Source organism: Pleurodeles waltl, chromosome 12, assembly GCF_031143425.1.
Source record: "Pleurodeles waltl isolate 20211129_DDA chromosome 12, aPleWal1.hap1.20221129, whole genome shotgun sequence".
NCBI classification, from domain to species: domain Eukaryota; kingdom Metazoa; phylum Chordata; class Amphibia; order Caudata; family Salamandridae; genus Pleurodeles; species Pleurodeles waltl.
In genome coordinates this window covers 695,895,856-696,472,571 of record NC_090451.1, presented here as the reverse complement: position 1 = coordinate 696,472,571, position 576,716 = coordinate 695,895,856, and the positions used below count along the sequence as shown (strand labels likewise).

At 46.3% G+C, this 576,716-nt stretch overlaps 1 protein-coding gene across 2 annotated transcripts; it reads left to right on the top strand.

Moving 5' to 3' along the window:
* The first annotated feature begins 96,040 nt into the window (after nucleotides 1–96,040).
* NLGN2 (neuroligin 2) lies at nucleotides 96,041–371,213 on the top strand. 2 transcript variants are annotated; one of them, XM_069215582.1, is made up of 7 exons: nucleotides 96,041–96,832; nucleotides 210,750–211,602; nucleotides 317,740–317,796; nucleotides 337,380–337,529; nucleotides 361,747–361,932; nucleotides 363,195–363,984; nucleotides 368,909–371,213. In XM_069215582.1, exons 2-7 carry the CDS (start codon nucleotides 211,125–211,127, stop codon nucleotides 369,723–369,725), a joined length of 2,478 nt encoding a protein of 825 aa, XP_069071683.1. In that variant the 5' UTR covers nucleotides 96,041–96,832; nucleotides 210,750–211,124; the 3' UTR covers nucleotides 369,726–371,213. The 2 variants fall into 2 exon arrangements, with proteins under 2 accessions (XP_069071683.1, XP_069071684.1); XM_069215583.1 differs by lacking the exon at nucleotides 317,740–317,796 and having other exon boundaries at nucleotides 96,054–96,832.
* The last annotated feature ends 205,503 nt before the right edge of the window (nucleotides 371,214–576,716 follow it).

Here is a 576,716-nt window from a genome sequence, read left to right as displayed (position 1 = left end):
AGCCATCTTGGGCCTCTTCAATCCATTTACAGCCTCTCCCTGCCCCTTCAGCTCACTCTTGCAGCTTTCTGATTTCTCCCTTTGTGACTTTCAAATGCTTGAGGAAGAAGAATAAGCCCCGGCCCTCAAAAATAAGTGCCGGTGCTCAGCACCGGAAACAACAAACACAAATTAAGCACTGCCTAAAAGCCCTAGGTCTATCAAAGGAAGTAGAGATAGCAGAATATACATAAGAGGCCCATGGACAGCAAGGACAACAGTGGACTTAGAAGTCTGGGGTTTGCGCAAAACCCCATAAAAACATGCGCCAGCAAAGTGTACACTCACAATGCCAATCGGTACAATGAGTCGGAGTCCATTCTGCAGTCGTATCTCTGCCAAAAATCAAAGAGCCTCTCTGAGTTCCACAGGAATCATGGGGAGAAACCTTCACATGCTGCCTCCACTTCAAAGGGGGATCAGAGGAAGGAAGCAGGGGATGGATACACCAACCACAGGAAAAAGGAAGTACGGCGTGATAATCAATGTCAAACAAAAGATGCTCAATGTTGTGAGGAAAAAACATTGCTGCTGGCTCAAATGGCAAAATTGCTGCCAAATAAAGACTTTAGCGATATTTTAAAATTATGTAGCGTACCCTGTAAGACAGTATAATAAAGTCCCAGTGCTTAGACACCCATATACCTAGAGCTTCCCAGCAACACCGGTGCCAAAGAAGGAATTCCATAAGGAATATTAAGAACCTTTGTAAGAAGAGAGCTCACTTAGGAAGGCAGGCCTATGTCAGCAGGTGGAGGAAGACTCACTGGAGGAGGAAATGCACTCCTATCCCTGAAGATGCTCACCTCCAGATGACCTCTCATCACTTAATGGTGTAGTACGGGGTTCTGCAAAGTCGGTCCAGGAGAGCTGGGTCCATGCCAGATTTTTAGCATACCCACATTTAGAAAAATGTAGATTTCTGAAACATATTTTTTCTAAATGTTGATAATGTAAACATCTGGCATGGACCCGGCTCTCCAGGACCGACTTTTCAGAACCCTGGTGTAGTCTAATGAGAAGCGGACTCCTACAGGGCGGGGATGGGAGAAGATCAAACATCGGCTTGCTTCATATTAGAAACACTTCTCCAGGCACAGAAGAATAAACTGTCCCTACCCATGTTTCATGGTATTATTGATCAGGGCACAGAAGCCTTTAGAGAACCTGTTTCTTTGAAGGCAAGCACTCAAAGAGTGTAGAAAAATAGGTACCATCAACACAAGACAAGACACTATATACATAAAAAATAACGCACTAGCAGAGTTGTTTATAGTCTCACAGGTAGAAAGAGGTCTAATGCCCCTATGAACATGAGACCTCCACCAGAATGAGAGAGCAAACGATTGGAAAGAGCAGCAGCCGTCCAATGGCTACTGCCAAGTCACCCTTCTCAGCAGGTATGGTCAGATGCAGGGGGGTGAGATTGAGGCTCTCATAGATCATCTTCTGGAGCACTTTAAAAAGAATGTGAAGGCTGTGATTCAACAGAGAGGAAAAAGAGCACAAACATAGGCCTGAAACCCTCTCTAGATGCTGCAGGCAAGTCTAGCAAGCAGCTATGCGCGGTCACCCCAAAAAATGTGCATGTTCGTCTCAAGATCTCAGGCTTCATGCCCAAGCAACATTCCCCCAAAACATGGTGGTTGTCTATAAACATAAAAAAACACTGGAGCCCGACTCTGCCGTGTACTTTAAACCTCCTACAGGGAGAAAAAGCGGCAGGCTTTTTTTTAAACCCCTCACCCACCGGGGTTACCCCTTGGTGGCATGCTTCATCATAGGTTTCTTTCCTTTCTACTGCGGAGAGGATCATGCTGCTACCTGTGTGATACAGGGGAACACTGAATGGTATACACCAAACAAAGGTCCATAGGAGTTGGAGGTGTTTTATTGTGAATTAGAACATTAGAATGTTTGGATCTCCATTGCAGACCATGGAGTGCTCCGGGTAAAAAACCGGAGCCAACATTCTAATGTTCTCTTTGTTCACAGCATCTGCTGTCAACAAAGCCTCACGGAGCCCGAGGGGATTTTAATCCCCTGAGGCTTCGTGAGGAATTTGATTTATTTAATAGAACATTCTGCCCCGAGTGGCAGAATGTTCTAATAGCATTAGAACCCATCGTAGCAGGCTCTACCGGCCATTAAAGGCCCTCTCCCTTGTTAAAGGCCCTCGCCGCGAGCCTTTAATGGCCGGTAGAGCACGCTACGGCGGGTTCTAAGGTTATATTAAAAGCACCTCCTGGGTAGGAAAGCTATGTTCGATTCCGTCCTCCAGATGGTAAGATTAAAAAGGGAAGAAATGTAGAAAGTATGTGTGGTTTTAATGACCCTTCTTTCCACATCATCAATGTCTATATACATCATCGATGAATGCGTGAATAAAGTCTCATGTCCGCAAATGAACTCAAGTGCATGAATGCTTACTGTGCCCAGTGCTGCTCACACAGACACACACGGTATGCCCTCAAGCTGATTCAAACTATTCCCCTAAAGCCATGGCTCCTGGCCCACCTGTGAAAACCAGTGACTGCAGGAACAAGCATGCAGCAGGGCACGCAGCAGGGCACACGTGAAGACACAAGGACAGCTGGGCATGTGTGTGGAGAGTGGAAGGGGAGTTTCTCATGTCTGCACCGCACTGGTGAAGCCTTGTCACACAACCAGAAAAGTTGTGCCGCGTTGTACTCATGTGTTGTCTGCTGCACATAGTTGCGGTTAGGCGACATGCCCATGCCTGAACTGGACGACGAGGTGAAAAGGCGAGTGACGAAGAAGATGCGGCAGCAGTGGACATGTCAGACATGTCAGACATTGACAGGATGTTGATGCCACCGGCAGGAGGAACATCACTATAAATTACTTTTGATTGGACACACGAAAATGTCACACCTCAGTGCAAGATAAAACATTGCATAAAAACATTCATTGTGATATATTTGTTGTCACAACTGTACCCCAGCACCAGTGTCCTGTGAAATACATGTAAATGCAAGAGGAAAGAGTCAATTAGAAGATCCAACTAAGAGTTTTTTAACTGCAGACATATGCTTAATCCCATGTTTTGGTAATACATTCGTGGACCGGCCAAGACAGCCACTGTGCATGGGCAGATCTTGTCTTTTTGGGCAGATGTGTGTGAACTGTGAGGAGGGGACTTGGGTGGTGTGTTGGGGTGAGTGGTGTCAGCCACTGCTGCATAGTGCGTCAGGTGATGCAATTCCACTTGTCACTCAAGGAGCTTTACCAGTCTGTCCTTTCCACGGGCAATGGATGCACGACTGTAAAACACCTGGTGGCTCAGGGTGAAATATGGAAGATGCCAGGGAATTCAGATGACCTGAAGCCTCTGTTCCACCTTGTAACACTGTGCCATCTGGGCATCCTGCTTTATCTGCACCACCTTCTCCTTCATGGCATCCCTGATCTGACAGAGGGCAGACAGGCACGGTGGTGACCGGCCATATATATCCGGGGAGAAGTCTGCCCAGCCCTCATGCTGTGCATTCCCTGGCTCAGCACCTGCATGGGTGATGGTTGTGCATCAGCAGCCTATGGGCCGGCTACAGCCTCCTGGGGCACTGGATGGGCGAGCCCTATCATCAAGGTGTGCTGCCGACTCCAGGGGGGCTCCAGTGTCTAGTCGCCCACAGTTTTATGGCAGCAGGTACGATGTCCTCTGTCACTGACCTTCATCGGCACTAGAAGAGTAGGCACAGGGGGGCATGTACCTCGAGCTACACTGTGAGTAGTAGCAGCTGTGGTATGTGCGTACGTGGCGGCTGGTGCTAAAGTGACGGCTGGAGGGGCCTCCGACCTCACAGCTGTTGTGGGGGATGAAGGTGTAATTGCTTCGGCGGATGAGTTTGCAGCAGTTGTAGCTGCTGACTTGGTGGCGGTGGTAGCTGCTGACTTGGCAGCAGTGGTGGCTGCAGAGGCGGTAGTAGTGGTGGCTGCAGAAGCGGTAGTAGTGGTGGCTGCAGAGGTGGTGTTAGTGGTGGCTGCAGAGGTGATGTTAGTGGTGGCTGCAGAGGCTGTGGCGGCTGCTGGCTTGGAGGCAATGGTGTCTGCAGTGGTGGGTGAGGAGGGCTGCAGAGGTGATAGTGGTGGCTTCAGAGGTGGTGGCAGTCGTGTCTTTAGAGGTGGCAGTGGGGCTGCAAAGGTGATAGCAGTGGCGGTAGCACAGGCAGTGACAGTGGTGGCTGCAGAGGTGGAGGTGGCTACAGATGTGCTGGCAGTGGTGGCTGCAGAGGTGATAGCAGTGGTGGCTGCAGAGGTGATAGCAGTGGTGGCTGCAGAGGTGATAGCAGTGGTGGCTGCAGAGGTGGTGGCGGTGGTGGTAGTGGGGGCAGCAGAGGTGGTGCAGTGGTGGCTGCAGAGGTGGTGGTGGCTACAGATGTGCTGGCAGTGGTGGTGCAGAGGTGATAGCAGTGGTGGCTGCAGAGGTGATAGCAGTGGTGGCTGCAGAGGTGATAGCAGTGGTGGCTGCAGAGGTGGTGGCGGTGGTGGTAGTGGGGGCAGCAGAGGTGGTGCAGTGGTGGCTGCAGAGGTGGTGGTGGCTACAGATGTGCTGGCAGTGGTGGCTGCAGAGGTGATAGCAGTGGTGGCTGCAGAGGTGATAGCAGTGGTGGCTGCAGAGGTGGTGGCGGTGGTGGTAGTGGGGGCAGCAGAGGTGGTGCAGTGGTGGCTGCAGAGGTAGTGGCAGTGGTGGCTGCAGAGGTGATGGCAGAGAGTGGCTTCAGAGGTGGTGGTGCAGAGATGGTGGCAGTGGTGGCAGCAGAGGAGGTGGCAGTGGTGGCTGCAGTGGTGGTGGTGGCTACAGATGTTCTGGCAGTAGTGGCTGCAGAGGTGGTGCAGTGGTGGCTACAGAGGTAGAGGCAGTAGTGGCGGCAGAGGTGGTGGCAGGGAGTGGCTTCAAAGGTGGTAGTAGTGGTGCACAGGTGGTGGCAGTGGCGGTTGCAGAAGTGGTGGTAGTGGTGGCTGCAGTGGTGGTGGTGGCTACAGATGTGCTGGCAGTAGTGGCTGCAGAGGAGGTGACAGTAGCAGAGGTGGTGCAGTGGAGGCTGCAGAGGTAGTGGCAGTGATGGCTGCAGAGGTGGTGGTAGAGAGTGGCTTCAGAGGTGGTGGCAGTGGTGGCCGTTGACTTTGTATCAGTCCTTGGGCACACTTGGCAGTGAGGTTCAGTGATACAGTAGCCTCTGTGGTGGATGTGGAGGTGGCAGCTGTGCTGGACCTCCCAGTAGTTCTTGTGGCAGAAACAGACGTGGTTCAGGTGAGGGGGATCAGCAGTAACAGAGAGATTGAAGGTGAATAAACTGCAAGTGGAAATGTGCATAAGTGTGTGGCACATGTATGCACATTTCCACCACACAATCAGATAACACACCCTGCACTCACCACAAGGGACCGTGGCCCTTTAGGCACAAGGACATTCTATCCCAGTAAACTAGCCATGTGATCCTGGCTTGAAACTCATAAATTTGATGGGCATGTTTTCCAAACTATTTTGACATCTGTAATAGCCCCTCAGACCAACGTCAACCAGTTCATCACCTCACAAGGAAGTCTGTATTTGTACCACTAGACAACATGTATGATTGACCCTGACTGCCTTACAGTCAGAGGAATGACAGTCCCCTGTCCCAACACTGCAAACCTTGGCAAATTCTTGCCAATGCCTACTCATTTTCCATGCGCACTCTCTTGGGTCTCACACTTTACCCCATGCCACACTGTCCTTCCCCTAGAAATATGTCTCCATGTGTCTTAACCTACTTAGCTTCATAGGAGCTCCGTCTGCTGTGCAGTTCTGCCTCCTTCACTACCCTAGCAATGCTTACTGTAGGACTTTTTGTTGTATGTAGATGCATGGCAAAAAGTGGCCTGAAAAATATTTCTAAAGGCCACATAGTCAGGCCACCCACATGCACACACCCTCTCTGCGGCAGAACACACTATAGCCCCCTCCCCCCTTCTGTTCAAGGACACAGCTGCAAACAGTCTCACAAATAGACAGCATGTCACCATTGTAAAGTCCTCCCCAGTCTGGGTAGTTGTAAATGACTACGCCACACACACAGCTTGCCCTTGCACGTCTTCATTGCTCTGTGTGTACCTGCAAACTAAACATTCTAAACATGAAACCTATTCACCACACCCGAACACTTACGTCACAGTTCTACGGAGTCCATCAGGAACCAAATCCAGTCATCGCTAGCTCACAAGACACTACAGCCATTAGATAGAGCACAGATACAACTTACAAATGTACACACCCCTGAATATGTTCATGATACATCCATGCACACTAGCCAGTGCAGTGCGCCCCACAATGTGGGCTCTATGCTGGTGCATTAACATTCTAGAGATGTTTGTAGCACCTGCCCTCAGATGCCCTCAGTCCCAGAGAGGTCAAGGACTCCCAGCACCATCTCCTGATACAGGATGAAGGTGGTGGGGTTATGGTGGTCTGAATGTCACTGCTGAACTGCAGCACCTGTCCAATGAGGCTTAGGGTGTCACATATGGTGTCCATGTCCTGCGATGGTTATCAGGACTTGGAATTCTGACATGTTTAGTGGGGCTCGTTCTGGTCCTGGTGGCCCTGGCCCTTCTCCTCCGGGTCAGAGGCATTCAGCTTTGGCACTGGCCAGCCTGGTCCTCTAGCTCAATCGAACATGGAGCGGCCACATATTAAAATCTCTATCTCATACATGTATTGTATGTAGAAAGCAGTCTTTTTTTCGTTTTTATGTCAAAGTAGCAGGACTTTAAAAAAAATTGAGGAATGAACATGCAAGCCAGACCTATTGTCTTTGCCAGTGCTTGCTTCTTGTTTTATGTGGAACGTCGCCTTGTTATTAAGGGTTTTGTGTTTCCCCGGAGGCAGCCGGCGTTGTGAGCTGCGCGTGTCTGTGAAGCTTGCCATCAGTGCCCGCGGAGGATGAAGCAGGATGGTGCGGCGCAGCCTTTGAAGGGGTGAAGGCTGAGCTGCTGACACCGGAGGGCATTGCCTCCTCCGCCCTGCTCGCTGCTGGCTTGTTAATTCACATTCTCACAAGATGCTGAAGCTGTCTGTGCCTCTGGGGACAGCTGAAAACAACAAGCCTCCAAAACAGACCCACGTAGAGACAAGGCCCTGTAGCCAAAGTGCAGGCACTTTCAGAACTGGGTTAGTTCCAGCAGCAGAGCGAGGACTCTGCCACAAGGGGGCAGTGTGGCGCCACCATTGCTCTTAGACAACTCGTCCCAGACTCTCAGGACTGGGCTCCTTGGTCCCCATCGTCTCTGGTGGTCACCTTGCTGAGTGCCCCACACAGAGAGATGATTTATTCTGTTTATTTATTCAGTTCGGAGTTATGCTAGTTTATTTGAGATAGACTAAAGTAACAGGAGTCAGGTGTGATGATTAGTGGGGCCGGGGGGTGGTATGCGAGTTCATGTAGATATCTGGTAGGGTTCATAGGTGAGGTATAGCAGATTAAGTCATGTTAGCAGGGCTTAGTTTGAACCGGTGGGGGGCACTTGCACTCTTTATTGTTCCTCATTAAACATTGATCAAAAGCATGCGAGGAAAAAACACACAAATGGGATAGGAGGAGGAAAGAGGAAAGCAGAATGCTGCCACAAAGGGAGAAAGCGGGGACCTGGAAGAGTGAGGTAAAGGGGAAAGAGTGCCTGGTAATGGATTAAAGAGACATGAGATGGTATCTAGACCACACAGCTTTGGTTTTCAACTAACAATAACATTTAATCACGCCAGCCACAGGATTTTGAGCAGAGCCATGGGCCCGGCACTTTTTTTTTTTAACTAATTAAGCGCAGCATGTTAGGCCGAGGTGTATCACTTTCCTAAAAAAGAGGGCTTGTGATCTTTGAAACAAGTAGTGGTCAATTTTCAGAAATACATTAATAGAGATGAAGGCAAACCTCCATGTGACTTGGAGAGAGTTGTGCTCAAAAATAAGAGGCAGGCAGAGGGTGGAAATGAAGTACACACCTATTTGAAAGGAAAAAGGAGAGATGAACATCGGAAGTTGTAAGTGAAGATTAGTTTTCATGTCAGATTTTAGTAAAATAGAGTTTTTTTTTCCAGATAATCTGCTATTTGAGAGACTGTGGAAACATTATTGCATGTGAAGACAAGGCTAAATTAGGTACTTCGAAAGGAGCCACAGTAAAACCACCAGTCTGTTCCCTGCAAGGTGACCACTTCACTAGACTGTGTTTCTTCAGCTGGAACAGCTGATCATCTCAGGAGTTGGAAGCATAAATTACTGGGTGAATGTAAACATTGAAAGGAGATTCTGCAAATTCTGGAGCCCCTAAAGTTGCCTCACAGCATTAATTATAAAGCACAGAGGGATCCATTTAGGATGCCCACGACTTGATGCAGCCGGGGCGGGGGGGAGCGAAGACAGCCCCACACCCAGCCAATGGAAGTACTCTGCCTGCAGCCCCTTGAGTGGCAATCCAGACATCCAGACGCAGACCTGAGGGGACTCTCTTTAAAGATTAAATGTAAACCTTGTATGCAACAGGCTGCTGGTCAGACATCCCAAAGCACTGCCCTTTGTTAGATGGTAAGGGATAGGGGTGTATCTCAGACTTTGCTGTGCAAGGTGAAGGGGACCCCTTATGTGAGGCTGAGCCTTTTGTCCTCCTTGAGCACACCTCCTGATGCCCTGATGACAAGCCAGTGCCGAAAACCCCACATCTCTCCATGCCTCTGGTGGGTGTGATCCAGGCTGCAGGCTACCCTGCTGTTCGGGGCATCATTGGGAAAGAAGAAAAATAAATGGTAATATTTCAGTCTGCGAAAGGCCATTCATGTGAGGTTTATATTTTGAGCAGATCCAAAGAGGTAACTGGTATAGGATACCACCCAAACATGGTAGAGATTTTGAGGTACACAGCACCTCACCTACGGATGCTTTCACATGTACTCATATTTCTCTATACTAATCGACCACTAATTCCTCTTGGGTTCCAGAGTAGGGTGCTACTTGCCGAAAAGCGCTTCGACGCCTCATCAGGGGTAGTAAGCGCTATATAAATACAATCACAATTACAATTACATAGGGACAATTAACAACCCAAAGCATACAACTCATCAGCAGTCGTGGAGGACACAGCGAGTTCACAGGGCAGGTTGCCCACCCTGAGGCCTGCGTAGACACCACACTGGACCCAGAGCTGCCCTCATGAGAGCAGGTTATGACGCAAAAAAATACACAACTCACCCAGCACTCTACCTGCACCTCACCCACAGTGGCCTCCTCACCCACAGCAAGTTACAACCTACAAGATTCAACATACTTAATTTCTTGGCAGGTGGGACACATCCCCTTACCCCGAAGGACAAGGCTATGGGTGATGCTACTTGGGCCCAGCTGCCGCTCTTTACCCCAAGCGTAAGCAAGACATCCCCTGGTGCCAGAGGGTGCCCTGCACTGGAACTGATTTTGGTACCATTTGCTCATTAGAAGGTGCTGGTACCCAAGTTCAGTGGCTTAACACGCCTTCCTCTGAGGACTCTGCACAACCTGCTGGTCAAGGTTCAAATCAGTCAACGAGGACACAATCAGCCTTCCAGTGCCGATCAGCTATCAAAATTAAGCAGCAGAGAAATTTTGGGGGACTTTGTTGATTTTGGGAGGTGTGTTTTTTCTGTGGTGTATGAAACAACTGTTGTTCTCGTGTACACAGTGGTGGCTGGTGACATTTAATAGTGGTGGGCCTCCAATGCGTTACACCCTGGGTAAGTTGTGTTACATCACATCTTTTATTTTTATAACGTGCACGTGACAATAAGGACTTCAGATGAGCACAAGCTACACATTACAAACAAAGTTGCATTCATTCTGGTTTATATTCGCAATGTTATTTGCCACAGGGAGTCCACTGCACTGCCCATTCACAAGGCATGGGCAGTGCAGGGGTCCACATGCCCAGAACCCTCGCAATGCTCACTGTCTGGTGGTTTCCGCCTGTCAGCGGAGGGAAAGTCGTAATGGGCCCGCAGGGAAGTAGTCAGTAAGGCGGCAACCTCCCCGTCGGAAGTTTGGCAGACAGGTCATCCCTTCCGCTGAACTCGTGATCAGGCCCATAGTTTCCAAGGTCAAGTTTGCTCAAATTAAAAACCAGCACTCTCAAAGAATTCCTCTTAATTATCACTAAGTGCTTAATTTGAGCCCTTGGTTGCCAGTGGGGGCCATAGGCACTTATTTTTGAGGACCGGCACCTATTAATCTGCATTAGATGTTTACCCAGAGCAAGAGATAGAAGAAGTTAAAAAAGTGGAAAGACGGAGAAAGAGAAAAACACATAAAAACAGCCACAAAGGAAATTCAGAACTTATAGAAGTGAGATAAAGGCAAATGAGGTGCCTGTTAGTGAATTAAAGATGAATGAGGTTGCTTTTGGAATGCACAGCCTTGGAATTCCGTGCAAGCACATTTAATCGCACAAGCCACGTGGCTCCGAGCAGGCCTTTGAGCACTGGCACTATTTCATTTACAAATTAAGCACTGCTCTGACTGTACTGCGCTCATACAGTATCCTCACTCTGTTTCTCATAGACACCATTATCGAACGGTTCTAAGCAGTCAGTTCTCCCACACTCTTGCGTCATTCCTCACAAACCATACATTAAGGGATATGGGCCTTGCATATAAGGGAAAGCTGTACCAGTCCTCCAGTCTTCAACCTTTTCTGGACAGCTCTGTTTTACCACCAGTGGACTCAACCCTGTCTTTAAGTGTTCTAATGGTGTTCCTTTATTTAAAAATGGGACTGCTGTCCCAATCTATGAGATACTGAGAGAAAGGATGAGGAAACTGCCAATCAGGCACAGGGGGCTTTCCATTTTTCTGAGTGCTGCCTGCACCTTCTCTCCTCCCTTGCAGGAGCCATGAATGGTAGCCCTCTGCCTGGCACTCACAGGGCATGGAAGTCACAGCTGGTAGTGGAGATAGTCTGGGGCATCTGGACCTTTCCTTTCAGAATAACATTGCCCAAAGTGTCTCGTGTTCCTTGAATTATAGCACTTTACGCCCCAGGTGGCGTTGATAGGTCCTAGCTTTCTGTGTGTATACTTGTTGTGGGTTATTTTATGGTAAGTAGAAAAACTCTCGCAGGCAATGGGGATGGGTATGAGAACTTTTATTAAATTTGTTTTGTTTCTTTGGGAAGTGTTTGTATAACTGTCTATTTTTCCTTTTCCCGTTCTTTTTTTACTCTTCTTATTTCTCTCCTTAGTTTCTTTCTTTGGTTTTCAGGTGTCATCCCGATTTGAGGGGAATGGCCTTGGAGGTGTTTCGCCCGACGAAGGAGGAAAGGAGAAAGAGAGAAATAAAATAAATAGGTGGGAAAAAAACAGGTAAGGGCCTCATCTTCTGACCTTTTATATTTGGGGCGGGCGTGGGGGACGATCACTATAGAAGAAATATAAGAGACAACCCGGGAAAACAAAGAAACAAAGTCCCAGTGATGGTTCCTTCATGCAAAAAAAAAGAAATTGTTATATATCTACTCTTTACATCTCGAGTATGTATGGTCAGGAGTGTCTTTTATGACTCTCTCCTGCTCTGACTAAAACAGAAATGAGAAATAGGAGAGGGACAGAGAAGAAAGGGAAAAAAAGAGAAAAGGGAGAGAGAGGGAGAGAAAGAGAAAAAAAAACTAGATCGATGGAAAAGGGACTAAAAGAGCCCTTTCTTCCAATAACACTTTGTGGGGCATAGAATGCAGGAACGTACATGCAAGAGCCACATCCCTCCAGGGACATGGCGGGCACTGTCATAGGGAGATACAGCCTCTGGCGGCTCTCCTTCCCGGCGCCGTCACATCTCCGATTCCTGGTTCGGCGTTGAGCTCCTCGTCTGGTGTCTATGTATGGGTATTTTCTCCTCCGTGGGTACGCGTCGGCTCCTCTGCTTCCGCTGCTCTTCACGCCGATCCCTTTTCTTCCGGTGTTTTCATGTCAACACCTGGATCCACGTCAGAAGATGGGACTTCCGGGTGTAGGAAGGCGCCCCCGGGGGACTGTTTTGCCAGTCCCGGGAAAGCATCTTGAAGCGGAGTCGTAGCGACTCTGCTACACATCCCCTCCCTAAGAAAAGGCAACAAGACTTTGCCCTATGGGATGCCTGGAGGAAAAGTCTGCAGTAACCAGACGATGACCGTGATATGTTGAACCTGGAAAATAAAGGGTTGTAACTCCATAAACCACCTTAGGATCCTTGGATTAGTATCTTTGTGTCTGGAGAGTCAAGTAAGGGATGGGTGATCAGTCTGCAATATGAAAGGATGGCCCAAAAGATAATATTGAAGAGTCTATATAGCCACCTTAATGGCCAGACATTCCCTTTCAATAATGGGATACCACTGTTCCCGGGGAAGTAGTTTCCAACTGACAAAGACAATAGGGTGGTCCCTGTCAAGATTATCTTTCTGATATAAGACAGCTCCCAATCCAATGTCAGATGCATCTGTCTGTAACAGGACTTGTTTAGTAAAGTCAGGACAGTGTAAGACAGATTCTGTGGTTAAGCACCTTTTGAGAAGTTCATAGCTCTGGAGTTGCATGGGAGTCAGTACTAACATTTTAGAGGGCTTTTAATTTTTTAGGAGATCAGTTAACGGGGCGGCCAACGTTGAATAGTGTGGGATAAAACATCTGTAGTATCCTACAAGTCTCAAAAAGGATCGAATTTCCATTTTTTGAACTTGGGACAGGAATCTTGAGGATGGCCTCCACTTTATTCATTTGTGGTTTATTTAGGCCGTTCCCTATATAATACCCGAGATATGCAATATTATCAGTAGCCATGGTACTATTTTCCGGGTTTACTGTGAGCCCTGCTTCTTTTAGCGTATGGAACACCTCGCCTAGGTGATGGAGGTGGTCCTCCCATGTTTTGCTAAAGATCACAATGTCATCAAGGTAGGCTGCTGCATATGGAGTATGCTTTGGTAACAGCCTATCCATTAGCCTTTGGAATGTTGCGGGGGCCCCATGTAATCCAAATGGGAGGACGGTAAAATGATATAGCCCCGAAGGTGTGGAGAATGCTGTTTTCTTTCTTATCTGGGGGAAGAAGAGGAATCTGCCAGTACCCCTTGGTGAGATCTATTGTGGTCATGTATTTTGCCTTACCTAACCGTTCTAATAGTTCGACTCTAGGGATGGGGTATGTGTCAAAGTGGGAGATTTTGTTAATCTGTCGAAAGTCTATGCAAAAGCGAATCGACCCATTGGGTTTAGGGACTAGGACGACTGGGGAACACCAGGGGCTGGAGGAGGGTTCTATGCCTCCCATTTGCAACATGTTCTGGATCTCCTGTTCTACTAACGCTCTTCGAGCTTCTGGGATCCGGTACGGACGAAGGCGGATGATTTTATTATCTGGGGTCCTAATATGATGTTGGATCAATGATGTTTTTACGGGGTTGGTTGAAAAAAGATTCTGGTATTTCTTCAACACTTGCGTTAGTTGTTCCTGTTGTGTAGAGTGTAGTTTGGGGTTTAGGGCGGGAGGCTATTGTCGAATCTATGGGTTGTGGACATAAGTCAATCTCTAGTTTCTTGTTATTTTTGATAAGGGACCCAAACTAGGGGGGCTCAGGAGGTTATTCACTTTCTTCCCACCTTTTAAAAAGGTTGATATGATATATTTGGGTCCTTTTTGGAGTTTCAGATAACAATAGCTCATACATAACTGGTGTTATTGCTTTAAGCACTTTGAACGGTCCTTGCCATTTGGCTAATAATTTGTTTTCTGAACTTTGTAGCAAAATAAGGACTTTCTCACCTGCGTTTAAGTGTCTCAGGGCAGTATTCTTATCATAATACTGTTTTTATTTATCCTGTGCTTTTCTAGGTGAATTCTTACATCCTCCCATACTCTGTGTAATTGATCTTTAAGTTGTTGGCTATATTCTAACAGATCTTTGTTATCATCTTCCTCCTCTTCTCATTTTTCTGTGGCCATGTCTAGTAGGGATCTTGGTTGGCGTCTGAACACCAGCTCAAAGGGACTATGGCCGGTAGAGGATTGTTAGTGGGTTCGTATTGCATAAAGAACCAGAGGTAGCTTTTTATCCCAATCTTTCCCTGACTCACTCATGATCTTGTTTAAGAGGGTTTTTAGTGTACGATTGTATCTTTCTACCAGGCCATCCGTTTGTGGATGATACCCTCGAGAGGGGTATTGCCTCCGGATATCGGGTTGTGTAGTCTACCAAGATGAGGACATACCTGTAACCCCTGGAGGAAGGGATAAGGGGTCCTACAAGATCTATCCCAACCCTAGAAAAGGGGATATCAATAATAGGTAATGGGAAAAGGGGGGCCTTCTTGGGTGGTCCCGGATTTACAAGTTGGCAATGGGGACACTGTTGGGAAAAGCGACGTATCTCTGAAAAGACCCCAGGCCAATAAAATCGACGCAAAAGATGCTCTTCCATTTTTTCCCTCCCAAAATGACCTCCCCTCATCAGACTATGGGCCATGTGTAAGACTTGTGTTCTGAAAGGTTGGGGTACCACTAATTGTATTTGTTCCTGCATGCCATGTCTAGTTACTCGGTACAATAAGCCTTTCTGTATTAAAATGTAAGGGCCCACCTGTCCTGTTTTCTCTGGTACGGCTGTCTCCCAGGCATGCACTAGAGTTGGGTCCTCTCGTTGGCTTAGTCTAAAAGAGGGAGTGGTAGCTAGCACCGACTTTTCTCCCACACTTGTCAAAAAGGGGTTTTTCTGGGTTATAGTAGTCTCTCCGTTCCTGTCTTTTCTCGTTTCTACTTTTTCTTGGTTTAAGTCTTCCCGGGGATATAGCTGCATGTGAAAAAGGGGCCTCCTAACACCATGATTTCACCCTTTATTGTTCTCGTACTTCGTTTAACAGTTGGGGGAAATGGTCGAAGTCTGTCTCAATAATGACCTCTTCAACTAGATGGGGAATGACTCCCATCAGTATAATTTCTTTTCGTCCATTCTAGTCAATTGATGTATGGACCAGGGGATATGATTTCCGGTCACCGTGAACACAACAAATGGATACATATTCCTTTAGCGGTACTGAAGTATGGTCTATGAGGTTGGCCCTGATGACTGATTGTCTACAACCTGAGTCGACTAAGGCCCAGGTGACCCTGCCACTGACATTCATATCCACAGTATACTGGGATACTTCTTTTCCAGTATAGAACACTCTACCTCTTGTAGCTCCTATCTCCATGGGTTCAGAGCCATCAGACTTATGGGGGCAGTTTCTCGCAATATGACCCCGCTTTGTGCAGTTGAAGCATTGGGGTACTTGGTTGGGGCTTTTCTCTGTACTTTTAGGAAATGAGAGGTCTTCAGGGGGCTTAAGGGGTTTTGGGTGATAAGTCGGGACAATGGTACGAGGTGGTGCTGTTTTTGTCCTTTGGAGGTTCCTGCCCTACATTCAGGCGCTCAGTGGTAAGCACATGCAAGATCTATCACTGTGATAGTGTCGACCTTGGGATTCTGTTTAATCCAATTGCGCGTAGATGGTGGTAGGGCTTCCAGGAACTGTTCCAATAAGATATTTTTAATTAATTTTTCCCTGTCTGGGCTATTGGGAGTTAGACACTTAAGGCCTAAGTCTTGGATCCTAAAATAGAGGGCCCAGGGACTCTCCATAGGGGTCCACTTAGTCTTGCAAAACCTTATCCGGTAGTATTCGGTATCATGTCCAAGTCTCTCTAATATCCCTTTTTTTATGTCGGGATATGGGTTGTGCCGCCAGGATTTATCGCCTGGTAAGCGGCTTGCAAAGTTCCGGTTAGAAGGGGAGCTACGTACTGTCCCCGCCTTTCTTTCGGCCAGATGGCAGAGGTGGATACACGTTCAAAGTTGGTGAAGAACGCTTCAGGGTCTTCACCTTCTTGGAACTTCTGGAGAACTGAACTGGGCACATTGGGATGTACCCAGTTTGCAGCAATCGTGTCCGTTAATTTTTTTAGTGCTGTCTCATGAACTAGTTGATTGTTGGCCATTATTGTGGCCTGGCTCTTGAGGGCATTCTGAAGTGTCTCCCTGTCAGTCTTTGCTTCTCTTTGTTGTTCCTCCCATACCAACTGGAGGTGGCGCTGTCCCTCAGCCAATCTCTGGATCATATCTTCCAATGTGGGTCTTGTTTCCATCTTGATGTCCCTGTATTTTATTTCAGTAATCCCACTTCTGACACCATTGTTGTAGGTTCTTTTATGGTAAGTAGAAAAACTCTCTCAGGCAACGGGGATGAGAATGAGAACTTTTATTAAATGTGTTTTGTTTCTTTGGGAAGTCTTTGTATAATTGTCTATTTTTCCCGTTCTTCTTTTAGTCTTCTTATTTCTCTGCTTTCTTTCTTTCTTTGGTTTTCAGGTGTCGTATGGATTTGAGAGGAATGGTCTTGGAGGCGTTTTGCCCGACGAAGGAAGAAAGGAGAAAGAGAGAAAGAAAAGAAAATAAGAGGAAAAAAAAAACAGGTAAAGGCCTCGTCTTCGGACCTTTTATATTTGGGGTGGGAGTGTGGGACGATCACAATAGAAGAAATATAAGAGACAACCTGGGAAAACAAAGAAACAAAGTCCCAGTGATGGTTCCTTCATGCAAAAAAAAAAATAAATGTATATATCTACTCTTTACATCTCAAGTACTTATGCTCAGGGTTGTCTTTTACGGCTCTCTCCCTCTCTGACTAAAACAGAAATGAGAAATACAAGAGGGAGAGAGAAGAAAGGGAAACAAAAAGAGAAAAGGGAGAGAGAGGGAGAGAAAGAGAAAAAAAAATAGATCAATGGGAAAGGGACTAAAAGAGCCCTTTCTTCCAATAATACTTTGTGGGGCGTAGAATGCAGGAACGTACCTGCGAGAGCCACGTCCCTCCAGGGACGTGGCGGGCACTGTTGCAGGGAGATACAGCCTCTGGCGGCTCTTTCCTTCCCGGCCCTGTCGCGCCTCTGATTCCTGGTTCGGCGTTGCGCTCTTCGTCTGGTGTCTCCGTTTGGGTATTTTCTCCTCCGTGGGTGCGCGTCGGCTCCTCTGCTTCCGCTGCTCTTCGCGCTGGTCCCTCTTCTTCTGGCGTTTTTATGTCAACACCCGGATCCACGTCAGAAGACGGGACTTCTGGGTGAAGGAAGGCACCCCCGGGGGACTGTTTAGCCAGTCCCGTGGGATCATCTTGAAGCAGAGTCGTAGCGACTCTGCTACAATCCTACTTTCAAGTTCATTACTTCTACATGTAAATGGTCTTTATGAAAGATGTAGCTTTTACTTTACATTGAGGTTTATTGAGTGTAATTACTGGTGTGAAACAGTTTCCAAGTTACCTCTTGTAATAAGAAGTGAGTTAATGTGCAATGTAATAAGCAGTGACCACTCACCCTCATTGTCCTTGCAGAGCGAAGTCTCGAGTAGGAGTAACCTGGTTATTGAACTTTAGTGCAATTGTCCCCAAGTCCCTGGAGTATTGGCTTTACACTTCCCTCTGCCTCTACCCTGCTCTTTTAGTTAGGAGGGTTGCCACTGTCATGTTGCCAAGCAACCTTATTCACACCCGGTGGGTTTCTCTTGGCACCTGGCAATGCAGGTATAGCAGCTGACAGTCTATAGTGGAGAAAATAAACAGGCGTGCTGTGACTCACTCTCTCTCCCATAGCTTTCCTGGATAGGATCCAGGTAAGAAAGACATACTGGTTAGAGCTTCTGAGCTCATCTGATTTCCTTCCGTGCATCAACACACACACGATACATGTGGACAAAGGCATTCAAGACTCTACACAACCAAGGACCCGCCTACATCAACCACTTCCTGAACTTCCACCAACCGTTGAGAAGTTTACACTCCGTCTCCTTGTCACTCGCCCACACTCCCTGCATCTAGCGAAGCAGACGCGGAGGACGCTCCTTCACTGCAGCAAAGACTTGGAACAGCCTCCCCTCGCAGCTCCAGACCATCACCTCACTTCCAGAATTCCAATGGGCCCTCAAGACTTGGCTGTTCGAATGAGCCTCCGAGACCTGCAAGCACCTCGAGACCCTAGAGGATGATTATCTGCGCTATACAAATCTTAATTGATTGACTAGTACTAAACAGAATATATGCACCATAATAGAAACAAAGAGCACACACATTTTGGTGACAGGGAAAACAAAGAAATTAAATGTTATGAAAACAGCTAATATGATATTATTTTAACTTCTGTTTACGAAAGGCATCTGCTATTGGCCAACACCATCTACCAGGAGATGTGGAATCATAACACATTAATAATTTCCTTAATGCCACGAGCGAGATGCCCTCAGCTAGGCTTTTTAGAGTGATGTCATTGGAGCCATCTTCCTTCCTGGCAGGAATGAATGCCCCCTCAGCTGGAGACGGAACACAGCAACCTGTTACTATTCTTGCACCTCAGGACCGTGAGAAGGTGTCCTCGTGACACTGATGTAGTGACAGAAGGATAGCATGGGCATTCCTGCATCCTTCTCCTCCTGTACCTCAACCAGGGCCTCTGGATTTATGTGGCAGGAGGGGGTCAAATTATGAGGAAGGGATGAGTAAATTATGCAACAAGAAAAGGCAAATTATGCAGCATAATGCAGCATATTTTGTAATAGTGTTACTTCATTTTTCGTCATTTTTAAACTTGGTAACGCCATCTGGGAATTGATTGCACTTCATTAGTACCATTTTAACACCCAAATGTAGCAATAAGCAACAAAAAGGTGACCAGTCCAGCTTTGCAAAGGGCCTTTCACTGTGCAGCGACACATGTCACTGCACTTTTAGTAACTTTTGAACCATTAGCGCTAGAAGCAATTATTTTGATAAAATCTACACATTATATCGCAGATGATGGATTATGTGGCAAATGCTGCAAATGAATAAGTCAATTTGTATAGCGCAGCTAATCACCTGAGAGGGTATCCAGGTGCTTCTTTACCTATGTAACGCAAGACTAAATAATGCCCTCTACCACATTAGTAGTGTTCCATGACTGAAAGAACAGATTCATTAGGTAGGTGTATCTATGCGCAATGTTAGCAGTCGCGACCCAAATGCCACGAGGAGCGCAATACCTAATATTTGTGAATGCACAGGACACCACTGGCTCAACCCTACTTATGTGGCTCGATGTGTTACCTCTGTTGCACCCCATTCCTGTGGCTAGAAGTATTTCATCTGTTGCACCCCTTCCCTCTGGATAGGTCGGCTGCCCCTCTGCTGTCCTGTCTAGACGGCCTGCCCAGCCCTATTTTCCTGGACAGAGGCGCTGATACTGCCCAACCCTGTTCTCCTAGACAGGTGTCCACACCCCTAATCTCCACCCTAGGGTTCAAGCCCCTGCCACACCCTAATTCTGATGTCCAGGCGAGATGCACCTCTTCTCTCTTGACTAGGGTCCCCGCCCCTGCCCACCCCTGCTCCCTTGGTCAGGGAGGCTGCCCTGCCCACACGTGCTCCCTTAGGGCCACCTCTGCACGCTTGGCCACCCCTGCTCCCCTTGCCACAAACACTGTGCCTGCCCCACACATGCTCTCTTTGTTGCACCTTTATTTCCCTGGCCAGGAACCAGAGAAGATTTAAGGCACGAGCAAAATGGGTAGTTGCCCAGGGCACCTGCCTTCCTCAGGAAAAGTGAACTTCCTCTCTACCTCACATCTCTTTCTCCTTCTCAACCTTTAATGTATTATTCCATATTGTTTGAAATGACAGGTCTTGAATTAGCCCGAAATGAGGAGTAAAATCCAAAACTTGTGCAGGGGCCCTAGTCATTAAGATAACACTGGCAGGAACGCTGACCTGGCACCCACCACACCCTTGGTCCTCCCCACCTAACAACCCAGGCCAAGGACGCTGCCAGCCCTCACCTTTAGGCCACAGACCACTGCCCCTGTCCCACCCAGGGCAAGGCTAGCCCACAGGGCAATGAGGCAGGCGCCCCAGGGACTGGCCAGTGTGCGGGCTGTTCTCTTTTTGGGCTGTTTGTGGGCGTGTTTTATGGCCTGCTGGGCCGCGCTTTACTGTTAGTATCCCTGAAATTAAAACAAACACTGCCTATAAAAAGCGCAAATCCACGCATTTCCATAACCTCTAAAAAAACACGTACACAGACTGGCTTTACAAGGCCAGAACTGGGCCAGTTTGCAAAAGACATTATTTTTAGTTTCTACTTCATTAAGGGGGCCACTTTCGTTTTAGTGCCCGGGCCTATTTGCTATGGCAGCGGACCCTGGTCCTACCAGGGAGCGCTGGTGCACACGTGCAGCGCGGGCACAGCTCCAGGGGGCCCCCTCCCGCACTGTGCACGTGCAGCGGGCCCCTGGCCTAAGAGCTCCTGGCTGGGTCGGACGGTGGGGGTCCCCCATGTACTTTGCAGAGGGGCCGCTCAAGTTACTGTTCTAATTCACTAATGGGGGGCACTTTTATTTTAATGCCCGGGCCTACTTCCTACCCCAGTGCGACTCTGCCCTCCACCCCTGCTGCTCCCCTGGCCAGGAACATCGCTCTACCCCCCACCTCCCCTTGGCTAGGAGCGCCGCTGCGCCCGGTGCTCACACGTACAGCGCACGTACAGCGCGCGCACAGCGCCGAGGGTGGCACAAGGTGCGACTCGGCGCTGCTTCCTGCCTAATCAGAGCAGCGCCCTCCGCCCTCGCCCCCCGTGTAATCAGCCGCTGCTCGCGCTCCAGGACCCTCCAGCTGGAGAGCTGGCGTTTCCAGACTCCACTTTTGGGGAGCTGTGAAAGAATTACGTCTCTGTTGCTAGGATATTTCCATCCTGACCTAGAAAGAGGACGATTTGCGAAGATTTTAGGGGGCGAGGGGGGCGGAGGGCGGGCTGTCTGTCATTAACTCTTCTGCACTCACTGTCAGATCAACAACCACGGGGGGGGGGGGGGGTCCTGAAAAGATGATTTTTCTGGTTGAGGTAGCGCTGGAGAGGCCTATAGCAGTAGGCGGTGTGAGGGACGCAGGATGTCAGAGACATCTTGAGGGTTTGGGGGGGCCTGGGGCCAAATGTCTCGTGGGGACCCCTGTTGAGAACAGTTTTGAATTGATGATTAAATGTCAACTCTTTCATGCCCTTTCTCAACAGGTGTCTGACAGTGCACACAACACTGGTCCAAATTCTAAAATTGAAGCGTGTTTACATCTAGTATTCAGGGACAGTGACGTGTGTTTTCAATTTTGCACCACAGAACCAGCTCACTAATATTACTGCGAATAATCTCTGTGACACTCTCCCATTTCTCACATCTGAGGTCCTGATCTGAACTAAAAGCAACTTTTTTATGACTGTTGCATGAAACCAACACAACACTTCTCTCTAAAATGTCTGTAATAACCTCTCACAAATCACCTACATAAAAAAAAAATTGAATTGAAGAAAAAACGTATTTAAAACAATCTTTTTAAAAAATAATAGAGGTCATTAGGACAAGTCTTTCTACAAAACAGAGGTGGCTCTATCAGGCCCCTGAAAGGCTAGGGCCAGGAGCCAGAACTCACTTTGCCCAGGCCTTAAAACCTCTTGGCAGGATTTTGGAGATAAGGCCTGCACCTGGAGTCTGGGACTTATTTAGATTTTCGGCATTCCGCAAAGATGGCCTGGAAATTCACCATGTCTAGAGGTCTTTGACTTTGTGGCAGTGGTTCATCTGCTGTGGGAGGGGTCACTTATGGTGGCGGGGAGGTCTATGCAGGAGGATAATCTACTCTTTGTTGTGTTGGGTGCTTTAATATCTACAACAAAATGTGGCCACTGGAAATGTGGGGGGTTTGCCATAATGTTGGAGGCACTATACTTGCCTGGTAGCGCCTCACTGTATGTGTGGTGGACTCTCCCTGAGGCAACTCTACCAGTCGGGGTGAGATGGGCTGATGTGCTGTCATCTTCAGAAAAGTGATTTCTGCATTGGAGACGGTTCTGACAAGCACCAGATCTGCCAGATATTGGGCTGTGAGGCTCCAAGTGCCCCCCCTGAAATCTTGGTGGGCTTTAGCAGAGCACTCTTGTGGTGGATTGAGACTCAAAGGCCTAAACTTAGAAGATAAAATCTTTCACCAAGAAAACCTGTTCGTGTGTCTGACCCACGCTCCGTTGCAGTCAGCATCAAATTGTACCTAGGTCTCGAACTACCTTGACCACTGACTATCTTTGGCACTTGTGCTTCTTGGCGCTATTGCTACTTAAAAGTTAAAATTCATATTGCAAATTACCCTTATTGAAAGATAAATTTACATATAATGAATCTAAATTGACCCATTTAGTTTCAGTGGTTATCTTGAAGGTTACGATTAGTCCCAGTTCCTTGGAACTACAATGGACACCCTTGCCTTAGAAAGACAACTCAAAGGTAAGCGCTCAGTTGGTTTGCAGAGCTGCACAGTAGCTGATGTGGAAAATGCTAAGCTACCCTGGAAAATAGCTATGTACTGATCGTGCCAAGCCAGCTCATAAAGTCATCAGTGGCTTGCATAGTAAAATGAGCCGTGTAAAGAGCATGGGTGTAATTCCGATGTGTTAACCTCGGCTCACACTGTTATACATCAGGAGATGAATAGATATCTCTAAAAATCTAACATATAAACAGCAGAGCACAATTCACAGGCCACAGCTTAGAAGGGTACGTCAGCGTGCAAAAGTACACCACCACACTTCACTTTTTCAGAATATGTTGGTGCTGAATGAAGAAGGGTAGGTAAACAGATTACTTGTAGTGTGCAAACTGGCTCTTTAGAACAGACAGCTTGACATAAGCCTCAGCTACATTCTATTAATATTTAGGTCTGGATTGATACCAATTCTTTAACATAGGCAAAGGGTGGGTTTTGGCTCCGCCCAGAAGAGTATTACTCTCTCATGCCATTCTATTGGCTTTTTGGTGCATATTTGCACCTCTCATGGAGTACTTCCATAACATTGCATGGTGGGATATTTACACCTAAAAGTATACTGAATCCTAACACACTACACTCTTTATACCATAGATGATTTCTACCAAGAAAGCAATGGTTTTGTTTTCACAGCTGCAGGCATTTCTTTCAAGTTTTAGTGAGGACAGAAAGTGAAAGCCAGACCTATTGGCTTTACAATTGCATGTTGTTTTCCTGCATTCCAGTTTCAATTCTTTTTTTACAAAGGTTTGAAGGAACTGTAGCTCTGCCAGGGCCCTGCGAGAGAAGTTTCTGGCTGTCAATCATGAGCATGTGATTGACATTTCACAAAAAAATCCTTAATGATGTAAAGAAGAAAGACAAGGTCAAGGTTAAACAAGGCCTTCAAGAAGGGCAAACTCTGATATACGGCAGATGGCACATATGTGAAGAACATAACTGTGATACACTGGAATTAGGGAAGGGCACTTCTTGGTGACACTGTGGGAGGTCTATCAATCAAGGTATAATGATCCAGTGTTGAAGAAATGCCACCAACATACCTGGAATAACTAGGAGGACATCACATCAATTTTAAGATTGCGCCCCAGAAATACAGAAAAGCAGTTTTTATCCTGTGTCTGGGTCAAAATCCAGACCGTAAGAAAAGAGTAATTTGTCTTAGATATCAATAAATTAGAGGACGAAATGAAATAAGCGTGTCCTCAGCCATACGTGCTATATGCTCTCCACATGCATCCGGTGCACGCTCAAGTAGTGCATACTCACACAACATCCATGTGCCACGAGGTTGGGTGACTGACCCAGTTGCAGTGTACTGGCAGAACAATTTAATAAATAGGAGAGGCTGGTAAGCTCCTCTCCCAGGCAGGAAAGAGATAACAAAAGCCCACCTACCTTCTATAATCATTTTGCTGTCACCGCTGTCCATTCCCATAGCTTGGCGAGGTGACTGCAGTCACTCCCTTAAAAAAGAAGGTGCACATGGTGTGTCCTTCCAACCAGAGATACAAAGAACAGGGTGATGGATGGAATAGGTGAATTAGTCTCAGCCACTGGTGAGCTCTCAGATGGCATCCCAGTGTATCACTTTTCACCAAGCCAGCGCCTTTAGACAGAGGCCCAGCTTACGAAATCAGTGCAGACTATGCTCCTCATGGGAACAGTCCATCTAGGTATGCCAGGTGTGGCCCCCTCCAGAAGGGAACACAAGCAATCTTATAGTGATTTCAGCCCATTTGAGCCCCATCATTACTGTGCACACACACCCCGGGTCTCAATTCATCACAGAATGGCCTCAGTGCACATGCATGGTTGTCATATGTGTTGCGTTGGGGGTCAAAAACACAGCAGACTGCTATGGTGGACTCGGGGAGGGAGGCACACTCTCCAGAGTCATGCAGGTGACCTAAGTCTGTTCCAACACCAACTTTTCCACTGACAACTTTTAATGAAAAACAAACCTCAGAGTTTGTGTTTTTTTGACCCCAGATACTGTTTCCCTACTCCTGTCCTGGTACATTTCACTGGATTTTCCTTGAGAAGTACAAGATCTAGAGCACAACTGTTTCCGAAGATTCAGGGCAAGCCAGTTTGAAAGCATCTATTTCTGAAAGCTTCAATTTGGTTGTCTGGTCCCTGGGTTTCGTAGGCTGAGTTGAAAGAACAGCTGGGTACCATCCGCATACACGCGAAAACTGCGCTCGCTCAGCAGGTCATGCAGCGGCTTCATGTAGATGGAAAACAGTACCGGCGATAATGAAGAGCCCTGCGGTGCTCGCACACTGCTTCCGATGCAGGCGCCAGGAAGTCTTCGTGCTGAGCCCAAGTAGCCAAACATAAAAACATTTTTTAGAAGCAGCCAATCGGCTTATGTTACACTCCTGCCACCTCCTTCAATCAGTGCGGTCTCATAATTGGTTGTATCGAAGACGGCAGAGAGGTCAAGTATCACTAACAGTGAGGCTCAGCCTTGGCCAGCTGCTCAAACTAAGCATGTCAAGAAGGGCTGTCTCTGTGCTGTGTCTGGGTCTAAATCCTGGCTGTCTCTTGCCTGAAGAGTCATGTAACTTTAAGTGCTGGCTTGATTGGCCGGTGACTTCTTCCACACCAGCAAATGAGACCCTGCCAAGCAGGGTAGGGCTGTGGCATCCCAGAAATGGTTAAAGTAGGTGGGGGGACGAGCCCTGAATGCACAAAACCCTACTGCCGTGAACTACAAGCCTCTAGATCTCAGATCAAAGGAAATTGTTTGGGCATGATTGTTTGATGTTTGGGCCCTTCAAAGAACGTACAAGTGACTTCCTCTCTCCATTTTTCTGGAGTTTTTCAAGTTTATTTAAAACCAGGTCACTGCAAAATTTAACAGCTCACAACTTTGCACATTTTTGCCAAAAAAGGTCACTACCTTCATTTCACTGTGTAGATGATGAACCTTTTTTTCTAGGGCTTTAAGTTGGATGATAAATTTGTGACTTAAGCTCTAAAGAGGTCATGGCATATGTTGATAACGACGTGGCTCTAACACGTAAACTAAACTTCTGTAATTTCCATAGTGTGCCACATGACCAGTATTTTGGTCCCTCTCTGAGCTTTCTATAGTTTCATTCAGATATATAACATAACTGACATTCACCTCAAACCAGCACGGACTATTGGCTTTGTCAATGGTTGTTAGCTGTTTAAGATAAATTAGTAACAACAATGACTTTGCTGTAAATAATACTGAAAGTGTTTATCCTCTGAAACTGAGACTGTAAATTAAAAATTACTGATCCCTGTGGCAGGGGTAGTAGTCTTAAGAGTGTCTCAGTCACTCCCCTTATTTTCACTCTATGTTACACAAATGTGCCCTTTTTCTCTCCTCATCTCGTACATCTGAATATGCTATACCTCATCTCTTTCCTCTTTAGCACCCTTTTAATTCTCTCCTTAATGCGCTTCCTCACATCGCCTTCCCTTCACTACCCTCTAAAAACACCGATTCACCAGTAAGCAATGTGTTCTCTTTTACTTTAGTCTTGTCAATTTTTTGACAGCTGTGTTCCTCTTTCACACACATTTGCAGAGAAACACAATTGCCACTGCACTAGGTGACCATTGCTCTGTGCGCCCTGCAGAGAGGCCAAGGATTTGGTGACCACGCATTTTGAACACTTTTTTGAAAGTGGCGTAGCTGAGCCCTAGTGCAAGAAAAGTAACTGGGACCCCTCGCAACGGTGATATCTCAGACTGTCGCCGTCACTACTCAATTGCTTAGTGGTGTTAAGCAAAATTATGGGGCCCCCCTGAGCATGTGCTGGGAGGCCCCGAGTCTCTCGTATACGACAAATATTCATTGGCCTTGGTCTGAATGGGGCCCCGTTATGGCTGGGGTCCCCCTGGAGGGCCGGGGGTCCCCCTTGCACAGCGGGGGCTGCAGGAGCCTGCGTTATATCCCTGTGACCCCCTTCAATGTGGTTTGCATCTGCCATTTTAAAACTCACTACCATTCTCACACACTAGTGCATTTCCACTCTCTGATCATCAAAGTCATAACCCTTAAAAAACATTACCAGAGCCAATTGGCTTGGTCATATGTGCATTCACACAAAGACATAGCATGCAGGGACCCCACACTCACACTGTTGCCCTCATACAGGCACGGCCTTCGTAATTCACTCGCACAAGCATTTGCTTCACTCTTCGCTCACACAGGCACAGCTTTCAGCCTGTAGACCACTTACCCTGCACTCACAAAATACAACGTGAATCCTGCAGTCCCACAGGTACACCACTCACAATGCACTTACATGGTAGCTAAGCTGTACTCGCACAAGCACACTGCTCACACACAGGTACCCTACTCACGTGGAAGGAGCAGAGCTGGCTTAGTTGGTAGCAGAGGAGGCACAGGTTGACAACAACTGTGGTGCTGCAGGGCCACTAACTTCCTTCAAAGACATGGAATACGCAGAATTTCAGATTTGGTTCAAAAGAAGAGCGATTGAGTGCAAACATGGCCCACACGCATAGCAAGATTTCCACACGCAAAGCAGATACAGCACTAGGCAGGAGTAGAAGATTCCCTCACACCCACAGAACACATATTGATTTGGCCAGAAACAATGCAAGCTTCCCTTGTGTGCACAGAACATGGACAACATCTACACCAGCAGTCTAAGCCTGTGTGCACAATGTGCAGCATTTAGCAGCAGTGTGCGTTCCACTCACGCACAGCACAAGCACAAGATGGTCAACAGCACTGCATGCTGGGATATCCTCACTTACAAAACAGGTATCACACTGGTAGCAGCATCTAAGCTTATTTCAGGCACAGAATACTCAGATTAAACTATAGAGGTGGGTGAGCCACTGAAGGCTCAAGCTACACGCCAGGCTCTGGTTAATCTCTTGACCCTTTAGCCCAAAATAAGCTGAGCTTTTATGTGGCTTCTGCCAGCTACCCACACTCTAGCCTCATGAATGGCAGACAAAGCATTAAACTTTGGTGCTAAATAGGTGTGAGGAAATGAATGCCAATCTAGTGGCTGAATCACGCAATGAGAAACCAGAAATCCCGGCTTGACCTCATAACTAAACTGTGTGATCCTAGGCAATTATTTCATTTTATAGTGCCTTCTATTTTTTTCATTATAACATGTGAGAAAAGTTGCAATATGCGAGGATATGTGCTGTACACAAATCTCTCTTGTGTTTGACTTACTTGGCTATAACGTTGTTCTGTGTAAAATAGGAACACAGCTCACATATAGGGTGCACATGACAACTAACTTGCCTCTTAGTTCACTAATGTTTTTGTCATGGGGTGGGGGCATAAATGTTTCTAGCTTTATGACTTAAAAACATCACATTTAATAAATTCCTCTCAATGCAATGATATAACTAGATGTATTAAGATGAAATGCTTTTTTAAAACTTTGAACAGACTTGATAACATTTTGACATCATATTCGTTGTATGATTTCCAAGCCAAATGCTCTCGTAGCTCAGCTCGTGCCTGGGCTCTTACAGCCAAGCCAGGCCTGTGCCTCGACTTAATTTGTGGGCTCATTCACCTCTACTACAGTACTCTGCATAACAGTTACTCAAGTTCCACCTCTCTCAGTATCAGACTCTGGAGGGTAACATCTTGTTTTCTGAAATTCTGGTCAGTTTCCACAGATCTCAGAAGGGTCTCCTACTTGTGGATTTAATAAAGAAAACTTGTACATTAGGAACCCAAAGAAGTTGTTTTAAAGTTACCTACGCATTTTTATTAGCATATAATTAAACAAATAATGCTCAAATAAATCATTTTTCCAGTTTTAGCACTCTGACCTAAGGAAGTCTTTGTTCCTTTACTAACCACTATTGTCTACCATCCACCCACCAGGCCAGAAACAGTGATTACTGTGCTTGTCTTGTCTTCATAAACCGGCCATTGTGCACACATGCAATGAGGCCTTCGAAGTGCCCCCTCAGATAGTTCTGTGTATTTTGCTGCTCAGGGACTATCGCCTACAATTGAGCAAATCAGACAGGCTAACAGCAAGCTCCCAGTCCTGTAACAGCTCCTGAGGCCCTAGTAGGCAGTGGTGCTGGAACAATTTCCAGAGGGGGGGTGGGGGTGCTGCCATCAATGTTACACCACTGAAACCCAGGGAGATTCTGAAAAATCCAAGCATCACACAAAGAACAAGTGTTGCAAATAAGCCATTCCAATTCAGCAGGAGCATGGTAATTGTGTAGACTGTAGAGACAGGTGCAATTTGGAGCACGCAGTCACAAATATATCACCAAAGCACTGGTGTGGTAGTGCACAATCATTTGAAGACAGCACATTTTCCATTGAAATGACCACTACATTTTGCACAGACCTCTAGTTTCACTGACAAAACTATTTAGTGCACAAAAGATAATGTGTGGAAATTGTGTTTCAGAAAATATTTGTTGTTTGCGCATCACCAAAGTAAAGAGTCTTGATGTGTTTTGATCCTCCTAAGATCTTTGTTTCCATCACACTTCAGAATTAGAAAAAAGCACTTCATGTTTTCTTTCCTATTTATTTTGAAATATTTGTACAGTTCATTTATAGTTATTTACATTCTGTTGTGTGTTAGAAGGAAGCAACATCCTACAGCCTTTCCTTTCACACCAGCAAGTTTGTAATATGTCACTTTTCAAAATCCTCACACTTTGTAATAAGTGAAAGATAAGAAAACATGAGCTCTTTGTGTCAAAAGAAAATTCAGCAATTTGTCAGAAGAGTAGCTTGACATTGGGACTATGTCTTTGACAACACAGCAAATGTAACAAGGTAAAAACAAAAAATGAAGTCATCTTTAATGCTCATGCATGTTTGGAACACCAGTGTTGTTAATTTAAGAGTGCTGCAACACTCCCCGTATCTCAGTATTCCAGCACCCATGCTAGTGTAGTCAAGCCCCCTTTCCCTACGGGGTCCCGGTGCATTGCACCGGCTGCACCACAGGTCTCTCCGCCCTTGCTTTTTGACCCACAGACAAGCGTGGGAGAAACTCACATTGCCTTCAGCCCCAACTCCAGCTCTCAATCGAGGTCAGTTACAAACAGCTCAAAGTATGCACTGTAGAAGAGTAATATGCTAGAAGAAAAAAATACAAAAACTCAACATCCTGGAAATAGGTTACTTATTCTTTCATTCCCTAAAAATCTGAAATATAATCTGGAACTAAACCACTGACATAGATTACCTTAATGGTTTTTTTTCACATTCATTGTTCACATATTGATGAGTGTTTCTGCCTGTGTAGTTAAGGACATGAATATAGAGCCTAATAAGGACCCATTTCAATGTCCGTTTTAATTACTACTGGGTTTGAGACCCACAGGAACCCGACCTACTTAAAGCTTTGCCTTGTATACAAAAAGATGCAGGGAAGAAGAACCTTTTGCTGGAGAGCCGGTTGTTTACCCTTAAAAATGGCAGCACTGAACTGCTTCTCCTTTACCTGCTGCTGGAAGTCCTTGGGAGGGACTTCTGGCAGTGGAGAAAGGTGAAGACGCGACCAAGAGGTGGCTCTAATGTTTACGCAGTAATAATCACACTATAACAGGCATTGGCAAAGCCAACAGGCCTCCCCTGAAACGTTCATATGTTTATTTCAAGTTTAACCTATTACTGTGTTTAAATGAGAGAGTGACTATTGATGTATTGTAGCTATTGTAATGATATTTTGCATGAATGGGTGAGTGAATCGTTGGTGCAGAAAGTGTAGTTGCACCGGTCTCCACTGCCTTGACAGGCCACTGAACCCCGGTTATTGGTGTATTTTGCAATTAAAACAGAAGGCATGGGATCAATTTTCTTCATTGTAGTTGCCATGAAATTTGGCCACACGGCTGTGTGATCATACAGAGGTGCATGTATTGTAGTACCAAATTGCAAGAATGCATATTTAAGACAACATATTTTTTAAGGAATATGATAAAACATATGGGATACAAAGAGGGTTGGTTACAGGTGAGAAAAAGCAACAGATGGGTGGCTGGAGAGGAAGACTGAGAAAGACAAGAAATCGGAAAGTGCCGTGTGGCTTTTTGTAAGCCCATAAATTAGGGCTATATTGTATGTCACACAGAAGCTTTGACTTTGAATATAATAGTATATTTTGTATTTTAAAAAAAGTCACGTGTAAGACTGTTGGTAGATTTTTTTGGGCAGCATGAGAGTGCTTGATTGTGAGGACTCCCAGCCTGATTTAGAGTTTGGAAGATGGACCGTCACAAATGTGACAAATATCCCGTCCACCATATTACAAGTTCCATCGGCTATAATGTAATTCCAATATCCGTCACATTTGTTTTTGTGAAAGTTTGTTAATATGGATTGGAAGAATCAACCATTTTCACTGAAGACCTTGTGGCTCCAACATCAATTGTAAGTAGGGTTTAAAGGAGTGGAAGTTGCCATCTTAGTTCAAGCCTTATGTGAAAGGAACATTTCAAAGGAAGAGTCCATATGAGTGGAGAGGTGAGAGTGTGTTTGTAGACATGGGTGTAAAATTCAGATGTGAAGTAGTTGACGCCAAAATGTTTGTCTGAAAATTGGCAAGACAAACGTCCCTGCAAAGGATGTGGAATGTGAGAGCAGCATCTGGAGGTGCACAAGTGTTATGTGTAAATATGCAGGATTTGAAGTAAGAGTGTGACAAGAATATTGTTTTTTGATTGTTCTTAGAATGTATAAAAGAAATGGTGAAATGACAATATAAAAGTGAAACTGAATGTTTTTACAGAATGAATATAAAATTGATTATGGACAAGAGAAAGCAACAGATGGGCGGCTGGAGAAAAAGACTGGAAGGGATGAGAAATGGAAAGATGGAGAGCAACAGAAGGGACTGTAAAACACACTAGTGAGAAAGTTGGAAAACACATGCACTGTCACAGACTGCTGTTTGAAAAGGAAAGTAGCCGTGATTCAAAGTTTAATGCCTGGAAAGATGAAAGTAGTGATCACATGAAAGTAGAAATCTTTACTAGAAAATGTGAAATTAAGTTTATTAAGAATCGGGTACTTAATATTGAAAATGTATGTGACAGAGTATTGCAGTGGTGTAAGAATGGAGATAGAAAAAGGAAGATATTTAGAACGTATTTTAATGCGCATTGGATGAAAATAAAATTTCAGACGGCTAGATAAAGAAAACGGCAGTTACTTACAAATTAATTTAAAAAGTACATGTTAGAAATGGGGTCTCTAGTTGGCAGTCGGTTTGCACCATGTCCAAGTAGGGACTCACACTCTATTCAGGATAATGGAGATACCCTCTCAGATCAAACCAGCTCACCCCCTTGGTAGCTTGGCACAAGCAGTCAGGCTTATCTCAGAAGCAATGTGTAAAGCATTTGCACATAACACACAGTAATACAGTGAAAACACTACAAAAGGACACCACACCAGCTTTAGAAGAATAGCCAATATTTATCTGTGTAAAACAAGACCAAAACGAGTAAAATCCAACATACAATGCTAAAGATATGATTTTTTAAAAGATTTATCTTATAAATAGAGTTCCTTGAAGTCTATAGCCCCAGGTGGAGCTATCACGGCATCGTGGTCAACAAAACCAACAGTTCAGGCCGGCCGCGGTGTCGCCGGCCAGCTATGGTGTCGGGAAGACCCGCAAACAGTACCTTGGATTTGTAGGGTGTCATGATCCTCGAGGTGAGCTCCAGAGAGAGGCGTTGCTGATGTCGCAGTGTCGGTTCCAGAGTCGGTGCAGGAGACGTCGGCCCTTGAAGTTGTATGCGTTGCAGATCGAACTCCGGGCTGATAAAGTCCGGAGCGCTGGCATGGATGGGGTCGGGGCTGCGGTGCGAAGTGGGACGGTGTGACATGCGGTGCCCACAGGTCACGGTGCAGGCAGCGGCTCGGTGACGGCATCCAGCGGTGTCGGTGAGACCAGGGCTGCAGTGTGAAGGGGTGCGGTGCAACGTACAGTGTCCACAGGCCACGGTGCAGGCAGCGTCGTTGCGGGAGCACTGTCATCGATAGGCCCAAGCCAGCGGTGTGGGACAGGACGGTGCTTCGTGACCCTCACGAGCGGTGTTCACAGGCCACGGTGGAGGCAGGGATGTCTGGTGACAACACTGGAGTCGATGGTGCTGGCGTCGGTAGAACGGGGCTGCAGTGAAGGACGGGACGGTGCTTTGTGCTACTCACGAGCGGTGTCCACAGGTCACGGTGCAGACAGCAGCACCGGTGTCAGCAGTAGCGTCGTCGGGGAGGCCCAGGGTGCGATGTGAGCAGGCGATGCCGGAGTGCGGGGTCCACAGGTCGTGGTGTGAGCAGCGGCTCGGTGAAGTTGTCTGATGACGGCGTCAGTGAGACCAGGGTCGCGGTGCGAAGCGGGGCAATGCGACTCCGTGCGGCGTCGGCAGGTCGCGGTGCAGGCCAGCGGCATCGTTGGTGGCTCTACGGTGGTTTATCCTCTTGAACAGCACAAAACACACAGTTCCCAGTGCTGCAGGTCGAGGAAACTGAAGTCTTTGGTGTCCCTGAGACTTCCAACAGGAGGCAAGCTCTACTCCAAGCCCTTGGAGAACTCCCTCAAGCAGGACACACAGCAAAGTTCACCCTTTGCATTCTCTTCAGGCAGAAGCAGCAACTGCAGGCCAGTCCAGCAAAGCAACACAGCAAAGGGACAGTACTCCTCCTTCAGCTCTTCTCCTGGGCAGAGGTTCCTCTTAATTCCAGAAAGATTCTAAAAGTCTGGTGTTTTGGGTCTTCTTCTTATACCCTGGTTTGCCTTTGAAGTTGGCAAACTTCAAAGCCAAGTCTCAAGTGTTTGCAAGAGCCTTCCTTGTCCAGGCCAGGCCCCAGACACATGCCAGGGGGGTTGGAGGCTGCATTGTGTGAGGGCAGGCACAGTCGTTTCAGGTGTGATTGACCACTCCTCCCTCCCACCTAGCTCAGATGCCTCTTCAGGATATGCAGGCTACACCCCCACCTCCTTTTGTGTCACTGTCTAGAGGAGAGGTGCAAAACAGCCCAACTGTCAAAATGACCCAGACAGACAATTTACAAACAGGCAGATTCACAGAATGGTTTAAGCAAGAAAATGCTTACTTTCTAAAAGTGGTATTTTCAAACAGACAATTTAAAAACCAACTTCACTAAAAGATGTATTTTTAAATTGTGAGTTCAGAGACCCTAAACTCCACATTTTTATTTGCTCTCAAAGGGTATCTGCGCTTTAAGGATATTTAAAGGCAGCCCCCATGTTAACCTATGAGAGAGATAAGCCTTGCACAGTGAAAACCGAATTTGGCAGTATTTTGCTGTTAGGACAAATAAAACAAACCAGTATATATCCTACCTTAAACATACACTGCACCCTGCCCCTGGTGCTACCTAGGGCCTACCTTAGAGGTGCCTGACATGTAGTAAAAGGGAAGGTTTAGGCCTGGCAAGTGGGTACACTTGCCAAGTCGAATTGCCAGTTTAAAACTGCACACACGGACACTGCAGTGGCAGATCTGAGCCATGTTTACAGGGCTACTAATGTGGGTGGAACAGCCAGTGTTGCAGGCCCACTAGTAGAATTTAATTTACAGGCCCTGGGCACCTCTAGTGCACTCTACTAGGAACTTACCAGTAAATCAAATATGCCAATCATGGATAAACCAATCAACAGTACAATTTACACAGAGAGCATATGCACTTTAGCACTGTTTTAGCAGTGGTAAAGTGCCCAGAGTCCTAAAGCCAACAAAAACTTGTCCGAAAAATTAGGAGGAAGGAGGCAAAAGTACTGGGGATGACCCTGCACAAACGGGCAGGTGCAACAGTACAGGTTGTAAATAATATTGCAGACTGGCAAGGAAAAGCAGCAGATGAGTGGCTTTAGAAAAAGATGAAAATGCCTGAGAAATGAAAATGACAGGAGGGAGCTGAAAATGCACATACGGGAGACAGTGCAAAAACACATGCACTCTTATGGAGGGCGTTACGAAAAAGAAAAAAAAAAGTTCCCAAGAAGCGCACACTGGTAGAGGCTTAGAAGCGGCCAGTCAGAGAGACTGTGAACAGGTTGTGCTTCACTGGATGGACAAAAACAATATGGACAGACTAAAACAAATAGAGCCTCGAATCAAAAGCAAGCAAGTTTGAGTGACAAACATGTAGCCATTGGTAAGCAATGGGCGGAGTTGATTTATAGGTCAGCTCCTGAGATGTCCCCAGTAAGTCTGTTACAACCAGCTGTCTGGTAGGCTTCGATCTAAAAACAGACTGTTTGCCGGAGTGGTAGCTGTTTACTTTATAACATGGTGACACTAAACTGCTTCTCATTTACCATTGGTCGAAGTCCCTGGGTGGGACTTCTGCAGTTCGCATGGAGATGACGTGGCCCAGCTGCAGCCCTAATAATTCCCCAGGAATTATCGCAATATAAACATGGGGCAGGAAATCACAACCCCCCCCCCCCCACCACTTTACAGTACAACTTGCACAATACAGTGCTATTTTAATGCACATATTCATCTTTTTGTTTTTTTTATATTTGAAGTCACAATTTTAATGAGTATTAGGGAAGATTAGTGACAACTTGTGCATTTTAAAGAGCAGTAGACCAGGAGGGTAATTGATCAAAACTGCATTAAATCTTAAAAAGGAGCTCTTACTGGATTTTCAGGGAACTTTGTTACATAACATACATTTTAAAGTATAAGCAACTATTAGCTTTTGGCCAAAAGAAATCTGATTTAAATTCAACTTTTACTGGGTGTTACTGAGATCTTGAAAAGATAATTTTGGGGAACATTTGTTTGAAGCACACTAGGTCAGCAGTTCTGATGAGAAATTAATAGAATTCGAATACAGTTTTAAAGATAAGTTTGGTGGGTTTTTCTGAGAATATGTTTGCAAAAAAGAGTCCAGTGGACTTGTCTTAAACTAAATGTTGCCAAACATTAAGGAAAATGGTAGATATTAAAGTCAATTTTGCCTAAAGCATGAGTGAAAACCAAAAGTGCTTTAAAGGCAGTTTTCAGGTCTACGTCTACCAGACAGCTGTTGTCTGTTTTGATCAAAAAAAATTGGGGACATTTGAAAAGGTTCCCTCGGTATGCATTCTGCCCATTGCTTACCAGTGGCTTTGTGATTCGTAACTCACATTTCCTTGCCTTTTATTTGCTGCCTTTGTTTTAGGCTGTCAAGCTTGAGTTCATCCCTTCTGTGGAGCATTAACTGTTTACAAGGACCACTTGCAGTCGTCCACAGTGCTCCTTTCGATAAACATGCCTTTAAATCTTGTTCTTATTTTGTTAAATTTCCTTTGCATTCAAAGACAGAATTCAAATGTCAGGCTCTGCCTTCTGAGGGAGGGTGGTGTTCACGTTTCCTTATCTAACTTCAAAGTGAGAGTATGTATGTGCCTCCCTATCATATGTACTGGGGTGTGCTCGAGAAAGGCTTTTTTTGGCACACAACAAAATTTAAATGTCTGTAAATGAACTGTGCATATATTTCAGAATATAACAGATTTAGGAAAGCACAAATGAATTACATTTTGGAAATTCTGAAGTGCAGTAAAAACAAATATTTTAATTCAATCAAAACAAATCAATACACTAGGTGATTACATTTCCACACATTATGATTTGTGGGCTGTATAGTTTTAGCAGTAAAACTGCATGTCTCTGCAAATGTAATGGTCATTTCAATTGAAAATGTGTTGTCTGTAAAGGCAGTGTGCTACCACACCATGCATACTCCACTTTACACCACTCCACTCTACTCTGCACACTCCGTCCCACTGCACTCCACTCTGCGCCACTCCACTGCACTCTAAGCCCCTCTACTTCACTCTAGTCGATGCAAATGAAGTCTATGCCACTCTAGTCTACACCGCACCACTGCACTCTATACGACTCCAGTCCAGACCTCTCCCCTCTGCATCATTCCACCCTAAACCACTCTACTCTTAAACACTGCACTTTATGCCACTGCACTCTATGTCAATCCACTCTGTTCCTCCCTAATTTATTCTGCACCACTGCACGCTAAACTACTGAACTTTACACTACTGCACTCTATGCCACTCTAGGCCGCTGCACTCTAGCCTACACCATTCCACTCTACCCTGCACCACTCCACACTATGCCACTTCACTTTACTCTGAAACAATCTACTCAATGCCACTGGTCTCTGTCTCACTCTACTCCACTCTGTGCAACTCGACTCTATGCCACTCTACTCTTCACCATTGCACTCTACACCACTACAATCAACTGTGCACCACTCCACTCTAAGCCACTCTACACTGTGCCACTCTACACCACTGCACTTTTACTCCTATCTGTTCCCTATGCTCGACGCCACTGCACCCAATGCCAAAGCACTCTACACCACTTTGCTCAAAATCAATGCACTCTATGCCACTGCACACTACGCCAACCTACTCTGCACCTCTGCACTCTACTACACTAAACTCTACACTGCAACATTGTACTCTATGCTACTGCACTCTATGCCTCCCTATTCTACAGCATGCCCTATAGGTCACTGCACTCTATGACACCATTCTCTACAACAATCTACTCTACGCCACTGGATTCTCTGCTACTGCACTCAATGCTAATGTGCCTGCCCCACTATACACCAAGGCACTCGATGACATTCTACTCTGCAATATTTCGCTCTCAGCCACTGAACTCTACACCACTGCACCCTTTGCCACTGCCTTCTATGACACTGTACTTCAAACCACTGCACTCAAAACCAGTGCACTTTATGCCACTGCCCCTACACCAATCTACTCCGCACCACTGCACTCTACACCTCTACACTCCACTGAGCAACACTCTACTCTATGCTAGTGCACTCTGTCTCGCAGTACTGTACACCACTCTACTACACACTATTGCATTCTGTCACTGCACTCTACGCCACCGTATTCTACTCTGCACCACTGCTATTGCTCTCTATGCCATTTCACTCTATGCTAATACACTCCATGCCACTCTATTCTACACCACAGCACTCAATACTCTACAACACTGCACTTTATGCCACTCTACCCTGCTCTACTGCCCTGTGTGCCACTGCACTCCACTTTGCACCACTCTGCTCTACGCCACTGTACTTCACTCTACACCAATGCATTATTTGCCACTACCCTAACCACAGGGAGCTCTATAGCAAGGTGGAGATCTCCCTATGGTAAAGTAAATGGAAACCTGTAATTGGAAAACATTAAATTTGTAACAAATTAGCACACATGTTTTTGTATGTTAAATAATAATGTAATAATGTTTTATTTCAAATGTAGAACAAAAAATGCTACAGAAATATTTATTTAATTTTGAATTAAATATTTAATTAATGTAAATATATTCAATTAAACTAACACTATTTTTTAAAGATTTATTTTAAAATAAATACCACCTGATGTAAAATGTTTAGATTTCTTTATTACGTAATAAAAATGACAAAGTTATGTATAGACTTAATCCAAAATAATGTATTTGTTCTTTTTAAAAATCAAGTTAAATTCGTTTTTAAATTATGTTGTAAAATATTTTATAAACGAATATTTATGTTTTGATTATGCTTGCGTTTAACATTTATATATATATTCATTTTGAAAGAAATTCATTTAGTTTGGCATTATTTCCTACTGGAATCTATTTTCAATCCCTGCCTCTAACATCTTTTATGAGCGAGTGTAGCAATAGCAGTAATTGGGCCACCTGTTCCTTCGTGGCAGTAATATCTTATACTCTTACTTTTGGCATGACCCCCTGTTTTAGCGATAGAGACATATAGTTGTACACTTTTGTGTTACCTCACAGTCATAAATGGTGAATAAGCGAAAGTAGTAAAGTTACTCAAAACTGTAGGAGTAGAATTACATGTGCAACTTACAAGTGAAAGTTACCTTTGTGAATAGCTCTGAACATTTTTAGGCAGTCCCATGTCCATTAAAGAGAGGTATTTCTTTTTTTTTTTTTAAAGTGTTTCACATTTGGGAAAGCACCAAGGAGAGCAGTCAATAGACATTTGGGCTACCACCTGCTCCCTCGAAGCCTCGGATGTGATATTCAAGGTGATGCTATTACTGTGAATCAAATAATCCCTGCAAATGCTGTCAGAAACCATTGATGTATCCCATTCTAAATTGCAAATAAAAGTGTGGCATTTCTTTCACACCCCTTCCTATCTGCAATTCAGAAAGGGTAGAAAATGCATTTTATCATATAGAAAGATTTTTCTGACACATAAAAGGGCTTTTGTAAACAGTAGCATATTTTGCAGTTGCAAACCCTGTGATTTTGTGAACCACAGACTTTGTGACCACAAGATACCTTTGTACACCAGGCCCCAAGTAACAAACTGAAAATCAATCTGGGTCAGTTACTTATCCTAGTGGGAGCACTACGTACTTTTGCTTCTTCGGAGTGCACCCACGTGTCCCCTGAAAAGGTTGGTAGTTGGGTCAAATATAAATACTTATTTTTTGCAAAAATATTCCAGAACCCATTTAATTTAACTCAGACTAAATAAATGCGTCAAAACATGCAGAGATTCTCTCTCCTGTAACACCTTATAATATGGAAAAACATAACCATGGTCCATAAAATTTTCAGCATCTGTGACCAGCCTTTTACCCTTGCTTCTGGCTCTGGCGGCAGGCAGAGTGATGTCAGAACTCAACTGTAATAAGTTATTACAGTTGAGCAGCTACCTTGTTTCTTTATTACAAGCAACTATAGAAGTCGAAAGCTGCATGTGATAAGGACGTTATACACCTGCTTTTATACAGGGATTCCAGTCTTTCATGAAGTATACCGTTTGATTAATAGGATGACATTTCTGCTGAGAAAAGCTAGTAAATTCTGATTAAAAGTAAGACTGTCTTGCTTGGACTTGTCCCTTTAAATGCACTGCACATGTTTTGAGAGGCCCCTGATCTCTTCCAATTACAGGTTAGCAGCTCTGCTGAGAAGTGTGGGTTCTGTCCCATTAACAATGTAGGAACAGTGCTGAGAGGTGCCCATGGTTCTCACAGACAAGCACAGCAGCCCTGTGGGTAGAGGAAGGTTATGTCAAGTGAGCTGGGTTTTGAGTTTTTGATGTGTAGGTTATACGCAGATCTCCACAGCAGGGGTGTTAATTGGAACTGGGACGGTGCTGGTGAAACTAAGATCTCTGCAGAAGGTGCATCAAGTCACAAAGATATTTTGTCCAGCAGATCTGTGGCTCTAGAAAGGCCCAAGAGCTGGAGCAGTTTCACTCAAATAGAATTGTTATTGTAATTGTATTTATATAGCGCTTACCACCGCTGACGAGGGATTAAAGTGCTTTCCGCGAGTAGCACGCTACTCTGGAACCCAAAGGATTAGTGGTGAATTAGTACAGGAAAATATAAGTTGTCAATCGGAACGATGGACATGTGAGGGTTAGTTTGATTGAAAAGGATAAAGTAAGGATGGAGGAGAGAAGAGTCTTCAAAGTGTTATTTTGGAGATCACAGTGTTAGAATGAGGTTTTTGATGAGTCAGAGAGAGAAGGCAGTGGAAATATATTAAGAGGTGCATAGGGTGAGACAGAGTACTGCATTGTAAGGAGTAAAGTAATAAATATATAGATACATAAATACATAAAGTATACATTTATAAGGAAACTAATAAAGAGATATAAAATTGTACTGATTAAAATTCCGTACGTGCAAGTGTGGACAGTTAGAAATGCAGGCATTCACATGTTGCTATACATAATAGCTAATTTATTTGTGTATTTTTATATTTTTTGTTTTTTTATATATTTATTTTATTTTTATGTTTTCCTCAATATTTCAGTAATGAAGCACTTATAGATATTATTGTTATGCTCATACTGTAATATATAAATGAACAGGGACCCACAAGCATCTAATCGAATAACTTATATGAAAACTATGCAGTGACCTATATACATGTTAAGCATAAAATAATCTATCTATATATACACACCATAAGAGATATATAGATTTATAGGTTTGTTAAGCAGACCTAAAGAATATCTATATATTTCTAAACCATAAGTAGTATGTGTATTTGTACAAAGAAATGTGAATATCTAAATACATACATATAATCGAATTTCACCAAGTCGATGAAAGTCCTCCCATCGTAAGCAGCTGCACCAAAGCATAAGCTCAAAGCATTACAGCACCGTAAGTAGGCAACTGGATGATACAAGAATAATTCATCCATTTATTTTTTCAAGAGTGCTTCACCCATAACAGGATGCCAACGCATTTCCGCTGGACACCTTCCACTGGTCTGAATCAAGTAATACATGTTTACATACACATAGGCTGTATATTTGTGTTTTGAGTATGGTGGTCATGTAGGAAAGAGACAACTCTTGAGTAGTCTTCTGAAGATAATATCATTTTCTGTGGTTCTTATGTTTGGGGATAATGAATTCCATAGTTTGGCGGCTTGAACAGAGAAAGATGTACCACCTATGTTTTTTTTTCTTGTATGGTAGGGTTTTGAGGGGAGGTGCCAATCCTAATGGTGGTTCCTTTATTGTACATGTTTGGTGATTGTATTCCTGATGAAAAGTGGTCCTGTTCAATGTAGTGCATTGTGGGTGATACAAAGCAGCTTGAAGGTGAATCTTCTGGAAACCAATAACCAATGCGCAGCACTCTTGTGAACGACTCTGGTCCAGCCCTGCCAGAAACTGGATAGTTATCCTATATCAAAGACTGGACATTTTATGGATATTCGGCCCATCTTTGGTGGAAAAGGTATACTGACTGCCCTCAAAAGGGTCTCAGACAGCCATTCTTAACCTTTTGACTTCTGTAGACTCTGACTTATTACTGGAACTGGGGGACCCCCACAGAGTCATCACTGGAAGCCGGGGATCCTGGCCTAAGCAATGTCCATGAATTGAATCGCAAAACAATACCCAAAAATACAGAAACATGTATATATCAAATAAATACACTAACTATGATTTTTTAAATTTAATTTACATGCAAAATGTTATTTACACTCTATAATTCAGCTATTATTTTTCAATACTATAAACAGCAGTGAACCCAGTTGGTAGAGCTCATGAACCCCCGGGGTCCACAGACAACATGTTAAGAACTGCTGGTTTAAGACATCAGGCTCCCCCTCCAGTGGCACAATGATATTGATGTTGTCTGGCCTGGAATTCTGAGTCTCTCTCTTGAGGAAACCAGCGCTCTGAAGCGCGCCTCCAAGCACCACAACCATGGAATCCTCTTGTTCCTGTGAGTCAGCACAGTGACATAAGAGAAGAGATGGGGTGGGGTTCTCCTGATGGAGGCACTAAGACTATGGATGGGAATCCCGGCTGTGTTGTAGATTCCCGCAGCAGTTTTTTTTATATATAAAGAGGTAGATGAACACCAGTTACATGAGACTGTTTTTTAAGGCACAGGAAGATTAAGTGGTTTACCCTCAGTCACAGGATGTTGAGCACAGTGGAGTAACAAAACTTGAGGGGCCACCCTGCAAAATACATGGAGGGCCCCCCTCTGGACTTACTCAGAAGCTCTCAGTTCCAAGTTCTGTGCAGAGTGTACCCCCTGGAGCTCGGGGGCTACCCACACTGCAGGGGCTTTGGGGGTCTTTGTTATGCCACTGGTTGAGCTGACGCCGGGACTAGAACCTGGTTCCCCAGTTCCAAAGTCTAGCTCTGGCTTTATCCCACATGCTCTCCACTGAGAGGTCCTGGGAGGACAAGCCATCCTTCCCCCCCGATGCTGTTCTCTCCTGTCTTGATGAGCTAAAATCTGACACACACGAGGAACCTGAGATAACACATGGAGTGTGAAGAGTTGCCTGACGCTCCTTTGATTTTTAGAAGAACAGGGGCGGGGAACCTATTTAACTTAATTTTTTAAAACTTTATTTGCTCATGTAGTAATGCCGGCTCCTCTCAGGGGTGTAGCTATCAATAGTGCAATAGGTAAAGTGGCATCGGGACCTGGGGTGGGTGGGGGTCCAAGGACCCACTGCACCCCAATTAGAGCATTATATTACTACCGAACTGGGGTAAGCCTTACCCATTTCCGTTGCTTGCACTGGGGTCTTTGGTAACCCCTGCTACTCCTCTGGCTTCCCACTTTGTCTTTCCAGCCTCCTTCCCGTTTCTTTCCCAGGGGCCAAAAAGTTTGGTCTTTGTTATGGCCGAGGGCCATATTGATGCCAGCGGAATGGTGAGCGGGCGAGGAGGTTGGGAGGATAGGAGGTTAGGTATGGGTAAGCGAAGTGAAGGATATACATCTAGTGGCTAAATTGAGCAATATGAAACCAGAAAACCTGGGATTAATCTCAGCAGTCCCACTTTTCCAAATTGTGTGATCCTAGGCAATTGCTTAATTTAACCCCCCCCCCCCTTTTTCTTTATTATCACATATGAGGAAAGCAAAATTTCAGGGTCTGCGCTGTACAAATCTGCTCCTGTGCTTGATTTAATAAAGTATAATGTTGGTCATGTAGAAGAGGAACCTCTGCCACCCAAAAAGTGCACATAACAACGGACTCTTTAATTCATTTTTTGGAATATTTGTAAGGATAGGGCTAAGATTTAATGTTTCCAAATTTATGTTTGAAAACTATTACTTTTAAATTAATACTTCTCAATGCACGGATATAGTAAATTATACTTATGTGAAAATGTTCTGTATATTAACTAAATACACTTTTAGAATTTTTAAGCGATTGTTATATTTTTACACTTTTTCTGCAAGATGTCTCACAAAATGAAGTTCTGAAGTGAAGCACAGGACTCCCTAGTCACTTTCTTTCCTTAACACCAGTTGACCTTGAAATAAAGGGTAGCCTCTCTATTCAAGGTCTTTTTATTGTTAGAGCTGAATCAGTGACCAGCTGCTCTGTACTTCTGTTGCCTAGGGGGCCCCATGTAAAGGGCAGAGGGGCCACATGTGGCCCCCGGGCAGTACTCTGAGTATCACTGCTCCTCAACATGTACTCTTTACATTGGAGAAGTTAGCTCCATCTTTCTGTTCACTGACTTAATTGAAACCATTTGGCATCGAAATTAGAAAAATAACAATTTATCCCTTTAAAGTAAAAAAATATCCATTAATCTTCGAAGTAAATCCATTCAGTTCATAATAAATAGTTCACCGGTAAATCCCAATAATAAATGAAAAGAATAAAAATATTCAATGTAATAATGAAAATTGCTACAGAAAAATGAGTGCGCTTTTAAACTTCCTTATAGAGCTACTGCACAGAAAAAACACAAAACATAAAGGAGGCTCTCTTTGTGGACAGATGTTATGGATATGTTTATTTTATGGCAATTTGAAACTTTGTGCTGACCTTTTTTTTACGTGCCCTGTTTGATTGACACAACAAAGAATATTGAAACATAAAAGGCCTGGTGGGACATATCAGCCTTTGCCCTGTAGGGTAAGAGAAAGATAATGAATAGAGCCACATGAGAGGAGTACACTACGGTGCCCACACACCATTTCAAGTATCTTACACTGCCATGATGCAGAGAAGAACAGGAGAGCTGAGACTAAGCCCATGCACTTCTGGGGCTCTCAAATGCAACCCTCACCCAGTGCTGGTACTGTGTCATTCAAAGTACAGCAGCAGAGCTGCAATGGTGGCATATTTTTTTGATTGTTTACTTGAAACATATGTAAGAAAAACATAGATTGAGAAAAAAACAGAAAGAGTTTAAATAAATAATATATACACACACACACACACACACACATATATATATATTTATGTATAATTAAATTTGCCATACACTTAACTTTAACAGAGTAGTATTGGTGCTCTCTTGCAGTCAGGTGTATCTAGTACACACCTTATTTTCATTGCACATCATGATAAAGAGATTCTTATGTGCAGAAAGATAATATACAGTTGGATTTGAATTATTGTAACATGAAATTGTAAACACACAAACGTAATTAAAAGTTAAAAAAATAAAAATAGAAAGAAAGCAAGAGAACTTTGAAGAAGCAAAGTATCGGGCAATAAGCCCCATCACGGAAGTGCATTCTTCATCCCTTGCTTGTTTGCATCCATATAAGTCCTAAGTGCAACCACTGTGCCCAGACTTGGGTGTCGTGTTCACTGTGCCACAGGACTCAAGCTGTACCTCCGCGATGGCGCCTACGCAGGATAAAAGCCTGAACCCAACGTGGTGTCGCTTTAGTTCTAGTCTGGACTTTTCCTGCTGAAGCAGCACCAAGGCTGCTCTGCATATGGGTGGTCTCTGTCCGGAGTGGCACAGTGGGAGAATAAATGATGCACTGGAATGCAGCACTAAACGATTGCTGGCGGTTTAGATGACTTGAAACATTCCTTCCATCAGTTTGTTGTTTGGTGAACTTCTTTTCGTGTGGATGTGCATAATTGAGCATGAAAAGTGCCATTGCTCACTCCATAGGAGAGAGGCAGTGTCTGAAATGGGCAGACCCATTTCCACACATTCTATTTTGTGGCAGATGTTAAATGTAAATGACAGCTTTCCAGGCCAGGAGATGAAGAGGACTGATGCCAGAGGCTTTTAGGTATGTATGTACTTGTGGATTTGTATTTGTCCCTCGCCCAGACTGTCTCAGAAGCACGGAAACACATCATTCAGTGTGTTTCTAAAAGTTCACATCATAAAGTTGTATAAATACTTTAACTATTCCTGAATAATGCAAGGAGATCGGGCTTTTGATGACTGTTCAGAATTAGTTAAGGGTTTTGGCTGAGGCCCTTGTCACAAGCTGGCCGGGAGCACAGTTTGTTCCTGATCACTGTATTCCAAATGTTGCAATAACATGGTACTCCAGAGAAATGTTGTCATGCACATGCTCTGCTGTATTAAGTATGGAAAGACTCATACTGCAGATCTGCCTCTGAAACTTGAGCCCAGATTTACAAACCTATCACACAATGGGGCAGCACCCAAAGTTGCTGAGTTGTGTGATGGAGAGAGAAGGAAAGTGTCACATTTACTAAGATATGGCACTATGTTGCTCTCTCCCTAGCGCCTGTGCACAATCAGGCTGCTGGGCGCTACACACACACCATTGCACCATAGTGCAGAAGTGTCTGCATGAGCTGGGGAGCTGTGAAACCCCCGTGCTTTAGCATCTAAAGCGGGGGTAGGGCTCTGATGGGCCTCTTCTGTCTGCAGCTGGCCAGACAAAGGCTCATAATTAACATGAAAGGGTCGAAAAGTGCTTGAGTGAAAGGATGGAATGATAGGTGCTTGGGTGAATGAGTGAAAGGTTGTATGTAAGGATAGATGAATGAAAGGATGGATGGATGGTTGAGTGAAAGGTTGAGTCAGTGGATCAATGAGTGAAACGGAGTATGGATGTATGACTGAAAGGATGAATGGATGGAAGAACGGGAATGGATAAGTGAAAGAGGGTGACTGAGCAGATGAATAGATGAATGAATGGACGGATGATTGACAGGTAAGTTTGAAGATGAACGGATATATTTTGATATGAATGGGCAGGTGGATGGACGGAGAAACGGAATTTGGACAGACTGAATAATGGATGAAATATTGTATGAATGACAGAATGTAAAGGTAAGAATAGCATAGGTTACATAATACTATGCTAACGCTAACTTTAAAACGTTTTCCATTTGGAGTGCCAGACACATGCAGAGTGGGAAACGTTAGAAAAAAATAAAGGCATTCTCCCTTTAAATGCCTGTTTTCAAGTGGAGTTAATTTTTAGTACAAACCCTGCTGCCATTATAAGTAGATAGGGTTTTTAGTCGAAAGCCATGGGTGGTTACATGGGAACCATCATCCATCACCCATGGAACACCCCCCTCATTGCATAGTAACACAAAGTTGTGTCTCATGCTGGTTTCCATGACTTTTTCTTAGAAACCAACACAAATAAATGTGTAGATTTGTAAATCCTGAAAATGATTTCGGCCCTCATTATAACGATCTTTTACAAAGACCGCCAAAGCCACGGGCGCCAGAAGGCCGCCAGTGCCGGCGGTCTTCCGCTCACCATATTACGGGTACTGCTGGATTACCGCCACATTCTGGGTGTAAATCCATCAGTAGTCATGCTGGCGGGCAGAGGCGCTGGGGCAGTTCCACCACTGCCCCGCCCCACCAGAAGGACTCCACCAGCCGTATTATGTGCAATAATACGGTCCGGTGGTGTGCTGCTGGTGAGGCACTGCCGGAGGTGGTGAATGCGAGTATGAATGTTGTGGTGAATGCGAGTATGTGTGTTGTGGTGAATGCATGTATGGATGCATGTGTGCAAATTTATGTATGTCAGTGATGGTGAATGAGTGTATGCGTGGTGCGTGTGGGTGTCTGTGTGCATGTATGCGGGGAGGGCAGGTGCTGTACTTGGTGGAAGGGTGGGAGGATTGAGCTTGCTGGGGGGGTGTGGGGGAGTCGTCTACCGGTGACAGGGAAGGAATGCCCTGTCACCGGCAGTATTTCCGACAGAGTTTTTGTGGCGGTGCTACTGCCGCGGAAACCCTGGTGGAAAAGCAGATCGTTACACCACCAGCAGTCTTCTGTGTACCCTGGTATAAAAGTGGCTCATTATACCGCCGCCGATCATCTGTGGACCACCGGGTCGGAGATGCTCACCTCCGGCCCAGCGGGTCTGACCGACCCAATGGTACAATAGTGGGGGGGGGGAAGAGGCCAACCCCTCACAATGATAATGTGGCAGTCTTCACCGCCACCTTTGCCCTGGTGGTCATAATGACCACTGTTGTGTCTGGTCTGTCTGATTAAAGTAACAAACGCAAACCCGACGCAAAACCTTCATCAATCTGGCCCTTATAATAGGGCAGTAATTTCACCCAAACTAATACTGAAAGGTAAAATACTGGATTAAGTTTGGGTCAACATTTGTGGGCAGTAAATCCAGTCAGCTGAAAATAAGAGCCTAAATGGAGGTGTGTAGCTCACACCGTGCAGCTGTCCAGTTTGGACAAATATTCTTTCATTGAGTGTTTAGTAGGGGGCACAAACATTCAACATTGTCTCACTAATAAATAAGGCCTATTTTATGGTCTGGTCACTTGGCAGAAGTTAGGATAAATCCCGTAAATTCATTGTGCCAAGAGTGTACAGATGTACACCTGTTTTTGTGAATGTACATTCATTGATCTAAATGTATAGTCTTTGACCTGGTTGCATTCTAGTTGCTTCGAATGTACTTTTGTTAAAATGAAATGACACTAGTTTTCTGCGGATTTATGTATTACAATCACTGTACATCTGACTGGGCTCAGCTACATGTGGTCCAGATAGTTAATAAAGTGAACTTTGCATTGGCCTCATTGTGGAGGGCCCCATTTTATTTAGACTGGATAGAAAATCTCCAAACTTGAAGAAATTGTGTTTGTAATGAATGGGGTGGCCTGGGCGTCAGATTTCCCAACAATCACAATGTTGGCATACAATGTTGTAATACATTATACTACAAACATTGTGCACAAGAGGAGGGCTATAGAGGTACTGAAAAGAGAGGAGAATGTGAATGGGAGGGTACTCGGGAGAGAAAAGTATTTTGTGAAATAACCAACAATTTTCTAGTCTTTCCAAATAGCAGGAGAGAGTGTGTGTAGATTTTTGTCTGTGTGTTTGTGTGCAAAAAACAAGTGGTGAAATCCGACTGATACCTCGCCATACCCGACTGAAAGCTCTTGTACCCAACTATGTATCACCAAATGCATTTATTAGGGGGAGTGTAACAGCCCAAACACCCCCTAAAGCTACGCTCTTTGTTATATGTTGTATCTTAGTTAAGTAACTTGTTGTTTTGAAGCAGGGAAATAATCCTGCACGACCCCTCTGTATGCTGCAATACACTAAACTCCTTTTTTAGCATTACGTTTGGTTGAAATCAATAATTCATCTGTAAATGATGAAAAATAACGTGCAAGCAGGATATTATTTCTCTGGACTATGGGTTAAAAACTACAGCTGAAAGGACATTACAAGTATGATAGAGTATGTAAACGAAACTAATATTAATAATTTATGGTTAGTTACAATAACACAGCATCCCTGAATTCACAGTTCACATGCTTCATACATGCTCTGTAACGCAAAGACCCCTGTCCCTGGAAAACGCTAGGCATGGCTGTGCGACACTGTGCATGGCCTGCTGATTATAGGGCATGCCTGTGCCCATGCCCTGACCCAGCACTCTGTTACCAGTGCCATTGGGGTACCACCTACAGCTATTCCCCATAGGCACTGAGCATGGCTTGCAGGTAACAGGACATGTAAAGCCCATGTCTCCTTTCTAATACCTTGGTACCAGTACCCCTTAAGTACAGTCTATAATTGTTTCACATGGGCCCCGAGCACAGGGCGTGGCCTGCAGGTTACAGGACATGCCCAGGCCTGCGTCCCCTGTCTGGTACTGCCGTACCCCAGTGCCCCTTAGTTACAGCCTACAATTGTTCTACATGGGCACTGAGCACCCTGTGCTCAGTCCCCCTGCTCACAGTAGACAGTGTGCCCTGGAGAGAGGGAATGGGCCTGCCTATAAACCAATATTATAAAAAATATGTATCACTCTTTTTTTAGGGTCGAGCCTGCGAGTGCATGTCCTTTTGCATGCGTCACGTATGCGAGACGCTGTTGTGTTCAGTAAAAGGCTTGGAGCCCGCCTGTCGCTCACCACTTGTTGGATTGCGTGGAACTCTTCTTTACAGCCTTGTAATTCGTCAAGGCACGTCTGGCATCATTTCCGTTCCTCTGTGTGGAGCAGGGATCAAGCACTCATTGATTTCAACTTAATTAGTGCCCGTCCGCTGCGCCAGATGTGATTAAGGTACTATTTTGTTCTAACTTCCAGTGCCCCCAAACAGAAGGCTTGTGACTGGCAAAAAATTGGAAAGCTTTATTTTTAAAGCTAACTTTATTTTATTTTGTTAAGTCGTCTTTTCTCAGTTTCCACTCATGTTTTTTTGTTTTTGCTGGTGGGCGCTGTAGTCAAAGATGACATTTAACTTGTTCGAAATGTGCGGGAACCATTGCATTGCAAATGCTTGTTGAGGTGCGTCAATACTGGACAGATATTGTGAGTGTGAAAAACAGAAGGTCTTTCAAAACCCAAGATCCAGCATCCATCCCTGCTTCTTCATGGCCCGCAGAGGTCCAGAGCTGGGCATGCGTCTCTGTCTCTCTCACTCTCTGTCTCTCTCTCTGTCTCCCTCACCGTCTCTGGCTCTTTCTATCTATTTCTCTAACTCTACTCTCTCTATCCCTCTCTCTCTCCTAGCTCTTTCCCTTCCCCACTCTCTTTCTGTGTGTGCCTCACTCCTCTCTCGCTCTTTTTATCTTCCTCACTCTCCTCTCTCTATCTTTCTCCCCCCTCTTATTTGGTGCTCTCTTGAGCTTCCTCTCTCTCTGCCTATCAGTCTGTGGATCTCTCTCTTACCCTCTCCTTTTGCACAGCTCTCTTCTTTTTTCCTATTTCTCTACCTCTAGGTGCTATCTCTCTTCGTTTTTCTGCCTCTTTCTCTCTCTACCCTCCTTTCCTCTCTTTGTATGCATCCCTTTCCCTCCCTCTTAGCTCCCTCCCCCCTCTTTTTTTTCTACATTCCTTCCTTCTTGGTCCTCCTCCCCTGCCTCCCTTTGCTCACCTCTCTCTTTTTGCCCCCTCCTTTTCCACATCTCTCTTTTTCTCTCCATCTCTATTGGCCCATCTCTTTCCCTCGTCGTCTTTTCTCGCTCTCTGTTTTTCCCTCTTTTCCTCTACCTTTTCTCCCAGTATATCTATCCCTCTCCCCCCCTCTCTCGGTGTTATCTCTCGCTCTCTATCCACCGCCCCCCCGTCGGTTTTCCTTCTTCTCTCCTGCCCCCCCAATCCTTTCTGTTGTCTGTCTCCCCGTGTATGTCTCTCTCCCTCCATTCCCCTCAACCCTCCAGTTCTTTGATTCCCTCTCAGCCCTCTCTGCACCCCTTGATTGCCCCCACCCCTTCCCCCGGTCCCTGCAGGACGCTGTGCACATCACACACACACCCCTAGGGGACCACAGACATCTGCTCCCCGATTCCAGGCTCATCCTCGCCCCTCTCCCCGGAGGGAGGGACGCCGGGACGCCACCCAACCCTCTGATCCTCTGCACATCCACTCCAGGCGCTGTCAGAGTCCATCTAAAAGGCGGAAGGACCCGGGGATGCAAGGAGTGCTCTGCTTGGCTGCTAGTGTGGCCATGTGTGAGTAATAGCCACTCACACCCACTGGGGGGCAGCAGAGGCACCAATTAGCGGGCACATTAGATGCTGCTTGGCAGCCGAACACCCAGAGAGACTCTCCTCATTAACATACGGGGACTTTAAAACGCTTGTGAGGGGAATCAACAGATGTCCTGGGAAGACAACAGGCGCCGAGCTCTGTCAGTGCAGCTCGCCCCCCCCCCCATGGAATATCGGACACACTACCCTGGGACTCGAACTAAGCTCTATCAATGCACCTCAGCCATGCCCTGCAGACCCTCATATAATGCCAGTGCACTGCCAGTGCCAATCTACCACTGAGACCCACACACAGCTCTGCCAAGGGAAGTCAGCCCTGCTCTGAGGCACTGAGCTGTTAAACACACACACAGCTCGGTCGATGCACCTCAGCCCTGAATTATCTTGTCCTGCTCTAGTGTAGGGGCCTCTGTCCCACTGCCTGCCTCTTCCCATCAGAAGCATCTCCTAGTAAGGGACTGAGTTTCAGATCTCTTAACAGCCAGGGTGTCCTGCCCACCCAATCCATCTCCCTCTCTTGAGCCCTCTAGCACTCTCAAAAACTGAAGAGCTGGACAGAGGACCGCTGGTATTCCCCTTCCCTCCCCCCCCATCATAGCAAAGATATTCTGAGCTTGGCTTTCTGGAGTCTCCAAACAAATCGGTAATTCCAGAATGTGGGATTGCCGCAGCATTAAATAATAACCCCTTGAGGGACGGTCTCCAGATGCTGACTCACATGACTGATGTATCCAGGTGCTGCCTCATCTGACTGACGTCTCCAGACCCTAACTCACGTGAGATCTCCAGATGCTAACTCACCTCACTGATGTCTCCAGACGCTGAGACCTCCAGATTCTGACTGAGGTCTAAACACCCTTGCTTACCTGACTAAAGTATCCAGGTGCTGCCTCATGTGACTGAGGCCTCCAGACCTTAACTCACCTGACTGAGATCTCCAGATGCTAACTCACCTGAGGGAGGTCTCTAGATGCTGACTCACCTGACTGAGATCTCCAGCTGCTGACTCACCTGACTAAGGTCTCCAGATGCTGACTCACCTGACCAAGGTCTCCAGAACCTGACTCACCTGACTGATGTCTACAGACCCTACCTCACCTGACTGGAGTATCCAGGTGCTGCCTCACCCAACTGAGGTCTACAGCACCTGACTGAGCTCTCCAGATGCTGTCACCTGACTGAGGTCTCCAGGCGCTGGCTCACCTGACTGAGGTCTCCAGACCTTGACTCACCTGACTGAGGTATCGAGGTTTTGACTCACCTGACTGAGGTCTTCCGGTCCTGACTCACCTGACTGGGGTCTTCAGGCCCTGACTCACCTTACTGAGGTCTCCAGACCTTGACTCACCTGACCGAAGTCTCTAGATGGCGACTCACGTGACTGAGGTTATTGATAAAGCATAAATGGAGCCCAAAGGGCAGTGGAGGGTTGTACCCATCAACAGAACACGTAACCAGCCGGTGAGGGTACAGAGACAGGTACATGTACAGAAGGAGCAGAGGACAACAAGTGCATTCACAGAAGAGGTTAGGAGCATCAGGGTGAGGTGAAGAGGAGAGGGAAGGAAGAAGAAGTCCAGGATGGTTGAATAATTGAGGAGAGGTGGGATTTGAGACTTTCCTGAATTGCAACAGTACAAGAGTGAGTACCAAGTGCCAGGGGAGACTGTGCCCGACTCTTGGTCCAAAAGCGGAGTAGCCTTGTTGGTGCACGCGCTCTTTGTAAGTCTTTTAGAGGTCCGGCCTGGCAGGACTCTTAGTAATGAGAGGTGCCACCGGACACATTCAGGTCCTGACTCACAAAGAGTCCTCACACTCTTCTGTAGAGCATGCATTCGTGACTCTACAGCAGTGCACTCAGATGATCTCCAGCCAGTGGCCTCATCCAAAGAAGAGCATCCCAGACTCTGGCCATCTCTAGCCATCTCCAACGAAGAGTCTCAGAAGGGATTCCAGGCTCTGGCCACTTGGAGCAGTGCTGTTTGGGATCTTGGGGCCATTTTTACGAATCTGAAAAACCCCACTGGAAAAAACACTGACAAAGGTAGATGTGGGCACTTTCTCTACTGATCTAGACAAATGTAGGATCCAAATGGTATAGAAAGTACACAATACGAATGCCATGTTTAAACTCCATCCTTACTCGAGTGCCAACGCGCATATCTGTGTTTTGTGTTCACTGTCTACTCCTGTCTTAATCAATCAATCAATCAGTAGATCCGTAGAGCACTTCCTGTCACTTGTGAGGGTATCCAAGCGCTAGCAGGGTCCAGTTAATTAGCCAAATAGACCTACAATTTGTAGGGGCTTGGAATGGCACCGTAACTCAGCACAGTCGGAGGCACCTATGTCAGTGTTGTTTGGAGACAGTCAAACGTGCACTGTGCTCAAACCTATTAGAAGGGACTAGGGCCATATGTACGAACACATTTTCCCATTGACACAGAATGGGAAAAACCCTTTGCTACATCTGACCCTAAATTCCACTAACCCCTCTGGAGAAGACCATCAGAGTGTGAGCCAGTGGGTATTGGAACAGAAGAGCATCTAAAGTGCTTTCCACCAGTGCAACCTCTAATGTAGAGCAAATGAGGAGATGCAGCCATCAATTCCACGTGGATACCCTCATGCCAGACACTGACCACTTGTATAGCACCTCCACTGTGGCCTCGCCACAGGCCACTTAAACCCCTCACAGGTGCTTGATACAATGACGTAAAATTTAAGTGGCCTGGAAAAGGGCAGATGTGGAAAAGCATTGCAGCAGTAGGACAAATGTTATCCATCCCACTGCAATGAATTTGCAAAAATGAAAAATAAATATTGACTACCTATGGATTGTTAGTCAACATACTTAGGTCTAATATTTCTGACTTCTTTGTGGCTGAAGTGCTGAATGGAACAACACACTAACGTGTACAACAGGCAGGGATGTGTACTGCTTGCAGCCTCCTACTGTAACACACCCAGACTGAAGGGAGCTTATTCTGCCTGCGCGCTGGCTTTGTGCAGAGGAAAGTGAACCATCATCTACCAGGAGAGTGCAGTCAAGTGCTCCTTCTTGCCCTCTGAATCACCTCTAGAAAGGCGCATAACAAAGACCATTGCCCATCTCCAAAGAACCCCATTAGAATAGATTATTTCCGCTGGCCACCCCTAGAAAAGTGTATAACAGGAGGTCTATGACTATTGCACCCTCTGGAGAATGGCATTAGAAGGACTTGCAGCCATTGAACATTCAAACCGAGAAAATACATTAGATCTCAGCCATTGGCAACCACCAGAAAAGACCATTAGAAGTCCTCCAGCTGTTTACATCCTCTAGAAAACAGTACCAGAAGGTCCTCCAGCCATTTCAGTCTCTAGAAAAGAGCTTTAGAAGGGCCCCCAACCATTGCACCCTCTAGAAACGAGCATTACAAGCGTCTCCAGCCATTGCATTCTCTAGAATCAAGCATTAGGCTTGACATTGATGTCCATCACACTGCTAAACTTTATCTGGACAGTACTTGAGATCTCAGATCTTTTAATCAAGTCTTTGTCATTTCTGGGGTTTTACATGCAGGAATGTCTGCCTGTGAGGTGGTCAGTATAAGATGGATGACATCTTTTGTCCAACATTGTTATATTTTGCCTGAGATGAAACTCCTTGCAAGGCCTTGCTGAGGCATTGCCTGAGAGAGTCTGCTGTCAGTGAGAAGCTAACCCATATATCTTGACTAGTTGTTCCTGGTCTCTTTGCTCTTCCAGAAAGCCAAGGAAGCTGTGTCATGCCACCACTGGCTTTTTGCTAATGTCCAAAAAGCAGAACACACACTGGTTCCATCCAGTCAATGGCTGTTCTTGTCCTAAGCCTCAGAAGGAGGCTGCGGGCATAGGCCAGAGAGACTTTTGCTAGAAACAGGACTCTTTTGCTGTTTCTTTCTCAAAGTCAGGGACCGACTTGGACTCTGGAGGAGGCCTACTACTGCAACCCGCTCTTGAAGATGAGGAAACTGCAGTAATGACAATGGAGCGAGACACTCTAGAGACATGTGGACCGTGCAGCCATCTAGCTAGCAAGAGTTGAGCCAAGAGCATCTCCATGACTTGACGAGAGGCAGTATAGGTCTGCGAGTGAGGAGAGCTTGCATGACCACAACACACCTGTACCACCCCAAATCCTATTCCCCAGTTTAACCGGCAAGGTGTGCTTGACATCTCGTAAATGCCCCCGCTAACTGAAAAACGTGACTACGATGGCCACTTTTGAGTTGCGGCCCTTTGGGATGAACTTCGACTGTGACACTGATTTGGACCTCTCCTGGTCTGTCTTTGAACTGTGCATCATTGTGGATCCTGATTCCTACCCTGGTACTTGAACAACAGGACCTTATGATATGGGCCATCGGCACCCAAAGGCATCCCCAACGGCTTGGGTGAGACCCTGGCAAATTTTTTGTCTGTGAGAGGTGTTTTGACCACATGGGTTTTCGACTCATACTGGATTCTCAACCACCTGGGTTCAAGTGTATGAGTATGTATGTATGTATGTTGTATGCATGTGGTATGCACGTGGTAGTTCTATAACGCACACTTACCCAGAGGCAGCGGAGAGCTGTCACGCCCACTAACTTGTTAGCCTCGCAACTGAGGACTGCCCTGAAACCAGCGCTGAGAGCAGATCTGCTACACCCGGCTTGACGCCCTGCTGCATCTCGCTTGGCACCTCTGCCTCACTGAGTAGTTGTAGTAAACAGAGCCCATAGTACACCAAAGATCTCATGACGATACGTAAACCGCTTCCGACAGGATGACAATGACCATGGGTTCCAGCAGCAGCCCATCATGTACGTTCTGAATCTACGTTTGTGTTTCATTGTGGCCAAACCTTATACATTTTTGGGTTGTTCCTCATTTTCACAGCCCCCACACAAGTTAAAGATCTACTCTTTTGGAAAGAAATAGCTCCGACTAGATGCTTGTGTCATACATTTTCCAGGTTCCTCCTTGACTGCTCATCCTTGCTACCATTGAAAGCCAAATGGACATACAGAGGAACTTGTGTACCTAACATTAGTGCAATATGCCTGCGTCCCCGAGACACCAGAGGTAAATAACTGTGCCCACCCACGGTGTGCACTGTCCAGTGCCCATTGGCTGCTGAAGGGCACAGAGAAAGGGTCTCACGCTGTTCCTTGTGTGCATTCTTCACTGCAGGTCCACGTGAGTCCTCCCAGCATGTGCGGCCTTCTGCCTCAGTTCAATGGCTGCTTCAGGTACCCTCCTCCCTGTGCTTTTAAAGTTTCTGTAAGGTTTCTGTAAGGTTTCCACCCTTTGGCACTTGTAATAGGGCAGATGGGATATCCATCATGTTTGTGCCAGAGTAACTCCTCCGACAAACTCTGTCATGCTCTCAGATTGCTTTTTTCTCAATTTATTTATGAACCTGCAGACCACCCCCTCTCTGCTTAAAGACTGCAAGTGTGTAATAAATTGTGTTATGCACAGTGTGTGAGTGGACAGGTGTCCTGTGACACTCCCACTGCACCTAAAGATAGAGAAGGCATGGCCCCCACCATGGAGTAATTGAGAGTCAAAGACAGTGGAATGAAAGAGACAATCTGAAAAGGATGTTTTACGTTTACCCAAAACAATAAGTACGTTTATTTTGTTTTATTCCTGCGGTGCAACATCCCTAAATTGTGAAGCTATGGGAAAATGCTAATTAAAGGAAAAGTGAAGAAAAGAAAGTTGTATCCTGGCATTTGTTTGAGCAAACAGCATTCTATGGATTGAGATACGTGATTCACATGACATGCTTGTGTGAGTAGATAAGTGGCAGGATAGCGCCCCCGGCAGGTACCAGTGTGAAACGGCAGGACACAGCCTTGAATTCCAGTGGGGAACATATCTTTGTTTCTTGTTTCTGAGGTTGATACAATGAGTATCATTCGGATAATAAAAATAGTTTTTATATACAGTGCCGCATTGCCTGATACTCGGAGCACGACTTCGAGTCGTGGTCGCGCTCGAGGCACCACAGGCAAACACAATGAGGATCCGTCACCGACATCATCCGATGGCAGTCCTCACACGGCTTGAACCCGGTCTTCGGGGACATCCTCGACGCACCAAGATGCGCACCAAAAAAGTTTGACAAAATGGTTGAATTCGGCCAAAAAAAAGCCTTTGGTAGCTCTCTCCAGATCAGCACGTGGCGCGGAAAGAAAAGAACTACTGTCACTGCTCGAGGGCGGCATCAATGTACTACTCCCGACGTCATCACGGTGACCACGACGCCTATGGAGTCGACCAACGCCACCTACCGACGCGCAAGGGTATTGCTCGAAGAAAAATCTCCGGATACAGTCTGACGCCTGGGGGAAATTCTAAGGTAAGGAATCTGCAACTAGAATATGTCTCTATCAGATATTTTGTTACGGAAGGTAAGTAACTTGTACTTTATATACAGTGCTGCAAAACAAAATATTCTGCAGCAAGCGCTGCGTAAAAACAAGTTATATATTTGTTTAATGAAAAAACAAATATATAACTTTGTGAAAAAACAGGTTTAAATGGGAGCTAAGCGTGAAAAAACAAGTTAAATTTGTGCCAAACTTACGGCTAAAGTTTATCAAAAACTTCATAGTGCAGCAAAACGAATCATCCTTTAAAGTATGAAATTCTTGCCGGGTGTTAACCAAACTTCTCACATGAGGCCACATATGCACCCCAGGAGACTGGTGAAAAGTTGGTAAACTTTACTCAAGATTTCAGTAGCCAATAACGTATTTTGATTCCCTCTGGGGAGTGTAACATAATCCGCTGTAGCGCTGCCATTGCACTGTTGCAACGCTATATTATCAATATGTGCACGTTTGCTCATGGAGAATAAACAACAGGCATCTAGGTTTTATGACTCCATACGCAGTACCCAAAGACTTGGCATTTTGCAAGTTTTTTTTACATTTTTACAGCTTCACAAAGTACTAAGATAGCCGGGAGCCCTGTGGTGCACCAGGTAAATTTCTGTCACTGCATTGGCCAACAAGCACGTGGCATCAGACCGGTTCTCACGAGCCACCTACACAGTCACGACTCTCTGCACTCTAAAGAGGCGGGGCGGGTGCGGCATGAGGGGGAGATTTAATTAAAAAAAATATTTAAAAAAATAAAATCTTACCTGCGCCGTTCCTCTTTCCCTCGTCACTGCAGGCACAGGCTCCCAGCCTGCCCTCCGGCCACAAACACAGTGCCGGGCAGGAGACAGCACAGAGAGAGCACAGACGTGCAGCCAAACATACATGCGCACTGAGGGGAGTGCACAGTGCCCTCTCCTCATTCCCGTCATCCCCATTGGCCCGCCCCTTTCACAACAAAAGATTAATAAATATAGTTTATTATTCTTTCCTTGTGAAATGTTTGCAGCTTCTGCTGTTGGCGGGGGGGAAGAGTCCTCTGCCATAGCGGAGGAGCCTCCACACCACCTACATTCCTCCTTCCCCTGAAACCGAAGTCCCATTGCAGGTCTTTAACCCACAGGCAGGATATGAAAGAAGCTTGCCATCGGTTCCCTGCTTTTACTCAGGGCTGACAGTCATGTGTGGCAGCGAAAAAACCACACAAATAATTCACTGCAAACGGAAGCCCAGCTGTACTTCTAACTTCAGGGAATAGTATGGGATCATGCAAAACCCTTACGGAAAACTTTATAAAGCTCAAGGCCCTTGTACTTTAATGTCAATGCAGATTTCTCAGGACATGATATAAACCTCGAGGCAGAGGGCTTTGTAAATGTTGTAAGCACTCTACATGTGATCCATGGTGTGTTTGTTTATATATGACATGTACTTTATAAAAGGAAAATATGTATTGAAAATAGTTATAAATAATACTACTGTTTGTGGCAGCTTCTTTCTGGCCTTCACAGAGCTTGTAATATGTCATTCACAGGGTTAATACAGTATATGTGAATTTTGTAAAATAAATAATACATAATTATGATGTCTTTGTTATGAAATGTGGGTGTTGAAGCTCCTGTATAGAGCACCCTACACCAGCGACACCCTGACTCTGCTCTCCTCAAATGTCTGTTTATCTAGCAAAGTTTTTAAGCACAGGATTAGTGTAGTGCCATCCACATTGAAATGGGAAGGGACAAAAGACCTCATTTGGATTTTGGCAGACAGCTTATTCCGCCACAACGGTGACAGATAGCTCATCCGCCGAATTATAAATCCAATTATGTCCTATGGGATTTATATTTCGGATGACGGCTATCCATCACAGTTCAGATGGAGTAAACCGTCGGCCCAAATCTAAACCAGGCCCAAAGTTTTTTTGCCACTTTTACAGCAAAAACTTTAAGCATAAGATGAGCAATGTGCCATCCTCGCCGAGCTGAAAAATGACAAAAGCCTTTCACCAGACCAGGCACATGATTACAGTTTTGGATTATTAAACTACCATCTAAGTCAACTTGGAATAAGTAAAAACAACCCCTGACATGTCTTTGACTATCAGTATAGCTCTTCAGAGAGTTTAGGCTTTGTCCAGACACAAGGGAGCACCCAGTATAAATCAAAACAGCACCCATTCAGGCTTAAATACATCCATCATTTAATGTGATAGTGGTATTGTAGCTCCCCTAAATGCACAGCTCTTGCACATCAGGCATACCATGCAGGAAAAATGTCTGTGCAAGCTGTAATGTCCACCCATGGATATGCCTTGCAGGCCCTGGACAAAGGTAATGGCCGTCCCCCATGACCTGTGCCTGTACCCTCCTCCCAGTGCCCCCTTAGTACAGCCTGCTGCTCCGTCCAATGAGCACCAGACATAGGACATTGCTCACCCTCCAGAATCCAATCACAGCCACCACCAAGAGTGGCCAGTTCCAACAGAAGCTTCTTTGGGGGGGTCAGGTGGCTCATTCTGGAACAGGACATAAAATCATTTGTTCAGGCATTGGTACGCTCCAGACCACCCACAGGAATTCACTCCTCTCAGGTACTCCCAAAGCACATTTGGCTCCATTGTTACTGGACACAAAAAGTTCACCACATCACGACGGTCTAGCTATGGCTACCATGGTTTCCTGCACCACACACAAGGCCTGGCATTCCTCTCTGCCCGTCTAACTACAAATTGGCACAAAATAGGTTTTAACAAAATGGTCAAGCTGTAGAAATCACAAAAATAAATGAAATATTCTCTACATCTTTATCTCCTTCTTTAACACCAACCCCTCTGCTTTTCTGTTAACCTCTTTCCTTTTTCTCTCTTTCTTTTTCATTCTTCCTCTCTTCATCTCCTTCTCTAACACCCCTTCACACTGCTTTCATATCATCCACTCATTCCTTCCTTTCTTTCCTCATCTGCTTCTTTAACATCCCTCCATTCTGCTTTTCTATTAATTTTTTCTTTCTTTCATTCCCTCTTTTTCTTTCTTTCTTCCATTCCCTCTTCGTCTCCTTCTTTAAGGCCACCACATTCTGCTTTTCTATTAACCTCTTTCCTTCCCTCTTTGTCTATTTCTTCAACACCCCTCCACTCTGCTTCTCCATCTTCCATTTCCTTCCTTCCTTCCTTTATTTTCTTTCTTTTTTCCCAATTTTTCTCCTTCTTTAACACTCCTCCACTCTGTTTTTCTATTAACCACTGTCTTTCTTTCCCTCTTCGTCTCCTTCTTTACCACCACCCCACTCTGCTTTTCTATGAACCTTTCTTTCTTTTTTCTTCCTTTCTTTCTCTTTTTTCTTTCTAGTTGTTTCTTTCTTTTTCTTTTCTTCCTTTCTTCCTTTTTTAACACCTAGCCGCTCTGCTTTCCTGTCATCCACTGCTTATTTTCTTTCTTTTTTTCTTCTCTTCTTTCTCTTTTTTCTTTCTTGTTTCTTTCTTTTTCTTGTTTTCTTTCTTTCTTACTTTTTTAACAGCTCTTCTCTCTGCTTTCCTATCATCCACTCCTTTTCTCTTTTTTCCTTTCTTTCTCTTATCTCTTTCTTTTTGTTTCTTTCTTTTTCTTTTCTTTCTTCCTTTTTTAACACCTCTCTGCTCTGCTTTCCTATCATCCACTCCTTTTTTCTTTCTCTTATTTCTTCCTTGTTGTTTGTTTCTTTTTCTTTTCTTTCTTTCTTCCTTTTTTAACACCTCCCCGCTCTGCTTTCCTATCATCCACTCCTTTTTTCTTTCTTTCCTTTCCTTCATTTCTTTCTCTTTTTTCTTTCTTGTTCTTTCTCTCTTTTTCTTTCTTCCTTTGTTAACACCTCTCCGCTCTGCTTTCCTATCATCCACTCCTTTTTTCTTTCTTTCTTTTTCTTCCTTTCTTTCTCTTATCTCTTTCTTTTTCTTTTCTTTCTTTCTACCTTTTTTAACACCTACCCGCTCTGCTTTCCTACCATCCACTCCTTTTTTTCTTTCTTTCTTTTTCTTCCTTTCTCTCTTTTCTTTCTTGTTTCTCTTTTTCTTTTCTTTCTTCCTTTTTTTAACACCTCTCCGCTCCCCTATCATCCGCTCCTTATTTTCTTTCTTTGTCTTTTTTCTTTCTTGTTTCTTTCTTTTTCTTCTTGTTTCTTTCTTCCATTTTTAACACCTCTCTACTCTGCTTTCCTATCATCCACTCCTTATTTTCTTTCTTTCTTTTCCTTCCTTTCTTTATTTTTTCGTTCTTGTTGTTTCTTTGTTTTTCTTCTTTTCTTTCTTCCTTTTTTTTAACACCTCTCCGCTCTGCTTTCCTATCATCCACTCCTTATTTTCTTTTTTCTTTTTCTTCATTTCTTTCTCTTTTTCCTTTCTTGTTGTTTCTCTTTTTCTTCCTTTCTTTCTTTTTTTAACACCTCTCCGCTTTCCTATCATCCACTCCTTATTTTCTTTCTTTCTTTTTCTTCATTTCTTTCTTGTTGTTTCTTTCCTTTTCTTCTTTTCTTTCTTCCTTTTTTTAACACCTTTCTGCTCTGCTTTCCTATCATCCACTCCTTATTTTCTTTCTTTCTTTTTCTTCATTTCTTTCTTTTTTCTTTTTTGTTGCTTCTTTCTTTTTGTTTTCTTTCTTTAACACCTCTCCGCTCTGCTTTCCTATCATCCACTCCTTATTTTCTCTTTCTTTTTCTTCAATTCTTTCTCTTTTTTCTTTCTTGTTGTTTCTTTCTTTTTCTTCTTTTCTTTCTTTCTTTAACACCTACCTCTCCACTCTGCTTTCCTATCATCCACTCCTTATTTTCTTTCTTTCTTTTTCTTCATTTCTTTCTCTTTTTTCTTTCTTGTTGTTTCTTCCTTTTTTTATTTCTTCCTTTTTTAACACCTCTCTGCTATGCTTTCCTATCATCCACTCCTTTTTTCTTCCTTTCTTTCACTTATCTCTTTCTTTTTCTTCTTTCTTCCTTTTTTAACACCTCTCCGCTCTGCTTTTCTATCATCCACTCCTTTTTTTCTTTCTTTCTTTTTCTTTCTTTCTTTCTCTTATTTCTTTCTTTCTTTTTCTTTTCTTTCTTTCTTCCTTTTTTAACACCTACCCGCTCTGCTTTCCTACCATCCACTCCTTTTTTCTTTCTGGCTTTTTCTTCCTTTCTCTCTTTTCTTTCTTCTTGTTTCTCTCTTTTTCTTTTCTTTCTTCCTTTTTTTAACACCTCTCCGCTTTCCTATCATCTGCTCCTTATTTTCTTTCTTTGTCTTTTTTCTTTCTTGTTGTTTCTTTCTTTTTCTTCTTGTTTCTTTCTTCCTTTATTAACACCTGTCCACTCTGCTTTCCTATCATCCACTCCTTATTTTCTTTCTCACTTTCTTTTCCTTTCTTTCTTTTTTCGTTCTTCTTGTTTCTTTCTTTTTCTTCTTTTCTTTCTTCCTTTTTTTTAACACCTTTCCGCTCTGCTTTCCTATCATCCACTCTTTATTTTCTTTCTTTCTTTTTCTTCATTTCTTTCTCTTTTTTCTTCTTTTCTTTCTTTTTTAACACCTCTCCGCTCTGCTTTCCTATCATCCACTCCTAATTTTCTTTCTTTATTTTTCTTTCTGTGACCCGCTGTGCCCCCTGCCTCTCACCCTTTCACCTCCCTCCACTCCTCCTCCATCCTTGCAAACACACTCTCCCTTCTTGCCAGTTTCCCCCCGCCCCCTCCTCCGCAGCTCTTCCGGCTTTGAATGGCTCCCGCGCCCTCTCGCCCCCACCCCTCCATGAATGAGGGGCCCGGGGAGGGACGGAGTACCCCGGCTGCCCGAGCAGTGGAGGGGGTGGAAGGCCCGTCGGAGTGAATGAGAGCCATGAATGCAGGCGGAGGGGAGCCGGCGAGTGGCATCTCTGCCCCCGCAGTGCCAGGGCCGGGGGCGTTCCTGGAGGCTGGTGACTGCAGAGGGCCCATTCACGAGCCTGGAGCTGCTGGGTGGGTGCCCGGGGGGAGCAGGGCGCGAGGCGTGCCAGGAATGAAGGGCTTCACTGTTCCGCAGCCTCTTCCCACTGAGCTGAAAACCCGGGGAGAGGCTGGGAAAGGCCTCGGTGGCAGACCTGCCCTCTGGGGCCAGCGGGCAGTGCCCAGCGGCGTAACCAAACTGGAGACCTCCCCTGCAAATAAACACGGAGGAGGGGGGCCTTCCAGATTCACTCAGGCCAGGTTCTGTGCTGAGGACCCCGTGGAACTCTATGGACCCCTCGCTGCGGGGTCCTTTGTTACTCCACTGACAGTGCCCGTGCCATGGTGCCTGTAAGACTTAGGTGAAAGCCCCCACACCCCCTAGTACGCACTGGACACACACACATGTTGTACACATAGACACATTACTCGAAGATGTGCTACAATCTAGTGCGCATAGAAGAAGAAAGACACAGAGGCACATTTAATGGCCACACAACTCACAACCATAAGTGCCCACGCGCGTGTATACATTTGTATATGAGAATATATATCGTGCCAACACCTCATTTCATCGACTGTAGACATATCAGGGCCGTTGATCGGTGACTTGGCTGAAAACCGCCAAAAATAAGTATACCTGCAGTCCTACAGGACAGCCTTAGAGTGTGTGCTCCCTGGACAAACATACCCAAGATCGCCCTCTGGCATCTTAACTTATCTATCTATCCATTCATCCATCCACCTACCCACCCACCGTCCATCCGTCTGTCTGTCAGTCTTTCTATCCAGTGCTGTAAGTGGGATGGAAAAGGTGGGGTCTCGAAAGGGGCAGGGCCATGAAACACCCAGGAGTCCTGTAAAGGGGCGTAGCAAGGACGTGACCTAATAGAGGAGATTAGAATCCTGTGTGGCACAAATTCATAAACGGATCTTTCTTTAACAAAATAATAAGCAACCATATATTTAAATTTATGCGGAACCACTTTCTGTGCCATTCTTATCAGTAAGGATGATTTTTTTTTTTTTTAGGGAGAACTGGCATTTTTAAACAACTGACACATTTTGTGAGCTAGTTAGGCGTAGTACTGAATGAAGGGCTAAAATCACTCCACAAGGGACAAGTAAAAATGACAGTGAGCCCCCAGGCTACAAAGCAGCCAGAGAGACCAGGGCGGCTTCCGGAGGCAGTGCGAGAGGGTGGGAATGTTTGTGCATTTTTAATAAGTCCAATTGCTCTGTGTTTCAGTAAACCAGAAATCTAGAGCCAGGAGTTTATCGGAGTGACAGAGTGCAATGAACTAGAAATAAAAACAAGCATTTGCAATGCAATAGGCCTCCGTTTGCTCGAGTTAAAGCTACTAGCATTGCAAACTCCTAACCGGACTTTTCTTGCCAACTAAACTGAAAATGAAAAGTAAAATAGTTTCACATAAGCGATCCGACGGCCGCCATGAGTGCAAAGCAGACACACAAAAGTAAACAGAAGTTTGCTCGCAGTGAAACGTACCAGTAATTATCCATGGAACTTGAAAAAGTGCAATTATCCATGTAACTGGCAAAAGTGCAAATATCCATGTATGGAAGTCGATGTCATGCAAAGCACTCGACTACTGCCCAGAGAGATTGCGCTGCCTCCCAAATAAAGAGAAAAAGTTGTCCAGAAACCATACCGAAAACATGAAGCCTTCTATGTTTTCAGTAGTTGTCCGGTACGCTCGAGGCGGGCTAAACACCGGAAAAGGCATGACGTGTGCATGCCTTTCACTAATCAAATCAAGCGAATTTTAAAAGGCAAGTCCGCGAACCAACCAAAGTGATGGGCGTGACATGGGCGTGGTTAAAAGCCCACAAAGAGATTACACCAGGGACACAGCGCTTTGCGCTCAACCCCAAAAAAACACTCATAAGAACTTCCCATCAGTGTTAGTGACCTTCCTATCATAGTAACTGCGGCGAAAGAAGGGTTTTTACATCACTCCTTTAGTCTGATCAACTGAAACTGTACCTGCAGCATTCAGCAGCTAATCGCTGCCTCAGTGTTACATTTAGAGCCTGCCCTCTGCAACCACGCCTCTTGCCCCCGCAGATTCCTTTGTGTGCACTTGCAGATCACTTTCAGGTGAGCACAACTCCTGATCATGGCTGCAGAGTTAAAGCAGCCTTGATGAAATTCCATCAAAGCAGAAGGGTGCTAACTCACCACGGTCATATGTGGGTCATGCTGAAGGCAGAGCAAACATGGAGAGCTCGATAGGCAGTGGCGGCCGCACTGCCCTCTGAAAGGGCGGGGCAGGTGCAGTGCACGAGCTGGGGGGACATTTCATAAAAAAATAAATTAATAAAAAAAACTTACCAGCTTCGCCGCTGCGCCGCTCCTCTTTCCCTTGTCGCAGCAGTCACAGGCTACCAGCTTGCCCTGCGGCCAATCCTGATGCTGCTCAGAGCAGCGTTAGGATTGTCTGGGAGCGCCCAGCCGGGGCCCTCCCAAGCAGACTGGGAGCCTTTGCCTGATCTCTCCAGCCCGGCAACACAGTGCTGGGCTGGAGAGAGCACACTGCGCATGTGTGTTTGACCCGTTCAAGACAGCCGCCAAACATGCATGCGCACTGAGGGGAGTGCACAGTGCCCTCCCCTCATGCCCGCCATCCCCAATGGCCCCGCCCCTTTCATATAGTTTCATAGTTTATTATCCTTTCGTGCTGACAGATTGGCAGCTTCTGCTGCTGGCGGAGGTGGGGGCGACGCTCCTCCGCCAAAGCGGAGGTGGGGGCGACGCTCCTCCGACAAAGCGGAGGAGCCGCCGCTGTCGATAGGGACAGTCTCAGCACCTGTTTTTTAAGAACTGTGCTGGTGCTTGAGAGCGGCATAGATTTTAGACTCACAAAACCCTCTAGCAGGCACAGTCTCAATCCAATTTACCAACTTGAGCTAGGGAATGAGACAGACTAGAAACCACATACCTCCTACAAAGTATTTAAGGATGGGGAGTCTAGGGTACCAATCAATCCTGTGAGACTACAGTATAATATAGCATTAGTGAGTTCTGGAGCCCCTGTAAAAAAAAAAAATATTCATTTGGGTGGGGTTGGCCACCCACCTCATTTAATAATCACAGCCTTTTTCAGAGTGCACCCTTAAAGTCACTAAATTAACCTGAGCTCAACCCCCTGGTAGCTATGGCTCTGAGCAAACAGCCTTAACTTAGGTCAATGCGTAAAAAAAATGTATGTAGTACTAAACCGGTAATAAAATTGAAATGCAAAACAATAAAAATATCAAACTAGATTACAAAAATAGTAAAATGTAATAAATATAACGGCACCAAAGTGACAAAAATCCAATAAGAGGAACTGCAGACATGAATTTAAAGTTTTAAATAGTAATAGTGCCAAGAAGCATAAAATCAAAATGGTAGTCAATGGTTATGGTAGAACGGGGCTTAGGCACAACTCGAGGCTGGCTGCGATGGAGCATGCGTCAGGTACAATCCGGCATAAGGCCTGATTTAAAGTTTGGTGGAGAGGGTACTCCTTTGCAATGGTGACGGAATACCCTCTCTGCCAAACTGAAGGTTCGCCCTCCTCATTTAGAGTCGGACGGAACTTCAGTATGTCGTTGGCGTAGACTACTCTATCTCACGGCCCGAAAGAGTAATGGTCGTCTGAGGTTTTGCCATTTGTCCAGTCACCATATTTAAGGAGGCACATGGCAGGTCTCACGGTCCGTCACCACCAGGTAACATCTGGTGGTGAGGGGCAGTCTATAAATTTGGCAGACAGAGGACACTCACCATGGCGCAAGGTAAGTACTCCGCCATGGTGGTAGTACATACACCTTCTGCCAAACTCTAAATTAGGTTCTTGGTCCTTTAAGGCCCAGCCCACTACAGGAAACACTCTAAGCCCCCGGATCTTAGGTGAGGCACTCACAGGGTGCCAGGCAGAGGCCAACAGCATGGTCCGGTGCAAGTCTATATGCCACTGGTCAGATGGGCAGTTGTAGGAAAGGCGTCTTGTAGCTTGTTTTATCCCTGTAGCTTGAACATAATGTCAGCCTTATGACCCTTGGAGTACACTTGTTCGTCTTTGGTACAAGAGGGAGCAGGGACAGTATTTCAGAGCTCCACCAGGGAACCGACAGCAAGTCCAATACTCTTTTATTCTTCCTCGGGTCCAGGAGTGTTTTGAAGTGGGTGCCTGGAGGTGCCACATTTATGCCTGGCATGTTGTGGTGGGTGGAAATGACACATAGGCATATCCTAACGTATGGAGTAAAAGATCCTGGGCCAACCCTGTCCACTTTGGCCATTTTCAAGATGGAAAAAGCCTTTGGTCACACTAAACTTGGACTGTAATGGCTGGGGGCTTAGTGGGGAGCGTACTATGATAATCCTAGTGTCCTCTCACATCTAACACTAAAATCCAGTTCGGATCAGCCACTGTACCCTCAATAAACACAGAGACATATGTCTGCCACAAAACAGGATTCATCAGCAGCTTGACAGTAGATAAACCAGAATTGTCTTGCTTCCCGTTCTCTGCCTTTCAAGTGCATCACAAAGTGTTATATGTAAACCCAGAAGACCTAAATAATACAAGATCTGACACTGAAGCAGGATTTGACGCTGTCATTTCCACAAGGATGCTGACAGCCCACCCAACATATTCTGTGAGGTTCAGAGGAGCCAACTCTGCCCATCCAGGCAGCCTATTGTTTGCTCCTAGGAGGCATCTCACATCTTTTGCACTTTCTCAAATACTTGTCCCTAGTTTGAGAAGTTTGAGAGCTAATGCAAATATGTCTCCAGGAATTTAAAGGGGGGAGGGGAAAGTTAACTTTCTAAAAGTTAAAAATGTACTTTTCGTAATATTTATTAAAAATCTGTTGTCACCATAGAATTGGATATTTAATAACTAATAAATGTGCTCTTTAATTATCTTCTAGATAGTCCCATTCCTGAGATACAGTATGACAAGTTTAATCTGTACTTTGGTTTTCTGCATTGGACAGCTGGGCCTGCCACACTGAAAAAGCGCCTTTGGCATCTTATCACTATAAGAACCAGTTAATATTACATTTGTAAATGTCCTACTTTTAAATACCATGTACCATGCCTTGTCGGCTATATAACCAACATAGGGGTGACATTAATATTTAAAAAAGAGGTTTAGACCTGTCAAAAGGGGTTATTTTGACATGTTGAACTGCAGTTTTTACATTGCTGCAGTCAGGCTATGTGCGCCTTGTAGGCCTGCAGTCATGTTTACACTAACACTGCGGTGGATGGCACAATATGTGCTGCAGCCCACAAGTGGCATTTAGCTTCCGCTGACCACTCAGAAAAGGTGTATTTCCTACAGTCCCCTTTCCCCCATGTGTGAACACAATCCAGAAATCCACCCAGTCTCATGACCACCAAACTCGCGGTGGCGGTCCCAGTCTCACCGCCAACAGGCTGGCGGTGGAACTGCCACATTATGACCGTGGCGTAGCCGCCACAGTCGGACCACGGACACCACGTGGTTTCACATCCTCGAGGGCAGCACTGCTTGCAGAGCCGCCCTGGGGATTAGGAGTCCCCACCCGCCAGCCTTTGCATGGCGGTTCACACCGCCATGGAAAGGCTGGCAGAATGGGGGATTCGGAGGGCCCCTACACTGCCCATGCACTTGGCATGGGCAGTGCAGGTTCCCCCATGCACAGCCCCATTGTGCATTCCACTACCCGAATTACGGGCAGTGGAATGCCCGAAGGGTGCTGCTGCACTGTCACATTGGCGCCGGCTCCATTAGGAATCAGCGTCAATGTTAAGTCCCTGTTCACCACTGGGTCAGTGGGCGAAAACACTGTTTCCACCCGCCAGCCCGGCAGTGAAGTCCTATTAGGGCTCAAGCTGCACAGGTGGTCTGAGGCAGTTGGAGGGTTCAGGCCACACAGGCGCCCTCTGCCGTCCGCCAAACTCTTAATGAGGGTCAATATATTTAAACAGCTTTATTAATAGTTAATGCTCTAATCTAGTGCAGATTATATCAAAAGATGCTATTACAAAAATAAACATCATGTTTAGAAAAGTAAAACAAACTCCACAACTATAGATTTAAAAGAATGGCAACATATGAGATGGTGTTCGTTAATCAGAGCAGTGAGTGATGGAAACAGCATCTTCTAGCGTCTAGCTAAATCTTTCTTCGCACTAATACGCCCACATCAGTTTCCCATCTGGGCTCCGACACACATACTTTTGGTGCATAATAAAGTTGTTTGCAGTCTGCCACAGAGCTTTGAGAAGGTTGTAGATTGGCTGTGTCATGGTGTTCCAAGATGGGAAAGCACACATAAGGCCAGCTGCACCAGCGTGTTGTCTGCAGTTAGGATGTTTGTGGCTTGCAGCTTGCTCAAAGCTCCCAGGAAACTATGAATGTGTCTCTTTAATAAGATGACTTTGGCTGACTTAAATAATCTTTTCTAATTGTTCTAAAATGATCAGACCTCATCATTAGTGATATAAAGTGCAAGTATTAGCACGCACATTCTTTTACACATTCACTGAAATCTGCCACGTGTTGATTCACCCATTGACCGTACTATATGAGCTGTTGGTGCACTATGATGCTATAATAAAGCAAATATAACATGGTTAATATGTGCAGTCAATGCTAAATGCAACATCTATTTATAAATGTGAAATATGCACATGAATACATGAATAAATGAATAAATGAAATGCAATGAGATGCACATAGGCAGGAAAACACAAAGCCCCTCTTCACGAGTTTGGCGGTCCCACAAACTCACGGGGAGGAAACCACCACTATGGCGGTGGCGTACCCTCCGAGCATAATACAATGTTCCAGCCAGGCTGACCGGCAGGAACATTGAAATACGCGTTCCTGCCGGTCAGTCCGCCGGGAACGTGCTACGAAATAGCACTCCGTTCCCTTAAGGGAGCCGAGTGCTATATCGTAGCGTAGATGGAGCCGTCCAGTATCCTCAGAATGTGCACTGTCTGATGGTGCCGGGCAGGTGGGCCCCCTGCACTTGTTCTCAGCCAGCCTTTTCAAGGTGGGAAACCGCCATGAAAAGGCTGATGGAGAATAAGGTTGTAATCAGCCAGGTGGCCCTTAGTTCAGCGCCGCCCTGGCTGACTACAACTAAGACCGCTGTCAGCCCATCGGGAACAACGGTGGTCCACTGGCGGGTCCGTCCACCAGGGTCGTAATTGGGCAGTCAGACCAACAGGAGTGCGGCGTCCGACCGTCAATGTGAGTGTGGCGGTCCTTGGACCACCACACTCGTAATGAGGCCCAAAGTGTGTGACCCCAATTCCTATAATGTATTACAAGAGAGAGAGATGGAACTAACCCTGCTATGTATTACAAAAAAGAAGGGACCACTACTCCTACTAATTAGCACAAGAGATGGAGACCCCACGACTATTTTTTGTTTTATATAGTTCTGTATATGTGTATAACCGCAATGTAAGATGTGGCTGTCAGGAAGCATGCTTTAGTAGGCACCATGCTTTAATTGTTATGTTCCAGGTCACTAAAAGGTGAGGACTGTGTTTCTAACCAGGGCAAAATATGTGGTATAATGCCTCATACTGGACCTAAATAAAAGGCACATGATGCATTTAGCAGAAAACAAAACAGATCTGTTTTCAAGGATGTAAATCAGTGCATCAAATAGCTCTAGTCCATCAGCCGTCCTCATTCAACCCACAAATCTACAGCTATCCATTTCTACATAATCAACAAAATCCATACCTATAGCCACAGCATTGCCCTAACATACAACCCAAGTTACAATCTCAAGGCTTTCTAGCAGGACAACCACAGAGGGCACCCCTTCATCCTACACGCTTTACGCAATCGATGTGACATTCTCTGCATCCTCGAGGCTACCCCCTGTTGCAATGACGTTCCACCATCTTCCATCAAAGCCTCACACACTAGGGAGCCACCCAGTGCATTAAATGAAATATAGAAGTGCAGGTTCTCTCTATTTAGAGTACCTGATTGCACCGGAGAACTGCCAGTACTCATCCATTGTAATGTATTGCAACAGTGCTGAGAAGTGCAGGTTCTCTCTATTTAGAGTACCCGATTGCACCGGAGAAGTGCCGGTACTCATCCATTGTAATGTATTGCAACAGTGCTGAGAAGTGCAGGTTCTCTCTATTTAGAGTACCCGATTGCACCGGAGAAGTGCCGGTACTCATCCATTGTAATGTATTGCAACAGTGCTGAGAAGTGCAGGTTCTCTCTATTTAGAGTACCCGATTGCACCGGAGAAGTGCCGGTACTCATCCATTGTAATGTATTGCAACAGTGCTGAGAAGTGCAGGTTCTCTCTATTTAGAGTACCCGATTGCACGTGAGAATTGCCAATACTCATCCATTGTAATGTATTGCAACAGTGCTGAGAAGTGCAGGTTCTCTCTATTTAGAGTACCCGATTGCACGTGAGAAGTGCCGGTACTCATCCATTGTAATGTATTGCAACAGTGCTGAGAAGTGCAGGCACTCCCCCTTTGAATTAAAGAAGTGCAGATACTCAGTACCAGACAGTACCTGCCCATTTAAAGCACTGGAGCCCCCCTCTTATAATAATATTATATATTGCAAGGTCTTCCTTTCCTCTTGCAGAATTTCCATCACTCTCAATGCTGATCACACTGATACCCTTTAAAACAACCTCACATAGGGCTTCATTTAGGGCTGCTTAAATGGGTGATGAAATGGCGCTTAGTCAATTTGCAAAGATGAAAGAGCCTGTGTTACCACTGAGTGGTCATAAAAAAGCTTTGATCTTCTGGATGGACTTCTAAATCTGACAGAGAATCTACTAGAGGGATTCACATAACCACATACTATCCCTATGTTGAAGGGATTGCCACCGGTACGGTCTTCTCTTCATATGTAATATTTAGCACAAACCAACTTTAAGAAAAGTTTTAAGCCCAGATGAGCTGTACAATTTTCTCCATATTGCAAATGTATCTTTCCGCTCCAAAATCTTGAAGAAAAAGTTGTGATTTCAATAGCAACTCTACAGTATCTCCAGAGATTATGACTCTTGACCCAATCCAGTGGCTTCCTCTGAAACAGAACATAAACAGCCTCTATGTAGGTGGTCAAGGAATCTGTCCATGACATTGGATTCTGTTGGCCATCAAATCTTTCTTTCTGCGTCTCTCGCAGGGGTATCACTCACACCAACCTTACAATGGGTCTCTTCTAACTCTCTGGTTAGCAGGAACTTATTAGGGCCAAGACATCCAGATCCACATTCACTGTCAGTCACATGGCTCTTCCTGGCTTCATCCTAACACTCTTCCTGTGCAATGCATAAATGGAACTTTTAGGTGCGTTGATGACTACCTCCGACATCACACTCTCAAAACACTGATGACTTTTAGTGTCACCTGCATCCAAACCTCATCACTGCAAACTCTCTCATTACCTCATCAATTCTTGGATGTCAGACGCGTACATTAAGAGAAACCTCGCCATAGATGTCATTACCACCAGTGCGGAATACGGCGAGTTATAGATGCCACATTTACTAAATACTATCACCACAGCAGGAAATATTTAATGGGTGTTATAAATACCTCTTTTTCTGAGTTTTCAACCTCCAATTGAAACATAACATCCAGAATTGGTATTTACCACGCATATTTTTGCATCTTTTTCAAGTTCGGCCCTTTTCCCCTGACAAATTTCGCCAAGTTTGACCCACTGAAATCTGTTAGGGGAAAACTTATAATTCTGATTTTATTGCAAACTTCTATTTGAACAGGGATTAGAACAGAACCTTGGCTTATAATCAGGGCCAAAACCAATATGTGGTCCCCATTCGGTGAAATTTAGCAAAGTCAAATCAATCCCCGCTTCCAGAGATGCTATAGTCAATAGTCAGTATTTGTATAAAGCCTTCTCCCATTAGTGTGGCAGCACAGCATTGTTAATCTGGGCACCTGTTTCTTTCAGTCTGGGGTTTCCATCACTCACCTGCTTGGTTGTGCATTGATGCTAGAAGGTTTTTAAGTGCCTCGTTTAGCAATGGTTTATATGCTGGTTCATGTGAAAGTAAAATGAGTTCCACCCTGCTAAGATTTTTAAAGTGCAGTATGTGTATCTTACCTGTGCTGACAACTTTGCACACTTTAGCTCAGATGAGTGCTGGTTGCACATTGCCAGCCTGTGCAGCTTGTTTTCTGGGCAGCATCGGTGGCCAGGTGAATAGCTTTGAGGTGAGGTTGTGCCTGTGCAGGCAGGGTATCTTTGGGCTAAATCTCGCTGAGTGATTCCAAGATGTATATACTTTGTACTTAATGAAGAAATATGAAGTCCCATTTCCTCGAGGCTGAAGGAGTTAAAATCACTGTGGGTGGGAAGGAAGCTGAGCAAGCAAATAAATTCGAGCCTCAGTGAATATCACAAGCTATGGGTGTGCGAAATGGTGTAACTTTTTCTCGCACAATTTCACAAAATCCGTGAACATTCAGAAAAATTAAGCTCTTCTAGCGTAATTTGGTTTGCCTGTATCTCATGTGACTTTTTAGGGCCGAGCGCAAAGCGCTCTGTCCCTGGTGTAATCTCTCTATGGGCTTTTAACCACACCCATCAGTTTGGTTGGTTCGTGGGCTTGCCTTTTAAAATTCGCTTGATTTCATTAGTGAAAGGCATGCATACGTCATGCCTTTTCAGGTGTTTAGCCCTCCTCATGCGTGCCGGCCAACTACTGAAAACATACTAGTCTCCAGGTTTTCCATATGGTTTCTGGACTACTTTTTCTCTTTATTTCGCAGGCAGCGTGATCTCACTGGGCAGTAGTCGAGAGCTTTGCATGACATCGACCTTGTTAGATGGCTAATTGCACTTCTGCCAGTTACCAGGCTAATTGCACTTTTACTGATACGCTTCACTGCAAGGGAACTTCTGTTTCCTTTTGTGTGTCTCCGTCACACTTCATGGTGGACTTATGTGAAACTGTTTTGCTTTTCAGTTTATGAGGCAAGAAAAGTCCTGTTAGGAGTTTAAAAAGAGAAAAGCTTTAACTCGAGCAAACACAAGACCTGTTGCATTGCAAATGCTTGGTTTAAGTTAGCAAGCATCTCTCATAAAAACAAGTCTTACAAGATATGGGCATGAGACTAGTTCAAGCCCAAAAAAGACATATCTCTCAGTAACACATTTTCTGTGCAAACCTCTCATCCTAACAGATTTTTATATGAGGTGTGAGTTCCCTTAAAAAATGTTACGCAAAATCCAGTAATGTTTCATTTTTAGAATTTTGGTGAATTTTGCTTAACACAAAATTCAGTAATGCCATGAATTTTATAGCATAATTAAAATTCTGGCCCTGCATGCTTTTTCAGCGCACTCTCCCCTCCCAGGTACTAGCCGAGAAGTGTTGACCATAAGAGTGATTCCAACTATCCACACGGCCTGTACCGACTTTCCAAGCAACCCATGGAGAAAGCCAGGTTTGCCCCCACTGGGGGTAAATCAGTGGTCAAAGTGGGCAGGATCTGGGGGGCACAACGTCCCATACTTTTTTAATTTAAAAAAAGCAATTCCTCTGCTTGTTGTGAAGAGATAATGGTCCCAGGACATTTTTTTCCAGAGCTGAAATGCTTCAGATGAAATGTAAGGCAGGGAGTCTCCTGGGCTGTGAAACCAAGGAAGGGTCAGACAGCTAAACAAGCCTTCCTGCAGGGGGCTGCTGCCTGAAAGAAATGTAAATATGTCCAACTGGTTAATCTGCAAATGGAAAGGCTATATTGGCTTTAACCGATGGAGTCAATTGAAGCTTCCTGGTGACAGATTTATTGTTTTTGAGTGGCATTGCCAGGAAGTTACCAGCTGAGCTGTGAAGTGTTCACTTTCAAAGGACAGTTATTAAAAAAAAATTGCAATACTGTGCAGTCTGGGAATTACTAACTCTACATTTTGGAAGCACTTTTTTTTATCTTAAACCTTTTTGCGCATTTTTAAGCAGTCTGACTTATAGTGTGTGTAATGCAAGTTTAAAATTATGAAATACATGCGCAAAGTGCTTTCTGTCTCAGTCTAGGACCCTGTGGCACTAAACGTACACAAGTCACTATTCTCCACTGCACCAACCAGGGTTAAATTCTGTGACTTTCTGCTTGCACACAGACCCCTGCACCACATTAACTAACAGAGGATTCATAATGTACATAGTACTGTTCCCGCCAAATAACTTAACTTGCATTTAATTTAATTCAAGCTGTGCTTTATATTATACGTAGTTACCTGAACGTGAAAAAGCCTAAAAAGTTCCAAAATATTTTGGTTTTTTTTGGCCACGTCTTCGACCACGCCCCAAAGGTCACTCTCCCGCCCCTACTGCACGCATCACCATTCCCATACTTTTTTAAAATGCACCCTGGGGTGACTCCAGTATTCCAGTGATACCACGATAAATGAAGCTTCAGTCTCTCATTCACATCTCGTCTCACAGACAACAATACTCAACAAGCATTTGCAATGCAATAGGGTCTCGCATTTTTCCGAGTTGGAGCTATTAGCAGTTGTAAACTCCCAACCGGATTTTTCTTGCCACATAAAATGGAAAAAAACAGCGCACTCGCGCTGGTACAGTTCACTCGTAATGAAACCTATCGGCAAAAGTGCAATTATCTACGTAACAGGCAAAAGTGCAATTAACTATGTAACAGGGTCGATGTTATGCAAAGCGCTCAACTTCTGCCAAGCAAGACCGCGCAGCGAAAAAAGATAAAAAGTAGTCCACAAACCTGACGGGAAACAGTGAGCCTCGCATGTTTTCAGTACTTGGTCGCTGCGCTTGAGGAGGGCTAACCACCAGAAAAGGCATGGCGTATGCGTGCCTTCCACTAATGAAAGCAAACAGATTTTAACAGGCAAGCCCACGAGCCAATGAAAGACACTGACGTGACATGAACGGGGCTCCAAGCCCTTTTCTAACTCCTATAGCATCTCGCAAGCGAAACGCATGCACGAACGCATGCGACGCAGGCTCGACCCTAATAAAACACTGTGGTTACTTAAATAAGCCTTTGCAAATGTTTCGGCCCGTCACTTATTGGACAAAGGACCAGGTGGCTGAGCCAAGGGGACTCGGACATCCCAATGGCCTCCCCTTCCCTGATCCCACTCCGGTGAGTGCGCTGCCTGCTACCCACATAACTGTGTCATGGGTGCAGGATGCTTTCCGCACAATGTCCCGGCAGACTGCATCAAAGGCCTAAACTCGCTAGAGCACTGCCTTGCTCGGAGAGTAAACACGTGTGCGCTGCTTTCTTTACAAAGGGTCGTGTATCAACGACGCGGTGCTGCTCGCGCAACAACGACGTTTTTTCACCATGCCATGCATTGTGCCACGGTGCAAAGGCGAGCAAAGCACTGATGTGTGCTCGAGGTAGGCCCTTCAGTACAAATGTGAACGTGCAGGCAAAGGCCTATGGGTAAATTCCAAAATGTGTGTGATTTCACAGAAATTCCACCTGCCACGCAGCTTTCCCGTTGCCAGGGGTCTCTGCCACCTTTCCTGTGGTGCTAGAGGTCATGCAAGATCAGATGGCACTAGTTTGTTGATCTGATTTCCTGGAATGCTAGAGATGTTTGTGCTCCCCTACCCAGTTATAAGCAGGGCCACTGGAGTTATGTGGCAGGAGAAGGCCAAATTATGTGCACGTTGGAGTAAATTGTGCGGCAAGGAAAGGCAAATCATACGGCATAATGAAGCACATTTTTAATGGTATTACTTCATTATTTAGTCTTTTTTTTTTTACTTGGTAACACTGTCTGAATTGCTTGCACCTTATTAATACCCATTTAATGCCCAAATATAGCAACAAGAAAAGTGAGCAATCCAGCTTTGCAAAGGGCCTTCAACTGCGCGGCAGCACATGTTGCTGCATGTTTAGAAACTTGTGAACCATGGGAACTACAAACAATTGTATTTGTTAAGGTCTGCTGACTATGCGGCAGATGTTGGATTATGTGGGAAATGCGGCAAATATCTAATTGTGCGAAAATGGCCAAGGCCACACAATCGCATAATTCCGGAGGCCCTGGTTATAAGCCGTTTGCATACGTTACAAGGGTTTAAGGTTCCTGGATGCAAAGGCGCTATTTGTAACACTTGTGACAACGTTTTAGCACAAAAATTTGTGCAGGAAAGTTGATCTCCACGGTGTTTGCTTCACTGCTTCGTGCAAGAGCTGGGGGAAGAAGATACATGACCTGGGCCCCTGTGGCACTGAAGGTGCATTGCTTGGGGGCCCTAGGCACTACTGAAAATAAAGCGAGGAGAAGGCAGGCTGGTGAACTCTTGACGCACTAGGTTGGTTCACCAACTAAGGACAGGCCAGATACACGTTACACTGCAGTGACTGCCAGGTCTTTGAGCTGTTCCTGCTGCCCCCAGAGATAGACAGGGATAAATGACTTTAAAACTCACTACATTCTTGTAGGAAACTGGCTCTGGGGGTCACTCAGAGGCGGCAGACAAGCTCCAGGGGGGTGTCTATGGCACACCACTGGTCGGATAGGGAGGACGGGCACCTGCTGAACATTGTGGCACCGGGGGTCGGTTTCTCCAAGGCCTGGGGGCTGCTTCGCAGTTAGGGAGGTCTTTGGGATTCCCTCTGCAGGCGTCCTTGTGAAGGGGTGGAGAGGTCAACCCAGGGTGGGCACTTGCTTCCCGAGAACCTGCACTAGTTGTAGTACCCTGGGGCACTGTAACCCGAGCCTTTGAGGCTCACCGCCAGGTGTTACAGTTCCTGCAGGGGGAGGTGTGAAGCACCTCCACCCAGTGCAGGCTTTGTTTCTGACCACAGAATGCACACAGGCACTCATCCCTTGTGGTCAGAAACTTATCTGAAAGTGGCAGGCTGGCACAGACTGGTCAGTCCAACACTAGAAGTTGGACTAACACACAGGGGGCATTTCTAAGATGCCCTCTGTGTGCATTTGTCAATAAATCCCACCCTGGCATCAGTGTGGGTTTATTGTGCTGAGATGTTTGATACCAAACTTCCCAGTATTCAGTTAAGTCATTGTGGTGCTGTGGGGTTCGCAATGACAAACTCCGAGACCATATACTCAATATGGCTACACTGCACTTACAGGGTCTAAGAATGGATTTATACACTGTAGGGGACATATTGCTCATGCACCCTGCCTTAGGGCTGTAAGGCCTGCTAGAAGGATGACTTACCCATGCCACAGGCAGTGGTTTGTGGGCTTGGCACCCTGAGAGGGCAGTGTGCATGTGCTGAGTGAGGGGTCCCCTAGGTTGGCATAATACTTGCTGGAGCCCTTAGACACATTCACTGGCTAGAGGGCACTTGGTACCAAGGGTACCTTTTACAAGGGACTTAACTGTGTGCCAGGGCTGTGCCAATTGTGGAAGCATAGGTACAGTTTCAGGGAAAGAACACTGGTGCTGGGGCCTGGTTAGCAGCGTCCCAGAACGCTTTCAATCAAAGTTGGCATCAACACTAGGCAAAAAGTGGGGGGTAACCATGCCAACAGTGGCACTTTCCTACAATTCTTCAAAAGGGGGTCATTGGGTCAGAGTAGCCTTCTCTGTGGGAGGGGACAGCCACGTTCGCCAGGACAAGGCCTGTCCTGCCCCCGGTTCACATGCACAGGAGCGCAGCAGAACGCTCCCCGGCCCGTGCCACAGGAGGGCCTTTTGAAAACATGTTAATCTGTCTTTAATGACACGCTTTGGCCCCCACGCGGCGAGTTAGTTCTTTGCACTAGAGTGAGCAGTGAGTGGAGGAGCCGCGGAAGAGCCGCAGGAGCACCTGCGGGTTTGTGAGAAAAGAGCCAGGGGGGGGAAGCGCCTAATGAAGCAAGCCTCTGACGAGAAATAAAAGGGGTGTGCCCAGGGGCGTAGCTCAGTCAGAAAGACCCAGGGGGTGTGAGCTTCAAATTTTCTAACAATCACACTGGCAGACCAAGCTAATCATTATTTAAGAAGCAGTACATTGGGGGCGGGGCTTATGGGTCATTGGAAAGGGAAGAGTGCGGATTGTGAAGGGGACGTAAAACACAGTGATTTGTTAAATAACCATGTTTTATGACCTTCAAAACAAAGATGAGAGTGTATGTTTTTTCTGAGGGAGCGCTTAAAAATCCCAGACCAATTCCAACAGACACCTTATCATACCCAAGTGAAAGCTCCTGTACCCAACTATTTATTAAAAAAGACATGAATTACGGGAGGTGTAACACCCACACACCCCTCCTGGAGCTACGCACCTGGGTGTACTTAAGTTAAAGTGCAGGCTCTGACAGAATTTCGTGGATCTTCATTCTGCATGTGACCCCTCTAACCCTTCACCACACACATGCAGACCCATGCACACACTATACAAACACACACCAGCATTCAAAGTGCAATAAAGAAAAGTATGGGAACTGTGATCCTGCATACAGTGGGAACGGGTCAGTGAGCATGGGGAGAGGTCAAAGGTGAGGCTAAAAAATTACAATATTAAAATATTCTGTAAGGTTTTTTTGGTCTTTCACTGTCAGGTAGCTATATATAAAATAACATGCAGCTTAAATGAAAAATATATTTAAAAAGTTATTATTCAGTGGGAAATGCAATATGGTACATCATGAAAGTTGTTTTAGTTAATGCACTGCAGAGGTCTGGGTGTAACCAGGGAGAGACATAATTCAATCTTGGTTGATGCAGTGGAGAATAGTGACTTGTGTATTGTTTGTGCTACGAGGTCACATCCTGTGACAGAAAGCACTGTGAGTATGTAATTTATTATTTTAAGCTTGCATTACATTTTAAACTTGCATTACATTGCATTGTGCATATTTTGTAGCTGTTCATCTTTTACTGTATAAAACGGACTGCTACAAAGTGTGCAAAATGTTTAAGATAAAATGGTGCTTCCAAAATATAAATTTCAGTAATACCCAGAGTGTATGTACTGAAATTGTTTTACATTCCTGTCCCTTCAACACATCCAGGGGTAGTAAGCAATATAATACAAGTACAATTGAAATCACCCACTTCACAGCCCAGTTGCTAACTCTTTGTGCTACCACTCAAAAAGAATAAATCTTTGTCATCACAAAGCTTCGAGTGATTAGGTCAGTTGAAGCCAGTGCAGGCCCCATAGCATCCTTTACATCTGCAGAATAACTGGTACTGCACATTTGCTTTTCTTTGAGGCGCACAGGCACCCTGCAGGAAGGCTTGTTTAGCTGTCTGCCCTGCTTCGGTTTCACCACAGCAGACTCACCCAATGACTCTTCAGCTGAGGCATTTGTCCTGGGACAGTCTTTTTACAAAAAGTAGGACAAAGGTGTTTCATAAATCATAAAAGTATGGGCAAATCGTGCCCCTCCGAACCCACCCACTTCAACCACTGACACACACACACTCAGACATATGCAGACAAACGCGCACATACATACCAGACATGCCAGACAAACGCATATCCACACACATTCACATGCTGACACACGCAGACACATATACACATGCAGACACACACAGGCAGACACACTGACGCGCAAACACATGCACAAAACCAGACATGCAAACCCAGACTCAAACGCAGACAAGGACACATACACATACAGACATACACAAAGACGCACTCACATGGAGACACACACATACAGCACAAACAGACGCAAACAGACCCACACAGGCAGACCACCTAACACACATACACCAGACACACACACACATGCAGACACACTCATGCACACATGCCAACAAACACAGACGCAAACAGACACACACAGGCAGACAAACTGACATGCGAAAAGACATGCACACAAACAAACATGCAAAGATACACACACACAGGCACACACCAAGACACACACAGACACAAACACAAAGACACACAGATACATGCATATACACACACAGATGCAACACACACACTGAGTTTAGGCACATAATCACATACAAATACATATTCTCACACAGTCATGGACATTGTTTGGAGGTAGCTAGGTGTGGCCTCTGCCACCCTGGCTTTCCCTTTGGTACCCCTGGCACTGCCCTTGCTATCTCTGGCCCCAGGGATCCTCAAGGCAGTGGTAGGAGGTGGCACCAAAATGGATCCAAAAGCCATCTTTGGTGGTATTCATTTTCCAATGCTTGTCTTTCCCATAACCCCTTAGAAGCAAATTACAGGCTTAAGACTATGATGCTAATAGGGCCAAACGATGCACATCGTCACTTCTGCTGCACCTGGCATTTTGGTGAATTGATATCCATGGACACAGGCAGAATTAAGTGCTTGCACAACTGTAAGCACAGATTGAGAGAGGGGCAAATGTGAAATCTCACTTTGGGAGGGACAGGACTTGTGTGCATCCTCTCACTTTTTCAGATTTAATGGAGAAGAGAAGAAGAAAAGAGGAATCACAGAGCAGAACTAAGCCACATACCTTTCAACCTCTGCATGACAACTCTTTTGCAGTATATCCGTCTCTCCGTCGTGTACCTGTTATGGTAGGTTAGGTTATGCTGATCTGTAGACCACACTACTCACCTGTGAGGATATCCAGGTGTTTTGACTGGTGTGTAAGTGTGTGGGCCCTTTGGGTTTGTCGAAGAGCCAGTCTTCAGCTTCTTGAAGAAGTGAGGAGGAAGCAGTGATGTTCTGACGGAGGATGTTCCATATTTTGGGTGCAAAATTGGATAAAGGGAGCCCTCCTGCTCTGCTTACATGGATGGAGGGGTTGATTGTGAGTTCGAGGAAGGCAGAGCACAGGTTTCTGTTGGGTTGGTGGGACTGTATGAAGCTGTTGAAGTAGCCTGGTCCTGTGCTGTGCAGGGCTTTGCACGTGTGTGTAAGGAGCTTGAATTGGCTGCACTTGTGAATAGGGAGCCAGTGAAGCTTCCTGATGTGCGGTGTAATGTTGGTGTAGCACGGAAAGTTGAGTATGAGTCTTGCTGCTGTGTTCTGGATGGTCTGTAGGCCATCCAGAACAATGCAGCAATTACTGTAGGAGTCGTCTGGAGATTCTGGCATAGAGAGTGCTGCTGTAGTCTAGCCTGTTGGTGATGAGTGCTTGTGTGACAGCCTGTCTGGTGCTCAGTGACTGTCATTTGAAGGTCTTTTGCAGCATGCATAGGATGTGAAAGTAGGAGATGATCACTGTGTGCTGTCATGTTGAGCTTGTCATCTAGAGTGATTCCTAGCGGTGCACGAATGTTCCGTTCTCCCTGCGAAAATTGGAGGAATTGTTTACTCTTTAATGCGGTGTTCTAGCCAAATTCCGCCAATCGTCTTTCAGCAGAATTTTCTTCCGCAAGGCTCCAGAATATGTGAGCTGGCAAGAACGAGTGCGATTTGGCATCCTATAGCATGATTTTCTAACGCAGGTGCTCACCGGTGTTCATGAGCTGTCACAATCAGAGGGCTGTCGTTTGAGTAGATTTGCTTCCGCTCAAGTAGATTTTCCACTCAAGTGGCAACAAAATGAACTAAAATTTCCTCACACTCTTGCGCAACGCATGCTGCCGTTCGCACTGATTGTTAATGCTGCTTCCATTACCAGAGCAAAGTCGCAGCAAGAGCTACACTTTTTACACCTATTGGCAGAGTTCTGTGACATCTCGCAGAGTTTTTCTGTAACTGTGTGGAATTCTGCAGAGTTAAGCTCTGAGAGTTCCTTCCACCCCTAATGATTCCTAAGTGTCTGCGTGGTCTGTGGGTGTGAAAGTGATCTTAGTTCCGTTGACCACCGGGTAGAGTCATATGTGAAGGTCCTGTTGCTGAGGACCAGGACTTCCATCTTGTTGGAGCTGAGCTGTCGGAGCTAAGCTTTAAACACTGGTCCTCATCCACTCTGCTACCATGGTCATGCATTTGTTGAAGTTGGGTCCGGTGTTGGTTGTCTTGTCATCAAGGTGAGGCTGAGTTGGGTGTCATCAGCGTAGGACATGACATAGATGTCCTGTGATCAGATGATGTTGGTTAGCGGTGTCATGTACATGTTGAACAGGGTGGGGCTGAGAGAGGAGCCTGGTGGAACTCCATTTGTCAGGTTCTGGGTCTCTGAGGTCTAAAGGTGGCAGCCTGACCCTTTGGGTTCTTCCTCTGTGGATGGAGCAGACCCATTTGAGACCCTGCTGTCTTAATCTCTTTAATTGTATTTCTGTGGCTGGAACCTCATTTCATAGGCCACAACCTCTCCTTCTTTAAAACCCTATGCCTGCAAGCTAACATTACCTAATCTCCTGCAATCTGTCTATTCCTTTTACCAACCCTGTTCCTGAACCTACGTAGCCCATACTATTGATCACACCTAATGCCTATTAGTCAGGGCTACTGGAATTATGCAATTGTATGGCAGTTTTCAGATAATTATAGACTTGATGCATTTGCCACATAATCAATCACCACCTGCCACATAATCTGCTAATTTTAACAAAAAGAAATAGTTCCTAGCTCAAAAGTTTCAAAAGTTACTGAAAACGCAGCAACATGTCTTGCTGTGCCGAGGAAGGTTCTTGACAAAGGTCGACTGGTCACCTTTCTGCTGCTTATATTTGGGTGTTAAACTGGTACTTATGAGGTGCAACCAATGCCCAGACAGTGGTAACCAGTTTAAAAGTGCCAAAAAATGAAGTAATACTATCTCAAAGTGTGCTGCGTTATGCCACATAATTTGCCTTTCCTTGCCGCAATAATTACTGAACCCTACTGCAGAAATTGGCCCTCCCCGCCACATAATTCCAGTAGCTCTGCTGTTAATGTAATCTATCACAAATAAATGGTGTTATAGATGCATGAATGCTTTTCTGAGAGCAAATAACTGATCCAATTAACCAACAATAGCCAATAATCACTGGATTGATGTCAGTCTGCCTTGTATCTCGGCCACAAAAGGTGCTAAAACCTCTGGTTTGTTTGCTATTCAAAACCAGAACTCTGCTACATGTCCCAACATGTAAATAAAGACCTATTCTATTTCCCAAAGATCTATCTATGACTAAACACAAGTTTATTAGGAGTGATCAGTGTGTCAACATCAGGGAGCGAGTCCCAACTGTTCGACTTAGGAGTTCATGGAGATTTAGATGATGACAGTTTGGTTACTCACTAGGAAATTGGTGCCTGTGGTACCCTTGGTCCTCAGTGTCAAACAGTAGCAGCAAGGACACTTCCCAGTGACTACTGACTGACCCAGACTTTCATCCTGTGGACATGGGGGAGCTAGCTAAACTGGGAATTTTGGAGCTACAAAGCATCTTTGGTCTATTACCGGGGGAGGGTGTGGGCTTGGCTCCAAGATGACACCACTGGAAGAGGCACAAGCGTAGACTTTGTATCAACTTTTCTGACTAGTGTGGATTTTCAACTGGTTAAGTGACCAATGCTAGTAGCATTACTGTCTGGGGAGACTTATTCACAGACAAGATACTCGTCACGTTTGACAGTCTTGTGGACGACTGCAGGATTCCTCAGGGCTCTTTCCTATTACATGCCACTATCAGGAGACATCAATATAAGACTTGACACAAAACGTACAAGGACCCAGAGACCTCTCTGCTCTTCCAGACATTGCTGACACATGGAGAAGGGTGCAAAGCAGTCAAGCACCTCTATGGCTCCATACGCTCTGATAAGGAAGCTTCCCCCCATCAATTACGCACCTATTGGGAAGCCACCTTGACACCACACTAACAGACAAGCAGTGGTCACAATGTGTAGAAGCACCAAAACTAATATCCATGAACGCTAGGTTGAAATACACGCAGTACCACACATACCTCACCCCCGAACACCTGGCACAAATGTATCCAGGGACTGCCGACAACTGCTCCCGCTGGTGTCGACTCGCACACACAGATTTCACACACATGGGGCCTGATTACAACTTTGGAGGAGGTGTTAATCCGTCCCAAATGTGACGGATATACCACCAGCCGTATTACGAGTTCCATAGGATATAATGGACTCGTAATACGGCTGGTGGTATATCCGTCACTTTACCGTCACTTTTGGGACGGATTGACACCTCCTCCAAAGTTGTAATCAGGCCCATGGTGTGGAACTGCTGTCAATTAACTCCCTTTTGGGACGAGGTTATGGAGTTCCTCACAGAGGCAGTGGACACCCTCTTCCAGAGAGAGGGCACACACTGCCTACTGGACTCACCTCCCACTCGGCTACTCGTAAGCCGAGAATCAAATTCACAGATCTTGCTTTGTTGTCCGCAAAGCAGTGGATAGCCATGTGCTGGAAGACAGCCTCCAATGTCCCATCAATGGATCTAAGATCCGGCATCCTGGTGGAACAACATGCATTGACAACAGGGAGACCAGGACGTTCGCTGCCAATGACACCCCCAGACTGGCAGAAATACCTGGAGAAAGTTGACGCTACAACAACCACCGTAAGCGTCGGAAGGATTTCACCAACTTGCTGGGACTGCTAGCAAAGGCCTGGCAATCACCACCTTTCTAGATATCAGCCTCACACCCTCAAACATAACACCCAACAGTATCAACTATCTCACTAGTTCATTCACAACACACATCGAGAATACACAGACAACAATGGACTACTCCCACTTGGTTATCTACGTTTTCCATCCACACTTCCCCCACCACATAGAAACTCCATATTTAGTCCCCTCATATCATTAAATACACACTCCCTTACGGACACCAGATATCACATTATTTCGAAAACAATATTTACTACAGACTGTTGATGCTATGAAGTGAATGACACAGGGGCACTGAGCTGTAGACACCATCATGTTTTTTCGATGGCCACTTGTGATTTACTTAAGGAGATTGGGAATATCCTCAGAGGTTGTGTCATCATAAAACACCTTCACATCCCATTCTCTTAAGTATGAATAGAAGGCATTCAAATGTTTGTAACTTGTTAATAATAAAACCTATACAGAGATTTTTTTTTTAAGTGACCAATGCTAGTGGGTCTTTCCTTACACTTTTTCTTTAGTCAACCAAAACTCGTCAGACTAGTGTGATGGAGCTTAACATCTCACTAGCTATTTCCGGCCCAATCAAAATCACTTCTTTGATACTGTTTGAGAAAGAGCCTTTGATGAATGGTGGTTGTCTGTGGTTTATGAGTTTTCATAGAAAAGTGATTTCATGGCATACCGTTACTGAGAAACCATTTCACCTAAACTGTTTAATGAAAATTTGCAGGATGAATTGGCACTTACCATTTCACAGAAACTAATTCATATAATGTCTTTTTCCTTGAAACTGGATTTTCAATGCATATTTTTAGGTGTAAATAGAGTGGTTTCAGAAACATTTGTGTCTGAGATACTTTTTCAATGTTTTACTTCAGGTGATGCTGTTTCAGATTTTTGTATATTTTACATTGTCAAGCAACTAATTTGGGTGATTTTTATTCGCTGACCCCTCACCACTCCTAAACACCATCCATCCCTGCCTTCTAAAAAACCCTCACCACACCTAAACTCCACCCATCCTGGACCACCAACACTCCATCCTTCCTGATCCATAAAAGCCCTTTATCCCGTAAACTCCACCCATCTCTAAACCCTAAAAAACTCTCACTACTCCTAAACTCCACTCATTCTTGAACCCTAAAACCTTTTTTTATGTCAAAACCCACCCATCTCTGAACCCTTAATCACCTAACCAACCTAAAACGTCCCAATGCCTGAACCCTAAAAAAACTCTCACCACCCCTAAACATAATCCATTACGGACCCCTAAAAAACACACACACACTCGTCACCAACACTCATCCCGTATCCCTAAAATCTCCTCACCACTCCTAAACAACATATCCATCTCAGATCCCTTAAAATCACCACCGTAAACTTCAACCATTCCTGAACCCTAAAACTCTTTCACACCTTAAAGCCCACCCATCCCTGACTCCTTAAACCCCACACCACCCAAAAACTCCATCCATTCCTGAACTCCTATCCATCACTGAACCTTTTGTAAATCCTTCACAGCCCTAAACGGTGCCCATCTGTGAAACCTTTCAACACCCATACATACCACCCATTCTTGATCCCTAAAAACCCTCTTCACCTCTAAATTCCACCCAACCCAGAACTTTAAACCCCTTTTCTACACCAGACTTTGCCTATTCTTGACCCCTAATGCCTCTCCACACCCCTAAACATCACTCTATCTGGAACCCAAAATTATTCACTATCCCTAAACTTCACCTAATGTTAATGTAATTTTGGGTTTATCCTTTTAATTATCTTTCCTTTAAAATGTTGACTTTATTTTTTATTGTTTGCATTTCCTTAAGATTCTCTTTCCTTAAAATTGTTTTTCTATGATTTGGTGTCATTCAATGTAGATTTTCAGTTCTGTTTTTTTTTTTTATTAATTCACATACATAAATGATGCACGTAAATCGATCAAAGGGGTCTTGTCAGGGAAATGCAAAAATCATGACGTCATCTTGTTTTTTCTACATAATCGCAAGAAAAGCCGGCCACCTCTGGCTTCTCCCGCAGCTGAAGATTCTTTTCTGGCTGGCTCTTAAAAAGTGCAGACTAAAATGTACTTTTGAGTGCAGCGGTGTTAACCCACAGTTGACATTGGCACCATTCCCTTTCTAGAATAAGGATAACAGAGCGGGATAGTATTACACTTACAATTAACATTAGGACAGAGCTGAAAAAAATAATTAAAGAGCAGAGCTTCTCTGACCTTCGAACGTTCATCTCTGAGTCTTGTTCAAGACACAAACAGGCCTCACATCACCTTTGGTTAGACCGACTACATTGTTTTATGCTGCCATATTATGTGCTACGGTAACACTATTTTAATGCCCAAAGTGATGAATTGATGAGATGCTGCCAGGGCTGGTTTCCCTTTCAACATGATGTGAACCAGTCCTTTAGTGGGGGTCTCCAAAGGTGGCATGACCCTTTATATGCGGTGAGACCTGGATAACGAACGAAGTGTCCTAATACATGTGGCCCAGAATCCTTTTCGGTTCCTCTTAGCCCTAGGCACCATTGCCCTAGTCCTCACCCTCCTGGCATTGGTCCACCTGGGGTTCCTGGATCTCTTAGGGACTCTCCAATTCTTCCGTCTAGTTGTGCTCATCCTCCTTTTTGTCCTCCTCAGCTTCTTGGTTGTCCTGGTCTTGATCCTCCTGGATCTTCCTGTTCACTACAGTTATGTGCCTCCTGCACTTGGTACTGTTGGATCTGATTCTCACTTTCTTAGTGGCTCTGGTGGTCTTGGTCCTCCTGGTGGTCCTGGTCCTTTTCCGCTTGGTGGTCCTGGGCCTCCTGTTCTTGGTCCTGCTTGACCTGATCCTTGTCTTCCTGGTGGACTTGGTCGCAGGGGTCCTATCCTCCTAGTTGGCTTGACATTCTTTCTGATTGACCACCTCCACTTCCTGGTCTTTCTGTTCTACTTTCTTCTCCTACTTATTCTGAACCTGCTGGTCCTACTGACCCTAGTCTAGTCTTGCCCTTGTTATCATTGTCCTTCTTGTGGTGTTGGTTTTATTTTGTTGTTCTGGTTCTGCTTTCTCTAGTCCTTTTTGGGATTCTTCGCCTCTTACTTCTCCAGACCACTGCTCCTCTGGTCACACAATTCCTAGTCCTGGTTCTTCTCCTCCTGGTTTGCCTCCTCATTGTTCTGGCCCGCTACCTGTTCTTCCTCTTCTTACCAGTCCTCCAGGTCTTGCTCCCCTGGCCCTGTCAGTAGACTTCTTCTTCCCACCTTCCATGGGGCACTTCCTTTTCCTCCTCTTCCTGTTCTAATTGTCTTGGCCATCTTGGTCCTCCTGGTGGTCCTGGTCCTCCTGTTGGTACCAGTCAAATTGTTTCTCCAGGCCCTCCTCGTTCAGGTCTTCCTGACCCTCCTGGCCTTGGTTCTTCTGATCCTGGACCACCTTGTTCCTCACAGTATTTCTAGTATTTTTGGTTACCATGGTCCTCATACTCTTCATTGTACTCCTCTGGAGCCTCATCCTCCTGGCCGTCCTCGTCACACTCCTGGTCCTTCAACTCTTCCTATACATTGTCCTCCTGGTCATGGCACATCTGGTCTTGGTCCTGCTGGTCCTGATTCTACTGGTGATGCTGGTCTCATTATTCCTAGTACTCTTAGATGGTCAAGACCCCTTCCTCCTGATCCCACTGGTCTTCTTCACCCTTCTGGTCCAGCTTCTGATCCACCTGATCTCCCCTGTCTCCTCTTCGTCTTTCTGGCCTCTTTCTTCTTCTCCTCCTGAGCCTCTATGTGGTTTTAGGCCTCCTACATGACCTGTTCACCCTTTTACTGGCCATCCTCTTCTTCCTCCTGGACTGCCTATTTCTGGTATTTATGGCATCTTGTCCTACTGGCCCTGGCCCTCCTGGTCCTAGTTCTCTGCTCCCCCCCTCCATCTGGCCTGCCTCTTGGTCCTCCTCCTTCTCGATGGGGTATGATCCTTGCCCCCCACATCACTCACCCCGCAGCCAAATGAAGAGAAACAGGTGTGACCTCTAAGAAGAGGCATACTGGGAAACCATGATATTCTGCACATTTGCATCTGAGCTTTGCAGCAGGACCTGAGAGACCAATGCTTGTTTACGAGCAGATTAGGAGGCAGGCACTGCATCACAGAATGTGCGGATAAACCCAGCTATGGAAACACATATGCATCTTTAGGATGCTAATAAGGAAGAATGGGAGCATCTGCAGCGAAGTAGCCCAGAACCATCAGGGATGACTGTACTACTGAATATCAACACCAATGATAATGTGAAATACTGATACCCAGGGCCACTGGTATTATGCGGCAGGAGAGGGTCAAATTATGCGGCTACAAGGCTTGCACAAAGATGACTTATTAATTACTTAATAGGGAGGTTTTGACCTATAAAAAGGGTTTATTTTGACTGGTCAAATTGCATCCTTTACACTGCTAAAGTCAGGCTACTCTGGTAGGCCTCTAACCATGTTTTACACTGTCATTGTAGTAGATTGCACAATAGGTGCTGCAGTCTGCTAGTGACATTAGCTTACAGACAATAGGTAGATTTTCTACCATATACTCTGTGGGTACGTGAAGCATGCCAATTAGGAGTGAACCAATTTCATCATGTTGAAAGAAGGAGCACAGGCACTTTACCACTGATTAGCAGGAGTAAGATGTGCAGAATTCTAAAGTCAGCAAAAATATAGGGTACAACAGAAGGTGAAAAATCTAGGGGGGGCGAGAAGAAAAGGCATATTTCCTACTACTGGTAACTGTGGTTTTCACAGGGCTTCTAGCAACACAAGGTTTAAGAACATGGTAAGAAAAATAACACACAGGTGAGTTTGTTTAGTTTTTTTTTTTATAGAGTGCAGCGTACACCCTATAGTACTTTGACGCTATGAAAAACAAATCTCACTCACTGTCACTATTTGGAAAGGCTTTAAAAAGCCACTGCAAAGCCCATGTCATTGAGGGCCCAGAAACAGCCGTGACTTCAGTGCGCTCCTGCATTTTAACAGTTCAGATTCTTGGTGGAGGTGCAGGGGCACGAACCCCATTTCGCTGCAGCTACAATACAATGGGTTATTGGATGAAATTTGTATTCATTGCATGACGTAGCACAACATGCTATTGCATAATACAGCGTGACTTGATATTCCCAACTCCCGTAATGTTACGCAGCAGAGGGAAATTAACTTAGCATGGCATTTCATAGTGTAAAACAGTGAAACATATCATTACACAGCATAAAAACTATAATGACACTTTCTATTATAACCTGAGCCACTGGAATTAGGAGATTTTGCAGGGGCTGTGTTTTCCACATAATTATGGATTTGCAACATTTATTGCATAACCTATCCTCTGCTGCACAATCTGCACATTAGAATGTTTAGCCCCAACAGGTGGAAAGTTACGGAAAATGTGGTACACGAGTGGCTGCGAGTGGAAGGCCCTTCGCAAATGTTGACTGATCAACTTTTTGTTGCCTATTCTGTATTTTGGTGCAAAATCGGTACTAATGGGGTGAAACCTTTGTCCAGATAGTGTTAATGTTGGGATGGAAAAGTCCCCTGCATGGTGACGGATGTGTACCCTGCCCTGAGACCCCAGCTGGATGGATATCTGGACACCTGTCAACCATTTTTGGTCATGGGTGAACACGGATCATGTCTGTGCGCCATGTCCTAGGCCTGTCTCACTGTGATGGGGTCTTGTTGGACCGGAATGGCTCACCCACCGCTTCTCTCATTTTGGTAAAGTTCTACTGACCTTAACACAAGATAAGTGACACGTGCACAGTGGCGGCAGCAAACCTGTTTTGTGTTCAGTAGAAATCAGTAGTGTGAACAGGCCTTTATACCGGTATCACTGGAGTGGTGCCTACTGGCCCAATCATGTAAAGTTCAGTGGCTGTGTACTCAATTCACCCTTGGCCTGTATGGATTGTGTGTAGTGCCAGGCAGCAGGTGATTCTTGCATGTGTGTTCTATAATGCATGTGTAACCCCTGTATGGCACATGAAATGAAGGTCATTTTGGAACACAGGGCCTGGAAAGACTAGTGGTGGGGAGAGCTGCAGCCCTTAGACAAGAGATAAGGATTGCTGATATTCCTGAGGGATGGGTGGGAACAGGCGCTGAAGGAAGGGGAGTAGGGCATCTTCTAAACACATCAAATATATTTTTGATGCCAGCAAAAGGTACTGGATAGTGGAGCTTGCACTCATAATCAGGGAGATAGACAGATTGATAATTCCGATAATTTGGTTTCACATAATTGCACAAAATTATTTAAAATTACATAAATTGAAATCCACCATTTTGCACTATATTTTCTATATATTTTAGAACAGAATGCATTCTCATGTCAATTTTAGTGCAAGTATGCATTTAAACAAGAGCACTGAGAAAAACAGCCACAGGTGTTCTGTTGTTCATGTGGGTTTGTGGTATATTATTAAAGTGAATTACAGCAGATTGTGCCATTTGTTGTAAATTTGTACCGTGAACAGGGCATAAATATGCAAAGTGGCGTAATGGTTCCATTTTGTGAATTTTGTATAACAAGCGTAATGTGAAATGCCGAAATTGTTGAATTACGACAGCGTAATTTAAACTTCACCCAAGCCTAGTTTCCACTGTGGACCAGGGAAGATTGATAGGAAGGAAGTCTCAGGCCTTTGAACCTTCATGAGGCAGATTTCAGTGGTGGCTGACATCCAGGTATGATCCCCGGTGCTCCCTTGGCCTGTGTTTTGGCTCTGTAATAACGGGAGCCACTCCTGCTAAGGCAGACTTCCTTGGATAAAGGGCAGTGCAAAGGGAAGGGAAGTGCAGAGAAGAGAGCACTTCTAAGGAGCCGGCACTCATAAATCGAAATTCAAAGGATCAGACACTAAATAACATTTGCGTCTGGATCTGGGCCATAAAGGTGGAAGCAGGAGGCCCACACTTGGTTCAACAGCACTGTTAATTCAGAAGATCACCCAGATTCCTAGCTCCTGGAACCAAGAGCAAGGGCTGCTAGTCTCCCTGCTGGGTGAGGGGCCATCACCCAGGAGTCAAGACCACGTGCCTTGGGCCTGGAGCTCCAGCCTTCTGCCTGCCTGCCAAGACTCGTGGACCCTGTGAAGAGGAGAGCACCAGTGGGAGCATGGCCCTGCTTGGATCAAGTCGAGTGGATCCTGGTGAGCAAAATGTGAGATCGCCAGTCTGGTCGGTACTGTTGCTGCAGTGCCAGCTGGCCACCATGATGTAAGTTAGGGACTACCGTGATGGAATGGCCATTGCCCGTGTGCAGAGCCAGCCAGAAGCTTCCGTATGCCAGGAAGTGGCCGATGTGGAAGCAGGGCCATTGCCCAGTCCCGCCATGGCCAGGCAGCTGCTGAGGAACACCTACTGATGATCACCAGGAGCTGCGAAGGAGGACATTCAATACTGACGCGGGCCGTCCGGAGACAGAAGGAGGCCCAATGAGTCATCAGGAAATGACCGCAAGAGGCCGCGGACCCCCAGCAGCAGAGACTGGAGCCTGCTGAGGCAAGCTGCCGTCCTCCTGCATTGGCCAGCTGCCATTGGTCAGGTAAGACTCCTTGAGGCAAGCATGCCTGATGGGCACTTGCATGAATTTAGTACATAGCGCTCTTTAAAGTGGCTCTTAAGGCCAAGCTTAGGTTTTGTCACACGAAGAGTAGCGTAGGCCTCACCTGAGAATCTCTAGTATCGATTGGGGACTAAATCAATCTCACTAGACAAGGGCCCAGAGATAACACCCGAGGTTTCGATAGTGACGACTTTCAGAGACAGTGGATATTTTTTAGTGTGTTACCTCTATTCTTTGTGTGCTCACATTACAATACTCCTTTTTCATAAAACAAGTATCTGGTGGGACAGTCAGCTTATTGCTGTTACTGGTTGTACATTAAGGCTCTCATTCTGACCCTGGCGGTTTGCAACCGCCAGGGCAGAGGGCCGCGGAAGCACCGCCAACAGGCTGGCGGTGCTTCATGGGCCATTCTGACCGCGGCGGTAAAGCCGCGGTCAGAAAAGGGCAACCGGCGGTTTCCCGCCGGTTTACCCCTGGCCCAGGGAATCCTCCATGGCGGCGCTGCTTGCAGCGCCGCCATGGGGATTCCAAACCCCTTCCCGCCAGCCTGTTTCTGGCGGTTTTCACCGCCAGAACCAGGCTGGCGGGAACGGGTGTCGTGGGGCCCCTGGGGGCCCCTGCACTGCCCATGCCACTGGCATGGGCAGTGCAGGGGCCCCCTATCAGGGCCCCACGAAGATTTTCAGTGTCTGCTGTGCAGACACTGAAAATCGCGACGGGTGCCACTGCACCCGTCGCACACCTGCGAATCCGCCGGCTCCATTCGGAGTCGGCTTCCTCTTTGCAGGGGCTTTCCCGCTGGGCCAGCGGGCGATCTTTTGGAGATCGCCCGCCGGCCCAGCGGGAAAGTCGGAATGACCCTTGCGGTCTTTTGACCGCGGAGCGGTCTTCCGACGGGGGTACTTTGGCGGGCGGCCTCCGACGCCCGTCAAAGTCGGAATGACCCCCTAAGTCTTGTGTCTGTGTAAGCCTCACACCGACCTCCCCTTCGAAGATCCTTGGACTGCTCCTACAGCGTCACCACTGAGAATCAAGTGCTGAAGGGGTACCTGGCCCAGTTGCTCTGGTTCCATAGTAGATCAGCCCCTGGGACAAGAGAAGTGTAAGATTTTAGCTCCTGCTTGCCCTGTGACGCTCTGAAAGGAGGTTTTCACAGTCAGCGTGTAAAAATGAAAAAATAATGAGCTAAAACTAATAGAAAATGTGCCACATTAGGCCGTATGATTTGTCTTTTTGCGGCATAATTTACTCAACCCTGTTGCATAGTTTGGTCTTCCTTTGCCGCATAATTCCAGTGGCCTTGAGTATATATCACTCCATACCATAACACAGCATATCATGCCATGCTAGGTCACAGTAGAGTGTATGTCAATGTGACATTCCATAGTACATAACATCAAACATGAATGCTAAAGGCAGAGGGCAGCTTGGCGTTTGGCTGCTTCTCTGAGCAACAACTGGCCAAGCGGCAGCCCTATAAAAATATAAGCACTTCTGAATTATTCATCCGTATTTTTGCTCATGCATCATTGAAAGCCTTTGGCGAAAAAGGACCAGAGGAGGGGCTGCCAAAGGGACGGAGCCATCTTGGAGGTCTCCCAGGACCCCTCTGCAGCAGGACTGCAACCCAAAAGCAGAAATTCCCTCAGGGCCAAATAGTCAGGGCCACTGGAATTATGCGATGGTGCGGACACTGCTTTTTTTGTATAATTATCAATTTGGCCCAGTTGCCACATAATCAATCATCTGCTGCACAATTTGCAAATCTGAACAAAAACAATGTTCTAGCTCAAATGGTTCAAACGTTACTAAAAGTGCAGGACACATGTTGCTGCACATTTGAAGGCGCTTTGAAAAGCTTGACTGGTCACCTTTCTGTTTCTTGTTGCTACATTTGGGTGCTAAACTGGTACTAATGAGGTGCAACTAATGCCTAGGCACGGGTAATTGTAAAAAATTGCATTATAATGAAGTATTATAATCATAAAATGTGCTGTATTACGCTGCATACTGTGCATTTTCTTGCTGCATAATTTACTCAACTCCACCGCATAATTTGGCCCGTTCTGCTGCATAATTTGAGTGGCCCTGCGAATAATGGAATGTGCATGGTGTGTTGCAATTATGTGGCGCAGCCAGTGTGCAGGGCCATGTCCTCACCACACTCAGTGTTTCTTGCCACAGCACCCCTCTTCCCCCCCCCCCCCCCCCCCCCCCCCACCGACACCCCACAGCCCAACCACAGGCATGGGGGAGACGGCAGGTAGGGGCTAGGAGTGCGAGGTGGGCTGGTAAAGGGTAGTAAGTGACAGGCTGAGAAGGGAACAGTGGTAAGTAGGGGACAGTGCACTGTTACCAGTCAATTCTTGAGACGTGCACCCCAACACACACACCCGAGACACTACAGAAAATATCCATTCTGAGCAATGCGAGAGATGATAAGGTAACTCGCTGGGTTAATGCGCCTGCTGCAACTATCTCCGGCAGCCTGCTGCCTCCACCTTCACAAACCAGCATGGGAGACTCCGCCTTTCACCTTTCCAAAGTTGATAAAATGAGAACTGTGTAACAGTCATGATTGTTATATGAAATGTTACGAAACCACAGCGCCGTGGTATTAAGCGCTGTATGCAAAACGTCTTATTGACATTCCGTAGGTTGTAGGAGCTGAATTAAGGATGCACACGTTTTGTTTTTTTAATTCCCCGGTGGGAAGGGCATATCCAAGAACACGATTTAGCGAGGGCCCGGGAGGACAGGGGGGCGGTGTAAAACGTGAATTGGGAATAATTGCGAATTGGAGCGGTTTTCTGGGGCGCTGGCGCTTTAAAGGGCCGCTGCTGCATGTCGTCACCGAGTGATGCGGGGTCTGCGGGTGGGAGGGCAGTGGGAGTGAGTGAGTAAGGTGGTTGGGGGGGGCGCCGACGCGAAACCGACTCGATTCCTGTCGGTTCCGCGGGAGAAAAAAAAAATTTGGGGGGCACGGCGCGCGCATCTCTCTCGCGGGGGCCTGCAGAGATGGACCGGTGATGGAGGGGTGCAGAAGCCTGCAGTGGCCCCCCTCTCGCCGATAGCAGCCCCCCATACCCCTTCAGATGACGGCTCAGCCTCGCCTCCTCCGTCGCCCCCTTTCCCACATTCCCAAGTCGCTCCCGCAAGAGCCCTGATTTTTTTCCCCATCTTTTTTTTTTTTTTCCACCTGTTTGAAAGGATCGTTGCTTCTGGTTTTTCGTCGTCTCATTGGTTAAGGAGGACGATATATGCACATATTTTATTTTTCATTTTGCAGCAGCGACTCTGTAGTTATGGTCACGCTGAAGAATATACATTTATAATTTCCCGGAGAGGTGGAGGAGCGGATTTGTCGTGATTGTTTCCCCCGTGTCGCGGCGGTGTCGGCGACAGGGATGAGGGGCTGGGGGGGAGCCGGTCCCCGGTGAAGGTTGGCGATGCCGGATTCGGACCCGGGTTCCGCGGCTCTAGCCTGACGACGAGGCCCCCCATCATCTGCCGACCCCGGCCGGGCGGGTGGATGTCGGCTGCTCCTGTCGCCGGGGCGCCCCCCTCGGGTCCAGCGGCCTGAGATGTCGCCGTGAGAGAGGAGCATCTTCCGGACTCTGCCTTTCTTTTCGGTTTTGGTTTCAATCTTCGCCCGAGTCTCCCGGCCGTCGACGGATGCTGGAGAGGTAAGGGTCGGGGGCTGGGAGGGATGCAGGGATGGAGGGATGCAGGGAGGCGGCGCGCGCCGTTGCTGGGTACCAGGCTGGGAGCGAATCTCGCCTCGGAGGGATGTGCTGCCGCCCTGTGCGGATCTCATTCCTTGGATGTGCCATGAGCAGCCCTCATCAGTTCCCCCCTCCACCTCTCATGCATCTTTTATGTTTTGGGGTACCCCTCAATGTGCACTTAGTGCCCCACGATGCCCCCTCCCCCAATCTTATGTATCATTCCTTTCCTTGGTTGGGGGGTCGCCTGTCGTCTCTGTTATTTTTTCCCATTAATTTATCTTGATTATTTTGTATAGCGCTGAGTGTTACCTCTCGGTTACTTCGGAGCGCTGAGATGACTGAAGTGTGGTGTTTTTACTTCCTTTCAAGGAACATATTTGGTGCAGACATTCAGGAATGGTCGTGAGCTTTACACACATCTAGGTCTCTGCATACCAATCACCGGTGCAGCGCTCCCCCACATCACTCACATAGACACACCCACACCACTAGCTAACACAAGACACATACTTACTTACAAACACTGCTCACAAGCACATATGTATCTGATGCACCCAACATCCATAAGCAAATACTACTTCACACAACCCACAAACACATGCAGCCACACGCAGCGCTCACAGGCACACACAGCTGCATCTGACAAGCAAACATCACCCCCATGTACATGCAAGCACACACCTCACACATACATGATACATCTATCATTCACACACATCTCTCGCGCGCACACAGTCACCAGGCACAAACACACAGACTCTCAATATTCCCATGCATATGTAGTCATTAAAGATACCACAGAAACACAATATCAGAATTATGTACAGATATAAAATTACTTACATGCAAACACCACTAATAAGAGCACAAAAACACACAGACATCATTCATAGGCACACACCAACCACAATGCCATTTCACAATCCACTCTCACGCACAGATTGTGCAGGTACACACACCATTTATACACACATGTAGAAACCCACCCTACACCTGCACATTGACACCACCTACTCACAAACCTCTCACGAGAATCTTCCCACATGAACAACTCACAAACACATGCAAATAAACACATGCACACACCACTCCCTAAAATCTACACACTTATCACACGGGCACCCATCTAATGCCAACGTGTATGTAGGAGCACAAACCCACTTCAACTCAAACACATACATGAAACTCACACCACTCACTAATACAAATAGACTCATACAACATTCACAAAAACGCACACAATTCACAAGCACACACAGCTATACATTTATTTCACACACCTATAAAACAATAACCCAGTTGCATACACACAAGCAGGTACAATCACATACACAACGTCTAAGCTCATTCAGATACACAATCCACTTACAACAAGAGGGTAGCCAGGACATTAAAGTACCCCCCACTTTGAACCAAAGCTCTGATGGACCATGCAAGAGAAGCAAGTGACTCTCCCTAGAAGAGCCCCCTTGACTCTGCAATCTATCCATTCATCCTTTCACTTTACTGCTGATAGCCACCATTTCACATTTTTATGCGGTCACCCATTCATTCTTTCAACCATCATTCAATTGTTCACAATTTCATCAATCTTTGGGCCATCCCATCAAGCCACCAGTTCACACACCCATCATCCATCAAACCATCCCTCCATCAATACATCCAACCATCACTGATCCGTTTGCCATCCATCTTTTCACACTCATCTTTCCATTCACTCTGCCATCTACAAATTTTTTCAACCACCCATCCATCCTTCATCCACTGATCCTTGTCTCTTATTACCACTCCACCCTCTCTTTCACCCTTGATCCCAGCCTTCCTCCCTTCACTTCTCTGCCTAACTACCCTTTCTCCATCGCTTCCACTTGCCTCCCTATTTCATCACCTCTGTTCTTTTCCCCCATTTTTAAAAATGTATCTCTCTCTTTCTCGTTCTCTTTCCTGAGGCTGCTGCTTCAGAGAGAGCATGATGGGTTTTTGTCTGTAGGCTGCAGACCGAAGAGGCCCATAAACAACCCCACTCCCCTGTGGCTGCTAATGCAGGGGGTTCAAGACACCCCTGAGTCCCAATCACACACACACACATATTCAAACACACATCACACTCCACATCCAGGCACATATGAAGACACCAGCCACAAACAGATTCAGACACACACTTCACTCACACCTACATACGAGGACATGCAGCACACACTGTCCCCTGGCAGCCACATGCAGCATCACTGCCCACTTCTTTACAGAAACTGCACACAATCCTTGTATACAGATACACAAATATACATCTTCTTTGGTAGCACAGGTCTCTCTCATGCAAAGTGCTGCCCTCACAGCTGCAAGGAGGCAAGAAGCCTGTTTTCTATCACTCTCATACAGGCAGGAAGGCAGGCAAAATCTTGGATTTACGTGCACGCGCACATAAGTACACATACATGCATGCATGTGTAAACAACATGTACACACACAAGAGGCACACACACGTACACTATGCAGAAAAATAATACACACACATACATACACATGCACACATTCTCCTTCTCTCACAGTAGCCGACTACTCACTAACAGTTCACTCCATTTACATAGACAAAACATTTACCACTAACACACACACATGTTTTAGTCACACATGCTGCTGAGTACACCAGGAGACATGTCACTGGCTTACAGCCACAAGCTACTACCAGTTAGTTGTGCAGGTGCCGCTCACTTGCACACAAGCACCACCCACTTAAACACACGCGTGGAAGTGTTTCTTCTATGCACACACGTGGTCACTCAGGTGTCACTCACCTGCACTCACACATGAACTCCACACGCTTTCACGCACACACAAACATATGTGCCCCTCACGTGTCAACAAGTGATACTCACATACACAAAGACACAAGTGTAACTTGTAGACACAGGTAGACATGTAAATAGTTTATACATAGACACAGTTGTCACTGATATGATCACAGGCATAAATTACCCATTTATTAATATGTTGTAGACACAGTTGCCCCTCATTTATATTCAGACCCAAGTGCTGCTCTCATGCTAGGAGAGAAGTGTCACTAATTTATATAACACGGACACAAGTGCCACTCACTTATACACATGGATGTGAGTGCCCCTCGCTTACACACATGCTCAACTGCCAATCAATTATAAACAGACAAAATAATACTCATGTATGCACCTGTGTAATATAAAAATATGCATATAAGTGTCACTTACTGATACAGAACTGATCCTAATTCACACATACACAAGTGTCACACACATGTACGCATACATGTGTGGGGCAAACATCCACGCACATGCCATCTACAAACACACTGAGAGAAATGTGCCGCAGACACAAATGCCATTGTCTATACGGGCAGATATAACCACTGTTCACTAAGGCACAGGCACGATTGTCACTGACTTACACAGACACAAGTAGTGCTCACTTTTACACACACAGCCATTGACCAATAAATATGCACCAGATACAACTGTGATTTATGGCTCACTTGTACACAAATGCTTGTAATTGCTTACAGAAAAACATGTTCCTCTCTTAGACACATACCCCTACACACTGACACAAAAGTCACTCAATTTGTACAGTACCTCTCACATATAGGCACATGTCACTCACTTACACACACACACACACACATATATAAGTGTAAAATATGTTTCCTTAGGTGTAGGTGTCAGTCAAACACACATGCGCGCGCACATACACTCAATCGTGCTGCTTGACAAATCTTCACAAAACTTTCCAAAAAAAAGTTCATCTGTCTCACCTCCTGCATGGAAAGTTTTGGGGTGATTCGTCAAGTGGGGGCCAAGACGAAGGGGGGTGTCCCATAATGCAATTTTCCCATATAATTTCCATAGGGATTTTTAAACAGTGCTACAGCCAAAACAATTTAACAGAATTACACAGAATTTGGCAGAAAGCTTGATCTTTACCAAGAAAAATACATTTTTGTGATTTGGTGTAAATCCATTCAGTAGCTTTTCAGAAATTAAAATGTATATATGTATATATGGAGACCTATGGATGTCCCATTGGTATGCAAATTCAAATAATAGAGTTATCTGATTGGCCAAAGGGGCTTTGGTACTGCGGAGCGAGGCGCTCCTGTGAGGCCTAGGGGAGCTCGTTGTGATTGGATGGCCACTACAGGACCCAGGGACTAAGGCAGAGTGTCTTGAAAATTAAAAATATATATATAAGGGGCATGGTATGGGTAAGCTGTACTCCTTGCCTAAATTTAATGAAAGATTTTGTGGGAATGCTGCAATCCAATGGGGCGCTCATGGGAGCCAACATGACTCCCTTAGTACTGCAAGAACCAGTGGCGTAATGAAACCTGAAGGGCCCCCCTGCAAATTACATTGAGGGTCCCCTCTGGACTCAGTCATGTGCTTGCTGCCCTTGCAGCGTACTGTGCTGACAGGGCCCCATGGAGCTCAGGGGCTCCCGCACCATGTGGGCCTTTGTTACACCACTGGCCAAACCCCTACATGATTATAAAACAAGTTAAAAAACACAAGTAGAGTGGGAGACCCTTGGGGCAGGCCAGGCCTTGTGGTCAACCCCAACCTATGCTTGTTAGAGGGTTGGGTGCTCTTAGGGGTTGGATAGGAGGCCTGTAAAAGGCAGGCCCTGCAGCCAACCGCATGCTGCACAAGGGCAAAGGACTGCAGAACAGAGGTTCAGCCACATGCGGGGGTCAGTCGCCATGTGGGCGTGGGGATGGTAATAACATTTTACTTTGCTTTCAAAAACAATACAAATCCACTAAAAACCAAGGTTGAAGTTACATTATAGTTAGGTATGGTAAAAATGCTTATTCACAAAGAAAAGTGTCATTACTGTATAGAAATGTCACTCACATATAAACAAGGAGCAGTCACTGTTACACAGCCACGGTTACTACACGTGTATACACAGATAACTGTGTGACTGTCATGTACACAGCCACATGTGTGACTGTCATCTACACAGACACACAAGTCCAAATGCCAACTAAGCATACGCACAGATTCAAGAACTGCTCACGTGCATGAACAAACCCAAGTGTCACTAACGGATACTTTTAAATACAAGAGCTACGCGCCAAAACAAGCCAACATAAGTGCCAATCACCTATGAAGACACAAGTGCCCCTTACACATACACAAATGAAAATTGCTTATACACACTAAGCCTGGGCAGGAGTCGCGGAGTTTCGTTCTCTGGAATTTCGCGGGGTTACAGAAATGCATAGCGAGATTCCACAGTGTTCCGCGAGTGGGCGGAATTGGGCACGTCGAGGTGCTCGCACGGATTTTTTGCCACCAGAAGCTTCTTCCACGCTGTAAAATCAGCACTAACTGCACCACGCAGCGCACCACAGGGCGCTGCTTCTTTCTGCCGCTCGAGTACATTTTCTACTCGAGCTGCAGCTTTCTCAGTGCGAACAGTCATGACCTGCCACGACAGCCCGCATTGAGAAATCTCACCAGAAGGTGTGCTAGTGCCTGAAAAACTCTCTAAGGGACACAAGTTTTCATTCACGCTCACCCGCTTATTGTTGGCAAGCCGCGTGTAAGAAAAAGCTCCTCCACGAGGTGGTTGGTAGAGTTTTGACAGAACTCTGCGGAGTGGGAAAAACTCAGCGAACTCCCCTGAGGACCGGAATTTTTCACCCACCCCTAACACCACACACGCGCAATTGCCAGAAGGGACACTCAGTGAATACATAGACACAAGTGATCCTCGTTTATACACACACTCAAATACACTATATATATATATATATATATATATATATATATACACACACACACATATATATATGACATACAGACGCAAGTGTTCTTTATTTATACACACCTGCAAGTGACGCTCGCTTATACACACACTCAAATACCATATATATATATATATATATATATATATATATATATATATATATATATATACACACACACACACATATGACATACAGACGCAAGTGTTATTTATTTATACACACCTGCAAGTGACGCTTGCGTGCGCAAGAAACACTTGCTAATGCACATATTCACAAGTGTTATCTGCATATATGCACAAACACGTGTCACTTATACACAGATGGAAGTGCTGCTTATGTGTAGAGACACAAACCTGACAGTCGCTTCTACACAGGCGCATATTCACAAGTGAAAGTCGCCCACGCACAAGCGCACAAGCACTGCACACACAAACGAAACGTGCTTATGCGCTGCATTGGAATCTCGGATTCAGGTTGACTGGCAGTGCTGGGGGGCGGGGGGAGTAGAATGAGGGGGGGGGAGCAGAGCTGCAGAAATGTTCACTCGCTGCACCCGGCACCGAGCTGATCCCTAGAATAAATTTACACCTGCAGGCAAAAATAGCCTCTTATTCGCTTAAAATCCCAGGAGTGAGCAGCGCAGGAGCAGTGACAGCTGGGCCCAGGGGGCTGGGGGTATCCTGCAGGCGGGGGGTGGATCTAGGAGAACCCCCCGTCCCAAGGCAGAGTCATGGGCCTGGGGGTGACTGCAGAGGGGGAGGGGTCAGAGGGGGTGGCCCTATGAGAGGCCGAGAGTGTCCCCATCCCAGGTGGTCATGGGTGAGGGGTGTGCAGGGGTGACTGCAGACAGAGGGGGAGGGGTCAGAGGGGGTGGCCCATTGAGAGGGCGGGAGTGCCCCCTTCTCTGGTGGAGACGTGGGTGGGGATGTGTGCTTTGGGGGGAGGGGGAGTGACTGGGGGGAGAGGCCCTGTGAGATCCAGGAGTGCCCCCCCCCCAGGTGAAGTCATGGGTGGGAAGTTGCAGGGGGGCGACTGCAGACGAAAGATGCACTTCCCTGTCCTAACCACCCACGTCTGTAGGGGGTCTCCCTCGCTTAGCACTGTCCAGGTGAGGGGGTGCCCCCCATCCAGAGTCATAGGGGTCTGTAGGGGTTCTCCCGGTTTAACAAAAGTGGCGGAGGATGGGGGTGGGGGGCGGAAAGGGGGGGTCGTGTTTTCCAGGGATGTTTCCATGTGTCCAGAGTTCTGGGGGTGCAGTATATTGTCGAGAGCTCTCGGGGTTCCCTCCGGCCTCTTCTCCTGATGGAAGCCAGTCCTGCTCGCCTCTTCCTCGTCTTCTCCTACTCCGGTTCCTGGTCGTCTTCCTCTTCCTCAGCCCCCTTTCTACGCATCCTCCTCGCCCCCTCACCTTCGTGCCCCCCTCAGGGTTTGTTTCATCCTCTACCTCATCCCATCTCTTCCCGTCTTCTCCTCCCTCCCCTGCCATCTTCCTCCTCCTCTGCCATCTTCATCACCCTCCTCCTCTTCCATCTGCCTCCTCCACGCCAATCTTCTTCCTCCTGTTCCATTTTCCTCCTCCTCCTCTACCGTCTTCTTCCTCTGCCATCTTCCTCCTCCTTCCATCTTATTCCTCCTATTCCATCTTTTTTCTTCTCCTCTATTTTTCTCCATCTCTGCCATCTTCCTCCTTCTCTTTCATCTTCCGCCTCCTCGGCCGCCTTCCTCCTCCTCTACCATCTCTGCCATACTCTTCCTCCTCTACCGTCTTCTGCCGTCTTCTTCCTCCGCTGCCATCTTCCTCCTCCTCTGCTATCTTCTTCCTCCTCCTCTGCTATCTCCCTTCTCCTCTGCCCACCTCTTCTTCCTCCTCCTCTGCTATCTTCTTCCTCCTCTGCCATCCTCTTCCTCCTCTGTCATGTTCCTTCTCCTCTGCCATCCTCTTCCTCCTCCTCCGCCACCTTCCTCCTCCTCTGCCATCCTCTTCCTCCTCCTCTGCCATCTTCCTCCACCCTTGCCATCCCCCTGTTCCATTTTCCTCCTCCTCTGCCACCACCCTCCAGTTCGGTCCTCCCAGAGGGTAGTAAATGGTTCCCTGTCATGAGGGTCACCATGTTTCAGCCCTGAGCTTTCACTTGACGGGGTAGAGAGACAAGCAGAGCTTGAGATCTGTATGCCTGGTTGATCTCAATTGAACAGTTGGACTGAACCGCTAGATGACAGTTGCTGCAGAAGAAAATAGTACGATAAAATAGTGGAATGGAAGGCAGTGCCTCTAAGAAGCATCCCACTAGTTCCTGGTGGACACTGTTATAATCACGGGGAGAGGGGATCCATGCATGGTGTGCTGCTCCAGTCCATGTTTTTTCTTTGAATTCTGGGACTTGTAGTCTTGTTCATTCCATTATAAAACAGGACCACAAGTCCCAGATTTTAAAGGAAAAAAACTGAACTGGAGCAGCACATCACGCATGAACCTGGGAAACATGGCAGCTATGCATACATGTTTTCAAAACAAGCGCTTACTATTTAAAATAGTTTTAAATTATGGTAATTATATGCAAATATTTCTTATGGGGATAAGCTGGAATTGTGGCTTGGATCAATCCCTTGTGCATCTCTGCTGGACTGGCTTGAACTGGCTTTCAGATTCAGAAGAATATTCTGAAAGGATTCTGCGTCCCGGATCACAAGGTGTTATTTTTAGCCAGAAATGGGCAGGTATGGTATGTTTTCCACCCATTCAGAGCAGGTAGAAGACAGAGTACAACTCACGAAAGTGCCACATGACCCTATCTCACGAGGGACACATTTAACCAGCTAACAGCAGACTGCATTCTGGGACCTGTAGTTTCACACTTAACTTTGTTGGAATGAGCGATAGATAGATAGATAGATAGATAGATAGATAGATAGATAGATAGATAGATAGATAGATAGATAGATAGATAGATAGATTTTCCATTTTCAAGTTTTTCTTAGGGAGATAGGTGGTGTGTTAGTTTGTCGGATTGCCCTCCAAGGCTCATTTGATTTTTCTGATTTTATATGTTAAATTTTTTTTGATAATAGTTGGTTGTTCAATGAGGTGTGGGATTGATATATTTCCTGACCACTTAATTGTGATCTTCAGCATTTTTGTTCTGTTGATAGGTGTCCTTGGCACCGTAGATCAGCTTTCTGCAGGTTTTCTGGAAAACTTAAAGGTGAAGAGGTCAGAACTGAGATATTACATCCCAGGTTTCCTTGACAGATGCTTATTTTGGTTTCATTCAGATCTTCATGCACCTGAGTGCTCATGTCTTGTCTTATGGTTCTCAGGTTTTCTGGCTCATGGTTGCTTATGGTCGGAGTCCAGTAGGGGGTTACAATACTTCTCGTGGGAATCTGAGAGAGGGGGCTGGTGAGGGCTTCAGCGAGAGGACCCACAAGGAAGTTCTTGAAGGAAGCTGAGGTTTGGTACATTTAGGTTGCTTGTGGAGTGGCTAGTAGTGAATGATAGTATGGCGTGCTTCGATCACTCATGTCGTAGTGTTGTGCTGGGCTTATTAACAGAGCAGGCGCCACAATCTGAGGCCTGGAAGAAGGATATGGACTTGTGTATGTTGGCTGAGAGGGTGATATATGAGACCAGCGGTTGCTCCAAAATGTGGATGAAAATTTAGGGTAAGTGGAATGAGTTCAGGAGTGTTATTTCTGATTGGAATGTCCACACCACGCCTAATGAGTAGACTCCTCACTATTCAGTATCGCCTTAAAGTCAGAGGGTACTGGTGGCCCCAACAGGTCAGCATGGGACGACTCCTGGTGGCCGGCCACCCTGGGGTCGCCCACCACCCACGCACGCAACCTCAGCTTCATACTAGACTCTTCACTCTCCATGACCCAGCAAGTCAACGCCATCTCGTCCTCATGCTTCAACACCCTTCGAATGCTCCGCAAGACCTTCAGGTGGATTCCAGTGGAAACCAGAAGAACGGTCACCCACGCCCTCGTTAGCAGCAGACTGGACTACGGCAATGACCTCTACGCAGGAACAACGGCTAAGCTCCAGAAACGCCAGCGCATCCAGAACGCCTCAGCACGTCTCATCCTCAACCTCCCTGGCCACGAACACATCTCAGCCTACCTCAGGGACCTCCACTGGCTACCTGTCAACAAAAGGCTTGTCTTCAAAAACCTAATCCACGCTCACAAAGCTCTCCACGACATCGGTCCGGCCTACCTCAATGATCGACTCAACTTCCACAACCCGATACGCCAGATCCGCTCCGCCAACCTGGCCCTCGCAACAGTCCCCCACACTCACCGTACCACAACCAGCGGCAGATCCTTCTCCCACCTCGCCGCCAAAACCTGAAACTCCCTCCCCGCCAACCTACGTATGACCCATGACCTCCTGACCTTCAGGAAGCGCCTCAAGACCTGGCTCTTCGAGCAGTAGCACCTCCTCTAGCGCCTTGAGACACTTCCGGGTGAGTAGAGCGCTCAACAAATTTACTGATTGATTGAAATTTACTGATTGATTGGGGTAGGAAAAAGGAGAAGTGGACGTTGTTGCACAAAGTGAAGAGATTGTACCTTCTGGGATTGTCAGTGCACAAAATGGTAATGATGATGGTCATTATACCTGAACTAATAATACAAATATTTATATAAAAAAAAATCTAAATAACTGACCAGTATAAATGGTAAAGCCTGCAATGTTGTTCTTGCTGCGAGTTGGTTGTGTAGCTAGTAAACAAAGTAGAAATTCAGCAGAAGAATGAGGATCAAAGATGTTCAGGTCTCTGAGAAAGATGTGGTGCATATAGGTGAACAACAAGTTCAAATCGTGGTAGGAGAGAAAACGTATCAGCTTTTTGGGAATGTGGAAGTGGAACCTCAACCACTTAGCCAGCTATTGGATGTGGCTTTTGAGGTCATGATTTGAGTGAATCAGTAAGCATAAGAGTTTGGCCAATGATGAGGTGATATCTGCGGATTTTAGCGATTCATGCTAGAGGAGATGGATGAATGGGTCAGGGTTGAGTTGAGGAGAAGAAACCCAATCTTCAACACATCATATTTGGGGTGTTTTTGCTCCATTCATTCTTGAATGCTCTGAAGTGAAGTTTTTTTATTTTCGTGATCGACTGAGAAGAGTCCAGTTTTGGAAAGACCTGGATGTCATCTAGTCATTGGTGAAACAAGACACCAAGACCTTTTAGGAGTTCCCCCGGGGATTCCACATAGATACTGACGAGGATGGGTGCTGTGATGGGGTCCTGAGGGACACAGTATGAGAAAGTGGGTGTGTTCTCAATTATGACCATTAGAGGTTTCTCTGAGATAAGAGTGGCTCCACTCTAGGACAATTACTTTCAGGTGCAACCTATTTTCTAGAGTTTAAGGGAGAATTTGATGGTTGAGTAGCAGTTGTGTTGGTGATATCTGCTATGTGCGGTACTGCTAGAGGTGTTACTGCACAGGAAGTGATGCTTTGAACGGTGAGACCCTGGTTTGCTGTGGCATGTGGATAGCTATGACATTTGTGTGGTGTGTATGTGTGCATGAGTTCTATGTGTTTGGGTGCATACTATTGGTGGGTACCTGTTAGAGCAGGAAGTGTGTGTGTGTTTAGTTAGGATGTGAAATGCAGTGGTTCTCTCCATGAACGTCAATTCACCAAAAGGCTAGGGGTAGAGGAAGTGACATCACACGCCCTTTGACCTTTACATTCGCTCACCCGCACATGCTTACACTATACACAATCACACATGCACGCACTCTCTCATAGAAACACACTCCCATCTGCACGCATTCACACAACATACATTTAAAAACATTTTTTACTTACCTCAACAGCTAGGGAGCGTTAGATCCCCTAGCAAATTGCACTCCATTTGTATTATACTAATAGTAAATAAAATGTTTTAATGCACTATTAGTCTATTAAAAATTAAGAAAGAAAAGGAGATTGCAGCCCCAATCCATGTCTATTAGCAGCCGCTGTATTCCAGGCACTGATTTTGTCACCTCCGAGGCCAGGGGTCGCAAAGGCAGTGCAGGGGTCGCAGCTGCGAGCCCTGGCGAACCCTAAATGACGTCCATGGTTCTCTCACCGCGGGTCATTTCCAAGCCGTATGAGGACAAAACCGACATCACCAGATAAGTCAACCTTGTCGTTTTTACATCCTACGTGTCACTCGCTCGTTTCACGACGCCCTGATTGGTCCAGGGGTGAGAGGACATAGAAGGGGATTGTAATCTCTTTAACTAATCAACTGAGAACAGACAAGGGGAACGATGGCTGCTGGATTTTGTGGTCCAAGCAAACCAAGGCGTGATCCACTTCTAAGCACCAGTGGCAACTGCAGTTTCTGGAGCACAGGCCTCTTCTCGCGCCCACCTGGCCTCTGCGATCAGTGGACCGCAGGCAGGCTGGGAGCGGAGACACCCACCAGCGTTGCTAGGATACCGTGATGCTGCAAGGGGCGGGTCTGGTTCCTAGGAGACCATTGGTTTCGTATTTGGTGGGATGCTCTTATAAGGACGAACGAGGCATTTCTGAGTACCGACTGTACATGTGGGAATGTACGAGTTAAGTTTCACCTACTGTCACGTGACCTGTCTGCTCCAGACGGGGAGTAAAGCTTTCCTACAACTTCATCAGTTTCAGGCGGTCCCACGACACTTGGGCACCTCAGAAGAATACATATAAGAAAGGGGACAGGAGACATGATGGAGTCATTGAAATACCCCGGAGCAATAAACAGAGCAGATGCTAAGAGTAGAGATGTAAGGGAGGGTGACATGAGAGGGACATTTAAATATGTCTGGTTTGGACCCAGAGCGGAGGAGTCAGAGGGGAATGTGAGAGATGTTTAAATACCCCAGGGGTTGTCAACAAAGCAGAAGAGGGCAAAGTTTACCTATCTTAGGAATTGTACACACAGCAGAGGGCGCGATCTGAGGGTGCCATTAAATTAGCTTAGGGCTGTAATACACCGGAGAAGGTGAGGACACTCCACAAAGGTCTAACAAAGAGTCCTGAGATAAGGCAGGGAGCCTCCGCATTAGCATAAGGTGTTATTTACCGAACGGGTGATAAATGCATGGACTTGACTTCTAGCAGTGAGCTGAGAGACACATCTGTGACAGACCTCAGGAAGGCGCGAGACAGCCACAGGTCTGTACAAGATGTCTCTTCACCCCAAGGAGATTCTATGTCACCAGGAGGACTGTCCTGTTATGAGCTCTTCCGTGTGGTGCAAAACATGTTCATGTGTACATCCCTTCACAGCAGGGTCCCTGGTATTATGGGCCAGGAGAAGGCCAAATTATGCGGCAGGCTTGAGTAAATTATGCGGCAAGAAAAGGCAAACTATGAGGCATAATACAGCACGTTTTTTGTAATAGTATCACTTCAATATTTTGGTAGCAGTGTCTGGGTATTAGTTGCACCTTATCAGTACCAATTTAAGACTCAAATAAAGCAACAGAAAGGTGACCAGTCCAGCTTCGCAAAGGGCCTTCCACTGCGAGACAACAGGTGCCAATGCATTTTCAGCAACCTTTGAACCATTGAAGCTAGAAACAAAACTTTTTGTTGTTGTTAAAATATGCAGATTATGCAGCAGATGATCGATTATGTGGCAAATGAAGAAAAACTCTAATTAGGTGAAAATTGCCTCGGATGCACAACCGCATAATTCCAGTGGCCATGCTTCACAGTCATGGGAGATGCTGAGGCCTCCATGGGCCCCTTGCATAGAAGGTCGCTGGATTCAGATTTTCGGTCCAGCAAACTATTCTCTCTGAGTCCAGGGACCTCCTTGTTCCTTCAAGGGAAGGACCAGCCAGTGGCCATGCGTTCCCTGCGACACTGAGTCGCCTCCTCTGGCTGGTTAGCATGCATGGGTGGGTTCTGCAAGGGGTGACTGAATTCATATGCTTTGACCCTCTAGCAGACTTTCAAACGTATTGCTACCTTCGATACTGTGCTCATGAGTCCCCGGCTACAAGCACTGGCTATACTGGAATCACACCCTCCACACGGGAACATATCAGAGCTTCCTGAAGTGACCGTCTGTGTCAATAGAGCCGAACCCTCTGATCCAAACCCCTCACCTGCAGTGCTTCCCAAGAGCTCTGTTTCAGACGTCTCAAGTTTTGAAGAATCCTGGAGTGGGAACTAGTTAGCATTTTTGATGACATCACAGAAGTTGTGTCACACAACCATCGAAATCTTTGACAACACTGAAAGGGATATCATTAGAAGGATAAAAACTCTAAATAAATAGAATAAAACTAACAGCCTGATTTAGATATTGGTGGACAGGTTACTCCGCCATGATGGTGGTGGATATCCCATCCGCCGAAAGTTAAATCCCAGTATGCTCTATTGGATTTCCATGACCGTTGTGACAGAGTAACCCATCTGCCAATATCTAAATCAGGTCCAAAGACCTCGCTAAAGAACATGTAACAGTTACATAAAGTAGTGAAGCAGGACTCTGATGTTTCCAAATCAGCTACTCCCTTTAGATGAAAGCATCATTCCATCAGAGAACTCACTTCCTGAGGCCTCTACAGCTAACAGGAGACACCATACACACCCTCAGTAGAGTTCTAAAAAGAGACACCCTTGGAGTCCAACTCCCATGAGGATTGACATTTAGTCTACATTAAGTAAGACCTCAACCTGATCACCAAATGTGTGATCCTCGCTCTCACTGAGTGATACGCAGCTCCCCTGCTTTCAGTGTTAGGATAATCCTGAAGATCATGTGTGTTCATACCCATAGGTGATATCCTTCCACGCAAAAGCCTCAGATCGGTTCAACTAGTGGGATGAGCCCAACTTCCTCCTGAAAGACAGGTGGCAGTGGACAAGCGCCGGTCCATGAGGAGGTGTTTGACATCTAATTAGACCACATCTGTCATTTGTACCCTTAATTTGAGGCCACTTCTGTCTGTTCCCCCATGGTCTTAACTTCCTTGGATACATGGAACCTACTGAAAGATTTTTTCCATACACATGGCCCTCCTATTGGGAACTACTTCCTGTTAGGAACTACTTCCTGTTGGGAACTACTTCCTGTTTTACAGAGCTGCTGCTTCTCTCCTAGCTCTTCACAATTTACTCAAAGGCAATAAACACTCACCCAGGGGAAGGCAATCCTGAATACTGTCAATTCACCAAATTGTCAGTGGTAGGAAAGGCAGTGTTAGCCATGCTCAGATGCCTGCTGGCGTCACAGGGCTGAACCACTGGCACACTGTTAGTCCAGTTTAAACCTTTGTTATTCTACTGATGTGCTAGGGGGGCAAGAAGAGTGAGGTCTACAGGCAGCCAAAAACATGTCCTGCCTCCCACGACATATAAGATTTCCCTGTCCTCCCTCATTCCACACAAACAGCACAAAGGGTAGATTATGACAAAATCCAGACACATTCTTTGTGTGAAGAAACACTGTCATAATCTACCAAACTGAAGCAAAACCGTGCATCCCAGGAGAGGGGTGAATTCTAGGCACATCGCCCACCAGCTGCTGCATAAGGTGCAGATTGGATTAAAAAAAGCAAATTATGCTTCAAATGGTGGCAAGCGAGGTACTTCCATAATATTGCGTGAAAGCCACAGAACCAGATAATTCTGCAAAAGTCATCTCAAACATTTGAAAGGTCTGGGCCTGAAGCACTGACAACTATTTTCTAATTTCTTTGACATTAGGTGTACCTGTAACCAAGCATGGACATAACTAATTAACCGGTCAGAATCCAAGAGGGAGGAGATGTGGTCTATTGTAATGTGACCAGAATCTGAAAACCAAAAACCAGGACATTCTGTAACATAAAAGTAGGACTAAAGGTTTGCATCCAAGATGGAGCATAAAATTACTTAAGAGACAGTCCTCATCAAAATGGGAAAGGCAGACAATTAGGCTCCGGAGCAAATTCAATATAACCTTTACACACAGAGGGGGTCATTCTGACCCTGGCGGCCGGTGTCCGCCAGGGCCACCGACCACGGGAGCACCGCCAACAGCCTGGCGGTGCCCCTTAGGGCATTCTGACCGCGGCGCTTTGGCCGCGGTCAGTGCAGGAAAACCGGCGGTCTCCCGCCGGTTTTCCGCTGCCCGTCAGAATCCTCCAAGGTGGCGCAGCATGCTGCGCCGCCTTGGGGATTCTGACACCCCCTACCGCCATCCTGTTCCTGGCGGTTCGCCCGCCAGGAACAGGATGGCGGTAGGGGGTGTCGCGGGGCCCCTGGGGGCCCCTGCAGTGCCCATGCCGATGGCATGGGCACTGCAGGGGCCCCCGTAAGAGGGCCCGCTTGTATTTCACTGTCTGCATAGCAGACAGTGAAATACGCGACGGGTGCAGTAGCACCCGTCGCACCTTCCCACTCCGCCGGCTCGATTACGAGCCGGCTTCATGGTGGGAAGGTCGTTTTCCCCTGGGCTGGCGGGCGGCCTTTTGAAGGCCGCCCGCCAGCCCAGGGGAAAACTCAAGACCGCGCCCGGCGGGAGTCAGAATGACCCCCAGAATCATTTCTGTCAACTAAATTATTTTATAAAACACATGAAAACCTGTGTCCCTTTGCGATCAGTCAACCTACTCTGGAAACAGGGACTTGAGCTATATTTAGTAAACTTTGCTAGGATATAAAATGGAAAAAACAGGACTGTTTTTGAAAATCCCAGATGCCTGGTGTCCCTAGTACTAATGGCTTGAACTTCCAATTTTGGTAGAGGTGAACCAGGTTTGAATCTCAGCATCAGCTCATTATCTTGTCATTTTGGGAAAACCATTAAAATCACCAATAGTTTAAAAAAAAGTGTAATGCAATCTGGTACTCTTGTAATGTGCTGTTACGCCCTCCGGCCAAGATGGTGCTGTATAAAACTGCAAGAATACTTTCTTTATTTGTGAAAGCATGTGAAGTTCTGTGTCTGGGACCCTGAGATATATCAGTTCTCAGAAAGGCAAGACCCATCTATATCGAGGATAATAAATTGTTTTTTGACCTCAGAGGCTATCAATATCAGTAACCGGCTGCAATTTTAGATATTAGGACATTGTCTACATTGGACACTGCGTTGAATTCTAGACCCTTGATGTTAGGATTGTGCGTGTGTGTGTGTCAGTGTGTGTATCAGAGGAAGGTCTATGTCTGAATTTACTGACCCGGGAGGTTCTTCTGTGCCTAACCTCTGTTGCATATTGGTTCAAGCCATGTGAAGAATTGTTTAACATTGTAAATCACTAGAAATATTAGAAAGTTAAAACCTAGAGCATCATTTAGAGATTGGTGGGCCTTGTTTTGTTAAAAGTACTTCCATTGATAAAGCTGAAGCATTTTTGTTGAAACGGTGATGCCGGCCAGCCGCTTTGTCATAGGAGCTGGTCATAATTTTTTGTGTTTCAGGAAGAAACCTCCAAGGTAGATGTTTTCTTTCTGCAGTACAGAAAAAACAATTACCTCATGCACAGGACCTGATGGAGCTTTCTCCCTGGGTCATTTGGTGTTTTCCTGCTCAGGGCACCATGTGTTGCAAAGTGGTCCTGGGCAGAAAAAATATTTGTTGGAAAGTTGGACATTCTGAAGAATTTAACCAGTGATGGAGTGGCTCGTAGTTTTCTGAAAGTTAAGCTAGTTGAGGCTTTGCATCAGAAAAATGGCTGTTCCTCCACCTCTCAACGAGCTGGGGGGGACGGTAAGCTAGGTGTAACAGCACAGCTATCAACTTAGGATGGTTTTCTCATTCCTTTCCAGCAAACTCTAAATTACCACGAAGTCAAAGCTCCAATTTATGTGACCCAGGATCTTCTGTCCTCTCCTCTGTGAAAGACTAATCGATGTGAAAATTTACAACTCTATATCTTGTGATCATGACGAGATGATTAGACTTCTAGCCTCTGCTAACTACATTGTTTATCCAGCCCCTTACTCATCGACCACTGGATCATAAATTCTCCTCTTCTCCTCTTCATACTTCAAAGATTGATCAGATGTTGTGCTGTGAGAAGCCCCAGAGTCTTTGATCGGAGTCACAAGCAGCGCTGCTAAGCTGAAAAGGATGCAAAGTTTTGCCCTGTCGGGGACCAAAGCTGTTTGCATCTTGATGAAGTGAGGCTGGACAGCAATGATGTCAAGTAAATGTTGAATGCACCACCTTTGAAGGAACCAAACCTGGGCATTCTACATACATCCAACACTCTTCAAGTCGTCTTCCCGAAGCAGCCGGAAGACTAGAGTCAAAACATCTCCAGATCTTTGCAAAGGGAGATGCTTGACTCTATTCTCTTCGAAGAGGGGGAACCACCATGACTGGATTTGTGCTGGGTGACTTACCTGTCATCAACCATGACAGGCTTGCTGTCGCTGTCCGGCTGGGTCTCTTGACCTGCGAAGTCCTGATCTCACCTTGCATAAGTGTTAGCAGTCGGCTGCAACAATGCTTTAAAAGTATTCAGAGCCCTCTTTGTGGCTCCAAACATAATTATTTCTTAGGAAATGACAGAACTTCTAGTTCAATAAACATTTTAATCTTTCCAAATTTGTTCGCATATGTAATCGCTCCTAATTTGGATGCGACTCGCAGTTTCCACCTATGTCACAGCCTTTGTTGCACAACACTCTTGTAAATGTCTCAGCATCTCTAGGCACACTTTTTGCCCTTTTCATTAATTTGCACTCCTTTATTTCTTTGACTGACTCCTCGTGTCCTTTGTGTAGGACACAGGCTCACTTGCCCTCTTCCTTACTTCTATTTCAGAGATGCGCCTCGTGGCCCCTCTCGCTGGATTTCTTGGGTGGCAGCTTCCTTGCGCTGCTGTGTGGATAAGGCTCCCGGCTTACCTTGAAGCCGCTCCCATGATCTTCTTGGAGTAGGGGCTTCCCTCAGATAGGAGTGTACTGATGTTGTCTCTTCATGCTCACTCTTTCCAGCTCAGATCACATTCCACTTCCGTTATCTTGATTCTTTCCTCGACGTTTCCCTGCACCCTACCAACTTGCCTGTTGTAATCCTCCATTGCAGATAGAACTTGTACTGAATTCAATTTCTTTTGGGGCTGCACCTTGTAGTTCTTAGTTGGTCCAGTGCATGAGTACCTTCCCTAGCGGATTGGTTTATCTCTCCTATATTGGAGGGCGCTTCACCTTTCATGCCATTATACGACTACACTGAATGCCTCTAGTCTCCCAAACAGGTCATCGCAGCTATGTAAAGCTCCTGATGCAGGGCTGATGTCGTAACACCTTGACCAACTAAATACTGGAACGAATTTGGAAAGATTACAACGTTCATTGAAGTAATAGTTACAAAGTGAATTTAGAACTCTTATTTCTCAATTATTTTCACATCCATGACAAGAACAAGAGAGATTTTTCATCGTTAGTGTAGCTGGCTGCTAATACATGTACAAGGTAGACTCTGGACAAACACCTAGGTCATGAGTGGCTTTGTTGCTTATGTGTATACTGCCAACATACTACTCTGGGCCCGAGGATCTCACTGTGGGATATGAGGATGAATCATGGCTGTTAAGAAGTCCAGCAAAACACGCCGACCAAATCATGAGCAATGATACGGCCTGGCGGTGTTTTGCTGGTGGACGCTGCTGCTGACAGCAGCGCCGTGGACCGTCTCCAGCCGAATGACCCCCTGCAAGTCGGTTTCTCCGCCAGGAGAGGGAGGTGGGGGGTGGTGTGTGTATGTTTTGGAATAAGCGCATGCGTGAGTGTGTGTTGTGAATGCATGTGTGCGACAAGGTATATTGGTGTGTGGGTATGTCTGTGTGTGTGTATGCTTGGGTGGTGGCGGCTATGCATGTGTGCATGTGTGTATATGGGTGCGCGTGTGGGTGTGTATATGTGCAGGGGGACAGGAGAGGGAGGGTGGCGGAAGACTCTGGTGGGGAGACCCATATCAGTGCCAGGGAAGGGATTCCCTGGCACTGATAGTGCCCACTGCCATGGTTTTCGTGGCGGTAAGTTTGGCATGCAATCCATGGCGGTAGGCAGGGTTGTAATCCCGAGGGTGGGATGGTGACGGCCGCCGGGCTGAAGACCAAAGTCTCCAGCCCAGCAGCCGTTACCATCCTGGCGGTCGGTGTGCTAAAGTGCCGGTGTTTGATGGCGGTTACCGCCAGGGTCAAAATACCCTTTTTTTCACAGCCGGCCTGTTGGCGGTATTAACACCGCTTTAACACCAACCGCCAGGGTCGTAATGAGGGCCTATGTGTCAGTATTACCTCCTTATTTTGTCATTTCTTACACTGGTTAACCACTCTGTTGGCAAATGATCCCGTCTTTAGTACCAGTTTAACACTCACATACAGCAATAAGCAACAGAAGAACGATCAGTCAACCTTTGGAAAAGGCCTTCCCCTGCATCAACATTTGGTGCCATCTTTTTAGTAACTTTTGATCCTTTTGAGCTAGAAACACTTTTTTTGCTAAGATCTGCAGATCATACAGCAGATGATTAAGTGCCATATCTGTCAAATCCACAACTATGTGAAATTTGCTGCAGCTGCAAAATCTCATTATTTCAGTGGCCCTGATTATAAATAGGGTTGTTTGACTACATCTTCCAACAACTGGATGCAGAGCTCTTTGGCACTTGACCTGTTGGTAGATAAGATATGGAAGGCAAAGTTGCCTTGCTGATCCTTACTTTTTCACAAAAGCCTATTAGGAAGGATTAAACCTACTCTCTGGCTCAAGTTGTCACCCTGCCCTACTGTTCAAGTATCATGTCGTCCACAGTGCCGCAAGTGGCTGACAAATGAATTTGCAAGATTTAAAACCTTTCCAAAACTTCAAATGTAAGTCTGATTTTCAGCTAAACACATTTTCCTCACAATTATCACTCCAAAAAAATAGGTTTTAGTAGTTTTTGTCCTGCCAATTGTTTTACCTCTGTAATTTTTCAAGCTTCCGGAAATATACAAAGTTGGTAATTTTGAAAATCAAAAGTTTGAGCTTGTCAAAAGTCACATTCTTAATTCCCTACCACTATTTCCTTACCCTGCACTGGCCCCACTCAGTCCTAACAAATGCCCTAAGATCCTTTGGCCACTCTGTGTTGCAGAAGCCTTGCTGAACTGGGAGGACAGACATCAGACAGGTAAGTTGCAGTTGAAAATACTCTGGACAATGACAAAAGATGGTTTGCAATAAAGTAGTTTGCGGACAATGCTGTAAGTTATTCTTGTGTTTCCATGGGTGGGTGCTGTACCATGCTGGTGCAGAGTTTACTCCAAGGAAAGGGAGATAGTAGTAGTCATGTAGTACAGATAGAGGATAGTTGTTCATCTGGGGCATGGAATGGACATAGTGGACGGGTCGAAGGAGGTACTGTTGAACATATGTAACGTTGGCCTTTACACTCATGAAACACACAAAGGTTGAGTTAATCCATTTAGATCCACAGAACTGAAGGGTAGGAACTATTGAAGTTCTGTGTTTTCCTGCACTCACTGCTCAATCCATGTGCATACTCACACCCAGGTAGGTGGGTCTTGAACCACTGAGTAGAAGAAGGTCCTTGGAACATGTGCTGCAAATATAGGATGCAGTTTCAAATCTGACCACTTTAATAAAAATCACCTTATGAGGAGGACTCTGACCTCAGAGAGAGTGGAGCCTCAGAGGGGCAGGCCTTCATACTGAGAATTGTTTGAATGGCACTTCGGCTCTGCACCCCAAATGAAAAAGTCTGCTAAGACTGCTGCCATGGCCTGGAGTGTTTTCACACCCTTTAATGGACATAGCCTGCTCAATACCTCTAAATGGTGGCTGGAAACCCTCTTAGTGCTGGTGTTTCCAGCTCTAAGAAGGTTGCCACCATATGATATTGACTTCTTCCTGGGTGACTGTGTGAAGGGAGCCTATATCTTGTAACACGCAGTGGCAACAGGTGAGTCGGCCGGCCCATAATGCTCTTCCTCTTTCTCACTGTGTTTATACTGAGGTCTCCATCATCCATTTGAGCCTTCCTCGAGCATACAGTGCTTTCAAGGCCCCTGGTGTCTACATGTCACTGACAGAGGAGATCCAGAGTGTGTGTTGGGCAATAAAGCACACCTTGCCTTGCCCCTTGCTTACCTGCACTCTACTATGCTAGGTGACCTTGTTGCGTGGGCTCTCATTATTCTAAATGAGACTACTGGATTTCTAGGCAGCAGGATCTATAACGGTGTGGGGGACTGAGTCTGACCCACGTGTAAAGAACTTTGTCACCCTAAATCCGGTTTTTGCTCCGGCTAACTAGCAGTGCCTCATTTCTCCCATGTGGAAGGAATGATTTGGCAGCCGAGCGCATGACATCTCTGGAACTTCTCAGGGAAGTCGTGGTTACTCAGATCCAAACCAACTCTCTTATTTCCAATATGATCTCATATACAAATGACAAAGACAGTATAAGTTTTATATAATGTTTTAATAAAACGACTGTATTTTAGATATTAAGGCGTGAGCCGCAATAACCAGAACCATACAACACAGTAGGATTGAAATAGTCACCAGGAGAGTAAAACATAAGAACAAAGCTATCATATTGTCTAACAGTTTCTACTCTCCCTCTGCTTGTTCTATTTCGAGCACAGCATGTTAAGCGTCTAGCTTGCCTATTAGAATCACTGTGGAGACATCAGGCCTCATACCTGAGCAAAGGCCTGTGATCTTGGTTCAGCATCTGCAACGAGGCAGTCAGCGTCTAGTTGTGGTTCTCTGGTCGGAATCTCCCTCTTGCGTGTATTGGGACAAGGAAGTGATTTTATAACTAACATGTCATCGTGATCACAAAATGTCCCTACGCAGGAATGCCAAGTCTAAACTCCTACCACGTCTATCGGCAATGTACCAGACTGTATCCTTGACAGAAGCACAGAGTAAATACGTTATGGAGAACTCCAGTGCTGAAGGAGGCAAAACAGTGTGATATGAATAAAAAACAACACCGTAGAACTGGCTATTTGAAAAATAACAGTACGAAGCCTAATAAAAAGCATGTAGAGCAAAGTGCACAGAGGCTCTAAGCTGTCAGCAAATGAATAAAATATATTCAGGGCAAAGTGCACAAAGACCTAAAGCCTGAAGCTAAAGCGCAATGAATACGTAAAACTAACCACACTACAACCTAACATCGATTGCTCAAGGTCAATGATGATCCTTGAAGGGGCCTTTCTTCAGATACTAATGTCTGCCCCTAATATCTCTGCACCTGTGGCAAATTACAGTACATTGGTGGCGAGGAAAGCCTCTGGTTCCCCTTCTGAGAAAGGTAATCAAATATTTTCTTAATGAGAAAAAATTTCAAAGCATTTGTGGTTCTTCTAATCAATAATTATTGTTGACCTGTGGATGGTAATGCATAGTAGTCACAAGAGATTTTAGTCTTTATACGGTCGATGGTGCGGATGAACACTTTGTTCTGTAGCGCATTCATTTATCTTAAGGTTCCATTTCAAGTTCCGCAGCTTCTCTGTGTAATAGGTCTCAAGAGACAGCGCACTTATTGCGACACGTACTTGGCGACACATACAAATAACAACAAGTTTATAGTACACTCTACTTGTTTGAGTATGCATGAATTTATTTGTGTTTATTTAATATTGCTTAGTACTGGGGTGGGCAGAACTCATTGAGTTTCACTTTGTGGAGTTTCGCCGAGTTACATAAAAACTAAGTAGAATCTTTAATCGAGCGGCAGCTCTCTCACCATGACCGCCCGCAACCGCCTGTTGAGAAAATCTCACTGGATGCTCTTTTAAATTCTCAAAATCAAACTAGGGGACGCTAATTCTTGCTCACCAACTTATATGCAGCGGTTGGTGGAGTTTTCTCAGAACTCCACGTTAGACGCGTAGCGTGGAGTGAGCAAATGTCCACGAACTCCATCGGCAGAGCAGAATTTATCACCCACCCCTATTTGATACTTGTTTTTCAATCTAAATTTTCTATGTAAAACACATTCTCAAAAATCGTTCATGCAAATTGTCTTTTTTTAGTCACCCATGTATTCCTGCACCCAAGATATCCAGGTTTGTCTTCTTCATACACAATAACCCTTCTCACTGTCCCTCTTAAGCAAGACAGGCCCACTTCTGTTGGCCAGGCCTGTCCACTCTACTGGGCATTCCTTTGACTTAAAAGGGATTCTTTGGTGTCAAGAAGACGGATGTATCGGTCTGCCTTTCTCTCTGTCTACCTGCCTGTCTGTCTGCCTGTATGGGTCCCATCATACTCTGACGGCTACAAGATGTCTAAACCCTCTACAATGAAACAGAGTGACTGGTGTTTGTGGCCCAAATCCGATAACACCACTTTGCTTCAAACCAGTGTGCAGTGCCCAGTCCTCGAGCCCTAGTTGTGTTGTGTTTTATGTCACACATCCTTAAGCACTCTCCAGTGTGGTCAGTCCAAGCCACATCAACACATATTGTCTTGACAGAGTCACTCTGTTTTTGGTCAAATTCGTTTCTGTGTACGCGCACCTATTTCTCGCTTTGTCGTAAATTGTGCTGATTAATGTACAGTGGCGTGCCAGCACAATATATCTGCAACATTTTGGTTTACCTGTAGTCGACCTGATTGCCGAGTGCATACATTCCAATAAATTTCTACAAACGTTATTATGGATAATTCGTCCCCTCGCAACATTCCATTCAGCCACAATTAATAATTTTATTCCCTTGCTTTCCAATATTAAGACTTTGGAGACAATCCTGGCGTGTAGAGCTTTGTTACTTGCTGTATTGTTGGGTAGAACAATACGCCTCTAATGAAAAAGTGGAAACCGTGAACACACCTGTCAAGAAGCCTTGCATTTCATTTTGAGTTGTGCCTGGATCTCCCCTAGTGCTGTAAATTAATTGCACTTGTTGAAGAGTTGGCTGATATGTTACACATGAGGGTTGGACAAATATTGCTTCACATTTTTATCAATTTGTGACAGGTTCTGGCTACCCAGTATGAGCCGTGTCTCATATAGAAACGACGGGCCTGATCTAGATATTGTCAGACGAGTTAGGATATAATGGGATTTGGATTTCAGCAGCCAGGATGTCCGTCACCGTTGTAACTGAGTAAATTGTCCACCAATATCTAAATCTGGCCATATATCTCAAGATTTTTAGACTAACGATTTATAGATATCTTGATTTAGAAAATGTAGTACATCATATATCTTTAAGGAATTCCAAAAGATTAATACATATACGAATTAAACTGCATCGTAGAAAACTTTCTCTCGAGTGATGATGACACACTCCATCCCCGAGGTCCATAACGCATCCTACAGCTAGGGCAAGGACTTCCTTTGCACTACTGAAATAGTAGTTGGCAGCCATGTCATTTTGATACGTCAAATGGCCCTAAATGTAATTCTTTTTAATGTATTTTAAAAATTCTGGGACATTCTGAACGATTCGAGGGATTGAAGTCAAAATAGGAATTTCAATTAAAGATATGTCTGGGATTAGGGATGTATCAGCACAGAGCCATGGCCGGGACTTCTTTTCTCTTTAGATGTATTTAAATAGTTTGCTTTCAAGATATTGCATATCTCCTTCGGAAGTACACATTTTACACACACAGTAAGTCTGCTGCAGAATAGGTGCTGTTTTTCCTCAGTGAATCATCCATGTCCAAGTTTTAGGTCTGTGTTTGCAGTGGTCACTTTGTAGACAGATTATTTCCTAAATGGATTTTGTATCCATTCTCACTGTTACATATTATTCTGGAATGCATGAATATACATCTATTTTCTGAGCAACAACAACACAGTCTGTTATTTTTTATACTAAGAAGGTATAATAGATTGCAGTAAAATTGGCCACTTAGACCTGATTGCTGACTTAGGTCGGTGTAATTCCTGCACAAACTAGGCTTGCACCAGGTCCTTCTGGTGTTTTTGCATCTTACTCTCAGTTAGCACTAACACTGGTGATAACACGCGCCATTGTTTTGTACCAGTTCTGCATGTATTATTAATATTACACATTCAGTGACAAATGGGTGGTAACAGCAAGTACAACACACGAGTGAGAGCAATTTATGCTCAGGTAAAAATCTGCCCTTCAAAAGTGCATACAAACTCCCTCTGTGCCCTTTTGCACACTGCCAAGCAGAAGTAAAGGGGTCAGCTGTTGTTTTTTAATTCCAGCGAATTCATGGGATAGGGGGGGCATGAGTGGAGTTACTCAGATAGAACCCAGAATTAATGACTGCCTCATTACTTATTGTAAAAGGTACAGCTAGGCATAGCTTGTCTCTGCCCTTCATAGAGGGAGGGTCAACCAGAGAACCCCTTCTAGTGCACAGTGCTCCACCAAGGTCTCACAGAGTGAGTGACCTTCCGGATTCTGGAGGAAGTGAGGCGCGGAAGTAGTACTCGGGTCACGTGACGAGCGCTGGAGTCATCGGATCCACCCAGTAATATGGGCATGGCACAGCCGTGCAGTGGCTGTGATGCACAGAGGCAGCCATCTTTGATGCAGCCATCTTTCCTTTGGTGACATGATGGTAACATGTCTTCCATCGGTGCTCAATCTATATACAATACTTTTTGCCGTGTTTGGTAGTGACGCAGCCCTGCCCACTTTCCCATCGTCAATGCGTGATGTGGTGCTACAGTTATTCCCTATAAAACAGGACTACAGATTCCAGAATTCAAAGAAAAAACCCGGAATGGAGCGGCACATCACGGATGGAACTCAAAGGCCAAGAGAGTTACGCACAATGGAAGACAATTCTAATGAGGGTTCATTGACAGAAGCCTTTAAACTACAGAACCTTCATCAGAGGTCCCTCTATGACCAGGCGAGAGTTAGGGTGAAGCAAGTTGGGGTGGGGATTATTTGATAACCCATCTAAACTAGCCCTTAACAGCTTAATCTGTTCAATTATCAATCCTTCGATGGACATTTTTTTCACCTAGCATAGCTGTCTATTTCCAACCTTAAAACTGAGCTCCAGTTTTCAGACAAGACGATGGGTGAACCACGCAGGTTCGACCAACCTTGTGAGGGAGTAAACTACACTTACACTGGGAGAATTTAGCATGTGGATGGTCTCCCCTTGCACCCTGTAATTTCAAACAGCGTAGGGAGTCACTGTATCGCAGGCAAAATATAGCATGTCAATAATATTGCATCCACTATATCGACCAACCACTACATTGTAAGGTAAGTAAATATTTATTATGTTTAATTCAACAAATACTTAATTACCAAGATAAATAATGGTGGAGTTAAGATTAGTACATATATAGACACTCACCATGCAATATGGTGTTAGGTTAATGTATTGAAGACAAGATTGTTGCAGGTCGAAATTAAGAATCGTGATGGTAGTGTGCAACCACCACCATCGGGCATTCTACGACCAGCCTCTTTAAGCTGTTAGCCCAAGACTTGGTCAACAACCTTTGACTCAGTCCTGTGGATTATACTTGTCTCACGTAATGCTATTGGCTGTATCCTTTCACCTCCTACTGCCTGAGGGAGTACTCGTTTACTATTGCCCTCCCTGCCCCTGATTTACTAACGCTTTGTTCTGGTGCAAAGCAACGGAAATTGATACAATGGGCCTGAGTTAGATTTCGGCAGACAGGTTACTTTGTCACAACGGTGACCGATATCCCACCTGCCAAAATATAAATCCCAATATTTCCTAAGGGATTTAAATTTCAGCAGACGGATATCTGCGGAAATCGAAATCAGGCCCAAAGTCTTGCAAGAGTACTTGCTATCCTCCTCAAACTGTGTTTTGATCTGAGGAGGTGCCTTTTTCACAGAGCTAAAACACCTTTGTGATGCTTTGTGTTGCTTTGGACAAAAGGCTGTCACTGGGGTATCCCTGGGGTGGATCAGCAAAGATGACCATACCTTTCGATGCAAAGCCGGCTCTACTAAACTAGCAAGGCAAGGTTTTGTGTCAAAAACAACACTGCCTTGAAGCAGAAGTTCACAGGGGGAGATGTGTTTATTTCCCAAAAAACAAAGATGATATGTTTTCTGCAGTGTGCAGCACACTTCTGCAGTGCACTGCACTGTGCTGGAATCTTCAGACTTTGTCTAGGCATAGGAAGTTGTACCGGAAGTATAAATTGTAAGCTAGACAGCACACACTCACCGCTGCACCTTTACCACAGTGCAAGGCACTGTGCTGTGCAAGGCAGCCTGCGTGGTCCAACACAGGGGATGTGACTCTGCGCTGTGTTTCCCCCCAGCACAAGGAAGTGCAACAGATTAGGCTGCTGTGCTGTGTCTTGTTGAAACAAACAGTAAATCTGATCCTCTGTCATCTGAAGCTGGCTCCCTCCTATGTGTCTATTCTAATGTCCTAATGCTACACGTTTTAGTACATTAAACCCAGACCGATTGGCTTTGCCAGTGCTTGTTGTCTTTCTGTTTGTCAGAGACAAAGAGAAAGACTTCGATGCTACGGCCGGAATGCGCTCTATAAATGATTTACAATACAATACATTCAAACACAGGATATATTCACCCAGCAGGCACTGTGGTCTGCCCACTTGAACTCCTGGCAACCCTCCTGCAATATCAACCAGAAAGAACAAGTTGTTAGTTTTTATATGCTTGACACTGAGAAATCAATGCTTGCTGGAGGCCACCCCCAAGTGTACTTTGCCTCTCAAAAAATAAGCTGACACTATTCGATTTGCAATAAATTGCTGCTGTGACTTTGCCGAGGGTCCCATCACATTATGCCTCTTGGTGCATGCAAGATTTAGAAACCATGACCTCCAAAGCAAGGCAGCAAGAATTACACGGAGGAGAAACAGGAAGAAAAGTGAAAATAAACTCACAAGGAAGTATTAGGTCATAGCTGATTGTCACCCTACACATCGCTTACAGAGCTTCGTGGTGCTCCATCGCTGATACCTGTGAAGTTTATTTATCCACAGTGAGATCCATGTTCACGCTAGTCATAGTGAGATCATGTTCACGCTAGCCATAGTGAGATCATTTTCTCTCTAGCCACAGTGATATCATGTTTACACTAGCCATATTGAGATAATTTTCATACTAGCTAGTAAGGTAATTTTCACTCTAGCCATAGTGAGATTATTTTCACGCTAGCCACAGTGAGATGATTTTCACGCTAGCCACAGTGAAATCATTTCACGCTAGCCACAGTGAGATGATTTTCACACTAGCCATGGTAAAACCAATTTCATGCTAGCCACAGTGACATCATTGTCACTCTAGCAAGATTATTTTCACGCTAGCCACAGTGAGATCATTTTCACGCTAGCCACAGTTAGGTCATTATCACGCTAGCCACAGTGAGATCATTTTCACTCTTGCCACAAGCAGATTACTTTTACACTAGCCATAGTAAAATCATTTTCACGCTAGCCACAGTGAGATCATTTTCACTGTAGTCACAGTGAGATTATTTTCACTGTAGTCACAGTGAGATTATTTTCACTGTAGTCACAGTGAGATTATTTTCATGCTAGCTAGCTACAGTGAGGTCATTTTCACTCTAGCCACAGTGAGATTATTGTCACGCTAGAACTCTGCCAAGCTAAACTCGACCCCTAGGCGTAAATCTCTCTGCTCGCATGGATGTCTGTGCCTCGTTCCTTTATCGAAAGTGTACGCAGAATACGTCTCTGCCAGTGGATATTTCGTGGAGCTTTTTTCTGTGCGACGTCATTGAGGAGAAGAGAATTTAACATTTTCTGCAAAGAATATCTTCCACGGGGCCTTCCTTAGTTGTGCGCAATAATGTGTGCAAAGCAAATTGCCCCGAAAGCCAGGATTTGCACAGTGAGACCCAAGGGGGCATTAAGCAGAAAACTGCAAACTGCAAAGATGTCCACAGAGCTTTTAAAGGCTGCAGAAGAATCCTTACAAGGTCTCACGCGGATGGTCATTTGATAAAGCCCTATTTAAGTGAAAGCGTCTTGGGTGGGCTTGAAAAATACATCCTTGCCTAATGATAAATCAAAGGTACTCTTTATTTTATTAGTGATGAGTAAAATATTCTATCGACCATATTTAGAGCAAAAGTCCTTTTCGGCATGTTCAGAGAGCCGAGATGTTCACCTGATACCTTCCTCCTCTGTGATCATCTCAAGACCTTTGTGACTCTAGCCCATCCAAGAAAGAGCCACAGTTGTGAGAGGGAGTATTCTGCCAACCCTCTTCATATCTCCCCCCTTTGGTCTGTTTGCTATTCAAGTCATCATGCGCAGATAGAAACCCGCCTTGTCGTCCACTGAGCCTCAAGGTGCACATAACCTGAGATATTTACACCAGTGTTCACTTCTACCAGGAAGCTGTTCACTTTTGGAAGGACCCCAGCCAGCACCAATAAGGCACCCAAAGTTTGCCCACAAACATCTCTGGACCACACTCTGGACACGAATAGTCCAGCATCGTTGGTCTCTGACTGTGGTACGCCTCTCTCTATGGTCCACAGGTTGAGATGTGTGGCCCTCCAGGTTTTTCCTCTTTGGCTGGACTGGGGGCAGCCACACGGTAGGGAGGGAATGCAAGGACCAGGTTGGACACACAGCTTGATGTGGTTGCACAGTAGCGGAGACCTTACTAAGCAAACTCTTTTCCAATGGTTGCAAAAAAGAATGACCTGATGCAACTCCTCTGGATCCAACATGGTGGACGCAGTGTGACGCTGGAGTCCACATCTGCATGCCAGCTAGCCCTAGAGGGCAATAGTCTGGATAGAGACATGCTATATGTGGGGGGGCTACTCTGCACACCTCCGGGCTGAGTGTGTCATTTACAGCTCTCTTCGGGTCATTTCCAGAAAACTACCGTAAAGAGAAGAAGAATCAGACGGTCCTGTAAGTTTACGGCCAATGTTCTTCATCTAACCCACCTCTTTAATCCTCTGCGTCCAGGTTGTTCTTGTGTTGTCTTCTCTCTAACAACCTTTGTTGGAGAACTCTTGGTTACCTCCCGAGCTGCTCTAAAGGCTGCAGTCTTTCTGTCTCTGGCTGCAGCCTTCATCCAAGGCTAACAAGTGCCTTGAGTCCAGCCTGCGCCACCGCCCCTCACCAGTCTGCACATTACCAGTAACAGATCAGTTACAAGAGTGATGGGAAATCTGTGATGAGGCTAGTTTAGAACCAACTGGGCGATGTACACTTTGTTACACACTGCCCATTTGCGGTTTGTGTCCGTTCCAAAGGATGGCAACCACACTAGTTGTAGCGACAGCCACGTAAAGGTGGCTGATTGTTGAAAATGCCCCAAACGTCGTGAGAACTTACAACTGCCTCTGAAACTTGGACCATAAAGTTCTATTTCCACCTGTAAGTGTTGGCTTAGTAGAGCAGAAGGTACAAAGAGGTATCTTCATCTGATTTAAAAAGACCAGGCGTATTTATTAAGTAGATTTCTTTCCTTATGTTGTAATGCTCCATGATCACCTTCCGTAACTTGCAGGATCTCCCACATCCCTGAGAATTTCCACCTTCTACACTGGCTTATTCACAAACATGAGTGATATTCCTCATATGCTGATATGGCCAAGTTTTCCGTGGTCCACCCTAACTAATGTACTGACGCCAATCTCCTGACTGGATCTATGCCCAGCTAACTTGGATCGTGAAGTTGTGGCCCCTCTGATTTATCCAGCATTTTCCAGGTGACAGGAGAATTGCATTTGGTTCATGTGGATTCTTTAGAAAGGGGCAAATAGTGACATTTTCAAGGCTTCAGTTACTGCTACTTCAGTCAAAAAGTTGTCACTTAGGGAACACAAAACACAGTCAAAGGAAATTACTTCAGTCCTCGTAAACCAACCTGGATGGAGTCTGTAGGGTCATTAGCAGGTCTAGGTACCAAGGTTTAGCTGCGGTGTCGCCTGTCTCACAACAAGCATGTAAGCATTAGCTGTGCCTTGCACTGCTCGTTTTTCAGGCGCTACTTTTTCTTTTGGTTTAAGCACTCTAAGAGAATGAGTGAGTGCGTTTTCCAGCTTTCTTGGGTGGTGTGGATTAGAGACCTGAATTGGGAGGTTTGTAAAAAAAATAACAGAATGCGAGAGACCACTCAACTTGTCAAGCACCACAAGTCTCCTTACCTAGATTATTTACCCTTGGACTGCAGTTTATCTGCTTTGTAAAAGTCTTGTTGAAGTATAGCCCCTCTATCTTTTGTTGAAATTTAATGTCTGCAGTGGCACGTCAACAGCCAACACCTTTAACCTGCTGTCTACATACCTATTTGGTTCCTGTCCTACCATTTTTTGGGTCTCGCCTAAGACAGCACATGTGCTGTCTGCTGAGAGACATAGTTACCCTACAGAGGGCTTAAAACCCGCCCATTGCTTACCATTGGTTGATTTCATTGTCACACTAATTTACTTCCTCCACATTAGTCAGCTTTATAATGTTTCCTTCCCCTTCTTGTGTTTGTCCCTCCCCTGGAGCATGGATATATAAGTTGTGTCCTTTCACTGCTTATTTTTCAGGCACTACTTTTTTCTGTTGCTTAAGCACTCTAAGGGAGTGAGTGTGTTTTCCAGCTGTCTTCCTCATGTACATCTCCTCCCTCCATGTTCTGCTCCCTTGCTCTCCCTCAGTTGCTGTTCCTGCTTCCTCCCCACCCACCTTCCCTTGCCTTCTTGCTGCCCCATCCGCTACCACCCACTCTTTGTTGTCAGCTTACTTCCCCAACCCCCTTGCCCATCTTCTGTTGTCACCTTGCTTCCACTCCCTCTACCGCTCACCCTCTGTTGTCAGTTTTCTTCCCTATCCCCTTCTGTGTACCCTCCATTGTCCATGTGCCCCTCCATCCGCTCCTGCCCACCCTTCTGTTGTTAGATCTCTGGCCCATCAACTCCTGCCCTCATACTGCTCTAGTCCATCCTGCCCACCCTCCATTGTCCACTGCCCCCAAACTATTCCCGCCCACTCTACATTGGCCACTGTCCCCCCCATTCCCAACCAGCCTCCATTGTCCACTGCTCCCCAACCTTTACCAGCCAACCTCCATTGTCCACTGCCCCCCAGCCATTCCCGCCCACCCGTCTTTGTCTACTGCTCCCCAGCCATTCCCGCCCACCCTCCATTGTCTACTGCCCCCAGCCATTCCCGCCCACCCTCCATTGTCTACTGCCCCCAGCCATTCCTGCCCACAATCCATTGTCTACTGCCCCCAGCCATTCCCGCCCACCTTCCATTGTCTACTGCCTCCCAATCCATTCCCGCCCACCCTCCAATGTCCACTGCCACAGCCATTACCGCCCACCCTCCATTGTCCACTGCCCCCAGCCATTCCAGCCCACCCTCCATTGTTTACTGCCTCCCCAGCCATTCCTGCCCGCCCTCCATTGTTCACTGTCCCAGCCATTCCCGCCCACCCTCCATTGTCCACAGCCATTCCCGCCCATCCTCCACTGTCCACTGCCCCCAACCATTCCAGTCCGCCCCCCATTGTTCACTGCCCCCAGCCATTCCCACTCACCCTCCATTGTCCACTGCTCCCAGCCATTCCCGCCCACCTTCCATTGTCTACTGCCACAGCCATTACCGCCCACCCTGCCATTACCGCCCACCCTCCATTGTCCACTGCCCCCAGCCATTCCAGACCACCCTCCATTGTCTACTGCTTCCCCAGCCATTCCTGCCCACCCTCCATTGTTCACTGTCCCAGCCATTCTTGCCCACCCTCCATTGTGCACATCCATTCCCGCCCAACCTCCACTGTCCACTGCCCCCACCCATTCCCGCCCGCCCTCCATTGTCTGCGTGCTTCTCCTTTGGTTCTTGCATCTTTTCCCCACACCCACCTTCAACCTTCCAACCCACCCAACCTCTGTCTTGCCTCCTTCTCCAACCCACTGCCCTGTTTGTTTTTTAAATAATTTTTTAAAATAGCATATTAGTGCTATTCAGGTGAAGGCATTTGTTTTTATTATTATTGAATTTTATTGTTTTTAGCCATACAGCATACGAGTTTTACGCCTGTCCTCCCATCCTAACATATAGCATTCTCTACCCCCCCTTTACTTTGAACGTTAAATTTATTTTACACCGTTGTTTCGTTTCACAGCGCACTCATGACACCGCCCAGTGTCTGAAACTGTTAAACAGATAACACTAAACTAGTCTGGAGGGGGACGCGTCCCCTGCTTGCCTGCACGCACGCTCAGTGATTGCACGGCCTTTACCTTGATTTTTAAGGATGTGCAATGAGGATAATTACTCGCTTCAGAGTCCCTAAAAGAGTGATTAGCTCAGATTGCATTTAATAACCGCCTCTTGCTGTTCTTTTTCGAGGCCTTGTGTTTTATCATTTCATCTTGCAAAGGTATTCTGAAATTACTCCCCAGGCGTGTTGCACTTAAGTGCATCCCAAAAGGCTGGTATGCTCTCAATATTATCGGTATATGATGAATTAGCAGAAAAGATGGGCCTGTTGTGTACCTTCCAACCACATCCACACCGGTGTCCGCCTCCTTACGCCACACCTATCGAGGAACCGACATGGCGGGGATGCGGGGAGGCCAGCCTCACCTGAGCCCACGTTAGTGCATCTTCTCACCTACATCTCAGGAAGGATGGGTCCACTCGAAGTTGTCATAATGGACCACGCCTCCCACTCCAGAATATAAACTTGTCACTCTCCACGTCTGTGACAAAGAATATTGCGTATCCTAAGAACCTGTGATCCTCAGTCATTCCCGGGTTTGGGGTCACACTGCCTTCCGGTTGAGTTTATATCTTCGTGCCATGGTGTCACAGCAATGATCAGACATGTTCCTTGACTTAGTGCCTGAATTAGATTTCGGCAGACCATTTACTCCTTCGAAAGATGAATGATACCCCATCCCCATAGGAAATAATGGGATTTAGATCTCAGTGGACGGGATAAACGTCACTGTTGTGATAGAGTAACCTCTCCGCCAAAATTTAAATCAGACCTTCAGAAACGACCAAGGTCCAGACCAAAACCCTCGGAATTCTTTTCAAGGTTACGCCAAAGACTGAGAAAGGCTTGTTGACATCAGGCGTGAGCAGCGTAGGTCTGGAACGGCTGGATCTGTATCAGATAGTCAGGTTAGCTGCGTACAACATTCATTCATAGTCAGTGGTAATTCTACGTGTTTGTTAGGTCTTCCTTTGCTTCATCCTGTGTTTGAAGTATTAAACAATTTTCTTATTTATTGACAGTTATCTTCTTTTTCCTAAACTTTTTGTTTCGGTTTGGCCTTGTAATACAATACATTATCCAGCATTCCAGATACAAAATCAATGCAACAGCAAACAAATGCAAATTATTGGCAATTAGTCTTGAGGGCCGAACTAAGGGTCGAAGAGCGACAGGTAGCATATTCGACATTTGGGGTACAAGATTCACCTATAGCGAGGAACCATGGTACAAAATATAGGACAGAGAACTCAAAGAATGGGATGGAACGTTACAACAGAGCCGATAAAACAAGCCCATACCGTGATGGCAAGGAAACACCGACAATGCGCATCTTCTTTCTCTTACCCAGGACTAATTTTCTGGATCCCTCATTCTTTGTTTTACCTGTAGATCGGTAGCTACAGTTACACCCATCCTCAAGGTGTCTCTAGTGCATATCTTTGAGAGCTTAGGGCTTGAGTTAGAACTCAGCAGATGGGTTACTCCACGGTTCCGCAAAGTCGGTCCTGGAGAGCTGAATCCATGCCAGATTTTTAGCATATCCACATTTAGAAAAAAGATGTTATAGAAATCTACTTATTTCTAAATGTGGATATGCTAAAAATCTGGCATGGACCCAGCCCTCCAGGACTGACTTTGCAGAACCCCGGGTTTCTCCATCACGCCACTGACGGATATGCCGTCTGTCGAAATCTAAATCCCATATGATAAAATTTGATTTAGCTTTCGGCGGACGGGCTATCCGTCACCATTGTGACAGAGTGACTTGTCCACCGAGTTCTAAATCAGGCCCTTGGCTGCTCCACTTACATTTTTTCATACTTCGTATTCTTATGCTCAGTTGTCCGATCCGATCTCTCGTCTGTGTCCATGTCCGTGTAATCCGCCTTTGATTTATCCAACATTGCTTCTATTTTAGCAGAAGTACTTCATCATTCTTTTTTGTGCATACATTTTAAATTTTTGTCTCAATGTATTTTTAGCTTGCTGTGTTTTTAAAGCAGGAAGCTTTAGCTACAGAGTTGATTTCAGATCTCATGCCGCTAATAACTCTGCCTCTATTGAGAGATATCCTACCATACATTTAAAATGTGGTCATTCTCGGGATAACATGAGACATTAATTCTCCTTGTTTCATCTAATCAATTGGTATTCAGCACACTCTGCTTGTGTACTCTTTTGACATTGAATGCTCGTTTTCCAGACAATGTTAAGTATTCACGTGCGACTGGATGAATAATACTCAGGAATTTGCAGGATATATTCCCTGGATTCCAGGTAATTCCAAAAAGAGTACATGCACGTAGGCAATGTGCAATTTTCTCTGTTTGCCACTAATATCACTCTGATCTTTATTGCAACTTCTCCAGCATTCCAAGCCACAGTGCGCAAGTGCTATCGCAAAACCAGTCTGTGCGATTCTATATGGAGAAATATTTTTACAAAACACAAACGCACTGTCGCTAGTAACTATAAATTTCCATTTTGATGTGTACAACATACACTCCAGGACTTCTTCTAAAAACGAACACCTGAAGCTAAGAGTCAATGTCGAACCTGAGAGTTTTGGGTTTTGCAAACTTTGTTCACTAATGGGATATAAGCCTTCAGTCCTAAAAACAAAGGTTATATGGACGGTATAGTTTGGTTCTAAATTTACTCGTGCAAAACAATAGAAATTCAGCAGTTATAGTTGGAGTTCTTTCAAGTAACTAAAACCCATGCCCTAAGATAACTATACCTATTTCTTGTGGGCCCCTTAAAACGCAGAGGTGGCTCTTTCTTGTCCAGTTGTAGTTTTGCCAATGGTCAAGAACCTTCAAAAATAGGTAGCAGACCACCTGCAATGGAGGGTGTGGGAGTTCTCCATCATTTTGTTAGGCACCCACCAACAAGCACCCTCAGTCTCACCCGCGGTTAGAGATTCATTCCAACGCGCACTCCACAAAACTAGTGTGTTGTCTGCAGGAGTAAGACCTATGTGCAGGTCAAATCTCCACTGACAATGATCACATGAACCACAAATTGAATTATTCTCTTAGAAAAGCCTCATTATGATGGAGTGACATGAGGCTTAGACTGGAACTAGCAAAACAAAGGGCCCTCTGAGATCACAGTGAAAAACAAGCCGACAACAACAGTGGAAACCCCACAAGCTTTCCTTCCATCAAGTGGGTTATTGAAGCCAGAAAAGACCTCTTTATAAAGTCTTTCAGAGCCTTATCAGAGTGCTTCAGCTGGAATTTTTCATCCCACGACTCTGTAAATTGCTGGGAAATTATCGTTTTAAGTTAAACATCTGTAAAACACAGGGTCACGAAATGTACTCCCCTTGGCAATGGAGAAGTCACCTTGACAATTCAGCAGGTGGATTATAAAAACCCTTTTTTTGATTTCTCTCGCATAAAGGTTTTTTTGCAGGAAAAGCCTCCTGCTAAGACTTTTTTTTAAACAGGAACTTTACCCAGGTGAAGTTTTGCCAAGATGACAAACTTTGCAACTCTGTAAAGTGGAATGTTTGTCACTATCACAAAGTTATCCTGCTACATTTATAATTTTGTACATCTAGGGTTATTGACGTGTTCAAGGCCTGTTTATAACCGGCTGGCCAAGGGTTTGAAATCAAGGTGGTAGACACAATTGCTGGCTGAGACTACCTCGTTGAGCCACAGCTTATTATATAATTATTAAATAAATACGAATTAGGGTGATGGCCCACCTCTGAGTAGTGGATGCTGAATTACTTCAAATTATCATTTCAAGCCTTGGCTCCACGATGTATTGCTAAAGTAATGTACCTCAAAATTGAAGGGCCTGATTACGACCTTGGCGGATGGCATAATCCGTCACAAACGCGACAGATATCCCACCCGCCGTTTTACAAGTTCCATAGAATATAATAGAACTTGTAATACAGCGGTCGGGATATCTGTCACAGCTGTGACAGATTATCCCATCCGCCAAGGTCGTAATCAGGCCTTAACTGTCTGCTTAGTGCTTAATTTGTTAAAAAATAAGTGACCGTCCCCAATTTTTTTTTCATGAGGTTGAAGGAGGAGGGGTGTTGGATGTAGAGCCGGGCATTACTTTCTAAACATTTGAATTCTGCCATGTTCTGGCAATAAGTGCAGCACCACTGGGCACTTGGAGCCCCTGAGCGTCTCTGGCAGCTGGACAGCAGCCTGGCTCGAGAGCAGTATGCCCACTGACGAAGAGGGACATCAACAAGACGTCTTTTATTTCTATTGTTTGTGGAAATAGAAGAAGGGCTGCTAATGCACTGAATGGTAAAGCATTACTCTATTGGTCGTTTATAGTTTACCTCCATCAACCTTCATGGAAACAAAAGAAGGACAGATCTGCCAAACAAATCAAGTCTGCTGTAGACCAGGTCTGGGACAGTGTGGGACTTAACAAAGAGTCACAATCACCTGGAATAAGTGCCGGCATATTTAAGTACTATGTTTACTGTGACCTCTAGAAAATTCATCTGTGGGACCAGTTCCTGCAGAGAGACAGATAATCTTTGGGAAGTGGTATTTCTAATAAACAATTGTCAAACTTCTGTCGTTCGCACAACAGAGTGCTGCACGAAAAATTGCAGAACGACATAGCACAGGGCAGAAAATAGTGCGACACCAGTCGCCCGCCGATGACATCATCATCGGTGTTAGTGCTCAATTTGGCTCTCCTGCCTGGCACTCAGTCTTGTGGTGATGTGCAAATGCGAGCCAGCAGTACTCACGGGAGGACTGGGAGAGAACCTTCACAAGGGTGCCTTGACCACAACTTACCTTGCAACGACTCCTTTGCAATGAATGAGTTCTTATCACGAATGTCTTAAGAGCTAATTTTTTTAACAGACAAATGCCTGTAAGTAAGTATTTTGCACGTAAGCATAATAATATATGTCTACATATATACATATTACCTACTGGTGGTTGCCAGTAGGTAGTTACACTTAGGACCATGTTTCCGTAGAAAAAGCATTTTTCGACATGCCTATATTTTTGGCACTGTTTGGCGAATCTTCACGAAAAATTCCAAAAAAAGTGTGCGTGTGATTCTTGTTGCACACAGAAACTTTTGGGGTGCTCTGTCAAGCGGGGACTGAGAGAAAAGGGTGGGGGTGAAAAAACATGCTTTTCTCATGTTAATTCCCTTAGGAGTTTTGAATACAACTACAGCCCGACACACTGGGCGGAATTACACCAAATTTGGCAGCAAGGTAGCTTTCAGTACACAGATTGTGCCTTTGTTATTTGGTGTAAGTTTTTTCAGTAGTTGTTGAGAAATTAAAGTAAATCCAAATTTGTATATCTGTGCCAACGATGACTTTGTGAATAATAAGCTTGTGCAGAGATCTGTTGAGCTCTGATCGGCTCCCAACATTTCAACCAGGAAGAGTTGGAAGCCATCTTGGGACTCGACTGTAGCCGAGTCCCACAAAAAAGTTACAAAATAAGACAAGGGGCAAAGTTAGAGTCACCCTGACCCCTTAGCTATAGTGCTGGGGTCCCAGAGGGACACTGCCAGGGCTAAAAAAAAAAAAACACTTTTAAAAAAAATGTTTGGCGCAAATTCACTGTGGTGTCGTGAATTTGCAGGATTTTTTTTTTTAAACAAGCGTGGGCTCCCACACTTGTTTTTAAGGAACCCCTGGGTGGTCAGGATATATATATATATATATATATATATATATATATATATATATTTATATAAAGTTTATACTTACCTGTAAAATACTTACATTTTCGTGGTAAGGGCATACGTGTGTTAAAATATTTGTTGCAAACACATTCATGGTAAAGACACTTTCATTGTACAGGAGTCGTCGTAAAGGCATGCATGGTTAAGGCAGTCGTGGTTCCGTCATACATCTGGAGGATTTGTCCACGAGGTACACCCTGCAGTATAAATTTCTACATCTCGACAGCAGCACAGGAGTCATACAAGTTAGATGTGCGCTTTTACATGGAGGTAGGATTTGGAGCAAAGGCAGATCGCTTTACTTCAGGATTTGCACCAAAAGCCATTGTTTTTTGGGCTGACTCGTCCCCGACACGCCCTCTTGCATAAATTATAAGAGGGATGGCATAAAGAGGGTTGAGTCCAGTGTTGGGTGGGGTCCAACGTTTGGTGCAATATGGCTTTGACCCCTGAATGTTGACCAGTCCCTGCTGTTTATGATGTGATGTGCTGTTGCTTTACAATACAAGTAAATGTGGTTCTGCATCTAGAATTTATGACAACAAAATGGAGGTCCTAGTTATGTGGGATTTAAGGAGAAATTATCCTTTGTTTCAATACCACAACTGAATACAAATCGACTGGCTTAAGAGCCTACATGACGTATAAGAATTCAAGACTAGGTACAGACCAGGTACAAGGAGCCGGAAGTACAAAGATATCTCCAATGCTTCACAGGCTTGAAAAAAGCTCTAAACACACAATATATGGAAGGCTTCACCTACTTCTACCCTTGTCTTTGTTAAGTGTTTTTTTCCATGGGCCTACATATATCCAACAAGCGTTTGCAATGCAATGGGTCTCACGTTTGCTCGAGTTAGATCTGTTAAGGTTGTCAATTCAATTCCTAACTGGACTTTTCTTGCCACTTAAATTGAATGTGAAAAGTAAAACAGTTGACATAAGCGAGCTGATTCAAAGCGCCACGGCCGCCATGAGCGCGAAGGAGAGACATAAAAAGAAATAGAAGTTTGTGCGCAGTCAAACGTATCGGCAAACATGCAATAATCCATGCAACAGGGTCTTAGGCCAAGGCGGTAACAAAACTGTCCGAAGGCGGGACAAACGTAAAGCATTTACCAAGGATAACAAAGGATTTTTGAAAGGCAAACCCATGAACGAGTGATAGTTATGGTCGTGCGGTGGGCGTGGTTAAAAGCCCACAGATAGATTACAACACGTCAGAGCGCTTGTGCGCTCGACCTAGAAAGGGCCTACCTGAAACACTGATGCATGGGGATGAGCTGTAATATTTAAGCAGGAGGCAGTCGCTGTAGCTTTAAGCGAGAGGCCATGATGGAAGAGGCCATTTTGTGTGAAGATTACCCATCCTCCATATTCCTTTCTCGATTTGACTTGAATGTTTACGCAATATGCAGCTCATATTCCATGTTCCCTACATTCCTCCTATGTCCCTGACCACGAGTACTTAAAGTAGGTTGGAAGATGTATCTTTTAGGTGGGGGAGACCTTGTGCCTGTGGCTTGTGTGTTCCAGAGTGGGGGGCCTGCAACGAAGACTCCACTACCTCTCCAGTACCGCCATTCTCTGCATCACTGCTGAGCCCTGGGCTGCTAGGGCTGCTAGAGGGTAGACTATGAACTGTGGTGCCTGACCTGAGAGAGATTTGTAATGCTGACACATATGACTCAAAGTCATGGGTGCATAGCTTGCTTAAAGATCTCAGGCACTTTATCTCGTCTCAAGGGGTTAATTTTCCAGAGACTTGGGCGCTAGGTTGGGTCCTCCCTGGAACAGGAGGATGCTTTGTAAGGGAAGACAGTGCATACGGTTGTTGTTCCGAACACCATCTGCCAGCTTCTCTTCTTCATCGAGCAGGAACAGGATGTTTTTCTCAGAGTTCTCGTCTGAGTACTTGGAGATTCAACGACCTCGGTCATCTGTTTGTCGAAAGAAATGTCTTTCTCACCTATATTTCTGGGATACTTACTTTTGGAAATATGATCTTCTAGTGAAGCTGTCGACTGTGAGTACCAGAGGACCTGGGTTATAATCCTGGCTTCCTTACTGTGACTGAACCGTATGATTTTTGCCAAAACATTAATCTCTGTGCATCGTCCTTCCGGCGCTTGCTTTCACCGGAAGCCTTTGACACAGCCGGATATTTTCATTCACAACCCCTGAGGATGAGTGATGAAGATGGCTCTCCACTCGGTAGAGGTGGCTGGTCTTTAAGTGATTACCATTGGCAATAAACCTGTTTCGCTTTAGGCAGGGCCACTTAAATTATGCGGCAGAGGAGGGTCAAATTATGTGGTAAGGGTAAGTAAATTAAGCTGCAAGAAAAGACAAATTATGCGGCACTACACAACACATTTTGTGATAGTATTACCTCACTATTTTGACATTTCTAAACTTGTTAACACTGCCTTAGTGTTAGTTGCACCACATTAGTACCAGTTTCACACCCAAAATAGAGAAATAAGCTACAGAAAGGTGACAAGACAACCTTTTCAAAGGGACTTCAGTGCGCGGCAACTCGCGTCGCAGCACTTTTAGTAACTTTTGAACTATTTGAGCTAGAAACACATTTTTTCTGTTAAAATCTGCAGATTATGCATCAGATAATGGATTATGTGGCAAAAGGCGGCAAATGTATAACTATGCGAAAATCGCCACACAATCACATAATTCCAGCGGGTTTGGCTTTAGGCCACTCTTAACTGTCCATTCTTGGGTGGTAATTATCCAGTCTCCGAGAATCTTGAAATCATTCACCTTAGATAACGTGAATTAAAGTTTGGTGTCTCTTGTGTTAATATGCAGAGGAAGCTTGTCGCCATACAACATATTCCAAAGCTCCCTACTTCATTGAGCAGCATCAAAATCTGGGGATGCCGCTCATTGCTCCTTAGGAGTGTGATGTGACTAGTACTGGTTCTGTAGCATTATATTTCAGAGCCATTGTTATCCCTTGCCTGGTGTTATCAGGACCTTCCTGAGTTTTATCGTGAAGGTTCCATCCAGTTCTACTTTTCACCTCCATGTTACTCCAATCATTTGTAAAATATTGGAGGGTCCCCAGTTATGCATGTTTTCAAGTTTTATATTAGGAGTGGGCCATAAATTCCGTTCTGCAGGCGGAGTTGGCGGAATTTTGGCCACTAATGAGTTCCATCCAAAATCCGCCAATAGCCACATGGTGAGCGAGAACCGGCTTTCCTAGCGCAATTTTCAGCACTAGGAGAGCATCTGGTGAGATTTTCCCCAACTCAGGTGGTCGCAAATGTTCCGGGTAATTTGCGCTGATTTTTCAGTGCAGAACGAGCTCCTGGCACTAAAAATCAGTGTAACATGCCGATTTCCATCCATTCACAGAATCTCGCTGAATTTTCATGCAACTCCGCAGAATTCCACAGAGTGAAACTCTGCAATTTCCACTCACCCATATATTAGATATTCTCTATACTGATGTAAGTACCCCTAGATGAGATTGAACACTACAAAATGAGGCCTCACGGCCATGTGCATACCCCACCGACTCTCTGGAACCTTTTAATGAGAGACCCCATCCCAGAATCAAGCACATGCTAAGGAGTGGGTGAGACAGGTTAGTTCATGGTGAGAGCACTGCATCAGGTCTGTTTCTGATAAGCTGTGGCTCTTCTAGGTTGAAGGAGATCACTCCAGTCTCACTCAATGAGTGATCTCCAGACCCAGCATGGTACTGTGTGACATGATGGTAACCTTAGACACCTGTCACTGCTCCAATCTCTTGAGTCTGAGTTGATGGCCGGCATGTTAGAGGGATGGCCCACTGGCATAGTACATGTCTGAACTTTCACCACCCTAGGTGACCCTAGAGTGGTGTATGATGACTTTCCTGCCCCCTTAGGCCAGAGTCACGTGAGGTATCTTGCATCCATGTTCCCTGAAACACTTTAATTTCTACATGCATCTCAAAATAACTAAGTGAATTAGTAGACGGTTTCATATATTTTCTCAGCACCTCCCAGGGCTCTTGGTGAACCAACTGGGATGACCTGGCTGTACTCCTGGTGATACATGGACAGACTGACAGGCGACCTGGATGAGAGAACTTTTTTTCTGTCCTGGGATTTCCCCCATTTCATTTCAGGCCATTCAGTTTCACATCAACCTCGCCTCTGTATACGCAAGAAAACTGATGCACAGGGGCCCGTGAAGCCTGAACTTCAGCCTCGTCGCCATCATTACTGCAGGGTCAGTGGTCTCAGGGTTTGCGGGACTCACTGCACCTCAATTATGTCTGTCTTTTACTACCTACCTGGGTGCACAAGACCCATTTCCTTGCTTGCATTTGTGCCCTTGCACCCTTGATGGGCTGGGAGGCCTGTTTGGGTAGCCGTGCGCTATACAAAAACACTGGAATAGAATGATGTGGCGCTTTTGATATTGAATGTTGATCTCTCAGCTCTCCGATTGGGCATAAAACTCCTGCCACTGGCAACAAGACTGCTTCAGTTACCACATTCAGTGCATATGACACCTGGCCACGGAAGGCTCATGGCCCGGTACGAAGGGGGCAGCAATCAATCCTCATCTCTCACGGGAGCTCCAGTTTAAATCTGTAGTCTCCTCTGGTTTCCCAGTACCAACACTCTATTGATCCGACCTCTGTGGTCCAGAGATCCAATTCATCGAAAGTTGATGTCTGTGACACATTGTAAGAGAGATCTCCTGTGAGACCTCAATTAAGGCAGCCAGCTCCTGAAAATGCAGAGCCTGGCTGGTCGCTTGCATCAGAAGCAGGCAACAAGTCTCCCTTGGGTCCCTGGAGGAAGCCAACAGGCTTTGGTGGCAGGCCCTAGTTTAGATATGTTTCACTCTCCACCATGGGTGATGTTCAAGAGAGACCTTTGTGACAAAGTTCTGCAAGGTGTGGCGTAACGTCCGGAGTTGCCGAATTTGGAGCTGGGGAACCAGGTTCGAGTCTCCTCTCGGCTCAACATCCTGTGATTCTGGGCAAATCACTGAGCCCCTCATTACAAGGCTGGCAGTCTTCAGACCTCCACATAAAGACCCTGGTGGTCAGACCACCATGGCTCCACCAGCACCGCCAGGATCCATGATCCAGATGCCCTGGCGGTAGCGGAGATCGTAATCCGCCTAGGCAGCACTGCATGCACCACTCCCCTGTGGATTACGAACTCGTTCTCCACCAGCCTTTTCATGGCAGTTACACCACCATGAAAAGGCTGGAGGAGAACTTCGTATGGGCAGTGCAGGGGTCTCCGTGCCCAGCACCGTTGCAGTGTTCACTGTCTGCCTTACAGACACTGAACATTGCAAGGGTGCTGGTGCACCCTGCGGGCTACAGCATTTCTGCCGGCACGATTACGAGCCGGAGACAATGCTGTATCCTGTTTTCCGCTAGGTGAGCGGGCGAAAACTGAGGTTTCCGCCAGTGACCTAGAGGGAAACTCCTAATAGGTCTGATGGGGTGGTCGCCACGAAGGTTGCAGCCACCCTTCCGTTAGTTTGGCGGACCGGCTTTCCCATCTGCCAAATGGGCCCTTAATCTCCCTGCGCATGCCAAAAATAAATGTGTTCTTGTGCGCTGTAACTGGTGCTCATGTAAAGTGCTCCAATAACCGCGGGTCGAGTTCGCTCTATATATAACTGCAATACAAAAATCTAGAGAAGCTATAAAGCTACATCCAAACAATATGGGAGCCTTCTGAACCGAATGTAGCAACCACAACACCACCAAAGACTTTCCAAGTTGAAGAATGAGCCGTCACTACAAGGCAGGCATGCGGCTGTGTCGCAGGAGAGCAGTCATGGCAAAAAGGTTGATGCCAGCCTCCTACCTTCCCAACCCTCTCTCTAGCGTTCTCTATCAATCCATTCATTCTCTCACATCTCTCTTTTCCTCCTCCCTGCCTCAGGCCACTACTGTAGTTAACCTTGGAGGTCAGGAAAAACGATCACAGGTACAGGCAGTGGTCCCAGGCCTCCAGTGGCTACAGCCTTCCCTTCCCTGCTGACACCTCCTGGTAATGGAGTCCTGGCACTCTGACTGCCAGGAATATGACTTGGACATAAAATAGGCCCGGGCATCAAAATAAAAGTGGCCTCCATTAGTGAGCTAAAAAAGTGGCCCATGTTTGCAGATTACAGTAGTTCTGAATTTGTAAAGACACACCGTATAGGTGTTTTTCATGGTGTGAGAGGGTGCATGGAATGAAGCTTGCTGCAAGAAAATTTTAGTTTTAGTATCAGGGAAATCAAGAGTAAAAACCAGTCCAGAAGACCATAAAATGCATCTACAAACAGTGAAGAAAGTGGCCCACACCCTGACCTGTCAGTCTAGCTTGTCGAGCACTACCCTTTAGGCCAGCCTAACCTTAGCCATGGGAAGCAAATTTTTACTAAGGAGCTGCACCTAGAGGACTAGCAGGGCCTTCGGGTGAAGGGTGTGGATACTCGTATCGGGTTTAAGGCAAGTACAACTTAACACACCACTTACAAACTTATGTGGGTCCACCTACAGCCTTTACCTGTCAGAATTTACACTGTCCTTTTACTTCGTAAATCTATAAATTATTACTACATACTGTTCATGTGTTGCAGCACTGCTATGTAACCATTACATTATCAAAGCCTTTTTGTAACCAGAACCTCTAGGCCTCACTCTATTGCTAACCCTAGCAAGTCTGGTAACTTAACCATATCCCCTACCCTAACCCCATATCGTACCCGAGCCTTATCTTTTATTAAACTACATCTCTTCAGTTAGGAGATGCGGTCAGCATAAAAGATAAGGCTTGGGTAAGTCTTAACCTAATGCTTTCTCCTACCCTGTCCCCATCCATTGCACAAGACTTATCTCTTACTCTAACTACATCTCTCACCTACACCTTACCTCTTAACCTAACCCTATTCTGTATCCTAACCCCAACTATTACACAAGCCTTATCCCTTATCATGTCTCTTAGCTTAACTCCATCATTTGCCCTCGACTACAACCTTTATCCTGACCTAGGCTCCCACCCTGACGAGAAGCTTCGCCTGTCTCTAGCTGCAAGCCTTACCGACATCCCGTCCATGCCCCATACCTTTACCCTTACCATCACCCTCCCCGGGATCTTAGCCTTACCCTCACACTGACCCTTTCCTTTACCCTTAGTCTTACTATCACTCTGGCCTGGTCAATATTCCCAGGCTTATGTCACCCTGGCAGTTACTCTTACCTTACTTCGACCTGATCCTGACGGCCTTGCTGTCGCCCTGACCCTTTCCCTTGGTATTAAACATAGCATCGCTCTGCCACTGCCCCTTAATCCAAGGATTACTCGACACACACATCGGTCTTTAACAAAACAAAAGTGAGAGGGAAAGAGGCTCTCTGACAGACTATTTAACCTCAAACAAGGTATAGCGCCTCTCCCTCGGCACTATCTATGTAAACTATGAGAGGAAAAGGTTTGGAATTAGTGGTTGTATGATGAAATGTATAGGAATCAAATCAGGATTTGCAAAATATTGCCATTGGGATCATAGACCATTTTAGGATTAATTACACTTCTTATGTTCGAAAGAAATCAGCCAACATGTTTTATAGCTTTACAGTATCTGTAATGGCTTCACCAGGGCCTAACTTTATGCATTTAATTATTTTTTATGAGCTAGGTTGTTGAAAAATGAATACAATTAGGACCCACAGGCCATGTCTCACATAATACCAATCAACTATGAAAGTATGAAAAGATTAGACAAGGAATAATAGGACTTAGAACAATAAAAAAGGGAAAATACACATCCTCAGTCATCTAAATACAAATAACATTGGCCAACGATTTAAGAATTCTTGACACTCACCGTACAATTGTTTGAGGCTAGATAAAGAATGAAAGTAGTGAAAATGAGGTTTTTGGTGTGACCCAAAAAAATTTACAAAGTAGAAAACCTATGATCAGAAAGGAAATATTTAAAAATACTTGATCTCATGTTTCAAAAGTAAGTAAAACATAGGCCCTCATTCTGATTCTGGCGGGCGGCGGAGGCCGCCCGCCAGAATTCAGCCCTCCATAATACCGCTCCGCGGTCAAAAGACCGCGGAGGGTATTATGAGTTTTTCCCTGGGCTGGCGGGCGGTCTCCAAAAGACCGCCCGCCAGCCCAGGGAAAAACCCCCTTCCCACGAGGATGCCGGCTCGTAATCGAGCCGGCGAAGTGGGAAGGTGCGACGGGTGCTACTGCACCCGTCGCGTATTTCACTGTCTGCTACGCAGACAGTGAAATACTAGCGGGGCCCTCTTACGGGGGCCCCTGCAGTGCCCATGCCATTGGCATGGGCACTGCAGGGGCCCCCAGGGGCCCCACGACAATCCTTACCGCCATCCTGTTCCTGGCGGGCGAGCCGCCAGGAACAGGATGGCGGTAAGGATTGTCAGAATCCCCTCGGCGGCGCAGCGAGCTGCGCCGCCTTGGAGGATTCTTAGGGGCAGTGGAAAACCGGCGGGAGACCGCCGGTTTTCCCTTTCTGACCGCGGCCAAAGCGCCGCGGTCAGAATGCCCAAGGGAGCACCGCCGGCCTGTCGGCGGTGCTCCCGCCCCCGTTGGCCCTGGCGGTTCTCTACCGCCAGGGTCATAATGAGGCCCATAATTTTGAAAAAGTGATCATGGAAGCATCACATGCCCTGTGACAAGGTCAAAGAGAGGGCAAAGGTTAACATGTCAAACAAAAAGAGGAATCCCTTAAGATGCAACCTAACACCGCATAGTCATCATGTATTACACAAGAGCTTGTAAGATATTATATCAGCCTGCATATCTCAAGACATTAATTTATCTGATATTAATCCAACTCAAAAATGTGTTTGATCTTGTGAAATTGTTTTTATTGCATTTCCTACAAGGTAAGAGATTACATATTGAATTAAAACATTATTCATGACCAATAAAGTGAGAAGAGATCTTCTAAAGATTTGAATTCTTGTACCTGTTACCAATAACTTATGAGTATACAACTGGGGACCGGAGACCCAGTGCATCCGGTGAATGTCTAATCATTGATTCATCTGAAACTAAAAGGGGAAGGATGTAAATAACACAACTCCCTTTTGGAGGATATTTTTTCTTCCAAATTGATTTGAAATAGTTAGTGTGGAAGTAGAAATAGTCAGCTTTTTAAAGGGGGAATCTAAAATCTAATCCGAGGCTTAGCATGTTACATTGTAATGACTAATGGTACCGATGTTAATAGGAAAAGAGTACATGTTAAATGTTTATCAATTGATGTAATGCAACAAAAAGAGAATTAAAAGTTGTCAATATTAGTCTGTTAAAAAAACCCTGTCAGGGAGACTTAGGGCCATATGTACAAAAGTATTTCCCCTAGACACAGAATGGGTAAAACACTTTGATACATCTGGCCCTAAATAACTATCATTAAAGTGAGACAATAGTTTCGGAAAAACAGATACCTCTAGGATCTAGAGATTTTGGGTTGCACCTTAGTACGTTCAGTCAATTTGTACGAATAAATAAATTGCAACTCAAAGTCCATAGTTATCAAAGCAGTAAGATACTATCAACCCCTATTTATTATTAGAACAAGAAAACATATATGGCAGTTTAGCTCTTATGTCAGAAATTGTATTCAGCTAATCATTACATACAACAGCCATATATATTGAACGCTGAGTTGTATAATAGTTGTCCTAAAAAATAAAAATAAAGTATTTATGCACTATAATTCCAGATGCTCATCCTTGTAACTACCATATAATTAAAATCTAATGAACACTGTGCAGGTAGGGTTTTTTTTTGTATGAGTCCAATCAAGGTGCATCAATTGCCACAGGTATAGGCATAAACATTAATGCAAATACCTCAATTATGAGGTTATATAAAGTTAAGTTATACAAGTAATGTTAGGAGACACCATTTAAAATTACCAATCTGCTTCAGTGCCTAAGAGTTAAACGTTAAGAATAAAGATCTTAGTGGCATGATAACCGCCTGCATGCATCAAAACCTTCCACGTCAAAACTATCCTCACCACCATAATTTGCGTTTATATAACGTCAATTGAATGGGAGTTTGCTTTACTCTCAGGGAAGCCCGACCCTTGTCTCTACGGTCTAATAATGCTAGAACATTAACTGAAAATTCAGGTTGAAAACGCTTGTGAATGTCATATTGCGCTTCACAGCATCATTTGAACGTCAGTGAGCTTTCCTCTCAGGGGAGGCGGGCTCTCTTCCTTATGGTCTAATAATGGTAGAACGCTACTCCTGCGTGTATTCCGTCAATTGATAAATTAATCGATGAAGTCTTCATTATTAACAGTGAAACTGATTTGAGTGGTGTCTTTGTAGTATTCGAAATTCATATTTCAATAGAAGACTCATCCCCACAAGTACACTTCAGCTAAATTACAAATATACTGCTTATGGTAGAGGCCATAGGTTGTTAGAAATTGTCCGCTGGTAGCAGACTCATATCAGGAACCCAATTCTCAAGGGCATAAAACCTATAAACAGCACCACTAGTTATTAGTTGTTCTTGGTCCAGTCAGGGAAATAATTAAATTTGCCTGACCAGGCATCTACAGACTAATAATTCATAGTTATTACACAAGTGTATACCAAAATACAGTGAAAGAAAGTAACTCAAAAACAATGTTAAAGATTTAAATAATTTTTTCTATGTTTGAACATTTCTCTTGTTACGATTTTAATAAGCGGAGTAGTTCTTCATCTCCATTAAACCATATTAAAAGGAGCCTAATACGAATATCCACAAGCACTGTCTCTCTCCATCTCCCTTAACTTTTTTTCACAACTTCCACCTCTTCTGTATTTCATGATGCTTTCAATTGCAACAAATGTTATCTTAATTTTTATTCACATTCTGAATCCCTGAAATGCAAGGAAATTGAATAATTTCCTCTAATGTGCTCCTTTCATCGTTCCTTTGCTGGTTGGATGGTAGATCCAACATATGTTTTTTGAGTAACCACGTGTGATTACATATTTGCAGAATTTACCTTTGCAGTTCAAGAACAATTTAATGGGATAACTCGTCTCTTTTTCCACAGTTCCAGAAAGTGGTTTATTTGTAATATCTATACTTACAACATATGTAGTTCCCACATTTAAAAAAGCCTCGTAAATCAATTATTATCCCATCCGTCTGTGTGTTTTGTAAATATCTGAGTGTGTCACAAGGATGGAGAATATTATTTTGTTTGGCTTGAAAGTTACATCAGGTCTTATCTTATTGTATATAGCCAGAGCTTTGTCAAGACACAAAAGCTACTAATGCATCCTGAAAATTTGGTAAATGTTAGTGCTTTTTTATTGTAATGTATGACAAGCCTTGATGCAGCTTTGTATAGTAGGTCCTCTGTAGTAATCAGATTGGCACCGTTAATCACTTTATTTATGCAATTCATGGTACAACCTTGCACTAGAAATCCTTTTTTTATTCTCTACTTCATATTCAATCTCAAAACTAGAAATCCTATAAGCTCTTAGCATTTCTCCATAAGACATAAAAGAGTTTAGATCTAGTTAATGAGTCGAACTGTAATGCAAAGTGCTGTTTACTGATGTAAATTCCACTAATGATCTCACTCCCACTTTCATAAATTTAACACTCTAAGAAGATATTTTTCTCTTTTTTCCACTTTTAGATCAGTTCTGTGTTCTAGCAATTGTTATTAAAACACAGATGATATTTAATTAATTCTGTCTCACTGCCTTTCCATGTGATAACAATCTGATGAATAAACCTTAACCAAAGAAGAATTTGGTTTTCAGCCCCCCTGAATATCTGCACAAGATAAGAGCTCTCTTTCAAACCAACTGTGAATAATGAAGCTTACAAGAATGCAAAACGACAACCTATTGCAGTCATACGTATTTGATGGAACATGCCTTTACTATACTGGATGAAGTAACTATTCAATGTGAAATCAGCTAATTCCAGTAGCTTGTTGCTGTGAGACAATAGGCTGGCTGGCCTTCTATTCAAAAAGTGCTTCACGTTAAAGAGATCATCATCATGCCCGATACAAGCATATAAATACTCAACATGCATTGTAAATAATAACAAATAATCTTGTCAAGGAAGGTTATCAACTGCTTTCAGAAAATCAGTGGGATCCTTATATGTAAGAAGGTAAATCTTTGACTCATAGGACTACGAAGATACGTATAAATTCTGATAAATCTTTTAGCTAAAGATCCATTGCTGGAGGCTACTGGTCTCCTCTGTGGATTCTCCAAAGTCTTATGAACGCTGGGCCAAATAAGCTACTAGTAGTTTGCGAAAAGGAATATTCAAGTATTTGTATTCTTCATCCAAACGGAATCCTAGTGACTTCCACTAGTTAGATTTTTTTTCTAAATCCTTTTCTCCTCTTTATACCTTCATTAAAATTGAAACTTCTTAACAGGACACATCTGATAAGTTTCTCCTTGTTTCATAATTATAATCCATTGCAACTACTGCACCTCCTTTGTCAGTTTTCTTCATTGCCATATTTGAATTATTTTCAATAGATTTTACAGATAGTTTTTTTTCCTGTCCAGGTTCAATGCTGTATTACTACATTTTATACAATCTATATCCCGTAAAAAAATGTTTAGCAAAAGTATCAATGTTGTCTTCATTAGATAGCTTAGGAAAAAATTAGACTTTGATTTTAAGCCTCAATCTAATGGTTGAAAAAAGTAAATGTACAATTCTTGAGCAAAAACCTCTAGTACTATAGGGGTTGATTCAGTTAGAGATATCACTATTTGTGTTCCTCTTTAAATCTTGCAAAGAATGTGACGAGGATGTACTTAGAGATTGGTGGTTTTGTAGGAGGGGTTATTTAAAAAAAAATCTTGAGTTTCATTAGTCAAATAAATCTTTAAAAACCTACATGGAATTGAAAGAAGACTACATGTTGAGAGGGCATAAAAGTTACACCCTTATTGAGTATCCCTTATTGCTCTTCTGACAAATTCATTTTGGACAAATTATATACGATGTTCAGGTCTTGTTTAGTTCCTGTTTCGATTGTAGTCCTGTCTGCATTCCTTTTACATTTCTCTCTTCTTCAATGGCTGTTTTCTTCTTCCCCTTGGAGTTTTTTGTTGCAATATTCCCTTATGAGTTGTTGTAGTGTCCTTTATGCTTTTCTGATGCTCTGGATTTTCTCTAAAAAAACATCTTAGTAACAGAAAGAAAGAGTCTGGTTGAGGGTTCACTATCTGTGCTGGTCAGGGAAGTTTTGGATACACTTTTTGTTTCGGGTTTCTCACAATGGTCTGTTTAATATGGGATTATATCTCTTGGCATAAGAGTACGCTTGACTGGCATTGTAATCCTGTGTATCTCGTTCTAATTTTGCATGTTTCTTATTTCTCATTTCATACTGGTATTGATCCAGGATGTTTTCAAAGATTTTTTTAATTATTTTCTGTCAAATCTTCACATTTTGAATCTTCATTTTTTTTTTTTTATTCTGGAATCTAATGTGTAATTTGAATACAAGTGGTTCAGCTTGGTCAATTAACATTCTTATTAGGCCACATGAGGTTTCTTGTAATGTAGAGTGCCACCAGTCACTCATTTCTTCCATAGCACCTTCTGCAGGCGAGGAAAGATTGATATGCATTTCTCTAGGAATCATTTTTCTTTCAAGGTATTGTTTCAATTTTTGGAACTCCCCGAAATTAGAAATGTCCTTAATCATAATCCTTTCAAGTTTCAAAAATAGTTATATCAGGCTTTTATGGGACATGTATCCACATCAACTTTAATGCTATTCGCCTTCTTGAACAGGGAATCTGCTAGCATTTCCCTCTTGTGATGTGTTTACATATGTTTAGACATTGTTGTCTGAATTATGCCTATGGTCCGTGCTATATGTAGGATCCTAGCCCTGACTCTTAGCCTTTCCTTGAAATTTACTGTGACCTGGAGCCTTCCTGTTTACATGACCTTGATACCCACCCTTATTCTTGACACCATCCTCACACTAATGTTTACTTACAGCCTTACCAGCTCCCTGACACGGAGTCTTAGCCTTATTGGCACTCTGACCATGAGCCTTACTCTTAAACTTATCGTCACAGTGACCTTGACTCTGAACCTTACCGTCACTCGGAGCCTGTCCCTTTCTCCTAGCCTTACTGTGATCCTCACCCTTACTCCTAGCTTTACTGTCACCTTGACCCTTATCTTGATCTTAGTGTGGCCTTGATGCTGCCCCTTACTCTTAGCCTTACAGGCACCCTGACCATGACAGACGTACCTTCACACTGACCTTGTACCTTACTCTTAGCCTTACAGGCACCCTGACCTTGACAGACTTACCTTCACACTGACCTTGCCCCTTACTCTTAGCTTTACTGTCACCCTAAACTTGACAGACTTGCCATCACCCTTACCTTGTCCGTTACTCTTACCCTTACTGGCACCCTGACTCTTAGCAGCCTTACCATTACCTGCCCATCTCCCTTACTGTAAAATTACCCCACACTAACTTTTATCTTTACAGTAACTCGAACCCCTACCCTTACTCTCAGCCTTTCTTTTAACTTTATTGTGAATGTAAGCATTACTCTTCACTTGACTTGATCCCAACCCTCATTTGTAACCTACCGTGAGTCGATCCCTTACTCATAACCATTTCGTCACCCTGGTTCTGACTCTTGGCCTTACCGTCACCATGACAGTCTTGCCCTGACTTTCACTCTGATCTTGAAGCTTGAACTTTAACCTTGACTACAGCCATACCTCTAGACCACAATCTAAGTACAATTACAATGAAAAAATAAACAAGCATTTGCAATGCAATGAGTCTCGCATTTGCTTGAGTTAGACCTATTGGTGTTGTAAACTCCTACCTGGACTTTTCTTGCCACATAAATTGAAAATGAAAAGTAAAACAGTTGACATAAGCGAGCCAATTCAAAGTGCCACGGCCGCCATGAGCGCAAAGCAGAGATACAAAAGGAAAAAGAAGTTTGCTCGCAGTCAAACATATCAGCAATCGTGCAATTATCCATGTAACAGGGACAGTCTTGCAAGGCGGTAACAAAACTGCCCCAAGGAGGGACAAACGTAAAGCATTTACCAATGGTAACAATGGATTTTTGAAAGGCATGCCCACAAACGAATGAAAGTGATGGGTGTATGGTGGGCGTGGTTAAAAGCCCACAATACTTACAACAGGTCAGAGCACTTGCACGCTCGACCTAAAAAGGGATGTAGAAGACACGGGGCAGAGCTGGTGGTCACCTCCTTCAATGTGTACCAGGAAGGAATGCTTGTAAATACAGAACGAACATTACGTAGAGGGTCACTTAATACCGGTAGAGCCGGAGTATGCGCGCCCTAAGGGCAAATGTCCGGAAATACCTCAAAGCTTCAACAATGCAACCTACTCTACTGAGGAGCTGTTTATGTATATATTAAACATATTTTGTGCACTGCCGTGGGACTGGATGTCCTGGCATTCTGAACTAGAGCAAAGGAAGAAGGAGAATGACTCAGAACAGAGCTGCAGAAGAGAACAGGAATATTGTCAGCTTTTTCATAAGCTCAAATTAGCATCAGGACTTTGAGACAGAGGAGAAGGTGAAATGACAAAACATTGTCTATCCTGGAACCTGCCCAAAAAGAAAAGGAAGGGAAATGTCTGGGCTTTCACGATTGTGGTGAACAGTCCACAGACAGGAGAGCCGGACAAGGATCTGAGCTGTCACGACAAACCTGAGGGACCCCAGACGGCCTTTCCCTCTCAGCAGCCCCACATCTGACGAGGCGATGAAATGATCTCTCAGGGGTGTATGAAACACTCATTACTGCTCTGCAGACGGGCACGGAGAAGTGTTTGTCAGCTCTGCGAGTCTCTGCACCCTGCTTTCTGAAGAACCAGACAGACCCAATTCTCACCAAGCTACACTCAGTACGAAGCTGGACCTCTGCAAGAAGTAGTGGTTCTCCGGCAATTTCAATGATGGAGATTGGTATTTAATTATTTAATGATATCTCCAATCTCAGCGACCTTCTGAAATCAAATTGACACATCTCACCAAGATCTATTCAGTGGACGATGAGATATCTCAGGAGGCCCTCATACAGTGCAACCTGCTCAGAAAAGAGCAGCTTATGATTGTGTGAACAAGACTGCCTCCTCCGTAAAGGGCGCATGCGAACATGTCTACCTCGGCAGTCCCATCGCAAACGGACAGCACCTCAAGCCCTTCTGAACCACTGCAACCTGCTATATGGAGCACCATACAGCGACCGTGTAAACAACATCAGACTTGGCTAGACACGGCAATTTAAGATCTTCCAAAGCGCTGCAACTTTCTGTAAGGGGTGGGATCTCATGATCTTGTTAACCAGTGCAACCTGTTCCCTGGAAGTCAATATTTTCCTACCTTGTTTTCTACTCTAATGTATTTTAATCTGTTCTGAGGAGGCAATCTCATGATTGTGTGATCCACTCCAACCTTTTCTGAAGAAGACAATGTTCCTTGACCTTGTCAGCCACCATAACCTTCTCTAAATAGGGCATTGCATGGTCTTGTGACCACTACAGCCATTTCTGACAAAAGCAACATCTCATGGACTTGTCAGCCAACACAACTTACTATGAGAAGGGCAGCATCTCATGGCCCTTTTAGTCCCAACTACCTACAGTGCGAATGGCAGCATGTCATGGCTGGATGACCCGTTGAAACCCTTTCCGTTGAGACCCACTGAATCACTGTGCTGCAAAGGAACAATATATTGTGACGTTTCAGACTACTACAAACTGAGCTAAGCATAACATCTCTTGACCTACTGAATCACAGCAACGTGCTTAAAAGGACCAAAATATGGTGACCTAGCAAACCATTGCAAACTAGGGTGTGGACAAATTGGCATTACCTTCTCTACCACAGAAAACTGTTCTGAGGGCAACATCTCATGACATACTGAACTAATACAAAGTATTCTGAAGACAGATAACATCTCATGATCTTCTGAAGGACTGGAAGCTGCTCTTAGGAGGGTCAGACAACATCTCAGACCTTCTGAACCACTGCACACTAGGCTGAGGGCAGCCTCTCATGACCTCACAGTAGGCTGAGGACTTTGTCTCATGACTGCGTACAAGGCTGAGGATAGCATCTCATTGTATTCTGGAACAGTGCAACCTTTTCTGAAGAGGGCACCTCTCAAGGCCTTCAGAATCTGTAAAACCCATTTGCAGAATGAGATGGTCTGCACTCAGGATGCAGAGAATGGGACCATCTGAGCTCTGAAGGTGCATATAATGAGACTGAGCTCTTAGGGTGCAGAGAATGTGACGGTCTAAACTTTGAGGGTGCATATAATGAGACTGTCTGAGCAATGAGAGTTCAGAAAATGAGCTTTGAGGGTGAAGAGAATGGGACCGCCTGAGCTTTGAGGGTGCAGAGAATGCACGGAACGGGACCGTCCCGTCTCAGGGACGCCGGCGGTGGCACTATCATAGCTCCCAGAAGCCCGGGCGGCAGAAGAGAGCGCTGCTCAGATGCCCGGGAGAGAGCAGGGGTGAGAGGCGCCTCCCCCTCTGCAGGAGCCCTTCTCCCAGGAGCACCACTATAACTGTCTGCGCGGGATCCTGCCTCTCTAATTGCAGCCCTGGTCTTTTAATTGTGGGATTCGAGAGTATAAACAAAAAACTACACTTTTAATTAATTAAGACATTCTCTGCTTTTGTGAATCTCTGCTCTTCTGTGAGGACAAAACATTTTACTTCTGACAGCGACAGGGCCTGGGAAGCAGTCAGGGGAGCATCTGTGGCTGTGGTCTCGTGCAGTGGGGATGGCTGCCTGCCTTGTAATAACGCTGAGCTGCTGTGCTGTGGCGTGGCAGGGCGCCGGCGCTGTAATGCTGTAATAGAGTGAGGATGGCTGCCTGCCTTGTAATAACGCTGAGCTGCTGTGCTGTGGTGTGGCAGGGCGCCGGCGCTGTAATGCTGTAATACACTGAGGATGGCTGCCTGCCTTGTAATAACGCCGAGCTGCTGTGCTGTGGCAGGGCGCCGGTGCTGTAATGCTGTAAAACAGTGAGGATGGCTGCCTGCCTTGTAATAACGCTGAGCTGCTGTGCTGTGGCAGGGCGCCGGCGCTGTAATACTGTAATAGAGTGAGGATGGCTGCCTGCCTTGTAATATCGATGAGCTGCTGTGCTGTGGCGTAGCAGGGCGCTGGTGCTGTAATACTGTAATACAGTGAGGATGGCTACCTGCCTTGTAACAACACCGAGCTTCTGTGCTGTGGAATAGCAGGGCGTCGGTGCTGTAATACTGCGAGCGAATCTGTGCTGTAATAACTGGGGGGCTGCTGTAATGCAGCCGGGTGTCTTTGCTGTAACATAGCAGGCGGTGCTGTGCTGTAATATAACTGGGGATCCTCTGCTGTAATACAGGCGACTGCCTTTGCTGTACAACTGCAAACGTTCCTGTGATGTAATATAGCCTGGGGTCCTCTGCTGTAATACGATCGGGTGTCTTTGCTGTAATATAGCAGGCGGTGCTGTGCTGTAATATAACCTGGGGTCCTCTGCTGTAATACAGCCGGGTGCCTTAGCTCAACAGTAGCAGGGGTTTCCGTGTGTAATATAACTGGGGTGGGGGAGGGGCTTTTGCATAACATAGCAGATATTTCTGTGCTGTACTAGCGAGGAAGGGGCTGTGCTGTAACATATCTGGTGCCTGTGCTGGAAACAGCTGGGGTCTCAGAAGTCAATAATCTATAGTACGTCCTCTGTGCTATGTGGCACGGGAACCTATACTCTACTGCCAGCAGTAATAACAATGTCTGTACATGCACCCAGACACGTCTGAGCTGCTGTAGGAGATGTTACCATGCTATAATAGGCATAGATACATGGACTGTAGCATAGCAGGGTGCTCTGTGCTGTATACACACAGAGATGTCTCAGCTGCGGCAGAGGAGGAGTGGCCATGCTATAATAAGCATAGATACCTGGACTGTAGCACAGCAGGGTACTCTGTTCTGTATACACCCAGAGATGTCTGAGCTGAAGATTAGGTGTGGCCATGCTATAATAGGCATAGATACCTGGACTGTAGCACAGCAGGGTGCTCTGTTCTGTATACACCCAGAGATGTCTCAGCTGAGGATTAGGTGTGGCCATGCTATAATAGGCATAGATACCTGGACTGTAGCACAGCAGGGTGCTCTGTGCTGTATACACCCAGAGATGTCTCAGCTGAGGATTAGGTGTGGCCATGCTATAATAGGCATAGATACCTGGACTGTAGCACAGCACGGTGCTCTGTGCTGTATAAACCCAGAGATATCTGTGCTGCGGCAAAGGAGGTGTGGCCATGCTATAATTAGCGTAGACGCCTGGATATAGCACAGGGGTGCTCTGTGCTTTATACATACAGAGATGTCTGAGCTGAGGCAGAGGAGGTGTGGCCATGTCGTAACAAGCATAGACACCTGGAGTGTAGCACAGCAGGGTGCTCTGTGCTGTATAGACTCAGAGATGTCTGAGCTGTTGTAGAGGAGGTGTGACCATGCTATAACAAGCATAGATACCTGGACTGTAGCACAGGGGGTGATCTGTGCTGTATACACCAAGAGATGTCTGAGCTGTGGCCGAGGAGGAGTGGGCATGCTATAACAAGCATAGATACCTGGACTGTAGCACAGGGGGTGCTCTGTGATTTCATACTCTTGGTGCTCAGACACTCGAACAACGGGAGAACTTATTGTAGGAGGCTGGCCTGGCTTGTAGTGGGTACCAGAGGTACTTACACCTTGTGCCAGGTCCAGTTATCCCTTATTAGTGTAGAAGAGGTGTTTCTAGCAGCTAAGGCTGATAGAAGGTAGCTATGGCAAAGCAGCTTAGGCTGAACTAGGAGACATGTAAAGCTTCTACTATACCACTGGTGTCATATGCACAATATCATAAGAAAACACAATACACAGAGTTAGTAAAAATAAAGGTACTCTATTTTTATGACAATATGCCAAAAGTATCTCAGTGAGTACCCTCAGTAAGAAGGCAATATATATACACAAGTTATATGTACACAAACCAAGTTTAGGTAAGTAATAGCAAGAAAAGTAATGCAAACAGTTTAGAATCACAATAGGTTGCAATAGGAGCACATAGGTATAGGGGCAACACAAACCATATACTCCAAAAGTGGAATGCGAACCACGAATGGACCCCAGACCTATGTGAGCTTGTAGAGGGTCGCTGGGACTGTAAGAAAACAGTGAGGGTTAGAAAAATACCCCACCCCAAGACCCTGAAAAGTAGGAGTAAAGTGCACCTACTACCCCCAGAGAGCACAGAAGTCGTGATAGGGGGATTCTGCAGGAAGAATAAACACCAGCAATGCAACAACAGTGGACTTCCGGACCTGAGTACCTGTAACACAAGGGGACCAAGTCCAATAGTCGCGACAGTGTGGAGAGTGGGTAGGAGCCCAGGGAATGCCAGCTGAAGATGCTAGGAAGCTGCCACCGGATGGAAGAAGCTTGGAGTTCTGCAGGAAAGAAGAGGACTAGGAACTTCTCCTTTGGAAGACGGATGTCCCACGTCGCGATGAAGCTTGCAGAGGTGTTCCCACGCAGAAAGACCGCAAACAAGCCTTGCTAGCTGCAAGGGTCGCGGTAGAGGTTTTTGGGTGCTGCTGAGGACCAGGATGTCACCTTTTGGAGGAGGAGACTGAGGGGGCGCTCAGCAACTCAGAGAGCCCTCACAGAAGCAGGCAGCACCCGCAGAAGTACCCGAACAGGCACTTAGAACAAAAGTGAACTGGAGTCCATGCGAAGTCACAAAAGGGAGTCCCACGACGCCGGAGGACAACTCAGAAGGTTGAGCACTGCAGGACGGAGTGCTGGGGACCCAGGCTTGGCTGTGCACAAAGGAAATCCTGGAAGAGTGCACAGGAGCCGGAGCAGCTGCAAATCACGCGGTACACAGCTTTGCAATCTAGCATGGGGAGGCAAGGACTTACCTCCACCAAACTTGGCCTGAAGAGTCACTGGACTGTGGGAGTCACTTGGACAGAGTTTCTGTGTTCCAGGGACCACGCTCGTCAGGATGAGAGGGGACCCAGAGGACCAGTGTTGCAGTCTATTGGTGCCTGCGTTAGCAGGCGGAAGATTCTGTCGACCCACGGAAGATTTCTTCGGAGCTTCTGGTGCAGGATGAAGGCAGGCTACCCCCAGAGCATGCACCACCAGGAAACAGTCGAGAAAGCCGGCAGGATTAGGCGCTACAACGTTGCTGGTAGTCGTCTTGCTACTTTGTTGCGGTTTTGCAGGCGTCCTGGAGCAGTCAGCGGTCGATCCTTGGTAGAAGGTGAAGAGGGCGATGCAGAGGAACTCTGGTGAGCTCTTGCATTCGTTATCTAAACAATTCCCCAAAGCAGAGACCCTAAATAGCCAGAAAAGGAGGTTTGGCTACCAAGGAAGGAGGACTGGCTACCAAGAGAGGTAAGAGCCTATCAAAAGGAGCCTTTGACGTCACCTGCTGGCACTGGCCACTCAGAGCAATCCAGTGTGCCCCCAACACCTCTGTTTCCAAGATGGCAGAGGTCTGGGACACACTGGAGGAGCTCTGGGCACCTCCCCTGGGGGGTACTGGTCAGGGGAGTGGTCACTCCCCTTTCCTTTGTTCAGTTTTGCGCCAGAGCAGGGCTGGGGGATCCCTGAACCGGTGTAGACTGGCTTATGCAGAGATGGGCACATCTGTGCCCATCAAAGCATTTCCAGAGGCTGGGGGTGGCTACTCCTCCCCAGCCCTTCACACCTATTTCCAAAGGGAGAGGGTGTAACACCCTCTCTCAGAGGAAATCCTTTGTTCTGTCTTCCTGGGTCAGGGCTGCCTGGACCCCAGGAGGGCAGAAACCTGTCTGAGGGGTTGGCAGCAGCAGCAGCTGCAGTGGAGACCCCGGAAAGGACAGTTTGGCAGTACCCGGGTTCTGTGCTAGAGACCCGGGGGATCATGGAATTGTCCCCCCAATACCCGAATGGTTTTGGGGGGACAATTCCATGATCTTAGACATGTTACATGGCCATGTTCGGAGTTACCATTGTGATGCTATACATAGGTAGTGACCTATGTATAGTGCACGCGTGTAATGGTATCCCCGCAATCACAAAGTCCGGGGAATTTGCCCTGAACGATGTGGGGGCACCTTGGCTAGTGGACGTTATTTCACGCAGGCTGCAGTGGCAGGCCTGTGTAAGAATTGTCAGAGCTCCCTATGGGTGGCAAAAGAAATGCTGCAGCCCATAGGGATCTCCTGGGACCCCAATACCCTGGGTACCTCAGTACCATATACAAGGGAATTATATGGGTGTACCAGTATGCCAATGTGAGTTGGTAAATTTAGTCACTAGCCTGTTAGTGACAAATTTGGAAAGCAGAGAGAGCATAACCACTGAGGTTCTGGTTAACAGAGCCTCAGTGAGACAGTTAGGCACCACACAGGGAACACATATAGGGGGTCATTCCGACCCCGGCGGTCCTTGACCACCGGGGCCGGGGTCGACGGGAGCACCGCCAACAGGCTGGCGGTGCTCCTGAGGGCATTCTGACCGCGGCGGTATGGCCGCGGTCAGAACCGGAAAACCGGCGGTGTCCCGCCGGTTTTCCGCTGCCCTGAGGAATCCCCCATGGCGGCGCAGCTTGCTGCGCCGCCATGGGGGATTCCGACCCCCTCACCGCCATCCTGTTCCTGGCGGTTTCGACCACCAGGAACAGGATGGCGGTGAGGGGTGTCGTGGGGGCCCTGGGGGCCCCTGCAGTGCCCATGCCAATGGCATGGGCACTGCAGGGGCCCCCGTAAGAGGGCCCCACTTTGAATTTCAGTGTCTGCTTAGCAGACACTGAAATTCGCGACGGGTGCTACTGCACCCGTCGCACACCTTCCACTCCGCCGGCTCCATTCGGAGCCGGCTTCCTCGTAGAAGGGTGTTTCCCACTGGGCTGGCGGGCGGCCTTTTGGCGGTCGCCCACCAGCCCAGTGGGAAACCCAGAATGACCGCCGCGGTCTTTTGACCGCGGGACGGTCTTCTGGCGGTTCGAGCCGCCCGCCAAGCTCGGAATGACCCCCATAGTCCACAAACTTATGAGCACTGGGGTCCTGGCTAGCAGGATCCCAGTGACACATAACAAACATACTTACAAGATAGGGTTTTCACTATGAGCACTGGGCCCTGGCTAGCAGGATCCCAGTGAGACAGTAAAAACACCCTGACATATACTCACAAACAGGCCAAAAGTGGGGGTAACAAGGCTAGAAAGAGGCTACTTTCCTACACTTATCATGGTTTCTCTGGGACGAGAAGTAACTTCTAGTACTGCCTTCCTGGTTTACTTACTTATTCATCAGGTTTGACAGATTTACTATGCAGTACCGGACGCGTTTACAGGACTTTCTGTTTTTGGACGATTTTGTGACCCACGTGGTACTTCCTCAGCTTGTCGGTTACTATAAACTGATTGCATCTACAGTACCATTGCCTTGAAAAAGTCGTCATTGACGAAACACGTGTCGGCTGCTTGCTCATCGTGGATTAAAGGGCACTTTCACCTACTGAGCTCCAAGTGTGGACCATGCATTATTGACGTTACTTGCTTGATTTTATGAACTACAGAACTGCGCTCTGGGTGGTGACTCGTTGGTTCCTATACGAGAGCTCTCTGCCAATATTGCAGCACGCTGTCGGTAGCAGGGTGATGTCACCCTTGGAGCCTTTATTCAATTTGTTCTGCTACTACATATCACAATTTGAGGGGCGGAGCGATCTTTGTCTAACCACGGCTACCCCTTTGATTTTATGATCATTTAGATGGTGCACGTGTCCATTGATTGCCTTTGTCACCAGTGAGGTGTCTGTGCCCACTGCCTGCCTGTGTCATCAGTGACATTTTCCCTAGCACATGTTTTGATTAGTGATGCAGGTTTGCATACGCTGATGTTATTACCAGCCTACTATTTTTAACATTTAATTTCTTCGTGACTTTTTGAGCCAATTTTAGTTCAGTGTTTGCAATATCTTTTTTTGACACAGCAAGGCGATTTTTTTGGTTCACTCGGTTTCCCTTTCTTCCCCAAAACCTTAATACCTTGGCACAGGTTAAATAGTTCCGAGATGTCAAGGCAGCTTCGACTCTCATAGCCTGGATCATTCCTGATTTTGCGGGGGCCACCAAATTCTTTAGACATTTGCCTTCTACATAATCTCAATAGTATTTACTGCTTCAGCATATTAGTTCTGCACCATCCTGGCACAGTGCTGGATTACCAAATAGGAAAAGAAGGCACCGGCCTATGGGCCCCACCCCTTTTAAGGGTTCCATGACAACGGATCAAAAAAAATATTGATTTGATCTTGAAAAAATATTACAATCAAGCTTTCTTAAATTGTTTCCAAAAGAGAGAAAAAAATTAATCATCTCAAAGAAACGAAAACTTTACATTAAAGACTCTACAGAGAAAATACTGTATAAAAGTAAAGTACCCATTAACGACTTAAAGTCCATAAACCATAGACATCAGATTTGCTTAAAAGTTTGTCTCTTAAAAGATCATCTTCTGTCCGCTGTCTGTTTGTAAAAATAATTTGGTGCAAACTACATATGTGTAATGTTTAGTTTTGTGTAGTAAAATTGGTTTATTAAAATTGTTGGTTGGTAAAATTAAAAACGTATTAGGAGATAATTTGCAAGGGGGGCCCTAAATTTCAACTGCTTAGGCGCCTCCACAGTATTTAATCCGGCACGGGGGCGTACTACAACTAAGTAAAACCGGCCTTAGTAATGGGGGCGCCATATCCTCCTGTAAATCATGTGCTGTAGGGAGCGCTCTTGCTTTTAAAACCTGGGTGTGGTCATGCCACTGCAATTTCTTCTCCAACCACATCCCTAGGCATTTGTGTTTCTTTACTACTTAACTTTTTGTTCTCCCTAAGAGGCAAGTGTAATTCAAATTCAAATTCCCCTCTCCAAAGCCATGACTTTAGTATTTATCCATATTTTTCAGTTTTTTTCTTAGTACAGTACTTGTCAAACTCTACTAATTTCCTCTGAATACCTACTCCCATCTTGTTCATAACAATAATGCTGGGCTCATACAAAAGGCATAGGAGTGTGCACCACTCTTTTTGGGTCTAAAACTCTTTGTTGCTGTTAATACGGAAGGCAAGCCCAAGAAAAATGGAAAATAAAAGTGGGGTCAACACACATCCCTGTCTCAGACCATTCTTGACTGGTATTTTATGAGACAAGCACCTGGATACCCTCACAGGTGACAAAAAACACTTCTCTTTGTGTAATTCTTGGAGGATTACCAGCAGGCCGTGAGGGATTCCAAGTTTTACTAGCATTTTCCAGAATAATTCCTGGTCCACCAAGTCAAATGCAATGCAGAAGTCCACGAAACAACAGCAAAAGTTGCCTGTTTGTTCAAGACTTTCGCTCTAACGACCACAAACTAAAGCAAAGACCCAGGGTGGAATGCCCCTCTTTAAAGCTCTTCCTTCTAGTGGGATTATGTCCTCTGAGTTGGTCCATTCTTTGAGAGGCCCAAAAATATTTTTGAGAATAATTTTCCTCCTAATATATAAAAGGTTTATCAATCTATAGGTATGTGTCCAGGGGTCAAATCATCGTTTATAAATATGAACGTGAGGTTGCTTGGAAAATCCCTGTTTTTAGTATTCTTTGAAACACTAAAAAAAAAGACTTGGCCCTCCAATGTTCTTTTTAATTATGATAACCATTAATTTGTCAGGACCGGCTGCTCTTGTGTGTTTTAATGTCAGGTTTGTTTCTTTTATGGTATAAGTCAGTAGTTCCCAACCTTTCAACGTCTGTGGATCCCCACTTTATCATTACTGGAACCCAGGGACCCCCACTGAATCATTATTGGAATCCAGGGACCCCTTTCTAAGTCATTACTGAAAGCTGGGGACCTAATCTGTTAATATTATTACATTTTCTAAGCAGTCGCGGACCTCTTGAGGAGGCTTTGCGGACCCCCAGGTGTCCCCGGACCACAGGTTGGGAACCACTGGTCTAAGTTGTAAACTGGGCTTCTATCTCACTGTTTGTTACGTTTTTTTTCATTAGTATATGTATTTGAGTATATCTCCCAAGATAAGTTAACCTAGTTGCTTCTTCAAGGAAGCACCACATCTTACCTAAGTCCTTTCCTACTCCATGTTGGACCAGCTGGCAACATTTTCTTTTGCATTTTTTGTTGGTATCACATCTATCATAGTTTGACAGTTTTTCTCGGAGTGTGTTAATTTCTTTTTTATTTAACATCAGTTTATTCTTTCTTGCTGAGGAACTAAATGGAGCTTCTGGGTCACAATCATGCTTAATCTTCACACTTCTTTTTAATTTCCTCATCTGTCTTTTTAAGCTTCTACATTCTCCATAAAACCAAGATGGATTGTCCCTGCTTTCAGCATTCTTCTTTTTTTATTGCTTAGTACTATTTAACTTAACTTCTTGGCCCAGGACTACCCAACTAATTGGATCATCCTGCCAGTTTGCAAAGTTAGTTGGGCTTCATCTTCTTGACCTAAATTTTCTTTCAGCTGGAAGTTGCCAATGGAAATAAATGCTTTTCTGTGGCCTGGGTGGTTGAGCGTTTTGTCACATTTGTCTGGAGACTGCCTTGACTGTCAGTGAGAAGATGTGTGGTTGTGTCTATACTTCTTTTGTCATCTGTGAGATGGTGTCTGTGTCCAGCGATTGCCTTTAAAGTCAGTGAAATGGTGTCCGTGTCTGGTGACCACCTTTGCTATCAGTGAGGGGAGGGGGTCTGCGGCCTTGGATGGATGGAAGCTGCCTTTGGGGTCACCCACTGGCCTCAAGTTATTATTTGTTGGACAATGCAGTATGGGGGTGGTACTGGTGGGATGTGTGTGGTGGGAGAACAGTCCACATGGCCTCAGGGTCAGCAATGGTGAGACTCACACCAGCTCCAAAAGGGCAGTGTGTCGGCGAGTTGCCCACGCACTACTATTCGTGATCAGACGGTGCCTGGAAAGAGTGGGCGTGGCACACTGAGTGTAATTGTGAATGGTACACCTCGGTGTGGTCCCATGTAGGTGCATGTACACGTGTAGGCTCGTATGTATAGTGTGCACATAGTTGGTGAGCAGTGGAGAGCTGATGAGCGGGCTCTGGGATTCAAGTGGTGGACATTGAAAAAAGATAGGTCATACATTCCTATTGTGCGGGGTGGCAGCTCGTTTGCAGCCACTTATGGGGACTTTTTTACACATGCTGGGTATCTGGCTGTAGAAAGTTTGCCTTCTGGCCTGTTCCTCTTGCATTTCATTGTTTCCGGTCTGGTTATGTCCTGGCTCCTGGTACTCGCTGACCATCTCAGGGAGATTCTTCTTGACCAGCCATGCCTTACGATGAGGTGGTTGTGCAGAGGTTGTTAAAGGACCCATAGGGCTTGAGCCGGGGATATTGTCTGCATGGATGGGTGTAGAAGGCATCACTGGGGCATACTCTTAGGGCGGGACATCAGTAGGCCCTGGTGTGTGAGGTGCTCGTGTGGACCTATTTGTGACCACGACTGGGCAGGGGTCTAGAAAGTTTGAACAGGTTTGATGAACGCGATCTTTGACAGATTCCCCACGCCCCCTTTTTAAATGGGTGAAAACCACGTGTTTACAATGGAGGGCTTTGCCTCAAAGGGGAGGGGTGGGCAATACCTCTGTGTCTGGAAAGTCCTAAACGTTGTGACTTTGAATGTGTTTCTGTGAGGTTTTCAATGCCAGCCTGTTATAGCTGAGCACTGACAGTTGTGTCCTGACCTGTCCTGCCCCTGGAGACTGTGCTGGTTCCATAGTTACAAAGACCAACCAGGGACTGTGGCTCTGAGAGGCATGGGCAAAGTGAGCTCTGGCCCAGGGCGCCAGCCTTTGAAGGGGCCCCTGATAGAGCCACCTCTGTTCTGCAGAGAGTCTGACACTGAAGACCTTGAATAATTCTTAAACAGATTCTTTTAAATACCGCTTTCCTTTAATTTATTTTTACCGTGGCTGATGTGTGAGTCTGTTACAGACTTTTTGCAGGGATGTTGTGTATGTTTTATGCAACATCCTTAATAAAGATTCTTTTTGATCAAAACAGGAACTCTCATATGGGAAAAGATGTCCCTGTCGGCGATAGACCCTCTGCATTGGGGTGTACAAGTGTGCAGACACCTTCACTTTGCTGCACCTATTTTGGTGGCACAGAAACCCTCAGACCCCACTCCACACCACCAGCCCACTCTTAGGGTCCTTCAAGGGCTGCTCGCTGCTGCTTGGACCTTAAAGCGATTGCCCACCTCATGGTCCTTTAGCTCCTAGAAGTAGGGTCTAGGATTGGGTTGTGCATCTCTGCGCCTGGACCTGTGATCCCTGCTCCCTCTGCCACTCCTTAGTCCTTCCGGGGGAATTTGTAGGCCCCATGCAGTATGGTGTCGCCATCTCTTTGGTCTGAGGCTTGCAAGGGAGCTCCCAAAGATCATTACCTCTCGCGACATATAGTGGACACAGGGCCCTAAGTACTTCCTCCATGGGCGGGGAACCCTGCAGCTTTCTCTGGGTGACTCCCACCCAATCTCGTGGGACAAGCATTGATAAAGGCAACAGTTTTGGCTTCAGCAGGGTCAAAGTCAAGCGTGGATGAGAGTGTACAATATCCTTCTACGACTGATGGGGGGGGGGCTCACTGTCGTGGGAGGAGTGGGCAAAATATTCGTTTTTGGAGAACCCAATCCTGGTGTCACATTGGCACCTTAAGTGACCAGCAATCCTTGATTCATTTAATGCAGTCAGTGGGCAGCAAGCCCATGATGCGTGGTAAAAATCAAAGAAAATGTGCCCATGTGCTCCTTGAGTTGAAAAAGATAGCCAATTATGACTGTGCGATGGGGCCACCCATGGCCCCGGTGCCACTGCACCTTAAGCCTGTTTGCACTTGCCCTGCAGTCTGGCCTCACGGGCTGTTTTAACCTCCCGGCACCCCGTTTATGTCTGAGATGGGCACAGAAGAAACTGCTCCCTTTACCTCTTCATGCATAATGAGGTGGAGATGTCTCCTGCGGATGAATGGATGCTTTTATCATCTGGCCCTAGTTAGGAAAACATCAGTAGGAAAAAAAGATTAACCCTAAACTATTATCTCTTGAATAAAAACAAGCATGCCGGTGAAAGCAGTAGGTTTTAAATGTATCTCCCAAGGACCAGGATTTTCTAAGCTCCATTACCCAGGTGATTGAAAAAACAACAATAAGGTAATGGTATTTGTTGTAGATGTGCTGATGCACTGAAAATGCGACTTAGGACCTCCAGCAGAGGTCGTTTTTATTTGCACACGCACTGTGTAAGTATATTGATTCACTCAATCAGCGCAGACACGACACGACCACAGCCCTCGTGTACCGTGCCACGTTTTTAATGTGTCACGCATAACTCTATTTTTTTCCACGGTGTCATCCCCGATGTCAGCTTGACGAGCTTGAAATCTGAATGCTAAGATCCCAAGACTGATTAGATTCTCCGAGCAACCCCTGCATTCCTTAAATGGTCTTTAATTGGCTAGCAGATTGGAACATTTCTTCATTATCGTATGCAGCGCGAATGATTACATGTTTATGAATGCACGCATGCATAGCAAGAACGCTGGCATCTGGGGGTGGGGGAGGGGCACGTGCCACTGGAAGTGGGGGGCATACGTAAACTAACATTACATGAAGGAGCACAACCTAACATACATGTAGACACATTTATTGTTTAACTAGTCAGTATTTGGTATTCACAGACAAACAGCAAGACAGGACATGCATGAGTGTTTAGATAATGGTTGGCATACATGTATGTTGATAGACAGACAGATACACAGTCAGATGGATGGATAGATAGATGGATGGATAGATAGATAGATAGAAAATTTTAACTTTGAAGACTACAAATTAAAGTGAGGTTTTGGTTAACACTATAAAAGAGGCCACTTTAAATGTACTATTATACTATTAAGCACATTGTGCTTTCAGGTGTTGTTACTCACTAGTATAAGCACTGTGAGTTCACAAGCATTGCATTTGATGTGAGTTATTCTTTGCACGGTTGTTGTGCGAGCTGTGGATTGTGAAGCTAACTGTAACTGGCCCATTTCAGTGTCTTTAGGGTTTGTTCTGTAAAAGTAGTTTTTCAGTCAATTTGTTTTTTGGTGATATATTACATCTTGTTGCTCTGAATTAATTCCATTTACCTCAGAGCAAGGCCTAGGGCCCGGCCCTGCATCCAGAGGGAGCTGTCCATGGCTGGAGAGGACGGTGTGTAGGGCATGAGCTTTACTGAATGCCAAGCCTTGTGCCAATAGCATACAGACACACTTCGGTGTTTTTTCGTTTTCTATCATAAACGCAAAATCCATTTTTACTGAAATGTAATGTGTTTTAAATAACAAACCCTATTTCTTTACTGAGTGACGTTCCAGAATAATTTCCCTTTAACAAAGTGGTTTTTCAGTGATTTTTCATGCTTTGCAATCTGCACCTGGGGCAGGGAAAGAGCTGTGCAAATCCTTCTGCTTTGTCTCTGGACTTGGACTTGAACTTTGGGCAGAGGTTGTCCCAAAGGTATGGGAGAATCTAAAGAAATCTAGGAGTCACGGAAAGCTATAAGGGTTCTCACACATCAGAGATTTTGTGTTGGCGTGTGGGAACGATTCAGGGATTGCAAACTGGGGACATGTTGCTGGCGTGGTACTAGACATGGCTGGACTGACAAATTCCCACCCATCATCTAAGTTTCTGTTAGTGTCTAAGATCTGTGAGCTTGCCTGCATTGAGCAGATCCAGGATGTCATGAGGTTCAATACATGTGTATGCTCTTCAGCTGCATATTGGACCGCGCTTTTCCTCATGGATGATACGGTTACAGCCTCTGGACCACCGGTGTCACCTACACTATGCTCTTCTGTTACTCAGAAACATCTGTGCTTGAGGATCACACCAAAAATATCACTTCTCTCCTAGACAGGACACCACCTCTTGCAGAACACCATTTCCTTCCCAATCTATGTTCTCGCCAGTGGAGTCCTACTGAAAACCATCCTGTGCCCAGTTTTATACAATCTTTTAAAAAAATGTACATTCCATTTGTGTGCTGGAGACAATCAAACGTATGGCCAGCAGAATCAGGTCAGGGATTTTAAGGCCCCTCAAAGTCAGTTCTGGCTTGGAAGTCATCGACACATGGATGCTTCCCAGTTGTCGTAAACTGAACGCTACAAAAGTCAAGGCTACGCTCCTCAGATCTGTCCTTGGAACTTCGACCTGTAATGTCTGGCCTGTCGAGCGAGTCATGCGCTGTCTGTGCACAGAATCTTTCAGGTGCATGAATATCTGGTTTTCCATTAATTAATCAATCAATAGATTTGTAGGGCAGAACACTTCCTGTTACCCAGGAGGGTATCCAGACAGTGGTTTTGAGGGCCTTTCTCTGATATCCCAAGTGAAATCAGTGGGTGCCTTTAACCATCCTTCAACACTATGAGGCCACAGTCACCTGAGGTCATCCTGACTGGACTCCGGCAACAGATTCTACCTCATCCTATGGTGGGTGGCACATCTCTAGGTAAAGGTAGACATTACAGACATTCTTTGGTGTATCCACAGTACACCTCACAACTCCTGCTTCATTGCCAGGCTTGAGAGTAGGACATCCTAAAAGGAGAAGACTAAACCTCAGCCATGCACAGAGGGTCTCAAACTCTCTACAGGTTCGGGTCTACCAGGCCCATTCCCTTCTATACTTTCAGAAGGAAGTGAACTGAAGAGCCGTCTCTTCAAACAAGATCTCACGTCACTCTAAGCTCCTGCTCACCTATTAACACTGCAAGAGACCTCACCACTCAGTTATTGTGGACAACTCTTTTACCCTTCCTCTTGCTTCAAACATTCCTTATCACAAATGGGTACAAGTCTAAAGCTTACCAACTTCTCCTATTGAGATTTCTCTTATCCATTTTACCTAACAATTCAAAAGATGAAAGAAAAACAATAACAAAAAAAGGATATTTATTTAAAACATCTGGTTGTCCGCCAGATGTCACTGCATTTCATATCTTCAGAGATGCTAGCTTAGCTGGGTAATAGTCTGCCAGCACCAGAGGCATGAACTACTAAGTAAAGTAACTTTGAAGTAGTACTCAGGATGGTGAGATGAAGCTCACCCTTCATTGGTGTGCTCTGAAAGTCTATGTACAACAGGTACAGGTCAGGGTCAGCCAGTAGCAGAGGTTAAAACTGCGAAAGACAGCACTTAATCATTCTGTTGTAATTAAAACAGGCACTTCATATGTCTTCTTGTCCCCCTTGGTTCCACCGTACGGCAACAGTACGTGCAGCCTGTGATCTCCTAGGTCTGTTTATGGTGGCCACACACATGCTGCACCTTAGTACGTCCTGCAGCACTGCCCGTCACCACAGGCGTTCGGCAGGATCTGTTGCACGATACTGCCACTGTGGGTTAGCAATGACTTCTCTGTCCTGGGGAGATGCTAAATCCCAGGGTGTGTGTAAGGAATTTTGTGCCAAGAAGAGAGAATGGCTTCCAGGTACTTTGTAGGGTCTGGAAGTCGAGAGATTTACAAGTGGGACTGTACAATGTTCTTACTCTACTGGTTGGAAAGATTTCCGTGGAAAGGCTTCAAAGAATCTAATAGCCTTGCTGATGGCACATATTCCAGTCTCCTAGGTCTAGCCGCAGGCCATTCTTATCCTGCGTTCTTCTCAGTCATCATCTAGATTGTTGGTATGTTCTTTCTTTTACCTTATGCCTAAGCTAGGGCAGGCTTTAGAGATTGACTTGTAATGTCTTAGTATCTCAATGGTTGAAGTAAAAATGTACTGCAAATTTGGATGATTTGCATATTTGGTCGGAATCTCCAGGTGATGATTGCTCACAGTGTGTCAACCAGTCTCCAACTTCAATGGAATTTGAGCAACACATTTGTGAGACTCATGACGACTGGAAAACTTTAGGCCGGCTCGTTTCCTGCCGTCAGCGTGATAGAAATTCTACCTTTGAATTGGACAGATCATTAAAGGCATATCATAGGTTTAAAAAGGCCATATTCCAAGTTTTGACACTGCAGAAAGAGAGTAGAATGACGTGGCTGTAGGCGTCCTACAAATTACTGATTAAACCCTTAGTGGGGAGTAAATTGGCCGCTGTGGGGCTGCTAACGCAAGCTGCCAAACTTGTAATACTGTATAATAACCTTCCTACCTCAATCCTTGACCAATTAGCACCTCTAAAATAGAAAATCTAAGGGCAAAAGGAAATCACAGGAAAGGTTCACCCAAGAACCCAAACTAAAAAAAAGTGGTTTTATGCAATGAAGGTACAAGATTCAATTACCGGTTTTAAAAAAGAAAAACATTCGAAGAAAGTTCTATAAAATGAAAGGTAGTTTACTGTAACAAATGCTATGACTAAACAAAGCAACTGACAAACTGCTTGCCATATTACACCAGTTATACAATTCTAGTCAAGCACTGATCTCTCTACCTAAAATAGCTCCCCCGCTACTCGGAGGTGATGCAAGTTATGCTATCCTTCATTATTGAAACTTATTCTTGGTATGTTGCCATCCAGCACTGATCCAGACAAATAATTAAAAATCACTTAAGGTACCTTCATCCATAAAATGTAAGTAATAAGACTAAACCTTCCTTTAATTGAGGAAGATGATCTCAATTGTCAGCCATGAAGGTGTAGAAGAACCTAAAGAAATCTAGGAGTCATGCAAAGCAAGAAGGGTTCTCATACATCTGGCATTTTATCTTGGTGTGTAGAAGTGTTCGGGGATTGCAAACGGGGGACATTGCATGTGTGGTATGAGGATTGTTTAAGAAAGCACATGTTATGGCTGACAAATCCCCACCCGTCTTCTAAGTTGCTGTTAGTGTGTAAGATCTGTGAACTTTTCTCCATTGAGCAGATCCAGGAGGTCATGTACTTGTACTTGTAGAGAGCAGCTTATCACTCGTGAGTGTATCCAGCCACTGGGTAGCTGGGCTAGTCGAAAAGCCAGGTCTTAAGTCTATTCCTGAAGTCTGTCAGCAAGGGTGAGATTCGGAGTTGGATGGGAAGGGCATTCTAGGACGCGGCGGCCAGGTAGGAGAAGGCGCGGCCTCTGCTGTGCCTATGGCGGATGCGCACATCTGTGCAAGGGCGAGAGAGGCAGAGCAAAGGTTTCTTGGTAGTTGGTGGAAGTTCAGGTGGTGGTTCATGTATGTTGGTTCTTGGTCGTGGAGGGCTTTGTAGGCGTGTGTCAGTAGTCACTGGAACAAATATGTTGTGTCTTCCTGTTCAGGTCGACTTACATAATGCACCGTGCGCTCCCTCTTCGATGATATGGTGTCAGACTCTGGACTTCTGGTGTCACTGGCCCCGTCAGCACGATTGAAGCTGTGATCTATACTATGCTCTTCTGTCGCAAAGAAACATAGGTGTTTGAGGGTCACTCCAAGAGTAATGCCTTCTCCTCTCTCATGGACAGGACACCACCTCTTAAAGAACACCCTTTCCTTGCTAATCAGTGTTCTCACCAGTGGAGACCCACTGAGAATCTTCTTGTGAATCTTGCATCCATATGTTTTTAAAGTGAACTATTAAAGTCGAACAAATGCAATTCATATTACATATAATTAACAAGCCACAAGAGGGTCTGCCCTTTACCGCCTTTAAATGTGTGCAATTATTAGCGCTAAGGCAAGATGTTTGCCATGTTGCCAAATATTTCCCTTTCTCGGCTACTAAACTAAACACCACTTTTATAAAATGCATGCAGTATGTACAAATTGTATCTGTTTTTATAATTGTATCTGTTTTTAAGATATAAGACTTGTATTATTGTTTTTGATGGTTTTTACAAACCATATAAACTATTTATTACAGTTAAAAAGAAATGTAAGATTACATTCCAATTATCAATCTACCGTCAAATCACAAATATTAATTTTTCTAAAAACCCTAGTGAGGATTGCACAGCTCATTTTTGACCCCTTAAGGAGATAACCTTTGACTCATATGATTTTCAGCCCATCTGTAGGCCGGGAAGGGGCAGAGAGACAGCCTGGTTGGATATCCAGAGCTTTCTGCTGGAGCCTTCCACCAGGGCCATTTGGTGGTCCCCAAGTTATTCGAAGTGCCTGAAGCATTTGATATTAAAGACCACCCAGCACTGCTTTCAAAAACCAGCATTGCAATTTAAGTTGAAAACAAGTTGAATTAAGTCCTTCAGGCAAAAAAAAATCCAGTGTGCCTCTGGAAGTTCCAGACACTACAAAAGGATATTTGGCGTGTGTCACTATTTTACCCTTAATCGACTAATATGTGTGTGGAACATTTGGAAATGCAACAAACATCCACAGGAGGTGGTTTGTGTGGGGATTACACACTGATTGTTCTCACACCATCTGCATCTATGACTTGACGAAAGGGGTATATGAGAGGTCTACAAAACCGTGCGAGAGTGGATGGAATTGAGTTCCTCGACTTGGAGCTACTGGTAGCTCTTGATACAAACTTTCACTTCCTAGGCACTTATAACTCACACTTAGGCCTCCATTGCAAGTTTCCTGGAATTTGTTGCAGAAATACCGCAGGACTCGCGTCTCCTATTCCGGGTGGTTCCCCACACCAAATTCCAGGAGTTGCGGATAAGCAGCCAAAACTGGGAATAATGTGTCTGGAATTTGCAGACTCGGTTATTTTGGACCGAGAGGCACCAAGCTGCTTAAAATGACAAGTGACAGAATCCCACCTGGAGTTACTGCTCAAGATGGAGCACCGCCACTCGGAATGAGGGCCTTGGTAGTGCAAATAATGTGTATTTATTGAAGAAGAAAATGCAGACCTGGGAGTCATTTTGGACTCTGTTCTAAGTTTGGACCCAGTCTTCCCCTGGCTATTAGAGTCTGTAGAGGAGAATCAGAGAAGAATCCGCCCCCTTCTTCAGGACGGAGGAATAGCAGTTACACCAAGAGTGATTGTAGGAGTCAAGTTCTGCTGATGCTCGTAGACTTTGCGTAGAGTAGTGCATATAAGCTCCAGTGCAGCGGTTCACCAAAGCTAGCGTGGGATCAGGAAGATCCACAAGGGAACATAGTTCACTGCACTGGCTAGTGGAACAGAAAAGATTAAATGTAAGGAACTGCCCCCCACTGCTAAGGTAATACACAGCAAGAACTCCCTGAGCGGAAGGATACACATGTGCTTTTTATGACATCCTTGGTGGTGTGTTTGGTGTCAGTGTGACGTTTGTACTTCATAAGACCCATATTCTGAATGAAAAGTAAATCTTTTGAGTGCATTCTATGGAATATCTCATAAAAGATATTAGAACATTAGGCATTTAGGAAGGCAGACAAAAATCACTCCCTTATGCAACAGATCTCTGAATCCTGCTTCTTGGAACATGCTTGGATGATCTCATGGCAGTAAACCTATAGACTTGGGCTGGCAATTGGAGAAAATTTAATCGTAAACAAGTTTCCAAACTTTCAGATGATTCCAGGTGCAGGCTAATTGCTTGCCATTAAATCAGCAGATCCTACTCTCGATTGGTGGGATCCCAAGCCCCCTACCTGACCAATAGAGGACATCTCTGCTTATGGCACCAACACACACCGTGTAGCAGCAGCGTGTGCAAAAGGAACTCCCATGAGAGCTGCCAGGTGGCACAGCAGTCTCAAGCCATTCATCATGTGATTCCAAGTTGGCCACTGAGATTCTTCACAAGAAAACACCCTCTTCCTTTTTTTAATTGTAATCTTTATTGGTTTAAGTGTATAATGTGAACATAAAAAAAGGCATCCTGTCTCTATTCTTGGGTCTTGTTCGCACAATATATAAAACTCTTAAAATAAAATAAAAGTAAAATAAATGAGATGCCAACGACCACCTTAGTTCTCCGTGTGGGCACCCCTTGCTCAGCGGTGCCGCTTTCCTTTAGCCACCTGGTCAGACCACATCCAGGTGGGTGACTCCAAGTACTGAGTGTAACTGCTTCTTCACTGCAGGAATTCTAGCTCCTCATTCCTCAAGCGCAATCCCCCACACCACACCCTACTCTTTCACAGTGCTTAATTTGTAAATAAAAAGGTGCCGGAGCCCAAAGCCCTCCTCTTAAACACGTGGCTGCTGCACTTAAATGTGGGAACCTGGAATACTGAGGCAGCGTAATCCTGAAGCCATCTCAGGCCTCTTCAATCCATATAAAGCCACTCCCTGCCCCTTCAGCTCACTCTTGCAGCTTTCTCCCTTTGTGAAGCTTTTTCGTTTTCCCTTTCATCCGTCTTTCCCACATGCGTCTTTTGCCTGCCGCAAATGCTTGAGGCAGAAGAATAAGCCCCGCCCCTCAAAAATAAGTGCTGGTGCTCAGCACCGGCAACAACAAGAACAAATTAAGCACTGCTCTTTCAACACTTTGAAGCCGGCCCTGTGATTGTCCTCACGACTAGTCGAGTTCTGAGCCCCAAGAGCTGTGTCCATGGTGCCTCAGTCTGTACAGGGGAATCACTCGCTTGTCGAGGGGACCTCCACTCAAATCACCCTGTTGCCTTGGAGGGATCCTGGATCTGAACTTGCCCAGGCCAAAGGAACCTCCAAGCTGTGAGGTGGAAATCTTAGTGATGTCGGCTACGTCCTGTCGAGTTGGGGGGGGGGGGGGGGGAGGCAATGGTCACTGCTGCAGTTCGGTGGGCCTTGACTTCTTTGCCCCTCAAATGAATGCTAGGGCGTTACTGTTGCTAGCATGTCAGTTCAGATGAAGTTTCCCAGGGTGGGTGTCAGTGGCCTTAAAAAGTCCTGACGGGTGCCAATATTCATCTCAAATTAAAAAATATTTTTTAAAAGGGAAATAATAGTCACATTTTTGCGGCAGTGCAGTACAGGGCACTTGAATCTCCTACATCAGTGGTTCCCAACTTTTTGACTTCTGTGGACCCCCGCTTTATCATTAATGTAACCTGGGGATCCCCACTGAATCATTATTGGAATCCGGGGACCCCCCACTGAGTCTTTCCTGAAAGCTGGGGACCCAAACTGTTAAGATTATTTAATTTTCTAAGCAGTCGTGGACCCCCTGAGGAGGCTTCGAAACCCCCAGGGGTCCCCGGACCACAGTTTGGGAACCACTGTCCTACAATATAGGCTAGTTTTGTGAAATATACCGGTGGCACACTTGCATTTTTCATGAGAGTTGGGGAGAGAACGATTTAATTGACATTGGTATGGCTGATTACTGAGTGCTCACATAAATTTTTCTCGTAGGATAGTTGACATTCTTGTAGCAGCATAATTATCTACGAGAGTAATCACTTATGTATAGTACATTTTCTCTTTTTAAGTCTGGTTTGAGAGCTCGGTTTACACTCATTAAATTAGGACTGAGTTTTTTTCTATGGCAGCAAGTCAATGATAAAGGATATAGACCTGAATCGTTCATTGCAAAACTTTAAGTCAGAAGTCATGGACCTGACCTATCTATTATGATGTGCTGGGAAAAAGGTAGTGGTCCTGATTTATTTGTTGCGGGATGCATATGTATGAGATAATAGGACTTTAAGGATGGATTATTATTACACTGTATTAAAGCCTGTAGATAGGGGTTTTGTTACTTGGAATCTCACAGATTACCTCAGAAGGCAAGCGTCTCTTCTCTGACTAACGTTGGAGGTAGGAAATTTGCATCGTTATATTCCTTGGTAGGTCCTATTGGAATACGTGGCATGCGTTTTTGTAAAAAGTAAGTTTTTTCTACATATTTTTTACATTTTATACCACAAGTCTTGGCCATTACCATGCGGCAAAGGTTATTTATAGTGGCAGGCCAATGATAAAGGCTACAGGTAAGCTAATTGGAAATGTTATGTCAGATGCCTAATGTCTGTGTATTACAAAAAACTATGACAAAGGAATAGGGCTTGCATATTTATTTAGAAAAAAAAATGTTAAAGACAATAGGCTGTTAAGAGTCGATTGTCATTACCCTGCCTTACAATATATAGACATTAATTTTATTTGTTGGACTCTCGCGGATGACTGCAGTAGGCGAGAGTTTTGTTGTTTGCTACCTCCTCACGCGAGCCTTTGAGGTAGAGGACTTGCATGTGGTAATTCTTGTTAGTGCTCTCAGGAGGGGTTGCCAGTCATTCTACCAACATTAATTTTCTAAATATTTGTAATGTTATGTATCGCCTCCAGCGGTGTGTATTAAAGTACTTTTAAAATCTAGCCGAACAGCTTTAGCTTTCTGTCTGGCTCTTGCCATCAGAAAATTTCCTATAGATATATTGACTAGCGTTGGGCGAGCCCTCATTAACAATTGGTTTGTCTGAGTGTCATTCACATTCAGTTTCTACCTGTCACAGCATATAGCAATTAGGTAATGGGTCCACTTCAGCCAATCGCGCTGTTACTCTGTGGGTGACAGCGTTTTGCTTGATTACATGTGAACATCGGCCTGAAATTGAGTGTGCTTCAGTGGTAGGGCTTGTGCGTGTATCACTTTAGTTTTGCATTTTCTCCATCTATAGGTACCTCTTTTTTCAGGGTCGAGCCTGTGAGTGCATGCTCTTGAGAGACACTCGGGTTCAGTAAAGGGCTTGGAGCCCGCCTGTCGCTCACCATTTGTTGGTTTGCGTGTCACTCTTCTTTACAACCTCGTAATTCGTCAAGGCACGTCTGGCATCATTTCCGTTCCTCTGCGAGGAGCAGGGATCAAGCACTAATTGATTTCAACTTAATTAGTGCCTGTCCGCTGCTCCAAACATGATCGAGGTACTACTTTGTTCTAACTTCCTGTGCCGCAAAGAGAAGGCTTGTGACTGGCAAAAACATGCCCAGCAGGACAATCAAACTTGCAAAGTTTTGTTTTTTAAAGCTAACTTTATTTTATTTTGTTAAGTCGTCTTTTCTTAGCTTCCAGTCATGCTTTTTTTTTTTCTTGCTCTTGTGCGCTGTCAAAAGGTGACAATTGTTCGAAATACGCGAGACCCATTGCATTGCAAATGCTTGTCTTTCTTTCTTTCTCTTTTTTCATTTATTTTTTTGGGAGAACTCAGCAACTCTGTAGTGCCTTACGAGGCTTCTGATTCTGAACCAAAGAGGCCATCTTGAGTCGTATCGTCTATAGGCCCCGATTCCCAGGTGCATAGACCTGGATCTGAGCTAAAACCAAATGCAATTTAAATGTTTCCATCTGGTAAAACAGCACCAGTACTTTGCAGTTTCACATAATACTCCATTGGATGGGAAATGACCATGTAAAACCACATGGAATCCCCTATTCCATATGGTTTTACTTATACATTGCCCATCTGCTATAAACAGGTGGTAAATGTCTGCGTGGGCTTGTTGGAGGGGTGTGGGTGAGGAAAGGAGAGGAGTAGGGGAGGACAAGGAAAGTTTTCTTTTTCAGCAGAGGGAGTGTTGTATGCTCCACCCACCAGAAAAATAACACAGAATGAAGCTTGGCTGCTGTAAAACTGGGCGAGGAAAACCAAACATGTTATAATAGTAGAAAATGAAATTATTTGAGAAAAGCATGTGTAAGTTTTGATCCTCAATAGTTGCAATCAGGGGCCATAGTGCATAATAGTTTAACTGTTCCAAGAGTTGTTCCATTTTGGATTGGGAGAGCAATTAATCACTTCATGCAACGTCATCCCAAGATGGCTGTTCACTAAGAAGTTTACTTTTGTTTTTTACTTGTTTTTAATGACAAGCACTTTCCCTCAAGGTTTATGCAGTAGCATGCTTCATTATTCTGCTTATATTATTTTGATGTATATTGCAAATGCTTGTTGAGTTTCTGTTTGTGTGTTCATTGTGGAGGGTTGATTGGATGGCTCGAACAATGTGTTTGTGTGTGGATTAATTAATGCATGAGCACAAAGATGAGTGATAGAGTGCATGTATAAGGGACTGAGTAGCTAACAAGTCCGAGTGAGCATTTACTGATATAAGCTAAACTTTTTTGGCGTTGCCAATGCTTATTTTGCCAGTAGCTGCTTCTTAACTTCCAGGATTTGCCAGATAAGGTACTAGTCATAACATAATATTGGTGATGCAGTCATATCACTCCTACAGTGTGGTAGCGGTGATGCAGCCAGGTTGGTGTGTAATACTTGTAGTGATATGTCTGTGCTGAGGTATAGTAGAGCTGATGTATTCATGTTGGTGTTCGGTAATAATAACTTTGATGGCACATGTCCCAATTTAGTTGATTGACATGGGCTGCCTCTCTGCCGGCATGGTGGCGGAAATGGATCTGCCACACCGGTGGATGGTGGTCTAACCTTGAAGGTGAAGCTTTTTTCCACATGTAGGATACAGGCGTACCTGCAGAAGCCGCGTCAACATCAAGGTCTTTCTTTCCAACCATGCCTGCCGGCCATGATGGACCTGTCATCAGGGTACCATCCTGCAAACTGAGGTTGTTTTTCCATGTTTCACCCAGTATCTTGGGGGTTTAAACAAGGCTTTCTATGCACGGCTGACATGGGTCCACAGGGTTGTCTTCTGCAGCTGCGAATAGTGGTAGAGTGATTACATGGAGTTATACAGTCATGAGCACCCCGTTTTTATCCCGATGGACCTTCTCCCTCCCTTAAATGGCACAGAGAACACAGAGGTCTGGTGGTCAGGACACACACCAGATGACATACGTTGATGTCCCATTGCTGCCCTCTGGCAAATGAGGCTCAGTGCGACATCTTGCCGTACCCGTACTAGGATCATGCTGGATAAATGATAATAACCCCTCTGGAGACCTAGAGATGTGCACTTTGGTACATGGTTGACCAGCTTTGCGGCTATATATATACAGTTAACAGTGTGTGGAAGGGGTTCATGGCTATGTGGACTCTGCATAGGGCTGGGATTGCTACTGATGAGATCTGGACCGTGAGCGTCATTGCTAAGTCAAGGTAGACCTGAATGCGTTGCTAGACCTGAATGCGTTGCCTATGGAATGAAGGAATGGTTTGACCAAGTACGTTGAATCTGCGAGAGGTGTTGAGGGGGCTAGTGTTGCCTGTGGACTTGAAGTACTGTTTATGAGCCTTTGTGTTGGAGTTGGCTTCTTGTGTTTCACAGCCAGGTTTGCTGTGCGTGGCGGGGGCCCTGCTTCCTAGTGATGGGAAGTCCACCACCTTTACCTCTGGTTTATCTTGAGACCTACCCTTGTTCTGCTGTTGGATGTGACTGACAAGTGTGTGTTCTCCTTAATCTTTCTGGCCTAAGCACAACTGATGAAAAGTTCTGCAATATAAACTTTCTGGTTTGTGGTCCACCAGCCCTTGTCTTCTCTTTTCCGTATATGTTCACGTCCTTTCCGGTGTTACCGGGTGGACGTGTACCCTGTGATTACTGTATATCTGCATTTTCCCCAGTCACATTTCACAAAGAAAAAACAAGTGGAATTTGTCAGAGAAATAAAGTTTAAAAACAGCCAAAATGTGGTATTTGGGTGCACAAATGTATATCATGCCTGTGATGTCTCATTCTGAATCACAGTTCTCTTGATGGGTAAATAACACCACACCTTGTAAACACTGCAGCAAATGGTGATATTTAGCCGAGGTTATCATCAACCAGGTTCCCAGGCACTCACCATGGCACCTTGAGTTCCCAGAATGTGTTTTACTCTCTTCAGGGGAGGTGTGAGAGTGTAAGCAAAACATTGCAGAGCATTGCAACAAGCGAGGGTATTTCCAAGGGTAAGGGTTGCAATGTAAGTCGTACCCCAAAGTTAAAAATGATACAGGCTATCGCAGTCCCATCCTGTCTGCTCGGAGTCCAGGAGTCCCACAAGGTCAAATGTTAGCAGAATCTCACATGGACTATTTTTATTGATAGACAACTATTAAGTCTTCAAAGCTACAGTGGTATGAAATTTACAGTTCTCCATAGTTGCTCATAAACCCTACACCAGTGGTTCCCAACCTGTGGTCCGGGGACCCCTGGGGGTCCACGAAGCCTCCTCAGGGGGTCCGCGACAGCTTCGAAAATTAAACAGTATTAACAGATTAGGTCCCCAGTTTATAGTAATGACTTAGTGGGGGGGTCCCCGGACTCCAATAATGAGTCAGTGGGGGTCCCCGGGTTCCAGTAATCATAAAGTGGGGGTCCACAGAAGTCAAAAAGTTAGAACCACTGTCTTACACCATGATTTAATTCAGTTCTTTTATAATTCAGTCATTTCAAATATCCAGGCTCCCATGAACATCACTCTGTATGCTTTATGTCCTCTTTTGACAACAGAATGTAGATTCATTCTGACCAAGTACCACTCTGGTCTCCCATAAATACTGCCCGCCTGGGCTTTCATGAATGTTTAATGTCAGCAATGTTGGCATAGATACAGTTGTATCCCCTGGAATGTTTTGCTCTGATGCAATATGGTGAATTTTGCCCATACGGTGAAGTTTTACGTCACTTGACATTACACAGGACTGTTTTGATATGTACAAGTTCCTTTTTGCCACAGGCATTTGATTCTAATTAGCAACTATGTCGGATATGGTGCTTGGGCGCATTTAGAGCTGGTTTGTGGACAGGTCCTTTAATTTCTCATTTCTCCCAAGCATTACCTATAGATCTTTAATGATGTGTTGCAGCTGTGAATGCAGTGGGTAATTTGCGATAACCAGGTGCTCTTGTTGTTTTATTTCTGTCTCTTTGTATCTGAAAATGTTCTCTCTGGGTGTTTGCCATGCACAGTCCAATTTGATGCCAATTAGTCTGGCAGAAAGAATGTCCTTGTTTTCAAAATCCAGCATGAAGTGAAGAGAAATCCTGGCCGCTTGCCCTTACATTCAAGTACATGTGCAGGTATCAAACTGCTTGACTGTGTAGTAGCTCAAAGATGTATGTTTGCAGCTTCTGTGAAAACTCAGCTGTTACTTCCTGCAGCCTGTGAAACTCTTGTATGCAGCTGTTTCTGTAACTTCAGTCTTAGTGAATGTTGGGTTGGTGTTAAAGAAAGAGAATTTTAATCATAGGGAACTCCAGTGTGAAGTTGATGCAGGCATGGATCCGGTTACATTGTGATTAAGCTGTTTGAGTAACAATATCCCCCTTTGTCCAAATCAGAAATATGACATCTATGTATGGAGCTCCTGATTCATGAAGCCCACATCCATGTTAGCATGTTAGTAAAGACTTGCATATTGTGGTGCCATCCTTGTACCCAGTGCTTGATTTGTAACTAAAAACGTGCCGGTGCCCAAAGCCCTCCACTTAAACTCACGGCTCCTGCATTTAAACGTGCTAACAAAGAATACTGAGGCAGCGTAATCTTGAAGCCATCTCTGGCCTCTTTAATCCATTTACAGCCACTCCCTGCCCCTTTAGCTCACTCTTGCAGCTTTCTGCTTTCACACATTGTGACGCTTTTTCGTTTTTGTCTTCCCCTGTCTTTCCCGTATGTGTCTTTTGCTCGCAGTAAATGATTGAGGCAGACGAATAAGCGCCGGCCCTGAAAAATAAGTGCCGGTGCTCAGCACCGGAAACAACAAGCACAAATTAAGCACTGCTTGTAGCTATTGTAGTTCCTGTCTTCTGTAAGAAATATTGTTAATTGATAGACGTTGTTGTGAGTTAGTACGAGTCGTGCGAGAACAGTGGTGGCATTTTGAAGTATATCAGTCCTAGTCATGCATTTGTTTCTCCTGTTAGGTTTTGGCAGACAGGTATGTTATCCTTGTTCAGCACACTGATCTCCACTCCATCATAACAAAAATGGCACCTGGAAGGTTTGCTATGAGGTGCAGTTTTCCGATGAGTTCACTGGTGTATTGTATAAAGCAGTCTTTAGTTAGCAGAAGAGGGTTTCAAAAAGATTCTCTAAAAAGGGATTCATTTTCAATCAGTATGCTGACATCAGAAAGAATTGTGAAAATGAGGTTCTGTTGTGTTTGGACTGCGGAGGGCTTGTAGACTATTCGTGGTGCTGAGGGATCTGTTACTATGAGTTTAGCTGTTTGAGGAAGCTGTTTGGCATTTGTTTTGGTCGCTTTCTTGCTTAGAGCATATGTTTCGGGGAATTCCTGACACTAATGTGTGCCATTGGCTGTCTGAATGTCAATAAACATGGTCTATAACAACCAGTTTGCCTCCCCAGTAAAGCTGTGTTAGAGTTATATCTATGGGCATTGTAATTTGGATTATCATTGGCTTTCTCTCCCAGTGGTGTGAGGTTGTGTGTTGACTTTTATTATTCATGGAGCATCGAATCTGGGACTTTAAATTTTTTCTGGAGGCAGTTGATACAGACATCTTTCTGGATTGCATTAGCTTGGTGGAACCCACAGTCACATCCTGCAGATTTCCCTCTCTAGCTCTTTATCCCAAAGGTGATTTCCCATAGGCACAAGAATCCATTTATTTCTTTATTTCTCCAACTGATTGGATGGTTCCATTTCATGCATGCTACAAACAGGCGGACATTATATTTTTTTCTTAATTAGTGACAGCATGTTTCCTTGCTGATGTTTCCAAGTGTTTATTCGTCATCAGGTTTAGTGAGTTGGGAGACAGGTCGACAGTATGGGCCTTATTACGACCTTGACGGACGAGTTTTCTCCATCACAAAAATGGCGGATATCCCACCTGCCGTATTATGATCCCATTATATTCAATAGGGTCGTAATACGACGGACGGGATATCCGTCACATTTGTGATGGACGAAACCCTCCGTCAAGGTCGTAATAAGGTCCTATATGTTTTCATTAAATAGTGCATGCATGTTTCCTTGTCAGTGATTTATAGGGATGGTAGTAACTGGTGTAATTCTCTCTAGCTTAATTATTCAATTATAGCAAAATTACTTGCATTTAAACATAATTATGTTAGAAGCGAAAATCCAGCATTTAGTGCAAATGCTCCCTCGTATTCCAAAATAGGCAAGACACTAGGAAAATAGCACTAAATGTTACGGAACATGGACAGCAGAATCCGTTCGCTCTCTTTTAGATCATTGTTCCTGCGCTCCTGCAATACGATTTTTACCCCAAATTACTCTTAAGTACGCAAACTGACATAATCGCTTCATTTTGGGAATTTCGCATTACAAGAGTAATGCATAATTGCTGGAATTATTCTAATTACTCTGGTATAATTGAAATTTCACCCAAGCCTAGTTTTCATGTGTTTATTTGTCATTGGGTTTTAGAGAGTAGGGAGAAGTTATCACAGGCAGCTTTAATAGATAGCACTGAGGCGGTCGGTTTAATTTCCTAGTGGCCTTCATCAGGTGTTTGGGTGAAGCGGACGGTTACTAGACTTACCTAACAGAAGGTCCATTCTTCCTCATGGAAAGAATTACACAAAATTTGGCAGAAAGGTAGGTTTCGGTACGCAGATTGTGCTTTTGGATATTTGGTGTAAATCCGTTCAGAAGTTTTGGAGATAATAAAGGGGAAATAAATTTGTATATCTAGGGCCGCGGATCAGTGCAAGATAAAAAAAAAAAAAAACATGGTCTTCTCTGTTTTTTTATTTTTTATTTGCCCCCAGGAGGGCTAGGTCCCAGGGACATCATAGAGGAGGGGGGTGCACGGGGCCCCCCTCCTTGGGCTTTAATAAGCCCCAAAGACTGCCACCTCCCCAGGGCAAAAATGCTTTTAAGTAGGGGAGGGCAGGCCAGACAGCTTCTCCCACAGCCCCCAGGGGCGACCACCTCCCCAGGGCTATCAATTTAATGAATGTGAGTGCCTGTGGTCCCCTCTGTGCCCCGAGGACCACTATCCCCAGGGGCTACACTTTATTTGGAGTGGGGGCGCACAGTTTTTTTTGTCAAAAATGTTACTACAAATAGTACATTGATATTATCAATTATGTTATCAAAGATGTCATGAATGGCATAATTTGTAGGTAATTAGCAGTGCAAGGCGACAGCGCGAGTTATAGTTACCCTAAGGCAGTAATTACTGTATAGTTACTTAAGATAACTCTAACAATAACTGGCGAATTTCTAAGGTTTTGTACGTTTAAAATGTGACCCTAATTATAACGTCCCTGTAACCTTTGTTTTTTTCAGTGAATTTCTATGATTTTTTTTTTACATTCGATTTCTTGACTATAATGTCCATGTAACCTTTGTTACATGTATATATATATATATATATGTGTATCTATATATATATATATATAGTGCTGGGAGGTATCTTCGAGTCTGCGGCAGTCAGTTCCTACTGTGTCGAATCCTTGAGGGCTACTGTCGTTGACCACTGGAGTCTCCGGGCCGTGTAAACACTGCCACAACTGTGTAGACCTCACTCCTGGAAAGATGCTCGTGGCAGCAGGGGAGGCTCGCGCTTGGGGGCGGTGGTAGGTTTGGAACTCAGATACTGTATGACCCCATCATCAGACTAGTGACCTTGCAAAAGGTCTGATAAGTGGACCAAGGCCCTGCACGGAAAGCCAGAAGTGCTGGCGTCTTCTGGGCCTCGAGATATGGTCACAAAATGTATTCTAGCATGCATACATTTTAAAAGGAAGCGCTGGGTGGCACTTTACACCGATTGTGATGAACAATGTCTTTTATGAGTACAACTCTCTGACCCTGTGGCTTGCTACCGGATTTATCAATCACAGCCCAGCCAATGAAAGCAAACAGTGCATCTAAGATGCAACCCTCTCTCCATGCTCTGGCTCTGTGTGAGAGCCAACAGCAGCATGAGGTTCCCTGATGCAGAGATCTGGCCCGGGACCAGGGTTCAATCCCCACCTCGGCGGGTCTTGGGCTCAATTTCCTTGGACCAGATAATTCTCGCCTCGGTGCCTAATCTAATTAATGGGTCCCACTCTCTAACTGTAGGCAATAGCTTGCTTAATCTCCACAAGCGCTTGGATGCCGGGCTTCACCCTGGGGCTGTCCAGGAGTGGGCGCCTCACAGGGAAAAGCCAGGAGGGGTTCCACAGCGGTATGCGAACAGCGCCTTGATACCCTAACGGGTGAGTAGTGCGCTATACAAGTGCGAAGTTTACAGTTTTGGGGTTTTTTTTCAAGGAAGATAACTCAGCGGGTATGAGTCAGTACTGTAGGGATTGGGCTCAAATTGCTACCGCCCAAACGCGGACTGAGATATGAAGTCATTGGGAGAGGGTGCAACAGGTGGCAAGGAGGAAATGGGCAGGATTCGAGGTCACCAGGAGCTCTGGTATACAGGGCCTCCAAATTCTGGAGCTGGCAGTGGCAATTACTGGAGATAACTGGCGTTGGCAGGAATGCCTATCAGCAACTCATGGTTGGCACGCAAGGATGTTAAAATATTTGGAGTCTGCATGTCGATAGCAGCTGGTTGTGGTCACTATTTCCTGATGGCTGAAGCCTTCACCGATGGTGGGTCGCCCAGTACTATTATCGGATTTTAGACACTCAGTGCGTCTTCAAACCACATAATCTAGGAATCATAAGTCACAAGAACGTGATTCTAACGGTGCTAGGTTTAGTAAAACCATCCCTAACTAGCTTGGTTAGGTCATAATCACAGCATCTGGTTTGGAATTTACCAAGTGTGATAGTTATCTCCCATTAAGAGTTTCCCCCTCTCAAATGGAGCCTTTTCACCTGTTAAATTCCATCAGATTTGATCTGCTAGTATTTAAAGAGGGTACAACCCAGGGATGCAGAATTTATCCCACTGTGTAATTACTAAGTGCAGCTAATTGTGTGAATCACTTGTAACTGTGAACTTTCCGCAAACAAGTGTTAACAGGGACATCACAATAACATGGCATTCTTAATCAAATGCTCTTTCTTTTGAAAGCATAGAAACATTAAACATTCCTCTAAGTCTCAGAAGTTAGAGTCCAGCCCTGGATCAGGGATCAAAGGTCTCAGAACAGGGCAGTAGGACCGGTGTATGGGGCAGCAGATTGAGGGGAGCTGCAGGGGCAGTTCTTGGGTTTATCCATCAGACCTTCAGCTCTTTGTGACCAGGTTGCTATTTGTGGTTGCCAGTGTTGTTCTGCAGGTCCTTCTGGCTCCTAAGGCTATCTCCTGCATCCACACAGATGCAGGTCTGCCGGGAAGGGTGCTTGTCTTCAGGGTCCAGCAGCTCCTCTCACCCCCACATCTGGCACCCCATGTTGCTGGACTGCTGCTTGTCCCAAACTCCTTCCCACCTTAAAGAGGGGAGGAACCTACACAAGGTGACACAGCCCAGGTACGTCATCCTTCATTCTCTGGGTAAACTTTCAGTTCAGTTTCCTGCTCTCCTCTTTGATGCATCCCTTTGCAATGTGAACATCTCAGGGGGCTTAAGTCCAATCGTATGCGAAACACATAAAAGTTCTAAACCACTGGCAATCGAACTGGGTAGCATTGCAACCCATCGTTTTTCACCCACTGTGAAACTCTGGACAGCAGCTGGAATTATGCAGTTGGGTCCGACCCTGCTCCTCATGGGAACAGTCCATCCCAAACCCGTTTCAGCCTTGTTAGACCTCGTCAGTGTGGTATGGCTTGGATCCTGTAATACTGGGAGCAAAGGACCACTGGCTGGGCATACCACTGCCACTTAGGGCACTTCATTAGACATACCAAAAGTGATGGGAGGAATGCCTGCAAATAGTCTAGACCACTGGCAATCACTCAGGGTAAAGGTTTACTGTATAGCTAGCATATGTGGGCCTGCAGCTCTTCAGCACCTTGGACAGCAGTCTCTTATTTTGCTGCTGAGGTCTTCTGCAGTGTTAACCCTTGGGGAGAAAGGGGACTCCATGTGGTTTGCAAGGGGGGGCTCTCTCAAGTTTTGTTACGCCACTACAGCTGCTGAGGATGTGACCACCTTTGTAGTTTATGGTGTTTGCTTTCTTTGTCTTACCTTCTGTGCCATGATTTGTGCAGTGTGTACATTGTGCGGATTTGAAACCGCTTTAGGTGACAACAGTCGCGCCCGTGTCATTGGCCTGGTCAGCTCTGTCCGTTGCTGAGACTGGTCCAGGTTATTATCCAGCATCATGTGGCTGGTTTGTGGTGCTTCAGGGTGTTTGAATCCAGTGATTGGGCCCAGGAGATGCTGTAGAAGGATTGGCCATCAGAGGAATCTCCCTTTGTGCTCTGAGGTGGCCATGAAGGGTCCCCAGGGTGTAGTGAAGAGTGGTGACACTATGGACCATGCATGCGTGTTGGTGCATCTCTGGTTGTGGCTGGTTTGTGGTGCTTCAGGGTGTTTGAATCCAGTGATTGGACGCAGAAGATGCTGTAGAAGGGTTGGCCATCAGAGGAATCCCCCTCCGTGCTCTGAGGTGGCCATGAATGGTCCCAAGGGTGTAGTGAAGAGTAGTGACACTATGACCATGCATGCGTGTTGGTGCATCTCTGGTTGTGGCTGGTTTGTGGTGTTTCAGGGTGTTTGAATCCAGTGATTGGACCCAGGAGATGCTGTAGAAGGGTTGGCCATCAGAGGAATCCCCCTCCGTGCTCTGAGGTGGCCATGAAGGGTCCCCAGGGTGTAGTGAAGAGTGGTGACACTAGGGACCATGCATGCGTGTTGGTGCATCTCTGGTTGTGGCTGGTTTGTGGTGCTTCAGGGTGTTTGAATCCAGTGATTGGACGCAGAAGATGCTGTAGAAGGATTGGCCATCAGAGGAATCCCCTTCCGTGCTCTGAGGTGGCCATGAATGGTCCCCAGGGTGTAGTGAAGAGTAGTGACACTATGACCATGCATGCATGTTGGTGCATCTCTGGTTGTGGCTGGTTTGTGGTGCTTCAGGGTGTTTGAATCCAGTGATTGGACCCAGGAGATGCTGTAGAAGGGTTGGCCATCAGAGGAATCCCCCTCCGTGCTCTGAGGTGGCCATGAAGGGTCCCCAGGGTGTAGTGAAGAGTGGTGACACTATGGACCATGCATGCGTGTTGGTGCATCTCTGGTTGTGGCTGGTTTGTGGTGCTTCAGGGTGTTTGAATCCAGTGATTGGACCCAGGAGATGCTGTAGAAGGGTTGGCCATCAGAGGAATCCCCCTCTGTGCTCTGAGGTGGCCATGAAGGGTCCCCAGGGTGTAGTGAAGAGTGGTGACACTATGGACCATGCATGTGTGTTGGTGCATCTCTGGATGAAACGCTCACGGCACTAAGGGGGTACACTGTACCCTGCCCTTTGCACTGAGACATGCTTTGGGCCTGCACTGTTCTGTACCATTTGCACTGAAAAGAAGACTGGACCATGCTCGCTGCGACGAGGGGGGGCTGTACCCTACATTCTGCTTTCCTTCGAAGACTGGCAGATATTCCCGCACTGCTGAGGTCTCTCTCACAGCAGCGATGTCCTGAGCAGTGACCTGCACCGCACCTTGCTCTCTCACTGCACCCTGCCCTGCAGAAGTGCAGCCCCCTCCCTCCTCGACACCTCCTTGTCAGGCAGGCAGGCTCCTTGCCTTGACTGGCGGGTATTCCAGCGCTGCTGAGGTCTCTCTCACAGCAGCGATTTCCCGTGCACTGAGCGTGCCTTCAGCAATCGATGACCAATTTGGAGAGGCAAATGAGAAGGAGGACTTGGGCTTCGAGCAGGGTCCCCGGGGACCCCTGTCTGCGCTCAAGTATTCAGCAGGCGATCTCCCTCTGCAGAGGGCGGGCGGGGGAGGGGCGGATCTGCAATGTGGGGCCTAGAGGCTCGAGACAGGTCTATTCTGCACCACATGCCCACCCCCGCCCCCTGCACTCCCTACAATGATTATAAACCCTTGTTCAACCTGTAGAGCATCCTTCGCCTGTATCAGGGTTTTACGTGGGATGAAAAAACTGGGGGTCTCTCTAAGGGGTGTGGACTATGTTAATAAGGGCGTGTTTTAAAAACTCATAATCTTAAAATCTGTGTTTAGCATAGTGTCCCCCCGACTGGTATTTTGCTGCTTCTTTCTGTCACTACACCCAGATATATAAAACAAGTAACATTACACTTACAACAAGCCAATACTATTGGCTTTGTCAATGGTTGTTAGCTGCATAAGATAAATAAGCAACAGCAATGCCTTCGTTATATAAAATATTGAAAATGCTTCAGTTCTGAAATATTGAGACTGAAAGAACTATAACGAGTTTCTTTGAAGTTACATCAAGGGCAGAGAAGTGTGGGACTGCTGCAGAGTTAAGGCTTTATACACACCCTTAGGGTGAGGGCAAAAATGGAGAGCCCAATAGGGACTCGTCTCAGCAGCTGCATTTTAGAACTGCCAGTGCTGAGCACCGGCAGGACCCGGCCCACTTAAAGCACTGGCCTGTATCCAGCCTCCCCTGTACCCCATCGCTGTTAATACCGAGTCTGCACTTCCCTGTAACATTGAACCCCATTGCAACAAACCTCGGGGGGGGGGAAATCAGGGGGTATGAAAAAAATGGCCCCCATCACGTCTCGTTCACATATGGCCCCCCAGTTCCTGCCTTCATGGGCCCTCATGGATCCCAGCGAACTCACATGATGCACATCCCTCGGGACTCCCTCCGCAGGCCTAAACTTCGTGTGCATCATCAGTTATAGGCAGGGCAACTGAAATCATGTGATCGTGCGGCCGCGTCAATTTTTGCATAGCTATAATATAATCCATCACATGCCGTATAATCTGAAGGTTTTCTCGCAGAGTTTCTAGCTCAACCGGTTGAGAAGTTACTAAAAATGCAGCAACACGTGTTGCAGGCCTCCTGCAAAGCTGGACTGGTCACCTTTCTGTAGCTTGTTGCTATATTTTGGTGTTAAACTGTTACTAATGAGGGTTCCACCAATGCCCATACAGTGCTAACAAGTTTAAAATGTTAAAATAATGAAGTTATACCTTTATAAAATGTGCCCATTAAAACGCATAATTTGACTTTTCTTGCCGCATAATTTACACAACTCTGCCACATAAATTGGTCCTCTCCTGCTGCATAGTTCCAGAAGCCCTGGTTATAGGGCACACTTCACATGGAGCCTAAATGCAGTTCCACTCACTCCTGAGAGGTATCTTCGATCACCCACGATACTAAAGAACATGGGTGTGATTAAGCTGAAAATACCTACGTCTTGAGGAGTTTCCTGAATCTAGATAGATTAGTCTGTTGCTGAAAATTTAACATGAGAATGGCCACCTGAAAAGCAGAGGTCTTTCCAGATTCAGGGATGTGCAGTAAACTGGCCAATGAACAGCAAAGGGTTCTGGGCGGAGGGTACCAACAACGCATCTGCTTATATACCATTAAGAGCTTTACAGCACACACATAGGGCCTGATTTAGAACTTGGCAGATGAGTTACTCCGTTACAATGATGATGGATATCCTGTCCACCAAAATATAAAACCCATAGGATACAATGGGATTTAGATTTCAAGGGATGGGATTTCCGTCACTGTTGTGACGCAGTAACTTGTTCACCAATATCTAAATCAGGCCTGTAGACTTTCAGAAATAATGTTCTTGTTAACTGGAAGCCGGCGTAAAGGTCTCACATACCCAAAGATCTGTCATTGTTGTAGTAATCCAAGTAACAGGTGAACAGGTCAGATGTGAATTAGCTGGACTTTATGTTGCAAATAGGCCAGCAAGCCTAGAAGGAAAACACTGGTGTAATCCATAGTAACTCCTAATTGGGCTTGGATGATAGCAAGATACTGGAATGAAGAGCAGGACCTTCCTTTACATTTTAAAATAACAGAAGCAGATAGATGATAATTTATCAATGTGAAGGGAAAAGGCAAGATTCGCATCAAAGGCTATCCCCCAAATCCTTGCTGATTTAACTGGTGTCAAACACTGGCCTAACAGGTCCAGCCACCAGTCTGGCAAGAGGAAGATCTTCCAAGAATCAGCACCTCAGTTTTCTCTAAATTAAGTTTTAAACAATTTACATCCAACCTATTTGCAACTTTCTTTAATCCTCGCAAAAATTTGCCTGAGCGATGTCAGTATCACCATCCAGTCGCATAATGAATGGGTGTCTCGAGACCCTTGTGCTCAGGTTGAGTGAAATAGGAATAACAAATGTTGCTCTGAACTGGCTTTCTTGGTTCCTAAAAGTTTGCGAATCTCTCTGTGATTCAGATGCCTTCGCTTTGAAGTGTGGGGTTCTGCAGGGCTTCGCGCAAAGTCCCACATCTTTAAGGAATTCAGGGTGTACATTGTCTTCTATGCTGACGACACACAATTGGTTGTCTCCGTTTCCCCAGGGACAGGTTCCCAACAACTGGCCGCGTGCCTGGAGAAATTTGCTTGGTGGATGGCTAACTGCTTACTTAAACTGAACGGAGACAAAACTGAGCTGATGATTTAAGGGAACAAGCCAAAACCGCAGACAACGCTCGGATGGCCTGAGTGCCTGGGAACTCCGCCAACCCCTTCCTCCCCCATTAAGAGCTTAGGAATGTGGTTGGATAGCTCCTTATCCATGGAGGCCCAAGTAAAAAAAAATCAGCATCTTGCTTTGGCCTGATTTGAACGCTGCACAAAATCTTAGACCTCCTACCTACACAATCAAGGAGAATAGTGATCCAAGCGCTGATTCTTTCCCGTCTGGACTATGGGAACTCCCTGTATAAGGGTTTGCCCAAATATATTATCAAGAGACTCCAGGTAGTCCAAAGCCTGGCAGAAAGGAGTATCCTTTCCTAAACACACCTCAGCAAAAAGTGCACTGGCCTCCCTGCCCTGGCTTCCAGAGGAGGAAGAGATCAAATTCATGGCACTTTATGGCTCACAGGGGAATCAACCATAAAATACCCTCTTTGATAAGGCCCATCTGGTACCCTACACCCCCAGAACAAACGTAGGCTCCAACAATGCACGACTACTAAAGGTTCAGCGAATCCAAAGGACCTGATGGGAGAGAAGATCCTTTCATATCTGACCCAGAGCTATGGAACGCAATGCTTGCGGAGCTTAAAAACAAACGTAACGAGACCGATTAAGAAAAATGACTAAAACATGGCTATACCCCGGCTAGCCCTAGCCATGCACCGCCACAGAGACCCGCTAGTGCACGCTATGACTCCTACAGCACTGGAAAGCCCACGGGCAGCTATGCGCTTTATAAACCTGCACAGCATAGCACATGCAGAATAGCTGGGAATTTTGGAATATCTTTTCCAACGGAGCCATGTAAAGATTGAAGATGTAGGTCTCAAAGAAGATCCTTGTGGCACTCTGCAATAGATTCATTTGGTAGTAGGCCTAACCAAGAGTGTGGTGACACCTTGGCTCCTACCTCTCAGAAAGAAGCACTACTAATTCACTACAGATCACTAGCTCCAACTCTAGCCAGCCTAACTCTAGCCAGCCCCAACTCTAGCCAGCCCCAACTCTAGCCAGCCTAACTCAAGCCAGCCCCAACTCTAACCAGTATAAACTCTAGCCAGTCCCAACCCTAGCCAGTCCCAACTCTAGCCAGTCCCAACTCTAGCCAGTCCCAACTCTAGCCAGCCTCAACTCTAGCCAGCCCCAACTCTAGCCAGTATAAACTCTAACCAGTATAAACTCTAACCAGTATAAACTCTAACCAGTATAAACTCTAGCCAGCCTAACTCTAGCCAGCCCCAACTCTAGCCAGCCCAACTCTAGCCAGTATAAACTCTAACCAGTATAAACTCTAGCCAGTCTCAACTCTAGCCAGTCTCAACTCTAGCCAGTCTCAACTCTAGCCAGCCTCAACTCTAGCCAGCCTCAACTCTAGCCAGCCTAACTCTAGCCAGCCCCAACTCTAGCCAGCCCCAACTCTAGCCAGCCCCAACTCTAACCAGTATAAACTCTAACCAGTATAAACTCTAACCAGTATAAACTCTAACCAGTATAAACTCTAGCCAGCCTAACTCTAGCCAGCCTAACTCTAGCCAGCCTAACTCTAGCCATTCCCAACTCTAGCCAGTCCCAACTCTAGCCAGCCTCAACTCTAGCCAGCCCCAACTCTAGCCAGCCCCAACTCTAGCCAGTCTCAACTCTAGCCAGCCTCAACTCTAGCCAGCCCCAACTCTAGCCAGCCCCAACTCTAGCCAGCCCCAACTCTAACCAGTATAAACTCTAACCAGTATAAACTCTAACCAGTATAAACTCTAGCCAGCCTCAACTCTAGCCAGTCCCAACTCTAGCCAGTATAAACTCTAACCAGTATAAACTCTAACCAGTATAAACTCTAACCAGTATAAACTCTAGCCAGCATAACTCTAGCCAGCCCCAACTCTAGCCAGCCCCAACTCTAGCCAGCCCCAACTCTAGCCAGCCCCAACTCTAGCCAGCCCCAACTCTAACCAGTATAAACTCTAACCAGTATAAACTCTAACCAGTATAAACTCTAGCCAGCCTAACTCTAGCCAGCCTAACTCTAGCCAGCCTAACTCTAGCCAGCCTAACTCTAGCCAGCCTAACTCTAGCCATTCCCAACTCTAGCCAGTCCCAACTCTAGCCAGCCTCAACTCTAGCCAGCCCCAACTCTAGCCAGCCCCAACTCTAGCCAGCCCCAACTCTAGCCAGTCTCAACTCTAGCCAGTCTCAACTCTAGCCAGCCCCAACTCTAGCCAGTCTCAACTCTAGCCAGTCTCAACTCTAGCCAGCCTCGCCTCTAGCCAGCCTAACTCTAGCCAGCCTCAACTCTAGCCAGTCCCAACTCTAGCCAGTATAAACTCTAACCAGTATAAACTCTAACCAGTATAAACTCTAACCAGTATAAACTCTAACCAGTATAAACTCTAGCCAGCATAACTCTAGCCAGCCCCAACTCTAGCCAGCCCCAACTCTAGCCAGCCCCAACTCTAACCAGTATAAACTCTAACCAGTATAAACTCTAGCCAGTCTCAACTCTAGCCAGTCTCAACTCTAGCCAGCCCCAACTCTAGCCAGCCCCAACTCTAGCCAGCCCCAACTCTAACCAGTATAAACTCTAACCAGTATAAACTCTAGCCAGCCTAACTCTAGCCAGCCTAACTCTAGCCAGCCTAACTCTAGCCATTCCCAACTCTAGCCAGTCCCAACTCTAGCCAGTCCCAACTCTAGCCAGTCCCAACTCTAGCCATTCCCAACTCTAGCCATTCCCAACTCTAGCCATTCCCAACTCTAGCCATTCCCAACTCTAGCCAGTCCCAACTCTAGCCAGCCTCAACTCTAGCCAGCCCCAACTCTAGCCAGCCCCAACTCTAGCCAGCCCCAACTCTAGCCAGTCTCAACTCTAGCCAGTCTCAACTCTAGCCAGCCTCAACTCTAGCCAGCCCCAACTCTAGCCAGCCCCAACTCTAGCCAGCCCCAACTCTAGCCAGCCCCAACTCTAACCAGCCCCAACTCTAACCAGTATAAACTCTAACCAGTATAAACTCTAACCAGTATAAACTCTAACCAGTATAAACTCTAGCCAGCCTCAACTCTAGCCAGTCCCAACTCTAGCCAGTATAAACTCTAACCAGTATAAACTCTAACCAGTATAAACTCTAACCAGTATAAACTCTAACCAGTATAAACTCTAGCCAGCATAACTCTAGCCAGCCCCAACTCTAGCCAGCCCCAACTCTAACCAGTATAAACTCTAACCAGTCTCAACTCTAGCCAGTCTCAACTCTAGCCAGTCTCAACTCTAGCCAGCCTCAACTCTAGCCAGCCTCAACTCTAGCCAGCCTCAGCTCTAGCCAGTCCCAACTCTAGCCAGTCCCAACTCTAGCCAGTCCCAACTCTAGCCAGCCTCAACTCTAGCCAGCCTCAACTCTAGCCAGCCCCAACCCTAGCCAGCCCCAACTCTAGCCAGCCCCAACTCTAGCCAGCCTCAACTCTAGCCAGTCTCAACTCTAGCCAGCCTCGCCTCTAGCCAGCCTAACTCTAGCCAGCCTAACTCTAGCCAGTCTCAACTCTAGCCAGCCCCAACTCTAGCCAGCCCCAACTCTAGCCAGCCCCAACTCTAACCAGTATAAACTCTAGCCAGTCTCAACTCTAGCCAGTCTCAACTCTAGCCAGTCTCAACTCTAGCCAGCCTCAACTCTAGCCAGCCTCAACTCTAGCCAGCCTCAACTCTAGCCAGTCCCAACTCTAGCCAGTCCCAACTCTAGCCAGTCCCAACTCTAGCCAGTCCCAACTCTAGCCAGCCTCAACTCTAGCCAGCCCCAACTCTAGCCAGCCCCAACTCTAGCCAGCCCCAACTCTAGCCAGCCCCAACTCTAGCCAGCCTAACTCTAGCCAGCCTCAACTCTAGCCAGCCTCAACTCTAGCCAGTCCCAACTCTAGCCAGTCCCAACTCTAGCCAGTCCCAACTCTAGCCAGTCCCAACTCTAGCCAGTCCCAACTCTAGCCAGCCTCAACTCTAGCCAGCCCCAACTCTAGCCAGCCTCAACTCTAGCCAGCCTCAACTCTAGCCAGCCTAACTCTAGCCAGCCTAACTCTAGCCAGCCCCAACTCTAGCCAGCCCCAACTCTAGCCAGCTCCAACTCTAGCCAGCCCAACTCTAACCAGCCTCAACTCTAGCCAACCCTACCTCTCGCCATCTCCAACTCTCGCCAGCTCCAACTCTCGCCAGCCCCACATCTAGCCAGCTCCAACTCTAGCCAGCCCAAAGTGTAGCCAGCACAAGCTCTAGCCTGCACCACCTCTAGCCTCCTCCAACTCTAACAAGCCCCAACTCTAGCCTAGAATTACAGGATCCAGTGGAGTAGTTTTTATAGCTGAATCTTCCAGGGTTGTAACCCGAGGATCTGCAGCACCTGCAGTGCAGGGGGTCCCTGAATCCTTCATGGGCTCTACACCTTACAGAAAGGCCCCATTCAACCCAATGCCAATGAATATGTGTGAGATATGGGAGACCCAGGGGCCCCTCTTCACATTCTGCAGGGAGCCCCATCATTTCATGTTATGCCCCTGGGAACTACACGTGCATGTATCCAACCTTCCAGCAGCTTACTGACCTTTAGGATGAATTTATTAGTTGACACAGAGGAGCATATATAATTGGTGTCACTAGATGGAAAATACGAGCTGTGCAGAGGTCGCCTGGTGATCTAGAGTTAATGGTTTGCGTAATTTGGGAAATAGCCTCATGGGAGACCACGAGACGCACATCAGTACTTCCATATGCATCTCTGACTTACATGTTGGGCTCCTGATTTGTGCTTAAAACTCAACCCCTACCACATTTTCTTTTCATTTTGGCCTTATTCCAAAACAAGCTGAACAGTATCAATAAGGGGTTGGGGGTGTAAGAATTATGCGGACCGGAACAATTTTTCCCCCAGCACTGGCCCTGCTCCAGCAAAAGCAATGTGGGGCTGGTTTATCATTCTGTCACCTTGCTGGCTGTGTGAAAGCGCATTAATGCACCGTATTTACCATTACATGGAGCATTCCTGTCCTTTCCTGGTACTGGCACACTTCTGGCTGCCCAGTGCCCATGGAGGCACCCAGGCATCCTGGCGCAAGGGTGCCTGAATTGAAAGCAGGATTGTTTTTGTGCAGGTAGGGGCATCTACATGCATAAAAACAATTCTCAGAGGCATCGTTCTCTTTCTATGTGTACTGCAGAAGACGTCTCACCTGGGGAGGTGTGACATTTTCACACATTCCTAGGTCTACCAGTAATGATAAAACTAGGAATGAGTCAAAATCCATGGATGGATCGTGGGAAGACTCACTCTACCCATGGCACACCTCCCTGCCACACAACAACAGGAGGCAGTGATTTTCGCTGCCTTGAGTTACTCTAGATTTGTCAAGCCATGCAGGGGGACCTAGGGTGGCCTTGCATGGCTTGATACATCTCACTGAGGTTTTGCGTCACTTTAGCACCCCGAGTGGAATAAGGGTGATGTAAAACCTTAATAAATCTGGCATTGTGTTTGTAGCTTTCAGATACAGTATGGCACTCTTCGCTGCTGCTTGGAGGTGCCTCCCTTAGCAAGCTGCCTTATCTCGTCTCATCTAACGACACATACTGGTCCCTCAGGGGGAAGAGTACAACTTTCACGACAGTGGTTGTACCACAAAAACGTTTCTGGATCAATGAGGTTCATTTAGTAGTATATCACACATGTTGAAGAACTTGAACTCAATAACTTAAAGCAAAGTCATACAGGTGCTTCTACATACTAACAATGCCATGTAAGTGAATTGTGTGTTAGTAAAGTGCATCAGTGCTATGTACAAAGAAAGTAAATAAAAACAAAACGTGGTTAAAAATCGTGAGGTCTCCAATGAACTCCCCTGATATAGATGTTCCAAGTCTACTGACACTTTATAAAGTACAATCCACATTCAAATTTAATGTCAACGTTTCGGTCCCAAAACATCCAAATAATTCAAATGGGTCATCATCAGGTCAGATTATTTATGTCGGAGGCACGTCTCATCTATACCAATATCATACGGGCTAGTGGTGTCAAAAATAATGTAGTGATAATCGAAGTTCCGTTTTCACATGGCCTGGGTATGCTATTTACTGTGTCACTCTGTAGCATACCCATCTAATGGCTTGCAAAGAGACATCCATCATTTAATATAAAGGGACCATTCGATTTCAATCCTTAAAGGTTGTAATGGAAAAGTCCATTCCCCCAAATGGCTTGTCTGTTCAGAAGCCCGTTATCTCGTTTGGACTGACTGGTGGCTTACTCTGCGTCCGTGACGGGCGGTATGTCCATTAGGCCTAGATTCATCTCACCTCATCGGCATGACAGCCTTGAGTATGAATGTTTAAAAAAGTCCAATACTTCACACCTGAAAAGACAAGGTGAAGACCCTGTAGACACCAATACTGCCACCACCTGAGAGCAGGGCTGTTTCCCAATCATTTTAGTAAAACATGCACACATAGTTTTGCAACACAAAAAAATGTAGATTTTATGTGTCAAGGAACACGTGGCCATCATATTACGCTAGAAATGGGCCATGGCTACATCCATTCAGCTCTGCCAGATTACTCGGGTGTCATGACATAGGCGTCTGCTGAACTTTTTCGGGGGGTGGGTGTCCAGACTGATCCATCTGCCATGGGTTGCGGTGTCCCAGACTGTTTTTGGAGGTGGCCGCAGCCGTACAAGTGCAGGTAGCGTAACACTATGGTGGCCGTAGTGTTACACTGTAATGTGAGCCTGTACACCAGGCTGTACCTAAATCTGTTGTTTGAGATTTATATATATATATGTATATATGTATATATATATATAGGCCGCTGGAGCGCTTCTTTCTTCGGTGTCGATGTGCTAACACTAAACCGGTACCGAACGCGAACAATACAGTCGAATATTCCGATAACTAACTAACTTTTCCGAACCGAAATACGGAGTGAAGAGGAACACGTCCGAACCCGATGGCGGAAAGAAAACAATCTAAGATGGAGTCGACGCCCATGCGCAATGGATCTGAAAGGGAGGAGTCCCTCGGTCTCGTGACTCGAAAAGACTTCTTCGAAGAAAAACAACTTGTAACACTCCGAGCCCAACACTAGATGGCAGGATAATGCACAGCATGTGTATCTGCAGCTACACATGCCATCGAACATATATATATATATATATATATATATATATATATATATATATATATATATTTATATATATATATAAAACAAAGGGTGAAACTCCATTGGGGTGTATATGTTCACCAATAGGCAATGGGTGAGACTCCCCTGAGTTATGCATGGTTCTTTATGTGCCAGGAGTGAGTCTCTATTGAGGCATGTATGGTCAGTGGTAGACAGTGTATGAGACTTCATTTATGTATATATAGGCAGCGGTGAGCAATACGAGATATTCCATTGCGGTAGATAGTTTCAATGATGGGCAACGAGTAAGGCTCTTTTGAGGGTACAGGTGGTGATGTGGACATTGTTAGTCAAAGGATGAGACTCTATTGGGCGGTACATGGTTTCACTGAGGCACCTATGGTTAGTGATGAGCAAGGAGAGGTCCCTATGGCAGTACAGTATAGGGCAATAGGAGATCTTCCAATGAAGCACACAGAGTTATTGGTGTGCAATGAGTAGGGCTTTATTGGAGTACATTTGGAAAGTTATGGGTATTGAGTTGGACAGCTTCCCAAAATCCATGGGTGGATGTATACTGCTATAGATGGCCAGTAATAAGCAACAGGTGAGACTTTGTTGGGTTTCACGGGGCGCACATTGTGAGCAAGAGACGGATGGGGGCACATTTAACACAAAACCCTAAAGTCAGTGCCATTTGTTTGCTTCTCTTTGTGCCAGCAGCAGGGAGTGCCAGGAAAAGCCTGTTAATCTGTGAATGGTGCATCTACATCCTCTGCTGTGGGAAGTATCATAGGCCGGTGGCTTGTATTTGCCAAGCGCTCCCCTCTTTCACCCCCCCTTTTCCGTCGAACAACCACCATAATCGTCCCTGTTCTCAGCAGCCTGGTCACACTGTCCCATATATCTGGGCATGCGCGCTTGCATGCACCTGACAGCTCCACATGGCACTGAGGGAGCAAGCAGCCAACTTTACCAGCTCCCAATACACTGAGAGTAGATTAGAATAATTGTACCAGCCCCCCCAGTGGTGAGAGGGCAATCTACCATTAATGTACCAGCCTGTAGTCTGTTACTGACTCAGCAGGTAAGGCGGCTTCTACAGGGAGGCCTGAGATGTCCTCCTCGCAAAATGGTGCAGACTTGTGTGCCCTGGTGGACTGTTGTGGACCTGTGAAAACTATTCCCCCCGGCACAAACTTCTATGCAATGAGGTTAAAAAATACAGCAATAAAAAAATTATTATTTAAACTTGCAGAGCTTAATGGTGGTTGCACGTGCAGACCACTGGAATTCCATGGAATTCTGTGGAGTTACAGGCGTAAAATATGTATGTTGCGCTGCTCGCGTTGCAGTTCAGCACAGGTAGAGTACGCAGCACTGAATGATCAGAGTGAATGGCACTATACAGATGAAAAATCAGCATGAACTGCACCATACAGATGAAAACTCAGCATGAACTGCACAATACAGCTGAAAAATCAGCATGAACCGGTCCATACAGCTGAAAAATCAGCATGAACCGCTCCATACAGCTGAAAAATCTGAGTGAACCGCTCCATACAGCTGAAAAATCAGAGTGAACCCATACAGCTGAAAAATCAGTGTGAACTGCTCCATCCAGCTGAAAAATCAGCGTGAAAGGCAGTGGGCACGAGCGCTTGGCCATTTGAGCTGATTTTGCTGCTGCTGAAGCAGAAAATATACTCGAGAAGCAGCCCTCTGACCGCCCGCGTTAGAAAATCGTGCCAGGGAACGCCAAATCTTGCTTGTGTTCGCCAGCTCATATTTCTGCATCCTCGTGGGGAAAAAACGCACCACGCAGCGATTGGCAGAATTTTTCTGGGAGTTACAGAGTAATGCAGAGTCACCAAATTCGGCCAATTACGCAGGCGGAATGAAACATTTTGCCCACCCCTGGTGCTCATCTTTGGGGACCAGCACTTATTTTTCATCAGGACAGAACAAGAGAGAGAAAGGCAGAAGACTCAGAATGATTAGAGGAAGAGATACACAGACAAAGAGCAGGGATGAAACAGAACCTGCAAGTGTGAGGTAAGGGCAGGGAGTGTCTGGTGGTGGATGAACAATGCATGCAGTAGGATCCTTGTGTTTGGCAACCTCGAGATTCCGCGGCGCTGATTTAGGATTTCTGAAGAAAAACTTTGGGAACCAGCACTTATCTTACAAATTAAGCACTGCCAATTTGCAAGCTTTGCAAAAACAGAAACATATTATTGTTCTGTCCCTGCCTCTGCTCTCAGCAATATTTCCAAGACCTGGACGCACGTTTTTAACCATTTTTTGGCCGAGCTCAGCATGCTGAAGGCTAATTAAAGAAGAATAAATGTTTCCAAAGCTGCTCCTGCCCTGCAGGGACCCAGACATCCCCTATTCTTGTCATGGAAAAGAAACTCAGGGCCAGGACACCAAATGAGGTTTTAATTGAGAAAAAGAACTGGAAAGCAAATTAAAACAAAATGTTACATCTCATTTGCTCATTATTGATTTCATTACTGGGCCTGCAAGCTCGGCAGATATTGGTGGAGGGGGAGGGAAGAGAAAGGGGTTGAGGAGGTAGAAACGTTCTTCCAAATATTCATGGCGTTGCACTGGGACAGCTGAGGCTGTCCCTTCTGAGCGCCCCATTGCGGTAGGCGCAGTTTGGCCAAATATTCTAACAAACAAGGGCGTAACAAGGGCACCACAGACCTTGATGCAAGCAAGGAAAATGTCCCTCCTGCTCCTTGGTTGGATAGTAAAGGACAGCTATACTTGGGCGCGCAGTGGACCACTCGCATTTCCTGGCCCCGGTGCCACTGCACCTACTGCACCATTGCAGTGGCCCCATTTGGGCCCAATGCGTCAGTTTGTAGATATGGAGCAGCGTGGAGCATTGATTGCGCTACCTCTGCACCAACAAAAGTGACGCAGCTCAAGCTCCTTGCAAATAAGGTCCAGGGGGTTGAAAAAATGCAATATTTGTAAAGTCCTTATAAGTAATCAAAACACATTTTTGGATTTATGCTAAAGACCATCAGCAGCAGCAGACAATAATCACGTGGAGCGATCTTCAGAAATGCCAGGTTATCCTTGGTTAGTTCAGAGTACCTCTCCCAGTACTGTGTTTTTTTTTAAAACACTTAGCCAGCTATTTGTATCTTTGGATTTACAAGAGAGTGATTCAAAACTACAAGTACCAGAAGTCCAAGGTAAAACCAGAGCTGGTTCATCTACTCACGCCTATCATGGAGCTCTGAGGAGTGATTCTGGTGCACAGCCACACACTGGTCCCTTGGCGTTAGAGGGACATGTGGCAGCCATGTTTTCTGATGACAGTAATGGCCGTTCTTCTGGTCACGCCATATTTATAATAGGAAATGTGAAACTACCAGTTCCAGCATGCTTAGTGGTATCTATTGGTGACAAATGATTCCATAAGATACACTCACACATATGTATACATTATATATATAGATATACACTTATACATATAAATAATATATACATATACATATATACAGATAGATAGATAGATAGATAGATAGATAGATAGATAGATAGATAGATAGATAGATAGATAGATAGATAGATGAGAATAAACATTTGGTCTGCCCTTTTTAACCACTGGCTTTATTTGACCAGCTTGTTTCAGCCACTGACTTCACACTGAGTACTCATCTCTCATCTCATGCCATTGGCTGTTTTGTTCCACCTCCACTTGAGTGCTTGCATTAAACTGCACGAGGGGCTACTTTATAGCCCTCTGCCTTCTCCGGCTGCCTGTTTTTGTGTGTCAAACTCTAATGTGCTAACGCCGCCTGCACCAGCACATTAAACCCAGACCCATTGGTTTGCCAATGCTTGTTTGATCTCCCACTTTCCTCTCTCAGCTTCTTCTATTTCGTGGTCTCTTTCTCTGCTATCGCTGTTTTTCCCCTAGCATGTATTTTTCATTATACATCCATCCAGTGCCTATCTGCTCTGCCACCCGGGGCTGATTTATGAAAAGGTTTCCTTTCACTCTGAAACATTTTTTGGGTTGCACAATAAAAACTAGTTTAACCAGATTGGTATTTTTATCATCTCGTAGCTGACAAGCAGGACTGAATGTAAGCATAGCGCTGGGCTGCACTCCATTCAAATATTTATGGAATTGTAGAACTTAATGTCCTTCTAGCGAATTAGTTCCGAGGATGCATATATAATATTTTTCTAATATGCAAGTTTCATGATTTTTTCATATAAGCAGACTTCCCAACTCACATGGTGCTACTGTGTCACACAATATCGGCTCCCTTCACACGATCACCCAGTGAGGAGCAAATATCTCATGGTGGCAAGCTGGAAACCACTGCCCAGAGGGGACTACCTGCTCCTCTTTGAAGGCTGTGATCAGTCAATGTTCATAAAGAGCTGTGAAAACAGCATCAGCATGCTTTATTTTGGAGGTGGCTTTAGGTGGGGTCAGGGGACAGAAGTGACTCTTAGGTAGTTCTTTGCACGAGGCCAGGACCCTTTGACAGCCGTGCCCCCTCCTCAAACAGAGAACGTTTTCAGATTTTGCGGATCTGTATCAGGTAGGACATTTTGTGTGTTACACAATTTCACTATGAATCAACCAGCATGTTTCGACACTGAGACTTCTTCAGGGCAAGTGTACACTGTGCTAACTTTTCTCAAGTCTTAAGTTGTTTAGTTAACACAACAGATACATTCTCGGTTACATCATCTGTAGGTTCTGTTTTGCAAAGTGAAGTCCCATAGTCGCCAAAATATCTCCTGTGGTTGATGTATCAAAACACTTGACTAGTAAGTCTATAAAAATGGTGTGCATGTGTTGTCTGCATCATGGCTCCAGCGACATTGGGCCAGTTAATAACTGTTGTCGTTCTCACTCCCCCATCTCATGATAATTGAACAGTCATCTTGGCCGATTGCTGACACTTTTTCTAGCCTTCTGAAATAAACCACCCCTTCGTTGTCTGCGTGACCACTGGCACCACGAAATACCTTTTGGATTGACCTACAGGCTCAGGGAGTACCCTGTAAGTTTGTATAGTGTGTAATTTTGGCTTCATCACGACCTGCCCTATTCTAAGCCCCTCCTTCTACTAATGTTTGGGTACCAGAGGTAAAGATCTGAAAGCCCAAACCTCTTCCATAAAAAGCCTAATTGTTTTGGCATAGAAATGTATAATTAATAGCAACAGTGGCTGTTCTCAAGTGGTGATCTCCACTAAGTAAACAGGGCTGCTAAGGTAAATGTGAGAAGGGCTTCAAGGTGTGAACCTCTTACTAAGAGAGTGAGATTTGGGGTGCCTGCTGATCGGTGTCCTGGGTTGAGGTGTGCTGTGGGGTTGTACTACTTAGTGGTCCCTCACAGTCAGAGCCGAGGCACATCCTCTCCCACTAGGGGCCTAGTCTGAGTATGGTTGGACGGTTCGCGTTCAGACCAGAGATATTTGTGTCGCACTGAACCTGTAATGGGGGTCGGACTACATTTATTCACATTAACGGAGTAAAGGGAGAGATGGGGTCTGACCAGAGCTGGTAAAGTGAAGCATGTACTGGGGGCTCCTGTCTAGCCTAATAAATATTTAGGGGAGTTGAGGAAATAGCTGCTTGACCTACTTACATGTAATATGATTTTGTGGGTTTTTGTTGGAGTGGAGGGGGGGTGAGCGAGGTGAGGATGACTTCACATGAAGTCCCACCCCTAAAGTTTAAAAAGTCATGCCATGTGACTCAGACTTTAGGGCAGAACTACAAAGCCACATTTGCTGTTTTTGGAAAAGGATGTTTGTTTTTGGAAGCAAATTGAGTTTACACACTTACTTCCTTTGTTCTAGCTGCACTCCCCCCCACCCCTTCACTGCTGCCTATACCGACGCCCACCCACCCCCAAGACCCCCCAGCTCTCTGCACCATCTTAATGTTACATTTCATCAACATGTCCACCTGTTGTTAACTTTCTTGTTTTTTACTCCTTAATCCCACATGAATATCTGTCTAGCCTTAGGGCCAGGCTACATCCTATGTCTCTATTTGCTAAATTTTGTCCACCCATCCTCTGGTTCTCAACACTTTTGCGTTTACCTTTGCTTATTTTGAGCTCTCCCCCTCCCCCACCACCACACATACTCTCCCTAAATTGTGCTTTCTGTCATCCAATACCTTCAGCACCTACCCCAAGAGTCTTCCCAAGCCTCCATCACCTTAACCTGATAAGTCATATGTCCTAAGATCATAATAGTGACTGGTGCAACCCATCATGCCGAGGCAACACAGGGCATTTGTATTTTCTTATACCCGCAGGGGACGCCAACCCAGTCCTTCTGGTCTTACAAAAACTAGATAGTTCCTTGCTCCCTCCTTGCATGCCCTATTGATGGCTGCTTTCAACCCTCCACAGACCCACTGGGAAGCAGCTGTATCTAGACAGGCTCTGCCTGTTCCCACTTATCCGGCATCATATGCTCACCCACACGAATCAATATCACATCTCACCTCGGCTGCTTCTCTCTCGATTCCCACAGCACAGGCAGCAATAAGTAACAGCCATGCCTCCTAGCGCCTACCCAGACGCTGCTGTCTTCTCGGCGCCTAGGGCCAGTTATTGCCCATAACGCTGCCCCCTTTTAGGTTCTCTCGCCCACTTCACTGCCGAATGGCTGCAAATGTAAACACCCCTTTCCTGACTCCTCATAGCTACCAACCCCGTTGAATGGAAATAAACACCCCTTTTGTGACGCCTCAAAGCACCCAACCCTGTTAACTGAAAATAAACACCCCTTTTCTGATTCTTCAAGGCACTTAACCCTGTTGACAGAAAATAAACACCCCTTTTCTGACTCCTCAAAGCACCCAACCCTGATAACTGAAAATAAACACCTCTTTTCTGACTCCTCAAACCACTCAGCCCAGGTGACAGAAAATAACACTGCCTGGCAAACACCCAGTCTGGCAACTAGGGCAGATCCACAAAACCACACCCAGAAATAGTTCAACCATCACCTACCCGAACCATCCATCCCACTCTCCCCCAACCTAAGTTAAATGCCTCAGTCATTGTCTTCCTCCTGTAAGACTGCGTGCCAAAGCATCTCAGTGAGCAAAGTCCCTGCTGCAGGGAGTTCTTCCACACCTGCCTGTCCAAAGCTTCCCCTCATACCGGTCCGTACACACTCGCTCATTGCCTGAACCTCTCACCTATGTGTACCTCCGATGAGCTGCCCCGGGGTCTGGCAGAGTCCCCCTTGCCCCTGTGGCCCTCTGCCCAGCCTTACACCTGTGTACCTGTATGTGGAGCTGTTCTCATATACTCTGACACTAAACACCTGATACTGGAAAGAGAGAAACACAGCCATTTAAATATAGCCCTGCACAGGTGGGACTCCCAGGCGGAAGCCCACACAACTCTGGTTGCCTCACAATTCCTTCCAAAATGTCAACGCTATTGCCTGTCTCTTGCCCTGTCTTCGACCCTTTGTAGCTCCCCCCCAGGATGCCCCCTCACAAATTATCCCCCATTCATTTAAAAACCCCAGAACTATTTCCTGTAGAATGCTATCCCTGCCATTTTAGCAGTAATCCTTACTGGCAAAATAATCTTTCCCATCAGTGACATGACACAAATAATCACATCTTCTTTCCCTGCTTCCAAACCTGACCTGCTTCTGCTGTTCCTCTCTTCACCCTCACTCTTGGCAAATTCTTTCCTTGAGATAGGCGGTAAGAGATGGGGAGAGTGAATCTTTGGCCAACAGCCCAGTCCTCGCTGCCCTATCGTCCACATGTCCAGTGACGTGGGTGTTGATTGCAGCCCCACTTGCAGTGCCAGTCTCACTGGATATTAACCACTGGAAATGAAACAGTGCACTGCCCAATATTCTCACCCTGGCCCCGTCTGCAATGGGCTAGGAACCAAACATTCTGCTGCAAGAAGAGCAAAACGAACCCCTTCAACAGATGCAATGAGTATAAAACAGTGATGGATGGAATGCTTGAATTACTCTCAGCCACTGGTAATCACTCGGGCTGCATCCCAATCCATCATTATTTTGCAATCCATGCCACCTCAGTTTGGACCCAGCTATATGCAAGTCAGTCTTGACCCTGCTCCGATAGGAACAGTCCAGCTCGAATTGCAAGCCAGCTCTTCCATGAACCAGAACACAAGCGACCCAGGACTGGTTTCGCCCTTGTTATTGGTTCATCAGCCAGACGTAGCTTGGTTCTCGGGACAGAGTGAGCACAGGACCCACATCTGGGCATACCCATCCCACGTATGTCAACACAACAAGTATACAAAACAGTGATAGATGAAATGCTTGAATTAATCTCAGCCACTGGTAATTATTTGGGGGTGAATCTCAATCCATTGTTATTTTGCCCACCATGCCACCTCAGTTTGGCCCTAGCTATATGCCAATCAGTCTTGAACCTGCTGCTACAGAAACAGTCCAGACTGAACTGCCAAGCCAAGTCTTCCCTGAACCAGAACACAAGCAATCTAGGACCGGTTTCACCCTTGTTATGGGTTCATAAGCATTAAACATATACAGCACTCACTCATCACAAGCAGACATTCTAGTAATTTCAATCACCACTGCTTCATTGTCTACCATAAACATTACCTTCCTGCTGCTCACAAAAAGATATATATGCACGGGGAGATGTCCAGTTTACGGAGGAGGGGCGAGTTGGCACTTTCTTGTTCTAGGTTATCTCATACATATATCATGATACTACTTACAAGGATTTGTTATATTCTCATACCGTCAACCCTGCCTATGTGACTGTATATCTCATGTAGTTTTTGCCTACGGTTGTTGATACAGTGAATTGATTTGACACCCAAGTCGCTCCATATGGGGAAGGAAATGTCTCTAACTTTACTCTCCTTTTCATCGAAAAAGCAATGAAAAATGTCCTTCTTGCTGTTCAGGTCTCTCCCCAATAGTGTCACAGTCAGCTCTTCTTGAAAAAACTCTAGAAACACAACCTTGTGCTTCTTCTCCTTCCAGTTATCCGGCCGGTGCCCTGACAACCAATGTTCCTTCTAGTACAGCTGCAACACCCCGCAACTGACGCAAAATATTTCCATACTCCAGATGATTGGTTTCTTTAACGGCCACCTCATCACTCCCTTATGGTTGTCCAGAAAATAAAGCCTACCCTGTCAGAAGTCCTTATTTTGAGTGTAGTTTTCTTAGTCTTCTCCTGACCATCTTTCAATAGAAGGCCCTTCCTAGAGCCACCACCCTGTATATAAAGTTCAAGCGACCAAAGATTTGCTGCAGCTTCCTGCCAGTGTCGGTCCTTCCCCTAATGGATCATAACTTTTCTTTCCACCGACTCAGGTAAAGACTCCCTCAACGGTTGTGATGCTCGCCTGTACAGGTAACTTGAGGAACTGTCCTTGCCCAACACCCCTGTCCCATTTTCGCTTCCCCTGAAACCAGATGCACGTCCTTGGATCCCAAAGCACTTGACCAAACAGTGTTTCTCGTTACACTTCGAGCAATCGTGTCTAAATTGCAAGGAGAATGATAGTGGCTCCCTTTGTTGAGATTCCAAGATCCTCTGTACGTATGTCAACGCCGGTGGGCACTCCTGCCCATTTCACCAGTTCCCTCCCCTCAGCATTCAATCCATCTCATTAGCCCCTTTGGCACAAGCAAGCCCCTAACCCCCATCTCAGGCACCTCTACTATTGTTCTCCCTCCAACTCCAGCTGATCCTCCACCCAAGCAGGCCCATGTCCTTTCCCCATTGCAGGTGGAATATTCTTGGGGTGCTTGGTGTTCTCCCCACCACCGCCCTCTCTATCTACATCATGCCAGGCAGCCTCATCTTGCTACCTAGCGTGCTCCAAAGTGCCAGGAGTGGACCCAATCAACTTGACCTGTTTATTGGGAATCCTAGATTTGAACCAGGTCTTCTCACCATCTGAAGTGCCTACCTTTCCAATCCCATCTAATGCCTCTTCAGGCAGCAGCCACACAGGAATTTCCGTCCCCTGCATGCAGTTCCATCACATAATGACCTGTTCAACAGGACATCGACTGTTACCCCCTAATGGAGCCATGGAAACCTGTAGCGATGCCCTCAGATGTCCCTTCCAATGGCTTCTAAAGCCCCTGGAGGACAGCCTTTATGGTCCTGCCCTTCTGCATTTCTGCAGCCTGCTCCTGACATTGCTCCATCACTGCCCCCCTCCAATATTGGGGCGTCCCACTTTGGAGGAGACACACAAGGGTGGAGAGAGGACAGCAGCAGGTGCTGCTCTCCATGACCTACCTGAGGTTACTGGTGCCACAGGGGTTGCATCGAGATCCAGCAGCCAATTCCCTGCACCACATTTGTTATGGAAAGGGGTTGTAAAATTATTTTTGACCATGTATTAAATTATTACGCAACAGACTTATATCTGCTCTGTCATTCTTGCCCATGTTCTCCAGCCTCTCCCCGCACACGAAAGGTGAATCTCCACTCTCCCTCCCCTCCACACAAGGCCCACTATTAGAGCTGATGCATCTCGCATCATCCCCAGCCCGGGGGCATGCACAAGAGGACGCCACACACAGAGCTCGTAACCAATGTCTTTATTCATCAGCGTACAACATTCAAACAAACTCATTAGCTCATGACCGCTAATAACTACACCTTAACTCCTCCCAAATGAATACGTACTGGATTTCACTGCGTACACCCAGGACCGTGAGGTCCTAGTGCTCACAATCCTAGGACACTACACGGCACAGGGGAATTAGAAGGGGTTTATGAGTGAAAAGAGCTAAAACAAATGAGTTATGCAGCGCAGCGGGTATTCACATTTATGCAACGCGCATTAGGGGCCTATTCTCCCAGCTGTAGAAAATATACTCACCACCCCATGCTTCCTAGAGAACATAGAGTCTACCCATGAACTTTCATTTAATGAAGACAATGCATTCTGGGAATTGTAGGTTTGGTTCATTTAAATCAATTTGATTAACACACCTGAAAACAGTGATTTATTGATGAGTTAAAGGAAAGACAAGGTTTGAAATATGTGACCGCTGGGGAAATGGGACGACAAACACCGCATAGAAAAGTGTCTCTGTGCTATTCCCCAACCTCTGATTGATTTACTGATAGAGCAGTGCCTCGATAAAGGGTGACAGCATTGAGGCAGGGACAGCCTCATGTTGAGATTGTCACTCTGCCCTGTAGGATCACCTCACTTCTGTGTTAAACGGACCCTGTCTCTGGAGATGTTCAGCCATGAGAATCTCTTTTTACACAGTTTTTCATCCATGGAGGCTAGCGTGGGAGGGCCTTTCCTCTGTGGGCTGAGCGAGTTCCATCTCTAAAGTTGTTCAAACATGGCTGGCTCCCCACACAGTACTCCCTTCACACATCCCAGCCTGGGAGAGCGGCAGTTCCTCTGCCAGGGTCTGCAGCTCACACACCACTCCCTCCATGGAGTGCCTGGAAACCCTCTCAGTGATTAGCAGCACTTTACAAATCGAATGATTGATTGATTGACAGAGCCCAGTTCCAGCTCTAAGATATTCAGACGTGGGTGTCTCCCCAACATAGTCCACCACTCTGTTCATGTGACTCAGGGCCTGAGATGAATACTCCATTACAAACGTGACAGATATCCCGCCTGTCGTATTATCCTATGAGGACTGTAATGCAGCAGAAGGGATCTCAGTATTACATCTGCCAAGTTCTAAATCAGGCCCTCAGTCTTGGGGAACTTCCCTCTCCCCGGCTGATGAGGTAGAATCTCTAAGATTCGGTCCTAGGGGTCTCCACTCACAAACGTCTCCCTCCATTTAGCCAAAACCTGGATAGGCGTCAACCTCCTGTACTGTCTATGTTCCATGGCCAACCGTGGCTAGCACAGTGCTTCTCTTGCCCTAGGGGCATCACCCTTGCCAGGCCTGCTGAACTAGTGTGGGTGAGATATTGCAGATTTATTTGAGCCATCCAGTGCTTTTGAGAAAGTTCCATATTGAACCTACCAGGAGGAGAGAGCCAGCTGTCGGAGCAGGTAGTGCACTATAAGTAAGCCACGTAGCAACTTGAAATGCCAGTCGCGAGGCCTACTGACTGGACCCTGGAGTTACTGACTCACCCCACCACACTGTATTTTACTGTTTGCTGTTGAGTTGTGTTAGTTGGGTTACAGCTGACTTCACTCTAAACAAAAGTCACTCGTTTATTTCATTCGAGTTATTTCTCATGATGTCTAATGAATATAAAGCCACACTTTTCTTTGCGTTGACTCCAATGTGATATCATATCCTGTGACGTCATCATGAAGCCGACACTAATGTTATGTCATTCCTTGTGATTGCATGAATATGTTTATTGGAGTTTTTAAACCTAAAAACGCTACCTCTTTTGGTCATAGAATGTTGTCATATATGCCTCTTTGATGTATGCGCCATTCCTGATGTAATCAAGCCATGTAAAGGTCAACCAATGGAAGTAACCTGTTCTCTTCTCTCTCTCTCTCTCTCTCTCTCTCTCTCTCTCTCTCTCTCTCTCTCTCTCTCTTCTCACTCTTCATTACATCCTGTTTCACTCTGCTCACCATACCCTTCCTCTGTTTAACTCTCCATTTTCCTTCCCTACCTCTCATTTTCTCCACCCTATCGCTCTCTCTCCCTTCGCTACTCCTAGCCGCCCTGCCTGTGGATGGTGAAGACGGACCTCTGCCTGGCAACCCCATGGATCTCCTGGCCCGACCTAGGTGAGGTTGGCGGTGCGACATGGAACGCAACAGAGCAAGAGCAGAGGAGTCAACCAGCACCAGGTCCATGTGCCCTCACCCTCATCTCAGCCACCTTTAGGATTATCTCCTGTGCCCACACCACTGGAGCTCTGTGACCCTTTGTTGTGGGCCTCCGGTGGCCCACAATAATCCCCCCTCCACCCCACATTGAGCTCTGAGACTGTTCCATTTCTCTGGAGGCCTTCTGCGCCATCTTTTTTGCTGCATTGCCTCTGTGCACCGTCTAACTCCTGCTTTGAACTGAATCGCCTCTTGGTGCCACCATGTTGTTGGCCTTGGGTTTGCACACGGTGAGCTTTGCTCTGCGGGTGCTGAATGTCAGGACAGGCTTTGCATTATTTCTCTGGTTGCTGGGCCTGGCCCTTCGCTCAGGCCTGCTCTCATGCCAGAAGACAGACGACAAGTACCCCGTGGTGCACACCAACTACGGCAAGCTGCGTGGTGTCAGGAAGGACCTCAACAATGAGATCTTAGGCCCTGTGGTGCAGTATCTGGGCATCCCCTACGCCACACCACCCGTGGGTGTCCGTCGATTCCAGCCTCCTGAGGCTCCTGCCTCCTGGACAGAGGTGCGCAATGCCACACAGTTTGCACCCGTCTGCCCACAGAATATTCACGGCATGCTGCCTGGCATCATGCTGCCCATCTGGTTCACCGACAACCTGGAGGTAGTGGCTGGCTACGTGCTGAACCAGAGCGAAGATTGTCTATACCTGAATATCTACGTGCCCACGGAAGATGGTAAGAACATAGCATCTAAGTAGGGTCTGTGTGCTACGCTTGCAGCTCCCTCTTCCCCCTTTTCTTCTTATTTTCCATACTTTCCAGTTATTGTAAACTCCTATTTTTGTGTATATCTGTACTGTTGGTCATTTGCCTTGTTACACTTCCCTTTTACTTTATTTATTCCCAGTTGTAACCTTTTTGTTTTATTGCTTTATGGTCCAATGCCTCAATTCTCAATGTTTCTGTAACACTGATACCTAGAGAGTCAGTACCAGAAGGGCTGCCAAACTTGAACCTTATGAGCCCAAAGATGCACACGTTTCTCCAAGAACTCTCATCTGTGCCATGTTTTCCTGCACGATGAGCCCCTTAGAGCCTGTAACTAAAAAGAGAGCTGCTTCACTGTTCAAGGCAGGTCTGTGTAGTTGTTGCAAGTTATTCTCTGTGTTCAGAGATCTGAGTTATCTGCCATGAGCTGTCCTAACTTTTGCATATCTCCGTATCAGACCCCCAGAAGACCTTCTTTCACCTGCACTGGGCGGAATGAGTGGGGATGTGCCCTACATCAGCCTGTTCTTTATGTTCTGAGATGGGTGACTCCAAGAGAAGTGCCATATGGTGCATGAGATAGATTGTGTGCCCAAGGCCCCCCACGGAGCCAGATTGAACTGTGTATTGAACTGTGTTTTGCCAAAATGAAGTGATTCCACGGATCTGGAATAAATCCAAGTGTCATGCTCCCTTAACTCCACAGAATGGGATTACCTCTCCCAGCAGCCTTCACAGGTCAGCAAAGCCCTCTGTCTCCAGTACGCTCCTGCTATTTGGGTCTCAGGCCAAAATAGCCCTCACAGGAAGGTACACACATCTTCCTTGGAGTTTACAGATTCTCCCAAACTTTTGCTCCAGTTAACTCTAGCCCCTAGACAGCAAGCAAGAGGATTCCAGGAAGGTCTGACTTGCTGACCTAGAATGCAATAGGATACTAAGCTTCATTCAGCCAGCATCCTCTGTGGATGATGGATGCTCATGTGACCACAGAAGTGAAGCTTGCACTCCATAGTATGGAAAGTCTAACCTAGCTCTCCGGTGGGGATATTGTATCGGGAGAAACTGTCTAAGAAAGGAAGGCAAGCCGAAGGCCTGCTCCTGTGGCACCTATCAGAGAACTACCACACGCCATGAGAAAATATAAACTACAAATACAAAGACAGCAGGAATAAAAAGTAAAAAAAAAAAGGCAACAGAATAAAGACTATATGAAAATATCAACCTGCAAACGTGTCAACCTTTACAAGATTTCCACATCCCACCAACAGAGGGATGGAAAAAAACACTATTATGACTCCAGTTCTAGCTCAATTGGGAGTAGATGCTGGAAACTGCAACTATTTGTCAGAATATTTGTCACTTCTCATTGCTTAGTCTCTGTGTCGCGTTTTATGGTTGCACTCAAGATTTCTGTATTCAGTATGTCCACCAGGCATCAAGCCGGGTCCTTTTAAGATCCTCCTGCACTCCATTTGGGGATTTGAATAGAAGTTGAATGTGCTGGTGTTTGTTGGAGAGCAACTCCAGAACCCAACCCATCTGTCTTCTTGATCTGAAAGTTCCATAAGAATCCTAAGGGATCTGGAGATTACTGACTCCTGTCCATGAGTGTAGAAGATAGAAGTGGCCGCGTAGAGTAGACTACATCACTGCAGAGTGGCCAGAACCCCTGCTGGTCACACTGGATCTTTGGCATGTCTCGAGGGTTGACTCTTTGGCTGAGTGGCATCTTAGGTGGTCTGATGTCTGTGCTCCCTAGTGAGGTGTCCTTCTTGAGCTGAACCTTTCCTGCATGTCTTCCTTTCAGTTTTCCAAGGTCACCCAGAAGCTTGCGAAAACTCAGACTTTGCAAGATGACCCAAGTGTCTGAAACCAAGGTGCTGCTGATGAACTATCCTCAGTCCTGGAAGGGTACCACACCAATTAAGGACACTCTGTGCATATGGAGGAACCAATCCTTTCCTTCCACCTGAGCCCAGGAACTCTTTAATTATAGTAAACTCCTACCTCGTAGGTGCTTGAAATTGGTTGACATTATTGGGATGTTTGATGTCCAGAGATGCACCAGTGCTTTGGTCTCAGAGGAAACCTCACTCACAGGGAGAATAAACAGATGTTCTAGCCATGTTCCTTTTAACCTCCAGACTGGAAAGGTCAGCTACTTAGATACCGCCCCCTTGACTGGAAGAGTAAATGATCATTCTTGACTTGTTACCACACAATTTGCATCCTTCATTGATTCATTCCTAAAAGAACCTCACATTTCTGTCCAAACTGCAAGAGCTATCTTCTGACCTTATTCATGAGGAAGAAATAACTTCAAGGTAGAAGTGATTTCACGTGCCCCAGATATCTAAGGAGCTCAAATTATAATGACTGGGCCAATGAGGTGTTCTAGGAATTCTTCCAGAGCACTGTGGGACCTGATATCTTCCATGCCTTCTGGGAATCTACAGCAGCTTCCACCACTGTTCAATCCGGTGAACTTTTGTCCCGAAAGGTATACATTCCAACCATGCAAAACATAAGCACCTTTTGATGCCTGTCAAGGGCATCCACCCATAGATGTCAAATGTAGGGTGGCCGCATGGGCTACCCAGGTCTTCTCCAAACACTATTTCCTGGACACCAGCTCAAGGCAAACTGGGCATGTAGGACAACATCAACCCATCTATTGCATGATAGCCAGCAGTGAGCTAATCCTCATGTATATTTCCTCCTTAGTGACCATCTTGAACATTATTAAGGAAAGCTCTAGGTGCAAGATTAATAGACTACTTCCAGTTTTGTGCTCAAAATTCTAAAGCCTACTGTATTCAGAAAAAACCCACCCCACATGTTGGTATTATTGTGGAACTGAGACATTAAGGGGACGCATATAAAAGGTTAGGGGCCCAAAAAAAGTAGGGTGCATGCATCTTTGACCCCACTCTATGGACACTATGGCACTGTATCTGGTACTGTCCACTAGGTGTCAGTGTCCTCTCGTGATGTGAATAAAGGGACCTTTGCAAGGCGAACAGAAGCTACTGTATGACTTACTTTTTGTATGTGATGTTGTGTTTGAATTACTCTTTTCTTCTCTTTTTTGGGGATGGGAGCAGAGAAAAGTTGAGTTACTTTTGGTGGTTCCTTCCGAGCAGACATTTTTTGTGTTATATTTTTCGAGTGTGAAGAGCAGGGGGAGACACAAATCACTTTGGTTCCATTTTTTTATATTGACTGCTGCAGTGACCAATTTTTTTGAAACTTCGAAATACTTTTTGTGTTTTTTTTTCTCTTGGCTTTTAATGCAGGAGTCACAAACATTTTGGTATTTTTATTGTATTTTTCTAAGTTCCATTTTGTCTTTCTTTGACTGGTGGTGGGAACATTCTTGAACAAAATAAAATGACTGCTCTGACGCTTTTTATGTCTCAAGGAGGGCGTTTTGGATTCGAAGCAACAGTAGGGGAGGGGGTTCTGGAACTTAAAAATACATTTTCAGGGTTTTACAGGCCGCCTGGTAGCTTTAGTGTATAGAAGGATGAGATTAACTGAGACACTCTAGGCGAGGTCCTTTATGCCAAAGCTGCCAAAAGTCCTATTTATCTGCACACACAATCCTGTCTCCATGCACCCTTTGAGCCACTGGCGATGAATCTTGTACCCACGAAGACTTTGCTATATCAGAAGATGAATCCTTTATCTCTCAACATTATGATGAAGGGAGATGAGTCACTTATAGGTGCACACTTTGACCTATGGGGAAATGAATGCTGTATCTCTGAACACTTTGACCTCTGGAGAGATAAATCCTGTATCTCGGAGCACTTTGACCTCTGGGGAAATGAATCCTGTATCTCTGAACACTGTGACTATGGAGAAATGAATCCTGTATCTCTGAGCACTGTGATCTCTGGGGAAATGAATCATCTCTCTGAACACTGTTGCCTATGGGGGAATAAATCATTTATCTATGAATACTAAGGCCTATGGGGAAATTAATAATGTATCTCTGAACATTGTGATCTATGGGGAAATGAATCTTGCATCTCTGTTCCCAGTGGACTATTAGGAAACGAATCTTGCACCTCGGAAGAATGTGGTAAATCATCAGAGTCATTATCTATCCCCGCATACTGCAATTTATAAGTACAATCAGCTGCCCTCTCCTCTTAGTGTGATAACAGGGTGATGCACACGGTTACCTATCAGCAGATGAGTCCTGCATCTCTGTTCCCTCTGATCTATTGGAAATGAACCTGTACTGCTGCACACTGTGATCTATCAAGAGATGGGTTCATTATCCCTCCATGCTGTGATACAGTGGGAGATGAACCCTTTATCCGTGAGCTTTGAGAATATATTGGCAATTTCATATTTATCTCTTCACAATGTGGCATAGTGGGGAATGAGTCCCTTCCTAGCTCCGCACACTAGCATATGATGAGAGATTAACCCTCTCCACACCAGGACACATGGGAGAAGACTGCTTTATCCCTCAGGGCTGTGATCTGTGTGTGAGTCGAGTCCTGGATCCCTCCACACTGTTATCATTATCCACCCCCATATCCCCCCACCCCCGGCTCCCTGTCAACCTGCATGTACTGGGCCACCCAGAATGCATCATGCCTCTGTACCCTAAGGGCCAAATTTTCGAAAGCGTTTAGCATTTCTTAATGGACCGAATCGCAATTTCGGCCTGTTAACAAATGCTAAATTGCTTTCCGGGTGCATAAAGGTCGATAGGGAATCGCAAAATGCAATTTCTAACGAGTAGAAATCGCATTTTGCGATTCCCAAATAGAAAATCGCAAATAGGGATTTCCTGTTTATGATTTCCTAAGCACATCTACAAAGCATTTCCTAAATGTGAAATCAGCATTTAGGAAACGCTAGTACCGTCAACTCCAAGTCGATGATAACCATGTGCAAGTTTAAAAAATGCACCGAAAATGCACTTTTGTAAAGTGCTGTGTGCTACGTACATTCCCCTGGGGCATTTGCATGCTTTACATGTGGAACACTTTTTTTTGGGGGGGGGTTGTCAATGGGGACCAGAGGTCTCTAGGCACCCTTGGTTTTGCATTTCCTAATTTGTGATTTCCTATTAGGAAAATCACAAATTTGGAAATGCAAAACCCTTCGTACCTGAAGGAGCATTTCTGAAACAGAAATTACCTGATAGTGATCACTAGCCTGTAGGAATCGCTATTAGGAAATCTCTATTTTTGTACATTCTACTTTGCATTTCCTAAATAGCGATTTCTTAGGATTTGCTATTGAGGAAATGCAAAACAGGAATTTCGTACATCTGGCCTTAAAAAACCCTTGGTTGTGTGTTAGAACATTCAGTACAAATAATTCCACTTGCTATAAGGTAAGTACTACAGACAAACACTATGGGGGTTATTACAACTTTGGAGGAGGTGTTAATCCGTCCCAAAAGTGACGGTAAAGTGACGGATATACCACCAGCCGTATTACAAGTCCATTATATCCTATGGAACTTGTAATACGGCTGGTGGTATATCCGTCACATTTGGGACGGATTAACACCTCCTCCAAAGTTGTAATAACCCCCTATATATCTTGAAGATATATAAATCGTCAAGGTATATATAAGTGGAATTAAATATAGTACCTGTCCTTACCTATACATAGGTGCACAGTATTCTGGGAGTTGATTTCTGTTATGATGTTATAGTATGTTATTAAACCTCGATATTCTGCTGATAACTTGAGATGAGCACAGTAACACCTAATTTTTGCCCCCATTTTGAGATCAAAACTAGGAATATTACTGTTTCTTGTTTTCCTGCACAATTTTTCTAGGTTTTTACTGAGAAAGTCTATGCTGGAAAAAGAGCATGGTCAGTATGATATTACCCCGCAAATTTAATCCGGGTTCTGGCTGTTCCTGGATTACCAGAATCTGGGTTACCTGGGCTCTGACAATGAGTGCCTAAGTCTTCCCCCTGTTTCCCCACCGTGTCAGTCTCACCTCTGGACTGTGGATGGCACTGGGGGGCTGAGGGATGGCAAGGGTGGGCACCCTGCCACCACCACCCCCACTCCACCAAACACATACCTTTTCAATCTTAAATGGAAATTTGAACATTGTTTTTTTCCAGGCTGTGGTGGCACAGGCTGGCATGTGCCCTCATTCAACCCTGGAACATGGGCCCCCTAATCCTCTGATTGGGTAGTAGAAAAAACCTGGGTCCCAGTGCAACTGCTCCAGATGGTTTATAATAGTCACGTCATTCTGAGTCATGTATACGTCTATCTCTCTCTCTCTACGTATAGAGCGATATTTATATATAAACAAAATTATACGGGTATGAGGTTAGAAAACCACAACTGTTTAAATATTCTCCCATTGAGCAGTCAATCAAAGAGGAGGGAATGGACCCTTCTGATTGGTAATAAGGAGAATGTATAGGGCAGCTTGGCAATACTACTGTAATTAAAGGCAAGGAGGGGTCAAAATATAAATCCATCCCACCTAGAAAGGTGTGGTTGTGGCAAGTGCTTAGGTTAATATATGTATATATTTTTAGTATATCCCACTCAACATCAGCTGCATCAGCTTCCCGCCTGTGGTGGCGGGTGCCGCTCTTCTGTTTTACCTGGTTAAGATGTCCCTAGGAGGGCAAAACTTGTACTGATGCCCACTACAGCGCTTTGGTGCCACCAGGTGAAAAGCTGGTACTGTCATCTAAGTTATGACAAGGAGATGCCAAAGCTGCAAGATGCTCGTCTACTGGAGATGGATGGGTTTTACCGTCAGTATTCACCATGAACGGTGGCCGGCACTACTCCTGCCGTGGCCACCACTGGTCATAGGCCTTCGTTGGAATAAAGGGTAACCAGAACCTACTCTTCGGTCAGCTCAATCTACATTGTCTCTGGTAGGCCAGACTGAAAGAAGAAGGGGTTACCCTCACAGCACTGCCAACAACTGTCCTAAGATGCCATGTCCCCCCTCCTTGCTTCCACCCTTCAGCCGTCCCATGCACGCCACACCAAAATATCCTAGAGATGAACCCTGCATCCCAGCACACTGCTATGTGCTGGACGATGAATCCAATAACATCCTACTGAGAGATGAATCCCTTTTGTGTGTATACTTGGAACTCCTGGGCACTTAATCCTTAGACTGAATGCTATAATCTCTTGTAACTTTAGTATTGCAACTCAGCTCTCATAATGCCCCAGAAATATTATTTAAACTACACTTCATTTCAATTTCCTTCAATTTTAAAATGTGATTTTAAAAAAAAACCTTAAACTGTGTAAGTACATTTTTCCCTGCACACTTATACTGTTGGGAGATTAGTTTTTTTTGTTAATGTGTAGTCTAATTGTTTGAGCGAGATCCCTTATCTCTGAGTAGTCTATTGGTGAAGGACACGCTGCATGCTATAAGTAACTGAGAGATCTTTTATCCGAGTATACTGCAACACACTGAGAGATGAATCCTTTATATGTGCATGGACTGATATACTGGGAGATAAATGATATAGTGGGAGATAAAATATCAAACCTTGTGTACTGAGATACATTCCAAGATGTCTATTTCATTCCTAACTAAAGGAATGTGTTAGATTACTATTTCCCTAAAATCTGTAATGATTGGAAAATGAGTCTTTTATCCCTACATTATGAACTATATTAAAAGATGAATCCTTAGTACACGGATGGATGTTTTAATCCTTGTTTTATTGGACAATTTATCCTTTATTTCTAATTTGAATATAACAAGAGTTGAATCATACCTCTTTGTTATAGAATCTGTTGGGATGTTAATCCCTAATACATGTCTGGATCTTGTGATCCATATACACTATAATCTATTGGGTAAATACACATTTACTCTGCACTGTGATACGATGAATTGTCAATATGTTAATTCCATTAAATTGAATATATTGTAAGACAATTTACTGACAGATTAATCCTTTACCCTGACGTACTGAAATATATTTGAAGATGCTGCCTTATTCAGTATAAATGACAAATCTACCCCTAAATCATATGAGGGTGGATGAATCAACTGAAAATTTGCTATTGACATATTTTTTTCATCTACAGACAGTGCAATATTTTGGTGGGTAACCACTTGTTCCACATCACAATATGATCTCTTGTTAGAGCACCATAGCCCCCTTTTACAAACATCTGTTGGGTTACCTAGGAGAAGTGGATTAGACAAACCCTCCCATCTAGAAAGCTCTAGAGAAGGCTATGGAATCATGAAACAAATATTGGTGGGGGTTAGCGGCGCCCCACAGTGTGATAGATTCCAATTTCCTATCATGGCATCACAACACCGTCAGGTGAGGGCCTGAGCAACAAGCTCACTATTTAGAGAAGGTTAGTGTTTTGTTACATTGGGCCTGATTCACAAAGGGCCACAAAGGGATACCCCACTTGTAGCAAGATCTTCACAATGGGAAACTGCAGTACGGAGGTCTTGCCATGAGTGAGAGACCCCCACCACGACTGCTAGGCCTCTGCCACGACTGTGGGTGCCCTTTTCATATAAGGCCCATTGTGTGTATGCGCGCACACACACACACACAGCTCTCTCTCGCTTTCTCTCTCAACTAGATAAGAGTGGAAAGAGTTAAGGAACAGGATGCAAGTGCTTTTGGGCCTGGAGCAGTAAAACTGTGCAGCTGAATATGTGCTTGAAAGCTCAAATGTGGTCGATGGAGACATCTAGAAAGATAAGGATGATGAGATAAGAGTGCTGAGATTTTTCACCTAGAGGTCCCACGATACAAGCTGCTCCTTTAAGTCTAAGGAGAGCTGCGCAGATTTAGCTTCCTCTGTAAGTCTCCAATTTAGCTTCCACACCCTCCTGGAAACACCATGCCACAAACTAAAGTAGTTAAACTCCTTTCCTGCACTAGCAGGTTTCCTGGGCCCAGATGTGTCTATATTTGTGTCTTAGGCAGGAGATTTCGTTACACATATGACACGCCTCACCTTCTGCAATTTCCCAGGTCATGAGAGCTCCCAAGAGACTTCATCTCCCGAGTCTGTGCCCACCACACGTGCACATTAACTCAAAACTTGGATGTAGTCTTCAGAAGCAGGAAGACAAGCACACAACACAAACTTGTGGGTTGATCCTTTCATGACGACTACAGTTAGGCCTCTCGAAACCCTCAGTTCGACATCCCGGTTAGGGAAACACTTGGGCCCTGTGCCAGGTCGGGTGCTGTCCACTATCTATGTATGTTTTTGCAGTTCTGTCACATCGGACTGCATGACCAGCCCCCATTGAGTGGTCACGACCTCAGGGCTTGGGGCATTAAGTGTGTACCAAGCTTTATGGCTTTTTCTTGTTATGAAATCAGCGCATACCCCTGTAGAGCCGTTTGGTTTAGGAACCAACTATAAAGGTGGTTTCTTGGGTTTCGGGGCGTCCTTACACCCTCAGCACCAGCCTGTTCTTTACCTCTTTGCTGATATCCATAAACTCAGGCTCAGAGATTACTTATGTCCAAGGGCTGAGTGCCTCCGGCGCTCTAGGTCCTTTTAATAAATATGAATCATATGCGACTGTAGGTTTATATGCACAACTAAAACCCATATTGTATCCAATCGCTGCTGTGACCGAGCATAAAATATAGAATATGCATAACACAAATAATACAGTTCAATCAGTACATTACTGAAGAACAGAGCAGGATAAAACCCTTTTCTGAAGATATATAGCACATGCTGGGTCTTTCTCCCTAGTACATGACTGAACACTGGAGAGAGCGGAACAGGTACAACATGTGGCCCTTGTCCCCAGCAGGTTCACCCTCTAGCTTCATGCATGTTTACCTTGCCTGGCTCATGAGGCTTTCATCATATTAGCAAGAAACGTCCTGTGGGCCAGGCCCCTGCTTGGAAAATCAGCTAAATAATTCATGCCTCAAAAGACTTTCTCGCCTGGTTTAGGCCCTAGTAAGGCGCCCTGCATCAACTATTGATTTGCAGGCACTGAGAACAAGACCTCCTGCTTCACCCTACAAATACAGTCCTTTTCAACTTGCTTGTGGTGTGCAGTTTCTGTGTCAAATGCATTGCTATATATTATGCGAAGAAAGCAGTTCACAAAGAGGATTACAATCCACAATATCTGCTCTCCGGTTTGTGTGTCATATATGTAAATAGCCACAGAAGAAACTTGCCAGAAATGTTTTATACCGGGTTAATAAGACTGACACTGGCCAGAGATGCCTTATACTGGGTTAGTATGGCTGAAACTGACCGCAGATGTTTTATACCAAGTTAGTATGACTGCAAATGACTGGAGATGTCTTATACCGGGTAAGTAGGACTGAAACAGGCCACAGATGTTTTATACTGGGTAAGTAAGACTGAAAGTGGCCAGATATGTTTAGACGCTGTCAGGGAAGACCGGAAGATATAAACTTGTGTTTAAATCCATCGTTCTAGTATCACCGCCTTAGATCCCACCCTGCAGGTGCAACAAGTTTAAGGGGACACCTCGAAGCGTTCAAAGCATCAATCACCATATTTTCCCCAAAAAATACCTGCACCATAAAACAGATCTCCCAGCCCACCTAATGCAATCTCACTATAAGGAAGAGCTTCAGCCTTTCCAAAGTAAAGGTCCCCCTAGAGTTGTAAGAAATCAGAGGTCCTTCCCTCATGGAGCACCTCAAACCTTCCTGGATATTACTTCAGTAATGTGTAATTTATGCTCCATTGGTGATACCTACACTCCATTCAGGTAACATCTGCTTCTTTGATGAGGATCTGTGTTTCTTCCTCTCCACCAATCGCAGAATTCCCTGCTACTTTCAGCATTTTCTTCTAGGGCCACTTCTGACCTTGCCAGGGTCCCCTTGGCATTGTTTTACCTGCGCCCGAGTCTTCCTGGTTCTTTTGCTGACATGTAATTCTTACTTAGGAAAATTTGAGTGTGGTTCATGTTTCAACCTTCAGACACAGCCTTCTTTAGTTCAACGTGGACCCCTGCGAGTTGCTTTGTCTCTACGTCTAATGAGGATTGTGAAATCTGTGAAGGTGGTTTATGCCAACTTTGTGTTTGTTTAAGCGTTGCAAAGTTTAAAATAGTAAGAAGTTAGAAAAATGTAGATGAAAAGTCCTCCAAAAAGTTTTCTGCGGAAGAAAAATTTCGAACCAAACCTTTTTGCAGACCTTTTTGCAGCTGTTACACACCTTGCATCTTTAAAAACCCAACAAGCTCATTTGATCTTCTTACTCAGGTCTGACTTATCATCCGTGGCCTTCATTTAGGATTGGCAGGGCCCCTGGGCATGGCACAGTTGATTTCTGGCTGGTGCCGCTGACATGGTACATCGGTGCAACCACTATTCTTCTAATGCTCCGGCTCTTTGCCATGTGACTACCAGACATGTTGGCATCCCAGTCTGCACTCTCAGCCTCCATTGCTGACCTCAGCGGGCTCTTCTGGAAGTTCTTTAGGGGCCAGAAGTCTGTGGGGTGCAGGCAGTGACAGATGGACACTTGCCATCTTCATCCTCCATGATGCTAGGGGCACGCCATTAGCAGTCCCTCTCTCGTTCAAAGCTGACCCCTGATCACCAAGGAAGTGACATCACTAGAGGCATGCACAATAAGACGCCCTTTGGGAACCCGCTTGGCCTGGCCCCATATCATGCCTTGTCATACCCTGTGCCTGGTGCTGGGGTCTCTGTGATTTCCCCAAGAGTCTTCTATTGACTAGATTCACAGAAGAACAAGCGATTATGTCTCAGGGTTGCACACACCCTGACTTTCCTGATCAGCTCTTGTTCGTTCCACCCCCAACTCCCATAGAAGAGCTCAAAGGACTGGAACTTGCGCTTTGTTGAGGTGCCATGGAGTAGGGAAAGGATAGAAGGGTTAGAAAGTCTTTAGCTGCTCGAATGCTCTGGAACCAATTTCTCCTGGTTCTCTTCTATCATTCACTCAACCGGTTTACCCGGTGCGATCAGCAGTCACAGGAATGTCCTCAACTTCTGAGTAGATGTGTTTGAGATATGCAACTGTGTTTTTTTTGCTAGATTTTTGACTTTTGCTTTAAATGATTTTTCTATTTTCTTGAAGTTGTCAAAGTTTTAAAAAATCAGGTATGAACCAACCCCCAAGAAAATGTTTTTGCGGAAGTAAAACTTAAAATAAATATTTCTGGAAGACTTTTACTGATATAGAAAGCTTTGGGGTTGAAAAATCTGAAAATGTCACTGCAGGTGAGGTTGTGGGAAAGTGACCAAATGTGCAACTTAACAACATTGATCGGATTTCAAAAATGTTACTGGGGGAAATGGAAGGGTGAGAGACTGATGTGTAGGACAGGTTCAGAGTCTGTCTTAGAAGAGCCAAAGCGACGACGAAATAAGAGCCCACGTCAAGGCTGAGCTTTTAACAAGGGCATTTTAGGAAATCCAGAAACTGGCCAGAATACTCGCTTACACATTCAATTTTGTAATTAATAAAAAGCCACAGAGCAGGCGAGCAATTTGTTGGCCACTGCAGAGACGAAATCAGGCACAAGCATGCCAACGCTCCCCACGCTTGGCACACTGCCACCAAGACTTCTCCGGGTCTGCCAAGCTGGCAGAAGAGGTTATCAGAAGGCTGTTGCTCCCTCAGCACATTAGCTGCTCCCCCACTGTGGACAGTACCACTCTTGTGGGCAAGGGGGCTTGTAAAGGAGGAACAACAACAAACATAGCTGGAGCCCATGCACTCTCTAGCCGTGGCTGGTAAGTGTTTTAGCCCCTTCATTGTGTGAGGACATTGAGCACTAGCTCCCATCTGCACTTGTGTGGTGACTAGCAGCATCACTGCACAGGCGCCATCTTGAATTGCGCTTGCAGAACAGTCATGCGTCAACCTAATGCTCTTTCGCAGCGCTTCCAACTCTGGACTGGACTGACATTTCCATAGCGCTTGAAGGCCACATCGTTGCCGGGCTGACTCTGCCGTGGCTTAGATGACTCTGTGCCAGGCCTACTCACTCCATTTTGATGTGGTTTCATAGGTATGGCACCCTGGCCCTCAGCTGCTCACCCTACTGACGGCAGCACCACATCATGGTCACAGGGGCCACATCAGAATCGTCTGCGTGATACCATGACCCACTGTTTCTTCTCCAAATCCAGCTTTACTTTCTACTGGCCCTAATTCACGACCCCCAGATACTGAACTCTTCCAAACATTTATATCCACTTCAAGGAGGCGCTGGTATTGTGCATCGTCCCACCAGCACCTCTTTCAGGTTAGGCGTGACTTGTATTCTGGGGCCCATATTTATAAGCAGCCTCCGCCGCGGTGCGTCACTTTTTCCGACACACCGGCGGTGCAAACTGCTGACACATAAGGCCCCACAAAGCCACTCTGCGTGGCTTTTCATGGCCTTGTAGATATGGAGTAAGGCAAAGCAGGCCAAGTCGCTGCGCTGCCTTACTTTGTACCAAGGAGGCGTTTCCATGAGTGTTGCGTGGGTGTTCCCATGCAACGTCTGTGGATTTGTACACATTCCCAGGTTTACAAGGTTTTGTAAACCTGGGAATGCATCCAAAGCCAACTCGACCCCAGGGGTGGTGTAACAGTGGTGCATCAGGAGGAAATATCTTTATTTATCCTCGTTTTATTCCTCTATGTGTGCTGCATTGTGCACCACACATAAAAGGAGGAAAACACATCCATTGATTGTTTTTGTGCAGAAGGTCTCCCTTCCTGCACAAAAACAATCATCCCCACAATAAGGGCACCCTTGCACTATGCTGCAAGGGTGCCTGAGCCGGCTCATGGCAGCAATTTCTGCACCAGCGCAGTGGGAGAAGACAGAAATGTACCACATCTTGTAGATACGGTTAATTTTTGCACTTTCCCGATGGTGTGGCAAGACACTTGCTGACCCGCCCTGCGCCACAGGGCCTTGTAAATATGGCCCTGGGCTTCTTTCTTCTTTTTGGGAAAACAGCCCCATAGTCATAGCAGATCTCCGTCCTCCTCTTCCCCTCTGAACACCGTGATCTAGAAACCCATCCTGTGTGTATGTAGTCGAGGGTATGGGTGGACGTAACCCATACATTTCCGTGTAGCGTAATCATGTGGTCGCTCACGTTCACTATATGTGGATGCGGCATGGGTTTTCCCCCAACTTACTCCTGGCATTTAGCGCTAATTTCTTATTGCAAAATGCACCCTCCTGTCCAAAATGGACAAGACGATATATCCTGCACAAAGAAAAAAAGCGCTAAATGCAACAGAACATAAACAGCAGTATGAGCAGCAGCTCGCTAAATGTGCTCTTGTGGTAGGATATTTTCCTCCAAATTACTCTTGATTACATGAGCCGTGGTAACTGGGTTACTATTGGTAATTCTCTGTCAAAGTGTAAGGCGGAATTACTGCAGTTACTCTGATTACTCTGACTTAAGTAAAATTGTGCCCTGGCCTAGTAAAGGGCCAGTAATTTTGGTGGGCTAGGTTAGTAACCGCTTAAGCATCAGAGCATCAACTCGGCCATGACCGTCCACAGGGGTCACAGTCTCTAGTAGCAAACCTGTGCCCCAATTCTCAACCCAGTCCACAAGCTCCTGCAGACATCTACCAGGTCCCTCATACCTGTCCCACCATGCATTCCTGCCCCAAACCCCAGCGACCGGTCCAGTTTCCCGAGCCTCCTCTGCTCAAAACTTACCGCTGCCCCATATAACCTCTCCACCTTCACACATGTATCCCGGCTCACACGCCTGCACAGGCTGCTCACACACCTCATGCCTCACACTCTGCACACCTGCCCCATCTCTGCACACCTGCCCATGTACCCACTCCTGCACAAGCTCTAACCCCACAATCAGGATGTAGCACATTGAACATCCACTTTTTTGCAAAGATGGCTTGACCAGAAACGCCGTAGGGTGGTACGTCTTCCAAATGCATCTCCTGTGTGTTTTATGCCAGTCCCAGCAGTGATGTTCTGCCCGGTGCCAGCTTCTCTGTTAATCACATCACCTGGGCATCAATAGCTTTCTTTACCCAGTGATTCAGAAACAAGTGTAGGTTTTGTGTGTTGTTGAGTGCCAATATGGGTACAGTCATTTGTTTCCATGAAGTAGTGGATTTTCTGGATATTTTGTATGCTTTACACCAGCTCTTTGTGAAAAGTACAATGGCAAAGCTCAATTCACTGAACATCAGTGCTCTTCCTTTTTTGGCCTGGCTTGACAGAGCAGCTTTCATCAAGACCTATAGCTAACAATTATTTATGATATACCTAGAATGGGCTTTTGCACCATCCAGAGGGCTATTACCCTCTCACCTCATGCCACTGCCATTGAGTGTTTGGTCAAGCATTCCTCTACCCATGGTATGCTCCATTACTACTATCAAAATACTATATTTACAAAATCGAAAAACTATAAGAACGCTACAGGTCGCATTTGAGCTGTGTGCTTTCAATCAGTGTAGAAATGGACAAAATCCCCACTAGCGAGAGGGGTTTATTTTCTTCAGTAACCTTGCATCCCCTCCTCTAGTGACTCATCGGTCACTCCTTGTCAACTACTCTTTTCTGACTAATTGACTTTTTCATGGAAAACTAAGAAAATCTTGGCCATTTGTTCACACTTCAAGATTCTGCAATGGCCGCACATGATACCTAAATAGAACGTTATATCAAATTGTCTGTTTTCTTTTTTAGCATGGCCATTCTGTATTTGTTTACTTTAATCATCAGTCAGGCAAGCCAACACTAGGACACATTTTAAACTGATAACAATTGGGAGCACCCTGACTCACATTCGAGCATGCAGTCAGCCCCATTGCATCTTGGTAAATGTAGTACAAGTTTGCTCTTACTTTATTAAGTAGCCAGCAGTTTTTTACCTTGGCGTGTGCAGCTTGTGCTGTATATCGCTGGACATGTGTTTCTGGTTTAAGCTCTTCATCAGTAGAGAGCACCAGGCTTTTCTCCCCGGTGGCTGGAAATGCTCCAAAGTCTTGTCAGGTCTCAGTACCACTCACTGGCACACAGGTGCATCAACCAAGGCTTGTCAGCTTCTGGCTCAATGGAGCCTTTTTAAACAGGAAACAGTTGGAAGCACACTGCCTCACACTCCAGCATCAGTTTGCCCCATTGCATTATGGTAAATGCAGTGCTAATTTGTGCTCACTTCATTTGTAATTTGTAGTTTTTCACCTTAGTGTGTGCAGCTAGTGCTGTATCTCTAGACACGTTTCTGGTTTTAGCCCTTCATCTGCAGAAAGCAGCATGTTTATCTCTGGGGTTGCTGGAAATTCTGACACAAGTCCTGTCAGGTTTCAGCATCACTCAGGGGCGTGCAAGAGCAAGTGCTTCAACCTGAGCTAGTCAGCTCGCTGGCTCAAGGGAGCCTTTTTAAACAGAAAACAATTGGGAGCACTCTGTCTCACACTCCAGCATGCTTATAGCCCCATTGCATCATGGTAACTGTAGTGCAAGTTTGTTCTTACTTCATTAAGTTACATTTTAAACTGTTTAGAGTATGTACTGCTAAGAAAAAAAATCCCAACTTTAGGTCATTTTGCTTATTTTGGTAACCTTGGGATATTAAAATACTGATCATAACGGTAAACTGGGTCGGACTGGCCTATAGGGCGCTCAGACAGTTCCCGAAGGGCTGGGCTGATAGGTCAGTGTGTAGGCTGTTTTTGGCTGTATGTGGGTCTGTTTTATAGTCTGCTGGGTCGGATTTTCAGTGCTGATTTCCCTGATATTACCCCAAATATTTTCTGAAGCAAGCTCAAATCCATGCAACCTCCCATATGTTTCAAAACACATACACAGTATGTCTTTTCAAGTTCCAAACTGTCCCAGTTTAAAAACATGGGCCCCCTTTTTAGGTGTCCGATTCACTATTTGGAGCCACTTTTATTTGGTGCTCGGGCCTATTTTTTCCCCCACTCTGACACTGCTGGTAAAAAAACAGCAAGGTGGCAGCCCTAATCCCAAGCTATTAACACCTATAATGGATCAAGTCAATCCATTCAACTGGACAACTCCACCACCTTCTGTTCTTTGAGACTTTGGAGTATCTCACTTCGGTCATCCTCTCACCCTTACCCTAACAGAATAATGACCCTGTATGGAAGTGGCGTAACCCTCTAAGGATGTGGCGTAACCCTCTAAGGATGTGGCGTAGCCATATAAGGATGTGGCGTAGCCCTCTAAGAATGTGGCGTAACCCTCTAAGGATGTGGCGTAACCCTCTAAGGATGTGGCGTAACCCTCTAAGGATGTGGCGTAACCCTCTAAGGATGTGGCGTAGCCATATAAGGATGTGGCGTAGCCCTCTAAGAATGTGGCGTAAACCTCTAAGGATGAGGCGTAGCCATATAAGGATGTGGCGTAGCCCTCTAAGAATGTGGCGTAAACCTCTAAGGATGAGGCGTAACTTATCACTTGGAGTGGTCCTTGTACCTGAAAAGCAGCCACAGGTCTACCACTTCTGAAAAAGCCAATGGCCAATCCCTTATCTTATCAAATTACAGGCCTCTCTCACAGCTCCTTCTGCAGCAAAAATCATAGAGAGTAGCACAAGTTCTCAGCACTTGGCTCACATTGAATTTCAAAATGTTCTAAACCTTATACATTGAGGGTTTCCCTCATTTTGCAGCACCAAGACTGTCCTGGTCTCTGCTGTTCATTATGCTGCTTAGTTAGCACAGTTACCAACATTTTTAAATATATTTTATACATTAAACTATGCCATTACGTCTCTTGGCATATTCAGGGGTTGCTTAGGTAAAAATCCTATTGCGAGAGCACCGGAACACTGAACAGACAGAACACGAGCAGCTCCTGTGCGTGAAGTGCAGGGAAATTTTGAGGATTTTTTGTTGCCTTCGGACGAACATATTTTGGGTGCCACTGTTGAGAACAACTTTGAATTTATGATCCAATTTCAGCTCTTTCATACCCTCTTTGGCCAGGCCACATTATAAGGGTGTTTACATCTAATATTCAGGGATAGTGATGTGTGTTTTTAATATTGTAACACATCAGCTGCTCACTAATATTACTGCAAATATTCTCTGTGGCACTCTCCCATTTCTCATATGTGAGGTCCTGTTTTTTCTAAAAGAAACTTTTGCTATGGATGTTGCATGAAAACTGTATTTAAAACAAAAACAACCTATTTAAGAAATATTAAAGATCCCTAGGGCAAGATTCTCCAAGGAATAGAGCTGGCTCCATCAGGGTCCCTTAAAAGGAAGGGGCCCTGGGCCAGAGTCCGCTTTGCCTTAAAATGTCTCTGGTGAAGTCAGGATGCATTCCACACTACTATATAACACAAAATGCCAGATTTGCATTTTGCATAATTCTGCATAATTTTCCAAAGTTTTGCATAATTAACAAGGAAATTAAGCTAATTTTGTACTTGTGTACTGTTACTGATATTCGCGTGATCCTGGATGCTGGCGGAGAGGCCCCTCTTATTCTTTTAGAGCTCTACGCCGCATTTGATATGGTGTCTCATTTGATTTTTTTTGGCTCGCTTAAAGCCTGAAGGTATTCAAGGCATGGTATTGGACTGGCTCTCTCCTCTTTTGTGTCGGAGAGAGCATATGCAGTCCCCATCACTTCTATTCCTTGTCTCCATCTATTTGCATGCGTATTTCTCTAAGCTCTTCCCAGAGTCTTAGTCTTTTTAATAAGTAACCTACCACCTTGATCCAGTCCTGGGTTTTTAATTTCTTAGATTACGCAAACGACACGCAATTCCCACTGAGACTCTCTACCCATAATCCTCTGGCAAAATCACACCAGTTCTCAGATGGCATGAGGACCTGCACCTCTAGGAGAGAGGATGTTGCGCAGCGGTCAGAGCGACCACCTTAGGAGCGGGGGATCCGGGTTGGCATTGACGCAACATTCTGTGATTTTGGGCACATCACTTAATCTCCCTGTGCCCAAGTACAGCGCCTTGATGCCCTCACGGGTGATAAGCCGTGCTATATAAATCCACAAATTTCATTTCATTTTCTTGGGTGAGGCTCAACTCTCTGTGCTTGATTCACAAAGGGTCTCTGCACTCATGGCAGAAATCCCAGAGATGTGGGGGGTGGCCCGCAATCGTGAAGGGACCTCCATACTCCATTTTTCCATTGTAAAGATCTCAAGTGTGGAGGCCCTTTGTGAATCAGGCCCACAGTGTTTAAACTCTGACAAAACAGAAACTCTTCTTTTTGGCATCAACTCATCTTGGAGCCGTTTCACAACCTGGCGCAGATCTAGACCTCAGCCCGCCTCTTCTTCTTCTAAAATATTTCCTACCGGGGATCCCAAAAATCCTTAAAATGCAACAGCAACAATCGAGAAACACCCAAAGGTGGACAGAGACAGGCTAAAGTCAGGACGTAGGCAGAGGTCAGCTAGATGAAGAGAAAATTCTCTTTCCCAGGGCGCCAGACCACGGGAGGACCCTGACAAGCGTTAAAAATATAGAGAAATTTCTGACCTGAGCCGATCCATATATAAATGATTACAACTCGAGTTCATATCTAGGAAATATCTAGGAAATATGACAAAAGGCGCAAATATATAATGGTGTTTGCAAGATTAATAAGATGATTCTTAAATCTCAAATCAGATTTTTTCATAAATAAGTACTTTAAAAAACACAACTGTCATTTTTTTAAGCAATTACGTTTGATGTCTGAATGATCGAGTTCAATTGTATGATTTTCAAATTGACATTGGAGACCAAAGGTCTTTCAGGATTTTAAATCTTCCAATAGGTTATTGATTGAAGACTGTAGTCGCATGGTCACAGAGCGCCTCGACGAAGAGCAGAGTGGAGCGAAAGAGATGGGCGATGCGTCAGATCTTACCAGTCGCCCAGCGATTGTTTATCAATGGATGCGAGTCGACTGCAGCCCTGGTGCCACAGTTGGGTTGCAAATAAGGTGGAGACCTGCACTAAGGAGAGGTTGCTCTAGGGAGATGACTATTAATGCACATTTGGTGGACCTTTCCATGGATGAATTTAGTTCAAAGACTTCTTCCTCACATTTTAGAGCCTCACAAGTTGATCCCTGATTGTCCTGTGAAATAATTACATGATCTCCACATCTCCTTCCTCTTCTTCTCTAGTTTCAGCCAAGATTAAACTAAATGGCTGCCTCCAACTTTGGCAACAAGCAAAGTGAGAGGGTTGCTAGATAAGCAGTCACAAAAAAATATGTATATATGGGGCCTGCTGATGAGTCATTGTAGTTTCAACTAATGTAAACTGGGAGTGCTCCATTTCTTGCTGTTCTCCAGAAATCTTGATTTACGTGCCACGACCCAAACCAGAATAAGATCACTACTCTGGTCACTCATATTGGCTGAAAATACCAGCATGGAAAGTGTAGTTGACTAAAAAGCAAACGCTGGATGGAGGTGCCAGAAATGGCTTGTATCCCACTGGCACAGACCTGACATTCAAAGAAGACTTAAACAAGAACAGCAAGTCAGCATGGTACAAATTCTCCCCTGAAGGAAGCAAAACCCCTTGTTTTAGATGCCGATTTCAGAACATGGGTACTACCAGTGGTCCTCGCCCACCTGCATGAAGGGAATTCTGTTCTGTTGAAAGGCCTCCCAGATGCCACCTTGACACCTGAAAGACATCCTGCACACTGATGCAAGGGCTTGAAGAAATACAGTCACACCACCCCATGCTGAAAGGACCACATTGGCTCCTCCAGGCCAGTATCATCTTCATGATAAGCTGCGTCACATACAAGGCAATCAGAAAATAATCCTTGACATACCTGACAAAGAAATAAGCCACCACAAGTGTGCAGCACCACACCAGTGTCTGGACACCGCCTAACTAGAGATAATATAGGCCTTCGCTACCTACATCTCCAGGATTTTCAATAAGACCCCAATATAGAGAACTGCTCTGAATCTCTGGCAGTTCAGGAAGCAACTTAAGACGCATCACTTCATGGAACCTCACCCGGATCATAGTAGAAGAACTTGCATCTTCTTTGTAAACTAACTGCATTGTACCTTGGGGTGTTGCCCTAAACATGTACCATATCAAAAATAGGACCGTGCATCCGTTTCCAAGATTGCTGACACTCGGATGTGTTTTTGATGGAATTTCACCCTCCAGCCATACCTGCCTCATTGGCAGCATCGCGCAGAAAAAGGGTTTTTTCTACTTCTCTATGAGGGGTGTCTTCTGTTGTCTGCGTCCACGGCTGAGCTCATCTGCTCTAGCTCCTCGATGTAGAACTTGTCATGATCTGTGGGTGTGCGCTATCTTTCCAAAAGGAGGAAGGATGCGCTGAATGTCCACTGAAGGGTCTGCCTTCCTCCATCAGTCTCGGATGCTCATAGGATCCTGTTCCAGGATGATGTGTTTCCCTGGTAGGAGCGGCCTTACATAGCTGCCAAGTTTCCCAGGTCCATGCATGATGTGCTCCTGCAGTCCAGAATTATCTCCTTTGAATTCAGGAGGTTGTAGTTCTGTTTTATAATTGAATAAACAGGTCTACAAGCCCCAGAATTCAAAGAAAAAAACTGGGCTGGAACAGCACATAACACATGGACCAGGGAAACTTGGCGGGGCTGACTGTACCAGAGATGGGGGCCGGGGCAGTGAGAGAAAAGGCCCAGGCCCATTATTAAAATGGAGTTATAGCACGGGCAGGGCTGAGCCTGGACACTGTAATCCCATCCTCCACTGCTCTCCCCACCCCCGCTTCACAGTCGTGCCCTCTCCGCAGTCTTGGTGCCAAGTGGCCCCCGGAGGATCCAGGGATCCAGTAACACCCGGATCGATCGAGGGCTTGTTTGTTGAAATGGAACGATTTGTTGATGCGCGAGCCAAACCTCAGAACTGTGACAAGGGAACCTGAGACGCAGGCGGCGAGGGAGGGGCTGGGGGGAGAGCCAGATTGGGGGGGGGGGGGGGGGAGGCACAGCGAGAGTGCACATAGTGTGCTACAGAGATAAAGAAAGAAAATCAAAGGAGGCACGGAAAAGAGATGGAGAGTGTGAAGGGAGGGGGGAGGGAAAGAAAGAAAGAAAAAAAAACAAAAAAAAAACAAAAGGAAGATAAGTTGGAGTGAAGGCAGAGATAAGAATGTAAGAATGAAATACGGATAGCGACGGGGGAGAAAGAGGGCTGAAAGGGAAGAGGATGAGAGTGAGATCTGCTGTGTGAGTGAAAGGTGAGAGAGGGAAATGAGTGGGTAGAAAGCTATGGCTACATTCTGAGAGCCAGAAACAGGCATACTGGGAGGGAGAGAGAGAACGTAAAGTTAGATGAAGATAGAAGAAGGAGGAAGACAGATGGAGAGGATAAAGGGGGGAGAGTACAGAGGGAGATAGACGATAGGACAGATAAAGTGTATGTGAGAGACAGATGGGGGTCGAAGGGGACAGAGGATACATTTTGAGAGTTAGAGACCGATACAGAGAGAGACGAGGAAGAGAGAACTCAGACTATATGGGTCTGGGGTGGGTCTAAGTCTTGCAGAGGGAGAAGGGACTATGTGTGGGGGGTGTCCTGCTCCCCACCTCTTACAGGGGGCTCGATGACTTTGGAGTGTTCTAGACTGGTTATGTGAGGTGGGTCTTTCAAGGGGGCTAGAGGCATCTGCAGTCCATCTTCTAGTTCCACTGAGGACGTCTTTTACAAACAACTTCAAGAGTATTTCAAGAAGACATGACCCACCTTGGGATAGGTATCTGCCTAGTGCATGGGGTCATCAAAGGATGTTCACAGTCAGGCCTGGAAGGTGCAAGGCTTGGTCAGTCAATGCCCAGAGCAGGCTGCAAGGCTGAGTCAGCACTGCTGGGATTCGAACTTCTGATCATCACTTTTGTCATCAGTCGATTAGCTCACTGAGACATCCCCTACCATAACCTCTGCACTTCTTGATTCTTTGGGGTTTTGAGATCTCACGCCCAGGGTTTATGGATGTCACCATGACTTTGTTGCGTTGCACGCTCTCTACCAGGCACAGGAGTGAAGCCACCTTAGCCATTTGTGGCCTCCTAGGAGCTCCTCGTGTCCCTCATGTCCAGTAGCCAGGACCTCCTTGAAGACTTCAGGGTTATCACTTGTAGTTGTGATTATATCGTAAGGACATTGTGACAACCTCCAAAGTCTCTAGGTAGAGAAGTTTGGTTTAAGGCTGACATCATGTACATCGTAACTCTGTAGCATAGATAGCTGCCACTGAGCACAACTCAATAAATCAAACAATTCGGATTTGTAGAGCGCATCTACGAGCCATGAGGGTATCCAGGCTCCGGGTTCTTGCTGCGATCAGTCAAAGAGCCTGGTCTCGACTCCCTTTCTGAAGTCCGGGAGTGAGGATGACGTGCCGAGGTGAAGGAGAAGGTCAATGCAGGACTTGGCGGCAAGGTGGAACAATCCACTGTTGCTCGGGTGGATTCAGGGAGTGTGTGCAAGGGTGAGAGAGGTGGCGCACCGTTGTCTAGGGGCTTGGTGGAAGTACAGGCGGTGGTTGATGTATGCTGGTCCCTGGTCCTGGAGGGCTTTATAGGCATGTGTCAGCATCTTGAATTGAACTGAGCCGAACTCGCTCATCCAGAACATCAACAGCAGCAGCACATTAGATGGTCTTCTCCTAGACAACTTCTTGAGTTTGGAAAAGATTCTCCAAAGCCCACCAAAACTGTGGCACCTGGGGATGGCACAGAGTCAGGGAAGAGAGTATAGATTTTGCCAGCCCTTAGGATGCCAAGAAGAGCATGGACTGGTCTCAAGCGGCGGCATACGGAGAGGGAAGATGACCCACAGAGAAAGTCCTGCACCAGCTATGGTGCAACATTCGTCCGGCACTTGGTCAGCAGGTCCGTGAGTACGACAGACAGAATCTGATGGGTGAGACATACTATAGTTTGAATTAAGGTGACGTGCGAATTGGCAGAGTACCAGTTCAGCATCTCACAGCTAGGCACACTTTATGGGTAATGTCTGGACTCCACCAAAGCTCACTTACAGTGTGAGAGCACTTTAGCACTTTATCTGGTTGTCCTGCCTTCCAGTGTCTATAGATAGATAGATAGGTAGATAGACAGATAGAGAGATAGAGAGATAGATAGATAAGAAGCCATACCAATGTATTTTGTAAGAGTAAGAGGCAGCAGTGCTATTTTTGGTAGCTAAAAAATGTGGCATCTGGACTCACATTCCCTTCCTGGATTGGGAAATTGAGACAGTTCATTTGAAAGACAGGGGTTCCGTTCAGCTGTAAAGGGCACTATATCCCCAGTTTTCCCCTCTTTTCCCTTTTTTCATTCCTACAAGAGGAGTTACTCGAGTGATCACAGCATTTTGTTACTGGAATCAAAGGCAATAGATCCGAATCCGCTGGGTCCAATCAGGCGCAAGAAGGCCACCATGGCGGGAGCCTCCTATCCACATGTGTATGTCCTCCCTACCCAAGGTCGGTGAACCTCATCACCTTCACTCACAGACATGCAGGAACAACACCAGATCCATCTCTGGAGACAGGAATCCGGGGCGAAGCTACAGAATGTTATAGGATGAAGAAGAGCTTCCTCTGCTTGAGTCGAGTCACAGAAGAGGTGGACTCATCGCCTTGACCTTCGCATCACCCGAAACATCACCAAGATTCTTAGACAAACTTCCATCCCTTATGGAGAAAGTAAAGAACCTGAGTGTGCTGTGACTCAAAGCTGTTCTCCATCTAAGAGATGCATGCACTGACTAGTGGTAACAACCAAGCTATTGTGGTAGTGAAGGTACCCCGACTACTCCATCCAACCATCACTTGGGGCTGACGGGCCAATAGGCTTCTCTCTAGAACACCACTTTAGCTTTCTGCACCTGGATCTATTCAAAATACAAATCCAGACACTCTACAATGCCCGGCGGACAGGGCGGGCCTCCTCGGCTTGATGTCACTCCACTGACCCTTGGTCACCCTATGGACCACATACAGAGCTGGAAGCTCTGTTCCCAAGGAATTCTGGGCCAGAGGCCCCAACCCACCACAGATTCTGGCCTCACAATGCACACCTTCTTGGAATCTGACATCATGGTGAATTAATATGAGCGATTGAAGCACAGTGCACAGGCAGCACTTTGATGCAAGGCCAACCACTGGAGAACATTGTTTGAGGGGTAATGGCTTTCAAGCCAGTACTGCAAGTAGGTCACATCTGGCTCTGGAACAAGCTGGCATCAGGTACCTTTAGACAGACTGGAGGGGTGAGGTGTGTATATATATATATATATATATATATACATACACGTGTTTTGGTGGGGGGGGGGGTAGATATATATATATGAGTGTGTACCTGATTGCATTGGATTGCCTAGTATGAGTACTCAGTTTCCATCAAGCAAAATAAATTCACATCTCGTTAAGGTTTACGTCCATTAGACACGAAGAGCCACATTTATGGCCTATTTTGCGTTGCAAACCTTAAGCGAGATTTATGAAGACACGCAAGGCTACATTGCATGCCCGAGTGGCTTCATAAATCTTTAGCAATGTAACAGTTCATATCGGAGTGTTACATAACCCTGCGTCAGGGAGGTGTTTCCATGGGTGTTGCATGGGTGTTCCCAAGCAACAGTCATGGATTTTGACACATTCCCAGAGTTACAAAAACTTGTAAACCTGGAAAAGTGCCAAAAAGATATGTCTCCCCAGGAGTTTCGTAACCAGGAGAAATATGTTTATTTCTCCTCATTTTTCCTCTTTCTATGTGTGCTGCATTTTGCAGCACACACAGAAAGAGGTAAAAGCTTCATAGGGTTGTTTTTGTGCAGGAAGGTACTCCTTCCTGCACAAAAACAATCCTGCCTACAACACAGACACCCTTGCACCATGGTGCAAGGGTGCCAACATTGGTGCTAGGCAGCCAAAAGGGCGCCGGCGCTGGGGGATATTGGATAAGTAGCTTGCATTCCTGCCCTTTCCATGATGCAGGGCAGCTCAGTAAGGTGACTCGCTGCGCTTCCGTGCACCACAAAGCCCATAAATATAGTCCAAAAAAGTCAATAGCTGGTGCCCCCCTCCGTGAATGCACTGGTTTGGGCATCGGGCTGCTAACAGAGTCCATGCATTGCCTAGGTTGCCTTTGGGTATCAGACATCCCCTGCGAGTGACATCACTGGCTTCATCAGAGCAGGTTGGCACCAAAGGCAAAGCAATGAGTCACAGAAAGAGTCACAACACTCAACAAAAAGGCCTTTGTTCCACACAGGCTGTCCTCGACCAATATGTTGGAAGATTCCATGAGCTGGAGTCCAAGACAGCAAACTTCTGTGCCCAACAGTTTCACACTTCCTTAAGGCGCAGGATCACTGACGAAGAACAGTGAAAAACGGCTGGACCAATCCCAGAGCACCATCTCAGCCAGGTCCCAGAGCACCATCTCAGCCAGGTCCCAGAGCACCATCTCAGCCAGGTCCCAGAGCACCATCTCAGCCAGGTCCCAGAGCACCCTCTCAACCAGGTCCCAGAGCACCATCTCAGCCAGGTCCCACAGCACCATCTCAGCCAGGTCTCAGAGCACCCTCTCAGCCAGGACCCAGAGCACCCTCTCAACCAGGTCCCACAGCACCATCTCAGCCAGGTCCCAGAGCACCATCTCAGCCAGGACCCAGAGCACCATCTCAGCCAGGTCCCGGAGCACCCTCTCAACCAGGTCCCGGAGCACCCTCTTAGCCAGGTCCCAGAGCACCCTCTCAGCCAGGACCCAGAGCACCATCTCAGCCAGGTCCCGGAGCACCCTCTCAACCAGGTCCCAGAGCACCCTCTTAGCCAGGTCCCAGAGCACCCTCTCAGCCAGGTGCCAGAGCAACCTCTTAGCCAGGTCCCAAAGCACCATCTCAGCCAGGTCCCAGAGCACCCTCTCAGCCAGGTGCCAGAGCACCCTCTTAGCCAGGTGCCAGAGCACCATCTCAACCAGGTCCCAGAGCACCCTTTCAGCCAGGTCCCAGAGCACCATCTCAGCCGGTCCGAGAGCACCCTCTCAGCCAGGTCCCAGAGCACCCTCTCAGCCAGGTCCCGGAGCACCCTCTCAGCCAGGTCCCATAGCACCCTCTTAGCCAGGTCCCAGAGCACTCTTTCAGCCAGGTCCCAGAGCACCCTCTCAGCCAGGTGCCAGAGCACCCTCTTAGCCAGTTCCCAGAGCACCCTCTCAGCCAGTTCCCAGAGCACCCTCTCAGCCAGTTCCCAGAGCACCCTCTCAGCCAGGTCCCAGAGCACTCTTTCAGCCAGGTCCCAGAGCACCCTCTCAGCCAGGTCCCGGAGCACCCTCTCAGCCAGGTCCCATAGCACCCTCTTAGCCAGGTCCCATAGCACTCTTTCAGCCAGGTCCCAGAGCACCATCTCAGCCAGGTCCCAGAGCACCCTCTCAGCCAGGTGCCAGAGCACCCTCTCAGCCAGTTCCCAGAGCACCCTCTCAGCCAGTTCCCAGAGCACCCTCTCAGCCAGTTCCCAGAGCACCCTCTCAGCCAGGTCCCAGAGCACTCTTTCAGCCAGGTCCCAGAGCACCCTTTCAGCCAGGTCCCAGAGCACCCTCTCAGCCAGTTCCCAGAGCACCCTCTTAGCCAGTTCCCAGTGCACCCTCTTAGCCAGGTCCCAGAGCACCATCTCAGCCAGGTCCCAGAGCACCCTCTCAGCCAGGTGCCAGAGCACCCTCTTAGCCAGTTCCCAGAGCACCCTCTCAGCCAGTTCCCAGAGCACCCTCTCAGCCAGTTCCCAGAGCACCCTCTCAGCCAGGTCCCAGAGCACTCTTTCAGCCAGGTCCCAGAGCACCCTTTCAGCCAGGTCCCAGAGCACCCTCTCAGCCAGTTCCCAGAGCACCCTCTTAGCCAGTTCCCAGTGCACCCTCTTAGCCAGTTCCCAGAGCACTCTTTCAGCCAGGTCCCAGAGCACCCTTTCAGCCAGGTCCCAGAGCACCCTCTCAGCCAGGTCCCAGAGCACCCTCTCAGCCAGCTGCTAGGGGACCAGTCCTGGTCCATTGTTAGTTTTTTTCCTAATAGTAACATATTTACATATGATTAGGGTGCCCAGTTTTATGGTATTTATTTTTTGAACATTTCCATCTGTATGTTTTCATATTTATTTACTGGCCATCCTATTTGTATTTATCCATATTTATTCTGTGTGTCGTGATTAGATGAGGTTAAAACTCATATATTTCCATATCTATTTATCAGATAAACACGGACTCATACTTTGATGCCTGTTATGTTTTAGGACATTACACGGCCAATAATCATAAAATAATGAACCCACATTTGAAAGTTTAGTAAAATAGCACAAATACATGTTGTGATGTGCACTTAATTTAAGCAAATCTCAATGAGTTTTATAACTCCCCATTCTGCCAACGTATAGCTATTGGCCTGAAAGTCATTAATCTCAGCATGGAGAGTCACTCAAAAGAAGCCAAATTATCTATATTTTTCCGTTTATAAAAATAAAAACTGACAGGAAACATAATGTTTTCTTTCTGTATTTATCTGTAAAAATCTGTAAAAACAGAAAACAGAGAACCATAAATATGAAGCATGGCAATATTGCGCAAATTTCTTTTTAAAAAGCACATTTTGCCAAGAGAGGGGGCAGAATTATTTTGCTCCTCAGAGACAGAGGAGGCTTCACACCTCCTCTTTACCGAAACGTCAAGCTTTATGCCCCTACGGACACCCCTTTGAACCCCTAGGAGGCCTGCCTCCCACTACGATAATCTCTTTTTTCACCAAAGATGACCTACGTCTGCCTCCTCTCCCAGAATGCCTTGTTTGTCCATTCCCAGAGACTCAGACACCTCACTGAAGCTCGGGGTATCAATCCCCAATCTCTGTGTATCTATGTTCCAATGTATGGGGGTTCCTCCTTAGGGGCGCATTTTTTCCCAGGATGTCAATATCTTATGAGGTCGTCGGGGATCATTCGAACTCGAGTGTGGGAGAAATGGGGGCAGGAGTGGGTGTTTTTCACTTCTCGATGTTGAGCTGCCAACTTTAAAATAACTTTGGTTTAATCTGAAAATGTATAAAAGCTCAAACTGTCACCGAAACGGGTACCTTGGTGCTGTAGGACTCCGACCTGTGTTCCCCTGAGGAGTCGGGGGGGTGGGGCCTGGAGCAGAGCAGGCCTTTAGAGAGCAGCTATTGCCTGAATAGCTGATTAACCACACCCATTTGCCGCAAGAACAGTAACAAAAGTACCAAAGGCTGCCACCCTTATTCTAGGAATGTTGAAAACCCTCAGTAGGGCCCTCCTCCGATAACAGGGCTAACTTTATTAGTTGTAGCAACAATTTAGCCCAGTCGTTCCCAACCTTTTGACTTCTATGGACCCCTACTTTATCAGTACTGAAACCCAGGGACCCCAGGTGAATCATTATTGGAATCTGGGGACCCCCCAGTGAATCATTACTGAAAGCTGGGGACCTAATCTGTAATAATATAAAATTTTCTAAGCAGCAGCGGACCCCCTGAGGAGGCTTTGCGGAGCCCCGGGGGTCCCCGGACCACAGGTTGGGAACCACTGTTCTAGCCTCTTCTGGCAGCTCTCCATGTGGCTGCCTACTATTGCTTTGCCAAAAAATTGGCCCCATGTCCACCATACCAGCACATCAGCTCTCTTGGGAGGTGCAGAAGTAGCAGAGGTGGGTTACTACCATCTCACAAAATGTAGACGTCCCAGCCAATCCCTCCGGTTGTTGTTTGGTTTGTAAAATCTGCTTGTGGTTTTCGCAGTACCCCTTGCGCTCCACTTTCTGTTTTTCACTCAATCGTTGGTGGTCTCGAAGATAGGAAAGCGGCTGAGTTGGGGTGGACAAAAGTTGGATAAGCAGCAGAAAGAGTAAAGGGAAGTCAGAGATGTTTAATGTACAGTGGTGTAGGGTAGAGGATGCTGAGAAGAAGGAAAGAGACAAAAGGCGAGAAGCGTAGGTGGCTCACTAAATCCTAGCCGCACCTTTACTCTTTGAAGTGTGATGCACTATTGAATTGAAAACTCAAGGGGCAGGTGGCCCAAATCTCTGTAGCCATCAGCACAGGTGACAGCATCCTGAACTCTCAGCCAGATCAAAGCTGTTTGATGGGTGAACAAGAGTTCTTCCTGTTCCTGAGGGCTTACTCTAAGTGACAACTCCACGAGTGTGGGCGTTTCTTCGTCTTACGCAGTGATGTGTTGTGATGGCTACGGGTATACGCTGACAGCAGACTGTAGGGGCTTTATCCATCAAGCCTTAGTTCTACCTTCTAAAGCACACTTTAGAATCTGAATACTGAATGCGACATCTTTAGGGAGGCAGAGTATGTCACTCGAATGGCAAGCGACTCCCATCTTGACTGCCATGGCAGGGAAGGAATAGACTTTGTGGACGATGAGATGATGCTCCAGCTGTATACCAGGCTAGGTGTGGTCAGAAGCAGAGTAATTGCAGAAGCTCCTAGAAAAGTATCTCCTGTGGTAGCAAACAGAGCAGGCACTGCAGTGGGTTGGAATGTAGGAGATGAAGCCAAAGACATCTTCATGGTCAGGCAAAAAAAATAATGGTAATAATAAAGTACCTGTCAGGAAAACAGTACGTTTTGGGAAACTCTTCCATGACCCCCGAGACACCACAGTCCAAGGTTACAGCACATCATGTTTACCATGGAACAAATGCTGTCAATCAGTTGTGCGAAGATTATATGAATTGAGATGATGAAAAAGCACAGGGTTGCCCTGCACAGTCAGTGATACATCCATCCGATAGAAGGGATGGTGCAAGGCATGGAACAGACAAGCGCACCTCTCCAACATTGAAAGATTCATATTTTATGTAAATTAGAGAGATACGGGTCTACTTTTATTGAAACTGTCAAACCAGACACATTTTATATTATATTTTCATAAAGGTGTTTATGTGACGCATTTCTGCCACTTACTTGTCCCATAATGCTTTAAATCTTGGCATCCTTTAGGGTTCTGGTTTTCCTGTTGACGATGTATGAAATATCATACGGACATTGTATTTTGTGGGATCAAAATATTTAAAGGTGGATCATATTAGATGTGGGCAGGTAGGTAAGCCTAGACAAGGGTATTATTAAGTGAAGGATGGGCATTGGATAGTGGCTAGCACGATCATGTTATGGACCTCTGAAGAACTTTTTTTGTAGTTTTGTATGATCTACAAATGCACAGAATGGTCAGAATGTAATGACATTGAGTAAGAAACCACCACAGTGCCATTTGTGTACTTGTGTCTATTCCAGAAAGTAAATACAAACATTTGAACTCAGCTTTTGCTGGCTGTCTTGAAGAATTTTCTTACACAACTTGAGATAAATGAAAGCAGAATCATGATTCATCAACCACAAACAAATGAACAAGTAGAGTGTTTCCATCACACGTTGTAGAACAATTTATGCTCTAACATGGTCTCATCTTATGTATTAACACAAGAAGTCTTTATGGGGGAGAAAGTGAGTGCAGTGCATCCTCCAAAAAATACAGAGCCACCAAAGTACTGAATTCACAACACATGATGTTGTATATGTAGAGTAGAGCCATGGGCACTCATGAGATGAGGACGTAACACCATCACCCACGTTGGGTGGTTCAGACACTTCCAGGTTTCATCTTATCCAGCTGAGACCTCACATCGAGATGACCAAAAGTACTAGAAGTGTGTTGTAACTATTCCTATGTTGATTCTAACTGTACCTTTGGGGACCCAATAAACATTAACAGTCCCACCACAGGTAGTTTTAACCACTATTACCCCTCTTTTTCACTCACTCTCCTCTGTGTAAAGATCCTTCGCCTCAGTAAGAGCCACATCACCCATCATCTAACCCTCTGCTGTAAGAAAAAATGCAGCAATCCCCTGGAGCTCCCCAGTTCTCTAGGTGGCAGCTTGCACCTAGATCATGCTGACTGGTACCAGAAGGAGCACCATAACGAAGCATGCGATCTACTAGGTGGGTGAGGTCCTTACGTCTTTATAACATAAGTGCCTGAGACTCTGTGTCTCATCTTCTTATGACCGACTAGAACAAAGGCCACATTGTCAAGCTATCAGATCACTTGAACTATATCATGTCACGCTATCATATCGCTCGACCTGTATATATTGTCACGCTGTTGGATCGCTAGACCTCTAAATTGTCACATTATCAAATCACTAGAACTGTGCACAGTCACACTATCAAATTGCTAGACCTGTGCATTGTCACACTATTGGATCACTAGGCCTGTACAGTGTCATGCTGTCAGATCTATAGACTTGTACAGTGTCATGCTGTCAGTTCAGTAGACCTGTATATTGCCATGTTATCAGATTGCCAGAAATGTACATTGTCAAGCTATCAGATCACTTCATCTGTACATTGTGACGTTATCTGATAGCTAGACCTGTGCACTGTCATGCTATCAAAAATGCTAGACCTGTACATTGTCACACTGTCAGATCGTTAGACCTATACAGTGTCACTTTGTCAGACTGCTAGACCTGTACTTTGTCTAACTGGTGGATCGCTAGATCTGTACATTGACAAGCTATCACATCACTAGACCTGTACATTCTCATGCTGTTCGATCGCTAGACCTGTCCAGTGTCACAATGTCAGACCGCTAGACCTGTCCAGTGTCACACTGTCAGATTGCTAGACCTGTCCAGTGTCACACTGTCAGACCGCTAGACCTGTCCAGTGTCACACTGTCAGACCGCTAGACCTGTCCAGTGTCACACCGCTAGACCCGTACTTTGGCACACTGGTGGACCGCTAGACCTGTCCAGTGTCACACCGCTAGACCCGTACTTTGGCACACTGGTGGACCGCTAGACCTGTACAATGTCAAGCTATCAGATCACTAGACCTGTACAGTGTCATGCTGTTCGATCGCTAGACATGTCCAGTGTCCTGCTGTCAGATTGCTATCCCTTCAATTACAGGAAAAGCAATGGCACCCCTTATGTGTGGTGGTAGTCACAGGGAGAAAAGCTTTGCACAGAATGCTGTCACTGCCTAGCCGTCTTTGAAGTCCAGTGCACCGGCTGGCATCTTGACTCCAAACAGACAGCATGATGGAGAGTTTAGAAGAGCAGGAGGCATGCTGTCAACCAGGAAAGGTTCTGTACTGTGGACTGTAGGAACCAGCGACTACCCCCACAATACGCAGTGTTGTTGCTACAATGTGGCGATGCCTGTCATGTTAAGGTAGCGTTGGAAGCTTTGCAGCCTTTATCCAGATGACCCCCACATAACCGTGGGGTGGGAGCTCAGACGGTCCCTCACCTAGGCGTGTCTCACCCGCCAGATCTGAAAGTAACACTTTGTGATGAAGATTCCGGATGCTGCGCGCGAGCTAACAGCCTGGATAACTACAATGCTCATTAGACATGCCTCAGTGAAACCTATGGTTATTGAATTTAAGTAACAATGTTGACTCTACGTGCAGATAATTTAAGAGAAAAGCACTGTGGGTAGCCGTGTGACAGCTGTGTGAGCGCTGGCCTCAGCTCCAAGTAAAGAAGCGGTGTGCTCGCAGAGCTGTTTGGGAGCTTCTATTGGTACACCGCATGGACAGATCCTGGGGCAGGGTGAAAAGATACCTATGAGCGTGAGATGGGGAGTCAAGGAGCTAGGCGAGAGCAGATATATCCAAGGTGGAAACAGCTGGGTGAAACCTCAGGGGACATATTGCTTGTTTGAAGCAAGACCTTTCTCTTGTGGTGTTGGAAGGACAATGCAAGACGAGGAGGAAGAAAAGCAAAGAGGGAGGAAGAAGGAGTCGGAGGCATGTTGCGGTAGGATGGTAAGGATGACTTAGCAACACCAGCACTGGGTGGTAAAGTCAGGAATCAGAACTGAGCCTATGATTGCAATATGATCGGAGGCCTTCTTTTCTGATACCTGAACCCCTCTAGGTGTGTTTCCTAGACAGGGGGATTCTTGCTGAGAGGAGACTAAGCACTGGACATGTGATCTTAACTCATGTCTACTCCCTGTAAGCAGTGACCCTCAGAAAGGTCAGCACTGAGTGGATGAAGGGACTTAGGGCCAGATGTAGCAAAGGTTTTTACCCATTCTGTGTCTATGGGAAAAAGTGTTCGTACATATGGCCCTTAGTCCCATACCAAACCCAGGCACCATACCACCACAGAGATGCCAAGCATTCAGTGACCATGGGGTCTGTAATTGACTTGTGACCCAGAGGCGATCCCTCCACACAAAGACCAAACACAATAACCTGGGGTCTGAAATCTACTCCAAGCCCAGAGGTGATCCCTCCATCAGTCTCAAATCTTGAAAAACCCTCCAGATCCACCAATATTCCATTAAAGCCACGCCCATCTAGATAATCCAAAATAAGTTAGAGCCATATACAGGCCAAGCACTGAATACTGTGGGGTCTGAATCAACTCTAGACCCACAATCAGATCCACTTACACAGAATTCAAACCTGTAAAGACACATAGGTCTGGAATCCACTCCTGGTGTACGGGTTGATATCTCTATAAGGAGGCCAAACACTGAAAAACCATGAGGTCTGGTGGCCTCGCCAGGCCCAAGAGATGTTACATCCAAAACGAGCTAAAGCAATGTAATATAAGAGGTCTGGAATCCACTTTAGACTCAGAGGTAATCCCTACATATAGAGGCCAGCTCCGTAAAAATCCTCAGTCTGGGATTCACTCCATGGACTAGAGCAGATCCCTTCATAAAGAAAGCAGACACTGAAAGAATAAGGGCCTGGAATCTGCTTTCAGATCCAAGTTGATCTCTCTGTGTAGAAGCCAAACATTGAACCAAAATGAGGTATGTAATCTGCTCCACATTCAAGGGGTGAGCTTTCTGTAGACAAAACAAGGAATGAAACACTGTGGGGTATGGGATCCATTTCAGACACATGAGGTGATCTAGTCACACAGACGCCAAGATCTGCAGGAGCATGGGTCTGAAATCCAGCTCAGATGCAAGAAGTGATCCACTTATCCTGTGGGCTAGCATAGAAAGACCATGGGTTATGGAGCATGCTGCAGATCCATGGAGCGATCACTTCTACAGAAGCCAAACAATGAAAGACTATGGGCCTGTTTTAGATCTTGACAGACGTATTACTCTGTCACAAACGTGATGGTTGTTCCGCCCGCAGTATTACAATGTCCATAGGATATAATGGAATTGTAATACAGTGGATGGGATATCTGTCACTTTTGTGATAGAGTAACCCTGTCCGCCAAAATCTAAATTTGGCCCCATGTCTCCTAGAAACCGCACACCAGACCCTAGATATGATGCCTGCTGAGAGAGAGCTGGTGGAAAGGCCAGGGTGCTGTCGCTCGCCCCTTTCTCATTTCTTCCTAGCTTTCCCTCCCCACTTTGTTCCAAGTGGGCCACTGGGAGGGCAGGCCTGCAAGAGATGCATAGAGAACAACTACTCATGAATATTTGAAAGGTGGATAAAGAGCTCTGGGCACTGACGTGAGCTAAGAGCAGACATCTTTCCTGGAAGGCATCAAGTTTATTCTGAGCGAGGTGGCAGGGTCCATCTCATGGAGAAACGCAGTTCCAACTCTTGTGTAATGCAAGAGGTGGAAATGGGAGGCGGATGGTTAGAGCCTGCCTCAGGGCTGTAGAGGGCATCAGGCGTTTTCCCAGTGGGCTGGAAAGGTGGGGGCTGTTTATACAGTGGTGGGGGCCGGTTTTGTTACTGGGGGCTTGTTTTGCAGCAGTGCTGCAATATCAGCCCCCAGTAAAAAAAAAGAACAAAATCATCAGTTCTTCGCCCCCCCCCCCGCCCTGACTCGGGAGGGTTGGTCTGACAAAATTGCCAGGGCTGCTTCGGATTCCCAGTCCAGCCCCAGCCAGCCTCAACATATGTTTTGAAACAGTGAGTGAAGGTCTTGGCGATGGGGCCAGCAGGTCTCATCATGTGTATTTGTTTATCTGTCTTTCCCTATCAGGGGGATCAGATTCTAGGACACTGCATGGCTTCTGGGATCCTAATGTTTTACCCAGCCAGCAGGGGCACCATTGTGCAACTGGGTGTGCCAGGGCAGTATGCTGATAACCTGTGCCTCTTCCTTTCTTTGTGACAGGCTAATGCACCTTGAAAGCAGGCGAACACCACTTGCATGCTGCATCCCCTCTTCAATTTGTGACTGGGAGCTTGGTTTCCCACACCAAGTGCCCACTCTCTTCCTTCTTACAGAATCAGCAAACATACTCCAAGATGGTGCAGTAGCTCAAGTTTCGTGGGAGGCGGGGTGCTCTCTTTAAGAACGCTCCTATCCAGCATCCTACTTGGGCCTGTGGCTCATAAACTCCCCACAGTGTAGTTTTGAAGTTTTGAGGGCGAGAAGAGTGGCAGAAAAACATATAGCTGCAGACTAATAAGTATCGGAGTGCCTTTCTGATCCTGAAATACGTTTCCTTTGTCAGGTACCGCATGCCCTGGAATTGGCAAGAGAGTCAAGGGTGACAAGTCACTGGCTGACTCGGATGACCTTTGACCTTCTTACCAAGCTCCTGAAGTAATACCCGGACTCCTCTGACCTTCAGGTCAGCATCTGCTCTCCCCCCTCTGCGCAGCTCCACCTGTTGCTGCTTCTGGTCAGAGTAAGAGCCTGCCTGACTCTCAGTTTGAGGCCCACCACCACCCTCAGGCACCCGCCTCCGCCTCATTCTTGGTGGCCTGGTGGCCATCTGTACCTGTCTGTGTGTATCTCTTTGCCTTTCTGTCATCTTTTTTACTCTTATTGTCTCTTTTTTCTCCTTTTCCCACTCTTTTGAGCTCCCTCCCACGCTCTGTCCCTGCTGCTACTGCCCCTGCGGCCCTGCCCCCCTCCCTGTGAATCGCTTTTACGGCCTCCTGTCTCCCAGCTGACCGGACTCTCCCACCTCCCTCCCCTTCTTAATGCCAGCTGTGCCGCTGGTGTGCTGAAGGCGTACCAAAGGCAAGCCCGTCTGCGCCCGTACGCCTGGATTGCACCCAGCGCCATGCATCCTAGTCCCCGCACCACCCACCAGTACGACGCCAGCGCTCTGCAGACCCTCAACCCTGGAAGTTCCTCAGCCTGCCACCAAGCCTTTCCAAAGAACACTCATGGGCCATTCTCTTGCTGCTTCTGCTCCCATACCTGCTGCCGCACGCCACGCCGCCCCACCCACAGCCCCCACGGACACCTCAAGTGCTTATTCCTCAATACCCAGTCCCTTGCCAAAGACGCATTCAATATGGCACCCAACCAACACGCTGCATCGTCAAGCCAGTGTTGATCTTTTCCGACTTTGCTTGTGGAACTTGGACCACCTATATCTTTATCATGAACAACTTGAAATGAATATCCCAATGCCTTGAGAAAGCCCTAGGTGAACACACCACAAGGGGCGAAACACGTGTCGGCTGTTATGAATTATAGACTATTTTTCCCTGCAACTCTTAAGATCACTCAAATGTTGGGAATTAATGATTGCACGTGAACCATTCTAAGGTGTTTTTTCTGCACTTTACATGACGGAAACCAATAAGTATATTTGAATCACAACATGTGGACTTGATGAATTTTTGACTGCTTGCAAATTGCATTATGCAAATCTATTTTTTCAACATGAATCAAGTTGCCTCTCAACTCTAGTATTCTCAGACTTTTGCTTCCCTAGGGGTTTTCTGGTCCATACCCCTACTTGAGTTTCTACCAACAAACCTTTAGCTTCTTATTGGGCATTCTCACAGGAAGGAAATTTGGACCCTTGCCAAAGTAGAAGTCTGGGACCTCCTCAACTCGATTGCCCTGACGTCACCTTCCTCACAGAGACGTGGATCCCCTCCATCTCAGCCCTCCCCGACGGCTACAAAATTGACCACAAAGACAGAGTCAATCAACCAGGAGGAGACATCGCCATAGTCTAGAGGAACACCCTCTGCCTCTCAAACACCATCGAAACACAGAACCAGCCAACCACCACCAAACGCCTACACTTCCAAGTTCAGACCAACCCGAACACCTCCCTTCAAGGCACGCTTGTCTACAGACCACCCAGACCAGTCCCCAGTTCCGCAAAACCTTCACCGACCTCATAGTCCCCAACACACTCGCCTCCACCGACTACATCCTACTCAGCGACCTCAACTTTCACCTTCAAAACCACAATGACCCTAACACCGGCATCCATGGCAAAGCAGTGGAATGGATTAGTTCCTTCCTGACCAGAAGAACCCAGAGTAACAGACTCCCCCTGTACACTTCGGCGCCCAAAAAACCTGCAGCAGAGTACCCCATGGATCCTCAGCAAGCCCGGCCCTCTTGACATCTACAAGGCCCAGCTCGCCTAAATCGTCAGACAGAACAGACTGAACGTTGTCTCCTATGCCAACGATACCCACCTCATCCTCTCCCTGACCGACGACCCATCAACAGCCAAGAGAAACTTCCACAACGGTGTGAATGCAGTCGTCGCCTGGATGGAAGGCAGCTGACTCAGCCTCAACTCATCCTCATCCTCATACTCGGGTACACCCTCTGTGCCTTTACGACTCCTGGTGCCTAGCCACCCTAGGAAATGACCCCACCAACCATGCACGCAATCTGGGCATCATCCTGGACTTCCATGATCCGTCAAGTCAACGTCATCTCATCAGCCTGCTTCCACACTCTGATTTTCCTTAAGAAGATCTTCAATTGGATCCCCACCGAGACTAGAAGGACGATCACCCACACTCTAGTCAGCAGCGAATTGGACTACGGCAATGCACTCTACGCCGGCATCACAAAGAAGCTACAAACAAGCTTACAGAGAATCCAGAACACAGCAGCCAGACTCATCTTGGACATCCCCCACCACAGCCACATCTCTGCCCACCTAGGAGACCGCCACTGGCTCCCGGTCGACAAACACATCACCTTCAAGCTACTGACTCACACCTATAAGGCACTTCACAACATCAGACCAGACTACCTCAACCACCGCCTGACCTTCTACACCCCGCCAGGCAACTCCAATCCTCCCATCTCACTCTCGGATCCAGAATCCCAGAACCAGGAAAAGCACAGCTGGAGGCTGATTATTCTCCTACCTTGCGGGCGGACATGGAATACTTTGCCACTCAACCTCAGACAGACCGCATCACTGAGGCAATTCAGGAAGGATTTCAAGACCTAAATCTTTTAGTGATCAGCATGCTACCACAGCGACTTGAGACCCCACAGGTGATAATCCGCGCTCTACAAGTACTGACTGATTGATCATGAGCTGCATATACTGTTTTGGTGTGATGGTCTAGGATTTGTATGACATCACCAGCCTGCACCCTTCCTTTGTATTGGAGGAGGGTGTCACTGTTAGGTGCATGCTTGCAGGGGTGGATCCAGTGTACAGAAAGAAAACAGTTCTCTGTGTTTCTTCCCAGAGGCCTAAAACAGCCCAATGTGGTGCTGGGGGCTCTCCAACCCTTTTGGGGGACCCCAGCCCAATCATGGGGTCCCCAATCTTCCCAAGGAAAATTATTATCTGTGGGTCAAGGAAGAGAGTCGGGGGCCTCGCATAACATTCGGCAGAGCCCCCCACATGTAGTGTTACGTCACTTCCCCTCCCTGCATCTCTAACAATACCAATAGCAGGCCTTCTAGGGTGTTTGTTAGATGATGTCAGGTTGGATGTTAAGCAGTACTCTGACGTCATTACCGGACGGGTCTTTACAGATTGTCCCGGAGCCAAGAGCGGATCTGGGCTTCCGTCGAGCCCCATTCTAATGCCTGAAAGGGCTGCTCGCCATGGCTACCAGTGGCCAGCACTGCTTGCACCATTGTATAACCGCGCTCTCCATGGCGCTAGGATTCCGGAGAAGTAAACCAGAGGAGGAGGTGAAAATGCAGACTGGAGAAAGGGGGAGAGGATTTGTCATTTTTCGTGCTTGAGTTCTGCAGAAATGAATAATTTGTGCTGCGATGCTCCGCGGATCCTGGGCCGCCCTTCGCGGTTGCCATGGAGACAGGCCTGGGTGCTGCAGGACCGCAGCGTGGAGCAGACGTGCTGCAATCTGTCTCCTCCGGAGGCCTCGTGACTGGGCACGCGCAACCCCACGTCCACACCTGCACGGGCCCACGTTCGAGCCCACGCAGAACGTGTCCACGAGCACGAGGTCCAGGTCCACACGCAAGAGGAGCATCAGAGCACGGTCATGCAAACACTCGCGTGCACACACACAGCAACGCAGATCAATGAACACACCTGTGCGGGTCCATGTTCACACTAGTGCAGACCCCTGTCTACACCCAACCTGCACACATGCACACATACACACACATACACCAGTGCAGATCAATGAGCACACCTCTACAGGCCCATGTTCACACTAGTGCAGACCCCTGTCTACACCCAACCTGCACACACACACACACACACACACACATACATACACCAGTGCAGATCAATGAGCACACCTCTACAGGCCCATGTTCATAATAGTGCAGACCCCTGTCTACACCCAACCTGCACACATACACACACACATACACCAGTGCAGATCAATGAGCACACCTGTGCAGCCCCATTTTCACATTAGTGCAGAACTCCTGTCTACGAGCCCCCCCACTCCCACAAACACACACACACACCCCCATGCAGATCCACAACCACACCTGCATGGGCCCACGTCCACGAAGAATATGTCCAAGCGCATGAGGCCCAAGTCAACACGCAAGAGGAGCATCAGAGCATGGTCATGCCTTTTCAACCATTCCATCTAAGCGCAAAATAATCAGTCTAGTTCCCCTCATAAGTATATATTTTCTGACACTTCAAATGTTAATTATTGCGTGGAAAATGAGCCATACGTACGTTGTCGTGTACGTGACATCTCTTTCGAGAACTGTTTACAAGAACATGCTAAGTGGTGCTTTTCAGTTTATCACAATGTTTGAAAGCTAGTTAGACATTTCAAGGGAACTCTGATGTGGTTGGGGTGGGCATCTTAAATGTGCAAACTTTCTTAGGCCTATGCACAAAGGTATTCATTTTCAGCCATAAATGTAAATTTTGCTGTAGGTGGAGGGGAAGGGCATTGTTCATGGGGGAAAGATGTAGGGGTGGGCGATAAATTTCGCTCCGCCTGCGGAGTTTTGCCCATTCTGTATTAATCTTGTAACGTGGAGTTCTCTCAAAACCCCGCCACCCACCAACCACTTGGCAGAGCTTTTTCTCGCTTGTGCTCCGCCAAAGATAAATAGACAAGTGCAACTGGCATCCTCCAGCCTGATTTTCGGGCACCAGGAGGGCACTCAGTGAGATGTCTCAACGCGAGTCCCCCTATGCAGAATCTGTCTTTTTCCTGTGCAGAATTCTACCCTATGTAGAAATCCCTAAGTGAGAATAGAATGCCTTGGCACTTGTCACGTGACACTCCTCATCACCTTACAACGGTGTAGTGCCTTCTCTCGCCTGCAGTCCTTGCCTGCTGATGCTTCTGCCTGTCCCAGCATGCTCTCTCTCTCCCATGGCCTGTGGCAGCTGGCTGGAAGACAGACCTGACTGCTGCTGCAGGGCACGTTGGCAGCAGCTCGCTCATTGTCAGGTTTACAAGTGGGTTGGCACCGCAAACCCACTCAAATACCTCGACTGTGCCTTGGCACTGTTGATGTCTTGTGACCATGGCCCCACGAGGCAGTGACGAGGGGCATTTAAAAGATGTGTGTTTAGTGCCATGGAAAGTGCCACCACATGCGTGCCTATTACAGGCACTGTGATTCCTTGGTAGCAAGGTGCCCTAGTTCCTCAGTAGGTGGGGTTTCAAGATGCATTGGAGGAAGGGGTCACCTGAAGGTCACCATGGGATTGTAGGTATGCTTTTCATGGAGGCGTCAGGCTACAGTTTTCTGTTTCGGGTCATGAAACCAGCATTTCTGTTAGGGCCATGTCTGGTGGGTGAACTGCAGGTCCACTTCTATATTGTGAGGCAAAAACTTACACCTGTGTTGGTTCAATCTTTCCTGTAGTGCCAGGGGAGTGCTGCCAACCAAATGACCCTCATTATGAACACAGCGGTAAACACCGCACCACAGGCGGTGGTGGTAACAACCACCAACAGACGTGCGGTCCGTACCGCCAAATAATGAACCAACTGAAACAGAGGCATCCTGAAAACCACTCACTGCCAGCAGAGGAGTGCCAACCACGACGGCAGAGCCCGCCCACAGGCCAACAGAAAGGCCCTACCGACCATCAAATAATGAAGCACTAGACCGCCTGCAGTTTCGGGGCAGGAACCACTGCCACGCAAAGCCAGGCGGAAACAAACTAAATATAAGGAAACACTCACCGGAGGCTCACACAACACGCCGAAGCAGACATGGAGAGAAAGCCGCAGATCATGCCAGCCCTGCTCTTTGCCATATACTTCCACAACCGAGACCGCCGACAAAGACGTGGATGGTAAGTACCGCAACCTACGAAACAAGGCAAGAAAGAGCACAGTTACATACCCACCCACCCTGCAATGCTCCCACAAGCATTTCACAGCAGCACAAGCCATACACAATGAAACGAGAGACCACGAATCCAGAGTGTGCCTCTAACAACACAGGCCACACAGTAACCTTTATTTTGCTCACAGAGCTACCGAAGTGCATAGAAGGCCAATGGCCAGTCCTTTTGAAAATAAGTCAGATGGGCCACAATGGCCCCAACTTGACTCCCACACAGTACTCCACCTCATAGGGGCCACAATGGGGCCTCCAGGCACCTCATCAAGGGCAGGGGGTGTTGGGGGTGGGGATTTACGACGGGGGTGGCTTAGATTTTCTTTTTGCAGCTGGAGGGGGTTTGGTTTTGCCCTTGGAAGGTGGGGGAGTGGGCTTGGACCGGGGGGTGGCAGATGGACCTGGTTCAGCATGGGGCTTCTTCCTCTCTGGGGAAGGAGCACAGGAATTTGAAGGGCGGACAGGGGCGGGCTGTGATGTGGGAGGAGTGGACAGGGCAAGGAGGTGAGCATGTTTAGGGATGAGACGGGCGGGCCAGTGGGTTGTAATAGGTCAACACGAGAGAAGAAAAAGTTTCTTAGGTGCAATTGGGGTGGACCTGGAGGAAGGCATGGGAGTGGAGGTAGAGGGATCGGTCGTAAGAGGTGTAGGTGTGCGTGATGTGGGTGCAGGTGACTGGACAGTATGCTGAGGTGTGGTGGATGTGTAATGGGTGTGTGTTTTTGTGCGTTTGAGTGTCTTGGGAGGAGGGGGGTGGACACAGTGGGACAAGACAGGCTGCCAGTGTAAATGGATGTTGTCTGGGTGTCTGCAAGTCTGGTGAGTGTGCTGCATGTGTCAGCTAAAGTCGGTGTGGTGAGTGCAGCTGTGGTGTCTGGGGTGCATGAATGGATGTATGCTAATTTAGTGACTGCAGGAATAGGGTCAGCAACTATAGATGAGAGTGCAGTGCCTGGGGGTGTTCATGTACTGGGGACAGACAGGGAGGCAGAAGAGGTGGACACACTGGGGGAAGTGGATGTTGTGTGTGCATGTGTATATGCTTGTGGTGGGAGGTGCAGTGCTTGTGTTTTGAAGTGTGCTTCTTGTGTGTTGAGGTGTGTGCCTGCGTGTCAGAATATGTGCTTTGGACGGGTGAAGGGATTGGGGGGCTTGAAGGGGTGGAGGTGGATGGAGGGGGGACGGAATGATAGGGGACACTGGTTGCCAACCAGGAGGAGGCCAGACCCTGAAAAGATCTCTGTAGGCAAGACACGGCACCGTGAATGCCATCCAGATAGGCATTAGTCTGCTGCATCTCTGATGCTAGCCCCTGGATGGCATTGATGATGGTTGTCTGCCCTATAGAGATGGTCCTCAGGAGGTCAATAGCCTCCTCCGTGAGGGCAGCAGGGTTGACTGGGGCAGGGGAAGAGGTGCCTGGGGCGAAGGAGACACCCACACTTCTGGGTGAGCGGGCACAGGCAACTCGGTGGGGAGCAACTGGGAGGGCGGAGATGGTATGGGGGGTGGCGTAAGATGACACAGTAGGGGTGGGCCCACTAGGGTCCGCCACCGCCAGGGAGCTCCCATCGGAGGAGGTATCGGAGTCTCTACCTCCAGTGGTAGTTGCCTCCCCTGTGGTACTCCCCTCGCCCTCCAACCCACTGGTCCCCTTGGTGTCGGACGACTCTGCCTCCGAGGATCCCTGGGCTGCTGCATCCCCACTCGCCAGTGCCTCAGCTCCCTCGCCAGATGATGCTGATGTACACAGACAACACAAGAGAACAGGGATGGGGGGTCATAACAGGAGAGAAATTGTAAATAGCGGAATGGAGGTACAATAGTGGTTCACACATACACCCACCCAGAACACTCACCAACAGGCTGCACTGACCGCTATACACATGGCTATGCCCATGACTTGTGGCCAGAACCCTGTTCTACAGCCATCACCCAACTAACTTAAGGACCTGACGTATTGTGGACTTGACCAAAACACCCCTACTCCCCACGGGGGCCACCATGTAGATGGACATCAGTCATAGTCCCTGCAACTAGACAGTATAAATACGAATGCACACACACACACACACACATCCATCAAGGGTTCAAAAAATGGCATGTGTGATCACCCCCTTGTGTCTGCTGTGCAGCCTTCAAGCACCCATCCAGGTCCTGGTACGCCATCGCCAGGATGTATTGCATATGGGGGGTCAGTGCCCGATGGGCACCCCTTCCCCGTTGGGAGGACTTGCCCAGCTGGGCCTCGCAGATCTTTCGCACCCAGCACTGCGGGTCCTCCCACCTCTTCCTGCAGTGGGTGCTCCGTCGGTTGTAGACCCCCAGGGTCCGTACCTCCTTGGCGATGGCATGCCAAACTCCCCTCTTCTGGTGGGCGCTTACCTATAAGGGACACACAGAAAAGTAACACAGAGGTCAGACACTGGCCAATCATATACAGCTGGCTATACGTCCACTATGGGACGGACAGTTCAAACCGACTAACAGCACGCACCCGCAGCATGTCATGAACTCAGGACCATCCAGTTGAACTCAGGACCATCCAGTGTCACAAGTGCACACATGTATGCAGCCAAAACCAACCACTACACACATCCATGGCCCCCAATACTTCTACTCACCTTTACCTCTGGCGGTCCGTAGAGCTTGTCGTACAGGGGCAGGACCCTGTCCACAAGCCTCTCCAATTCCCCTGAGGTGAAGGCCGGGGCCCTTTCCCCTGCAACACGTGCCATTTCTATGACCAGAGGCAGGACACAGCAGTACACTCAGTGGAGTACCTGCTTGCACAAGATCAGGGAGTCAAGTGAATTTGGGGTGACGAGTTCAAACACGAACAGCGGAGGTGTGCACCGTCACCGCTGGCGGCGATCATGATACGCTAAGATTCCCCATTGACATCCATGTTAACCAATGTATTTGCGCACAACGGTAAACACCGCCTTAGGCTATAACGTCAACCGCTAGCGGTATGAGGTCACGTCCACAACAACAGTTCAGGATTACAGGGGGCAGACATTTTGGCCATAACTACGCAGTTGTAAAACTCTCATCTGCACAATGCAGGCCCTATTGTTCCCTAAAAACCCATAGGCATGTGACAATAAACATTACCTCACCTGAACAGCCCTGATATCTCATTGTGGTCATGTTGCTGTAATGTCACACACACTATGCATTAGTGTCGTCGACAATCATACCAGCAGTGCTGAATGTGAAACAATGTGTGCAGATGTGTGTTCCTCAAAGGTGTTTTCAACTCCTCCTAGGTACAGACCCTTGTGGCGAGGGAGGGCCCCATCGATGTACAGACCACTTGTAGATTTAGGGACCATGGTGGAGCGTCACATCATTATCAATTACAGACTCACTCGTGCTACTATTCTTGAACTTTGTGATTTACTGGATCCTGCAATACCACCAGCTAATCGTAATCAGCATGCCATCCCTACAGAAGTGTAGGTGCTCTCTGCACTCCATTTCCTGGCCACGGGCTCTTTTCAAGTGACAGTGGCCCTGGGTGCAGGTTTTTCACAGCCAATGTTTAGCATTATACTGTCAAGATTCCTGGATGCATTTGTACGGCACCCAAAGTCCTATGTGAGGTTTCCCCAAAGTGCTGACCTCCCTGCCATCAAGTCGGACTTCTATGCCTTTGCCAACATAACCCATGTGATAGGTGCCATCGATGGAACCCACATAGCTATCATCCTCCAAGAGTCAGTGAACAGGTGTACAGAAACAGGAAGAACTTTCATTCCATGAACATTCAATTGGTGTGTACTGCAGACCAGTACATCACACATGTGAATGCCATGTTCCCTGGATCAGTCCATGATTCCTTTGTGCTGAGGAACAGCAGTGTGCCACACAAGATGGAACAACTACAAGAGGACAGAGGGTGGATCATAGGTAGGTGTTTCTGTGAGTTATTGCCACATAGCAGACAGCCAGGCTGTCTGCCTCTGGGGCTTGTCGATGAATGTTCTGTTTCTCACCTTTTTCTAGGTGATTCTGGCTAACCCAACTTGCGTTGTCTCCTGACACCAGCGAGGAATCCTGGAACAGCTGCAGAGAGGAATTACAATGAGGCCCATGGACATACTAGGAGGGTGATAGAGCACACAATAGGTCTCCTGAAGGCTAGATTTCGTTGCCTACATATCTCTGGCGGTTCCCTGGCCTATGGGCCTGAAAATGTGTGTAGAATAGTGGTGGCCTGCCGCATGCTGCACAACGTGGCTGTGAGAAATTCTATCCCCCTCTTGGAGGAGGCGGGTGCTGTATATCCAGACCAGCTTCATGAGAGAGGGGATGAGAGTGATGGTGATGAGGAGGAGGGGAAGATGTAAATTCCAGGACCCAAATGCTACAACTGTACTTCCAGTAACTCTGTGGGACAATTAAATGAGATCACTGTCTGTGCAGCATACTGTCAGTGTGCCTTGACATCTAGGGGGGTGTTGGGTCAATACTCATTGCCACTGGGACCAGGTCTGCATAGGACAGATTACAATATATTCACATATTTCAACAATACGTAGGCACTACAACATGTAAGGTGTGTGGTGCTTTTCCTGCAACTCAGATACCAATAAAAGAGATATCAAACAGTTGCATCCACACTTCACTTTGTTTAAACTTAATGACAGGGGACATTGTAACAGGTGAAATGGTGTTTTATTTGGTGATGGGATTAAATTGTTCAGATTACAGTAATGGGAGTGGGCCACTGGCGTTTTTCCAAAATGGCAACATGGTTGCAGCATTGTTGGCAGTAGTGGTAGGCCCATCCATGCTTACATGAGTTTGCAGTATTTGTAGCACTGTTTGGTGGTGGATTAAGTGGGACACTTGGAGGACATTTTATGGCAGAGTCACTTCTTAGAGGGGTCCTTGTTCCTGGCAGGTGTTCCTGTGCCATATCTGGGCCTGAGGATCCGTTTGGGCGCCTGGTGTTGGCCGGTACAGATTGAGATGGATGTCCCCTGTGTGTCCTCAGAGGGTGGTACATGTGAAGTTGCTGCTGATGCTGTTGTTGTCCGGTCTGTATCCTGGGCTGTAGTAGGGGCATCCTGGTCTGTGTGGGCCTCAGGCTGTGTTGGGACAAGGTACAGCAGCGCACCTGCTATGCTGGCTATTGTGGCATTGTGCAGTTTCCACTGCTCCATGGCCTCTTGGTGGTGTGCTTGCTGCATCCTCTGACTCTGCTCCAGGGTGGATACTATCTGGGCCAATCTGTCCTGGGTATGGTGATATGCTCCCAGGACCTCAGAGATCACGTCAAGGGCTGCAGCATCCATCCTGTGGCCTCCTCCCTGGACCACTGATGCCCTCCCACTGGGCCTAGACCCCTGTGCCTGTGTCCCCTGCACAGGTCTGGCGGTACCACTTGTACTGGGGCCATCGGTCGCCTGTTGGTAGGGGGGTGACTGTGGCCTCTGTCCACATGTTCCACCAGTCTGTGGCCTAGATACACAGGTGTGGGGATGGTTGCCCTGGGCTGATGTTGTTGGCTGGGTGGTAGGGGTGTCACTGGTATCCTGGGTGGGGCTGTTGGATGGTGACAGTCCAGGACTGTGTGAGGGGCCAGGGTGATCGTCAGTGTCCAGGGTTCGATCCCCAGTGTCCTAGGAGGTGCCTTTGTCTCCCTGTGGGCCACTGCCACTCCTTGCCCTGTCCGTCAGGGTGGCATGGGTGGTTGTGCCTGTTGGGAGGAATGGACATGTCTGTTACATTAGCATGATCGGATGGGGTGCACAGGCCTCGGCATTTTTGTGCAAGTTGCACACTTTGGGGCCATGCAGGATGCTTTGGTGAGGTTAGCATTGCTTTTTGCTTTGGATGTGGAGGTGCATTGTGGGTGCTGTAGGCCACTGTGTTTCCTTGCAGGGGTGGGTGGCAGTGCACAGGGGGTGGGATGTGGGCCTGTTAGTGGGTTTGTGGGCATGCAGGGGGACTGGATTAAGTGATTGTGAGCTGGGTGGGGTTGTGGTCCTGGTGGTAGTTGGAGGGGTGGGGTGGTGCATGCATTCCAGGTGTGATGGATATGGGGTAATTGCAGATGAATTACCCAAATCCATTCCTCCAGCGAGCCCATCAGGGTGCAGGATGGCCAGTACCTTTTCCTCCCCGTCAGTGTAGTTGGGGGTATTGGTGGAGGTCCTCCCCCAGTCTTCTGGACTGCAATGTGGTGCCTGGATGCCATTGACCTGACCTTCCCACGCATGTCGTTCCATCTCTTGCAGATGTCGTCCCTCGTGCGTGAATGGTGTCCCACTGCATTGACCCTATTGACTATTGTCTGCCATAGTCCCATCTTCCTGGCGATGGGTGTGTGCTGTACCTGTGCCCCGAATAGTTGTGGCTCCACCTTCAGGATCTCGTCCACCATGGTCCTTAGCTCCCTTTCTGTGAAGCGTGGGTGTTTGGGGGGTGCCATGGTGAGCGTTGTGAATGGTGTCTTGTGTGGATCTGGGTGAGGGTGCTCTTGTTGGCTGAGTGTAAGTTTTGTGGATTGTGACGTTCAGTGTCTGCTTCTGGTGTTCTCTGTATTAGTTGGCCTACTTTCGTTGCAAAGGATTGTGAGGTGTGTCTGTGAGTGTTTTATAGTGTTGTGGATGTGTGTCAGGTGTGTGGGTTTCAGACTTATCCAATGTATGCATTTCTTGCTATTGAGTCCACTGCCATCCATGGCGGTCTGCACCGCCAATGATCGTTCGGCTTCCACTGACCGCCGCAGTGATTTGTGCTTCATTATTTGAAGGGCAGGGTGATTGGCGGGGTGGGAGGTCCAGCATTTCCTCCGATAAGGTCCTGGCGGTGACTGGTGGCAGGGTGATTTTTGTCGGATTCTGATTGTTGCATCATTATGTGGCAGGTTGCTGTTCCCCGCCAATGGCGGTCTTCTGTATGCTGTTGCCACGGCGGTCGACAGTGTTTACCATCGTGTTCATAATGAGGGCCAATATCCTTGTGGGAAATTCTGGCATTGAAAGAGGTGCACAATTTATGGTTGATTTGAATTAGAGCGGCCTAGGTGAATGTTTCTGCTGCTGTGCAGGGCCTTCCCGTGGGAATGTTTCTGCTGCCGGACAAGACCTTGCAGTGGGAATGTTACTGCTGCAGCACAGGGCCTTGCAGTGGGAATGTTATTGCTGCCGCAGAGGGCCTCGCAGTGGAAATGTTTCAGCTGCCGCACAGGGCCTGGCAGCGGGAATGTTTCAGCTGCCGCACAGGGCCTGGCACTGGGAATGTTTCAGCTGCCGCACAGTGCCTGGCAGTGGGAAGGTTCCAGCTGCCGCACGGGGCCTGGCAGTGGAAATGTTACTGCTGCCGCACAGGGCCTGGCAGTAGGAATGTTCCAGCTGCCGCACAGGGCCTTGCAATGGGAATGTTTCTGCTGCCGGACAAGACCTTGCAGTGGGAATGTTTCTGCTGCTGGACAAGACCTTGCAGTGGGAATGTTACTGCTGCCGCACAGGGCTTTGCAGTGGCAATGTTACTGCTGCCGCACAGAGCCTTGCAGTGGGAATGTTACTGCTGCCACACAGGGCCTGGCAGTCGGAATGTTCCAGCTGCCGCACAGGGCTTGGCAGTGGGAATGTTACTGCTGTCGCACAGGGCCTAGCAGTGGGAATTTTACTGCTGCTGCACAGGGCCTGGCAGTGGGAATGTTTCAGCTGCCGCACAGGGCCTGGCATTGGGAATGTTTCAGCTGCCGCACAGGGCATGGCAGTGGGATTGTTTCAGCTGCCGCACAGGGCCTGGCAGTGGGATTGTTTCAGCTGCCGCACAAGGGCCTTGTCATGGGCATGTTCTTACTGCAGCACAGAGCCTTGCGGTGGGAATGTTCCTGCAGCCCCAGAATGCCTTGTATTAGGAGTATCCCAGAAATGTTCCTGCTTCCGCATGGGGTCTTGCAGTGGGAATGTTCTCACTACCACACAAGACCTTGCAGTAGGAATGTTCTCTCTATCACACAAGACCTTGCAGTGGGAATGTTGTAGCTGTCGCACAGGGCCTTGCAGTGGTAATCTCTCGCTGCCACTCAGGGCCCTGAAGTGGGAATGTTCCCACCACCACACAAGGCCTTGCTATTCGACCGGCACTTACTGTTGTTTTTCAGCGGTGCAGCACTCGTCTCCATTCCCCGCTGCAGGATGTCCCAAGGAGATGGCCCACTTGCCATGTTAGCAGCTATTGTGACCTGCTGCTGTCACTGGGGCTTGGGGCATCCCCTCACACCCCGTCCATGTTGGGCGAGACATCTGGATGCAGGGAATGGGATGAGGGTTAGCCAAAGTTGGGTGATCTTTGGTCCTCAACTCAGATTGTTCACCCTTAAAGTAAACCTTTGGTTGTTCAAAATATACCCCTCCTTTAATATCATACCAAAGTGTGCACGTTTTGTATGCTTTTGGGAAACTCACTCTAAAGCTGAGATCCAAGAAATCTTATTATGCTGCGTCACCTTTAGCTTTTCTTTCATTTGAATGAATGCATGAATGAATGGTAGAGGTATGAGTCACAACAGTGACCCCCAAATGCCGGCACTGGGATCCAGCAGTCTGAGGACCTTTGTTCAAACAGAATTCCATAAACAGAGAAGATATAGTCAACTTTTTGACAAATATATGGGGCCACATTATTACCCAAACGAAACACACATCTCACTTTTTTTAGGTCTAGCGTTAGGCTAGGCCTTTTTATTTTACTAACATTACATGTATAAAATACTGGCCTTTAGACCCTTTCAGCCTGCCCTCTTCAACCATTGATCTATTGGTGTGTCATTCACATTCTTCTTCCGCTCACTACAGCATATAGCATGGAGTAGCAGGTCAGCCCACTTCAGCCATTGGCTAACTTCACTGTGAGTGAAGGCATTCTTCCCTTTCACAAGGAGCACATCCACACACAAAATAGTTCCCTTGTTTTTAAGACAAAAAATATTTTTCCTGCCAGCCCGTGTTTTTTTCATATTATTAAAGGCCTGCCGACTTTCCTTACTTTTCACCCACTGCTCACCTCAAGTACGAAAAGGAGGGTCACCCATCCTGACCTAAACAAGGTAGTGAAATAGAAAAAAATCTGTACAAACTACAAAAAAACAAGCACAATCCAAAATTATGAGCAGAAGGAGGGAAGAAAGTTCAGAACTGATACACAGAGAAATCGCAAAACCTTTATAAAGTAGGTTGAGGTAAAACGGCCACTGACAGCAAGAGATGTGCTAGTGTTTCAAAAGGTGTACCTGCCGGGTTCATTTTTAACAAGGTGCCATGTCTGCAACAGTTCAACAATGCCCACTTTGATTTGGTGATGCACTGCCGCTCAGAACACAGTACTTCAGTCTTGGGTAATCATTTACATACCAATGTAAACAGGTGTTCGAGGTTCGAAACTGTGCCAGAAGACTACAACTCCCAGAATACATTAGGTGGTTTAATGAAGCCCAGGAGACATGGGGCATCTCAGACATTAAACTAACTACATTTTGTAATTAAAGCTTACAGTTGCTTCTCACATAAGCTACCCATGCAACTACAGTGAGCATTTCTTTCAAACGACTATCAAAAATTACACATTCCTAAATGCATCACCATGACTACCACATTCACTAAACATGAAGGAAGCAACCTCATTTATTGATGTGAGGTTACACTGCGAAATTGGACTGGCCCTGTGTAATAAGAAATGTAGAGTGCAAAAATCAAAAACTATAAAATAGAATTAACAAAAATGTATTTAGATGGAAATGTTTTTTTTTTTTTTAATTTAAATAATTTTAATTTTCCCCATACATTACCGTAGGAAGATCTCTGCATTGTAAACTATAGGAAAACATAAAAAGTTAATTTAACTTGAAAATAAACAAAAAATATGCCTATATTATTAATGTTAATGGAACTTATAGAGCACACATTCACCATTAGCCTCTTGGCGCTAGATGGCCAGCTTAACGGAGAGTTGCAAACTGATCACTAAGACCCGAACGTTTGTTTAAAAATCCAGGTCTTCTAGCATTTTTGAAAGATCTGGGTATCCAACACAGATCAAATTGTATTCAGCAGAAGATTTGAACTGATAGAACCCATAGCTGAAAAGCTGTGTTAATTCATTTTGTAAATTCAATATATATTTGAGCACTAGTAATGTAATTGTGAAATAAAGGATTGGAGATAAATTAAATTCAAAGTGCTTTTCCAAAGAAATAAGATTTATTTGTATTTTATTATGCATTAATCATTATTTAATGGAATGTATAGAATTAATGCACATGAATATATTTTATAACTGAGTAATAAATATGAACTATTTTATATTTTTAAACATTAAATATATTTATTTATATTTTTACCTATTTTAAATAATTAAACTTAACATTATTTCCTGTGGGGATTTAATTTAAATTCTCCACCTCTGTGGTTCTTAATTGGTGATCTAGGGAGTTCTAGGGGTCCACAACGCCAACTCAGGGGCTCCCCAACTGCTTAAAAAATTTAATAATATTAACAGATTAATAAAGTTTGTATAAACAAAGATGTAAGATTGAAAATGTTTATATTTTCTGTAAATGTGAATGAACTTGAAATTGGAGACTAAAAATTGAGGCAGTATCCTCAGATTGATTTGTGGGAGCAGCGCAGGTCCATCAAAAAGAACATAGTATGTTCAGTGAGGGCCCCCAGGTGAAAAGCCGCAACCTCCCCATAAAATTCACATATTGTTTTTTTTAAATATTAGTTTTTTAATTAAATAAAATATTTCATCATATGTATTAGTTTGATGAATGCTTGTTTCTGTAGTTTTGTGTATTGTTCTGCAGTTCTAATCATTGAAATTGTTTAGGCCGGGGCCCCTGGTTTTGAATAATGACTCCGTGAGTGTTCCCGGTTTCTAATAAGGATTCAGTGGGGGGTATCCAAATTCCAAGAATGATTGAGTCAAAGTCAAAAGGTTAAGAACCACTGCTCTACCTCCATTATTTTCTACGGGAGGATGTTGCAGTACAAGTGGTTGACCATGTGTGGTGCTGGCCTTACTACTGTTTTACTTTTAGTAGTAACTTACACTCAGATTTTGTAAATAACCAAAAGAAGTAGACTTACTCAAACGTGTAAATTACTCAAAAGGGTAAGTTACTTTTGTGAATCAGACCCTGAGTGTTTACGCCACATGCTGGTGCTGTTCAGGTGCATTGAGCCACGTCTTGGCAATCTCGTATAGATGACAAATCCCCGGTGCTCGGTGTGCTGGCTGACTTGCCATAAGCCGGTGCACAGGCAATCTTTATTAAGGACAGTGCACAAGTCACGCATACTCCTAGAACGCTCTGCAAGCGCTGCTTATTCAGACTTTCCAAAGCAGGTGTGCCATGATAGAGGGAGGTTGTTTGGTGAGCAGTTAATTCATCATCTAAGGGCCTTCTGTCATCAAGAATGAGGCAGGTAAAGAGCTCCTGATTTCATTTGGGACCAGAGAACTTTCAGGCAAAGTTTTGATTTGATGAATAGAGGAGCACTGAAAGGCCTGGCAACCCTGGGACACTGTGAATGAACTGGGAGACTGGAAAAGGTGCTCCAAAGTTATGGTGGTCTCACTGAGCCCAGTAAGCTACAGAATATGGCTAGAATTCTTCACTTCTATGCTTTTGAAGTAGATTGAACAGAATCTTTGAGATGGCTGAGGAGTGCCTGAGGAACATAAGAACCTGGGGGCACATTTATAATTTTTTAACGCAATGCAGCAAATTTGCTGTGCTGTGTTGCACAAGGGGGAGAAACAGCATCGAGCCAAATGGCCTGCTGATGTTTTCATCCCCTGCGCTGGTGCAGAAACAGACTGCCCACCTTCATGCACAACCTTTGCACCACGCTGCAGAGATTTGTCTGGGTGAAATCTAGCATAGGTTTGTATTGGGAGTGTACCGTTCTAGTACAAAGTTCTATGCCAGCACATTCCTATACATTCCACACGTTGGGTGTGTGTTGTAATGCAATAATCAAAACGCTTGGAGAAATGAAATATTGCAGGAGTCAGTTTTTAATGCAAAGTGTGATCTGCCAATGTTAGTAGATTGAACTTTGTGTAAAAAATATGGGTGCTTGCGCTGATCCATCTAGGTTACACCCATGTAACACCCCCTTGATACAAAGTGGCACAAAACAGCGGAAAGTTCTGTTTATACCAACAAAAGTGCATTTTTCTAGTGAAAAATACCTTTTGCATTGGAAAGCAAACACTCTTCCAAGACTCTGAGATGCTTTGCATGACTTTATACCTGTGCAAGCCTTGGTAAATCTGCCCCTTTTGCCTCTTAGGGCTGCTGGGCTCCCAAGCAAGAAGGATGAAACACTAGCACCAGATTGGGACCCCCTCGCTCATGATGTTTCAATATGCACAGATAAGGTGGACATTTATTTGGAAGAGTCGGAAATGCACAGGCCCAAGTGTTGGGCGTACACATTGTTCTAACTGCTGACTAGATCTTCTCTCTAGGTACCACTCACCGCATGTTCCTATTCAATTTCTCTGTAGCACTCGTTTCTACCTCCATCAAGGAGTCCACACAAATTAAGCAGACATAAGTTATTCTGAACTGACAACCTTATCAAGTTCTCGCTACCTAGTCAGAAAAAGCACCTTACGTGACTCAGGGCCTAATTTAGATTTCAGCCGACGGACTACTTCGTCACAGGGGTGATGGGTAGCCCGCCCGCCAAAATATAAATCCCATGATATCCTATGGGATTTTTATTTCGGCATATAGGCGATCCATCACTGCTTTTACGGAGTAACCCATCCGCTGAAATCTAAGTCAGGCCCTCAGTCTCTAGAAATTTGTAGCCTCAAGAATTTGCCATCTGCAGAGATCTGTTCATGCTCCGCTATTCACACCATGAGGCACTGTAGAGAGGCGTGACTAATGAGCACTCACAGAGACTGGAACAGCCAAATGAAGGAAATGGCTTCTGGCTCTGCAGTGGAGGGACATACATAATCCTCTAATATGTCCTTAGAATGTTAATTAAATGAGTGCTATGGGATGTCAAGGGGATTAACAGGCTGACAAAGAGGCAAAAATACTATCTCATCTAAGCAGGGGCCAAGTTAATGTGTTCATTCAAGAGACTCACATGGAGGACACAGAGACATTAAAGCTCACACATAAATAGATTGGAGAAATGACCTTCTCCCAAGCCAAGAAACAGAAGATTGGAGACACAGTTATATTCCACCAAAACTTGAGTGATACTATCAACTCCTCAAAGTTAGACAAAAATGGCAGAGGAGTGATAGTCACAGCTACCATCCATAATATATCAGTATCAAAACAAAGGCCCCAACAAGTGGTGAGCCACGCTGATGGAAAGAAATGCAAAAACTAACCAGATGATCTAAAAAAATATAATACTTGGAGATGACTGCAACACAAACTTAAAGACGTCATAAAAATATATACATTTTGTACCAAACAAATTTCAAAAAGCCTTAAAAAAACAATAGAAGTGAAGGAATCCTTGAGGTGTGGGGTCCATCTCTCCCACAAACACAAACATTTAACCTCAAACCACACAAGTCTCCTATGAGGATGGATCACCTCATTGCCTCAAAAAACTACGGAACCACATAACGGAGGAGGAGATAGATTTGATTCTTCTTTCAGAGCACGCTCAGATTTTGCTTACATTCGAAATCTACCTGCATTGAGGAAAACATTCAAGATGGCACATTCAAACCACCCTCCTTTGCAAATCTGAAACTGTGTAACATTCACTATTTTAGTTCACCTGCATCAATGGAGACCTTCAAGTTGGCACCTTTAAACAGCCCTCTTCTGCAAATCTGAATTTGTGTAACATTTAATAACTCAGTCTTAGTTTTTGCACAAACCAATGGAACAATCTCTTTGGAGATTGTGTAGAATTACTTCAAAGCTGTCCTAAGGGAACAACATTTCTATTTTGTTGTGATTACTAAGAAGGGATCTACGATAAAGTCAGAAACACTACTAAAAGAAATGTAAAAATCAGAAACAGTGTTCCTCCATGACAGCTCGCCGACAGCCTACCAAAATGTGTAAAACTAAAATGAACTTCAACAACAGAGGTTTGTTCGTGGTACATCACATACTATTGACCATCAAAGGTGAATATCATGCAGACAGAAAGAGAGTAGGGACACTGCTGGCCAATGATCTAAAGGCTTAAAAGAACAATTAAAATAATCACCACTATAAGTAATTTGGAAGAGACCAAAACTATTTTTTTAAAATTATACAAGTATTTGAAGATTGCACAAAACCATGTACACAAATGAAATTTCACCATCGGTTGACACAATGACTACACATGCAGTATGCAAATTGGTGAGCTTTTCATCCCTTGACGTCAGCACCTGAAATTATCAGCAGAATTAAGTCCCTCAAAAAGTTTTTTACAAATCACCAGACCCTGCAGTTTTCTTACTGAATTTTACCAATTACTCCAAACAGGGCCGTTTGTACAATTTTTTTACGGCCCTGGTCAAAACAGGAACATGCAAGGCCCCACTAATATGTAACATCACAGGAAGCAACATCAATTTGCCATTCATTTTCTGACATTGTTGAAGCAGCTTTGCAAGGTGCTACCTTGAAATTACTTTAAAAAATAATTCTTAAGAGGTTGAAAGAGCTGAACTAAGAAAGATATACCGAAGAGATGTCTAAAAGAGACAAAAAGGTGTAGCCAGGGAAAAAAGACAGCCAAAATCTTCACTAGGAGCCCGTCACTAATGAGACAAGTATCATCTTAAAACAACAACACAGGAGGGACTAATTTTAGTAGACTGGGTGCAGCTTACAGCTATACGGAAATGAAAAGCAGCAAGGTGGAATAAATATCTTAAAGGAGGTGGGACTTGACTTGTAAAATAAAGCTAAAGTAATTCCTAAATTTACAGCCTAAAAGGTTTAAGTCGCTTGTCTCTAATATCTAAGAAGACCTTTGTCATATTGAAAAGGGACCAGGACCATGCTGCTTGACTCATAGTTAGTCTAAAACGTAATAAACAAATTGCACCTGCCATCAGGTAAATCCATGGGATCTTGGTTATAGAGATACTTGAATGCAAGACCCTTGCAGGACCACATAAATCATTCACAAGTCACTCCAGTCACACCCATGCAACCTAACCAAACATTCTTGGTCTTGTTATGTTATATATGACTTATAAAGCACATGATCACTCCAACAGAGTATCTCAGATGGATGCCTCCATGAACCTACTTGGATATCTCTTCACAAAGGCTCGATGATTGGCAGATCACTCCATGTGCAATGACGTACTCTTTGGAATGCCCCCTCACTCCTCCGCCGACATCCCGCTCCACAGCCCCCTTCTCCCGTAGACTCCTCCTTCTTCTCCTCCTCACCTACCACAGGAGGCCAATTCTAACAGTGCTCCTGAAACACAACAATTTCCCTGAGCTTTGCTCCCTCAGGTTTGGGATTATTTTGTGTGGGAGGAGGCGCACATCATACCGTGCTTGCCAAGGCCGGTCCATTGTCCTTCTGCACATTACAATGAGCCAGTTGGCTTTGTGAGCTCAACCAGACTGACTCTGCACACACCAACCTTTAGGCTGCAGCAAACTTTTAGGTTGTGCACCAGCGGCCTAGAAAGCCCAAGCAAGGAACCCAATTTATCCACAGTAGTAAAAAAAAATAATCCTACCAGATTGACCCGACCATAGGCCAGCTGATCAACTGTGGATTCTTCAACTTTCCTGTCTAAGCCTAGTCTCCTTCAGGGGCCTCAAAGCACTTGGGTCTTGCAGGGCGAAGTACTGTTCATTATCATTTTGCAGGGCACTTTCCACACGTAGGAACATAAGAAGACTTATGTTAGGTATAGGTGAACTATTACTCACAGAACACATTTTTTGGTACTCCCATTCCATAACCACCTTCTCTAAATCAGTCCCTTTCAAAAGACACAGCTAGGCTTGCTGGATAAAGTGGTTATAGGGACAATTAACATGAAATACTGTGTTGAGATCCAATACCTTTATCACCTCCTGGAGTAAGCTTTGTTTGCTCACTATTGCCACCCTTGGGGAGACATATTTCTAAAGTAATAGCTCTTATCCAAATGAAATGAAATAGTCAGTTCTGAAAAAAGCAGTCGCAGACAAGGTTATCCACCAGAGATTCTGCAAAATAATCAACTACTGCCCGACCCAAAGTAAATGTCTCAGAATATACTTCTGCCTTTTACCTGTTTCATAGGAATACTGTGGGACTTTCGAGAATAAGGTAGCGAAAAAATGACAGGAGATGTTGGGACGTTTTAGGGCTGCAAATCTTTTTTTTTTTTTTAAAGTAGAGAAACAACCACGGCCTTTTTAGTTTTTTGGTCGCAACCGAGGACGAGGCAAGCAAAAGTTACAAAGGGAGTTCAGGGAAGGCTCTGTGTTCTCTAGATCTCCTGTCAAGACATGGGAGGGAAAGGGTCCCACTGGGAGAGAGATTTCAATAGAAAGGTCAAGAGGCGTAATAGAGTACACAGAAAGTAGGCTGAACTTCAGCAGACACATCGATGATGGTTCAAGATCACAACCTTTTGTGAAGGATGACACATGCATTTCAAAACTAAGACAAATCTTTAATGTTTGTTTTCATAGAAAATAAAGAAAGGTAAACACAAGCTTCAGAAGAATTATCAACGGCGTTAGCACCAACACTGGATCAAGGAGGTTATTACCCCTTCTGCAGCCTCTTCATTGTTGCTGATTCTGCATAATTACATCCACCTTTTTCCTCCATGTTCTCCTCACCTCTTGCCCAGTCTATCACCTACTCTAGGTGGTTCAACCCCTCGTATATCCGTTTCATGTCTGCTTTATCTCCTCTTCACCTTTCATCTCTCCCCACTTCTTACCTCTTTCTGACTTTTCTACTCTTACCTTCGTGACATCCATCATCCCCTCAATGCTCTACGCTTTACTTCACCTCTCAACTCTCCATTAATCATCTTAAACACACTTTTCCTTTTCTTTGTCCCGTTTCCGTTTATCTTCTCTTGCTGGTTCTGCCCCCGTTACATAGACCACTCCCTTTTCTCATTCTCTTTCTCTCCCAGGGGTGGCTCCTCCATGAGGGCGGAGGAGCATCGCCTCCCCCACTCCCCGCCAGCAGCAACTGCTGCAAATCCTTTGCACTGTGCACTCCCCTCAGAGCGCATGTGTGTTTGGCCGGCCGTCTCGGGCCAGCCAAACACACAGGCACACAGGGCTCTCTCTTGAGAGAACCTGCACAGGCTCTCAGTCTGCCTGGGAGTGCCCTGGCTGGTCGCTCCCAGCCAATCCTAACGCTGCTCTGAGCAGCGTCAGGATTGGCTGCAGGGCAGGCTGGGAGCCTGTGCCTTCCTGGAGCCAGCAAAGGAGTGGGGCGCAGCACAGCGCTGCTTTCAGGTAAATGTCTTTTAAAAAAAATATATGTTATTAACATTTCCACCCCCGCCAACCCCTGCTGCTTCTCCCCGCGTGCGCGCTGCCCCGCTCCCATTAACAGCGCGAGCCACGAATGCTCTCTCCTCTTGCTTTTTGTTGCTGATGCTGTCCCTCTTATATTGACCTCTATCTCGCTGAACTACTTTTCATTGCTCTTTAAGACTTTAGCTATCTCATGCTGGTTCTGCCCCTCTAAGAGCTACCTTTCCCCTCCTCTCCCTCCCTCGCCCACCAAACTCCTAAAAAGTCTCCATGGTTCTGCCTCTCTTTCATCCACATCTCACCACTGCCTCTCAATTTCTATCCTCTCAACGCCTCTTACCTTTTCTCAGTAATTCTGACCCTCTTGCACCCACGTCTCCGATTCCATTTTCTACTCTTTTTCTCATCTCTCCCCATCTTCTGACCTTATCTTGTGGATTCTGCCCTTTTACACCATCTCTCTCCTAGCTTCGACCCTTTGTTTTCTCCTTCTGTGCGTCTTACGCCCACCTCTACCCACCATGCGCTACACTTCACCTCATCATATCCCATGCGTCCTACCTTCCTCACTGATTCGGTTCTTCTACATCCACCTCTCGACATTCCCTCTGCTTGCTCCTGATTTTCTTTCACCTCTCATCTCTCCCTTCAGTCTCAGAACGTTTTTGTGCCGGTCTGTCCTCTTTACAGCCACATCTCCCCTTTTATACCTCCCCAGTCGCTTACCTTGTCTCACTGCGTCCGTTCCTTTTACACCCAACTCTCCCTTCCGTGTTCTACACATGTGTTCTGCACATGTGTCCTACACACGTGTTCTGCACCACATCTCGTCTCACCGCAGTCGTTTTCATTTATCAGTGATTCTGCCCCTTATTGCATCCACCGCTCACCCCATGCGGTACTTTGAACCTCTCATCTCTCCACAGACTCTAACTTCGACTCGCTTGTTCTTCCCCTCCACATCTACGTCTTCCTGCCTTTCTCCTGCATCCTCATAGCTGCTCTACGTCGTCCTGCCCTCTTACATTCATCGTGCACCATTCACTCTCTCTGCCACTCTCCTGGTGGTTTGGCCTCTTGTATGTACCTCTTCGATGCAGCACTACTTTTGCCTTTCGTCTTTCCCTCCAGGCTCAATGTTTCCCCCTGGTTCTGCCCTCTTTACATCAGCTCTCCCTTTTCCCCAGCTTCTTTTTGCTGGTTCTGCCCCTCTTACATCCGCATAACCCCTAGTTACTGTACCTTTGCTATACTCTCCATGTTTCATTTGTGTCCCTCCTCTACCATCCTTTTGCTGGTTCTGCCCCTCTCATATCCACCTCTTCCCTTCATGTGCTGCTCTTCCCACTCTTCTGCTCGCAGCATCATACCGTGCTTTAGCTTTTCTCTTCCTGTACACCCACCTCCTATCTTCCCCCCTCCCACTCTCTGAAAGGATTTTTACATGTTTGCATGGATTCTGTTCTTCAAAAATTTCTCTCTTTTGCATGCTATTAGAAGTGGGTGAGCCACTTAAAGCTTGAACCAGTGGCCGGGCTCTAGCTCAGCTTGAGTTTCTCTTGGAACCTCAGGCCCAAAATGAGCTGGGCTTTCACAGGCCTAGTGGCTACAGCCCTGCTCTGTGCATCTTGGGGAGTCAGGCTTGTGTCCTGGCCTCAACTCAGCATCCTGTGAATTCAGGCAAATCTATCAGTGCCCAAAAAAATGCTCAAAATTGTCTGTTGTGAACCACTCTTGTGCTCATGAACAAGGTTTGTGCTATGTTAAACTGCCAAAAATACAATATTAGACCCTAACTGACACCCACGTTTTAGTCTCATCCTGCAAAAATGAAAGATGAAGCATTAAGCTTTAATGTCATGAAGAGATACCCTTTTTGTGGCTGCATTGTACAGTGACAAACTGGAACATTTAGGATTAATTCTGGCTTACCTGCTTGGCCACACTGTGTGATCCTAGGCAAATATTTATTTACCCAATCTTCCATTTTGTTCCTTATCACACATCAGAGCACTTTCAAATATGTGCATTCAGATAAGTGCTCTACAGATTCCTCTTATGTTTGATGTAATAGACTACAATTTGTACCCATGTTAAAGAAGAATCTAGCCCACGAACCCTGACATGCTTCTTGGTTCACTAATACCACTATCATCAGGGGGTCAGCAGGCATGTTTCGCTGGTCATGTTTAAAAACTGTCTTTTAATAAATACTTCTACATGCAATGTTATAGTCTGATGTACTAAGGTGAAATGCTTTGCTTGTTAAAGAAATGTGCTTTTTTTTATGACACCTATGGGCTCAGGCCCTTCTGCATGCTATCCCTATCACCTCTTCCCTCTCCCAGCCTCTTCCCTTCTCTCACTGAATCTGCTCGTTATATACACTGCTCCTCTTTCCCCATCTCCCTTTCCTCCGACACTGTGCTCTTTTTTTACGATTATGCCCCTCTTAAGTTCAGCTGTCACCTCTCTGCTGTACTCTTCATCTGCTTTCCCACCTCTTAACTTAGTTCTTTCATTTGTCTTATTCCTTTTATATTCACTACTCCCTCCATTCTCTCTGCTCTTCTACCTTCTCCATCATCAGTGAGTAATGCCTATTATGATGCAACGTGATTCATTCTTGTTTTGTGAGCCTTGCAGTACACCCTGCTTTTCGTTTGTGCTGGGGCTCGGCTCACTTCACACCTAAAGGCACTTCAAGTACCCCTCTAATTGGTCTTAGCCTGCAGATGCAGTGATTAGATTTCTGAAGCCCTTTCAGTCCATGGCTGCAGAGACCAATGGAGGACTTCTCTCCCTTAGGCCTTGCAGGGCTACACCACCTCTGGCTCAAGGGAGTCTTTTAATAGTGGTGCACTGGGGTGCGGGCCCTCTGGTTGGGACTAGGAGCAGGGCCCTGGGCAGCTGCCTACATTGCCCATGCTTAACACCAGCCCTGACTCAAAGGAACATGGACACCTAAATATCGTCCTTCTTCGAACACTTCACTGACTCACTAATCCTATGTAAAACATTTACGAAAGCCACCACCACTTTTTTACGGAAGCAGGGAAAGGTTGAGATGATCCAAAACTGCTTTCTAATCTCGCAGATTAATTCTCATTGCAAATTCCTGGTTACAATGACCAGCGCCAGACTAGACCTAGCTACAAACGGAGGTGATGTATCAGGTGCACGAACCAATCAGGAGCCAGCAAAGAAGAGCCACACCGGAATCAACCTATGGGAAGCAGCAGGCGGGATCAAGGCCCTTTTAGTAAATACAACATGTCTTGCAGACAGTGCATGTGCGCTGCCAGACTCAACCTAAAAATGTGCTTTTAACTTTACAAACGATAGAGCTCCTCAAGATACAACAATAGATGCTCATGCCCATCATTGGCACAAAGCACAAAATGACCCAGAGAGCTCCTTGATACACACACCCACCCACACACACACACCACACACACACACAGGTCAAACTTGATGCCACATGTCCAGACCCTCTTCTTCTGTTTTCTCATCCAATAACAAAAGGAAAACCAAAATCAACCTTCCTGTCTCCAGTTCAGCAAACAAAAAAACGACAAATCTTTTTGTCTAACTAAACAGGACTAGCTCAACAAATGAAGAGAACACCATTACCATTCAATAGCAAGCTGAGGACTGTACTCACCAGCTATTCTGGAATGTATGGTTAAGAAAAGACATCTTTATAACTAAGCAACACTTTAATTTAATACACTCACTGCCACTTCAGATTTTGAACCGTAATTCAACTTATAACCCAAATAAGGAAGGCAAGTTTAACTCTACTGTAGAAAGTTTGCAAGACACTGTGGCTAGGAAACTTGTATACATGTATGTATGTATCTATGTATGTATGTATGCATATGGCATTTCTATAGCACAAACCTACAAAAAAGGCAGTGGAGTGGCGTACATTGTCAATGTGGAGCATAAAAGCAACAAGTAAGAGGAGGGAAGCTGGGTTGTGAACAGATAATGAATTGTGGTGCAGTGTTTTTTAAAGAGGTGAGACTTCAACTGTTTCTTAAATTGAAGCAGCACTGGGCCGGTCCTAATGGACATGGGAATGTTTTCCAGTTGCTGGAGGCATAAATGGGAAAGGCCTGCTGTCTTGTTTTTTGTATTTTTTTATACTTCTTAGTCTGCAGTCTGATGGTCTCCAGGTGGCCACCAGTGATGGTGAGTTTGTCTGCAAGATAAGCGGGAGTGTTGGTCGTGACAGCTTTGTAAATGATGTAGCTGGATTTGGACAGGGGGAGGGATGGCACAGGGAGCCGACAGATTTCCACCAGGAGGGGGTTGATATGGTGATATTTCTTTAGGTCCTCAATGACTCATGCTGCGGTTTTTAGGATGCCCCTAAGAGGTACCAGTGTGGAGATAGGGATGCTATGAAGTAGGGCATTACCAGCATTCAGATGCAAAAAAAAGAGGGCTTCTACAGCAGTTCTGAAGTTGCTTTCTGGAAGAAATGATTTGACTTTCTTTAGAAGAGAGCTGGTAGCAGGCTATCTTTGGTCTTTTTTTGGGGGGCAGCATGTTCCTTGAGGGTGAGGTTGGAGTCCAGGGAGAATCCAAGAGGCTGGATATTTCAGTGAAAGTTGGGTTTTAGAAGCTGTTAATGCTCATGCCTTTGAGCCAAGCTTGTATTTTATCTTGTTTATTGTAAAGTTCAAAGAAAACCTCCAATGTAATTTAACACCTATAAACCCACCGTCCCTCATGTCTACACTGAACTATACATCCATACATGAGTTCACCAGCTGGGACAACATGTTCTCTTGTATCTCCTCTCACCTCGAGGCTTTAATAGCCCTCTTTAACCTCTGACAATCAGTAGGAATACCAAAACCAAATATGGTTCATGTTTGCCTCCATGACCAATCAATCTATTTCCTCCTCTGTCGGATCACAACAAACTCCACAAACTTGGCCTCGTTACCGACAACTCCTGCTGGCCCTAGAGATGCTGCTGCTTCACAGCTCATGTTCTCAGGGAAATCTCATTAAGCACTGGAACGCAGCGGCTCCTGAAGTTATCCAGATTATTGCCCATGTCCACGTGTTCCCTTGATATAACTCTCAATTCACATTCTTACTACAAACCCATTCTTGTTTCCCAAAAATAATAGGCTGGTAGATGTACCTCACTGGGTATATAAACTCATAGTAATTATTGTTCGGAAGATTACAGTGAGCCAGAGAACTAGCAAGCCACCCTCTACCCTCAGGGGTGGAATTCCACATGTATAAAGATTACAAAGGACAATGTGTCACAATCAAACCTGAAGCCCCTGTGGACACCGCTTCTGGCTTCTGGAGCATCATTCTGCATGGCCAAGGCACGTGTACCCGGGGCTTCGAATTGAAAAAGTCTAGAAGGCCCCCTGGTGAAGGAACTTCTTCTTGGACCTGTACTATTATATGTGTTTTTTGTGTGTTTTTCATCATTAACCTTACTCTACTCAGGTTTCCACAAATCTGTCAGTTCTTCTTTGGTGAGATGTAGCCTTTCATCTGGCTCCAATTCATAAACACACGGACTCACTTCAGTTGCCTAACTAGCTACCTCTCGTCTTTGTGCCAGTCCCAGAGTACTCTGACCAGCCCTCTTGCCCCTCTCTTAACCATGCTCTGAGGTGCATTTTCTTTGTATGTTGTTCATACCTTCCTTTTTGTTTAAGTAATAAAAAAACATTGACAAAACCAATAGGCCGAGTTTTAATGTCCCATGGCATGGAAACTGCTTTTATACATATAGGCATTTCTAGGCACTACCACCTTAAGGTCAGACCTATTAGCTTTATCAGTGTTGCTTTGCTGTAAGAAGCTGAATTCAGTGTGTGTGTGTGTGTGTGTGTGTGTGTGTGTAAACATATGTTCATGTATGTTACTTTCACATGATTCCTGACTATCCCATTTAAAAAAAGCCCACTGCACTAAAGGATTCCTTTTTGTGTGGAATGCATGTATGAGGTAAAAAGAATATTGCATGATGAATTAGTGAACATTTGAAATATAAAATAGTCCCGATTGAATTACATTGCAAGCACTCCTTTAGCGGTGGAAAGATATAGCAAACAACCACTAACATGAGGTGAGAGAAAATACTCTTCTTGGTATCACTAGGTATTGTAGACATCTGTGCTGAAAATCCAGACCTAACAAAAATCTGATTTAAAACATCTACTGGTCCACGTTCGGGGTATAGACTTCCTAGAGAAAACATTCACCAGAATCTCAATTGTGAAAAGGTCTTTTGGTGCATGAATGTACATCTCCCTATCCTGTCCAGAGCTGGTTGGACAAGCTCAGGACTCACTGGAAGTAACTCCTGAGGAAGCTGGGTGGCTCTCACCTCATTGGAGGAGGCCACCATCCTTAGGGATGCAGAGGTTCCTGGGATGCTTCCATGCCCTCCAGAAAGAAGGCATGTGTATACCCCCTGCAGGTATTAACAAGCTCAGATATGAACTCAGGATGAAAGGGAAAATTCATTTCTGGGGTCTCTTGGAGTGTTTCCTAGGGACACCCCTTTCAGGTCGAGGTCTAGTCATTACCCACAAACTAATTTACCTTGGTCCTACCGGTAATGGCAGACAAATCTATTTTAAGGGCCGGAGAGTGCGTTCTCAGTTGTTCAGATTATTGAAGTCACAGAACAGATAGATCAGAAGATGGGGTCCAACGTGGATCCAGAATGCTGGATCCATGACTGATTTTCAGGTTATTCAGATGGGAATTCATCCTACCTCTTTAGATAGTGGTTGTCATCATAATATGTCATACAACAGGCCCCTGGATTCGGCTCCCCTGGAACAGGGAGGCTCCGGTGGACCAGGTGGACTAACGCATTCACTTCAGGGATCTGTGGTTGAACCCATGTTCTCCAGTTTGAATGTTGGTGGGTCTATTCAGCCTTTATTATTCCACGATTAATAAAACCAGCATCACAGTGTCCTACCTAAGGCCCCCCCACAGCCCCTGCGGTGCAAAGGGGCCTGAGCTCCATGGGGCCCTCTCAGCGCAGGCTCTCCGTGGCCTGAGAGCTCCTGAGTGAGTTCAGCCAAGGGGGTGGGGGGTGGGCTCTGTATACTTTGCAAGGGGGCCCCCTCAAGTTTTGCTACCCCACTGCAGCACCACTGGGTTTGGTAACAATACAAGTCTGTTATCTGTTAACAGCGCTAAGAGACTTCATCAGTGGTGAGTGTGTGCCCTAAAAATGGGCCTAATAGGTAAGTTATACTACAGTGAGGGATAATTGCTAAAGAAAATTTGAAATCTGAAAATGTTTACTAACAAGGGAAAATCCTATCTGTGAGCCACAAGTGGGTGACAAGAAATCTCCCGCACTCCAAACGCAAGCAAATTGCACAAGTAGAAAGTTTTCGCACACATGGATCCAAATGAGATCATGTGAAGAGACTGAAACAAAGGAGGTACACAGGTGCAGAATTCTGAGGTCATGGGTCCATAAACAGACCACCTTCAAACAGGTACAGAGATGTAAACGCTTGCCACTGAGCAAGCTAGTCTCAAATGTCTCTCTTCAAGAGCCAGCTTAGAAACAAGGCTTCACACATCACAGACCGGCACAACATGAAGGAGAGGTTAGCATGGGCAAAGAGATGGCTGCACAGCTATAGTTATGCTAAGAAAAAAATTTAAAAAATCTCACAGCAGGATGCTGAGGTTTTTTCCTTGCTTGGGAGATGTGAAAAGTTAGGAAGGAGGACAGTACAGGAGGGTCACTTCCCCTTTAAAATTCCAAAGATTTAGATATTGGCGGACGGGTTATTCCGTCACAACGGCGACCGTACACCGCAATCTAAATCCCATATGATATAATGGAATTTAGACTTCGGCAGATGGAATATCCGTCACTGTTGTGACAGAGTAACTCGTCCGCCAATATCTAAACCAGGCCCTAAACATGGTATCCCATCAGAGGTCTGGGGACTCACCATGACTATGTGTTGTTATTTATTTAAAACTGGAATGCCCAAGACAGGTTCCAGAAGGTTGCATCCAGGTCAGAATTTCAGCATGACCACTGATTCCCATAAATAACTTCCATTTTAATTCCCTATATGTAAAATGTTTTATATGGATCCCCTGAAAACGTGTCATTAATCCAACTCTTATCTAAACCAGCACTGGAGACTTGAAGAAGGTTTTTTTATGACTAGGCCTTGGGTGTACAAGGTGATGACTTCCAAATACAAACGGGGCTCACAGCTCTCCGGAAAGTTAACGGAGGGTCTCATTAAGAGCTTGAAGAGCCCAGAGCGGATCAAGGTGTGGGAGGAACCTCTACAAAGCACACTTGGACATTTCTGGCACTTGAAAAGCCTCTCCTGGGAATCAGGGAGGATATAAGGCGAAAAAAGCGAATGGGATCAAGAACCCTTAAATGGCTGCCAAGCCAGCCCACTGCGTCCTTCTCGCTCCTTTGAGGAGCTCTGATGAAAGAATCTGATTAAGGCAAAGAAAGAGGTTTTTTTTTCTCAAAATCACGTGGTGGGAAAAGATGTCCCCAGCCATAAGATACAGATGATGCAGCAGCGATACGGACCCAGTTGCCATGGCCACCCATCCGCTAAACCTCAAAGCAGGCGTTGATTGTCAGGATTAGCCTGTGTTGCCTGTGCTCTGTCTTGGTTAAGGTAATGGGGAGATGAGAATTCAAAGCTTAAGAACTCTCTATGGCTTCTGTCAAGAGCTCTTTTTTGTAGTCGTATTTGGAGGTTTCATGTGAATCGACTAGGAATTGAAGCCCTCAGCTTCAGCGTAAGGTGTTTTTCTGAGCAGCAAGCAAAATGACATTTTTCTGTACTAGTGATGCCTTTCACGTAGCAACAGGGATTTCTTGAGACCAGTTGATGCAGTCTGGCGCCCTCCAGTGGTCATTTTTCGGTGCAGCAATTAGGCAGCGGCCTGCAGTCTCATAAACATAGTACCAGCCCTGTAAAAACCTTCAAGAGATAACTCTGCCTCCTCATCACCAATGTCACAGCACAATGAGAAACAGTGACCTTTTAAGGCATGAGCAAAGTGCGCAAATGGCCAGGGCACCCAAATTCCAAGGGGCCCCCGGTAAAGTAAGTAGTAAAGTTTATATTCCTGCCATAAAAGCACTGCTCATAAAAACATTTTTTTTTGTTTCTTATTTGACAGTCAATCATGCTTAAAACAAATTGGAGGCCACCTAGAGTTTTCACCGGGACAGAGGAATGCAAGGGAATGTACTTTCTAGTGCAGAAGGTGTTTTGTATTTGAAAGGTGCTCTTTTCTCAGCGCAAGTAGCACTTTGTGTTCCTCTGCACCCCTTTGGGCCACTTTGTGTCAAGGGACCGTTACTGGGGTGAACCTTTGAGGATTAGTGCAATCGGCCATCATTTTTGATGCAAAGCCTTATCTACTAAGATAGCCAGAACGGGCTTTGAATCAGAAAATAACACCTTCTTGAAGCAGGTGTAACATGGGGCAATGTTTTAATTTCTGGAAACATTCCACTATTGGCATCTGTGCAGCACTGTACAGCACACACAGAATGCAAGGAATGTTTCTGAATGTGTCTAAGTATAGAACCTGGCCCTGGAAGGATGCACTCCCAGTACAAATCCTTTGCTGCACGCATGCACACACCTCTGCACCATAGTGCACAAAGGCTGTCCGTGGTGCCAGGCAGCACGCTTGGATGCCAGTGCAGGGGCAGCGAACAGAGGCAGGCCATGTTCAGTACAACACAGCTCTGCACTCTTTTCCTCCCCTTTTGCAACACAGTGCCACATATTTGTTTGCTGGGTTAAGGTGCACGAAGGAGAATAAATCTACCCCTAAGTGTGCATGCCTGGCCTGCCCAGGCTTAATCCTAGAACTTCCATGAAGTTGGTGCAATTAAACTGAAAAATAATCTGTGTCATTTCTCTTTCTTGACTTCGCCTGACTTCCTGTACCTTAACCCTCTCTCTCCACCTCTTGCTCTGTGTCTGCAACTCTATGTACCTTCATTCTCACTCTCAGTTCCCTCAACTGCACCTTTGCTATACTATCTCTCTCAATATACCTAATGTACCTCCATCAAATTCATCCAGTTCTACCACATTCATGACATTGCTTGTCTCTGTCATTCTCTCTGCCTGCATCCCTGTCTACCACACTTGGTCCCCTCTCTCTCCCTCAGGTCTCTAGCAGCATCAACCTTCTCTTCCCGCCGCATCCTGCTCTCTGACCTCCATCCCATCTCTGCATCTCCTGCTTCATGAAACCTCATTTCTATCTACCCCTCCCCTTTTTCTCTCTACCTCCATGTCTCTGCCACCTCCCTTTCTCTCAACCCTTTCTCTGTCTCACCACTCCCTTCTCTTCTATTTCTCATTCCTACCTTTACCTCACATCTTTCACAAGGCCACGCCTACCTCTAGCCCACTCATCCCTCGTTTCACTTCCTGTCCTCTTAATTTACTTCACCATCAGTTCTCTCTGACCTCACCACTTCCCCTTCACCATATTCTGTCTCTGTTCCCTTTACTTCACCCCTTTCTTTTTCATTCTGGCTGTCTCTATTTCTCTCCCTCAACCCCCTTTTTCTCCATCATCAACCCCCCTGTGTCTGTCTCTCTCTCTCTCACAAACTCATACCTCACTCTGCACCTCTTTTCAGTTTCAGTTCACCCCTCCACATGAACTGTCTCTCTCATCCTCTTTCTTTATCCACCTCTCTACCTCACCAGCTCTTCAGTGTATTTTTTGTTTTATCTCACAACTCTCTGCCTCTGTTTAAACATCATTTCTCTTTCTCATCTTCACATCTGCCCTTTGCCCTGCACTCTGAGTTTGTGAAGACGGAAAGTAGTAAAGTTACAACTAAGTGTAAACTTACTCAGGGGTGTAACTTACGTTTGTGAATCAAGCCCCATCAGTCTCAAAGGAAAGGACCAGAGAACAGCAGGCCAAGAAGGGAAGTAAGAAAAGGGGAGGGGTAACCCAAAGAATCCAAGAATGCAAAACACTCAGGGCGTACAAGCCAACCAGTGAACACCAGATACAACTGTAGTCATCCGGAGCCTCATTTACTACGCTTTTTCTGTGAGTAACTGTATCTTACTCCTGGATTTCGGTTGAAGAAGCTTTGTGAGTCAGACATGGAGGCCCTCGTCACCTGGACCTGGGGTTGCCACCTTTCCACCAGAAAAATACCGCCCAGTTGTTTTAAGAGTCTGAAAGGCCTGTAAATGGTTCTAAATAAGACTTTAAACAAAATCCTACGTATTTGTTTATACCATCACTTTTCTGCTTTTAAGTCTTAATTAGGGATCATAAGCACAGCTCAAGAACACAATTGATTGTGATTTCTGTTTGCAGTTTGAAGTAAGTACAGATAATAGGTTAAAAAAACCTGCTTTTGATGTTTTGCTTATTTTTGTACCGCCTGGGACCTCAAAATACCAGTTGTGCCAGTAGAAGATCGACCAAGTGGCAACCATACATGGACCTCAATATTGCCAGCAGTAATACTGCCTGAAGAATTACCAATAAAGCAAGATTTGGTCTGTCCCTCAGGCACAGTGCTTGTGCCAGAAGTCAGATTTGGGAAACAGTGCAGAAATATCCAACCTTTGGCAGTGGCATCAGAAATAATGTAGATAGCAGAATGGTTGAAGTCAGAGACTTCCCCTGTGCCCTGCACAAAGATGGATCCTCACATGGCGTGTCACAGATGCGGGGAACTGCAGTTCAAGCAGAGTGGTCGGTGTTATGCTCTAGCGTGCACAGGAGGTCATTTTGAGCGGAATCCCCCTGTCCAGTTATGCAGCAAGGACACAATGAGGTGCTGATAACCTTATAAGTAAGACTCGAGAGCTTGGGTTGCTCACATGGCGCTTTTGAATTTGGCCTTGGATCATAAACTACCTTCTTTGAGGGTGCTTTGTGTACTGACTCTGGCAAATCCTCTAGGAAACTGCCACCTATGTGACCATTGTGTGTCCCTCCTTTATACTAAACATTGTGTCCGGCTATTGCAATCAGTGGGGGACTAATGGCGTTTGTGTTTCACGACCAGGAAGAGGACCTTACTTTGGCCATCTGGGTGTGAAAAAGTAAATTTATCGTGGAATATGCTCAGTAGGAGATCAAGCACACCCACAGGGAATGCGTCTAGAGCTCCTGGTAAGACATATCCAAGGTCACTGGCCGTGGAGGAGTGCTTCAGGAGGACCGTTGGTTGTTTACAGTCACTTTTATGATTGGTGTAGATTTAATGGCTGTGGAAAGTCTATTTTAGCAGTGGAGAAGGGCTCCTGGCTATTAAGACTCTCCTGAAGCAGTAGTCTGGGGATAATGACAGTGGAGAGTCTCCTGCAGCAGTGGTGTGGAGGTATTGGCAGTGGAGAGTCTCTTGCAGCAGTGGTCTGGGGGTATTGGCAGCGGAGACTCTCCGGCAGCAGTCGTATGGGGGTATTGGCAGCGGAGAGTCTCTTGCAGCAGAGGTCTGGGGTATTGGCAGCGGAGAGTCTCTTGCAGCAGTTTTCTGGGGGTGTTGGCAGAGAAGAGTCTCTTGCAGCAGTGGTATGGAGGTATTGGCAGTGGAGAGTCTCTTGCAGTAGTGGTATGGGGTATTGGCAGTGGAAAGTCTCTTGCAGCAGTGGTCTGGGGTATTGGCAGAGGAGAGTGTCCTGCAGTAGTGGTCTGGGGGTATTGGCAGAGGAGAGTCTCTTGCAACAGTGGTCTGGGGGTGTTGGCAGTGGAGAGTCTCTTGCAGCAGTGGTCTGGGGGTATTGGCAGTGGAGAGTCTCTTGCAGTAGTGGTCTGAGGGTATTGGCAGTGGAGAGTCTCTTGCAGCAGTGGTGTGTGGGTATTGGCAGTGGATAGTCTCTTGCAGCAGTGGTCTGCGGGTACTGGCAGTGAAGAGTCTCTTGCAGAAGTGTTGTGGGGGTATTGGCAGTGGAGTGTGTCCTGCAGCAGTGGTCGGGGGTATTGGCAGTGGAGAGTCTCTTGCAGCAGTGGTCTGGGGGTATTGGCAGTGGAGAGTCTCTTGCAGTAATGGTCTGAGGGTATTGGCAGTGAAGAGTCTCTTGCAGCAGTGGTCTGCGGGTACTGGCAGTGAAGAGTCTCTTGCAGAAGTGGTGTGGGGGTATTGGGAGTGGAGTGTGTCCTGCAGCAGTGGTCGGGGGTATTGGCAGTGGAGAGTCTCTTGCAGCAGTGGTCTGGGGGTATTGGCAGCGGCAGTGGAGAGTCTCTTGCAGTAATGATCTGAGGGTATTGGCAGTGAAGAGTCTCTTGCAGCAGTGGTCTGCGGGTACTGGCAGTGAAGAGTCTCTTGCAGAAGTGGTGTGGGGGTATTGGCAGTGGAGTGTGTCCTGCAGCAGTGGTCGGGGGTATTGGCAGTGGAAAGTCTCTTGCAACAGTGGTCTGGGGGTTTTGGCAGTGGAGAGTCTCTTGCAACAGTGGTCTGGGGGTATTGGCAGTGGCAGTGGAGAGTCTCTTGCAGTAATGATCTGAGGGTATTGGCAGTGAAGAGTCTCTTGCAGCAGTGGTCTGCGGGTACTGGCAGTGAAGAGTCTCTTGCAGAAGTGGTGTGGGGGTATTGGCAGTGGAGTGTGTCCTGCAGCAGTGGTCGGGGGTATTGGCAGTGGAAAGTCTCTTGCAACAGTGGTCTGGGGATATTGGCAGCAGAGAGTCTCTTGATATTGCAAGATGGTGGGGGTATTTTGTAATAATGAATCTTGTCTTTACCATTCTGTTTCTTGCACCGTTCACTATCCTAATCATTGCGGCCCATGCAACTTATCACAGATTGCAGTTTTGCTAAAATAAAACCTATTGAAACTTTATCTGCATCTTCTTCATTGCCTATGTGTGATTGAGACATGCGAACGTCAGAAAGGAGTAATCTCCGCTTAACCACAACACTCCCTGAGATGTCACACTCTTGAGTCCATGCGTAAAGGCTGCCACAAATCACCTTTTACTGTTTGGGTTTTTGGTGAGGTGCTGCTTGTGAGCCGTTAGGGTTGGGACAACAGTTGTGACTTTTTGTAAGACTGGCATAACCGCCTACAAACATAAGTACTGTCATCCTCAAACCAGCAGTCTTGCCTAGAGCAAGAGTCCAACTACGACAACTCACCCTATGAGTTCAAGTACATTTAGGTAAAAATAGTTCTCTTTTCTTGTATGCCATAATGAGATCCCTGAGGGCCTGATTTAGAACTCAGTGGATGGGTTAGTCCGTCACAACGGTAACGGGTATCCCGTTTGCCGAAATCCAAATCCCATAGGATATAAATAGGGGATCTAAGATTTAGGCAGACTGGCTATCCGTCACCGTTATGACTGAGTAACCCGTCCGTCAAGTTCTAAATCAGGCCCCCAGTTTGGTTTAGCGGCTTTGAACAAGTGGTTCTTTATTTAGTTAAAATTAGTTTCCTTAAAAATACTTGTGGTATGATACGCACAGTTCTGGAGGTCACATCTGGAATATATGCATTACTCTGCACTCTTTTTGAGACTACACTTAGAATATTGCATCTTGTTGAGGAGACATCACCTGGATTGCTCTATTCACTTCTGGGAACCACATCTGTATTCCTGTTTACTCTTTTGGAGACCACGGGCATGATACACAAAGGCATTTTCAGCCGCCCAAAAATACCTCCATTAAACCTCACAAAATGAATCTTGACAGGCGTAAATCGTTTTACTACAAGGGATTTTATTTCCATGAGTGCAGATACATCTGCAGCCCACTTGTGGTGGTAGGAAGTGGGTGTTACAAAGCCTGATTTGCCTTTCAAGCTTGTAAAAGCCCACAAGCACTACATTTGTGGGCATTCACAAACTGAGATGAGCAGCACAGCCACAGCAGATGGGTTTAACGGATCACAGAAGGTCGGGTTGTATGCTGAGAGGTGGAGTGGAGCAATGGCTGGCACGCCATTTGTAGAGTTAAGTGGTTTCTCCAACCATTTCTGTAATAAGAGCTACTTATGTTCAATTAAAATCATCTGAGCTACCAATATTATTAGTGCTGTAATCATGACCATATCAGACGAGATTACATTAATGGGCTCCCTGTGCAAAATTACCAGCAGTGATCACCTTGGTGCATCAGGCAGGGTTGCCAGCATTAATGTGAAGAAAAGGCTTGCAGGAGAAGGGAGAGTGACATGGTCATAGTGCTGTCAGCGAGCTATGACGTCATCGATTCCCGGGAAGTTCCTAGAATTCTCAAATCAGGAAGCCTTTGTTCGTGCATTGGCTGACGTCAAAAGATGAGGAAAGCTCTAGAAGGATTACGGCCGGCCGCTATGTCATTAGTCAGCGACTGTGTTTACATCATGCCACATCGCCATCAGAGATTCCCCGATGTGGTGACAAAGATGGTGTCCATGTTGGTAGTCCAAAAGCAGGTTATTTTCAATAAATGCTAAAATTTGTTTTGGAAGCTGCTCTTTCCATTAGGTTTTCTTCGAAACAAACATTCAGTATTGGTTGTTCCTACAGTCAGTTGGAATCAGACTTCTTTTTTTAAATGTGGGTGTAATCTGTGCCAATTTGAGTTCTCTTGAAATGTTTCACTATGCAAAAAAAGTATTGATTAAAGCTGCGGTCAGGAAGGGAAACCACACAAAAGCAGTGGTGCTAGAATAATTGTCAGAGTGGTGGTGCTGCCATCAATATTGCATCACAGGAGTAATATTTATTGTGAAAAATCCAAGCGCCATAAAAATAACAAGTTTAGCAGATGGGCGATGCTCATTCAGCAGGAGATTGGGAAGGCAGCCTGGTCAAGATTCTATCTCATGCATCTTTCTACCACTACATACATGTCCTGTCTCTTTATCTCATGAATATGAAGACTGCCTAGTCCTGATTCCATCTCATGCCTCTTTCATCCACCATCCTACACTTCCTGTCTCTTTATCTCATGAATACCAAGGCTGCCTGGTCCTGATTCCATCTCATGTCTCTTTCAACCACTACATACATTTCCTATCTCTATCTCATGAATACCAAGGCTGCCTGGTCCTGATTCCATCTCATGTCTCTTTCAACCACTACATACATTTCCTATCTCTATCTCATGAATACCAAGGCTGCCTGGTCCTGATTTCATCTCATGCCTCTTTCAACCACCATCCTACACTTCCTGTCTCTTTATCTCATGAATACCAAGGCTGCCTGGTCCTGATTCCATCTCATGCCTCTTTCAACCACTACATACATTTCCTGTCTCTATCTCATGAATACCAAGGCTGCCTGGTCCTGATTCCATCTCATGCCTCTTTCATCCACCATCCTACACTTCCTGTCTCTTTATCTAATGAATACCAAGCCTGCCTCGTCTTGATTTCACCTTATGCCTCTTTCGACCACTACATACACTTCTTGTTTATTTATCTCATGAATACCAAGGCTGCTTGGTCCTGATATCATCTCATGCCTCTTTCAACCACTACATACACTTCCTGTCTCTTTATCTCATGAATACCAAGGCTGCCTGGTCCTGATTCCATCTCATGCCTCTTTCAACCACTACATACACTTCCTGTCTCTTTATCTCTTGAATACCAAGGCTGCCTCATCTTGATTTCACCTCATGCCTCTTTCGACCACTACATACACTTCCTGTCTCTTTATCTCACTGTTGCAGGTTCTTTTTCATCCCTGTTTTTTCCTTGGACCCTGTTTTATTTTTCTCTTCTGCCTTCTTTCTCCATTTTCTGACTTTCTCTTGCTGTGAATCAGTTTGATTTAAAATAAGTTCTGGGCCCCAGAAATGAGTCTTGGTGCCCACCACCTGCGACAACTAGCACAAATTAAGCTTTATATCTGCCCCAACATCCTTGAACAGCTTCAGTTTTGTGTACTTGTTAATTTGAGCAGGTGCCTCTATAATGTAAGGAGTGGGCCCAGCTTGTTCACAGCCGGGGACCCTGCACCTCAGGAGGTCTGCCTCCGTTCTTGATCCATTCGAATGGCTGCTGGGGGGCTTTCTGGTTGGGGCGAGGCGGGTGGGCAGTCGCTCACGTAATGCTGTGCATGGCATTTTTGTAATGGATGCAGTTCAGGTGGGTGGTTTTTAGGCCCTGCCGACCGAAATTTAAATTATGCCAGCATAGTCTGCATAATTTTGTTCTTTATTGCACAAAATTCCTGAAATGTTGCCAGGAACAAGGGCGAACAACCAGGACGCAAGTGGCTGTTGATGGCAGCACTTGTTTTTTCTGCAATTTTTTTTTTTTAAGAACAAAATGGGTCCTCGCATCCAAAGTGGAAGCGAGAATACATTTCGAGCGAAAATATAAATATAGCACTAAATGCCGGATTTGCATTTCTTGTAATTACTCATAATTTTGTGTAATTTCCTCAAAATGTTGCATCTTTATATGGCAGCGGATTCTATGAATTTCGTCCACCCCTAGCACTCGTTTTAGTGCGTCCACGAGTTCACAGACAGTCACAGAGCGCCTCATGATTTTGTACTCGTTTCCACCTCTCTGTGAGCTTGAATCACATGCCCCCTATACAATGTGTAGCATTACTCCTGCCTTGAAGTTCAAGGTAGGTCTGAGACAAACACTGCCCCTATGTAGGGTACCAGGCTGTGTTTCTCTTTCCTTGTGCATCAGCTGGCTGGGATTCATGCAGTACTCATTACATTCCAAGCATCAGGGGATGTCTAGCTGTCTGAAACCACAGTCCAGCAGAAGTGCTGGGGGAAAAAGGATATTTTAAGCATCCCTTCCGAAGTACCAAGGGGAAGGTAACATCAGGCGAGCCATGATAGAGCTAGAGAGCATACAGGGCTTGTGTGTCACAGTTAGATGGAGCATGCGCAGAGCTCATGGACTTGTCAGTCGAGGCGCTAGGATGTACACAGGGGAAGACCAGTAGTGAATTATCTAGGGTAACACTGAAGTCCATGCATTGCCTGTGTGTGGAAAGTATGCAGGGACATACGTAGACCATATGGGCCAGGCAATCATGGCACTGAGGTGTACCCGAGAGCACACTAGCATAAACATGCCAAGGTACAGTTAGAGGCCATGCTAGTTGTGTGTATCACAAGTATACAAGGCAGTGCATGATTTGTAAATAAAAACGTGCTGGTGCCCAAAGCCCTCCTCATACACACGCGGCTGTTGCAATCAAATGTGCGAGCACGTAATCCTGAAGCCATCTCGGGCCTCTTCAATCCATTTACAGCCACTCCCTGCCCCTTCAACTCACCCTTGCAGCTTTCTGCTTGGCCCTTTGTGACGCTTTTTCGTTTTTCTCTTCCTCCGTTGTTCCCATATGTGTCTTTTGCTCGCAGCAAATGCTTGAGGCAGAATAATAAGTGCCGGACCTCAAAAATAAGTGCGCCCGTGCTCCGCACCGGAGACAACAAGAGCAAATTAAGCACTGATGCAAGGACTCAAATAAACGGCGGCCGAGGCGCTGGGACGTACTTAAAGAAACATTCTAATAGCAAAAAGCCAGGGTTAAACTGCACACCATGAAGGGTTGTGTTTTGAGGGTGATTTTTTTCTGTCTATGCCCCTTATTGCATCTGATGGGGTCATTGATGCCAACAGATTTAGGCGGGAGACTCGCGATTTTTTTAAGCCAAAAATGGCTTTAATTTAGCTGTCTTTCGCCTGAAATTGCCCCTGCTTTATTAGAAGTCAGTGGGGAAAATCCATTCCCGGATTTTTTCCCCAAATATCACACTTTCCTGTTCTAAAATGTCGGTATGTGTATTTGGTGGCCTGAGGGACAGATGGCCCTCCTTGCATCCTCTCTGGTATCCCTGAACCCGCCCCCGCAATGCACCTGTTGTGCCAACTCCCAAAGGTCTACCGTAATCCCCTCACTACGCACCCTCTAGATGCATGCAGGGCGCCCTATATCCCCTCAGCCTTTGTGTTTCAAAATAGCTGTGCTCCCCAAAGCCTCTATTAGCCGTCCCCCAGGGGCAATCTCCCTGTCCCCCTGGGCCAACCTCCCTGTCCCCCTGGGGCACTGTCCGCGAAACCTGACAAACTTTACACATCTAAAGCAAGGGATGGTCAGATGCACTAGCCCACCAACAGAAAAAGTAGCACATGTATTTTTAGTCCGCTGCTGTGGCGAACTTGTCGTCCATGTCCAAGCCTTCTGTCTCAACCATGCCCAGAAGGTCTCCTGCGGCGAGGGCACAGTCATCCTCGTGGCGGGCATGACATCTGCGACTGGCGCAGGGTCCCCTGCCCATCTAAGCATGCACGTGCACGCCATCTGCACATATCTGTGACCCTCCACTGCATCCCAGCAGCGCCTCTCTGCACCCCCCGTCATTAGCACAGCACTGGGATTGTTCAGAAGGAAAGACAACTGTTTTTTGATTATCTGGTGGTAACGCGCATTACCATCCCTTGAACTCAGTTTTCAACAAGGCTGGCAGCGGTGAGCCCCCGCCGAGGCATCTGTCTGGGCTTTGCGTAAATATGTCCACTGATGCAGAGAAGAGGGTGGACCGTGTAAATATGTCCACAGATGCATGAGTGGACATTTTAAATATGTCCACTATTGCAGGACAAGTCTGTGTAAATATGTCCACAAATTCAGGAATGGACTGTGTAAATATGTCCATGGATGCCGGGATGGACCGTGTAATTATGTCCACAATGCAGAGCAAGGGGCGGATTGTGGAAATCTGTCCACAGTCGCAGAGAAGGGGGTGGACCGTGTAAATATGTCCACAGATGCAGAGAAGGGAGTGGACTGTGGAAATGTGTCCATATATGCAGAGAAGATGTGGACCGTGTAAATATGTAGTTTTTCAGCAAAACTTTTAGAGCCAGCATGGGTCATTTTCCAATGCCAGCCGGGCGCCGTACATATAGAATGGCGCAAGTCCACGCTAAGCTTGGGCTAACGTCTAAAATACATTTTTTTTTAAAAAACCTAGCCAGGTGGGGGTGGTGGTAATGGAACAGGAGGTTGTGAATCAGAAAATGTCACTAGGCTGGTCAGAGGCCAAAAATTGCCGCTAACCAGCCTTGCGCCATTTCCAGGTGCACAACATTCCAAATACATGACTCCTGTCTTAGAAAAGACAGAAGTCACGCCCACCACCCCAGTGGCCAGCACAGGGGACCACTGTCACCTGGCCATGGCCATTGCACCCAGTGTCATGCAGGAGGCCCGATGTCAGGTCCTTCAATGGCACTTAGAACATTTTTTAAGAAATACCTACGTATACTTACCCTACTTACTTGGGATGGGGTCCCCCATCCTCCGGTGTCCCTCTGGTGGGGGTGTTCCTGGGGCTTGGGGAGGGCACCTGTGGACCCATTCCATGGTGTTTGACCATGGAAATGGGTCCACAGGTCCCCTAATGTCTAGTCTGAAGCAAGCTTAGCGCCATTATTTGGGTCCGCATCCCAACCGTGTGTCAATTTAGCATGGGGGGTGAATATGACGCAATGGGGATATCGTAATTTTTTGGATGGGAACCCCACCCTTGCATCTCATTGACGCAAGGTGGGTTTACCCATCCAAAAAATGGTGCAGACTCCAATAGTTTGTTGCTAGATGGGTCCAGTTTCAAAATATAAATATGGAGTTAAGTTTGCACCGCATTTGCGTAAAAAAAAAATAGAAGCAATTGCTGCGCAAACAGAGTATAAATATGCCCCTTGGTATCTCACAGTTAGCGTCAGAGCTACAGGAGAACGTTTTTCAAGCTGTGATCTGCAAATGTACTGGTCACAGTATGTTCTTTTGCTGCATGGTCCCTGCAGTTGGGGGGCTCAATCGAGATAGGGTTTGGGACTCCAGAGCCCTAAAGATGTAAGTAGGGTCGCTCATCGTTTCAGATGATTAAATGAGGGCTGTGGGCTAATGCTTGCTGGACCTTCAAACCATGCCTAGCAGAGGTAAGGAGGAGGCCCTAGTTGGTGGATCAAAGGCAACCGCTCAATCCCATTCTGCTTAACACCATGCAAGCAGAGAGTGTGCACCCTTACAGTTTGTACAGACAACCACGAGAGCACATATTTGTTGGTGCAGTGCAAGTATGACCTACAGGCTGGGTCCTCAAGCATCTTATATCAGGGACCAGGCATGACCTTTTCCAGTTTGGGTCATTTAGGGCAGCAATGAACATCATCCAACTCCAACACACAGATAGCACTCTTTAGGTTGATGCAGGCCTCCGCGGATTACCTCAACATACTACTCGTTTGTTGAGGGCTACAGGAGAGAGCTGAGTACAGTCATCAAGCGGCAATTTGCTTGAAGAATTGTTAACTTTGGTTGCACTAAAACTAGCTCTGTCTTAATAAGGTAATATGGAGATCATTCTCGTAGGCACAGTTGACCCAACATGGCTTCCATTTCATTGGTTTGACACAGCTGCATCCCCCCACACTTGTACAAACACTTTGCATCTTGGCTGTTCTGCTTGATGAGGATCTCTTCTTCCCATCACAACAATACAAAGTAACCAAAATCAGTTTTGCAACCTTTTTTTGGCTGCATTGCAACCACCTACTTCTACAAAAACTTCAGGAGGTTGCCCTGATCTGCTCAGTAACATTAACATTACCAGTAACGGTAACAATCCTCCTAGAGAACTCCATACAGCTAGGGCACTTGCCAAACTCCAGAAGTTGAAAAACACCCAGTATGGCTTCTGCCCTCTGCTACAACCTCATTGCATCCACTCTGCAGACCCTACGCCTACTGCTGATTACAGAAAGATCACTGTTGAGGACTCTACGCTTAGTTCATCTGTCATTGCAATGCGTCTTCCTGGCTACCTATCCCTTCCCACACTACTATTCTGCCAAATATCTGTGCCCCGCACCCTCTCTGTGCATCCAACCAGATACACACATTTCTGCAGAAGCCCATGACACACACAATGATCACCCACCTGGACCCCTCTGTCTCCCGGCACCTATGACTCAAAGCAGAAGTCCTGCGATTCCACTGGGGTGGCAAGACTTGTTGCTTCCACACTGCCTCTTTGCTAAAAGTAGGCTAATTGCCTGGGGTGCTACGGACCTTGTCAGCATACGCGCAAACAAGCCTGTCTTATACCCAAGACTATCACTTGCCACTTGACCTCACAATGAGCTGTACCAGTCGTGTGCTCACTGCACGGCAGACCATTTCTAACTCCTGGCCAAGTTTTTTTTATCAACACTGACATCTGTGCACAGTGGGATGGTGAAGACCAGTCATACGTCTAACCAGTATGACAGACTTCAGTCATGGCCCATGCCCACGCTCTGCTTCCATTGTGACTCACTGTGACACAATGATCTCTGAGACACTTTGAAACAACTGAATGACAGAATAGAGCATTTAACGGAAACACTGAAAAAACATGATTAAAGGGGAAGTCTCTACTGTGGTGAATGGTATATGTCAATGTTGTATGCTTTTTAGGATTTGTCAAGATGGTCTCTGCATTTTCTGTCTCTACCTTCCTGAACAGCTGCATTCACTTCTACCAACCTTCCAGACACCTCTGCTTCCATTAGCAGACATCCCACACATACACAAAAGAAGAGCAGGGGGGCACACCTTCTCGTACCTGGCCTCTGATGCCTGCAACGAAGACCCACAACATATCCGAGCCTCCTCTCTTCTTGAATTTCACAAAAAGCTGAAAACCTGGATTTGTTAGTAAACCCCAGCGCTGGCCTCACACATATGCTACGGAGCGCCTGGATACCCTCACAGGTGATTAGCACGCTATAAAAACAACAACAACTTAACATGAGAGAGCATTGCGAATGATCTCTTTTGATTGTGGATCCACTCTCAAGGCTGAGAGGGAGGTTTCTAGGTTTTGAAACTGTCTTAATTGAATGTGGATCTTCTGCTGGACACTGGGGAGAATGTATAGGATGTATAGGATGGTCTCTAATAATAATAATGGAGAATCTTCCCTATGTTTGAGGGGTTTCTTGATTGAGAATGATATTCATCAATGGTGGATCCTCTTCAGGAGTTGTGGGGTTAAATGCAGACTCTGTGGTTTAGGAATTATACCCATCAGTGATGAATTCTATGCACGAATTGGTTTGTGAATTATGGTCACATTCCTGAGGCGAGAGAATCAAGGTACCCGTGTTTTGGACAAGTCTTTATTACAGGTGTATTATCTGCTGGGGGCCGGATATGTGGTTATTTTTTGTATGGATCACTCTCATATTAAAAACAAATACTTCCACCTCTGTCTTTCCATCCACTTTCTGACTTATAACAAATATTTCAGACTACAATAGACTCCCAAAGATGCTTCCCAAACTCTTCTCCTTATCCAATTCATTCAACCAACAAGCGCTCGTGTCCACCACTCCCAATAACAGCTCACATCTTCTCTTTACTAATCCAGTACATTCATCTATCCTGATTCAAACCGCTTGAGTAAATGCATGAGGTGCCAAGAGCACAAAGTTAACACACCTAGTCCTACAAGGAAAAGGAGGCACATATTGTCAATCTACAACCTATTTACCCGTGGCCTTGGGTTTTGGAGTAGTGTGCTAGGATATTAAGTGCTACATAAATAACATTTACAATTTAAATCAATGATGGCTCACCTGCTGCATTTAGGTGAAAGGCTTCTATGCATGAACATGATATTGATTCCTGGCAGAGGTTTGCTAGCAGTTTCCTGGGTTTGGTAGCAACTTCTGACCTCGGTGGATGCTCAGCAGGGGGCGAGGAGCTGCCTCCTTCAACAGTGGATCCTGTTTGGGAGGTGGTGGACAGGTTCCGAACGTTCCTCATCAATGGTGGCTTCATTTCAGCTGTTGTGCAAAATATATTGATTGGGAACTTTATGTGTAGGTAGTGGAGGCTCTGAGTGCTTCACGTACGAGATTCATAGGTTTGGGAGCGGTCTCTACTGATAATGGATCCTCTTTGGGGGTTGGGGTAATAGGTTTGGTAATGCACTTCATCAATAGTGGATCCATTTCAGGTATTGGGTGAGGAGGATAGATTTTGGAACAGTATGTATTGACAGCAGACCCTCTAAACCGTTCTTTTTGTAAGTTTCTATGTTTGAGGGAGGTCTCTCTTGAGAACGGATCCTCTGCTGTGAGTTAAACAAGAGCTTTCTAGGTTTATTAGTGGTCTCTTTTGATGGGTGATACATTACAGGGGTTGGTTGATGGGTTCAGAGGAATAAGGGCTGGTCTAGCACAATTTTCAAACCTGCCCTAAAACTGGGTGGAAGGGTCCTGGGCTTAGGTGTGGTCCAGGGTTCTGCAAAGTCGGTCCTGGAGAGCTGGGTCCATGCCAGAGTTTTAGCATAAACACATTTAGAAAAAAGATGTTTCAGAAATCTACAGTTTTCTAAATGTGGATATGCTAAAAATCTGGCATGGACCTGGCTCTCCAGGACCGACTTTGCAGAACCCTGATCTGGTCAGTAACAACAACAGAACCTCTACAGAAATTGGGTGAGGTGCCTCAAGGTTAAATTGCGCCTTTCGCTGGTGGCTCATCTACAGGTTTGGGGTGACGTCCAAAGGTTTAGGCATGGACCGTACGAGTTGTGAATCTTCTCCACAATTTTAGAGGTAAATTCTTGGGTGGTGTATGGTTTCTAATGGGTTTGTATTCTTGTCAATGCTGGTTCCTATTTTAGAGAATAGTCTCTTCTCTGATGGTGTGTGTGAGGTTCTTAGACTGTAAAAGAATTCCATATGAGTTACTGTTACATCTTCTCATCTTGGAGAGCACCAGCTATTGGGAAGGAGCTATGATGCTTCCTAAGGCAAACCCCCTTGCACAGTACAAATGTTTGCAAATCTGCCCCTAATCTCTTGACGTTTAAGTATCACTGTGACTCTTATCTCACAGAGATTGAGTATTAATCTTTTGTTCATGCTTCTGTGCCCTGTGCTTGAATGCTACATAATGAGACCTTCATATCACTTGTTAATTGATTTTACAAAAACAGCATTTATTTGTCAATCAGACATCACCCTGCATACAGAGAAGGACGGCCCCTCCTTGTTACCTTCACATTATACCTTGCACCACATCTCTATGCATTGCAAGGTTTCTTTGCCATAATTCCCTCGGGGGTCCGTCCACATTATATCCCTTAGAATGAGGGTGTTTTAAAGAAATGGAGAAGCTGCTGAGGAGGGGATCAATGAGACATACAGAGCTTCCCTCTTTACTGCAGTTGAATGTATGTATGCATGTATTTGTCTATGTATGTATGCATGTATGAGTGTATGTATGCATGTATGTATGTGTCTGTATGTATGCATGTATGTGTATGAATGTATGTATGTGTCTATGTATGTATGCATGTGTCTATGTATGTATGCATGTATGTGTCTATGTGTGTATGCATATATGAGGGTATGTATGCATGTATGCATGTATGAGTGTATGTATGCATGTATGTATGTGTGCATGTATGTATGTATGCATTCATGTGGTATTTATATACAGCAAAACTAGCTGAAAGGCAGCTGAGCGGTGTAAAGGGTCAAGGACACGGTCACCGTGTAATTCGGATGGAGGTAGCTGGTTTCTAAGAGATAATGTGGACCATTCCTGCTTCCTGGTGTGTTTTGTAAAAAAAATCTATATATGCCTTTTTTGCTTGCTTGGAATGTGCCCTTAGATTTTAAACGTGTGCTTGTCCTCGCTTACAGCATGTCTTTGTAGACCATTTAAAAGGCCAAAGTCAAAAATTGATTAATAGAATCATAATATCATATAGCGACATTAGATACAATAATTCACGGAATACGCCATTTTATGATAATATTGTGTGTATAAAAAAAGTCTTAATTTAATAATATAAAAAATATTTTCCGTACAATATATTGTTGCAGATAAAAACTTGCCTTCTGCAAAAAAAAATTCAAAGGAGAATCTAAAAGAACAGCAGATCAAGAAATAGAGGTCTATTTTTTTCTAACGCAGGAGTAATTCAGAACTGCAGTTAAAAAAATCATAATTTTCCTACACAAGGTACAGAAAATTCAAATATGCGTCGTGTTGTGCAATAATACAGGATAACATATACATTAGGAGAAACCTATATGGGGGTCCATCCCTGAGGAGTATGATAATCTTTCCTTCTGCAGACACTGGATACCTACCTACGCTCTAAAATTTGTTTTTCCTAAGTCCTATCCGTCTCTTACTACATACTTCACGCTTTGGTAAAATAACCTCCCTATCCTGGTTAGATAACGTTTCTCTAGAAAGATAGACATCAGGTTGGGTCAGCTGAGTTGCTAAATCTTCGTTGTAATTAATCCCTCTTTTTCTTAAAAACACCATGCAGTATGAAGCTTGTCAATTCTGCCTTAGGATTGAGTCATATATCCACAGGCCAGTGGACAACTTGAGTTTAGTTTCTATATATGGATGAGATAGTTCCTGGTGTAAAACATGCTTAGATGCTGCCTGGGAACAGCCCAGAGCTCTTTTCAGTAGTATGTGTTGTGCTATTATTAACGTAGTAGGTAGGCTATCTGAGTTTTCTGCGTGAAAGAAAATAAGATAAACCAACTTGAAGGACCTGCAAGGGAGGCCACCAACTTTTCTGACACCACTGGGGTTGTAGTATTGTGAAGTGCAACATGTTTACAATGAGAAGAAGTTCAGTGGGCCTTTCAGGTTGAGAGTCTTATCTATGTTTTATTTGCATCGTCAGCATTTCTATTCAATTGATAATTATGAAAGACATGTAATTCTTCAAATTATAGACCTGTTTGATGTAGATTGACAACCATGTAATTCCAGAGTGCTAAAGATTTTTTGTAGGGAAAGCCAACACGTGTTTTGTAAAATTATTCGCTTCTTCGGAGCTCGCTACATTTACAACATGAACAGTGGGGGGGTGCGATGTTATTTCACAAGGGAGCATCTCAAACAGACAGGGCCATGAAACACCATAAAGGCTCCATCAGGTGTCCAACTGGTCGTAAGACAGGTGCTATTTGTATGTTCCGGTGTCAGGTCCACATGTGGGATGGGGCCCACCAAGTAGTTTATGGGTGGGGCAAGCTACCACTTATCTTTTGGAATTTTGGGCTCTTGGGGACTGAACAGCAGAGGTGCTTTAGGTGGGTCCAGAGATAGTGTTATATTGATAAGGTAATGCCTTCCCAGTGTAGAACCTGTGTGTAGCTTCACCAACCCAGGTTGTTTGTGAAGGCCTCTTGCCCACATCACACTCTGGCCCTCAAAGTTGCATTCTATTCCCACAGCGTAAGAGATAACTGCAGTCTCAGTGACTTCATGGCCCTCTTTCCTGTCAAACAGACCTGGCTCCCAGCCTGTCCGCAGAAGGGAAGGGCACACATTCTCATCTTCATCATGCGGTGCTCCCACAACAAAGATTTTTGTAAACCAATGCAGCACACATCTGGTGCTATTTCAGAGGTACCCATTCTAACACAAGCATCTACCAAACCTTTGTGTCCCACCTTCAAGGCAACCAAGTGATGAAGGCCCTATACATGCACACGCTCATGAGCATCCTTGCATGCACGGGCCTGTGTGGACCAGTGCTTTAAATGGGCCGGTACTCTCCGGTACTGAGTACCGGCACTTTTTTATTTTGAGAGGGAGAGTACCGGCACATCTCAAGAAAAACGTAATACTTTCAATTGGAGAGTACCGGCACTTCTCAGAAACAAGCAGGTACTCTGGTACAGAGTACCTGCACTTCTATTTTTCCATTTAAAGCACTGGTGTGGACCAGTCACAGAACTACAGCACCAACACTGCTGCCCGTGCTGTGCCTCACTGTTTTCAGGGAGAGTGGGCTGCTCCTACATTAACACCACATATCTTGAGTTCTACTTGCACCTCTGAAGGTTCTACCAACTGTGGTAGGCAACACTGCTACGTCGTGAGAGCCAAAGGGCTCTGCAAGTCACTACTCTTTCCCCACCATCTTTACACGGTCATTTTAAGTTGGACTAACAACTTTGTTAGGGTCTCTTTAAAACACTGCATATTTTACCACCTTTGTGAACTTCGAAAGTTGTGATGTTGGTAGTTGGCAACTTTGTGGAGCAGTTTTAACAATGAAATGTGGCAGCTGCGAAAAAACATTATCATTTATTTTTTTCTAGAGAAAATGCCACAAAGCTGCTTTGTGTAAGATCTTGGAAAAATGCTCCTGGAAGGGGACCATCTTTAGAACTTTGTGGAGTTCGGAAGTCCCACCTTTTTAAACTTTGCCACTGGAAATATAATTCAGGTGCACTTCCTAAAACAATCTCCATTCGGCCACACTCAAACCAAAGAGGTATTCTCTAAACATCTTCAGGTGAAGCATGGCTCAGTAGCCCTCCCGTTGTATGGTGGTTTATGTTGTGTCTTTGTTCGAGGATGTAGTTTCTTCATGGAGACAAGCGTAATAGCAAGTTTCTGAGAGACATTTCTCAGACTTTGATCCCAAAAACCAACACCACAAAACAACCTTTAGGTTAACACACTTCGAACCAATAAACAAACTTCTAGAAGATGGTTGCCTTCATGATGGAACTAATATAATCAGAAATAAACTTCAACAGTGAACAGGAACTCCAGTTTTCAACATTTTCAGCACTGATGCTTTCAAGGCTGGTGGGGTAAATCTTTCCATTACTGAGATAGTCTTAATCTCCATTTTATGAGCATTTCCCTAGTGGGGAAATTACCCTCACAAAATACCAAGACCTATAAGGACTCGAGGAAAGGTTCACTCCTTTTTACTCGGGAAATCATGGCAGGACAATTCCCAGGTACGGACAGCGAGTAGTTGTGTGCCATGCCTGCTGCCCTGGGGTGCCCACAAAGTCTAACCTTTTAAAGGGAATGAGCAGCTCTCAAACTGTCCAAGCTTTAATGAGGACCCTCCACGAATGTCAATCAGGAACATCCATCTGCTACTCTTGGCTTGTCTTTTGGCACCCCGGCACTGCCTCTACTATGCCAGCCTCAGCAGTCAGTAAGGCAGCAGCAGGAGGAGAAAGCAAATATGGGTCTAAGAGCACTGCCTGGCCTCAGAAATCAGGAAGTCAGCATCAACAAGAGGAAGTATAAATTGAACAAAGAGCACTCTCTTTCTGCAACAGGCAGGAAAGCTGTTGCAAGCAGGGCAGGAAAGGAAAGGCAGAGGCCGGAAGAGGAAGTAAACATGGACCTAAGAGCGCTGCCTGGCCTCAGTAGCCAGTGAGGGGAAGAGAAAGTACGCATGGATCTAAGAGCACGGCCTGTCCTCAGCAGCCAGGAAGACAGAACAGGAAGAGAAGGTAAGGGTGGATGATCTAAGAGCACTGCCTGGCCTGAGCAGTCAGGAAGGAAGAGAAAGTAAGCACGGATCTAAGAGCACGGCCTGGCGTCAGCAGCCAGTAAGGCAGTGACAGGAAGATAGAGTAAGTATGGATCTAAGAGCATTGCCTGGCCTCATTAACTAAGAAGGCAGTGACTGGAAGAGAAGTTAAGCATAGATCTAAGAGCACTGCCAGGCCTCAACAGCAAGGAAGGGTGTGACAGAAAGAGAAATTAAGCATGGACCAAAGAGCACTGTCTGGCCTCAGCAGTAAGGAAGGCAGTGACAGGAAGATAGAGTAAGCATGGATATAAGAGCACTCCCAGGCCTCACTAGCCTGGAACGCAGTGACGGGAAGAGAAAGTAAGCACGGATCTAAGAGGAATGCCTGGCCTCAGCAGCCAGGACAGCAGTGATGGGAAGAGAAAGTAAGCATGTATCAAAGAGCACTGCCTGGCCTCAGCTGCCAGGAAGGCAGTGATAGGAAGAGATAGTAAGCATGGATCATCTAAGAGCACTGCCTGGCCTCAGCAACCAGGAAGGCAGTGACAGGAAGAGAAAATAAGCATGGATCTACGAGCACTGCCAGACCTCACTAGCCAGGGTGGCAGTGACGGAAAGAGAAGGTAAAAACAGATATAAGAGCACTGCCAGGCCACAGCCGTCAGGATAGAAGTGACTGGAAGGAACAGTAGGCGTGGACCTAAGAGCAATGCCTGGTCTCAGCAGTCAGGAAGACAGAGGCAGGAAAAAAGCAAACATGGTTCTCCAAGCAAATGTTTCTAAGAGCATTGCCTATCCTCAGCAGTCAGGAAGGCAGTGACTGGAAGATAAAATATGCATGGATTCAAAAAAACTGCCTGGCCTCAGTAGCCAGGAAATCAGTGGCAGGAAAATAAAGTAAGCATGGATCTAAGAGTACTGCCTGGCCTCAGTAGCCAGGAAATCAGTGACGGGAAAATAAAGTAAGCATGGATCTAAGAGCACTGCCGGCCTCAGCAGGCTGGAAGGCAATGACAGGAAGAGAAAGTAACCGGGGATTTAAGAGCGCTGCCCGGCCTCACAAGCCAGGAAGGCGGTGACATGAAGAGAATGTAAGCATGGACCTAAGAGCACTACCTGGCCTCAGAAGTGAGAAAGGCAATGACAGTAAGAGAAAGTAACCATGGGTCTAATAGCAATGCCTGGCCTCATCAGTCAGGAATACCAAGGCAGGAAAAAATAAACATGGTTCTCCCAGAAAATTACTCTAAGAGCATTGCCTATCCATAGCAGTCAGGAAGGCAGTGACTGGAAGAGAAAGTAAGCATGGATCTAAGAGAACTGTCTGGCATCAGCAGTCATGAAGGCAGCCACAGGAAGAGAAAGTAAACATGGTTCTAAGAGCACTGCTGTGGCTCAGCAGCCAGGAAGGCAGTGACAGAAAGAGAAAGTAAGCACGGATCTAAGAGCACTACCGGGCCTCAGCAGCCAGGAAGGCAGTGAAAGGAAGAGAAAGTAAGCATGGATCATCTAAGAGCACTGCCTAGCCTGGGTAGCCGGGAAGGCAGTGACTGGAAGAGAAAGTAAGCACAGATCTAAGAGCACTAACGGGCCTCAGCAGCCAGGAGGGAAGTGAGAGGAAGAGAAAGTAGGCATGGATCTAAGAGACTGCCTGGCCTCAGTAGCCAGGAAATCAGTGACAGGAAAAGAAAGTAAGCATGGATCTAAGAGCACTGCCTGTCCTCAGCAGTCATGAAGGCAGCCACAGGAAGAGTAAGATCATCTAAGAGCACTGCCTAGCCTAGCTAGCCGGGAAGCCAGTGACTGGAAGAGAAAGTAAGCACGGATCTAAGAGCACTGCCTGGCCTCAGGAGCCAGTGATGGGAAGAGAAAGTAAGCATGGATCTAAGAGCATGGTCTGGCCTCAGCAGCTAGGAAGGCAGTGACAGGAAGTGAAAGTAAGAATGGATCATCTATGAGCACTGCATGGCCTGAGCAGTCAGGAAGGAAGAGAAAGTAAGCACAGATCTAAGAGCACGGCCTGGCGTCAGCAGCCAGCAAGGCAGTGACAGGAAGATAGAGTAAGCATGGATCTAAGAGCATTGCCTGGCCTCAGCAGCTAGGAAAGCAGCGACTGGAAGAGAAAGTAAGCATGGATCTAAGAGCACTGCCTGGCCTCATTAGCTAGGAAGGCAGTGACGGGAAGAGAAGTTAAGCATAGATCTAAGAGCACTGCCTGGCCTCAGCAGCAAGGAAGGCTGTGAGCGAAAGAGAAAGTAAGCATGGGTCTAAGAGCACTGCCAGACCTCACTAGCCAGGGAGGCAGTGATGGGAAGAGAAAGTAAGCATGGATCTAAGAGCACTGCCTGGCCTCACTAGCCAGAGAGGCAGTGACGGGAAGAGAAAGTAAGCATGGATCTAAGAGCACTGCCTGGCCTCAGTAGCCAGGAAGGCAGTGACTGGAAGAGAAAGTAAGCACGGATCTAAGAGCACTGCCTGGCCTCAGTAGCCAGTGATGGGAAGAGAAAGTAAGCATGGATCTAAGAGTACTACCAGACCTCACTAGCCAGGGAGGCAGTGACGGGAAGAGAAAGTAAGCATGGATCTAAGAGCACTGCCTGGCCTCAGTAGCCAGGAAGGCAATGACTGGAAGAGAAAGTAAGCATGGATCATCTAAGAGCACTGCCTGGACTCAGTAGCCAGGAAGGCAGTGACTGGAAGAGAAAGTAAGCACGGATCTAAGAGCACTGCCTGGCCTCAGTAGCCAGTGATGGGAAGAGAAAGTAAGCATGGATCTAAGAGCACGGCCTGGCGTCAGTAGCTAGGAAGGCAGTTACAGGAAGTGAAAGTAAGCATGGATCATCTAAGAGCACTGCGTGGCCTGAGCAGTCAGGAAGACGGAGGCAGGAAAAAAGTAAATATGGTTCTCCAAGTGAATGGTTCTAAAAGCATTGCCTTTCCTCAGCAGTCAGGAAGGCAGTGACAGGAAGAGAAAGTAAGCATGGGTCTAAGAGCGCTGCCTGGCCTCAGCAGTCAGAAGGCAGTGACAGGAAGAGAAAATAAGCATGGATCTACGAGCACTGCCAGACCTCACTAGCTAGGAAGGCAGTGACAGGGAGAGAAGGTAAAAACGGATACAAGAGCACTGCCTGGCCACAGCAGTCAGGAAGGAAGTGACTGGAAGAAAAAGTAAGCGTGGATCTAGGAGCAGTGCCTGGTCTCAGCAGTCAGGAAGACAGAGGCAGGAAAAAAGCAAATCTGGTTCTCCAAGCAAATAGTTCTAACAGCATTGCCTATCCTCATCAGTCAGGAAGGCAGTGACTGGAAGATAAAATATGCATGGATCTAAGAAACTGCCTGGCCTCAGTTGCCAGGAAATCAGTGACGGGGAAAGAAAGTAAGCAGGGATCTAAGAGCACTGCCTGGCCTCACAAGCCAGGAAGGCAGTGACAGGAAGAGAAAGTAAGCATGGATCTAAGAGCACTATTGTGGCTCAGCAGCCAGGAAGGCAGTGACAGGAAGAGAAAGTAAGCATGGATCTAAGAACACTGCCTGGCCTCAGCAGTCAGAAAGACAGAGGCAGGAAAAAAGTGAACATGGTTCTCCAAGCAAATGGTTGTAAGAGCATTGCCTATCGTCAGCAGTCAGGAAGGCAGTGAATGGAAGATAAAATATGCATGGATCTAAGAAACTGCCTGGCCTCAGTAGCCAGGAAATCAGTGACGGGAAAAGAAAGTAAGCATGGATCTAAGAGCACTGCCGGCCTCAGCAGGCTGGAAGGCAGTGACAGGAAGAGAAAGTAAGCGTGGACCTAAGAGCACTACCTGGCCTCAGAGGTGAGAAAGGCAATGACAGTAAGAGAAAGTAATCATGGGTCTAAGAGCACTGCCTGGCCTCATCAGTCAGGAATACAGAGGCAGGAAAAAAGTGAACATGGTTCTCCAAGCAAATGGTTGTAAGAGCATTGCCTATCCTCAGCAGTCAGGAAGGCAGTGAACGGAAGATAAAATATGCATGGATCTAAGAAACTGCCTGGCCTCAGTAGCCAGGAAATCAGTGACGGGAAAAGAAAGTAAGCATGGATCTAAGAGCACTGCCTGGCCTCAGTAGCCAGGACAGCAGTGACAGGAAAAGAAAGTAAGCATGGATTTAAGAGCACTGCCGGCCTCAGCAGGCTGGATGGAAGTGACAAGAAGAGAAAGTAATCAGGGATTTAAGGGCAGCCTGGCCTCACAAGCCAGGAAGGCGGTGACAGGAAGAGAAAGTAATCATGGGTCTAAGAGGAATGCCTGGCCTCATCAGTCAGGAATACAGAGGCAGGAAAAAATAAACATGGTTCTCCAAGCAAATGGCTCTAAGAGCATTGCCTATCCACAGCAGTCAGGAAGGCAGTGACTGGAAGAGAAAGTACACATGGATCTAAGAGCGCTGCCTGGCCTCAGCAGCCAGGAAGGCAGTGACATGAAGAGAAAATAAGCATGGATCATCTAAGAGCCCTGTCTGGCCTCAGCAGCCAGGAAGGCAGCAACAGGAAGAGAAAGTAGGCATGGATCTAAGAGCACTAACGGGCCTCAGCAGCCAGGAAGGAAGTGAAAGGAAGATAAACTAAGCATGGATCTAAGAGACTGCCTGGCCTCAGTAGCCAGGAAATCAGTGACAGGAAAAGAAAGTAAGCATGGATCTAAGAGCACTGCCTGGCCTCAGCAGTCATGAAGGCAGCCACAGGAAGAGAAAGTAAACATGGTTCTAAGAGCACTGCTGTGGCTCAGCAGCCAGGAAGGCAGTGACAGGTAGAGAAAGTAAGCAAGGATCTAAGAGCACTACCGGGCCTCATGAGCCAGGATGGCAGTGACATGAAGAAAAAGTAAGCCTGGATCATCTAAGAGCACTGCCTGGACTCAGTAGCCAGGAAGGCAGTGACTGGAAGAGAAAGTAAGCACGGATCTAAGAGCACTGCCTGGCCTCAGCAGTCAGGAAGACAGAGCCATGAAAAAAGTGAACATGGTTCTCCAAGCAAATAGTTCTAAGAGCAATGCCTATCCTCAGCAGTCAATAAGGCAGTGACTGGAAGAGAAACATGTTCTAAAATCACTGTTTATTTCCCTTGGTTCCTCAGCAGCAAATTGCAGGATGCTCAGGGGTCGAGGGTGGGAAGGGGGAATCCTTTCATGACTTTGATATAAGTGCCTACCTGAAGACCCTTCCTCTGTCCCTGACCACACCTGTCAATTTTCAGTACGAATATCCATATTTGTGTTCTGTCAATACGCGGCATGTAGAAGCCTTGTGTGTGGCACGTTGAGGAACACTTTCTCAAGACGTTGGAAAAGACTATTGATGCAATGCAGAAATCTACAGCCTTGCCATTTATATTGTGAATGGTAAAGTGTTAACAAACCACAATAATCAGGTAAATGCATGATTAAATTAACTCACGCCCACCATGAGATAGCTGGATATCTCTGGAATTGTTCCATGTCCGCCCAAGTCTAATCTTCCTCGCTCTGGTTTAGGGTTCTGCACTCAGGATTTCAAAACTCCTAGAAGTAATAGTTTCAAAATCAGTGACATCACGAATTGGACATCAGTAAAAGTGGTAAAAACGCCCAAATATTTAAATTTAATAAAATAGCAATAATAGCTTGGTAACATAAAAACATTGTTAATATGGTCACTAAACAGATAATACATGGATGTGTACAAATTAAATATGCAAAATATACCACATCCTAAGAAGCAAAAAACAAACCTAAGGCACTATGACAAACGTGTCTCAGGAAGAAAAATGTCTTTGAGGCCCGAGGACATAATCTGCAACATACATCCGTAGCTCCATACACTATATGAAGCCATGATACCAGGCAATAATTGGTTTAGTGCCCTCTGATGCATCAAAGATCCAAGCAATAAAAGCATCATTGACTGATGCAAAAAGATGCATCAGTGGCCTCTCACAGTAAGAACATCAATGGCCCCACAGAGTATGTACTTCAATGAACTAATCCTCCCCCAACATGATTAACATCAATCAAAAATCTATGGTACTAGACAGTAATGACCACCAGTGAGCCCAGACAGAAGTGAGCATTAATCGGCAAGGCGGTGAATTAATCAATAGGGCCAGGCGGTAGGAGCATCAGTGGACTCAGACCGAATTGGTCTGGATCATTGAAAGAAGCACTTTACGTAGGATTAGTCCAGTCTTAAACTCACCAAATAAGAAGAACACATCTGCTCTGCCTTTGGCCAGTAGAATGCAATGGTCGGCTGTTTTGTAAGACCCTAGGGAGGTCATGGTGGATCACAGCATGTTGCTGGCCCTCACCGAGAGTGACAAAGAGTTCCTCTCTGCTGTCCGTTGCCTGAGGTGACTGTGCCCTCTTGGGGTGAGCCTGGCAGGAGGTTCTGCAGAAGCTGCTATTGTTCACTATATTCTTGTAGATTATTTGTTCCAACTCCTTCCAGAGAAATTGGAGTTCAGACATAGTTGGCCAGAACTATTTGGGAGGCTGTTGGTGTTTTTAGAAGCTGAGCGATAACCACGTTTTGGGGCTTTCAAGGGGCTAAGCATGTTGTCAAAAAGCAATGAACTTATGCATTTGTGTCATTAGACAGAGTGAAAGGCTTGGTTCGTGCAGGATGTCGGAGAGGAGTCCACTAACAGATTAGATGCTTTAATGCTTGAGGTAAACTTTTCTTTACAGGAACTGGTTCTAAAGTCGGAAATGAGGATTTCTTGGATCAGAGTTTATGGGTGGGCATTAAAGCAACTGGAGATTGCATACGGTTGCATCACAGACCTATTGTAACAGGCCTTCACAGTGTTGGGGTAAGGCTTGTGGGATTTTTTCTAGGATTTGAGGCTTAGTCATTTCTTTGTACTGTTGTGTTCCTAATGAGATTTGCCAGGTAGGATTTTCATTTTTCCAAATAACCTTTTGCTACCTTCATCTGCTAATCCTGTAAAAAGTACGACCATTTTTTACTGTATTTTGCACCTCAGTGTTCAAGATTTTGCCCCTATCTTTATAGGAATGTCAAGCAGTGGCTCAACCATTTGTGGGTCCCTTTGAGGCCTTGTTTATTATACTTGCAGTTTGTTTAGTTCCTATTCGTTAGCTGTATGGATGATATTATGACAGCTATTGCGATTGGTCATTGATGGCTGGGACACATCCCACTGCTTCTGTCGCTCACTAAATTCTACCCATAGAGGTCTTCGAGGCGTTGAATTGTGGGTGATATTTGTTTGATTCTCACACGATGAGGTGATTGGTCCCACATGCTCAGGAGATGTTGGGAGATGAAAGGATATTTGTGTGGGGATGTAAATATTGGTGTGTTTGAGGTTGCATGAAAGTTAGATCAAGCATGTGCCCCGAGTAGGTGCCCTTCTGTTTGTACTCCTCCGGTAACACCTCGATTGAGTCTGAATGTGTTCATGTCTTGATTGCCTCTGTTGCAGGAGTGTTGTTGGTACCATCAATGTTGAAAAAGCAAGCTAGATTTATACATGCTGGGGTTTGAAGGTGCAATGTCAAAAGAGGGTTTTGTCCTTGTACCTAAACGCAGGTGACACATTTTTACAATGGAGGACAGGTCTGCGTGGCTGATGGGTTGTGCTACTAAACCTTAAGTCGTTGAGCAGGACACAGTGAGCTGTTTGCAGGCAGCACACATCAAGGGGAGCAATGGAAAACTCCCACCACGCATGCGCGTGCGTGCACATGCGCGCACCCTCCGCGCGCTGCTCGGATCCGTCATGGAGAGGATAGGGCTGGCTGCGGGGACAACGTGTTCTGAATACAGGATTGCACGAGCTAAGCAATTTGCAGTCATCATGTACCAGTTCCCCCGGCTGATGTTTTCAATTCCAGGGCACACATTAGGTGAGGGATGGAGGGCGCAGCCAGAGGGGGACCGTCTGGAAAAGGGGTGGGGATCCTGTGACCGAGCTGCCCTCACCTATCAGTGTTGTCTCTCTCTCATTCCCCATTGTGTCAGGCCCTCTCCCCCTTCCTCTCTCCCACAAGCCCTCCTTCCCCTACTCCCTCCCTCTCTCGGCCCTTCTTTCACAGCTAGACTAATATCTCTCTTTCTTCCTCTCTCTCTCTGATGCCTTAACTCATCTCTCTCTCGCTCTCTTGTTTTCTCCCTATCAGGCTCAAGTTTTTATTCTTCCTGTAAACCCATGTTTCCCATTTCCCCCGTTTCACCTCTCTCTCAAAATGTACTTTCCCTACCATTTTGGGGGGTTAGAGTCTCTGTAGCGCACCGCGGGGTACTCTGTTATGATGGATAATATTTTGTTTTATAACCCTGGTGCCTATTATCAAGGTTCCTTATAATAAGGGCCACTGGAATTATGTGATTGTAAGGCTAGTTTTAGCATAATTATAGATTTGCCGCATTTGTAACTTAATACATGATCTACTATATAATCTACATATTTTAACAAAAATTTTTTTTTTTGCCCAAACGGTTCAAAAGTTACTAAAAATGCAGTGATACATGTTGCCACACACTGTGAAAGGCCATTTGCAAAGCTTAAATGGTTACTTTCTATTGCTTATTACTGTATTTGGGTGTTAAACAATGCCCAGACAGTGTTACCAAGTTTAAGAATGATGAAATAGTGAAGTAATGCTACTGCAAAATCTGCCACGTTATCCCATATAATTTGCCTTTTGTTGCTGCATAATTTACTTAGCCTTGCTGCATAATTTGGCTCTCATCTGCCGCATAATTCTAGGGGCCCTGCTTTTAATTATGTGCCAGAAACAGCAGAAAGTTACATTTTATTAGTCAATTTGCAGATCTCAGATTTCTTTGTAAACAGGCAATAAGTAATCCCTACATTTATCTTCATACTTTACTTTGAAACAAACTGACAAGATGTATCTCCTCCTCCATGCTACAGTGTCAAGATTTTAAGATGCATTTTGGCCTTTTCTCCACACACACATACACAAGTGATAGAGGCCAAAATGTTTACCCTACAAATATATAAATAAACAGTCGATGTTGCTTATAGCCCACCTAGCATTCCCCCAAAGGCTGACTACACCCCCTGAAAATTACACTGAGTTAAAGGAGTCAGCAATTCTTAGTCCATTATGTTTGAAATCTTGCCAGAGAAGAGGTTTCTGAAGGTCCAATTACTCTGCTAGTCATCACTGGTGACAACTCTCTTTGGTCCTGAAGAAGGCCCTCAGATACTACTAAAGGGAGAGGCCGAAACTTGTTGATAAGACTATTGAGACGGGAAATGTGTCAAAACGAATATTTAGCCTTCTCAGTCTGACACTATTTAGGTGACATATTATTTACACAGACCTATTTTAGTGATTGTATTGGAAACATTTTGATGCCTGTGGTCCTTGACAGTTTCTCCCCCTGAGGAGGCATACACCCTCTTCCTCTCTTTTTTGCTGCAATTAGGGTACTAGAATATGTTTGACTGACAACCAGCATCCCATAGATGTGCGCTTAGTGTTTGATAAACATTTTGGATACCCTTCGGGTCAAATTGAAACTAAGTTAGCAAAAAGTTTTTGTTTTTTTCAGATTCCAGGATGCTAGTGTTCAGGTTTCCAAGACCAAATATTTCCTGTGGTTACCCCAGGATTTCACTGCTATGACGCTGTGGTGTCTATCAAAATACTGGGCTGTCCTTTATTTCTGGACTCCCTCTCAATGGCCCTCACTTTCAGCAGCAAACACAGGTTTGGACAGGGATTGGAATTACAACTGTTAAAATTACTGCACCCCGACATTTTCCCAGGTAAACTTCCGCAGGGGAAACCTGCTGCAATTTACTAGAGGAAAATTAGTCATGGGGAAATTAAAATTATGCCAATTTTGAGAACAAATACACATATTTCCCTTAATTATGTCAATGTGCCAAGTCACATAATTTCACGCTACTCGTGGTAAAAATGTAGCTCCATCCGCCGTAAATTTTTACCAGGAATGCACAGGAACAACAAAAAGTGAGCAGTGGTTATTTGTGGTGCTTTTAGGTTTTATTGCACTTTTTTAGCGCAAAATACAGCTCTACAAAAAAATATAATAAACTGATGCAAAGTCAAATGACAGATTTGCATTTCACATAATTGCACATAATTTAGCAAAAACAAATTATGCACACTTCACGTACCCCTAGGAAATATGCCTCATAAATATTGGTGCATACAGACTTTGGTGTTGAAAGCACACAAATCCACTTGTTATTCCCCATTTCAATAGTGAAACCTGGTGATAGTAGGTATATATCGACCCCGAATAATACTAATAGGTTTTTATCAGGCCGATAAAGAACTCGTCACCAAACCGGACCACTCATAATGAGAGCCACAGTATTTTCTCTTCAATCCTTACTCTCCAGGTCCCTGTCCAACATCTGCCCACAAGAATGGAGTCCACACCTTTTTATCAGGCTAACCACGACTTATCTACATCTATTGCATGTAAACTTATCCTTTGGAGCTCTCCTAAAAATCTGCTATGTGTCCAGGTCACGGAAAAACCTCTTTGTATAGTGTTAAAGTAATTTTTGATGTCCCACCAAAGTCACTTCAGAGTTCCAGAACCATAAATCACTTCTACCAGTTAGTGAGCATGCACATAACAAACAGGGGTCCTCCTTCACCTCATTTTCTCAAGGAAACTTTCTGGATTTTGGAATACCAGTTTTTCGTTTGTTTCAGAAAACTCTGTAAATGGTAGTGGGAGTGCCAAAAGAGATGGGTTTTAGCATTCAGGCATTCATTATGAGTTTGGCAGGTGGAAAATGCCACCAAGTCCCGCACTCAGAAGACCACCTGTGTTGTCGCCTTCACACGGCCCCTATTACGAGTTGCTTGCTGGGTCATCGGCGGAAACAATCCACCACATTGATGCCGGCTCGTAATCGAGCCGGCTGCAATGTTGCTGTGTGTCGGGTGCAGCAGCACCTGTCGTGCTTGGTGACGGGGTGCCCACAGGGCCCCCGGTACCCCGTCTCCGCCAGCTTTTACATGATGGTAAAACCACAATGTAAAAGCCAGTGGAGAGGGGACTCGTAATCCCCAGGGCAGGGCTGCTTGCAGCGCTGCCCTGACGGATTAAGACCGCCGGCACCATTAGGCCGTCGGCCGGTGAAAAAGTGGTGGTGACAGTGGTCCGACCGCCGAAGCGAGTCTGGCGGTCCTAGGCCCACTAGCCTCGTAACGAGAGCCTCAGTGTTCTGCTGACAAATTAGGTCCATGTAAAGCTGTGGGACTTTGCCTCCAGTTTCTTTATAAAATTGTGAAAAACTGCACATGAAATGAATTTTCCAAGACATACAAAACACTTGAGGAAGGAAAAAAAAAAAAGGTTTTGCTAGAGAAAAAACACGAAGAGTACATTTCTGCAGATTTTTTCATAACAAAATTTGTAAAATATATGTATGATTTTTTTCTCAGTTATTTTACTAAAAAAGGTTGAAACATGACATTTTGTGGAGGATGTTTTTTGTAGGAGCGATAATCTGCAGGGAACCTAATTTGGGGAAAAGGTATGGATTACCTATGAAGTGCACAATTATGAATTTATGTCTGTTCTCCAAGACGTTGTTCCTTTTAAACACCAGACCTGTGAACCATGAACCTCGGTGGCACAAGGAGCCTATGGGCCTGATGTAGATCTTGGCGGAGAGGAATACTCAGTCACAAACATGACTGATATCCCGTAATTCACGAACCCATTATATTCTACTGAGATTGTTATATTGCGGACAAGATATCTGTCATGTTGGTGATGGGGTATTACATCCACCGAGAACTAAATCAGGCCCTTACTACTTAGTCTCTGTAAAACATATTCAGCATCCATTTATCTAGGCTTCTCTGTAGGTACTTAAGTTATGTGAGGTCCGCCTGGCTCAGAGCTGGAAACCAGTACAGGTCTTCACCACCTGGTGATGTGGTCATAGGGGCAAGGCCACCCAACTATGACTGGCTGCTCTGCTTGAATGTGCTTGACTCTATGTAAGACTGTGAGGGTTCATGCTGAAATCACTGGCCGTGTCTTCTTGCGGTTGGACCTTTCTAAAGGTGGCGAGCACAGTAAATTTGTTTTGGCCATGCTGGTGACTTGATGACGCCCCTTGGCAACTCAGTGCTCACCAGCCGTCTTCCTCTTGTGCACATTGGAAGCATGGCAACTGAAAGCTCCTTTAGGAAGCATGGTGAGGGCCTTCTTGTGCCCAGAGCATGACGGTCTGCTTGGCAGGACCAGACATGCCACAGATGATGAGTAGCTGGTGTTGACGCCTTAGCTGGGGAACTTCCAGGTATTACAGCCCCCAGGGTTCTTTGTCCTATACACCACACCCGCATACAGACACCCCTACATGCCGCTACAAAGCAAATTACAGGGCTTGATCGGCTATCTAACCTGAAACCCTCAAAGAGCCCACAACATACTATGACAGGGAGCACAACAGAGCCTCAGTCAGCCCAGACAGAAACTTCACAAAACCCAGAACCTCCACCTAGCCCACAACAGACCCTCACAGAGACGGCCAAAAGCGACTTGCATGTACGCCAATAGACATAGCCACACCAGACCCTCGCGGAGATCAGACAATCACACAGTTCACACTAGACCTTCACAGGTCCCAGCCTTACAATATCTGCACCAGCACTTGCGCACTTTCCCTCTTGTTTTGTCTCTCCAGTGGGTTTCCCTGTCTTTGGATGACACATATACTCTACTCCATACATAGACAAAAATACAGAGGGGAATAGCAGAGCTGAGTTCACAGATCGCCCCCATATCCAGAATTTAGGTGTAATTTTATTAATGACATCTTTTTTCAGGGAAATTTTAGATCAGATTTCTCACGCCTTTTCTATAACAAGCATGACTTCTGAACAATATAAACAGTCTAGAGCTACTGGTGATTTTCACAGTGATTGCAGTAGTGAGCACATCAGAGAAAACTATAATAGTGGGCAAGCCTTGCAGGGTTATAAATAGTGGCTACCCAGATGTGTGTCACAATTTTGGACATATATATATATATATTCAAGAAAAATACATGTTGAGTTAAGAAAGTAAATACAACTATACTTACCTTTGTATACATAACTCCATGATATTGTGCTAGTCTATATCCTGGATAGAATATTTTTGCTGGACGATATAGAGCCTCAACCACCCCAATGCATAAAACGAGGGAACTAACAGCAATGTGAGGAAGAGATTTATCAAACTAAAATGTTAATGTCAGAGTCACAACAGCAGATGTCGACTGGCAAAGTAAATGCTACAACCAGTCGTGACTGGGCAAGGTGGCGGGGCGGGGGAGGGGGGGGGAATAACACTAAAATAAATATATATAAAAAAAGACTTACCTTAAGCTCACCGCTGCTCTCCGCTGCAGGGCAGGCTCCCAGCCTGTCCTGTGGCCAATCATGACGCTGCTCAGGGCAGTGTTATGATTGGCTGAAACACCCTGCCTGGCCGCTCCAGCGCAGACTGGGAGCCTGGGCTTGCTCTCTCCAATCTGTCAACACAGTGCCGGGTTGGAGAGAGCCCTTGTGCACATATGTGTTTGGCCAGCCCGAGACGGCCGGCCAAACATACATGCACACTGAGGGGGGGTGCTCTGTGCACTCCCCTCACGGCTCGTCATCCCCATGGCACCGCCCTTTTAAACATAAAACGATAATAAACGTTGTTTATTATTGTTTATTTTTAAAGGGCGGCCTTTATTTTAAAGGTTTGCAGCTCCTGCTTGGGGGGGGCTAGGGGGGGCGACACTCCTCCGCCATAGCAGAGGATCCGCCCCTGGCTACAATAGATAAATCACCACAACACAGTGAGAGCTATCAGCTAAAGATTAGTTTAAGTTAGTGTTAGATATTCCATCATTTTGTTCTCAAACATCAGCATATCAGTTTCTTAAAATGCATGTTTTTCTATCAAATATGGACATTCCATTTGGGCTTAACACACTCAAAGGCCAACTTGTCTTGTTCTTGCAAAGTGACGTTTTTCAACATGGGAGGAGTATCCCCTCTGAATTAAGTACTGCACTGGGCAGTACTTCTGGGAGCTACTTCCAGAGCACTGGTGAGCTACCAGTTGCTCCCAAGCTACATGTTGGAGACCCCTGTTTTAGATAATTGATTCTATTTCAGGCAATAAATGTGTCCTTTATTTCCACTTGCCTTTTTCATTAGAGAGAGTTTGGCTACAGTTGGGCTTGTTTCGGGTGGCCAAGAGCCCCACAATTTATGCCAACTATTGGAATGAGCCATTCCAACAACTCCATGCCACAGCAAACTGAGTCCGTCTATGGGCCAGGAATTCACCTTAACATCTCCCAATTGGGTGGATTTTCTTCTCGCCTTAATAAGCATTCTTGAGATCTGAACTTGGCAAAGGTCCCTTTCACTCAAGAATCACTTTATATAGCTGTACTCCTTAATTCACTCACTAGAGAGTCCACGGGCCAACTCTAGGTAGGTCCATCTTTTTCAACAATACCTTCACCCATGACATGGCCAGTGGAGTAAACCTCAACAGGTCCTTGTTAGTCACAGCCTTGCTCGTCCTGGACAACAACCGCTCAATGCCCCCACATGGACCAAAGCAAGTACGTCACTGAGCTGTAAAATGGGCTCTTCTACCCGGTGGTGGGCATTCCCGTCACCCACTAGACCTATGGCGCCACAATCACCATTCATATTCTCCAACTGACAATTCGTGTGGATATCATGGCCCTTCCACGAGGTCCTGAGTTTAAACATTTTGTGTTAGTGCTTCTCAAATGATTACCACACATTCCAGAAATCTTTCCTCAATTCTGTTGAATTGCGGGGCTGCCACAGTCAATGAGATTCTGGCTTTTCAAGGCTTCAAGGTCTCAAGTGTGAGAATTCAGAGGCAGCGTCGATAGGCACAAACTCCCCTTCTTTGGAGACTTCCCACAACTAAGGCCTAGACCATAGCCTGCTAGGAGACCAAGCATCCATACTTGTACCTCAGCCCATTCTTTTGTTATCATCTGCAGCTTCCTATCCTCTGCTCTCTTTGACCGTGACAATATACTGCTAAAGGCACTTCTCACCAAAGCCACTGATGACAAAAGCCCCATACCACACAGAACCCACTCGCCCACTTCCCCAACCCAAAGTAGCATGAACAGTGCAGTCAACTACGGTGCCTGCTTTAGTTTTAAAAAAAAGCTTTTGCAAAGTCTATCAGGTTTAATTATTGCAAAAGTGCATGCAACATCAGCATATTGCAGCAAGAGACATGGGAGTGAACCACTGGAGGGGACAGAGAGGACTAAATTGTAAACTAGTCCCTCATGTCTTTCACGTACAAGCCCTTAAGAGGAGTGGGAAGGCTACTCCCAAACATCCAACAGCATCAGGTGAGAGATGAATGCTCCAGTGTGTTGAGCCAAGATGTGACTTACAAAGTCTCAAGTCAACGGGTGAAATAGCATGGTTGAAGAAAGCCAGTCACTGAAAGGGGCAGATCCAAAGCCAACACTTTGTATATTGTTGGCAGCCGGTGTGTTTGACAGCTGTGCTGGCAAAACCCAGACCTAATGAGGAACTACGAAAAGTCTTCAAACAAGCCTATACCTTATGCTGGAAGACCTGATTCGAAGCTGAAATAAGAATTGAGGTGGTGATCATCAAACTCATAGGGATGTGCGAACCATCCAGGATTTCATACCACATATAGCGTATATCACTCCTAAACGTGTGCTCCACATTAGTAACTTCTTACTTCCCCGAATGTGTTCACGTAAAGACACTACTTGCTAACTAGACAATCTCTCTTTCAACTAAGCAATCGAGGTCATACTCTCAAATCATACTCTGAATGTCTCAAATCTGCAGCAGCACTATCCATTCTGCATGAGCCAAATGGGTGCTGCAAGATTCTAGACATTCACCGCTTTAACAATGGCTGGTGAAATGGTCATTTGATGCCCAGAGATGATGCTCGTAGTCACCATAGTGTTCGTTCTAAGACTAAGGGACTGATTTAGATATTGGTGGATAGGTTTCTCCGTCACATCCGTGAAGGATATCCCTTCCGCCGAAATCTAAATCCCATTATTTCCTATGGGATTTCGATTTCAGTGGACAGAATATCTGACACCTTGTGATGGCTTAACCTGGCCGTCAATATCTAAATCAGGCCCCAAGTACCTTTTGAAAGCAAATTTGTGGAAAAACATAAAATACATTGCAAAAAGTATTCCTGGGGAGGCGGAGTTGACTTTTTTTTTTAAAGACCTACAAACATTTTTTTCATTGCCAAATGGGGAGGGGGATGGACGTATTCTTTTCTTGAATCTTTTCACTCAAAATACATCCCTTCACTTTTACTTCTGCTTGGAAATTTCTGTGTTTCAAGTAACAAAAAAATCCCTGGTTTTATACTCAGCAAAGTTTAAGCTGGTTTCTTTCTTGCCATTGAAAAACCCTTTCTCTGAAAAACAGAACTCTCCTCTTCTTACGATGTTCTCTGCGGTTTGATCATTCTCTCCTCCAAATTAAAAATAAAAGGATTGAAAGTCCTATGTCGAAAACCAGGCTATCATGGGGACTGTGCAATTGTATTTATTGCTAAATTTACTTCCACAGATGAGTTTGCAGTTTTTCTTGCCGTTTTTGTCTTTTTTTGAAAAAAAATATGCTGTGTTTCACTAGATAGTTTTTTTTTACTTTTTCCTTTTTTCCGCAATAATCCTCTTTTTTGAACTTTTCTCTCTCTCTTTTCCCCCTCCCCGATTTTTCTTCTTTTTTTTTTCTTCTTTTTTTTTCTTGGTCTTAGGTCCGTCCCCCAAAAAACATGAAGACCCCGGATCTAACGTTCCTCCGCGAGACGAAGGTATTTTTTTCTTGCATGTTTTACAAACAAAAACCATGTTTTTTCCTCCTTTTTGTCTTGATATTTTTTTAAGGAAAAAAGAGAAATTTCTTGTGAGCTTCGTATTTTCTCAGTGTGTGGATTTTTTTTTATCTTGTTCACTTGTTCTTTTGCTTATTTTTGGAAAAAAGGGGGAAAAAGTAAAATAGCTTTTTTCTTAAAGATGATTGGTGTGGAGCTTTGCTTGGATAGCAGGTCTAGATCTATTTTTGAGGAGGGATGGGGTTCTGGGCTGTGTTACCCCACCGAGGGATACTGCAAATTTGTAAAGATATGAAGACGGGATGGGTGGGCAGAGATGGTCGCACAGAGGGAACAATTGTTCGCAATCTGGGGTTGATGTTGACTATATCCAAGACAGAAATCTTGTGATGACAATCTACAATGCAAAGCATGTTTCTAGCCCCACTGAACCACCCAGGCTGTAAGTTATTGCGGCACTGTAGTTCAACACAAGCGGAGCATTACAATTCGAGTACTATACCATATCACGCCAGATCATTACTAGAAAACTACTGCTCCATAATTTACCAAATCCTAAACACTACTGTTGGAGAACTAAACAATGCTGAGTATTAATGTTTGGTATTAACAAATACTGTGTCATATCCTTAGCATTACTGCAAAAAAAGTAGATCAAAGTGTACTCATTCTGGAAAAGGACTGTCAGAGTACTACTCCCAGGCACACCAAATCCAAAACATGAAGGTTGTTGTGGTAAACCACAGTGCGCCAGATTCAGTGAATCAGTTTTGGGGAATTCACACATATTGTACCAAACCCAGATTATTATTATAAACGTACTATGCCATAGGATGTTAGACCACAGCATTTCTGTACGAGAACTAATCATACCATACCAAACCCAGAACATTACTGTAATTTCTCAAGTTCAGAAAATTGCTGCAAGGATACTAATTCATACTGTACCAAATCTGGAATACTGTTCTATATCTGTGTGCCACATTCAAAAAATTGCTAGAAGTATACTCATTCAGTGAATGCTAATTCTAAAACATTACTCTGAGTGTGCAATAGCACAGGGTACAGAATCCATGATATTTCCGTGGATGAATTGTGACATACTGTGTCAAACCATCAACATTTCTAAAAGTAATATACCATAGTGCATATTATCTAAAATATTATTTAACAGCCCGTAGTACTCCAAATCCCTAGTGTACCTGCAATATACCAACCTAAAGCCTCATGCCCCTCATCTGTGGGATTAATGTTAACGTTCTAGGCAATTGAAGTGTGAAATCTAAAACAGTAGCTCCCAACTTTTTGACTTCCATTTTATCATTACTGGAACTCGGGGACCCCCACTAAATCATTATTGGAAACCAGGGACCCCCCACTGAGTCATTACTGAAAGCTGGGGTACTAATCTGTTAATATTATTCTATTTTTTAAGCAGTCCCGGACCCCTTGAGGAGGCTTTGTGGACCCCCAGGGGTCCCCGGACCACAAGTTGGGAACCTCTGATCTAAAACATTACAGTGGGCATTCTACAACCTAGTTTACCAAATCCTGTTTATATCACTGTTGATGGACTAAAGCAGGGGGTGTCCGATCCTGAGCATAACTTTAGGAGCACTATGCCAAAGTGTGCCAAATAGAGAGCCTTACCAAAGATGTAAAACAGAATCTGGTGTATGAACACGAAATCTTTATTATTTATGTACTTAATAATACAGTAAACCAACTTCCGAGCAGTCTAGGCGATCTACTAATGTATAGTGTACCAAATGCTGAGCATTGTTGCTGGTATTACTTTTTATGTACTAAATACAGAGCTCAACCTTTCAAGTACTAATGTGTCGGGACCATCTAGATAAGTAGTATTAAAGTACTGTGTCTGAAATCAAAATCATTACTAAAGGAGCTGATGCGCACCCTACACAATGAAGTACCAAATCCATGGTGTTTCTGAGACAGTCCTAAAAACATACCAATACCAATAAAAAAGAAAAAAAATTCAAGCGCAATATAGATGGAAGAACCAGAAACTACTGTACAGATGTATTGTACAATTGTTTAAAGACTTTATCCCTGCTATGTGTCATGTTTTGCCTTTATTTATGGATCATCGGTTGCTATCTGTAGAGATTTTAAATGTAATGTTTTGTGTTGTAAGAATTCAGCTTTGCATTGAGGAACCTTAGTGTTGTCTTTGAAGGTATTTGTATTCATTTATCTGCCTTTATTCTTGATTTGAAGAAATTCATGGCTGAACTTAGGGTATTTTTTTAGTCCTCAGTGTTGTGGTGTTGGACTTTAGCGTGACCTAAGAGAGTTTCAAGGATGACTGATTTTCCACTTTTATTGTGAGTTTTTAACGTTTTTTGGGAAGATTTTATAATGTTTTAATTTAGTCATTTTTAATAGTGCATTTGCTGATTTAAATCTTTATTTGAGTGTTTGATGCTTAGAAGATGGATAAAAGCAGGACTTGAGTTGGGGGCTCAATGAGAGATTATAATATTTAGTTGGTTTTGTATTTTCAATTAGGTGAATTTTGCAGTGCTGCTTTCAAATGTTTTTATGTAAGCACAGATGTGTTACCTTGAATAAAATGTATTATTGATGTTTGGGAGTATATTTCTGACAGAGAGCTCCCTAAGACTGATCTGGGGGTAGGATGGATCCTTTTATAGAAACTTCTTACTATGGTTTTCAATAGTCCTATACATGCAGTGACACCAAGGGCCCTATTACGACCCTGGTGGTCTAATCACTGCCAGGGTCACGTTCGCCGCCAATGTGGCGGTCTGACTGCCACATTACAATGGCAGTGGTAACGGCGCGGTTGGACCGCCAGCACCGCCAGTTTTCATCAACATGAAGGTCTGGTGGTGCGGGCGGTCCTAATCCGACAGGGTAGCACTGCAAGCAGCGCAGCCCTGTGGATTACGACCCCCCTCTCCGCCAGCAGTTTCATGGTGGTAACCCCGCCATGAAAAGGCTGGGAGAGACTGGGTGCAGGGTGCCCCAGGGGGGCCCCTGAACTGCCCATGCACTTGGCATTGGCAGTGCAAGTGCCCACCTGGCCAGCCCCATCTGCTTTGCAGACAGTGAGCATTGCGAGGGTGCTGGTGCACCCTGCATCCTACAGCTTTGCCTTCGGCTCTATTATAAGCCGGAGACAATGCTGTAGGCTGTTTGCAGCTGGGCCAGCTGGAGGAAACTGGGTTTCCTCCTGCCGACCCAGAGGGAAACTCGTATAGGCCCTGGTGGGGAATCAGCCACATTGGCGGAAACCTCCCCGTCGGAATGAGCGTCCAAGTGGTTGTTGTTGAGTTGTAATTCTGGGATTTTGTATTGAAGGTGTTTAAGGAGAGTTGCGAGTAATTTTAAATATTTTGTTTTGAATTAACACTGTTTGTTATTGAGTTGGCAGTGTTTGATGCTGAGTTTGTAGTTTTGATGTTAAACTTGGAGCTTTTGTTGTTGAGGTGGTGACTGTTTATGTTACATTTACTTGTCATGTTGAATGTTTTTGTTTAGCGGTCTCAAATTTCTGATACAGAATAATGGGTTCCTTATTGAATTCACACGGGGCATTCCTTTGTGGCGTTGTTGAGGCCTCCATGTAATGTTCGGCAGGCCACTTTTGTGGAGACAGAAACCTATACTGCTGAGTTGTGAGGCCTTATGAAGTTTGTAAGGCCTTTCTTTTGATGTGGAGTAGGCCTCTCGTGGAATATCTGGAGGCATCTTGTAAGAAACTGGATTATTAGTCGGGGGGGTGACTACCCTCTATAAGTAGTAAACACAACCCAAAAAGTCATTACATTAATTTGAGATCAAGTGCCTGCTAGCTACGGCACAGAGCAGGCAGGCTTTACTTAGGGCAATGTGCAAAGTAATTATTCAGTACCAAAACAGTAAATAAAGACAAATACAAAACAATAAAAATACTAAATGAAATAAAATCAAAGAGTTACATTTAATAAACAAAATCTCACAAAAATGACAAAAACCTAATAAGCTCAAGAGGAGATATGAATTTTTAAAGTTTTGAATAGAAAAACGTCCAAAAAGCACAAATGGACGCTATTGGGATTAAGACCCAATATGAGGTTAACCGCCATGGAGCGCGGGTCGCAAACCCCTACCAGGTTTTTCCTGGTCAAAGATTTTACATCTGACTGAGGGCCTGATTTATTATTTGGTTGACGAGGTTAACTCACGGAGTCCCAACCAGCGGTTCTTGAAATTGCTTTTTTAAGTTTGACAGACAGCTTCAACAACATGATGGATCGAACAGTTAAACATATTGTTTTTTATTTTCAGAAGTGGGATTTTCTTTAGGAAATACAAATAATGCCCCCTATTGCCATGGAAATTATTTCCCATGGTGAGAGGGGCATTTGTTGTTTTTTACTGCCCTTTACAGCCAGGGTTTGCATGACAGTGATGGGCGGTGAAAAACGGCTATATGTCCGCCCATCTAAATTAGGTGGGTGAACATATAGCCAGTTCTGTAATGACCCTTACTCCGTCGGGTCATTGGAGACGTTTGGCAGCGGCAGACAGAAACAAAGCAGTCTCCGCCATGCCAAAACTATGGTCCGCCCTCATTTAAATCGGTCGGCAACCCATCATCTTGACAGTAAGGAACCTCTGTTGCCATTGCAGTGGACTAGCCTTCCCGCCAAGATATGATTCAGGTCCTTAGTCCTTTCAGTCATAATCCACTACAAGAGTGCACTTCTAAAGCCCCCCAGCACCCCAGGAGAGACACTTAGAAACTCACTGGGTGTCTGGCAGAAACCAACAGCAGGGTCGAGCCCAGATCCAGGTCCAGTTGCCACTGGTCAGGTGGGCAGTTGCAGCTTGAGCCAGAGGTCAGCGGTATGACCTATGGAGTCCCATTTCTTGTCTTGAGTACAAGAGGAAGCACGTCCAGTCATTCAGGGCTCCTTTCAGGTCACAGACAGCAGGTCCAGTATTCTGTTCTCCCTCAAGTCAGCAGGGTTGTGAAGTGCGTGCCTGGAGATGCCACATTTATGTTTGAAACCGGCTAGTGGGTGGAAATGACTCTTAGGCACAACCAAACAAATAAAGTAAAAATTCCACGGGCCAACCCTACCCGGTTTGGGGATTTTTAAGTTGGTGAAAGTCTTTGGCTACACTAAACATGGGTTCTGAGAGCTTTGTGCATGTGTGGGAAGCGTACTATGGTAATTCCAGTGTCCTCCTGCATCTAACAATAAAATCCAGTTTGAAGCAGTCACTGTACCCACAATAAACTCAGAAACAAAAGTCTAATATGACAAAAGCTAGGGTTTCCAGCAAACAGACAGTGGATACAGAAAAGCTGTTTTAGCAACCTGTTTCCTTCCTTTAAAGTGCACTCCAAGTGTTATGTGCAAAAACCCAGAGAGAGAAGTCTGGTAGGACAAAAGCAGAGTAATCCAGCAACTAGTCAGTAAATACACAAGAATTCTCTTGGCATCCTGTTTTCTTTCATTCAAATGTGCCCCAAAGTGTTATATGTAAACCTAGCAGACCTGTCAAGGAGGCTTTGTCACACAAAGTGTATAATGTTGAAAAGGATGCACACAGCCCCCACCTTTCTGCTGGGCTCAAAGAAATCATCCCAGGCCAGTTAGGTTGACCAGGTCAATCGCAGTGACTTTTTCTGCAGCTCCTGTGGGGCATTTCACACCTTTTCAGCATTTATTCAAATGCAAATCCCTGTCTGGGAAAAGTTGGAGAGCAAATGCAAATTAGACTTGAGGAGCCTCAGGCAGGGAAAAGTTAATATGCCGTAATATTTATTAGAAATCTGACTTTACCATTCATTTGGATTTTCAAAACCCATTAAAAACAGTGGTTTAATTATTTTCTAGCTGGTCCCTTTTTTGGGATACAATATAAGCACTTAAAATTGCATCCCAGTGTTTCTCTGTGGGCTACAGAGTCATATGTCCACCATCTCAGGAATTACACCCTTAGACAGACTCCTCAGCTCAAGGTCTGTACCCCGAGACTGAACATGTGCCTGGCAGTCGAGGACTTCCTAGGCAGACACATAATCTCCCTTGTTGGTGACACTTTCTGTGTCATGTAAAGGTTGGCCATGTGCAGGTCTCCTGTCCTCTGTACCTGAGACAGTGCAGGCAGCACCTCCAGGTGAGAAGCATCTTTACCAGGGTCAGTCTGGGTGCTCTCCTCTCACAGCATGTAACTCATGATCCACTGGTCCTCCCACTGTGAATGAAATCCACCCCATAGTCTTTACTTTTTCCTGGGCATCTATACCCTGTGTTTAGGGACTGTACCCTAGGAATTTGTGTTTTTAGGGCACCCCGGGTGGCCACCATGCCAAGCTTTTTTCTTATCTTTACTCTAACCTTCCTCTGGGCAAGTACCACCTCCCATTCTAGGGATACCAGACTATAAAGTGGAAAATCTCAGACCCCAGGGCTTGTGTACTCTACAGACCTGTCTTGGCAGATACTGTTGTGGGGAACCAGTATTGCTACCCCCATGGTCCGGTTGGCACAGGTATCCCTCAGAGCAGTGGCCCCATTCCCTCTGACTTCCTAGAAGTGATATCTACTACCCTCAGGGATCACCATGTTACATCTGGGTCCACCTCTCAACTAAGGGATACAACAGGCATGCTCCACCCTCTCCTCCTAGGACTAACCCCCTAGGCCTACTTTGGCACCGCTTGAGGAGGTCCCATCTGCGGGTGGCTTCCTGGAACATACAAAGTCCTCCTTCTTATGCCATGAGTGGAGACAGTCACTACACAATAGGCAAGTTAAACTGTGCCTTGGGCCTTCACCCATCAAATCCTCCCCTCCTATGCCCAAAAGTAGAATAGGAATATTTTCTCTCCAAACTCTTTTGGGACCCTTTGGGGAGATTTTCCTGCATCATCCTGGCCTTCCCTCTCCCTCACCAGAAAGGAACCTGATCCACTCTTGCTGTGGTCACTTTCGTGTACCTTTAAGGACACTTTGGTGCTGATCCAGAGATCAGCTTCCATCCTAAGCTCTCTGGGCACAGTGAGCTTGGTATCTCTCCGGTGCTAGCACAACTCTGTAAAACAATTACTTAGAAGGTACTCCTTCACAGCCAAACTGTACAACCCCTCATAATCTTTTACTTTGCTTTTTTTCACCCACCCATTCAATACCTTGCTAAAAGAATCAATACAATCCACCAGTGACTCGTGTGACTGCTTCTGGCTATCCCTGAACTTCAGGCACTACTTCTAAGGGGTCAGGCCAAACTTAGTGATAATGGCTTCCTTCATAGGGGCCTACTTCATCCGGTCAGCTACTTCAAGGGTCAATAGGTAATTCCTACCTGCAATGAGCATGTTCTCTGTGCATATGTAGGGCCACCCCATATGCTGCAAATCACTTATCTACGTAATTCTCAGCCACAAAGCTAGAATCCAGTTCTCTGGGGACTTGGACTTTTTTTCCCTTCTCCTTGGCACTTTATTGCCCATGCCAATGTCTTCATTATACTCAGAGGTCCTTTTGGAACTCAAGTCCAACTCTTGCTGGCTCCTCTCATTGGTCAGCATGACTTTTTTCACCTCGATGGGCAGGGTCAACATCTTTTCCTGCAGGGCCGTAGTGGCCAGTTGCAACATTAAAGCCCTTGCTGTTTGTCTGTCCCCAGCTCCGATTAAAGCCAAACCATGGGAGGACGCACTGCTCAGTGTCCTCCTCATTCTCCTGCAGTGCATCTGATGCACGTCCTCCCATGTTCTGAGAGCAATGTGATAATATTCCTTCTTCGACTGCTTGTTCAGCCCTCTCCTCTTGCACAAGCTCTCGAGTTCTGCTATGCTAAGGCTCTCCAAGTTACCCAGATCCACCTCAAAGTTCCCCAAAACTTAAGGTGCAAAAATTGAGGGTAGAAAATAAATGTAGAAAAAAAATAATTAGTGGCCCAATTAAAACCAAAAGCCACCTAAAAATCCACTGTTGGTTTTTGCTGTCAATTTAAAAAAAGGAATTTTTGATTTCAACTTAATTCAGTGTGTGCACAACACAAGTCCTGGATTCCACCACTGAACACCAATGTAGGAAATGTGTTTATTAGTTAAGGGAGGTGACTACCCTCATCAAGTAATAAACATAACCCATCCCCGGGTGAACCCTCTAAGTCACCAAATTAACCTTAGCTAAACCCCTAGCAGCTATGGCAGAGAGCAGACAGGCTTCGCTTAGGGCAATGTGTAAAGTAGTTACCTAAACTGTGATAAAAGAAAAAAAGAAAAACAGTAAAAATCCTGAATTTAATTCGAAAGTTAAAGTAAAATATAATAAACGAAATCACTCCAAAATGACAAAAATACAATAAGGGGGACAGGAAATTTTAAAGGTTCAAGTTGAAATAGCAATAAAAAGCACAACCGCCAATGATAGTCAATCATCGCAGTAGACCAGGACATAGGCACAAAGAGAGGCGGACTGAGATGGAGCATTGGTCGGACGCATCAGCAAGGTTCATCCAGGTCAAAGATTTTACCTTCTTTGTACGTTAAGTCCCAAACCACAACAGGTGCACACTTCTAAAGCCCCCGTCAACTCAGGGCAGGCACTTAGAAACTCACAAGGCATCAGGCAGAAGCCAACTGCAAGGCCCAGGACAGGTCCAGTTGCCACGGGTCAGCTGGGCATTTGCAGGAAAGGCCTCTTGCAGCTTGGTGTATCCTTTTAGCTTGAACAAGAAGTCAATCCTTATGACCCAGGAAGACCTCTTCTCTGTCTTTGATACAAAAGGGAGCAAGTCCAGTTTTTTAGTGCTCTGTCCAGGTCACAGACAGCAGGTCCAGTTCGCTTCTGTTCTTCATCAGGTCAAGCGGTGTTCTGTCGCGGGTGCCTGGAGATGCTACATTTGTGCCTGGAATCAGCTAGGGTTTTCCTGCAATCAGACAGTGGATACACAAGAATTATCTTGGCATCCTGATTCCTTCTTTTCATGTGCCCCAAAGTGTTATATGTAAACCCAGAAGGCCTAACAGGCTTTGACGCTAAAGCAGGATTTGACAGTGAAATGTCAAAAAGGATGCTTAGAGCCCCCACCCTTCTGCTGAACTCAAAGTAGTCAACCCTGCCCATTCAGGTTTATCTGTCAGTCACAGTGACCTATTGTGTAGCTCCTGGGAACAATTTCATGCCTTTTTTCACACCTATTCTAATGCTAATCTCTGGCTGGGAGAAGTTGGAAAGCAAATGCAAATTAGCCTCCAATAGCTTCAGGCAGTGAAACTGTAACTTTCTAAAATATATTTTTCCTTAATATTTATTAAAAACCTGACTACCAATTACTCGGATTTTAATAACCATTAAAACAGTGGTTTAAATATTTGCCCAGATGGCTCCTTTTCTAAGATACAGTATTACTTTATAATATTGCATCCCATGTTTTCTGTGTGGGCCAGATAGCCTTCTTCTAGTAAAAATAGCTTTGGGGTGCTGTCACCCTACAGACCTGTTAGCTTGAAATGTATACATTTCATATTATAAATACCATGCACCGTGCTTTGTGGGCTGCAAGGGGTGATATATTAATATTTAAAAGGAAGGTTTTTACCTGCCATAGTGATTTATTCTGTGAGATTGGACTGTAGTTTTTACACTGCTATAATCAGGCTACACATGTTAGACTTCAACCACATGTCACTGTAATGGATGACCCAAAGTGCATCAACCCACTAGCGACATTTAACTTCCAAACCCTGGGAATATTATTAAACTTGCCTACAAGTCCCTAGTGTACTCTACACTAAGGACGTGTAGGCAATTTTAATAATATTAATATGCCAATTAGAAGCATGTAAATTTTACCACAATTAAAGGGAGATCTCAGGAACTTTACTACTGGTTAGCAGGGGTAAACTACGCAGAGTTCTAAAGCTAGCAAAATACAGGGTTCAGCAAGAGGTGGTAAAAATCTGTGGTGACCACGCAGAAAAGGTGGATTTCCTACTTCTCCGATGTGGACTCTGGTGAATTCTAAAGCGTTTGTGCACATAATATTTACTTCTTCTTCCTTGATTATGAATGTGATGTTCTTTGATGTCAATTGGGTTTATAAAGGCAACATTGATTTTAAAAGTATGGGTTTTTACTTCAATTTTTGGAAGCTTTGATTCCAAATGTGAGGACCTCTGATATCAAACACGGCATTGATTTGAAATGTAAAAGTATTTTATTCTAGATATTCCTCTATTGAAACAGAATTAAGCATTCCTTGTTGTTAAACTTGCAGCATTTGTGGCTCAGCTATGTTTCTATGACTTTGGTGTAGGTTTAATAGATGCAATTGTTCATATTTTAATATTATGTTTTGGGTCCTTGTGTTGATACAGGAGGTTTTGTTAGATCCCTGCGAGATACACTATAAGTCTGCTTTTTGAGGTGGTGTTATTTAACACTGAGTTTGGGAGCAGTGATGTTTCCTGGGTCTGGACATTAATGTTTAATAAGGATTTTTAATTGAATTTAAAACATTAACATTCAGATGTTGTTTTTGGGGCTGTGTCGCAGTTTTGCTAAGTTGAGTTGCATGTATTTTTGTTCAGTTGTGGGTCTCTGGTTTTGAGTTGGAAGTGCTAATTGTGGAGCTGTAAATCTTTCTTTCTGAATCTGCAGTATTTTGAGTTGGCAGTGTGTGATGTTTGATGTCTATTTACTGAGGACAACTGTATCCGAGTAATAGAACATACATAGACAAACAGCATAAAGTTCACACATCCAGTGAAGAAAAAATAATTAATGCAAAAAGCCGGTCTCTTTTCATAATGAAAACATAGGTGTCTTTTCACTGTTTGTGATGTCCTTGCTCTTATGCTGTATATTTTTTCAATGAAAAGATGATTTTTTTATTTTCATTTGGTACTTTTGAAGGCTGAATTGCAGGCAGGTTGTATTTGATGCTGAAGGCATTCATTAATTTGATGGCCTTTCGTAGTGAATATGGAAGTCATTGCTGTTCAGTCCAGGCTATTATACTGTTAAAAATATACATTAACAGCTTGAAACGTTTTTTTCAATTGAGATGGGGAATTCTGATGGTTGAATTTGGCGTTTTGATGTTGAGTGAGATGCTGACTTGTGGGACCTTTGCATTTTCAGGTAGGACATCTTTTTGATTGAGTAAAGTATTTTGATACTGTGTTGGGAGCATTTTTACTTATAAAGCTTAATATCTTTCATAATCAGTTTCTTTTTTATTTTAGTGTGTAGTTTTAGATGTTGCTTTGGGAAGAGATGATCTTCAATACTAAGCTGGACGTCTTTTATCTAGTTAAGGTGTCTGGCATTAAATAGTGGGTATTGGGAAACATCTGACCACAACCTTTTAATGGAAAGATAATTTCTCAGCTTTCATCTTGATATGTTTGTGGTGTCTTTAATGTTGAGCTGAAAATTTGATTCTTGGGGATATTTGATGCTGAAGACAAAAGCATCTCAGTTCCAGGAGGTGGTATTTTGGGTTGGAGACTGGGTTTTGAGTATTATGCGTGGGTTTTTGAGTGTTTCTCTGAGCTTCTTGTTTGTTATATAAGTCTGTCTCAGATATGGAATTACATCGAATTAGATTTGGCTTTTGTTGAAGGTTTGCAGTACCCAGGCACTGTAATTTATAATGTAATTGGCAATATGTAATATATAGTTGTGCTCACTAAATATTTGAGTTGTCAGTCGAATGGACTAAGGGGTAGGTTTAGAGTTTCTTTAAAGTGGGATAGCTGCCAAAACGCAGCGAATGTCCCATCCACCCTATGTGGAGTGTATTCATGTCTGTACACGTAATAAGCCAGACTGCTGCCTAAATCTGTCACCTCATTAGCCTGTTTTCCTTTCATAATGAGCAACCAATTAACCCAATGGTAGTCATGCTGAGCTAAAAAGTTACAAAGCTTTTTTGCCTTTTTCAGCATAGTCTTTAAACATAAGATTAGCAAGATCTATCTACATCATGCTGAAAAATGACAAAGGTATTTTACCATTGAAGGTACAGCAATGAATCTTTGGGTTGGTAAAATGCCATCCAACAGAGGGGGGATAAATAATCGTAGCTCCTGACAGATGTTTCACTTAGAGAAGCATAGTTGTGTCCAGACACAAGTGAACAGCCAACATAGGCCCAAACCAAACACTTTCAAGCTTAAAGTGCCACATAAATAAAGAAAAACAACAGTTGGCATCTCTATCACAGGCTCGTTCACCTACTTCAGTACTGTGCAATCTCTTTAAAGACCCTGCTATGATGCACCCCAGTATATAACGCCTGGAATTCTGCATTATTATATTTTTTGTGGGATGGAAGTGTCATTTTGGTACTTAAAACATAATTTCTTATTCACTCTTTTCCCCCAGTGGCTAGCTATACCTTTTCTCTTAAGCACCCATACTGCTTAGCATTGATGGGTCTGTGTAGAAATGTCAGGAGGTGCGCTGGGACCACAGCGAAGTATTGTATACTGGCTTGCATATGGCCAAAACTATTAGATCACAAATATTATCAAAATGTATTTAATCACACTGGCTTTCAGAATGTAATCTGTCATGGTTGGCACACAATGTACTAAGTAGACCCCACTGATATAGGGCTTTAAGGAGTCCCACAGAGCAACAGGTGTAGCAACAAAGCCAGAGTTCATGTTGACTTCCTCCTCATCCTCTGCCTTGGGAGCAAGATATAGAAAATAGAAAAATGTCCCTCCTATGTTGATGCTGCCTGTGCCTGTCAAGGTAACAGGCCAGTGCTGAGCAGAGATCCTTAGGGAACTGCTCCTATCCCCCTACTGAGCCCCCTACTTCCTTGAACCACAAAAAACAATCATTAGTTTATGAGAGTCAGGCACCAAGGAGTATATGTAGAATTTCATCCTAATGCCATGAAAATACCTTTAAATCCAATTCATTTTTGCAGCACCCTAGGAGCTGGCCTTCGCTATGACTTATCTGCAGCATCTGTGTTTGTTGATTCGATCCCATGGTGGTTTCTTTACTCTGCAGTAGAACTCTGGGATAACAATGTTCAAGCCATGTGTGTTCACCAATAATGTCTCACGGCTGGGGCGCTCTCAACGGATCTCAATCTACAGGTCATCTTGGGCTTAAAGCGTTCACAATTTAAAAATCCAAAAAGTAGTCAGCCCAGCAGTCCTCTTGGTCTGCACTTCTGTCACGTAACGTGATGGTTTGACATCTGGCTATGATCTTCACATATCTGCCTGTGTTTCAGTCATGACCTGGTCTCATGGCAGAGGTAAGGGTCTTCCTGGACCCGACAAGGATATTCCAGGACAAAATCAGAGAGACCGGACCCATCTCACATTGTTCACCCAGCATGTTTTTCCTCATCTGCCGTATGCAAGGCCTTGACATTGTGTAGTTCACCACCACTGCAGAAACAACTTGACACATGCCAGCATCTGTACCCCAATGCTTGTCTCTCCATGCTGAAGCACCACAACTGCCATTGGAGACACTCTTCATCAGACTGTGCACGGAAAAGGATGGAATTACATTCTAACTTTGTACATTCCCAGACTCATTACCCGAGTAAAGGTTCCACTTAGTTTTTCTCAATCTAGTTACACTCAGCACTGCAACAGAAAATTGTGACACACTTCCTCAAGACTCTCGTACCTGTTATGGCACAGTGCAAAATATTTTTGTATACATGTTGTGTTCACGACAATGAAAATCACAGTCCCATAAGGTGGTGAGAATAAGTTGAATGGTAGACACACTGCACTATTGGTACACCCAATAAAACATTATGATAACTTTGTGACCTTCTACCACTCTGAACTATGCCAGAAACGCCATCACATAAACCACTTTTCATTCACATAAGTGGCCCTTTCTTTCATCAACCGATAATCTTGCCTTCTGGGCCACAAGCGTACACTGGAATTTCTCCCACCATTCCCACTTAGCATCTTCTCTGAGGACCAAAAAGCTAATGTTGTTACGCCTGCGCCGTCCTTCGAGAACCTCCATCTTTTCCTCCAACTGCTTTAGCTTTGTCTTAGAGTTTTGTAAGCTTATCAATACATTTCAGGCTGTCGTCATGTGTACCAACTCTTTTCTCAGCTTCATGTCTCCCCAGTCTCATCTCCCCAGGTTTCATCTGCTTTGCGTGTCAGAATATCAGTCTTAATAGGGGCCACAGTTCTTGGTCATGCTTGGTGAAGAGTCTACAATTGAAGCAAATGCAGATATCTAGGTTGTTGAAGAGAGCCCTTTGGTCTAGGAGGTCTCCTCAGCCTAGCTGTGGAGACTTCCCTTTGTGGACTCTACACACTGTGCACCTAGTCTGGGCCAGTTCCTGCACAGGAAGATGTTTCCATTCCCGGTCTCTGTTGAGCTTTGTAAAAAGTGCATTAATAGCTCCAGTCCCATAACCTAAAAAGGGGCGTTCTAGCTCGTGACCTCCTGGCACCTGATTTCTAATAGGCTTACAACTCTTTCCACTACCAGCAGGGCTTCATGGCACTCCAAATAGAGCGTGAAGCATCTCTGTGCTCAGCGGGCCTTTGTTACTGAAGGTGTAGGGTGAAGGACCTCGAAGATGCCGACTCAGCGAGGTAGCGTGTCGCGGGACCTCCGCTTTGCCTCAAATTGGTTCTTATGTTTTGAGAATTGCAATAGGCGAATAATTAAGGGTGTTTCAAATGAAAAAGCCTTGAGTCTGGACGGCCTGTCTTATAGAGCCAGGATACGCAACATAGACTGCATCCCTGGAGGCGGTAAGGGAGGGTGCTTGGCAACAATGTAATCAATGTAGACCAGGTGTTCCCTTCGTCTCATCCGGGAGGAGGAAGCATGACCTACAGGAGGTAGTCAATCGCTCCTGCTTTTCCTTGCGAGGCACCACCGAGCCACACGAAAGGAAAATTACTCCTACTCTGGACAGTACATGCCACCTGGAGGCAGGATGGCCTGTATGTGCCTACTCACAGGCAGCCAAGCAGGGATGTGGGAGAAGGGAAAAGAAGCCCACCTACGATGGTTCACAGCCCAAGCCTTTCCTTCACGCCCACACCACCCACTCTCCCGCCGGCGGTGCTGTGTGGAGGGAGCTGCTGAGTGGAGCCCCCTCTCACAAGCAGATGGTGAAGCACCTCCCACACTCCTCCTGCCCAGACCCCTGGGGTGCAGGGAGCCTCCCGGCCGCCGCCAAAACCTTCTGTCTGCATCCAAAGCATCGTCTGTCAGAAGAAACATATGAGACCCCCCCCAAACAACCCCTGCAGAAAAGTAATTTAATTAAGAGCCTTCACACGAGCCAGCAGGCACACCTGTTCGGCTGGCGTTGTGCGGTCCTCACCCAAAAGGGTTTCATTCGTTTTTTTCTCCAACTCCTCCTTGCTTTTTTGCGCCTCACAGAATATTCTGCGTGGCTCAGCGTTTCCCTGCTGAAGCCGGGGGATTTGGCAAGCAGTGGATGGATATTAAGAAAGGGGAAAAAGTGCCAACATCGTCAGGAAACAGCTCGTCTTCAGCAGGAAAGAAAGGAAGCTCTGATGTTGGGGAGTGCGTAGGTGCAAGGGAGGCTGGCGGCGGCCATCTTGGGCCTCACACATCCACTCCACTCACATGTCTCACGTCAAGAAGTCCCCTACTTAGTGGCTTAACAAAACTTGAGGGAGGCCCCTCTGCAAAGTACCTGGAGGGGGACACCTGCACCGTGTTAAGGGCCTGCCACCCTTGCAGAGTATATTGTGCTGAGGGGCCCTCTTGGCTCAGCTCCCCCCCTCCCACCGCAGGGCCTGCGGGTGCCTTTGTTATGCCACTGCCCCTGCTGTACCTATACCTAGAACACAATCACACCTCTTATACTGAACGGATGATAATAATTCTCCTTCCTCAGGAGTCTTTTTTAGGTCTGGCTGGACCTAGCTTTAGGACTTCCTAGTCAGTGCTTGATTTAAAAAAAAAAAGAAAATTGCCAGGGCGCTCATCAGCAGCCACTGCAACATGCACCACACATTGCTCTCGGACAGTGCTGCCAATAACAGTATCAACACAACTCCTAACACTGACACTCCTACAAGTATGACTTTTCAGACTATTCCAGCCCCCCCTAAGCTATGAGAATGGCTTGGGTGGTTGACAATAGTCATTTTAATGTATATTAAATTAATAAACAGCTTTTTTGTGCTCATCTCTAAATTAGACAGACAGCGCCAGCACATAGTAGACTTTTGGAAGCCCCGGTGTTGGCAATGAAATGCTGCTGCCGAGCACCGGAAGCCACTGGCTCAAATTAAGCACTGCTAGACCTTATACCTCATGCTTAAGTATCAGCTTTCTCCCCAGCAGTCCTTGTTCTCCTTGCTTTACCCTGCCTGACCGCCCTCCAGCAGTTCATGTCTCTACTTCCTTTTCAGTGCCCACCCTAACTTTCTCAAACATTGAGGGACGTTCGATCTTCTTTAAAGAAACACTATTCCAAGGCATGAGGCTTAAGTCCAACAGAAGAGACTTGAGGCATTTCTCCCAAACAACATTAAAGAAAACATCCTGCTTGGCACCAAGCTCTGGTGAGGCTTGAAATCCACTGCTGAAAGAAAGGGAAGCTTGGCAAGCGACCATTCTCAGGCTACACATTGAGACTCTGAAATGCACCCACCGACTACGCCTTCAGGCTGATAACTCTAGATGAGCAGTGAAGACTCTTCTTTTTGGGCAGGTCCTGCAGGGGACGCCTAGCCCAACCTAAATATGACCTTTACCGACCTCATTGAGGCTCTTATGCCAGGTGTCCAAGGTAGGTGCAGGAGGCCAGATTAATATCTGACTTTTAGGGTAACCACGGCAATGAAATAAGTTCTTTTAAATCCCCCGGGTGTACTTTTATCTGGCCTGGGTATCCTGAAAAGGCTGAACAAACCTGGCGCTTGTGGGACTAGGTTGGACATTGTTACTCTATGCACAGACCAGATGTCTGTATTGGAAGTAACTCCATGTAATGTTCTAGAAAAGTGTAAAAATTCCGAAACCCTTTCCAGAGCTTGTACCCCATCTACATGTTCATTAATGTGTTAAAAAGCAATAACTTTTTATCTGAGCCTTACCTTCCTAGCGCTGGTGAAGCCCGTCAGGGAGCTATGCACTTAATAAATTCTCAAAAAATAGAAATAAATAGAAATTGAAAGCAATATACAGATTGGATAGCTGGTTTAAAAAATGCGCCTAACAGCATATAAAGTCAGGTCTTTTGTGGGCCTCAGTGTAGGACACGCCCCACAGAGCGATGGCGGAAGTTTGTGGGAATGCACTATTGCATTGCAAGGCATTGGGCAGAGCTGATACCTGACAAGAAGGAGGTGCCTTGAAGCAGGTGACGTCAGGCCCTAGGCCTCAGTATAGCACAGGGGCCTCTACTGCGGTCGGAGGGACGCGCCATTCCAGATGCGCCTCTCTGCTGGCAAGCACCCTTGAGGGGTTTGAGGCGCTCTCCTTCCAGCTGCCGACCCCCCCAGCAGCCCATGGAGCCCCCGCGAGCGGGGGCAGTCGGAGGCCCCTCATTAGCACGCGGTGGGTTCTAATTACTGCTCTCCGAATGCACCGGATTAATTAATCTTCCTGTTCCCATGGCAACGGAACCAGGATTAAGACAATGAGTGACCTGGTATAAGAAAAACAGCAAGAAATGATGAGACGCGCGACATTTAGTGATTACTCTAGTCAACCCAACTAACAAACTCACAAATCCCCTGCTCAAATTATCTCATAATTATACTAATACTGTACTCATATTTCCCTATACTAATCCACTACTAATTCCTCTTGGGTTCCGGAGTAGAGTGCTACTCGCCAAAAAGCACTTTGACGCCTCATCAGGGGTAGTAAGCGCTATATAAATACTATTGCAATTCCATCCATCTTTTCAGGGAATGCGCGCATCCCCGGGGGCGCCTGGGAGCAGGGCCTTATGTGCCCTGGTGCACCCCGGGCACCTGGCATGCTGGTGTGCAGGGCAGCGCATGTAAATATGCAACCCAGTGACTGCCTGGGATGGGAGTGAAGTGCAGTGCGGCCATCGTGGCTTCCATATTGTGAGCCATCTTTTCTTGCATCCAGACTCCCCCCACGTTCCATTTTGTTCCCTCTCTTCCCATCTCTACTATGGCCCTCACTTATTCCATTGGTGTCAATTCACCAAAATGTCATGGGTATCGGAAGTGATATTGCACGCCACATAAGCACACACAGATATGCTTACAGATACACACACTTTCGCTCACATAAGCACACACTCACCCGCAAGCATCCTCACAACATACATTTTAAAGCATTTTTTTTTCTACTTACCATAGCTGCCAGATAGGGTCATCTTCAAGCTACTTTTACTCCATTTTTTATTACTCAAACAGTGAGTAGTATTATTCACTCTTTGTGTAATAAGAAATTGACAGAAAATCAGTAAAGTGGCACCCCAGGGATGTCCATTAGGACGAGCTGCACCTGAGTTCCAGGCACTGATCTTGCCACATCTGAAGCCAAGGCTTTGAAACAGCGGCGGCTGCCAGAAACCTCAAGGGGAGTGGTGAAGGGAGGGGGAAAATGGGGGAGCGAGATAAAAAATAATTTTAAAAAACATTACCTCTTCCAGTCGTCGCTGTCGCCACCTGCCGCCTCTATCCTCTTCTGGTGTCCCAGCATTCACAGGGACACCAGCACACAGGCTCCCCAACAATCCTGGCGCTGCTTTCATACTAAACCTAGCATGAAAGCAGAGCGGCTTGGGCTGGAAAAATCTGAGTGCGCATGTGTGTTTGCCTGGCAAGGCTGCCCAAATGCACATGTGCACTTAGGTACACTCTCTCCTCCTCCCACCTCCTGTGGACTAGCCCGTCCCTCCTTGCACATGCTGCTGGCTGAGCTAGCAGAGGAAAAATAAAACAATAAAGAAATATAGTTTTATCTTTCAGCTCCTGGCTTAGACGGGGGGAGATGCTCCCTCGCAATTGCGAAGGAGCTGTCCCTGGTTGCAAAGGCAATGCCAGGAGTCGCAAGGGGCAAGCCAGGGGTCACAGCTGTGACCCCTGGCGACGCCTAAACGACATCCATGCACTAATCCTTTCATACTTTTCCCCCTGTGACTCATTCACCTTCTCAATAACTCGCATGTCCTCCCCTTATGTTCTGTGCATTATTTCTCAACCTCCTTCTACCACTGTCTTTTGCTGTCTCCCCTTACTCCCTATCATCTCTTTTTTCACAACTATTCACCCCTTCATCTCTTCTCAGTCCCCTCCACCCTACTTCCCCTCTCCACCACCTCTTCCGGGTTTCTTCTCTCACCCATTCTCACTGATTATGGCCCTTTCCCTCCCCTCTTTTCCCAGCTTCTCCTTTCTCCATGGACCTCCACCTCTGTACGCTTCACCGTCTTTTCCTCTCTACATCTCTGTTCTCTGAGGGCCACCACACGCTCTCCCATTTGTTGATTATGCCTACAGCCGCCTGGTCCGATCAATCCAATCGAAGGAAGTTCACGCCTCTTGTTCCTCTCTCTCCCTGCCACAGATATCCGCGACAGCGGGAAGAAGCCGGTCATGCTCTTCATTCATGGTGGTTCCTACATGGAGGGGACAGGAAACATGTTCGATGGAAGCGTGTTGGCCGCCTATGGCAACGTAATCGTGGTCACCATGAATTACCGCCTTGGAGTTCTAGGTAAGGCAGCCATGTAAGGCGGAAGTTCATCAGCCTAGGGAATATGGCAACTGTTTTTCTTTATAGCAGAAGCGGCCATCTTAGAGCGCGAGCTCTCCCAAAAAAAGCAGGAAGAAGTCAGTGAGAAGGGAAAGGTAGGTGTAATGAAGTTATGAGACAAAGCAATGGTGAGTTGTCTAAGGGCACAGAATCATAATCGTGTGCTATCATTCACCAAAAGACTCATTTAATGTTAGGCCTTGGTTTATCCAGCTAACTAGGAAATATTCCCATTTCAAGATGGCCCCCTTATTGCTTTTGTGTCAGTGTGCAGTGTGTACATCCTCTCATACATGCTTGTTTCTTTGACTATTTCCAAATATCAATCATTTTATTATGATCTTATCTACTGTAAAGAACATGCAAGTGTTTCTAAGGGGATGGTACAGGCTTTGCCTGCCCAAACTGGTGTTTTGGGCACTAATCTGCAACGGTGATTCAGAACTGTGCTTTCCTTGACTCTCCTGTGGTAGTTGTGGTCAAGCACTCAAGTTCATCTCAAAGATGGTGGTGTCAAGGAATTCAACCCAAATCCAGTGCACCACAAGATATCACAATCAATACAGGCAAACGTTTACTATGGAGGTTGTGTTAATTGTGTATTCTGCACAGATGAAGGACAACTGGAGGCTTTCTGTTACACTTGGTAGGTTTATTCACAAGTGAGAGGTGGAAATAAGTCTAGAGAGGCACAGCGCCCCGGTGAGCTATGGTAGTGACCACCTCAGTCCCCAGCCTCAAATGCTGGATCAGTACTCTAACATGTAACACGCGGACACAGATCAGGGTGCACATCATACACTAATGTGATGTCTTAGGAACGTCAGCATAGACAGAGGGCTGCACAGTACAAGATACAACACATTAGGTTTCCTGCATCACCTTATTATACCTTCAAGTATAATAAGGAGATGAGGAAATGAGAGTGAGGAAAACTGGATGTCGCTATCCATTACAGTTTCCGAGTTGTGATTCCAGTTTTACTATAAGGTCACATAACAATTTCAAAGACAGAAAAATGCTTCATGTCAAATCTACAAAGTGTGTCTCCCTGATGAAACTACAGAAACCCTCTGATCTACAAAGTTCTCAAAGAAGAAGTTTCAGCTCTTTGGTAATGTCACGTTACTTACTGGTAATCTTCATTACTCCAACTCAGAGTCTTCCCCTGTATAGTCCTGTGTTCCCACCCTCCCTCCCGAGGGTGGAATTGGTTATTTCATCTTGTTTTTGGCTTTAGGATGCTTGAAAATTGACAGGGTGTGAGGTAATATTTACTCCCTTTTTACTGCACTGCCTGGTGGGTAATGGCAGCCATATTGGGAGGATTTTTTTTTTTTTACATTTGCTAGGGAACAGGTTCTGCAGGACGAAGATGGAATATTGCAGGTAAGGACTGTAGCAGGGAAGATGGACGAGGTGGTAATTCACTGCTGTGCATAGTCAATAGTGGATCCGCACATGTTACAAATTAATTTTATGGTTATTCATAAAGCACTTTCCATGCGCCTTGCAGGACCCTAAAGCACTTTCAAATTATTGAGTATTAACTCCAATTGTATCATTTCTACAGGCTTCGTATGCCTGTGAGATCACCTGTGCGATCTGACATTTTTCGAGTTCCTAGGAGTGCTTTGGCTGTGTGGTTGAAATGGTTTTGTTTACAGTCAGGCCTATCCCTGGCAACAACTGTAGAAACATTAGCCAAACCAGGCGCAATTCTTTCACGAAAGCTCTAACTCTGCAAAAAAAATCTTTGCCATTGTCAAAGAGATCTCTCAATCACCTGCAAGTACTCAGTTCATCCCTCGATCTGGCAATCTGTGCTCTGCCATGGCTGATATTTTCTACAATCAAATCAAAAATGTTTATTACAACTGTAATCCCTAGATTCACCTCCCTTCATCCTTCTTCTCTCTGCCACTGCCAACAATGCTTCTTGTCCCAATTCTGCCCCAGTTGGCTTAAAATAAGGTATTAAATCTAGGCCTGGGCACATTTTTAATTATGCAGGCAAACAGGTGGATTTTGGTAATTTCATGTTACAAACTTTGCACACAAAAATTGTGATTACACCATTATGTCACATCATATAATTTTGGGGACATATTTTATCGTGAGAGGTATAATTTGGGTCATTTTCGAACATAAGTGGCATTTCAGGTAGATTTTCTTACCGGAGTGGACTGTTTGGGTAATTGTTGAGCCTGAAACTACAAATCCGAATGCAAGCGGTGTTGTTTTAAATGCGAGCTGCAGTTCCTTTAGTGTGACTGTCCAACAAACATTTCACATAGATTTTTATTCAAACTGAATATTTGGGCAATTTCTGATTACAAAACCACAAATCCAAATGCAAGCAGTAGTGCTTTGAATGCGAGCAACCGGAAATCAACTTAAAATTACAATTTGAGTTGAAGTTTTACCCAAATTGACCATTACAGTAATTTTTGGAATGCAAGATGCATTTTGCATACTTTTGCGATAATTTTGCATAATTATGTTACAGCAAATTGCACAAGTTTTGCGCAACTCTAATTAAAACTACGCAGGCCGTGAAGCCAGACTTGCTTGTGCCACACTGCATTAGGTCCTGCCATCACTGATCTTTTCAATCTCTCACTGGCATCTGCCACTTTTCCATCAGTCCGGAAACACACAAAAGTTCTACCCTTCCTGAAACAACCTTCAGCAGACCTCAGCACTCTGTCTAATAATATACCAATGTCCTTAGTGCTCTATATAGCTATAGTTCTGGAAAATTAATTTAAAAACAGATCTAACTTGAAACTAACCATTTGCTGGACCCTTTACAGCCAGGGTTCAGGACTGCCCACAGGAGGGAAACTCCTCTAATTGCAGCTGCCGATGATACATGGCACAACCTAGATTGGGGAAAGTTCACTGCCCTGATCCTATTTGACCTTTCGACAGCCTTCAACACTGTGTCACATACCACGGTGCTTAGAAGTCTCCTCGATTTTGGCACATGCTTGTACGCCCTCACATGCCTCCAGTCCTTCAATCCATTTGCTCTCAACCTGTCTCATGCTTTCCAGTCACACACCCCACAGCCTCACAAACTACCTGCAGGATCCCTCAGGGCTCCACTTTAACCTATAAGCTCTTTGACGCATACCCAGCCAATTCGTATTCTACGAAGCCAACACTCAGCTTACCATCTCCATATCTGATGACGTCCTCACCACTCAACCCAGCCTTAATTTGAGCAGACTAGGCTTTCCCGGATGAATGAGAAACAATTACCTAAAACTAAAGTGCGACAACACAAAGGTGGTCCTGGCCCCACCTCCCTGCTGTGGATGCTCTGTTTGATACATGCCCTTGTATCTACCCCAGCTTCTGAGCTCAAAGCCCTTCCTGCTCGTATTAGAGCATTCATGAGCCAGGAGCAAGCACCTGCATCTGTTCCATGGCTGATGATGCCGTCGCCATTACGGCTGGGGGAAACCTGCGATCCTATTTGGGTTGACTGATACTCCAAATTCATTGGTCCCATGTCCTTCTGACTTCAGTGGAGCCAAGAGGTGGAGTCTAATTTGGTTCCAGCCTGTAACCAGATGACTAGTGGAGGCCTTAGTGATTCAAAGTTTGAACTACATTAAAGATGGGAGATTTACAGCATCAAAAAAGACTGTCCTTGAAGACAAACAACCAAATGAACAGGCCCAACTAAGGTGAAAACTCACCTAAGAAAGTTCAAGAGTGAGAACTTCATTGCAGAGACCACCACAAAAATCTGTGAGGCGTACACTTAAAAAACAACACCTTCCAGTTCAAAGGAAAACAAATGATTAATAGCTTAAACTGTTTTAAAAGATCAAAATAAAGAGCGGTACATCACCAATAACAACGACCTTAGCTTGAAGCTTACAAAACAGTACTCAGTCTGAGATTGCTTTGAGCTAGCAGGGTCACTGCGAAAGGCACGTCATTACTCATCTCAGCAAAAATTTACTTCAGTCATTAATTCTTCAAACAACTGCAATGATAACCCATTGACCACTTCTGCTGCTTTTTGCTGAAACAAATTTTGTTCCAGATATTCTAAATTCGCTGGACATTCAATGTGACAATGAATCTATGTATGCCTTTCGGCGGGTAGGATCTTAAGAGATAAAGAACGGACAGCAAGGAAACACAACCTCCCTGGCCCCCTCCTTTGATAACTCTGACTTAGTAATCAAACTGGATAGGCTTTCAGCAATAGCAGCTTTACAAAATTCACCTCTTTCAAAAAAAAAAACTGAATCCTTTAATCTTCTCTTAGATCAAAATATGGTCTAGCTAACAGGTGAAGACAGCACCTCCCCCGCTTATCCCATGCTAAATGCCCCTGGGAGACATAAGCGCTAACTAAAACATATGGCGCGCTCATAAAATAGTCATTATTGTTTTCAGAGCAAGTAGCGCCATTAGAAATATAAACACAAAATTAAAAAGTCTGCAACAAAATTCAAAACTTGTAGTAAAAATAGAGCAGATATTAAAAACCTTTGAATCCAGCAATATTAACATCTTGCGCCTGGATAATACTGTCAGTTTGCTTCAGCTACCCGCAAGCAAAATTGAATCAGTATTTATCAAGTCAAAGGCCGCAATACCAAATCTACCCATTTTGGTTACAATACTGTTTTTCCAGGCACTATTTATCTACCCATAATTGAGTTCAGAAATACATCAAAAGATTTGTCTTACAAAAAGAGAGTTATCAGCACAAATACATAATTCACTACAAAAGGAAAGTCTACCCAAACCAGCATTCTCATCTATCGGTCAAATCAAAATCTCTGTAACATCAATACAGGTACTGAAAAAAAGGATGAGGGATTTCAGTCCTATATAAGCAAACGTTGATTGAAGAAACTAAGATATTTAAACAAAAATCTTTTCCCAAATCAAGTAAAAGTAACAACAACTATTAATGGATTAAACGGATTCCCTCCATATTTAACCAGGCAGAATCAAGTAAAATGAATCAATCTATCAGATCAGATCAATTTAGCCCACACCGGCAACGTACAGCTCACGCATGACTGGTTGCAAGGAGAAACCCCAGCTTCACCATAGAAGAAAACAAAGCCAATACCAACGTATAGTGAAGTAGTCGCCAAAGAACTCTATGTCCCAATAAATGTTGTTGGGAAGCAAGTTATTAACGAGTCATCAGAACATTTATCAACCTCCACAACCATCACAGTAAAAAATTACTTATTTAGCAGCACTTTTTCACCTCTTGTGAAGGTGCTCTCACCTCCAACATAAAGGAGTCCAACCTCAACAAATTAAGGTCCTCATTAAAAACCCTGGCGGTAATACCACCAACAGGCCGGCAGTAAAAAAAAAATGGGATTTTGACCCTGGCGGTAACCGGCAACCAAGACCGCCACTTAAACACACTGACCGCCAGGGCGGTAACAGCCGCTGGGCTGGAGACTTCAGTCTCCAGCCCGGCGGCTGCCACAATCCCACCCTCGGGATTACGACCCGGCATACCGCCATGTTATTCTTGCCAAACTGGCCACCAGGAAAACCATGGCGGTAAGCACTATCAGTGCCAGGGAATCCCTTCCCTGGCACTGATAGGGGTCTCCCCCGCCCCTCCCCCTCGTCCTCCCCCACCCTCCCGCACATATACACATCCACACGCGCACCCATATACACACATGCACACACGCATACCCACCACCACCCACGCATGCACACATACATAGCGACACACCGCAACACACACCAACATACCTTGTCACACACGCATTCACAACACACAACACTCACAATCACTCATTCATGCATGCATCCAATGCGATTCACACCCGCATGCACGTATACCAAAACATACACACCCTCCCCCCCACATACACACAACACCCCCACCCCCCTCTCCGGTCGGAGAACCCGACTTACCTGCTTGCAGGGGGTCCTCTGGCTGGAGACAGTCCGCAGCGCTGCTGTCAGCAGCAGCGTCCACCAGCAAAACACCGGCAGGCCGTATCATTGCTCGTGATACGGAAGGCAGTGTTTTGCTGGCTTGGCGGTGCTGCTGTCAGCAGCGCCGCATTACCACCGTCAGCTGCAATGACCGTCGGCGGTGTTCTGCCAGCATCCTGGCGGTATACCATGGGCGGTCATGATACACGTAGACAGCTGGTAGCCACGGCGGCGGTATGTTGGCACCCGTCGCCGTGGCGGTAGGAGGTAGTTATCGCCAATGTTGTAATGAGGGCCTAAATGATTATATCACAACCTATTTTAAATACAGAGGGCGATATGGATCAAAGAAAAGACACCGGAGATGGTAATACAACCTCTTTTGTAACAAATAGGACATTCAGACCACCAAATAAAATCAACAACAAATTTATAGCAATAAATAATAACATCAAAACTTTTAAATTGGATGTATGCCCATTGTGAAAATCCAAAGGAAAACATGACATTTTAAATTGTCAAAACAACCTAAAATGATGCAGATTTTTTCCTAAATTACTAGGTATTAGTTCCAGTGGCCTTGTTAGTGTGCGTTTTATGCAAAGAAATAAGCTTAACGGAGATATTAGTCATACAGCTTGGGCCACATAATTCATCACAGCACAAATCTAGACAAGAAAGGAAGATATGGCTGTATAGGGAATGATAGCCTCACGAGTAGCAAAACCAAAATATCCAAATATATTAACATAAATAGACAAAGGTTATAACAATTCAGTTTTTACACAATCATTGTATAAAATAATTTATTTTAAGGGACCAGAATACGTAAGCTCAAATGAGCTTGATAATTAAAAAATTATCATTAACAAAGATTCCTCTACTGAACATTTATTTACTCTAATTACCTCTGAACAATATTGTAAAAATAATTTGAGCTTCCTGTTTAACTCCTAGCTTCAGCCAAGGTACAAGCAGGAAGCCTTTACAATGAGCTTTTGATCTACTCATGGAAATTTGCAGGGAGTGAGGGACAAATGAGCTTTAGAAGTAAAAAACATACTTGCCTTCAAACATGATTATCATGAGGTCTGCCTGCAACAAACCTGAAAAAAGAGTCCGTTTTTGTAAACCGCTGGAACCCAGTGGAATTTCTATAGCTGTATTGAAACACAATCCCAACATTAAAGAGTACCTTACTAACACGCTTATTTACAAATGTAATAAAAAGCGGGAGGATTCCACTATTTTGGAAAGTTCATCCATTTACAAAAAGAGGTCAAAAAGCAACCCTAAAAATGACCAGATGGTAACACTCCTTGATGCAGAATGCAAGATATTTGAAAAATTCTTATTGAATAAATGATCCATTTAGGTCAAAAAACTAAATTTTTTAAAGTTAAGTCAAACTGATTTTGGGAAGGATTCTCCATTACTGACAATATTGTAGCCTTTACACTGTCAGCACTGTATAGGCTATGTAGCACGGCATGTGACAAAACGAACCGAGGCCACTGATGCAAAAATGCTCAAACTGGGGAATAGGTCACTCATTTTTACATTATTAGGAGCCTTGCACCTGGCTAAAAATGTAACTTTCAAATAAGAACAATATATCATCCAAGATGTATGTGCAGGATGGATTAAAGGAGGAATGGATTCAAGCAGAACTTCTGTTTTCAATAGATAGCACCGACCTAACATACTATTCAGGTATACCAGAAGGTTTACCACCAACATTTTGCAACCAAGCAACCCACTTAGCTTATGCCCACGATTTGGACATCTTTTCAGTAACTCCAAACAGCCTACAACGACAACTTTCCAGGCTGAAAAATTTTATTCTGATAATGAAGTAACTGTAAATTTAACAAAAAAACAAAATTATGTCCTCTGACAAACCTACTAAACAATTAAAATGGAAATTAGGGAAAGCAACAATTGATCAAGTAAAAAAATACGACTATCTGGAATAATCATCAAGAACAATCTTTCCTAAATTGATCTCATCTACCTAAGTCAACAAAAATCAATCCATATAACCAAATCAGTGAAACAATTTATAAACATCTATGGTGGAAGAGCTATCAAATTTACGTACCTCAACGCCACAATGCAAACTCAGACTTGAACTCAAAAACAACAATCAACTATATCTGTGATTGTAATAGAGCCAAATGTGGACACTTTAAAATTGTTAATTTTGAGGGAATTAAATTAATTAAAAACCAAGGATTAAAGTCAGTCTGCATCAAAAAGACCATATAAGGATACACTCTTCCGCAACTGGACTTGCTTATTGAAAAAAATCGAAATGAATAGAATGAAGCGGAAACAAATTATAAGAAATATTTTGAGGAATAATAACTGTGAGAAAGGCCTATTAACATTGTTGGTCTACAATCACTTGGAATTGACAAAAGCTTCTTATTAAGTGGCAAGACAATAATATGTGGACTCCGACTTGGAAACAGCAATAAAGATGAAATATCTAATATTCAGATCAGTCTCAATTCCAAGGAGACAGTACAAGGGGCCTTGAAAGTCTTGGCATACTGTCTCAAGCGGATGCCGGACATGGGGTTATAAGGATGAACCTCTGGAACATATGCTCTGTCTCTGCGCCAGGCGGTTGTACCACGGAAAACAATATCTGCGAGCCCCATTTTTAGAAGCAAGAACAAACTAAGGAGATGACCAGGTGCTGTTTTACATTGCAGTGTCATTCTTTTATCAGCAAATCTATGACATTTCTCAACTATGCCTACAGGTTTCTGAACAGTGCACTAAAATTTACTATTTGTATGATTATATAAAATATATTTTATCGGCGTACAGGATTATTTAGCTGATACGTTGTACATAACTATTTTTAGCAGCCTTGTGTCGGACAACTTTAATTCAGATCAAACATAGAATAATCTTCCTCTCCAAGTTTGCACATCCAGCTCTTTCCTGGGTCCATCTTATGCGTACGTCGCACTTTTTCAGTTTGCACCACGGTGCACCTTTCCAAAGGTGCAACGTGCGCCGACAGGGACAGTGCGCCATACTACAAAGAATGCACTGCCCCCAGGGCTGTCGTGGACTCGCACTGCCTTCCGGGCAGCACATTCAAGTGAAATACAGAGCAGCTGCTTCAAAGCCACTCCATGTGTCAGAGGGCAGGTGGCACGTCGCCTGTACTTTGAAGAGGGAAGAGATCCCCTTGCTGTTGGGTGCAGAGAGGGACTGCATTCTCTTGCAGGGAATCTGTGGGGGAGCCCCTTTCTCCCCTGCAGGGGGCTGTCTTTAGGAGGCACACTGAAAGTGCGCCGCACTTTTGTAGCTCACTCTTAGTGTGCCTCCTAAGGGCATGTTTGCCTCTGCACCCACGCCCCTAATGCAGCACAAAAGCAGAGGTAACGCGATTCCTGCATTTACATAGGGCCTCCATGCAAATAAGGGACCCCCCTACCATGAAAGCTCTGGCACTACATGTGCACCAGTGCTGTCAGTATTACAAAGGGCACGCACAAGCATTTGTATCCCGTTCTGGAATACTATTGTGCCCCGTGGGTGCACAAAAAGGGAACACATGCCCGTTGTTGGGCACAAAGTATAATACGTCCCCAAGACTTCAAAAAGAAACTTACAACTTCCAGACTTTACTCTGCAGCTCCTGTCAGCCAAATAACTTGTTGGTACCGCAATACCCTTTTTACGGAGATATGTGCGCTCTAAACATCCCCATAACAAACAATACAAGTTGGGCATTACATTGGACAGTTCATAATTAGCAACACAATATAACGTATGGATGAAACTGAGCTCCAGTCCAGTATCACTTTGTGACCTGTAGACAAGGATGGCACTGCCCAGCTCTGCTTGCTTTCTGCTGGTCTGCAGAGAGTTCAGTCTGTGCAGTGCTAGAGAGGTTGAAACTTAGGGCCTGATTTAGAACTCGGTGGAAGGGCTGTGACGGATAGCCTGCCCGCTGAAATCTAAGCCCGATAGAATATAATGGGATTTAGATTTTGGCAGACGGGATGTCCGTCACCGTTGTGACAAAGGATCATCCACCTACTCTGTTTCCTTTGAAAAGGAGACATGAGTGCCAGTGTTGCCAATCTCGATTTAAGGTTCCTCCTTTGGGTGCAAATTTAGAATTTAAATTGGAGAATAATTGTTCCAGTTCTGTGCTTCGCCTTGAGGGTAAATCAGATGGCTTTGAAAAATATTTTAGTGACTGGTAGCCACTGCAGAGACCTTTGTCATCACATCTGGTGAGGTCAAGAACTTTATGGTGGTGGCATTGTTCACTTGGTGGAGTTTTTGATGAGTCAATTTAAGCCTGATATAGAGTCCATTGTCCTAATCTTATGTTGCGAGTACTAAGACAGTGGCGGCTTGTACCCTATGGTGATGACCTAGGTAGAGAAAGTTCCTTCATAGGGTTCTCATGATGTTGCAGATGCTTTTCATCACATTGTTGATCAGACATTGAAGTGAGAGTTCAGAGTCCATTGTACCAATCATGTTCTTTACGTCCGGTGATTTGACAACAGAGGATTTAATTTTCTTAGCCCAGACTTTCATCGGATTATAGTTGTTCTATTATCCACAGATTAGGATTTCCGAGTTAGGACTAGGGCCGGGTGTAATTTCAATTTACATCAGAGTAATCAGAATGATTTCAGTAATTCTGCATTACTCTTTGACACAAATGGCGGATAATCACACAATTACTCCTTCTCATGTAGTTTGAGAGTTTAAAATCCTAGTACAAGTGCACACTTAGCGAGCACAAGCGGCCTCTCGTTATATGTATTCTGCTGCATTTAGCGCTATTTCTTGGAGCAAAATGCACACCCATGTTCATTTTGGATGCAAGGGTGCATATTGCGCTAAGAAAATAGAGCTCAATGCCAGAAATAAATTGGAGGGAAATTCCACCTCAAATGCACATTTAGCGAGTGTCTGCTCACGCTTACAAAATGTATTCTGTTGCATTTAGTGCTATTCCTGAGTGCAAAAAGGCCCTCTTGCTTCCAAAAAGGACTATGGCTGTTGCTGCATAGCATTCTTTGCTGTCAGCTGCTGCTCTTAGCTATTTGATTATTTTATTTATTCACAATTTGTAAATAATGGACAGAATGACAAAACAGTAAAGAAGGGTGACATCGTAATGAATGGAAAAGGGCATCAGGTGCAAGAAAATAACAAATTTTGCGATACCCATGGGCTTAAAGTTCTAAATGCCATGGTGCTCCAGGGATCTGCAAAACTAGGGCAGTGGTGGGGGCTTCAGTCATAGGGCAGAGCCGGGAATGGATAGGAATGGTGCACTGCAGCACCGGTGTAAGGGGCAGTGTTTTCTTTTGTTGAGCGAGCAGAAAATCTCCCTTGAGTGTTCCATGGCGCTAAGGATCCTCCATAAATTTTCTGGCCCACGTTTGATGGTCTCTTTGAAATACTATGTACTCCAAGGGTGCAGGTGACCACGCAGAACAGATAATTCAAGGCTTAATGCATCAACTAGTGATTGCTGCAGCATGCAAGTGCCAAAAAGGAGAAATCAAAGAGTAATTGGGAATGGGAAAGGCACTCGCTGGACATAGGGGAGTGTTATAAGTTCAGTAAGAGACAGTACCACAGGACGAAAGTGCGGCTGGGCTCATGGTTTCTTAAAACCCACTGAGTGATGGGGCTACAGATGCACCCGTCACCTCTTCATGACCCCAAAGAACTGTCCCATGACCTGTCACCTCTTCATGACCTCAAAGTACTGTTCCATGACCTGCCACTTCTTCATGACACCAAAGAACTGTTCCATGACCCGTTACCCCTTCATAATCCCAAAGAACTGTTCCATGACCTGTCACCTCTTCAGGACCCCAAAGAACTGTTCCATGACCTGTCACCTCTTCATGACCCCAAAGAACTGTTCCATGACCTGCCACTTCTTCACGACACCAAAGAACTATTCCATGACCTGTTACCCCTTCATAATCCCAAAGAACTGTTCCGTGACCTGTCACCTCTTCAGGACCCCAAAGAACTGTTCCATGACCTGTCACCTCTTCATGACCCCAAAGAACTGTTTCATGACCTGCCACTTCTTCATGACACCAAAGAACTGTTCAATGACCTGTTACCCCTTCATAGTCTCAAAGAACTGTTCCATGACCTGTCACCTCTTCAGGACCCCAAAGAACTGTTCCATGACCTGTCACCTCTTCATGACCCCAAAGAACTGTTCCATGACCTGCCACCTCTTCATGACCCCGAATAGCAGTTCATGACCTGCCGTCTCTTCAGTATTCCAAAGAACGGTTCCATGACCTGCTGCCCTTCAGTGTACATGGCTTCCGCACATGGGACAGGCACAGTACGGCTGCAGCTGTCGAAGCTTCCATCATGCAGAAGAGGTAAAGCATAGCCAGCTTCAGTGTACTCTGGCTTCCGCACACAAGACGGGCACAGCCTGGCTGTAGCTGTGTGAACTTCCCTCACTCACAAGAGATAAAGCGTAGCTAGCTTCAATATATGTTGGCTTCCACACACAGGACGGGCATAACACAGGCTGCAGCTGTGCAAGCTTCCATCACGCAGAAGTGAGAAAGCGTAGCCAGCTTTACTGTAAGCTGGGTTCCACACCCGGATTGGCACATCATGGGCAGAAGCAGCTGTGAAAGCTTCCATCACACCGAAGAGATAAAGCGTAGCCAGCTTCACTGCAAGCTTGGTTCCACACAAGGGATGAGCAGGTGCAAACTTCCATCAGACAGAAGAGGTAAAGCGTCGCCAGTTTCGGTGTAAGGTGGCACCTACACATGGGAAGGACACAGCACGGGGCTGCAGCTGTACAAGCTTCCATCACACAGAAGAGTTAAAGCGTAGCCAGCTTTGGTGTAAGCTGGCTCCCACCCTCGGGACAGGCACAGCATGGACTGCAGCTGTGCAAGCTTCCATCATGCAGAAGAGGTAAAACGTAGCTAGCTTCCATGTCAGATGGCTACCACACACGGGACAGGCATAGCATGGGCAGCAGCCACACAAGCTTCCCTCTCTTAGAAGTGATGCAGTACCACTTGTATGCTCATCATAGCATCTATACAGTCTCCTGCTGCGGAGTCCTAATGATGCCATGCAGAGGCTAGCTGCAGTACATGCAATTCTGAAGGACAACTTGATGCCGATGGCAGCACTGTGTTCCAGTCCTGGCCTTTCCGATGACAGTGCTACACTTTTTGGGTGTTCTGGGCCTGGTAAGACTCAATTAAACCAATGGGATTACATTTACAGATTACAATGGCTGGTAGAAGGAATGTCTGGACTGGAGTAATGTCTGATGATATGAAGTCATCTGGTCACCCTTTTCATGACAAGGGGCCACTTGGCAGCTATGATTAAGGGGTGCATAGAATGACACAGATATTTGTGAATTTGGCCTTTAAAGTCTGTCTCCTGTGAAATTCTGTCTTTCTGTGTCTTGTCTCTCAAGATGGGCAAGCCACTGAATGCTTGGTCCAGGCTCATGTCCAATGGCTGGCTCTGGCTTTTGGAATCTCAAGTCCAAAATGAGTCATCCTTTCATGGAGGTGATGTGGCCTAGTGGCTACAGCTTTAATTCAAGGATCGGGTTGTGCTATGTAAAACTGCCAGTAATTATATGTAGATTATGTCACCCACACTGTAATCTTGTCCTCCAAAAATAAAGGACAAAGCACTAACCTTTGAAATCAGAAATAAATACCCATCTAGTGGCTAAATAGCACAGTGTGAAATTGGGAAATCTCAATCCCGGCTTCCCTGCTTCACCACATTGTGTGATCCTAGGCAAATACTTTATTTAACTGAGCCTCCAGTTTATGATAGTACCTTCAAATATGTAGGGTCAGGATATGTGCTGTACAAAAACCTTTCTTGTGTTTGATTTAATAGCCTAGAATGTCACTCTATCTGTAATAAGGTATATAGGGTACACACAACAGCTGACTTACTCCTGAGTTCACACATTGCATTGTCATTAGGGCAGAGGCAGGAATGTTTCTCAGCTCTGTTGAAAAACTCTCACTCTTAATGCAGTCATGGAATCTGATGTACTGAGGTGAAACTCTTCACGGGTGTTAAGGAAATACATCTTTTTGAATTTTGAAGATACCTCAGCATATTCTAACATGATGTCTGTTGCATATTTTACGAGCCAAATATTTTCAAGCTCTGTTCCTGCACGGGCTCCAAGAGGCAGAACCCTGCTCGGCTCTCTCTGCAAATTTATTGGCTCGCCAACTTCTGCCTGTTTCTTCCGTAGCCCTGCAGAGATAGGGTTACTCTGTTACAAATGTGATGGATGTCATATCCGCCATATTATGATTCCATTATATTCTATGGAAATCGTCATACAGCGAACGGAATATTTGTCACGTTGATAATGAGGCCCTTTGTTTTCTGCCATCTTAGCTCTTGTTGGTATCTCCCAAGATGGAGAGGGCCCCCTTCCCTCCCATTGAGGGCCCCACTAGTGGTCCCAGGCAGGTGTTGTGAGGCAGGACAGGCCCACCTACACCGCAGCCCCTCTCAGTGAGCCTTGATCAGTCTCTGAGAAGCTTCCAGATATAGCTTGCCTCCGTGCACAGAACCAACAACCATTCACAGCTCCGTCTTTAATTAAAACGTGTGAAAAATGAGCGCCATCTCGTGCTTTTGGCGGGGGCAGAGAGGAGGAGGTGTGGTGCACGAGGCCAATGACGCAGGGAACACGTCACTTTTGCTGGGAGGGGGAGGCATGCATAGCTTCACCTATATCACAGAATCCCATATATGCAAGGCCTAAAGCAAAGCGTGTGCGCCTGTCAGTGGTGCTGGAACAGTTTTCAGAGTGGAGGTGGCGCCATCTAAGTTACCCCACGGAAGCCATAGGGATTGCAAACACTGTAAACGTCACACAAAGAACAAATAAAATAGTCCAGCCCATACAGCAGGAGAGGGGTAAGTATGGTATATAGCCGGTGATGCATTTTGAAGCACACTGTCAGAAATATATTAAAAAAGCATGGTGTGGTAATGCTCCGTCATTTACAGACGGCACATTTTCCACTGAAATGACCCCAAAATGTGCAAGGATGTGAAGTTTTACTGTTAAAATTATGTAGTGCATAAGCGATAATGTGTAAAAATCGGTTTTCAGAAAATGTTTACATTTGCACATCACAAAGTAAAGTGTCTCGATTCCTTTTGATCCTATTAAAATCTTTGTTTCTATCACGCTTCAGATTTTTTTTTTTTAAAGTGTGTTTTATTTGCGCTTTCCTAACTACTGATATATTTTGAAATATTTGTACAGTTATTTTATAGGTATTTAAGTTCTTGCGCATTAGGAACAAAACTGACATCCTAAAGCCTTTCTTTTCATACTCCCTGTCAGCCATCAAGACTGAAAGATAGTTCACTTTACAAAACCCTCTAACTTTGCAGTCAGATAAAGAAAACTAAACACCAGTGTCCAGTAGCAGCAACTGGTCAGAAGACAGAGCTTGACATTTGACCCCTATCCTTGAATGCACAGGAAATGTGACAAAATAAAAAAGCAACATTGAAAGGCATCTTTATTGCTTATTAACCTTTTGAACTTAAACATGGTTATGTTGGAGGTGCGGGCACTCTCCCTCGTAACCCCACTTGCAGAGCCTGTGGCACCTGTAACAGGATGTGCACACTTGAGCAGGACATCTATTAGGGCTGGCTGTAACTGGCGTAATTCTCAGTAGCATAATTACTCGTAATTTTGCACAATTAATCATAAATATGCGGCATTATGTGAGAAGTGTAATCCAGCATTTAGCCATATTTTCATAGTGCAATATGTACTACTGCATCGAAAATGGACCCGAGAATGCATTTTGTGCTATGCAAGTATCATTAAAACCTACAGGACAGTAACAGCCTTACCGCGCAACTGCTCTCTCTTTCTTAGTTCATCGTTCCTGTTCTCCTGCAGTGGGATTTTCAACTGACATTGCTTTTAATTACTCAAAGTAGTGTAATCGCATAATTTAGGTAATTTTGCATGACAAGAGAAATCAGTAATTACTGAAATTACTTTGATTACTCTGGCGTAATTGAAATTTCACCCAGGCCTACAATCCATACCTGCATACCCTATTCCAGACCGTATTTACCGACATACAGGGACTAAGTGTGCTGTGTCGTGGTGGTCATTAGGAACTGACTGAAATGACCTGTATCTTATATTCATGCTACAAACTTTACAGGCCAAAACACTGAATGTTTTCTCAACAATTAATGTAAAAAACCATAAAGGTAATCCATGTTAGTGATGTAATTCCAGTTTACATTTTTTACTAATTCTGCATTCCCCATGAGCTTTTGCTTGTTCCAAGTGCACTGTTTCTGTAGTTTAACCTTAAACGTTGATCATCTCGTTATAAGTAGCCAATGAACTGCTCGTACGACCCATCATGTGCTCCTGAGTGTGTAGGCGGAGGAGAAGTCTTGTTACGGCCTTCAGGATTCGTTACAGTTTCCACGTAAGCTAGGCTGTTAGCATAGATTACCTTGGAGATCACAACAGTCAGGAGGGCTTGTAGCTTTATTGGGGTACAAGGAACAGTGAGGTACATCTCAGTTGTGTAGAACAGTGTTTCCCAAACTGTGGGTCACAACCCACTGTTGGGTCTCAAGCTGATTTTTGGTGGGTGAGGAAAGTCAGAGCAATACATAAAGCTGCCTTTAAATTATGTATAACTTGTCACACCCGCTGTGATTCTAAGAGAGAGGTCAAATGCCAGGCTGCTTTATTCTTTTAACAAGGAGACTGGTGTTTACTTTCCTTTTTCTGACTGCAAGGTGAGAGTAGCTTTTAAAGTGAATTATGTGACAATGTATAATGTTGTTTTCTGCGATGTACAAGAAAATGTAAATACTTGTAAATGAACTGTGTGAATCCAGCAGTTAGAAATGCAAAAACGAAGCAATTTTTTGTAATTCTTTAGTGCGCTGGCAACGGAGATTTTATTAGGATGAAAACAAATCAAGACATTTACTTAGTGATGCACAAATGACAAATATTCAGAGAAACCTGATTTCCACACATTATCATTTGTGTGCTATGTAGTGTTATCGGTAAAACTGTATGTCTGCAAATTTGGCGGCCATTTCAATGGAGAATGTGCGGTCTGTAAATGACAGTGCTGTACCACACCATGCTTTAGTTGCATTCTAAAATCACACCGCCTCCTGTCGTTTAAAGGAAGGTGGGTCGTGAAAGTTTGTTGTTCTAAAAAGTGGGTCTAAAAGGTTTAGGAACCCGCTGAGCAGTGAAACTAGGCACCCACGATAAAAGGGCTCTGTTCAAGGTCACAAGAAGGCTTAACACCCAACCAGGCTTGGATTGGTCAAGGTGCCACTGCCTTGGTGTAGCAGAGACCAGAGTCAAAATGAGTACAAAGTTTTACAAGAAAGAGTTTTATTGTAGCAGGAATGTCTGGAACATGAGGTGTTTGCACACAGAGACATTTGGTGTGTGCTTCAGCTCGGTTAAGGCGCCAGTACAAAAACCAGGAAGTGTTGGGGAGGAAACAGGCTACTGGAGCCATGGTGGGCATTGACACGTATTCACAGTATGGCACAGATAATCAGTTGATTTGCCCAGAATCACACATAGTTTTGTCAAATACAGACCTCGGATTAAAACCCGTGACTCCAGGTTGCTGAATTATCGCGTCGCTCACTTGGGCAGAAAAAGTTGGCACGTTTCTGCCACCAGTCAACTATGGGGTTTGACTGGCACCGCTATAGCCACGCAGTGCATGCACACAGGGTTTGAAATGAAAGGAGACCAGGGCTGCAGGTGGTGTCTTACTGATGCAGGGCACAGTGCCAGCCCTCAGTGTGCTTGTACTGGTATCTGCATAGCCACAGAATGCTCTGCTAGGTAAGAGGGGTAGGAAAAGGAGGCAGGACTGGAGGAGGAAGATAGGGCCTGAAGTTACTGAGTAATGGCCACAGATGCATTCTCTTGAAGCCTTCTGCAGCAGAGGAGAGCCAATCTCCCCTGCGGTGAGTGACTTGTTATTCTGGGTCCTGGATGCATTGCTGAATAATGGCCATTGATGCATCATTTAATGCCTTGTGCAGCAGAAGGGAGCCATTCTCCCCTGGGGTGACGTGGTCTTCCGGGTCCTAGGTGCACGGCTGAATAATGGCCATTGATGCATCACTTGAAGCCTTATGCAGCGGAAGGAAGCCATTCTCCCCTGGGGTGACATGGTCTTCCGGGTCCTAGGTGCACAGCTGAATAATGGTCATTGATGCATCACTTGAAGCCTTATGCAGCGGAAGGAAGCCATTCTCCCCTGGGGTGACATGGTCTTCCGGGTCCTAGATGCACGGCTGAATAATGGCCATTGATGCATCACTTGAAGCCTTCTGCAGTGGAAGGGAGCCATTCTCCCCTGGGGTGACATGATCTTCCGGATCCTGTGTGCATGGCTGAGTAATGGCCATTGGTGCATCTCTTTAAACCTTGTGCAGCGGAAGAGAGCTGGTCTCCCCTGGAGAGACGTGGTCTTCCGGGTCCTGTGTGCATGGCTGAGTAATGGTCATTGATGCATCTCTTGAGGCCTTGTGAAGGGGAGGAGAGCCATTCTCCCCTGGGGTGACATGGTCTTCCTGTCCTAGGTACATGGCTGAGTAATGGCTGCCGATGCATCTTTTAATGCCTTGTGCAGCAGAAGGGAGTCAGTCTCCCCTGGTGTGACTTGGTCTTCCGGGTCCTGTGTGCACGGCTGAGTAATGGTCATTGATGCATCTTTTAATGCCTTGTGCAGCGGAAGAGAGCTGGTCTCCCCTGGAGAGACGTGGTCTTCCGGGTCCTGTGTGCATGGCTGAGTAATGGTCATTAATGCATCTTTTAATGCCTTCTACAGCGGAAGGGAGCCATTCCCCCCTGGGGTGACATGGTCTTCCGGTCCTAGGTGCACGGCTGAATAATGGCCATTGATGCATCACTTGAAGCCTTCTGCAGCGGAAGGGAGCCATTCTCCCCTGGGGTGACATGGTCTTCCGGTCCTAGGTGCATGGCTGAATAATGCCCGTTGATGCGTCTTTTAATGCCTTGTGCAGCAGAAGGGAGCCAGTCTCCCCTGGGGTGACGTGGTCTTCCGGATCCTGTGTACATGGCTGAGTAATGGCCATTGGTGCATCACTTTAAACCTTGTGCAGCGGAAGAGAGCCGGTCTCCCCTGGAGAGACGTGGTCTTACGGATCCTGAATGGATGGCTGAGTAATGGCCATTGATGGCTCTCTTTAGGCCTTGTGAAGTTGAGTAGAGCCATTCTCCCCTGGGGTGGCATGGTCTTCCTGATCCTGTGTGCATGGCTGAGTAATGGCCGCTGATGCATCTTTTAATGCCTTGTGCAGCAGAAGGGAGTCAGTCTCCGAGGGTGTGACATGGTCTTCCGGGTCCTGTGTGCACGGCTGAGTAATGGCCGCAGATGCATCTTTTGAAGTCTTCTGCAGTGGTGGAGAGTCAGTCTCCCCTGGGGTGACGTGTTTTTCCTGGAGCACGTCTGGAGAAGGCCTTTTCCCAATCATTTACTTTCTGCAGACCTGGTTGTTGCCGGGGCCCTGCAGTGATGTCTCTCCCTTTTCTCTCGGTCTGCACCCTTGTCCCTCCTCCCCAAAATGTGAGGGTTTAATCAACCTGCTGGTCTCTCTGCGGGGCCCGTGCAGACAGGCTGCGGGCACAAGCCAGCACCTCTATCAATCTCAGCCGCTTGCCAATATTCAGCTTATAAATCTGGACTCCAGCAGGGTGGAGGGGGCGCTGCTGCCTCTGGATGCCTGCTCTTCTTCTCAGTACACTTCAATCATATCCGCTTTCTGTCCCCCGGCCCCTCCCCTCCTTACCTCCCTTTCATTTACGTCTGCCCTTCCTTCTGCGCTCCCTTCTCATATTTGAGTAGGATTTTACGATGGAGGTTGTGTCTCATTTTGGATTTTTTTTTTGCGTTGGAGACAGTTTTTGTGGTGTGTTTTTTTTATCTCTTTGTTGTATATGTTATGTTAGGATATATTGATATGTATAACGCGCTGATCACCTAAGAGGGTATCCTGGTGCTTGCACATGTGTAGTTTTGCGGTCCCCAAGGTGCTTATACGAAGAGCCACGTCTTCAGCTTCCTGTGGAACTCAAGGAGGAGGCTCTGTTGTGTACAGCAAGGTCGTTCCACGTCCTGGGTGTGATGTAAGAGAATGAGCGACCTCCAGTTTTCATTTTGCGGATGCATGGAATGTGTGCGACTGAGAGTGAGGCAAAGCGTAGGCGTTTGCCACCTATTTTGCACCTCATAGTTTGTGGCGGATTTTGCAGCACGCTTTTAGATGTTGCTAGGTTTTGCATACTGTAGTTGGGCACAGTTGTGTGATGGGTTTAATTTATCTTTCTCAGGTTTTTGGGATGGCTTTGAGGAATGAATCAGAGGTTGGAGTCACAAACAATTGCCAGGTTTTTAGCTTTCTGTGTGTCGCTGGGCGTAGGTCCTGGGGTGGCAGAGAATCCATGTCTTGACCACCTAAAGTTTGGATTTTTGTTTTTAGATCCATCTAGACAGAGGCAGCATCCATCTATTAATTTCTGGATAGGGTTTAACAGCTAGTGATGCTTCAGTGGCCCACGGTAATGGTAGTCAGACAGTCCAGACCTGAGTGCTGTCAGATTACATCTTGGTTCTTGCACCGGTCCAGCGGTTGAGATAGGAGCCTTATAAGACAATTATTCTGAGATGCTCTGCTCTGTGGAGGGGGTGCCAAAACCAGAGAGGAATCTACCAGCAGATTTAATTCCATCATAGAAATGCTGTGGTAATTTGTCCTAATGATTCAGCAAATTAATTGCAAAAATCTTTGTTGCAACCCAACCCTGGCCATTCGACTTAGGTCACAGCACTGTAAAAAGTCACCAAACTACATCCTTATATTCATACACACAACTTGGTCGGGAGGTAAGAAACATAGATTGCATTGGAGCTGGATCCAGCTTCCGGGTCAACTCTAAGTCCCTGTGGGCTGGCCACAGGGACGGCAGGAAGTGATGTAGCAGAGTGGCTAAGTTGTTAGCTAGGGAACCAGGAGGCCTGTATTCTGATCCCGGTGTCTACACTTGCCCATTTGTGTGATCCTGGACAAATCGCTTTGTCTAAGTGAATCTCAGACCCATTATCTGCCACATTGGGAGCACCCCGCCTGTCACTCAAGTAGAACTTCTGGCTTCAGTCCTTTCCTCTATACCTGCATCGCATCCTCTAACCATTTTCTGCCCTCTCACTATCACTATCTCAGACCACCCCTCACTGAACCACCCATGGCCCAGGCGCCGCCTTTAATGCAGCCTAGGCTCCGGCCTATAGGCTCAGCGATGCATCCATCAGGGGGGACTCCTGTGTTGAGCCTGTCAAGAGCTCTGCGGTGCCATATGATACGGTGCCCTCCACTCTGCCCTCCACTCCAAGGGACCCCGGGGGTAATTAAAGCCGCCTCCCGTGTGCCCCGGTGAGCTCTTCCGTAGACACCGCAGATCGTGTGCACGCTCTTCTGATGGGGACTCTTAAGCCAGGCTCTGTTGCCATGGTTTCCAAGTGCCTTCACGGTGAGCCGGGGCCTCCATTAACCTAATAAATATTGAATACCGGCACAAGCCTCAGTGCCAATAAAAAATACTGTCAACCTCGTGCTCTGCGTCAAGCTATTTATAGATCCGCCGTCTGAGCATGCGCAGAGCATCCTCCAATGGCTGGCACCATCCTCGCCACAGAAGACCCCTCTCCGTGGTTTCTAGGCAACTCATTTTAAAGATGCAGGAGGCCTGAAGCTGGGGAAGGGGAGTAAACAAAATGGCGGGTCAGGGGCTTTGTGCTGGTGATGAATTGGATGATTCCAAATTCGTCAGCCTCGGGGCCCACAGGTGTCACAGTTTCAACACCCCTCAAGGATTGCCCTTTGGCTCTGAGGTACCAAGGTATGTCAATCCCTGGAACTGAGAATATAGCTGAGCTTCTGCAGTACTACTTATGCGTAATTTGCAGGGTGTGTATTCAAAACTTGGTGGGACTTCTCAGCCTTACTTTTTTCCACAACTTGAAAACAAGTAAATAATGTTGGGTAAACAAAAGTCTAGGGGTGAGCGATAAATATCGCTATTCCCGTGGAGTTCACTGAGTTTTGGCCACTCCACGTCACGCATGTAACATGGAGTTCTGGACAAATTTTCTCTCTCACAGAGCTCTCGAATGTTAAGTTGGCGAGCGAGAATAGGCGTCTCCTAACACGACTTTCGGGCGCTAGGAGGGCACTCAGCAAGATTTTCTTAACGCTGATGGTCAAGGCCGGCGCGACCGATCGTGTAGGAAACCTGCAGCTCGAGTAGAAAATCTCCTTAAGCAGCAGCAAAACCAAGTTGAGCAGCATCACCATCAAGTGTGCCAAGCGGTGCTGTTTGCGCTGATTCCCTAGCACGGAACAAGATCACAGCGCTAAAAATCAGCTCGGCCAGCACAACATGCTGGTTTCCACCCACTCACGAAACTTTGTGGAATTTCATGAAGTTTTAATGTAACTCCGCAGAATTCAATGGAGTGAAACTCCACGTGTAACACCCACCCCTACTAAAGTCCAGAGGATGTGAGCTGTGATGAGGTGAGATATAAGTATCAGCACGTAAAGCAAAGTCTGGTGTGCGGAGGCTGGATATGTATGGAGGCATGTAGTTTATCGTATAGGAATACTGGCAGTCCTGTGTTCGATGATCCTATAGGCATTCTGTAAAATTTAATGGACTGTGGTGTTTTTGAAGTAGCCTGAAATAAGGTAAGGTTAAGCAAACTCAAGATGGAGAGAGGTGATAAGGCGAAGTGAATAGACGTAGTCAGAGATACCATTGTCACACGTTCATCACATGCATTTTGTTTTGCCCGGCCTGAAAATATCCTGGGAGTGACCTGCTACAACATCCAGTTGTTTCAAACCCTAGAGATTTGTTTGCCAGTTAACATGGAAGAAAAAAAAAAAAACACACACACACAATTAGTGGTAGTATGGTTTTGTTTTGTTACCCTATTAAGGAAAAATGTGTAGCTTTATTAACACTATGGCATTTGGAGTGTTGGATGGTGGAAGGTTGTGGGTCCAGTGTGCTATCAGTGGCACGTGGAGTTGTCACAGCCGAGAACGGCTAATGGTGTGGCTGATTGACCTTATTGGTTAATTTGACCAATTAATTACCCCTGTTACTATGACCCTTATTGGATCAATAATACAGCTACCTTTGGAGGGAGATGTACTCTTTCTGAGTGACAGTGTTACAACAGTGGCTTCCAGAGTCCCTCAGGTGTGACTGCGAGTGACACTGCTTTTTAATGAGTGAGACTTACTCCTAATGAGTGACGCCGTCCCTAGTGCCTTCAACTGTTTACTGGTCAGACATGCTAATAGCTAATAAAAAAAACAGCTTTCTTATGAGTGAGACATATTGCAAAAGAGGAGATGGTGGTCCAGTGGGTAACATCTGTACCAGTGAGATAAACAAACTTAAATAAATGAGACAAGTATGTTATTTGTAAAATACATAGCCATAGCAAGCCATGTAGGGAGGTGAACGAGTCCACCAAAACTCCTGGAAGAAATCTCCCTCCCCATGTGATGTCTGCAGCATCACCCTCACCTGCTAGGTAATGCATCGTATCTGATAGGCATTGCACAATATAATCTCATCTACCCACAGCTACTTTTTGAGGTTAATAAACTTTATAAGCTCCACAAAGTGAAAAATCTGTCTCCTTAACAAGAATTGTGTGGGCGTAATTATATTTCACCCTCCCCACCATAAACCAACTCCTAAATTTGCACTTGTTGGAGTATTTCATACTGGTAGAATTTTGCAGAGTGCAAATTCGTTTGGAATGGCAAAATTCCAGCAAATGTATCCTCACAATGTTAGCGCACTCGTGTGAAAGCGTTTGAGAATGCTGTGGTCAATGGATATCCCTACTGCACTACATGCCAAGCAGTCCAGCAGCCATCCCTTTCATTAAGGGCCATGTGTACAAACACATTTTCCCATAGACACAGAATGGGAAAAACTGCTTGCTATATCTGGCCCTAAATGCCCACTGTTTGGTGCCAAAGCTCTCACTCTATTCTTGGGCCTTGGGTGTCTCCTCTGCAGGTTTCATGAGCACTGGGGACCAGTCAGCCAAAGGAAACTACGGCCTCATGGACCAGATCCAGGCCTTGCGGTGGTTGGAGGAGAACATTGCACACTTTGGCGGTGACCCCGAACGCATCACCATCTTCGGTTCCGGGGCCGGAGCCTCCTGCGTCAACCTGCTCATCCTCTCTCACCACTCAGAAGGTACCTTTGTCACTTAGTACTACCCAGAAGGGGGGGAGGTGGGAGGAAAGGAGATCCCAGAGAAACACTTCAGTAGGGCAGGAGTATGCCAAGGTTCCCAGGTCACGTCGGGACTAATTAGTCCAGTCCCTGTTTCTCCTTATAATTCTGGGACTTGTAGTCCTGGTTTGGGTACTGGAGTGAATAATACTACAAGTGATGGAATTCTGAAGAAAAACTCAGAGGACTGAACTAACTATTCACACATGGACCTGCTAAACTTGTCTGCTAGGACTACGTCAGTCACTAGGTGAGCCCTTTACAAACTGTATTTTAGATCTGATTAGTTCGAAAAGAGTTCCCAGAATGTGGATGAGGATCTGATTGGAACTTAGCAGTGTGAAGTCCCTTACTGATTTCATTTTACTACAATGCTCTCCACTGCTCACTCTTGGAAACTAAATTTGTGCCAAACGTTCCTCCGACACTCAGTGGACAGCAGTTCAAATGGTATTTGATCTGGCTTTCTCTCAGCTTGCTTAGCACTTCCTAAAAGTGCTCTTTAAATGGCTGCAATGTTTAAAAGCTTAGAAATGCATATTTAAAGAAGTTGAAAGCTGGACCTTTAAATAATTCAAGGACGCACCATTTGGAGGGAAGCTTAGTGTACGTGTAAAGTCATTCTGAACGGTCCACGTCCTGTTTAGTGTATTAGGAGCTCCAGTGTAACAGAAAAGGTCCTAGGCTCCTGCCCAGCTTAACAGCAACCAATAGGAGCAACTCCCGCTTAACAGTAACCAATGGGAACCACTCCCGCTTTCCAGCAACCAATAGGAATATATGAAACTTAGAACAGCCTATAGAGTTTCTCGGTGACAGAGCAGTATGGTAAGGCAGAACTGCAACCTGTAGGAACTACTCCAGATAGTGTTTCCCCAACAGAAACAACTCTAGTAGAAATCATGGCAGCCTAAGCAGAACCAGTTGAAAAAGTGGTTTAGTAAAGAAGCTGAAAGTAACTAATGAACACAAGAGCAGGCTAGGTCTTTACATATGCGTCTCCATCCACAGAAATCTCATATACAAACATTTGCATTTCTGAGAAGTGGTGTCTTATCACGTGACTCAGAAATGAGTAGGGAAAGTAGTGAAGCACCCATTGGCCACTCACAGACCTCTGCACACACTGATGTTAGTGCCCCCCTCCACAGTGATATCCTTAGAGTGCAAGATTCAATATTTCACTATGCATCGAATAATCACAATTATATTTCCCCCCCCAGGCTTGTTCCAGAAGGCCATCGCCCAGAGCGGTACCGCCATCTCCAGCTGGTCGGTGAACTACCAGCCTTTGAAGTACACCCGCATGCTGGCCGCCAAGGTGGGCTGCAACCATGCGGACACATCCGACTTAGCGGAGTGCCTCCGGCGGAAACCCTACCGCGAGTTGGTGGACCAAGACATCCAGCCAGCCCGATACCACATTGCATTTGGCCCTGTGGTGGATGGTGACGTGGTACCTGATGACCCAGAAATCCTCATGCAGCAAGGGGAGTTCCTGAACTATGACATCCTGATTGGGGTGAACCAGGGTGAGGGGCTGAAGTTCGTGGAGGACTCGATGGAGAGCGAGGATGGCATTTCCGCCAGCTACTTCGACTTCACAATCTCGAATTTTGTGGACAACCTCTACGGCTACCCAGAGGGCAAGGATATCCTGCGTGAGACCATCAAATTCATGTACACAGATTGGGCCGACCGCGACAATGGCGAGATGCGCCGGAAGACCCTCCTGGCCCTCTTCACCGACCATCAGTGGGTAGCCCCAGCAGTTGCCACAGCCAAGCTCCATGCAGAGTACCAGTCGCCCGTCTACTTCTACACCTTCTACCACCACTGCCAGACGGACACCAGACCAGAGTGGGCTGACGCTGCCCATGGCGACGAGATCCCGTACGTTTTTGGTGTCCCCATGATTGGTGCTACAGACCTGTTCCCCTGCAACTTCTCCAAGAGTGACGTCATGCTGAGCGCTGTGGTGATGACCTACTGGACCAACTTTGCCAAAACTGGGTGAGTGTTGCCTGCACCGCCAGCCTTTATTTTGGGTGTTTTGAGTGAGTTCAGAGGGTTCAGTGGCATTGAGAAGAAAGCTGTGAGTTCCTTGGAGAGCCTCCTCCAGTGCGCCATGGGTGAGGCAGGCATGGAAGCCATATCTGAAGGATGTCAACCGTTTCAGTGCCCCATGGAAGTATATGAATGAATATATGGTCATATAGGCATCCTAGTTTAGTGCTGTCAAAGTGTTATGGTGTTTGTATATATATATATATATATATATATATATATATATATATATATATATATATATATATATATATGCAGATACATATATTTTAGCATTCTGGGATAATTTATCCTGTTTATTCTATTATAAAATCAGTCATACTGCAAAGAATGAACTTGAACTGGATGAGCTACCCACAGATGGACCTGGAACTCAGTATGTGGCACTAGGAGAGTAAGGAGTTAATTTCTGTTATGGAGTATCTACGTTTGGAGACCTCCAAGAATTAAAAAAAACTCAGCCCCTGCAAAAACAAGCAGCTTGAATTAAGAAGGTAGTCTGTTTTCAGCCATTCGCACATGGGAAACCCAAGCAGGGGTTCGCGGGTGGATACCTGAGGTCACCCATCAGAGAGCAGGGCGCTGAGATGGGACTAGGGCAGGCAAATGCCCCAAAGGTACAAATAGCTTGGAAAAGGCAAGTGTTCACCAAGAGAACCTTGGGTCATTTAGAAATTACACTCACATGAGAGGGAAGAAACATGGAAAAGACAAAAGTTCATCTTTACACAAAGCTAGCTTTACCAATTGACTTCAGCTTTCAGACAAACATAGTGCATTTTGAGAGATGTAGTTTCAACTTATGTCAATGTAAACTATTGAGTCAGATTACTATGTTTTTTAAAACAAAGCCTTGGATTTAAAAATGTGTCCCAGTGACCTGGAGCCTAGAAGAACTATGATTGAACCATCAAGCATATAAAAGGTTGAGAGAGTGGGCATCAAAGAGTTCGAACTTCAACAGCAATAAGTTGAAAAACATGATACTTATCCAGTATCTAAACAGGTTGGTACTCCAATGTTTAGGGGCTCTACAGAGCCCTCAGTCCATCTAGATGCCATTCTGCACAATCTAGGAGCCTATTAAATGGCATAGTCCTCACTTTTAATGTGGAGATAGCAGGCGGGAAGTCAGAGCCACTATAGGGTACAAAGCTTACAGCAGAATCAATTTTGCTGGCTGGGCTTAATGCATGTTGTGGGAACTGTGACAATGGCATACAGAGAAGGGACAACCAGACCCTATACGGAGGGAATATTCCTCATTTAGGATAGAAAAGTGTCGGCTGTGATATCCATTTGGATCGCCATAACTAGATATTATCAGGAATTAGCAAAAGATGGGCCACAGATACTGTGCCAAGCTGGATGCCCTGTTTCAGGCCATGTCTTTATAAAGTTTCTGTGCCATGGAGTTAGAATACCCATTGCAGTACATCTACCCTCAATCACTGGCACATAGTTGATTCCTGATTTATCTTTTTAAGCTGGTTCTAGTCCCTCCCAAGCCTTTGTCCCTTTCCACCCCAGAGTGTGCCTAATCCTCCCACTTTGCCAAACTGCCTTACGTTTCCTCTTCCTCCTCGAAGACCTCACATAAGAACAGGACAGCATGGATGACTGCAATATGGCGAGAAATCAAGATGACCTCACGTTTAGGACCTGTGTTTTTTGCTGGACCAGTACAAACCCCATTTGTGGTAGTTCCATTTCACAAGCTTAACTAGTTTGGGGTACCAGGTGATATCCCACACAATTATGCCCTCCAGAGAGGGATATCCTCTTAGAAGTGATATCTTATGCTGAAATCCCCCTCCGAAGACCCTTTTCACCACAGTAAACAGTTATCGAAATATATTTGAAGTTTACTCCCCAAGATTCTATCTGAGGTTCAGGTTTATTCTCATTGATAGCCTTACCAGTGGTTAGACTGATTTAAAAAGCTAATTTTTTCCCCAGTAAATGAAACGAGTGTGGGATAATGTAGTATGGGGCAATGGGGAAGGGAGGACTGACAACTGGTTTTGAAGACAGCAACCTAAGCATTAGGCCATATTTCTTCCGTCAGGCAGCTGGCAGATCATCAAATCCCATTCTCTCTACTGAAGCGCAGAGATAGCTGTGTGACTTAGAGACAGAATGCAGCCCCTTTCAGGAATTCACAAGATGGACCGAGTTTTAATCGGGGTGTCACAGTGGCGGCCCTCCTCCGCTCTTTAGTTGCTACTTGTTGCCACCACTGATCCAGCTGATACCAAATATCACCTACATTTCACATACGTAGACTATGAATGACATATGGGCCATTGAAGTCTATTCAAAGCGTATCATGGTTACCACTTAATACTTAGGTGTGAAATTAACCAGACAAGCATATCCACGGGTTCAGGTCTCAAACATTAGCTTCTACCAAAAGCTGTATCTTGAAGAGAACACTACAGAAAAAAACAAGTATTGGTGTCAGAGGTGGGATCTTCATGCAACATCCCAAGGGCCCATTTGTATTTCCCTGCCTGGTGCACCCAGGGGGAACCCAGTGGGATGCAAAAGCTGGTTGTATCTCTTCACCCTGGACAGAGGTAGGCACACAGGGTCTTCTCTGTGCCCACATAGAATGTAGTTGAGTATTCCCAGGAGGAAACACTGAGACACACTGTTTTAGAAAGATTATTTGAGGAGTGTCCTTGGGTTACATTCGTCCAGGAATGCCTCGGACCTGACCTGGTTTTAGTAAAGCTTTGCCTCATATCTTGCATAAACCTGTCCAGCACCGGCCAGATACTTTTTGATGCTCTCTTCCTTGTCATTCTCCCATTTGAATCAGAATTTTTGTTTACTCTTGCGTGTCATTCTCCCATTTGAATCAGAATTTTTGTTTACTGGTGATGTAGACAAACACCTATTATTCATGATCTGTGACTGGTGCCTCGCAAAGCAAAGGACTGCAGTCAAGGGCAGCCACTGACATGCAGTACCAATTCATCCCCTAGTCCTCTAGACACTGAGGCAGCCAAAGAGCTTCCATCTGACCGTGATTACGGCTACCTTAGATCTCTTCAACTTGTTGTTTACTTCGATCTGGCATTTTCCAAAGAGAGCGAAAGGTGAAACTCACCTGCTTTGCTTTTATCTGTTTTCTATACTGTTGTTGTGTTTTTTTGTTTTTTTTTTACTAATCAGTGCCTTTGTGTCTCCTGAAGCAGAGCAATGTTGTTAGTACTTTTAATCATCTGATCATGTTGATAGATCATATACAAAGTGGTGTTTTAACATTTTGAAGAGAGAGAAAGTGCCAAGCGTGTTGGGGGAATCTGTACTTGTCAGCCCAGCCAGTTCTTTACATTACACTGCCTTCTTGTCTGTGCACTGGCTTATCTGTGCTTTGCCTTTGTTGTTGTTGTCTTAGACAATTGTCTATACCTTGGCTGTTTGTTTTATTTTACATTGGTTCCTTGTGTGTGCCATGTTTTTTTTCTTTACAAAGGTTCATTGTCTGTGAACTGGCCTTTTGTATGTGCACCTGTTTCTTAGTTGATGCTTTTTATTTTTTTGGTTTTGCATTGGTCATCGTTTTTTTTGCTTTGCTTTAACCTTTGTCTGTGAATTAACTCACTGACTGTCCATTTGGCTTCTTGTCTGTACATTGGCTCCTGTACTGCACACCTATTTCTTGTCTGCACATTGGATTCTTTTCTGCCCTTTGGCCTTTTGTCTTTCCACTAGTTGCTTGACTGTGCCTCTTTGTAGTGTTTGATTGTCAGTACATTGGAATCTGTTATGCACCATGGCTTCTTGTCTGCACGTTGGCTTCTTGTCTGTGTATTGATTTCTGTTCTGCACCGTGTCTTCTTGTATGAGCATTAGCATTTTGTCACTGTATTGGCTTCTTGTCGGCACATGAGTGTCTTGTCTGCACTTTGCCTTCTTTTCTGCACATTAGTGTCTTGCTTGTGCCTTCACTACGTGATTGACTCTTAATTTAGCAATGCCTGTGCAGTGACTTCTTGACTGTCCATTTGCTTCTTTATTTCACATTGTCTTTTATTGGTTCTTGTCTGCGGTTTGATTTCTTGGCTGTGCAGTGACATTTTGTTTATGGAATGGATTTTAGTCTTCACATTGGTTTCTTGTCTGTACCTCTGCTTCAAGCCTGTATATTCCCTTATTTCGTGCACATTTGCCTATTGTCTCTATGTTGGTTGCTTTTCTGCACCTTGGCTTTTCGTCTGTGCATTGGTTTATTGTATGTGAATTGTCTTCATCTACACATTGGCTTCTAGTATGTGCCCCAGCTTCTTGTTTGTGCGTTTCTTTCCCATTGCATTGGTTGTCACAATGTTCAGTTCATGTTATTGGTGCATTACCTTCTTCTATGGAGATTGATTTTTATTTTCTCATTGGTTTATTGTATGCACATTGGCTTCCTGCTTGTGCATTTGCTTCTTACATGCGCATAGATTTCTTGTATGCACATTGGCTTTATGTGGTGCACAGTTTTTTTGTTTGCGCATTGACAACTCAATGTTGGCTTCATGCTTGCACCGTGACTTATTTGCACGTCAGTTTTGAGTAAAATGCATACAGAGTAGATCAATGTTAATAATTTTTCTCAGAGCAGAAAAGGTGTCTGCACTGAAGGGAGGCTTGGAATTTTCCACCAGGATGTGGTATAGTGAATAATGCAATATATGTTCAACAGTTGAGAAGGACCTCTATGGAGGGCTTACTGTACTAAGTAGATTTTCAAGCCACATTCTACTCATAGAAGGTGTCTGCTGATGGGGATTTCCCTGATATGGGGCTTGTTCAGAAGAGACGGTTTTAGTTTTAATGCATGGTTCACTCATCTGTTTTTTGTATCCCCTTCCAGGGACCCGAACCAGCCTGTTCCACAAGACACCAAGTTCATCCACACAAAACCCAACCGATTTGAAGAAGTGGTCTGGACCAAGTTCAACACAAAGGATAAGCAGTACCTACACATCGGTCTGAAGCCACGAGTGAAGGACAACTATCGTGCCAACAAGGTCGCCTTCTGGCTGGAGCTGGTACCGCACTTGCACAACCTCCATGAGATCATCAGGACCTCCACTACCCCCAAGACACTGCACCCTATCACTGGAGGTCCCTCTGGGCCTCGCCCTGGTCCCAGCACCACCCGCTGGCCTTTCCCAACTCTGCCGATGGACACGGAGGACCCGCGCACCCACACACCCCACATGCCCTTTCCAGATGACTCCCGCGACTACTCAACGGAGCTGAGCGTCACTGTGGCCGTGGGGGCTTCCCTGCTCTTCCTCAATATCCTGGCCTTCGCTGCCCTCTACTACAAGCGCGACAAGCGCCATGAGCTGCGGCGCCGGCTCAGCCCACCACGAAATGCCGCCAATGACCTGCTGCATGGTCACGAGGAGGAAGTGATGTCGCTTCAGCTGAAGCACTCAGAGCATGATGCCCATGACCTGGAGCCGCTGAGGCCTCATGAGATTTTGAGGCCCGCTTGCCCGCCCGACTATACACTGGCTCTACGCCGGGCACCTGACGACGTGCCACTCATGACACCCAACACTATTACTATGATCCCCAGCACCATCACGGGGATACAGTCCTTGCACCCCTTTAACACCTTCCCCACCGGCAGCCACAATAACACATTACCTCACCCGCATTCCACCACGCGGGTATAGTGCGCTACCCGCTCGCCGCGCAAGGACGCCTTTTTAAAACAAATCTTGAGGGATGGCAGGCTTTTCCCTTGGTAAAAGGAAGCGAAAGAGAGCAAGGGAGAGAGTGGGGGACAGGCACAGAAAATACTCAAACCCAGAAGTGGACAACATGCCTTCACCCACAGAAAGACGTTTTCCTCCCTGTCTGAACAGGCTGCAAGTCCCTGCTGTGACTGCTCCACCCTACCGGCCTTGGGGACTGTCAATTCCTTCCTGCCTTTTTGTGGGGAGGAGGCCAAGCCGGGAAAAGAGTTTTCGCACACAGGGGCAACGCAGGCAACCAATTGGGAAGCTTGCAAGGTTTAGGGGCAAGGGGGAAGCTTGGTACCAGACAAACTCAATGAATGTACAACGGGCTATCGGCACTCGATATTCCCCGGGTGTAGGGGTGGAGTGGGGGTCTTATTTTCTTTTTCCTCTTTTGTACAAAAAACAAAAACACAAAATATCAAAAGACAGATGTGGATTTCCAAAACAAGGGCGCGGGAGGTGGAGAGAGTGGGATTTTGCTGCATGTTTGACCAAAAAATGAGGGTTGCGGGAGAGTCTTGGAGGTGAAAGGAAAGGTTACTAACACATTTCTCTTGCCTGCCCCTTTTGCAAACCCCGAGGTCTAATGTCTCTTTGCCAGTTCTGTTTTTGCTGTCCCTTTCTGAAGGAGTTTTCAGATTTTTTTATTTTGTTTTTGGTAAATTATGAGAAACTAAAAACCCGATGCCAACTTTCCCTGCTCAAAGCGTTGCTCCCACAAATTTTCTTCCCACGCTTAGAGAGGGAAAACGTGCCAGTCATTAGCGGTACACCGGTTCCGCTGGACATATCTTTGGGATACCTAGCACCAGTGTTAGTGGCATATTTTTTTTTTTTCTGTGGTTTAGGAAGTTGATGGGAGTTGAAAAATGGTGAGGATTGAGTCAGTAAAAATAATTGTTATGCAAGCCCACACATGACCATGGTCTCTGGCTATCCATAGTGTCATGGCCTCACCTGCGACCCAGGTTATCTTCTGTGTTTTCTTAGAAGTTCTTTATGAGGCAAGGGCTGAACAGAAGTAGGAGATGTCTGAAATTTCTACAAGGCATATGTTGATAAATCAGACGGCGGTCACTCTAGCCAAAAGGTGTACACCTACATATTTTGATACAGCAGACATCTTGGAATCTATCTTAAAGGTACACTCCAACATATCTTGATACAAGGTTCCATCTAGTCGGATGCTGCATCCCAAAACATCTTGACAACAATTAAAGGTGGATCTCCAGGCGACCAGGCAGATCTCTTCAAGGAAAGGGGCAGAGAAAACAGCTGCACACAACCATCGTGAAAGAAATGTTAATAAGAAAATGTTCGCATTTGAAAGCCTTCCCCACAACATTCCAAAGACCACCAACCCCTCTTGCAGTTTCAACACAATGAATCTACTTACCTTCATGCCTCCCCCCCCCTAGTAAAAAACAAAAAAAAGTAAAAAGAAGACCTTGTGAGGGCAGAGAGACCTCAGGTCTTGGAGCTCTGATTTTGCAGACTTCTTGAAAGCCAACATGTTGGGTCTGTAATTAAGTGAGAGTGTCTACAGAAAAAGGCCTGCTATGCTTTCTCGACTCCTCACCTTTGACCACTGCTTTTCCCTTACCTTACAGCTGCCCCATCTTGGAGGGACAGTCCCTCCTTAGCCCCTCCTTAGGAGGATCATCAGTTCTGCTTTTGAGAACTGATAAGCACTCAGTCTGTGCCATTTAGATGCACAAATAGAAAAAGATGCACTTTGCTAACTGCAATTAAATTGAACATTCAGAATTGTTCCTCTTTCCTGCCCTCAATTTTGTCTTTTTGAAGTGTGTAGTAATGGGGGAATTGGTTAGCACCAAAGTGAGACTGGATTTATGCAGAAGCAAGACTAGGGTCACCTTCTGTTACATTTGTCAGTGGCTGTCTCTCAAATATTTTAGAGAACTAAGCCTAATCCTGCCAAACTTTAGTGTTTCGTACAGTCTCTAGTACATACAGTGCTGAAGCCGAACCTCTTCATGTGAGACAGACTGCCAGACCTGGCGTTTGTTAGCCACAATCCACCGTCTTTGCAGGTGTTCCCTTTAGAGGAAAAGTTCTATGCTGTGGGGGACCATCTAACTCCTGCCCAGCTCAACAGTGTCACGCATAGAGAAAACCCTTATATTTTACTATTCATAACCTCAGTAATTGAGTCAAACCATTCAAGTCTTAATCCTTATATCCACGAGCCTTCTCTGACACTTGGCAGCATCTAATACCACCGCCCCACATCAGACAGACATTGGTTCATTCCAATCTTGCATCAAAACAAAATGGCCGCCTCCAACAAGAACAACCACGTGACAGCTTAATGAGGCAAGAACAGCATCACAAAAGAAAAGAAATAAAAATTGGTTTACATATTGGAATGTTAACTCATTAGTATGGGGAGTCATTCATTTGGGATCTATGTACGTTTCCGTTCTTTAAAAGTGAATAGTTTGACAAAGCACATTCTAAGTCGACTAAATGTCTTTGTGGCTATCCTCAACTTCTGGACTAAGGAGAAGACCACATTAGAAATGTTTAACATCTTGAAAGGATCTTTTTAAACACTGGATCTTTCCAGCATGCTATCGGCTAATTTGAATATTTCTGCTTTTGTAGAGATTTTGGAAATTGCAAACATCGAGACATAGCATAGATTGGATTCCAGGGATGGTAGATTACTTTTTTATTACAAATAAAAAAACAGGCTGAATAATTTTGTCTGTGCAGTCACATCTAAACTGCTTCATAGGTGCTGTTTTGTCGTGTTTTAAGCCAGATGTAGGTTTTACCAAACATCCTTAATCTGAAAGCATTGCTTTCAGATTAATTTGAACTCTTCCAAGAAACCTTAAAAACCAGACTTCTTTAAGGTCTTTTCATGCGGCCTCCCCCCTTCCAGACACTTATCCAGAATGCACAGCAAGGGAAGACTTCATGCCCGGTTCTCTTTACATCTTTTTAGGGTTACAGATGAGTTATACATCATCAGTAGGACTGGCCTGCCATAAATGGAAAAAATGCATTTAGCTGGCTTTTCTGTTATCTTTCAGCTTGTGGGTATGCTTGAAAAACGTCCCTAAAAGGACTCAATCTTTCAGTGTTTAAGGGAGTATGTCTCCAGCAGGCACCTCTAATTCAGAACTCACAATCCTGAGTTAGCTCAGGGAGGAATTGGCAATCTGTTCGGATAGAAGGAATATAAGAACAAACCACTTAGTTTGGCTTAGAGGAGGTACTCCTCTGTCATTATACATGTCTCCTTCTTTGTCGAGTTACTCACGAGATTAGGTCACGTCCCTGATAGGAACCAATGTTTCATTTAAACCAACAATTTTTTCTTCCCACTCTACATTTGTGTTTTTGCTATTTCTTTCATTCTAGGTCCTGATCTCTGTTTCATTCCCACCATAATCCCTGCTCTATTCTCTGTCTTAAGGTCAGCCTTTACCTCTTATCGCTCTATCCACACACCTCTAATCAGAGCATTCTAACGGTGGACTTACCCTCTCAGTGTCTTCTTGGGCTCATAAGCTTCATTCCAGGTGAGGAGTCATTAAACGTGTGTTTCCAGACCTCTCAGGTCTTGTCCACTCACGCGGAGGTTCACTCAGTGGAGCAGGGATTTATGCCTTAGAACACAGGATTGCTTGGGCTTCACTTGGCACAGAGGCATCAATGTAGACGAAAAGAGGTCAGTGGAACGTGACTGGACTATGTTTCGCCACCATCATCTGAGCTATGAAATCCTATGTGCTCCTTGGACGTCAGTGGAGTAACCTCATTCATCGAACTCTTGCACATTGCAAGGCAGGACCATGTCAGCATCAGTAACAGGCAAACTCACTTCTGTATAAGTAGCTCAACCTACGGTCATTAGCCCAGATTTCAATGGAGTGTCACACATTGAAAGGCAAGGTGATGTCAACATCAGCAACCCCTAATGGCCACAAAGCTCAACAAAGCTCAGTGGGGACATGTGCATTAGAAGGCCGTCTCACCCTTGTATGAGAACAAACCGATGTCCTCATAGCCTGACGGAGCTCGATGAATTATCAAAAATTGGATGGTAGGGTCATGCTAGCATCAGCAGCCAAATGCATGATCTTGCAGCCCGTCAGACCACAGTAGAGTGATGCACATTGGAAGCCCAGTCATGCCTGTGTCAGTGGACCAAATGACGGCCACTAGCCGATCAGAGTTTAGTGGAACCTCTACAGAGGTCCTTTTCAGCAGAAATAGTTTTTAGCTCATGGCTGTGTACCCAACAGAGATCAGCGAACTCCCACTTTTTGAAACTTGGCCTCACTGCAGACTTTCACTGAGTGCAGCTCAGATGAACGGAGTCTGCAGTAGTGGCATACCATTCCATCAGCAGAGACCCACTGACCTTCATGCAGACTAACAGACTTCCCATTCATTGGAATTCAGTGTGACTCTAGCATCAATAGTCCGAGAGGATATTATTCTCATTTTGGGGTCTCTCCAGGTACAATGTGCTCCTGGTATGTACCAACAGGCATGCTGTCTTTCTGCTCTGTGCTGGCCTTCTTTTACTCACAGGGAGGGGGCACGTCACGCTCTGGACTACGCTCTATCTTTATTCGCTCACCTGTGAATGGCAGGTCCAGAGGCGTCTGCTTCACTGTTTCAAGGCTACGTCATGCACGCGACCACTGGCCGCAAGCACGCTTGCAAAATGACCCAGCCACGTTTCTACGCCGCCGTGGCTTCTTTGCTTCGTTTCGGCTCCAACTTCCCCCATTCTTCCTCACACATTAGCATGAGTTTGTTTTGTACAGGGAGGGCGACCTGGGATTTTTTCAATATTTGATTTATGTCTGCACGCGAGACGCAGGAGAATTCTGCCCAATGTGAGGGCATAAATAATAAAAATATGGATCTTGCAGTCAGCACCCCAGCCGCAGCCTTAACTGTGAAACTATGAGGAAAAAGCACTTGCATCCAGGACTTACCTAGTTTCCTGGTCGCTACATGTATATATCTCTTGCTATATATAAATATACATATATATCTAAATATAAATATTTTTTTCAAATTTATTTTAATTTATCGGTTTAGCTATCTCCCCTCTTGTAACCTGAAGAGAAGCCCGTCTAATGCCTACCCCTCGTCCACTCCTAGTTCGGGTTGTCGAGAGCAGAGATGGTGAGTCGGGGCGTCATAGGATAGACGTAAAGAAAATAAGCACACATTTAATAGCGCATTTGATTTTTCTGGGAATGTGTTGTGCGACGGGGGTACGGCCTGCAGGGTTGCGAACGAGGGGCAATGCAGATCGTATTGGTCAAGGATTGGGAAAGGCTATTCTGATCTCTCTACCCCCAGCACCCACCCACAGCTCAAGCGCAACCATGAGGATAGGCTGTGGAGCATCACTCCCCTTGCCAAACAGAGTGGACATCGCCGGCGGGAAAGGCTGCCCCGCCACCCTCTCGGTGCCTCGGAAAAGGATGCTCAGCCTCTCTTTACCCCACTCTCTCCTTGCATCAGGAATCCGGTGCCAAACGTCCAGATTCTATTTTTTGAACCCCCGCACTTTCCTTATCTTGATTTATTATTTTTCGATGCATTGCTGAAGCATTTCTGAATAAATTAACAAAGATTTCTATACGTTTTTGAACTGTATGTGCCAACACTTTGGAAAGTAGGAAGATGTTTACAGCACTTGCCGTTTGTGGGGGTTTTTGGGGGGCAGTTATGTCATTGGAGGTGGCTTGTTGTGGGGAAATGAGGTGGTAGCATGAGGGATGGCAGAGGACATCGCTAGCCTTCTCTTTTAGGAGACCGGAGCCCTACAAATCGTTTCCATGCCCACTTGCCCACATAACAGTGTTATCCCCAACACTATTCAACCCTCATCCATGATACCGCTGGACTAGAGGAAGTGCTGTGGCATCACTTCCTGTTTTGTAATCCAAGATGGCCGCCTGTGATGATGAAGATGATGATGACTACAGTCTTAGTAATAATATAAAGATACATAATAAAGATGACTGGATGGCTTTGAATTTGGCTCCAGAACCTTCTTTTGTCGGTGACTGGGTGGCTCTTCCATTGTCTGAGAAGGTAAGATAGACATGTTGTGTTTCAGGCACTATATTGCCTTCACTTATGTTACTTTCGTCTGACCAGTTATCACAACACTGGGAGGAGGAGTGTGTTTTGCCCAGAGGAGTGGCTAAGGTTGTCCACTCGGATAAGCACATGTGCACGTGCCAGCTCTGCTCAATGGATTGAAACAGCTTTCAATCCACCAAAATATGGCATTGACCACTCACGAGTTGATATCCAATGAGAGCATAGCAACATTTACACAGTATGTAAGCCCTTGTTGTAACAGGAACATGCAGAAAATCCTTATTGGTGATGGGTGTTTAACATTATTTTTTTTGCAGTTTTATATAGCCCAAACTTGACCGAAGGTATTGGAGAGCTTTACATAGGCACCGGTTACATTACAGAAGGACACATTCATTTTTGGTGGGCACAAGGAGATTAAGGGCCTGAGTTAGATTTTTGCGGATGGGGTTACTCTGTCACAAATGTGACTGATATCCCATCCGCCATATTACGGTCCCATTATATCCTATGAAAATTGTAAAACGGCAGGTGGGATATCCCTCACTTTGTGACGGAGTAACCCGTCCGCCAACCTCTATATCAGGCCCTAAGTGATTTGCCCTGCATCACAGGATGTTGAGCCGACACCGAGACTCACAACCGGTTCCTACAGCTTCAAAGCCAGAAGCTCTGGCTGTTACGTCACATCCTCCTCCCAACACTGACATGACAGTACAACTAAACTTCTCATATGCAAACTTACAGAGTTACAGTGCTCAGCTCAACCTGACGGAGGTTATGTTGTGTTGTCAGTGTTTAGAACCTCCTGCCATGAGGCGATCTTTGGGAGCAGTCTTGATGCAGATTATCCAACAGATAGAGAGCTTTTCAACCCGGAGAACTAAAAGTGTAGAGGCAAAAATAAATAGAAGAACCAAAATCTTGAATCTTCGGTGTGACCAGAAGATTAAGGGCCTGATTTAGAGCTTGCGGAGGGGAATACTCAGTCACAAACGTGATGGATATCCCGTCTGCCGTATTATGATCCCATTACAGCCTACAGAGATCGTAATATGGCAGATAGGATATCCATCACGTTTGTAATGGAATATTCCCACCGCTGAGACCTAAATCAGGCCTAAAGCTTCTGCACGCAAGTTACGAGCTGGGACCTGTGTGTACAGGATGGAGGAGAAAGTATTCGGGGAGGACCAGCTCAAGCTTTTAGGACCATGATCAGCTACTCATGGAAAGCTCTGCTCTTGACCAATAATTTGCGGATTGGGTGGTAGTTCTTTACAGGCGTGTGTTTGGGGAAGTTACAATAGGTTCGATGCAAAGGTTAGAACTTTGTCTAATGAGGAAAAAGAGTTTGCATAGCTTTCATGGCTCCGCCCAGGCGCAAAATCATGTAAATCCACTTTGCGTGGTTCATTAAATGCAAAGTAACGTGGCACAGCACTGCCCAGTAATTCTTTGCATTGGAAAGGCATTACATTGGTGGCACATGCATCCACCCACAGATTTTGACGCATTCCAGATTTACTAAAGCTAATATACCTGGGATTGTGTCAAAATGCTATACCTTCCCAAGGAAGGAGTAAGAAGGAGAGATATGTGTATTTTTTTCAATATGTCCTCTTCCCACGCGTGCTGCATTCTGCATCATGCATAGAAGGAGGAATAAGCCTTAAAGGATTTCTTCGGGCAGGACGTTGTCCCCCTGCAGAAGGACAATCCTGCCCATAACACAGGCACTCTTCCACCAGGGCACAAGGGCCCCTGTATTGGAACTAGGCAGCCTTGAGTGTGCCAGCGCAGGGAAAGAGTTGAAGAGCGCCATACTTTAGTAGATATGACGCGTTTCAGCTCTTTCCCATTCAGCCGATGCAGTGCAGGGCAGCAACTCGCCCTGCTGAACTGCGTTTCGTGAATTCTAAGTAAATCTTCCCCCTAGCGTGCAACATTCAGTCTTACAAAACTGAGTGGAGCCTGAACACCCATAAGACGTTTTTTTAAAGCTGTATTTCCCTGCATGGTTGTCTTTCTGTGCAGTGTGGACAAACATTCGCACCTCCTGGAAAGGGTAAGTTTCTAATATATGATTCTTCAAACCTCACAAGACTCTCCCCATCCTGTGCACTGAAATGTCCTTCCAGGAGGTCTCAAGGTTAAGAGTAAGTCGTTGAATTTTTATCTAGCTGGGAGGACAGGCAGGTGTGTACTGGGAACAAAGCCCATTTAAGGGCATAGTGAGGGAAGGCCTGCTTTCTCTCTCCATTCCCTCTACATGGATTTCTGGTTTTCAAATCCAAAATCTGAATTTTCGTTGTCTCCAGAAACTCTCTTTGTGTTTCGCCAACTAGGTAAGGGTTTTCTAGGAAGGAGTTTTCCAGAGTACAAGTCCTGAACCCAAGTGTTCAGTAACAGAAGAATATTAGGCTCTGAATAGCGTCTTGGATCTTGTAAATGATAGTGTATTTCATTGGCCTGTGATGAAACCCCTGTGAGACTGCTGGGAGATCCATTGTTTCGACCTCCTGAAGAAGTTCCCCTTCATCTTCTTCAATCACACACCAAGGAGCATTTCAGCCTATTTTTGTAACACACTGATATCTATTTTAGCATCACTAGGTATACAAGTAAACAGATGGATTGCAAAATGGCGCGAACAAAGCCAAATCAGAAGTAAAAAGACAATAATCTGAAAGTAAACAATTATTTCAAAAAGTATTGACAGAGAAGTGCACCAGATTAACAGATTCCCAAAAGGGGCAGGGATCTGAGCAGTCACATACCACGCAGAAGAAGGTACGGTCCCTGCTGTACCACAGGTCTGGTACATATCCAGTGGCATAGATCACTGACCTATCCCAATACATCCGCCCGGTGAACTATTTAAGTCTGAATCAATGGCAGTGACGACTGGACTAACACATCTCTAGGATGAAGAAAACACTCAACCCAGGCACAGCCTAATTAGTGAAAAAGTTAGAGCCAAGGACCCTTCTGAGGAGGCCACGGTAGCCTGCACCACCCAGCGCTGCCAATAAGAGTACCATATGACGACGACTCCATCGCGCTCTTACAAGTGTGACATTTCAGACTGTTCCATGCTACCCAATGCTATAAGAATGGCATAACATATAACTTAACTATTAAGCAATGGTGGTGTGCTCATCTCAAAATTAGACAAACATTGCCACCATGTGGTTGACTGTCATTAGAGCTGGTGTTGAGAATTAAGTGCCGGCGCCGAGCACCGGAAACCACCAGCTCAAATTAAGCTTTGGTCAGTGGTTGCTATAATGGCAAGTCCGTTCACCCACTTCTCTCTCAGGGCTATTAGGGTATCCAATAAATTGTGCATGGCAGACTTGTATATTTTTGATTGGTAGGAGGACGGTGCATCAGAGCTCTGGCATCTAATGGGGAGAGATTGAGTATGTGTCACAAGTCGTCGCCAAGGCCTGAACGCCCAAACAGAAGTACTTCAACTCTGCAATCACTATTAGGTTACACAGATTGGCAATTAAGTTCCATGGTTTATCGTAAGTTCCATCACCTCAACTAAGCCTGGTGCAGTACCAGAGCAGTGTTTCTTTTGTAATCCTGTCATGTAGCAGTTGCTGCCTCGTTCCAAACTCTAAGGATGGTCTGAATGGGAAGAGAACTGTTTGCCTTCTAGGTAGAGAAAATATGGTATGTTTTGTTGTCCATCACCAACCTACCCAGCTGAATCAGTGGGTTTTCAGTGTGGAATAGGCCCAGTCAATAAGGAGAACCAAGTATGCCACACAGTTGTAGCCTTGCAAATAAGGCAGGGAGGTGCTTCCTTTGTCGGTTGATGGATATCATTTAATTAAGGGTATCCTTGGTGTTTTAGAACCTCAAGAGCGAGTCTTCAAATTCAAATTTTGTGCTATCTCTACATTTTTTCAAAAGCAATCCTCCTAGATTCCATACGAGTTGTTTTCAGGATGTACATTAATCACCACAGGCAACTCAACTTAAACAAGGGCCCCCTGCCCAAGGGATACAAGGGAAGTTTAAGCCAATTGAAAATATCGTCCCTGCTGCTATCAGTGATCTTGCCTTAATTCTCGGCAATAAGTGTTTTCTGTCAGGACTTATAATAATGCCCAGATATCTAAATCTGTGTTTCTCTACCATAAGTTGGCATTCAGATAAAGAGCACTCAGTCAGCCCTTCAAAGAGAATAAGGTGTATTTCAACTCTTTATGGCAAATCCAGAGAACTCGCAAAGGTCTGAGCTTGTGAGAATACCTCCGACCATGACTATGATATGAACAAGGGCACATCATCTGCATACAAGATCTAGTCCTCAATTCCACCCCCTTTCTGGAGCTTCACCACTAGGAGAGCTTGCCCAGTGCTTAATTTGTAAATAAAAACGTGCCGGTGCCCAAAGCCTTCCTCTTAAACACGCGGCTGCTGCAATTAAATGCGGGAACACAGAATACTGAGGCAGTGGAATCCTGAAGCCATCTCGGCCCTCTTTAATCCATTTACAGCCACTCCCTGCCCCTTCAGCTCACTCCTGCAGCTTTCTACTTTCTACCTTTGTGACGCTTTTTCGTTTTCTCTTCCTCCGTCTTTCCTATATTTGTCTTTTGCTCGCAGCAAATGCATGAGGGAGAAGAATAAGCCCCGGCCCTCAAAAATAAGTGCTGGTGCTCTGCACCGGAAACTACAAGCACAAATTAAGCACTGAGCTTGCCTGATCCAATATGTGAGGGGCTTCATCACCAAAGCGAACACCAAGGAAGAAGGGGTCACCCGTGCCTTTCCACTTCTCTATCTAAAAACCTGCTCAAAAACTTCTGTTTGCTCTTATTGTGTGTGTGGTACAAGTATAAAACAGGCCCCCCAAACCCAGAAAGTTTGGACAAAATGCTATTTAGTAAAGCATCCCTTTTATTTCCCTAAAATGCTGCCTGGTCACTTGAGGTAGCTGTTGTTCCACCATACAGTCTTGTACTCCCAGGTATTCAACCTCCAGGTACTAGCATCCTTCCTAATGTGGGAGACCATAGTCATCACCAGCAGCAAGTCATCAAAGATACCCTGTGTGACAAATTCCATCATCAGAACTTGGAGCTGTACCAGGAGGTATGAAGAGCCAGTGAGGTATGAAGGAGGAACTGTGAGCCACAGAGTAGAATCAATATTGCCTATCATCAGTGTGGCTGTGGCCACCCATTCATCATACCCATCACTTCCACAAATAGTGTCAATACAGTGGATCTGTTCCCATCTTGGGCACATATTATCTTGCCCAGCATCCATCACATCATTAAAGTTACCATCTAACTCTAGATTCTGAGCATCAGTTAAAATTGTGTCAGTTGTACTCAAGATCTAGGCCTCGTAAATACGTAAAAATTAGAGATCCTGGTGCCCCCACCTGCCAATCACCATCACTTGGCACCAGTCTCGATCCAACAGAATGTGAGTCCCACAAAGGGAGTCGCCCTCCACAAACAGATGGCCAATCCCACTTTCCCCTAGCAAGAAAGTTGCGCCTTCTTTTGCTGTCAAGTGGTCTCCTGAAACATCACAAGTTCTGGTTTGTCCCTGTGAAGGAATTTTGACCCTTCTCCTCTTTCCCTCTTGTCGCGAAGACAATTCAGAATCATTCCTACCCTCCATCAGCCAACCTTGCACACTTCCCAATTTTCCACACAGTTTAATATCCCTATTTCAAAAAACTAAATTCAATAAACATGTACAACACACAATCCAGCAACATACAGCCAAACTAGAATATCCCTTGTCTCACAGTGACGTGCGGCGGCTACAAAACTAACCACCTCCTGAATGCATGGATTGCCTGCCACCCTACCACCACCCTACAGGTAAGAGAATTTATCTCAACTGAACAGAAGTAGTGAAAGAACAAAGCTATATTAGTGTACAGCAGTCGAGTGGGCAGTTTACATGCTTTCTACCTTCTTTAACAAGAGTTCACCATCCTGGCAAATAAACCAGCAATATCAAGGAATAGAAGGGGGTCCAGAGGGCAGTCACTACCAATGTTTCACAGTTCACATATTCCCAACAAGGAGTAAATATCTTGCAAAGTTTATTCAATCCTTGACCATGCCCACTCCAAGTCCAGAAGAGTGGACGGTTCTGGGCCAGAAACTCCAGGGGGCCTGCAGGAGCTCAGGTCACATGCAGTTGAGTGGGGGACTATATCCACCTCTTTAGGGTGCCGGCTCCAGTTTCTGCAAATATATGCACCCTCAAAGTCGACACCCACCTGCAGGCTACTTCTCTGTCCTCTTGGTGCTGTCTGCCCTGAATGTCCCAGAAATCCAATTAGTTCCACTCCTACTCTGGTTATAGACAGTGTAATAGTTTGTCACCTGCAGCAATCCAGAGCCTGGCTGAAAAGTGCATCATATTTGTAAGAGTTATATTTTCATCAATCTCTTATTTACTGCATCAAAGCTCCTGTGCTAAACATCTTGCATGAAATTGTTTCTGCACCAGTCGCATTTTCATAAGATATCAGGTCCTTGCCCCTGCTGCTTGCTGCATTTCATCAGACTCGGGCATCTAAGCAATCAAGTGATGATGCCTCTTACAGGGGCCACCCAGGAAAACCGCTTCAGGCATCCTGTGGGCTTGTGGTCCTAACTCATGTCTCTCCCGATCACTAGGACACAAAGGGGGTTATTCCAACTTTGGAGGAGGTGGTAATCCGTCCCAAATGTGACGGATTTACCACCAGCCGTATTACGAGTTCCATAGGATATAATGGACTCGTAATACAGCTGGTGGTATATCCGTCACTTTACCGTCACTTTTGGGACGGATTACCACTTCCTCCAAAGTTGGAATAACCCCCAAAGTGCCTTGGAGGTGCAATGGGTGAGTGCGCCTGCTTTCTGCACCACCGGGGTAGTTTGGTATTACAGATGTGGCTGTAAACGCTTCTGTGGCCCCTTCTGTATTTGAAACTGTACCGGTGTTACCTCTGCAATTGCGATGGGGTGTTCCTTCATTTGCATGGGGACGCGACTCCACAAAAAGGAGAAACAAGTTACCTCTGCATGTGCACCATACTACAGATGAGTGCAGAGGCAAAGGAGCTGTTGTGAGGGGCTCTGACCACACATCACCAGTGCTTAATTTGTGCTTGTTGTTTCCGGTGCTGAGCACCAGCACTTATTTTTGAGGGCCAGGGCTTATTCTTCTGCCTCAAGCATTTGCTGCGAGCAAAAGACACATATAGGAAAGACGGAGGAAGAGAAAAATGAAAAAGCGTCACAAAGGGAGAGAGCAGAAAGCTGCAAGAGTGAGCTGAAGGGCAGGGAGTGGCTGTAAATGGATTGACGAGGCCCGGGATGGCTTCAGGATTACGCCGCCTCAGTATTCCGTGTTCCCACATTTAATTGCAGCAACCATGTGTTTCAGAGGAGAGCTCAAAGCACCGGCACGTTTTTATTTACAAATTAAGCACTGCACACCACATTCAGGTAACACACAGTCAGTACACCTCTACCCACCCTAGGTCACCTTTGAACTGAGTGACAGAGGTGCCATGGGCCACTCAGATATCCCCACGGAGTCGTGTGCAGTCACCCACTACACCCGCCTGCAGGGGATCTCTTTCCCTCTTGCTGCCTGCACTGTGAAAGATGGGCCGTCTGCTTTAAATACCTCAACCGCCCCTTGCCAATGTGGAGCCCACAGGGCAGGCCTGAGTTCACAGCTGAGTTGGGGGCAGTGCACTAACTGTAGTAGGGTACACTGTCCCAGTCTCGCCTGCAGCACCCATTTGCAGGTGCACCACGGTGCAGAGAGGGGGAGTGGGCCTTATATATCATACAAGCCTGGGGGTACGTGGTCCCCCTTGTTACTTGGTTTGTCATTCAAATCAGGAATTATCAGTGCAAAAGGACCGGGCATTCTCTTATCCAGCTGGTTATTCCCCATTCTGGGCACCAAACGTGTAGTTACTGGATTTTGGTGCAGGTACACCGGCTCCCTGGCATCCCAACAACAGATGCATGTAACTTGTAATCAAGTGCTTGATAGCTGAATTATTTCAGCACACTGGAAAGCCTGAGAGCATTCCATGGTACAAAAACTCCACAGAATAGCACTGGGCTATTATTTCTTATTGGAAATGTTGAGAAGTGGTTCATGAATAAGGGACCGGATCTGCACACCATTACCCAAATTGACTCACGAATAACAAAAGTCCAACATTCTTACACCGCTAATATTGACTCTAGCCTTTTAGTGGTTTGTGCTACACAAATTAAACTACTGCCCTCGCTCTAACTTTCTACCGAGATAGAGTTTTAAAGTATGTTCAAAAATATTATTCCTTTTTTTCCAAATGAATAACTCTTTGTGAACATTCATGTAGACTGTGTTCGTAATGCTTGTGCTATGCAGTCCCAACCTAGCCTCCCGAGCACCTTCCTTGAGCTTGGCCTGGGCTCACATATGCTGGAAGAATGCTGTTGGCACCCCCAAACAACTATGCCTCAGTGCAGAAGATGGACCAGCAATAAAGAGGCTTTTAAATTTAGTTTTTATCGGGGCATATATGAGATGCTTCGAAGACAGAAGTCAAATTCAGGCTATGCCTTATCAATATGAATGCTGCATATTATTATAACTAGATTGGTGTTTACCTGTTTTTAACTACAAAGTTAGAGCAGTTTGTAAAGTGAACTATCTGACAATCTTACTGGGGTACAGGAGGTGGGAAAAGAAAGGCTGTGGGATGAGTTTTTTCTCACCCACGACAAAATGTAAATACTTTTAAATTACCTTACAAATATTTCAAAATAAATCAGCAGTTAAAAGGCACAAATGTTGCACATTTATTTGTAATTTTGGATGGGCGATGGATACAAATATTTTAATAGTATCAAAAATAATCAAGACACTTTACTTGGTGATGGGCAAATGATAAATACTTGCTGAAACCCGATGTTAACATATTATAGTTTGCGATCTATGTTTCTTTGTCAGTAAAACTGCATGCCAATGTGAATATTGTGGCCATTTAATTGGAAATGTGCTGTTCATGAGTCGCAGTGTGCTTCCAGACCAGGCATTGATAATATATTTGTGAAAGTATTCTGCAGAATGCATCACCAACTGCATACCACACCCTTACCACTCTCCTCATAAATGGACAGAGCTCGCTTTGATCGGAGACAAAGGATTCATTCAACCTCGAGGCACTTCACCAAGTGCTCAACGTCAAGACAATTGTCATCAAGACATTCAACATCAATACACATGTTGCTGCATCCTTCCACTCTTCAACGGTGGACGTCAATTAGAGGTTGAGCCACCTATCTTCGCCAAGAGATTTCATTACTGTTGCCGCCACAGAGTGAGTGGAGAAGGGTGGGTACTTGCAGTCAGTGTAGGGAGAAAACTGAAGCCTCTGTGGGTTGCCTTCCTTCATCACATTCTGGCAAGGAGAGTGTAGGAAATTGGGTTACTGGATGAGAGAGGGTGGAACCCTACACAAGCAGCAACCACAATCTCTGGCAGGGTGAAACACAAGCAAACCCCAAATTAACCTGTGCTTAACCCTCTGGTAGCTGGCACAAAGAAGTCAGGCATAACTTAAAGGCAATGTGTAAAGTATTTGTGCAGCACTTCAAACACTAATGAAGTGAAAACAATCCCACACCCATTTAGAAGAATTTAGTAAAATTTAATAAATTATTTGAGATCAAAACAACAAAAATCCAATCAGTAGAACCAGAGATATGCAATTTTGAAGATTTAAGTTAAGATAGTGCCTAAAAGCGCAGAGCGGCAAATGTGATTATCTGGCAGCGCCAGTCTAGGACAAAGTCACAAGTTCAGACCAACCACAGTGGAGCATGGGTTGGGGATAGGGACAAAGTGAGGTTTGCTAAACAGAGTACCTTAACTCCTGGTTTGCGGAGTGTTATGAGATCCCACATCAAGGATACAGAGCACAGCGGCTGTTCCGGGGATGATGTGGGCTGCAATACGGAGTCCTGCATTGTTGTAGAGGATGCAGTTGATGAAGGGTTTATGATGCAAAGTCCTGCATCAAGGATGCATTGCTCAGTGCCGTTTCTGACGGGGCTGCGGTGAGAGGTCCTGCTTCCGGGAGGCGCATCTGCATTAGTTCTGATCACAGGACCACAGCAGGGCTAGTAGAGCACCTTCAGGCTCACTTCCAAGGTTCCAGGACTGGGGTGGCACCACTTCGGGGTAGGACTCACAGCAGACAGAGCCCAGATGCTAAGTTCAAAGTGGTTGAAGCCTTTTCTGTTCCTGAAGCTGTGATGAGGTTCCCAGCCAACTAGCCCTTGGAATCACTCTGGTGGTCCTGACTTCAAGAAGTGAGTCCAGTCCTTTTCACTCAGGCAGCGGGGCACCAGGGTACCACTGTGGCAGTCCTTCTTGCTGAGCAGCACAGCAGTCCCTCTGAGCCTCCCACTGGACCAGATGTGTACTGAAGAGTTGAGTCTGAGGGTCCAGTATTAGTACCTGGTGCCTACTTTGAAGTAGGCGAGGTTCTGGATGTGTCCATCCCCAGATCGTCTGGAGGGACAAAAGACTAGGTAAAATCCTTTGTCAGTGTGCTCAGGCAGGAGCATTGTGACGTGCAAGTGTGGTAGGTGATAGCTCCTCCCCCCATCAAGTCAGGGCCGATCCTGTCAACTCCTCTGTCCTCTTTGTTCTACTGTCTAGGAACAATACACAAGGGCCAACTGCCAGCTACACCTCGTCATGTGACCCAGTATACCGGCTGCAGGCATCGAATGGTCAGGACAGGAAAATGCCAACTTTCTGAAAGTGACATTTTCAGAATTGTGACTTAAAATCGACTTTACAATTAAAGAGAGCTTTAAATTACAGTTCTTTCAGACACCACACTCAACTTTCCTACTTCCTCCCAATTGAAAGTCATCACTTACGAGATGTAATAAGATAACCTAATTGTATCCTATGAGAGAGGTAGGCCTTGCAGTAGTGACAAACATGTAAGAGTTTTTCACTACAAGCACATGTAAAAGTTAAAAGTACATGTCCATCTTTTTAAATACACTGCCCTATGAGCTATGTAGGGCCTATCCTAGGGGAGACAAATGTATCTAAAAAAAGGTCTAGGCCTGGGAAAAGGTTTATTTTGCAAGGTCAACATGGGAGTTAAAAAATGCACACACAGGTTGCCATGGTAGGCCTGGGACATGTTTAAAGGGTTACTGTAGTGGGTGGCACAATGTATGCCGCAGGCCCACTAGTAGCGTTTAATTTACAGACCCTGGGCTCATGTAGTACCATTTTACTAGGGACGTACATGTAGATTAAATGTACCACCTGGATGTAAGCCAATTTCTCCATGTTTAACGTGGAGAGCACAAGTACTTGAGTACTAGTTAGTGGTAAAGTGCGCAGAGCCCTAAGGCCATCGAAAACAGGTTCAGAAAACAGAAGGTTGAAGGTTAAGAGTTTAGGGATGACCCTGCAGAGAGGGACGAGTGCGACAGAGGTTGATAGGTTTTTCTTCAAAATATGTCCTAAAGAACACTCCGGGACAGCAAAGGTACCCTGTACTCAGGGTCTTGATTGTTAATCCATGATTCTGAACTCCATAGAAAAACAATGACCCATTATTTCCTATGGAAGTATTCAGAAGAAGTCCCGGACCATTGACAAGTGGATCTTATGCAGAAGGCTAGAGAAGGCTCCAGGCTCAGCATTTCACATAAGAAGCCACATACGTCATTCTCTGTAACTTTGGAGACATTGCAGCCTAGCGTTCTGCCACCTTCTCTTTTAGAACTAGTGTCAGGATTTGAGGAAATGACGTAGGAAGAGTTTTTTTCTCATGCCGCAACCAAAATTATAATTTCCAGGATGTTGAAAAAAATATAAACCTCAGGGCAAGATTCAATTTTGCCATGCATGGATCCTAAGTCATAGTCTCTTCAGAAACGCTGTGCCTCTGCTCCAGAGCACCTAAGTAAGACAGGGACAGCAAGAGGTTAAATCTTGTTGGCAGTAAAGTATGCGGCACAGCTTGAACAGCTCTCAAAGCAGCAGGCTCCTCTGTTCTTCTTGGCAGATACAACAGTGCACTGTGGGAAAACATTCAGAGCATTGAAAATAGCTTACCACAGAACAGGAGGCAGAATTTTTCAGAGGCGGTTCTTGAGGGTTTTCAGGTATCTAACCAGATTCAAAGCCCGTCCACTGACTTAGCTGACATTTCTTTAGCAGAGTCCTGGTGCGGAATAACCTTAAGAAGACCATCCTGGCTGATACTCACATCACTGAAAAATAGAGCTCAACAAAAGATCATGGCGGTGCCCATCTCCACTGCATCCTTCTCCAGTAGAGTACTCTGCGGATCACCTATCGGTGGTGAAATGCGGCACATCAAGTAAAAGCAACTGGAGTGGAAGGGACCAAAAAGTATTTCTGGATCAAATGCAGAGATTTCAGTCTATGCAGAGGGGTCAAACTCTTCAGAGGTATTGTTGGGAGGAACCACATTAGCTCCAGCAACATCAGAAATCGACTCTTTACCAAGGGTGACCTTTGAAGTCCCCCCTTGAGGTTTCTTCCCCAGCTGGGAAATCACAGACTGGCTCAAAACCATGACTTCCTTGCTTTCCATTCTATGTGTACCAGTCTGGTGGGGAAATGTTGAATACCGTCTAAAAAGTTGGGAAAGCATAACCATTGAGTTGTGTGTGCTAGATAAGGTAAAGAATGGTTATGTGCTTCATTTCAGGATACATCCACTCCATCAGAGGGTACATCCAAATTTAATCTAAAACGGCTGCAACTAGAAATAGCCACACCCCGAAGAAGGAGGCAATAGAACTGGTTTATTTGCATTGAGAAGAAAAAATGATTTATTCCAGGTACTAAATTTTTTTTTTTTTAAAACACTTACTTTTGCTGCTCCATCCGCTCCTCTGCAGGCACATGCTCCCAGCCTGCCCTGCACCAATACGGACGCTGCTCAAAGCAGCATCGAGATTGGCTGGGAGCCTATGCAGGCTCTCTCCAGCCCGGCAACTGTGTTGCTGGGCTGGAGAGAGCCCAGTGTGCACATGTGTTTGGCTGGCCCGAGACACATGTGCTCTGAGGGGAGTGCTCTGTGCCTCTTTTCAAGAAAATGATAATGAACACTGTTTGTTATTATTGTTTTTTTAAAAGGTTTGCAGCTGCCGCTGCTGGAAGGGGGGCGACGCATCTCCGCCCTCATGGAGGGGCCGCCCCTGGTGGTGATACAGGGTACTCTTCTTGAAGAGGTCTAAAAGGCTGCACTTTGGGATTTCCAGGAAGCTTCTGCTTTTGAAGCCCAGGAGGCCCCTCTTCTGATTCAGGAGAATCAAGGGACTCAACCCTCAATTTTTAGGCATACTAAGATGATCCTGAAACACACAAAAGGTGATGGGAAGAATACTTGCAAATAGTATAACCACTGTCAATCGTTTGGGGTAGCATCCCAACCCATTGGACTTTTGCTCCCCATGCCACCTCAGTTTGGACACAGCCATATGCAAATCAGTCTCCCACGAGGAGCAGGGTCAAGACTGATTTGCATACGGTTGGGTAACCACTCAGGTTGCACGGTGAGCAAAAGAACAATTGGTTCGGATGCTACCCGAGCAATTGCAAGTGGTTATACAATTTGCAAGCATTCTTCCCATCATCTTTTTGATATGGATGCTGGGTGTTAGATCTCAGATTGAAGTTTGGACTTCGAAAGCATTCTTGACTCTCCGAGCAGCTTAATAAAGTCATCAATGTCAGCTCATGGGAGATTTTGGGCCTGATTTATATTTCAGAGGATGGATTACTCCGTCACAACGGTGACAGATAGCCCATCCACCAAAAGTTAAATCCCAATATATCCTATGGGATTTAGGTTTCGTCAATTGGTCTTTCCGTCACCGTTGTGACAGAGTAAACCGTCCCCCGAAATTTAAATCAGGCCCTGAGTTGGATATGGCATAACACAAACATTACAGTTAATAGAAAGAGGAAATACCTAATCAGAGGGGGTTATTACAACTTTGGAGGAGGTGTTAATCCGTCCCAAAAGTGACGGTAAAGTGACGGATATACCACCAGCCGTATTACAAGTCCATTATATCCTATGGAACTCGTAATACGGCTGGTGGTATATCCGTCACTTTACCGTCACTTTTGGGACGGATTAACACCTCCTCCAAAGTTGTAATAACCCCCAGAGTTATTACTTTAAAAATGGAAGCACATCTTAATGAACACACACAATTTTCAAAAGAATAAAAAATAGAAAGAACAATGGCGCCGTCATGTTTTTCTCACAAACACTTGCAAATTACCATTAGTAGGTTTGTGGCGTTATCTTTATTGTGTGGTTCATAAAATAGTTCAGGTGCTGGTTCACAATTTAGATGTCGGTCTGGAGTTCTTGGCTGGTTTGGAAAAACTCTCATAGAAAACCATGGGTCAGTGTTAACCTGTAAAGTGTCAGCATACCACAAAGCTTACCACAGTGCCTAGATATTTTAATTATGAGGGCAGTGGAGCTGCCCCTTGGGTGCCTATGAGATGTTACGCAGATGTCAGTGGTAAGAAGTACTCCCGGGGACACACTAAAATTCCTCCCTATCCAATTATTGCCTTTTGACTACATATGACATTTTTAAACAGGTTAACACTGTCTAGGTAAAGGTCCCACATCAGTTGTACCTGTTTAACAACCAAATACAGCAACAAGGAACAGAAACAGAACCAGTCAAAATTTGAAGGTGCCTACCAGTGTGAGGCAACATGTGTAACAACATTTTTATTAACTTTTGATCCGACCGAGCTAGAAACATTTTTTTCTTTAAAATCTGCAGATAAACATGCTCAAATCAAGAATTTTTACAGAATGCAGAAATAATATCTTACAGAGGAGCCACTGTGCCCTCTATAGTTCAGGTTGATGCAACACTTCATTGGAAAAGTTTTCAATACTTTCCCACAGGTGACCAACCTGCATCAAACATTTCAAAAACAGCGATTGAGGTCATAATATAAAAAATAAAATATCAACCGGTAAATGTCTAGATTTTCAATACCTAATTCCAAATATATTAACCTACACAATACATATATCTTCATAGTACGTAGATGTGGAGTTAGGAATAGTAAATCTATACTTCCCTATATACAGTTACCTTTCAATATTTTGTCTCTGGATAGTCTGTCTTCAATATTAGTATGCCACAATATTGTTGGTGGTGATATTCAGTAATATAGTCAAGTCAACCATTAGGAACATGTATGCTTGTGATTGGTTGATCAGCCCACACGCCACCCCTTGTTGGCTCTCAAATAAGTGTATGATCTTCAACATTAGCGTGAAATTATTGCAAGCAGCAAAAGCAGGTAGTGACCTGCTCTGCCCCCAATTATACATGCCTCTTCAATGTAATGAAAACCATGCCCTTGAGATATTTGCTAATTAATTTACGATTTGATAACTAAATGATTGCAATCATCACACTGGCACCATTTTGAATTAATGAATGCAGTATTTTAGAAAAAGACTGCAATCATCATATTGTTTTTACCTTTAAACTGTAACTACATTAGCTTGAGACCCTAAAAGCTAAGTTCCAGCATTTTAATCATGACCAAGGGCATTTTTTAGAGTTTGGTGAGGAGAGGCTCTGTTACAAATGAAAAAGGATGTTCCATCTGCCGTATTACTAGCACATTAAAGCCTGTGTCACCTGTAGTGAGAAGAATAAATTATATGGCATGGTTTGATGCAGTGTCCTGCCCACAAAATTCTAATTAAGTCCCAAAGACTTCAAATGCCATACAAAATGAAATATTTCTAGGGTACTGGAATATCAACCAACAAAACCTAAGCAGGGAGCCAGTCGGTGGCTTAATTGCAGTGACATATTTTTCAGGGCCCAAAACCTAAAGCAACTTCAAGAATATTTCTAAGCACATCCTCAGCTGTCAGATCATAGGTTTCATGCCCTCTATGGATTCCAGTTTCTGGCTCTCCAGAGTGATTTTGCATTTAACCTGCATGTTCTGGGACAGTGGCACATACACCTGCTGCACTACATAGGCTGATTCTTTAAGCCAGCAGCTCAGACCCCAGTTTCATCTATGAGCCCGCAAGAAAGTGCTGTAGGCTTTCAGGTGGGACATCCTCATTTGGAGTATTCGTTTCTGCCTTCCCACCTCCGAAGCACAGTTTATCCTTTCAGTGTTCCTACTGGTTCTCAGGTGGTAGCCATGCTCAGACCCCCGTGGAGTCATGTAATATGCAAATGCACAAATGTGCTTCTTGTCTGGCAGGGGTCAATAAACAGATGAAGGGGAGCGGCGCACTCAACTGAAGGAAGGGTATGAGCTTCTTAGGCTCTGACAAGGGACATCCCAATGATGACGGGTGCTAAGACTCATTTATCACACAGCCTACTGGCTCATGATGCTGAGTCATTATCCCAATACTGAAAGTCAATCCCATTGTGATATCCATCACCAGCTAATACAAAGTTTGTTAAAGAAGAAAACAAGGAAATAATGCAAAGAGAGATAAAGATTCTCTGCTGTCTAGCCTCCAGTCCATCTCACATATTTCACCCCAGCAGACTAAGGGCCTGATTTAGCACTCAGCGGACGGGTTACTCCGTCACAATGGTGACAGAAATCCCATTCTGCGAACTCTAATTCCCAGAGAAGAAAATGGGATTTAGATTTCAGCGGACGGGACATCCGTCACCGTTGTGACGAAGTAACCTGTCTACCGTGGTCTAAATCAGGACCGAAGTCCCCAGGTAGTCTTGAGTATCTTTGCCTGAGTCAAAAAATCCCCTATTGATCCAAACTAGTTTCATTGTACCGGTCCATTGCTGTTGCAAGCAGGCTAAGTAAATTCCCACAATCCAGGCTGGTAATTTGTCCATTCAACATGGCTGCAGTTTCTCTGTTGTTCTGTCTGCTTCATTCCTGCCATCACGTGTTCCTTTCTCTGATCCCCTTCTGAGTTTGATTTCCCCTCACTGTTAAACTATCACAAAACCTGTCACAATACTTTATGATCTCTGGCCACTGGTATGGTCTTCACCCTGGAGTCTCTGAAGACCTCCTTTTCTTTGTACTCTAAGATGCAACACTGATAGCAAAATAGTATCTTTCCTTCTAGTCCTCGTATTTGCAAAAAGTTAAATCGTGGTAGTTATCTCAAGGCAGTTACCGACAAAAAGTTAAACTGACTCGCAAGTAAGGATTCAGGACAGGCAAAAAATGAGACATACAGAAGCCAGCTTCTGTCGCTGACTTACTTTACATTCTACCAGCTCCTTCAATGTCGCCAGGAGCACTCTTTCCCTGCTCTGCAGAGGGCTGGTGATATTGTCGGAAATACCTATAATCTAACTATGGTGAAGATTTTGGAGGAACCCAAAACCTTCCTCAAAACTTTAAATCCTAGGCACCTGGTTTGATGGCGACCTTACTTTTGTCTCCCAAATCAGGGCTCTGATCAGCAGCACTGACCTGTACATCATGATGCCTAGAAAGGCCCTCGCCTTCTTGCGATTCCATCACTGGGTGGAACTTCCAATAGTACCAGTCCGCACTTGTCCTGAAGATACAATTTTTAGACCAATTTTGCATACTGTTGAAGAATGATTTTTGAGACTTTTCAATGCATATTCTTTATATCCCGCAAAGTAGAGAACAATGTCTTTGCTTAAAAACAATGTTCAAAATGTATCCTTGTTTCCACCAAATTTTCTGAAAATTTACAGGACCTCCTTGGATAAGTGGTTTACTTATCTACAGATTTAAGGTATAATTTATTCAAGAAAGAATAATCATGGTGAATTAAAATTGCATTATACTGCATGTGGCTCAACCTTCAATCCATCTCCTTTGAGCCAGGCCTTGACTGCTCGACCAGGTTACCTAATGGTGTCAAGAAGCCCCTCCATCACAGGCGCAGTACCAAGCATCCTGGTCTGGAGGGAACACACCCTGGAGACAACTGGGCTGTCCCTGCAACTTGAAGGGTCTGTGAAAAGGCTTGACAAGCATTCATATAAGCCAGTTGACATGAAAAATGTCCTTTCTACCACAAAAGGCACAGCTGTGTACAGCCTCATCCAGTCTTCTCTTCATTGGAAAGGGTGTACCCGGTTGTTGACATTTATGCACACTGTTACGTAGGAAGAGCTGGAGGGCTTGTAGCAACAGTCAACTTGGACATACAAAGCAAGTTTGATGAAGATGAGAATCCTTGTGCCGCTTCCAACTTTCTCTCAACTAATGGATTATCAAGACAGTTAAACCACAAACCAACAAGAGATGCAAATAATTACAGTCAGGCTTCTCTGCAAGATATATATATATATATATATATATATATATATATATATATATATATATATATATATATATATATATATATGTATGATGCCTCCTCACATGTTTTTTCCATCAATAGGGCTATCCTGCCCTCCGGCCTGCCCGTTCGCACAGCCACCCCCTAGTGCTTAGCACGTGTAACCAGCTGAGTGAACATGGCATGGCAGATGGCGCTACCCATCAGGAGCTATATTACATCACAAAATGAGAGCAGGAGCTTCTACAGACTGCAGAAGGCTGAGTGAAAGCCTCATTAAGAGGAAGCATGACAAATTCCACGACAGATTCTGTACTAATAAGTGTCTAATAATAAGCAACACGAGAATTTAAATCCAGTATGTACTACTAAAATGTCTAAGTGTCTCGTGTCATACCGTGCTCCACATCCGCATAGTGCTTCAGAGCCTCATCAGGGGTAGAAAGCGCTATGCAAATGCCACTAGAGTACAATATGCTCCCATCATGCTAGACAGCTTTCTTTAAATAAAACTATTTGCATGTGATGTGATAAAATACATGCAACCTTCAGGAATAACTGTGGCATTATTAATGGGGGCTCCTTTTCCTCCCTCTGGGACCGACGGGTAAACACGTACACAACGTCACCCTTGTGTCTTCCAAACCACCTTGTGGTAATGCGCGTACTCCCTAAAAATAGCAAGCCCCAGAAAGACAATAACCAGGCCACCTTCCACCCATGGGATGGAGGACGATGCAAAGGAATATGACGAGGCAGAGCACGCGCAGTTCAATGACAATTTCGGGCACCTAATCCTCGCTTTATACCTGCGTTCACTCTTCCTCGTCATCAGACACGTGCCTGTGATCAATAGGCCCTATTCAGGAGGGAGGCTCCCGAATTTTTAAGCCAGAAATCCTGGCATGAATCTGGCTTTCTTGGACCTATGTTGGACACCCATCATCGATACTGACCGGCAAGGACTCTCTGCAAACAGATGTGTGATCTCGCAGCTCTGGAACGACGCTTCTTTTTGTAGATTACATTTAAACTAGACCTGGGCGGAGCTCGTGTAGTTTCACTCTGCGGAATTCTGTGGAGTTACATAAAACTTCTGTGAGATTCTGCAGAGTTCCACGAGATTGCAGATCCGGGCACGATGCGCTGCGTGCGCTGATTTTCAGCACAAAGAGCTTCTTCTGCGCTGTAAAATCAGCATGAACGGAGGCGCTCGAGAGGGCGCGGCTTCTTTCTGAGGCTCCACCGGCAGCTTTCTCAACGCGAATGGTCGTGACCTGCTGCGACCACCTGCTTTGAGAATTCGCACCGGGAGGCATTCTGGAGTCTGAAAATAGGGCTAGAGGACGTTAATTCTCGTTTGTGCTCACCAACTTAACATTGGCGAGGCTCGCGTGAGAAAAAAAACTATCACGCAGCAGTTGAAGGAGTTTTTCCGGAACTCTGAGTTCCAAGCAGAAGTGAAGAGGGCCAAACTCTGCAAACTCTGCCAGTGGAGTGGAATTTTTTGCCAACCACCAATTTAAAAGAATCTTTGGTAGCTCCTGCACTTTAGGTTGAAGTTACTTTTAGGCAGGATGCACATTCTCCAGCATCAAAAATACCAAAAGTGTATTAGCAGCTTTGTATTTACAACATAGTGTGCGCATCCCTTAAATCCCAATGGCTGTTTGATCCCATATAGTGAGCAAAAATCACAATGTGTGCCAACACGTGCCTCGGAAAAGCAGATTCCCTTAGGGAGTAGGTAGATGTGAACGTGCCTTACTAAGCCCTCCATTACTGAGCCAGGTGTGAATTAAATAAACCCAAACCCCCAGGAAGAGGGGGCACCGTGAGCCATCTCTGTGCCACGAGGCCAGGCCAAAGAACCCCCACAACACACCTGAGAGAGGCTCGTGCCCAGGGCACCAGGTCAGAGTGCTCCCTCGGCAGGAAGCATTCAATGCAAACTAATTCTGCCAAAGCTAAAATGTTGGGTAATCTGGGCTGGGAGGTCTCGACCTGCTTTAAGGTGATACAATAATTGGTGAAAAATCACATACCTGTCATAGATCTGCACATACTGTAGCTTATGGAAGTCAAGCACTCTAAAAATGTATTAAACAAAATGACCACACTGCTGGTCCAGGCTATTTACAGTGACAGATTATTTAATGGGCAACAGTGGTGCTGCAAGGGTGCCAAGTGCCCTGAGAAAAGAAAAGCTATAATAGAGATGCAATGTGTCCCCTGTGTCTTGGCCCCGGTGACACTGCACCCGCTGCAGCACTGGCAGCTAGCTCCGCCCCCGGGTACCTGCCGGATAATATGGCATTATCAGGGCGTAGCAAGAGGCAGGTGGGAGCAACCCTTCCCCTCACCCTAAATCCTCCCTATTTATTCTTGGATCCTCAAATCTGTGTGGTGGCCGAGTAGAGAGCTTGTACTTGTGGGGATATTGGTAGCTACTGCATTATGGGAACTGTAGTCTTGTATTGCATAGGCTGGACTGACAGACACATATCAGTTGTGGTGGTTCTGAAGTGATGGGGTACTGGTGGTACCATATTAGTGGTGGTACTGGTGATGGTGGTACTTTTAGTTTTACTGGTGGTGGTATTGGGTGTGCTTGTGATAGTGATACTGGTGGTGAGTGTGTCTGTGCCGATGTAGGCACTATGGTGGTGATGGTGGTAGCAGTGATAGTACTGGTGGTGCTGGAGGTAAGTACCGGTGGTGGTATTCATATTACTGGTTCTGGAGGAACGTGTACTGATAGTGTTGGAAGTAACAGTGGTGGTACTCATGATGCTGGTATTTTTAGTGGTGGTGATGCTTGTGGTATGGTGGTGGTGGGAATGCTAATGGTAGTCATACTAGCAGGGTGGTGATGGTACTGATAGTGGTGGTGTTTGTACTAGTGCAGCTGGTATTGGAGATGGTGTTGGTGGTGGTACTTGTGTTGGTACTGGTATCAGTGTTACTTGTGAGATTGGTTGTGGTGATAGCACCGGTTGGTGTGGTTCTGTTGGTGGTACTTGTGGTTTTGCTGGTGGTGGTATTGGTAATGGTGATACCGATACTGGTGGTGATACTATGGTGGTGGTGGCAGTGATGGCACTGGTGGTGGAGGTAGGTACAGGTGGTGGTACTCGTTGTGGTGGAACGTGTACTGATAATAGTGGTGGAAGTATTGGCGGTGGTACTCATGACGCTTGTATTCGTGGTGGTGGTACTTTTGGTAGTGGGGTGGTGGTGATGCTAATGGTAATCATACTTGTAGTGGTGGAGGAGATACTGATAATTAGACTGATCGTTATGGTTCTGATAGTGGTGGTGTTTGTCCTGGTGAAACTGGTACTGGTCACGGATGCTGGTGGTGGTACTTGTGTTGGTACTGGTAGCGGTGTTACTTTGGAGACTGGTGGTGGTGATAGTAAAGGTGGCTGTAGTACTGTTGGTGGTTCTGGTGGTCATGGTAATAGTGGTTGTAGTGGTTCAGGGGGTGGTCCAGTGGTAGTGTCACTGTCTTGGATTGTACTAGTGATGGCAATAATGGTGATATTGGGGGTGGTGGTACTGGTGTTGATGGTACTGACAACGGTGGTAAAGGTGGGACCAGCAGTGTTGACATTGGTGGTATGGGTGATGGTGGAGCTGGTGACTGTGGCATTGTTGGTGGTGCAGGTTATCCGTGTAGCACAGGTGCATCAGCATGGAGTCAGAGAGACGTGCTGAGTAGCCCGTATTGACTCAGACCCACCCACCCCCATATTTATGAGGACCGGCCATTGACTGTAATGGAGAGAGTATTTACTATTATAACTCTACCGGCGCGTTGATAGAAGGGAAGGTTATAAAGCAGACCGAAGCAATTATAACTGCACTTTTACTTTCTTGATATACTCGCTCAAAACTATCTAAACACACTACGGGGATGTGTCCTCATAACGCACCAGCATTCACAAGGATAGGGTTTGTCTGGAACCGACAGCATGGGTTATATGTGCGCACACATAGGACAGTGTTTGTCTTGAACTTTCGGTGTTTACCAACGCTATGAGGAATGAACCGGTTCTCCCAGCGTGGGCTATACATGCCCACACGCACACATACACACTTTCATATGCCCCACAGCGTGTGTGGAGGTTTCTTTCCTTGAAATTGTAGATGGGGCGAGGGGGATAAGACTGGTGAGAGAGAGATCTACCTGGAGCTTGTTGGTTTTGCTTTGTATTTCCATTTTTACTCTTGGAGAACTGCTTTTATCTTTTCAGTTTAAATTTGACAAGTGAGCCTTCCTGAGTGGATATTGCAGAGAGGCACACCAACAAACTAAATAAAATGCTCATTCTTTCTCCACTTTCAAGAAGTGCCTTATAAATTAATTTTATTTTAACAAACATAAACACCTCTAGCACACTATATGACAGCCACAGAATAAAATAAAAATAGCAATCATTGGGCCTAGAGCTACAGCAATAGGTGACTCACAGCCACACCGCACAGCAGAGGCAGTGCAATACTTTGTAAGAGGAATAGCACAACTTCTGCCCAATCAGATGCTGAACCCAATATAATCAACATGTGAGTGGGGCCAGGCGCATCACTTAGTAGTGCTTCTTAAAACTTCTAAAAGTTATTATTCTGATGATCACATATGGTGGCTTTATGAAGCCAGGCCTAAAATGCATTGGCAAAGATCTATTGGCTTTGCAAATGTTTTTTTTATAGGCATCCTGCACATTAGTGTGAATTGCTGTGCAAAATGGCTTAAGATCAAGAAAAAATCACTATGATGTATCATAGCATTTTTGAATCCATGCTGCACAGTAGCTTGTGCTGCTGTGCAATATGGTTAAAAAAGAAGGGGTGGGGGAGCAACACGAGGGAGGCGCAGATTACATGTAAAGCACATAGTTCACAGAGGACAGCAGACCACTGAATACATAGAAAATGCAGAGTAATTGTGAAGCACAGAACGCATGGTAATCACAGGGTACTGGTTGAGGGCTGTCAGGTCACACATCGCAGAGAACATGCACAGCAGAATCAATATGAACTGTTCATGTGGAGGTAGCGTTCAATGAAAACAGTTCAACAACATACAAACGACTTAAAAACACCACTTCAGAGCATCCAACACAGAAAAACTAATTCTTTATAAAGGAGAAACGTACCTCAATCACAGCGTGAGCAGCAGACAGGTGCGAATTCTGTTGAATCAGTCGGTGCTTGGTCCATGCTCCATGCTCCAGAAAGGAAAGGAGGTGACGCTTGGCCTGTGCTGTCCAATTAGGAGGCAACAAAGAAGAGTGATAGTAAAGTCAACAAATGGTAAGATATGGGTGGGCTCCAAGCATATATACACTTGAGAAATCACTCACAGATATGTACTCGTTATGATCAGTGCTTAATTTGTTGAAAAATAAGTTCCAGAGTCCTTGTCAGGAAGCCACTGTAGATTGCACTGCCCTTTGCCACTGCTGCCAATGACAGTACCAACACAACAACTAACACAGAAAGGCTTGGGCAGCTGGTATTAGTCAGTTTTAATGTTTACTGAATTAATAAAGAACTGTTGTTGTGCTCATCTCCAGATTGATCAGACACAGCCACCAAGTGGCAGACTGCCTTGTGTGCTGGTGTTGAAAATTAAGTGCCGGTGCCGAGCACTGGAAACCACTGGCTCAAATTAAGCACTGATTATTATGCTAGGGAGGCTTTAGCGTCACCACACATGGGTGCACGTTACTATTCATGCATGCACATGCATCATGATGTGGCAGCCATTTTGTGTTTTGTTTTAAATAACCATTCCAAGATGGCAGCCGCCTATCATGGACTGCTAATCTGAAGCTGCGGGACCCACCAAAAAAGAAAAATGAAAAAATGAATGATTTTCAAAATGAGTAGAGGGGGAGCAACAGTAGAGTGAAATAGGTAATAAAGTAGTGACAAAAAATGGAAAGAGCAGGGGCAACACAGGAGCTGAGTGGTTGGTGTGGAAAAAAAAAGATACATAACTAAGCAGAGTAGGGAGGGATGTAGAAAGCAATGTGGAAGCTGAAGGTAGAATTGCACAGAGTGGAGCGGTGGGCTGTTTTAGTGGGAAAGCAGCACGCGTGGGAGAGAACAATAAAGACATGAACTAACTTGGACTTCTGAAATAAAGAGAAAAAATATTGGTTCTTAAATGTAAGTTGTGGAAGGACACAGGTCATCTAATGAATAGGATGGTGCAGAGGTTATGCTTGGTATGTAGGGCGGGGCAAACTCAAGAAGTGGAAGAAAGGTTATTGAATAAGAAGAAAGCAAATGTGGTTGACAAGAAAGCCAAATAATAATAAGTAGTGGGTTGGCGAAAGCCCACTATCAGTATTCTCTAATTTATAAAAAAGAGGAACATTTTATGAGCAAAATGACATTATTACATCCAAACTACAATAAAGGAAACAGACCTATGAATTTTTAAAGATTTCAGAGAAAAAGCACCAAGAAAAAGTAAAACGCCAGTCAGCAGAAACTGTTCATGGGTGACCAAGACCTGCATATAATTTCACTCCAACGTGATGAGTGCGGGTTTGTTACACCAAGCAGGTGTGTCCAGGTCACAGCTTTTACCTTAGGACTTATGGCCTCATTACGAGTTTGGCGGTTGCAACGCAGGACCGCCAAAATCACGAGGAGGACGCCACCGCCATGGCAGTAGCGTCCCCCTTGCTCTATATTACAATGTTCCTGTTGATATGACCGGCAGAAACATTCTAATAGAGCGTTCCCGCCAGTCACTCCAGCGGGAACAGTGTTAAGAGACTGCACTCGGCTCCATTAAAGGAGCTGAGTACCATCTCTTAGCACAGAAGGGGGCCGACCAGCACCCTCGGAATGTGCACTGTCTGCAAAGCAGTCAGTGCGCATTCCGATGGTGCTGGGCAGGGGGGGCCCTGCAGTGCCCATGTTTAAGGAAATGCCTCCTTGGCATGGTAACCCCCTGACTTTTTGCCTTTGCTGATGCCAAGTTATGATTTGAAAGTGTGCTGAGGCCTGCTAACCAGGCCCCAGCACCAGTGTTCTTTCCGTAAAACTGTACCTTTGTTTCCACAATTGGCACACCCTGGCATCCAGGTAAGTCCCTTGTAACTGGTACCCCTGGTACCAAGGGCCCTGATGCCAGGGTAGGTCTCTAAGGGCTGCAGCATGTCTTATGCCACCTTGGGGACCCTCGCTCAGTACAGACACACTGCTTGCCAGCTTGGGTGTGCTGGTGGGGAGAAAATGACTAAGTCGACATGGCACTCCCCTCAGAATGCCATGCCAACCTCACACTGCCTATGGCATAGATAAGTCACCCCTCTAGCAAGCCTTACAGCCCTAAGGCAGGGTGCACTATACCATAGGTGACGGCATAGGTGCATGAGCACTATGCCCCTACAGTGTCTAAGCAAAACCTTAGACATTGTAAGTGCAGGGTAGCCATAAGAGTATATGGTCTGGGAGTCTGTCAAACACGACCTCCACAGCACCATAATGGCTACACTGAAAACTGGGAAGTTTGGTATCAAACTTCTCAGCACAATAAATGCACACTGATGCCAGTGTACATTGTATTGTGAAATACACCCCAGAGGACATCTTAGAGATGACCCTGAAAACATACCCGACTCCCAGAGTGGGCTCATTAGTTTTACCAGCCTGCCACACACCAGACATGTTGCTAGCCACATGGGGAGAGTGCCTTTGTCACTCTGTGGCCAGTAACAAAGCCTGTACTGGGTGGAGGTGCTTCTCACCTCCCCCTGCAGGAACTGTAACACCTGGCGGTGAGCCTCAAAGGCTCACCCCCTTTGTTACAGTACCCCAGGGCACTCCAGCTAGTGGAGATGCCCACCCCCTCCGGCCACGGCCCCACTTTTGGCGGCAAGGCCGGAGGAGATGATGAGAAAAACAAGGAGGGACAGCCCCTAAGGTGTCCTAAGCTGAAGTGACTCTGACTTTTAGAAATCCTCCATCTTGCAGATGTAGGATTCCCCCAATAGGATTAGGGATGTGCCCCCCTCCCCTCCGGGAGGAAGCACACAGAGGGTGTAGCCACCGTCAGGGCTAGTTTAGGGGCTCCCAGAACCTGGCGAGATAGATTCCTGCAACCTGAAGACGAAGAAGGACTGCTGACCTGAAAGCCCTGCTGAGAAGACGGAGACACCAACTGCTTTGGCCCCAGCTCTACAGGCCTGTCTCCCCACTTCAAGAAAAACTGCAACAGCGACGCATTCCCCAGGGTCCAGCGACCTCTGAAGCCTCAGAGGACTACCCTGCTTCTAAAAGGACCAAGAACTCCTGAGGGCAGCGGCTCTGATCCAAAGAAGAAACAACATTGCAACAAAGAAACAACTTTTAAAGGACTGCACGTTTCCCGCCGGAAGCGTGAGACTTTCCACTCTGCACCCGAGGTCCCCGGCTCGACCTGCGGAGAAACTACACTACAGGGAGGACTCCCCGGCGACTGCAACCCTGTGAGTAGCCAGAGTTGACCACCCTGGGCCCCCCCAGCGACGTCTGCAGAGGGAATCCAGAGGCTCCCCCTGACCGCGACTGCCTGCTTCTAAGAACCCGACGCCTGGTAAAGACACTGCACCCGCAGCCCCCAGGACCTGAAGGATCCGACCTCCAGTGCAGGAGCGACCCCCAGGTGGCCCTCTCCCTTGCCCAGGTGATGGCTACCCCGAGGAGCCCCCCCCCCCCCTTTCCTGCCTGCTTTGTTGAAGAGACCCCAGGGTCTCCCATTGAACTCCATTGCAAACCCAACGCCTGTTTGCATTCTGCACACGGCCGCCCCGTGCCGCTGAGGGTGTACTTTTTGTGCTGACTTGTGTCCCCCCCAGTGCCCTACAAAACCCCCTTGGTCTGCCCTCCGAAGATGCGGGCACTTACCTGCTGGCAGACTGGAACCGGGGCACCCCCTTCTCCATTGAAGCCTATGCGTTTTGGGTACCACTTTGTCCTCTGCACCTGACCGGCCCTGAGCTGCTGGTGGGGTAACTTTGGTGTTGCCCTGAACCCCCAACGGTGGGCTACCTTGGATCCAACTTTGAACCCTGTAGGTGGTTTACTTACCTGCAAAACTAACAAATACTTACCTCCCCCAGGAACTGTTGAAATTTCCACTGTGTCTAGTTTTAAAATAGCTTATTGCCATTTTTGCCAAAACTGTACATGCTATTTTGCTGATTCGAAGTTCCTATGATACCTAAGTGAAGTACCTTTCATTTGAAGTATTGACTGTAAATCTTGAACCTGTGGTTCTTAAAATAAACTAAGAAAAGATAATTTTCTATATAAAAACCTATTGGCCTGGAATTGTTTCTGAGTGTGTGTTCCTCATTTATTGCCTGTGTGTGTACAACAAATACTTAACACTACCCTCTGATAAGCCTACTGCTCGACCACACTACCACAAAATAGAGCATTAGAATTATCTCTTTTTGCCACTATCTTACCTCTAAGGGGAACCCTTGGACTCTGTGCATGCTATTTCTTACATTGAAATAGTACATAATATTACAATGTTCCCGTTGATATGACCGGTGGAACATTCTAATAGAGCGTTCCCGCCAGTCAGTCCAGCGGGAACAGTGTTAAGAGACAGCACTCGGCTCCATTAAAGGATCCGAGTACCATCTCTTAGCACAGAAGGGGCCGACCAGCACCCTCAGAATGTGCACTGTCTGCAAAGCAATCAGTGCCCATTCCGATGGTGCTGGGCAGGGGGGGCCTGCAGTGCCCATGCCATAGGCATTGGCAGTGCAGGGCTCCCCACCCGTGGCCCCCTGCACTTGTTCTGTGCCAGCCTTTTCATGGTGAGGAAACCGCCATGGAAAGGCAGTGGAAAACAAGGTTGTAATCAGCCAGGTGGTGCGGAGTTCAGCGCCGCCCTGGCTGACTATAAACAACACCGTCATCAGCCTGTAGGGAACAATGTTCCCGGCGGGGAAGGCGGTCCCCTGGCGGGTCCGCCCACCAGGGTTGCAATTGGGTAGTTGAACTGCCCGGAGTGCAGCGGTCCGACCGTCAGTCCTCGGACCGCCACACTCGTTATGAGGCCCTTAGTTTCGGAAATGGAAGTCATAATCTTCTAGGGGGGCAATGTTTCAGGCGGTATCCAGGGATGCCCTCTCAAAGTCAGATTGGTGATGGATGCGGTCAGAAACTAATTTTGGCAGGGAAAGTTACATTTCACACTCTAAGTGGTCCACTCACTGACTGAATATTTTGCACGCCTTCGCTCGGTCAATATTTCTAAATTCAGACTTAGAGACAGATTTATAATTTAGCAGGCCGTACGCCCTTCACCAAGGCAACAGAGTAAATTACTCCATCGCCTTGACGGAGGAGCTGCATGCCAAAGTATGAAATATCCACCACACATCAGGTGTAGGTGCATGTGTCTCTTGACACGTAGGCACCAGCTTCTGCCCTACATACAGGTCCCTCTCTCTGTCCTTGCCTTTCTCCCCTCACACCTTTCACCAGCTCAGCTCAGGAGGAGGGGGTGGGAGACAGGAGTGACTTTCAGGATAAACCAAATACATGCAAATCCTGCTAAGCACATGCTGATCAAAGTCACTGGCATACAGTGGGCTCTCCCTGGGGACCGTGTCATGGGCACGGAACAGCTGAGCACACAGGCATGACAGATACCAGGCTCAGGGTGGGCGCTGTTCATGATGGTGGGAAGGCCTCGCCAAAACCTATAGGTAGGGCTACTGGAATTATGCGGCAAGGGAGCACCAAATTATGGAGGCAGGGCTGACAAAATATTGACACACTTAAAGGCAAATTAAGCGGCATAATTCTTTGATAATATTACTTCGTTATTTTCTAATGTCAACTCACTAATTAGTACGAGTTTAGTAACCGAATAAAGAAACTGAAAAGTGACCAGGTAAGCTTTGCAAAGAGCGTGGTCGTGCCTTTAGGACGCTAGAGGGGCGTGAACAGTTATCTCGCCGCCCAGCCTCCTAGAAAGGCCAAAGGTCAGCACCACAGTCTCCTAGATATGTGGCACCACCTGGGTGTCAATGGCCCTAATACAAGCAAGGAAGGTGAGCCCAAGGATTGGTATTAAAATACGAATATAATCGGTGTGCAGTGGGTGCCCCAGACCCCTGGACCTAGGTGTCACTGCACATGCTGCATGAATGATAACTGTGTCCCTGCTTACGGGTCTGCCTTTCCTTCTCCTATCGCCATCCCTCTCTCTTCTTCTCTCCTTCCTCCATTTTACATTCTCTCCTCCTTGTACCCTTCAGCTTTCATCCTTCCCCCCCGAAACCCTCATTTCCGCCCCCCTCACTTCTCCTCATCCCCTGTCCCTTTGAGCTTCGCGTCTCCTGTCTACTTCTCTCTCTCCTTCTCCCATTCTGGCACTCCCCTCCCCCTCTCCCATTTTTCTCCCTCTCCTTTTCTTTCACCCGTTTCCCCTCCCTATTCTCCATTTCTCCCTTATTCTCTGCTTCCTCTACATCTCTCCACGCGCCCTCCATGAAGAGCAAACACATGGCCAAGACAGGCTGTTCAGGGTTGAGGGATTCTACCCCTACCTCTGGGACCCGGTGCCACTGCACCAGCTGCACCAGTCAAAGGTACACCCCTCTCCCAGATATACATGAACACTGAGCTCAGCACCCCAGGCACCAGCTCCGAGAGAGGTCTTCCCTCAAATCACAGCCAGGGGCATCACTTAGGCGTCGTCTGCGACCCCTGGCTTGCCCCTTGCGACCCCCGGCACTGCCTTTGCGACCCGTGGGCTCAGAGAGGGCATTAATAGTGCCAGGAACTCAGTGGCAGCTCCTTCGTATGGACGGTGGCTGGGGCTCCACTCTATTTTCTCTTGATTTTTAATTACATTAATAGCGAATAATATCTCATTATTCACTATTAGTGTAATAAAAAATGTAGTACAATTAGCTAAACTTCCCCGGCAGCTAAGGTAGGTAAAATAAATGTTTTTAAATGCAGGCTGTGCGCGCGCTTGCCGGTGAGAGTGTGTTTACATGAAAAAATGAGAGTGTGCTTAAGTGTGAATGTGTGTGTGGGTAAAACTGAAGGTCAAACGGCGTGTGATGTCACTTCCGCCACCCCTGGCATTTTGGTGAACGTCTGACGTTCATGCCCACAGCTCTGCATTACACACAGCTAGAGGTGCTAGGACAGCTACTGCAGGGCCCAGGCTGCCAGGGAGGCTACAGCACATCCTTTCAGACTCAGCGAGAGACCCTAATGCCTGGACCCGCAAACTAGGCCAGCACTCCAGGCCCCTGAGAAGCTTTCACACCTATCCCTGCACCCTGGGCTTCAGGGGAGGGCTCGACAGCTAGATCAGCACCACAGGCTCCCAGAGATGCCTGTGCACTGAGCTCACGCCCCTAGCTCCCAGGGATGGCAACCGGCCACACTCCTCTCCCAGGAGCTAGAGATGCCTCGTGCACAGCTCATGGCTGAGAGTGGACGCCCCTCTGTAACATGTGCACTCACTGCATTCAGCCTGTCCACAGCTCTCCCTCTTAATGCTCGTGTTCCCGTCTGCATGTCCTGGGTCAGAGTTCACTTGTCTCAGTGTACCAGTCAGTGCTCACTTGTCTCAGTTTGTGGGTCAGTGTTCACTTGTCTCATTGTGTACTTCAGTGTTCACTTGTCTCAGGTTGTGGATCAGTGCTCACTTCTTTCAGTACTTGAGTCAGTGTGCACTTGTCTCAGTGTGCTAGTCAGTGTTCATTTGTCTCGGTGTGTGTGCCAGTGTTCGCTTTTCTCAGTGTGTTAATCAGTGTTCATTTTTCTCAGTGTGTGCTTCAGTGTTCTCTTGTCTCATTGAATCAGTGATCACTTGTGTCAATGTATGAGTCAGTGTTCACTTCTCTCAGCGTGTTTCAGTGTTCTCTTGTCTCATTGAGAGAGTCAGTGTTCACTTGCCTCAGTGTGTGTCAGTGTTCTCTTGTCTCATTGAGAGAGTCAATGTTCACTTGTCTCAGTGTGTGGGTCAGTGTTCACTTGTCTCAGTGTGTCAGTCAGTGTTCACTTGTCTCAGTGTGTGGGTCAGTGTTCACTTACCTCAGTGTGTCATTCAATGTTCACTTTTCACAGTGTGTGGGACTGTTTACTTGCCTCATTGAGTCAGTGTTTACTTGTCTCAGTGCCTGGGTCAGAGCTCACTTGCCTCAGTGTGTGTCAGTGTTCTCTTGTCTCATTGAGAGGGTCAGTGTTCACTTGTCTCAGTGTGTGGGTTAGTGTTCACTTGTCTCAGTTTGTCAGTCAGTGTTCACTTGTCTCAGTGTGTAGGTCAGTGTTCACTTACCTCAGTGTGTCATTCAATGTTCACTTTTCACAGTGTGTGGGACTGTTTACTAGCCTCATTGAGTCAGTGTTTACTTGTCTCAGTGCCTGGGTCAGTGCTCACTTGTCTTGGTATGTCAGTCAGTGCTCACTTGTCTTGGTATGTCAGTCAGTGTTCACTTGTATCAGTGTGTGTCAATGTTCACTCGCCTCGGTGTGTCAGTCAGTGTTCACTTGTATCAGTGTGTGAGTCAGTGTTCACTCGCCTCGGTGTGTCAGTCAGTGTTCTCTTGCATCAGTGTGTGAGCCAGTGTTCACTTGTGTCGAGGCGCTATCATTTTGTGCCCCCTCCCCCCCCCCCCCCCCTTGCCTCTCTACCCTTGTGGGCTGTCTGCGTCCTGCTGCCCGGGGATCTGTTTCCGGGTCTGCGTGTCCCTTTGTCAGTGTTTGCTTCCTTGGTGTGTGGTAGTGTCTGTCTGTGCTAGGACTTGACTCAGTTTCTCCCTGTCCCACTGAGCATGTTCCCACTGTCCTCACCCATGGGTTGTGTTCCTTCACTCTCTGACCCTGTCACACCCTTCCTCCACTCTTATTTTCCTGTGATGGTATCAGTGTGCTCCCTGTCCCACTCCTGTGCGCTTCCTGCCCCAATGAAGGTAATTCAATCTTGGCTCAGTGCGGGAAGTCACTGTCCTGGAGTCAGTCTTCACTGCCTCAGTGATGCTACTACACTCCTGGCTCAGCCTCGGAATGGTCACTCTTCTAGTGCGTGTGTCATTCCAGCCTCGGTGATGGGCTCCCTGACAAAACATCAAAACCCTACATATCGTGATACAAAAATATCGCTTTTGAGATATATATATATATATATATATAGAGTTAAAAATAGTAAAAATGTAATGTAAATTAAATATACGCAAATAATGTATGAAATATATATAAATAAATATATACGTATTTGAACAAACACATACATATGTGCGCATGTTTATTTACTTATATAATGTAAAACTTATTAAAATAATACTTTTAACGTATATTATAATTTTCTAATTTTTATAAATCCTACATATATACATATATATATATATATACACACATACACACACAAACCATAACAAATAGGAGGGGTAACATTTCCTATTCCCACTCCAGTCGGTGCAACAGTAGGGAAAGCGTTGGACTCAGCTGGGGTAAAGTTTACTACTCCCACTCCAGTCGGTGCAACAGTAGGGAAAGCGTTGGACTCAGCTGGGGTAAAGTTTACTACTCCCACTCCAGTCGGTGCAACAGTAGGGAAAGTCCTTCACTTCAAACAGTAGGGACAGCGTTGGACTCAGGAGGGGTAACATTTAATATTCCCACTCCATTCACACATTAAACATATTTCTAAATGTAAAAAATATAAATATACAATTTGCATAATGAATGAATTAATTTGTAAAAATAATTTATAATTTATCAATTATTTAACTTCTCACCTTATTCCCCTGCAAACCCACCAACCTACACCTAAAATGTAAATTTTTTTTTTTTTTAATTACACTGTTTACATAATTAACAATTAAGTAATTACTCATTCATCAATTAATAATGTATTATTTAATTAACTTCCCACCCTATACCCCTACAAACCCAATAACCCACACCTAAAATATAACAGAAAAATATTATTTACACAATTCACATAATTTCTAATGAAATAATATTAATTCAAAAATATATAAATTAATAATATCTAATTAACCTCCGACTCCTACAAACCTCACAACTCGCTACAACACAACAAATTACTATTTTACAATTACATTAAAATTATAAATAACTTAAAATACCTAAAATTACAAAGTATATTTAAAAACATTAACAACAATTATACAAACAATGTAAAGCATTGACAATTAAAATATTTAAACATAAACAACTTAAAAAGCAATACTGATATCATTACACTCCTTGCTCAGTGTGGGAATAGTCACTGCCCTGGTTTCAGTGACTTTCCTGCCTCAGTGATATTATGACCCTCCTGGCTCAGTGCGGGAATGGTCTGTGTCATTCCTGCCTCAGTGTGTCAGACTTCCTGTCTCTGCATATCAAGCACCATACTAGTCCAGTGACCAATTGGAAGCCTGCCTCAATGCCTTGAGGACTCATGCACTGCTGACCTAGGGCTGCCTCACTGCAGAGATCAAAGATAACATGAGGGAGTGAAATTGTGATGGGCAGTTTGTTGGATGGAAGTGGAGCGGGTGGAGAACTTCGAAATGGATTCCAATTTTGATGCATCCTGTTTAAAATAGAACCCAAATTAAAAAAAAAAATAATCTCAAAGGGTTTCACATATTGTTTTTGATAAATGAGGTGTATGCTTTAGCAGAGACAAGCACTGTCAAAGCTAACAGGCCTAGTTCATGCAAGAACTTTGCAGATGTGTTTTAGCCATTTTGTAAACCAGCGTGGCCCGCTGTTCAGCATGGCTAAAAGTTAGTGGCGTGGAGAGTGGCATGGAGTGGAGTGTCAGAGTGGAGTGGTGTAGAGGGTAATAGAGAGGCTTACAGTGGAGTGGATGTTTGTGGAAAAGTGGAGAATGGAGAGGAGTGTCCCAGAGTGTTGTAGAGTGGTGTCATAGACCGGAGTTTTGTGGAATAGAGTGGAGTGTTGTGGAGTAGAGTAGAGTGGAGTGATATGTCTTTCCTGCCTCAGCATGATTGTCACATAAATCCTCTCAGTCTGAAGTTAGAGAAAGAAAAGTAAACACCAAGCCCCCTCAGGAGGCAGAGCCTGACATTTGACCTCTGTCTTTGATGCATACCAAATGTGATGGCTGCTTCCCACCACATTCACCCGCTTAAGGGTCTGCCCGGCCTTCAGTTACAGCCCTGAGGTTAACACATGCTGGCCCTCAGAAGGTGCTTCTACAGAACTCATGTTCACTGTACGATTGACTTTAGATTAGAGCTGCTGGTCCACCAGGCACTCTGTAAGCAGGGCGAGCAGTGAACATGATTTGCACTACATGGTACTTGCTGTGTGACCGGTTTCTGGTGTGCATGGATGCACAGGAGAGAAAGTGGTACCATGTATAATGCAATTTTAATGACAAAAGCAACCATGACTGCATAAGAAACACTCAGCCATTACACAACCACATCTGTGTTTTTTAGCAACAGGGCTAAAAGTCTGTATTTTCTGTGCCAGGCCATCTGGTTCCTGTCGGGCTCAGAGAGGCCCTCGTGTACATGTCCCCATGTCTCAGTGCACATGGATCCCAGCATGGGATCAGTTTCTCTGTTTATGTTTCTGTCTGTGTTTGTCTTTGAGTAGTGACCTTGCCAAGGCCTCTCTGTGTTTCAGCCCTTTTGTTTCGGTATACATGTCTGCCAATGTCTGAACATTACATGCCCCATGGTTTGTGTTTGTCCCCATGCCAATGTTCCTGTCCCAGCATGCCTCACCGTCTCGTGAAATGTGTGGGTCACAGGTACAGCGCTCTGGTGTACCCTCTCCAGTAGTGGAGTTCCCTAGCAAGACACCATCAGAATCACTGCCCCAGTGAATGAGAGTTTTCCCCGTGTACTGCTCTGTAATAGTATATTCACTGCCAAAGTGTTAGGGGTTCACCAACCTCATGTTGTGGGGTGGCGGGGGCGCACGCTATTTTCAGATGACTGGGACAGCAGTAGTCTAGGTTTTGACTAAAGTTGTAACCCTACCACTGCGTAAGCACTTTCACCAGAAACGAATGCCACATGGATGCCATGTTTTCTTGGCCAACACAACGTTCTTTTTTATGGTCTGGGTTGACAGTGCAGTGTCGCCAGACAATTATGTGAGCATCACTATGGGTGCGCTTTGGCTCCGCCCACATGTTGGGAGCCAGGACTGCATGGTTTGAGAGAGAGAGAGAGACCCTTTGCCCTCAGTGTACCCGCCTCCCTGTTTCACCTTCTACTCCAACACAGTGTCACCGTTTCTCAGGCCCCAGTATCAGCACATCCCCTGCCTACAATATGTCCTTTCTGCCAGTGCATAGTCGCCGCCTCACAATGAAGTGCACACTTCCTGTTTTCCATATTTGCATTAAGGTTTTGTTTCTCCAGTTTTCACAAGAATGTTGAGTTACCTCCTAGACTTTGACATTTCTTGCTTCTTCTATGAGCCATTGTTTTCTGCCAGTAAATAAGCCAGGGTCCTACAGATGCTGAGCAGGGAACTCTTTTACAGTGAGGGTGCATGCTGGTTGCCATGGGCAGATGTCAAAAACAAATTAGGGGGCTTCTCAGGATACCAGGGGGCTTACTTGTGGCAGGGGGTACACTAAGCCCTCTGCCAGTGAAACTTCCTCCACTGCTCCCTCCTTGGTAGCAGTGGTTGGACATTTCTCTCTCTGCCATTTCATGAGGTAAAGTTGTGCCAACTTGGGGTGAGTGCGGTCCGGCCTAGAGGGCATGTGAGGTGACAAGACTGGTGGGACTGTCGGCCACTGCTTGTTCGCTCAGGTTCAGTGCTAGGGGTGGCTGTGGACTGGGGCAAAGGGTGGAAGAATCCAAGAGACCCCTGGTCTGGGCTGGTGGAGGGTTGGGCTGTGCGGAAAGGGGCGTTATTGGAGAACGACTGAGTAACATGATGGTCACGCTGTGTGGATGAAGGTGAGGCTCTATTTATGCAAATCTGCCTACATAAGGTGGCCCAAGAGAATTATGGGTTTACAGGTTTCAAACCCACTGATTGGCATATTGATGACATAGTATTATCACAAGTGGATGTTGACAAATAGACCTGCCAAAGGAGAAAGAGGAGAGATCTGCAGCCTCCATTCCCTGGGGTCACCGCCAGTTGATAGTCATGCCATTTCTCTTTAAGATTAGCATCACTTTTGGGTGACTGGTCACCAGGGTGGTACTTGCTAAGTTAGAATGCAGTGTGCATCTTTGCCACTAGCCCTGCACCATGAATGAGATGGTTTTCTTCTTGTCACTGCCTGGATTTGAACCTAGTCCATATAGCCAAGAGGTGGAGACACTGGAATGTGGATAGATTATCACAAGTCCACTCTCATTGGGGAAAGCTCGCTCACTTAACGGTGACTTTCTAGCCGCCAGTCAAAGAAAGTGGTTGCTTGCAAGGACCCACGATCTGTGGCCTTTGACCACTGCTTAATTTGACCCGGAGGTTTCTGCTGCTCGGTACAGCACTTAATTACCAACACCGGCACTTATGACAGCCTGCCACATGGTGGTCTAACTTAGAGATCAGACTAATAACAATTGTTTATTAGTTCAAAATACATTAACAAGCATTTGCAATGCAATGGGTCTCGCGTTTGCTCAAGTTAGAGCTATTAGCGTTGCAAATTCCTAACTGGACTTTTCTTGCCACATAAATGGAAATTGAAACGTAAAACAGTTGACATAAGCGAGCCGATTCAAAGCACCACGGCTGCCATGAGCATGAGCGCGAAGGAGAGACACAAAAGGGAAAAGAAGTTTGCTCAGTCAAACATATTGGCAATCGTGCAATTATCCATGTAACAGGGTCAGTCTGCAAGGCGTAACAAAACTCCCCCAAGGAGGGACAAATGTAAAGCATTCACCAATGATAACAAAGGATTTTTGAATGGCAACCCTATGAACGAGTGAAGTGATGGGCGTGGTTAAAAGACCACAGATAGATTACAACAGGCCAGAGTGCCTGCGCGCTCAACCTAAAAATGACTAATACCTGCCTCTAAAGCCATTCTTGGGCCTTGGGGGTCCTGGCTAGTCTGAATTATCTCACTTGTAGGCTGCAATAGTTGGTAAGTGGGTTGTTACTGTCATTGGCAGCTGCAATGGGTGGTCCATCCTGCAGTGGTCTCCCGACAAGAGCCCGGCACTTATTTGTTTGCAAACCAAGAACTGCCTTTCTTTATATGTAGATCCATGGAGGTCTTCTGGCCAACAAGGCCCTTAGAACCCACCGGGTGGTGGTGAGATGCTACTCTCCAAGCCTCATCCAGGGATCGCTCTGAGCAGAAGGACCGCCTGGTTTCACTGACGTAAGACAGGCTCTGTGTTAAGCATACTAGCCACACACTAGAGGTGCAGGCAGTCCTTTCTATCAGAATCTTGTTGGCTTCAGTGCTCGACTCAGTGGCAGCATCAAGGCCCTGGGCTTCTACACTGACACCCATGCCGGCTTCAGGGCTCACATCCTGCACCAGAAGAAAAGTATACATTTGGACACTGAGGTGTACTCGTTCTCCATCACGCTGCTCTCCATATCCAGTACACTCAGTTCTTGTTCTAAAAGACCTTTTGAGGTTCCTATAGTCTCCACTTCCTGTTTCAAGGTGTCACGTGCCCCTTCCTTGTGGACATGTACCATAAGATCAACTTTATTAGGGAAACTTGCTCACTTGAGCTATCAAGTTTATCAATTTATATGCCCTTAATTTTCCAAGCAAACTTAATTAGTTCTTGATCTCTGCGCGTCGTTTTTCAAATAGGTTATGTGCGTCCTACGCAGTCAGCCGACACGTGATTCGCTCTTTTTGCAGTGTCAAATGTTTCTATTTGTGTGCGAGGTGACCGGGCATGTGTGAAGAAAATAGATGCTCTGAGAAAAAGAGATCCACTTTCTCTGCTGGTTTTCAGCTCGTGTTTGAATCATTTTCTTTATCCAAAACTTTGATAAGTTTGATATCACTTTAAGCTCTAACCACATTGCTGTTATTTTAGTTAACTTCTTCCAGACCTAACAAATATAATGCCGGATACCACATATTCATTTTCTTTTTTTTTTTTAAATGTAGTCAAGAGTAATTGCTGAGGTTCAAGAGAAACCAAACGATTACAGAGCTACCCCTGCAACTAGAAGTGAAAAACATATTTGGGGGGTATGTAACTACTGGACAGGTGCATGGCTTTGGGGACCACCGTTACTCTTAAAGACGTAAAAGACAACAACACGCTTCAGATTAAAAGTACATCACAGAATGTCAGGAGCTGGGTATAGAAAATTGATGAAACAGAAAAACCTGTGGGACGGAAAGCCCTCTGGGTGTTGGGCAATATATTTCTACCTACGCCGAGCGCCATTCTTGTTGAGCGCATAGAAGCTTTGAAAAAGCTGCGATGAAAAACGTGTCAGTTGAATGTTAAGATGATGCATTGTGCTTTCTGTGAAACAAAAATTGAACGTCGAAGCTAAATTAAGCCCCGGAATGAGACGCACTGGGATTGGCCAGTTTGATTATCCAAGTGTGCAAATTTCACTAATAAAGTCGACAGGCCGAGGCTGCCTGGGTTTAATTGGCCCTGCTCTGCAGAGAGGAGCCTCCTCCCCAAAGGGGAGCACAATTCTGAACATCCTTTCCAGCTGGTCCTTTGCTGGCTTGTATCCAGTGCTTAATTTGAGCCGGTGGGGGCCACTCATTTACAGAAACCGGCAATTATTTTTCCTCAACAAACTGATTCAGAGCATGAGAGAGAAAAACACAAAAGGGGAAGAGAAGGAGAAAGACGGAAAAAAGGTAAAGAGAGAAATCAGTGGTAAAAAAAGAACCTGCAAGAATGAGATAAAGGGGCAGAGAATGTCTTTGATGGATGAAGGAGGCATGAGGTTGAATCAAGACTATGCAGCCTTGGTATTCGGCACCCCAACTTTCGATTCAGCGGGCTGCATACTTGTGAACAAAATTTTGGGACCCAGCACTTAACAAATTAAGCACTGCAAACAGGTTAATTCAAATGTGTATTTGGATATTTTTTCGCCTTTTCAATAGGTGCTCCGAGCAGTGGTTTGCCTTCCCAGGTGTGGCAGGAGTGTCCTACACCAATGGTTTCTATTTCCAGACGTGTCCCACACCAATAGTTTGTCTTCCTAGGTGTGTCTGAACCTAAGGTTTGTGTTCCCAGGTGTGTCCTACGCCTATGGTTTGTGTTCTCATGTGTGTCCTTTCACCTATGGGTTGTTTTCCCGGGTGTTTCCCACAACTATGGTTTGTGTTCTACACCTATGGTTTCTCGCTGGATCCTTTTGGACCTTACAGACGCGAAACATGTCGACCCATTTTTAAGGTGGGTCATGTAGTTCCTTGACCTCCTTGTTATGTGCAGTACAGTTTGAGAGTGGTCGAACATTACTTCGACTCCACCCTCCTGGTTACAGTTTTAATCTTGGCCTCAACCCCGCATTAATAAAGATAGTTATTAGCAAGGGTCGCCGAGCCAATTTTATCCTTCTTGTTCGTTCTCTCCTTTATCCCTTTTTCCCTCTCCCTCTCACCTACCTGCGGGAAAGGGTGGCATCATCAAAAAGATCTCCGGCAAAGAGCCCCCCGTAAGGGTGGTGCCCGCCAGACATTGCAGCGCCAGTCTGGCGAGGAGCTGGTCCGATGATGAAGCATGACACCCAGTCGGGTGTGTGAGGACTCTTGCTCCTACTAAATAGGACCCCCTAGTACTCTCCCTGTCTTCTTCTTGCTCTCTAGGAACAGTGTATTTCATTATTAGTAACTGTTATTGGAGGACATACACTGGACCTCAAAATCCTCCGAATCCCCTCAATTTTTGATGTGTCCTACACCTATGCTGCGTAGTGAACAGCACTTACTGACACAACCCGTCATGCTAGCTGGTGTGGAGGGGGCTTCTCCTAATGGTCCTCTCTGGTCCACCTTAAGTACTGGTTTGTGGCAAGGACCCCTGTCTGAGAAGTGTGAATGTGTGTTGCACTGCCTCTGGGTCAAAGTCTGCGGAAAGGAACATCTCATTGGGAACTGTGTGATTCCTATTGTGCTCACTAACTCACCCAAGGGTCTGGAAGCCCACATTGGGGACTCCTTGCGTGCTGCACACTTACTGCCCACCAGGAAAAGAGCAGCTCCTTGTTGTCTCCTGCGCCACACGTCTTGTGAACACAACCTCCATGACAGAAACAACCTTGGTAGAACCTGCCTCATGGTAGCCCTGTGAGGGTGGAGCCTGGCTGCCTAAGTGGGTCCCAGAGGGTCTCGCCTACTAATGGCGTACTTGAGGTACAGGTCCCTAGCACGTCTGTCATTGATTTGAAGGTTCTAGGTGCTTTGACCTCCAAATGGTTAGGGTTCCTGATGCTGGGTCTTTTACTGTCCTGGTCCTGTGCTCCTTGATGTAGGGTCCAATAAAGATTTGGGATTTCATCAGCCTTGCCAAGATTCCCAGTTCCATGCATGATATGCTGCTCCAATCCAGTTTTTTCCATAAATTCTGGGACTTGTAGTCCTGGTTTTATAATAGGATATGGAATGAATATGCCATCGTACAAGTTCCAGAACTCAAAGATAAAAACTGGCATGGACTATGCACATGAACCTAGGAAGAATTGGCCCGGCTGAGAATGCAAAGCAAAAACCTGGACTGGATGAGCTACTGATGGAAGTGGGAAACCTGAGAGCTCTGCCCTTCATACCTTGCCTATGGACGAAGGTCCTACCATAGCTGCCAAGTTTCCCAGGTTCATGCGTGTTGTGCTGCTCTAGCCCAGCTTTTTCCTTTGGATTCTGGAACTTGTAGGCCTGTTTTATAATGAAATGAACACACCTACATTTCCCTGCATTCAAAGAAAAACAAGCATTTGCAATGCAACGGGTCTCGAATTACGCGGAGTTAGAGCTATTAGCTTTGTAAACTCCTAAACGGACTTTTCTTGCCACATTAAATGAAAAGAAAAAGAAAAGCGCGATGTGTTTTACACAATGCGATCGCGCTGCGAAATAAAGAGAAAAAGTAGTCCAGAAATCAAACGGAAAACAAGGAGCCTCTTTGTTTCCAGTAGTTTACCGGTGCTCTCGAGGAGGGCTAAACACCGGAAAAGGCATGAAGTGCATGAAGTACGCATGCCTTTCACGAATGCAAACAAGCGGATTTTAAAAGGCAACCCCGCTAACCAATGAAAGTGACTGACGTAACATGGGCGTGGTTAAAATCCCACTAAAGAGAGATTAGAAGAGGGACGGAGCGCTTTGCGCTCGCCCCTAAAAAACTGGAGTGGAGCAGCACATCACATATGGACATGAGCAACATGGCAAGGCTGTGGGCCTACCCGACTTTGGGATGCTCCGGCCCATTAAACCCCCTACAGAACGGGCTCCGGTTAAGAGCAGCTTAACGCGGAAGTGCTTTACCGACCCCACTCCGGGGCCACTACAGAAACACACCGCTGGTCAGGCCGCGGTTAATGAGCTGGAACAGCCCCTCCTCGAACCGCCCCCCCCCCCCCACAGTTGAAGCGGAGGTGGGGCCTGGAGCAGAGTGTTTACAGCAGGGCTCCCGGGAGCCTCTCTCCGGCCCATTTAAAGGGCTGAGCTGCCGGAGGCGCCTGTAATGGGCCAGAAAATCAGCAAAGTGGGGAGGGAGCTGGGGCGCGCCTTACCCTCGACACCCCCAGGAGGCTGCAAGGTACAGAAGGCCCTGGGGTGGGGAGCTGGCTCAGGGGATTCCAGGTAGCATGGGCCTCCGCAGAAATTGTTTTCAGGGTGGGGCATCCCGGACTGTTTTTGGTGGGGGCCGCTGCCGTACTGGTGCAGGATGCGTAACACTACGGCAGCCTTAGTGTTTCACTGCACTGTGAGCCTGCACACCAGGCTGTACCTAAATCCGGGTGGGGGAGTTTAAGTGCCACCCCCTTGCCGCCACCCCGTACACTCTATGGTGATACACTGTGCACACATACCGCATTAATGCACATGCAGTGATGCATGGTTCACACATGACATTCTGCATTAATGCACGTGGAGTGATGCACTGTGCACACATTCTGCATTAGTGCATGCACAGTGATGCACTGTGCACGCATGTTGCATGAATGCACGCAGCACGTGCCAGCAGTCTGTTATCAGACCTCACCAGAGGTCCCGCAACAGATCTTGGGCCTAGCACTGAGTGCCAAGAGGATTATTAGAAATAGCACCAACCTGTCCTGATAATGGCGGTCTTTTCGTTGCTAATTTGCTTAACAAAGTTAATGCATCTGCTGCAGAGAGTTGTGGGTAATCTCATCTCTCTGTGATTGAGCTGGGAATACTTCACCAATTGGGTTCAAGGCGCCAAAGACACAACCAGTTAAGCAGATTCTTATCAGCAGCCGAAGGTCAAACCACTCATAAGCCAATGAGTTAACAGGAGAGAAAGTTTTTTTCACAGATTTCCTAAAAGCTTGTTCTGTGCCTGCAGAGTATTCCACGGATTGGAACCCAAAATACAGAGAGCCCAATCAACTTATTTTAATTGGGAATCTGGGGTAAGAGAAACTACACTGAGTGCTTTGGTAGTGACCTCTGCTCAATAATAGACAACGCCACCGTGTGGTGGACTGTCGTACAGAGGTGTCGCTTTTTAGAAATGAATGCAGGAGCTGAGCTCCGACAAACACCTCCACAAATTAAGCACTGCATTTATTACCTATCCCCTGATGAGGTGTTTAGGTGCTTTGCGGATGGGAGCATGCCAGTCTGTGCCCAGAAATTATTACTAGTGCTAGTTATGAGTGCCTCAGTAAATTATGTATCAGACATCACGGCGATCGTAGGTGCTGTATGCAGCGTCTACAATCATTCAGATACATGACCGCACTACATAATCTAACCCATATTTAAGATTGCGCCATAAATTTGGATAAAGAAGCTGATAACAACATGATAAAGAGCTGGAGAAGCTGCTTAGAAAGGACTTTCCTCCTTCCGGGTTCGTTAGTGATGAAAACAGGTTCCGGAGGTTGCAGGAATCTGTTAGTTCAATGGAAGACCTGTATCCATGGCCACCTTCAGGGACTCAGCCTACGCAATGCGAGATAGATTTGTAGAGCGCTGCTTGTCACCCATGAGGGTATCCAGAAGCTAGAAAATCGGAATAGAAGGGGACTCGAAAGCAAAGTGGCCCTAACTGCAGAGGTCTGTGTCTTCCTGTTGCCCACAATTCAGTTTTATCTAAGTTTAGCTTCACGAATCGAGAGTTCATGCAATGCTGGATGGAGGCCGACACTAGCCAAAATTCACCCCCTGGGAGCTGGACCACTCGTTTGTGTTGTGCGCCTCAGATCAGCAGTGGGAGTGGCAGACACAGGAAGGCCAAAATTACTATTCTAACTTAAGTCGATTTTGGGAAAGAGCAGCTTTCCCTCAAGTATTCCAGAAGGCTTATTTAGTATTCCAGCTCCAGGCCTAGAGTATTTGTGAAAGTTATAAGTTCCGCAAATATTTTTCGGAGGGTCTGAAAAGTAGTAATTTTGAATGCCAGAAAGTGCTGCCCAGAGGGCGCACATTTGGGTTAAAAACTAGGACTACCAGCTGGACTACTGCTGGCCCAATCGAATAAATAAGGTACCAGCACCTTCAGGAAGGGAGGGGGCTACCAAGTGTTGCAGCCAGTAGCATGTGGATGTTTGTAACCTGACCAGAAATGAACCCTGGGGGGGAGAATGGGAGTGAGCAGAACCCCCCTGGTGGTGATAGAAGGGAGAAAGATTGAGGCGAGTCCTCCAGGGATGGAGGAAGGCGAGTTATGGCTCCTCAGCTGATGCTGGCGGCTGCTGGCTGCTTAGGCAGAATGGGTGGTCTGTGGTGCTCAGGCAAAATGGGTAGTCTGTGGTGCTCAGGCAAAATGGGTAGTCTGTGGTGCTCAGGCAAAATGGGTAGTCTGTGGTGCTCAGGCAAAATGGGTGGTCTTTGGTGCTCAGGCACTCAGGCAAAATGGGTAGTCTGTGGTGCTCAGGCAAAATGGATGATGTGTGGTGCTCAGGCAGAACGGATGGTCGGTCTGTAGTGCCAAACACAGAGGAGGGAGCCGCTAAGGCAGGCCCTGCCTTTGAGACAACAGCCCCCAGTGTCCCTGTAGTAGTAGTGGAGACAGAAATAGTAAGTGCAGTAAAATTGCCAGACCAAGACAGACAACTGCACTAAATATAATAATTTGTTCTTTCACCTAGTACTTCCAACTGCAGATTATACAAATGTGTAGTGTTTTAAATGACGTATAACTTACTCGTAACAGAGTGAATAATACCCAGTGTATCGACTTTGGAAGAATAAAGGCTGAGTGTGCTTGCAGGCCGTCCATTATCTGACGTGTTTTAACCATAAGAAAGTAAGGGGAAGAGGTTCGGGCAGGAATATGAAGAAAGGGGGGCACATGGGAGAGAGCAAGAGGAAGAATGTGAAACTAATAATGGAAGAAAGATGAAAAATCTGGCAAAGCTCAGGAGTGAAAGGGAAAACGGCAAAAAAAGAGACTGCGTGATAAAGTAGATGCAAGGAGGGTAAATACATGTAGGTGATGGCCTGGCAGCTGATGGGCTGAGAAGATCCGTTGGATTAAGTATGGAAGGAGGAACAGAGGGAGAGGAAAATCTAGAAGATTAGAGAAAGTAAAACTGGATTAAAAAGTTAATCCCACGCCGCTGACATCTGTGTGATTTGCAGGGCACAGTCTGAATCGCTTCAAGACCAGCTCAGCCCTCCATCCTTCCAAGATCGATAATAAGACTAAATTAAATTTGGCAGTTGTAATGCCTGTTCTGAACAGGGCTTAAAAACTAAACTGTGGCATTAAGAACGTATAAAGAATGTATTTGCATTAACAGAGGCTGCTCCAGGATTCTGGAGAGACATCACTCCTAAAGCGTGGCATGACCTCCCACTCCACATCAAGCCTCCTTCTCCCCTCTTCTTGAATTCCGAAAGAAGCTGAAAACCTGTCTTTTTCATTAACCAACCTACCCTAGGTCTAGGCGCACACACCTGCTCAATGTCAGGATACTGTCTCAGGTAATAAGGCACAAATGCATATAACATTGCAGTGAGGGCTGTGGAAAGTGGGGGAGTTGGGGTGGGGGGCAAATCTCAGGCTGTCCAGGGACAACGGAGTGAGGTCTCTACAGCTGTGTTTCTTTGAACTGTCGCGCTTGTAGTTCTGCTTTTATATGAAAAGAGAAAATCCTACATATCCCAGAATGCTAAGCAAAGTACGGGCTGGGGACCTGCTCACCACCAAGGAAGACAGATTTTCAGATTTCTGGAAACAAGGGCACATAGGAGGGCAAACGAGACAAAGTGGACAAGTTTTGAAAGGCGGGTGGGGGGCTGAATGCAAGCACAAGGGTGAAGTAATGCTGGGAGTGAATGGAGAAAATGAGTGGGAGCCCGGTTGAGGGGAGACCAGCGTATGCAGGGACAGTATAGAAGTATGGACTGGAAAGGAGAAAGGGGGTGTTATGAACTCCCTTCTTTAGCAGCCACTGGGCAGTTCTGACTAACATGAAACAAAAACTGGTGTATCTGGCTCCAGAGACAATGGGCCAGATGTATCAAGCTTTTTTGCATTTGCAAACGGTGAGAATTGCAAAATTTGGCTGTTTGCAAATGCAAAAATGCCTTTCACAATGTATGAAAGGCATTCGCAGTGCAATTTTAAGGAATCGCTAAAATAGTGATTACTTAAAATTGCGACCCCATTTAGAGAATCGCAAATTGCGATTCTCTAAATTGGAAATCGCAACTAGAGAATTCCTATTTGCGATTTCCAAAGCACATGTACCAAGCATTTCCTAAATGCGAATTGGGCATTTAGGAAATGCAATTACCACAAATTAAAGTTTGGTGGTAACCATGTTCAAATGTTAAAAATGCTACGCATTTTTAAAATTGACATGTAGCGCACACATGCCCCTAAGGCATGTGTGCGCTTCACATGTCCCCAAAAATATTTTTGGGGTGCAGCTGAGAGGGCCTTAGGCCCCCAGCACCCTGGGATTTGCATTTACTAATTTGTGAATTCCTAACTGAAATTCACAATTTGGGAAATGAAAAACATTTGCAACAGGCCCATAGGTGCTAATGGGGTCTGATTCTTTATTTGCGATTCGGTAATAGCATTTGCGAATTTTAAGAAATCGCTATTAATGAATCGCAAAGATCATACATACCATTTTACATTTTTACATAGCGATTTCTTAAAATTTGCTATTTAAGAAACGCAAATCGTTTTTTTGATACATCTGGCCCATTGATTGGAAGTGCAAAAACACATCACATGCAAAAGAATGAAGCCAAGAATCTAGGGAGGGTTGAATGGAAAGAGGGAGGGGCAGAGAGGAGGGAGGGAAATGGATTGAGAAAAGCATGGAGAGAAGGGTGGATGCAGAGATGGTCGGGAAGGAAGAACAGGCTGGGAAGTAAGGATACACGGCTGGGAAGTAAGGATGCATGGGCTGAGAAGTAAGGATGCACAGCTGGGAACGTAAGGATGCACGGCTGGGAAGTGAAGGTGCACGGCTGGGAAGTAAGAGCCGTAAAGATGCACGGCTGGGAAGTAAGGATGCACAGCTGGGAAGTAAGGATGCACGGCTGGGAAGTAAGAGCCGTAAGGATGCACGGCTGGGAAGTAAGGATGCACGGCTGGGAAGTAAGGATGCACGGCTGGGAAGTAAGAGCCGTAAAGATGCACGGCTGGGAAGTAAGGATGCACAGCTGGGAAGTAAGGATGCACGGCTGGGAAGTAAGAGCCGTAAAGATGCACGGCTGGGAAGTAAGGATGCACAGCTGGGAAGTAAGGATGCACGGCTGGGAAGTAAGAGCCGTAAAGATGCACGGCTGGGAAGTAAGGATGCACAGCTGGGAAGTAAGGATGCACGGCTGGGAAGTAAGGATGCACGGCTGGGAAGTGAAGGTGCACAGCTGGGAAGTAAGGATGCACAGCTGGGAAGTAAGGATGCACGGCTGGGAAGTAAGGATGCACGGCTGGGAAGTAAGGATGCACGGCTGGGAAGTGAAGGTGCACAGCTGGGAAGTAAGGATGCACAGCTGGGAAGTAAGGATGCACGGCTGGGAAGTAAGAGCCGTAAAGATGCACGGCTGGGAAGTAAGGATGCACAGCTGGGAAGTAAGGATGCACGGCTGGGAAGTAAGAGCCGTAAGGATGCACAGCTGGGAAGTAAGGATGCACGGCTGGGAAGTAAGGATGCACGGCTGGGCCTTGCTGGCATCATATGTTGCTTTAGTGCCATTTGGGATTGGGTTCAAAGGGGGTGGGAGTATTTTATTTATTTTGGGGCTGCTCACTTGAAGATGGATGCGGGGGTGCAGGGAGGGACATCCAGAGGAAGGGAGGTTTGGTGGGTGCACGGAGAGGGGATGGAGGTGGAAGGGGCAGAGAGGGTACAGGAAGTGAGAGAGGGCAGAGACAGCACCGATAAAGGAGAGGAGCCGAGTGCACCAAGTGAGAGTGGAAGGAGAGGGGGAGGGGCCGTGAAGGGAAGTCTGTTCTTCCCTCATTAGGCCCCGAGGGATTGTGGTCTGCATGTTAATGACGGGAGAGGGATGATTTGCATACGTCTCACTTCCTGTCCCCTCCTACGTTCATTAGGCAAAGAGCAATCTGTAATTGGCAGAAGCTGGGGTTATTCTTGGAGGAAAGGGTGGGGGGCTCATCACGAGCCCCTGTGCCCTCCCCCTCCCCTCCCAAGTCCCCCATAGCTCACGCTGCACATTATCAGGCGGGACATCCCCACTGATGCAACTGATACAGTCAATCAGCCACATCAGGGAGGCACAGCAAGCAGACACAGGCAAAGCAGACACAGGCAGAGCAGGCACAGACAGAGCAAGCAAAGGCAGAGCAAGCACACTGAGCACAGAGAGCAGACACAGGCAGGGCAAGCAGACTGAGCACAGAGAGCAGACAAAGGCAGGGCAGGTACACTGAGCAGAGCAGACACAGGCAGTGCAGGCACAATCAGCAGAGCAGACACAGGCAGAGGAGGCAAATTGAGCACAGACAGCAGACACAGGCAGTGCAGGCACACCGAGCAGACACAGGCAGAGCAGGCACACTGAGCAAGCAGACAAGCACAGCAGGCACACTGAGCAGAGCAGACACAGGCAGAGCAGGCACACTGATTGACCAGACACAGGCAGAGAATACACAGGCAGGACAGGCACACTGAGCGAGCAGATACAGGCAGAGCAGGCACACTGAGCGAGCAGGTATAGCAGGTACACTGAGAAGAGCAGACACCGGCAGAGCAGGCACACTGAGTGAGCAGGCATAGCAGGTACACTGAGCGAGCAGGCAGAGCAGGTACGCCGAGCGAGCAGACGCAGGCAGAGCAGGCACACTGAGCAAGCAGACACAAGCAGAGCAGGCACACTGAGCGACCAGACACAGGCAGAGAAGACACAGGCAGGACAAGCACACTGAGCCGGCAGACACAGGCAGAGCAGGGTCACTGAGCGAGCAGGCATAGCAGGCACACTGAGTGAGCAGACACAGGCAGAGCAGGCACACTGAGCAGAACAGGCACACTGAGCAGAGCAGGCATTCTGAGTGAACAGACATAGACAGGGCAGGCACACTTAGCGAAAAGGTATAGCAGGCACGTTCAGCCAGCTACCACAGGCAGAGCAGGCACACTGAGTGAGCAGACACTGGCAGAGTGGACACACTGATTGAGCAAGCAGAGCAGGTATGGTGAGAGAGCAGGCGCAGGCATAGGCGGCACAATGAACAACCAGACACAGGCAGAGCAGGCACAGCTGGGCGAGCAAGAACATGACAGGCACGGCTAGGGGGAACAGAGTAGGTAGGACAACAAGCGGGCAGAAAGCAGACTTTTCAAGCACGAAACAACCTAGCGTGCATAGCAAGCAAGGGCAAGCACTTCAATTAAGAGCCGAACTGGCCTACTAAGCCGGATAAATGCAGGCAAATAAAACAGGAAAACTTTATTTACTTTCAAGAATTTCTAGAATGCAAGCTCTCACCCCTGCTGTTGTGTTGTGGGTATTTGTAAAGTGCACTATCAGCCATGAGGGTTTCATGGCACTGCCGCTGAGCCGATGTACTGACCTCGTCTCGAGGGCAGAAGCCGGTTCAGGGCCGGACTGGAAACATAAAGCAGACCTGGTGAATTTTGTCAGACCAGCCCCCATAGGGTGTATAGCGAGTGAGCCTGACCACTACAATGGGGCGTGGGAGGTTCTCCCTATAAAATGTTTGGGAAAAAATTGCAAAAACGGTGCATTCTGCAGCAGATGTTTCATCATATATGCAACTGTATTCATTTTTAAAGCATAGTAAATGGTGACCTTACAGGGTGCCAGGACACAGCAATCTTCACAGGGGCTCTACAATGATTCCCTCACCATCACCCTCTAACAGTGCCTCAGCTCTCTATAGCCCCACTCTCACATGTATTTCATTTGTGTTATAGCGCTTTTCTTACCAGTGTAGAGTGTTGGAGCACTTTATATCACACACACATACAGAGACAATGACTCGTGTGTGTAAATCAGTGCATAGAATACGTTACTAAGGACAAAGGGTGCTACAAGGCGTAGATTTCACGCCATCCATACTGGTGGCATTTTTAAGAGTCCTTGATCTGGAGACGCATAAACTCAGGATTCAGAACGTAACACAGTGGTTAGCGTTGACTTTACTAAACTCCCATCTCTCTCTAGGAGGAACTTTAATCATCAGTTTTACCTTGCCATTTTTATTATTTTCTGAAAAATGTTGGATATATAAGGAACTCTGCAGTGATTTTAAAACCGATTCACTGCTACAGAACTGCCCCTCTCCCCAATAACAAAAGCAGCCCCTCCACCCTCCCAGCCTCCTGCGGAAATGCCCGATGCCCAGTACAGCCAGTCTGGCCTTTGGTGGGTTACTGACCAGCCATGTATTCAGCTTCTTGCGGAACTCGAGTAGTAAAGAGGAGGAGGCGCTGATGTGTAGTGAGGGATCCTTCCACACTGTAGGAGTGACGTGTGAGAAGGGCCTACTTCTATTTTATTACAGTGTATGCGTGGTATGTTTGCAAGTAGGGGTCTAGCTGGGCGGAGGTGTCTGACTGGTTGGTGGAAGGAGATGAGACTGTTCAGGTAGTCCGGGCCTGTGATGTGTAGTGCCTTAAATGCGTGGTTGAAGAGTATGAACTGAGTGGACTTGTATATTGGGTGCCAGTGGAGTTCCCTGCGGTGTGGTGTGATGTCAGTCCTGCAGTCGGTGGACATTCAGGTCTGGATGATGTGCAAGCAGTGTTTGGGGTGCTCGATGTCTGAATCACAGGAGAATGTCAGGTAGAGTTGGTGAATGTTGCTGCTGTTATCTGTGGGTAGAGTACCAAGCAGCTTCATGTCCACCCTTAAACCCCTCCTTTGACCCTCCTTAGTCCCTCCATACTCCTAGTTTATTCTCTTTTCTTTAGTAGTACAGTAAGTATTTCCCATTTTCAGTCACTCCTCCCTGTCCCTCTCACTCTTACTACAAAACAATGTACCTATGTGTGCAGAGATCGCAGCATCTGTGGAGATGTGGAGATCTCCACACGTAAAAGATGGGAGAGGCACTGACCGCGACATGTAGGCTTCTGAAGAGCATCTTCTAGTACCACCGTAGCACTACACAATGCAGTTAGTAACTAGAACCTTGTATGTAGTTCTTAAAAGAGTCCTACTAAAGTCCTCAAACACTATTCATAGCGCTTCAAGCAGTGTTTTGCTCACACGTTTGAACAATGTCTGTAGTGCTTGAGAAAATAGTTTGCGAACGTCATAGAACATGATCAGTAGTGCTTCAGGCGAGTGTGAACAAGACTTTGAGCGCTATCTGTGCTGCTTCAAGAAGATGTGCTATATTGTAGAAACTGTCTGTAGTGTATAAGGATGTGTAGCTTTGAATTCTTTCCACACATTTCTGCTTGAGGTAGTCGTGCTCAGGTCTTTGAATGCTATCAATGGTGCTTCAGGAAGTCGTGTTCAGGTCTTTGAACGCTATCATTGGTGCTTCAGGTAGTCGTGCTCAGGTCTTTGAACGCTATCAATGGTGCTTTAAGTAGTCGTTATCACATCTTGAACGCTATCACTAGTGCTTCAGGAAGTCGTGCTCAGGTCTTTGAATGCTATCACTGGTGCTTCAGGAAGTCGTGCTCTGGTCTTTGAACACTATCACTGGTGCTTCAGGTAGTCGTGCTCAGGTCTTTGAACGCTATCACTGGTGCTTCACGTAGTCATCTCAGGTCTTTGAACGCTATCAATGGTGCTTTAAGTAGTCGTGATCACATCTTGAATGCTATCACTGGTGCTTCAGGTAGTCGTGCTCAGGTCTTTGAACGCTATCACTGGTGCTTCAGGCAGTCGTGCTCAGGTCTTTGAACGCTATCACTGGTGCTTCAGGCAGTCGTGCTCAGGTCTTCGAACGCTATCACTGGTGCTTCAGGCAGTCGTGCTCAGGTCTTTGAACGCTATCACTGGTGCTTCAGGTAGTCGTGATGGCATCTTGAACGATATCAATGGTGCTTCAGGCAGTCGTGCTCAGGTCTTTGAACGCTATCACTGGTGCTTCAGGTAGTCGTGCTCAGGTCTTTGAATACTATCACTGGTGCTTCACATAGTCATCTCAGGTCTTTGAACGCTATCACTGGTGCTTCAGGTAGTCGTGCTCAGGTCTTTGAACGCTATCACTGGTGCTTCAGGTAGTCGTGCTCAGGTCTTTGAACGCTATCACTGGTGCTTCAGGTAGTCGTGCTCAGGTCTTTGAACGCTATCACTGGTGCTTCAGGTAGTCATCTCAGGTCTTTGAACGCTATCACTGGTGCTTCAGGTAGTCGTGCTCAGGTCTTTGAACGCTATCTCTGGTGCTTCAGGTAGTCATCTCAGGTCTTTGAACGCTATCACTGGTGCTTCAGGTAGTCGTGCTCAGGTCTTTGAACGCTATCACTGGTGCTTCACGTAGTCATCTCAGGTCTTTGAATGCTATCACTGGTGCTTCAGGCAGTCGTAATCACGTGTTTGAAAACTATCACTGGTGCTTTAGGTAGTCGTGCTCAGGTCTTTGAATGCTATCACTGGAGCTTCAGGCAGTCGTGCTCAGGTCTTTGAACACTATCACTGGTGCTTCAGGTAGTCGTGCTCTGGTCTTTGAACGCTATCACTGGTGCTTCAGGAAGTCGTGCTCTGGTCTTTGAACACTATCACTGGTACTTCAGGTAGTCGTGTTCAGGTCTTTGAACGCTATCACTGGTGCTTCAGGTAGTCGTGCTCAGGTCCTTGAACGCTATCACTGGTGCTTCAGGTAGTCGTGTTCAGGTCTTTGAACGCTATCATTGGTGCTTCAGGTAGTCGTGCTCAGGTCTTTGAATGCTATCACTGGTGCTTCAGGCAGTCCTAATCAGGTCTTTGAACGCTGTCACTGGTGCTTCAGGAAGTCGTGCTCAGGTCTTTGAACGCTATCACTGGTGCTTCAGGTAGTCGTGCTCAGGTCTTTGAACGCTATCACTGGTGCTTCAGGCAGTCGTGCTCAGGTCTTTGAACGCTATCACTGGTGCTTCAGGTAGTCGTGCTCAGGTCTTTGAACGCTATCACTGGTGCTTCAGGAAGGCGTGCTCTGATCTTTGAACGCTATCACTGGTGCTTCAGGCAGTCGTGCTCAGGTCTTTGAACGCTATCACTGGTGCTTCAGGTAGTCGTGATTGCATCTTGAACGATATCAATGGTGCTTCAGGCAGTCGTGCTCAGGTCTTTGAATACTATCAATGGTGCTTCAGGCAGTCGTGCTCAGGTCTTTGAATGCTATCACTGGTGCTTCAGGCAGTCGTGCTCAGGTATTTGAACGCTATCACTGGTGCTTCAGGTAGTCGTGCTCAGGTCTTTGAACGCTATCACTGGTGCTTCACGTAGTCATCTCAGGTCTTTGAATGCTATCAATGGTGCTTTAAGTAGTCGTGATCACATCTTGACTGCTATCACTGGTGCTTCAGGCAGTCGTAATCATGTGTTTGAAAACTATCACTGGTGCTTTAGGTAGTCGTGCTCAGGTCTTTGAATGCTATCACAGGAGCTTCAGGCAGTCGTGCTCAGGTCTTTGAACACTATCACTGGTGCTTCAGGTAGTCGTGCTCTGGTCTTTGAACGCTATCACTGGTGCTTCAGGAAGTCGTGCTCTGGTCTTTGAACACTATCACTGGTGCTTCAGGTAGTCGTGTTCAGGTCTTTGAACGCTATCACTGGTGCTTCAGGTAGTCGTGTTCAGGTCTTTGAACGCTATCATTGGTGCTTCAGGTAGTCGTGCTCAGGTCTTTGAATGCTATCACTGGTGCTTCAGGCAGTCCTAATCAGGTCTTTGAACGCTGTCACTGGTGCTTCAGGAAGTCGTGCTCAGGTCTTTGAACGCTATCACTGGTGCTTCAGGTAGTCGTGCTCAGGTCTTTGAACTCTATCACTGGTGCTTCAGGCAGTCGTGCTCAGGTCTTTGAACGCTATCACTGGTGCTTCAGGTAGTCGTGCTCAGGTCTTTGAACGCTATCACTGGTGCTTCAGGAAGGCGTGCTCTGATCTTTGAACGCTATCACTGGTGCTTCAGGCAGTCGTGCTCAGGTCTTTGAACGCTATCACTGGTGCTTCAGGTAGTCGTGATTGCATCTTGAACGATATCAATGGTGCTTCAGGCAGTCGTGCTCAGGTCTTTGAATACTATCAATGGTACTTCAGGCAGTCGTGCTCAGGTCTTTGAACGCTATCACTGGTGCTTCAGGCAGTCGTGCTCAGGTCTTTGAACGCTATCATTGGTGCTTCAGGTAGTCGTGCTAAGGTCTTTGAATACTATCACTGGTGCTTCACGTAGTCATCTCAGGTCTTTGAACGCTATCAATGGTGCTTTAAGTAGTCGTGATCACATCTTGAATGCTATCACTGGTGCTTCAGGCAGTCGTAATCAGGTCTTTGAACGCTATCACTGGTGCTTAAGGCAGTCGTGCTCAGGTCTTTGAACGCTATCACTGGTGCTTAAGGCAGTCGTGCTCAGGTCTTTGAACGCTATCACTGGAGCTTCAGGCAGTCGTGCTCAGGTCTTTGAACGCTATCACTGGTGCTTCAGGCAGTCGTGCTCAGGTCTTTGAACGCTATCACTGGTGCTTCAGGCAGTCGTGCTCAGGTCTTTGAACGCTATCACTGGTGCTTCAGGCAGTCGTACTCAGGTCTTTGAACGCTATCACTGGTGCTTCAGGAAGTCGTGCTCTGGTCTTTGAACGCTAACACTGGTGCTTCAGGCAGTCGTGCTCAGGTCTTTGAACGCTATCACTGGTGCTTCAGGTAGTCGTGATCGCATCTTGAGCGATATCAATGGTGATTCAGGCAGTCGTGCTCAGGTCTTTGAACACTATCACTGGTGCTTCAGGTAGTCGTGCTCTGGTCTTTGAACGCTATCACTGGTGCTTCAGGAAGTCGTGCTCTGGTCTTTGAACACTATCACTGGTACTTCAGGTAGTCGTGTTCAGGTCTTTGAACGCTATCACTGGTGCTTCAGGTAGTCGTGCTCAGGTCCTTGAACGCTATCACTGGTGCTTCAGGTAGTCGTGTTCAGGTCTTTGAACGCTATCATTGGTGCTTCAGGTAGTCGTGCTCAGGTCTTTGAATGCTATCACTGGTGCTTCAGGCAGTCCTAATCAGGTCTTTGAACGCTGTCACTGGTGCTTCAGGAAGTCGTGCTCAGGTCTTTGAACGCTATCACTGGTGCTTCAGGTAGTCGTGCTCAGGTCTTTGAACGCTATCACTGGTGCTTCAGGCAGTCGTGCTCAGGTCTTTGAACGCTATCACTGGTGCTTCAGGTAGTCGTGCTCAGGTCTTTGAACGCTATCACTGGTGCTTCAGGAAGGCGTGCTCTGATCTTTGAACGCTATCACTGGTGCTTCAGGCAGTCGTGCTCAGGTCTTTGAACGCTATCACTGGTGCTTCAGGTAGTCGTGATTGCATCTTGAACGATATCAATGGTGCTTCAGGCAGTCGTGCTCAGGTCTTTGAATACTATCAATGGTGCTTCAGGCAGTCGTGCTCAGGTCTTTGAATGCTATCACTGGTGCTTCAGGCAGTCGTGCTCAGGTATTTGAACGCTATCACTGGTGCTTCAGGTAGTCGTGCTCAGGTCTTTGAACGCTATCACTGGTGCTTCACGTAGTCATCTCAGGTCTTTGAATGCTATCAATGGTGCTTTAAGTAGTCGTGATCACATCTTGACTGCTATCACTGGTGCTTCAGGCAGTCGTAATCATGTGTTTGAAAACTATCACTGGTGCTTTAGGTAGTCGTGCTCAGGTCTTTGAATGCTATCACAGGAGCTTCAGGCAGTCGTGCTCAGGTCTTTGAACACTATCACTGGTGCTTCAGGTAGTCGTGCTCTGGTCTTTGAACGCTATCACTGGTGCTTCAGGAAGTCGTGCTCTGGTCTTTGAACACTATCACTGGTGCTTCAGGTAGTCGTGTTCAGGTCTTTGAACGCTATCACTGGTGCTTCAGGTAGTCGTGTTCAGGTCTTTGAACGCTATCATTGGTGCTTCAGGTAGTCGTGCTCAGGTCTTTGAATGCTATCACTGGTGCTTCAGGCAGTCCTAATCAGGTCTTTGAACGCTGTCACTGGTGCTTCAGGAAGTCGTGCTCAGGTCTTTGAACGCTATCACTGGTGCTTCAGGTAGTCGTGCTCAGGTCTTTGAACTCTATCACTGGTGCTTCAGGCAGTCGTGCTCAGGTCTTTGAACGCTATCACTGGTGCTTCAGGTAGTCGTGCTCAGGTCTTTGAACGCTATCACTGGTGCTTCAGGAAGGCGTGCTCTGATCTTTGAACGCTATCACTGGTGCTTCAGGCAGTCGTGCTCAGGTCTTTGAACGCTATCACTGGTGCTTCAGGTAGTCGTGATTGCATCTTGAACGATATCAATGGTGCTTCAGGCAGTCGTGCTCAGGTCTTTGAATACTATCAATGGTACTTCAGGCAGTCGTGCTCAGGTCTTTGAACGCTATCACTGGTGCTTCAGGCAGTCGTGCTCAGGTCTTTGAACGCTATCATTGGTGCTTCAGGTAGTCGTGCTAAGGTCTTTGAATACTATCACTGGTGCTTCACGTAGTCATCTCAGGTCTTTGAACGCTATCAATGGTGCTTTAAGTAGTCGTGATCACATCTTGAATGCTATCACTGGTGCTTCAGGCAGTCGTAATCAGGTCTTTGAACGCTATCACTGGTGCTTAAGGCAGTCGTGCTCAGGTCTTTGAACGCTATCACTGGTGCTTAAGGCAGTCGTGCTCAGGTCTTTGAACGCTATCACTGGAGCTTCAGGCAGTCGTGCTCAGGTCTTTGAACGCTATCACTGGTGCTTCAGGCAGTCGTGCTCAGGTCTTTGAACGCTATCACTGGTGCTTCAGGCAGTCGTGCTCAGGTCTTTGAACGCTATCACTGGTGCTTCAGGCAGTCGTACTCAGGTCTTTGAACGCTATCACTGGTGCTTCAGGAAGTCGTGCTCTGGTCTTTGAACGCTAACACTGGTGCTTCAGGCAGTCGTGCTCAGGTCTTTGAACGCTATCACTGGTGCTTCAGGTAGTCGTGATCGCATCTTGAGCGATATCAATGGTGATTCAGGCAGTCGTGCTCAGGTCTTTGAATACTATCAATGGTGCTTCAGGTAGTCGTGCTCAGGTCTTTGAACGCTATCACTGGTGCTTCAGGTAGTCGTGCTCAGGTATTTGAACGCTATCACTGGTGCTTCAGGTAGTCGTGCTCAGGTCTTTGAATACTATCACTGGTGCTTCACGTAGTCATCTCAGGTCTTTGAACGCTATCAATGGTGCTTTAAGTAGTTGTGATCGCATCTTGAATGCTATCACTGGTGCTTAAGGTAGTCGTGCTCAGGTCTTTGAACGCTATCACTGGTGCTTCAGGTAGTCGTGCTCAGGTCTTTGAATACTATCACTGGTGCTTCACGTAGTCATCTCAGGTCTTTGAATGCTATCAATGGTGCTTCAGGTAGTCGTGCTCAGGTCTTTGAATACTATCACTGGTGCTTCAGGTAGTCATGCTCAGGTCTTTGAACGCTATCACTGGTGCTTCAGGCAGTCGTGCTCAGGTCTTTGAACGCTATCACTGGTGCTTCAGGTAGTCGTAATCAGGTCTTTGAATGCTATCACTGGTGCTTCAGGTAGTTGTGCTCAGGACTTTGAACGCTATCACTGGTGCTTCAGGTAGTCATGCTCAGGTCTTTGAACGCTATCACTGGTGCTTCAGGTAGTCGTGCTCAGGTCTTTGAACGCTATCACTGGTGCTTCAGGCAGTTGTAATCAGGTCTTTGAACGCTATCATTGGTGCTTCAGGTAGTCGTGCTCAGGTCTTTGAACGCTATCAATGGTGCTTTAAGTAGTCGTGATCGCATCTTGAATGCTATCACTGGTGCTCCAGGCAGTTGTAATCAGGTCTTTGAACGCTATCACTGGTGCTTCAGGCAGTCGTGCATCTGTGGAGCTTGGGGTAGTGTCTCCTCCCTCTCTCTCTTCATCTCTCTATACCCCTCACACAGGCAGAGCCTGGCCTGCACAGTCCTCTCTCTCTCTCTACTATGTTTTCTCTTCATTTCTCGGCCCTACATCTCTCTCTCTCTTCGCTGCCTCTCTTCTTCACCCCACAATCTCGCCCCCCCCCTAATTCACTCCTCTCTCTCCTTCTTCCATCATCTCATCTCCCCTTGTCTCGCCTTCTCCCCTATTAACCCTCTGTCATCTCTCAGTCTCTACCCTGCGTCCTTCCGGTTGTATCTCACAACTTCCTTCCCTTTAATAATATTCCTTTCCTTTCTGTTAATTCCCCATCACTATCTCCCCCTCGAACCCTGAGTCCTTTTCACCTCTCCATGTCTCACAATTGTCCTTCACTCTCTCTTCCCCAACTCTCTCCTAGTCCACGTCTCATTTCACGGTTTTACAACACTCCCCATTTCTACCCCACCTTTCATATCTCCCTCTCATGTAGGTATCTCTCCAGCTGTCTCTGAACATAAGGCTTCCTCCACCACATGGCACTAAGCAACGATTTATTTTAGGCATGTGTCCTAATTGTGTTCCAGAGTATTTCTAGTCTTATAAACTCCACTATTTTAAAACATTTTTCAGGACTCAAATGCAGTTTAAGTCTCACTACTGTTCATTCACTTTCAAGCATGATAACTTCTACTTTTTCCTTACTTTGTCTGATCAGACTGTGCTACGGATGCTGCTGGATATATCCCTCCCAGAAAACAGGAGTCACCCCCTCAACTGTCTGCCCCCCCGCCAAGCTCTGGATAGTCAAAATAAATCAGATTTATCAGGGGAAAACAGGCCACCTCTCCAGCAACTATTTATTTCAAGTGTGTACAGTTGTTATTGCACAGCTGCATTCTGGTCTTAGAAGTCCTGCTGTTTTCTCACATCATTTTCCTATAGTAAAATACAATTTTAATATTATTTTATTCACTTTCAAACGTGGCATGTTCGAGAATGGGCTTAACACACTGTGCATTGTCTAATTGTTTTGTATCTTTTTTACGTCACGAATAAACAACACAATGACATCTGTCAGGTACAATAAATTAAGCTATCGTAAGAACAGTTATCCTCCCCTAGTGTGCTTATGGAAAAGTAGTGGCTCAGTCATAGTGTAACAAGACAATACTCAAACTCTTTTCAAGCTCTTTTCCACTCTTTGGATTCTTTTAAAGCCCCTCATTTGTGCATGGCAGAGTTTTCTATGGAGGACAAATATTAGTTTCTGCTCTTAAAGGTGATATTTTTACTGCTGAATGGTTGGTGTAATCAGACTTTGGGGGTGATTCTGACCCCGGCGGTCCTTGACCGCCGGGGCCAGGGTCGGCGGGAGCACCGCCAACAGGCTGGCGGTGCCCCGCAGGGCATTCTGACCGCGGCGGTTTGGCCGCGGTCAGAAGAGGAAAACCGGCGGTCTCCCGCCGGTTTTCCGCTGCCCTGCTGAATCCTCCATGGCGGCGCAGCTTGCTGCGCCACCATGGGGATTCAGACACCCCATACCGCCATCCTGTTCCTGGCGGTTCGCCCGCCAGGAACAGGATGGCGGTATGGGGTGTTGTGGGGCCCCTGGGGGCCCCTGCAGTGCCCATGCCAATGGGCACTGCAGGGGCCCTCGTAAGAGGGCCCCACAAAGAATTTCAGTGTCTGCTTAGCAGACACTGAAATTCGCGACGGGTGCAACTGCACCCGTCGCACCTTCCCACTCCGCCGGCTCCATTCGGAGCCGGCTTCCTCGTGGGAAGGGGGTTTCCCGCTGGGCTGGCGGGCGGCCTTCTGGCGGTCGCCCGCCAGCCCAGCGGGAAACACAGAATAACCGCAGCGGTCTACTGACCGCGGTGCGGTATTCTGGAGGGGGAACTCTGGCGGGCGGCCTCCGCCGCCCGCCAGAGTTAGAATGACCCCCTTTGTGTTGATTTAAGATAGCCGCGAGTTTCAGGTAGACCACTTGATTGTTCTGTTTTTTCATTTGCTCCCCCCTTTATTGCCCTGTTTAATGATTTCGATCCTTCTGTAGTATTATTTTCTGGGGTCCTCTTCAGGGCTACAGGCTGGGTTTACAGCGGAATTCTAGCAAAAAAGTGTTTGTGATGTATTGGTGGGCATGCATCACTAAAACCACTGTGCACTTTGCCTACCTTGGGACTGAATTCTGATTATTAGTCAGCTCGGTTTGCTGTACTTTCTAGTTTGTGATTCAAAAATGTTTACAACTTAAAAACATATTTGGAACATCTGGGAGTGGGGCTAAGTTTGTTAAGTCCCCTAAAGGACACATAACTTTAAAGACTGCTTTATATCAGTTTGTGCTCTGTCTCTCAAGTTAGTCTCTGCAAAATGTTGCAGCTTGCAATCATCCGGGAAGAGAGTTTACATTAGCATCTTAATGCTTGTCAGACTTTAAGTCAAGGCCAAGTATTAAATAACACTTATACAAAATGATAATCTAACCTCTATCTGGGTTTAAAGTCTGCACTTCCATAGACCATTCCCCGCTGTGATCGACTGGATAGACCTCTCCTCTTAGCAGGCTTTACCGCAATGCTGGTTTCTACTGACATCCTTCTGTTGGGATGTACTATTTCAAAACTTTTTCACAATTCCCATAGACATGCATTGCCCCATTGTAGTCTATGGAAGAATAGTGCCTGCATCCCTTGCAGGGTGGCCTGCTGTTCAATTCATATAAAATCTTTTTTCATTTCTTGAAAATTTTCAGCAGTTTTTCAAGCCGTAACAATGGTACATAGAGTACATCAGAGGTTCAAAGAGAGAGATAGTTGAATTGTTATTTCAGCTAAAGCGCATGGATACATTTATCCAACCATGAATGTACCTGTTAAGAAAGGAAGATTTGTTTTATTAAAGGGAGGAGTTAAGAAAAGAGGAAAGCATAAGAGTGTAAAGAGTGCGAGAAGAGAGGTAAAGAAAGAGGAGGGCGGGAAGGAGGATCGGTCAGCGTCATTTCATCGATGATTGCGTTATTTGATTGTGCGTTATTTCCTTGCTTCTTCGAATTGCTGCTTCGATTTCATTTAATGCCTGGTGTGCTAATCTTGCTGCCTAGCTCATGTTTGATAGTAAAAGAAAGCAAAATTTAAAATTAAGTCACATTATGCCTGCTACTTTGTTCCGAACCGTTTGGTGTTGTGCATCACTGCGTCTCGCACCAGTCTCTCCACCTCGTGGTCGCACACGATTAAAGTTCCATTAGAACACATAATGATGTGTCCGCTATTGCAGACAATGGAGTTGTTCAGGGCCAATAGTGGCTGGTACAGGCCTTCTGAAGCAACATTGCAATAGGTTTGCACGGTTTTAATTTAGTGCATTCTACCCTCAGGAGATGGAATGTTCTATTAGCGTTATAATAAATGTGAGACTACAATAATTGCTTAAAAGCCTTCGAGCTGTGACACCGCTAGTCTCCTGTAATAATGACATAGATACCTGTTTCTTATTAGTTTTTTTTTTATGATGATTGATGAGCAGATAGGGGACATTAATGGCAATGTGTTTTTTTTTCATGCTATGTCATAGGGAAGATAGAATCTCTGCAAATTCCTACACATTCTGAATAACAGCATTTTAAAAATCTGACTTACTTTACACTAATTTCAACATATATTTGCAACATATTATTAACTGCTTTTTGGTGTGTTTAATTTCAACTTACATTTTCTACTTCTATTTTTCATGTCTGCAAAGGTACCATCTCTTTCACCTGAAAGCACAACACACCAGTGATTTAACTGGTCTGTGGACGTGTGATTGTGTGACCATGTGTTATAAGGAATTAAATACCCTCTGCCATAAGTTAAATGGATATTGAAAGTAACTTTCGGCTTCGTTCCTCTATATGGTCACAGAACTCGTGGATGACATGCAATATCCTTAATGAAGTACGGCAAGGGGTAAATTATCCTATGAATAAATCTTGGGCTACATATCAGCTATAATGGTATACTCTGCTACCCAAAGTGAACAAGGATGTGAAAGGCTCGATCGTTTCTGGCTGATGAGTGAGCCTCAATGACTGGGGGCTGGGAAAGGAACTTAAACATAGGGAAGATCTCTCCTTCCCTTGTTGTTACAGACAAGGGAATTCCAAAGTACTCACTTTAACCTTTCTCCCATTTTAGCTTAATTTTTAACTTTAAAATGTAACTTTCATTTGAGCAGCACCCAACTATGAGAGAAGGCCACCTTGCGGCACTAGTCTAAAGAGCTGAGTTATGGAAAAAAAAAGATAATTTTGGGCTTTAGGGTAGGTCTCTGGGGAGTGGTAAATGTCACATGATCAGTTATTGGTAATTTTTTCCTCTCCAAAGTGGTAAATTATAAATCCCACCCCGGGTGGCAGTCTTACTGTGAGGGTGAAGGCAATAGTAATCGACACGTTTGCCAAGGTTTCCCTTTGCCATTTCAGCTTGGCTAGCCCCACAGAGGAAGACGGGGGCCTGCAACCTAGCCAACCTCCCACCACCCTGGTTCAGATGTTCTCCAGTGGTCCATGCTTGTCGAACTAACTGTAGAACCTACAGGCCATGAGGAACCAGGGTGAGTGTGAATTCACAATACTTGTGAGTGCCGTGCTTCGTGCCGGACTCCCAAACCGTGTGACGAGTAACTGTACGTGATCTACGTAGCTGCTTTGGGACACCCTCCTTAATTTCATTTCATTTGATGGACTTTTGATGCAATTCTGACTTTTTGAGATGACGGATTTGGAGATTTGGGGCTACCCTGGGCGAAAGCAGACATACAACTATTGCCATCTCTAAAGGGGCAACATATGTGCTAACGAAAAACATTGAACACACACTATGCCAAGCTTCATGTTTCCCCTTTTTAAGTTTCAGTGGGCCACATGTACGAAGGATTTTTGCAGTCGGAAATGGTTTATGATGGCAAAATGTTTTTTTTCAAATTTACAAACAGCCACACTCCAGTTCTCCAGAATCACAGTTTAGGTGTAGAAATCGCTACTTGGAAGGGGTGTGTTTAGCGCGTCCCTTCTAAATAGCGATTTCCCGTGCTATGCATCAAGCTTTTGTGACCGAAATGCGGGCGCAAAACCTTGATTATTTACCACAACTCAAAGTTAGTGGTCACGCATGTGCAAGATGGAAGCAGTCCTCTTGGACTCTTCGCCTTTGTGAATGTTGGGAAAATATTTTTTAAGAGCAGGCAGTGGCACACGGACCAATGCCTGCTCTTAAAAAATCAAAACAATTTGTTTCAATATTTATTGTTAAAATGCATCCTGTTTTCCTTTAAGGAAAACGGGTTACATTAAAAAAACAAAACCTTTAGTCAAAGACAAACACAGACATGGTGGTCTGCTGACCCCAGCAGGCCACCATCCCTGTGATTGCAGGCATTACTAGTAAGTCACAAACCGCGACCTACCTCATTAATATTCATGAGGTAGGTCAATTTGCAACCCACTAGGAATCGCAAGCATGAAACAAAAAGTTTCATACATGAACAATAGCGATTTCCAAATACCGATTCTGATAAAATCGTATTAGGAAATCGCTATTCCTACTCTTTGAACATCTGGCCCTTCGCTTTGGTGTCTAGTCTCTGTAGTGTAATGTTTTATCTAATTTCATGTTCATGGATACGCGTATTTGTGTGCCACTCACCGAGGGCTGCATTTGTGAAGGGGACAGTGCCAGGGACAGTGGCCTGATTCTCTGGAACATAGGTTTATTCATATTTGTGGTATTGTGGTTTGCATTATGGAAAGCCCTAGAGAGGGCCACCCCTTGCCTGGTGTTGCATGAGTTAGTAAGTGTGTGAGTGATCCAAGCTGTGCCCTGTATATGTTTTGTGAAGAGCTGTCATGGGTCAGCATTGGGATAGTCGTCTCTGTAACGCGGCGCACCCTGGCACATCACTGGGGCTTGTTTTCATCTCACTGGCTTGCCTCTTGTCCTCTCCTTCCCGTTGATGAGAGCAGCAAGCTGTCCCTGCCTTGCCACTCACTGTGTTTACTGTGGCGACTGTGTCAGAATTCGCAATGGATCTCCTTGAGGGTTCAGATCTTTCCAGGTTTCCCAGGGGATTAAATTGTGCACCAAGTGATGCTTACCCTGGGCCATTCATGTAAAACGTAAATAAGTACAGATGTGTTTGGGGGCATTTCCCGGTGAGTTGGGCCCTCCCGTCCAACTCTTACCACAACCACAGTGTGAAAGAATGGAGACCTGGCTACCTTTAGAAATTCAATGAGGGTCTTGTTAGGAAGGGGTTGCAGATTTCTTATTTTTCCTGACATAATTTTTTTGTCAATTCTTGTCATAGTATTGTATAGAGTCTGTGTTAATCTAATTCGTCACCACAAAAATACAAAACTAAATATACAAAAACAAAAAAATCTTATGGTATGCAATCCCATTTCTTGAGCCTTCCTGTGTTTATGTGCCGACGGCGATTTTCCAAAGCATTTCGAAATGCAATCCACCTAAATGTAGTCCTTCTCATTAGGGAGAGCAGGGCCAAAGACCTCCTCATTATGCCTTAATCAATTGCTAGTAAATACTGTTGGGCTGACTAGTGTTGAAAACATTGATGTCCAATTGCAATTCTTGGTTTCATTGTTGAAAAGTAAAAAATCCAATTGATCCCCTCTTATTCCATTGTTTTTTTGTTGAATATTGAAGCCCAGGAACCGAGGGGTTATGTGGACAAACCCCCTATGGTTGTAAGTACTTATTTTTCCTGAGCACTGCAAGTTTCATACGTGTCTGGTGTGTGACTGTAGTTTCTATTGTTCCTGGTGAAGAAGTTTCTAGGCAGGGCCTTTCCTTTGTGTGTCTGGGTATTGCTACAGCCAGATGCAAGATCTTACGTTTCATTGTCTTTTTAGTGGGTGCTCCAGATTAGGAACAGCCCCAGTGATACCTGCCCTAAGAAGCATTACTTTTATAATTCACTTAAACAGACGCTGTTCTCCTTCATCCCGCCCTGATCACCAGCGGGAAAGGGGATCTTTAGCATACACATTTAAAACGCAACAATCCTATTTTGAAGTCTCCTTCCCATCTGATTTCATGGGAAAATTAAACCATATTTATTTGATTCTATTTACCCATGGTTGATAGCGTTGTGCGTGCATGCTGATGTTCCATGGGATTCAGTGATATTGAAACACATGCAACTCATGTTGTTTTTTTCTGCAGTTTTGCATGCAATCTGAAAAACCCTCCACAATATTAAAAAAATCATCCACGAAAACTGACGTGGGCTTAAAACTTCAGACGCTCAACTCTACTTTTCTTTCAAATGACTCTCTCCTTTCATTCCATCCTCTGCATGCCTCATCTCTCTGAGTGCAACCTAGTGTCTCACATGCTTGCCCCTTAGCCCCTATGACTGTACTTCTGCAGATGGCCAACACCTCATTTGAAATATCACATCTCCTTTAAAAGTCAGACCGCTGCAGCCTAACACCGAATTTCCTCAAGCGCATCTATTAATACCGCCAACCAACGCATGAACTCACATTCTCCCTCTCCTACTAGAGATCACACCTACCACATACTTATTTAATCTACCACAAAGAAGCATGGAGTAAATGCATGGTGTGGTTTCTTTAAGAGCATAGGACTAAACCAAACCCCAACAAAATAACAGACAAAACTACTAGCTCCTGGTGCCAGACTAGCATACTACCCACCGTAAAGGGCTACAACACCTCGTCAGGGGTAGTAAGTGCTCTAAAAATGTAAAACCAATACAATATATAACCCAGACTAATATTAATACTATAACATTCAGAGGTTGGGTAGTCGATTGTAGTTCACACAAGCTGCAGAATAATTCATTTTTACTGCCTGACACTCGTACAGACACGTAAGACAAACCTGTTAAGGGTCATGTCCATCACCTTGTACTATACCAGTCTACTGCAAATAAACCATCCATCGCTGCTGAGCAGGCACTGAATAACTGAAGAAATCTACCCCATGCCGCTGGCCAGCTGAGAATTTACTACAGTCCACTCCAGCTGGTACCGACAGCTTCTTGGCATCCCACAGTGACAATCGGATATGGGATGCTATTGACTAAGCTCTTCCCTGCCAATCTTCCCACCATTTCTCTCTTAAATCTACGCCTGCTCAGGACCATAAACTTTAAACAAAATATCTCAGAATGGACAGACCAGTGTACTAAGCAGCTGAGTGGGCTATGAGCATAAGAGATACCATAAAGGACCTGCAGATCTGCTCGGAGCCGGCGGCTTACCGAAAACCATAAACTGTGCGCCTATCTCTTACATTTCTTCACCCTGCTCGGTGCTGCGTCCCATAACACGATACTCGCACCTTGGTGGTGATCACGTGTGATGGGGAAACACTTCCCACACAGGATCATAAAACAACACACTTCCAACCACGCACACACTATGCAGCGTAGCTTTTTACCCGTGTATGCAAGTGCTTCAGTGCCACACAGAGCTGTTTCTAAGCGCAATATAAATGCTACAATACAATACACAGAGCAGCACATGCCCTGCTTTGATCTCCATCAAGGTCTGCAAAAAGTTACCACTTGTTGTGAAAAACAGTCCTAATGCCTGCAAACTGCTTGCACAGACAGAAAATCCACCACTGTGTAACCTACCATGGGGAAACACCGTGAACAACGACTCCGTAACAACAAAGTCGTGGTTAACGAAAGCTGAACAACGATTTCCTTAACCACGACTTTGTTGTTTTGTGCCTTAACCACACATGTTCTGAACAACGCACATGCGTGGTTATGGCACAGAATAAGGGAGTTGGCTGAGTTGGACAACGCGATGAGTCAGGTAAGTGGGGCGATGTGGGGGTTTGGGGTTTTAGTTTTAGGGGCGGGGTGGGGTGGGGGTTGGGGTATTTTTAGTTTTAGGGGCGGGGTGGGGGATTGGGGTTTTAGTTTTAGGGGAGGGGCGTCGGGGCATTTTTAGTTTTAGGGGCAGGGGGTCGGGGTATTTTTAGTTTTAGGGGCAGGGGTAGGGGGCGTAGGGTTTTAGGGGCGGGGGTAGGGGAGTCGGGGTATTTTTAGTTTTAGGGGCGGGGTGGGGGGTTGGGGTTTTAGCTTTAGGGTAAGGGGCGTCGGGGTGGTTTAGGGCGGGGAAGGGAGGGGTATTTTTAGTTTTAGGGGCGAGGGTGGGGGGTTGGGTATTTTTAGTTTTGGGGTTGGGGGTCGGGCGGTTTAGGTTTGGGGGAGGGGTATTTTTAGTTTTAGGGGCGGGGTGGGGGTTGGGTATTTTTTGTATTTGGGGGTGGGGATCGGGGTGGTTTAGGTTTTTAGGGGTGGAGTGGGGGATTGTGGTGGTTTAGGTTTTAGGGGTGGGGGTTGGGGTGATTTTAGGGGTGGGGTGAGGGGTTGCGGTAATTTTAGGGGTGGGGTGGTTTTAGGTTTTAGGGGTGGGTTGGGGGGTCGGGTAATTTTAGGGGCGGGGTGGGGGGGTTGGGGGAGTTTTAGTGGCGGGGTGGGGGCTAGGGGTGGGGGTGTTGGGGTGGTTTTAGGCTTTAGGGGTGGGGGTTGGGGTAGTTTAGGTTTTAGGGATGGGGTGGGGTTGGGGTGGTTTTAGGGGTGGGTTGGGGGTCGGGTAATTTTGGGGGCGGGTGGGGGGTTTAGGTTTCAGGGGCGGGGTGGGGGTTGGGGTTGTTTTAGGGGCAGGGTGGGGGTTGTGGTAATTTTATGGACGAGGTGGGGGGTTGGGGTAGTTTTATGGGCAAGGATGGGAGGTTGGTGTGGTTTTAGGGGAGGGGGTAGGTTGTCGCTGTAATTTTTAGGGGTGTGGGGCCATGGGCAAGCATGCTGGAACCATGCATGCCTATCACTAATGCCTTTACCAGGAATGCCTTTACAACGAAAAATTGTTGTTAAGGCATTCGTGGTAAAGGCATTAGTGGTAACAACGTGGTCGTTGTTCCGACCTCATTGTTCAGGCATGCGTTGTTCCAGCATGCGTTGTTCCAGCATGCATTGTTCCGACATACATTCCCCACCATGTACAAGTTTAGCTGGATGCATAAGTTTGGGAAGGCCCAGCATTACTGGTGAAAATTAATTCAACCATCGACGGCTCTTTGCAGTGACAGAAACACAGAGGCCTATTTGCATTCACACGAACATTCACACCAGTCTCCACTCTTTGGAATTATCAGCTAATCAGAGCAGAAAGGGGTCTCTTCTCCATCACTGACTGTAGGAGCCCAGAAGTGCCCTTTGTGAGGGCTTGATGTATGTCACCCTTGTCTTTCATACAAGAGGAACCTGTGGGTTAGAGTCGGGTACTCCTCTCCATCCACTGTGCTCTTGTGCGCTTCGAGAGCATAGGCTGCTTTATGCCGAGATCTTCAGGTTGTTTGTCCATCGATGGCTTGACGTGACCTAGTACCTAGCCGTACAGCCCTTGGTCTCCCTTGGGCCTGGTCCTTCCTCTGGGGTGGAGAGTAACAGCACCCCACTGACAAGGAATGTTATTGGGCACTTGGTACCCAGACCAAACATGGCAGACCTTTGGCCCTTCATGTGGCTCCTCAGGCAGCACCTCAAGTACTGCTCCTTTGTCATGAAAAATCAACTCTACACCCCCCATCTAAGCACTGGAAAGGTCCACCTAGCCAGCAGCAGCCAATCAGAGAACTGTTACTCCTCTCACTCATCCAGAAATCCATTACCATAACATTGCATCACTCATCCTCCTTAGCGGAGAGACAAAGTCAGCCTCCCAGGAGCTTCCAAACATATGCTTAGCTGTCCAATGCACCTTCTGCAGGAAGACATCTCCCTCCATGCACACTCACATATACATCTAGGGAAGGTGGACACAGAGAATAGTTCCAAAGATTCCCAAAAGATATGTACAACTGTTGATTGACATGCACCAATGGCCGGCTGAAAGAATATTTGTTTGTGTTATTTCACAAAATTTTCAGTCATCTTTAAAATAAGGACCGCTGATGATGTGAAATGTGGGTGTGAGAAATTTGCTTCTGTGTAATTATGCAAAATGTCATAACATTATGTGAAATTACGCATAACTACAAGAAATGCAAATCTGTTATTTCACTCTATACCTTAGTGAGAAATGTGATGCATATTGTGCTAAAAAAATAGAGTCAAAACACAAGTACCGTGATCGACAGCTACTTGCTTTCAGGTCGTTCCAGTGCTATCATTTTGCCACAAGTGCAGTGTAATTTCCAGAATTCTATGTTACAAGCATAACATGAAATTACGCCGGCGTAACTGACATTTCGCCAGGCCTTATGTTGACACCAAGACTGGCATGTTTTAATGGATGTTCCACCCAGAGATGGGTATAGGAAGGGGTGTTAATGACTGCATTGTGATTTCGTAGTTAATACTCTGAATAATACAGGGGTGCGCACATTTGCCTGAATTTCCAGAATTCTTCATTTGAAGTGTAGGCTCTGTGTGACAGAGTAACAATACTGGGTCTGGTGGGGGGTCGTAGAGCCACGGGGGCCCACAGATTGAAGGCATCCTGCACCAAAGCGTTTGTATCAGTCAATTTTCAAAACTGCAAATATTTTTGTTGCTACATCCTTGGGAAGGGCTTTAAAAGTCGCCACAATTTTGTGAACGTTTTAAAACTGTGGGATCTCTGTGAGCTTCATAAGTTGTAAAAAAAAGAAATAGTCGGACTCGGAGAAAACTTCCACTGACGGCAGGTGCAGCACAAATAAACCCTTATGGTGAAAATTCTCTCAACAATTTTTTTGTTGGAAAAAAATCCTTTACTGTCTATTTTAGGAGAGATTCTTTTAAATTAAACTTCTTCCTCCCAGATAAAATTAGAAAAATGTGCAAACTTTGAGGGCTACATTTTCAACTTTGCGCACCGATAGTTTGCATTTTGTTTGGCCGTGGAAAGTTGAACTAAACTAGCAAGTTGCATAAGGGGACTGGAAAAGCACAAAGCGATCCAGGGCCTGCTCTATACCCTGCACTGTGAGCTATGCTCAGAGCACTGAACTCTGCTTAGTATGGTCAGAGCATTGAACTCTACTCCCTAAGCTCAGAGCGCTGAACTCTGCGTAGTATGGTCAGAGCTCTGAACTCTACTCCCTATGCTTAGAGCACTGAACTCTGCGCAGTATGCTCAGAGCACTGAACTTTGTGCTATGCTCAGAGCACTGAAGTCTGCGCAGTATGCTCAGAGCACTGAACTTTGCGCTATGCTCAGAGCACTGAAGTCTACGAAGTATGCTCAGAGCTTTGAACTCTACCCGCTATGCTTAGAGCACTGAACTCTGCCCCATAAACTCTACTCCCTCTGCTTAAAGCACTGAACTCTGTGCACTACGCTCAGAGCACTGAACTCTGCATGATATCAGAGCACTGAACTCTGCACTGATCTCTGCACGTTATGCTCAGAGCGCGGAAGTATGCACGCTATGCTCAGAGCGCGGAACTCTGCACGCTATGGTCAGAGCCCGGAACTCTGCACGCTATGGTCAGAGCCCGGAACTCTGCACGCTATGGTCAGAGCCCGGAACTCTGCACGCTATGGTCAGAGCCCGGAACTCTGCACGCTATGGTCAGAGCCCGGAACTCTGCACGCTATGGTCAGAGCCCGGAACTCTGCGCCCTTTGGTCAGAGCCCGGAACTCTGCGCCCTTTGGTCAGAGCGCTGAACTCTGCGCCCTTTGGTCAGAGCGCTGAACTCTGCGCCCTTTGGTCAGAGCGCTGAACTCTGCGCCCTTTGGTCAGAGCGCTGAACTCTGCGCCCTTTGGTCAGAGCGCTGAACTCTGCGCCCTTTGGTCAGAGCGCTGAACTCTGCGCCCTTTGGTCAGAGCGCTGAACTCTGCGCCCTTTGGTCAGAGCGCTGAACTCTGCGCCCTTTGGTCAGAGCGCTGAACTCTGCGCACTATGGTCAGAGCACTGAACTCTGCGCACTATGGTCAGAGCACTGAACTCTGCGCACTATGGTCAGAGCACTGAACTCTGCGCACTATGGTCAGAGCACTGAACTCTGCGCACTATGGTCAGAGCACTGAACATCTGCGCACTATGGTCAGAGCACTGAACATCTGCAAAGGGAGTTGGGAGTCAGCACAGTGCCTCCAGGTCTGGGGTAATGTGGCTAGATCTTTTCAACCTGGCACACCGGGTGAGTTTCGGGGTTTTGGTTTTGCACGAGTTTGGATGGGGTCCCAAGGTACATATTTCACCCGCCCATCCAGGGCATTTCTATTACAACGATGAAGGCAGCCTGTTAAGGGAAGGAGAGTTCGAGGCCTAGGGCTGGAGGCTCATCCAGGCTGAAGATGGGGGAGTATTAAATCTGATCTTCTGCAGGATTTTATCTATAAATCACAGTCATATATGTTCATTTTATTCTCTGTCTCTAGGGGAAAAAACATGATTCTTCACCAATGTAACCCTTGGATTAACTAACATACAAACTCTTAATTTGCCAAACTCAAAGAAAGTGCATTTAGATTGCACTTCAGAGTCATGAACCTTATTTTAAAAATAGCTAAAATTGTACAGGACAAGCCTGCCCGACAACATCTTTGCGCTGTAAAATTACGCCATCTTTCAACTCACCCCAAAAGCTGTTTTCTGTCAGAGACTCTGCTCATCCAACTAGACTCAGTTCATAAGTACCACCTTTAGAAGATATACAGATTAGGGATTTTTTCATTTAAAAACGCCATCTTTTTACAAAATCATCCATGCAATGCATATATCTAATAATTCTGCTTTAAATTTAGAAAAACTCTTCTATTACTAAAACTGGCATTTCTTTTCTGCCTCAACCTCATTAGAAGTTGGGTGAGTTTTGGATCACATCAAATCAGGTTCTCTGGAGGGTCCCTGGCCTGTTTCTATGCTACCAGACCTAGCTTGCAACCAATACCAGATATTACTAAAATAAGTTATATTTCTTTGATTCCGGATGTGTTCTAAGTTGCTGAAAGAAAAGCATTGTTAACTTGTCTAAAGTAGTGTACTAGGGATCCTTTAAACTTAAAAACTGATGGGCTGAATTTGTTACTTCATACTTTAGCAAAAATCGCAGACAGAAAAATTGGAACAAAATGGCTCTACAATCTTTTGTAAGAAGATGACTCTTTGATCTGGTCTCAGATAGGTTTCTAGCTGAGAACACAGGCACTGCCTTTTGCAGTTTTTGAAGGAACTGAGAAAAATGAAAAATACAGGCAGAACCTCTGCAAACCTCCTAGTAGGTGTTTTTTTTTTTACATCTTTTGAGGAGGTCAACTATATTATAGTGGTCTACCTTCTTACGGCGGCTGATTTTAAGAACGTAGCTCTGGAACAGTTCTCCACATTTTTACAGGACAGACTTAGAGGGCTTTATTTTCCCTTTTCCCATCAGCAATTCATGATGCTACCTGTGAAGATCCCCAGAGTTTATCCTCATCCCGGGGTTTGTTTAGTCTGGATGTGGGACCCCCAGCAAACCTGACTGGATGTTAGATTTTCCAGCTGCTTCATAAACTGGTGGGCACCTGCTACATCAATGGTAGCCACGTCACTAGGTGGTCCACAGTGCGTCATTAGGCTAGACCAACAAATTCAGATGTGGAAATCAACTAACCTCTTGAAGTTAAATGCTGAAAAAGAAGAGGTTACATTGGTTGGCCAACAAATCTCTGCACGGATCACAATTTCAGCCAGGTCCTCCAAACAGTGCAAAAAGTTTAGACTCCTTTAAGGTCATAGTGTAAGCTTCATCTGGACAAACACATCAACGGAGTCATGTCTTGCTGTTCCTACCTATCTTGCTGTACCTTCCTGCTCCAGATACTTTGTAACTTCTTGCCTTTTGTGCCTAAAGAGATGTATTCAACGGTAATTGTAGCATGTATGAAGTCTTGCGTGAACTACTGCAACTTGTTACATCTTGGGTTCCAAAGAAATAAAGCTGCCAATCCACGTCGTAGAGGATTTGTGTTCTATACACTGACTCCCTGCCCAGTGGAAAGATTGTCCCAAACCAGTCTCTCCGGCTCACATGTTAGGTTATGAGTTCTTAGGCACTAAACCTCTTAAGGGTGCACCCTTCGAAAGTGGTGAGTTGTGCATCACGCCAGCCCTTTCAGTCCTCGTTTAAAGAAAGCTAGATCTTGAGGCCTCCATATAAAGTTATAGACATCACTTTGTAGAACATATTATCTCTTGAAATAAAAGCACTTGAAAACTATTTAAGAAATGCTAAGTTTTCTTTTCTCTGATATTTTCTCAGCAATCACGCCTAAGAAGCAAGTGGGTATCAAGGTGCTTTATAAAATATTTTCAGTTCAGCTCAATTCTTCTGCAAGATGAAGCAGAGCCTTATGGCTCCACCTAGTGGTGGTGCAAACTTACTACAAAAGGCTTGAGACATATTTAGGAAAGGTGACCATTGCTGGAAGAGAATTCTTCTTTGAATTGGGCGCTAAAAAGCCCATGCCCCACATCTGGAACTATTGCATTCACATGGTACGAAAGATAGATCCTGATCGGTATCGAATGCCAGGACACCGACCTGGAGGGCCAGAGACAAGTCAGAAAGTATTGATGTCAGCGAAACTCTTTCAGGCTATCCAGATCCTCTGAAAGCAGGTTTCTCTCACTCCCCCTTCCCGCCCTGTCCCTCCCTCATCTCTCCTCTGACTCCCCGCCGGTTTCCAACTCTCTTACCCCTGCCTCTCTCCATAGACTTCATTAAGGGGACGCCAGGAGTCGCTGCGACCCCTAGCTTGCCTCTTGCTACCTCTGGAACTGCCTTTGCAACACCTGGGCTCAGAGGTGGCAAAATCAGTGCCAGGAAGTCAGTGGCAGCTCATTCTTATGGATATCGGTTTGGGCTACACTCTCTTTGTTTTCTGTTATTTTGTTATTACACTAATAGTGAATAATAATTCATTGTTCACTATTAGTGTAATGAAACAGCTGGAATATGACCTTCCTTAGCTGCTGAGGTAAGTAAAAAAATGCTTATAAATGTATAATGTGTTCGTGCTTGCGGATGAGTGTGTTTACATGAGAGAAAGTGTGCGCATGTCTAAGGGTGTGTGCGTGAGTAAAAGTGAAGGTCAAAGGGCGTGAGGTGTCACTTCCGCCACCCCTGACAGTTTGGCCTCTCTCACTCACTTTTTCTATCATCTGCCCTCTCCCGTCACTCTCCCCCCTCTCCTCCTCAGTCCCTCATCCCACACATCTGTCCCTCACTCCCGTCCAGCTGTTTGGCCCCCTCGGTCGTCCCTTCCCTTCTCCCTCACCTACACCTCTGTCTCATTCACCTCTTTTTCTCTCTCCTGTCTATCCCCATGCCCTCTCTTACCTACGCCCGCTCACTCCGCCTCTCAGGCCATCTCCCCTCCCTTCTCTCTCCTTTCTCTGAAGCCTCACTCTGCTCCTCTCTCCTCCACTGTCGCCCTCCTGTCAGCCGCACAGTTTCTGCTTTTTCTCTCTTACTCCCTTCCTTTCCACGCCCTCCTTCGGCCTCTGATTCTTTACTCCCCCTCTTCTCTCTTCCCTATCCCCCCTCTTAGGTCTGCCTCACCCCCTCTTTTTCGTACTCTGCTCCTGCCCTTTTTTTTACTTCCCCTGATTGTTCCTCTGCTCTTCCACTCCCCCTCAGTTACCTTCATCCCCCTTCCCTCCTCTTACGTGGCTCCCCACCTTCCACCTCGCCTGTTTATACTTCAGTCTCCCCACCTCCCCGTTTAGCTGCAGAGCACTTCGGTTGGTCTACTTAGGGATTCCCACTGCCCCCCCCAGCTTATACCCCCCCCCCCACATTCCTATAAATACCTCTTCTACGATCTGTGGGAGTGTTGCACCCTCCCCTGCCTTCCCTCAACAGCCCCAGTCCCCAACCCAGCTCTTCATAGGATCTCAAATGAAAGGGATAGGATGCTGGGGTTGCCATGGAAACCTCTGTTTGTGGATTCCCTCCTGGAGGAAGGGATGCAGGCAAAGTGAGGGGCTTCTGGTAGGGGGTTCTGGCTCCTGCTGCTGACTCGCTCAATAGCAAGGCCGGTCTGTGCAGATATTTCCTGGAGAGCTTTCTGCAGGGTTGGCCCTGTTGAACTCCTGACCCCAATGCACAGAACCTACAGGGTGTCTGTACCACCAAGGCTTTAGGTGTGATTTAGATATTGGCGGATGAGTTATTCTGTCACAGTGGTGAATGTTAATCCCATTATATCCCATGGGATTTAGATTTCAGGGGACGGGATATCTGTCATCATTGTGATGGAGAACGTTGTCTGTCACTACCTAAATCAGGCCCTTAGTGTTGCCTGAACTTCCTTTGTACCCACAGAGGACGTGTAAGATATCTGAGGCCCTCCCCATCGACATCACAGACATATTTAATGACGTGCGGCACTCACAGGGTCCCTCTCTGCACAGACCTCCTGTGGACGATACCTGTAGGGACAACCTGTTCTGACGGGCCAGGTCTAGTGCTGGGCAGGAGACGACACAGGTGGACCTTAGAAGCCCCCCTCCCTACTAATCCAGCTTCCCTCACCCTACCAATCGCTTTTGGAAATCTGCTGCACCCCTCAAAATACCATAGACACCCCCCCTCACAGTCTTTTGTCTCTCACAGTATCAGCCTTTTCTCTTCCTCCTTCCATCTCGCTCTTTTCTCCCTCTATCTCTCGCCCCCTCCCTCTCCCAACCTTCTCCAAAGCTCTCACTCTTACATATATTTTTCTTTTCAACTCCCTTTCACTCTCTCTCTCTGCCATCCCTCTATCTCTTTCGGTTTCTCTCTCTTTTGCTTTTCCATACTTCTGTCTTTTTACCTCCCTCTTTCGCCTCTTACTTGATCTCTCTCTCACACTTTTCCATATCTATTTACCTCCCATTCTCACTTTCTCTTTCAGCAGCCAGAGAAAGAAAAGTAAACACCGATCCCCTGTTAAAAGAGTAATTAGCAATCTAAGAGAAGATATAACCTGAAATTCAACGTCTGTCTTTGAAGCAGGGCGGATGTGCAAAGTAACACAGAATTTAAAGGCATCTCTTTTAATTGTTTGAACTTTCCTGACTTGACTCTGGAATTGTGGTCGTAAGTTTCTGGGGTTCTGCACAGAGTCAATGTTCTGTTGGGCTTCAGTTGTTCTTTTTTTTAGGAGATTAGAACATTCCACTGTATTCTGTGTTTAGCTTCTGAGCTTTCCATGTTTTTGGGCAGCCGTAATAACTCAATAAACTGGGGAAACATATAGACAGACACCATACCACCCACTTTATTTTGGTTTGTCCAACCCAGTATTCTCAAATGAAAAACCAGCATCAACTTAAAGGGACTCGAGTTGAGTGTTCATTTAAAAAAGTCTTTATGGAATATCTGGAATAATTACATTCTTTCTCTTTCCATAATTACATTTTTAAATTGTGTAGAACATCAGCCCAACACATGTTTTCACAAGGCAAATATTGCTTCCTCAGAGCCACTAAAGCTTAAGAAGTGTATATCATTTACTTTGAAAAAAAGAGTTTTCTTGAAATTTGAGCATAACATTTATATGCTCGCTTTAGTCCAAGCCCAACACACTAAGTTTATTTTAGTGTTGCCTAGAAACAGCAACTGGCGAAACGCCTTCAGACATTTGGTAGGATTCACACAGGTACCTGTGAATTCTACTGAATTGTTTTGCACAATTGAAAAACATTGAATTATGCAAATTAACGGGGGAAGGAAAGAATGTAATTATTCTTTATTTTCATTGAATAACTTTTTAATAAACTTTCAACTTGAGCTCTTCAAATTTGAAGTATTTTTTTTTTTGGAAGGTAAGAGGCCTTGTATAGGGATTCTTTTGTCAGAAGATTTTTGTCTCATTTTCCAGAATTTGTAGAGCTTTGCACCAGGGGCCTGCCTTCAGCAGACCTCTAGTCTTTGCATCTTCTCCTAGTAATCCTTGAACCTGGTCCTTTCACACCGCTCTTCTCCTGTGCCCTCCTCTCTCCGCCCCGCCCCTTCTCGCTACCCTTCCTGTTTCCAAGTACCCATTGCTTCCTCCTTTATCTTTCTCATTTTTTCTGTTTCTCTCCCAGTTCATTCTCTCTCCCTCGGGCTTGTGTCCTCCATCCTCTCTCCCCCCTCTCCCTGCAGCTCTGACTCCCATCCAGTCCCATGTGTACCTCTCCTTGAATAAAAAAAAAAACCTATGCCCATGTTAGTGTCATTTTCCTCCATAATTTATGGCGCATACAGAGATGGTCTAACCCAGATCTCTCAGGCTCGGGGCTCCTCTCTCCCGCCTCACCAGGAAGCTCTGCCTCTCAAACATTTCTCTTTCATCTCGGCCCCCTTCCCTGGGTCGAAGGTCCCCCATGGCACCGCAAACGGTGCTGTGTTGGCTTCATCTTATGCGTTCTCCCTGTGCTGGTACCTTTCCTGCCCTAAGCTCTTCAATCAGGGGAAGGGTCACCCATGTCTTTTGTGACTGCCCCCCTCCCAGGGGTTTGGACTCTCCTAGACTGAGAGTACATTTAGGGGATACCCAGTTACCCCCACCACACCTGTCTAGGATGACAGCTGCCCCTTCACCAGGCGGTGGAGGCAGGGTCCAGGCTTTTCCCCTGCATCACAGGGCAAGGGGCCTTTCGGCCTTTGTGATCCCAAAAGTATATAACCAGATCATCTTGCGCACTGCTGTGCTGACGAGATGAATGAATTGTCCCTAATAACCGAGTTCTACAATGCAGAGCACAGTCAGAGGCTGAGGGGCCAAGGTGGAACCCCAGAGTCTCTCTAGTGGAGATAGAATAAAAGGTATGGAGATCCATAGGCATTTCAGGGGCCTTTCTGAGCCATAGGAGGCAGAGAGGATGCACAGAAGAGAGTCCTCCATCATCTTGTCCTATTCCTGAACATGAGTGAGTCAGGGGCATCGGTGCCGAAAGTGACAATGTAATATCTGCATTACAAATTTGATTAAGGCTGAATTGTTACCAATCAAAATGCAAAATGCAAGCTGCCGAGGGCTGCCATGTACTTGGTTTCAAGTGGGACGGTGACTCTCCTTGGTAACTGAGGGTCACATCTCTTCAAGGAATGTCTGAGCTGCTGTAGCCTGTGTGGATGAATAGAAGGAGATTTGCTGTCGCCCCACATAAGGTAGTGAAGACCCTTCGAAGGAAGACTCGAGGAGGAATGGGCTCTCTGCCCAGGGTGACACCCAACATAATAACGCCTGCTTGATGAACCAGCTCCCGTCCCATGCTCCTCTCTAAGAGGGGCATGGGACGGGCGATAGCACACAGGCTACAGCAGCTGAGACATTCTTTGAAGAGATGTGACCCTAAGTTACCAAGGAGAGTCACCGTCCCACTTGGAACCAAGTACATTCTTCAAATGCACACATCACAGCCATGGATCGGGCAAGTTCTCAGCTGAATGTTTAACGCGTGACAACATTTTATCTGCTTACCAGGAGGGGGCTCTATTTTGCAAATAGGTCTGCATGCCTTTGTCTTCATGTCTCTGGCTGATGAAGCATGGGATTGGCTGCACAGCAACAGCATGAATCTGTGGAACGAGAGATCGCCTTGACTTGTCACTTGACTTGGGTACATGAAGAAGCCGTGTCACCATTCTTGCACACTCTAGTGGGTGGTCGAGTCCGCAGCATTTTAACAAGAAATGCAGACTCCAGCAGGACACATCCAAAGAACCTCGAGGATGAAGGGACACCTGATAGAGTAAAAGGGCTTCATTGCATTGATGGCTTAAGGAGCTGACGGTGACTGTTCTGCAGAACGGAGAATACATGCCTTAACTTAATCTGTGTGGACCTGGTACGGCAAGAGCAGCCGGATGAGGCCATATGTAATGGGGCATGGATGGCATTACTGTACGTAGCAAAGTAAGTATAGATGGAGGTTTGAATAGTAAGGTACTTGCCTTGCAATGTAGTGGCAGGTCAATTTAATGGATACATTATTGAAGGGCGATAATACTCACCTCGATTTACTGTCATGCATCCGTACGTTGCAACTTCGTTCCATATTTTAAATAAATGAGAAACTATCACCCTTGTCAATTTAAAAAATAAATAAAAAATGGTGATTTGGAGCCTGAATTAGATAATGGCGGATGGGTTACTCCATCATAACTGACAGATATCGCATCCGCTGAAATCTAAATCCCATAGGAAACAACGGGATTTAGATTTTAGAGGACTGGATATCCCTCACGGTAGTGACGAAGTGAGCCATCCGCCAATATCTAAATCAGGCCCTGTATCAGGGTAACTCCTTAACCTGGTACAGGTCCTTAATCACAGCCGTCATTCATCAATGGCCGCTGATCGCTTAATCGATTACAGTGGTTTTTATTGATTGGGAGATCATTAGTCCATGATACTCCACTAACATTCCCCATCACATTAAAATCTTGACACTTCGCTCGCACCTGATTGCACAAGCCAATTGCAGAACTGGCCTTTTAACCTACCCGTAAGGCCCTGCAGCCACTGGCTTAGGTAAGACCATGGCGACGACGGCAAAGGCTGTCTTGAAATCTGGCCTAGGGGGCGCAATCACCTAAGGAAGTACTCTTTCACTCGAGTTTCTTGAGCACAAATTCAATTCCCTGGAGCTCAATCCTAGATATTTTTGAAATACCACTAGGGATGCACGTTCCTCCAATGTCTGAATTAAAAGCTTCCCAGAAAAAATGCTGCTGCATTTATAACCCACCCCCTCATTCATTTTGGAAAACAGGATCTTACAAAAATCCTTAAGATGCAGAGAAGAGCTGTGCAAATATTCTTTTCTGTTTTTCCTTCCTGAAAATGAGCAATCTTCCCCGGCTTACCCTTAACTCATCAATGCTTTTCCCACACTGCTAGTTAATTTTCACTGCATAAGGAAATCATTTTCACTCTAACTGAACCCAGCCAAGTTGGAAATTGAGTGCAAAACTGTTGTCTCCAAGGTTGCTTATTTTCTATGCACAGTGACCGATGCTAGCAGAAATGTTCTCGACAAGTTCACCTTTCTCGGAGCTTTTGCAAGCACAGTGGTAGGTGTTGAACAGCAGAAGAATGCAAACTGTTCCATGCCAAGTGCATTTAACGCTGAACCATTGTGTAAGTGTTAAAATACGTGTGACGTTGCAAAAATCAAGATTTCCCCGCAGCAATAGCAATGTGAAAAACTTATCTTCATAAGTTTGCAAAGTTTTCCACAGAACTTTGCAAAGGCTGCAAATAGAACACCTTACGTCGTCGAGCACTGTTAAGGCTCATTCTGTAAGGTCTTGGGGTCTTTATCTCAATGTGGCAGCTCTGGTCATGTCAGGAAGATGCAGAAGGCAGAGGACATGAGAAGGAACCAGGTAACTTTCAGCCAAAACCTTGCAGGTGTCTAGTGCCATGCAACATGATGCTATCCAGGGCAAAACAGGTGAAGGTGTCAAGGCCAGATGTGACATGTGAATAATCCTCCAGTCAGAATGGCAGCAAGGCAGTAATCCCTCTAAGCCCCGACAGACTGCAGGCCTGAAAGCTGAACCGAGTCAAACGCAGTCTAATGTGTTAGATCGCCAACCCAGATCACACCACACACACGAAATCAGCCCACATATTGAGATACTTATCCAAAACAATCCAGGTGCGTCAGTGTCAGCAGCAGGCACATGAAGAACAAGCATTGGCAAATCCAATAGGTCAGGGTGCGACAAGCGACTGTAATAGTTACATTTAAACAAAAAAATGGTTGCAACTTTATGCCACAAAAATGAAAATAGACAATATACCATTGCCTATGCGGTGGTCATATGCTTCCAATAAAACGATTACACTCAAAAATAAATTGACCATTACGTATAATTTTTTTAGGACAGTTCTTCCTGAGTTCTACGTAAAAACCATGGATGCTAACAACGGTAATGGATCCCTATTTAGTTTTAATGCACACAAGAGGAAAATATGATTCTTACTGACAAGGGCGAAATTGGTTTTGAATTACTGTAAAATGGAGATATAGTTTAAACAAACAAGGGTGCCTACAAAAATAAAGGGAAAAGAGTCGGAACAAAAACGTGCTGGCAAAACAATTTGCCCAACAGCACTGGCACTGAAGTGTAGTGCTGTTATTGTAGGATGCGTACTTGTACTCTGGTAAAATGCTGCCACTCAGTGTGAGGGAGCCAATGGAAGATGTGAGCTGGCCAGTGGTTAATTTGAGCCGGTGGTTACCAATGCAGGGCACCGGCACTTAGTTTTTAGCACTGGCACTTACTTTTCTGCCTCAAGCATTTACTGTGGGCAAAAGACACACATTGGAAAGACAGAGGAAGAGAAAAACGAAAAAGCTTCACAAAGGGAGAAAGAAAGCTGCAAGAGTGAGCTGAAGGGGCAGGGAGTGGCTGTAAATGGATTGGGGAGGCCCTCAGAGGGTTTAGGATTACACTCTTTCAGTATTCTGTGCTTGCACATTTAAGTGCAGCAGTCTTTTATTTGCAGGAGAGCTTTGGGCACCAGCATGTTTTTATTTACAAATTAAGCACTGGGACTGACCCATTGTCCTGTGCTGTATGCTGAGGTGGGCAGAAACAAAATGTTAATGTCACTTGGACAGACAAGTATTTATTGCAGTTTTATTTATACAGCACAAACCTGCCCCGAGGATTAGAAAGCCTTACATAAACACCGAAATGTATCATATTTTTTTTCGGCACAGGGAAATGTAGTGATTTCCCAGGATCACAGGATGTAAGGCCGAGCTAGGGATTTCAATCTGGTTCCCCATTTCAAAAGCCAGGAACGCTAGCCTCAAAGCCATATATCCACTGGATAATGGGGGCTGACCAAAAGCCCCCCCAATGTCTGTATATATGCATGCACGCATTTTGTAAGTAAGACTTTTTAGTATTACATGAGGTTTACTTAACAATAAAACTCTCTCTTCGACGTACCTAAAAACGACCTCTATCACCTGTTGTATGGCCGCCTCATGGCTTTCTTAGCAGTGACCAATGAATCTTTGAGTCAAAGAGACACCTACTCCTCCCGCTCAAATGCAAATAACAGGAAGAGGAGACTCTATGGGAGGAGGCGGGGCAGAATTGGCATGGTGGGCCATATTTTGGGAGAACAATATTTCCTGCTAGATTTTATCTTAAGAATACCGCTAACTCAGCACGTTGGAAGAAGGTGCACCAATGCACGACCATCCTTAATTCACATTGAAAGAAGGTGCACCAATGCATGACCATCCTTAATTCACATTGAAAGAAGGTGCACCAACGCATGACTATCCTTGAGTTCACATTGAAAGAAGGTGCACCAATGCATGACCATCCTTAATTCACATTGAAAGAAGGTGTACCAATGCATGACCATCCTTAATTCACATTGAAAGAAGTTGCACCAATGCATGACCATCCTTAATTCACATTGAAAGAAGCTGCACCAATGCATGACCATCCTTGAGTTCACATTGAAAGAAGGTTCACCAATGCATGACCGTCCTTGAGTGCACATTGAAAGAAGGTGCACTAATGCATGACCATCCTTAATTCACATTGAAAGAAGGTGCACCAACGCATGACTGAGTGCACATTGAAAGAAGGTGCAGCAATGCATGACCATCCTTTAGTTCACATTGAAAGAAGGTGCACCAATGAATCACCATCTGTTAGTTCACATTTAAAGAAGGTGCACCAATGCATGACCATCTGTTAGTTCACATTGAAAGAAGGTGCACCAAGGCATGACCGTCCTTTAATTCACATTGAAAGAAGGTGCACCAATGCATGACCATCCGTTAGTCCACATTGAAAGAAGGTGCACCAATGCATGACCATCCTTTAGTTCACATTGAAAGAAGGTGCACCAATGCATGACCGTCCTTGAGTTCACATTGAAAGAAGGTGCACCAATGCATGACCGTCTTTTAATTCACATTGAAAGAAGGTACACCAATGAATCACCATCCGTTAGTCCACATTGAAAGAAGGTGCACCAATGCATGACCATCCGTTAGTTCACATTGAAAGAAGGTGCACCAATGCATGACCGTCTGTTAGTTCACATTGAAAGAAGGTGCACCAGTGCATGAACATCCTTGAGTTCCACCAAACAGACCGTCTGCAGCGAATGACCAGCCAACACTAGGCACATATAACCTACTAATCAGCCATAAGTACTGTTCCAGAAAAGGTAACAAACAACACCAACAGCCTATAGAAAAACTAGCTTCCTCCAACCCCACACCAGCCAATCACAGTTCCCAGTGAAGAATAACTCCTCTAACAAAACACCCAACAAAATATTGAACTATGGCCCAGCTGCTTCTCTCGTGACAGGCACCAAGGCAAACATAATTCATGGCTGCACTTCTTCCAAGGTACACAAGATGGTGAGCCTGAGTAGCAGGTGGAGAGGTTCCTTGCGACTAGTGGCTCCACAAACAAAAAAGGCAGGTCAACTTTCAGGGACAAAATAAAAACAGCTGGGATGGCACAGCTGCACAGCTTTTTGGGAACACCCCGCTGACAGCAGAGACTTCGAACAATCCAGTTGCATGATCCTGGCTCACTGACCTTCACAAGGGGCTTTCCCTAAACACTTAGGCTTGGCCTCTTGCTGAGCTGGGCTAGTGAGTGATAGAGTTGGCTGGTGATGTTCTCAAATTCTGGCAGGTCCCAGGAGCAGGAATCTCTACATTGTTTTGTTAATGTCCTAATTGTGTTCATTGAATGTCTGTGGTGGTTTACGATTATGTCACTTGGGAAGGAGGCCAAACTCTCTGGTTGAAGATGCTTAACAAGAATAGCTTTTCAAGAGGTCCTCTGATCTCTGTGTCCTGGGAGTTTCTCTACACATGTTGTATGCATCTGTAAAACTGTAAGTGAAGGGTTTTTACAATTTCTCCCAAAGGGGATGGGCTTGAGCCATTTTTGGTGCCCAGAATTCACTTCAATGACAGGGATGTCCATTCTCTCTGAGTGACCACTGGTTCCTTGGCTTCCTTTCTGAGGCTGGTGTCCAGGGGTGCCAGTGTCAATGACAAGGGCGACTGCTGCATCCACGAGGCTGACAGGTGCCACCAGAAGAGTGCCAGCTGCAACGAGAGGCGTGCCAGGTACGACAAAGGTGCCAGCTGTGATAGCAAAGTCGCTACCTGGAACAAGCCAGCAGCTGCTGTAGAAAGGTTCCCAGATGTTACACTATGGTTGGCAGCTGTGGTGCCAATGGTGCCAACTGCGATAGTAAATCGTAAAAACCAATGCCCTTTTGATCTCCAGCTAGGTTTGCGATAGATAAATATATCAACCAGCATACGTACCCTAGAACTAGAGGTCTGCAAAGTGTCATTTGCTTTTGCATAATTAAGTGAATTTTTCTGGAAAATTACGTGAAAGTACACTTAAATTACACAAAAGGTAAATCCATTGCTTATGCATTTCGCCATAAAAAACAGCTTAAAAAAAACAAATGGCGCAAGCAACAACCATGAACGATCTGGTTAATCACGTTGAACTCATGGGCGGGTTTTAAAATTTTACTGTGAACGGCGCACGATCACAAAACGTGACATAATGGCATAATTTCTGGAATTTCGCATAACAAGGTCACATGAAATTACATGAATTACACAGGCATAATTAAAAATTCACCTGGGCCTTATTGGTCGACCATAGAAGGGAGCACGATAGAACCAACACAGCCCAGGGTGATATGGATTTAGGACACAACAGCTGTTTTCAGGCTTGAACGGGGCCCATATTCACTTGACTTCAGCCACAGCTGTTATTGTGCTTTATTACAACCAATGCTTCCTTGACGTAAGGAAAGAGTTAATATTGTGCTCGAACGAAACTGCAGGAAATTGTTGTAATAACTGACACCATCATTCACTGTAATTTCGCTTGGCGATGTTGTGCAGAGCCTGAATGGCTTTATGGCATCTGACGTATTTAGCTTCACTCTTGTGCTTGGCACTACTATGAAAGGATTCACAAATAACCAGCTCAAGATACTCAAATGACCAGCTCGGGATTCACAAATAACCAGCTCGGCTTTCACAAACGACCAGCTCGGCTTTCACAAACGACCAGTTCAGGATTCACAAACGACCAGCTCGGGATTCACAAACGACCAGTTCAGGATTCACAAATAACCAGTTCAGGATTCACAAATGACCAGCTCGGGATTCACAAACGACCAGCTCGGGATTCACAAACGACCAGCTCGGGATTCACAAACGACCAGCTCGGGATTCACAAACAACCAGCTCGGGATTCACAAATGACCAGCTCGGGATTCACAAATGACCAGCTCGGGATTCACAAATGACCAGCTCGGGATTCACACATGACCAGTTCAGGATCCACACATGACCAGTTCAGGATCCACACATGACCAGTTCAGGATCCACACATGACCAGTTCAGGATCCACACATGACCAGTTCAGGATCCACACATGACCAGTTCAGGATCCACACATGACCAGTTCAGGTTTCACAAATGACCAGTTCAGGTTTCACAAATGACCAGTTCAGGATTCACAAATGACCAGTTCAGGATTCACAAATAACCAGTTCAGGATCCACACATGACCAGCTCGGGCTTCACACATGACCAGCTCGGGATTCACAAATGACCAGTTCAGGATTCACAAATGACCAGTTCAGGATTCACAAATAACCAGTTCAGGATCCACACACGACCAGCTCGGGCTTCACACATGACCAGCTCGGGATTCACAAATGACCAGCTCGGGATTCACAAATGACCAGCTCGGGATTCACAAATGACCAGCTCGGGATTCACAAATGACCAGCTCAGGATTCACAAATGAGCAGCTCGGGATTCACAAATGAGTAGCTCAAGATTCACAAATGAGTAGCTCAAGATTCACAAATGACCAGTTCAGGATTCATATATGACCAGCTCAGAATTCACATATGACCAGCTCGGGATTCACAAGTGACCAGCTCGGGATTCACAAATGAGTAGCTCAAGATTCACAAATGACCACCTCAGCGTCTGTTATTTGTTGTTTGTCTCATGAGAAAGATGCTCACATGTTATGTGAGTTTTGGTTTCTGTTACATGTTCTCTTGTTTGATGTATGTATGTAGAAAACCTATAAACAAGTCATGAAAACTGAGGAGGTTTTATCATTAGAGGCTCACAGCTACTGGAGGAGAAATACTGCTGCTCCGCATTTCACTATCACACTTTATTTGTTTTGCTGAATAAATATGTGCAGACTTCACGCATGCGTACAAGTAGTCCGTCTTATTATGGAGCTGCTTATTTGAACCAGTGAGTTACTGTCTTCATAATGCAGACAGCTTGGTGCTGGATTAGATCAAGTTCTGTAAACAAAAAATAAATGGATATCAAAACAGTTGACCATGGGGAACCTGGACACCTAACACATTAAAAAACAAAATGGTTTCCGTGGGTAAATCCTTTAAATCAAGGAATTACTCATGGTGGATTGATGAAGTGTTTTCAAATATCCCCATCTTTAACTAAATTCCAGAGTTTAATTTCACAAACCCAGGAGCCTGTAAGCATAGGAAAGTATCATAGCATTTATGGAAAATGCTGTTTCATTAAAAAAAACTGATTAATTCATGTTGCGTCAGACATAAATGCACTGAAGGTAAATTGTTGCCCATTGCTGTGAAGAGAGTGGGTCCAAATAATGTAATAGGCAAAAAATATATTACTATGCGTAGAGTTTAAACTTCGACTAGAAGTTAGGAAGACTTAATACTTGTAGAGTTTGTGACACCTGCAACGCTTCCAACTTTGCTGTGGAAGAAAATACGTGTAAATAAGGTTTTCCATTTTTTCCTGCTTTTCTCAAGCACGTTTTATGTGCAGAACTCCTCCTGTATATTTCCTTATAAATCTTTGCACCTTTTGCATAATCTATGAAGATTACAACTGCATAAGGTTGTGAGAAAACAGTCCACACACTTAATCACAACACCCAATACATCTAATTGTGAACTGCCGATTATATTGATGAGGCCTGTTTGTAAATTTTGTTATTGTCCTGACGAAGGACAGTATCATTGTTGCATTGGGGTTGAAACGTCAACATACATCAAAAACTGACTCAGCCTCAATGGCAAATGTAAGTGATATTAGATGAATAATCTAATCAGGTTCTGCTTGCTGAGCCAGTCCATCAGCAGTTCACTATAAATGTTTGTTGTTTTTATTATCCACATTTCACATTGTTTTATTAATCTGTTCAGGCACATTTTAATTGTTTGTACTGCACTGTTCATAACTCACATTTATGTCTGTCACTCTCTCAACTTAACTGCTTTTGGAATGTAGTTTTCAATAAATGCTATGATTATGTGATTATTTTACCAGGCTCTTGGGTATGAGAAAATAAGGTTTGAAATTTGGTTTATGAGGCTGATATTTAAATCTAACACATCAATAACCATTAATTAAAATTTGGTTCAACAATTCACGCGTGCGGGAACTCTTTTCTGTTCCTTCAGTTCCAACCGGTGAATCACAGTCTTCAGAAAACAGGCGGCATTGTGCTAAACATGGAACAGAGACTGGTTGTCTTCAGACCGTGACCGGCTTTGTGCTGGAGTTGGACTGATAGTGCATGGACTTCAGAACACAGCTGGCTTTGTAATGCTTTGATTCAGAGCCAATAGACTTAAGAGGGTAGCTGGGACACTGCTGAATTTGAGCCAGCTGCTGGTAGACTTTAGCATACAACAGGTGTTGTCTTGGTATTGAACCTAAGATGGACTTTGTACACTAATATGTATTTGAACCAGAATTGTAACCACAGGCGGGATACTTTGCAGACAGTGCTCTGTTTGAACTAGTAGTGGCTATACATTAGACCACAGCCAACTTATTGCCAGATTTGGACCAGTGGTGCATAAATTTCAGTCATTATTCCGGATTTGAACAAGCAATGGATAAACTTCCTAAATTGTTCTGAATTTGAACCAGTGGTGGATAGATTTCGGTGAACGTTCTGCATTTGGACGAGTAGTGGATAGCTTTTGGTCAATATCCTCTGTCCGAACCAGTGCTGGATAGATTTTGATCTATATTCTGTGTTAAAACCAGTGGTTGATAGATTTTGGTCATTATTTTGGACTTGAACCAATGGTGGATAGATTTTGCACTTTGTTCCGGATTTGAACATAGAGCTTGGGACATTATTGTAGATTTGGACTGTAGTAAATAGTGTTTGTACATTAGAATTTACTTGAATCATCAGTGTAGATATTTTGGCTACAGTTCTGCAACTGAGCAAGCAGTATATAGACTTTGTATAGTGTTCTGGAATTGAATAACTAGTTGCTAAAATTTTGGTTCTGAACCGGAGAAGGACAGACATTAGATCTTAATTCGAGACGAGCTGGATGTGGGTAGATTTCACATGGAGTTTGTGTTGAACCCACTGTAGATACGCTTCGAATAGTGTTCAGAGTTGATAGACTTTGGATAATGTTCTGGATTTGAACAAACAGTGGATTAGCTTTGTCCATTATTCTAAATTTGAGTCCTCCTCGAATATCCTTGGTACATTTCTCTCCGATTGAACAAGCAGCGGATAGACTTAAGTTATTGCTCGGGGTATAGCCAGGCAATGGATATGCTTTAGTGTTTGAGGGTGAACCAGCTGTGGTGGGATAAACCAATAGTGGATAGTGTTTCGGGCTGAATAAGCAGTTGACCGACTTTGGTTATTATTGGGTTTGCAACAAAGGTCGATAGACTTCCATTAGCGCGTACGGTTTAGCCGGTGGAGGATTGACAACAGGATAGAACGTTGAACCAGCGGCGGATACGTTTCAGACAATATGAGGTGTTGAACCAAAGGCGGATATCGTACGTGTCAACGCACCCTCATTTGGTAGGCGCCACCCTCTCTTCACTTCTGTTCACCTGCCTGACAAATAATATGCCACTGTAGGTTATTATGAGGTCACCCACTGTCAAACCTAGATCACATCCCCAATGGCGGGTATACTACAGATAGGTATGGTGGATATACTAGGGATAGGTATGACGGATATACTATGGATAGGTATGGTGGATATACTATGGATAAGTATGTTGGATACACTATGGCTAGTTATGGTAGAAATAGTACGAATAGGTATGGCAGGTATACTACAGATAGGTATGCCAGATACACTACAGAAAGGTATGGCGGAAATACTACGAATAGCTATGGTGGGTATACCATGGATAGCTATGGTGGGTATACCATGGATAGGTATGGTGGGTATACCGTGGATAGGTATGGTGGGTATACCATGGATAGCTATGGTGGGTATACCATGGATAGGTATGGTGGGTATACCATGGATAGGTATGGTGGGTATACTATGGATAGGTGTGGCAGGAATACTGTGGGTAGTGATGGTGGATATAGTACAGATAGGTATGGCAGGTATACTATGGTTAGGTATGGGGGGTGTAGTATGGATAGGTATGGTGATATACTATGAATAGGTATGGTGAATATACTATGGATACATATGTCGGATATACTATGGCTAGGTATGGCAGATATACTATGGATAGGTATGGCAGGTATACTACAGATAGGTATAGCAGGGATAATATGGATAGGTATTGCGGGTGTAGTACAGATAGGTATACTATGGATATGGATGGCAGATATACTATGGATAGGTATGGTGGATATAGTACGGTTATTGTTCAGGTTGGACACGCAGCAGGTGTATTCGGGGCAGGGTTTGCCGTTGGACCAGTTGTTGACAGGCTTCAGATGTAGCCCTGCTTGGACAGAGCAGCTAACATTCAGGGCTGTTCCAGTGACGGTCACATTTCACCTGTGGTCCGTGTTGCACCTGACAGAAGACACCGCAGCCAGCTCTGTGCTGGGCTTGACCCAGTGGTGGACAAGATTCAGACATTTGTGTGTTTGGACCAGACACAGAGGCAAGGCTATGCCTCACCAGACTTTCTGAGCCATGTGGTACCCTGGGCCCTGCCTCCTTTATTAACCACACAACTTTTATCGGCCTGATCGCTGTTAAAAAAGATGAGGGCCTCCGTTGCAGAGATCCATCACTGGTGAGGACACAGAGGCTCCACAGTGCGGCATCCACCAGTGATGGCGCAGAGAAGCCCACAGCTCCTTGCTCAGCGCACCTGTCAGGGACGCGACGGGGGGGGGGGTCTGCGCGGCGGTGGGGGCTCGGCGCCGACGGATGTGCCTGGCCCCGGCGGGGGATGTGGAAGTGACTTGGCATACCAAGTGGAGCTCTGCCAATCAATGACAACTGAGGATTAGCCTCCGGGGAGGCCAGCGCGCTCTGATCTGTGGTGATCAGCCATGGCCTACAGTGGGGGCCTCCTGCATCAATCCACTGATGCACAGACCACTGTTAACGCCTTTCCCTGAGGCAGCCCTGCCAGGGACCACGCATCGCGGGTTAGGGTAACGCAAAATAATGCTCTTCCCCCGCATCACCTCAGTTGTACTCAATGTCACGCATACACTATTATGTCTGAAATGTTTCGAGGCGCTCTGCTCAGTTAATGTGACCCGGAGCAACTCGAGCTGTGCAGAAACTGTTGAGCTCCACAGTCAGAGAGCTGGTCCTGGGTCGAGCAGAGGGCGTGGTTGCCATGGATACTAGGATGTTTGCAAGGGCTGCTCCCTCCCTTTTCCCCAGCCCCTTCTCAGAAAGGTTGAGGTACTTCACATAACTAGTCAAAAGATGCAGCCCGCAGTCAGGCTTCTGGAGAGATGTGCAGTTCTGCAGCATGGCATCTTCTCAGCAGTGCCGTGTGGCTACACGATGGGGACTTCAAGAAACTACTTGAGTTTTAGAGAGTCCAAGCCACTGGAATGATGCGATTGCACGGCCGCGGAATTATCGCATAATTAACAGATTTACCACAGTTGCCACATAACCTGCAGATTTTAAACAAAAAATACATTTTGTTTCTAGATCGAACGGTTCAAAAGTTAATAAATGAGCAGCAACACGTGTTGCTGCGCAGTGAAAGGCCCTTTTGCAAAACTGTACTGGTCACCTTTTTACGGGCGAATGCAAGGCGCTTCATTCCGTGTTGTTATCTCTCTTTGGGCTTCAAACCACGCCCATGTCACATCAGTGTCTTTCATTGGCTCGTGGGCTTGCCTTTTAAAATCTGCTTGCTTTCATTAGTGGAAGGCACGCATACGTCATGCCTTTTCCAGTGGTTAGCCCTCATCGAGCGCAGCGACCAAGTACTGAAAACGTACACGGCTCGCTGTTTTCCATCCGGTTTGTGGACTACTTTTTCTCTTTTTTCGCAGCGCGATCTCGCTTGGCAGAAGTCCAGCGCTTTGCGCGACATCGACCCTGGTACATAGTTAATTGCACTTTTGCCGGTTACATAGATAATTACACTTTTGCCGATAGGTTTCACTACCAGTGAACTTTTATTTCCATTTGTGTGTCTACTCTGCACTGATGGCGGCCGTCAGCTCGCTTATGTGAAACTTTTACTTTTCAGTTTATATGGCAAGAAAAGTCCAGTTAGTTATGTGAAACTGTTTGGTTTTCATTTTCAATTTATGTGACAAGAAAAGTCCGGCTAGGAGTTTACAGTGCTAATTACTCGAGCTCAAGCAAATGTGAGACTGGATGCATTGCAAATGCTTGTTGTTTCTTATTGCTAAGTTTGGGTATTAAAATGGTACTAACAAGGTGCAACCAATGCCCAAACAGTGTTATGAACTTCAAAAATGTTGAAATAAATAAGTAATATGATTACAAAATGTGCCGCATTATGCCACATAATTTGCCTTTTCCTGCTGCATAATTTACTAAACCCTGCCGCATAATTTGGCCCTCTCGTGCCGCATAATTCCAGTGGCCCTGGTTATAGTGTGCTGCGTTCCTCCATCTGATCTGCCAAGCACGGCATCTCTGCTTCCAGTGCTCCCACTAATGTTTCAGGGGTGTTATCTGAAAAAGTCCTTTAAGAGCTTGGCAGTTGCGACCAGGCTCCTAGACCAGTGCCTAGCCAGAATACCATGGGCCCTGGTGTAAGCAAGAAAATGTCTCCCAACACTCTTGACTGCTACTTATGTTGTAAAATGCAGTAATAATTAGGGTTCAGTGTGACCCGGTTGCACTGCCCCTGCTGCACCAATACACCGCTGTCCTAGACCAAAACTCGGAAAGAAGTGGGTCATTTTTGTAATGTACCTCATTGCACAGACACAACTGAAGTGTCACACATAAGCATTAAAATGTCACACATGAACACTGAAATGTGACACCTATGCAAGATGAAACCTTGGCAGCTATGCAGGGAAGCTGCCACTTCCGGCCTGCCTCAGGAGGTGCAGAGGCTTCTGCATAGGATCACTGTTAACTCCTTCTAATGGGGGGCTGCTACTTCCGGTCTGCCTCAGGAGTTTGCTACTTCAGGTCTGCCTCAGAAGGTGGAAGAGTTAAACATTTTCTAGCTATTGCATCAAGAATGTTAGATTCTATTAAGGACACAGAGGCGAGGATTTATGATAGAATACTTTGAAAGTAGAGTCATTTGACCTGTCCGCTGCATCCATAATATCCTCTAATCTAGCTCCAGTTGAAAAAGCCTTAGAAGCCACGGCTCCTTGCACCGAGTGATATCAATACCTGCCATTTGACCCAGCGAGCCAAAGTTGCAGCAGTGACTGGCCTAAAAGGTTACTGTAAAGAAATTAACAATTGACCAAAAGCATCATGTGTGCAATCTTCATAAGCTTTTAAACATTGAACAACACAAGTTTCTTATTATGTGGAAAGGAAGGGTAAGTGTTAGAAATGGGGTCTCCAGTTGGCAGTCGGTTTGCACCCTGTCCAAGTAGGGACCCTCACTCTAGTCAGGATAAGGGAGATACCCGCACAGATAACCCCTGCTCACCCCCTTGGTAGCTTGGCACGAGCAGTCAGGCTTATCTCAGAAGCAATGTGTAAAGCATTTGCACATAACACACAGTAATAAGTGAAAACACTACAAAAGGACACCACACCAGTTTTAGAAAAATAGCCAATATTTATCTATATAAAACATGACCAAATACGATATAAATCCAACATACAGTAATAAAAATAGGAATGCTGCAAGATGTACTTAACAATACCGTTCCTTGAAGTCGATAACTCCACCTGGGGCTATCACGGCATCGTGAACAACAAAACCAAAAGTTCAGGCTGGCCTCGGCGTCGTGGGCCAGCTGCGGTGTCGGGAAGACCCACAAATAGTACCTTGGATTCGCAGGGCGTCGTGATCCTCACGGTGAGCTCCGGAGAGCGTGTCGCCGGCGTCGGTTCCGGAGTCGGTGCAGGAGTCGTCGGGCCCTTGAAGTCACGCACCTCGGGGATCGAACTCCGGGCTGATGAAATCAGGTGTGCTGGCGGGGACGGAGTCGGGGCTGCGGTGCGACGCGGGACAATGCGACGTGCGGTGCCCACAGGTCACGGTGCAGGCAACCGTTCGGTGACGGCGTCCAGCGGCGTCGGTGAGACCAGGGCTGCGGTGTGAAGCGGGGCGGTGCAATGTGCGGTGTCCACAGGTCACGGTGCAGGCAGCGGCTGCGTCGCTGCGGAAGCGTTGTCGTCGTTAGGCCCAAGCCAGCGGTTTGGGATGGGACGGTGCTTCGTGACCCTCACGAGCGGTGTCTGCAGGCCACGGTGTAGGCAAGGATGCCTGGTGACGACCCTGGAGCCGATGGTCCTGGCGTCGGTGGACTGGGGCTGCGGCGCAGGACGGGACGGTGCTTCGTGCTCCTCACGAGCGGTGTCCACAGGCCACTGTGCAGGCAGCGGCGCCGGTGTCAGCAGGAGCGACGTCGTCGGGGATGCCCAGGCTGCGGTGTGAGCAGGTGACGCCGGAGTGCGGGGCCCTCAGGTCGCGGTGCGAGCAGCAGCTCGGTGTAGTCGTCAGATGACAGCGTCGGTGAGACCAGGGTCGCGGTGCAAAGCGGGGGCAATGCGACTCCGTGCGGCGTCAGCAGGTCACGGGGCAGGCCACTGGCGTCGTTGGCGGCGTCGCAGTGGTCTCTCCTCTTGAACAGCACAAAACACACAGTTCCCAGTGCTGCAGGTCGAGGAAACTGAAGTCTTTGGTGTCCCTGAGACTTCCAACAGGAGGCAAGCTCTACTCCAAGCCCTTGGAGAATTTTCTCAAGCAGGACACACAGCAAAGTTCACCCTTTGCACTCTTTTCAGGCAGAAGCAGCAACTGCAGGCCAGTCCAGCAAAGCAACACAGCAAAGGGACAGTACTCCTCCTTCAGCTCTCCTCCTGGGCAGAGGTTCCTCTTGATTCCAGAAAGATTCTAAAAGTCTGGGGTTTTGGGTCTGCTTCTTATACCCAGTTCTGCCTTTGAAGTTTGCAAACTTCAAAGCAAAGTCTCAAGTGTTTGCAAGATCCTTCCTTGTCCAGGCCAGGCCCCAGACACTCACCAGGGGGTCGGAGACGGCATTGTGTGAGGGCAGGCACAGTCCTTTCAGGTGTGAGTGACCACTCCTCCCCTCCCCTGCAGCAGAGATGGCTAATCAAGATATGCAGGCTACACCCCAGCCCCCTTTGTGTCACTGTTTAGAGGAGAGGTGTGAACAGCCCAACTGTCAAACTGACCCAGACAGGGAATCCACAAACAGGCAGAGTCACAGAATGGATTAAGCAAGAAAATGCCTACTTTCTAAAAGTGGCATTTTCAAACGCACAATCTTAAAATCAACTTTACTAAAAGATGTATTTTTAAATTGTGAGCTCAGAGACCCCAAACTCCACATGTCCATCCGCTCCCAAGGGGAATCTACACTTTAATCAGATTTAAAGGTAGCCCCCATGTTAACCTATGAGAGGGACAGGCCTTGCAACAGTGAAAAACGAATTTAGCAATATTTCACTGTCAGGACGTATACAATACATTATTATATGTCCTACCTTAACCATACACTGCACCCTGCCCTGAGGGCTACCTAGGGCCTACCTTAGGAGTGTCTTACATGTAAGAAAAGGGAAGGTTTAGGCCTGGCAAGTGGGTACACTTGCCAAGTCGAAGTTACAGTCAAAACTGCACACACAGACACTGCAGTGGCAGGTCTGAGACATGATTATAGAGCTACTTATGTGGGTGGCACAACCAGTGCTGCAGGCCCACTAGTAGCATTTGATTTATAGGCCCTGGGCACCTCTAGTGCACTTTACTATGGACTTACTAGTAAATCAAATATGCCAATTATGGATAAACCAGTCCACAGTACAATTTATATGGGGAGCACTTGCACTTTAGCACTGATTAGCAGTGGTGAAGTGCGCAGAGACAGTAAACCAGCAAAAACAGAGTCCAAAACCAGGAGGTCAGAAGGCAAAAAGACAGGGGAGACACGCCAAAAAGCTGCCAGGTCTAACACATGTCCCCTCCAGCTGAGAGTAGGGGGAACCACCCAACCCTTGGGGAGTCCTCCTCACTAAGGCGGAAGAACCTGGACAGACCATCATCGTTGGCGTGTTCTGTGCCAGGGCGGTGTTCCACCGTAAAGTCCATCCCCTGTAGGGAAATAGACCACCTCAACAGTTTTGGGTTCTCACCCCTCATCTGCATTAACCATCTCAGGGGCCCGTGGTCAGTCTGAATCCGGAAGTGAGACCCAAACAAGTAGGGTCTTAGCTTCTTCACTGCCCAGACCACAGCAAAAGCTTCCCTTTCAATTGCACTCCACCTCTGTTCCCTGGGGAGTAGTCTCCTGCTAAGGAAGACTACAGGTTGGTCTAGGCCCTCTTTGTTTAGCTGTGAAAGTACTGCTCCCACACCATGCTCCGAAGCATCTGTCTGTACCACAAACTCCTTGGAGAAGTCAGGGGCCAGTAGCACGGGTGCCGTGCACATGGCCTCCTTCAAGGTGTCAAACGCAGTCTGGCACGCCTCAGTCCAGATCACCTGTCTAGGCTGCTTCTTAGAAGTCAGTTCTGTCAAGGGGGCAACAATGGTGCCATATCCCTTGACAAACCTCCTGTAGTACCCGGTGAGGCCTAAGAAGGCTCTTACCTCTGTCTGGGTCTTGGGGGGTGCCCAAGCCCGAATGGCATCAATTTTGGGTTGTAGGGGTGCCACCCGGCCACTCCCTACCTGGTGTCCTAAGTACACCACCGACCCCTGCCCTATCTGGCACTTACTGGCCTTGATAGTGAGGCCTGAGGCTTGCAGTGCCTTCAACACTTCCCAGAGGTGGTGCAGGTGGTCTTCCCAACTGGAGCTGAAAACAGCAATGTCGTCAAGATAAGCGGCACTGAAGTTTTCAAGCCCTGCCAGGACCTGATTGACCAACCTCTGGAAGGTGGCAGGGGCGTTCTTCAACCCGAAGGGCATGACACGGAACTGGAAGTGTCCCTCTGGTGTTGAGAACGCTGACCTCTCCTTGGCCCCTTCAGTTAGGGCAATCTGCCAGTACCCAGACGTTAAATCAAACGTGCTGAGGAACTTTGCTGCCCCCAACCGGTCTATGAGCTCATCAGCTCTGGGGATGGGGTGGGCGTCTGTTTTGGTGACGGTATTGAGCCCCCGATAGTCCACACAGAACCGAAGTTCTGGTGTGGCACCAGGTGCAGCAGGCTTGGGTACCAGAACCACTGGACTGGACCAAGGGCTGCTGGAGCGCTCAATCACCCCTAGAGCCAACATCTTGGAAACCTCCTCCTTGATGCTGGCCTTCACTCTGTCAGCCAACCTGTAAACCTTGTTTTTCACAGACAGGCTGTCCCCAGTGTCCACATCATGCATGCATAGATGGGTGACCCCTGGAGTGAGTGAGAACAGAGTGGCAAAGTGTTCCAGTAACTGGCGACACTCACTCTGCTGTTCTAGAGTCAGAAAAGGGGAGAGGACCACGCCTTCTATTGACCCATCCTGCTCCTTGCTAGACAGGAGGTCAGGGAGAGGTTCACTCTCCTCTTCTGTCCCATCATCTGTAGCCAGAAGCATGGTTAACTCGGACCTCTCAAAGTGAGGTTTGAGGCGGTTCACATGTAGAACCCTCAAGGGATTCCTAGGAGTCTGCAAGTCCACCAAGTAGGTGACGTCACTCTTGCGCTCCTACACCTCAAATGGCCCTGACCACATGTCTTGTAGAGCACAAGGCTCTACGGGGGCCATGACCCACACTTTTTGGCCAGACTGAAACTCAACCAGAGTTGTATTCTGGTCGTACCAGTGTTTCATGTCCTCCTGGCTTGCCTCAAGGTTCTCTTGTGCGAGCTTCCTGAAGCGGGTGGTCTGGTTTCGGAAGGCCAGCATGTAACTAAATACACCCTGGGGTGGCTTCCTAGGAGCTTGGTCCCAGCCCTCTTTCACCAGACTCAGAGGTCCTCTGACCAGGTGCCCATACAACAGTTCAAAGGGGCTAAAGCCAACCCCCTTCTGTGGTACTTCCCAGTAGGCAAAGAGAAGGCATGGTAATAGGACGTCCCACTTACGCCTCATGGAGTCTGACAGACCTCCAATCATGCCTTTCAGGGTTCGGTTGAATCTCTCAACCAACCCATTACTTTGGGGGTGGTAAGGGGTGGTGAATTTGTAGTTCACTCCACATTCCTTCCACATGGCCTTTATGTACAAGGACATAAAGTTGGTACCCCGGTCAGATACCACCTCCTTGGGGAAACCCACTCGGGTAAAGATCCCCATCGGTGCCCTGGCCACAATTGGCGCTGTCACTGTCCTCAGAGGGATAGCTTCCGGGTACCGGGTGGCATGGTCCACCAAGACCAGGATGAACCTGTTGCCTAGGGCTGTCTTGGGGTCCAGAGGCCCCACTATGTCAATGTCCACCTGCTCAAAAGGGGTGCTCACAACAGGAAAGGGTTGGAGGGGGGCCTTACATTTCCCTCCACTTTTGCCGCTTGCTTGGCAAGTCTGACAGGATCTGCAGAATGCATCAGAATGTTTTCTCATCTGGGGCCAATGAAAGTGGGTGACAAGCCTGTCAAAGGTCTTGCCTTGCCCCAAATGTCCTGCCAGAGGCACATCATGAGTCAAACCCAGTAGGAAGGCTCTGAAGCGCTGGGGTACCACCAGCACACGGGCTGCCCCAGGTTCAGCAACCTTAGGCTCGCTGTACAGGAGATCATTGTCCCAGTATATCAGGTGATCCTTGGGCTCAGCACCAGCTGCCTGGTCTTCGGCCTGCTGCCTAAGACCCATGAGAGTAGGGCACACCTTCTGCTCTGTGCAGAACTCCTCCCTGGTGGGACCCCCCTCTTGCTGCCAATGGGTCAGCTCAGGTAGGTCTCCCAGTTCAGCCACTTGTTCCCCTGTAGGTGACTGGGCTTCCCCCTCGAGGTCAGCCTCCTCCCGGACCGTGGGAACTTCTGGGGCGGGTTTCCCACACCCCTTGCCCTTTCTCGTGGCAGTCACCTGGGCCAATGTTTCAGGCTCCAGGTCTGTCTGATCACCCTGATTGGCTGCCATGGACCGAGTGGTCACGCATGCCCACTCTGGCAACCCCAACATCCCCAAGTGTGACCTGAGCTCCACCTCCTTCCAGGCTGAAGTCTCCAGGTCGTTGCCCAGCAGACAGTCAACTGGCATGGTGGGACTCACAGCTACCCTCAAGGAACCTGAGACCCCTCCCCACTCAAAGGGAACCTGCACCACCTTACATTGGCGCTCTGAGCTGTCCACTGCAACTACTTGGTGGAATACACCAGGGACTATGTGCTCTTCAGACACCAGGTGACACCGGACCGTGGTCACACTGGCTCCAGTATCTCTGAGAGCCTCTACCCTTTGCCCACTGATGGTCACCCACTGCCTGTATTTTTTAGTGTTATCAGGCATTAGGTTTCTCTGGACCCTCTCACCGTCCCCTAGTGAGACAAGGGTAATTTCTGTGGGATCCCACACCCCCCTGGGACCACCTCCTCCCCAAGCACTACACTGGCCAACCCCTTGGTCTGCCCACCGCTGGGTGGTGGTGTCCACTTGGGACACTTGGGATCTCCCTTCATGTGACCCTCCTGGTCACAAGCAAAGCACTTACGGTGCCCTGCCTCTGCAGGCTTTCCTGCAGAGGCCCATGGTTTCTTATCTCCTGGGGGGTGGGATTTCTTACCCGGGTTACTAGATTGGGGCCCTTTGGAAGACTCCTTTTGTTTACCCTTGTCCCCCCCACTCTGCTGCTGGGAACCCTGCCCACCTTTGGCAGAATCTCCCCCATATACCTTTTTGTGGACTCTGGTACTCACCCAGCGGTCCGCCTCCATAGCAAGCTTCCTGGGGTCAGTCAGCCTGCTATCAGTCAAGTGCTGGCGCAGCTCTGCAAAACACAAACTAGACAAGTGCTCCCACGCAATTAAGTTGTACAGCCCCTGAAAATCTGTCACATTACTGCCCTTCACCCAACCATCCAGTGCTCTGCAAAACGAATCTACACACTCTAACCAGGTCTGGGACTCAGTTTTCTTACTCTGCCTAAACTGATCCCTGTACTTGTCAGGAGTGAGACCATACCGAGTGAGAAGGGCCTCCTTCATGTCAGCGTAGGTGAGGTTGTACCCCTTACCCAAAGCTAGCAAAGTGTCCCCTCCCCTCCTCTGTGAAGTGGTTCCACAATCCTGCTCCCCAATTCTTCTCAGGGACCCCGTTCATGTGGATGGACGCCTCATATCCCTGAAACCACCTCTGTATGTCATCTCCCTTCTTGTACTCTCTCCCTACGTTTTTAGGAATGTGCACAATTCTGTCTGACTGCACTGAGGAATTGCTGCCACCATCCTGGCTGGACCTGCTCCTCACATCCAGCTCACGTCCAAAAGCACCTTTCTTTCCTCCATGGCTCGCTGCTCCCTCTGAGCCTCCATTTTTAATCTCTCCAACTCAATCTGGTGCCTCCTGGCTTCTCTCCTGTCCTCCAGCTCCTCTTGAGTCAGTCCTTTTGATCCACCACTGTTGCTTGGCACAGGGGGTAACTCCCCCCCTGGCAGCTCCTGCACCCTCAGTGCATCTTCCCTAGAATTTGTGTCAGTAGACTCTCCATTTGGATCCTCAGACTGCCCACTGGCAGTTCTGGCTGCTACCCAGGCCCTCAGCGCCTTCTGTAGCTCCTCCTTTTTGGTGAGGCCTCTGATCTGAACTTTGAGGTTTTTACAAACTGCCTTCAGTTCCTTCATGGAATAGGTTTCCAACCTATCCTCCTCAAAAACCAAATCCTGGGATGCAACTGAAGATGCTCTTGATTGAGACATGATGTCGTTGGGGTTCACTTGAACTCAAGATCAAAAATAGGTCAAAGAGAAGGAAATCAAAAACATAAAAAAATTGTATGTGGCACGTAATGGTCCGTGATATGGTAGCAGTGTACACCAATCACTGTAGGTCAAGTGCAAATGCAAGTCCTATCCTCACCGTGGACAACCAATGTTAGAAATGGGGTCTCCAGTTGGCAGTCGGTTTGCACCCTGTCCAAGTAGGGACCCTCACTCTAGTCAGGATAAGGGAGATACCCGCTCAGATAACCCCTGCTCACCCCCTTGGTAGCTTGACACGAGCAGTCAGGCTTATCTCAGAAGCAATGTGTAAAGCATTTGCACATAACACACAGTAATAAGTGAAAAAACTACAAAAGGACACCACACCAGTTTTAGAAAAATAGCCAATATTTATCTATATAAAACAAGACCAAATACGATATAAATCCAACATACAGTAATAAAAATAGGAATGCTGCAAGATGTACTTAACAATACCGTTCCTTGAAGTCGATAACTCCACCTGGGGCTATCACGGCGTCGTGAACAACAAAACCAAAAGTTCAGGCTGGCCTCGGCGTCGCGGGCCAGCTGCGGTGTCGGGAAGACCCACAAATAGTACCTTGGATTCGCAGGGCGTCGTGATCCTCGCAGTGAGCTCCGGAGAGCGGTGTCGCCGGCGTTGGTTCCGGAGTCGGTGCAGGAGTCGTCGGGCCCTTGAAGTCATGCACCTAGGGGATCGAACTCCGGGCTGATGAAATCAGGTGGGCTGGCGGGGATGGCGTCGGGGCTGCGGTGCGACGCAGGACAATGCGATGTGCGGTGCCCACAGGTCACGGTGCAGGCAACGGCTCGGTGACGGCGTCCAGCGGCGTCGGTGAGACCAGGGCTTCGGTGTTAAGCGGAGCGGTGCAATGTGCGGTGTCCACAGGTCACAGTGCAGGCAGCGGCTGCGTCGCTGCGGAAGTGCTGTCGTCGGTAGGCCCAAGCCAGCGGTGTGGGATGGGACGGTGCTTCGTGACCCTCACGAGCGGTGTCCGCAGGCCACGGTGTAGGCAAGGATGCCTGGTGACGACCCTGGAGCCGATGGTGCTGGCGTCGGTGGACTGGGGCTGCGGCGCGGGACGGGCCGGTGCTTCGTGCTCCTCACGAGCGGTGTACACAGGCCACTGTGCAGGCAGCGGCGCCGGTGTCAGCAGGAGCGACGTCGTCGGGGATGGCCAGGCTGCGGTGTGAGCAGGTGACGCCGGAGTGCGGGGCCCTCAGGTCGCGGTGCGAGCAGCACTTCGGTGAAGTCGTCCGATGACGGCGTCGGTGAGACCAGGGTCGCGGTGCGAAGCGGGGGCAATGCGACTCCGTGCGGCGTCGGCAGGTCACGGTGCAGGCCACTGGCATCGTTGGCGGCGTCGCAGTGGTCTCTCCTCTTGAACAGCACAAAACACACAGTTCCCAGTGCTGCAAGTCGAGGAAACTGAAGTCTTTGGTGTCCCTGAGACTTCCAACAGGAGGCAAGCTCTACTCCAAGCCCTTGGAGAATTTTCTCAAGCAGGACACACAGCAAAGTTCACCCTTTGCACTCTTTTCAGGCAGAAGCAGCAACTGCAGGCCAGTCCAGCAAAGCAACACAGCAAAGGGACAGTACTCCTCCTTCAGCTCTTCTCCTTGGCAGAGGTTCCTCTTGATTCCAGAAAGATTCTAAAAGTCTGGGGTTTTGGGTCTGCTTCTTATACCCAGTTCTGCCTTTGAAGTTTGCAAACTTCAAAGCAAAGTCATAAGTGTTTGCAAGATCCTTCCTTGTCCAGGCCAGGCCCCAGACACTCACCAGGGGGTCGGAGATGGCATTGTGTGAGGGCAGGCACAGTCCTTTCAGGTGTGAGTGACCACTCCTCCCCTCCCCTGCAGCACAGATGGCTAATCAAGATATGCAGGCTACACCCCAGCCCCCTTTGTGTCACTGTCTAGAGGAGAGGTGTGAACAGCCCAACTGTCAAACTGACCCAGACAGGGAATCCACAAACAGGCAGAGTCACAGAATGGATTAAGCAAGAAAATGCCTACTTTCTAAAAGTGGCATTTTCAAACGCACAATCTTAAAATCAACTTTACTAAAAGATGTATTTTTAAATTGTGAGCTCAGAGACCCCAAACTCCACATGTCCATCCACTCCCAAAGGGAATCTACACTTTAATCAGATTTAAAGGTAGCCCCCATGTTAACCTATGAGAGGGACAGGCCTTGCAACAGTGAAAAACGAATTTAGCAATATTTCACTGTCAGGACGTATAAAATACATTATTATATGTCCTACCTTAACCATACACTGCACCCTGCCCTGAGGGCTACCTAGGGCCTACCTTAGGAGTGTCTTACATGTAAGAAAAGGGAAGGTTTAGGCCTGGCAAGTGGGTACACTTGCCAAGTCGAAGTTACAGTCAAAACTGCACACACAGACACTGCAGTGGCAGGTCTGAGACATGATTATAGAGCTACTTATGTGGGTGGCACAACCAGTGCTGCAGGCCCACTAGTAGCATTTGATTTATAGGCCCTGGGCACCTCTAGTGCACTTTACTAGGGACTTACTAGTAAATCAAATATGGCAATTATGGATAAACCACTCCACTGTACAATTTATATGGGGAGCACTTGCACTTTAGCACTGATTAGCAGTGGTGAAGTGCGCAGAGACAATACACCAGCAAAAACAGAGTCCAAAACCAGGAGGTCAGAAGGCAAAAAAACAGGGGAGACACGCCAAAAAGCTGCCAGGGCGAACAGTAAGAAATACATTTTAAAGAAGTTTTAGTATGTCTAGTAATGGAAAACAATACTCCCTCAGGAGTAAATACTCTACTTGATAAATCCAAGGCTTTAACATCTGAAACTTGTCTACAAGACAATAAACATAACAGGATCGTCAACTTGGCTGATAATTGGTTACAGGATAATCCTTCATTATCAGGCCAATTTCTGAGAAAACGGAGAACCACATTAACATCCCATCAAGATGTATAATTTGGTTGAGGAGGTTTTACCATACGGATACCCCTAAGCAGTTTACAAATCAAAGGATGTTCCCCAACCGGCTTACCCTGAGTATGAGGGTGACCTGCCGACAGGGCGGACCGACAATTGTCAATTGTCCTATAGGCCAAACCTTGGGAAGCCAAATCAGATCGAAAATTCTCTAGGACGTGAATTTCTGACCCCACGGGATCCAGACTCCGTGTAACACACCAACATAATCACTTCCTCCAGGCGTGCTCATATCTTTTATGAGTGGAGGGGGCCCAAGATTGGGATAAGAAAAACAGTGCAGATTCCGAAACTCCAGGCACCTGCCTTGACGCCTGAAAGACGCCAAGCCATCAGGGACAGCAACCCCTGTAAAATTAGAGGATGGAAGTTTCCCATCGGGTCCGTGAGAAGATCTACACTCACTGGAAGCATCACTGGAAAATCGCATGACAGATGCATTGCAGATGGGAACCAAGGCTGTGCCCTCCAGAATGGAGTCACCAATATGACCTCTAACGCTGAACTAGTGGCAGGACGCGTGGAATCATCGCGAAAAGAGGAAATGCATAAAGAAGTTCCACCGGCCGCAGTTGAAGGAAGGCATCTGTCCCCTTCGACTGAGGATCCGGCTTCCAACTGAAAAAACATGGAACTTGATTGTTCAACTGGGAGGCAAACAAATACACCTGACAAATCCCCCCCCTGCAGCTGAAGAGCCTGGAATACCTGCGGTTTGAGCTTCCAGTTGCTGCCATCCCGAAGGAAGCGTGAATTCCAATCGACCGTCGTATTGACACGACCCGGAATGTATTTCGCTTTTAATGAGATCTTTTGTTGGAGGCAAAAATGCCAAAATTCCTTCACAATCTCCGCTAGGAGACATGATTTGGTCCCCCCCAGGAGACTGATGTACCTGACCGCAGAGACGTTGTCCATCCGAAGGAGGATGCAACAATGAGCTTTGCAAGGGGAAAGGGATCTGACTGCGAAGGCTCCCGCTAGGAGCTCCAGACATTTGATGTGATCACTCAGTTCTCCCGGGGACCAATGACCCCCCGTTTCCACTAAGCCGCAACGGGCTCCCCAGCCACACCGGCTGGCATCCGACTCTATTATCACATCTGGACTGGATGAGAAAATCACTCTGCCATTCCAGGCATCCATGTGAGAGAGCCACCAAGATATGTCCATCTTGGCTTCCTCCGAGAGGGGAATCAATTCTGAATATTGGAGACCTTTTCGTTGATGAAGGATCTTCAACCTCTGCAAGGCCCTGTAATGCAACGGCCCCAGAAAAATCGCCTGAATTGACGATGCCAGAAGCCCGACCAGGCGAGCTAAGGTCCTCAATTATATAATCGGAGAGGCCAGGGCTCTCCTTAACTCCTTCTTGATCAAAATCCGTTTAAGGGAAGGAGTAAAAAGGCTTTTATTGAATCTATCTAAAAACCTAAGAATTCGATATTCTGAGTTGGCACTAAACTGGATTTTTTGGAATTTATGAGAAATCCGAGATCCTGCTGTAATTGGACTGTCCGATTGAGGTGTACAAGTACTTCATCTTTGTCCTGAGCCATAAGAAGAATGTTGTCTAAATATATAATTAGTCTCACACCTCGCTCCCTTAAGAATTGGACTACCAGACGTAGAAGCTTGGTGAAACACCAAGGAGCTGAAGACAGACCAAAGGAAAGGGCATTGAATTCGAACCAATGGGGGCTCCATTGGAACTGTAGAAAACGCCTGTGCGGAGCAAATATTGGAACTCAAAGATAAGCGTCCTTGAGAACCAAACGTACCATCCAATCTCCATCCCTTAAAAGATCTCGGAGAAGATGTATACCCTTCATCTTGAAATGGCGATATGCCATCCAAGAATTGAAATGCTTGAGATTTAGAACTAACCGGGAACCGCCGCCTTGAACCGGGAAGGCGTAAAACTCTAACTGGAAACCCTGGACTGTTTGAAGAACCCAAGGGTCTTGAGTGATATTTTGCCATGCTGGGAAAAAAAATAGCAGTCTACCTCCCAAAATTACCTCTGAAAAAGGGTTAATTCTCACCTGAGTTGGGGGTTTCTTGTTTGGAACCACCTCCATCATAGCCTCTGGAAGAACGACCATGTCCTCTGTAACGGTTGGGGTAGAAATTCTGGTGTTCTGTGCAACCACCTCGGTTTCTCTGAGAGGCGAATCTGGAAGCTTGGTATCTATGGCCTGGTGCTCGACCCCTGAAGCGCCCGGCCCGGGCAAAAAGAGCATTATTGAATATCTTCTTTAAGTTGGACTGAGCCTTGTCCAAGGCTGTGAAGGTAGCGACATATTTGCCCAAATCGAATTTGTCGCCAAAAAGCATGCTGTTGGCTGAAGAACCAGCTTCATCAGTTGCTAACTCAGCCAATTTGGGGTCAAGCCGAAAAAGAAAAGAACGTCTCCGTTCTGTTGACATGGCGCAATTGGTGTTGCCCAAAAGACAAGACAGCTCTCTGTGCCCATTGCAATAAGACTTCCGGGTCCAACGGAGTATTGGTTTCCTTAGATTGAATAGCAAGATCAAAGGTTTTTGTTAAAGGACCTGATAAGTCCAATAACGTGTCTTGGCAACCCCGCCAAGCACGATCTAGACCTTTCTTGTGGTCCTTAGCAAATTTCTGCAAGAATGTTGCCATGCTGGGACCCAGCTCTGGCGTCTCCGCCAATTTACCGAGTAGGGAAGGTTGTGGGCATTCCGACCTGAGAGTATTGCACACTTCTTTCTCGAAACTTTTGCGCAGTCTATCCTGCACGTAATGGGCTACCTCAGCTGTAGGAACCCATTCAGTGGAATGTGGATGCATGATGTCTTCGGAAGAAAACAAAAGATTTTTACCAGCCGGGGTAGTTACTTCAGACCTGGAATGTCGTGACTTTCGTTGCTTTTTGCGCGGAACTGAATCCGACTGCGAGTCATCCGACTCTGATTTAGATGAGGATGGATCATTTGTGAAAAGGAAGCTTGCGGAAAGGAGGTAGATGTTTCCTGAGGGGGAAAGCCCCCATATTCATGATCATGCAGCACCGAAGCTGACATCTGCGCCCGAATTTCCGCCGAGGAAGAACCCCCAGAGTGTTGCAGAGAGAGACCAGACACCTCCCTAGAGTTTCCAGATTGCAAGCGGGGCTGTTGACTGCCCTCGCCCAAAAACTCTCTTCTGCCAAAATTAGCCAAAGGCTGAGTAAAAGGCTTCAAGGCCTGAATTAGGGCCCAATTCACCGAGTCTTGCACATGGTGCCCCAGTGCCTCCACAAGTCTTTCCTCCATCTGATGTTCAATAGGCATTTCTTGCAGTTCCTGATACTGCTCTTCCTCATCAGCCATAATAATATCTGTGAAGAATGGAGGAGTTGGCGGGGAGGAAACAACCCCTGAAGGAGGTGCACAAATTGTAATGAAAAACATCCCGAAAGCTGTTCAGCGAGCAATATTGAAAGTGCAGGGAGCCACCTGCTTTCAAGTAGTAACAAAAGATTGAAATTGAGCACGTTTTGGAATATTCCCCTAGGGCAGAGCCCTTCGGGCGAAATGCCGTAAACACACTTAGGGCAGAGACTGCGTGTCGTCCTGAACGTGCACGTCAAGCATATCGGAAGAATTTTCTGATTTAACGCACGTGCACGGCCGACGACATAGAAAGAGGACTACGTCCTCTCTGATATGAGCATCAGCTCACAACGGCCTGTTCCCACTCCACGCTGGCTACAAAATAAACAAAAAAGGGATCGGAGATCCCTGAATAACAGATAACTAATATTGAAAGAACACAGCGCGCAAAACCACACGTGCGCACTCGTATATAATAAAAGAATGCAAAAGTAAACACAGAAACTGTAATAGAGACGCATCACGTAACTGGCTGCTGCAGCAGCAAAGAAAGAGGATGGACTGTAGCGTTCAGGCTATTGATGTGGACAGTGTAGAGCCATGATTGGTGGGCTTGGGCTCATGGGAGTTGTAGTTTTAAGTTATTTTGTATTTTATTGGCTGCTGTTTTGTCAGTAAAGGGAAGAGAAAGCATAATCTGAAGCCTCCAGTCCTGACATAGAATCTGCTGCAAAGGCCTATTGTTAACTCCTTCAACAGGGAGCTTTGTCCATGGGCGTTATGAAGGGAATCACAGCAAAGGCCCGCTGTTACCTCTTTCCACAAGAGAATCTCTGTTTTTGACCTCCCTTGGTAGATGCACAGGTCTACATCAAAGGCTTACCGCAGAGGGTGCCAATTTAAGAGGTGCTGGACATCTCTGCCAAGGTCTACAGCTAACCCCTTCCACAGGGAACCCTGTAACGTCCGTTCCACCTGAGGAGGTGCAGGGGCTTACACAAGGATCTACTGTTGATTCCTTCCACAGAGTGCTCCAGTCTGTGCCCCACCACAGGGAGTGAGGTGCACGGGAACACTGCAAATGCCTACTGGTAACCCCTTCCACAGAGTGCGCCAGTCTGTGCCCCACCACAGGGAGTGAGGTGCACGGGAACACTGCAAATGCCTACTGGTAACCTCTTCCACAGAGTGCGCCAGTCTGCACTCTACTGTGAGAGTTTTTGGATTTTCCCTGCCTCTGCAGAGCTCCCCCCTGCAACCTCACTTGCTAGTGTTTATTCTGATGCCAAGCTGAGCTGTCACTGACCTATAAAGCTTCACCTTCATGCTTGGCAATGGCAAACAGGAATTTATGCTCAGTAGTATTTATCATCTTCGGAACAGTGCCATGTTAAAGATTTAGTTGGGTTCAGGGAAGAAATATTTATTTTGGAGGGGGCCCTGTTTGGTACTACTTTGAATTGTATTATTCTTTTTTTCTAACTCAAGCCCTATGTTGTCAAAAATTATCGAGTGAAGTGTTAGAGGTTAAAATACAGAAATACACAGAAGTGAGCAAGAGGGAAATTTCACTTTCCTAGGGGCCCCCTTGGAAGATGGAGGGCCTAGGCAATTGCTCACTTTGGTCATGCTTTAAAACGTCCCGACTGTGATTCACAGACTTTGATTTTTACTTTTAATAAACGTGTTCTGACTTCAAGAAGGTGTGCGAGCAGATTGGGGTTCACTGCAAAAGCCTAGTATGAACTCCCACAGGAACCTTCCCTTGGATTACCTCAGAAGATAGGAGTGCTTTGCTAGGGCGAAGGAGTGTCGCCCCTCCGGCTGAGCCAGAAGCAGAAAAATAAAACAATAGTATACTATCGTTTTATTTTTCTGCTTCTGGCACAGCCAGCAATGCAGGGAGGGGCGAGGCCACGGGAGAGGGGAGGAGGGGAAAGTGCACCCTAAGTTTACGTGTGTTTTGTCGGCTGTCTGAGACCAGCCAAACACGTGCACTTAGGTTTCTCCAGCCTGGCTGTGTCCTAATATAGCTGCAGTCACATCCTTGTAGGTGAGTAGCAGCAAATCTCTCCATGAGATCTGTTGGCTCAGCGCATCCTCTGCGGCATGAAATATATACATTTTTTTAGCCTTAATTGCTTAAAAACGACTGATGGATTTACACTAAGTGAGCAAGATCTAGCTTTCTGTCCAATTTGGCATAAATCCATTCACCCATTTGGATTGTAGCTTTGTCTGAAGTTCCTGTGGAAAAATGAATAGGGAAAACGCATTGTGGGAACCCCTTTTCTCTCCCCTCCCCTCCCCTCCTCCAGTTGACAGACCATCCTGAAACTTCCCAGGAAGGAGCTGAGGTGGAAGAAAGGTGGTTTGGGAAAGTTTCATGAAGGTTTGTTAAACTGCGCTAAAGTTATTAGGAAAACAAGGTATGCTTTTCCTACGAAAACATGATCCTAACCATAACTACCTAGTGGCTGTAAATATATATATATATATATATATATAAAAAGACACACACACACACATCTTAAGTGATAGCCCGTAGGCAGTTATAGTAAGGAGCAACTTTTCCCATAGACAAAGTGTTTTTTGTTTTGCTAATAACTTTGGTGCTGTTTTTTGAAAAATAGCCACAAAATTCTCTAAACTAGTATACCAGTTACTTCAGCTGCTGTCTGGAAAGATTCAGGGTGATTAGTTTAGATGGGTGCCGAGAAAAAGGGAGGTCCAGAAACACTTTTTCCCCATGCAACGTCCATGAGGATTTCGCAGTTTATAGACACAACTACCGTCTGAAACGCTGAATGGAATTACACCAGATTTTGCAGAAAGTTAGATCTTGGAATAGAATGAGCCCTTTGTGTAATTTAGTGTAAATCTGTTCAGTAGTTTTGGACTTATAAAAAATAAATAGATACCTAGGGTCACGGATATGGCTGCAACCTGAAAGGAAAGTGGCTCCCACCATTTTGGCTGGGCCCACGGGGGAAAACATAAATAAATACACACATAAGGGGTCATGATAGGGGTATCTTGACCCTATAGGACACCTGGAGGGGTCTCTGAGGGACCCTCATAAGCACAAAAAAGGGTTTTTGAGATGTGAACCAGTGCATTTCTTAAGTCTGCAGGAAGGCACTGGTAGCACTGGAGCTGCAATGCATATTAAGTAGCTGCTGCATTTCCTGCATGGAGTCGTTACATCTGCACTCCTGAGGTCCTGGACTGGAAGGCAGGGGTGGATTCTAGCTGTGAGCTCACCGCCAGACTGTCCAAGCACCCGGCGCGATGAGAGTTCTCTCGCTCACTGGACGCGGAGCAGCTTCCATCTGGCAGCGGTGATGTGATCTCTCTTGGCAAGCCTGTAAATGAGATGAAATGCACCATTCTGGCCCTCTGGAGCCTGCAAATATGATACTCAGAAAGACCAGCACAAAAGGCAGCGCAGTAATCAAGATCTGAGTTGATATTAGCTGATACCACCATAATCACCCTGTGGTCGCCGCAGAGCGGAAGAGCTTGTGTCTAAGTGGGGGAAACAGCTGTCATCCATTGCACCAAGCGGGCCATCAGTGAGGAGTCTGAGTCTAAAATAAAATCCATGGGACTAATTCATGGAGAAAGCAGAAGTCTACATTCAGTTTTACACCTACATGCTGAAGATTTGCTACTTTCTGGAATCCACAAACATTTCCAGGTTTATCCAAAGAAACTGTGCCAGGTGCATGTTTTCATGCATTTGCCTGTGATGGTCATGTGGAATTCCCAGCTACAGCCTGTTCCCCCTGTGCAGAGTTTTCAATAGCTCAGAACATGACACAGGGTGAATATGATTACCGGTGCAAATGCATATTTTTTTCCCCACCTGGGGAATATATTTATCCAAGTGAAGGGGTCCTTTCCTCTACAGCCCCACCAAATCTAGAAGTGATACATTCTCCTTTCCACCCTGGGGGGCAATTTACACCGGCCTCTGGCTGGAATAAAAATCCACCCCTTTCAACGGTGGAGGTAGGAAGGACAGGAGTTTGTGAATGCCACGAAACATCAGTTTTTATGGCCGTTCATACAACTTCCAATGCTACCCACTTCTTGCAAAGCTCTCTTTCCCACAAATTGTGTAGGATGTAGAGGAGATTACTGTACATGTGAATGGGGTTTCACCTGCCAAGAATCCCTCTGTGAATTCCTGTCATGTTTTAGTAGGATAAATTTGATTGTACTACAACGGAAAGTACCTTTCTGAACAGACCCTCCTATGTTTTAACTTTGGGTAACACCAAGAAGGGATAACCAAACAGGTCTGGCGAGGGAAGACTATTGTTACAATCAAACATCATGAGATTACTCTTGGAAGTTGTCATAAAACATGCATGCATGTAGAATCCCCGCAACATGCACTATGTGGACGCATCAGTGCTTCATTTGAGCCAGTGGTTTCAGGTGCTCGGCCCCAGTATTTTATTGTCAACACTGGCACTTATGACAGTCTGCCACATGGTGGTGCTGTTTGCCTTATTATTTGAAGAGCAAATGTATTAGTCATTTTAATGTGTATTTAAAGTCTGATTTGTCACACTTGCATGAGTGTGATGACTAGTAGTGATAATATTATCACTGGCAGCAACAGGTGGTGCAAAGTGCTCTGGCCTCGTGACAAGGGCCCTGGCACTTCTTTATTTACAAATTAAACACTGGAGAAAAACACACACACACACACACACTTTTTTTGCGAAGACCCATGTTTGTAAATCTTTCCCTCACACATGCAGTCTACCTTTGGTGCCTAGACTGCTGGTAACATGCAAAGGGCTGCATTAAAATAAATTAGGGTCCCGTCCACACAGAAAAGTGATAAATCAGAACCTGTGGTAGCACTACTATGAACAAGTGTTGATTTACAACATTTGGGAATTCACAAACACCCCCAAAAGTGTTTGGAAAGTTTTCCAGGCGTACTACTGGGAATATCATGTGATAAGTTTATTTGGTTCCTCTCTAATCAGTGTGTACTTGAACACAGTCTATAAATAGAAAAGCAATCTAATCTACTTTTACATTTTTCCTTTTCTTCTTTGGAGAACCCCTTTACCCCTACACCCCACCAGGTTTGGAGGTGTTTGCTTCCCACTATTGATGGGGGTTACTCCGGCTATTTGCTGGAGTAAAACTCTGGCCATTTCCATGTTAGAAGAGGGTCAGATTGGAGTTTGTGAATGCCAACAAAAGAATGGGTTTATGATTATTCACATGCTTTCATGGTAAACTATTCCTTGCTCTGCCCACCCCTTGCAAGGGGTTCATGATTGAGTAATTCCATGCACTTGTGGCAGAGAAATCTGAGTAGTAAAACCATTTACTCCTGTCAGAAATCCTTCTTTGACTTCCTCAGAGCTGTATCCGTAAATATACATTTAAAGCTGAAATGTATGTTTACTGATAATTGGTACTATTGGTGTAAGTGAACAAAATACAACAATACTATATGGAAAAATACCCCAGTACGTAGAAAGGACGGTAAGAAATAAACATTTTTGGGGGCTACAGCAATACCAAATCTTGGATCAGGAGCTCTATTTTTATATAGTACTGTCTATTTTTCTTCACCGGTAGAGAATGTAATGTTTTCAGTGGATGGATCTCAGGTTTACACCATATTGTCCAATCACCCCCCCTCTGGCCAACCCCTACCAATATCATGACCGACTCTGCACATCTTTGTGGATTAAAAGTTTATATTAAAGCTGGGTACACTGACCTCAATGCAGAAGCACTTTTGTGCCTGGTAATGAAAATGTCACTTACCCAGTGTACATCTGTTCGTGGCATCAGTCGCTGGAGATTCACATGTTCTGCATAGCTCGCCATCTGGTGTTGGGTCGGAGTGTTACAAGTTGTTTTTCTTCGAAGAAGTCTTTCGAGTCACAGGACCGAGTGACTCCTCCTTCTGTCTCCATTGCGCATGGGCGTCGACTCCATCTTCGATTGTTTTCCCCGCAGAGGGTGAGGTAGGAGTTGTGTTGTAGTAATAGTGCCATGCAATGGAGTGACTAAGTATGTACCTATTTAAGGTTAAAATAATATATATACAAATGTACAAAGTTGAAGCTAACTTCCAAACTGCTACAGGCTCCCAGGGAGGTGGGTGGGCACATGTGAATCTCCAGCGACTGATGCCACGAACAGATGTACACTGGGTAAGTGACATTTTCCGTTCGGTGGCATGTGTAGCTGCAGATACACATGCTGTGCATAGACTAGTAAGCAGTTATCTCCCCAAAAGCGGTGGCTCAGCCTGTAGGAATGGAAGTGGTTTGAAACAATGTTCTTAACACGGCTTGACCTACTGTGGCTTGTTGTGCGGATAACACGTCTACACAGTAGTGCTTGGTGAATGTGTGAGGCGTAGACCATGTGGCTGCCTTACATATTTCTTGCATTGGGATGTTTCCTAGAAAGGCCATGGTAGCACCTTTCTTTCTGGTTGAGCGTGCCCTTGGTGTAATGGGCAGCTGTCGTTTAGCTTTAAGGTAGCAGATTTGGATGCATTTAACTATCCATCTGGCTATACCTTGTTTTGATATTGGGTTTCCTGCGTGAGGTTTTTGGAATGCAATAAATAGTTGTTTAGTCTTTCTGATGTTTTTCGTTCTGTCAATGTAGTACATTAATGCTCTTTTGACATCTAATGTATGTAGTGCCCTCTCAGCTACGGAATCTGGCTGTGGGAAGAACACTGGTAGTTCCACTGTTTGATTTAGGTGGAACGGTGAAATAACCTTTGGTAAAAATTTAGGATTAGTCCTTAGGACGACTTTATTTTTGTGTAGTTGTATAAAAGGTTCTTGTATTGTAAACGCCTGAATTTCGCTTACTCTTCTTAGAGATGTAATGGCGATGAGAAATGCAACCTTCCAGGTTAGGAACTGTATTTCGCAAAAGTGCATGGGTTCAAAAGGTGGACCCATGAGTCTTGTTAAGACAACATTTAAGTTCCATGAAGGAACAGGTGGTGTTCTTGGTGGTATAATTCTTTTAAGGCCTTCCATGAATGCTTTAATGACTGGTATCCTATATAGGGAAGTTGAATAGGTAGTCTGCAGGTATGCAGATATTGCCGCAAGGTGTATTTTAATGGAAGAGAAGGCTAGGTTAGATTTTTGTAAGTGAAGCAAGTAACCCACTACGTCCTTTGGAGTTGCGTGTAAAGGTTGGATCTGATTATGATGGCAGTAGCAGACAAACCTCTTCCATTTACTTGCATAGCAGTGCCTAGTGGACGGCCTTCTGGCTTGCTTTATGACGTCCATACATTCTTGGGTAAGTTGTAAGTGTCCGAATTCTAGGATTTCAGGAGCCAGATTGCTAGATTCAGCGATGCTGGATCTGGATGTCTGATCTGTTGTTTTTGTTGTGTTAACAGATCCGGCCTGTTGGGCAATTTGATGTGGGGTACTACTGATAGGTCTAGCAGTGTTGTGTACCAGGGTTGCCTTGCCCAAGTTGGTGCTATTAAAATGAGTTTGAGTTTGTTTTGACTCAATTTGTTTACCAGATAAGGAAGGAGAGGGAGAGGAGGAAAAGCATAGGCAAATATCCCTGACCAGTTCATCCATAGGGCATTGCCTTGGGACTGCCTGTGTGGGTATCTGGATGCGAAGTTTTGGCATTTTGCGTTCTCTCTTGTTGCAAACAAGTCTATTTGAGGTGTTCCCCAGAGTTTGAAGTAAGTGTTTAGAATTTGGGGGTGAATTTCCCATTCGTGGACCTGTTGGTGATCGAGAGAGATTGTCTGCAAGTTGATTCTGGATCCCTGGAATAAACTGCGCTATTAGGCGAATGTGGTTGTGAATTGCCCATCGCCATATCTTTTGTGCTAGAAGGCTCAACTGCGTTGAGTGTGTCCCCCCCTGTTTGTTTAGATAATACATTGTTGTCATGTTGTCTGTTTTGACAAGAATGTATTTGTGAGTTATAATTGGTTGGAAAGCTCTTAATGCTTGAAAAACTGCTAGCATTTCTAGGTGATTTATATGCAGTTTTGTTTGATGTACGTTCCATTGTCCTTGTATGCTGTGTTGATCGAGGTGTGCTCCCCACCCTGTCATGGAAGCATCTGTTGTTATTAAGCATTGTGGCACTGGGTCTTTGAATGGCCGCCCTTTGTTTACATTTATACTGTTCCACCATAGAAGCGAGAGGTAAGTTTGGCGGTCTATTAACACCAGATCTAGAAGGTGACCCTGTGCTTGTGACCATTGTGATGCTAGGCACTGTTGTAAGGGCCTCATGTGTAGTCTTGCGTTCGGGACAATGGCTATGCATGAAGACATCATGCCTAGGAGTTGTAATATCATCTTTGTTTGTATTGTTTGTGTTGGATACATGCGTTGTATGATCTTGTTGAAATTTTGAATTCTTTGTGGACTTGGAGTGGCTACTCCTTTTGTTGTGTCTATTATGGCTCCCAGGTATTGTTGTACTTTGCACGGCAAAATGTTGGATTTTGCAAAGTTGACGGTGAAACCTAGTTTGTAGAGGGTTTGTATGATTTGATTTGTGTGTTGTAAGCACTTTGTTAGTGAATTGGTTTTGATTAGCCAGTCGTCTAGATACGGGAATACATGTATTTGCTGCCTTCTGATGTGTGCAGCCACTACTGCTAGACATTTTGTAAAGACTCTTGGTGCGGTTGTTAAACCAAAAGGCAATACTTTGAATTGGTAATGTATTCCTTTGAATACGAACCGTAGGTATTTTCTGTGAGATTGATGTATTGGTATATGGAAATACGCGTCTTTGAGGTCTAAGGTTGTCATGTAGTCCTGTAGTTTTAGCAATGGTAACACCTCTTGTAGTGTGACCATGTGAAAGTGGTCTGATTTGATGTAGGTGTTTACTATCCTGAGGTCTAGGATTGGTCTCAGTGTTTTGTCCTTTTTTGGTATTAAGAAGTACAGTGAATAGACTCCTGTGTTTGTTTGAGTGTTTGGTACTAATTCGATTGCATTCTTTTGCAATAGTGCCTGCACTTCTATCTCCAGGAGTTCGGAATGTTGTTTTGATAAATTTTGTGATTTTGGTGGTATGTTTGGAGGGAATTGTAGGAATTCTATGCAATAACCATGTTGGATAATTGCTAAGACCCAAGTGTCTGTAGTTATTTCCTCCCATGCTTTGTAATAATGACCTATCCTTCCCCCCACTGGTGTTGTGAGGAGGGGGTGAGTGACATCTGAGTCACTGCTTGGTTGTAGGGGTTTTGGGGCTTTGAAATTTTCCTCTATTCCTAGGGAATTGCCCTCCTCTGTATTGGCCCCGAAAGCCTCCCCTGTACTGTCCCTGGTAGCTGGACGGTGTTGCCTGCGAGGTGCTGGCTTGTGTGGCCTGACCCCGAAACCCCCCTCTAAAGGGTGTCTTGCGGAAGGTGCTGTAGGTTCCTCTGCTCTGCGGGGAGTAGAGTGCGCCCATGGCTTTAGCAGTGTCAGTGTCTTTTTTAAGTTTTTCGATTGCCGTGTCCACTTCTGGTCCGAACAGTTGTTTTTCGTTGAATGGCATATTGAGCACTGCCTGCTGTATCTCTGGTTTGAACCCAGACGTTCTTAGCCATGCGTGCCTACTAATGGTCACAGATGTATTAATTGTTCTTGCAGCTGTGTCTGCTGCGTCCATAGAAGATAGTATCTGGTTATTTGATATGTTCTGTCCTTCCTCAACCACCTGCTTTGCCCTCTTTTGTAGTTCCTTGGGAAGATGCTCGATGAGGTGTTGCATCTCATCCCAATGGGCTCTGTCATAGCGCGCAAGTAGTGCTTGAGAGTTAGCGATGCGCCACTGGTTTGCAGCTTGTACTGCGACTATTTTCCCAGCTGCATCGAACTTGCGGCTCTCTTTATCTGGGGGTGGTGCATCCCCAGATGTGTGGGAGTTGGCTCTTTTCCGAGCTGCTCCTACTACGACGGAATCTGGTGGCAGCTGTGTGGTGATGAAAACAGGGTCTGTAGGAGGTGCCTTATACTTCTTTTCCACCCTTGGCGTTATTGCCCTACTTTTGACCGGCTCCTTGAATATTTCCTTTGCGTGCCGAAGCATACCTGGCAGCATAGGCAGGCTTTGGTAGGAGCTGTGGGTGGAGGAGAGGGTGTTGAATAAATAGTCATCCTCGACTTGATCTGAGTGGAGGTTTACGTTGTGGAATTGTGCTGCTCTAGACACCACTTGAGAGTATGCTGAGCAGTCTTCTGGTGGTGAGGGCTTTGTTGGATATGCCTCCGGACTGTTGTCCGACACTGGGGCGTCATATAAGTCCCAAGCGTCTTGATCCTGGTCACCTTGGCTCATGGTGGTGTGAGCCGGGGAATGTGACGGAGTTTGCGCTGGTGAGACGTTAATTACAGGTGGAGGAGAGGGTGGCGGAGTCACCTTTTTCACCATTTTTGTTTGTGGCGCCTGGTCTGTTTGAAACTCCAGTCTCCTTTTTCTCCTAATAGGGGGAAGGGTGCTTATTCTTCCCATTCCCTGCTGTATGAAAATACGTTTTTGCGTATGGTCCACTTCGGTGGATTGCAGCTCTTCCTCAAACCTATGCTTTCGCATCTGAGAGGACAGTGATTGTTCCTCTGTATAAGAGCCTGGACCTGGGTCGGTTACGGGTTGTTTCGGCACCGAAACACTGCCTGTATCTCTTTTCGGCTCCGAGGTGGCTTTTTTCTTTTTTGGAGTCGAAACCTCTCGGCGTCGATCTTCGTCGGTGCCGCTGTCTCGGCGTTGAGCCGCTTCTACACCGCTATCTCGGTGTCGTTGCTTTTCTCCAGCACTTTCTCGATCCCGAGAAGGCTGCGTGCCGGTGTCTCGACAATAGTCGGACGATCTCGGCACTGTTTTGGCCTTTTTCGGTGCCGATGGTCGGTCACCGAATTTATGGGTGGAGCCATGGCCTGGTGGCAGTGGCGTCCCCTAAGCCTTGTCACTTTTCTTCTGTGTTGTTTTCGACGTCTTACTCACGGTTCTTTGATCGTCGAATTCCTCGGAGTCCGATTCGTGGATCGAAAAGGTTTCTTCTTCCTCTTGTTCCTCGAACTCTCGGTGCGCTGTCGGCATGGACGCCATCTGAAGTCTCCTGGCTCGACGGTCACGGAGTGTCTTTCGGGACCGGAACGCACGACAGGCCTCGCAAGTCTCTACACTGTGCTCAGGCGACAGGCACAGGTTACAGACCAAATGTTGGTCTGTATACGGGTATTTGTTGTGGCATTTGGGACAAAAACGGAACGGGGTCCGTTCCATCGACGTTGTTCGACACGCGGTCGGGCCGACCAGGCCCCGACGGGGGATCGAAAACTACCCCGAAGGGCACCGGAGCGCGTCGATCTTCGATGCGGTGTTGACTCTAACTACGCCGATCCCGAACGCAACAATACCGACGAAAATCTTCCGATATTAACTAACTTTCCGTTCCGAAACTCGGAGCGACAGGAACACGTCCGAACCCGATGGCGGAAAGAAAACAATCGAAGATGGAGTCGACGCCCATGCGCAATGGAGACAGAAGGAGGAGTCACTCGGTCCCGTGACTCGAAAGACTTCTTCGAAGAAAAACAACTTGTAACACTCCGACCCAACACCAGATGGCGAGCTATGCAGAACATGTGTATCTACAGCGACAGATGCCATCGAACAGTAGCTTAACAAGTTGTGTGCTTGTCATTGAGATCTGTGGTCCTGAGGAACACACTAAATATATCCCCTTCCCTAAACAATACACAGGGAGACATTTTTTGTGCACAATTATGAAATGACCCCTAGAACATCCACTGTACTACGGGTACGTAGATTGCATTTTAAGATTGTTGAGCCTGTTAATGCGCTTAAAGCAGAGACCTGTGTATAATCTGCCGCTCACATGTCTGAATGATCCTAAACTAGCTTTATAGCAGAGATTCTTGTATAACCTCAAGGTCACATGCCCCACTCCTGGTGCAATGACTCACTGTGTTATGGACTCACTTCAAACATGTATGTACATCCTGCAATGCATACACTAGAGCTCTTGAAGGTTTTAACCCAATATCGCATTCTTTTAATCTTGATTAACTGAGCACCATTGAAAAGTTTATTATCTAAAGCTTATTTTAAGAGATCAAAATGACCAGTTTGAATTATGATGCACTCACAAGCCTACATAAACACAGTACAAAGCATATAATGTGCAATGAATAACTATGTTATTTTCCTAGGCTACTGAGAAACAAAAATATCTTGATCTCCCACACCTTTTGCCAGTTTCAGCTCAAATATTTACTTTTATAGGTCGGGCGTAAGCGCTCTGACGTGTTGTAATATATCTGTGGGCTTTTAACCACGCCCAACGCACGCCCATCACTATCACTCGTTCGTGGGCTTGGCTTTCAAAAATCTTTTGTTATCATTGATAAATGCTTTACGCTTGTCACTCCTTGGGGCAGTTGGACATCGACCCTCTTCCATGCACAATTGCACGTTCGCCGATATGTTTGACTGCCAGTGAACTTCTTTTTCCTTTTGTGTCTCTCCTTCGCGCTCATGACGGCCGCAGCGCTTTGAATCGGCTCGCTTATGTCAACTGTTTTATTTTTCATTTTCAATTTATGTGTCAAGAAAAGTCCAGTTAGGAATTTACAAAGCTAACAGCTCCAACTCAAGCAAACGCGAGACCCACTGCATTGCAAATGCTTCTCCTTCATTGGTCCCTGGTCTTTGATGAAGCTTGAAAAATAATTGGCTTTAATATCCCAATGTATTTCATCGGCTGGTATGGGGCAAGGTGCATTTATGTTTCTCCTGATGTGCTGCTGAGTCTGCATAAACGTTGTTGCCACATCTAACTTTGCTCACTTTGCTAGTCAAGACATTTCAGAATTGCCCTGAAATGCTACACCTGAAGTCAGGTGTGCTAGGAATGCCACGGGGTAAACACATTCCAAAGACCCTCCTCTCCTGTAGGATGCAGCTCAACACACACGGAATGGGGGCAGAACTGCAATACTTGCAGCAATGTGTCCCACTGGTCGCAATGAGTACACTTCACAGGACAGGTACTGAGAGCACTGTTGGGTCATTTCCTCCACCATCTTGGAAACCAGTTCCAGCCAATGACTGTGGGAACAGGGTTCCTGTGAGTTTCCGCTTAATGCCAGGACTGCGGGTCCCTCCTTGGCTTGGAGAATATGATGCTCCTAGAGCAGGAGTACACAGTACTTAATTTGAGCCAGTGGTTTCTGTGAGAAATGGTCTCTTTTTGCATGGTTAGCCCTCCCCACCCCAGGTTTTGCCTAGAAAATGATGTGAGTTCAAAATTGTAACAGCCATGGGCACCTGCTAAACAGGTTTCCAGGGCCAAATCTCTTTTCCCAAAACTGTACTATGTATTGGCGCTTCAGCCATCCTTGCAAGTCCCTACTAAATGGTACCCAGTGCATGGGTACTGATGAGGGTCCCCCCACCAGCCCCCCAGAGCTGCAGCACCAATTGTGCCACTCTGCGAGGCCCCACAGCAGCCTTATGCAGACTGCCACTGCAAGTGCAAGACAGGGTGTGCTTAAAGGCTGCAAACTCAGCATGGGCAAGAGTGACCATCTACAAACACTGCATGCACTATAGGTTAATCACTCCTCTGGCGGGCCTTACAGCCCTGGGGCAGAATGAACTATAATGCATGAGAAGGCATATGTTTGCATGAGCAAATATGCCCCTACTGTGACCTTACAAAACCTTAAAGCATCAGAAGTGTACCGGGGGGCCATAGCAAGTACATGTGCTGGACAATGGTCATTATGAGTTCCCCAGCTACGTGATGGCTACTCTGAACCCTGGGTTGTTTGCAATCAAACAACTCAGAGTAATAAATCCTCGCTGGTACCAGTGTTGGACTTATTATAAAATGTACCCAGGGGCCACTTTACGAGGTGCCCCTGCAAAACGTACACCATCCTGGCACGGTTGTTGGCTAGTACAAACCAGCCTGCCACCCCCAGACATGATTCTGGACCTATGGGGTGAGAGCCCCTGCTCTCCGGGACCATAAGACAAAGACCTTCCTGGGTGGAGGTGTCACCCCTACTCCCCCAGGAATGTGCCCTGCTCTGGCAGGAAGCTTTAAAGGTCACACCACCTTTGAAGCACCGTTCCAGCCATTTGCTGCTGGCAGCAGATGGCCACCAGCGTCCCAGACCCCACTTTTGGCGGGAGGATAGGGGGAGAGACTACCCTCAGCCTGCACCATCCCCTCAGATGTGGCCGGCGAGGTGACCACTCCATTATATTTTCCTACATCTTGGGTGGCAGGAAAATAGCTTATCAGGGTTAGGGACGTGGCCTCTTCCTACAGGAAGTGGTCTCTTAGTGGGTGTAGCACTGTAAGGTAAGCAGCCCATTGGCCACTACTAGGTACTCCCCTAAATGCCCACTAAATGACGTATTTGTGGGCATCCCTAGACCTGCAGATCAGATTTGACAGACAAAATAAGGCAAGTGGCAAAGAAGACCGGAGGAGCGAGAACAGAAGTCCTGCTGCAGGACGAAAAAGGCACCAACCCCTGCCTGCTGCACCCAGGACTCGACAATTGCTGCAGAGGGATCAACTGGACATCGAACAGACTCTACGAAACTCCAGAGGACCTCCAAGAAATTGCCAAGAACCTCCTTCCAGAGTGAAGGGGTCACACCCTGTACCCAACAGGAAAGAACCAGTGAAGTCCAGTTCATTGTCCGGCCGCTGACCAATGACCCGGACACAGCAGCCATACCTAATCTTCCCAACGGACCCAGAGGACAAACCCTACCAGTGTGCCAAGTTTGGTGGCACTGTGACTTCCAGTGGCTGAGACATGCCATAGCCCGCAGTACTGGACCCCCCACATCAGACACCCAGAAGAAAGTCACCTCCGGACTCTCCATGGATCAGAAGCAAGCTCCAGTCGAGGGACTTCAGGACACCCTAAGAAGCACCACCCAGTGTGGCCCTGCTGACCTGCAATCCACCCTCAAAGTGATCTGCACCTGGCTCCAAGGACCCTAGGACGCACCACCCTTGGCTGACCTATCTGCACTGCACATGGCTTCCCTGGCCCCGCATCAGAAAAACAGCTGTGCACTAGGGGCCCCTAATCCCATGCAACCTCTACACTCCAAGGGGACCCACTCGACTTACCTTTAAGTCCTACTGTGCAGTGTGTTTCCAAGTGGTCCCATTCTCCATTATGCACCCGCTCCAAGATCATCAGCCTCTGCTCCCATTTTAACCGGGGACCGTCTGAACTTTTCCAGCTGGCCCACAGGACATTTCGACAACCTCAACCTAAAAACAGAAGGTGACACTCGTAAGAGCATTGCCTGATTTTATACACCTTTTTCATTTTTTTCCATTGATTCCAATGGTGCGCAATTACACACAAAAAAACTATTTTTGCTAAATTTGTGAAGAAGCATAACTTATAAAGCACTTACCCGATTTTGATGATCTTGGTCTTAAAATGTATATAAAAATCTGAAGTATTTTTGTAAATTGGTCTAGAGTTATTCTTGAGTGTGTGTCCACATTTATTGATATAGGGGTTCAACAAATGCTGAACACTTCTCCAAGATTAGCTTAACTGCTTTACCAAGCTACCATTAAAAGTAGAGCATTAGGTGGTCTATTTATTACCTGTGAATACCAAGGTGGGGTTGCTTGGACTGCATGCACAGTGCACATCGTTTTTGAACACTATATAGAGAGCCAGCCTCCTACAGTTTCCAGTGCTGGGCACCAGCCCTTAATTCTCAACACCGGCGCTCGTGACAGTCTGCCACAAGGTGGCGCTGTGTGGCTAATTTAGAGATGACTACAACAGTTAATTATTAATTCAATATACATTAAAAATGACTATTACAGCCACCCAAGCCATTCTTATAGCTTTGGGGGCTTGAAATAGTCCGAATTGTCACAGTTGTAGAAGCGTGATGGTTAGAATTTTTGTTGTTACTATTACCGTGGTGCAAGCAGCAGTCGCCTCCCGATGAGAACCCTGGCACTAGTTTATTTATTATTATATTTTTTTTTACAAATAAAGTACTGGGGTACTCAAGTGAAAGTCAATGAGTGTGTGCATGAATGTCATGCGGGTATCCATGGATATAAGAGATGGCACATATAGCTGTGTACTGGGGCAGAAACAGTGCTGAGGAGCTGCAATTAATTTAATGTGCGTAGGAACTATGAACCCCCAACTGCAAGTACAAACTATCACTTTTGCACAGTAAGGGTGCACCATTAATATACTCTGCTTTACAAAAGAGTAATAAGTACTCTCCTTCTGGTGAATATTTCAATTTTCCAGGAAATCAGCATCATTTTAATTAACTTAGTCCATCTATGAGTAGCTCATTCAGTCCAGTTTTTTTCTTTGACTTCTGGGACTTGTAGTCCTGTATTTCTATAGCATAATAAAAGAAGGAGTACAAATCACGGACTGGTTAGTCTATTCAGAAATGGACCTGAGAACATTCAAAGTTCACAGTAACACTCTTAGACAGGGGTCTTCAAACTGGGGTGCAGGCCCCCCTGTGGGGGTCTCAAGTGATCCTGGGGAGGGGGGGGGAGGCTCAAGGGTCTGGCTAAAAGAAAGATTATCCAGATAAAAATGTTTATTACATTTGTAAAAAGGTTACAGATCTAAACTGCAATGTTTAAATAAGTCTAGACTTATTTAAACATTGCCAACTTGATAGAATAGTTATGAAAAATTCTAAAGGGGGGGGCGATGATTTATTTATTTCCCACTGGGAGTGGGGGCATTAACAAGTTTGAAAATCACTACCCTAAGGGGTTCCAAATTCCGAAAGACTCATGGAATGGGACTCGTTTATAGTCTCAGATGGTTGGAGAGAATTTATCCAGAAGGGATTTCTCTCTCCTCTTGTAGAGGGCATATCTTTACTCAGGCCTTCAAGGATGAAAATCATCTGTCCTAATAATCCGTGATAAAACACAAACAATTCGGTTGTACGAGTAAAAAATTCCTCAGGGGTGAGTATGGGGTGGAGTCAGTGGGAGTTCACTCCAACAAGAAATCCTTCTATGCTTCAGTTACCATGAGCGGTACTTATATCGATGGATACCGATGGGGGACAACGTATCAGTTTTCCGTGACCTAGATTCCAGGAGCTGTAACTCTATTCCTATTTTGTGTGAGATGTTACATACTCCCTGCTTTGTGTGCACTTTAAGTCATAAACTGTTGGTGTGAGATCTCACATAGTAGCAAGCTTGTGTGATCAGTTTCTCAGTTCATCTTTTGTGTGAATTGGAACTCAGTTGCTTCTTTGTACTCACTGTATCTCAGTATGGATGAGGGAGGAGCTGACATGACATTCAATATCTATTTGGTGTCAGATGTACCTCAGTATCTGCTTTGTAAGAGTTGTAACTCAGTGTCTACTCGGAATGAGCTGCAACTCGGTATCTGTTCTGTGTGAGCTCTTCCTCAGTATCTATTGGGTGTGACCTACGGTGTGAGCTGTAACCCGGTCTCTATTTCACGTGAGCTGTAACTCAGTATCTCTTTGGTGTGGGCTGCAACGCAGTATCTCTTTGGTGTAAGCTGTGACTTAGTATTTGTTCAATGTGAGCTGTAACTGAGTATCTGGTTGGTGTGAGCTGTAACTCAGTTTCAATTGTGTTTGAACTGTAACTCAGTATCTAGTTGGTGTGAGCTGTTACTAAGTAACTATTTGGTGTGACCTGTAACTCAGTATCTGTTCAGCGTGAGTTAAAACTCTGTTTCTGTTCAGTGAGAGCTGTAACTATCTATCCATTTGGTGTGAGCTGTGACTGAGAGTCTATTCAGTGCAACCTGTAACTCAGTATTTGTTCAGTATAAGCTGTAACTCAATATCTGTTCAATTTGACCCGTAACTCAATATCTATTCAGTGTGAGCCGTAGCTCAGTATTTGTTCAGTGTGAGCCGTAGCTCTGTATCTGTTGTGTGTGAGTTGTAGCTCAGTATCTGGTGTGTGAGTTGTAGCTCAGTATCTGGTGTGTGTGAGTTGTAGCTCAGTATCTGGTGTGTGTGAGTTGTAGCTCAGTATCTGGTGTGTGTTAGTTGTAGCTCAGTATCTGGTGTGCGTGAGCCGTGACTCAGTATATCTGGTGTGCGTGAGCTGTGACTCAGTATATCTGGTGTGCGTGAGCCGTGACCCAGTATCTGGTGTGCGTGAGCCGTGACCCAGTATCTGGTGTGCGTGAGCCGTGACTCAGTATCTGGTGTGCGTGAGCCGTGACTCAGTATCTGGTGTGCGTGAGCCGTGACTCAGTATCTGGTGTGCGTGAGCCGTGACTCAGTATCTGGTGTGCGTGAGCCGTGACTCAGTATCTGGTGTGCGTGAGCCGTGACTCAGTATCTGGTGTGCGTGAGCCGTGACTCAGTATCTGGTGTGCGTGAGCCGTGACTCAGTATCTGGTGTGCGTGAGCCGTGACTCAGTATCTGGTGTGCGTGAGCCGTGACTCAGTATCTGGAGTGCGTGAGCCGTGACTCAGTATCTGGTGTGCATGAGCCGTGACTCAGTATCTGGTGTGCGTGAGCCGTGACTCAGTATCTGGTGTGCGTGAGCTGTGACTCAGTATCTGGTGTGTGTGACTCAGTATCTGTTTGGTGTGAGCTGGACTCAGTATCTGTTCACTGTGAGCTGTAACTCAGTATCCTTTTGGTGTGAGCTGTTGCTCAATATCTATTTAGTGTGATCTGAAGCATAGTATCTATTTAGTGTGAGCTGCAGCTCAATATCTGCTCAGCGTGAGCTGGTAAGCAGTATCTATTTTTTGTGAGCTGTAACTCAGCATTTGTTCAGTGTGAGCTGTAATTCATTATCTCTTTGGTCTAAACTGTAACTCAGTATCTTTTTGGTGTGAGCTGTAATCCAGTGTCTGGTCAGTGTGAGCTGTACTTCGGACTCTGTTGAGTGTGAGCTGTGACTCTCTATCTGTTGTGTGTGAGCCGTGTCTCAGTATCTGGTGTGTGTGAGACGTGACTCTGTATCTGGTGTGCGTGAGCCCTGACTCAGTATCTGGTGTGTGTGAGCCCTGACTCAGTATCTGGTGTGCGTGAGCCCTGACTCAGTATCTGGTGTGCGTGAGCCCTGACTCTGTATCTGGTGTGCGTGAGCCCTGACTCAGTATCTGGTGTGCATGAGCACTGACTCTGTATCTGGTGTGCGTGAGCCGTGACTCAGTATCTGGTGTGCGTGAGCCGGGAATCAGTATCTGGTGTGCGTGAGCCGTGACTCAGTATCTGGTGCGTGTGAGCCGTGACTCAGTATCTGGTGTGATTGAGCCGTGACTCAGTATCTGGTGTGATTGAGCCGTGACTCAGTATCTGGTGTGCGTGAGCCGTGCCTCAGTATCTGGTGTGCGTGAGCCGTGACACAGTATCTGGTGTGCGTGAGCCGTGCCTCAGTATCTGGTGTGCGTGAGCCGTGACTCAGTATCTGGTGTGCGTGAGCCGTGACTCAGTATCTGGTGTGCGTGAGCCGTGCGTGAGCCGTGACTAAGTATCTGGTGTGCATGAGCCGTGACTCAGTATCTGGTGTGCGTGAGCCGTGACTCAGTATCTGGTGTGCGTGAGCCGTGGCTCAGTATCTGGTGCGTGTGAGCCGTGACTCAGTATCTGGTGCGTGTGAGCCGTGACTCAGTATCTGGTGCGTGTGAGCCGTGACTCAGTATCTGGTGCGCGTGAGCCGTGACTCAGTATCTGGTGCGCGTGAGCCGTGACTCAGTATCTGGTGCGTGTGAGCCGCGACTCAGTATCTCGTGTGCGTGAGCCGTGACTCAGTATCTTGTGTGCGTGAGCCGTGACTCAGTATCTCGTGTGCGTGAGCCGTGACTCAGTATCTGGTGTGCGTGAGCCGTGCCTCTGTATCTGGTGTGCGTGAGCCGTGACTCAGTATCTGGTGTGCGTGAGCCGTGCCTCTGTATCTGTTGTGCGTGAGCCGTGACTCAGTATCTGGTGTGTGTGAGCCGTGGCTCAGTATCAGGTGTGTGTGAGCCGTGACTCAGTAACTGGTGTGTGTGAGCCGTGACTCAGTATCTGGTGTGTTTGAGCCTTGACTCAGTATCTGATGTGTGTGAGCTGTGACTGGGCCGTGACTCAGTATGTGGTGTGTGTGAGCCGTGACTCAGTATCTGGTGTGCGTGAGCCGTGACTCAGTGTCTGGTGTGCGTGTGCCGTGACTCAGTGTCTGGTGTGCGTGAGCCGTGACTCAGTGTCTGGTGTGCGTGAGCCGTGACTCAGTGTCTGGTGTGCGTGAGCCGTGACTCAGTGTCTGGTGTGCGTGAGCCGTGACTGGGCCGTGACTCAGTATCTGGTGTGCGTGAGCTGTGACTGGGCCGTGACTCAGTATCTGGTGTGTGTGAGCGGTGACTCAGTATCTGGTGTGCGTGAGCCGTGACTCAGTATCTGGTGTGCGTGAGCCGTGACTCAGTATCTGGTGTGCGTGAGCCGTGACTCAGTATCTGGTGTGTGTGAGCTGTGACTGGGCCGTGACTCAGTATCTGGTGTGCGTGAGCCGTGACTGGGCCGTGACTCAGTATCTGGTGTGCGTGAGCCGTGACTCAGTATCTGATGTGTGTGAGCTGTGACTGGGCCGTGACTCAGTATCTGGTGTGTGTGAGTGGTGACTCAGTATCTGGTGTGCGTGAGCCGTGACTCAGTATCTGGTGTGCGTGAGCCGTGACTCAGTATCTGGTGTGCGTGAGCCGTGACTCAGTATCTGGTGTGCGTGAGCCGTGACTCAGTATCTGGTGTGCGTGAGCCGTGACTCAGTATCTGGTGTGCGTGAGCCGTGACTCAGTATCTGGTGTGCGTGAGCCGTGACTCAGTATCTGGTGTGCGTGAGCCGTGACTCAGTATCTGATGTGTGTGGGCCGTGACTCAGTATCTGGTGTGCGTGAGCTGTGGCTCAGTATCTGGTGTGTGTGAGCCGTAACTCAGTATCTATTTAGTGTTTCTATTTGAGCTGCGGCTCAGTATCTGTTCAGTGTGAGCTGTAACACAGCATCTGTTCGTCGTGAGCTGTGACTCAGTATCTGTTTATTATGAGCTGTAACTCTGTATTTGTTGAGTGTGAGCTGTAACTCTGTATCTGTTGAGTGTGAGCTGTAACTCTGTATCTGTTGAGTGTGAGTGAGTTGTAACTCTGTATCTGTTCTGTATGAGCTGTAACTCTGTATCTGTAGAGTGTGAGCTGTAACTCTGTATCTGTTGAGTGTGAGCTGTAACTCTGTTTCTGGTGTGTGTGAGTTGTAACTCTGTATCTGTTCCGTGTGAGCTGTTCCGTGTGAGCTGTAACTCTGTATCTGTTCAGCGTGGGCCAGACCTCCTCATCAGTTATTCTGAAAGGAAGCTCTTGGAAGGACGTGGACCACCCTTCCTCCCGCAGTAATCAGACATGGGTGGAGATCACGTACCTAGAATTGATTTCCTTTTGCTTTGAAGAAGAACAGATCTTTTCTTCGGCTGTCCAGTCTACTGAACCCCCGTCCTCCCGCGTCCACACACCCGGACACAGAGGTCAGGAGTCGTGTGCCGAACCACGCGCGATATCGACGTCCATCAAAGGGACTGATTGAGAGTGATGAAGTGTGACAAACCCTGGAGCTATAGGAAGGCAGCCCCCCGCCCTCACCCCTCCTAGGTCAGCAATGACAACCTGACACACAGGCACGAGGATGCTGGGAAATCTGACCCAGGCTACTGCTTTGCTCCAGAAGATTCTAGGGCTCACGGTCACTAACACACTACCCAATGGCATTCTGGGTAATCCCGAGCAATGCTAAACTGCAGGGGATTATGGGGCATGCTATCCGGCCTACCTCCCTGTCCTAAGGGAAACATGGGAATAAAATGCTGTCTAAAGCGTTGTCCAAATTATCAGGGCTTGGACCACAACTAGAAAGTGAGGGAAAGAGAAAAATGGTTCCATTTTTGTTTAGGGAGCAGAGAAACATTCTGGTGGCTGTAGGGTCGTAAACATTATAGAAAGAGTTTGGTCCAGCCAATTGTATGTATGCGCTCTTTGTATGGTGTAAACTTAGCCAAAAAGGCAGCGGGGTGCTCTGCGGGGTCAGAGAGAAGCATAAAGTCAATGCAAGAGGGAAGATGTTATGCTACACTGATTTGTAAAGCGCACTAATCACCGAGAGGGCATCAAGCGCTTGGGCGGGTGTGTAGGTTAGTTGTGTGGAGGAGATTTGTGGCTGGGTTGGGGATGGTCAATGCATTGTGATGTAGAGTCCTTTAAAGAGGAGAATCTTCAACTCTATCTTAAACTGGAACAGCGTTCGGGTGGTCCAGATGGATACAGGGATGCTGTTTCAGATGCTGGGAGCCTAGATGGAAAAGGGCTGCAACTGTGTTTTTTTTTTAACCCATTTTAGGGTCCAATTTAAGGATTTAGGGGACAGGTAGCTCCTCACAAAAAATAGCGGATGACCTTTCTGCTTTTTTACATGTACCATAGGATATAACGCACTTACTTATATGGTGGACATTTGTAATTGAGTAACCCTTGCGCCAAAAACTCAGAATCAGGCCGCAAGTCTCCATCTGATACCTCCCAATGTCATCTCAGATGACGAAGAGCGTGTTGAATCATTTGGGTTTCAATTCGCGTAATCATAGAATATGTGCGGCGCTATCTATGTATGACTATGAATTTGGTTTGATAAGGGTTGAGACTGAGAAAGTTGGCGGCCTTGCAGTGTTATCAGGTAGAGTCTAAGGGTGAGTAGTCCTGAAGAGAGTTTGCGTTCCAGTATAACACCGCTACCTCTGCATACTGATGGATTTTAACTACAGAATCATCTTTTAGGTTTTTCAGTGGCTCCAGGTATAGACTGATCAGCAAAAGAAAAGAAAGGTTCCTCACTTGCTGTCCTGAACAAGCCTTGACAAAGCCAAGAGGTCTCACCTTCTAGACTATTGCCTCTGACTTTTCCTTTTGTTCCTGTGGAATTGAATCATTTGGTGCGGAGTAAAATGATGTGGCGTGATGTGGAGTGGGGTGGAAACAAGTGGTGTGGTTTTGAATTGTGTTGCATGTAATAGTGTGGCATGGAATGAGGTAGCATGGGATTGAGTGGTATTGAACTGTGTGGCATAAGATTGTGTGGAGGTGACTAGAATTATGTGAAGTGTAATAATGTTGCATGGGGCGGAGTGGAATTTTGTGGAGTGAAATTATGTTGTATGGGGTAGAGTGAAATTATGTGGACTGAAATTAAGTGGCATGGAGTGGATCTTTTCGGAGTGGCATTGTGGTGTGGATTGGCCCAGACTGAAATTATGTGTTGTAGGGTTAAATAAAGTTTTGTAAAGTGGAATTATGGGATGCAGGATGTACATATGTGCAGTAGAATTATGTGATGCAGAATTAAGTGGTGTGTAATTGTGCAGCATAGGTTTGTGTGGCGATCAAGTTGAAATTTTGTGAAGGGAATTTTGCTTTGTGAAATTGTATGGATTTGAATTGTGTGACATGGAACTGTGTGGTGTTAAGTGGAATTATGTTGAATGGAATTATGTGGGATGGAGAGAAATTGAATTTTGTGAAGCGGAATTATTAGAATACATGGCATGGTGCTGAGTGGAATATTGTGGATCTGAATTATGTGGTATGGAGGGAAGTGGAATAATGTGGAGTGGATGTATGTGGTGTGGAGTTGAAGTATGTGTAGTGTGAATAAGTTACATGGTGCAGAGCTGAACTGTGTGGAGTGTAATTATGTGGCATGGTATGGAGTTGAATTTTTCCGAGTTTAACTATGTATTTTGGAGCTGATGATTATTTGGCATAGAGTGGAATTATGTTTAGTGGAACTGTGTTGTGTGTAGTGTAATTATCTGGGGTTGAAATGACTTTGTGGAGAGGAATTATGTTAAATGGAGGGGTATTATTGGAATCATGTGGCATGGAGCTGAATGGAAATATGTGGAATGGAATGTATTGGACCGCAATTATGTGGCACAGAGTGGAATGATGTGGAGTTAAACTGTGTGGTGTGGAATTGTGAGATTCTGAAATGTGTTTTGTGGGGTGGAATTATGTGTTTTGGATTTGTGTACTGTTGAATTACATGGCATATAATTGTGTGGCATTATGTCGAACTATGTGGAGTTGAATTATGTGGAATGTAATTATATGGCTTGCAGTGCATTCATTGGTTGCGTGGGTTGAATTATGTGGAGTGGCACTGTGCGGCATGTAGTGGAGTAATGTGGAGTGGACGCAGTGGTGGGCAGGAGAAGAAACAAGAGAGAGATGGGGCAGGAGGAGATGGATTCAAATGCAAAATTCCCAGTGCAAAAATTAATGAGTCAGCATTGCCTAAGCCCCTCCCACACCTTTGCTGCGCCCCTATGTATGATGCCCCTCCTACAGCGCTGCAACCCTTCTGCGCCAGCATGGCAGACTTGAAGCCCCTCCCCTATGGACTCCCTCTGTTTTGGCCGCACTTCTGGGTGTGAGGAGAGACACCACTCAGAGAACAGTGTAGCAGAGATGCCCTAAGCATCATGCCCCCTCTGTATCCCCACCACCCCCTTGCAATCTCCTTTTTCCCCAATGTCGGTATGGTTAAAGGTACTGCCAGTCAAATTGCCCGGTGCTTCTGCAAGTGCACATGGACTAGAGAAACGTAACTTAATAAAAAAAACAAGTAAAGAGACAATTGGAACGACTGAAACAAACATGTGTAGTTTACTTTTTGAGAGGCAGTGGCCTAATGGCTAGAGCAGTAGACTGGAAATGTGGAACCAGGTTCGAATCTCGGCGCCGGCTCAGCATCCTTTGATTCTGGGCAAATCACGTAATCTTTCTGTGCCGCACAAAATGAATGTGTGCATGTGTAAAGCATACTCCAACACCTGTAGGTTGAGTTCACACTACATAAAAGCTCCAACAACAGAAGTCATAGGACGGGACAAAGGCATATGTCCTACTGGCTCATTTATTGTGTATGTGGAGCACGGCAACAAGAGGGAGGGGGGAACAAGCAACTCAGACAACAGGAGGGAGCAGGCGACACAGCCAGCTACAAAAGATACACTCAGTACAGTGGCTCAACAAAAAGAAAAACAATAGATCCCAAAAGCGCAAGCAGTGCAAGGCACAAGTAGTTGGGCCATGCTCCAGGGGAGGGTCACATGCAGGAAGAAGGAAGTGGCCACTGCGGTCCTGACCAGCAGAAAGCAACCAATCGAAGCCCTCCAGTGATAAGTAATGGGCGGCCCCCAAGCCCACTAACAGCAAACAAAATGCCTGCGCATGACTGTGAAGTAAATTCTAAAATTCCTGATCGGATAGATGTGTCTCAACACAAGGGACTCTCACTCTCATCAGGTACAATGAAGCTTTGAAAATATAAATATTTCCTGTCGCTCGCGCCTTCTTTTGTACCCCTTCAAATCAACCCGGGTGTTTGTGTCCTCATGAAAAGTTCAAAGCTTATAAAAAATAGAAGCTGTAATTTTGGGAATGTGAAAAAAAATGTGTTGCACGAAAACATGTCCTTCTCGGCTAGACGAAGGAGAAATATTTACTATGTTCCTTCTCCAGCCACCTGTGTGTTCTTAAGGCACTTACACACAGTCCATTAAACCCAGCTGGAGGACGCCGGCAGCAGGGACTATGGGGATGCGAGGGCGAGCACGCGCTGGGGCGCGAGGGGAGGCTCGTGCGGAGTGGTGCTCACCAGTGTATGATAAGGCACGTGTCAGCATGTTTCGGGGTGTGAGCTGGAGCACATGCTGCGATGCAAGTGTGAGCATGTTTTGGGGTCCAAGAAAGAGCACATGTTGAGATGTGTGAACAAGAACATGATGTGTGAACAAGAACGTGTTGAGATGTGTGAATGAGGACATGTTGAGATGTGTGAACGAGAACATGATGTGTGAACAAGAACTTGTTGAGATGTGTGAATGAGGACATGTTGAGATGTGTGAACGAGAACATGATGTTTGAACAAGCACATGCTGAGATGTGGGAATGAGACTATGTTGAAATGCGAGAAAGGGGACATGTTGAGCTGTGAAAAGTACACGCGTTGAGCTGTGAGAGAGCACATGTTCGGCTGTGAGAAAGCAAGTTGAGCTGTGAGAAAGAGCACACGTTGAGCTGCGAGAAAGAACACATGTTCAGTTGTGAGAAGAGCACATGTGGAGTTTTGAGAAAGAGCACATGTGGAGTTGCGAGAAAGAGCACATGTTGAGCTATGAGACCAAATGCTGAGTTGTACGAGAAGCATGCGTTGGGGCATGAGAGTGAAAACATGATGGGTTGCATGTACAAGCACATGCTGAGGTATTAGCATGTTTTGGGCTGTATGAACGAGGCCTCGTTGAGCTGTGAGAGGACTTTGGTTGAGTTGTGAAGGGCATGGGTCGAGCTCTGAAGGACATCGGTTGAGCTCTGAAGGACATCGGTTGAGCTCTGAAGGACATCGGTTGAGCTGTGAAGGACATCGGTTGAGCTGTGAAGGACATCGGTTGAGCTGTGAAGGACATCGGTTGAGCTGTGAAGGACATCGGTTGAGCTGTGAAGGACATTGGTTGAGCTGTGAAGGACATTGGTTGAGCTGTGAAGGTCATGGGATGAGCTGTGAAGGACATCGGTCGAGCTGTGAAGGACATCGGTTGAGCTGTGAGAGGACATGGGATGAGCTGTGAAGGTCATGGGTTGAGCTGTGAAGGACATGCGTCGAGCTGGGAAGGGTGGCCTTTACAAGAAAGCCATATTCAGCTCTAAGAGTGAGCAGGTGTTTTGGGTTGAGTGAGCACAAGCACAGGTTGAGTTGTTAAAGTGAGTGTGCTTTGGGCCACAGGAGTGAGCACCTCTTGAGTTGCGAGACTGCACAAGCCTTGTGGGCGAGGGAGCAAGTGTAGTGCTGGGAAGGTGAGCATGTTCGGGTTGTGCACATGAGCACATGTTGAGGTCTGGGATCAGGCACATCTGCAGCTGTGGGGGCCGGCATGCTTTAGCTGCCGGCTGGACCTGCAGAGCTGTAAGAGTGAACATGCCACAAGGTGAAGCCATGTTGAAGTGTGACTGCAAGCCACTGTTGAGCGGTGTGCATGTTTTGGGCTGTGTGAATGAGTACACGCTGAGCACTCTCCTGAGGGCATATGTTCATCTGAGTCCACGACAATGGAGAATCAGCAGATATTTCATCAGAATGCTTTGGTTCTGTAATGTCCTGTTGCCCCCTCTAGTAGATAAGCCACCTTGTCCAGACAAGACCCATTCAGATGCCAGTTATCAAGATATGGGTACCCGAAGAAAACTTTCAGGAGAAATGGCACCGGTGGGGTGAAAACATTGCTGCAGACCTATGAAGAAGCCTTCTACCTAGATGGTGGGCAGAAACTGATGATACATCCATAGTACAGTAAACAGATGGAAAACCTTGGTCCCTGGAGTGTTGGATGTAAGGATACTAAAATTCCACCTTAGGAGATAAATGGAATTTATTACTGAAGGATGTACATTTTAAATGGATTTGTGGCCAGATGTCGTTTGAAGTGCTTCTTTTCTGGGACTAACTGGAGTTGCCTCCCCCACTCCCCAAACCCCTGTCACTTTCTTAGCCACAAGTATTACTGAGGATGCTCCATGACAGGTCTCTGCAGTAGAAACAGAGTGATGGCATTCTTGTCCTGGAGTCTTGGGACCCGCTGTTCTTGCCCTCTTCTGTTGTCGCTTCCTTGTAAAGGGTGCAGTCCCGGCTCCCAAGCTTGGGAAGGGAGGAAGGGTTGATGCAATGTAGCCATGTGCCTGCAGTAGTCTCCAGCCGTATCTCCTTGAGGATCTTCAGGTGACCTCTGAAGAGCTAAATCGAGCCCTCCTGAGAAGGTCGTAAGCGCTGCTCTTGCCACTGAAGCCTCCTGGAGAACGGAGCTTCCCCCGTTGATTCCTGCTGGATAAAGCCTGTCCACATGAAGGCTGACAGACCACCTGGCTCATGGATGAGGAACAAGTGGTCTTCCCACTTATGGACCGAGTGGGCCTCTTCCTGTTGAAGATCTTTTAAAGGTTGACAATTCACCCCGTATCAGATACACTTCTTAGAAGGGAATCTTTGATGTGTCTGTGAGTTAGTCCTAGGCACAAAGTTGATACCTGGCTGAAGCACAACCACCTGCTGCCGAGGCAAGCAACAAGATTCCAAGTCTAAAAGATATTCCATCTGCTTCTAAACGCCCTCCAGTAGTGCCGAAACCTCTGTGCCATCCTTCATCACTGTGAACAGTGTGCCAACCTTTCTAAATAATGGTACCAGCAGAGACTCCAGATGCAGAAGGTGGACAAACCATGGATTCTGGGTACCTGTTCTCTGACCCTCTGTTGACTCTGATGGCCTAGCAGCAAGATTTCACGAAGCAGAATCAATCTTCTCCCAAAGTTGATCATAGGCAGACAATCACAAAACGAAGACTGCCCCCAGCTCTTTCAGCTCTCAAAGGATCTATGGCTGCATGGATGGATGAAAGAGCAGTGGGCAGATATCACCAAGACCATTTGGATTTTAAACGTGATACGTCACGGTCACTGTATAGAACTAATCAAAATACCACTGCCAATTCCCCCAAGACCAAAAAGATATCAAAAGGTGAAGCTTGTACAACGCAGGAAAGAGGTCCAAGAACTCCTACAAAAGCAAGCAATAGAAAAGGTACCAGTAAAAGAACTGAACAACGGGAACTACTCACCATACTTCCTGGTTCCAAAACAAGACCGCACCCCAAGACCGATTCTGGACCGCAGGTTCTAAAACAGGTTCATCCACACACTACATTTCAAGATGACAACACTTCAAGGAGTAATCTCACTCCTGCAAAAAGGGGACTACATAGCAACAGTAAATCTAAAGGTTCTACTGATGAGTAGAGGGGAGAGAGCTTCCTTGGAAAGACCATCGATGAAGTTAAAACATCATCTTCATAGGGAGTGGCTTTAAGAGATCTGAGTAGGTCAACGAGACCTGTGAGAGGCAGGGCATTTAAGGATGACCACTGCGGGATTCTGTAGGAAGAGGTGGCTGGAAGAGATGAACCAGGCTTGGTGTCGTAGTTGGGCTGTTGAATCTTCTGTAGTTTGTCACTGCAGAGGAGGCGGACAGCATTGCATTTGTCTGTGGAGTGAGGAATCGGTAGGTCTGGTAGGGGGTTGAAGCAGAGCCTGCGTGCCTTGAAAAGAGTTCTGCCTCTGATCTGATTGTGGCTTCATTGATGGTGTTGGTTTAGTACTTTGCTTTGGCTGACTGGATGAGCTGCCTGTTTGTTGTGCAATGGCACTTCAACATCATGAGGTCATCTAAAGTTATATTTTTCTTCCATCTTCTTTCCATCTGCAGATGAAGCATTTATTGTCTGAGAGTTCTTTAGAGCACCAGGGCACAGAAGATTCTGACTTGCTCTTGCGTGCTTTTGTTGGAGCGTGGATGTTCACATAGTTTTCCAAAAAATCATTAAAGTTTTTTAGAAGGGTGCTGGCATCGGACATGGAGCTGGCAGGGCAAGAGTTTCATGCGTTAGGTTGTTGATGGTTAAGTCTTTGAAGGATCCAAAGTTTAGGTCTTATCTTTTGAGTTGACTTTGGTTTGTTGGTATGATGCTTGGCAGGGAGACACGGATGGCAAGGTGGTCAGTTTAATTCAGGAATATGGGTGATTTTCATTGGCTTGCTATTGATGTTGAAAAGAAGAGACCGAGGATGTGGTATATAGCGTTTGTTCACTTGGGGACTTACTGTATCACATTGAGTGTGTGGATGAGTTTGAGGCAGTTGTCTGTTGCTGTTCCTAAGCCTGAGTTGTTCCTGAGCCTGTGTTTTCTAAGAGGTTAAAGTCAACCAAGAAGATTTTGTGGGTGTGTCGGATGGATGAGGGCGGCAAGAAGATTTAATATGTATCATCGCAGTCCTTGATCTATTCTGAGGATTGTAGATGAGATGGAAGATGGAGCTCTGAGCTGCAGAGAATGCCAAGTTGCATGTCAGCAGCTGCATTTGGCTGAGTGTCACTTACTTGTTTAGGGTGCAGGACCAGGAGATGTTAAGGGTGACATGGAGGCGCCCTCCCTTCTTATGTGTGCAGTCCATACGATGGATGTTGTTGCCTGTGGGAAGAAGGAACCCTCGGATGTGGGAGGATGTGGGGGTGAACGATGTTTCTGTGGTAAGATGTATCAGGTTTTTGGTAGGTGATGAGGTTTGTGATATCTGACGCATGGGATACTGCACAGCGAGCATAAATGAGCGTGGGCTGGAATGTGCATTCTGTAGTTTGAGGGTGTGTGGTACTGAGTGGATGTGTACAAGATTCCATCTATGTGTTGTGTGATTGCTATGTAGGTGTCTGGGTTGTCTAGATCAGGGTGAAGTGGGCAGTGGCGGTACAGGCATTGGGTGGGGCACATGATTATATCTCGCGGTGTAAGTTGCAATGGAGGAGGGGTTCTTGCTCATGGCCCATCTCTATTAGTAACAATCGTATTTCTTCACTTCAGCCTGCTTTTACCTTCTTCTCAAGGGGTTGCCATTACTTCAGCATCCAACTCATTCACTAGTCGCCAGTGGCGGATGGTGACATTTCAAAGTGGTGGGGCATAAACTCTGGATGAGTGTTAGGTTGAGAGTGAGCAACACACGCAAGTCCACCACCATGAAGAGAGTTTGGTGGGGTTCTCCCCCTCCCTGAGAATGTTTTTTATTTTTTTTAAGTGGGGATATGGTGCATTTTAAAGCAAACTTTAGACCACAAGGTTTATAAAGCACTTGTGAATGTGTAGTTTTGAAATAGTTAAACGCATTAAAGACTGACCCACTTCTTATTGCATTAAATATGCTCAAAAGTTACTGTAGTGTGCAAATTGTACAGTGCGACAAGGAAACTTTGTAATTATCTTAGCTGCACATGTGCCTGCCTCTGCACTGCATATGGCTGACAAAACTGAAATATCTTCATGCCGCATTAATGGTCACATAACAAGCGTGGCTATTGCAAAATTAAATTATAATGGTAAATATGTTCTGATCAAAAATAGTAACATTATGTAGTACTTAATCATGCAAAACAATATATATATATATATATATCATGGTGGGAGCTTCCATTGTCTCTACAAGAGCCTGAGCTGAGCAGTATGTTTGGAGCGTGGTTTTAAAATTAGTGCCACACACCGCCTGTTCATGTGATTCAGACATGGGCTGCCAGCTTGGGACCATATAAAACATAAACAGCCCATATGCCCAAAAATGTCCTTCTAGGCACAAGGCAACTGACCACTTACTTGCAAAGGCCACCGGGATCGGGAAGCATTCAATCTTTTCACGTGACTGGCCCCGACCAGCCAGACTTAAAACGATGCGGCTGCCTTGTAAGGAAGCCGCCTTTCGTCCTACATGTTAATTGGCCTGTGCTCGCGACAGGAGCCTAATGACTTAGGGCCCAACATACAAAGCAATTTTACAGTTGCAAAAGGCAAAATTTGGCGTTTGTGACTTCAAACTGGCCATGTACAATGAACCATCCCTATTTTGCGAGTCGGTATTCTGTTACCAACTCGCAAAATAGGGAGGGAATGCAACTCGCAAATAGGAAGGGGCATTCTAAAGGCATCCCTTCCTAACTGCAACTCAAAGTACCATGTATGATTGTTTTGTGACCGTGAACGCGGCTGCAAAACAAACACAGTTAACACCAAATTCAAACTGGTGTTAACCCATTCACAAACGGGAAGGGGCCACTGACTACTCTTAAAAAATGAAAAGAAAGCTTTTCATTTTTATTTTTGAAATGCATCCCATTTTCCATTTAAGGAAACGGGCTGCAATAAAAAAAACTTCTCTACTTAAAAAGCAGCTACAGACATGGTGGTCTGCTGAACCCCCATTGGCCGCCATCCCGGTGAGTGCAGCCATTCCCAAATGGTTGTGGTCTGCGATACCTTGCCTCAAATCCACTTGATGAGCCAGTGTGGCAAACTCACTTTTTAGGGCTGAGCCTGCGATTGCACGCACTAGCACATGCGTAACGCTTGCGAGACACTGTTGTAGTGAGCGAAAAGGGCTTGGAGCCCGCCTTTTACTCACATTTGTTGGCTTGCGTGACACTCTTCTTTACAGCCTCGTAATTCGTCCACTTTAGGCCTAGCATCATTTCTGCTCCTGTCCATGGAGCAGGGATCCAGCACTAATTGATTCAACTTAATTAGTGGCCATCCGCTGCTCCTGACGTGACACGCGATTGAGGGACTATTTCTATTTCTTCCTGCCTCCCACTGCCTGCTGCTCCCTCCTTGGCGTATATTTTTTCTTGTTTTTATTTGTGACTTTGTTTCGGCAAAATTTGAACTGAGGTTGAAGTACCTGTTGTGTGTGTGTTTTGGCAATTACAGCAAGTATAAAACAATCTTCATTTTATAGGGATAATGGCAACGTTAAAACAAGTAGTTGATTTTGTTGTGACTTAAAAGCACTCACAGCTTTGCCTTTCACGTCCCCTATCCTAGTTTGCTAAGAAGGCCACTACTCAGTGTACTTTATTTCAATATTGTTGAGGGCCTGGCAGCTCGTCAAATAACAGTGTTATCAAAATTGTGCCAAAGGAAACAAGCCTTGACAAAGTCGAAAGGCTGACACACCTCCCAACCTAATGTCTTTGTCAATGCTTGTTCTTTCTTGCATCACGATCAATGATGTCCTTACCACACCACAGACCTAATCTCCTAAATGAACCCCTCTATTGACAGCTGCTTTTTCTTTGGACTCTTATTGTGATGGGTTGTCTCTAAACTTAGGCTTAAGTTATATAAAGTAAAATGAAAATCTGAAAAGAAGAAATATAAGTGGGACCGATAAACCACTGGCACCCGTTTCAAGTAGCAGAAAAAAAATGTTTATTACAGGAGCGCAGCATTTACTTTACAATTAAGAATGATATTTCTTTTTTAAAAGGACCACAAAAATACTTTATTCACACATTTTTATTCCGTTTTATAGTATATTGAGCTCATTTCTGAAATGTCCATATCCATGATGCTACCCATTCTCTATGACTTTTTCAGCATTTGCTTTTCCTCTAACAACGTAGTGCATTCTGGGGTCTGTAGTCATGGTTCATTTCAGCTAAAGCAAGTGAAATCAGCTTCACCCACCAGACATTTGCGAAAACGTAGGTAGAATCTATTTGGGACGTTGACCGATCAGAGTAGTATCGCTCCAGCTGATGAACAGCACTGACTCACATGGCTGGGACGAGGACACATGAATGAGGAACAATTTGCTATAGGATACTGTTAAGAACATGGGCGGCTCCTCCATTAGGGCAGGGGAGCGTAACCGCCCCCGCCAGCAGCAGCAGCTACAAAACCTTTACAAGGAAATTACGTTTATTATTGTTTCCATGTAAAGGGGTGGGGCCATGCAGGTGACGAGTGTGAGGGGGAGTGTCTGCACTCCCCTCAGTGCGCATGTGTGCTTGGTCGGCTGTCTCGGGCCGGTCAAACACTCATGCGCAGTAGACTCTCTCCGGCTCCACGGCTGGAGCCTGTGCCTGCGGCATGCTGAGGAGACAGAGGAGCGGCAGCGTAGCCCTGCCTTCAAGTACATTTATTTTATTTTATTAGTGTTCCCCCCGCCACCACCCTGCACCCCGCCCCTTTAACACCCGCGAGCCACAATTGCTAAAAAAAAAAAGATATATGTTTAGGTGTGCAGGCAAAATCTGTGTTTTTTTAATTTCTTTTTTAAGTGTTTTATCTGCAGCACTTACACCATTTTGCTGCCCGGTGAAAGTATTTGCTACATGGTTACAGACAGAGGAGCGGACGTTAATAAGCTGTGAATGAGGTTTGCAGAGGTTGGCTTCTTTGGCGTTTCGGTTGCTGTCACTAATGAACTGAGGGTGCTACGTAGCCAAGATGGATAGTTTTTAACGCTTCAGACAACATGTAAATTTGCCAGCCTGAGCGATCCGCGCATTATTAAACAACACAAATTCTTAGAAATGTTTCTGCTTGCCACTGTCATTGTTGCCATTTCCCCCCTAGCGTTTCATCTCATTCTATGCTGTTGCAACTTGGACAGTCCTATCCGGCCCTCATCCTCTCAGTTGCTTGTTAGTTTTATTGTTTGACTGCAATAGGTTTTTTTTTCAACTACAGTTGCATCGATCAGAGTGATTATAGTTTACTAAACATGGTTTTAGTGGATATACACATATTTTCATTTACTTCCGAGGTTGGGCATAGCAGCGCATAAGCGCTGCTTTTTGGACGTGTTGGTATGTATCTGGGATTTTAACGACGCCCACCTCACATTCATCACTACCACTCGTTCACAGGCTTGTCTTTCAAAAATCCTTTGTCTTCGTTGGTAGCTGCTTTATGTTTGGGCCTCCTTACGGTGCTTTTGTTACCCCCTTGGCCATCGACTCTGTTACATGGATAACTGCACTTTTGCAGATAACTTTGACTGCGAGCAAACTTCTTTTTCCTTTTGTGTGTCTCTTTCACGCTCCCGGCGGCGCTTTGAATTGGCTTGCTTATGTCAACTGTTTTACTTTTTATTTTCAGTTTGTGTAGCAAGAAAAGTCCAGTTAGTAATTTTGAACACACACAGCTCTAACTCAAGCAAATGCGAGACCCATTGCCTTGCAAATGCTTGTTCTGTTTGTGATCCATGGATTCAATGTGATGATTATTTCTTTATACTTTCTTGTGAAACAGGGCCTCATAGGAGCACACGATTTGGGTTCTTGTATAAACGAATGTTTCCATGCACTTGTATTTCCACAATAAGGCAAGACATTCATTACATCAGTAGAGGTGGACCGACTCTCACGCAGCAGATTAAAACAACTTCCTGAACCTAAATGAAGTAGGAACATATATAGTTTTGAACATCGGAGCTGAGTTGGTATCATTGCCAAATTATATTTGCAGCGTTTCTTTCAACCTTATGCAAATATCCTCCATCCCCACTCACCCCAAACCCATTCTACTACTTTCATCTCCAAAATAACCCTGCCTAAGCTCTTCCCTCCGCATCTAGCTCACGCCAAACCTCAGTTTACTACCATATTCTCCCAAACAACCCTTCTAAATTCTCCCTCACTTACCTCACCTTTGACTTATCCAAAACCCCTCCTGCTGTCCTATGATCTCCCTAACCCTTTCCACAGACTCTTCCCTCCTCGATCTCTCCTTTACTCATCCCAAGCCTCATCCTATTGCCATAAACTCCCAGTTAACACTTCTGGATTCTTCCCTCCTCCGTCCCTCCATTACTCCAGTCAATCCAACTGACAAACTCACAGATCCTCCGCTCAAATTAACTCATAATAATACTAATACTGTACTCATATTTCCCTATACTAATCTACCACTAATTCTTCTTGGGTTCCGGAGTAGTGTGCTAATCTCCGAAAAGCGCTTTGACACCTCGTCAGGGGTAGTAAACGCTATATAAATACAATTACAATACAACATCGAGCAATGCTCGTTTTAACCATTAATTACACAACCAGTGCCTTGTGTACAGTTTTGTAGCTTTCAGCCAGTAAGTGTAAAACAACGATTCACCCTATGATTACATGCCTGATGTTATGTGTACAGTTTGGCATCCTTATGGCAGTCAAGACAAACCAACGATTCACCCTATGAGTTTTTTAAGACTTGTAGTTTTAGTCACAAATACAGAGAGTACTCTCAATAAACATCGTGCAGGATGTTTTTCATATTTCTCACATTTTTGTTTGTTTTCTTTTGTTATGGGAACCATTCACTGAGATATAAGAGCTCACACACTTTCACCTGTTTGCAGTTCCACATGAACACACAAATACGCACCACACCACACAATTCCACCCCACAGAATTCCACAACTAACAATTCCAAAACAACCCACATATTCCCAATCCAAACACATACAGCCACTACACTCCAAACTAAAACACTTGGGTAAAAGAAATTGTCATTTACAACGCCTATAGCTCTAACTTTCGCGAGACCCATTACATTCCTCACCAATGCATACCAACTTCACATTCAGAATCATAGCAACTTTTTGAGTTCCGCAGAGGAGTGAACTGCTAGAGCATGGATACTCAAAGTCCGGCCCCTATGACTTTTACATGCGGCCCTTCGAGCAACTGGGCAGCTGTTTGCTCCACTCTGCACTAACAATAAAAATATGAAATACATGCACAATCATTTACTTCAAGCTCAATTGGTGTTAAAGAAAGGAAGTAACTAGGGACTCCTGCACTTAACTTTAGAAACACCTTCATTTTTAAAGACATCTTGCAACACAAGTGTAAAACTAAGACATCCTCTTCAAAATAAAAAAAAAGTGTACTTAGATAAAATGTAGAACCTTTTCGCCTTAGTACAATTTATTATATCAGTGCATTGAGATGTATCCATTTAAAAGTGATAGTTTTCAAACATACATTTGGAAACATTAATTATTTCCCTTACCCTGAGAACACCACCAATAGTAAATTAAAGAGACAAGTCACTTGGTATGTGCGCTTTATGGGTGGCCTGGGTTCATATCATACATAAACAACATTACACTTTAATAAATCAAACATAGAAGCAAGTTTTGTGCAGCGCACACCATAAATCATGTATTTCGAGGTCATCTTAAATGTGATAATGCTAAAAAAGGAGGGAAGGTGAGACTAAACAATTGCCTAGGATCACACAATTTGGAAAAGTGGGTAAGCCGGAATTAGTTCCAGTTTTTCTAGTTTCCTATTGTTTATTTCAGCCGCTAGATGTATATAATTTGCTCCTCCTACACCTATCTTGCCACCAATCCCCCACGCCACCCCACCTGACCGCCACTGCCCTGGCATCAATGCGGCCCCCAGGCACATCACAGACCAAACATTTTGGCCCCTGGGAAAATGTTTGCAAGTACCCATGTGCTAGAGGCACCGCATTCCGAATGGCGCACCCCTCCTAACAGCCTAGTTCTTCCTTACACTGCACAATCCATCAGCTGCTGCGTTGTTTGCAAATATTATCAAAAATATTTCTAGCGCAGGCAGTTTAAATGTTTTTGAAAAGTTTCTGCACAGCATACTGGGTGTGAAGCGCGCAAAATACGTTACTGATAAGAACGTGCTTTAAATGGGCAGGTACTGACCGGTTCAGAGTACCTGCACTTCTTTACTTTGAAAGGGAGAGTACTGGCACTTCTCTGCGCTGCTGCACTACATTTAATGGGAGAGTACCTGCACTCCTTAGCAGTACTGCAATACATATAATGGGAGAGTGCCAGCACTCCTTAGCAGTACTGCAATACATTTAATGGGAGAGTACCAGCACTCCTCAGCAGTGCTGCAATACCTTTAATGGGAGAGTACCAGCACTCCTCAGCAGTGCTGCAATACCTTTAATGGGAGAGTACCTGCACTTCTCAGTAGTGCTGCAATACCTTTAATGGGAGAGTACCTGCACTCCTCAGCAGTGCTGCAATACCTTTAATGGGAGAGTACCTGCCCTTCTCAGCAGTGCTGCAATACATTTAATGGGAGAGTACCTGCACTTCTCAGCAGTGCTGCAATACCTTTAATGGGAGAGTACCTGCACTCCTCAGCAGTGCTGCAATACATTTAATGAGAGAGTACCTTCCCTTCTCAGCAGTGCTGCAATACATTTAATGGGAGAGTACCTGCACTTCTCAGTAGTGCTGCAATGCCTTTAATGGGAGCGTACCTGCACTTCTCAGCAGTGCTGCAATACCTTTAATGGGAGAGTACCTGCACTCCTCAGCAGTGCTGCAATGCTTTTAATTGGAGAGTACCTGCACTTCTCAGCACTGTTCTAATACATTCAATTGGAGAGTACTGTCAGTTCTCAGCAGTGCTGCAAAACATTTAATTGGAGGGTACCTGCACTTCTCAGCAGTACTCCAATACATTTAATGGGAGAGTTCTGGCTCTTCTCAGCAGTGATGGAATACATTTAATGGGAAAGTACTGGCACTTCTCAGCAGTACTGCAATACATTTAATGGGAGAGTACCTGCACTTCTCAGCAGTGCTGCAATACCTTTAATGGGAGAGTACCTGCACTACCTGCACTTCTCAGCAGTGCTGCAATACCTTTAATGGGAGAGTACCTGCACTTCTCAGTAGTGCTGCAATACATTTAATGGGAGAGTACCTGCACTTCTCAGCAGTGCTGCAATACCTTTAATGGGAGAGTACCTGCACTTCTCAGTAGTGCTGCAATACATTTAATGGGAGAGTACCTGCACTTCTCAGCAGTGCTGCAATACCTTTAATGGGAGAGTACCTGCACTCCTCAGCAGTGCTGCAATGCTTTTAATTGGAGAGTACCTGCACTTCTCAGCACTGCTCTAATACATTCAATTGGAGAGTACTGTCAGTTCTCAGCAGTGCTGCAAAACATTTAATTGGAGGGTACCTGCACTTCTCAGCAGTACTGCAATACATTTAATGGGAGAGTTCTGGCTCTTCTCAGCAGTGATAGAATACATTTAATGGGAAAGTACTGGCACTTCTCGGCAGTACTGCAATACATTTAATGGGAGAATACCGGCACTTCTCAGCAGTACTGCAATACATTTAATGGGAGAGTACCTGCCCTTCTCAGCAGTGATGCAAGACATTTAATGGGTGAGTACCAGCACTTCTCAGCAGTACTGCAATACATTTAATGGGAGAGTACTGCACTTCTCAGGAGCGAACAGGTACTCTAAATAGTGAGTACCTGCACGTCTTTTTTTCCATGTAAAGCACAAGATGAAAACAACATATATTTAACAGCAGGTGCCTAGCTCGAGTGACACGCTTGGTTGCTCTTTAAGTGAAGCAGTATGTTTTTTCCTTACCTACTTTGCTTGTGAGACCCGCACAGTGCGAGGGGGGGAGGGCTGACAAGGAGCCCAGTGTGCCACGCTCCTCGCCCGCCACGCACACGGCCTCCGCTGCCAGGCAGCGCGGAGGGCAGGCAACGCCAGGGTGCCCAGTTTGTGACGGAAAGTTCCCCTGCTTCCGGCCTGCAGCGTCTGGTGGGTGGGCTCAGGGAGGATCATTCCTCCCACCCCACCTGTGGCAGGTTGGGGAAGCGCGAGGGGGTGGAGTTTTGCCCCGAGGCTTTGCCGGACTGAAGGCATCACAGCCCTCAGCGCTGTGAGACTGTCAGCCCGCAAGTGCTTTTAGCAGGTGGAAGGCATATCTGCCCAGGCGCACACGGTGCATCTGTTATCCCGTGGCAAACAAATCTGATTTTGTCATAGAGGGAACAAATATAATGCAGGCGGAGCCCCCACGCCCAAGAAAAGGAGCCGGTTATGCAACAGAACCACAGTCTTTCTGCACAACAAAGGGCACTGCCTCTTTGGTCCATAACAGCCCCTTTCATAGGGAGGCCTGGTTGATGGGGTGCTGGGGAGTTGATTGATGTGAGTAGGAGGTGGAAAGTGATAACATTAGGGGTCCAGGATGCTGCTGTACAATAAACACTCCGCTCATACCCCGCCGCACAGCCAATCATCACACCCTACGTTCTCACTCCTTGAGATGCTCTCTCAGAGACGTTTTAAGGCATTGGAAAGGTGGCCGCCACCTTACAAGGGGCCAAGGAGAAAGGGATTCATCTCTCTGTATCACTTCTGTTTATGTACCAACCTCTTCCCCTCTGCCCCCGACTCTCTCTCCCTCTACTCAGTGGCATCTCAAAGGTATTTGGGCCCCAGATAAAACATATTGGGACTACTTTTGTGTGTCCCCTTTCCTGAAAATGGAAAAAACCCACAAAATAGATCTGAATGGGGGCCCCAAAATACTTATTCGCATATTTAAATATTTGCTGCAGTTGCCATAGTATCCATCATCTATCACACAATAGGTACATTTTCACCCCAAAAAAAATGTTTCTAGCTCAAATGGTTCAAAAGGCACTAAAAATGCAGCAACACGTGTTGGAGTGGAAGACCTTTTGCAAAGCTGGACTGGTCACCTTTCCCTTGCTTATTTTCATATTTGAGTTTTAAAGTGGTACTGATGAGGTCCAAACAATACCCAGAAAGTGTCACCACGATTAAAATGCTGAAATAATGAAGTAATACTATTGCAAAATGTGCCGCATTGTGCCACATAATTTGTCTTTTATTTCTGCATAATTTACTCAACCCTGCTGCATAATTTAGCCCTCTCCTGGTGCATAATGCCAAACGCCCTGAAGGTAACACTGCATTCACTGTGCGTCCCATGGGCTCTCCTGCCCCTCTGGCTCCAACACTCCTCTGCAGCACCCTAGTCTTCTCAGGGCAGGGATGGGCTCTCATCATGGCCGCCAGACCCTTTCACTTCGCTGTGTGTGTCCCCCTCTCACCCCCTTACTAGAATCATTGTAGTACTTAAGGCATAAACGTGGGGGTGTGCACAGCAGGGGCGGCTCCTTCGCAATGCCGAAGGAGTGTCGCCCCCTGGCTAAGCCAGGAGCTGAAAGATAAAACAATATTTCTTTATCGTTTTATCTTTCAGCTGTTGGCTCGGTCAGCAGCATGTTCAGGGAGGGGCGTGCTGGGCTACGGGAGGTGGGAGGAGGAGAGAGTGCACCTAAGTGCGCATGTGTGTTTGGCCGGCTGCCTCAGGCCGTCCAAACACAGATGCGCACTTAGGTTTCTCCACCCCGGCTGTGTTTAATAGCCGGGCTAGAGAAACTGCAGGGACCCCAAAGTTGTGTCTGAGCACCAGTCGAAGCCGCTCTGACCAATCCTGATGCTGCTTTCATGCTATGTTTAGCATGAAAGTGGCACCAGGTTTGCTGGGGAGCCCGTGCTGGTGTCCCTGTGAACGCTAGGACACCACAAGAAGGGAAGGAAGAGGAGCAATGCGACACCAAAAGGTAAGTTATATTTTTTTAGCCCTGCCCACCCCTCCCCTTGAGATTTACAGCAGTCACCGCTGGTGAACTGCCTCTCCAGTGCCCTAGCTCTTCCCTATGCACTCCCTTCTCTTCTGTAGGTATATGTCAGTACTTATTTTGTTAAAGAATATGTGCCAGGGCCCAAAGTTTTGCTCAGAAGCCCCCTGCTGACCCTGTTAAAGGTGAGGACTATGACAGCGTTGTGGCCTTGATTCCATCTCCTGCCCTTTTAATTAACTAGTAGACATTCCTTGTCGCTTTATCTCACTCTTATGGGTTATTTTTGTAATGTTTTTCAGTCTTTCCCTTCTTCCTTCTTTCTCCCTTTTGTGTTTTTCTCTGTGTTGCCATGGACAAAATCTGTTAAGGAAAGGTAAGTGCTAGTCCTAAAAAATGAGTGCTGGTGGGCCCCACCTACAAACACCGGCTCAAATTAAGCACTGCTTGTATCTCTCCCCTGTGCGCCCGTGCTCTCTTGTTTAGTTCAGTGACCTCTCCTATGTGCCTAGCTCACTCAGTCTCCTGAGCACTGTAGACCTCCGAGTGATCCTCAGTGTCAGTCTGCAGGGGACTGTAGGCCTCAGAGTAATCCTCACTTTCAGTCTGCAGGGGACTGTAGACCTCAGAGTGATCCTCAGTGTCAGCCTGCTGTGCACTGTAGGTCTCTGAGTATTCCTCAATTTCAGCCTGCACAGCACTGTAATCCCCAAAACAATTCTGAGTGTCAGCCTGCTGAGCACTCTGTCTCAGAGTAATCCTCACTATCAGTCTGCCGAGGATTGTAGACCGCGGAGTAATCCTTAGTGTCAGTCTGCAGAGCGCTGTAGGCCTCAAAGTAATCCCCAGAGCACTGTAGGCCTCAGAGTAATCCTCAGTGTGAGCCTGCTGAGCGATGCATGTCTCAGAGTAATCCTCAGTGTCAGTCTGCTGAGCAGTGTAGGCCTCAGAGTAATCCTCAGTGTCAGTCTGCAGAGCACAGTAGGCTTCAGAGTAATCCTCAGTGTCAGCCTGATGAGCACTGTAGGCCTCTAGGTCTCAGAGTAATCCTCAGTGTCAGCATGCAGAGCACTGTATCCCTCAGAGTAATCCTCAGTGTCAGTCTGCAGAGCAGTGTAGGCCTCAGAGTAATCCTCAGTGTCAGTCTGCAGGGGACTGTAGGCCTCAGGGTAATCCTCAGTGTGAATCTGCTGAGGTCTGTATGTCTCAGAGTAATACTCAGTGTCAATCTGCAGGGGACTGTAGGCCTCAGAGTAATCCTCAGTGTCAGTCTTCTGAGCACTGTAGGCCTCAGAGTAATCCTCAGTGTCAGTCTGCAGAGCACAGTAGGCTTCAGAGTAATCCTCAGTGTCAGCCTGATGAGCACTGTAGGCCTCAGTGTCAGTCTGCAGGGGACTGTAGGCCTCAGAGTAATCCTCAGTGTCAGTCTGCAGAGCACAGTAGGCTTCAGAGTAATCCTCAGTGTCAGTCTGCAGAGCACTGTAGGCATCAGAGTAATCCTCAGTGTCAGTCTGCAGAGCACAGTAGGCTTCAGAGTAATCCTCAGTGTCAGTCTGCAGAGCACTGTAGGCATCAGAGTAATCCTCAGTGTCAGCCTGCAGAGCAGTGTAGGCCTCAGAGTAATCCTCCGTGTCATTCTGCAGGGGACTGTAGGCCTCAGAGTAATCCTCAGTGTCAGCCTGATGAGCACTGTAGGCCTCAGAGTAATCCTCAGTGTCAGTCTGCTGAGCACTGTAGGCCTCATGGTAATCCTCAGTGTCAGTCTGCAGAGCACTGTAGGCCTCAGGGTAATCCTCAGTGTCAGTCTGCAGGGGACTGTAGGCCTCAGAGTAATTTTCAGTGTCAGCCTGATGAGCACTGTAGGCCTCAGAGTAATCCTCAGTGTCAGTCTGCTGAGCACTTTGTCTCAGAGTAATCCTCAGTGTCAGTTCGCTGAGCACTGTAGGCCTCCGAGTAATCCTCAGTGTCAGTCTGCAGGGCACTGTAGGCCTCTAGGCCTCAGAGTAATCCTCAGTGTCAGTCTGCAGAGCACTGTAGGCCTCTAGGCCTCTAGGCCTCAGAGTAATCCTCAGTGTCAGTCTGCTGAGCACTGAAGGCCTCATGGTAATCAGTGGAGACGAAAGAACCAGGTTTTGCAATATTTACATTTTACCTCCAGAGTTTTAAATTAATTCATTTTGTAGTGCAAGAAGGTCTCAAAGTTTGCCATCTTCACAAAAGATAGCCTATAGCCACGTATTTTGCAAAAAAAATGTTTTTCATGATAACTTTCCAGGAATAGTATTTGCGCAAGACAATCCTCCCTATTAAAATGTGCTTATGAGGGATGTAGCGTTCCTACAAAACCTACTTTTGCAGGAGTTCTCCTCTCAAATGTTTTTCAAACTTTCCAACTGTGCAAACATAGGGAAAAGAGTCCAAAAAAAAAACCTTCATTTATTTCCACAAGAAAAGCTTTCTAACTTTGCACACAGAGTGCATGGATACCAAATGACTGTTGTTTTCCAGTTCCAGTTTTTCCTTCTTTCACAAACCAGTGCATTGTGGGCGCTGAAGTCTTGCATCAGTTCAAGTGACTCAATTGCACAAGCACACTTGAAAATTATGATTGTTAAAAAAGCCCAGGGCTAGGAAGGTTGTGTCATGGTGGCAAGTAGCCTTCAGCTGGTCATCGCAGCGAGGGACAGCACCATCGAGTCTTCTATATACAGGAGTTGGTATCCTGTAGAGGGCTCTGATGTTGACAGAGAGTGAGACAGCACGATGGGATACAGTGAGGCGGAAATAGTTCTTCATAGATAATCAAAGCTTCTAGCAGCTATGTTTACGAGATTGTAGAACGAGGCACAGGGGCTGGAAGGCATAATATAATCTTACAGTATCTCTACAGATCTGATGATTCATGTTTTGTGTATTGTGGAGTGCATGATTCATCCAGAATGGTATCTTGGTGTTGATGCAGGAGCAGTCTGGACAGAGCCGTGGCCTAGCCTTGGTGAAGAGCCACATCTTCAGCTCAAGAACTGAGAGAAGGCTGTGCTGTCCAGGGGCAGGTCGTTCCAGGCGTTAGACGCGAGGTAGGATGACGCATGACCACCAGATTCGGTTCTGCGCATGCGAGGGGTGCATTCGAGTAGGTGTTCAGCTGAGCCAAGGTGTCTGGAAGGTTTGTGGTTATCTTGTTACATGGAGCCAATGTTGTGTAAGGCTTTGTATATGTGTGTGTGAGGGGTTTGAAGAGTGCTCATTCGTAGACTGGGAGTCAGTGGAGGTCTTTGAGGTATGGGAGCGCTGAGTGAACTGTGGGAGCTTGAGGGTGAGCCTAGCTACTGAGTTTTGTATGGTCTGGAGACTTCCGGTCAGCTGGGCATTAATTCTAACACAGAGTGCGTTGCTGTAGCCCAGTTTGCTGGTGATGAGGGCTTGAATGATGGTTCTGCAAGTGTTGTCAGGGCGCTATTTGAAGATCTTCTTAATCCTCGAGTGTATGGATGCTGGAGATGGAGGCTGCATTCACTGGGCTGGTCATGGTAAGTTGGTTGTCAATCACTATTCCGAAGTTCTTGGGATAGATTGTCAGGTGGGGTCCTATTTCAGCAGGCCACCAGGTGGAGTCTCAGAGCAAAGTGTCCTTGAATAGATTTCCCTCTTGTCTGTGTTGAACTTGAGGCTGTTGGTTTTCATCCATCCACAGTCCTTAATTTGAGCCAGTGGGGGGCACCTGCACTTATTCTTGAGGGCACGTTTTTGTATAAAACATTTACTGCGAGAAAAAGAGACGTGACAGAGATGAAGAAAGAGAAAAACGGAAAAGCGTCACTAAGTTAGAAAGGAAAAAGCTGCAAGAGTGAACTGAAGGGGCAGGGAATGGCTGTAAATGGATTAAATGCCCGAGATGGATTTAGGATTACACTGCCTCGGTATTCAGTGCTGGCACATTTAACTGCAGCAGCAGCGAGTTTCAGCAGAGAGCTTTGAGCACTCGCACGTGTTATTTACAAATTAACCACTGTCCAGACGACGACTCCGATCACACAGGCAGCGAAACTGGTCTGGGCGTTCAGTGCTTCGATTCAGTGGCACTGCAGGGGCTATGCGCGTGAATCTTTGTGCTCAGTGCTTCATGTGGCCCAGCAGCGGCAGTCTTGGTGAGGAATTATTTCATTGTCACGGACGGGTGTCTGTATAGAGCAGAATCAGGGACTGGCTTAAGAGGTGGACCGATTTATCTGGGATCGAGGAGGTTTCCCAAGACATCACAGTCACTGAGAGTACAGTCGCGACAAGACGGCGGGATGTAACTGATCCGATCCCAGCCTTACCAGCCTTCCAGATATATTGGCCTGATGGCTGACTTGTTAGAGTGGCCCCTCAGAGGTGGCTAGACGTGCATCCCGAGTGAGCCAACCATCACAACCTTGTTATAACCAGAGCAGGGGGGAAATGCAGCAGGGCTTGCAGGAGAGGAAGGCGCCTCGAAGCTTGCGCTTCACAAATCCCACTCAAACCAAATCAAGTCTCAGAAAAAAAGGGGGCAGTGCCTCAAAACACGCCTTTAGCTCAACCTAACCCCCCCCCCCCCCCCCCCCCTTTCTTGTCGGGCTGAGGAGGAGAAGAGCGGAGGGGACATTGTGCTCGACCTTTGCCCCCCGTTGCATGGACACAGACAGGCATTAGGCCTGGAGCCAGGGCCTCAGATGGACCCTGAAGCCCCACCCCCTTTAGGGGAGGAAGGGTTGGCAACATGTGTGTCCACACGGTCAGACCAATGCCCTACATCCCGCAACCAGAGAAGGTCTCCTGAGGTCACTGGACAGAATATTGTATCCCAGACCCCGGGGGCGCCGGCTCTGTATTCCGTTCGTGTATTTTACTCCCACCCCTCCCCATGTGTTGTTATTATTTTCAGCCTCCCTCGCGCCTCTCGAGGCTCCGACGCACTCCTGCGCAGCCGGCGCTGAATACAGATGCTCCCCCGGCGTTGCCGAGGCAACGGGCCGGTTGCTAAGAGGGATGCTCGCCTGGCCTGGTCCATGCCAACGTCCGCTCCTGGGGGACCCGGGGACACTGGGGGTGCACAGGTGGGGAAGTGATGGGCCCGTGGGGGGAGGGGGCGTCGGTCGAGACCCCCTCTCTTCCAGTGCGCCCATTGGCCGTCCGTATGGGAGGGATTGCTTCAGGGGCTGTTGGGTCCCAAAGAGGGAAGGGAGGGGGCTCGGCTAAAAATAACTCTAGGCCAGGTGCCCCCAGAATTAGTGAGCCAGGAGCCTGTCCCCGCTTTGCTCTCAGTCACTTACTGGAGAGCGAGGCCCAGGGCCTGTGGCCTCGATCTCCTCCCCTCCGCCCTCCTTTAAACTCCTTCCACTTACCTCTCTGCCTCTATTTGCATTCTCTCTCCAGCTAGGGTGACCAAACATTTTTAAAGCCATAAACCGGGACTTTTCAGAAAAATTGAAGGACTACAATGTTACTTCAACCGAGCGCACAGAATAACAGCGCTCAACAGCACAAAATTAGAGCAGAGGCGCTATGAACATAAATAAAAAGCAAATTTTGAAACCAGTATCATGCCTGGCAATTAAATTGCTTTCTGATAAAACCTGCTAACGATCTCTTATTTCTGAATCAAACCAAATCACCCCCACCATTTTCAGGCGACCCTCTCTTATAAATCGGGACACGAACTAAATTTCCCCTTAATCTGTCCGGGTGGCTGGCGGAAAAACGGGACTGTCCCGGCAAATCCGGGACGCCTGGTCACCCTCTCTGTAGCTCTTTCCTCTTTCTCAATCGCCTCCCCCCAGTCAACCCCTCGCTTCTTTCACTCCCCTCTCCTCCAAATCACCTATTTTCTTTCATGCTCGACTCATTCCACCCCCTCTTCTCAGATTCCATTTCTTCTTTTCTTCCCCACTTGACTCGTTTCCTTCCTCGCTCTGTTCGCCATGTTCATGCCTTCTACTTTCCAGTTCCCTCTTCTTGAGTCTCTGCTGTTTAATTTTTTTGAACCACTGGCTTCTCTTCTCTGCCACCTCTTTTCACACTCTCCTTTTCGTTCACCCTTTCTCTTCCTTCGCTCTCTCTTTCTTCGTCTCTGTCCTGTCCTCTGACAATCTCTCTTTATCCTCTCGTTTCTCCTTCCCCCATTCTCTTCCCCTTTCTCGCACCTTTTTTTCTCCCCTTTCTGTTTGCCTCTCTATCCCTCTTCTTTTTTGCTCTATTGTTTCTCGTCTGCATTCACTTCTGCTGACCAACTTCTATTTTTATTTCTCTCCTTATTTCTGTTTATCCTTCCCATTTTGATTTGAACTTTCCACCTCCCCTTTCTTACTCCTCCCTCCACTCTCTACCATTCTCTCATTTCTCGCTTTCCTCTCTCGCTCACCCTTTTATTCTCACTGTTCTCTCTACTTTCTCTTCTGCATTGATACTCACCCTCTCCCCTTCTTTTATCACTCCCTTGAATTCCTTCCCACTCCCTTCTTTGTGTGCTCCCCTTCTCCTCTCACTGTTTCTCCCTTCTGCTCACATATCTCTACTAACACCTCTCTTCTCCCCTCCGATCGCCAGTTCTCACTGTTGTTCCCTCATTTTCTTTTGAATTCTCACTTCTCTTCCCATTGTATCTACTCTCCCTGCCCTCCTCTCACCATGCTCTCTGCTCCCTCTACTTGGCCTTGCTTCTTTTCTCTTTTTATTTAACACTTATCTCTCAGCTCTCTTCTTCTCTCTGTTCCTATTCACAGCTTTTTTTTTCTCAAGCCTAACTTCTTGTTCTTTTTCCGCTTGCTGTCTCTTTTTCCACAGTCTCTCTTGCATTATCCCTTCCCTGTCAGTCTCTCCTTTCTTTCATCCTCTTCCCTCTGTCTCACACTTTTCCTCCATGTTCTTCCTCTGTTTATTCGCCTCTCCAACTTTCTTTTGTCTTCCCCTCCATATTCTCAGACAGTTTCCTTTCTCAGCCCTTCCTCGCTCTCCTTTCCACCGGTTCCGCTAACTCAGCGCTCCCTATGCTATTTAGAACCACAACTCAGTTTTTAGAACAAACTTTTGTGCCCCACCTAGCTCTAAAGGACACAAGTAGAGGTGATTTTCTAATGTAATAACAAGAATTGTTTGTAAATATCACAACTTTGACCACAGCCTTCGACATGGGCTGTGTGAGGTCTGTAGTGCCGGGACACTCTGTCGAGCAGCTGCTTTACAAGTGCCTTTTTGTTTTCATTTTAATTTGATTTGGACAGCTTTGTTACCCCATGCTCCGGGGTGAAGCAGGAGCCCATGGAGCTCCTTCCAGGTCACAGAAACATTTAGAGCAGTGGTTCCCAACCTTTTGACTTTTGTGGACCCCCACTTTATCATTAATGTAGCCCAAGGACCCCCACTTAATCATAATTCAAATCTGGGGACCCCCTACTGAGTCATTACTGAAAGTTATGGGCTTAATCTGTTAATAACATATAATTTTCTAAACAGTCGCGGACCCCCTGAAAAGGTTTTGCGGACCCCCAGGTGTCCCCAGACCACAGGTTGGGAACCACTGATTTAGAGCATCTCTGCATTTCTAGGAATCTTGGCGTACTTTATTGGCACACTCAGAAACATATCAAAAGGACATTTTACCCTGTGAAGAAGGCAGTGGAACCCCTAGCAGGAAGTGCTAGTCTATGTATGTATGTATGTGCTATTTGTATAGCACAAACCTAGACAAAAGGCGGCAGAGTGCTATACTGCGTTTCCTGAGTCTCTGTAGGAGGACTTTAGAACTAGACCTATTTGGACTCATTAAGATGAAACAAGTGGCAATCTGGGTGCAAAAGAAGCTGACCACTGGTCATGTCTCTTGAGTGTCCCACCTGCATTAAGACTGGATTTTCCAGATTTTGAGACACAAAGAGTTCTGTAGACGTGACTGTAGAAGGTAAAATCTGCCATCCTCAACAAAATTTATTTCAGAATTTTTTTTCACGTTCCCACTACTTTTATATGGGTGATACCTGAGGAACCACCTTGGAAATATACTGATGAGAAGCTAATAATAACTTGTCTTTACCTCTGTCTTTTTTAAGAGCATTAAATAACAGGCACTGCTATTTCTCAAAGTAATGATACTCAATGTGTAAGCCTCCAAAGGATGGAAGGATGAGCCAACCTTGCTGGAATTTAAACTAGTGGGAGAAACGTCTATAAAGTAGGTTTTACAATGTAAAACCTAGCAAATCATTTTTAGGAGAGAATTCTCTCACTAAAAATGCTTTGTTGTAAAATACTTCCAAAACCTATTTTGTTCTTGGAATTTTCACCCACAGGAAATGTTTTGCAAAGATCACAACCTTTACAGACTTCACAAAGGGGGTGATTGCGAGCTAGGCAGAATATAAATTAGCCTTATAGCCCATTGCAGTGAGCTATACCTGCCACTAAAGGCCTGCTTCTGTGTTTAAAGCTGGAGCCAAAGGTGAGGGCCTTTAACAAGGGAGCTGTCCTGTAATGCCCGGAATAACCCAGCTATGGCGGGCTATAAGGCTATTAGAACATTCCACCACTAGAGGGAACATTTTTCTGATAAATTAAACAAAGATCTCATGGAGTCCGAGGGGACTGAAATCCCGTCGGACTCTGCAAGGCCTTTGTTCACATCTGCTGCTGTGAGACAAACAGTGGAATGTTGGAGCTCAGGGCTTCTACCAACCGTTAGAAGCCCGGAACACTCCATTGCCTTCAATGGAACTCCAAATATTCCAATGTTCTAATTCCTTATGGAATTCCGTTCCAACCAATCACAAGTGAGACGGTGTTCCCACACCCAGATATACCGTTTATGGGAACACTGGACCCGATTTTACCAGTCAGAAATTCCAGGCAGTAAAATGGTTGTGGGGAAAGGGTGCATTGCAGCCAGTCCTGTTTTCCAGCCCCTGCTGGGCCCTGGCACTAGCACTGGGGAGCATTACCTGCTCTACCCCAGCAGGCGACAGTCTCCCCTTCCCCACCCTCGACAACTGCCTCACCTAACCGCTCCACCCCCTAGCTCACATCTGCCACCTTTACAGAGCAGTCGGTAAATGCAAGCATTAATCCTACAGAGCAGGGGATACCATGTGGTATTTTTACAGTAAAACAGGGACCGCACAGTTATTCCACATTCCTTGGTGATTAACTCATAGGTGCAAGAATTCCATGTGGAAACTTGAGCCAGTGTCAATATTTCTGAAAGCCTGCAGGTCTCCTAATGAGGCCCGCAGTGTGAAATTTGTGACACTGATCAACTGCTCAATGCACAGAGGCATTGTGGCGCTGTAGAAACCTTTACTGTTGTTTTCACTATCGTAGCAAAGCCATCCTGGTGCAAGCAAGGAGACGGTCCCTTTCACTGCTGTTGTGGTAGTATAATACAGCAATTGTCAGGTTTAGTGGCCCTGTCAGGGCTCTGGGCCTTGGTGTCACTGCACCTTCTGCACCAATGGCAGCACGCCCCTGGTTGTTTCCAGTGTAGGTTTACATGTTAAGCAGTGGCTGGTCGCTCTTTGCTGTTCCAGGTGAATTTCGCAGAGTTACATGACAACTTCACCAGTTTCTATGGAGTTCTGAGTGCAGAAAGAATTTGGGCACGCCGCGCTGCTCGCACTGATTTTTAGTACATGGAGCTTGTTCCGCGCTGCAAAATCAGCACAAACTGCACCATGCGGCACGCCAGAGGGCGCTGCTTCTTTCTGCCGCTCAAGTACATTTTCTACTCGAGCAGCAGCATTCGCAACGTGAACAGTCATGATCTGCCCCAACCGCCCGCATTGACAAATCTCCCCCATGAGGCGTTCCTGCTCCCATAAATCGCGCTAGGGGACCCAAATTCTCACTTGCACTCACCAACTCAAAGTTGGTGAGCCACACATGAGAAAAAGCTCTGCCACACAGCGACTGTTGGAGTTTTGCCTGAACTCTGCACTCCAAGCAGAGCGCGTGAGTCGGCAAAACTCGGAGAACTCTGCTGGTGGAGTGGAACTTTTCACCCACCCCAGTGAAGGCCACAGTCCCAGAACTACACACAGTGCATGGCAGGCCTGATGACTAGCAGGCCTCACTCACGAATCATGTGGCAATTGTTGTCATTACAACAGAACCATGTGAGGATTAAGCAAAAAATATCTTAACCTGCAGCCAAACACAATCCTCTTCTGGGGCACAAAAGAGGGCAAAGGAATCTTCTAAAAAGAAGGGGAAATTAAATGTAGTCCACTGTCAAAACCAGATTATGAATGCCATCTTTCTGAAGGGTCACCTGTGAGTGCTGCCAATGGGGGGCCTCTGAGAATACCATCTTCCCTGGAAGGTACTCTAAATGCCATCTCGCTCGGAGGGCAGAATGCCCTCTCGCAGAGGCTTCTCGAGAACGCCAGCTCTCCCTGAGGGAGTCTGTGAATGGCACTTCTCTGGGAGCAAATCTATGAATGCCATCTGTCAGGGAATGCGCTTTTGAATGCTGATGTTCTGGGAGGGCATCAGGGAATACTAAGCATCATATTTATGTCCAAGTGATGCTGCGCTATGTCACAGGGTAAGGGCAGGAATGCACCATATTTACAAGAATACAGCATTTTCCAACCTTTGTCCCTGTGTTACGCCATTTTGGCTGCCTAGCACCAGTGCAGACACCCTTGTACCATGAGTGTAAGGAGGATTGCACAAAAACAGTCCCTAGGCATTTTCCCATTTCTACGTGTGATGCACATAGAAAGAGTAAGTAAGAGGGAGACATAAAGATATTTCTCCTTCTAAACCTCACCTGGGGAGACTTAGCATATTTAATGAATTCCCAGATCTACCACTTCTGATAAATCTGGGAATGCATAAAAATCCACGGATGTTGCACGGGAACACCCATGCAACACCCATGGACCGCTTTCCTGGGGCAGAGTAATGTATTGCAGCGATTTGCACTGCTGTGCTTTACACCAGATTTATGTGCCACTCAGGGCTACACAAGGTGGCCTTTAGTGGCTTCATAAAGCTCATTTTTGAGTTGTGGTGTGCATGCACCACGCTATGAGGTGCTTGTGCAACACAACTTAGCTCATAAAAATGGCCCTAGGCCTCTGGGAGAGAGGTGATTTTGAATGGCATCTCACTTAAAAGGCCTATATGAATGCAATTTCTCAAGAAGCGTATCTGGGAAGGCCATGTAACTGTAAGGGCATCTCAGAATGCCATGGTAGTGGGGGGCAATTATTCATGCCATGGTACTGTGGGGGCATCTGTGGAAGTTGTTTCTTTTGGGGCATCTGTGAATGTCATGGTACTTTGGGGGCATCTGTTAATGCTATGGCACTGTGGGGGCATCTGTGAATGCCATGGTATTGCCGGGGCATCTGTGAATCCCATGGTACTGCAGGGGCATCTGTTAATGCCACGGTACTGTGGGGGCATCTGTGAATGTTGTTTTGTTGGGGGCATCTGTCAAATGCCATGTTACTGCGGTGGCATCTGGCCATGTTTCTACGGGGGCATTAAGGAATGCCATGGTGCCGTGGGCATCTGTGAACGCCATGGTACTGTGAGGGCGTCTGTTAATGTCATGTTTTTGTGGGGGCATCTGTGAATACCATGGTGCCAGTGCTTAATTTAAACCGATGGTTGCCGGTGTGGGGCACCAGCACTTATTTTTGAGGGCCAGTACTTATTTTTCTGCCTCAAGCATTTACTGCAAGCAAAAGACACATATGGTAAAGACGGAGGAAGAGAAAAATAAAAGTGTCACAAAGGGAGAAAGCAGAAAGCTTCAAGAGTAAACTGGAGGGGCTGTAAATGGATTAAAGAGGCCCGAGATGGCTTCAGGATTACCCGCCTCAGTAGTGCGTGTTGGCACATTTAATTGCCGTAACCGTGTGTTTCAGAGGAGGGCTTTGGGCACCCGCATGTTTACAAGTTAAGGCCTGCGTGGTACTGTGGAGGCATCTGGTAACGCCATGTGACTGGCAGGGCATCTTTGAATATCGTCTGTTTAGGAGACATGCATAAATGCCCTCTCTCTGAGAGGGCATACATGAATACCATGTTAGGGAGAACATTTGAGAAGGCCTCCTTGTAGGGGGGTGCTGGCGGGTATTTTGTGGGGGCCACGTATCCACCTGCCCTATTTCACCCCTACAGTTTGAAGTTCGTGGCTCAGTCCCTGTACATTTTATGTTCAGTATCCCCCGCTCTGCCTTCGCCCCATTCTCTCGCTAAGTTGCATTTCATTTCTGCTCTCTGATTCACTTCTTTTCTATCCCGTCTCATTGCGCGACCCCTTTGCCCACCCCTTCTCTCCCTTTTCATCTCTTCTTTACCGCACCTTCTTTCCCTCGTCCTCCTCTTTCCCTCTTATTTATCCTCTCAATTTCCTGCCTGTGGTTCAGTTCTTTCTCTCCCACCCTCTCTTATAGCTTTCACAAACCCTCTTTCCTTTTACCACTGCTCATCTTGTTTTACCTTTCTTGCCCTCGCCTCCCCTTCCAACCCTCCTCTTCCAGCTCCCTCTCTCTCCTCCACACCTCACATGCCTTGGCCCCAGCCCCCCTACGATGCACAGGCATTCAGATCGGTGCCTCTGCCTGGTGGGTAGCCAGGTCCTCTGGCGCACTCTGGTGGAGCAGCGGGCGAAAGGCTCTCCAGGCGCAAAGGGAACCTACATCTCCAAAGCGTGCCGAGCCAGGAGTCGGCACCGCTGCCCGCGGCCTGTGCCAGGCGGCGCCCCTTCTCATGCCAGAGGCCTGTGAATCCATTCGCTCGAGCGGATGCCAAGCGCTGCTCGGCTCCCCTGCAGCGGAGCAGAGAGAGCCCGGCTGGTATCATGCCATTCTCCAGGATGGCTGCACAGGCCCTGCCATGCTCAGGGGGGGGTACAGGGTCCGACGCCAAGAGCTGTCCACAGGCTACCCAACCTCCTACAGGAGCCAAGGATTCACAGGCGCGTGAGAGCCAAGTGTCCAAGGACCCCTGGGAGCCAGGGGCCTGCTCGTCCACAGGCCATTCATTGGCATACAGATGCCAAGGCTACAGGGGGCGATGGGGCAATTATCATTCTACAACTTTAGAGAGCGAGAATGTGGCGAAACGGGCACCGCCGCCGCCTGTGGAGCTGGGGAACCAGATTTGAGTCTCGGCGCGGCCTCAATATCCTGTGATTCTAAGCAAATCACGTAACCTCGCTGCGTGTCCATATGGAATGCAGCTGGTGCTCATATAAAGCGCTCCAACATTTTCGGGTCGATTTCGCGCTATATAAAAAAAAACTGCAAAAATAATTATAAAAAAAGTTTACCGAGCCTGGGTCCCACAGGCCTCCACAAGCCGGGTGCCCCAAGGAGCCGAGCAACTACAGGATTCAAGTATCCTTCTACAGGCTCACAGGAGCCGCGCGTCCAGGGGGCTGCAGGTGCCAGGTGTCCACAGGAGCCGTGAGTCCAGGAGGCTGCAGGTGCCAGGTGTCCACAGGAGCCGCGCGTCCAGGGGCCTGCAGGTGCCAGGTGTCCACAGGAGCCGTGAGTCTAGGGGGCTGCAGGTGCCAGGTGTCCACGGGCCCACAGGTACCCCACGTCCAGGAGCCTACAGGTGCCAGGTGTCCACAGGAGCCGCGCGTCCAGGGGGCTGCAGGTGCCAGGTGTCCACAGGAGCCGTGAGTCTAGGGGGCTGCAGGTGCCAGGTGTCCACGGGCCCACAGGTACCCCACGTCCAGGAGGCTACAGGTGCCAGGTGTCCACAGGAGCCGCGCGTCCAGGGGGCTGCAGGTGCCAGGTGTCCACAGGAGCCGTGAGTCTAGGGGGCTGCAGGTGCCAGGTGTCCACGGGCCCACAGGTACCCCACGTCCAGGAGGCTACAGGTGCCAGGTGTCCACAGGAGCCGCGCGTCCAGGGGGCTGCAGGTGCCAGGTGTCCACAGGAGCCGCGCGTCCAGGGGGCTGCAGGTGCCAGGTGTCCACAGGAGCCGCGCGTCCAGGGGGCTGCAGGTGCCAGGTGTCCACAGGAGCCGCGCGTCCAGGAGGCTACAGGTGCCAGGTGTCCACAGGAGCCGTGAGTCTAGGGGGCTGCAGGTGCCAGGTGTCCACAGGAGCCGTGAGTCCAGGAGGCTGCAGGTGCCAGGTGTCCACGGGCCCACAGGTACCCCACGTCCAGGAGGCTACAGGTGCTAGGTGTCCACAGGAGCCGTGAGTCTAGGGGGCTGCAGGTGCCAGGTGTCCACGGGCCCACAGGTACCCCACGTCCAGGAGCCTACAGGTGCCAGGTGTCCACAGGAGCCGCGCGTCCAGGGGGCTGCAGGTGCCAGGTGTCCACAGGAGCCGCGCGTCCAGGGGGCTGCAGGTGCCAGGTGTCCACAGGAGCCGCGCGTCCAGGGGGCTGCAGGTGCCAGGTGTCCACAGGAGCCGCGAGTCCAGGAGGCTGCAGGTGCCAGGTGTCCACAGGAGCCGCGCGTCCAGGAGGCTGCAGGTGCCAGGTGTCCACAGGAGCCGTGAGTCTAGGGGGCTACAGGTGCCAGGTGTCCACAGGAGCCGCGAGTCCAGGAGGCTGCAGGTGCCAGGTGTCCACAGGAGCCGTGAGTCTAGGGGGCTGCAGGTGCCAGGTGTCCACAGGAGCCGTGAGTCTAGGGGGCTGCAGGTGCCAGGTGTCCACAGGAGCCGTGAGTCTAGGGGGCTGCAGGTGCCAGGTGTCCACAGGAGCCGTGAGTCTAGGGGGCTGCAGGTGCCAGGTGTCCACGGACCCACAGGTACCCCACGTCCAGGAGCCTACAAGTGCTAAGTGTCCACAGGAGCCGTGAGTCTAGGGGGCTACAGGTGCCAGGTGTCCACGGACCCACAGGTACCCCACGTCCAGGAGCCTACAAGTGCTAAGTGTCCACAGGAGCCGTGAGTCTAGGGGGCTGCAGGTGCCAGGTGTCCACGGGCCCACAGGTACCCCACGTCCAGGAGCCTACAAGTGCTAAGTGTCCACAGGAGCCGTGAGTCTAGGGGGCTGCAGGTGCCAGGTGTCCACAGGAGCCGTGAGTCTAGGGGGCTGCAGGTGCCAGGTGTCCACGGGCCCACAGGTACCCCACGTCCAGGAGGCTACAGGTGCCAGGTGTCCACAGGAGCCGCGCGTCCAGGGGGCTGCAGGTGCCAGGTGTCCACAGGAGCCGCGCGTCCAGGGGGCTGCAGGTGCCAGGTGTCCACAGGAGCCGCGCGTCCAGGGGGCTGCAGGTGCCAGGTGTCCACAGGAGCCGCGCGTCCAGGAGGCTACAGGTGCCAGGTGTCCACAGGAGCCGTGAGTCTAGGGGGCTGCAGGTGCCAGGTGTCCACAGGAGCCGTGAGTCCAGGAGGCTGCAGGTGCCAGGTGTCCACGGGCCCACAGGTACCCCACGTCCAGGAGCCTACAGGTGCCAGGTGTCCACAGGAGCCGCGCGTCCAGGGGGCTGCAGGTGCCAGGTGTCCACAGGAGCCGCGCGTCCAGGGGGCTGCAGGTGCCAGGTGTCCACAGGAGCCGCGCGTCCAGGGGGCTGCAGGTGCCAGGTGTCCACAGGAGCCGCGAGTCCAGGAGGCTGCAGGTGCCAGGTGTCCACAGGAGCCGCGCGTCCAGGAGGCTGCAGGTGCCAGGTGTCCACAGGAGCCGTGAGTCTAGGGGGCTACAGGTGCCAGGTGTCCACAGGAGCCGCGAGTCCAGGAGGCTGCAGGTGCCAGGTGTCCACAGGAGCCGCGCGTCCAGGGGGCTGCAGGTGCCAGGTGTCCACAGGAGCCGCGCGTCCAGGGGGCTGCAGGTGCCAGGTGTCCACAGGAGCCGCGCGTCCAGGAGGCTACAGGTGCCAGGTGTCCACAGGAGCCGTGAGTCTAGGGGGCTGCAGGTGCCAGGTGTCCACAGGAGCCGTGAGTCCAGGAGGCTGCAGGTGCCAGGTGTCCACGGGCCCACAGGTACCCCACGTCCAGGAGGCTACAGGTGCTAGGTGTCCACAGGAGCCGTGAGTCTAGGGGGCTGCAGGTGCCAGGTGTCCACGGGCCCACAGGTACCCCACGTCCAGGAGCCTACAGGTGCCAGGTGTCCACAGGAGCCGCGCGTCCAGGGGGCTGCAGGTGCCAGGTGTCCACAGGAGCCGCGCGTCCAGGGGGCTGCAGGTGCCAGGTGTCCACAGGAGCCGCGCGTCCAGGGGGCTGCAGGTGCCAGGTGTCCACAGGAGCCGCGAGTCCAGGAGGCTGCAGGTGCCAGGTGTCCACAGGAGCCGCGCGTCCAGGAGGCTGCAGGTGCCAGGTGTCCACAGGAGCCGTGAGTCTAGGGGGCTACAGGTGCCAGGTGTCCACAGGAGCCGCGAGTCCAGGAGGCTGCAGGTGCCAGGTGTCCACAGGAGCCGTGAGTCTAGGGGGCTGCAGGTGCCAGGTGTCCACAGGAGCCGTGAGTCTAGGGGGCTGCAGGTGCCAGGTGTCCACAGGAGCCGTGAGTCTAGGGGGCTGCAGGTGCCAGGTGTCCACAGGAGCCGTGAGTCTAGGGGGCTGCAGGTGCCAGGTGTCCACGGACCCACAGGTACCCCACGTCCAGGAGCCTACAAGTGCTAAGTGTCCACAGGAGCCGTGAGTCTAGGGGGCTACAGGTGCCAGGTGTCCACGGACCCACAGGTACCCCACGTCCAGGAGCCTACAAGTGCTAAGTGTCCACAGGAGCCGTGAGTCTAGGGGGCTGCAGGTGCCAGGTGTCCACGGGCCCACAGGTACCCCACGTCCAGGAGCCTACAAGTGCTAAGTGTCCACAGGAGCCGTGAGTCTAGGGGGCTGCAGGTGCCAGGTGTCCACAGGAGCCGTGAGTCTAGGGGGCTGCAGGTGCCAGGTGTCCACGGGCCCACAGGTACCCCACGTCCAGGAGGCTACAGGTGCCAGGTGTCCACAGGAGCCGCGCGTCCAGGGGGCTGCAGGTGCCAGGTGTCCACAGGAGCCGCGCGTCCAGGGGGCTGCAGGTGCCAGGTGTCCACAGGAGCCGCGCGTCCAGGGGGCTGCAGGTGCCAGGTGTCCACAGGAGCCGCGCGTCCAGGAGGCTACAGGTGCCAGGTGTCCACAGGAGCCGTGAGTCTAGGGGGCTGCAGGTGCCAGGTGTCCACAGGAGCCGTGAGTCCAGGAGGCTGCAGGTGCCAGGTGTCCACGGGCCCACAGGTACCCCACGTCCAGGAGGCTACAGGTGCTAGGTGTCCACAGGAGCCGTGAGTCTAGGGGGCTGCAGGTGCCAGGTGTCCACGGGCCCACAGGTACCCCACGTCCAGGAGCCTACAGGTGCCAGGTGTCCACAGGAGCCGCGCGTCCAGGGGGCTGCAGGTGCCAGGTGTCCACAGGAGCCGCGCGTCCAGGGGGCTGCAGGTGCCAGGTGTCCACAGGAGCCGCGCGTCCAGGGGGCTGCAGGTGCCAGGTGTCCACAGGAGCCGCGAGTCCAGGAGGCTGCAGGTGCCAGGTGTCCACAGGAGCCGCGCGTCCAGGAGGCTGCAGGTGCCAGGTGTCCACAGGAGCCGTGAGTCTAGGGGGCTACAGGTGCCAGGTGTCCACAGGAGCCGCGAGTCCAGGAGGCTGCAGGTGCCAGGTGTCCACAGGAGCCGTGAGTCTAGGGGGCTGCAGGTGCCAGGTGTCCACAGGAGCCGTGAGTCTAGGGGGCTGCAGGTGCCAGGTGTCCACAGGAGCCGTGAGTCTAGGGGGCTGCAGGTGCCAGGTGTCCACAGGAGCCGTGAGTCTAGGGGGCTGCAGGTGCCAGGTGTCCACGGACCCACAGGTACCCCACGTCCAGGAGCCTACAAGTGCTAAGTGTCCACAGGAGCCGTGAGTCTAGGGGGCTACAGGTGCCAGGTGTCCACGGACCCACAGGTACCCCACGTCCAGGAGCCTACAAGTGCTAAGTGTCCACAGGAGCCGTGAGTCTAGGGGGCTGCAGGTGCCAGGTGTCCACGGGCCCACAGGTACCCCACGTCCAGGAGCCTACAAGTGCTAAGTGTCCACAGGAGCCGTGAGTCTAGGGGGCTGCAGGTGCCAGGTGTCCACAGGAGCCGTGAGTCTAGGGGGCTGCAGGTGCCAGGTGTCCACGGGCCCACAGGTACCCCACGTCCAGGAGCCTACAAGTGCTAAGTGTCCACAGGAGCCGTGAGTCTAGGGGGCTACAGGTGCCAGGTGTCCACGGGCCCACAGGTACCCCACGTCCAGGAGCCTACAAGTGCTAGGTGTCCACAGGAGCCGCGCGTCCAGGGGGCTGCAGGTGCCAGGTGTCCACAGGAGCCGTGAGTCTAGGGGGCTGCAGGTGCCAGGTGTCCACGGGCCCACAGGTACCCCACGTCCAGGAGGCTACAGGTGCTAAGTGTCCACAGGAGCCGTGAGTCTAGGGGGCTGCAGGTGCCAGGTGTCCACGGACCCACAGGTACCCCACGTCCAGGAGCCTACAAGTGCTAAGTGTCCACAGGAGCCGTGAGTCTAGGGGGCTGCAGGTGCCAGGTGTCCACGGGCCCACAGGTACCCCACGTCCAGGAGGCTACAGGTGCTAGGTGTCCACAGGAGCCGTGAGTCTAGGGGGCTGCAGGTGCCAGGTATCCACGGGCCCACAGGTACCCCACGTCCAGGAGGCTACAGGTGCTAACTGTCCACAGGAGCCGTGAGTCTAGGGGGCTGCAGGTGCCAGGTGTCCACGGACCCACAGGTACCCCACGTCCAGGAGGCTACAGGTGCTAGGTGTCCACAGGAGCCGTGAGTCTAGGGGGCTGCAGGTGCCAGGTGTCCACGGACCCACAGGTACCCCACGTCCAGGAGGCTACAGGTGCTAGGTGTCCACAGGAGCCGTGAGTCTAGGGGGCTGCAGGTGCCAGGTGTCCACGGACCCACAGGTACCCCACGTCCAGGAGGCTACAGGTGCTAAGTGTCCACAGGAGCCGTGAGTCTAGGGGGCTGCAGGTGCCAGGTGTCCACGGGCCCACAGGTACCCCACGTCCAGGAGCCTACAAGTGCTAAGTGTCCACAGGAGCCGTGAGTCTAGGGGGCTACAGGTGCCAGGTGTCCACGGACCCACAGGTACCCCACGTCCAGGAGCCTACAAGTGCTAAGTGTCCACAGGAGCCGTGAGTCTAGGGGGCTGCAGGTGCCAGGTGTCCACGGGCCCACAGGTACCCCACGTCCAGGAGGCTACAGGTGCTAGGTGTCCACAGGAGCCGTGAGTCTAGGGGGCTGCAGGTGCCAGGTGTCCACGGGCCCACAGGTACCCCACGTCCAGGAGGCTACAGGTGCTAAGTGTCCACAGGAGCCGTGAGTCTAGGGGGCTGCAGGTGCCAGGTGTCCACGGACCCACAGGTACCCCACGTCCAGGAGGCTACAGGTGCTAGGTGTCCACAGGAGCCGTGAGTCTAGGGGGCTGCAGGTGCCAGGTGTCCACGGACCCACAGGTACCCCACGTCCAGGAGGCTACAGGTGCTAGGTGTCCACAGGAGCCGTGAGTCTAGGGGGCTGCAGGTGCCAGGTGTCCACGGACCCACAGGTACCCCACGTCCAGGAGGCTACAGGTGCTAGGTGTCCACAGGAGCCGTGAGTCTAGGGGGCTGCAGGTGCCAGGTGTCCACGGGCCCACAGGTACCCCACGTCCAGGAGGCTACAGGTGCTAAGTGTCCACAGGAGCCGTGAGTCTAGGGGGCTGCAGGTGCCAGGTGTCCACGGACCCACAGGTACCCCACGTCCAGGAGGCTACAGGTGCTAGGTGTCCACAGGAGCCGTGAGCCTAGGGGGCTGCAGGTGCCAGGTGTCCACGGACCCACAGGTACCCCACGTCCAGGAGGCTACAGGTGCTAAGTGTCCACAGGAGCCGTGAGTCTAGGGGGCTGCAGGTGCCAGGTGTCCACGGGCCCACAGGTACCCCACGTCCAGGAGCCTACAAGTGCTAAGTGTCCACAGGAGCCGTGAGTCTAGGGGGCTACAGGTGCCAGGTGTCCACGGACCCACAGGTACCCCACGTCCAGGAGCCTACAAGTGCTAAGTGTCCACAGGAGCCGTGAGTCTAGGGGGCTGCAGGTGCCAGGTGTCCACGGGCCCACAGGTACCCCACGTCCAGGAGCCTACAAGTGCTAAGTGTCCACAGGAGCCGTGAGTCTAGGGGGCTGCAGGTGCCAGGTGTCCACGGGCCCACAGGTACCCCACGTCCAGGAGCCTACAAGTGCTAAGTGTCCACAGGAGCCGTGAGTCTAGGGGGCTACAGGTGCCAGGTGTCCACGGGCCCACAGGTACCCCACGTCCAGGAGCCTACAAGTGCTAAGTGTCCACAGGAGCCGTGAGTCTAGGGGGCTACAGGTGCCAGGTGTCCACGGACCCACAGGTACCCCACGTCCAGGAGCCTACAAGTGCTAAGTGTCCACAGGAGCCGTGAGTCTAGGGGGCTGCAGGTGCCAGGTGTCCACGGGCCCACAGGTACCCCACGTCCAGGAGCCTACAAGTGCTAAGTGTCCACAGGAGCCGTGAGTCTAGGGGGCTGCAGGTGCCAGGTGTCCACGGGCCCACAGGTACCCCACGTCCAGGAGCCTACAAGTGCTAAGTGTCCACAGGAGCCGTGAGTCTAGGGGTCTGCAGGTGCCAGGTGTCCACGGGCCCACAGGTACCCCACGTCCAGGAGCCTACAAGTGCTAAGTGTCCACAGGAGCCGTGAGTCTAGGGGGCTACAGGTGCCAGGTGTCCACGGGCCCACAGGATCTTCGCATCCTGGAGGCTACAGGTGCTAAGTGCCACAGGCCCACGAGAACCGTGAGTCCAGGAGGCTATAAGTACTATGTGTTCACAGGCCCATGGTGTAGCAGAAGGCTTGACGCCAACACGGTCTGGCGATCCACGGGCATCGCTGTGTGGTGGGGCTGGGGCAGCTAAGGCCATGCAATGTCCATAGCTCATATAAATATGTGGTGTCTGGAATCAGGGTCGAGGCTCCCGTATATCTCCAGAAAGTGACCAAAAAACTAAATTGCACTACGCAGAGTTCTACAAGGGGTGGAGTGCGTTAGGTTGGGTCGTTTGTGCTGATTTTTAGCGCCGAATGTTTGTAATGTCAGCGCAGACGGCACTACATGCAGCGAAAGAGGGCCCTGCTTCTTTTCTGACGCTCAAGTACATTTTCTCCTTGAGCGGCAGCTTCCTCAACGCAAATGGAAGGTTTCTCAACGCAAGCAGCAGTCACCACCCATGACCACCCGCATTTAAAAAAGCTTGCCGGGAGGTGGTTTACTAAGATTTTCCTCGCTCACAGTCGCCAACTTAACACTGCCGAAACAGGAAAAAACTTTACTCCACTGAGTTTTTCACAACTCTGTGCTCTAAGCGGAGCATGGTGTGGGAAAAACTCTGAAAACTCCACGAAGGGAGCGGAGTTCACCGTCCACCCCTAAGTGAAATCCACGAGGGACCCACTCACTTCAGCATGTCTACGAAAGGTGCGGCGGCATTTCACCGTGCACCTTCACTTCAACCCGCTTTCGGTGCCACTTTCTTAGGCACCAAAGAAAGCGGAAGCATGGATGTCTGGGTAATAATAACAAATTACCTTGTATTCACTCTGGATGAGCAGAGCTGCAGAGTATTTTCGGCTCCTGCAGTTCACTGGGGTTGAGGTACACAATCTTTATCTGATGTTACCCAACCGTACCTCAGCAGTGGAAATCCCCAAGGAGTATTCTGTACCCCCATGAAATGCAGAATATAACACATTTTCACCATGAACTGAGCCACTGGGATTATGTTGTAATGGAGGACTAAGTAGTGTGGCAGAGCTGACTGGACTAGGAGGCAAGAGAAAGCAAATTATGTGGCATAGTGGTAGTGGGCACAAACTGTGACAGTATTGATTCCCTATTTTGCAAATTTAAAAATAGATTACTACAGTTTGGGCAATATTTTCACTTCATTAGTACCAGTTTACCAATTTAATACCTCAATTAGCAATTCAAAGGTGAATCGTTAAAAACTGCGAAGAATCTGTCACTGCACCGAGCCTTCTGTGCATTTCTTTCCTAGTAACATTTGAACCGCGACCACGAAATCATACAAATCATGTGGCCCTGACCATGGCAGGTGGATTACCTGTGAGGTCAGTTGTTTGACAATACCAGTGCATGGTTGACCAAGTCAGACCCTGGTCACCTACAGACCCATGCGGCGAGGGCCCGGGTATGGGGGGGGGGGTGATGGTTTTCCAAGCTGTGCTGTACCATTTTGAAAGAGCCAGCAATGTTTCTAAAGGCCCCACGAGACCTGTGGCAGGCTCACAAGAATTCCTAACCAGGGGCAGCGCATGCAGGAAGCACAGAGGCAGGGATCTCTTCAAAGAGGCTTGACGCTTCAGCGCCTGCGGGGACACCGGCTTCAACTGCAATGCTACGGGTTTTAGAAGAGCGCATTGCATTTCATGTACCAAGCTATACCACAGGAACCCAATAGGCATCCAAATGCGAGTGGACATGTATTAGTTAAACAATGGTGTAAATATGCTAGTTACAGGCTTTGTTTGTACTCATCACAAGATGTAAATGTGGATAAACACTGATAAAGTGCACAAAAAATAAAAATGGACCAATGCAGACTGATTTAAAATAAATAAATAAATAAAAGCCAAGAAACCTGAAACTCTAATAATTATGCAATGGGGTCGCCTGGGTGGCAGAGAGGTGGTTAGGAACACATAAGAATAAAAAACAGAATCATGCAATTCTGTGACACAAGTTGATATAGACAATTTAGCAATGACCTAAGCAAAGAACAGAAAGCAACTCTGAAACTGATAACCAGACCCCTGCCAATCAGTACCACCGAACCCCTGCAATAACTGATCACCAAGAAGCCAGACCTTGGGGCATTTGATATGCCCTCTTAGATACCATTCCAATCATCTCAAGAGTCAACATTTTGACTGAACCCATACCTGGGATATCAAACCCTCCTTAAGACTACTGATTCTGAATACAACCAACTTTGTACAAGACACATCGCACCTGCTCAGGATAATGTGGCCCTCTACACCCCCACCCACAAGATGTCACAAGAAACACATTTGATGTTGGATAACTGTACGCAATTTCTACAAAGAGAAACCGACAGTATAGACATTCCGGATTGGGTAATCACAGACTCATGAGATTCGTATCCACATAAACATTTTCTGTTTCAGTGGGAAACTTTCCTTCAAACTTTTGAAACATCTATTTGCATATGATTGGTACCACTATATGCAAACCTCTATATGGTGGATATGAATAAAGATTTATTTTAATAATGATATAGGTATGGTGCGTCAATGACATTTCTTTGTTTGAACAGTAGAGGAAGTACTCTCTTTAACAACCACGATAGAGAAGTCATAGAATTACACTCCCTGGCTACTAACAAATTAGTGGGAAGCTATATTTACTTGTACACTTAAAGAATACTGACAGAAACGATTGCCTGTAGACAGTACATTTTTATTTGAGTCACAAAAAACATAACCAGCAAAATGGAGCAAGGAAATTGGGTACCAGTGAATTCCGTTGTTGAAGGAGCACCATAAAAAAAACACAGCTAGCCACTCCCTGTTAATCCTTTTTACAAAAAGGGGTACAAGGCCAGATACACTGACAGGGATGTGATTGTGCATCAAGAAAACACAGCAATAGCCTGCAACAATAAGGGGAAATCAGACCTACAGTATATGCCACTGCTCACCCCCATCACTGGCAGAACCGACCAGTGTTGTTAGGAACCCACATATAATATTCACGGGGGAATAGGAACAGAAAAACCTTTATTGACAATCCCTTTAGTTGCCATTCAGCAGCCCCAAAATATGGCATATATTGTCACGAGACGCAACATTTCATTGGAGCAGGAACCAAGCCCATGCAGTGTGACCCACAGCAACACCTGTGAGCAACTCTGCACTGACCCCCCCCCATGACACCCTCCCAGAACAACACACATTCAAGGGAAATACATCTGCAATCCAACAAATGCTTGTGTCTCATTCAGTGCAAGGAGTTGCTACAAAAACAGTATGCTGGTGAGACTTGTCACAAGCTGCATGAACGAATAAACAGATCCAAGTTTAAAATCACAAAATAGAAACCCACTGGGGCACCATTTTGCAAAAGAGACATGCACACAATGGGTTGTCAAACACAGTAGAATTTAAGAACTCAAGTTCTGGAAGAAACTGGACCTAAAACACAAAGGGTTCAAAAGGGATGTGGGTTGCATTATCACATAACCAATGTCAAGGAAACCTGCATGAGGGTGGGTCTCATGACCCCATAGGGTGAAGACTGAATGTCCTATTATCATGATAAGCAGGTTGGCGTTCCCATCCTCACTGCCAAAAATATGTCGCAACGAAAGCGAGCCAAGTCAGTAGCGATGCTTTAAGTATTTATTGTAGCACAGGCCAAGCGTGACTCCCTTCTCGCCAGTCCCTCTGCAACTGTCCAGCAGCAATCTCTACGTTAACCTGACAACCTTGGAAATCTTACATTCGGAACGCTAGGGCGCTCGTTAATAATAAAGCCACATAAATTACAATACAGGTCAACAATTCTAATACCGAGGAACAACTATAAGAAGCCAGGTGATGATCACTCACTGACTAAAGGCAGTGGACATTCCCCCGCCACACTACTAGGACCCTTATAGGCTAATTTAAAATACATTGCATCCCTCTGGATGTCTTTTATGTGGCACCGCAGAAGAGACATTACATGAGCACATAACTACAGGCCTGGCCAGAGATGCATCTGTTGACTGTGAACCATGTGGCATTCACTGCAGGTAACATATATCCTCTGTGCTTTCCCCTTGCACTGTATATGATGCCAGGTCCTTTATGCAAATGGAATTCTTGAATAGCACCAACCCTATTAGGCATAGTTTCATGGATCACTGCTCATGCAATTGTCTTGCCAAGCCTGAAAATGAGAGGTGGGTGAAACAGAAATTTTTCGAAGGAATTATGAGGATTTTTTCTGAAGATTACACAAAATCATGGAGCATATTTCGTCATGCAGTGCAGTGCAGCACCGCGGGAATGGGAAAGAGCAGAACTGCACTATATCTTCATAGAAATGACGCAATTCTGCTCGCTGTGTTAAGGTTTGGTTTATCTTCCTGCACAAAAACTATCCTTTGAGGCTATTCCCTCTCTGTATGTCTGCAGCTCACATGCAAAGAAGAAATAACAAGGAGAAACAAAGATATTTCCTCCTTGTACGCCAGCTTCAGGTAGCAGCACCATTTTGGCGCAAATCTTTGTCTACAACTGTATGTAAATATGAGTTTGCACCAAAATCCATACCTGGATGCACTGGAAAACCCTTGACCACCCATGGAATGCCTACCTGACGCAAAGTAGCACACGGCAGTGCAATGCGCTGCGTTGTGTTACCTTTTTGTTTTCCAAAGCTACACAAGTAACCATATGTGTTGCTTTGTAAATACCCCAAAGGATTTTTCATCATCTGTGTCAAAACACTGAGACAAAATCTCTGACACTATGGCCTTATTATCCGTGCAATATGTACTTCACTGATATTTCACAAGAAAATCAATACAGTGTTATACCTGATGTTTAAGTCACTCCATATTTACTGACAGAACGCTAGTTTAATCGGAAAATTTCCCTCAGCCACATTTATTCACACAGTTTCACCCCTGTAATTACAATTTCACCCAGCTCTATTGAGAATTATTTGAACGAATTGGAAAGTTGGGTGTAAATATGCTGCAGGGCACACACAGTTTACCATGAAGGCTACTGTTTAAAGATATATGTGAAAATAGCATTTGCGCATGTTTTAGTATATTTATGTTAATGCAATCAGAGCAGAAGGAAGACAAACACTTTTTTGGGGGACAGCACAGTCCAATGATTTAATCTGTGACTAAAATTAAAAATCTGAATAATTTATGTCTGCTTTCTTCCCAGCACTAGTTATGTAGACACCCAGCGCTGCTGCCTGTCTCTGAATCATCTTCCTCAGAATGTAGGATGCACTTCAGGGCTGGAGAAAGGGACTCCTGCAGACATTAGCATGCCCTGTCTCCAGGCATCCTTTAATGAGACACGTGCGGCCAGGCTCTCTGCGAGAACGCAATGCATTGTGGGGCTAATTTAAATGGGAATTCTAAAGGCATCCCTTCTAAACCAAGTTTAGCTTGCAACACCTTCAGCTGGATTCATGTAGCTTAAGAGAAGGGTGGCACTGAATATCTGCCAAAAACAGTGGATTCTTCACTTGACAAAACCCTTGTATGGTTGAGGGGTCAAGCCAGACCTTGGAAACTTGCAGACTCATGAGGTGAGGGTCCAGGGTTTGCAGGGCTGCTGGTTTTCCAAGCTGTGGTGTGCCATTTCAAAAGAGTCAACAATGCCTCTAAAGTCCCTAGGGGAGCTGTGGAAGTCTTGTAAATATTCATACTCCGGGGCAACCCCTGTAGAAAGCACACATGCAGGGATCTCTTCAAAGAGACAGGAAGCTTCAGTAGCTGTAGGTGAGTACATTGGCTTCAACTGCAATCCTGAGGACTTTAGGTGAGTGTATTGCAATTTATGTGTCTAGCAATAGCACTCACGCCCAATAGGAATCCAAATATGAGTGTATACATATATTAGTTAAACAAAGTTGGAAATATACTACCAACAAGTTTGATTTTGCTCAGCGCACAAAGTAAATGTGTATAAACATCAATGAAGTGCACCAAACATAAAAATGGATAAATGCAGACTGATTTTTGAAAAATTAGTAAATGGCATGAAACCTGAAACTCTTATCATAAAACCCAGGGAGTGCAAGGGTAGTCTGGGGGTGGTCTTGAAAACATAAGAATACAAAACAGAATCATGCAATTCCGTGGCACAAGTTGCCACAGAGAATTCAGTAGTGGCCTAAGCAAAGAATACAAAGCATCTCCAAAACTGATGGCCAGATCTATGGTAATCAATACCAGAGAACACCTCCAATATATAATCTCTAACAGGGCAGCACTTTTGGCATTTCACATGCCCTCTATATACAAACCTGCATATCCAGCCTTCCAATCATCTCACGAGTCAACATTTTGACAGAAAGCATCTCTAAGGTATCAAAGTCACCAAATTTACTGGTACTGAATAGAACAAGCTTCACAATGTACAAGACACATAGCGCTTGCCCATGAAATGCCAGCCAAAGGAAACCCAACTGATGATGGGATAGCTGTCAGGGATTTCTACAAAGAGACATCAACAGGTTGGACACTCTGCACTGGGCAGTCAGACTTGTGAGATTCGTATCCAAATTCACAATTTCTGTTTCAGTGGGAGACTTTCCCTACAAAACTTGAGAACAGCTTTGATGATATAATTGATACCATAATGTGCACACTTCTATATGGTGATCATGAAGAAAGATTTATTACAATAATTGATCTTCAAAACACAATGTATGTCTGCTGCATAAATGACATTTTTTGTTTGAACAGAATGGTAGTATTATTATCTTTAACAATCACAATAAATTAGTTTCAGACATTTACTTTCTATCAGCTAACATGTCAGTGGGAACACATTAGTACTTGTAAACATAAGAAACATCTACAGAAACAAGCACCCACAGACAGTCCATTTCTATTTGAGCCACACAAAATGGCCTGTGAAATGCAGCTACACAATTGGATACCAGTGAATGTATTTGATGAGGTGGCACAGAAAAATACAGCTAGTCCCTCTCTGTTAATCCTGTTTGTTGAAACAGCACAAAGCCAGAAGATCTGATAGGGTGTGTGATTGTGCATCAAGGATGCCCAGTGAGAGCCTGCTACAATATGCAAAAAACAGAACTACACTAAAAGTGCCACCGGTCATTCCCCATCACTGGCAAAACTGAATGGTATTGTTAAAATCCAGCAACAAATATTCATCAGGGAATGAGAAGCAAAACTGTATTGGAGCCGGAACAACATCTGGGCAACGTGAGCCATGGAAATATCTTTGAGCAAAACTGCCCTGATTCCTCCATGGCACCCTCACAGAATGATACACAGTCAAGGGAAATACATCTGCAAATCCACAAATGTCCTCTACCTCTTTAGGGCAAGAGCCATCCACAAGAACTGTATGTTGGTGAGATGTAATAAGATGCATGGAGGAATAAACAAATACAAGTTTAACATCACAAACAACAAAATAGAAACCCACTGGGACACCATTTGGCAAAAGGGACATGCACACAATGGGTTTACAACCACAGTAGAACTTAAAACTTGTGTTCTGGAAGAAGCCAGACCTAAAAAACAAATTTCTCAAAAGAGATGTCGACATTGGCCCTCATTATGACATTGTCGGCAAATCCCACTTACCGCCATGCTGACAGCCGCCAATTTACCGTCGCGGCGGCGGATATCCTTTCACCATATTATGAAACATACACACCAATCCGACAGAGTTCAGCCACACACACAAATCCGCCAGACCAAAGGTCAGTGATAAACTGGCGGTATCAAAACCAACACCGTTACGCCAACAGAACTACCCCCACCACATTATGACCCATGAATCACCACAGCGGACATACAACGGCCCTAAACCATTAGCGGTACATACCACTGCGCTCTCAATGGACACCAACAGCCAAAACAACACTACTTTGGACAATTCAAACAACACACACCTGACACCCATACACACACCACACCCACACCACTATAAAGCACCCACCCACATTACTCACAACTCCTTACGACTACAAATCATTGCCAACAGAGAGACACCAAGACCACTGACACAACTAGAGCCACACACTGCTCACACAATTAAACCACTCACGCACTCCACATAACACACCCCAACACTTTACCCAACAAACCCTCACCAACACATCTCACAATACACCCATGGCACCACAAAGACACCCCCGTTTCACAGAAGAGGAGCTAAGAGTCATGGTGGAAGAAATTGTCAGGGTAGAGCCACAGCTATTTGGAGCACAGATGCAGCAGATATCTATAGCTAGGAATATAGAGCTATGGCGGAGAATTGTGGACAGGGTCAACGCCGTGGGACAGCACCCAAGAACTAGGGATGACATCAGGAAGAGGTGGAACGACTTACGGGGGAAGGTACGTTCCATAGCAGCAAGACACCAGCTCGCTATCCAGAGGACTGGCGGTGGACCCCCACCTCCTCCCCCACAACTCACAGCATGGGAGGAGCAAGTCGTGGCAATACTGCATACTGAGGGCTCGGCCGGGGTTGGAGGAGGACTGGACTCAACCCTCTACTAATATCACCCCCCATACCTGCATGCCATCTCACCCCCTCACCCTCACTCCCATCACTCCACTACATTCCACACACTCCACCCTCACATCTCACTCATCCCAATGACAAGCGCTGCATGCTGTACCAATGCATGGACACCCCTCACAGCCCTGCAAGGACACTCATCACTAAAGCATGCACACCATAGAGAACTAACAATCCCACCATACACTAACATACACAAGTTAAAGCTGGCAGAGCAAATCCAACCATAGAGGGGAAGCCAGGGATGTACAATATGTCAGGCACATTAACCATAACACATCATTTACATCCCCACAGGTACCCCAGCCAATGTCACCGGAGAGGAGATGCCAATACTATCCAGTCGCCCAACAGAAGAGGCCTACAGTGATGACAGTAACTCTGGTCTTCGGGACCTGGACGACCTACCTGGCCCATCAGGGACCACTGGTTACCCAAGCCCTGTCACAGACCACCACAGAGCCTCCCCCATCAGGATCCAGCACCACAGCACCCACCCAGCGTACCCACACCTCTGCCCCAGGACACGTCAATCAGCAGTGTGCCCACCTCCACAGGGACCCCAGGCCACACCTCGCACACAAGACAATCAGGGACCTGGGGTCAGTGGCAGTGGGCACACCGTTCAGGGGACAGAGGCACAGGCCAACAGAGAACCTGGGAGGAGTGCTGTGTGCCAGGGGGAGGACTGGCCCAGGGAACCGACTCTCCAGGAGGCACTCTCTGAGATCCTGGGAGCCTATCAACATTCCCAGGACACGATGGGCCAGATCCTAGACAACGTGCAGGAGAACAGACGGCTGGAGGAGGGACAGTATGAGGGGATCAGGGAGTACTTGCAGGCCATTAACAACACCCTGATCTCCATAGCAGGGGTGCTGGCTGACATAGCCAACATTATGAGGGAGGCAGTCTCACACTAGGGGTCTCCTGACACTAGCCAGACATCTGAACAGCCTACCACTTCTGCTGCCGGTAGTGGCCAGGAAGCCCCGCCACAGGACTCACAGGCCACCAGCACCCCTCCCCCTGCAGAAGGTGAACCACTCCGCAAATGTTCCCTGCGACCCAGACAGAAGACGAAGACACTTGCCAAGACCACCGCCAGGAAATGAGACTCTGCTGATTGTCCCCCTTGTGTCCCACTCAGTCACCCTGTCCACCTTGAACTGCCATTGTTCCCCTTCCTATGTCCCCTTGGACAACGCACCTGTGCTACAAACAGACTGGAACAATACCCTGGACTTATCTCCATCATCACCCCATCCCATTGCACTTGCCCCCTATATGTCAGCAGTTCAATAAATACCCTTTGAAAAACATCAATTTGGAGTGTCATGTATATTAAATATGTATTATTTGAAACAGGTACAAACATTGCAAATTAACTGTACATAGGGTGAGCATAGATAAATGACCTGATAAGTGATCACACCAGGAGTATACGTCAAGTCACCAACATCTGCAAAATGAATTGCCAGAGGGAACAGTAAGGTGGCATAGAAGTGGGAAAAATCAGCATGCCACTGCCACACAGATTACAACCAAAGTAATTGAAATGTAAAGTTACACTGTCCTACCTGTGTGTCATTGGAAGTATTGTTGTATAACTGATGTTCTGTTGTCCTCATCCTGATCCTCTGCCTCCTCATCCTCACTGTCCACAGGGTCCACTACTGCCACACGGGCATCTCCAGTCTCTCCTGCAGAAAAGGGATGTGGCGTCTGAGGGCCAGGTTGTGCAACATGCAGCATGCCACTACTATCTGGCAGACCATCATGGGTGAGTAGCACAGGGATTCACCTGTTAGATGGAGGTACCAGAACCTGGCCTTCAGGAGGCCAAAGGTCCTTTCAATGATCCTTCTGGTTCGCTCATGTGCCTCATTATAACGCTCTTCTGCCCTTGTCCTGGCATTCCTCACATGGGTCAGCAGCCATGATAGGTTTGGGTAACCAGAGTAACCTGCAAATATTGAGGGACAACATTTAACCACACACTATCCTATATGGCCCACACCATACCCATACACCAAAATATTCTGGGTGGGAACCAGGGCTCACCTATTAGCCACACCCTATGCCTCTGTAGTTGGCCCATCATATTTGGAATGCTGCTATTCCTTAGGATAAAGGCATCAGGCACTGACCCAGGATACTTGGCATTGACGTGGGAGATGTAATGGTCCGCAAAGCACACCATCTGAACATTCATGGAGTGGAAACTCTTACGATTAGTTAACACCTGTTCATTCTGGCGGGGGGGCACAAATGCAATATGTGTATCATCAATCGCCCCAATTATGTTGGGGATATGTCCCATTGCATAAAACTCGGCCTTCACAGTGGCCAAATCCTCTACCCAGGGGAAAACAATGTAGCTGCACATGTGTTTTATCAGGGCAGACAACACTCTTGTCAGCACTATTGAAAAGATTGGCTATGACATTCCTTCTGCCAAGCCCACTGTCATTCGGAAAAAAACAGTTGCCAGGAAATGGAGTACAGATAGCACTTGCACAAGAGGGGGGATCTCAGTGGGGTGACGGATAGCAGATATCAGGTCAGGCTCCAACTGGGCACACAGCTCTGTGATTGTGGCCCTGTCAAGTCTATAGGTGAGGATAATGTGCCTGTCCTCCAGTGTTGCCAAGTCCACCAGGGGTCTGTACACAGGGTTATGTCTCAATTTCCTATTCATCAGCAGCGGTAGGTATCTAAGGGACACAAGAGTGAGGAGGCTGTCACAAAGTGAACATTGGAGCTACAACAGTAGTTTTCAATCAGTAAACTTGTAATGGGTCAGTGTGAATTGTGCAGTATGTGCCTATGTCTCCTGTGACACAGCATGAATCCATAGTGCTGCCCCCCCCGGAATGGTGACCGCCTGTCGTGTGTGGAGGGACAGGTGGAAGTGAGGTAATTCCGCTGACGTTGTGCGCGTGGAGGGAGGTGGTTGGGAACCGCCGTGCAACTCCTCATTGGTTAATATTGGCTCCTATGGGGTACAGTGGCCAATGGTGATCTACGCCGGCGGTGACGGTATGCACCGCCGCAGACGTGACCGCCATTGTCTGATTCCTCACTTGCTACCTGACCTTCAATAGGAGAGGACCTACACTGCATGTGCTGTTGTAACCTGTGTCTGGAACCTACCATGGCCTGTGTGACTGGGGAAAGGGCCCCCGCATTCACTTCAGAGGAGTTGGAGAGACTGGTGGAGGGGGTCCTACCCCAGTACGGACTGCTGTATGGGCCTCCAGACCAACAGGTGAATACACTGTGGGCGAAATGCATGTGGCATGAATGTATGGTGCTGTGTGTGTGAAGGCCTCGATGTAAGGGGGGTGTGGATGTCTTCCTTGCGGTGTACACGCTGTGTGCTGTGCTATGTGTGTGCCAATGGTGATGGAAATGGGTATGGTGGGCCATATGTGTAACAGGCTGGACTGTTTGTCTAATGGTGTTTTCCTGTGTGTATTGCCTCGGCAGGTCAGCGCTCATCAAAAGAAGGGTATATGGCGTGCCATCGCCAAGGATGTGTGGACCATGGGGTCTATGGCAGGCAGAGCACCCACTGTTGGAAACGGTGGGAAGACCTGAGATGCTGGGCATGGAAGACGGCGGAGGCCCAGCTGGGGATGGCCTCCCAACAAGGAAGGGGTGCCCGTCGACCCCTGACCCCCCCCCGATGGCCCGTATACTGGCGGTGGCCTATCCAGAGCTGGATGGGCACTTGAGGGCATCACAGCAGCCACAAGGGGGTGAGTACAGTGGCTATCATTACAACTTACGGCGGGTGGGGTGGTATCCGGGTGGTGGATGTGTGTCAGTGGGTGCCCCTAGGCCAGGCCTGACATAGCGTAGAGGTCCTAGGGTGGCTAGGGTTATGAAGGGATAATCCTGCCTACCTAGCTTGTAAGCATCCAATACTGATCAGGGCTGCATGGGTCCCAGGTGTGCTGCATTTGGCGGTGGGTGCCCCTCCTCATGTCTTGGTTGCTAGCAATATCAGTGGTGGTGTAAAGCATAGTGCGTAGGCCTGTTCCCCGTGTGTGAGGGTGCTGTGTACGCCAACGGTGATGTTGGTGCAGCCATTGACCCAGTGTATCCTTTGTCTCTCTCCCCCCCTTTCTTGTTTTGTCATCCTGTCCTTATGTGCATTAGCATCATCTGGCGGAGGAGCAGAGGTACCAGCGACGGAGGGAGCTGCATCCCACAGGACCCAGGAGGCAGAGTCCACCGACGCTGAGGGCACCAGTGGGATGGAGGGCGAGGGGAGCACCACGGCAGAGACTGGAGGGGACAATTCAAACACAGAAACCTCCTTCGATGGAAGCTCCCTTGTGGTGGCGGACACTTCTGTGACCACCCCAGCTACAGGTACAGCCGCCACCCCCTGTACCAGAACTGCCCTCCCAGCAGCCCCTCATCGCGTTGCCTGTGCCCGCTCACCCAGGAGGGTGGGCATCTCCTTCGCCCCAGGCACCGCAGGCCCTGCCCCAGTTAGCCCTGCTGCCCTGAGTGAGGAGGCTATTGACCTCCTGAGATCCATCTCTGTTGGGCAGTTAACTATTGTGAATGACATCCAGGGGCTGGCAGCCCAAATGCAACAATCTAATGCATTCCTGGAGGGCATTCACACTGGATTGGTGGCCCAACAAACATCGATGCAGACTCTGGCCTTCTCTCTGATGGCAGCCATTGTCCCTGTTCCTGCCGTCCCCCTTCCAACTTCCTCTTCCCAGTCCCATTCTCCTCTACCCCAACCCATCCCAAGCACACAGCCAGACCAGCATTCCCACAGGACAACACCCAATGGTGTCACAGGCCAGCACAAGCACCACAATTCATCCCACAGGCACTCACGCAAACAACATACAGTTGCAGACACTACAACATCCACTGCCTCCACTGTCTCCCCCTCCTCCACCTCCCACCCAGTCATGTCCACACTCACACCTGCATGCACTACATCACCATCCACTACAAGCATCATCCCCACACCAGGCAGAACACACACCTCACTGGCAGACACCTCCACAACATCCATGCACACATCCCCTGTGTCCTCTCCCACTGTGTCTGTCCCCCCACTCCTAAAGTACACAAACGCAAGCACTCAGACACCCAACAGCCATCCACCTCACAACAGCATACAACCCATGCAACTGCACCCAAATCCATCAGACACCTCCAACAACCACTCCCTCATCCTCCACTCTCATTCCTTCTCCCTCTTCCCGCCCCAATGTCCCTAAGAGACTTTTCCTATCCACCATTGACATCTTCCCTACCCCTCTCCCCCCCATCCTGCACGTATAGCCAGGCTATCACAAACCCAGCCAAGCACCTCAGCCACACAGTCCATGGCCCCAGTTCCATCCGCACCTACTTGTGGTGGGAAGGATTCCAGGCCACATATGCTGAAGGGGAAGGAGCCTGCACCAGCAGGCAAGAAGGGCAAGGGGCCTGCACCAGCAGGCAAGAAGGGCAAGGAGCCTGCACCAGCAGCTGTCACGGAGCCCCCACCACCAAGCATGGTTGTGCATCCATCCAAGGGTGCAGGGAATGTGCAGGAGCTTCCCACCACCAGAACCAGCACCACCACAGTGCATCCATCCGAGGGTGCAGGGAATGTGCAGGAGCCTCCCACCGGAACCAGCACAGTGCATCCATCTGAGGGTGCTGGGGATGTGTGCAGGAGACTCCCGCCACCAGCACCACCACAGTGCATCCATCCAAGGGTACAGGGGATGTGCAGGAGCCTCCCACCACCACAGCACCACCACAGTGCATCCATCTGAAGGTACAGGGGATGTGCAGGAGCCTCCCGCCACCACAGTGCATCCATCCGAGGGTGCAGGGGATGTGCAGGAGCCTCCCTCCTCCACCACCGGCACCACCACAGTGCAGCCGTCACCACCGGCGGATGCAATGTGATTCTGCCTCCATGGGCTGCTGTGCGGGCTGCCCCCTCCAGAACCAGTGGGCAAGTCACCCACTTGAGATACTGTAGCCTTGCACTCCCCGTGACCAAACACAGGGCATGTTGCCCCCTTCAGAACCAGTGGGCAAGTCACCCACTCAAGAGACTGTGGCCTTGCACTCCCCAGGACCAAGCACAGGGCATGTTGCCCCCTCCAGAACCAGTGGGCAAGTCACCCACTCGAGAGACTGTGGCCTTGCACTCCCCAGGACCAAGCACAGGGCATGTTGCCTCCTCCAGAACCAGTGGTCTTGTTTCCGCATCCAGCTGAAGTGCCCCCCCATCGCCCTGAGGTGCCTGCCTATTTGCCAACTGATGCCCCTTCAGTGTTCTCTCCATATTGATGCAGGTGACAAGCGGGGCCTTGGACTCTGCCCTGTGGCCATGTGGCCCCTGTGAACTGTGGACTGGGCAGTGTCCCTTTTTGTACATTTGTACATATCTGTTGCATTGGCTAAGTTATTTTTATACTGTGTTGATATTATTACACTCACTTTAGTAAATTATTTTTGTCCTTGCATTATTCATCCGATTTAGGGCTATTACCTTGCTTTCTTGTGCATCTGGTTGTGTGTATGGGGTGTGTGTATTGGGGGGGGCGTGTGTGTGTCACTCTCTTTTTCCTCCCTCCCCCCCTTCTGTGCTAGGCGGCTGTACTCACCGTCGTCATCTTCGCCGGCGTTGGTGTTCGTGGTGGAGCAGAACGTAGAATATCATCGGAAATACATGCAGTTCTGGTTCCATGGCGGCATGGTTGTTCCCTGTGTCTCTAATGGTGAGACCTTTCACTTCTGTACAGTGTTTTCGCCAGGCTTTTGATGGCATTGGTACAGCCCCGGAAAAGGTGGCGGATTGTGGGGTCTTAATATGGTGGGCAGAACATTGACTTCCGCCTGGCTGTAGGCGGCTACTGCAGTGGTGGCTGTTGTTTCCGCCCTGGCGGTCGGTGTGGTACATTGGCTGTCTATGGGAGATATCACCGCCATGGTCATAGTTTGGCGATAATTACCGCCGGCCTGTTGGTGGTGTTACCGCCACTTTATCACCAACCACAGGGTCGTAATGAGATCCTTTATGTCCCATTATCGCATGAGCCATTCGAAGAAAACCTGCATGAGTATGGGTTTCATGACCTTATATTGCGAAGACTAAGGGGGTCATTACAACCCTGGCGGTACAGGACCGCCAGTGCTGAAATGACAGAAGCACCGCCAACAGGCTGGCGGTGCTCCCCTGGTCATTACGACCGCCACAATGGCCCCGGCGGTAGTAATCCGCCAGGACAGCACTTCTAGCAGCGCTGCCCAGGGGATTACGAATCCCTCTACCGCAAGCCTTTTCCTAGCGGTTTTGAACCGCCAGGAAAAGCCTGGCGGTACGGGGAGTCGCGGGGCCCCTGGTGGCCTCTGCACTGCCCATGCCGCTGGCATGGGCAGTGCAGGGGCCCCCTGACAGGGCCCCATGCGGCTTTTCACTGTCTGCTCTGCAGACAGTGAAAAGCGCGACGGGTGCAACTGCACCCGTCGCACGGCCGCAACACCGCCGGCTCCATTTGGAGCCGGCTCCCATGTTGCGGCCCACATCCCCGCCAGGCCGGCGGGCGGAAACTCTGTTTCCGCCCGCCAGCCCAGCGGGGATGTCATAATGGGCACCGCGTGAGTGCGGCCGCATTAGCGGACGCACGGCGGTTACAACTTGGCGGGCGGCGGTTGCCGCCCGCCAATGTTGTAATGACCCCCCAATAACATGACATCCATGTCAACAGTGCAAATACCAGAGGAGAAACCAAGTAATGCTCACCCACCCCCTAAGTGGGGGAACATTCCCCTTCACCACATTACTAGGACCCTTACAGGCTACTATAACATGCACCTCTCTTTGGCCGACTTTAATTTGGCACCACAACTGGGTCATTACATGAGCTGATAACTACAGGCCTATCCAAAGATGCAATCTGTTGCCTGTGAGCCCCGTCCATTGACTGCAGCTAATGTATTCCCTTTGTCTTTTTCACTTGTACTGTATAGGATGCAAGGTTATTTTTGCAAATACAAGTCTTTGGGTATAGTTTAATGGTTCACTGCTCATAAGATGGTCTTGCAAACCCTGAAAATTAGAGGTGAGTGAAACAGCAATTTATTTCAGGATGTTTTTGTGAAAATTACACAAAACCATGGAGCTTATTTTCACAGAGGTCATGCAATGAAGTACAGGAAGTAAAATTGCTGTGCGGCATTGTGGGAATGGGAGAGAGCAGAACTGTGCCATGTGTTGAAAAAAAAAAGCCACAGTTCTTCTCTCTCCATATGCTGGCAAAGTTGTGGCTGCTTAGCACCAATGCAGCCACCCACACGCCATAGTGCAGGGATGTCTGTATTAACGTCACGTGCACCTTCCTGCCCAAAAACTATCCTTTGATTCTATTTCCTCTTTGTATCTGTGCTGCAGAATGTATCATACACGCAAGAGGAAATAACGAGGAGAATTAAAGATATTTCCCCTTGTACGCCAGCCTCAGCTCGGAGCACCATTTTGGCGCAAACCTATATTTACAACTCTATGTAAATGTGGGTATGCATCAAAATTCATGGGTAGATGCACGGGAACGCCCATGCTCCACCCATGGGATGTCTACTTGATGTAAAGTAAGGCATGCAATGCACTGTATTGTGTTACTTTCTTTTTGCAAAGCAACGCAATAAACCATCTGCATTGCACTGAAAATACCAGAATGGATTTTTCCTTGAGTTGGCTCAAAAAGGTGATGCAAGCCAGACGCAAAACCTTCAAAAATATGTCCCTATGTGTATTGTGCAAAACGTACTTGGCTGACATTTCACACAAAAATCAATACAACAGCATACCTTATGTATAAAAGTCACACCATATATACTGGCAGAAGACAGATTAATCAGTAAATATCCCTCAACCTCATTTATTTATGAGGTTTCACCCATGTAATTAAAATTTCACCAGGTCCTATTGAGAATAACTGGAGAGGATGGGGGTATATGGGTTAAATATGCTGTAGGGCACAAACATCTTACAGAGAGGACTACTCTTTAAGGATACATATGAAGATGGCATTGGCGCACATTTTAATTTTTATGCTAATGTAATCAGAAGAGAAGGTTGAGAAACGTTTTTTGGGGAGACAGCATTGATCAATGATTTAATCTGCAACTAAGAATATAAATGTGAATCATGTATGTCTGCTTTCTTCCCAGCACTCGTTCTGCAGACATCCAGCGCTGCTGCCTGCCTCTGACGCCCCCTCACTATAGAGGATGCACTTCAGGGCTGGTGAAAGGGTCTCATGCAGACATTGGCATGCCGGTCTCTAGGCATCCCTTAATGAGACACGTGCAGCCAAGCTCTCTGCGAGAAACGCAATGCATTGTGGGGCTAATTTACATGGGAAGTCTAAAGACATTCCTTCCAAACAAAGTTTAGCCTACAACACTGTCAGCTGGATTCATGTAGCTTAAGGGAAGGCTGGAAAAATAGTGTATTCTCCAATACACCTCTGGCAACATAACCCCTGTGGTTAGACTACCTCAGATGGCACAGGTGCCACCAGCTGAATGTCCTCTAGCTCTGCCAGGGGTGGGAGTGAACACTGCCAGTCGTGGTGGAGGTCCAGAAGCCAGATCACATGTGAACAGGGCCCACTGTGCCTGCCAGAGTGACTCTGTTAAAGTTAGCCATGGAAAAGGTGGCAGGCTGTCATGGAAAGGTGAGCATGGCCTCCCCAAGAAGCGTGCAACCTACACCGCAAAAGATACCTGGAAGGCCAGATATACTGATCCCGACCACCACTGACATCTGGGGTAGTCTAAGCACTGATGCTGCATTAAGGCCACTATAGGCAGCTGCCTTATGGCACCACCACAAATAGTCAAAAGAGGGTAACTGGCTGCAGTAAATTGGCTAAAAATAGCTTTGTTGTTAAAAGCAACATCACATCACACCTAGAGGAGCTCCATTGGATCCCCATTCACAAATGAGGACAATTCAAACTCCTCAACCCCCCTTTGAAGGCACTACATAACACTGGCCCAGCATACCTCAACATTCACATCTGCATTCACAAACCTTCCGGATACCTCCACTTGCCCAGACTCCTACATGTACAAATCCGAGGCACACAGAAAATCAGATCAGGTAGTTGAGCCTTCTCCTGCATCGCTTCTTAAGCGTGGAATGACCTGCTTCAGCACATAAGAGCTGTTTTCTATCTTCTTGAATTCCACAAGAAGCTGAAGTCCTGACTTTTCAAGCAGTCCACTAGAACCTACATGTGGCTTGCTTCACACATGCCGGGATACCCTCCCCAAGTGATACTGCTCACTACAAATCCGCATAACATAACAGAACATGGCAAGGGAGGGCCCACACACAAAATATAATTTTGGCTGGGGCTTCAACATACTTGCAGCGCAACTGGCACTGACAGAAATATACCTCCACTTTGTGGGTATTTATCCACTCATTTTGATGGTGGCTATTCTGCCAGCAGCAATGGTCTCCATTGGAATTTCTCCCAGTCCATTTCTCATCACTGTGGCCACAGTGCCAGATGTAGCAATTTTAGCAAAGGAAACCCACAGCACCTCAACAGAGCACTCTAGGTGTGTCGGATTTACAAGCACAGTCGAAAAATCCACCAGCCAAGCGCTAAAAGATATCATTGTTTTCTAGACAAGTGGGCATCTGAAGGGATGTTCATCCAGGACTGAGAAGGTCATCTCTTGTCTCTCCTCTGTTACTGACCCGAGGGCAAACCTTTTATTTATGAGTAAAAACACATCCTCTCGAGCTCTGCTGCTTGGGGCTTGTCCTACCGAATATCGACCCCCAGAATATCATGGTACAAGAGTATCGAGGACAGAATATCGAGGGACAAAATGTCAATTAGATTAGATATATTATAGACTTACTATTTCTAACTCCCCATCTATGTACCTGGAAGATATATATGAATTGCCAAGGTACCTATATGTGGAGTTAGATATAGGAAATCTAGGCTTCCTTACCTGTCAGTATTTAATTTTCAATACTTTGACCTCAATATTATGTCCCATCAATATCCTGGAGAGCCAATAAACAGTTACACACCCTATTTGACTACTTGAAAAGCTGTCTTTGAACATAAGAACTTCATATGAAGAAGACATCTGTGAGGCTTCGAAGACTAACGCATTGTGCCACCATGGCATTTATTTTTTCAGTTAGTTCATGGTGGGGAGTGTTCTCCTCCCACACCAGGCCACTCCCTCTCCTTCCGGGAGAGCAAGACCCTTTGATTTGTAAAGTTATTTCTTTTAGTATCAGGGCTGCTTATGAAACAAAGGATTGAAACTGGGCATCGGCAAAACAACTCAATCATTGGCTCTGTTGTGTATCAGATTCCATTTCGCCTTTGCTCTAAACTGGAGACAAGCATCAGCAGAGCCAATAGGTCTCGCCTTTTGGACCTTATAAGTGTTTAGCCATTCAGCACTTTATCCTGGGATAAATACAATACGACGTAAATGATGTTCTGCTATACCTGCATGTTTATATTTGAGCATATTTTACTTATGTTTAATAGCACTCAATTTAAAAAACAATAAGTTAATTCCTAGGATAACTTGGTGTGTTATGACCAAAAGATAATGGGGGTCATTCTGACCCTGGCGGTCGCAAATGACGGAAGCACCGCCAACAGGCTGGCGGTGCTTCCAAGCCCATTCTGACCGCGGCGGTAAAGCCGCGGTCAGAAAACCGGGGCCGGCGGTTTCCTGCCGTTTTCCCCCCGGCTGGGTGAATCCGCCAGGGCAGCGCTGCTCTGGGGATTCTGACCCCCTTCCCGCCAGCCTGTTTCTGACGGTTTTCACCGCCAGGAAGAGGCTGGCGGGAACGGGTGTCTTGGGGCACCCTAACAGGGCCCCATGAAGCTTTTCACTGTCTGCTTAGCAGACAGTGAAAAGCGCGACAGGTGCAACTGCACCCGTCGCACGCCCGCAACACCGCCGGCTCCATTCGGAGCCGGTTTCTGTGTTGCAGGCCTCCTTCCCGCTGGGCCGGCGGGCGCTAACATGGTTAGCGCCCGCCGGCCCAGCGGGAAGGTTGAAATGCCGGCAGTGGTCCGCCGCCCGCCAGAGTCAGAATGACCGCCAATGTGTTTCAGATTTTTTTTTTTACCAGAAGGGTTACCCTGATAAAGTCATTGAGATCGATCAACAATAGCTAAGCTCATGTACTGACCAATAAATATGGTAAGGAATCGCGAAAGAACTGTTATGAAATTAAGTGAACAACATTTCAAATAAACCTGAACATTGTACCTAATACCTAAACTCCCAAAACCATACAAGACCGTAGGATCCTCGTCTGTGTGAAGCCTTGGAGTAAACTCATTAATCACGTAAATTAATCATAGCTTTCTGCCACAGCAACGCAAAACTATACAAACAACATTCCATGAGATGAAAATATCACCTCCAGGTTATGCAAATATTAAAAATAGCTACACAATTATAATGACCATGACCTGCACACCCCACTCAAGAGTCTGCCACCAGGGAGAAATTACTAGCCGCCATGACGCCACACGCACCATCCATCGTTTTATGCTATGCTGGTACCAACATGTGAGTAGGGTCTCCTCCCTTGGACGTACAAAATACACCAACTATTACCATGGAGTATAGTTACTCCGACATGCAAGTGATACTGACACCTCAGGAGTGCGCCCACAGAGGATCAACCAGTCCAGGGTAAATTTACCTTACAAAATACTTTAGAAAAATGTCCCCTGGTAGGATTAGCAATTAGACATGCACAAAGCCAGGGAACATCTCTGGTAAACCTAAATCTTGCACTGCGAAAGAGACGAGGCATTACAAATGATGAATTATATCATATGGCCCCTCTAAATAGGAGAACCTCCACCACTTACTGGTAACCCAGCAGGGAAGCTCTCTCCGCTGAAATGCAAAGCGCGAGGATCGCGCCGGCCCGAGGAATAACTCTTCTCGTTGGACCCGACTTGGCTGCAGAGTACGTGCAGTCCAATTTCCGTGATGGCCCCGGGAACAATTTGTACCAGGACAGCGCTGTTTCTCTGGGATATTGTTCTGCAAGTAGCGCCTTGGTGGAAGAGACATTTAAAAGGCCTGCTGTCCCAGGTCACATGATCTGGGAAAGAACAGTGTTGCCATTGCGAAATGTGTCTTTGTCTACGCATAAATAATAATAAGAAGTCTGCCATCCAGGGACAGCACTTCTGACATTGGGGCATGTTCGGTTAGTCTTCGGCAAGATGGAATCGAGTTGAAAAGGCAAGAGGATGACTCTTAAGTAGCACGCTTGGAAAAGTCCCTTCCACCTTAAGGTAGATTATATGTAAAATAAAAAATAAAAAAGTCATGAATTCAGATTGTGCCACTCCTCTTGGCTACATGTGGCCAATTGGGAGTTGAGTGATAGATTAACGCACAGTTTCTTTATGGGAGTTTATTCTGATTGGGTTTGGTCACAGAGTGATTTTGTTTGCGGTGTAGGGAAAGTGTCCTCGGTGACATCCCAAAACAAGGCGTGTGAATTCATGTTTCGTGGCTGCCTTGCATAACGCACGCTTTCTGTAAGGGTGAAAAAGTTCAACTTGAACGCACTGTGAAGACGCATGCTCGGGCTTACAGTGCTTTTAAGGTGCCAGAAAGAAGGATAAAAAAAAGTCACAGTCACAAAGTGATAAGCACCAAAGTGGAACCAAAGCAGTAGTTAGGTGCTGCGCTGTGGGAGGAAACAAATGAGCAAGGCAGGACAACGAGGAACGATTACCCACTAGCAAGCAAGCCTTTTTAAAGGACAATCAAAGGAACAATGAAAAGGCTATGAGTGTGCTGTAGGCTCAAAGAGTGATTACAGCATGTCTCGAAGAGACAGTGCATGCGCTGCCTAGGCTCGACCTAAACAAACTACTGGCTGCTCGGCACACAGTGCTCTGCTGTGCAGCAGGCTCCAACACTTCAGAGAGCACACACAGAGCACGTCAGCAGCACAGATATTTCATATGGGCCTGGTTTTAGTGTGTAGTGTATCCCAAAGCTATAAAGCCTTTCAGTAGCCTTTTATTAGACCGGTTGGCATTTCTGAAGCTGCATAGCGTGTGGACATACGTTTGGCCGTGCTTCCATGGACTGTTTACATTACCCCCTCTTCCTCAGCCAAGTCATAACACAATGAAGTGTGCTTCTTTATGCAGACAGGACTTACCTATCCTCATCCAAACTAAACATGTTAAAACCGGAGTTTCTCCAGCCCTGTTCCCTATCTTAGGCTCCTCCTCCCCCTGGGTGCAATAAAGAGAGAACACCACCATGGAACCATCCCTTTTTCCTGCCTCTCAGAGACATCATGGCATTCCTTTACCTCATAATGTAAGTGTTTTCAGTGTTCTTGTTCATTTGGACACCTTGCCTTGTTGCCTTTGAGGCCATGGTTTAGCCAGCTTAGGTAGGCCAGGTCGATCAGGCTTGGGGAAAGAACAGTATGGATCAAGTTTTAGGGTTTCTTAAAACATTCAATTTACACCCATACTTCAGGCACTCCATTCCCTGTGGTGGCTCCTGCTGTCTATCTGGTGGGAGCTGTTTTTAGGAGCTATTTGGCAGGCGGAGGGTGGGGTAGGGGACACGCGTTATGCAGCGATGTTTTAAGTGTAATGGTTGACTCTCTCTCCTGACAAGGCAGGGGACAGGGCTCCTCTTTTAAGCAGTTCCTGCAGGATGTGAATGACTTAAAGACAACAATGGTCTCGCGAAAATTGGGGGGTCCACGTCATTCAGGAGCTATGGGAACGGTCACATGCAGCAAGTATTTGTAGGCTCTTCAGGCTGAGATATTCTGTGTGCTCTTGGGAAGTCTCTGAATCTCCCAATTTAGCAGTAAAAACATTCCCATATGTGGCATGTTTGTTGCTCAGCCTCTGAGCAGGTCACCAAGCTCCTCCTTTCTTTTGTGACCTTCAGAAAAAAATTGGGTCCATGACTGCTTAGAAAATTAAATATTATTAACAGATTAATAAGGTGTATATAATGAAAATGTCACTTACCCAGTGTACATCTGTTCGTGGCATCAGTCGCAGTAGATTCGCATGTTTTGCAATAGCTCGCCATCTGGTGTTGGGCCGGAGTGTTACAAGTTGTTTTTCTTCGAAGAAGTCTTTCGAGTCACGGGACCGAGTGACTCCTCCTTTTGTCACCATTGCGCATGGGCGTCGACTCCATCTTCGATTGTTTTTTTTCCGCCATCGGGTTCGGACGTGTTCCTGTCGCTCCGAGTTTCGGAACGGAAAGTTAGCTAATTTCGGAAGATTTTCGTCGGTATTGTTGCGTTCGGGATGTAAAATTTAACATTTTAAAACATTCTGTAAATGAAAAGGCATTTAAAATTGGAGGCTAAAAATTAAGTTAGTAAACTCAGATTGATTTGCGCGAGCAGTGCAAGTACATCACCAGAATATAGTATGGATGATGAGTGGCCTGAATTGAATGTGGAAAAGCCCCAACTTTCCCATTAAAATTAAAATTTTGATTTTGTAATAAATTTGTTTGTGAATTAAATACAATATTTCATCATTTGAATATTTGTTTGATGAATGCTTGTTTCTGTGTTCTGTGTATACTGTTTTGCAACTCAAATAATAGAAAATGCTTATGATGAGGTACCCGGCTTCCAATAATGACTCATTGGGGTCCCTGATTCCGATCATGATTCAGTGGGGGTCCCTGGGGGTCTAGTAATGTTATTGTGGGGATCCAGGGAAGTCAAAAGGTTAAGGACCACTGCTCAGGAGAGTCAGGGCATCTCTTCAGATGGAGGGAATTTGCAGCAATTCACCTGTACTTTTTCTTCTCTCCAACAGTGCCACGTGGTTGATGCCTAGAACAATGGTCAAGTGGCACACATATGTTAACTGACGGTTTTGGGGAATTGTGTGCCCAAACTTGTTTTGACCCTGGCACACCACATTGGGGTCGAGGTGATGGGTCATCTCCTCTCTCATATGGTGGCCTATATAACAGAGTGACAATGGGCCTGTGAATCACTGGAGCTGGGTCTTTCCCTCCTCAGTTTCCTTTTGTCTCCACCTCTACCTGTTTCAGTCATCATTGAGCAGGTCAGTCATCCATGGCTGGACCTGATCCCTCCCAAAATGAATGATTTAATTTTATGTACCTGTCCAAATGCATGTTGCAGAGATGCCCTGCCTCTGATGCGACCTCTAGGACTCATGTATGCTTTTCCACCAATCTCATTGCTGAGCCTGGTTCTTCGGAAGATTCAGGACAATCAGGCAGATGTCCTTTCATGATAGTTCTGCTAAACGTATGTTTGAGTCTTAAGATCTGATGTCACTTCTTGTGATGTCACTTCCTGTGAGGTCAAGGGGTTAGTGATGCCAGTTCCTGAGAAGCTACGGTCGATTTCATGCACTGTGATATCATGTGCCGTGATGTCACTTGCTAACTGCCTAGCTTGGTTTGTCCACTCACTTTTTTTTTTTTTTAGGACTGGTGCCTTGTCAGGACTGGTTTAAAGAAAATGGACGAGAAAGCAATTAAGATTACAAGTAAGTGACAAGGCTGCTTAATAGTAAAACGAGAATTCCATACACCACCATGGATGCCACCGGTCAGCAGCTCAGTTTCATGGGTGGCTTGCCTGCCTCAGAGCCCCCTGTGCTGCGCGCTTGAGTCGTACACCCAGAAACAATGCTCCTAATTTAAGAGGTGTTTGTACCCAGACAGTGCATCACCTCCTGAGCAGCGCGACTTTTAAAGCATCTGTCTCTGTGGTTATTTTTGTGGCACGCTCGCATCTAACAGGTTTGGATTTTTTTTTAATTCAGCTGACTGTTGACATTTTCTCAACCGCAGAGGTGTTAGTGACTGGGAGACAAGCTCGGAGAGTGAAAACACTGCTTCCAACACAGGGTTATAGAGAGGGCTACTGGGCTCCATAGGATTGCCTGAGAAAAAGGATGACCTTAGGTGCATAGCTCCTGGAGTGTGAGAAAGGCTTCTTTTTGCATGGACAGCCCCCCACTTTTAGCCTGGATAATGATGTGGGTCCGAACAGTAAGTGCTCTTGGCCGATGCGAAACAGGTTCCCAGGGCCAGATCTCTTACCTCAAAACTGTACTGTTTGGCACTTCAGCCATCCTTGTAAGTCCCTAGTAGTTGGTACCCGTGGTACCTAGGGCCTAGGTACTGAAAAAGGTCCTCCAGAGCTGCAGCACCTATTGTGCCACTCTGAGAGACCCCCACACCAGTCTCATGCAGAATGCCATTGCAAGTGTATGTCCTGGTGTATTTAAAAGTTACAAACACGACCTGGCAATCACCAAGAGTGCCCTGCCCACTGACACTGCATGCACTCTAGGTAAGTCACCCCTCTGGCAGGCCTTACAGCCCTAAGGCAGGGTGCACTATAATGCATGTGAGGGCATATGTTTGCATGACCAAATATTTCCCTACTGTGTCTTTACAAAACCTTAAGGCATAGTAAGTGTACATGGGAGCCATAGTAAGTTTCCCAGCTCCATGATGACTACTCTGAACCCTGGGTTGTTTGGTACCAAACTCAGAGTAATAAATCCTCATTGGTACCAGTGTTGGATTTATTATAAAACATACCCAGGGGCCACCTCAGAGGTGCCCCTGCAAAACTTACACCACCCTGGCATAGTTGCTGGCTAGTTCAAACCAGTTGCCACCCCCCAGACATGATTCTGGATCCTTGGGTGAGCGCCCCTGCTCTCTGGGGCCAGAAGGTAAAACCCTTCCTGGGCAGAGGTGTCACACCTCCTCCCCCAAGAATGTGCCCTGCTCTGGCACAAAGGCCATGCCGCTTTTGAAGCACCACTCCAGCCATTTGCTGCTGGCAGCAGATGGCCACCACCCCGTCCTAGACCCCACCTTTGGTGGGAGGAACGGCAGGAAAACTCACAAAGGATAGGGCGAGTGATTACCCTCAGCCTGCAACACCCCTCAAGTGTGGCAGACGCGGTGACCACTCATTTTAATTTTCCTCTATCATGGATGGTAGGAAGATAGCCAACCAGGGTAAGGGATGTGACCCCTTCCCAGAGGAAGGGGTCCTTTAGTGGGCGTGGCCACTACCAGGAACTCCCTCTAACGACCACTAAAAATAAGGGATGTGACCCTTTCCCACAGGAAGTGGTCACATGGTGGGTGTAGCCACCCAATGGTAAGTGGCCCATTGGCCGCTACCAGGAACTCTTTCTAACGACCACTAAATATAGTATTGAGTTTGCATACCTAGACCGGCAGATCAGATTTGATGGACACAAGAAGGCAGGCAACAAAAAGACCCAAGGCTCAAGAACAGAAGTCCTGCTGCCAGAAGAAAAAGGTGCCACGCCCTACCTGCTGCACCCAGGACTCGACAATCACCGCTGAGGGGTTGACTGGACATCGGACAGACTCTAAGAAACCCCAGAGGACCTCCAAACTTCTAAAAATCGCCAAGAACCTCCCTTTAAGTGAAGGCATCACTGTGTGCACCCTGCAGGCAAGAAAGCAGTGAAGTCCAGTTGACTGTCCAGCCACTGACCAACAAACCAGACATATCAGCCTGAACAAATTCCACCTGACAGACTCAGAGGAGAAACCCTGCAAGTGTGCCAAATTTGGTGGCACTGCAACCTCCAGGGGCAGAGATGTGCCAGAGCCAGGGGTACTGGACCCCCAACATTGGACACCCAGAAGAAAAGTCCACTCCAGACTCTCCAAGGACCAGAAGCAAGAGCCAGTCAAATGACTTCAGGACACCCAAGAACCATTCCGAGAGTAGCCCTGCTGACCTGCAATCCACCCTCAAAGTGACCTGCACCTAGTTCCAAAGGCTCCTTGACCCACGACCCTTGGCTGACCTATCGGCTCTTTACCCGGCCTCCCTGGCCCATGCATCAGAGGACCAGCTGTGTTCTAGGGGTCCCTAACCCCTTGCAACCTCAACCCTCCAAGGGGACCCACCGGACTTACCTTTAAGTCCACCTGCCCAGTGTGTTTCCAAGTGGTCCCCTTACTTGTGGTGCACCAGTTCCAAGACTTTAAGCCGCTGCCCCCGCTGGAACCAGGAGCCACACGAACTTCTCCAGCTGGCCCACAGGACATCTCGGTGACCTCGACCTAGAACAAAAGGTGACACTTGTGAGAGCATTGCCTGATTTTATGTGCAATTTTAAACGTTTCTACCATTGATTCCTATGGCGCGTAATTACGCACAAAAACAGAACATTTTTTAAAGTTTGAAAAATCATAAGTTAAAAAGTACTTACCCGATTTTGATGATCTTGGTTTTAAAAATGTTATAAAAATATGAAGTATTTTTATAAATTGGTCTCGAGTTATTCTTCCGAATGTGTGTCCACATTTATTGATACTGTGAGTACAACAAATGCTCAGCCAATCTCCTGGATTAGCCAAACTGATCGACCAAGCTACCACAAAAATAGAGCATTAGGTGATCTATTTTTGCCTCTGAATACCAAGGAGTAGTTGCTAGGACTCTCTATACAGTGTACTTCGTTTCTGTGCACTATATAGAGAGCCAGCCTCCTACAGAGAAGGTCACAGAACCGCATGGTGTGTGTGTGTGTGTGTGTGTGTGTGTGTGTGTGTGTGTGTGTGTGTGTGTGTGTGTGTGTGTGTGTGTGTGTGTGTGTGTGTGTGTGTGTGTGTGTGTGTGTGTGTGTGTGTGTGTGTGTGTGTGTGTGTGTGTGTGTGTGTGTGTGTGTGTGTGTGTGTGTGTGTGTGTGTGTGTGTGTGTGTGTGTGTGTGGTGGGTGTGTGTGTGTTACACCCCACGCTAATAAATGTATTTTGTGATACGTAGCCGGGGACCGCAGCGTTCAGTTGGGTGTAGTCCAGTGGCTGTCGAATTTCACCGGGAATGTTTACACACAGACAAAAACCCAGACTCTCCCTATCCTTGTTGATAAAGACTTAAACAATGTTGGTTATTTCCCAAAATAATGTGCTTTCTTTCACTTAGTACCCTTTTAGCCCTTCTTGTGCCCTGCTTGTTGTATAATGTACTCTCACATTATGTGCCAGTGTGATTGTTGGGAAATCTAAAGCTTACCCCCTGGACCCCCCCTCCACCCCCAACCCCCCCATTTTTCTTACCAAACCATGCCCCTAGTAAGAAACCATTACCAACAGGGGCAGACAGGGGCAGAAAATGGGCTAGGGCAGCAAATTAAAAGTGCTCCCCCAATAGTGAATCAAACAGCTAAACAAAAGTGTCCACTTTTGCAAATCAGGGTATTTTTGAAATGTAAGACACGGTGATTAGGTGTTTTGCAAAGTATGAGATTCTCTATGCATTTTTGCTTCCTGCAGGCATTTTCTGTGTTGATGTAAGAGAAATCAACAATAATAATATAGTTGCAGGTTAAAAAGTCAGGGGGAGAGTTGAACTATCAGGCTAGCCCATAAGATCTATGTATGTTAATGACTGCCCTCCTCCCATCTTTGCTGCTGCGGGAGAAAAAAACAAAACAAAATTATCTTGTTATCTAAGGCATTTCAATAGGATGACAATGTCATGTGTATGCCCCTGAAAGTTCAAGCTTAAGCAGCTGGATAAATACAAATAAAACACAATAATGACAGCTGCTTGGATGGCAAGCACTTTCTTTGTGTAAGCACACAATTTCTGCCCAATCAAAACATTTACTCATGGCTCCAACATGAGTGAGCCAACGACCCCTCTCTAATGATACATACGTAATTGTCAGGCAACTACTACGCTGTCAAGCCAGACGATAAAAGCCGAACGCCCCCCATCCTTCCCCCAGACCTTAAAACAGGCCCACAACCAACAAAACAAGCATTGGCAATGCCCTTAGGTCTGCCTTTTAAGTAATACTGTGTGGTGATGTGAAGCATTTTAGGTAGATAGCATGGGAGTAGGTGTCTATTTTGTGGAAACAAAGAACTGTCGAACAATATCGGTGCAGGTTAAATCTCAGGTGACAGTTGCACTGTCAAGCCAGACCTAAAAATTAATGTAAGTTAACGACTGCCTTCCTTCCATCTGTGCCGCTGCCGGAGAAAAACACAATAAATTATCTAGTTATTTAAGACAGTTTAATAGCATTACTATGTTGTGTGTGAGTTCAAGCTCTGGTAGTTTGATAAATAAACAAAATGATGGCAGCTGCTTGGAAGGAAAACACTTTTTTGTGGAAGCACACACCTTCTGGGCAATTAAAAAATGTACTCCAGCTCCCAACATGTGGGAAGAGCCAAAGCCCCTCTCCTAGAGATTCTCACATAACTTTCTGGTGGCAGCTGCGCTGTCAGTCTAGACCATAAAAACAGCCCACACACTGCCCTGTCAGGCCAGGCTTTCCAGCACCAACAAGTTTCCCGAGACCAGTTTGACCCTGCATGCAAGTTGGAATATGAATAGCAACATGGTGTTTAATAGGCCCAGGTGACATTTTGTATTACCCATGCAAAAACTTGCAAAAATCAGGAGTTAAACTTTGTGAAATTTCACAATTTTTTTCTCTCACAGGAACTTTAAAACCAGGGCTGAGAGATATTTTGTGCTTCAACGAGTCCCCTGCTGATAACTTGTATACCTTTTGTATGCCTTCACGTATGCCAGGCACATTATTCAACTCCTATCTGTAAATCACACAATTTCCCCCCAAACTGTGTACCCTGCAGAAAAAAACAACTTAAAATGAAAGACCACTTATGAATTCAAGAGTTTTAAACAATTTCTCACAATTAAAGCATTCTTAACACAGCTTATCGAAGACGATTTTTTGAGCCTCCCTTTCTTCTGTAACAGAGAACATCTTATTAAAGACAAACTTACGAAACCAAAGGATTCTAAAACTAGTTCATCCAACAGCAAGGAAGACAGGGCTGGCACATTCTATGAGGGGAGGTGTCACTCTAGTTCTGTTGTCTGTGTGCGCTGTTCCCTGCACGCTGCATGTAATATATGTAAGTCACCCCTCTTGCAGGCCTTCAAGCCCTAAAGGCAGGTTGCACTATATTACATGTGGAAGCATACCTGCAGGAGCCGATATGCCGCTGCTATGTCTCTGTCGATTCTCAGACATAGTAAGTGGACAGGGAAGCCATTTTAAGTACATGTCCTGGACAATGGTCGTTATGAGTTCCCCAGCTACGTGATGGCTTCACTGAAGATAAGGATGTTTGGTATTAATAAACCCTCACTGAAACCAGTGATGGATTTATACATATATATAATACATGCACTCAGAGAGCACCTTAGAGGTGCCCTCTTGAAACCTACCAACTCCTAGAGTGGGCACTGACTGGTCAGAGCCAGTGCAGCCACTTTAGACAGTGTTCTGCCCCCCTGAGGTGAGTGCTAATGCTCTCGAGGGCTCAGAACAAAGTCCTGCTCTGGGGAGAGGTGTGACCTCCTCTCCCAGGCAAGATGTACATTCCAGGGTGGGGAGCTTCAAACGCCTCTCCAAATGGTGGAGGAGACGACCCCCAGTTCCTGACCCCACTTTTGGCGACAGTTCTGGTGGGAAACTTATGCAAATTTGGAGGAGTGCCCACTCCATGCCAGTCCAGCCCCTAGGGTGAATGAGCTGAAGTGGGCACTATATTTGAAATTCCTCCATCTTGCGTGGAAGGAATTACGCCAATAGGTTTAGGGCTATGCCCATCTCCCAAAGGAATTGGTCACAGGACGGGTGCAGTCACACTAAAGGTAAGTATCCTATTGGCTACTACCTGGCACTCCCTGTAATGCCCCTAAATTCAGTATTCAGGTGGCACCCACAAACCCTAGAACCAATTCCTGTTGGCATAAGAAGAGCCGGACACTACAGAAGTTGCACAGCAGAAGAAGACTGACGACAACTACTGACTTGTCCCCAGCCATACTGGCCTGTCTGCAGCCTTCGAAGATCCTGTGCAAGAAGACGACTTGTCTTGCAGTCAGCGACCACCAAAGCTTTGGCAGGACTGCCTGCCTTCAATAAAGAAGAAGAACTCCCATGGGCAGCAGACTTGTCCAAAAGAAACAACTCCAAAGAAGAAAGAATCCTGGGCCTGGAACAACCTCTGCACGCTATGCCCACGGCCCGAGCGGCCCACAAGTCCAGTGAAGGTTCCCCAGCGCTTCCAACCCAGAGTCCATTGTGGGTCGATGCCCAAAGACACCACTGCACCCTGGGCCCCTGGGCCTAGGGGAGCTGGACCACTGGGAGTCCCTACGACCCTTGGCCTCCCAACTTACCTGGGCAGCTGTGGGCTGACCTCTCCTGGCCTAAGCCTGAAGCCTGTTTCTGAAAGTGATCTCCTGCATTGAATAACACTGGGAGCCCGACCCTGACCTTGTACTCTGCACCCGCCCTACTGAGGATGCAACTTTGGTGCTGCTTTGTGGCCCCCATTGCCCTTGCTTCAACCCCAGGAGATCCACCCCTGACCTTGCTCTACTCACCTGGAAGCAGCCCTGCAGCGGATACTCCCTGTCTGCATAGAAAAGCATTGGACACTCAAGGCTGTGTTGGCACTCTGCACATGGCCACCCCGTGCCACTGAGGGTGTAACTCTGGTGCTGCCTTGGCCCCCCCCCCCCGGTGCTTGCATCAACCCCTTGAGACCTACCCCTCACATCACCTGAACTTACCTGGGATCAGCGCGTCTTCAGTCCACTCAGTCTCTATTGACTATCATTGAGCATCGACTTCGACCTTGGCACCCAGCCACCCCCATGCCTCTGTGGGTGCCATCTTGGTACCAGCTGAACCTTGTAAGGACTGGGGTCGTAAGAGTGTACTCACCCAAAAACTGCA

Bases quoted from the DNA above. Each gene is read 5' to 3' on its own strand.
- NLGN2 (XM_069215582.1), top strand. From the start codon at position 211,125: ATGTTGTTGGCCTTGGGTTTGCACACGGTGAGCTTTGCTCTGCGGGTG. The intron at 211,603-317,739 runs GTAAGAACATAG...TCTTGGTCTTAG, and splicing joins CTACGTGCCCACGGAAGATG to GTCCGTCCCCCAAAAAACAT. The intron at 317,797-337,379 runs GTATTTTTTTCT...TCCCTGCCACAG, and splicing joins CGTTCCTCCGCGAGACGAAG to ATATCCGCGACAGCGGGAAG.